The 507,168-nt window shown below is 34.8% G+C and overlaps 10 protein-coding genes, 2 long non-coding RNA genes, 1 other non-coding gene and 1 pseudogene across 27 annotated transcripts; 7 read left to right on the top strand and 7 right to left on the bottom strand.

The window, feature by feature from the left end:
• Positions 1 to 19,795: 19,795 nt before the first annotated feature.
• LOC127873253 (peroxiredoxin-5, mitochondrial-like) lies at positions 19,796 to 36,148 on the bottom strand (annotated as a pseudogene).
• A 3,936-nt stretch (positions 36,149 to 40,084) lies between these two features.
• Positions 40,085 to 86,669, top strand: LOC127873237 (phosphofurin acidic cluster sorting protein 2-like). 3 transcript variants are annotated; one of them, XM_052416999.1, is made up of 22 exons: positions 40,085 to 40,202; positions 43,523 to 43,610; positions 45,438 to 45,527; positions 46,462 to 46,587; positions 50,473 to 50,632; positions 51,688 to 51,848; positions 52,114 to 52,173; positions 54,831 to 54,979; positions 56,282 to 56,336; positions 57,491 to 57,544; positions 59,257 to 59,343; positions 62,947 to 63,099; positions 71,038 to 71,142; positions 71,736 to 71,842; positions 72,468 to 72,622; positions 74,229 to 74,339; positions 75,153 to 75,255; positions 76,517 to 76,559; positions 77,747 to 77,922; positions 79,045 to 79,319; positions 80,551 to 80,655; positions 82,832 to 86,669. In XM_052416999.1, the coding sequence occupies exons 1-22, from the start codon at positions 40,093 to 40,095 to the stop codon at positions 82,951 to 82,953; spliced, it is 2,595 nt and encodes an 864-aa protein (XP_052272959.1). In that variant the 5' UTR covers positions 40,085 to 40,092; the 3' UTR covers positions 82,954 to 86,669. The 3 variants fall into 3 exon arrangements, with proteins under 3 accessions (XP_052272959.1, XP_052272960.1, XP_052272961.1); XM_052417000.1 differs by lacking the exon at positions 62,947 to 63,099; XM_052417001.1 differs by lacking the exon at positions 43,523 to 43,610 and having other exon boundaries at positions 40,086 to 40,202.
• Positions 86,670 to 89,901: 3,232 nt separating this feature from the next.
• On the bottom strand, positions 89,902 to 159,414 carry LOC127873240 (UTP--glucose-1-phosphate uridylyltransferase-like). 3 transcript variants are annotated; one of them, XM_052417014.1, is made up of 15 exons: positions 159,262 to 159,414; positions 119,511 to 119,642; positions 117,177 to 117,281; positions 112,989 to 113,171; positions 112,380 to 112,513; positions 104,926 to 104,994; positions 101,341 to 101,474; positions 98,331 to 98,413; positions 98,007 to 98,075; positions 97,547 to 97,578; positions 97,053 to 97,149; positions 94,891 to 94,969; positions 94,035 to 94,198; positions 93,425 to 93,529; positions 89,902 to 92,255 (listed from the first exon to the last, which is right to left on the bottom strand). In XM_052417014.1, the coding sequence occupies exons 1-15, from the start codon at positions 159,271 to 159,273 to the stop codon at positions 92,148 to 92,150; spliced, it is 1,506 nt and encodes a 501-aa protein (XP_052272974.1). In that variant the 5' UTR covers positions 159,274 to 159,414; the 3' UTR covers positions 89,902 to 92,147. The 3 variants fall into 3 exon arrangements, with proteins under 3 accessions (XP_052272974.1, XP_052272973.1, XP_052272972.1); XM_052417013.1 differs by lacking the exon at positions 159,262 to 159,414 and adding an exon at positions 122,296 to 122,367; XM_052417012.1 differs by lacking the exon at positions 159,262 to 159,414 and adding an exon at positions 121,942 to 122,047.
• A 440-nt stretch (positions 159,415 to 159,854) lies between these two features.
• On the top strand, positions 159,855 to 346,187 carry LOC127873236 (signal transducer and activator of transcription 1-like). Of its 4 annotated transcripts, XR_008046068.1 has the most exons (22): positions 159,855 to 160,001; positions 161,380 to 161,438; positions 162,072 to 162,190; positions 162,579 to 162,699; positions 162,893 to 162,973; positions 163,126 to 163,218; positions 163,711 to 163,804; positions 163,917 to 164,050; positions 164,594 to 164,742; positions 165,092 to 165,223; positions 165,514 to 165,585; positions 165,734 to 166,079; positions 166,654 to 166,746; positions 167,466 to 167,607; positions 168,164 to 168,216; positions 170,214 to 170,326; positions 171,288 to 171,466; positions 171,665 to 171,856; positions 172,113 to 172,179; positions 172,325 to 172,389; positions 172,524 to 173,783; positions 346,148 to 346,187. XR_008046068.1 is itself a non-coding variant. In XM_052416995.1 (21 exons), exons 2-21 carry the CDS (start codon positions 161,391 to 161,393, stop codon positions 172,991 to 172,993), a joined length of 2,763 nt encoding a protein of 920 aa, XP_052272955.1. In that variant the 5' UTR covers positions 159,855 to 160,001; positions 161,380 to 161,390; the 3' UTR covers positions 172,994 to 174,348. The 4 variants fall into 4 exon arrangements, 3 of the variants coding, with proteins under 3 accessions (XP_052272955.1, XP_052272958.1, XP_052272957.1); XM_052416995.1 differs by lacking the exon at positions 346,148 to 346,187 and having other exon boundaries at positions 172,524 to 174,348; XM_052416998.1 differs by lacking the exon at positions 346,148 to 346,187 and having other exon boundaries at positions 172,336 to 172,389; positions 172,524 to 172,616.
• LOC127872074 (membrane cofactor protein-like) lies at positions 179,940 to 183,989 on the bottom strand. Its single transcript, XM_052415406.1, has 5 exons — positions 183,806 to 183,989; positions 183,375 to 183,545; positions 183,023 to 183,208; positions 182,471 to 182,695; positions 179,940 to 180,726 (listed from the first exon to the last, which is right to left on the bottom strand). Exons 1-5 carry the CDS (start codon positions 183,987 to 183,989, stop codon positions 180,668 to 180,670), a joined length of 825 nt encoding a protein of 274 aa, XP_052271366.1. The 3' UTR covers positions 179,940 to 180,667.
• On the top strand, positions 201,114 to 218,413 carry LOC127873238 (protein mono-ADP-ribosyltransferase PARP12-like). Of its 6 annotated transcripts, none has more exons than XM_052417003.1 (9): positions 201,114 to 201,158; positions 203,877 to 203,947; positions 204,854 to 205,093; positions 205,303 to 205,514; positions 205,787 to 205,999; positions 206,849 to 207,045; positions 207,684 to 207,807; positions 208,556 to 208,653; positions 214,347 to 218,413. In XM_052417003.1, the coding sequence occupies exons 3-9, from the start codon at positions 204,910 to 204,912 to the stop codon at positions 215,641 to 215,643; spliced, it is 2,325 nt and encodes a 774-aa protein (XP_052272963.1). In that variant the 5' UTR covers positions 201,114 to 201,158; positions 203,877 to 203,947; positions 204,854 to 204,909; the 3' UTR covers positions 215,644 to 218,413. The 6 variants fall into 6 exon arrangements, with proteins under 6 accessions (XP_052272963.1, XP_052272968.1, XP_052272962.1 ...); XM_052417008.1 differs by lacking the exon at positions 201,114 to 201,158 and adding an exon at positions 201,299 to 201,449 and having other exon boundaries at positions 205,303 to 205,505; XM_052417002.1 differs by lacking the exon at positions 201,114 to 201,158 and adding an exon at positions 201,299 to 201,449.
• On the bottom strand, positions 240,458 to 254,066 carry LOC127872073 (CUB and sushi domain-containing protein 1-like). The gene is made up of 13 exons (XM_052415405.1): positions 254,048 to 254,066; positions 252,531 to 252,704; positions 249,244 to 249,420; positions 248,886 to 249,071; positions 248,372 to 248,545; positions 247,748 to 247,936; positions 247,081 to 247,254; positions 246,655 to 246,825; positions 246,302 to 246,487; positions 245,742 to 245,966; positions 244,754 to 244,793; positions 244,268 to 244,317; positions 240,458 to 243,189 (listed from the first exon to the last, which is right to left on the bottom strand). The coding sequence occupies exons 1-13, from the start codon at positions 254,064 to 254,066 to the stop codon at positions 243,059 to 243,061; spliced, it is 1,896 nt and encodes a 631-aa protein (XP_052271365.1). The 3' UTR covers positions 240,458 to 243,058.
• On the bottom strand, positions 295,980 to 314,690 carry LOC127872072 (uncharacterized). Its single transcript, XM_052415404.1, has 13 exons — positions 313,848 to 314,690; positions 313,521 to 313,635; positions 307,840 to 308,016; positions 307,481 to 307,666; positions 306,969 to 307,142; positions 306,345 to 306,533; positions 305,697 to 305,870; positions 303,353 to 303,523; positions 303,000 to 303,185; positions 302,447 to 302,671; positions 301,657 to 301,696; positions 301,125 to 301,216; positions 295,980 to 296,059 (listed from the first exon to the last, which is right to left on the bottom strand). The coding sequence occupies exons 1-13, from the start codon at positions 314,688 to 314,690 to the stop codon at positions 295,980 to 295,982; spliced, it is 2,652 nt and encodes an 883-aa protein (XP_052271364.1).
• Positions 346,188 to 357,212: 11,025 nt separating the features above from the next.
• Positions 357,213 to 364,620, bottom strand: LOC127873241 (uncharacterized). The gene is made up of 6 exons (XM_052417015.1): positions 364,461 to 364,620; positions 363,686 to 364,204; positions 363,148 to 363,351; positions 362,556 to 362,595; positions 362,072 to 362,121; positions 357,213 to 357,337 (listed from the first exon to the last, which is right to left on the bottom strand). Exons 2-6 carry the CDS (start codon positions 363,888 to 363,890, stop codon positions 357,318 to 357,320), a joined length of 519 nt encoding a protein of 172 aa, XP_052272975.1. The 5' UTR covers positions 363,891 to 364,204; positions 364,461 to 364,620; the 3' UTR covers positions 357,213 to 357,317.
• A 725-nt stretch (positions 364,621 to 365,345) lies between these two features.
• On the top strand, positions 365,346 to 365,427 carry Trnas-uga (transfer RNA serine (anticodon UGA)). Its single transcript has one exon. It is a non-coding gene; the product is annotated as a tRNA-Ser (tRNA).
• Positions 365,428 to 400,479: 35,052 nt separating this feature from the next.
• On the bottom strand, positions 400,480 to 418,535 carry LOC127873242 (uncharacterized). The gene is made up of 6 exons (XR_008046070.1): positions 418,459 to 418,535; positions 412,663 to 412,792; positions 408,723 to 408,802; positions 404,112 to 404,149; positions 402,163 to 402,255; positions 400,480 to 401,940 (listed from the first exon to the last, which is right to left on the bottom strand). It is a non-coding gene; the product is annotated as an uncharacterized LOC127873242 (long non-coding RNA).
• Positions 418,536 to 418,671: 136 nt separating this feature from the next.
• LOC127873239 (protein mono-ADP-ribosyltransferase PARP12-like) lies at positions 418,672 to 440,420 on the top strand. Of its 3 annotated transcripts, none has more exons than XM_052417011.1 (9): positions 418,698 to 418,812; positions 425,915 to 425,985; positions 426,900 to 427,151; positions 427,467 to 427,562; positions 427,841 to 428,053; positions 430,377 to 430,573; positions 431,208 to 431,331; positions 432,055 to 432,152; positions 438,360 to 440,420. In XM_052417011.1, exons 3-9 carry the CDS (start codon positions 427,131 to 427,133, stop codon positions 439,600 to 439,602), a joined length of 1,992 nt encoding a protein of 663 aa, XP_052272971.1. In that variant the 5' UTR covers positions 418,698 to 418,812; positions 425,915 to 425,985; positions 426,900 to 427,130; the 3' UTR covers positions 439,603 to 440,420. The 3 variants fall into 3 exon arrangements, with proteins under 3 accessions (XP_052272970.1, XP_052272971.1, XP_052272969.1); XM_052417009.1 differs by having other exon boundaries at positions 427,360 to 427,562; XM_052417010.1 differs by lacking the exon at positions 425,915 to 425,985 and having other exon boundaries at positions 418,672 to 418,812; positions 427,360 to 427,562.
• Positions 440,421 to 442,607: 2,187 nt separating this feature from the next.
• On the top strand, positions 442,608 to 445,220 carry LOC127874123 (uncharacterized). Its single transcript, XR_008046637.1, has 5 exons — positions 442,608 to 442,622; positions 443,066 to 443,179; positions 443,411 to 443,558; positions 443,809 to 443,873; positions 445,072 to 445,220. It is a non-coding gene; the product is annotated as an uncharacterized LOC127874123 (long non-coding RNA).
• Positions 445,221 to 462,430: 17,210 nt separating this feature from the next.
• Positions 462,431 to 479,375, top strand: LOC127873927 (TD and POZ domain-containing protein 3-like). Its single transcript, XM_052418036.1, has 3 exons — positions 462,431 to 462,591; positions 472,199 to 472,460; positions 476,685 to 479,375. Exons 1-3 carry the CDS (start codon positions 462,478 to 462,480, stop codon positions 477,317 to 477,319), a joined length of 1,011 nt encoding a protein of 336 aa, XP_052273996.1. The 5' UTR covers positions 462,431 to 462,477; the 3' UTR covers positions 477,320 to 479,375.
• The last annotated feature ends 27,793 nt before the right edge of the window (positions 479,376 to 507,168 follow it).

Genomic DNA, 507,168 nt, shown 5'->3' with positions numbered 1-507,168 from the left:
TTACGATAGTTAATAATTGTTTCAAGTATGAAAGCAATAGCTTTGATACTGTAGGAATAAAGTGGACCTAAACACAAACATAACCAAATTTCAATTTTCTAAGTATAAAAAGGGCACATAATTCTGTCAAAATGCCAGTCAGAGTTACATTACTTTGCCTGCACAGTCCCCTTATGATAGTTAGAAGTGTTGCAAGTATGAAAGCAATAGCTTTGATCTTAAGGATAAAATGGACCTAAACACAAACTTAACCAAATTTTTCAATTTTCTTTTATAAGTATAAAGGGCACATAATTCTGTCAAAATGCACGCCAGAGTTATCTAACTTTGCCTGCCAAGTCCCCTCATGATAGTAAGTAAGTGTACCAAGTTTGAATGCAATAGCATTGATACTTTCTGAGAAAATGGACCTAAAACGCAAAACTTAACCGGACGCCGACGCAGATGCCGACGCCAAGGTGATGACAATAGCTCATAATTTTTTTCAAAAAATAGATGAGCTAAAATGAAAACAATTTTCAAAACATTATATGGAAGAAATTAAATAATAAAATGCTTTGTTTAACAACAAAAGTAATTTCATTATTGATCAACATAACCACAGAAAACAATCTGACAAACCCAATAAAATAATCTAGTTAGGGGTATAATACTTGTATGTTTTAATACCCTTATTAAACAGTTTCATTCTGCGTTTTGAATATTCTAGTACTTGTACTTTACTTTTCACTTAAAAAACAACAATAAGCGATGACAGATTTGGTGCTAACAAAGACGAAGATTTTAAAAATAATACATAACAATAAAATGTACATTATTAATATTAAAGGGTCGTTTGAAAGTAATGACTTTTATAATTTTATATATCTGTATATTTATAAACATTTGTGTTAGTCATTAAAACTGATCGGAAAACAATTACAAATGCATATAACAATTCTTATAAGAAAAGATAAAATCCAACACAAATTTATCTGTTACAATCATAATGGTCTATATACATACATAATGTATAATATACTAACTTAGATGATCTGAGATACATATATATAATATATAAAGCACATTTCTGCTTTTAGTTACTTAATCCAGAAAATATAGATGTGATAAACACATATATACATACATAAATGTAAGCATACATTAATTATGTACAACAGGGCTCCCTGTTAACAATTACTTAAATACATATGTACAACAGGCTCCCTATTAACAAGTATCCAGAAAAACATCATAGTATATTTAATAAATCCATAAAAGTGCTTGTTCCCACTACTACGAATTTCTCAATCTCAAACTTAGATTATTGACCAATAAAACGCTTTTTACATTTGGGATTTTTTTTTTTTTTGTTAAATTAAAACTAATATTGAGTTTTTGTAGTTATGTAAAAAGTTAGTTTATGCATTGTTTTTTACATGATACTTATACACACTATATATATGCATAGGTTTTTTTTTTTAAGTTATAACCAATATTGATTGATTTCATGGATAATTTTATCAGAAAAATTTCATTATTTAAGTAACATTTATATAAATTTTTTGAATAGAAAAGCTTTGTGGGTACCATCGCAAAATAAACCAAAGTAATAATAAGCCAAATAACCACAATAAAACAATTTCCTTTCCTTTCATGATGGCGAGGAAAACATATGGGCCGTGCTCGGTGAAAAATGGTTTTAATGCATGTGCGTAAAGTGTCGTCCCAGATTAGCCTGTGAAGAATCAGGGACGACACTTTCCACCTAGTAACAGAAAGTGTCAGCCCTGATTATCCTGTGCGGACTGCACAGGCTAATCTGGAATGGCACTTTACACACAAGCATAAAACCACTTTAACACAGTGCAGGGTCCATATATATTACTAGACATAATGATCACCATTATCTTTTCATGGGGTTTTCCTTTCTAATATATTTAACAGTACTTACAATTCAGTTTATATGTGATTTATTCATATGCATTTTCCAAATCAGAATAATTTTTGCTCAATATTGGTTTGCGTCATCTTCTGCATTAATTGACCTAAACAATAAACATTTAAGGTTTGATAATAATTCATGTGTCCTCATATAGCACTGATACTTGTGTCCCTTTGAGGACATCTGTAACAAGTAAAACTTAACAACACAGTTCATGTACTGTAACAACAGCAACACAATAAAAAATCTAGTTATATATATATTCTTTTCAAACAAGTAATTGTATATTTCCTTTTATAAATGTTCTGTTAATGTCATTGTGAACCATCACTGTGTATGCCATAGGAATATTTGTCTATGTTGATGTACATTGTACTTACATGTATGTGATATTGTTTTTCTTACAGTGATTTCTTATGGCATGATAGGATTGGAAACCGACGATGAAACAGTTAAACTTGTGTTATAAGTGGAAAAAATGCAAAATATGTCCCATTTATTGTTGTAACAGTTCATATAAATATGCTCTTATAATGTGTTTTTTATTTAATTAAACAAGCTCAAGGGAGTTAAAAACAAACATATTTTACAACAAAAGCACATACAATATAAGATAAGCTTGTGTCCTTTCATGTTTTTAATGACCATAAAAAACAATAAAAATAAATAATTAAAAATTAGTTATAACAATCCAGTAAACAAAATGAATCAAAAATTTTTTTTAACAAAAGACGTAAATATTTAACTAAAACCTTACCTAAAAATTTAAAATGTAATTTTAAACATTTAAAAATTACAAGTTAGGTTAAAATAAGCATACTGCATAATTATGTAATGATATCAAACATAGTACCGTGGCGCTAGCTGACCTTAAGAAACATCCATTTAGTGTACATGTATAATATAAATAAACATTAACAGAATGGAGCTTTAACTGTTAAGCATGAAATATTTATGTATTTTTAAATGATTTCTGATTAACAAAGATAACCACAAGCAGTTAACAAACCTATATCCCATAGGAAAATAGTCTAACTGACCTGCACTTACTGCAAGTTCTCCTAATGCAAAACTTCATAACAATATAAAGTTAATAAAATTTCTTTCCCGATCTGGCTCATTCATGTACACGTCAGACATTTTATGTAGCAAATGTATTTGGTGTAAGTTTATGGTTATTGTTTAACCCAGGAAATTCCTTGTCACATTTCTGTTTGTGAAGCTAGTAAACATTTACTTATGTTTTTTGTCTTAAAGGGATTTATTTGCAGTTTGGCAAAATTACACAAAAATGGTAATGTTTAAAGAAGAAAGTATTTATTAGATCCATACATTTAATTAAAATTGCTATCAATAAACAAAAAAAGCTACAGAAGGTCGCGTAAAAAATTATGGAACTTATGGTATTTTATGGATTACACAAACATCTTACTTTAGCATTATTGTACACTTTTATGAGGTCAGTGCAACAATAAATATTCTTAAATTCAAAACGTAACAATAACTAAGTGAATAGCACAAATCTGTAAAAATATTAATATTTTCTTTAATATATACAGTTGTAAATGTTAAATATGCTTGCAGAGTTAATGATAAATTGCAAACTTTAGCACAGTTCATTCATTATTCAATCTCACAGTTTTATAAAAAGTCACACTTATTGTTGGAGATGTATGTGATACTGTCAAAGACACCATAACAACTTCAATAACAAGATTTACTACATAACGTCATAAGTCATAAGCTTAATAAAACTAATAAAATCGTGAAAATGCTAACAAACAATGCTTTCAATGTCAACATTTTAATTTAATTTGTAATAATTACCATTAATACTTACCGGTATTAAAGCTTGAATAACTGTACCGAAAAAAAGATTATCCAATTGTTTGGTTTACGCTTTCCCCCCCCATAAGAAGCAAAGTGAAAATGGCTTGAAACCAGCATAAAACCAGAACAGCCTGCGAGTTACTCGCTGTCTGTTCAGGTTTTTTGCTGTTTGCTGCTCATCAGTATGTTCGGGCTGGAAATTAAGCTTTTAAACTTCAATCTTGTAAGAAAGGTCTTCAATTAAATGTAACTTCCTAAGGGACTACAAAGACGTCATAATATGTATCCAAGTGGGAAAGGGTAAGACAATTATGAATATTTTTCCTTAGCAATGGTTGTATGAAATTATAAATAATTAACTAGCAGAAACAAAGTGTGCATGGCACATAGCACATCTAACATGTGAGTATTTTCGTACGAATTGGATACAATGCTTAATTCCCTGATGTACATGACGGCGACTGACCCTACTTTAGGGACCATAGATACTGAAAAATGTGGTGTTACTTAAAAGATAAATAATGAAGCATGTGTACGCAGAAGTATCCACCATAATATAAATTTATGTTTAGTGCATATTCGAAATAGATTCAAAACCTTAAACATTATAATTGAGCCGCTTTCTACTCTAACAGGGCTTATAGCATATGCGTTAAGAGTCGTCTGAGATACGCCTATGCAGTCTACACAGGCTTATCATGAACGATACATTCCCCTTTTTATGGAATTTCTGTTTAAAGGGAGTCTCTTCTTGACGTACATTCAATATAGTCGGAGAGAGTCGTCCCTAATTACACTGTGTGGACTGCACGGGCTAATCTGAGAGGACACTTTACGCACATGCATTAAGCCCCTTTTTCATAGAGCGATGCTCTTATATTGTGGTCACTGCACAGTACATCCTGATTCATTGAGTTGTCCCCCTTTTCTACTGCTAGGCACTATATCCAGAAGTTGCCCACCTTTACAGCGACGATGTTTTCTGCACTCCGCATTTGCCTGCCCGAGCAAAAAAACCCACCGGGTTGAGTAACCCTAACTGATCAACCATTGCGTTTTGAGAATTGTATTCCACCGTCTCAACGCTATTATCATCCAGGTAAGGAAGGTCAAAGATCAACACGTCATCGTCGGGTCGGCTAAGTGAGTCCAGCCATTGCTTTTTAATGTCGTCTGTCGATACGACGCCATTGGTCATCACTTGGGATCTAAATACAGATAACGGTTTTATAATGCACTGATTTTGATCGTGTCTTAAATGCCCACAAAATTCACATACCGAACGCGTATTCGTGCAAATGTCGCACGTGTCGCAATGCCAGAATTGCATCGTGCGACATTGCCGGCATCTTCTGCAATGTTTATCATATCCAATTTGACCGATTTCACGGTTACAAAACGAGTAAAAGACGACTTCACTACACCTGTTAGATATCAATTCCCCTATTTTCAACCTATCTATATCTGCGCCAGGCACTCTTGACATGTCAAAATCCTTCTCGTAGAAACCAAAAGCTCTCGGCTGGAGCTCTTTTTCAAGAGTGGCGTTAAGTTCGATTGCACTGTCACACGAGAAGTTTACGAAGTCCTGAAGACACGGACATACACCGTCGTCCACGCGGATACCCAATGAGATCTCATTATTCAAACAGTCCTTATCACCAATGACGTCCTTGCTGTGCGTGTCATAGTCGGAATGTTCTACAGCAGCGATGTTATGGTTGACCAACACCGCCACAATCTCTTTTCGTAGCTTTTGAACGTTACTTCCGAGGTTTCGAGTGTTTTTTCTGACTCCAATGCGTTTGGAAACCACATCTCCATTTCGAGATTCATTTGCCGATGGAATCACTGTCCACTGCGTGTTATAGTCAAACCTGAACGTCTGATGTAAGCCTGATTCATACAGCGCCTCCATGTCGTGATCACTGGCGAGAAGCAAAGCGGCAAGTTCATTCAACTCAGACATTAGACCTCCTATACATATTAAATCGTTGCCGACGGTTTTATATTGGAAAAGAAGTCTTTCCGCTTGTGCCACTTGTTTTTTCTTCAGCACTTGTATGAAGCCATTTCTGAAAGAAAGTTGGCTTTTCGGTGGTTTCCAAAACCAAACAACCTATGTCCGAAACTGCGCTTGGTCTGTACAAGTACAACTGTTTAACTTTTGTTAGGTTAACATCACATCTCAGTTGCCTGGATACCTCAAACTGCTCCATGTTCTGTATGATATCGTTAGCAAGGTCTTTAGTGAGCTTCGCATGATGCAAACATTTGGTTGCTTCCGGCGAGAAGTTCGGTTCAAATTGGAATATACTAAATGACAGAATCTTCTGGACCGGGTTCACGCCTACTATAAACTGGCCCTCCCACCTGGCCGCCAACATGTGGCATCCCAGTTTCACAACCCAGACCATGCTGTGTGGCAGATGTTCTTCAATCTGATCGTGTCTGAAGCTTTTGCTTTCAATGCAGTCCGTTATATTGGTATCGGATATAACACCGTTACTTCTTGTGTTTTCAAGCGCGTTCTTAAAATTTGAAATGACCTTTGAGGCATGCATAAGCATACTGGATGGCAATGGTTGGGATAATATCGCGTTTGTGTAAACGTTATGCACTACGTCAGCGGTGGCGACCACCTTGTGTCTGAACGCGTTTTCTTTCGCGTCGGAGCGCGGAAAGGATAAGCAGAAGGACTCAAATTGCACCGTGGACCGGATGTTGTCCATCAATGATGTGACTAGAGAGTTTCGATCGGAGCTATCTAGAATGCCGTCGGGTGATTGGGAGCAGCCGGTGCTTTTGTTGGAATTACTTGACATTAAAATAGACGCCACAGCTTTAGAGTGACGTCCAATGTCGCCCGAATTCGATTTCACTTTCCGTGCCTTTGCGTTCTTTGTTTTGTTTCCGTCTGTCTTTCGTTTTCTGTTTACTGGCTGATTGCTGGCAAGATGAGAGTACATGGTTGGTTTGTACAAGCTACTAGTATCCGGATGTCCCCATTCGGATGAGAGAATGGTCTGCGATATTTTCATGGCCTTCTGATGAATGTCCGCATTCGTTTGAAATGGTTGCTCGAACGAATGACTGTGTTGAGTATTCTGAAACATCATATTCCCTGGAAGTGGTGTTCATTGTGTCCTGGAAATTCGAACCCAGTCTGGTGACCGGCCATCTGATTGTGTCCCGGTTCGGGGTTGTAGAAATTCCAGTCTGGAACACTAGTGTTTAATGGGTATGGCGTACCCGATGAATTCGCACAGTTCGCCGTTCCCCCGAACTCATTATAGTCCATTTTCTCCTGCTTAATTACAACGAAGGACTCTGGGTTGGACAACATATCCACATAACCCGACAGAGCTGAGTTTGAATCTTGCGCGGCGGAATAATGCCCACTACCGTGAAACAGGTTACTCATGGAATTTAGCTGAGGAAGACTTTCGACGTTCTGAAACGTAAACGATGACTGCATTTGTGAGAGCGGTATCTTCACGTCTTCGTACGTCTGACCGCCGTCTGACCGGAAGCTGTTGCGATGGTTGGTAACGTAGTTGTTGCTGCTATACTGCATGCCCATTTGGAATGGTCCTGGAGACATGTCCGCATACATGCCCATGGGACCCTGTGAGTCAGACGTCAGCTCCGCCATCTTGTTACCGGAACCGTTCATATTGTAAATGTGCAGACCGCCGGGGTCGCGAGGCGGCGTGGATCCGCTGTCTGCCATCTGAAACACACGAACGCCCTGTTGTAAGCGAATATTGAATCGGATATTAAAAACCGCCTCAGTGAAAGAAAGTTTCATACCCTTTACAGTTAACTATTCATTTGTATATAGATCCAAAGGAAGTTCTGTAGACAAAATATCTGTGTGTAAAATCAGTTTGATATTCAAAGGCAGGAAATCGGGTGAAAGGAGGAAACGTCACACTCCTGGAAATACAAACAAAAAGTGTCGCCATTAGTAAGTGTCATGATACAAGAGGTAAGTTGTATGAAATGCATTTAAATTGTATTATAATACATGTATTAGACCTTTGATCAGTATAAGTGATGTTGACCGCTAAGCATGCGGGGCCACACACTGACTAAGACATGGAATTCTTTGTTACAAATTATTTTTAAATTGCAAGATTAACGATAAAATAATTTTCCGGGCAAACATGTAAGTGTGACCCGGGCCAACATGTAAGTGTGACACGGGCCAACATGTAAGTGTGACCCGGGCCAACATGTAAGTGTGACCCGGGCCAGCATGTTAGTGTGACCCGGGCAACCATGTAAGTGTGACCCGGGCCAACATGTAAGTGTGACCCGGGCTAACATATTAAAAAGTAAGTGTGACTCGGGCCAACATGCAAGTGTGACCCGGGCTTATGAAAAAGATGTTATGCGGGACACACGGACATTTAATGTTGATCATTTGTTGCGAATTGTAAATTGCCAAATAAATGATGAAGTAGAAGTTCGGAATAATATAAACTAGAGCTTTGTCACAGATGTGACGAATACCCCCACATGCCATATTGACAAAGAATATGTTGCATGTTGTCTTCATAAAAACAGCGGACACCATGCTCAATGTTTAAAACGCGCTAAGTGACCCCGTGACCTAGTTTTTGACCCGGCATGACCCATATTCATACTTGACCTAGACTTTATCTAGGTACAACATCTGACCAAGTTTGGTGAAGAACGGATAAAAACAACTTGAATTAGAGAGCTGACACTTAATACGGACCGACCGACACAGAGCAAGTTCACTCCTTTCCTATATACCCCTAAACTTCGTTTGTGGAGTATAATTATCCCAAACTTGACTTGTGGGCTAGGGACCGTGCTGCCAATCATGTGAAAATGTCAGATTAATAAACAGTGACATCCTTTAAAAGAACGCAAGATTCAGAGTCGCAAATATTAGCTGTAGTTATCAGGTTTTTTTCCTTCTTTGTGACCCGCCGATCATCGGCCCTTTCCCCTCCGATTTTTTGTTGTTCCCCTCAGCTGGTAAATTTTCCCCTAGATTTCATTTTCCCCTCAAAAATAAAAATAATTTTTATTTTTATTTTTTTTTAACCTTTAAATATATAAGATAACCTGATCCAGTGTAGAAAAAAAGAAAAATATTGCATAATTAAATTTCTGTTTCCTTGAATTTGTTTTAAAAACAGTAAAATATGCTTAATTGATTATTTAAGACTTTCCTTATTTTCCCCTAAAACCGGCGTTTCGTGTGATTTTTTTCCCCCAAAATCTGGCGTTTCGCGCGATTTTTTCCCCTAAAAAAAGGCCAGGCCCTTTCCCCAAAATCAGATAAAAACCCCTGGTTATGATCTTTGTGAGGGCACAGTAATGATGAACATTTACCATGCTCTAAAATATCAATTAAATGCATCTTTTGACGATTTAAAAACCTGAAAATATCAATATAAAGCATTTACTACTGACAAATTTCAATACAAAATCTGTGAAAGACCACTTTAATGGACGCTCAACTAAAGTCTGTGTTTATACGATGTTTATACGGTATCGAAATACACTATATGTAAGGTTGCTCTCCTGTAAAATAGAGGCCTTTTTTATTTGATTAACAGTGATTCTCAACCCATACATGTATGCAAGCAGGAGAAAGAAATGTTTCAGAGGTATATATATATTATTATACATAGTCATTGACGGAAATTAAATTTACTACTGCTACAACAACAACTACTGCTACTACTACGCACTACCACGACCGACTGCTGCTACTACTACTACTACTACTACTACTACTACTACTACTACTACTACTACTACTACTACTACTACTACTACTGCACTACTACTACACTACTACTACTACTACTACTACTACTACTACTACTACTACTCTACTACTACTACTGCTACTACTACTGCTACTACTACTACTACTACTACTACTACTACTACTACTACTACTACTACTACTACTACTACTACTACTACTACTACTACTACTACTACTACTTCTACTACTACTACTACTGCTACTACTACTACTATCTACTACTTCTACACTACTACTGCTACTACTACTTACTACCACACACTTAAACTACTACTACAACAACTACTACTACTGCTTTTTGTGCAGCTACTATTACTGCTGCTGCTTCTGTGCTCTTACTATAACTATTACTACAGTCTACTGCAGCTTTATTATTTTTTTATTATTATTATCATTATTATTATCATAATTAATTTTTTTTTTCATTATTATTATTATTATTATTATTATTATTGGCATCCCCGTCATGGTGATTGTAAAACATTTGATATGGTGTTCAATTATTTCAATAAATCAACAACATACGTTATTTGGAAACGTATCCGCGAATTGTATATACATCCTCAATGTCTGACGAGAACATAATATGGTTTGTATAACAAAACTGGACTTTTATTGTTACGCGGGCATTCAATTACGATAAGTCGGCATGGGTACTTAAATAAACGCTTATATCTGACCATCAAACATTACGTTAAAACCATATGTATATTGCATTCGACATTCGATAAAGTTGTATCAATGCACCTAAGCTAAGTCCAGTTTGAACTATTCAAATGCACCAATTCACCTTCCAATAAAACAACGTTAACGGTGTCAACCGCTAACAACAGCTTAACATGTTTTTACAAAAAAAGCGCCGACGCAATATTGCGCAACCAATCGCCAGTGGTCAATCCGCCAGACACTGTTACGTAATAACGTCTAGATCAACTAGCGCACTCTTTCAATACACTAAAACTGCGTGCTTGTGCCAGATAAAATACACCCATGTGTTTCAACGCCCGCGTGTATTAAAACGTGTTTTTTCTAGGCAAGAGAAAGTGATTACATTTTTTTGTATTTAGTAAGTCCTTAACAATTATGGTCATTATTAAAATGTTGCTTTTAACGCATGGCATAAACGAAAAAGTTGAAGCACTCGTTTAAATACTTTGTACGTTGTAAGTGTCTCGCTTTTTAGTAAAACCAAAAAATACTTCGGTGCCTAAACAAATAGATTGAAATAATTGTGTTATCCATGAAAAAATGATGCGCAACATTTTAAGTATGCTGATAACAAGTAAGTTACAAAACTCATTACAAATTAAAACATGGCTACCCGGAAAAACACTGACCAGCGGTCAGCAGAAAGTTTATAGGGCGAAAAAAGGCGCAAATCGTTATCAGTCATTAACCCCGTGTTCTATTATCTGTTTTTAATTACCGATTGAGTCTATTTGTACAGCAAGATAAGCGACGAATTGAGGATCTTGCCCCCGACTTGCCGTGCCAATCTGCCTAGGTCAAGCGACGGTCGAAACTAGGTCACCACAAACTGACCAACAAGTGGGCTTGACATCCGTGTTACATTCCAACCAAGGTCAGAAAAAGTCATACAACAGTTATGATACATTAATAATCAAAGCTTAATACCTGATTTGCCTGAAAATAAATAATCCTATGTCCGTTCACATGGTTTAACTATTCCATTCCAGCCAACTTCAGCCATGATTGTCCAGTTTTCTCCAGGGACTTAAAATCTCGTCAGTTCGAGGTTTGTTACGTAATTATTTTCGTTACGTAGGTCGCGGTTGCGTCCCTTTGGTGATACAGGTGGTCAGTTAGTGGTCAGTTGGTTCGGCCATTACAATACCAGTGGCTATTTATAGATTGTGCATGCGATACAAGGCGAACTACCGGTCGATATGTCCAGCATTAAAGTGCGTCTGTTTATTTCATTTACCATTATTTCCATTGGACTGTTTAAACATGAACTTTCTTCTGGTTTAACAGTATAATAGGTTTACATTAAAATATTAATTACATTCAATCAAAGCAGCCATTATTGTATTCTGCGAAATTGTAACTAAGGCAGAACATCTAATAACAATCAATGTAATATTAGAACATGTAATACATTATTTATAAATGTTATCATAATAAATTCATTACATCGGGAATGTCGTTATTTTATTATATATTAAGCATAATCATTAACATACTTTCCTTTAAAAATGACCGCAAAAACAGCACTACAATGCAAGATACGCACACATGATTTGTAAACGCGCTGCGGTAAAATAATGAACACATTGTGCGTCTGGACAACGAAAATTGCACACGAATGCCAGTAAAAAAGGAAACCAATGTTAATAACATGAACTATGGAATATTTGGGGGTTACAACACAAAATCATAGATAATGGTTATTTGGGGGTTATAACACAACATCATAGATAATGGTTATTTGGGGGTTATAACACAAAATCATAGATAATGGTTATACCAGTATCTTTTTCTATTTTGATTAAAATAATCGGCCAATATATTAATATTTACAGTAGAAAAAAATCGTTCCATGTAACTTCAATGAGTGCCTTTTACACTGAAATTCCCGACGCCCTTTGATGCTTTGCATCAATACTTATCTTGTAATTATAACTATGTGTTGTCAATCAATAAAAAATATATGTTTTCATATTGTTAGAACATTCAAGTTTATTTTGAATACGATAAGACTTTACAATATGCATATTATATAAGTACCTTAATATAAATGTTCAAAATATTTGTTATTTTGAATATGAATGTCTTTAGAGTTGCCAATTCTTTCGTTACAAATTGTTAACTTATATTGCCTAAAATAGTATATATATATATATATATATATATATATATATATATATATATATATATATATATATATATATCTATATATATATATACTGTCATTGACCACGGTTTACTACATTGTGTATTATATGTTTGTGTACTCATGGGCTTAAAGCCTAATGTATTCTGAAATAAAACCATAACTAATATGCATGCTTTATTATTGATTGCAATTGCATCGATGATACAGTTAGTTAAACCGTGTTGTTTTGCTATTACGTTTTCAGATAAAGAGATAGATGTAATTAAAACACACACACACCACACACAATCACAACACAAGCATGCACAAACATTTTGATATGCACTGGTAATACCTATTTCATTAACATATGCAACATAATTTAGTTCATTGACTTATTTGCTATATTCAAATTTAAATAAACGTTCACATTCATTGGCATGGTTTATATAATGTTATTATCTCGCTTACGTGCGTAATAAAGTTAGTTCCATATTATATTACATCTATTTGTTTTGCACGGCTTATAAGCACGTATTCTTAATCAATGTAAACAATAATATTGTGCGTTTATTGACTTCACCAAGGCATTCGATTATATTCCTAGAGGCAATCTAAAGTATTAGTTCTTTGCATTGGGCATATGCGGATATATTCTTTATAGTATGAAATCAACGTATAACATAATTACATATAAAATAAAGCACGAACACATGTTGAGGTAAAGCTTTTATTAAAATGCATGATGTGTGTCAAGCAGGGTGAATATTTGTTTCCATTTCTGTGTTGTGCCTCTATGAATTAGAGGCCGAATTTCCTTTGAAGGTATTAACAGAATTGATATCAACTGTTTGAAAATGTTACTCTCAATCTATGTCGATCACATTTTATTATTTCTGCTAAGACTGCGGAAAACTGCCAATACCGATATATGAAATTATGCCAATCAAACAATCTATACTTTAACCCGATGCAATTATCTTGACACTGAGATTTAGCTGTTCGTTCAGCGATGCCTAAAACACAGAAGCTGGACAGAATAGTAAAGATTTTTTTAAACTGGAAAATTTGTTAGAATTGACGGACACCATATATTAATGCAGCTACGTAACAGATTGTGAGAGGAATATAAATTAGGCTATACATCTGGTTGCAATCTAATTGAACTGAAACTGATACTCATTGAAGCCGAATATTAAGCATTTATAAATAGTTCAATAATTATACAAATAATAGCTGACTTTTCGGTTGTGACAGTATAATTGTCACTTTTGGTCGTGAAATCAAATTTAATTGCCTTGGTTTATTAAATGGAATCAAATTATTCTTTGCACTGTTATCAAATATATGTTCATTGTTTGGTTTCTCTGTTATTTTAAATGCATATGAAAATATAATAATTTATTCGTTTCAAATCATTTTAAAAATGGCAAGAAGAGATCCTCTAAACGATACACGAAAATCATTTACTAAATGATTCTCTCTCTCTCAACATTATACACGACGCACGACATCCAACACGACACACGATAATACATTACACGACACAAAACATTCGACGCGACACGCGACATTCAACGCGACACTCGATATTTGTCGCGACACACGATATTCAACACGACACACGATATTCAAACCGTCACGTGAGATTCCAAACGGCTCGTGATATTCCAACCGCCACACGACTTTCGACATGGCCTGCGATCCTCAACTATTTCGTTTATAGAAGTGGCTTAAAATATGACAATTGCAGTATATTGAATTCGAAGCTGTTACAATACATGCATCCCGGAAAAGCAACCTTTTGGAAAAAACAAAACCCCTAGTCTGCTGGTACAAATCAAGCTGACCCATTTAAAATCATTTCAAAATCACACTCAATATCAACCGTTATTATTTGCTATCATGGGTTGATATAACGGACCAGCGTTGTTTGTACTGAGGGAGTGTTTTTTTTTAACTTGTGCTCATTCCGGGATCAGTCTGTTGTGTTTGAATATACATCTACGAACTTTATATAACAAGAAAATCATAACGGTATTATTAAGAAACATATTCTATATACGATCCACAATACACCGAAACAGAACTAATGAACCCACACAATATCACCGTTAACATGTCCGTTACTGTGAAATGTGTAGATAAAAGACTTTTGTTAAATTTTGTTGAGGAAAAAACAATGGCAAATTTTGTATGTAAAATAAACATTGGTACTATTTACTGGGGATGCAATCTGTTAACCGGTTGAACGATCAATGAACCGGTTATAAATATTTTCAGATAAAAAATGTTTTTTTACATTGAATAAATCATGCAAATTTCATTTCTAGCGCTCGACATACTGCCAATTAACGCTATTTTCTACATGAACCTATATGCCACACCACGGACTCTAGATGAGTCAATATACGCTCCGTGGCCACACATATGACGAAATCAATAACCTGTATAAACAAAGTGAAAAAGCAATAAATCAATATCTATTTATTATCTATAAAGTATAATTTACTTTTACTCGCAAAATTTAAGTCGGAATCTGTGGAGAGGTAGGGAAATTAGCGGAAAATGACACGTTTATTACACTCGAAATACAATACGATAGGCAGAGACAGAGGTCTTATTATTTTATACACGGACTCTAATAATTTTAATTAATTGATAATTAAAGGTAAATAGCCTTACTAGTTCCACTTATAGCCTTTCATACAATTATACATAATAACATCTTTGAAAATAAACACAAAAACGATGTTTTGTCACCCATTTTATTTGAAGTATGCAAAGCCGAAAAATATCAAGAGGGTCCGAAATATACGCTGTCTCATCATAAAATTAACACCCTATCTGTGTTATAAACAAGAGCTGTAATCGTTAATTTATTAAGCTTCAATAATAAGTAGCTTAGTTGATATGTTCTTGAACAAAATATTTCAATTTATTCCATAAAAAAAAATAATCATGTCAAAGGAAATTAAATGGCCGGTATCTAAACAAAGCATAAGCGCCAAGACCGTAGCATCAGTTCTCTGCGTTAAGACCACGCACTACTTTCTTCCGTCTTCATTCCTTACTTACTTTCATTTTAAACCATTTTTTCTATCGTATGCAGAATTCTATTCTCCTTAGCAACATGTAATTTTTTAAACTGAACTCCAAATATAAACGCTACAAATCGATATAAAGTACAAACATGTCAACCTAGAATCTAATGCTCCAAACATTCGGAGCGTTAGGATCGCGCGCTACTTTCGTACGCTTTCATTCCTTATTTACTTTCATTTTTAAAACCCTTTTTGTCTATCGTATACAGAATTATATTCTCCTAAGCAAGATGTAGTTTTAAAAACTGAACTCCAAATATAAACGCTACAATCGGTATAAAGTACGAAAGTTAACCGTAAATCTAGATTCTAAAACGGTATGATATTTGCAAAAGTTAAAGTTATAACTCGCCGGGTTGCCCAAATCAGAAAAAAGAAAAACCACGAAACGTAGGCTTTCTAATGAATTATAATTTGTCAAAATCGGCCGGGAAATGAAAGTAAAATATAAAAAAAGACGTTAGTGGGTACATCAACATGTATAAGCTCGGCTCGTACGCTAATCGATAGCTACCGGTCACGTGACTTAGTTACGACACATTTTAAACGCGCGGAGGGGGGGGGGGGGGGGGGTGGGTAGTAAGGGTCAAATACTCGATTCAACTCCTAGTGCGTTCAGTACCAGCGAACGTTCGCAAATGATCGTTCGTTTCCGATTCGGTCTTATTGAACGATAAGTTCGGCGCGAACGCTTCAAGATGGCGGCTCCCAGAAATTTGTAGCGATTTTGATGGCGGAAATCGCTATTAACACAGAAAGTACTTAACTAACAGATATTTAAAAAAAAAAATATTTAATAATTTGATTATAATTATAAGTAGTGTGGATGCGATAGTGTTATTTTTCATTAGCGATCGAAATTTAGTGTAAGAGGTGCATCGAATCAGTTATAAAACAAAGCCTTAAAATAGCGCAATACATTATAATCTTCAAATGTAGTTGTAATTTTCTTTTACATTGAATGAATTTTCGTTTCGTTTACATTTAATGAAAATATTAATAAATTTTAGCATTCACATGGAAAAAACACACCTGCATATTTTGCGAATTGAACTGTCTTTGAATTCACATGTATATTGAAAACTCTAATGTAGTGATTATGAGCGATACAAATCTGGCATTTTATTATACCATAAATCTATACATTTATTTTACCCAAGTATTTTATATCGATATTATGATCAAACGCGATTGCTTGTTTTCACGATGATGTTTCGAACACTGCAAAAACGCACGATCTTTACACGTTATTATATCGGTTTACATTTGCAGGTACCCGTTAAATACGATAATTGTGTAGCAGTAAATTTCTACACTATTTTAAATGTATTGTCATTATAAACACTTAAGTGTTATGTTTAAACTGGCTTATATATATACTTAATAGTTCCTGTTAATCCATTTCGAACAAATGTACGTCTATTTTTTAAATATGTTCAAATGTTTTAGTAAAGCAACTGTTAAGTTTTTGGCTTAATATGCCCAGAGATGACACGGAGGTATCATAAATCGTGTTTAATGACCAGACACATGTGGTTAATGACCCCAAACTGTGTCATACAAATATGGGTCCCTGGGTTTATGACACCCTGTTTTCTTAGTTATTGTCTGGACAGTATCCGATCATATCGAGATAATCGGTTTGTGATGAGCAAAGGGGCAATTAAACAATGGGTGGTTAAAAATGCTGAAATAAGGAGTGTCAAAATTGATGTGAACAATTAAATAAAAACATTTACATGTATCAAGAGGATTTAGTTAATCTGTAACAAGGTAAGTCTTTACGGACATACATGTTCAAATAGTTTCTTTATGTTGACAACATAAAATCAACCAATTTGTTGTTTGTTTTCGTCCTTATTTGTGTTCATTAATTGGATTCTATTTAATATGGAAGAATTTCAATTCTGAATATGTTGTTGTTCTTAAAATGGGTCGCGAATATAATTGAAATCTTATCACGATGCGGATCATCAAACGCAAACAATAGCAGAATGGCCGCAGTGTTGGCGGCCAAAATTTGAAATAACGTGACGTTATTATCGGAATCCCCAAAACCTCCTATACACTTTGTTTATTGTTCAATTCACTTTATGTACTACAAAAAGGGAAAAATATCGAAGTAATACTGAACAAATACAACATATTTATTTGTCCGCCATCTTGGTTTCGCTAGCGAACTACCTCCCGAGAGGGTTCGCTTCGGTTCGCGAACGTTCGCGGCGAACCGAGCGTTCAATAGCGAACGTTCGCGACCGTTCGCGAACTATAGCGAACGTTCGCTGTAACTGAACGCACTACTGTCAATATACGCTCCGTGCTTTATGTCGTGTTAACCGATTTACAACACTGCTCGCCACATAAAATGTTAAAGGGGCCTTTTCACGTTTTGGTAAACTGACAAAATTAAAAACAAGAGCTGTCAGAGGACACCGCGCTCGACTATACGAGTGCTTGACAGTATAACGTAAGCCATCATGGGGCAATTGTTCATATTCAATAATTTATTAGACGATCTTTCAAAAATAAAAAAAGGAAATACAAAAAAATTGAGGGGGGGGGGTAGGGGGGGTGAGAGGGGGGTATAATGTGTGGGGGTGTGGTAATTTATTAGATGTTAAAAAAAATTGGGGGGGGGGTAGGGGGTGGGGGGGGGATCGAGAGGGGGGTATAATAATGTGGGGTGTAGTAATTTATTAGATGTTTATAAAAAAAATGGGGTGGGGGGAGGGCGTGGGGTATTGTTTGGGTGGAATCCATTGTGGTATTCAGGTAAGTGTTGTTTTGTCAAAGTAATAATAACATGTGATCATAAATAAAGAAGTTATGACAATTTAAGCAATTTAAGCAAAATGTGTAAACTTATCTAAGTGTAAAAGGGGCCATAATTATGTCAAAATGCTTGATAGAATTGTCTGCTCTTGTTTATAGGTTGGGGTGATGATGGTAAACAAGTATGCAAAATATGAAAGCAATATGTCGAGGCACAATGAAACTATTTAGGGTAGTACGAAAACTTTAACATTTGCACGCTAACGCAGATGCAGACGGTAACGCCGACGCCGGGGTGAGGATAGCTTCACTATATATATTTTATCAAAGACCTATAGATTACATCTATAGGTCTTTGATTTTATATATAATAGTCGAGCTAAAAATGTTTCAGATTCGCAAATTTTCGTTGTAGTTATGATATTTGTGAGGGCACAGTAATACTGAAAATTTACAGTGCTCTTAGTCTAAAATAACCATTATATGCATCTTTTGACGATTTAAAAACCTGAAAATTATAAAGCTTTCTACCACCGCGAAACGATTTAATAATTTGGAGAGTTCTGTAGTTGTTATATTTTGCTATACTACGAGGATTGCTTATATAAAGTATAAAATACATTTCATCAGAATTAAATGTGTTTTTAATGAATATTTTAGTTATTATTTTAATATTTTTATCTGGTCATTGACCAGTTTAAAGAGACAAAATAACACATGTTCAATTCCAATGTTGTGCGCCAAATTTTTTATGAACCATTTATTCAAAAATTTCATTTTTAACAACATAAATATTAATCAAGCAAGACATATATGATATAAACCTCTAGTCATAAGTCATTTAAAAAGAATTGAAAGAAAAACGGCATAAGTAAAATACCACCTTTGAACATAGAAGGGTTGTAAGATGTATAATTGATTTTTAAAAAATTATATAGTTTTTCAATAATAAAATTGAAGTTTTAACTTGACAGGCAAGTGAACTTCTTTTGACACAAAATATGCCATAACCATGCTGAAGTTGAGAATTTTAGTTATTGCATAAACTTATGAAACATATTTCATAAACTTTTTTCATAAACTGCTTACAACTTACAAGTATGTTTTACATGTAGTACATCATTTAAAATGAAAGCAATCGGTCCATAATAGTTCATATTGCTTAGTCCATATTGCTCACCTAAGTTTCAGAATTACTTAGTTTTCATACAGAATTTTCAATTGTGTAACATATGTTTATACTTGTTAATTATTACACATGGATTCAACATGGGTAATCAGAGTCGTGGAAATTTCTGCAAAAGTACAACCTTATGTAAGATTTCCCTACAGAGTTTTATGATTACACTGGCCAAGATAGCGTCATGTTAGCACCACTATGGTTTTATGTTAACAGCAAAGTAACAAAAAGGTAAGGAATAGTAAACGTTAAATGATTTATTGCATAATGTACATCCAGAATAAACAATAGTTCTCCCGCTGCATCTAGTGCAGATCATTGATAAGAGTACAAGCACTTAAAGAGCAATTAACAAGACTATTGCCAAGCAATAAAAGTCCCCTACCGGCTCCACCATTGTCAGAAATTACACCATTGTCAGAATATTTTATTATTTGTTGCCATAGCAACCAAATTTTTTAACGTAGGAACAAAATGAAATGACGTGCATAATGTCCATATTGCCATCTATCCATGTTCAAAGTTTCATCATGAAAAAATATTAAGAACTTTTAAAGTTATCGCAGGATCCAGAAAACCACCATTTTCAGCAGTATTTCTAGTCTATTTGTTGCCATAGCAACCAGAATTTTTGACTTAGGAACAAAATGAAACGATGTGCATAATGTCCATATTGCCATCTATCCGTGTTCCAAGTTTCATGAAAAATATTAAGAACTTTTAAAGTTATTGCAGGATCCAGAAAACCACCATTTTCAGCAATATTTTTGTCTATTTGTTGCCATAGCAACTAGAATTTTAGACGTAGGAACAAAATGAAATGACGTGCATAATGTCCATATTGCCATCTATCCATGTTCCAAGTTTCATGAAAAAAATTAAGAACTTTTAAAGTTATCGCAGGATCCAGAAAGGTGTGACGGATGGACAGACAGACAGACGGAGCACAAACCAGAAGTCCCCTCCGGTGAAACCGGTAGGGGACCAAAAACATGTGATTTATGCACTACTTAAAATTATAAAACATACTAAAATGTACACAGTACACTTACAAAATTTCTCGGTAAAGATACAGATCAGAGCACAGCATTTAAAAGGAAACATACTTGAACATATTTTTTATTTATCATAAAAATGCTAGCATGAATGTGGCTCATAGAGTTGGTAAAAAGTTGTTTTTTTTAAGATACGACATGGTGATCTATTGTAGTTTTTGAACATACATGACCCAGATTCAAACTTGGCCCTGATATTGTCATGATAGACATTCTTAGAAGACTTACCAAGTTTCATCAAGATCAAATATTAAACATAAAGTAAAACTTCAGCAGCATCAGATAGAGAGAAATGTTCCTATACAATGAACATGAACGGCAAACATGAGACACATCAGGTGATCACAATAGCTCACCTTGAACGCTTTGATGAGCTAAACACAATACCAGTCTGAATTTGAAATTTCTATTTAGTTTGAAAACATTTCTTAATCATCTAGTTAGGCATTCAACATTTATAAGAAAATGGAGGATCAGACTAGCATGATCAGATCACACAATTCAGTGCTTACAGCATATGGAATGTCAATTAACCCTTTACCACTTAGATACATATTTTGACGCATTTGTAGTCCCTTGGAAAGTTAAATTTAATTAAAGACCTTTCCTACTAGATTCAAGTTAAAAAGTTCATTTCAAACCCTTAAATACTTTTGAGCAGCAAACAGCACAAAACTTGAACAGACTGCAAGTTACTCTGGTTTTATGCTGTCCGCACATAGCCATTTTACTTTGCTTCTGAGTGGAAAAGGGTTTAGATGATAAAATAATACAAACTAGAGTTTTCTTCTAAATTACTTAAGAATGGGTTTAATTTTGCGAATTAATTTTTTTCTTTTATTTGTAATTTTATTCCCTCACATATTCAAAACCAGCACCAAAATATGTGTCTATATTATGAATCTTGGATAGTAAATATGCATTGTGCGCATACTGGTATTATATATTTGTAATAAAAGTGCAAATGTGTCTTAAAAATACCTAATATAAATGTGTGATACTGTCTCTCAAACTATGCCAAAACATTAACAATTTATATGCTAGTTTAAGTAATGAAATGTTTATAAGTAATTTTTTCCTTCCAATTTTAATTATGCATCTTTATGACAGAAATATTTTTTTTGGTCACTTTAAGAGAACATGAAATTTCGTCCTCCAAGTTTTAAGCATTCTACCATATGAATGTGGCCACATTTATCACAATCATTTAATGCTTTAATACGATACATATTCACAAATATATGATACATGTCCGGTAAATTAAATGGTTTGTCAAGCCCTTATTTGTTTCATAAGGTCTTCTTTATTTAAATGTTTATGATTAATAATATCTCAACATTAGTTTGCTTACCCTGTACATTGAAAACATTATCAAAATTCATGTACACAGGCCTTTCATACCGCTCCATAACTTAAGATTCCCATGGAAACTTTCGGAACAACAATCCAGAACCCAGCAGCAAAATCTGAACTTAACCAGTCAGAATCTACACTGAGCTATCACAAGGTTTTGTGTACAACACAAAATCTTTGGCACTGTCCTGCACATATACTTTTTTATTTTTACAATTCCAATACCACAGGGGCCCATTCTAGTACACTAAGTGTTCACAGTGTTTAATGATTTCAAGTTTTTGATGCAAAGCAAGCATGCCAGTCCCCCGTGGTCAGGCTCCATGTTGAAACCCTTGATCACACTGTCTTCTATCACCACTGAATACCTGAAACATGGAGATTAGTTTAAATTTATTTTTATTTTAGCTAAACTTCATTGAAAGCAAAAGGCTAATTGAAACACTCTTAAAGTCGGTCTCCTAGGTTGAACCAGTATTTAATGTCTTTTGGGGAGATTTAAAAACGCTTACTGGGTGAGGATGGAACCCATGAACTCCCTATTCAAGGTGCAGGATCACATGACTTTGTGGGGATTCCTATTAAACATTAATGGATGTAAACACAATGGTAAGTGGTGCTTTTTTTTCAAATAACTTTTTAAAACAATTGTTCTTAAGAATTTCAACTAGTGCATAAAAGACAGATTTGTATGCTGTTTATGGCAATGTGAAACACAAAACGGAATTACTTTATTTAAAAAGCCTGTGTTCTTGTTAAAACATTTGATTAATACTACATGGTTATGCTTTACACAAAGTGAAATTTTGTCACCAATTTCAGATGTATTCAAGGATTTATTCTTCAGCCTTAAGATATTGATACAAACTGCAAGAAAAACTTATATGCACTAAAGATGTATGCAAATGTATTTCAATAACTTGAAAACTTGCAAAAATACAGTCCTTAACGGTGTGTTTACATTCAGATTCTGCCCAGCCCGTCTGTAAACCCCTGCAAACCCCGTTGATACTGCACCCTGTATCCACTAGGTCATGGCAACCACAGAAAAATGGGGATGAAAGGGAGAGAAAGCAATCAAAAGAATACTAGGCTTGTGTTAAAGCCTTGAAATTTCTGCAGACAAAATGAGCTTCCCTTTACTTATTTTTATTATTTTAAAATTCAATCATTCTCTACCTCTTTTTAAGAATAAATTTAATTATAGCCTTAATTTCATAGAAGAAATAAAAGGAACTCACACTGAAAAACAAGATAATAGTGGACGTGCATGATGTGAATTAAAAAACCTGCCTGTCCAACAGTTCCCCTTAAGAGACTTAATAGATCTCTCCTTTGGATCTTTCAGTTCCCATTTATGTGACTTCGACCTTCCATTTGGACTTAACAGGTTCTCTGATGTGACTACAAAGGCCCATTGTTTGGATCTGACAGTTTTCACAATGTGACTACAAAGACCCACTATTTGGATCTGACATTTTCCATATGTGACCACATCAACCAACTGTTTGGATTGGACAGTTGCCATAATGTGACCACATAGACCTACCATTCTGAATTTACAGTTGCCCAGATGTGACCACATAGACATACCATTTGGATCTGACAGTTTCCTAAGTATAACCATATAGACCTACCATTTGGATCTGACAGTTTCCTAAGTATGACCATATAGACCTACCATTTGGACCAAACAATTGCCATGATAAGACCACATAGGTCTACTGTTTGGATATGATGTGATTGCATTGACCTGTCATTCTGAATAAAGTTGCCAAGATGGACTAAACAATGGCCATAATGAGACCACATAGGCCTACTGTTTGGATGTGATGACAGATCCATTAATGTTAAACATAGACCTACCATTTGGACCTAACAGTTTCTAGGATGTGACCCCATTCATCTACCATTTGGATTTGACAGTTGCCATCATGTGACTTCAAAGACCTCCATTTGGATGTGACAGTTGCATTAATGTAAGCACATATACTTCGCAACCATTATTAATCGTCAGGCATTAATTTTCGTGTATTCCGTCAGTCTACCGATTGACGAATTCAAGATCCTAACGAACAATTATGTCCCATATTTGAACAAATTATTAAGACTGAATTTTCAAAGGCATGAGGCCCTTAAATCCAACGTAATCCACGCATACATACTCCGTCTGTTTTGTAATAGATTACACAGTGTACTTAACTGACACATGACATTGCTCTAAAACGCGAGTGCAGTACAGCTGTATCGACTGCGTTGACTTCGTTTAGGTAGAAAAGTAATAATGAGTGCTTATTGTTAATAACTTTATTACCCATTGTGTTGTTGCAAATTATACAGCCTCCACGCAGCCGATCCGGATCAAAGACAATAAACGAAATTAAAAGATGATGATGTGTGATCAACACCTGACTTATATACATTCTCCGCATTGATGACAAATTTATACAGAACATATTGATTTGCGTTTGGTTGTTTGCGTTTAACTACAAAACAGATGTAAAAATAGCTTGTGCTTCGTTTATGGGCTATCGATAGTTTAATTATTGACAGCTTTGACAAGTTTTACGATACATGTTTCAATGTGTTACATGTAGCAATTAAAAACGTAACAGGTAAAGAGAAATTAGCAATCATGACGATTAGTTTCATCCAAACGTAGGGTATTTGTTTACATAAATTCACTTTTCAGGAAATCCCTGGAAAGCACATTTTTTGAATGACTGAGTATGACGCATAAAGCATTGCTTTGTATCCTATTGCATTCAATCTAAATTAAACTCAGTCGCCTATTGGTTGTTACAATTAAATCTGATTGTGCACTATGAAACACTGTCGCCATAATGCACTGTTAATTTTACACTTCAGAAAATTATTGTATTTAAAGTGATCAAATATTTACGATGCAAACCTGGAAACTTTATTGAAAATTGATCAATATTTTGCTTACACTAATTTTAACCAATAATCATCGCATCTTCTCTAATTTGCGCAGATAAAGGTAGATTGTTATTAGGTTTGGCGATGATAATAAATGATAAGACCAATTGGCAATTGCTTCACTGTTTTCAAACACTCATTAACGGTTATTCGGTCCCACTAATCTGCTATTCTTAATAATGATACACTAAGGGGGGTACATTACTGATCACCTGATAACAAAAGACTAGTATATTGACATGTGACAAACAGGGCCCCACCTCCTGCCAGTGACTCAAGTGTCCTCCCCTCTTTCCCTACTACGATTTATCGCAACCGCGATATATTTCGGACAAACAAATCGGATATTGACTGAAGCTTTTTATTTCGTTTTCAAGTCAGGAATTGGCGAATTTAAGTGCTGACAAAAACGTCATTTTTATAAAAATGAGCGACATTTCGTGCTGGCGAAAATAAAAATGGTTTCACAGTACCTACCGTTTGGTCTAACATTTCTCATGATTTGACCATATAGACCAACAATTTGGACCAAACATTTGAAAGGATGTTACCACATCGACCTACCGTTTCGATCTGACAGTTCCCATTATATGACTGCAGTCCAGATCCATTTCAATTGCCTTGGTAAACTCTGCCCTTAGGGTCCGCCAGCATCAGAATCTGGGTGGTAACATTTAAGAAAGTAATAATCATTGATTAACTCATAAATAAACATGACTTAGTTACATGAAGTGGCATTTTAAAATCAAAAGGGTGTCCAAGCAGTTAATATCCATGCATCAAAATGATTAATTAGTTATTATATGGTTGCTTTTTACATTATATCACAAGTTTATTTGCTATGGTAATACGATTGATAATGTTCTATGTTTGTTCTCAGGACTGAAGGATTCCGTATTATAACATTAATTGACTAGTCTGCACAGGCTAATCAGGAAAAACGGATGTAAAAAATTCCGGTAAGAGGGAGACTTGAAGTCGCTTTTTATCTACAGTTTCTTAATTTTTAGGCGACGTTTGGCGTAATAAAGCGACTTAGTCGCTCACGTCGCCCCCTAGTGTGAGCCCTGGACTTAACTTTCTGTTTTATAAAATAAAATTGTTAAATATTGCCTCTAAGTGAAAATCCAGTCTCGGCGGAAAGTGTGTCCCTGATTGCCCTGTGCCGACAGTACAGGTTAATTTGGGACAACACTTTCACACGTGCATTAGACCTTTTTTCCCAGATTTCTTCGCATAAATAACATAACACTTCACAATCATATCTCACAATTCAGAGCAAAACTCATCATATTTAAAACATCATATACATTTAAATGGCCCCTAAGTTTTCCTAACATTCAAAGTGTACAATGACCATCTCAGGAATCTTCCAACAAAGTTTGTTAAAAATCCACCAAGAAGTTTCAGATGAAGTGTGAACACCTAATTTAACCCTTGAGCACTTAGATACGTAATTTTACACATTTGTAGTCCCTTCGAAAGTTATATTTAATTTAAGGCCTTTCTAAGTAGATTCAAGTTTTTAAAGCTTCATCTCCAAACCTTAGATACTGATGAGCAGCAAACAGTATAAAACCTGAACAGACTGCAAGTTACTTGCAGGCTGTTCTGGTTTTATGCTGTTTGCATATAGGTAGCCATTTTCACTTTACTTCTAAGTGGGAAAGGAGTGAAGACAACGGAGATGTCTGAATACAACAGCTCAGTCTTACTAGAGCATTGAGGCTAACATATCTACAAATATCTACAAATTATATTATGTTTTAACCTAAAGCAAACAAATCTATGACAGTTACCTTATTCCTGGTATTCAGAGATTCAGCCCAAGCTGATACCACATATGGATCATTTACTGCCACACATGCTATAACGTCAAAACCTTCCGCCTGTAGTATCACATGAATTAAGAAATGTCACAAGAATGCATGATCATAAAAATTAAATAAACATCAAACAATTTAATAATGAATGAAGATTTACTTTAAACATAAACAGGTAGCTTTTTTGTACAACATTCTTTGTGTGTAAAGTACCTTTCCAAATTGAATCATTAATGCTTGCACTATAAAATAAATCTTTAGGTTGACTTGTTGGTGGTCATATTTCTTTAATTTATGTCAAATGACATACATGTTGTATTTTCTAGACCCACCTTGAATTTATCATAGTTGTCCAAATATTCAGGCATATGTGTCTGAAACAAAATGGGCTGAGAAATAAACAAGAAAACAATATCTGTATAAAAATGTGCATTACAAATTCATGAACAACAAGAGATGTGTTTGTCAGAAACACAATGCCCCCTAATGCGCCGCATTTTTTTAATACCTTTGACCTTGAAGGATGACCTTGACCTTTCACCACTCAAAATGTGCAGCTCCACGATATACACATGCATGTCAAATATGAAGTTGCTGTGTTCAAAATTAAACAAGATGTGTTTTGTGAAACACAATGTCCCCCTATATGACGTTTGACCTTGAAGGATGACCTTGACCCTTCACCACTCAAAATGTGCAGCTCCTTGAGATACACACGCATTTCAAATATAAAATTGCTAGCTTCAATATTGCAGAAGTGACATTACATGAGCAATTTTGACCCATATATTTGACCTTGAAGGATGACCTTGACCTTTCATCACTCAAAATGTGCAGCTCCCATGAGATACACATGCATGCCAAATATCAAGTTGCTGTCTTCAATATTGCAAAAGTATTCATAAAATAAGCAATTTGGGCCACATATATTTGACCTCTGACCTTGAAGGATGACCTTGACCTTGACCTTTCACCACTCAAAATGTGCAGCTCCATGAGATACACATGCATGCCAAATATCAAGTTGCTATCTTCAATATTGCAAAAGTATTCATAAAATAAGCGATTTGGGCCACATATATTTGACCTCTGACCTTGAAGGATGACCTTGACCTTGACCTTTCAACCACTAAAATGTGCAGCTCCATGAGATACACATGCATGCGGCATGCCAAATATGAAGTTGCTATCTTCAATATTGCAAAAGTATTCATAAAATGAGCGATTTTGGCCACATATATTTGACCTCTGACCTTGAAGGATGACCTTGACCTTTCACCACACAAAATGTGCAGCTTCATGAGATACACATGCATGCCAAATATGAAGTTGCTATCTTCAATATAGCAAATGTTATTGCAAAATGTTAAAGTTGGCGCAAACCAACCAACAGACAGGGCAAAAACAATATGTCCCCCACTACTAAAGTGGGGGACATAAAAAGTTATGAAAATTTATGTTTTTTATAGTTTGACCTTGAAGGTTGACCTTGACCTTTCACCACCCAAAATGTGCAGCTCCACGAGAAGTAAGTAAGAGATTGATTGGAGAAATGAATTTTTTTATTTTTTTAATTTTAACCTTTGACCTTGAAGGATGACCTTGACCTTTCACCACTCAAAATGTGCAGCTCCACGAGATACACATGCATGCTAAGTATGAAGTTGCTGTGTTCAATATTTAAAAAGTTATGATAAAACTTTAACGAAGGTTAAAATTTTAGGAAAGAAAAATACAATGATATTTGACCTTTGACCTTGAAGGATGACCTTGACCTTGACTTTTCACGACTCAAAATGAGCAGCTTCATGAGATACACATGCATGGTAAATATCAAGTTGGTATGTTAAATATTGCAAAAGTTATCAAACTTTAACCAAGGTTAAAGTTATGGAAAGAATGACAGACAGACAGGACAAAAACAATATACCCCCAATCTATTGATCCGGGTGCAGCTCCACGAGATACACATGCATGCCAAGTATGAAGTTGCTGTGTTCAATATTAGAAAAGTTATGATAAAACTTTAACGAAGGTTAAAGTTTTAGGAAAGAAAAATACAATGATATTTGACCTTTGACCTAGAAGGATGACCTTGACCTTGACTTTTCACCACTCAAAATGAGCAGCTTCATGAGATACACATGCATGGTAAATATCAAGTTGGTATGTTCAATATTGCAAAAGTTATCAAACTTTAACCAAGGCTAAAGTTTTGGACAGACAGACAGACAGACAGGACAAAAACAATATACCCCCGATCTATTGATCCGGGGGCATAAAAAAGATTCCTTGCAAAATTGATATTGCAATAAATGGAGAGAATATGCAAGATACTTTGCATAAAAAGCCATTGTAAATATTGTATAATAAATACCTATAAAGTGACAATTCAAAAACAGTAACATGCCATTAACATTTTAAATGATTTCCTTAACAAATAATACATGCTTTCATGATCCCAGCTTTCTTATTATAGCAAAAGCAGAATGTTAAGCATTGATAAGTAATAGAGTGTTAACTTTTGTGAAATAATTGATCATTAATTTTCCTACCTTACATCCCGGCGTGAAGGCCCCCAACACAGAAAACAGGACTCCTCTCTTTCCTTTGAAGAGTTCATGGGCATTCACTTTATTATTGGGAGTGTCCACGTAAAGATCCACAGATGGTACAGGAATTCCTCGCTGCAAAAGTTCCCAAATTTGAAATTGTTCTTATATAATGAAAAATGCTTTAGTCATGTGTTGGAAAAAAAACCTTAAAACTTCTGAATACTTGCATTGTTGTGAGTATGAATTCAAACCAAAACACTATGATTGTACTACTGAATAACTGATACTTCATAACACAAAGTGTACAATCCACAAGCAAGAAAAATCATGCAGAATGTCAAGTCTAAAAAAATCTCAATCTAAAACCTTTACACTTGTGTGTGTGTGTGTGTGTAGCGATATTTCTAAGTTTATGAGGTTCCTCTGTGCCTGAGGCTGCACTATGTGTTGACATAGAGTGTTTCCCAACACTCCTACCTAATTAACTTACTAGATTCACGAAAGTAGGGTTTCATTTTGAACTTAAGCTGCAATCTCCAGTTATTGGTTTGTTACTGACAAGGTTTCAATTTTAATGTGGTTTTGAGATGCAGCGATTTTGTTCCCTATTGGGAAAATTGCAGTACTGTACCAATATGGTACAAATGAGCACAAAAAACCTTAAAGTTGGGAAAATTAATGTCTTCAAATCTTCAGATTGGGAATTATGGGTCTTCCTAATCGCTTGGTATTGATTGCACAAACTAATTCAAATATTTATTTACATGCATTTTGGCTTCAAATATTCAGTTTCAGAGCTAATTATATATGTTTAAATGCAAATAATCCACTTTGGAAATGTAATTGATGAAATTCACCTTCCTTTTCGGGGAATTTTTCACATGGCAATGGAAAATTTGGTAGTTTTTTCTCAATTTTTAAAGTATCTTATATGGGTAATTTTATGCCCCCGAAGGAGGGCATATAGTGGTCGCACTGTCCGTCTGTTTTTTCCGTCATAATTTTGCTTTAATGTTCCGAATATGCTCATAACTTCTATGTCGCTTCAGATGTAACCTTCATATTTGGTATGCATGTGTTCATGGACAAGGCATTCCCATAGGCACACTAATTTTGACCTTGAACTTTGGGTCCGCGTTAAGGTTTCGAAATATGAGTTTCGAAAAAAGTGTTTTTCGGGGGCACATGTCTTCCGATGGAGACAGCTCTTGTTTAAAAAAGAAAACAATTGCTGAGATGGAGGGGCGCAGCTAGAGGAAACCCCACCTGTCTGTAAGCACCTGCCAAATGTACATGCTTCCTGGAACAGGGATTGAAATAAAGTTGCATATGTGAGAAGCATGTGTACCAACCATTGTGCTTACCTGACAGCCCTATTACACAGAAGGACAGACAATTGTATGTTTTAACAACAAGGCAACATATATTGCTGAACTATTCACTGAATTGTTTAAAAAATTAACTAAATAAAGTGTTTAATTGTTAAAAGTGGAAAACAACAATCTCTAACCACGGAGTGAACTGTGTATATTGATAGGAGATGAATCGAGTATTTGACCCTTACTGTAGTAAATTCAATCTTATGCAAAAACTATTCATCCGATTTTATTGGTTTATACGTTATCTTGTTGCTTATTAATTCCTCTTTCAAAAAAATATAACTTTTAGTATATTCCCGCTGTTATTAATGGATTTATAGCGAGTTAAACACAAGAAATACACATTTTATGTTTTACCACCGCGCGTTTTACCGTGTTGTGGCTATCGATCTTTTACAATTAGCGTACAGCGAAGCGCCGAGGTTAAACATTTTGATGTACCCACTCACGTCTTTTGTTAAATTTTAGTTTCATTTCTCGACTTATTTTGACAAATTATATATCATTAGAAAGCTTACATTACTTAGTAAACAGATATATAAATATATATTAAGTTTTTCTTCTGATTTCGACAGCCCGGCGAGTTATAACTTTAACGTTTGCAAATATTATACCGTTTTGGAGTTTTAGAATCTATATAGATTTACGGTTGACATGTTTGTACTTAATACCAATTTGTAGTGTTTATATTTGGAGTTCAGTTTTAAAAATTACATCTTGCTTAGGAGAATAGAATTCTGTATACGATAGAAAAAAAAATGTTTAAAAACGATTGTAATTAAGGAATGAAGGCGGAAGAAAGTAGCGCGCGTTCCTAACGCACTGAACTGATGCTACGGTCTTGGCGATTATGCTTTTGTTTAGAAACCGGCCATTGAATTTCCTTTGCCATGATAATTATATTTTTTATGGAATATATTGTAGTATTTTGTAACGTTACTTAGTAAACAGATATATAAATATATATTAAGTTTTTCTTCTGATTTCGACAGCCCGGCGAGTTATAACTTTAACTTTTGCAAATATCATACCGTTTTGGAGTTTTAGAATCTAGATTTACGGTTGACATGTTCGTACTTAATACCAATTTGTAGCGTTTTTATTTGGAGTTCAGTTTTAAAAATTACATCTTGCTTAGGAGAATAGAATTCTGTATACGATAGAAAAAAATGTTTAAAAACGAAAGTAATTAAGGAATGAAGGCGGAAGAAAGTAGCGCGCGTTCCTAACGCACTGAACTGATGCTACGGTCTTGGCGATTATGCTTTTGTTTAGAAACCGGCCATTGAATTTCCTTTGCCATGATTATTATATTTTTTATGGAATATATTTTAGTATTTTGTTCACGAAACATATCAATAAAGCTTATTATAAATGAATCTTAATAAATTAACGATTTCAGCTCTTGTTTATAACACAGAAAGGGTGTTAAATTTATGATGAAACAGCGTATATAGCGGACCCTCTCGATATTATTCGGCTTTGCATGCATACTTGAAATAAAAGGGGTGTCAAAAACATTCATCGTTTGCTGTTTATTATCATTCAACTAGGTAATTTTGTATAATTATATGAAATGTTATTAACCTTAAATTATCAATTTATTAAAGATTCTTGAAAATCACGGTCGGTGTTATGTGGGTCATTTCGTATTTTGACATCAGGGCATCATGTCCAACTATTCAAAATCAGATTTTTTTTCACTGGGACGATGACGGCTTAGATTTAGACAGTCAGACAGATAGTTTATTCAGACTTATACAACAGTACATCGTCTTCAACTCAAATATATAAATTATTTTTAGACGAATTGTTAGGTGATTACACATATAGCAGTGATGATTCTGAGAATGTTGCCATGTTTCTTATCCGTGTAATCTAGAGTCCGTGGTTTGAGCATTTTTATCGCGGTGTTCAATAAAAGATATCTCAATAATCTTGTTTATTGATAGATCTGTGGTTTTATTGCCCCTGTGTTCAGCACAAACCAATTATCTCGTTATGATCAGATACTGTGCTGACCAATACTAAATAACACTATGGTGTCATACGCCGCAGGGACCTATACTTGTATATTGGTCCCTAACCACAGGTGGCAATGTCTGGTCAGTTTACACTTTTTATGATACCTCCATGTCTTCTCGTGGTATTAGTGGTCATTTCTTGGAGTAATGTAACGCCAAATACTCAATTTTGCGTTTATAAGATATGTAGCGTATTGAAAACATTCATAGTCATCTGCCCATACAGATTGCCATAAACTAAATACTGTATAGATGTCAGCCAGCTTAATCATAATTATTATAAGTGCTTAATACCTATACATGTACATTTTAAACATTAAAAAAATCTAATACTTAACATTTAACGTATTTAGCGGGTACCGGTTAAAAACTCCGTCATTTCGTAGTCCTATAAAAAGTGTATGGTAGTGTACGGAACAACACGATTAAAAACAGCATTCTCATTTGACCACAACAGGGTTAAATAATCTTTCCGAAAAATACAAATAATACAGAGTTATAATTTAGAATTCTATATATTTATAACTCTGATAACTTATAAAGATATTTCAATATACATGCATAGATAGTTGACCGTGATTTTCAAGAACCTCTAAATAATTTTAATTAATTTATAATTTATGGTTAATAACCTTTCATATAATTTTACATAATTACCTTTTTTATAATAAACAAAAAACAATGAATGTTTTGACACCCATTATATTAGAAGTATGCAAAGCCGAAAAATATCAAGAGGGTCCGCTATATATGCTGTTTCATCATAAAATTAACACTTAGTGTTTTATCCGGGCCGTTGCTTTTTTGAAGCGCCTCGCTGCCCCTTTCAAAGCAAATCAGCGCCACGCTGCCCTTTCAAAGGCCGCCGCCCTGTTTTCCGCCGTGCGCGACCTTATTGATAACATCTTAATTGCCTATTAACCAAGCTATTATCAGCGAAGATTCGCGCGGTTGTGAATTCATCATGCGTGAATAACCATGTGTCAATATCAATCGATAATTTCAGTGGCTTTGTAACACTACCGGAGTGCACAGTTACTTAGGAGACTTGATGAAAACCTCGATGTTATTCACGTGGAAATTGTGCATTTCATGCATAATTCAGTTATATAAAAATATTTATTTTTACGCGTAATTAAATTTAAAAAAAAAGGTTGTATCTGTAAAATATTGATTTGATTTCAATTTAATGCAAAACAGTTTTAAGTTAATAAAATTTAATTAACAGGGCTTGCACTAAGCGGCGTACGGCCGTATATTACGCCCGATAATTGTTTCCATACGCTGATTACAAAGCCCCATGACGTCCACTGTACTTCCTGAAAATTGGCCATACGCCGAAAATAGCAATCCGTGACATATTAAAGCTGTCGATTAAAATAACGCTCCGCCTCCTATCCAATACAATTGGCGCAGGCTCATATTAAAGCTGTCGATTAAAATAACGCTCCGCCTCCTATCCAATACAATTGGCGCAGGCTCACAGTAGATGTGTGTTGATGAATTGTAGCAGACGACAATCTTAACACGTTTGCTGTTCACGGTTAAGCAGAGCGCGCTTAATTGGAGCACGTGCTTGTTTATTGTCACGATGTTTTGATTACAATAACATGTGAATGTCTGCAAAGAAGTTGATACCCCGTCTTGGACCCTGTTTGGCCAAAAGTTGTTAATTGTTGTAACAGTAGTAACCTGCACCATTGGTTCAATTAAGAACATTATGACCCGTTTGTAACTTGTCAAAATATGTTAATTGGCAAACACAGATATGAATTTTACAAAAATATTGAACTTGTACCACTTCTCATTCGTGTTTGGAATGTCGCAACGTACGCTTTCCGATTTTGGCATTCCACTTTCGACGAAACGTAAATTAGAAATTGATGCAAATTGCTTTGTAAGCAAAACAAGTTTATATTGGAGACCAATTAACGTGTATTGAATTAATTGACAATGAACAAAAGACAGTACGGCGCCGTTCCTAGTTACACTTTCTGCGAAATAAAATGTACACAATACAACGTGGTCATGAAAGTTCAAAGTGAAAACAATACCCGTTTACAATTTTATGCGGCAACACTTTAATTTTAGTACATGCATATTTCACCATGTCATTTATTAAATAAAAATAAAATAATTAAGTTATTTGAAAGCCCAGTTGTCATATAAAGTCCTCGACTTGAGTGCTGACAGGGAAGCCAGTTGTATATCATGTATATCCTATGGTGTTTAAACTTGTTTTTTGTTACTACATGAAAATATAAAACACATAATAAAATATACATTCTGGATTTTGTTGGTTAAATTATTCAACAATAAATCTCAAAACTATACATACAATGTTTGTGTGTAACAAAGCTTGTTATTAAGTCACTATACCGATATATTTGTGCCCTTTTTATGGATGTCGCGCGCTTAAGTGCCCTTTTTTGAAATTTTGCACCACGCCTCTTTTCCTTCCTGTATAAAACACTATTAAACACCCTTTCTGTGTTATAATCAAGAGCTGAAATCGTTAATTTATTAAGCTTCATTAAAACTTAGCTTTATTGATATGTCTCTAGAACAAAATATTTCAATATATTCCATACAAAATATAATAATCATGGCAAAGGAAATTCAATGGCCGGTATCTAAACAAAAGCATAATCGCCAAGACCTTAGCATCAGTTCGGTTTGTTAGGACCGCGCGCTACTTTCTTCCGCCTTCATTCCTTACTTGCTTTCATTTTTAAACCATTTTTTTTTCTATCATATACAGAATTCTATTCTCCTAAGCAAGATGTTATTTTTAAAACTGAACTCCAAATATAAACGCTACAAATCGGTTTAAAGTACTAACTTGTCAACCGTAAATCTAGATTCTAACACTCCAAAACGGTATGATATTTGCAAAAGTTAAAGTTATAACTCGCCGGGCTGTAGAAATCAGAAGAAAAACTTAATATATCTGAAAACTACGTTACGTAAGCTTTCTAAAGATATATAATTTGTCAAAATCAGCCTAGAAATGAAACTATAATTGAACAAAATACGTGAGTGGGTACATCAAATGTATAACCTTGGCGCTTCGATAAAAGATCGATAGTTACGACACGGTCACATGACTTAGACACAACAAGATATTTGGCGTAACAGTCCCGTTTCTTATCTGTGTAATCAAGAGTCCGTGCTCTAACCCAGTTAATAAAAAGAAATAATATTACATTGTAGAATGACATTCAAAACTTGTAATCACCACTTTCATATTTCATTATATATTGTCATTATGATTCTGAAGCATTAATGCGCCTTCCTAAATAACCAAACTATTGCCCATAGAACGAAGCCAACCATCCGAAAATTGATCAAGTTTTAAGGTGAGTGCCAGCAAGTCCTTTACTAGACTAGGAGGTTCTAAAATTGCCAAACGAAGCAAACACGTATAATCTTAATACCTTTAAATACCATCGTATATGTGTTTTTACAAAGTCTGTTCTGTTGGTGCTGTTCAGTATGTTAATATAACTTCGTCTAACAGCTGCTGCCATTTTTAATCGATTTATGTTGTTTACATCACACTAAATGCCACATCGATGACTTACTACAGAATCCCCCGTCAAAACATCAATAGAAGACCACATTCAGAAATGCAACAACATACTACTGGGAGAGCACATGGAAGGATGAACTATCAACACAATCTACTGCAAAGTACATACAGGTACAATCTCCACCTATTGAACACCCACACAATCTTTGGGCATCAACCGATCCAAAACCACATGAGGTCCGGGGAGCTGAACTCAAAGCCCGGCTCCTTACAGGAACCTATATCCTGCAATGTAATTCAGCAGGGTTTCATCGGAACGAGGTATCTGCTACTTGCAAGCTGTGCACCATGGGTGACGAAACCAGGGAGCATCTTCTACTGACATGCAAGGCTCATACAGAGGTACGAAGCGAGGGAATGAACATGCTGCAACAAATTATTGGGAGACAGGAGTTAGCTTCCATTCGTTGTAATGGGGACCTACTCATAAGACCATATTAGACTGCACTCATGTATCATTACAGCAACACATCAACCGAACGAAAAAGCAGAGGACTGATGTCGAGAGATGGTCGATGATCTACTGGGAGCGAATTATTTCATCTCGAACTGGCAAACTTTCTGTAGCAATATAGTGGGTATCTAAACTATGTATCTTCCTCATAAATGGTCCTCTTTATACTTTTAGGTTTTTTTGCATGACCAAGTAAGCCAAGAAATTACATGAACTGACACTAAATTATGATAAAAGGGAAAACTAATTGATGTGCATGAAAAATGTATATAAGTTATGTTCGGGAACTGTACATATGTGCATTTTGTGAATAACACTGATTCAAGCTATCCTCAAGAAGAATTCTACTTAGAGGATTGATCCGAAGCAAACGGATACAGCCCCCAGACAACAACAACAATAGGGTCCTATAATAAACCAGCCAGATTTCAATTAATAATCATTTTTTCTTGCATTTCATCTGATTCTTAAGGTGCAAACCTGGTGTTAATTTAAATACAACTATTTCTTCTTCCGATAATTACAATATAGAGTTCTCTCATGCAACTTAAAAGCAACAAGATAATGGTATGTGTGCTCAGTACTGATAAAACCAGCTAACCGATTATGATAAAAAAATATTTTGTTAATAATCATACAAGGTTTATAACATAATGTTTTTAAAAAGCTAGTTGACCGTTTGAAAACTAATAAAGCGCGTGAAATGGTGTTAATTAGAATAAAAAATAGTATATAACTAGATGCTCACGTAACATCTGTCAAAACAATCATTTTGTTTGTCAGTAAGAATATTTTTTTTCATCTCGCCGAAAGCGAGTTGATTATATAGAGCAATATACTTTAACGCTCCCCCGCATTTTCATGAAAAATTTAGGGCAGCCAGTATTAAAAGTATGCATTATTTTGTATGAACAGAACTTTACCTAATGCAGGAACAACATCAATGCCTAATTCATGTTTAGAATTTCGTCCTTAATTTTCACTGTTCAAATGATATGTATAGTCTACCGTACTGCCCTGTGTAATTTGTACACTGTGTAATGTTAATAATGCAGACATTATAATTTCGTATACACTGAGATGTTATAACGTTATTATATTAATATTATTTTTTCTTATGATATTTTACATCACGATCGACAAAATCGTAAATTTATTTTAAATTAATTTGCGTCATGAAATCGGCAAAAGATGCATAAACCAAGTATGGAATCTGCCCCTTATAAAAATAGCTCAGAATCCATCGATTACAAATAAGTTTCATAATAATGTTAGTGTGGATGGATTGGTCATTGTCGGCTCGGGTACTACTTACATGTACCCCGGGTACTCTTAAGTATACTTTCATGTACCCCGGGTACGGTAAATATGCTAAAACGTACCTGGGAATATTAACGCTTAATCGGTCGTTGTCGGCTATTTTTATTTTTTTTTAATTTTGTTCACATTTTCGTCAAATTTTCTGTTAAATGGCCTCTATATTATCAAAACGCATACTCCTACTCAAAAAGCACGTTGATGCATTTTTAAAAGAGAAGTTTGTTTAAAATTAAAAATATCGTTTTACGGTAATCGGTAGCGCGTTTTACGACATCGTATTTTGGGCGGGAATACAACTCGGGTACAGTCTAATATCGACCGGGTACGTTTAAGTATATTTACCGTGCCCGGCGTACATGTAAGTATACTAAAGAGTACCCGGGGTACGTGTAAGTAGTACCCGATCCGACAATGACCAATCGAGTTAGTGTGTATAAATGGGAATATTGACAAAAATAAGAACAGGGAATACACGATTAAAATAAAAGTGATCTAATATATACCAACGTTTTGAGATTAGTTGTTCTCAAACTTGTAAGTACACGTACATTTAAAATCGATCTACTGTTGAAATGCTATGTAGAGTCCTTTTTGAAGTGTTCACTGTGTAACTTGCATGCTGCTTATAAAAAGATGTGACGTGTACATTTGACTAATGTTATATGAGCACACTCGTTTGAAGGTTTGAGCATTTTATAGGCTGAGTGTGATTGAGTATGTGTTGTTGCACACGCAAGACTAGTACTGATGATAACTCATAAGATGACATAAGATTTGGGATTACATTATTTATATTGGGGCCAAGATGATCATTGTGTTTTGGAAGGTAAACAGTTGCGATAAGTTTTCTTTCTTTTCGTTAGTACACAATTCACAAGATGAATTCTTTCTTTCGAAGGTGGTATTGTGTTCTCAATATGTTATACGCATACATAAAACAGTGACGAATAATCAATTAGCAGTCCCGCTGAAACGGCTAATTAAGCTTATTACTCCTATTACAATTGTTATTACAAAAAGAACATTCATAGACGTAGAGAATGGGATAGTAATGCATATATATATACTAAATCTCACTCATGTGGTTTTGTTGTTGTTGTTGTTGTTTTTGAAGTTTCTCTCGTAAACAACACCTGTAACTACATACAACTACGTAAAAAAGGTTAATAAGGAGGCTTTGCTTGTTGTTAAAAATACAGCATACACCTACCTTCGGTTTTCCGGTAAGTTCGGGGCAGTTGGATCAAGCTTCGAATTATAAAACTATAAATTTTGACGAGCGAGATTTAGAGACGGCTGTCGCTGGCGCACGCGCAATCGGACGCACACTCCAAAGTTATCTCAAATGGGATAGACATATTAATTCAATCACTAATAATGCAAACAGGCACTCTGATTTCTTTGCCGCAACCTAAAAATTAGCTCATCAAAAGTTAAAGATCATGCTTACAAAGCAATAATTAGGCCTTAACTAGAATATTCCTCCAGTGTCTGGGACCCACATAATAAAAGCTAAATTAAAACAACTGGAAAAAGTACAAAGACGTGCAGACAGATTCATTACAAACAGATACCACAACACAAGCTCAGGAACTTATATGATAGACACCCTAAATTGGAACATTCTTGAAATACGCAGAACAAAATTTCGTCTTATCATGTTAGACAGTATTAACTATTGTTTTAGACACATACAAAAGACTCTTATAAATTCTCATTTTACCCAAGATCAGTAATTGAATGGAATTCACTACCTCCCCACATACATGAGGCAGCCACAGAAGAAGTTTTCAAAACCCTTACTCCTGTGGCCTTCATTATCCCCCTTATCCACCTGTAAACACAATGTAAATAATTTTAAACTAACACCCAACTGGGCACCTTTTGTACAATGTTCACCCCTTAACAAGAAGGCGCCGGCACAAAATATTCTATTTAAACGCCGGCACAAATCTTCTATTTAGAAGTGGTGCTGTATCAGAAGAGAAAAAAAAAGAAGAAGAAATCTTCACCTTTTAAACACACTAACATTACAACATATTGGAGCAATCCTCTGGTATGGTAACCGGTAGAGCTGATTACAATCAGCTGTTTTGGAAATGCGCATGCGTGAATCAAATATAGAAGAAAAACATGGCTGACAAACATGACAGTTCGTCTGCCCAAAGTGGACAAAAAGTAGTGTCTATGAAAATATTCGCTTCAGTTGAGGTTGAAAAATCATCCCCCAATTGTGTTCCTAGGTAATTATTGAAATAGCGTCTATGTCGAGTTTTTTTTTCTAGGAAATTGAGAAAAAAAGTATGAAAATTGAATTTGGATGTTGCTTATGTCTTTATGAAGTTATGTTTGGAAATTGTCAGTCTTTAATTTCTAAATCTAAACAGCTACATCATAAATTTTACGGTTACATTTTTTACCATTAAGATACCTTATTTACTGGCAAAAGATTATTTGATAGCAGGACTTGAACAATTTTTCTAGAGCCACTCGCCTTGCAGGGCGAGTAGGCCCGAAATTTGTGCCCCTTACAGCCTTAGTACAGTTTGTCAACCAGTTCCGAATAATCAGCAGTTCATGTAATAAACACTGACACGCGAGTTTTTCACACCTTTATTGACATTACACAACAGATAAACACCAATTAGCTGTCGGTGTTGTTTAACCTCAAGGCGATTATAATCGGTTCAACGGACGGTTGAATACATGTAAAGCAATCAACATGTGATTGCTGCCATCTTTGAATTGTCTGAAAATACATGAAGTTGCATAATAAGGATTTGAATCAGAAATCAAATGGAAGGTTGGAGAAAAAATGGGATCCAATCACCCTCCGCGTTATATTGGATTCAGCGTTATAACGGAGCGCGTTATATTGGAGTTACAGTGTATTGAGATCTAGAAAGATTTTTTTTTTTTTAAACCTTCCATTGGGAATTTTTAAGTCCCTTTTGGGAAAAATACATACTTTTAACCATTGGGAATGGGGCCGATTACCGGACCCGATTTTTAATGAAAAAAACCACTGGTTTTGCTGATCAAAAACGCTACAAAAAAGGTCAATATTTTAATTCATCAGAGCTTTTATCAAACATTTCCTCTTTTATAAATTGTTCATATAATGTTCCTAAGTAACCCAAAATCATTTATTTATGAGTACTTTCCATACTACATCGTCTGTTGACATTTTTCACAAGAAATTACCTTCTCTGCAATGTCAGTTTTAAGGCTATTTATAGGTATGCAAATCTTGAAATTGGACTAGCCAATCAGAATACACGGCTCAAGAAGAAAACATTTTCAAGATGGCGTTTTGACACTATCTAGACATTCAATTATTTATTATTATTACAGACAATGAACATTTGGAAAAAAGGCAACAAAACAAGGGGCGGGGCATTTTTCCTTATATGGCTATATATGGCTATAGTAAAATCTTGTTAACACTCTAGAGGCCACATTTATAGTCCGATCTTCATGAAACTCGGTCAGAAGATTCATCCCAATAATATCTTGGACGAGTTTGAAAATTATGCCGGTTGGTTGAAAAACATGGCCACCATGGGGGCGGGGCATTTTTCCTTATATGGCTATAGTAAAACCTTGTTAACACTCTAGAGTTCACATTTATTTTCCGATCATCATGAAACTTGGTCAGAAGATTTGTCCCAATGATATCTTGGATGAGTTCGAAAATGGTTTTGGTTGCTTTAAAAACATGGCCACCAGGGGCGGGCATTTTTCATTATATGGCTATAGTAAAACCTTGTGAACACTCTAGAGGCCACATTTATTTCCAATCTTCATGTAATTTGGTCAGAAGATTGGTCTCAATGATATTTTGGATGAGTTCGAAAATAATTATGTTTGCTTGAAAAACATGGCTTCCAAGGGGCCGGACATTTTTCCTTATATGGCTATAGTAAAATCTTGTTAACACTCTAGAGGCCACATTTACTGTCCGATCTTCATGGAACTTGGTCAGAAGATTCATCCAGATAATATCTTGGACGAGTTCGAAAATAATGCTTTAAAACCATGGCAACCAGTGGGCGGGGCATTTTTCCTTATATGGCTATATATGGCTTTAGTTAAACCTTGTTAACACTTTAGAGGCCACCTTTATTGTCTGATCTTCATGAAACTTGGTCAGAAGATTCGTCCTAATGATATATTGGATGAGTTTGAAAATGGTTCTGGTTGGTTAAAAAACATGGTCGCCAAGGGGGCGTGGAATTTTTTCTTATGTAGCTATAGTAAAACCTTGTTAACACTCCAGGGACTACCCTAGGCCTTAAAAATAGGGAGAAGTGACTTCTCCTTTTTTCTAAAACAGGGAGAAGTTAGGAAAATCAGGGAGAAGTTTGTGCGAATATCAAAAACAAAATATGTACAAAAAGAATGCCGGTTGGTTGAACAACATGGCTGCCAGGGGGCGGGGCATTTTTCCTTATATGGCTATAGTAAAACCTTGTTAACACTCTAGAGGCCACATTTATTTTCCGATCTTCATGAAAATTGGTCAGAAGATTTGTCCCAATAATATCTTGTTATCTCAGGTGAGCGACTTGCCTTTCAGGCCCTCTTGTTTTATTATGCCCCCCTTCGAAGAAGAGGGGGTATATTGTTTCGCACATGTCTGTCGGTCGGTCCGTCGGTCGGTCCGTCCACCAGATGGTTTCTGTATGATAACTCAAGAACGCTTAGGCCTAGGATCATGAAACTTCATAGGTACATTGATCATGACTGGCAGATGACCCCTATTGATTTTCAGGTCACTAGGTCAAAGGTCAAGGTCACAGTGACTCGAAATAGTAAAATGGTTTCCGGATGATAACTCAAGAATGCTTACGCCTAGGATCATGAAACTTCATAGAAACATTGATCATGACTGGCAAATGACCCCTATTGATTTTCAGATCACTAGGTCAAAGGTCAAGGTCACAGTGACTCAAAACAGTAAAATGGTTTCCGGATGATATCTCAAGAATGCTTACTCCTAGAATCATGAAACTTCATAGGTACATTGATCATGACTGGCAGATGACCCCTATTGATTTTCAGGTCACTTGGTCAAAGGTCAAGGTCACAGTGACTCGAAACAGTAAAATGGTTTCCGGATGATAACTCAAGAATGCTTACACCTAGGATCATGAAACTTCATAGGAACATTGATCATGAGTGGCAGATGACCCCTATTGATTTTCAGGTCACTTGGTCAAAGGTCAAGGTCACAGTGACTGAAAGCAGTAAAATGGTTTCCTGATGATAACTCAAGAATAATTAGGCCTAGGATCATGAAACTTCATAGGTACATTTATCATGACTGGCAGATGACCCCTATAGATTTTCAGGTCACTAGGTCAAAGGTCAAGGTCACAGTGACAAAAACGTATTCACACAATGGCTGCCACTACAACTGACAGCCCATATGGGGGGCATGCATGTTTTACAAACAGCCCTTGTTGTGTTAGCAATTGAACCCTTGATTAATTATGCTAAATAGGTGTTGTCTGATATAATCACTATGGATAATCATGTAAATTTCTATATTATTTTGCAGAAATTGTAGTTTACGTCTTACTAGATTGATGGTTCTGAAGCCTTTAGAAAATGAGCTGACATCAGTGATAATAGCTATGAAAATGCAGGTAATTGTTTAGTGGTATCTCAGTTCTTAAATGGGTTGGGATTTTAATAGTTTTTAAAAACTGTTTTTACATTTTAATTTTCATTCTAAAAGAGTTTGCATGTTGGCTTTTTAATGAAAAGCATTATTACTTGTATTGTTAAATATTCTGGTGACTATAGAAGATTTTTAAAAGCATCTTTGACAGTGATAATTTTAGAAATCCAAAGTATGAGTCCCAGGGACTCGTAGGTTTTAAATCTATGGGTCCCAGAGAAAAAGTATGGGTTATCTATGAGCAGAAGAAAAACATAGTGGATCAGGGTATTTCAACATTTTAATGACATCACATGGCTATATAGTCGCAATTAAACAGGATACTATAAAAGGCAACTCAACAGTTTTATGACTAGATTATTTTCAAGACTTTAACAGGTCATTGTACATCACATTCACGCGTGTGTAGTGCGAAAAACAATAACCCCACTTGACCACTATAATAGATGAGCAGTTTTCCTGACATATCTCAACGACTGTAGCCATTAAGATGCAGCGTAATTAACATAAAAAGTTTCCACTTTAAAACAAAGCACTACTAGTTTTTATTCATCATTAAAATTAAAAGCCCAGACTTTCCCTGAGGAAGAATTACATGATTTCTTATTTTCGCATGTTTAACATGAAATGCATGAGGACTGTTAATTTGTTGCTAGAAAATTACAACATTGTTAGAAAAATATAGTGCTATGCAACCCATGCTCCGTATCATAATGACGCTTCCTATTGTTGAATACAAAATTAAGCTTTCCAATGACCCGGATTATTGATTGCACAATAGTAAAATTGCGGCCATTTGTGTTCGATTTGCAAGTTTTTTGGTCTTTAATTCTTTTTTCACCGTTCATTTTTCAGTATCATAATTTATACACTTTTAGGGTTGTGCATCAGCGGGACGCATATATAGCAAATATTTGCGTCCCCTGCGATTTCTATGCGCACAGGACGCAGACCTAAAATTATCCCTAGTCTTTGCATTATGGGGTAATTATACCCCCATTACCATTGGTAATGGGGGCTATATAGGAGTCACTTTTTCGGTCTGTCTGTCTGTCCCGAAATTTCATCCTATCTTCACCAAACTTGGTCAGAAGTTGTATCTAGATAATGTCTAGGTCACATTTGAATATGGGTCATGCCGGGTCAAAAACTAGGTCAGGGGGTCACTTAGTGCGTTTTTTAATTGAAAGTTTGTCCGGACCATAACTATGTCATTTATCGTTAGAATTGAAAATGATGAGGTACATTTGTTCACCATCATCGGACGGTGTGTCGCGCGAAAGAATTACGTCAATATCTCCTAGGTCAAGGTCACACTTGGAGTTCAAAGGTCAAATGTTTGTCCGGGCCATAATTTTGTCATTTATTGTGAGATTTTAAAATCATTTGGCATATTTGTTCACCATCATTGGACGGTGTGTCGCCCGAAACAATTTTGTTGATATCTCCAAGGTAAAGGTCACACTTTTAGTTCAAAGGTAAAAAATGGCAATAAATGATTTTGTCCGGGCCATAACTATGTCATTCATAATGAGATTTTAAAATGACTGTGTACATTAATTTTGTTCACAGTCATTGGACGGCGTGTCATGTGAAAGAATTCAAGAGTTCAAAGGTCAAAATGGGTTTAAATGATAATGGCATAATAATTCTTAAAAATAGCCTTAAGTTAGATTCTCTTGTTTTGTGAAGACAGCATGAAAAATAGTCTGTGTCAATGCGGCATTTGGGGGTATACGTCACGTCTGTGACAAAGCTCTTGTTTATGCATGTTATCATTGATACATTTCAGAGTTCCAAAAGGGTTCTGCGCTCAAATGAAATTGAGATGCCAATTTCTGGAATAGCAGATGTTCCGTTAGATATATCTTTTAGTCTTCAGGTATTATACTCAGTGTTCATAAATAAATGTAAAAAAAAATAAATCAGGTATTGAAGGCATATTTTTTTGAATTCGTATTGCTTTTGGACTGGAACAGATGACTTGAATTTGTATTGGAACAGGTTTTTTTTATGAATTTGATAATGAATTTCAATAAATTTCACATGAGATAATTAATAGTCTGCTCACTGTAGTTTCTTGATTTTTTTCCCTTGCTGCATTGACAGCTCACTCCAAATTTTCTGTGTATTTCTTTTATTAAAAAGATTAATTTCTACAGGAATCATGGTAAATTATTTCTTTGGTGAAATATTTTCATAATATTTGTTATAAATTAGTAATACATGATATATTTTATAAATAGCTTAAAGCTAATTTGGACTAGAGATAGAACTCATATATTTGACCTGCATAATTCAAAAATGGGTTTAATGCCAAATGGAGCCAGCAAAGCTTCTCACTAGCCTGCGCATCCACACAGTCTGGTCTGTAGCTACCCTGTCCTCTAATGAGACCAGGGCCCGTATTCACCAACCCATTCTTAAACTTAAGAATAAAGAATAGACCTGAACCAAGAAAAATGCATTCAGTGTTTTAATATATACAGGCCTCCACTGGTGATTATGTCAAACTGTTCTACATGAAGAATGATGAAGATAGAGGTGTTTATGTCAATTTTGACTCAAAATTCAAGCTAATCCTTATTATATTAATTAAAAGAATATTCTTTATTCTCAGACTTAAGTCTAAGAATTATTTGGTGAATACAGGCCCGGAAATCCTTGCAAGACTTTATAAAGGACAGTCTGACTTCTGAAAATACTTTGCAAATGCTCAGGCATGTGGCATAAGACCCATTTTTGCATGACTCATATGTCATTGTTAAAAAATATTGGTACTTCTGGAAACAACATGATTATGATTTGAACTTCAGTATCCCCATTTTCTGAAGAGAGATGGCAACAAGCTGCAAGTGATGCTTCAACGAAGGAAGCGCTACAAAAATCGGCCCATTATAGGCTACAAGACCCTGGCAATTGGGCACCTGAACATGGCTGAGGTGATCCATCTTTACAAGGCTATTTCTTATCAGGAAGGGAGTCAAAATTGTTTGGAAATTTTGTAACACATTGTAACACATTGACCCTTGATTCTTCTTTTTGTTTTTATGCTCCCCGTATATATATATGGGGAGCATATAGTTGCCAGTTTGTCCTTCCGCACTTCCGTACTTCCGTACGGTCACACTTTTGTTTTTCATAGCACCTTCAATACTTTACCGATCTCTTTCATATTTGGCATGTAGATACCTTGCATGGACCTCTACCTTTTGATGACGTTTGAGGTCATTGAGGTCAAGGTCACTAAGGCTAATAATAGACTTTTGTTACAGTTTCTCATAGCACCTTCAATACTTTACAGATCTCTTTCAGATTTGGCATGTAGATACCTTGCATGGACCTCTACCTTTTGATGATGTTTGAGGTCACTGGGGTCAAGGTCAATGTCACCAAGGCTAATAATAGATTTTTCCGTCACACTTTTGTTAGGGTTTCTCATAGAACCTTCAATACTTTACTGATTTCTTTCATATTTGGCATGTAGGTACCTTGCATGAACCTTTACCTTGTAATGACGTTTGAGGTCACTGGGGTCAAGGTCACCAAGGCTAATAATAGACTTATGTTGCAGTTTCTCATAGCACCTTCAATACTTTACCGATCTCTTTCATATTTGGCATGTAGATACCTTGCATGGACCTCTACCTTTTGATGAAGTGTGAGGTCACTGGTGTCAAGGTCACCATGGCTAATAATAGAATTTTGTTACAGTTTCTCATAGCACCTTCAATACTTTACCAATCTCTTTCATATTTGGCATGTAGATACCGTGCATGGACCTTGACCTTTTGATGACGTTTGAGGTCACTGGGGTCAAGGTCAAGGTCACCAAGGCTAATAGTATACTTTTGTTACAGTTTCTCATAGCACCTTCAATACTTTACCGATCTCTTTCATATTTGGCATGTAGATACTTTGCATGGACCTCTACCTTTTGATGACGTTTGAGGTCACTGGGGTCAAGGTCAAGGTCACCAAGGCTAATAATAGATTTTTCCGTCACACTTTTGTTACAGTTTCTCATATCACCTTCAATACTTTACAGATCTCTTTCATATTTGGCATGTAGGTACCTTGCATGGACCTCTACCTTTTGATGATGTTGAGGTCACTGGGGTCAAGGTCACCAATGCTAATAATAGACTTTTGTTACAGTTTCTCATAGCACCTTCAATACTTTACCGATCTCTTTCATATTTGCAGGGTTCCACTGGCCCAAAAAATGTTGTCGCCACTTTTTCGCGGCGTGAATACTGTCGGTTATTCCACCTTATTAATAAGAACAATCATTTTAAGAAAGCTTACTACATTAATGTCATTGACTATATTATCACTTTAAAAAGTATGTTATTTCATAAAAAAAAACAATAAGAACCTTCATAAGTCATACCTTCATAAGTCTTAATAAGCTTTATTTGTATATAAATAACATTTTTTTCAACTTGATAAACAACACAGATAACCAAAATAATATAATAATGTTAACATCAATTTATTAAACAGTATGCTGCATAAATGTTTCAAAATTAATTATTTAAACATAAAATCACACCAATGTTCATCATTTGAAAGGGAATCAGAAAATAAAGCATCTCACTTCAAATTGTTTAACATTCATATTTGGTCATTTGGACATGATATACATCAGCTTCTGTTGTTAACAAGTTTTCTGTTAGTGGTGGATGATTTCCAGGTTCAATTAAGTGACTGTTGTTCACGCCTTTTTCCTGACAGAAAGGCCCAGATAATTGCCACAATCCATTCTAGTTGCCTGAAATAACATAAAACATATTTTTACAAACTATCAACATCAAACCAACACATAAATGTCCCTATCTTTAAATGTCCGAATTTAACATATCCGAAATATAGTACATCGAGTGAATGTTTTATATTTAATTCAGAAATTGTTGTTATCTTAATCAATTTATATCCTTCCCAGAACATTACAATAATGAACCTATTAAACAGAAATGCTCACAAATACCTGTTGAAACAAGTTTTTATTTGTTGATGTGGAGAAATTAAATGCTTTTGCCAACCCCATGGTTTTGATTTTAACCAAGAAATAGCGGCCCTAATAATCATTATAATTATTGATCGTCGTGACAGTTTGTCCCCGTGTTACTTAACTTATTGCTCAATATCATAAAGGAGCCCTTAATCCGATAATAACCCCCATAAAACTTGACTATAGCAGTAAAAACACCGTTTGTAACACACGCTTCGGTGATTTCTAACGCACTCTGCACTATAGGTCGCTTACATAGTCGTAAATCAATATTTACAACTGACAGACGCTGGCCGCTAATGCTCGGTCGCGTGTTTTCGACTCGCAGAACATTTTCGGATAGGATTTTACCGATTTTTTGAAATTCGCCACTTAAAAAAAATTGGAGCCACATTTAAAAATTTAGCGCCATTTGGCGCCAATGGCGATCGACAGCGGAACCCCTGATTTGGCTTGGACCTCTACCTTTTGATGACGTTTGAGGTCACTGGGGTCAAGGTCACCAAGGCTAATAATAGATTTTTCAGTCACGCTTTTGTTACAGTTTCTCATAGCACCTTCAATACTTTACCGATCTCTTTCATATTTGGCATGTAGGTACCTTGCATGGACCTCTACCTTTTGATGACATTTGAGGTCACTGGGGTCAAGGTCACCAAGGCTAATAATAGACTTGTTACAGTTTCTCATAGCACACTGGGGTCAAGGTCAAGGTCACCAAGGCTAATAATAGATTTTTCCGTCACACTTTTGTTACAGTTTCTCATAGCACCTTCAATACTTTACCAATCTCTTTCATATTTGGCATGTAGGTACCTTGCATGTACCTCTACCTTTTGATGTATTTGTAATCACTGGGGTCAAGGTCACCAAGGCTAATAATAGATTTTCTCAAGGTCACACTTTAGTTACAGTTTCTCATAGCGCCTTCAATATTTGACCGATCTCTTATATATTTGGCATGTAGGTACCTTGCATGGACCTCTACCTTTTGATTAGGTTTGAGGTCACTGGGGTCAAATTCAAGGTCACTGAGGCTAATATTAGATTTTCTCAAGGTCTCACTTTTTTCCACACAATTAACCCATATATTGACAAAACATCATTGGGGAGCATCCATCAGTTTTACTGATATCCTTGTTGCATAGACTTCCACCTTTAAATGCAGCTTCTTTAACACAGCATGTCCCATGTCTTTATGAGAGGCATAAAGGTTGTAATATTTGATAATTGGTTTGTTATATAATGTGCTTGAAGAATGAATTTTATTATTTTAATGAATAAAAGCTATTCATTTGGTCATGATAATAAGCAATCAATGTTAAAGATGTTTCAGCTATCTCATTATGAATGCATAGGCGAGGAATGTCTAAATGTCCTGGAGTGCAAAGTTCTGGCTATGCTAAAATAATAGTGAATGCATTTGTCCCAAACAGCCAGCGTCCTGCCCCCAATAATCCTTGGCATTTGAAATGAAAAAAACAAAAGACATTCTCATATCTCAGTTGTCATTTAACACATATCCATGAATTGTTTCTCTTTATTGTAAAAATCGGAATTAGGAAATGACAGACAAAACTTCTAATTTCAATAACATTTATAAACGAGCTGCGCTCTGTGAAAACATTTTTATGCATGTATGCAAACTAGTGTCCCAGATTAGCCTGTGCAGTTTGCACTTGCTATTCCGTGACCACAAATCCCCTTCTAAATGAGAATTGAGTGGAGGTCGAAAGTGTCGTCCCTGATAAGCCTGTGCACGTTTTCCCTAGCCTTGTCTCAAAAGGTTCTCATTGAAGCGTTATATCTTCAGGTGCTGCAGCACTCTTCCAGCAAGGAGCTGAGCCTGTACACAGACGGTAAGGACCACAAGATCCTCGTGGCCAAGGTGGGTATGCTCAACATCTCCAGTACACCCATCGACAAGGAGGAGAACCAGAATGGACGAAGGAAACCTGGCGCCTCTGATGTTGGTAAGATCTTACAAGACATTTTTATTATGCTCCCCTAAAATTTATTTTGGGGGGAGCATAATTAAAGTCGCCGCTTCGTCTGTCCGTGTGTGCGTCTGTCCGTCTGTGCACATTTTTTGTCCGGGCTATTTCTCAGCAACTAATGACCGGAATTCAATGAAACTTTATGGGAAGCTTCACTACCAAGAGGAGATGTGCATATTATCAGCGGGTTCTGGTCGGATGATTTTTCACAGAGTTATGGCCCTTTGAAATTTTCTATAAAAAATTCTTGTCCCCCCAACAACTGTGCCCTCAAGACGTTTCCTTTTATCTGAATATATAGTGCAATATTGTGACAAAAAAAACCTTTGGGGAGCATCACCCGTCCCACCTGTTAAAAATAGCTTGTAGAAGAATTGTTAAATGATAGTATTGCCAGATATTTGTTTAATTATTAAAAATAAAAAGTTTACTTGATTGTATTTTTATTACTGAATGGATTTTGGTTCATAATTTTTTTTTTATACAATTTATTGTCAGTGTTATTTTAAATTTATCCACATCTATTCAGATAAAACACAATCTGGACAGTTATTGGAAAGATTGTGGTGCTGCAAGCATTGAATCATCATGTTTGATGACATGGTTTTCCTCCCCAAAAATTAGCATCAGCTAGTTTACCCATATAGGGATTCTTTTTCTTGCTGATTTTTGACTTAGAGGGATTTAAACCATTTCTTATTTATGTCCGACACGGCTATTTGAGTTTCATATTATGTTAGACATTTAGGAGCCTCACTCCGTGAATACAGGGGTTATTGCATGTGCATTACAAGTTGTACCAGGTTAGCCTGTGAAGTCAGCACAAGCTCAACTGGGAGGACACTTTCCCCTTAAATTGGATTTTCACTAACAAGATAGTTCCTTTAAACAAAAAATCCCCTTTAAGCGGAAAATATCATCCCTGATTAGCCTGTGGAGACTGCACAGGCTAATCAGGGACGACACTTAAAGCACATGCATTCAGCCCAGATTTCCCAGAATGAGTCTCCATCTGTTGTTGTCATGGTCAGATCGCTCACCTGACATCGATGCAGACTCTGAAGAAGATGAGAATGAGGAGGAGAACTGGTCCAATGACGAGATGTCAGACAGTGAGCCTACTATGCTGGATGATGGACATTTACGCAAGAGGGGCGTTGGGCGATCCAAAGTCAGGCCCACAATGAACAGGGTGAGTTGCCTTTGTCATTGACCCAAAGAAGTTTATTTACACTATAAAAAAATGGATGCTCAGAAAATTTGCATTATAAACTGAATTATCTGTAAACAGAAATTATATACATTTAATCTCAAGTGTAAAAAAGTGAAAATTCCTTACTGCAAGCAGCCATGAAGGTTATTCTTTTATTTGAAGAGGTGTCACACTTTTTAAATGCGAAATGCAGGCAATAATATTTTGTAAACCTGTTTTGAAACATGCGTTCATTTATTTTCAGCAAAGGAATCTGAAACAGAAGTTTGTGGCACTATTGAAAAGATTTAAGATATCAGATGAGGTTTGTATACCTGTATCAATCATAGATATAGAATTTAATTTTAATCACAGGTGGTTAGCGTGTGGCTATGATATTAATTAGTGAAAACATCATTTTGAATGATAAATAAACATATAATAACAAACAATCAACTTTTCTGGAAAAAAAATTTCACTATCAAATATATATATAACAAGGTATCCAACTCAAAATCACCCGAAAACGGGGTGCATCGCTTTGAACAGCCATAACTTCATCAATTGTGCAGCGATTTTCACGATCTTGGTCTTATTCAACGCAGAAATGAATTTCCTTTCTAGAAATGTATATATCTTGTTATATTTCTACAAATGCTGGGTCAAATTTGAAGAAATAACACGATACACAACTCGCGTGACCCAGGGATTGAAGAATTTTTCCAGAGCCACTTGCCTTGCAGGGCGAGTAGGCCTGACAATCCACTCGCCCTTCACTTTAATCTACTCGCCCTGCATTAAAAAAATAGATATCTATATTTATAGTTATGATCAACCAGAACCTTTTAAACCTACTAAATATAGTGACACTAAACTGCAAACAAATTAACTACATTATCTGATGGATTACATTTGCTTTCCTTACGTTTTCTGCACCTCTTTCCTTTTCTCAATTCTTTCCGCTTCTTGTTTTGACGACCTTTCTAACTCTTTCTGTTCCCTGTCGCCACCACCTTGCATATATTTTAAAATAGAACCCTTTTCCATTTTAATATTTCAGACAAACTTTTACTGAAAGACACGCTTGATTGACAAACGGTTACAATATGGTGAATTTTGCCTAAGGCTTCTGATAAATATTAATCATTATTTTTTCTGTTTATTTTTAATTAAATATAAGAAGTATTATAATTAACCGTGATGTATTATTGTTTTATTGATATTTACATTAAAATTCACGGAATGACCAATATATTTAACAGTTTTATTCACTTTAAATCTATTAGCTAAGAGCACTGACAACCACGAAAAGAGCGCAGCCGATTTCGAGAATTATTGTGTCCGTGACGTCATTTTTCATTGTCAAAACAAAAGTGCAGTTTCTTTGTGTACTAAACTTATTTTTTTGTTCGAAAAATTGTTAGCAATTTGTATCGTTGTGGAAGGAGTTCTGGAACTGAATTTATATTTCTCAACTTGAAAAACAGCACTCGCCCTGGTCGGTCGAGTATTTAACAAATTTTACTCGCTCAGACCGTCAACTTCACTCGCATATGCGAGCAGTCGAGTGGATTCTTCAACCCCTGTGACCTACTTGACACCGATCAGACAGGATTAATGAATGAAATCTTCAGGTGTAAAGACACACCTTTGCATTGGACCAATGAAATCCCTCGTGTGTTTACAATGTCTGTTAGTTGAAATGTATGTAAACAAAGGTTTCAAATGGCGCTGGACAGTTAGTTTTGATGCATAATGCAACGTTTTATTGAATTATGGTATCGAGGTCCGTGAACTTTGCAGGAAAAATGTCCTTTACTCAGTGAAGATTTCATTCATTTATCCTGTCTGATCGATGTTAAGTAGGTCACGCAAGTTGTGTATCGTGTTATTTCTTAAAAGTTGACCCAGCATTTGTAAAACTATTGCAAGACATGTACATTTCCAGAAAAGAAATTCATTTTTTCGTTGAATAAGACCGAGATCGTGAAAATCGCTGCACAATTTATTAAATTATGGCTGTTCAAAGCGATGCACCCCATTTTCTGGTGATTGTGAGTTGGATACCTTGTTTGATAGTGAAATTTTGTTTTCAGAAATTAATTTTTCGTTTTAATATGATTATTTATCATTCAAAATGATAATTTCACTAATTAATATCATAGCCACACGCTAACCACCTGTGATTTTAATGTCTTATTATTAAAAAGAAGGGTTTATTTATGAAAAGTATGCAACATTACAATTTTTGTGCAACATTTACAAATATTTATCATCAAAGCTGAGCTAGAAATTAATAAGTTCAAACCATTGATGTCATACATTCAGAATATTTAATTGTTTTTCAGGGCTTTCCCCTAGGAAGTGGCACCTTGACTCTTGCAGAAAATATTTAATAACTTCATTATTTTCAATAATAACCATAAAAGTGATGACATATTAAAACATCTGGTACATAATAAGCAGATAAAGCCGTGAACTTTTCATGACTCTTGCTTCATATCAATATAGGCCCAAACAAATTGATTAGATGTTTGACTGATTTGCAGAAATTGCCCCACTTAAACAAATAAATAAAAACAAATCAACATTTTTTTTATTGCGGCCTTACCGGTCAATTTTTCCACACATCCAACGTTAAAAAGAAAAGCTTTTTTAAAGGCTGTTTAAAGAATACATCTATTTTACAACACAGACTATATACTTAATATACTTTTACAGTCACAAAGAATGACAAAAAATGGCCAGATTGTATAAGAAGGAAACTATGTACAACATATAAATATAAGATTTTTTTCCCCAATACATATCTACCTTTTTTTTAATCAATGCTTTTCGCTGGCCTTTGATAATATCATAAATAGAATGAAAATAATTTAGTTTTTATTGTTCTTGCTTGGTCTGATTTGTTTGGGCTAAATTTTGACCAACTGATTTGTTCTGGCTATAACAGAGATAAGATATCATTCTCGTGCACTGCAGGTCTTGGACGCGGAAGCCGACAATGTGTTAGGGGATGGTGGCAACCCTGGCGATATAGAAGACCTCATTGAGCAGTTGGAGGACCTCAGTGACAGTGACCCTGACCTGGACACCATGAGTGTCATGTCCACTCCAAAACCAAGGCTCAGGTGGGTTACCTGGACACCATGAGTGTCATGTCCACTCCAAAACCAAGACTTAGGTGGGTTACCTGGATACCAAGAGTGCCATGTCCACCCCAAAACCAAGGCTCAGGTGGGTTACCTGGACACCATGAGTGTCATGTCCACCCCAAAACCAAGGCTCAGGTGGGTTACCTGGACACCATGAGTGTCATGTCCACTCCAAAACCAAGGCTTAGGTGGGTTACCTGGACACCATGAGTGTCATGTCCACCCCAAAACCAAGGCTCAGGTGGGTTACCTGGACACCATGAGTGTCATGTTCACCCTAAAACCAAGGCTTAGGTGGCTTACCTGGACACCACGCATGTCATGTCCACCCCAAAACCAAGGCTCAGGTGGGTTTACTCGGACACCATGAGTATCATGTCCACTCCAAAACCTATGCTCAGGTTGGTTACCTTGACTCCATGAATGTCATGTCCACTCCAAAACCAAGGCTCAGGTGGGTTACCTGGACACAAGAGTGTCATGTCCATTTCAAAACCTATGCTCAGGTGGGTTACCTGGACACCATGAGTGTCATGTCCAATCCAAAACCTATGCTCAGGTGGGTTACCTGGACACCATGAGTGTCATGTCCATTCCAAAACCAAGGCTTAGGTGGGTTACCTGGACACCATGAGTGTCATGTCCATTCCAAAACCAAGGCTCAGGTGGGTTTTCTGTGTGTGTTGTATTTTAATTTCAGCCCTTAGTTATATTCATGCTATTATTTTAGTTTTGTGGCTTTAGACAAGTTTTAATACTTGCGTGAATTTGATAAGAATAATCTTTATTTTCAGACATTTATAGCTGGTATCTGTGATACAACATACATATGAGCTGCCCTCTGTGCAAAGAGGGTTTAATGCACGTGTGTAAAGTGTCGTCCCAGATAAGCCTGTTTAGTCGGCACAGGCTGATAAGGGACAACACTTTCTGCCTAAACTGGATTTTGCGGAGAGAAGACTTTCTTTAAATGAAAGATATCATAAAAGTGGAAAGTGTCGTCCCTGATTAGCCTGCTGCAGATGCACATGCATTTAACCCCATTTTCACAGAGCATGGCCCATATGAGATTGAAGATACATTTTGTTACATCTTACAACATATATTTGCCGCATTTCTGTAAAAGATATGTATTACGCTTCTTTTGTTAGCATGCGTCCCATATTTGGGTGAAAATTAATGTCCACATTTGATTTATGATAAGACATGTTCCATAATATTGTTTTTTTCAAAGTTTTTTCTCAAATGTTCCTGAGTTTTCATTTCATTTGTTTTCAGACCTTTCTTCACTGGAAAAGGCAGTACTCATGACATAGATTGTCAGAGTCTAACAGTAAGTAAAGTAACTAAGACCGAATTTGAGTAGGCCTTCAGGTGTACAGATGGTTGTAACTTGACCCCAAAAATGTGGTTGGATGAGGATATACATGTTGCCTTAAATTCTTTTAATAGAACCTATATACATTGTCTATTAATTCATGTGAGAAATAATGTTTAAATTCATACTTATGAAAATTGACATAAGTTCAAAATACCACATGATTTTTACAATTTTGACGAATGTTAAAAATTAAAAATATTGATTCTCATGTTGAAGACAGTGTTTAGTTAGTTTGTAAATCATTTCCTGGTTATGAAGCCTTGAGGAAGGTGGTTGTAATGTAAATTGTAAGAAGTCTTATTGATTGAAAAATAGCATTAATATGCAATCATATTTATGGAAATTTATTTTTTTGTAGTAAGTTTTATTGCTTGAATGTTTATGACAATCTAGTGTTGTTATCTGTGTGGTTATTTTTGTGATTATAGAAATTGGTATTCAGTTTAAATCATCTGTCATGTCAAAAAGAATGATCCATTGTTGCAGTGCTGATGGATTTAAATGTCACAATTGTTAATGAAATATAGTTTTCAGGGATGTCATGCATCAAATCAGAGAATCATACTCTTGTCATGTCTGCATGTTTTAAAAGTAGAGCGCAGTCCTGGTGTACTTATTCGTATTTATTTTGCTCCCAAGACAGCTTTCAGTTTTAGAAAACACTGTTTATATTATTTTCTTATTCACAAATAAGACATGAACTTTACCCTCTAAATTCAGTATGAATATTTTTCAAATTGTTATTGTTTGAAGCAATACAAAAGTTTACATTTAACCCTTTTCCCCATAAAAAGCAAAGTGAAAATGGCTTTTGAAACCAGCACAAAAACCACAACAGCATGTTAGTAACTGGCAGTCTGTTCAGGTTTTATGCTGTTTGCTGCTCATCAGTAAATAAGGATTGAAAATGAAACCTTTAAATCTTGGATTTAGTAAGAAAGGCTTTTAATAAAATTGAGCTTTCTGAGGGACTACAAATGCGTACAAATACGTATCTAAGTGGTTATAAAGTAAGGTTATCTTTTGATGAGCCTTAGTAATTTTGGGTTATCTGGGGTGTACCTTACATATGACTGGTTGTTGTTTATATATTTATTTTACAACAGGAGGATACTTTACGAGCAAATGTAAACAGTGACGACAGTTCTAATAGCCAAGCCGTAAGTGTACTAATTTCTCATTGGTTGCTTGTAGCTGTGTGACATATTATTTCTTACATGTTGAGTTACTCTTTTCATTTCAGTTTAAAATTGCATTGGAAAGTACCTTGATTTCGGTATGTCTTGATCTTGAAAACAAGAATCAGCAAGCTACCCAAAGATGTCTTATACCTTTCCTGCAAATTATTTTAACAGGTCATTATATACACACACCCTCCCTGTTACGAAGTAAACGGGGGAGGCAATATTCTGGAATCAAAATGGACATCTGTCTGTTTGTTTGTCTGTCTGTCTGAATGTAGACACACATGTATCTGGGAAACTCCTACACTTTTTAATGTGCAACTTCCAACGTTCCACTTGCTTGGATTTTATGAAGTTGGGCATGTGTAATTTTTTTTAGAAGGACAACAGGTATGCTGCATTTTCAACTAAAAATTAATGTAACATTATTTTAACAATAGATTTTAAGATTTTATTGACAAAACTATACATGCTCAAAACTGCAACAGCCAAATGTGTTATATTTGGTATGTGAACTTGTATGTTGGCCTTTGAGTTTAGTCAAACATAACCTTGGAGTATTTATTGACAACACCAGGTGGTAAAATTATTTATATAGAATAATAGCAAATCAACTTTAAAAATCTTGTCCTCTGAAACCACAAGGCCCAAAGGTTTATACATTTAGACTGTAGCATTGTATTGTGTTTCTTTGCAAACTTTATTCAAATAATTCATGCTCCTTGGGTTATAACTGGCCATGCCACAGGGTCAATTTTAATTGCTTCAATTTGTTAAATATTATAACATGCAGCAGCCGGCAAAAGGAAAGGGGAGGGCTAAGGTACTCATCACTTATGTGATAGTCATTTTGAGCTGATGCTGTGTATAAGAGAATCCATTTCATTTTAAACTAATATTTTCTTTTTTGTCACTGCTGTTTTAAAGTGAACATATTATTCACTCACAAAGGATGTGTGGTTTGCAACACAGTTTTTAGATTAAGCTTAAATTCTTCATGTAATTATGCAATGTATCATGCTATTGCATTTAAATAGAACCACCTTATGAAATAATTCATGATTTGCATATACAGCAAATTGTTTTAAAACTACATGTATGCATGTTCATTTTTACTTATTTACAAAGTTTGAACTTTTGTTCCATCAGTTATCTGTCACATGCTTCATGTAAATATTTTAGCTCATTGTTTTTATATATGACTTCATTAAACTTGATATATATATATATATATATGTTTATTGTCTGTATAAATAGTACTGTCTTCTTCTGGTTGGTCACTATATTTTTAGTGGGTTAATGAAAACAAGCAAAAATGAAATTTATTTTTATAAACCTATTCGTATCATGCAATCAATTATCGTCATTCTTACCACGGGAAAGTCGATTATTTATCGGTATTGGAGGCATATGTGAGAAATGCAATTGACTCACTTATCTGCTTGTCAAATATGATATGCCAGCTGTGTTCTTGTGAAAATATATCACATATAGCCATGAATGTCAATGCAAAGAGACAATCTCAGGTATTTGGAAATAATCCTCAAATAATGTTTAGTTCATAAACTTGAGTTTACAAGTGCTGTGACAGGTAACTGGCTAAGTGTATAACAAGAGCTTGCAGTTTTCTTCATTTCGTTAACCATTGCATGTGAGTATTTTCATATTAATGGCTGCTTTCCCAACAGGAACGCGACACAGATCCTGAAATATTAGAGGCTCCCATGTCCACTAGTTTAGACGTTCCAACTTGTAGGGAACCAGTAAAATCAGAGGTATTATACCAGCTTTCATGTTTGTGCACCAATTTGCTATTGTTATGAGACAAATGTTTTTTGGGTTCACTGGGCTCGGTGTGACTGCTGTTTGTATGGTTTCAAAAGTAAAGCTTACTGAAAATTGTGTTCTGTGCCAATAATGTTTTCGAATGGATAGCTAATGATTTGTTATCCCCAGTAAAAGGCGGAGGGATATAGAATGGGCATTGTCTGTCAGTCCATCCGTCTGTCCATTACAAACGTTTCAGGGCTATATATTAGACACTATAAGATATCCACCTGAAACTTCATGGTTGTATAGATATGATTGAGGAGAAGTGCCATAGCACAAGAACCATGACCAAAATCTTTCTTAAATAGGAGTTAATGCCCTTTGTTTGTTTGTATGATGTAACTTTTCAGGGCTATATCTGAGATAACAATACACAATTTATACTTGAAACTTAATGGATGTATTGATAACAATCAGGAAAAGTGCTCATGAGGAGAATTGCCGTGCACAAAAACCAAAACCCTACACTTCTTAAATAAGAGTTATTGCTCTGTTGTTCTTATATGATGTAAATGGTCAGGGCTATATCTGAGATATAATACAAGATTTCTTAATGAAACTTCATGTGTTAATTGAATGAGGAGCATTGAAATGCATGAAAGCATTAACCCTACAATTAAGTATTTTTTGTATAGGATTATACCGCATATCAAGCGATTTTCACCCATCCATAGACAAATTTGCTTGTTTGTATCATATTGCTCGAAGCGGACATACAGCTTGGAAAAGTGATCAGTAACCAATACACTATATGAAATATTGTTAGCCCATTTTTTCAATAAAATAGCAAGCTAGGCTACATGACCTGATGTGGGTGTCCGAGCTAGCTAAACTTTTTTTATAAACCTCGTTCAAACTTATTTCATTTATGCCCCATATTGAAATAAGACAAGTTTGGCAACACTTTGTTATTATATACATAAGCTATAAAGACAGGTCGCACCTCATCAAATTCAGAATTTGCCATTAAACTAAATATGTACCTAACTTATACCAAGAAGTCCACCCTCTCTTTGAATTGCTTATTGGATTGGTAGGGTCAAGGTCACTGTAAATTAAAAAAAGCATTAATACCTATTCAAAACCTAGATTTGGATTGCATATGGGGTGGGTATGGTCAAGGTAGTTTTGAGTAAATATAAAGACAAATATTCCGCTCAATAACTCAAACATGACTTTAGCTATTGTACTGGAACTTAATATATTAATACCTATTATCCAGTCTTTGCTATGGTTGCATAAGGTCAATGTCACAATTACTTAAAATAAAAAAGGGATTCTGCTTAGAAACTCAAAAACAAATTAAGCAACTACATACATAGATTCGTTAAATCAAAACTCTCATTGAGATTTCAGATGATGGTCAAGGTTACTTTTACTGTTAAGACTAAATACTTAATATGGATGAATGGTTTCTGCTATATAACTCCATTACTAATAATTATATGCAAAATTATTTCTTAACCCTTTCCCACTTAGAAGCAAAGTGAAAATGGCTATGTGCAAACAGCATAAAACCAGAAAAGCCTGCGAGTGACTCGCAGTCTGTTCAGGTTTTATGCTGTTTGCTGCTCACCAGTTTCTTAGGGTTGGAAATGATGCCTTTAAAATTTGAATCTAGTAAGAAAGGTCTTTAATTAAATGTTACTTTCTGAGGGACTACAAATGCGTCAAAATACGTATCTAAGTGGTAACGGGTTTAATACCTCTCTTAGTGGTAAAGGGTTAAATATGTATCTAAGTGGTAAAGGGTTAAATACGTATCTATGTGGTAAAGGGTTAAATACGTATCTAAGTGGTAAAGGGTAAAATACGTATCTAGGTGGTAAAGGGTTAAATACGTATCTAAGTGGTAAAGGGTTAAATACGTGTCTAAGTGGTAAAGGGTTAAATACGTATCTAAGTGGTAAAGCTTTAAATACGTATCTAAGTGGTAAAGGGTTAAATACGTATCTAGGTGGTAAAGGGTTAAATACGTATCTAGGTGGTAAAGGTTTAAATGCGTATCTAAGTGGTAAAGGGCTAAATACGTATCTAGGTGGTAAAGGGTTAAATACGTATCTAAGTGGTAAAGCGTTAAATACGTATCTAAGTGGTAAAGGGTTAAATACGTATCTAGGTGGTAAAGGGTTAAATACGTATCTAGGTGGTAAAGGGTTAAATACGTATCTAAGTGGTAAAGGGTTAAATACGTATCTAGGTGGTAAAGGGTTAAATACGCTTCTAAGTGGTAAAGGGTTAAATTCCTGATATCCATATTCAGCATGGGATTGCATAACAGTGGTCAAGGTCACTGTTAGTGGATATTGAAGAATTGTTCTCCTTTAGTTGAATTTATCAATTGTAATGAAACTGTTACTGTTAACATGGATTCCTTATCCCCAGGGATTGGAGTAGGATGGATGTGATCTAGGTCATAGTTACTGATACTAAATAAAGAAAAATGGTGTTTGCTTAATCTTGGGAATGAATTGAGCTGTTGTGATGCAAGCATATTAATATATTGTAGAACGTCTTCATTTTGTTTGCATCAAGGTCAATGTCACTGCTTATAAATATAGCAAAATGGTTTCTAGTCAAAATTAAGGTTTATGTTTCTTGAGGATAGATTTTTTGTTAAAAATATCGTAAATAACTTTCTTACTATACAAACAGGTTTGTTTAGAGGCAAATATCGCCAGAAACTGTAACAAGGACAAGAAAAATCAAGTTGGCTGCCCTCCCACAACTCTTGTTTTTGTTTTTTTTGTTGTTTTTTCATGTAATTTTCACGTATGTATTGCTTATCTTTTATTCAACTGCAAGGTGTTTGTCATCTATGTTTGTATCACTTTTCTTAAGATTTATTAAATCAAGTTATAGGAGAGGTATTGGTAATATTGTTGTGCAAATCTTAAATAGTTTTCTTGTTAAGTTTCTTTTTTTACTATGATCAAATTAAAATATTAAAAGTGTTTTATTATTTTGTATTCTTTGATATTCTTTAACATTTATAACAAAGAACATTTTGAGCAGGTATACTTTTAATTTTCAAAGTTTTTCAGAACTAAATAAGTTTATAAAAGAAAATCTATCTGATGCAGTAGATATTTTCATATGTGGCAATTGTGTAGTTTGTTTTTCCATATGATCTAAAGTTTGACGTGATACTGCTGCATACCAAATTCAGTTCTTAAGTATACCATTGATACTAATACCGGGATATTGTTCTGAATGTGATTGTTCTTTGCAGTCTTTTCAAACGCAATTAATTTTAACTTATTATCTTAGAAAATGTTATATGTCATTTAACAAATTACTTAAATGTTAAATTTCACTAATAATTATTTCACTTCTAAATTAAAACATTCAATATTTCTCCAAATCTATGTTTCATGTTTCTATCTTGTTATTGTGTTGTAGCTGATTATTCTTTAAGCCAAGTCATGTCTCAATCATACTTATATCTGAAACGACCATCAGTTCATATTGATAACACATTGTATAACAATAAATGGTTTCACAATTCTGCATCTTGCATACTCACATTGGCGTGGTGGAATTTGTAGCCTTATAAGCGTAACTCACACCCGCAAACACTGAGCACTCTGCAGAAACCCCCGATACAACGTGAGCGGAGCACCTCATATAAGGAGAAGGCGGAGAAAAAGTCAAACCGTCCTTTGGATCGTTGCAATAGCACTGGCTGGGTAGACCAGTCGGTTAGTAGACTGGTAGTCGGACAACTCTCGTGTGACACTGTCTGAAAGTCTTGTGGCTACGGTTTTTATACTTGACTTTAAAGCTTATAATTCTTGTGGCTAGGGTTTTAATGGTTGACTTAAAAGCTTGAAATTCTTGTGGCTAGGGTTTTATTGTTAGACTTAAAAGCTTGAAATTCTTGTGGCTAGGGTTTTATTGTTAGACTTAAAAGCTTGAAATTCTTGTGGCTAGGATTTTAATGTTTGACTTTAGAGCAAGATCTAAGGTGATAATTTTTTGTTCTTTATTAAAGGATAGGGTTAGCATAGACAAATCTGCTGTTTCCTTTCTGATTTTATTTCTTTGTAAGATGTTTTTAAACCCCACACATGAGGTAGAGGGTAGTATTCTAGATTCATTTTTGATGTCTATCTGTCTGTAGATACAAGCTTGTACAATAAAGTCTTTCTACACTTTTGATTGTAAAAAAATATAGCTATCATTAATTTTTCCTTATAAAATGTAATTATACCCCCATTACCATTGGTAATGCGGGCTATATAGGAGTCACTTTGTCTGTCGGTTGGTCTGTCGGTCCCGAAGATTTCATCAGATCTTCACCAAACTTGGTCAGAAGTTGTATCTAGACGATGTCTAGGTCAAGTTTGAATATGGGTCATGCCGAGTCCAAAACTAGGTCACTGGTTCACTTAGTGCGTTTTAAACGGAAAGTTTGTTGGGACCATAACTAGTCTATGTCATTTATTGTTAGATTTTAAAATGATCTTGGTACATTTGTTCACCATCATGGGACGGTGTGTCATGCGAAAGAAGTACGTTGATATCTCCAAGGTCAAGGTCACACTTGGAGTTTAAAGGTCAAAATGCCCATAAATGAGCTTGTCTGGGCCATAACTTCGTCATTTATTGTGAGACTTTAAAATCATTTGGCATATTTGTTCACCATCATTGGAAGGTGTTTCATGCGAAAGAATAATGTTGATATCTCCAAGGTAACATTTTGAGTTCAAAGGTAAAAAACGATCTTGTCCGGGCCATAACAATGTCGTTCATTGTGAGATTTTAAAATCATTTGGAACATTTGTTCACCATTATTTGACAGTGTGTCATGCAAAAGAATTACTTTAGTATCTGCAAAGTCAAGGTCACACTTTGAGTTCAAAGGTCAAAGATGGCCATAAATGATATTGTCCGGGCCATAAGTATATTATTCATTGTGAGATTTTAAAATAACTCGGTACATTTGTTCACAATCATTGGATGGTGTGTAATGGGAAAGAAGTACGTCAATATCTCCTAAGGTCAAGGTCACACTTTGAGTTTAAAGGTCAAAAATGGCCATAAATGATCTTGTCCGGGCCATAACTTTGTCGTTCATTGTGAGATTTTAAAATTACTAGGTACATTTGTTCACAATCATTGGACGGTGTGTCATGCGAAAGAATTGCGTTGATATCTCCAAGGTCAAGGTCACACTTGGAGTTAAAAAGTCAAAAATGGCCATAAATGAGCTTGTCTGGGCCATAACTATGTCATTCATTGTGAGATATTAAAATTACTCTGTACATTAATTTTGTTCACTGTCATTGGACGGCGTGTCATGCGAATGAATTCAAGAGCAAAGGTTAAAATGGCCATAAATTATAATGGCATAATAATTTTATAAAAATCGCCATTAATTAGCTTCTCTTGTTTTGTGAAGACAGCATGCACAATATTTTGTGTCAATGCAGCATGTGGGGGTATACGTCATGTCTGTGACAAAGCTCTAGTTGTGAAAGTGAAAATTCTACTGTCAAATGTAAAAACTTAATACATAAAGTTATAATCCTAGAAGTTCCATAAACTTAGGAATATGACTTGCTACATATTGCAACATGTGTTGATGGGGGTATTTTTCAAAACTAAGATGGCAATAAAGAAATTTTTATTCCAGCCACAAGTTCTAGTTCTTTTTTAAGTCTGGTGATGGGACAGGTCTCTTTTGAAGCTTTTCTGTTTTCAGTAGTATGTTAGTTAATACTTTGTTCGTAAAAAGTATTAAATTAGATCTGTTAAGGAATAGGTTTTTTTGTGACTATAATATTTATTATGCTTAACAACTTAGTAATATTGCTTGCATATTTTGAAAGCAACAATATGAATGACTCTTGCACAGGAATATACATATTAATGGCTGTTTACCACATTGATCATTTAGACACAAGGTTCAGACAATGTCCCATGCTTCCCTATACACAGTGCTATAACTTCACACTTGCTGGCTTTTTGTTTTGCACCTGTAATCTAGTTCATCAAGAACACCTTCATATCAACTGGCTGTGTGACCTTGTTTAATTCTGATTAGTTTGCGTGTGAACATGGAAATATAACTTCATTTGCCCGATTAGCATAGAGAACGATGAGATATTTGAATTTAATTTAAATTCATTGAATCTTCTTAATAGTCTTTTTGTATCAGAGTTTGTTAGTTTGTTTAAAGGTTTCAACACTTAATTTGATGAGCAATACAATAAAATGCAAAAGAAATCCTATTTTCCATAATTGATCACAAGGTTGTAAGATAAGTGATGTGACTAGCTTGATATTCACTCTGTACACTTTAAGCAAGCACTGCACAAGCTTTGCTAGACTAACCAGCGTTTCATTTTACAGCAAATATTTATTCTATTTGGGCTGTGCTCTGTGAAAAAGGGGTTTAATGCATGTGCGTAAAGTGTCATCCCAGATTAGCCTGTGCAGTACAACAGGCTTATCAGGGAAGAAACTTTCTGCTTTTATGATATTTTTTGCTTTAAGAAAGTCTCTTCTCAGCAAAAATCAAGTTTAGGGGGAAAGTGTCATCCCTAATTAGCCTGTACAGACTGTACAGGCTAATCTGCAACAAAACTCTACGCACATGCATTAAACCCCCTTTTCACAGAGCGTGGCTCATTTATTCTGTTGTGCCTTCCAGAAATATACTCTTAGTGCTTTGTGGTGCTTGATGGCCGTACATGCCAAAGATTGATTACAGCACAGCAAGCTGTATATGCACACCACTAGACTGTACATGTATATTGATGTCTCCTTATGAAGTATTGTCTGATATGTTATAACTTGCAATGGGATAAAGATATGTCTTATTCTCAGTTGATTTTTGTTGGCTCATGCTTGCACTAAAAATGTATTGCCAACGAGTATGTTTATTAGCCAGTCTCTGGGAAAACCATGTAGTCTCAATGGTCACGTTGGAAGTGAAAAATCAAAGGAACATGATTGGTTCATTTTGGGTCCATTTTAAACCACCAAACATCTCTTTTCATGATAATGGCATAACACAAAAAATTGATGTATTACATGAAGCAAAGTCATCATTTATTTTTATTTTCTTAAGGACTAAATTTGTATCAGTGTTCTGATTTGTTTTTAGAACAAGTATGGTAGCAGTAAATATGATATATACTTGCCTTAAGAAATTGATATTAAAACAACTAACCTTTGTATGGCAGATTATGTATAAATAAATTATAAAAGCTATACAATGTCATGGATGTGTATATCATTATATTTATGTGACAAACTCAAGTTCTTGGTACTATTGACCTTAAATTTGGACACAGACGGCATAGATTCTGGTACAAACCATTTCTCATTAATACTGCGTATAGATAGAAGTTTCTTCACATATAACAAGTATGTAAAAAATAGGTCAATCATTTTGGTATTGAAAGTTATTGTTTAATATAACCAAATTGTTACTTGTTTGTTCTGTTATGTTCACAATAGTGTTTATGCCTCTGGCAGGGTGGCATGTAGTAGTCACACTGTCTGTCCATCTTTCTGTCTGTAAGTCCGTTCGTCTAGCATTCTGTTTCCAGATTTTTTTTCCTTAACACTTTGAGATATTTACCTGATTTTTGGTATGTGAGTGTATTTCCGTGACTCACAGATCAATTTGAGTTTTGTTCTTGTCCATTGACAAAGTAACTGGCCTTGTACTTAACAATTTTCTCAAAAATAACACTTTTCCGGATTTTTTGTTGCAAAACACTTTCAGATATTAACCTAATTTTTGGTGTGTGAGCTTAGCTGCATTACTTTCAGATCAAGGTTGATTTTCAGATCAAGGTTGATTTTTTTATGCTCCCCCATAATTAATTTTGGGGGAAGCATATAGTCGCCGCTTTGTCTGTCCGTCCGTGTGTCCGTCCGTCCGTGCACAATACACTGCAACTCCAATATATCGCGGTTGAAGGGGTCCAAAGCTCGCGACCGTGATATATCCGGCGCGCGATATAAATTGTCAGTTTATGTATGCATGTATATGTATACATTAGCATCATTATGCAATCTCAAAACACGCTATTTACCAACCTTATTCAAGTTTGTGTTATATCCATATGTCATTAATTGGTATAACACAAAACATTATTCCATGTGAGTATTTTCAAATGCGTATAATTAAATTTTTAATCCGAAAAACATTGCCGAGTTTTATTGTTCAAGAAAGCATGCACAAATTAGACCCATGTACAATATGACGTCATTCATTTCTCATGAAAAGCATGCACAGCATGGGGTTTAATAGTAGAGCATTGTGACTAACTGATCTATATTGTATACTGTATCTAACGCACACAGATTGTCGAGATAGGTCAGTATTGAATTGTGACATTTACTGTTATAATTGTGTACACCATCATGTGTGCACTGGTGCGTTTGGGCAGTTCAAAGCAAATTCAATAGAGAATTGTAACACCCGAAATGACCTGTCATGTTTGACAAATGGGCCTTTTGTTTATCGCAGTACACAGGTGTTAATGTGATGTACAATGTAAGCAAACAATCTGGTCAAAACTGGATTATGACTGTTGGATTAAAGTTGGTGAAAAAAGGGAAAAATACTTGCTTGAAACGGATTTTAATGCATCAAATTCTCAGATAAAAACATTTTATTTAAGGATTATGCTCGTCAGATTTTTGGGAGCCATAGCCGATTCGCGATATATTGGACAACGCAATATAACGGACCGTGATATATTGGAGTTGCAGTGTATTTGTCTGAGCTATTTCTCAGCAGCTAATGACTGGAATTCAATGAAACTTTATGGGAAGCTTCACTACCAAGAAGAGATGTGCATATTATCAGCGAGTTCTGGTCAGATGATTTTTCACAGAGTTATGGCCCTTTAAATTTTTTATAAAATAAATCTTGTCCCCCCCAACTACTGTGCCCTCAAGACTTTTCCTTTTATCTGAATATATAGTGCAATATTGTGACAAAAAAAAACCTTTGGGGAGCATCACCCGTCTCCGACGGTTTCTTGTTTTACATAGGTGGAGTTTTGAGACAAAAATTGAATGAGGGTGCATATTTGCACAATGGACACATATCTTGTTTTTTTTAAATAAATCCTTGCACATAGCTTGGCTTGACTAATGCCATGTATTTGGATTGAGTATGATTACAGAGCAGAAATGTGTGCACATGTTTCTATTGATATTTATACCCCCACAAACGAAGTTAAGGGGGGTATATAGGAGTGAACTCGGTCGGAAGGTCGGTCGGTAGGTCGGTCGGTCAGTCTGTTGGTCTATCTGTCGGTCCGTATTAAGTGTCCGCTCTCTTATTCAAGTAGTTTTCATCCGATCTTCACCAAACTTGGTCAGAAGTTGTATCTACATGATGTCTAGGCCAAGTTCGGACATGGGCCTTGCCGGGTCAAAAACTAGGTCACGGGGTCACTTAGTGCGTTTTAAACATTCAGCATGTTGTCCGCTCTCTAATTCAAGTAGCTTTCATCCGATCTTCACCAAACTTGGTCAGAAGTTGTATCTAGATGATCTTAAGGCCAAGTTCGAACATGGGCCTTTCCGGGTCAAAAACTAGGTCACGAGGTCACTTATTGCGTTTTTTAACATTCAGCATGGTGTCCTCTCTCTTATTCAAGTACTTTTCATCCAATCTTCACCAAAATTGGTCAGAAGTTGTATCTAGATGATCTGAAGGCCAAGTTCGAACATGGGCAATGCCAGATCAAAAACTAGGTGACAGGGTCACTTAGTACGTTTTACACATTGAGCATGGTGTCCGCTCTCTATTTCAAGTAGTTTAAATCCGATCTTCACCACACTTGGTCAGAAGTTGTAACTAGATGATGTGTAGGTCAAGTTCGAACATGGGCCATGCCGGGTCAAAAACTAGTGTGTTTTAAACCTCACCATGGTGTCCGCTCTCTAATTCAAGTAGTTTTCATCCAATCTTCACCAAACTTGGTCAGAAGTTGTATCTAGATGATGTCTAGGTCAAGTTTGAATATGGGTCATGCCGGGTCAAAAACTAGGTCACGGGGTATCTTAGTGCGTTTTAAACCTCACCATGTTATCTGCTCTCTAATTCAAGTAGTTTTCATCCAATCCCCACCAAACTTGGTCACAAGTTTTATCTAAATGATCTCTAGGACAAGTTTGAACATGGGCCATTCCGGGCCTTAAATTAGGTCAGGGGGTCACTTAGTGCATTTTTTAACATTCAGCATGGTGTCCGCTCTCTTATTCAAGTAGTTTACATCCGATTTCACCAAACTTGGTCAGAAGTTTTATGGAACATGGGCCTTTCTGGGCCAAAAACTAGGTCAAGGGGTCACTTAGTGCGTTTTCAAAATTGAGCATGGTGTCTGCTGTTTTTTGTGAAGACCACATGCAAAATATTATGTGTCAATGCGGCATGTGGGGGTTTTCATCACGTCTGTGACAAAGCTCTAGTTGTTATTTGTAATTTCCTTCTAGATGTTATGATTCAAGAGGCATTGGGGAGCGGCATTAAGATAAAAATAGACTGATCTTATTTAAAGTTAGTGAAATATATTGATCAAATTGCATTTTTAATGTTCAGTTTTTTTCTGGTGTAAGATACCAATTTGTTCCATATAAATATTACCTGTGCCTTATGTTTGGCAGCATCTTATTTATGAAAGATAAATCACAATGACATATCAGCGTATGGAAATACATGTATACATATTTATGAATTGAGGATTTTGCTTGTGTTATAAAATTTAATAATGCATAATTCAAAGTTTGGGTGCTGATAAGATTTTATTTTGGTTAAGAAATATTTATATTAAGACAAATGGCTTCAAATGTGTGAATGTGTACCAGCACTAGGGAGTTTTTATAGTTTATGTGCATCTTGCATTCTGAAAGCGTCTTATATGTGGCTTAATAAGATAAACGATGCAAATTAGGAGGAGAGTCTTATCTACTGATGTGACTTATTGCTTAGAAATTATGGTACAAATGATGTGAAAAGCGTAAGTTGTGTTGTTTATGAACTGTTTTCGATTTAATACTGGTATTTTTCATTATTCAGTGGTATAAGAATGTTCCTGAAAGTTTTTTATGCAATGGTTATCATCTGTTCATACGCTGTAGAAGTGATGCTAATAAGATAAATGTTTAAATGGTTTACTGCACACATGAAAATTTTCATGTATTACATAATAATAGATAAACCAGTTGAGTTTGCTTTTTGAAAGTGCATGTTTTCAGAATGACCATTTATGTTTATGCATGTGAAATGCAGTCTAGCTAGTGTCCAGTCTTCTTTCATAAAAGAGAAGTTTTCTTGTTTGAGGAATGCAAAGTTTAGCTAGAAATGCATTTTGCACATTGTTAATTGCAATGAAAATCCAGTGTACTTTAATTAGTGATTGGTTAATAAGAATCTATTAATGTGAAGTTTGAACATTATAACATATTCTAGATTCTCTGTGCAAAGTTCACTCCTTATATGTTTTGTATGTCGAATACCAACAGTCCTTTTGACAAACGTGAATTAAAAGTATGAATTCATATGTAAAATTTCATTTTGATGAAGTATGTGAAGCCAAATTGATAAAAATGGTAGGACGTTACATTATAATGAGGACAGCTTGTGATGTTTGTTTTTTCAGCCCCGTAAAGTGCTGCTGGACCAGCTGAGCTCAGTTCTGGGGGCCTCGGACGACAAGCTGCCCGACAGCCTCTTCCTGGTCAACACGGCAGACTGGCAGGGCCAGGTAGGGGGTGGTGGCAGGAGAAACAAGATGTGGGTGGTGTGAAACAAGAAACATGATTGGGGGGGGGGGGTGGACAGCTTTGTGGGGGTAAAATTCAGGGCTGAATAATGGCCCAATTTCCAATCTCAAAAGCTATTTATCTTTCCAATGACTGCCAACATTCCCCATGAAGGTTATAACAAAGAAGATTAATTTAGATCATTTCCATACTACTCAGCTCTAGAAGTTTAACCTTAGTATATGTAATTTTGAAAACACTTTAATTCTCAATTTGAAAGTATTTGTTAGAAAAAAACAACAACATGACACCTATTTCCCAATTTTAGTCAAAATGACACGATTTTTCTGAATCCGAAAGGGCTCAGGCCACATTCCAAAACCGGTGGAGAAAAACACACTCTGCAAAGTAATCTTTATGTCCACTTAGATGAAACATTGTCAGCATGGACTGCATGCGCGAAAAGTGTCAACCCACTTCATCTGGGATGACACTTTCTGCTTTTATGGTATTTTATAATGACACTTTCCACATGCATTATGCCTAGATTTCCCAGAAAGAGGCTCTTGTGAAGGTGATGGGTGTTGTGTTTCAGCTGCTGGTACAGAAGCTGCAGGAGAAGCCATTGAGAGTTATCTGTACATGTTCAGAGGCAGATGTGCGGGCAGCAGTCAACGGCATCGTCTCAAAGATTCAGAAGTTGTAAGTGGCAGATGTGGCTTGTCCTGTTTGTTTAAACCTATTTATTTTAGATTGATTACATTGAAAGCCTAAGGCTGATTGAAATGCTCTTAAGTCTTTTCCTGGGACTAAGACCCAGTACTTAGTGTCTTTAGGTAAGATCGTAAGCACGCTCCCATGATAAGGATCAAACCCTCAACCTCCTGGTCCCTGGGTCGGCACCATATCCACTTCACCACGTCGAGCTGTTAGGAGGGCCTTGAAGTAACTTGTGTGAAGACGTTGTATGTTTGTTTTGACTAGTAGTGAGAATACAAATTCAATGTGACAATGATCATGGACTTTTGATTTACAGAGTTGAAATTACTGTGTACATTTTGATGCAGCATATAAGGAAACGGCTGTTGACTTGTTTTCATGTGTTGCTTATGGCAACAACAAAATAACCGGATTATTAATTTAATTTTATGCATATCTAAACTGTGTTTTATAAATGTTTGAAAATTACCTTGAAACTTACAAATACAAAGAAAAAAATATTTAAAAGGTTGTGTAAAGAACTTGAAATGCACATGATCATTAGTTTAATTGATTTAGTTGCATTACTTTGGGCTTTGGTCATTTTGGATTTTTCATTCCATTGCAGTTGCAATTTCAATTCTCGTAGTCCCCATGCCATAAAGCTTGTGATATCTGGTGGTGACTCCTACATCAACTCTGTATTGCGGCCATATGTCGAGCAGTTTGCAGCCAAATCACCAGACTGGCAGAACTATGTGAAATTTCTAGTCATACCACTAGGTAAGTGCATGAACACAGTGTCTGCCATATTCTAGGAAATCTAGGCTTAATGCATGCGTGTAAAGTGTTATCCCAGATTAGCCTGTGAATTTCACACAAGCTTATCAGTGATGACACTTTCTGTTTTTATAGAATTTTAAATTCGAATTAATTCTCTTCTAAATAAATTCCAATTAAGGGAGATAATGTCATCCCTGATTAGCCTGTGCAGAGTGCAGAGGCTGCTCTGGGACAACAATTCACGCACATGCATTAAGCCCAGTTTTCCCAGAACATGGCTTAGTGTTTTCGGTTATTAACAAGTAGGACAGGTACCGGTAATTGGGGAATTCTAAAAATCAGGTATGTGACTCTTTGACTCTTTTCAAGGTAATTTGACCTGCATCATGCAAAGATGGGTCTTATACCATATGCAGGCAGGGTAGCTCCAGCCACGCCTAAGCATCCAAAACAACATTTCGCAAGACAAAACATAATAAGCATTCAACTTTGTAATTACACAACTGCTCATCATCATATTAACATAGAAAGAAAAAAATGCTTGCAGTTTACTATAAAATATAGTAAACATGCTGTTACATGCAATAACATGCGAGTGTTTTGTTCCTATCATCCAGATTGTGCCAACTGCATGTTGGCTGATACTGTCTTACTTTCAAGAATTTTCATTTTTATGTCGATATTTGGCATGCATGTGTATCTCATGGAGCTGCACATTTTGAGTGGTGAAAGGTCAAGGTCAAGATCATCCTTCAAGGTCAGAGGTCAAATATATGTGGCCCAAATCGCTTATTTTGTAAATACTTTTGCAATATTGAAGATAGCAACTTGATATTTGGCATGCATGTGCATCTCATGGAGCTGCACATTTTGAGTGGTGAAAGGTCAAGGTCAAGGTCATCCTTCAAGGTCAGAGGTCAATTTTAATGTGGCCCAAATCGCTTATTTTATAAATACTTTTGCAATATTGAAGATAGCAACTTGATATTTGGCATGCATGTGCATCTCATGGAGCTGCACATTTTGAGTGGTGAAAGGTTGCATGTGCATCTCATGGAGCTGCACATTTTAAGTGGTGAAAGGTCAAGGTCATCCTTCAAGGTCAGAGGTCAAATATATGTGGCCCAAATCGCTTATTTTATGAATACTTTTGCAATATTGAAGATAGCAACTTGATATTCGGCATGCATGTGTATCTCACGGAGCTGCACATTTTGAGTGGTGAAAGGTCAAGGTCAAGGTCATCCTTCACAAGGTCAAGGTCATCCTACAAGGTCAAACATCATATAGGGGGACATTGTGTTTCACAAACACATCTTGTTTTTAAATAGTTTATATTTCAGTACTAATTTATCTTTCATATGACTTAAATGATTTCAAACTGGAAATTCAATAAACAAAATAATGTCACTAGTCTGGCCTTTCTAAGTTGGCACTAACAAATCTGAATTATTTGCCAAAATATTTAAAAACAGTTACCTAAGTAAACATAAAATCTGCTTTTTTGGCAATATTTTTCAAAAATATAAGTAGCCAATTCCAGTACTTTTCCTGCTGGTAACACTAATTTAGTCTGTGACTGACTGCATACATCTTCCATTGGCAGGCTCCAGTATGCTGGGCAAGTACCTGGCACATATAGACAGCACTTATGGCAACTTGTTCATGGATTACGCCTGGAAGGAAACCTTTGACAAGACAGAAGTCTCCAAACTAGGTACAAGAAATATGGGAATACCATGACCCACTACTACTGGACCTATGACAATGACTCTTCTCAATCTTTATCATAGACTAATTAGCCAAATTATTTGCCAATACACTTCAAAACTGTTTTGTTAGAACCATTTGAAATGCCATTGTGTTGGTGTCCTGACTAGTTTAAGTATTTGGTAAGTAAGCTATGACATGAAGAATTTCTGTTAAATGTTAATTAATAAATTAAATGAACCTGAAAGTTTCAAAGTAAATGTTATTGGTCTTTTGACACTGAAATTTTTCATCAAAGCTTTTATGATAGGTTTAGGTTTTTTTTGGTAGCTTGTTTCCTAAGAAATTCTTAAAGGATTTCATTTATAAACTCAAAATGCTTTATCCTATATTAGAATAGCCTTGTAGGCCAGTTTTGATAACTCTTTGTTGAACTTATGTTTCAATTTTATGAAAAGCAATATTTTTCATTTGGGTTTTTCTCTTTTTTCATTGAATTATTGACTTGATTTGAGTATTATACTTGTTATTGCAGTCTTGTTTATTTCAGCTAAGACTTGAATGACAAACCTAATATTAGCCTCGCTCTGTTAAAACAGGCTTTAATGCATGTGTGTAAAGTGTTGTCCAACATAAGCCAGTGCTATACGCACAGGCTTATCAGGGACATCACTTTCCGCCTAATTTTGATTCTCGCAAAGAAGAGATTGCTTCAAACAAAAAATACAATAAAAGTGGAAATTGCTGTGTTAGCCTGTGCTTTAAGCACATGCATTAAACCCCTTTTACTCAGAATGACGCTCATATGAATGTTTTACAGAGTCTCAAGAAGTGTACAATCGTGTGTCCAAGTATCTGAGCACAGCTGGAGGAGTGACACAGATACCCATAGCAGAGGCAATGGTCATGTGTAAAGGGAAAGGGTGAGATGGAATGTCATACAAACATGAGCTGCTGTTTCTCAAAAGGGCATAACAGTATTCAGTATAATAGTAATGTTTTTGTGGTTCATAAAGTGATTTTAAAATGATAATACAATGTTTCAAACAGTGGAAAATAAGACTGAAAATTTTTGATACTCTTCACTATTTTACTGTAAATTGGTGTAGTATGTTTGCGTCATTACATAATTATTCAAGTGTTATTCTCCAGTTGAACTGTCGAATAATATAAATTAATGGTGGCAAAAGATTAAATGTGTTGATTTTGGGTATTTTGAATCACTCTTTGTCATGCAAAATAAGGTTGTGAAAAATATTTATTATACCCCCACAAACGAAGTTTATGGGTGTATATAGGAGTGAGCTTGTCTGTCTGTCTGTCTGTCGGTCAGGTCCGTATTAAGTGTTCGCTCGCTAATTCAAGTTGTTTTCATCCGATCTCCACCAAACTTGGTCAGATGTTGTATCTAGATAATGTCTAGGTCAAGTTCGAATATGGGTCATGCCAGGTCAAAAACTAGGTCACGGGGTCACTTAGTGTGTTTTAAACATTGAGCATGGTGTCCGCTGTTTTTTGTGAAGACAACATGCAAAATATTCGGTGTCAATGCGGCATGTGAGGGTATTCGTCATGTCTGTGACAAAGCTCTAGTTTCTTTGAGCATTAGCAAATAAAAATTGAACACCGAAGGCAGAGGAATATAGGTTTCACGTATGTCTGTCAGTCTGTCTGTCCACCTGTCCACTTTCTGCCATTAAGGGCTATATCTCAGAAACTCTTTAAGATTTATCATAAAAGTTCACTGGTTCGTAGATATCGATAAATTGAAGTGCCATGCATAAGAACCATACTTTATTAAATAAGAGTTATAGCCCTTTGTTGTGTTTGTATGATGCAACTTTTCAGGGCTATATCTCACATACGATACAAGATTTCAACATGAAACTTAAGAGGTGTATAGATATTAATAAGAAGAATTAATTTTTTTTTTAAACAATAACACTACACTTATTTATTTCACAGTCATTTCCCTGTACATCCATCTGCACCCACTAATAAACAACACTTATTTTATATTGATTATCAATTCAACGAATTAGCTTACTAGTATTTTTATCCTTTAATGTAAAGGTATGCACATGGTGTTCTTCAAACTTGTAATTTAAAATAATGAATGCTGTCATTGTTTGTTTAAAACAAGTAGTATGTGTATTGTGTATTTGAAGATAATGTATATTGCAGGAGTGATGAAGAATCAAATCAAGTCTTTGTGCCATTCTTGTGTGTGAGTACTTTTCTTAAAAATCCTTCATTATAGCCTTCAGCTATTAGTATTGTACATAGAAAATCAACTCTTTACATATGGGCCCTGCACTGTGAAAAAGGGAGTTTAATGCATGTGCGTAAAGTGTTGTCCCAGATTAGCCTATACAGACCGCCTTAACTGGATTTTTGCTAAGAAGAGACTTTCTTTAAATGAACTATATATTAGGCGGAAAGTGTCATCCCTGATTAGCATGTGTGGACTGCACAGGCTAATTTGGGACGACACTTTATGCATATGCATTAAACCCCTTTTTCACAGAGCAGGACTTATATATATTCTGTTAGTAATAATTTTTATGCCCCCGAAGGAGGGCATATAGTGATCGGACTGTCCGTCCGTCCGTCAATCACACTTTGCATTTAGGTTTAAAAAAATGCTCATGACTTTCTATGTCACTTCAGATAGCAACTTGATATTTGGCATGCATGTGCATGTCATAAAGCTGCACATTTTGAGTGGTGCAAGGTCAAGGTCATCCTTCAAGGTCAAAGGTAAAAAAAACAAATCCAAGGGAAGTAATAAGCTTTAAAGGGAGATAATTATCTGTATACCTGACAAATGATAAAAAAATATAATAAATCAAAGCGGTGCAGTAGGGGGCATTGTGTTATTTACAAACACATCTCTTGTTTTTCATTTTCAATGAAATACAACTGAAGTTACAAGGGTGTAATTTTTTCCCCTTTCAGCTTATTCCTTATTTTTTAGTGCCACCATTGCTCAACAAATAGTTATAATCTTTACAGTATCTATTTAAAACATGAAGATATTAAGTTGAACCAGTAAGGTGGTTGGGGTTGTTTTTCCTAAATCACATTCCTGAGTTAAGCTTTCCCGTAGGAATTTAGTCAGTAGCAGCCTACACTAGCACAATTGCCTTCTATTGAACCTTGTCATAGGAAAACCCTGCTTAATGAATGTGCGTCAAGTGAAGTCTCAGATTAGCCTGTGCTGTCCACACAATCTTATCAGGAATGATGCTTTCATTTTATAATGGAATTTTTCTTTTTAAGGAAGTGTCTTCTATAAGAATATCCTGTTTGTGTGGAAAGTATTGGCCCTGATAAGCCTGTGCTAATCTGGGATGACACTTAGCAAAGATGCATTAAGCCCCATTTTCCAATAATGAGACAACTGTTTTTCAGGAGGTGAAGGTGGGCAATGTAGAGCTGATGATGACCAGCATGGACCTCGAGGAGCAGGCCCCCCAACAGCCGGGCACCCTCTCCAGCTCTCCACCACAGAATGTGCTCACTGTGGATAAATTGCTCTCCACACCGCCCAACACGCCCAACGTCTCTGCCATCACACCTTTCACTGGGTGAGTCACTCCTGCATGTTTTGAAGTCTGTGCCATCACACTTTTCACTGGGTGAGTCACTCCTGCATGTTTTGACGTCTGTGCCATCACACCTTTCACTGGGTGGGTCACTCCTGCATGTTTTGACATCTGTGCCATCACACCTTTCACTGGGTGAGTCACTCCTGCATGTTTTGACGTCTGTGCCATCACATCTTTCACTGGGAGAGTCACTCCTGCATGTTTTGACGTCTGTGCCATCACACCTTTCACTGGGTGAGTCACTCCTGCATGTTTTGACGTCTGTGCCATCACAATTTTCACTGGGTGAGTCACTCCTGCATGTTTTGACATCTGTGCCATCACACCTTTCACTGGGAGAGTCACTCCTGCATGTTTTGACGTCTGTGCCATCACACCTTTCACTGGGTGAGTCACACCTGCATGTCTTGACTGAGATGCATGTGTTGAGCTTTTGTGTTTGTTTTTTCTATGGTCAAGCCTGCGTGTGTTATGATGTCCTGCGACAACTTTTTCATTAAAATGACTTTCTTGCTTGTCCACATGGCAAATGTTCACAAAAACTTCAAAGGAATGATTCTTGGGCGACCCTCTGTGAATTTTCAAATCCTAACAATCTGCATACCTTGGTTACCAGAGCTTAAAATAAATGAGCCTCGCTCTGGGAACATGTGCCTTAATGAAAGTGTGTAAAGTGTTATCTGGTATTAGCCTGTGTAGTCCACACAGGCTAATCATGATCAGGGATAACACTCTCCGCCCAAACTGGATTTTTGCATAGAAAAGATTTCCTTTAAAAAAAAGAAAGTGAAAAGTGTTTCCCTGAATAGCCTGTGCAGGCGTCACAGCGTATCTGGGACAACTGTTTACGCACTTTGATTAAGTCGCACTTATCTGGAAAGACACTTAACACACTTTCATTAAGCCCCTTTATCAGACTCATTTAGAGGTCTGGTAACATATGAACATAATTGTGATCTGAACATTTCCAGAGGGGCACCCAAAAATGTTTCCTCTTAAGCTTTTTTCAGAGCGTAGCTCAAATATTAAGATTGAAAAATGGTTATATGTCTGCTGACAAGTGCCTTTATTATTGGACCTCATTATTTAATTTAATTGCAGGCTGACTCCTCCCTCTGCCAGTGTGCCCCAGTCTCTTGCAGGCCGAGAGTATGTGGAGCTGCAGGTGGACTACTGGACCGGCAGCAACAAACCAGAGTCCACTGACAAGGTAGACAAATCTAGCAAGAAGGACAGCAATAAAGTCTCTCTCAAGTCGGCGTTCAAGTACCTGCAGGTCAGCCGTATAGGCTCCACGGCCCCTGTACACCCCCTGGCTGATAATCAGACGTTCCCTTTCCAGTTGACTGTAGTGACGAGGGAGAAAAAACAGAAAAGTAAGTCAGAGTGTTTAATGATTTATGTGGATAAATGTTGACCATTATATCCATGTGCCTTAATAGGAATTGCCATTGTTATTTTAATGAAATTGAAACAAAAAAACAACACAAGAATGACAATTAAACATACTGTATCAAACATTTCATAAAACAGTTTTAATAATAAAGAATTGGTAGTACCGTAATTACTCTATGTTTTCGGACACGTAAAATAATTATTTATTTTCGTGTCCGAAAACTTAGATACGAAAAATATTCACAAAATACAGGTGTCCGAAAACTTAAGAGTCGAAAATTGAAGTGTCCGAAAATAGCCTCAATTGTATCAACGACTACCCGTAATAGCACGCGCTTGTAAAACACCATGCCACAAAGTATAAATTACAGTTATATATGTTTGCACTGCATTTTAAATTATTTTAAATGCTTCATTTATGTGACAGAAAGTTACTACAAGGTTGTACTTTGACCAACGTGTTCAAAGATGAGCATGTGATGTACCGATACACGCTAGTATGAACCTGTAATTAACGCAATACAAAAGCAAACTATGAATTCTTTGTTTGTTCATTTCCGATATTTGTTGTCTAACACCTTCCATTGTTCGTGAAACTTGCAATATGGTGCATCACACTTCGAAGCGTTTAGTATTTGTCAGTTATATTACTGAGATGGGGTTGTACCATTGCAGTAGATAATGGAACTGTTAATTGGCACTACCCCTGATAATTGTCATAAAGCTTATGCTATCGGGCGAAACCATTGTTTAATACTGGTTTACAAGGTTATTTACCCAATAACGCATATGTAATGGTCCGTTGCCCTCAGCCATGCACCTGCCATGTTTAATGATGTTAATCTGGTTGTAAAACCCCATGATCGAAGTGTCATTAGATATCGAAAACAGGACGGAAATTTGGTAAAATAGCGCTGTAAAATATACTGTTCGAAAACTTAGAGACATTAATTATGGACGAAAACTCGTGTGTCCGAAAATTAAGTCACGAAAAATAATTATTTTTGCTTAAAAAGGGGGTGTCCGAAAACTTAGTGTCCGAAAACATAGAGTAATTACGGTATACTTTCTTCCAGTAAATTTCATCTATTTTGATTATATAATATTAATTTGACTTTCATTATGATTATGTGCACAGTTGCTGAAAAGTTTAAATATTTTGACAGTCCCTAATAGTTAATATTTATCATATAAACCACATACATTTTCCAGTTCGCATTGGTAAAAAGTCAAAAGAAGCGGAGAACAAGACTGCCATATATGAGGGAATAAGCCGTTTAATATGTACTTCAAAGACCCTAAATCACTCCCTTAAAGGTATGTGCTGTGTTTGTGATAGAAATCATACATCACAAACATTTTCAAAATTGTCATAATAAAATAGGTTTTCATATGAAATAAACGTCATTTTTAGCTCTGCTGTTTTCAGAGAAAACCCGAGGTATTGTCATAGCCAGCTCGTTTTCCGCCGTCTGACGTCCACTGTGCTAAAACCTTAACATTGGCTCTTAAATCAAAGTGCTTGCACCTACAACTTTGAAACTTCATATGTAGATGCACCTTGATGCAGATGCATAAGTTTACATGAAAGATTTCTCTGGAATCTTATATGATTATTGTTTATAACAACTCACCAACTGCCAAATGGGTTATCAAGCAGCAACGATGATCATCTGTGTCAATCAAAGCAAATTTGAATGCTCCCCACAATATTTTCGGTGGAGCATATAGTTGCCAGTTTTTAGTTCCTTCCTTCCGTCACACTTTTTTTGACAGTTTCTCATTGCACCTTCATTTCTTTACCGATCTGTTTCATATTTGGCATGTAGGTACCTTGCATGGACCTCTACCTTTTGATGAGGTTTGAGGTCACTGGATTCAAGGTCAAGGTCACCAAGGCTAATAATATATTTTTCCGTCACACTTTTTTGACAGTTTCTCATAGCACCTTCAATACTTTACTCTTTCATATTTGGCATGTACGTACCTTGCGTGGACCTCTACCTTTTGATGAGGTTTGATGTCACTGGGGTCAAGGTCACTGAGGCTAATAATAGATTTTTCCGTCACACTTTTTTGACAGTTTCTCATAGCACCTTCAATACTTTCCGATCTCTTTCATATTTGGCAGGTACGTGCCTTGCATGGACCTCTACCTTTTGATGAGATTTGAGGTCACTGGGTTCAAGGTCAAGGTCATCAAGGCTTATAATATATTTTTATGCCCCCTTTCGAAGAAAAGAGGGCATATAGTGATCGGACTGTCCGTCTGTCTGTCCGTCTTTCCGTCACACTTTGCGTTTAGGTTTCGAAAAATGCTCATAACTTCTGTGTCCCTTGAGATATAACCTTCATATTTGGTATGCATGTGTATATGGACTAGGCCTTTCCATACACACACATTTTTTTTACCCCTGTGACCTTGTCCTTGAACTTAGAGTCCGTGTTTAAGTTTCAAAATCTGGTTTTAGGTTTCGAAAAATTCTCATAACTTGTCCCTTGAGATATAACCTTCATATTTGGTATGCATTTGTATATGGACAAGGCCTTTCCATACGCACAACATTTTTTAACCCTGTGACCTTGACCTTGGGGTTCGCGTTAAGGTTTCGAAATCTGCGTTTAGGTTTCGAAAATTGCTCATAACTTCTATGTCCCTTGAGATATAACCTTCATATTTGGTATGCATGTGTATATAGACAAGGCCTTTCAATACGCACACAAATTTTGACCCCTGTTACCTTGACCTGGATGTTAGGGTCCGCGTTTAGGTTTTGAAATATGCGATTAGGTTTTGAAAAATGCTCATAACTTATATGTCCCTTGAGATATAACGTTCACATTTGGTATGCATGTGTATATGGACAAGGCCTTTCCAAACACACACAAATTTTGACCCCTGTGACCTTGACCTTGAACTTAGGGTCCGCGTTTAGGTTTTGAAATCTCCGTTTAGGTTTTTGAAAACGCTCATCACTTCTATCAAGCGTTTATAGGGGGCATAAGTCATCCTATGGTGACAGCTCTTGTTTTAGGTGGTTATTTTAGCACATAGATTGACAAAGCGCATCATTGGGGAGCATCCATCAGTTTCACTGATATTCTTGTTTATTTATTTTTTTCAGTTGGAACAAAAATTCAGAGTATGAATATGACTGTACAGTTTAAATAATTCTTTATTTAACCCTTTTCCACTTGGATACTTATTTTGACAAATTTGTATTCCCTTACAAAATAAAATTTTATTATAGACCTTTCTTACTAGATTCAAGTTTTTAAAGCTTCATTTCCAACCCTCAGATACTGTTGAGCAGCAAACAGCATAAAACCTGAACAGATTGCGACTTACTCACAGGCTGTGCTCGTTTTATGCTGTTTGCACATAGCCATTTTCACTTCGCTTCTGAGTGGGAAAAGGTTAAGAAAAATATGTTATATAAATTGACTTCATAATGTTACTTGAAATTTAGACCTGTTTGTTTTCTCCCTGCAGTGACTGTAGATGGAGTTGACTGGCCCGGGGTGAAGTTTTTCCAGCTGTCCTCACAGTGGCAGACCCATATAAAGCAGTTCCCAGTGTGTGTGTTCATCAATGATAACACGCAAGTCACATGACGGCAGGCTAAACCACAGTGATCTTGTTGTCAATAATGGCTAATGGCGTCCACCTTGGTGCAATATTTATTGCCAACGTAGCTGTATTCAGTTTGCACAGGGGCCAAGTGATGATGTACAAGTGTGTACTGTACTATGTGGTTTGATGTTTTGACCTGTGGAACGATGTTTTGTTGGACATTTACCTGTATGTGCAATGAATCAACCTGCAATTACCTTTGTAAAAAGATTCAGACAATTCTGTGTTCTGTTCCAAAATGTGCTTTTTGTATTAATTAATTACTTACAACTTGTACACCTTTAAGCATTTAATAGTTTTATATTGAATTTCACTAGTATTATTTTTCTGTCCCAATTTTATATTTAAAAAAATACATAAATCAAATGACATTCAGCAATAAATGTAAAAAAATATCATATGGCTAGTTAAATGTCATGAACTTTGCATCTCATGTAAGTGTTAGATTTACATGATATCCAAACAAAGTTTGTATTGAATATCCAATTCGACTTTGTATAAGCAGAGACTACTTGCCTGTAAATGATATGATATTACTGTAGCTTTAAATGTTGTTCATCATCGTCTTCCGAATGTATTGCTATAGTTGATATAACATAAAGGACCCAATAAAAGACGGGATCTTCCGAAAAGTTAATAATTTTGCCAAAACAAGGACAGTTCTTATCGTAGATAAGAATAGTAGCTTATTCTGTGTATTGGAGATGTCATAATAAATATATGTCTTCAGATAAGAACAGATTTGGAAGAAGCAAGTTTGTGAGAAAGTTTTTTTGTCACTCAGAGTTCATATTTCATATATATGTTAGTTAGCGAACCAACTTTTTGATTAATGAAGTTATTCAATTCTATCAGAGTAAATAAATTTTTCAGAAATGCTTTCTCAAAGTACAATGAATATGTTAAACAAGGAATCATGTGATAACATGGGCTGTATCCAAAAGACTAATAATGATTAAATTGCTCAGTGACTCGTCTTGTACCTTTATTGTTTGCTATAAGAATAACTAATTTTTCTACATTACAAGACATCCATTTTGCAATTGTTTTAGTTTTAATTACTTTACCTGTTCTGTTGGAAAATGCCATGAATTGTTATCATAACACATCCTTGATTATCAAAATCCCTGGCCGTTGCATTTTCAACGAAAACAGTTTGCATTATTCACCAATGTTTGTAATACGCATTGTTTTATTGTACTTAATCATAGGTTTATTCCAATCCATGAAATCTTTGTAATAAATTCACTAAACATTTATTTACAATTTTATACTTATTTCTGTTGCATTTCACAAAATTTCTACATATCTTACTAATATCAATTGGCCATTAGTTGAATTTTGTAGAGCTTGGTTGTGGAAAGCTTGGTATAGCAGTCACAAAGGTCCAATGTATGTGTATGCTTGCATTTGAGGGGCGCTTTGTGAAAAAGGGGTTTAATGCATGTGCATAAAATGTCCTCCCATATTAACTTGTGCAGTCTGCACGGGCTTATCAAGGACGACATTTTCCGCTTTTATGGTATTGTTGATTTAAAGTTTCTTTTTCACATAAATCCAGTTTAGGCAGAAAGTGTTGTTCCTGAATAACCTGTATGGACTGCACAGGCTAATCTGGGACGACACTTTACACACATGAATTAAACCCACTTTTCACAGAGAACAGCCCATTTGTTTATACATCTGGGCTTGTCTGGACTTAACTTTGTCATTTATTGTGCAATTTTACAATGACTTTCCACAAATGTTCAGTATTGTGAGACAACATTTTGTGGGTAACATCTTTCTCCCTCCCCAAAAGGTCAAGGTCACACTTTGTGGTCATATGTCAAATTGAGCCTTAAAACAGCTTGTCTGGACTATAACATCATGGCAATTTTGAAAAAATTTGCTAAAAATGTTCACCATGAGGAGAACGTTTGTCACCACTTAAGCCAAGGTCAAGGTTACACCTTAGGCCAAAGGTATAACATGTGGATGCTACAGCTAGTTAATTAATTTCAATCATTATTGACAATGGACTTAAGATGTAGCAGATAGGTAAGTTGTATGTTAGAAGAGCTTTGTGAACAAATGTTCGTGTAGAAATCTCTGTTATATGAATGTATAAGTCTGTATCTTTGTTTGTACTTTTAGTTATTCTGCTTTTATTCTTAAGTTTTATGAATTTTGTTATTTAGTTATTATGCTATGTTTTGTTCAACTGTGATACTATGATATTCTTAGTGTATACTTATTCAAATGTAGGTTAGAAAGCATGTAAAAGTACTTAATCATTTAAGCTGCAGTGTGAATTTTGTTACATCTTTTTATTGTGTTTTAAAATTAGAGCATGTAATTACACTGCAACAAAGATAGGTTATTTTCTGTTTTTATTGGTTATTTTAGGTTATTATGTTTGTTCCTTTATGATGTTTAAATTCTCTTCTGAAACTGAGTATTCAGTTTTACCAAACATGCATTGATGCTATTCGTTTTCCAAAGTAATGTCTAATAACTCTGACTCAGTAGATATTCAGTTGTTTGATTAAAGTATTTTAGATTAGTTTTGAAAGAATGTTGCAAGTATTTAACAAATTTCATGAAGATATAACTTTTATGTTATTGAAATTCTTAGAAGTTCTTATCATGTTGGATGCAACTTGTCTATCTCCCAGATCAATGTACCTGACATTTACGAACTGTATGCCATATTAAATTTTTGACCAGGTTTTCCGAAGGAAAAAACTGGTTAATAGATTGGCGAATGTCGGCAGGTGGGCTGGTGGGCCAAACAAGCTAGTCCGGGCCATAACTTTGTCGTTCATTGTGAGATTTTAAAATCATTTGGCACGTTTGTTCATCATCATTGGACAGTGTGTCGCGCGAAAGAATTACGTCGATATCTACAAGGTCAAGGTCACACTTTTTATTCAAATTTCAAAAATGGCCATAAATGAGCTTGTCCGGGCCATAACTATGTCGTTCATTGTGAGATTTTATCTCCAAGGTCAAGGTCGCCACGACTAAAAATAGATCAATTTTTTTAAACAAGGATAACTATGAACAATCAGTAACAATGCACATTTTGAGTATCCCTTTACCAGATTATTTTTTTCAAATTGAAATTAAGTTTGCCACGAGTAAAAATAGATTGAGTTGAAACAAGGGGGGTAACAATACACATTTTGAATTGTCTCCCTTTATCAGACGTTTTTAAAAATTGAAAACCTGGTTTTGTGACAATTTTGTCCCTTGATAATTATTGTCTTTTTTTAAACTTGGTTTTATTTTGTGCATTTGTTGACTGCATACATAAACCAGTGTCATGTTCAGTGTTATACTTTCACATAAATGTAATTATATTCCAAAATTTGTAAATTGAAATTGTTACAATATATTTGCAAAGCATTCATGCATAGTTTGAATCATATTTGTTGGATTATAAAGGGTTATCCTTGAGTTTACTGCACTTAATAATCAGTTTTGAAACAGGCAATATTATACATGCATTTCCAGATGCACCATATACAGTATTTTTGTTTTAAGTCATAATTGTGTTCAGATATATGGACTTTGTATTTTTCATTGTAGTTGTAAATTGCATGTTTTCAGTATTTAAATCCCGGTATATCAAAGTAGCATTCTACTTGTTTGTAACAATCATGGTATTTCAGCAGTTATTCAATGTTAACCCATTAAAAGTATCTGAATTGTGTTTTAGATTCTTCTGTCATTTATTGCAAAACAATTTGATTTCATGAAAATGCTATAAATCTATAAGGAATTTACATGTTGCTTCAATAACATATAATAGACTTACTTGCTTCCTGATCAATGTCCTACAGTGTATACTGTAATCCCATGGCGTTAAATGTCCAATTAATTTTTACAAATTATTTGTTGGTAAATTTTGGTACTCTCCTTGGAAAAGCTTTAAACAACTTGAATGATATGTATCCTTTGTTCTAGCTGTTCGAAAATAGATTGCCATCAGAAATAAACTATGCCATCTGAAATAAACTGATGTAAATGCAGATATGATAATAGTTTCATGTACATCATCCATAATAAGGCTTTTATTATAAGCAGCTTTGCATTTCTTTCATCTGCAATTTTAAACAATCATTATATAATTGAACAGTTACTGCACGAACATTCATTTAGATTTTGTTAACTTCTTTTACCAAAATCTCTTCTAACTGAACACTTATTATACCCCCACAAACGAAGTTTAGGGGGGTATATAGGAGTGAACTGATCTGTCGGTCGGTCGGTCTGTCTGTCGGTCCATATTAAGTGTCCGCTCTCTAATTCAAGTAGTTTTCATCCGATCTTCACCATATTTTGTCAGAAGTTTTATGGAGATGATGTTAAGGCCAAGTTAGAACATTGGCCTTTCTGGGTCAATAACTAGGTCAAGGGGTCATTTAGTGCGTTTTAAAAATTGAGCATGGTGTCCGCTGTTTTTTGTGAAGACGACATGCAAAATATTATGTTTCAATGCGGCATGTGGGGGTATTCGTCACGTCTGTGACAAAGCTCTAGATCTTCACCAAACTTGGTCAGAAGTTGTATCTACATGATGTCTAGGCCAAGGTCAAACATGGGCCTTGCCGGGTCAAAAACTAGGTCATGGGGTCACTTAGTGCGTTTTAAACATTCAGCGTGTTGTCCGCTCTCTAATTCAAGTAGTTTTCATCCGATCTTCACCAAACTTGGTCAGAAGTTGTATCTAGATGATGTCTAGGCCAAGTTCGAACATGGGCGTTGCCGGGTCAAAAACTAGGTCACGGGGTCACTAAGTGCGTTTTAAACATTCAGCATGTTTTCCGCTCTCTAATTCAAGTCATGGGGTCACTTAGTGCGTTTTAAACATTCAGCGTGTTGTCCGCTCTCTAATTCAAGTAGTTTTCATTTGATCTTCACCAAACTTGGTCAGAAGTTGTATCTACATGATGTCTAGGCCAAGTTCGAACATGGGCCTTGCCGGGTCAAAAACTAGGTCACGAGGTCACTTAGTGAGTTCTTCACCAAACTTGGTCAGAAGTTGTATGTAGATGATCTTAAGGCCAAGTTCGAACATGGGCCTTGCCGGGTCAAAAATGAGGTCACGGGGTCACTTAGTGCGTTTTTTAACATTGAGCATGGTGTCCTCTCTCTTATTCAAGTAGTTTTCATCGGATCTTCACCAAACTTGGTCAGAAGTTATATCTAGATGATCTGAAGGCCAAGTTCGAACATGGGCCATGCCAGATCAAAAACTAGGTCACAGAATCACTTAATAGTAAATACGTTTTGCATATTGAGCATGGTGTCTGCTCTCTATTTCAAGTAGTTTAAATCCGATCTTCACCAAAATTGGTCAGAAGTTGTATCTTGATAATGTCTAGGGCAAGTTTGAATATGGGTCTTGCCGGGTCAAAAACAAGGTCACGGGGTCACTTAGTGCGTTTTAAACATCACAAGTTTGTCCGCTCTCTAATTCAAGTAGTTTTCATCCAATCTTCACCAAACTTGGTCAGAAGTTGTATCTAGATGATGTCTAGGTCAAGTTTGAATATGGGTTATGCCGGGTCAAAAACTAGGTCATGGGGTATCTAATTGGTTTAAACCTCTCCATGTTGTCCACTCTCTAATTCAAGTAGTTTTCATCCAATCCTCACCAAACTTGGTCACAAGTTTTATCTAAATGATCTCTTGGACAAGTTTGAACATGGGCCATTCCGGGCCTAAAACTAGCTCACGTGGTCACTTAGTGCGTTTTTTAACATTCAGCATGGTGTCCGCTCTCTAATTCAAGTAGTTTACATCCGATCTTCACCATATTTTGTCAGAAGTTTTATGGAGATGATGTTAAGGCCAAGTTAGAACATTGGCCTTTCTGGGTCAATAACTAGGTCAAGGGGTCATTAAGTGCGTTTTAAAAATTGAGCATGGTGTCCGCTGTTTTTTGTGAAGACGACATGCAAAATATTATGTGTCAATGTGGCATGTGGGGGTATTCGTCACGTTTGTGACAAAGCTCTAGTTTTTGTGGAAAACATGACTGAATGAATGACGTGAAATATTGTGCCAAATGAACCTGTGAAGTCTTCCCAGGCTAGTCTGGAACGCTACTTATCCCCTAGGAATGTGTTTAGCAGATACTTTTTGTAAAGGAAAAAATCAGTAAAAGCGGAAAATGTTGGTCCTGATTATCGCGTGATGACTGCACAGGCTAATCTGGAATGATACTTTATGCATTAAGTCCTGTTTTCCCAGAGTCCAGCTCACATGCGACTTCTGTGCTTCTCTTAATTATTGTGATTTTGTCATTGTCAGGTGTGCATTTCTGTAAAACTTGTTATATGTTCTGCTTTGTATAACATTCAATGTCTGAAATACATGGAGAAAAAAGTTTTGGTTTTGAATTAAAATACCTTTTAAGCCATACTTTTTCGAATCATTTCCCTTTAGTAAGCGTATGTTTCAGTTTATTTCTCAACAAGGAGCATATAAAAAATTCATAGTAATAATACTTTCTTGACCTTCAAACAATTTTTTTCAGAGAACTAGACTATGTAAAATTGTAATATTCCCAAATAAAAAGTACTTACTGCATATTCATGCAAACAGGTTTTGATAAAGAATTGTCAATATGATGCTAGACTGTGCTCTGCGAAAAGGGGGTTTAATGCATGTGTGTGTGCAAAGTGTCGTCCCATATTAGCTTGTGCAGTCCACACTGGCTAATCAGGGATGACACTTTCCACTTTAATGATTTTGTTTGTTTCAAGAAAGTATCTTCTTAGCAAAAATCTTGTTAAGTCGGAAAGTGTCACTCCTGATTAGCCTGTGCATTAAGCCCCTTTTCACAGAACACGACCATTGCTTAAATGTCTGTGGTGCAGTTAATGGGCATTACAATTGTTCAAAATATCTGATAAGCAAAGATAAAGACAGCAAAACAGGTCTCTTACATTTTATTTGTCCCGTAGTTGTATATTAAAACTCATCTAATAGAAACATCTTAATTATAAGTGATAGCAATAACAAACATAGCACAAGGTACATACAGTTTACATGTATAAATAATTGAAAGCAAACACATGACACAGTATGACTCACCTAGGACGAAGTTTAATATAAACAAATGTCAAAATTGTGTATTGATACACTAAAAACTTTCTACACATGCTGCCAAGGTTTCTTAGTTAGTTTAAACCTATATATATATATATCTATATATATATTGCATTTAATTACTTATTTGAAACACGTCCATTTCCTGGGCCTAAAACCAGTACTTGGTGTCTTGGTGAGATCTAAAGAAACCTTCCACAGTGGGGATTGAACCTGTGATCTCCCACTTGCTAGGCGGACACCATATCCATTACACCATGGCGACATTACTTGTTGATGAGAATTTCACAGAATAAACCCTTATATGATCAAAATTTCTCATTAAATTTAAATGGGAAAAGGAGCCTTGTCTCAAACTTTTCTAATACACCTTTCTGCTTTGGTAGCTATCTTTAAGGGCAAATAATTCGGGGGAAATGCACAGCAAGACAATTATACCTTATGACTAAAGTCATATTAAATTGACGTTGAATGTAGAGGCTAATACAAATCTTTCCCAACCAGATCAACAAACTTCACATAACATAGAATAATAAGTATTTATATTGAAAAAACTAGGATAAAGAACAATAAACAGTAGTCAGTTTTTGCTTAACAGAACAATTTTGAATTCAAACCCAATAATCACAGAAAATATAATGGCACTAGAAAGGAGATAATGAATGCACATGAGAGCAAATCAATATCTGTAATCTGAGCCGCTCTCTGTGAAAAAGGGGTTAAATGCATGTGCATAAAGTGTCGTCCCAGATTAGCCCATGCAGTCCACACAGGCTAACCAGACACTTTAGAGAAGAAAATAATCATAAAAGCAGAAAGTGTCTGCACAGGCTTATCTGGGACGACACACTTTACGCACATGCATTAAACCCCCTTTTTATAGAGCATGGCTCATAACTGTAATTTTCCTAAAATCAACATGCCAGAAGAACTAAACAAGCGCACCGCATAACAGGTGCCAACACTTGGCTGTGGATCCAGTTTTGAATAAATGAAAGCTTGTCAGATTTTTTTTTTTTTTAAAGAGGTCACAGTGACCTTGACCAAGTGACCCAAAAATGGGTGTGGCTTGTAGAACTCATCAAAGTGCATCTACATATGAAGTTTCAAAGTTGTAGGTAGAAGCACTTTGATTTTAGAGCCAATTTTAAGGTTTTATCATGGCGGACGGCAGACGACGAGCTGGCTATGACAATAACTCGGGTTTTCTCCAAAAACAGCCGAGCTAAAAATGTAGGTGATAATTTTATACTGTTTTATGGCATGAAACAACTACAAAAAGTCCCACAAATGTAAAATATTTTTTTTACTCACACATGCCTTAAAAACTGGTGTCAAGGTAAGCTAATAAAAAAACAACCCACATAAAGAACAAAAACATCATCCTACAACATTCACACCCTACACACATGTGCACTGAGACTTGCTTCTGCAGGTCCCATCTATACAGGACTATAATATTTGATTGTGATGGCATTTCACAGCTCTGATCATTATTAAATGTCACATAATTAAATTCGCTGTCTATCGTCAACGAAAAACTAAATTGCTTATTCATCTAAATATCAGTAGTTAAAACACAAATTAAAAACAGCAAGATATATCTGCAATAATTAACAGGTAACATTTCTACACAACCAATGCATAATTCTGATTGTTTGAAGTTTAGTTTCAATCAACAAACACATAAAAGCTACTACACCTTCACACATGCATCTCTCATTGTTCCTATCACACTTTCCCACATGTTGCAAAGATCAGATCAGCACATAAAACCTCATGACAAAGAAATTTCTCAATTTCTCAATCTCATGACATGACTTGTCTGTATTAAAACATTGAAGGATTTGATTGATTGCAACAAAAGGGCTTTTTATTTATTTGCTTACAATTTTTATGATAAAACTGGTTATTTTCTGCCGGTAAAGCCAATAACAAATCCTTGGCTTTACCTGCAGACAAGAACTTAGCTAATAGAGGCCATGTCAAATGTCCTACAACATCACCCTCACTAATGACCGGCCATGACAGATGTCCAGCACAAATGACCGATAATGTCAGATGTTCCGCATTAATGGTCAAGAATGCGGAGGTTTCCTGATACAATCTTGTTCTCAAGAATTGCTCCGGACGGAATATCAATCCTGTCTCCGTGGTTGGCTATGATGATCACAGTGCCCTGGGAACAGATGGGTTAAAAATAGCAAACATTATGAGCTGTGGTCTGTGAAAAATACATAAGCACAAAGGGTCGTCCCAGATTAGCCTGTGCAGTCTGCACAGGCTTATCTGAATCAACATTTTCTGCCAAATTAGCATTAGGATTTTCGTTTAGGTGAGACTTCCGTTAAACCAAAAATTCCATTCCAAAAGCAGATCGTGTTGTCCCCGATTTATAGTTTGTGCAGACTGCATTAAGCCCAGTTTTCAGAGAAAGCAGCTTATTAACCACCTAGATACATATTTTGACGCATTTGTGGTCTCTTTGAAAGTTTAATTTAATTAAAGACCTTACTTGCTAGATTCAAGTTTTTAAGGCTTCATTTCCAACCTGAAGATACTGATAAGCAGCAAACAGCAAGAAACCTGAACAGACTGCGAGTTACTCGCAGACTGTTCTGGTTTTATGATGTTTGCACATAGCCATTTTTACTTTGCTTATTAGTGGGAAAGGGTAAATCATGTATCCAATACAGAGAAATTGTGAACCATTTAAAACAAAGGACAAGGTGTAGCAATATTGTTTTCAAGTTCAGTGGTTAATATAAGCGAGTGGTTTCATCCTTCTAGGTATCCACTATTGTTATTTGATATGCAAACAGTCATAGGTCACACATAACTGACCATGGTCTATCTAGATCTCTGACTTAAATAAAACACAGGTCAGTACTTAATGTGTTCATTTGCAATCTGTTTCATGATTTGACTACGAGTCCTTCCCTTCAAGGTAATGTTGCCCAAAATTTACCAAGAATAAACATGCTACTGTAATAACTCTTAGTTTTTGGACTAAGTTTTCAAACACCCTCTTTTTTAGCAAAATTAATTATTTTTTTGTGACTCTTAATTTTCGGACATAGGGTTTTTGTCCATAATTAATGTTTCTGAATTTTTGGACAGTATATTTTACAGCGCTATTCTACAGACTTCTCCCCTGTATTTGCTTATCTTGGTATACTTTGAGCATGAAATTGGAAACCTCAATTTTAAAATTGAAACAGTTTTTTTTGTGAACTGTAATAAGTTGCATAGAACTCTGCAGCTCCGAAAAATGTCAAGCAAATATTTTTTTTCTGTAAAAAGACAATTCATGCATTACAACTGTATATTTTTTTATTTATTTTTTACCTTGAGAGTGACATTCCTGCCAAAGGTGACGTCTCCAGACACTGTGAGGTGATCCAGCTCCAGGATGTCAGGTATGCTGGCAAACCTGTACAGGAAATCCTTCACCTAAAACAGCACACAAGCATTATGCTTAGTGATTATTTTAATTATATGAAGGCTTCTGCAATTGATTTTTAGTAAAAGTATCAACATTTTTAATAATTCCTTTACAAGAACCAATCTGTTGTTTGAATGATGTTTTTTAAATGCTTCATATTTTTAACACTTAGTATGATTTTTAAAAGACTGTTTTCAAAAGACATTTTGTCCAATTCAAAGAATTCATTTCATAACCACACATAGAACACAAATCTTAAGATATATAACCACTCATTCAGGCATTAACATAAATTACATCATCAAACATGGAGCCTTTATAAACACAGTCCAAAATTTGTGAAATAGGTCTGAACATGCGCCAGTGTAAGTACAGCTGCTAAAAGGCAAAATGGTGACAACATACAAACAAATGATCTAATTTGTCTCACATAAAAGAATCCTATATAGAGAGGAAACACCCGTTCCAATAACAAGCATATATTTGTTCCTGGTGCATCCTTGATTCTATCACCTTGCTAAAGTGTGAGCCTAGCTTGCTGAGGGGCACTGTGGGGAAGGCCCGTTTGGGGTTCATGATGAGAGAGCCAGCACGCAGGCTGTACAGGTTGCTCATGATGATCAGCAGGTCTGATGTCGTCTTCACTGGCAGGAAGCGGCTCCTAGGAACGTTGATGCCTGCAATCGGCAGGTGCCAGAATATTTCAATGTAAGATAAGCACAAAGATCTCATAAGATGTCATTTAATACTAAAGTAAAACATTGCAGTCTGGATGACAGCTATATTTTCTATCATGATCCTTTAAAGCTCCAAGTGTAGCCTTGACCTTGAAAGGGAATGATATTGCTACAATCTGATAAACATTTGAGTTTCATAAAAATCTGACATTAAATACAGGCTCAAACATTCAGCATTAAAGTGTAAACTTGACCTTAAGTTCGGGTGGCTGGTTTATTTTTTCTGCACCTCGTCTCAATAAGGAATGCATTTCTACCAAGTTTTATAAAAAAAAAACTCTCAATGGTCAAGATGATATGGAGCAGACAATAAAAAATTGACACCCATAACTATGAGCCAAATTTCTTGAAAATCCTTCAAATGTGGCCTTGACCTTGAGCTGGCATGACTGACTCCTGCCTTCTGCATACTGTCTTAATGACCTTATCATTTGTATCAAGACTTTAAAAACTTCTATATGGTATTATGGTATTTTTTGTTTGAAGAAAGTCTCTTAGAAAAATTCCAGTTAAGGTTGAAAGCGTCATCCCTGATTAGCCTGTGCGGACTGCACAGGCTAATCTGGGATGACACTTTGCGCACGTGTCTTAAGCCTCGTTTTCCCAAAACAAGGCTCAAGTAATAATCCTACCCATGGCTCCATCAAAACTTTTAATAGCTGCTCCGACGGCTGTCTCCAGTTGAATGACATTCAGGCCATTGTCCAGCGTCTGAAAACCAGGAACAAAGTTAAGTCAGGGCATGTAAGTTGATATGTAGAGGTCAATGTTACACATCTGAAACCTATGAAATTATTTCAGTCAGGGTGCCTAAGTGTGGACATGTTGAGGCCATCGCAAATTGTAACAAATACATGAAAATAATAGTTGCTATGTTGAAACCATTGCCTGAATTCTGAAAGCCGAAGAACATAACCAGAACAGTGGTCTTGGTTTCTAAGCTGCTGACAGACCTAAGTTAATTATTTTCATGTTTATTTTTTCACAACACAAATTTGTGGATGTCTTGATGCATTAAACTAAACCAACAATCCCAATCCAAATAACATAGACCAGGGTCACAGCTGAGCGAATACAAATTCCTTCCATAATGATCATCTACCGGTACACATACAAATGAAAAAGTTTGAGCAAATTCCTCCAAGCAGGAAGAGGATTAGAATAATGACAATTCTGGAACTATCTATTCAATGAAGTCAAAAGTGACAAAGGTCCGTAATTATGACAAACTTCATTACAACACAAAATTCTTTTTTTATCATCATCTCGGCATTTAAGTAAACTGTGAAAATTAGAGCAAGATCAACCAGTAGTTAAAGAGGATGTTTGGACAATATATTCCAACGTGGAAAAAAAAGGCAAAAACTACTCACATCCGCATTTCCTTGCTATATGATCATTTAAAAATATCATTCACCAGTTAATGTTTGAGTGAGATTAATTTAAAACAGAAAAAAGGCCATAATGCTTGATAATAAGTCTATGAGACAGGTGATACATGGGACACTCAGTCTTCTCCTTGTAGTCATTTATGTTAAGCTGTCTTAATATTGAACAATGAATAAAAAAGTTACAGCTATTTATTAGACAAATTTGACCTTTGACCTCTAAGTGTTACCCTGACCTCTGAGGTAGGGAGACCAGTTTTACACACAAAATGCCATTTCCTGTTGGCTGTTACAAGTGGTAAGTGATCTTAAAATAACGCGATGAATGACACAGTTCAGTCTGAATAAGCTGTTGTATAGCTAAATTTGATCTTTCGAGTTTGACATTGATCTTTGAGGAAGAGCGACAAGCACCACTGGACATGTAGCCACTTTGACCTCTCCATGTGACCTTGACCTCTGAGGTAGGGAGACAGTTGTTTCACATAAAAAAATTCAGCCCAAAATTGTCATTTGTGATAAATTATCTTAAATAGCATGATGAATGACTACTTTACAAGCCAAAAAAGCTTTTTTATGGCCAAAATCAATCTTTAAATTATAAAGATTGTCCTAGACCTTTATGGTAGGGTAACACCCTTTACAAGTGGCTTGTTGTCTTATGATGGTTTGAAATTGTGCCAAGTTAATGCCGAATACATCAACATATGGCAAAGTTATTTACTATATTTTAAAGTCTATATAAATCATTTGACCCTTGGGACATGGCCAGTTCTGATCCTATGGGCATTATTTGAACAAAGTCAGTTGAGGTCCACAAGAAAATGTTAAACATCAAATATTAAAACCATGGCCCATGTGGTTTCAGAGAAAAAGATCTTTAAAGTTTACATTTAAAAAATCTATTTTTAGTTCTGGTTACCTACACATGCAATAGACATGCAATGGAATCAAACAACTGGAATAACTTTGAAAGACAGTCACCCAAGGATCATTCCTGTCAAATTGCATTCAAATCTGCCAAGCAAATAAGGAGGAGAAGTTATTAGAAGAAAAATGTTAAGCATAGCAATGAAAAAATAGTATCCTAAATGCTCCCAATAAGCCTTATTTTATCAGGGGAGCTAACCATTCATAGCGATGTGACTGCAGAGGTTGCCAATCACAATATGAGTCTCCTCTAAGAGTGTTGACCAATGAAAAAGCATGACAAACATTTTTTTCATTTGGTCAAGCTCAATCGCTTCAAAAAGCTGAAAGCTTATTGAGACAATGAAGTCCTTATTCCTGGGTAGAACCTTTACTTGATGTGTTTGGTGATTGAACCAGATACATCCTGATTGCTTGCTGCTCACCATATTCCCTTAGCCATTGTCACCTCATCTATTCTGATTTCGGATATATACCTTTGGATTGACAATGATTTCCATATGCAGAGTTTTTTCGTCAATGACACGCTTGATTGCTTCCAAATTCACCCACAAGTTGTTGGTGTTGAAAATTCTGCAACATCATTTAATAGTACTCAATTTGAATGCTATTTTTACAATACATTTATTTACAGACAAAAACATTTCTAATAAAAATAATAAGTTTACTTATGTTGAGTTATTGTTTTATTACACATATTGATAATGTTTTACTGTTAAAACACAGTTAACAATGTTAAATTTCTTGCCAGTTTAAAATAAATGGATCTTAAAATAATGTAAAACAAACATAAGAGTAACATACTTTTGTAATATTCTTTATATTTACAAGCATTAGTGATAAAAAATTAGGAAATTAAATAAGGGACCTTATTTTTACTATAACAAAATACACCATATGAATATGCACATGTGAAAGAATGGAAGACATATGTATGAAATTACTATGTGTATGTAGAAACAAGACTTACTTGAATTTGCTAATACTCTTAAATTCATCAACCTGAAAAAAATGTGTAATGAATATATCAACATGTATGTACAAGAAAATAACATGAAAAAAAAAAATCAATTCATCAAGGAACAAACTATCATTTCATTTTAAACCCATCCCACTCAGAAGCAAATGGAGAATGATTTTATGCAAGCAGCATACAACCAAAACAGCTTGCCAGTAAGTTGCAGGCTCTTTTCATGGTGTTTGCTGCTCATAAATATCTTAGAGTTGATAATGAAGCCTTTAAAACTTGAATCTACTTTGATTTTATAATGGACTTAAAACTCTGCAAAGTGTGTATCTGAGTGGTAAATGGTTAAGATATACTAAACTTTGGGATAAAGATGCAGACACAATTTGTTTCAAAAGGATCTTAAATGTTCTTTGGGTACTTACATGTTCTTTAGGTACCTATATAAACTATGGGTACTTACATGATCTTTGGGTACTTGAGCAATTTCAAGCAGACGCAATTTTCCTTCATATTCAACCAATGTACCACCCTAAAGCAGAAAAGAGTGATCATTAAACATATGGGTTACAAAATAGGTAAAAACGAAACTTTTGTATTTTGATGTGCCTCACTTAACAAGTTCTAAAATAGTAACATGATGCAGCATTTTACTACATTCTTGCCCCAGAAAAGTGCAACAGACAATTACAATATATTCCCAATTAAATTGTGTTATCCTTTTTATATTATTTTACTTATATAGTGTCTTTCCTTGAAGATTCTTTAAAGACTAAAACAGTCTTACCTTGATGTCCGCCATTGTCTTATTTGTAACTTCCATCAGAAACTCATGTGTTGTACTTGATTGTAAAAGATCCTTCAAAATGTCTGACAACTTGTTAAAGAAAATCAAAATGGTTGTACAGTAATTGTAAAACTGCATAAGAACCTTCCCTTCACTACTACCAGTACTTCCCAAATGAATTTCCGTGCATTTTATAACTTGACATATGCACTAAAATAAACACAAATATATGTTCTTACTTAAATTTGAAATTCTGTCTTAGAATAAACAAGAGGGCCTGAAAGGCCCAAAGTCGCTCACCTGAGATAACAAGATATTATTGGGACAAATCTTCTGACCAAGTTTCATGAAGATCGGAAAATAAATGTGGCCTCTAGAGTGTTAACAAGGTTTTACTATAGCCATATAAGGAAAAATGCCCCGCCCCATGGCAGCAATGTTTTTCAACCAACCAGCATCATTTTTGAACTCGTCGAAGATATTATCGGGATGAATCTTCTGACCAAGTTTCATGAAGATCTGACAGTAAATGTGGCCTCTACAGTGTTAACAAGATTTTACTATAGCCATGTAAGGAAAAATGCCCCGCCCCTTGGGAGCTATGTTTTTCAAGCAAACATAATTATTTTCAAACTCATCCAAGATATCATTGAGACCAATCTTCTGACCAAGTTTCATGAAGATTGGACAATAAATGTGGCCTCTAGAGTGTTAACAAGGTTTTTCTATAGCCATATAAAGCCATATAAGGAAAAATGCCCCGCCCCCTGGTGGCCACGTTTTTGAAGCAACCAAAACCATTTTCAAACTCATCAAAGATATCATTGGGACAAATCTTCTGACCAAGTTTCATGATGATCGGAAAATAAATGTGACCTCTAGAGTGTTAACAAGGTTTTACTACAGCCATATAAGGAAAAATGCCCCGCCCCCGTGGTAGCCATGTTTTTCAACCAACCGGCATCATTTTTTAACTCCTCCAAGATATTATTGGGATGAATCTTCTGACCGAGTTTCATGAAGATCTGACTTTAAATGTGGCCTCTAGAGTGTTAACAAGATTTTACTATAGCCATATATAGCCATATAAGGAAAAATGCCCCGCCCATTTGCAGCCATGTTTTTCAAGCAAACGTAACCATTTTCGAACTCATCCAAGATATCAATAAGACAAATCTTCTGACCATGAATTTCATGAAGATTGGACAATAAATGTGGCCTCTAGAGTGTTAACAAGGTTTTACTATAGCCATATAAGGAAAAATGACCCCGCCCCCTGGTGGCCATGTTTTTCAACCAACCGGCATCATTTTTGTACTCGTCCAAGATATTATTGGGATGAATCTTCTGACCGAATTTCATGAAGATTTGACAATAAATGTGGCCTCTAGAGAGTTAAGAAGATTTAACTATATCCATATATAGCCATTTAAGGAAAAATGCCCCGCCCCTTGGCAGCCATTTTTTTCAAGCAAAGGTTACCATTTTTGAACTCATCCAAGATATCGTTGGGACAAATCTTCTGAGAAAGTTTCATGAAGAATATCGGAAAATAAATGTGGCCTCTAGAGTGTTAACAAGATTTTACTATAGCCATATAAGGAAATATAAAGAAAACTGCCCCGCCCCCTGGCGGCCATGTTTTTTCACCGATCTGGACCATTTTCGAAATCGTCCGAGATATCAATAAAACCAATGTTTTACCAAGTTTCATGATGATTGGGCAAAAATAGTGACTTCTAGAGTGTTCACAAGGTTTCTCTATAGCCATATAAGAAATACTGCCATGCCCCCTGGTGGCCATGTTTTTCAACGGACCGGAACCATTTTTGAACTCAACCAACATAGCATTTAGACAAACATTTTGACAAAGTTACATGAAGATGGGGCATCAAATGTGACTTCTACAGTGTTTACAAGGATTTTCTTTTTTTTGGCCTAGTGACCTAGTTTTTGACCCAGCATGACCCAGTTTCAAACTCAGTCGAGGTATCAATGGGAAAAATGTTCTGACCAAGTTTCATGAAGATCGGACAATAAATGTGGCCTCTAGAGTGTTCACAAGGCAAAATGTTGACGCTGCACGACGGAAAAAAGGTGATCACAAAAGCTCACTATGAGCAAATTGTGCTCAGGTGAGCTAAAAATACTGGTTTATTTATTCATCTAAAGGTTTTGCAGTTTCCGACAACATTTTGGTCATATCCAGGTGTTCATTTAACCCTTTCCCACTGAGAAGCAAAGTGAAAATGGTTATGTGCAAACAGCATAAAAACAGCTCAGCCTACGAGTAACTCGCAATCTGTTCAGGTTTTATGCTGTTTGCTGCTCATTAGTATCCTCATTTGTATCAAAGGGTTGAAAGTGATGCCTTTAAAATTTGAATCTAGAAAAAAAGGTCTTTGATTAAATTTAACTTTCTGAGGGACTACAACTGCGTTTCTGAGTGGTACAGGGTTAACCTCTCATATTTCTGAACCATCTGGTTAACCACTATACCATGCACATACTGCAGTAGTATGCCTGTAATTGAGAACTGCTCTCTTCTTGAATCAGAGGGAGGAGCTAGAGTAAGGAGAAGGGGTAGAATGCTGGTAACGTGATTTCGTGGCTAACACTTTCCCATTTAGATATGTATTTAGATGTATTTGAAGTCACTTTGAAAGTTAAATTTAATTTAAAGACCTTTCTTACTAGATTCAAGTTTTAAAGGCCTCATTTCCAACCCTAAGATTCTGGTGAGCAGCAAACAGCATAAAACCTGAACAGACTGCCAGTTACTTGCAAGCTGTTCTGGTTTTATGCTGTTTGCATATAGCCATTTTCAATTTGCTTCTGAGTGGGAAAGAGTTAATTCCCACATAAGGTATGAGGCAAGGGTACTGTAGGAATCAACCCCGCAATATCCAGATTTGGAGTTTAGCATTTGACATATGGGTAAAATACTTTGTTCATGCAACAGCATTAACAGGAAAACTGCATTCTGCATGATCAAGGTAACCAAGGATACTGAGATCAACAGTGGCCCCCAGATTGTCAATATTAGACACAAACATGTACTTCTTGCCCTGCTTGATAAACTCTTCCAGGAGCCCCGAGTTGTAGAAGCTGGCGTAGATATCACCGTGACCTGGTGGGTACCAGCTGGAACAGAGAGAGAACTGTTGATAAAATGTATGAAAAAGAGAGAGAACTCTATAGATAAAATGTAAGGAAAAGTGGAAAAACTCTTGATGAAATGTATGGAAAAGGGAAAGAACTCTTCATCAAATGTAAAGTAGAGCTTTGTCATGAATGTTACTTTTAATCCCCTATAAACTGCTTTGTTACCTACGTAAAAGGATAAATATCTGAAGAATGTGTGAGTCAATTGGCATGAAAAAGTGTCTTGAAAATCTACACTTCAGGTTGGTGACAAATTTTGAATTTAAATTTAATTGCTTAAGAATGTAGATTTAGCTTGCTCCTAAATTTATATAATATCATTTTATGAGCAGTGACAGACCAAAACACTTCCTCCATTATTGTGGCTCTTATACATCTCTCAACAATCCATTAACATTCCATCAGAAATAGGCTCTTTGTATATATATTACATTTCACAAAACAATACAAAACACAAAAAAGTATAATGACTAAACGAGAAAGTTTCAAATTTCCTTTATGAGATATACAGTTGTAAGCCATGCTTTTCATTTTAATTTGAATGTTATTAGAAAACTGCATGTCTTGATAAGTAGCTACACACATTCAGCCTTATACCAGTAATTTGAGTGCATTGATTCAACAGTACCACATCTTTTCATTTCACGTCAGTGAATTGAAAGTTTCCAACAATGCAATAATAAGTTAATTGTGACAATAACCATGCCTGCCATAAATATTGGAGATTGCGCTGCATAGTGGCATTTAACTACTTTTTTAGATTCAAATAGCTGGTTTCTGAAAAAACGGGCTTAATGAATGAGTGTAAAATACTGTCCCAGAATAGCCTATTTAGGCTTATCAGTTACTACACTTTTGGCTTGTATATACTTTTTTTGTTTAAAGGAAGTATTTTGTAATCAAAAGTCCAGTCTAGGAAGAAGGTACTGTCCAAAATTAGCCTATGCATACTGCACATAGACGATACTTCACCCACATGCATTACACCCAGTTATCCCAGAGCCCAGCAACTAATTTCTTATTTAAAGAAATGTTCAAGAATGGGCTTTGTGATTACTAGCCGTGCTTAAAAATGTGGACAGATGATTGTAACTATCAAGCAAAATCTCTGCAAAGTTTAGCAACTTTACATGAAAAGGGAATCTTTTCACACTAATCATTGGAAATAAACAATAAGGTTTCAGCATCTTAAATGTCAAATAAATTAATGATTAAGTAAAAAGAAAACAACAAAACAAACAATTCATAGCAAAGAACTCATAGCAAAACAAGAGCACCGCATAACGGGTGCGACGCTCGGCTACTGGTGCAGTTTTGAATAAATGAAAGCGTGTAAGATTTTGAAAAAATTTTTTTAGGGATCACAGTGACCTTGACCTTTGACCTAGTGACCCCAAAATGGCTGTGGCGTGTAGAACTCATCAAGGTGCATCTACATATGAAGTTTCAAAGTTGTAGGTGGAAGCACTTTGATTTTAGAGCCAGTGTTAAGGTTTAAGCACGACGCGGACGGCGGATGACGAGCTGGCTATGACAATACCTCGGGTTTTCTCCAAAAACGCCGAGCTAAAAAATCAAGTTTGCACAAAAGCGCTTAATATAGTCACATTCACACTGCACCTTTTCCAACAACAGTAAACTAACACAAAAAAATCATTTTTATATACATATTATACTAATTGTTTGTTTGTTTTTTTTATTTTTATTATTTTATTTATTTTTATTTAAAAAAAAATTTTGGGGGGGGGGGCGTATTTTTGTATTATCACTTTCATATGAAATATGCCCGATTGTAACAACAATAAAACCTGTTAAATAGGCAATTCTTAAATAATAGCATCAATGTTTTAAAATAACTTTGTGTGGCATTATCAATAAATCTTAACCCAAAATATCTGCACTTATCAATTGTGTTGGTCGGATATTACATTTCTTTGTTGTAACTTGAGTTCAGCCAATTTCTAGTGAAATTAAGCTGTGCATATGCAACACAATCTTGACATACATGGCCATTTCAAAAAGGCATCAATTACACCATTGCACCCTTTAAAATGTGAGCACTATCAATAGAGCATTAATAAATTAGCAAGAGAGAGAATAGGATGTAAAAAATATCAGTTCAATGCACTGGATTAAATGAAGTTGAAATGGGTGTAAAGAAATAAGTTATACTTGTTGGAATGTAAGTGGGAAGATGCTGAACAGGTATCGTTTGTTAATGGTTAGAGTTTCAAATTAGGGCCGAATGGATTTCTCCTTGCTAATTGTGAACAACACAAAATAAGCTAACAAAGTGAAGTTAGCTTAATATCCTCGCCCATGTCACCTCTTGAACAAACTCAAAAAGCAATGCATCTTTTTTTTTTAAAGCTGTGTTTGAAAAAGAATAATTTGGAAGAAGTTTGAAAATCTGTCAAAAAAGAATGAGGACTGGGCTGTCCACTGGAGATGACAAACTGATCTTTATGAGTAATAGGAAATCCTTGCTGAGTTTTATTCACCAAATAAAGAGCTCTAAATCCTGAGCTTGTCAAGGATTTTGCTAGGTAAGCATTAAAATATAAGTCGTGCTCTGTGTTAAGGGTGTTTATTGCATGTGCGTAAAGTGTCGTCCCAGATTAATGATCAGGGACGACACTTTCCGCATTTATTATATTTTTTCGTTTCAAGACTGTCTCATCCGGGCCAAAACGTAGTTAAGGCGAAAAGTGTCGTCCCTGATTAGCCTGTGCAGACTGCACAGGCTAATCTGGGACAACACTTAACACACATGAATTAAACCCCCTTTTCACAGAGCTGGGCTCATATATATGCACTGTGTTTGTGAACAAGAACGTGTGAACAAAACTTACAAACCTTTCATATCTAGGAAAGAAGATTTCAAGAGGGCATGGTTCAGTATTAACTAATTACTGTTACCAGAATATAACACACGGTCAGAGACTAGGCTTCCAACAAGACAACACTTAAGCATAGAAGCAGGAAATATGCCTTATATTGTCATTTACCAAATAAACCAACAAATGATTATATAAACAAATAAATATTTGGTATAAGAAATTATAATGAATACCTACAAAAAATGAAATTATATGAAGTCACATGTACAAATCAGTCAAATCTGTATGTTTTCATCAAAGTAAAGAACCAATCAATCTGTCTAGAGAGGGAGCATAATACCACATAGAAGTATGTTTTATATTTAAATGATATTGATTTATACTAACATTGAAATGATTAAAAAAGAAAAGAATTGACCATCAGCTCTCTTTTTATTTGTTTATAGTTCTATGCTCAGTATGTTTTTATAAGCCCTTGCAAGAAATGATTCCAGCCCATCAGATAACAACTTCATTTTTTCAATTAAGTAAACTGATGAAAACAGGTTCAATTCTAGTATGATTAGACTTAAACACTTCGCACCACATACCCTTCTGCACTTTCAGGTCCAAAATTTGTAGCTATGGGCAACAAAGATTCTCGGTTGACTCGAGGATATCTAAAACACAAGAACAATTATTGATTTAACCTTAGTTACTAAATACTACATCATTCTAAAGGTTATAGTACTCTTTATAAATAAATAGTCTGTTACTCAATGAAAAGTTTAACCAGATATTGCGAGACGCAATTATAAAACTAAGTGATGATACCCTATGATACTTAAATAAGGCACTGACCAAGGTTTTTACACTTTCATTTTTTTACCAACACAGATTTTTATTAAAATCTACAATTAGACCACATGACCCAGAAAAGCTCAAATAATCATAAAGAATTGGGTATGGCAGCTTCGGAAAAAAATATTGAAAAGTAATTTGCTTAACCCTTTCCGCTCAGAAGCAAAGTGAAAATGGCTTTGGCAACCAGCATAAAACAAGAACAGCCTGGGAGTCACTCGCAGTCTGGTGAGGATTTATGCTGTTTGCTACTCATCAGTATCTAAGGGTTGGAAATAAAGCCTTTAAAACTTGAATCTAGTAAAAAAGATCTTTAATTTAATATAACTTTCTAAGTGACTACAAATGCATCAAAATACGTATCTAAGTGGTAAAGGGTAAAGAATAAACCTCCGGGTCCTATTAATCAACAGTTCTCAACAATAACCTGCATAAGTTAATAAGATAAATTATTTCAAATTATATTGTTGTAATAATTTAACAATTTAAACAGTTTTTATCAAAGAAAAGTAAGGACTCCAAAACATTTCAATAATCTTAGACTTTCAATGAAATAAAGCTAAATTAATATGGCCTGTGCTCTGTGGTTTAATGCATGTGCGTAAAGGTTTGTCCCAGAGTAGCCTGTGCAGTCCACAGAGGCTAATCAGGGACGACACTTTCCGCCTGAACTTGATTTTTGCTAAGAAGAGACTATCTTTAAACAGAAAATATCATAAAAGGAGAAATGTTGTCCCTGATAAGCCTGTGCAGACTGTACTTTACACACACACATCAAGTCTTATTCTCTCAGAAAGAGGATTATAAAATATCCACAAGTCAGACATTACTTGAGCAGGACGTTTAATCAACTACAAGTGGGCCAAGATGGCCCTAGTTCGCTCACCTGAGAGGAGTGGGTTCATTCAATGTTTATCTAATGCCAAACTTGACGTAGATATTGTTCAGACAAACATCCTGGTCAAGTTTCATCATTATTGAACCAAAACTCTGGCGTATGGAGTGTTTTTGTTTTTGTAAGATTTAATTTAGTGACCTATATTTTGAGTTGACCCCCTTACCAAACATCAAACTTTGCTTACAAAAATAAATATTTTGACCAAGAGTAATACAATCTGAAACAAAATTGTGACCTCTAGAGTGTTTTCAAGGATTTTGTATAATATAATGAAAATAAGGACAATCTAAGGGCAATAATTATGGCATTCATTATGTGATTTTGCTCATCATCAAACTTGACTGAGATCTTTCAACAACTTTGATAAAAGATGCTTGAGAAATGTGAATGCTAGAGTGTTTACAAACCAAATGTGGACAGACGGACAGCGGACAAAGACCAATCCTAAAACCTCACCTGAGCAATCAGGTGAGCTAAAAAGTGTTTCACCAATCTGAGCCATTTTCCAACGTGTCCAAGAAATCAATAAAACCAATGTATTTGACCAAAAATGTGACTTAAAGAGTGTTCACATGTTTTACCTATATACATATAGAGAAAAATGCCCTGCCCACTGGCGGCAATGTTTTTCCACTGATCTGGACCATTTTCGAACTTGTCCAAGATATCAATAAAACCACTGTTTTGACCAATTTTCATGATGATCGGGAAAAATTGTGACTTCTAGAGTGTTTACAAGGTTTTTCTATAGCCAAATAAGGAAAACTGCCCCGCCCACTGGCGGCCATGTTTTTCAACGGACCGGAACCACTTTTAAGCTCAACCAACATATCATAAAGACAAACATTTTGACAAAGTAACATGGAGATTGGGCATTATATGCAACTTCTACAGTGTTAACAAGGTTTTTCTTTTTTTTACCTAGTGACCTAGTTTTTGACCCAGCATGACCCAGTTTCGAACTTGATCAAGATATCATTGGGACAATTCTTCTGACCAAGTTTCATGAAGAACAGACAATAAATGCAGCCTCTAGAGTGTTTACGAACAAATGTGGATGGACAATGGACAGACAGACGGACGGACACACGACGGACAAAGACCAGTCACAAAAGCTTACCTGACCAATCAGGTGAGCTAAAAATTTACACAACCTTTTAAAAGAGTCTGATTATAACCCCCAGTCTAGCCAGACAACAGACCTGCTCTGTCTCTTTGAACACCAGTCTAGCCAGACTACCGACCTGCTCTGTCTCTATGACCCCCAGTCTAGCCAGACTACCAACCTGCTGTCTTAGTGACCCCCAAGTCTAGCCAGACTACCGACCTGCTCTGTCTCTATGACCCCAAGTCTAGCCAGACTACCGACCTGCTGTCTTTATGACCCCCAGTCTTGCCAGACTACAGACCTGCTCTGTCTCTATGACCACCAGTCTAGCCAGACTACCGACCTGCTCTGTCTTTATGACCCCCAGTCTAGCCAGACTACCGACCTGCTCTGTCTCTTTGACCCCCAGTCTAGCCAGACTACCGACTGCTGTCCCTATGACCCCCAGTCTAGCCAGACTACTGACCTGCTCTGTCTCTATGACCCCTCAGTCTAGCCAGACTACTGACCTGCTCTGTCTCGATTGACCCCTAGTCTAGCCAGACTACCGACCAGCTCTGTCTCTATGACCCAAAGTCTAGCCAGACTACCGACCTGCTCTGTCTCTATGACCCCTAGTCTAGCCAGTCTACCGACCAGCTCTGTCTCTATGACCCCCAGTCTAGCCAGACTACCGACCAACTCTGTCCCTATGACCCCAAGTCTAGTCAGACGACAGACCTGCTCTGTCTCTATGACCCCTAGTCTAGCCAGACTACCGACCAGCTCTGTCTCTATGACCCCCCAGTCTAGCCAGACTACCAACCTGCTCTGTCTTTATGACCCCTAGTCTAGCCAGACTACCGACCTGCTCTGTCTCTATGACCCCCCAGTCCAGTCAGACTTCCGACCTGCTCTGTCTCTATGACCCCCAGTCTAGCCAGACTACTGACCTACTCTGTCTCTATGACCCCTCAGTCTAACCAGACTACCGACCTGCTCTGTCTCTATGACCCCTAGTCTAGCCAGACTACCGACCAGCTCTGTCTCTATGACCCATCAGTCTAGCCAGACTACTGACCAGCTCTGTCCCTATGACCCCAGTCTAGCCAGACTACCGACCAGCTATGTCTCTATGACCCCAAGTCTAGCCAGACTACCGACCAGCTCTGTCTCTTTGACCCCAAGTCTAGCCAGACTACTGACCTACTCTGTCTCTATGACCCCAGTCTAGCCAGACTACCGACCAGCTCTGTCTCTTTGACCCCAAGTCTAGCCAGACTACTGACCTACTCTGTCTCTATGACCCCAGTCTAGCCAGACTACTGACCTGCTCTGTCTCTATGACCCCATGTCTAGCCAGACTACCGACCAGCTCTGTCTCTTTGACCCCAAGTCTAGCCAGACTACCGACCAGCTCTGTCCCTATGACCCCCCAGTCTAGCCAGACTTCAGACCTGCTCTGTCTTTATGACCCCCCAGTCTAGCAAGACTACCGACCTGCTCTGTCTTTATAACCCCCAGTCTAGCCAGACTACCGACCTGCCCTGTCTTTATGACCCCCAGTCTAGCCAGACTACTGACCTACTCTGTCTCTATGACCCCTCAGTCTAACCAGACTACCGACCTGCTCTGTCTCTATGACCCCTAGTCTAGCCAGACTACCGACCAGCTCTGTCTTTATGACCCCCCAGTCTAGCAAGACTACTGACCTGCTCTGTCTCTATAACCCCCAGTCTAGCCAGACTACCGACCTGCCCTGTCTTTATGACCCCCATTCTAGCCAGACTACCGACCTGCTCTGTCTCTATGACCCCCAGTCTAGCCAGACTATCGACCTGCTCTGTCTCTATGAACAGCAGTCTAGCCAGACTACCGACCTGCTCTGTCTCTATGACCCCTCAGTCTAGCCAGACTACCAACCTGCTCTGTCTCTATGACCCCCAGTCTAGTCAGACTACAGACCTGCTCTGTCTCTATTATCACCAGTCTAGCCAGACTACCAACCTGCTCTGTCTTTATGACCCCCAGTCTAGCCAGACTACCGACCTGCTCTGTCTCTTTGACCCCCAGTCTAGCCAGACTACCGACTGCTGTCCCTATGACCCCCTGTCTAGCCAGACTACTGACCTGCTCTGTCTCTATGACCCCTCAGTCTAGCCAGACTACTGACCTGCTCTGTCTCGATTGACCCGTAGTCTAGCCAGACTACCGACCAGCTCTGTCTCTATGACCCCCAGTCTAGCCAGACTACCGACCTGCTCTGTCTCTATGACCCCTAGTCTAGCCAGACTACCGACCAGCTCTGTCTCTATGACCCCCAGTCTAGCCAGACTACCAACCAACTCTGTCTCTATGACCCCCAGTCTAGTCAGACGACCGACCTGCTCTGTCTCTATGACCCCTAGTCTAGCCAGACTACCAACCAGCTCTGTCTCAATGACCACCCAGTCTAGCCAGACTACCAACCTGCTCTGTCTCTATGACCCCCCAGTCCAGCCGGACTTCCGACCTGCTCTGTCTCTATGACCCCCAGTCTTGCCAGACAACTGACCTGCTCTGTCTCTATGACCCCATGTCTAGCCAGACTACCGACCAGCTCTGTCTCTTTGACCCCAAGTCTAGCCAGACTACCGACCAGCTCTGTCCCTATGACCCCCCAGTCTAGCCAGACTTCAGACCTGCTCTGTCTTTATGACCCCCCAGTCTAGCAAGACTACCGACCTGCTCTGTCTCTATAACCCCCAGTCTAGCCAGACTACCGACCTGCCCTGTCTTTATGACCCCCAGTCTAGCCAGACTACTGACCTACTCTGTCTCTATGACCCCTCAGTCTAACCAGACTACCGACCTGCTCTGTCTCTATGACCCCTAGTCTAGCCAGACTACCGACCAGCTCTGTCTTTATGACCCCCAAGTCTAGCAAGACTACTGACCTGCTCTGTCTCTATAACCCCCAGTCTAGCCAGACTACCGACCTGCCCTGTCTTTATGACCCCCAGTCTAGCCAGACTACCGACCTGCTCTGTCTCTATGACCCCCAGTCTAGCCAGACTATCGACCTGCTCTGTCTCTATGAACAGCAGTCTAGCCAGACTACCGACCTGCTCTGTCTCTATGACCCCTCAGTCTAGCCAGACTACCAACCTGCTCTGTCTCTATGACCCCCAGTCTAGTCAGACTACAGACCTGCTCTGTCTCTATTATCACCAGTCTAGCCAGACTACCAACCTGCTCTGTCTTTATGACCCCCAGTCTAGCCAGACTACCGACCTGCTCTGTCTCTTTGACCCCCAGTCTAGCCAGACTACCGACTGCTGTCCCTATGACCCCCTGTCTAGCCAGACTACTGACCTGCTCTGTCTCTATGACCCCTCAGTCTAGCCAGACTACTGACCTGCTCTGTCTCGATTGACCCGTAGTCTAGCCAGACTACCGACCAGCTCTGTCTCTATGACCCCCAGTCTAGCCAGACTACCGACCTGCTCTGTCTCTATGACCCCTAGTCTAGCCAGACTACTGACCAGCTCTGTCTCTATGACCCCCAGTCTAGCCAGACTACCAACCAACTCTGTCTCTATGACCCCCAGTCTAGTCAGACGACCGACCTGCTCTGTCTCTATGACCCCTAGTCTAGCCAGACTACCGACCAGCTCTGTCTCAATGACCACCCAGTCTAGCCAGACTACCAACCTGCTCTGTCTCTATGACCCCCCAGTCCAGCCAGACTTCCGACCTGCTCTGTCTCTATGACCCCCAGTCTTGCCAGACTACTGACCTGCTCTGTCTCTATGACCCCTCAGTCTAACCAGACTACCGACCTGCTCTGTCTCTATGACCCCTAGTCTAGCCAGACTACCGACCAGCTCTGTCTCTATGACCCATCAGTCTAGCCAGACTACTGACCAGCTCTGTCTCTATGACCACAAGTCTAGCCAGACTACCTACCAGCTCTGTCTCTATGACCCCTAGTCTAGCCAGACTACTTACCAGCTCTGTCTCTATGACCACAAGTCTAGCCAGACTACCAACCAGCTCTGTCTCTATGACCCCTAGTCTAGCCAGACTACCAACCAGCTCTGTCTCTATGACCCCTAGTCTAGCCAGACTACTTACCAGCTCTGTCTCTATGACCACAAGTCTAGCCAGACTACCAACCTGCTCTGTCTCTATGACCCCCCAGTCTAGCCAGACTACAGACCTGCTCTGTCTCTATGACCCCCAGTCTAGCCAGACTACCAACCTGCTATGTCTCTATGACCCCTAGTCTAGCCAGACTACCGACCAGCTCTGTCTCTATGACCCCCCGGTCTTGCCAGACTACCCAGCTGCTCTGTCTCTATGACCCCCAATCTAGCCTGACTACTGACCTGCTCTGTCTTTATGACCCCCAGTCTAGCCAGACTACCAACCTGCTCTGTCTCTATGACCCCCAGTCTAGCCAGACTACCGACCTGCTCTGTTTCTATGACCCCCCAGTTTAGCCAGAATACCGACCTGCTGTATTTCTATGACCCCCCAGTCTTGCCAGACTACAGACCTGCTCTGTCTCTATGACCCCCAGTCTAGCCAGACTACCGACCTGCTCTGTCTTTATGACCCCCCAGTCTAGCCAGACTACCGACCGGCTCTGTCTCTATGACCCCCAGTCTAGCCAGACTACCGACCTGCTCTGTCTTTATGACCCCCCAGTCTAGCCAGACTACCGACCTGCTCTGTCTCTATGACCCCCAGTGTAGCCAGACTACTGACCAACTCTGTCTCTATGACCCCTCAGTCTAGCCAGACTACTGACCTGCTCTGTCCCTATGACCCCAAGTCTAGCCAGACTACCGACCTGCTCTGTCTCTATGACCCCATGTCTAGCCAGACTACCGACCTGCTCTGTCTCTATGACCCCTCAGTCTAGCTAGACTACCGACCTGCTCTGTCTCTATGACCCCCCAGTCTAGCCAGACTTCAGACCTGCTCTGTCTCTATGACCCCCAGTCTAGCCAGACTACCGACCTGCTCTGTCCCTATGACCCCTTAGTCTAGCCAGACTACCGACCTGCTCTGTCCCTATGACCCCTCAGTCTAGCCAGACTACCGACCTGCTCTGTCTCTATTACCACCAGTCTAGCCAGACTATCAACCTGCTCTGTCTCTTTGAATCCCAGTCTAGCCAGACAACCGACCTGCTCTGTCTCTATGACCCCTAGTCTAGCCAGACTACCGACCTGCTCTGTGTGAAGGTGAAGATGTTGACCCGGACCTGGTTGTACTTGGCCAGGATCTTCTCTGTGTCCTCATCAGTGTTGAAGGAGTTCATCAGCACCAGGGGCACGTCAGCATCGTACTTCCTGTTCAGGGTCTGTGGGATGTACATCCACATTAACAGAGCCTCGTTCTGAGATAACTGGGCATAATGCATGTTCGTAAAGTGGCGTCCCAGATTAGCCTGTGCAGTCCACACAGACTAGTCAGGGATGATAATTTCCGCTTGTATATTTTTTCTGTCTAAAAGAATTCTCTTTTTAACAAAAATCCAGAGAAGGCGGAGAGTGTCGTTCTTAAGTAGCCTGTGCAGACTGCAGAGGCTAATCTGGGATGACACTTTATGCATATGCATTCAGCCAACTATTTCCAGAACAAAGCTTTAATATTTTTCAACCTTACATAATTATGAACCTTTCATACAATAGTTTTAATATTTAACACATATCTCCTTTTTAACAAGTACAATTTTTCATTTGCCTTCATGAGAACTTACATGTATTGAAAGCTGTATGGTGCTTTATATTGTGAATGAAGACATGAAGATAAAATACAAATAAAGTATTTCGAACCTCAATCTGCTGCACGTTGAGATCGAGGAAGGTGAGCTCGTTGCGCACGCTGATGGCGCTCTTCGGTCCGGTGCAGCCCATGCCGGTACCCAGCCCTCCGTTCAGCTTCACCACCACCAGCTGGTCCAGCAGGGCCTTCACCTCTGTCTCCGCCGGCGCCGGCAGGTCCTTGTACGCCTTAATCTGCAGAGAACACATAACAGGTTATGATCATTAATTGAGTCGTGTTCTTAGAAAACTGGGCATAATGCATGTGCGTTAAGTGTCATCCCAGATTAGCCTGTGCAGTCCGCACAGGCTAATAAGGGACGACAATTTCCGCCTAAATTGGATTTTTGCTAAGAAGAGACTTCATGTAAACTAAAAATGTCATAAAAGCGGAAAGTGTCATCCCTGATTAGCTTGTGCGGACTGCACAGGGTTATCTGGAACAACACTTTACGCACATGCATTATGCCTAGTTTTCTCAGAACGCAAATCAATTATATGAGCCTCTTGTCTGGTAAAACGGGGAATAATGCATGAATGTACAGAGTTGTCCAAGCTTAGCCTCAGCAGTCCACAAGACTAAATTTTCTTTTTGAAGAGACTTCCTATAAACATACAAATATGTAATGATAGTGAAAAGTGGGTGGGGAGAGGACCATTACCAATTCTTATTTCGATTGAAACTTATTAGTAGTGTAATGTCCAAGTCTGCCTGGGTCTTGATCTGCAGAGAACAAACAGGGATGAGAGGACAGACACCACAATGTTGTTATAACAGATAATGTTCTCATTATATATTTATGAGGCTTTAATCGGGCTTAATGCATTTGCGTTAAGTATCATCCCAGATTAGCCTGTAGATTGGGACATAGGGTTGGTCTCTATAGTGTCCACAAGCGTTTTCTTTCTTACCCCATGTAACCGAATTAAAATATTTGCTGAGATATTATTAGGACAAAATACTCTTATCAAGTTTCATGAAGAGTGAGCAATATATGTGGCCTCTAGAGGGTTTTTAATTTAATTTTACTTGTTAACCAAATTGTTTGACTCGCATAACTGTTTTTAAAACTTAGCAAAGATATGGTTGGGACAAACCCTCTAACAAAAAATAATTATTTTAATTTGGCATAAATGTAGAGTGTTCACACAATTTTTTTATAATTTGGCATACTGACCTTGTTTCTAAGCCAATGTGACTTAGTTTCCAACTTTGACCAGATATTATAGAAAAACATGTACAGACCAAGTTTTATTAAGATTGGGCAATAAGGGTGAACTTAGAATTCACAAGCTTTTTGTTTCATTTGACCTAGTGACCAAGTTTCTAAACCCATGTGACCCACTTTGGAACTTGGCATAGATATCAAAGGGAAAAATGTTCTGACCAAGTTTCATCCTGATAGGGCAAAGAATATGGCCTACAGAGTGTTCACAAGTGTTGGTTTTATTGCTTACCTAATCACCTAGTTTTTGACCCCACATGTCACAGTTTCAAACTTGGTCGAGCTATTATTAACAGAAATATTCTGACATAAAGATAGGGCAATAAAGAAGGCCTCTTTAGTGTTCACAAGTTGTTGTTTTTTATCGACCTAGTGAGTCATAGTGACTTAGTTTTTGACCCAATGTGATGCAGTTGTGACCTAGGCAGAGGTATGAGTGCCGTAAATGTTCTGACCAAGTTTCAAGACGTTTAGTCTATAAATGCCACATCTAGTGTTCACAAGAAAACTGTTAATGAAGAATGACAGACCACTCTTTACAAAGGAAACCAATCACAAAAGCTCACAATAAATTGTGGTCAGATGAGCTAAAACATAACTTTGTTTGCTAATGTCATTGAACTGTGTGTCAGAAAAACAAAATCTTCCCATATGGTACCAGTTTTATTTATTCCTGAAACATTTGAGTAAGTTGTAAAACATAACAATGAATAGATATGTCAAGCAAATGGGCCACAAAACAGTTAATAACCAAGGTACAGCAATGTTAATGGACATCTCAAGATAATAGCAAATAATTCTATACACTAGATGATAAATGTGTGTATATGGTTTACATAATGTTGCTTTTTTGTATACATTTTACACAAATCCTTGTGTAAAATACTAATGGTACCATTTTTACTTTTATATGGTAGTCAATTAAGTCTTTTTTTATGAAAAGTTTGGTCAATGTATGAATTGATTTCTTATTTCTGCAATTGACCTCACCAAAGGTTCTTGCATGCACCAATCTTATGAAGAATGCAAGTACTTCCTGGTAGTAATTTATTTTTAGTTATGCTGAAGATCATATTTTGACCTTTCACCTTGAAACTTTAATGTTGACCTTGTGGTCTGGGCCTTACATGAGACAAACAGTCCTGTCACTTCAGCCAAACTTTTTTTTCAAATCTATCAATGACAGAGACAGTTATGTTTTTGCCAAGATTTGATCAAATACTGAGACAATCCACCCCCTTACAGGGCTACCATAATACCATAGTTTTTATGAAATGAAACCCTTAATGGTCGCCTAAATTCAATTCAGTAAATGTACTAAATACATTTATGTTCTTTTAGCCTTCAAACTTAATGAAACAATTACTGGGTACTGGATACTTCCAATACAATGCAACAAACCAATTGTATTTATTTTCATCAATGAACAGATTTTAACAAAGAAAGTAAATTTGAAGAGAAATACAAGTTAACAAGGACTGGTCAACATTGTTCAGAGTTTTCCAAAATACAATTATTGACCATATAATCCCCCCCCCTACAATGTCAAAACATTGAAATAATGTTCAGTAAGTAAACCAGTTGAACTCATCATTCTTACAGCTAGACAAACCCAATCTATCAAACAGACACAAAGTAAAAAAAACAGACAAAAATGGATGCACTGCATGTATTTAAGCTTAATGTAAGCTGATTCATCAAAACCTGTCATGTGTCCCACAGCATGGATATACAGTTAAGTAAAGCACAACCAAATTAATCATGTCTTATCTACACAACACTATGGGGAGTTACGAGAGTATCTTGTTTATCATGGCCTCAGACAAAGCCCTGTAAAAGTTTACATTCACTTTTTGAAATTTATAACAGGAAAACATCATCTGAAACTAACACTGGTAAAACAGGGTGTAATGAATGTGTGTAAAGTGTCATCCTATATAAGTCTTTGCATTTCACACTAATCAGAGATATTACTTTCTGCATCTATTGTATTTTTGTTTGGAGGAAATCTCTTTTTTTAATCCGGTCAAGGCACAGGCAAATCTAGGAAGACACTTATCTAGAATGCATTAAGCCCCATTTTCACAGAGCAGGATAACATGTTAAAAGGCATTCATCTGGTATCTAGAGAACATTGGTTGTCCAATTAATAGTAGGAACAGTGAATAGAAAAGACATCCTTAAATTCATAATGCAACCTTTGTGACTAAATGTAATAAAAATATTTTCTTAAATTTAATTTTTGGAAAACAAAGTGACTATGATAAACACCAACACAACATTGGAGGCAATAAATCATTGCAACAGATGCCATATGTTGTGTAAACTCAAACTATGTAAACTATACAGATTTAAATGTTGCAGAACCACCAACACCAGAGGCAGTAAAACAATCCCACTGGTAAATATGGTCAAGATGCAATGGTGTTGCAGATTTGAGCAGCGCCATGCAAAAATGAACATTATTTTATTTGCAGCCAGCATAGCTCCAGACCTGCCTGCGCAGTCTGGCCGGAGCTACCCTGTCTGCTTTTAAGTCAAGCATGGTTCATGGTCTCATTACTGTGTAGGGTAGATCCTGATCAGACTGTGCGAATGCATACGCTGACTGACTCGATATACCATAAGACTCATTTTTGCATGACAAATGTCAGATGGTGAATGCCATGAAACAGAGAGATCTCCATTAAGGCTGCATTCTCAAAATCTTTCCTAAGACACCAGGTAATGGTCCTGCCCAGGCAAAAGACTCAACGAGATTACAGTCATATGGCTTTTGATGCAATCTAGCAAACAATAAATATTTCTTTTTTTTTATTTTTAGTACCTGAAGTGCAATTCGCAATTACCCTTTATCCAATTGAGCATAATAGTAAAGTTTGGTAAAGTTCCATGTAAATGAAGGCAAACAGTATTTTCCAGAGACTGTATGCCTGCAGTGAATTGTTTCCCAATATTGTACTCATGTACTTACAGCTTCATTTGGCAGGAGATGCAGTTTGTCCCAGTCAACTGACGGACTTTCCGTCAGGTAGCGGTGAAACAGCTTCTCAAATTCTTCAAACTCCGACAACACTCTCTACAATCACAAACATTCTATAGGACATCATATTCAACAGTTGTCATATTCAATAAATGAAAGGGATATCATCATTCAAAGTTGTTGTATTGAACGAAATATTATAGCAACATCACGACTCAAGTTTATCATATGAGTCGCATTCTGAGAAAACTGGGCATAATGTATGAGCGTAGTGTCGTTCCAGATTAACCTGTGCAGTCCGCACAGGCTTATCTAGGACAACACTTTCCACTTTTATGACATTTTTCGTTTCAATGAAGTCTCTTCTTAGCAAAAATCCAATTTAGGCGGAAAGTGTTGTCCCTGATTAGCCTGTGCAGACTGCACCGGCTAATCTGGGACGACACTTTACGCATATGCATTAAGCCCAGTTTTCTCAAAACGCGGCTCCTATCAAAAGAAATATTCAGGAACATTTAAGGGATATCATCACTCACAATTTTCATCATAAAGACACATTCAAGGCGCATCATTCTTCACAATTGTTTATTGAAAGCCACCTTAAAGGGACATCAACACTCAGATTTGATAAATTGAAAAAAAACATTAAAGAGACATAAGCATGCAAATGTGTCAAATTCACAAAAACCAAAAATGGACATCAAAACAATTGTTATACTAAAAGAAACATTCATGGGATATCAATATTGATTATTGTTATGTTCAAGAACAAATTTAAACAGGTTCTTTTACTATATAGAGTAACAATATGACGTGTCTACAAGTCAATTATGCAGCCAGTATTTTTTTTCACATTATGTCTACCAACGCCAACATTGATATTATGTTTTGTAAGACAGTGAAGGCACATCTCCAGGACTGCTGGAGTTTCTATCAATAAAGATGAATTTGAGCCAAACTATTTTAAACAAGGGCTGTTTGCAAAACATGCATGCCCCCCATATGGGCTGTCAGTTGTAGTGGCAGCCATTGTGTGAATAAGTTTTTTGTCACTGTGACCTTGACCTATGACCTAGTGACCTGAAAATCAATAGGGGTCATCTGCAAGTCATGATCAATGTACCTATGAAGTTTCATGATCCTAGGCCTAATAATACTTGAGTTATCATCAGGAAACCATTTTACTGTTTTGAGTCACTGTGACCTTGACCTTTCCCCTAGTGACCTGAAAATTAATAGGGGTCATCTGCCAGTCATGATTAATGTACCTATGAAGTTTCATGATCCTAGGTGTAAGCATTATTGAGTTACCATCCGGAAACCATTTTACTATTTCGAGTCACTGTGACCTTGACCTTTGACCTAGTGACCTGAAAATCAAAAGGAGTCATCTGCCAGTCATGATCAATGTTCCTATGAAGTTTCATGATCCTAGGCGTAAGCATTCTTGAGTTATCATCCGGAAACCAGTTTACTGTTTCGAGTCACTGTGACCTTGACCTTTGACCTAGTGACCTGAAAATTAATAGGGGTCATCTGCCAGTCATGATCAATGTACCTATGAAGTTTCATGATCCTAGGTGTAAGCATTATTGAGTTATCATCCGGAAACCATTTTACTATTTCGAGTCACTGTGACCCTGACCCTGACCTTTGACCTAGTGACCTGAAAATCAAAAGGAGTCATCTGCCAGTCATGATCAATGTTCCTATGAAGTTTCATGATCCTAGGCGTAAGCATTCTTGAGTTATCATCCGGAAACCATTTAACTGTTTCGAGTCACTGTGACCTTGACCTTTGACCTAGTGACCTGAAAAGCAATAAGGGTCATTTGCCAGTCATGATCAATGTACCTGTGAAGTTTCATGATCTTAGGTATAAGCATTCTTGAGTTATCATCCGGAAACCATTTTGCTATTTCGAGTCACTGTGACCTTGACCTTTGACCTAGTGACCTGAAAATCAATAGGGGTCATCAGCCAGTCATGATCAATATACCTATGCAGTTTCATGGTCCTAGGCCTAAGCGTTTTTTGAGTTATCATCTGGAAACCATTTTACTATTTCGAGTCACTGTGACCTTGACCTTTGACCTAGTGACCTGAAAATCGATTGGGGTCATCTGCCAGTCATGATCAATGTACCAATGAAGTTTCATGATCCTAGGCCTAAGCGTTCTTGAGTTATCATCCGGAAACCATCTGGTGGACGGACGAACGGACGGACCGACCGACATGTGCAAAACAATATACCCCCTCTTCTTTGAAGGGGGGGCATAAATATGGCTTCTTTGTGCTCAGTTAGGCTATAAATAATATATGAACCTGTTTGTTTCCGGTGACTGTGTTTGCAATCCTGAGCAGCTCCTGGTTCATAGCAGCCTTGGCATCCAGTCTCGTTTTCTCCTTGAACTCAACGTCACTGGAGGTGCGCCGATGGCCTTTCACAAAACCAGTCTGAAATTTAACAATCATAGTGAGGTTGACTCTTTAAGAAATCAGCAGTCTAGGGCTGTATTCACATCAACATTATTCTACTTTACTTAACCCTTTACCACTTAGATACATATTTTGACGCATTTGTTGTCCCTCAGAAATTTACATTTAATTAAAGACCTTTCTTACTTAATTCAAGTTTCAAAGGCTTCATTTTCAACCCTTAGATACTGATGAGCAGCAAACAGCATTAAAACTGAACAGACTGCGAGTTTATTGCAGGCTGTTATGGTTTTATGCTGTTTGCACATAGCCATTTTCACTTTGCTTCTGAATGGGAACGGGTTCAAATGCGTAAAAATACGTATCTAAGGGGTAAAGGGGCTGATATAGCTTAGATAGCATTTGTATAGCAGCTTCCATTCAATGGTTGTACCTAAAAAAACTCTACACCAGTCTGTTAGAGTTAAGAATTAGGTAAAGATTTAAAGGGAAACAGCAGGGTTCTGCACCCTTCTCCTTGTTCTTTACCCCTCCTGTAATGCTTGGATGGTCTACACAAAATGTGTGAACTTCTGAATATATTTACCGTAATTACTCTATTTTTCCGACACCCTCAGTTTTCGGACACCCCTTTCTTTAGCAAAAATAATTATTATTCGTGATTCTTAATTTTCGGACACACGAGTTTTCGTCCATAATTAATGTCTCTAATTTTTTGGACAGTATATTTTACAGCGCTATTTTATCAAATTTCGGTCCTGTTTTTCGATATCTAAACTTTATGACAATTACCAGGGGTAGTGCCAATTAACAGTTCAATTATCTACCGCAATGGTACTACCCCTTCTCAGTAAAATAACTGTGACAAATACTAAACGCTCCAAGGTCTGATGCAACCTATTGCAAGTTTTACGAACAATTGAAGGTGTTAGACAACAACTATCGAAAATAAAAAAACAAATAATTCATAGTTTGCTTTTTTATTGCGTTAATTACAGGTTCATACAAGCGAGTATCGGTACATCACATGCTCATTTTTGAACTCGTTGGTCAAAGTACAACCTTGTAGTAACTTTCTGTCAAATAAATTAAGCATTTAAAATTATGTAAAATACAGTGCAAACATATATAACTGTAATTTATACTTTACGGCATGGTATTTTACAAGCGCATGCTATTACCGATAGTCGCTGATACAATTGGTGCTATTTTCGGACACTTCTATTTTCGACTCTAAAGTTTTCGGACACCTGTATTTTTTGAATATTTTTCGTATCTAAGTTTTCGGACACAAAATTTTTCAATTATTTATAAGTGTCCGGAAACATAGAGTAATTACGGTAATACATTTGTGCAATATTTTATCATCAATGGCAATTTAAAAGACTAAGCTAAAAGACCTTAATAACAAGTGTCATCTGTAATTTATTTTGACCAATAGGGAAAAGTACGAATACAGAATGTTTAGTCATCTTCAGCAACCAGAAATTGTTAAATAACTTTTTCCACTATTGCTTCTAACTGGGACAAAATACATTCACAATATTCAATGAAAGATAAACATATCCTATGAACTTAGAATTGATGAAGATTAAATGTTTCACCAACATTCGATGTAAAGAGTACAATCGACAATTAATGCCAATGTACTTCAACTAAAATTCTGCTGAAATATTTTTAATTAAACAGCCATGTTATAACACTTTCCCACTCAGAAGCAAACTGAAAATGGATATGTGCAAACAGCATAAACCAGAACAGCCTGCGAGTGACTCGCAGTCTGTTCAGGTTTTATGTTGTTTGCTGCTCATAAGTATCTAAGGGTTGGAAAAGAAGCCTTTAAAACTTGAATTTTGTAAGAAAGGTCTTTATTATAATCAAACTTTCTAAGGGACATTTTTTTTTTGAACTGCGTCAAAATACGTATATAAGTGGTAAAGGGTTAAACAAATACACAAACAAATACATAAAATCTAGATATAATCCAAGAAGTTGTTATAGTTATGAAAATTTAAATAATGAAAAAATAATTTAAATCACAATATAAATGCAATTTGATTTACCAGGCTTTCATTGTAAAGGGTTTTATTTCAAAATGAACAAGATGTTGAAGATCATAACTTGAAAAGAGGAATACCCTCAAAATATAGGAATAATATACACTGAAATTTCTACAGAATTTCTTAATTTAATCTAATAAGCTTATCCAACCCTGCTTAAAACGAGGTGTAAAGATTGTTACATTTCTTTTTAGCCCATCTCCAAAATGCTAAAATAACAGAGAAACAAATAAAAATAAAATAACTTCAGGATATACCAGTATTTTGGTGTAGGTTCCATAAGTGTGTTTCAAGATAATCCCATTCTTTCTAAACAGTCTATTGTAATGCATAAAGCTGTTATTTACCTCCCCCCAGCTGACACCAGGGCCACCAAGGCTTCTGATTGCGGTAGTTTGATAAAAATATCAATAACCCAACTGAGCTTAGTGAACATTAACCTGGTTGTTGATTTTTAAATTTTACTGATGCGAAATTTGTTGATATAAATAGATGTATTATTAAAATAACACAAAAAAACATTGAAATTATAAACAAAATTAAGTGAGAATACTATAATTGTTAAATCAAAGCTGCAAACAAACAAAACAATTAATATTTTTCATACATACCAAGACAGAATAAGATACATTAATGCCATATGAAAAACTTTCCAACTTAAAATCCATATTTTAATAATTATCCACTTCGGAGATGATGCCTTAAATACAAAATCTATACAAGACAAAATGTAAATAATTGTGGCAACCACATTTTCATCAATCAATTAAATGCTGCATTTTTTGTATGGGCGTGATTGTAAAACCTGTGTATAAAATTACTAAACCATTGTTGTCTTTTTATATCATTTAATACGTCATCGATGGTGATACAATCCGTAAACCTAATTATCAAATTGAAAACAAAAACTGGACAAGGTGTGTAATGGGATGTGACAAATACAACAGAGTGCAGGTCTATGCACTGTTCATACTAATTTGGCAAGCCCCTTTCTGAGAAAACACCATTTGAAATGACAGAACATTATTAAAGCTGAATTTGCTTTAAATATTTGCCTCTTAATTATTTGAGAGATTTTAGCTCGGATAGTATTAAATGAACCCTTTGCCCATCAGAAGCAACATGAAAATGACTGTGCAAACAGCATAAAACCAGAACAGCCTGCGAGTAACTCGCAGTCCGTTCAGGTTTTATGCTGTTTGCTGCTCATCAGTATCTAAGGGTTGGAAATGAAGCCTTTAAAACTTGAATATAGTAAGAAAGGTCTTTAATTAAATATAACTTTTTAAGGGACTACAAATGTGTAAAAATACGTATCTAAGTTGTAAAGGGTTAATACAAATATAAGCATACATTTTCGCTTTGGAGTGTAATGGGATGTGACAAATGACTAAAGAGTGCAGGGCTATGCACTGTTCATACTAATTTGGCAAGCCATTTTTTGAAAATACACCATTTGAAATGACAGAACATTATAAAAGCTGAATTTGCTTTAAATATTTGCCTCTTATTTGAGAGATTTCAGATAGAATAGTATTAAATAAATACAAATATAAGCTTACCTTTCCGCTAGAAGTATTTTCCAATAAAATTGTCTTGACTAAGACCTTTTTATAATACTGTGTTACCTAATTACTTATATTCTGCCAAATATATTCTGTATTTCCATCATATTAAAAACCTTCAATACCACAGTACTGTTGCAGTTTAATGACTTCAATTTCTTTATTTTTATGACTATTGTTAATCCTTTATGAAAAAGTCAGGACAGACTGCCACCAGACTATATACAGAATAAAATACACAAAATCTGTAGAAAAAATATACATGTATTCATAACAATTTTTAATGTCTGATATATTATTTGTTTAATCACATGATAAAATACCTCAACACAGGAATGTTCTCACAGACAGTTAAAAAGATGTTCAGGAATTATTATCATTTCACATTTTTAGTTCCTGTAAATTATTTTCAATTCCATTCTTCAACCAAGGCTGTCACATACCCCAATGAACTTAATTTGTTTTCCATATTTAAATGCTTACCAACTAGTACTGCAAAGGTTATAATTAATATATTTGTCATGTTTTTGTCAATGTAGTGTACCTTACTCTTCAAGATAAATCACTCATAGATTAAAAGAAACTACAGTTCAAAGAATTAAGTAACATAAAAGGAACAATTGAATAAAATTTGCTATTCTGCATAACTGGATATGAAATGGTTTATTTGGGGCCTGAAAATATGTTTATATTTGAAAGGACTCAAACTATCATCAATTGGTACAGCTAAGATTATTTCGCACCTAAAAACCTTCATCTTAAATTGATCTAACAAAACAAGAGCTGTCAGAAGACAGTGCGCTAGACTTTTTGAATGCTTGACAGTACTGTCATAAGCCATCATGGAGAAATTGTTCATATTCAATAAGGTCAAGGTAATATAGTCATATTCTAAGTGGAAGAGAGGACCATAATTGAAACATATTGATCGCTTATGTTTTAAAGAAGTTGTACTTTATAGACAATTCTGAGTTCAGGTATATTTTACACAATCTATTGAACATTTGTGAAGACATAAAACAAACTAATAAGATTTTATTTCAAGTTTGATCGCAATAGCTTGGGTGGGATGGTTGGACGGTCCTTCAAAAATAAAAGAAATAATTTATTTTTTTCCACGTTTAAAAAAATAATCTTTTTAGGTGGGTGGGGGTGGAGAGGGGGGTATAATGTGGGGGTGTGGTCATTTATTTGATGATCTTTCAATAAAAGCAATATGTCAAGGGATATATAAAATATTTTAGGTGGTACGCAAACTTTAACATTCCAACGCTCACGCAGACGGCTTGGTGAGTAGGATAGCTCCACTATATATATTTCATATATAATAGTCGAGCTAAAAATAAGAAAAAAAAGGAAAAAATATTTTTTTTTTAATTGTTTTCTTTTGGGGGGGGGGGATTCTGGGGTGTGGCGTGGGGGATGGTTTGGGTGGAGTCCATTGTGGTATGTTGCTCACCTGAGATTCAAAGGAACTGACCTGTTCTGTTACAGCCCAAGATGTCATAAGAACAAAATGTTCTTACCAACTTTCATGACTAGTGAACACCCTGGCAGCCACATTTTTCAACAGAACAAGGTTTTACTATAGCCATATAAGGAAAAAGCCCCGCCCCCTGGCAGCCATGTTTTTCAACCAACCGGCATCATTTTTGAACTCGTCCAAGATATTATTAGGATGAATCTTCTGACCAAGTTTCATGAAGATCGGACAATAAATGTGGCCTCTAGAGTGTTAACAAGATTTTACTATAGCCCAGGGATCATATTTTTTTCGGTTTTGCCGGTCCTAGACTGATTGGGGTCATGAAAGACCGATTGAAAATCCTAAACAGTCTGTCTGATTTTGTTTGCTAAAATTCCCATGTCATGAAATCGATTACACAGTGCACATGCTAACACCCCTTAATGACATTCATATCTTATCTCGATTAGGTGTGATAAACCATTCGCTGCAGTCTCTAAACCAGTCAGGACCGGTTTATTGCACGTCAGACCAAGAATTAAAAACTTGTGAACAGCGGATTAAAGACGCGTCCGAAATTAACAAGGGTGGTCGAAAATTGTGCACCTTATACACTACTGAACGCACGCGCTGTAACTAAACAAAACATGCCGATATATTTTCCACCAGCATTATAATCTGGTAATATAATTATGAATGAAAGTCGCGGATCTGATCGACAGAACAGCCAAAAGTTATTTTTATGGGCGGAACTTCACATAAAATAGAACACAAGAAAAATAATATACATTGTATAAATCTTTAGTAAAAACCGCATTAGAATCGAAATAATTCGTGTACTTTATAGTTTGTTGTTGAATAACCCATGACCGGAAAATTAGATGCGTGGTTTAATATCACTCCTGCTTCGCTCTCGTGATTTAATCCCTTCGCATCTAACCTATCGGCCGTGGGTTATTTGACAACAAACTATAACGTACACGAATTATTTCTTAATTATTTTGTTGTGTTATTGTCAGTAGCCAACCCATGTGCGATTGTAGCCAACCTACTCACAGACATTTATTTGGTTTAGTGCATTTTGTAAGCTATTATCGAGTCGACAACGATTTAAAACATCGGTATATACTTACACAGATTAATAATATTGACAACAATGAAAAAAAGTCTGATAAAACAACACGAAACAACAATGAAATAGGAAATGATAAAACCAGTCGAGAAAACTCATATGTCCCGTTAAACAAATGACTAAGGGAATTTTACTGGTACATTTATTATACCACCTTCATGAATGGCAAAATCAATGGTATATTATTTTAACGTAATTTGTCATAGTTTCGGACATAAATTTTCGGATACTTTTTCCCCATTTATATCCAGACCGATTGATGTTGCGGGAAAATATGATCCCTGCTATAGCCATATAAGGATTAATGCCTTGCCCCTTGGCAGCCATGTTTTTCAAGCAAACGTAACCATTTTCGAACTCATCTAAGATATCATTAAGACCAATCTTCTGACCAAATTTCATGAAGATTGGACAATAAATGTGGCCTCATAATAGCAAGAAAGTATTTGAAGTTTGAAAGCAAAAGCCTTGATACTTAAGAAGTTAAGTGGATATTAACACACAATTTAACCAATTATTCAAAGTTACTAAGTCAAAAAAGGGCCATAATTCTGTCAAAATGCCAGTCAGAGTTACATATCTTTGCCTGAACAGTCCCCTTATGATAGTTAGTATGTTGCAAGTATGAAAGCAATAGCTTTGATACTTTAGGAATAAAGTGGACCTTAACACACAACTTAACAAAATTTTCATTTTTCTAAATATAAAAGGGGCCATAATTATGTCAAAATGCCAGTCAGAGTTATACATTTTTTTCAAAAGAGTTATGCACCTTGACCTTCACAATTGTCTTGTTGCCATAAAAAAGCATTCCAAGTTAGAGTTAAATATCTTTGATAGTGATAAAGTTTTAGAAATTTAGCGACATATTCTAAGTTAAAAAGGGGCATAACTTTAAAAATATTGTTGACAGAGTTATCCAGCTAGACCTTAACATGTGTCTTGTCCCCATAAGGAAGTAGTCCAAGTCTGAAGTGATTATCTTTGATAGTATTCAAATTATTGAAGTTATTAAAAAATTTAATCCGAAATTCTAAGTTTAAAAGGGGAATAACTCTAAAAACAAGAGGGCCTGAAAGGCCCAAGGTATCCCCCGCAACATATGCTTTGTTTGAGGATGGGTGCAAATTGGACGGATGAACATAATGATAGATGGACCGACGGAGGACAATAACAAAAAACTAAGACAAAGGAAGGTATACCAAGTTTCAAAGAAATCCGCCAAAGCGCTTCCAAGATATGGCTCCGGACACAAAAATGCCTATAGTAAAAAGCATTTTTTCAAGATACAAAGGGCCATAAGTCTGTTTTTAACAGATGGTGTACAATGCCATTTGGCGTGCATCATCCTCTTATGCATATATATACTCATACCAAGTTTAAAATTATGAAATCCGCCAAAGCACTTCCAAGATATGGCTCCGGACACAAAAGTGCCTATAGTAAAAAGCATTTTTTCAAGATACAAATGGCCATAAGTCTGTTTTTAACAGATGGTGTACAATGCCATTTGGCGTGCATCATCCTCTTATGCATATATATACTCATACCAAGTTTAAATGAAATCCACCAAAGAACTTCCAAGATATGGCTCCGGACACAAAAGTGCCGGACGGACGGACGGACGGACAGCCGGACGGACGGACAACGCCAAAACAATATCCCTCCGCCTCTGGCGGGGGATAATAATGCTGACAGAGTTATGCACCTTGACCTACACAATTGTCTTGTTGCCATAAAGAAGTATGCCAAGTTTGAGTTAATTATCTTTGATAGTGTTTAAGTTATTTGACTTTATAAAAAAACTTTAACCAATGCCAACGCTGACCATGACAGGAGTAGTATAGCTCTCATTTTTCTTCGAAAAGTCAAGCTAATAAACTTGAAAGTAAAACACAATTAATTACAGTAATACAAGACAATGTTTAAAATTAAAACACTAAAAACTAGAATCAGCTAGTTGAATTGTGTATGAACAGGTTTGGAGAAAAATCAATAATACAGTTCAATCTAAAAAATAACTATACATTGTCATAGAAGCACTTTTTTACATTAACACACTGCCAAGTTTCATGTCTCTCTTTCTTTTCATTTAAATAACTATTTATTATAATAATATTAATAATATTATCATACTTATCAAAGAAACATTTCATTAATAAAACAAGGGCTGTTTGTAAAACATGCATGCCCCCCATATGGGCTGTCCATTGTAGTGGCAGCCATTGTGTGAGTACAATTTTTGTCACTGTGACCTTGACCTTTGACCTAGTGACCGGAAAATCAATAGGGGTCATCTGCGAGTCACGATCAATGTACCTATGAAGTGTCATGATCCTAGGCAAAAGCGTTCTTGAGTTATCATCCGAAAATCATTTTACTTTTTCGGGTCACTGTGACCTTGACCTTTGACCTTGTGACCTCAAAATCAATAGGGGTCATCTGCGAGTCATGATCAATCTACCTATGAAGTTTCATGATCCTAGGCGTATGCGTTCTTGAGTTATCATCTGAAAACCATTTTACTATTTCAGGTCACCGTGACCTTGACCTTTGACCTAGTGACCTCAAAAACAATAGGGGTCATCTGCAAGTCATGATCAATCTAACAATGAAGTTTCATGATCCTAGTAGGCGTATGCGTTCTTGAGTTATCATCCGGAAACCATTTTACTATTTCGGGTCACCGTGACCTTGACCTTTGACCTAGTGACCTCAAAATTGATAGGGGTCATCTGCGAGTCATGATCAATCTACCCATGAAGTTTCATGATCCTAGGCGTATGCGTTATTGAGTTATCATCAGGAAACCATTTTACTATTTCGGGTCACCGTGACCTTGACCTTTGACCTAGTGACCTCAAAATCAATAGGGGTCATCTGCGAGTCATGATCAATCTACCCATGTAGTTTCATGATCCTAAGCGTATGCGTTCTTGAGTTATCATCCGGAAACCATTTTACTATTTCGGGTCACCGTGACCTTGACCTTTGACCTAGTGACCTCAAAATCAATAGGGGTCATCTGCGAGTCATGATCAATGTACCTATGAAGTTTCATGATCCTAGCCCCAAGCGTTCTTGAGTTATCATACGACAACCACCTGGTGGACGGACCGACCGACCGACCTACCGACCGACCGACCGACCGACCGACATGAGCAAAGCAATATACCCCCTCTTCTTCGAAGGGGGGCATAATAAAATATTTACAAAACGATATAAATCTCAGAAAACAGTTTTTGCTCTTTAATTTTGCGTCATTTCCTGAACAGCACATCAGCAATCAATCCTTTTTTTAGTATTTTGAATAATTACTTAGTGCTCAACATTAACAGTTGTCCAACCTCCTAAATCAGGGACAACACTTTCCACTTTTATGGTATTTTTTGTTTACAGAAAGTCTCTTCTTAGCAAAAATCCAGTAAAGGTGAAAAGTGTCATCCTTGATTAGCCTGTACGGACTGCACAGATTAATCTGGGACGATACTTTACACAGATGCATTAAACCCCCTTTTCACTGAGCACTGCCCAAATATTGATTGTTTCGCCACCAGTTACTAATATTAAGAATTATTTTTTTTCCAGAAAAATATTGTATTTTCCAATGTGGTAATGGAATCTTTACACAATTTCTTGTAAATTGGAAAATATTGAGCATACTTATATGAGAGGAAAACAATTCAGTGTCAGAGAAAATAATCATTAATTTTGTAATCTGTAACAAGCGAAATACCACAAAATTGTAAAAAAGAAAAAAACTTCAACACAAGTTCTTATATGTATAGAAAATTGTTACCAAAAATGAGTGGACGCCGGCAATATTTTCATGTCCACCAAAATGACACACAAATAGACACATCTACCAAAGACTGAGTAATCTAATCTTTTTCATTTTGAGAAGTAATTATGTATAACTTAACTATTTAATTAGTAAATAAATTGATATCTAACAAGGCATGTGTTTAAAAAATACAGAATTTCCCCCAAATTCAACTTTTTTTTTAAACTCCGCTTCTTAAAACTGTTTTATGGCCATATTTTAACTTGAGCATTTTCTTATGACCTTGACCTTTGGGGAAGGAAGAAAGATGTTACATCCTTAACGTTGTCTAATGATGGAGGTCATTTGTTATAAGCTTTTTTATGGACAAATTTGAAACTGACTTGACATGTAAGTGTGACCTTGATATTTGGGGTAGAAAGAATACATTTACGGCAAAGTTATGGCTCAGACAGGAAGCTTAACACAGATAGACAGGACAAGAGCTATATGCTGCTTTCTTCCAAGGAGGGCATAACAAATAAATATGGGCCGTGCTCTGTGAAAAAGGGGTTTAATGCATGTGCATAAAGTGTCATCCCAGATAAGCTAGTGCAGTACAAACAGGCTAATCAGGGATGACACTTTTAGCTTAAACAAGATTTTTAATAAGAAGAGACTATCTTTAAACGAAAAAAACCCATAAAAGCAGAAAGTATTGTCCCTTATAAGCCTGTGCGGACTGCACAGGCTAATCTGGGTGACACTTAACGCACATGCATTAAATCCCCTTTTCACAAAGCTCGGGTCATATTTTATAAAGGTGCATCATGGGTGTAAAATTGATTATCAAAATGTCATGAAATTGAGACAGTGTCATCCAGTGGAAACTGTGTCATTTAGTATTGTTTTGAAAAAGAAATAATGAGTTAAAGGCTAATTTAACTTATGGTAAACTGTAATGAATAATGCATTTTGTATCTGACTGCATGGAGATTCGATTTTATTATTAAATGATGAATGACTAATTGAAATATGCACAAAGAAAATTGCACAAAATGGTAATTTCAACAATTTACATATAGCAAGGCAAAACAACTGATGATGAATTGCTAACAATAATAGGTGTTTTAACCAACCATAAAACACACCTGTCCCTCATCTGGACAATAACTTGGTTAATGGTTACAGATTACTTCACAAACAGCACAAATGGCTGGGTTTTTTTCTACGAAAATGTATAGCTTTCAGTTTCATGGAAAAGCTCATAATTGCGTTTAACATATCATATGACAACAAGGGACAAAATTGTCACAAAACCAGGTTTTCATTGTGAAAAAAAATCTGATAAAGGGAGACAACTCAAACTGAACTTTTTAAATGAACAAACAAAATTAACACCCTTTGTAAGTTTGTTTTAAAATAAATCTATTTTTAGTCGTGGCGACCTTGACATTGGAGATATTGACGTGATTCTTTTGTGCAACACACCGTCCCATGATGGTGAACAAATGTGCCAAATGATTTTAAAATATCATAATGAATGACATAGTTATAGCCCAGACAAGCTCATTTATGGCTATTTTTTACCTTTGAACTCAAAGTGTGACCTTGACCTTGGAGATATCGACGTAATTATTTCGCGCGACACACCGTCCAATGATGGTGAACAAATGTGCTAAATGATTTTAAAATCTGACAATGAACGACATAGTTATGGCTCGGACAAGCTCATTTATGGCCATTTTTGACCTTTGAACTCAAAGTGTGACCTTGACCTTGGAGATATAGACGTAATTATTTCGCGCGACACACCGTCCAATGATGGTGAACAAATGTGCCAAATGATTTTAAAATCTGACAATGAACGACATAGTTATGGCCCGGACAAGCTTGTTCCGCCAGCCCGCCAGCCAGCCAGCCAGCCAGCCCGCCCGCATTCGCCAATCTAATAACCAGTTTTTTCCTTCGGAAAACCTGGTTAAAAATCTCATCATGCCAGATTATTTATCAAGGGAAAAAGCTTGCAAAGATTAAAAACTTGTTTTCTAAGTTCACACCATAGATTGGTAAGCAGTTACATCCAACAAGAGCTGTGTTTGTGAAACACAATGCCCCCTACTGCGCTGCTTTGAAGCCATATATTTGACCTTTGACCCTGAAGGATGATCTTGACCTTTAACCACTCAAAATGTGCAGCTGCATGAGATACACATGCGTGCCAAAATTCAAGTTGCTATCTTCAATATTGCAAAATTTGACCTTGACCTTAAAGGATGACCTTGACCTTTCACCACTCAAAATGTGCAGCTCCATGAGATACGCATGCATGCCAAATATCAAGATGCTATCTTCAATATTGCAATATTTGACCTTTGACCTTGACCTTGAAGGATTACCTTGACCTTTCACCACTCAAAATGTGCAGGTCCATGAGATACACATGCATGCCAAATATCCAGTTGATATCTTCAATATTGCAAAATTTTGACCTTTGACCTTGACCTTGAAGGATGGCCTTGACTTTGACATTTCACCACTCAAAATGTGTAGCTCCATGAGATACGCATGCATGCCAAATATCGAGTTGCTATCTTCAATATTGCAAAATTTGACCTTTGACCTTGAAGGATGACCTTGACCTTTCACCACTAAAAATGTACAGCTCCATGAGATATGCATGAATGCCAAATATTGACTTGCTATCTTCAATATTGCAAAATTTGACCTTTGACCTTGAAGGATGACCTTGACCATGAACCTATCAAAATGTGCAGCTCAATGAGATACACATGCATGCCAAATATCAAGTTTCTATCTTCAATATTGCAAAAGTTATGGGCAATGTTAACGTTTTTAAACGGACGGACGGACTGACGGACGGACAGACTGACTGACGAACAGACAGACGGACGGACGGACTGTCGGACAGTTAAAAAACTATATGCCACCCTTCGGGGGCATAAAAAAGTTATGGCGAATGTTAGTTTTTGGACGGACGGACGTATGTCATATATTTGACCTTTGACCTTGAAGGATGACCTTGACCTTTCCCCTTTCAAAATGTGCAGCTCCATGTGATACACATGCATGCCAAATATCAAGTTGCTATCTTCAATATTGAAAAAGTTATGGCCAATGTTAAAGTTTTTGGACGGATGGACAGACGCTATATATTTGACATTTGACCTTGAAGGATAACCTTGACCTCCACTTTTTACCACTCAAAATGTGCAGCTCCATGTGATACACATGCATGCCAAATATCTAGTTGCTATCTTCAATATTGAAAAAGTTATGGCCAATGTTGAAGTTTTTGGACGGACGCCATATATTTGACATTTGACCTTGACGGATGACCTTGACTTTCACTTTTCACCATTCAGAAAGTGCAGCTCCATGAGATACACATGCATGCCAAATATCAAGTTGCTATCTTCAATATTGAAATAGTTATCGCCAATGTTAAAGTTTTCGGACGGACGGACAGACACCATATATTTGACATTTGACCTTGAAGGATGACCTTGACCTTCATCTTTCACCACTCAAAATGTGCAGCGCCATGAGATACACATGTGTGCCAAATATCAAGTTGCTATCTTCAATATTGAACAAGTTATGACCATTAAAGTTTTCGGACGGATGGACAGACTGACTGACGGACAGTTCAACTGCTATATGCCAACCTACCGGGGGCATAAAAACTGTTGTCAGTTGTCTCATCTGATTATTTGATGACAAGTTAACAAGTGTAATGGATATGGTGTCCGCCTTATGACTGGGAGGTCATGGATTTGATCCCCACTGAGGGAGCGTTCTTTAGATCTTCCTTATAAACACCAAGTACTGGTTCTAGGCCCAGGAAATGGACTCGAGAGCGTTTATTTAAGCCTTATGCTTTCCATGCAATCGAGCTAAAATGAATACGTTTAAACTAAGTTAACAATTGGTTCATCACTAATGCAACAGTATTTGACCTACAATACCTGCTGTAAATTCATGTTTTTGATGTAAATAAAACTCAGTGTTTGATTTTAACCACAATAACTACTAAGACCTTGAACCAACTCTTGTACATTTTGTTCTTCTCACATTGTATGTGTTTGTGTTTGATTTCCTGAATTGGTTGCATCATAACATGAAGAATTTAAAAGATAGCAATGTTGTATACTCCCTACAAAGTTTATCTCATACAACTATAAGGGACTCAATATCAGTATAACATGTAGAGATGTATGAAATTGTGATCTTTTAAATGCAAACAATGGCATATTTATTGTCACCAAGACAGTCATTTTACTCTTTATATGAAACATAACTCATACTAATAATGGGATGGAAAATATGATGGGTATTCAAATTCAAACTTTAGTGTTTGCATTTTATTTTGAATAAAAACAAAACAAACACTTAAGCAGCAATCACAGTGAATAAACCAACAATATACATGGAGGCGGTAAACACCATTACAAAAGGCTAGTATACACTTATTTCATGGATGCTTGGTGAACAGTCAAAACTGTTTCCCAAGGTATCAGGATGACTTTGGTACAGTTCCAAATGTCAGCCCTGATACCGAGGGACAACAGTTTTGACTGTTCACCAAGCATCCATGAAATAAGTGTTTTATTACCTGATCAAATTTCCAACATAGAAATAACAGCAAACTAAATTTTTATTTACACACAACAGTAATCGATAAAATAAATAATTTTGACTGTTAAACTGTAAAATGACGTCATTTTTTTGACGAAATGACGTCATTATTCCAGCGGGCAACAGTTCAAACTGTTGACCGGTCAACAGTTCGATATTCACCGGTAACAGTTTAAAACATTGCAAATTTCTTTTTCGACGAGGAAATAGCAAAAAATAAATAATTATCATTTACATAAGACATCAGGTAATAAACTTGATTGTTTCCTTACTTCTTTGTCATCCTAAATTAGAAAATCCACTATTATTCATATTACAAATCAGATCGTTCCATTACTAACCCAGAAATAATTAAGTGTTGAGGATTGTACTGGGAAAAGGGCTCTGGAAATTCAACAATTCATTGTTAACCCTTTCCCAATCAGAAGCAAAGTGAAAATCCAGGCTATGTACAAACAGCATAAAACCAGAACAGCCTGTGGGTAACTTGTAGTCTGTTCAGGTTTTATTCTGTTGTGCTCTTCAGTATCTAAGGGTGGAAATGAAGCCTTTAAATCTTGGAATTAGTAAGAAAGGTCTTTAATTGAATGTAACTTTTTAAGGGACAACACATGCATCAAAATATGTATATAAGTGGTAAAGGGTTAAGGATATACGCTATTTAAACTGCATTAACACTTTGATAGAAAATATTAAATAAAAATATTGTATTCCCATTAACAAACATAGAAAAAATGACAACAACAACAACATAGTTTGTTACAAATGACCAATTATTCTTTGACCTACAAAATACATTAGAAAATATAACAGAAAATAAACTTGAAGGATCTCTTATTTGTGCTAGAGATAAATGGACAGAAGATGGGGAAAAAAGTCAAACAACTTTTGCTTGCTTGAAGGATTGTAAACAAATTAGACAATACCATTTATTGAATAAGAATACTTTACCAGATAAATTGCACAAGCAGAACTGTTTTAAACAAAGCTGTCTCATTTGATTAGATATTTAACATATTGTTCATATTCAATAATTTATTAATAATAATAATAAATAAAACAAGAGCAACGCCTTGCGGGTGCAGACCGCTCATCTATTTTCTTTTAAAGGTGAAGGGACTCTCAATTTCAATCACAAAGGAGGGAGGGGTGGTGTGTTTTTTAACCGTTTCCAAAAAAAATTGTGGGGGGGGGGGGGGTGGGTGGGGTGGGGGGGGTATAGTGTGAGGGTGTGGTGGTCATTTGTGAAATGATCTTAAAAAAATAAATAATTTAGGGGGGGGGGAGGGGGGGGAGGGCACGGGGGATGGTTTGGGTGGAGTCCATTGTGGTATGTCAGGTAAGAGTAGTTTTGTCAAAGTATCAATCAAATCTAATCATAAATAAACAAGTTATGGCAATTTTAGCAAAATTTAATAATTTGACCTTGAGAGTCAAGGTCATTCAAAGGTCAAGGTAAAATTCAACTTGCCAGGTACAGTAACCTCATGATAGCATGAAAGTATTTGAAGTTTGAAAGCAATAGCCTTGATACTTTAGAAGTAAAGTGGATCGAAACACAAAATTTAACCATATATTCAAAGTTACTAAGTCAAAAAAGGGCCATAATTCCGTAAAAATGACAACCAGAGTTATGCAACTTGTCCTTTTACTGTACCCTTATGATAGTTTGCGAGTGTTCCAAGTATGAAAGCAATATCTATGATACTTTAGGGGTAAAGTGGACCAAAACACAAAACTTAACCAAATTTTCAATTCTCTAAGTATAATAATTCCGTCCAAATGCCAGTCAGAGTTACATAACTTTGCCTGCACAGCCCCCTTATGATAGTTAATAAGTGTTGCAAGTATGAAAGCAATAGCTTTGATACTGTAGGATAAAGTGGAACTTAACACAAAACTTAACCAAATTTTCAATTTTCTAAGTATAAAAAGGGCACATAATTCTGTCAAAATGCCAGTCAGAGTTACATAACTTTGCCTGCACAGTCCCCTTATGATAGTTAGTAAGTGTTGCAAGTATGAAAGCAATAGCTTTGATACTTTAGGAACAAAATGGACCTAAACACAAAACTTATCCAAAATTTTCAATTTTCTAAGTATAAAAAGGGCACATAATTCTGTCAAAATGCATGCCAGAGTTATCTAACTTTGCCTGCCCAGTCCCCTCATGATAGTCAGTAAGTGTACCAAGTTTGAATGCAATAGCATTGATACTTTCTGAGAAAAGTGGACCTAAACGCAAAACTTAACCGGACGCCGACGCCAAGGTGATGACAATAGGTCATAATTTAAAAAAAATAAATAGATGAGCTAATAAAAAAAGGAAAAAAACAATTATTATTTTTTTTTTGGGGGGGGGGGGTGGGAGGTGGGGGGGGGGGGGGGGGGGAGGCAGGGAATCTTAGGGGGGGGGGGGGGGTATTGTTTGGGTGGAATCCATTGTGGTATTCAGGTAAGTGTTGTTTTGTCAAAGTATTAATAAAATCTGAACATAAATAAAGAAGTTATGGCAATTTAAGCAAAATGTTCAATTATCTAAGTACAAAAGGGACCATAATTCTGTCAAAATGCTTGATATATAGAGAATAACAGGTAAGTGTCCCATCGTTTTGTAATATATCAGGCATGGCTTAGAATAATATAACGGCGAGGCTTGCAGAGCCGTTATTTTATTCGTGCCGAGCCTGATATGTTACATAACGATGGGACAGTAACCTGTTTTTCTGTTTATCATACCACCTTTCCCTAAAAATCTGCAAAACAATCTATTTAGTATATTTAAAATGTACGGATCCCCTCTGATTTTGCTGATCCAGCTTTTACACGTTTACATATATGTAGCAACGGCGTCGGAAAAGACGACACGAATAATCGCTTATTTTAAACATCTTATAGAGAAAACAGTTGTTTAAACTACGAAGGGAAATAGTACACCCGCTTTAATTATAAACGTCTTGAATTGGAGATCAGGAATGAACAGCAGCGACAAATTTAATCGAAGAACACACTGTACAGAAAAGATTGGAGACGCCATTTTGGAGATGTGTATTGAAATTGACATTTTGATGATGGTGTCAATATTGACATGAGCGTGTTTAATCGTTTGTTTAAATAGTTGAGGATTAGCATACAGTTATCATTTGTCTTGACTTTCTGTGCAACACTTGCGAGTGCAATTACTAAATCGATATTTAAGATGCATTGTCCATTTGATGACGTCATTTAACTTCTGTAGTGCGGGCTGTGGTGATTTTTAAAAAATAAACGTTTTTGTGATTTATGACTTTAAACTAGAATAAAATATGTACGTTCTTGGAATCAAATTGTTTGTTTTGTTGAACCTGATTCATGTTGATAGAAATTGTCGACTTTATTGCAAATCCCACGTAACTCCAAACATTGACTTATATAAGAACTTCCTGTTGACCATGATATAAAAAATATATCAGGCAACGTTATATCAGGCAGATATCAATGCGGTCAGTGCTCCAGATAACATGCGTAAATGCGTAAAAACGAATTAAATTTCTTAAATAACGATTTAGATTTAAAATCTTTGCGTAAAGTTACGCATTGAAAAAATAAAACACGAAATCGAAATTTTCGAACGTGCGTAAAACTTCCAGTAGCAAATTATGTATGGTAAACATTTCATCCCGGTTCTGGCTCGTCTAGGCGCTCAATCAAAACTACAACTTTAAATCAACGTCACTCAAGCGTTTGCTGTGAGGAAGAGCCATACCTAAGAACGGTCGAAAGGCCAAACGGTCTCGATTCTGTTCTCCTTGATTTTCAGGCGAGTCATTAATGTTTATTTTACCTGTTTAATAACACTTATCGTAATATTTATACAAAAGTAATATACTGTATACCTATTCAAAATGCCATTAAAATTAAATGTTAAATATAGTTTTGATATGACTTTAACGGCGACCAAAAGGCCATTATGACCTATATAAAGCCGAAGTGTGAGTGACCGTTTTACAGAAAAAATCTAAATGGCCGACTGAAGCGGTGTATTGAAGCGTGGAAGGCAAAAAAGCCATTTCAGTGTCAAAAGTCCTCGCTGCATGCATTTTTTTCAATTAGATTCAAATACCCAAAGCATGGTTTCGTCAATAATTGATGAACTTATATGCTCTTGCGTAAATGACTGCGAATCTAAAGCACGTAAAATTATTCGGTAATATATTGTTAAAAATTAATTTTATAAATAGGGGGTAAAATAAGAATTAATTTTTAAAATAGGAAGTAAATAAGAATTTGACCAAATTTTTATCTGGAGCTCTGAATGCGGTGGTATGATAAAGTTGTCTGCTCTTGTTTATAGATTGGGGTGATGTTGGTAAAGAAGTATGCAAAATATAAAAGCAATATGTCAAAGGACATATAGGAAATATTTGGGGTAGTACACAAACTTTAACATAGAATTATCAATAATATGCATATTCTAAGTATAAAAGGGGCAATAATTCTGTCAAAATACTTAATTGTTAATAGGTTGGGGTCATGTTGGTAAACAAGTATGCAAAATATTAAAGCAATATGTCAAGGGACATAGGAAATATTTGGGGTAGTACGCAAACTTTAACATTTGCTGCATATTCTAAGTGGAAAAGGGGCCATAATTATTACAAAATGCTTGATGGAGTTGTCTGCTCTTGTTTATAGGTTGGGGTCATGTTGGTAAACAAGTATGCAAAATATGAAAGCAATATGTCAAGGGACATTTAAAATATTTGGGGTAGTACGCAAACTTTAACATTTGCACGCCAAAGCCAACGCAAACACCGACGCCAGGGTGAGTAGGATAGCTCCACTATATATATTTCATATATAATAGTCGAGCTAACAAATTCGGGGTGAGTAGGATAGCTCCACTATATATACATTGTATTTCATATATAATAGTCGAGCTAACAAAAGGAATGACAATGAATCATATCATGATATTAAAACTTCCATTAACATTAATACAAGGATATCAGTAAAACTGATGGATGCTCCCAAATGATGCTTTGTCGATATATGGGTTAATTGTGTGGAAAAAAGTGAGACCTTGAGAAAATCTAATATTAGCCCTAGTGACTTTGACCTTGACCCCAGTGACCTCAAACCTCATCAAAAGGTAGAGGTCCATGCAAGGTACCTACATGCAAAATATATAAGAGATCGGTCAAATATAGAAGGCGCTATGAGAAGCTGTAACCAAAGTGTGACCTTGAGAAAATCTATTATTTGCCTTGGTGACCTTGACCCCAGTGACTACAAATCTCATCAAAAGGTAGAGGTCCATGCAAGGTACCTACATGCCAAATATGAAAGAGATTGGCAAAGTATTGAAGGTGCTATGAGAAACTGTAACAAAAGTGTGACGGAAAAATCTATTATTAGCCTTGGTGACCTTGACCTTGACTCAAGTGACCTCAAATGTCATCAAAAGGTAGAGGTCCATGCAAGGTATCTACATGCCAAATATGAAAGAGATCGGTAAAGTATTGAAGGTGCTATGAGAAACTGTAACAAAAGTATATTATTAGCCTTGGTGACCTTGACCCCAGTGACCTCAAACGTCATCAAAATGTAGAAGTTCATGCAAAGTATCAACATGCCAAACATGAAAGAGATCAGTAAAGTATTGAAGGTGCTATGAGAAACTGTAACAAAAGTCTATTATTAGCCTTGGTGACCTTGACCCCAATGACCTCCAACGTCATCAAAAGGTAGAGGTCCATGCAAGGTATCTACATGCCAAATATGAAAGAGATCGGTAAAGTATTGAAGGTGCTATGAGAAACTGTAACAAAAGAGTGACCGTACGGAAGTGCGGAAGTACGTAAGTGCGGAAGGACAAACTGGCAACTATATGCTCCCCACATATATATATATATGGGGAGCATAAAAAGCTGTTTACAAATAAACATCATGTTTGATTTCAACAAGAGCTGTGTTTGTGAAACACAATGCCCCCTACTGCGCCGCTTTGAAGCCATTTATTTGACCTTTAACCTTGAACAATAACCTTGACCTTTCACCACTCAAACTTTGCAGCTCCATGAGATACACATGCATGCCAAATATCAAGTTGCTATCATCAATATTGCAAAAGTTATGACCAAAGTTTGAGTTTTGGGACAGACACACACATACAATGACAGACAGACACATACAATGACAGACACATACAATGACAGACAGACAGGCCAAAAACAATATACCCCTGGTCATTCGATCCGGGGGCATACAAAAAACAGAACTTATAAATATACTAAGATCAATAATTGGTTTAATTAAAGGCCAATTTAGTGGTGAAAACACTAGCCTACTTAACAAAATCTTGCAATATGCTTACATAATTTTAACAGGATTACCTAAGGCTATGACAATCAATTTCCAAAAACCATTTGATACTTCGTCTGTCCAGTTATCGATTTTTATATGTTTTTTATATGTTTGGATCACTGTCTCATAATTGTATATTTATGTTCTTGCATAATACTAAAGCCTTGATACAAAACAAGAGGGCCTGAAAGGCTCAAAATTGCTCAACTGAGATACAAAGGAATGCCCTGTTCTGTGCAGCCCAATATATCATTAGAACAAAATGTTCTGACCACGTTTGATTAAGATATTGGACAATAAATGTAACTTTGAGAATGAAAATAAGGTTTAACTATAGCTTTATAAATGTGACTTTTAGAATGTTATCAAGTTTCAACTAAAGCAATATAAGGAAAAATTCCCCGCACCCTGGCGGCCATGTTTTTCAACCAACCCAAACCATATTCCAACTCGTCCAAGATAGCATTGGGAAAAATCTTCTGACAAAGTTTTATGAAGATCGGACAATAAATGTGGCCTCTAGAGTATTAACAATGTTTTAATAGAGCCATAAAAATAGCCATATAAGGAAAAATGCCCTATCCCCTGGTGGAAATGTTTTTCAAGCAACTTGAACTATTTTCAAACTCATCAAAAATGTCATTGGGACAAATCTTCTGACCAAGTTTCATGATGATCAGCCATCAAATGTGGTCTCCAAATTGTTAAAAAGGCTTATTTATTGCCATATAAGTAATAATGCCCTGCCCCCTGGCGGCCTTGTTTTAAAAAAACAACCTTTTTTGAACTCATCCAAGATTTCATAAGAACAAAAGTTCTGACCAAAGTTCATGACGATTGAACTATAAATACGACTTTTAGCGTGTTAACAACTTCAATTCAAAAGCCATATAATGAAAAATGCCCCGCTCCATAGTGTCCATGTTTTTTAATTTTAACTTAACCATTTTTAACCTATTATAAGATATCATTTTTGACAAATCTTGACAAAATTTCTTGAAATCCGGACAATAAATGTGGCCTCTAGAGTTTTAACAAGGTTTAACTATGGCCATATAAGGACAAATGCCCCACCCCATGTTTTTAAAGCAACTGGAACCATTTTCGAACTTGCACAAGATATCATTAGGACAAAAGCAATTCTGTTCTCCCGAGATCCGGAAGTATGGCATGTTTGTTTTGAATGCTTTATCCATTTTTTCATTTAAGTTTAGTTTATTAGTCCCCTACCGGTTTCAACGGAGGGGAATTACGGTTTGTGCTCCGTCTGTCTGTCTGTCCATCCGTATGCGATAACTTTAAAAGTTCTTAATATTTTTTCATGAAACTTGGAACATGGCAGATGGCAAAATGGACATTATGCACGTCATTTAATTTTGTTCCTACGTCTAAAATTCTGGTTGCTATGGCAACAAATAGACTAAAAATACTGCTGAAAATGGTGGTTTTCTGGATCCTGCGATAACATTAAAAGTTCTTAATTTTTTTCATGAAACTTGGAACATGGATAGATGGCAAAATGGACATTATGCACGTCATTTCATTCTGTTCCTACGTCTAAAATTCTGGTTGCTATGGCAACAAATAGACTAGAAATACTGCTGAAAATGGTGGTTTTCTGGATCCTGCGATAACTATCAAAGTTCTTAATTTTTTTTCATGAAACTTGGAACATGGATAGATGGCAATATGGACATTATGCACGTCATTTCATTCTGTTCTTACGTCAAAAAATCTGGTTGCTATGGCAACAAATAAAAAAATATTCTGACAATGGTGGAATTTCTGACAATGGTGGAGCCCGTAGGGGACTTTTATTGCTTGGCAATAGTCTTGTTTAATCAGAATTTAGTTACTCAAATATTATCTAATTAAATCGTCGTTGTTATTAATTCCAGAAAAAATAGCGATAAACAAAAGCATAAATTATCGATGGGAAGTAATCAGAATCAAATTGAAGTATTAAAATAAATTAGAATTATGGAAAGGTGTTTTCCGTAAATATGGTATATCTTAGGAAAATAAATAGTATTTATTTAAAAAGAAAACCATAGTATTAAATAATCTTTTTTCTCAAATATTACTCTATCCAGGGTTTTTTTTGGCCCGATTTTATAGCCGAAATTCGGCTATGTTCCCAATCCCAAAAAGTATACTTTTTTCCCAAAATGTGGCAAAAAATTCCCAATTGCCAAAAAAAAAAAAAATTTTTTTTTTTTTTTTTTTTTAGAAAGAAGTCTTATGTGTATTTTATCTCAATTTTAATTCAATTACATGTAACAAAGTATTATATGATTTTTTTCTTTTAATTTGAATGATTATAAAGAGTTAAATCAAATTTAGTATTTCCCTAATCAGTGGACTTTTCGTGTGGAAAAAAAGGCTAATGAATTTATTTTCCCAATTTCATGAAAATGCCGATAAAATTCCAAATTCCAAAGCCATGGGCTATCTTCCCAAAAAGTGGAAAAAAACCCTGCTATCAAGTTGTTCAAAGCTGCACATATGATACTATGATTTATAGTGGTATTAGTGGCATTGCGCTGGAAGGTCATAAGTTGGACATTTTAATATAAGGTGAAACAAGAGCACCTCATAACGGGCGCCAACGCTCGGCTATAGGTGCAGTTTTCAATAAATGAAAGCTTGTCAGAATTTTTTTTATATTTTTTTATTTTTTCACAGTTACCTTGATCTTTGACCTAGTGACCCAAAAATGGGTGTGGAGTGTAGAACTCATCAAGGTGCATCTACACATGAAGTTTCAAAGTTGTAGGTGAAAGCACTTTGATTTTAGAGCCAATGTTAAGGTTTTAGCACGACGCCTACGGCAGACGGTGGACGATGAGCTGGCTATGACAATACCTCGGGTTTTCTCCGAAAACGCCGAGCTAAACATCAAATTAAACCTACATATACAATTATTGGGAAAGTCTTTTAATAAAACTTAGAAAACATGGTAATGAAAAGTTTGAAAGCAAAATCTAGAGTATTGAAAGGTTTATACGCTATTGGTATAGTAGAAATATTACACAACTGAGAAAGATAACTTTGTCAAATGAACGCTTTTATCTTTGCTTACTCTTTTATTTTCAATTCTGTATCACAACAAAAACCAAGCGCAGACACAACAAAACAAATTTTATGAATTCATTCGGTCAGGACCAAACAAAACAAAAGCTATTGTAATTGTTTAGCAATATAAGGAAGGTGGGCTAAAATATCCTAGTTAATAGAATTTAAAATCTTTTCAACACTAGTAAAATGTCTGCCAAGAAAATATGCTTGCAATTAATAAAATACAATTTGGCTGAAAGTCTTGAATCACTTTACATTTATCAGGGGACTGCTTGAAGGGTCAAATTTTAGGAAGAAGTATCTTATTCATGACAGGGATTAAGTAGAAGTCTGGAGAAATCAAGAAAAAGTGACGTTTTTGGTTAGATAATACATATTCTGTAATAATTTGGATTTGAAAGTATTAAATAAAAAATATAAATAATACATTTGTCTCATTTAACTATATTAATTGTTAAATTAATTTACCATAAAAGAAAAAGAAAAAACAACAACACATTAACAACTAATAACTTACAGCTTTCAAGTGAGCATGAAAGAGCACTAACATCTTCACACCATCCACGATACCAAAAGTAAATTATTTTATTATTTTATTATTTTTTTTTTGGGGGGGGGGGGAAATTTTATTTATGTATTACAAATTCAATATTTAATATCAACTTTTATTCTTACCAAAATATTGTATATACCTTGCAATCCTACTTCCGATTGAAACAGCAATACAGCCTGATCAAAACACAAGTCATTGATAACCACACCAGTGTTACAAATAACAAGGTGAGAAGTCAATTTAATAAACCTTTGCCTAAAAAATCTACAAGCTGTTACTTAAAATTATCAATGATGTCGGTCTGACATAAAGTCTTTAAGGTGAAAGCAAGATTGCGTTGCATATAATAAGCATAATCCAGTAATACAGTAATAACATATTTGATGTCCAAATTACAATAAATTAAAAATGTCAGGTTATTTCTGTATTGTATAATATTTCACAGCTTCTTTATCAATTGGCACCTTAATTTCTCATCTGTTGACCTTCAAATAAAAAAAATTGTCTACATGATGATTAAGGTATCATCTGCCACCGGGCACCTTGGTAAAACTTTGAATGCCTCAAAATTAAATGATATATCTTTCATTGTCAAAGAAAAACAGACGTCCTCCTAAATTTACAAACTAATGGCTGTTAAAGTATACACTTCAAACATTAACGATTCAGATTATCCTTATTCATTTTAACTCATTAATTTTCTGTTATCAAACACTACACAAAAAATGTAATCAGCAATTATAAAGAAAGTTTTGAAATCAAGACTGACAGATTGGCTTACTGATGAATTGATTACACCCAAACTGAACATAAATTAAGTTACAATAATCAAATGAAACATTTTCATACAATTTTCTTTACAAGGTAGCAAACCATTGATTTATGCACCAAAATGGTCAGTTTAACAAAATTAAGTAGTATCACTTTACTGACACTTATGCATAATTGAACAGAACAATACTATATTTCTCCCAGGTAGATATCACTATCTATGTTGATGGTTAAATTTGAATTGTCAATATGAGTTCAAAGTAGGTGCATGACTTTTGATGCTTGTTCTCTTACATGTTTGCGCTAGTTTCAGAAAATCAAATACTGGTGAATTTAACACGAAGTTAATAATAAGTGCTTTTAATTTTTAGCAGATTATTGCCCGCTTGAAATTTAAGTTACTTGTTAAAGTTGCACCGAAAAAATTAACTTTTCTTCTTGGACTAATAACATTGACATATCAGTTTTGAAATCATTATGAAATGTGTCAGATTAGCTCAATTTGAGACAATCATGCATTGACTCCTTAATATTTTTAAAGGACCATGTTATCTGCATACATGCCATAATTTTTGAGGTCCAAAGCGGGACATTCCATAAAAAATTGTCGGGACATTTGACCAAAAAGCAGGACACCTAAAACGATCTATCATTCCACCTTTACTATTGTCAGTAAATAGTACTAACAAAAACTCTTGATACTTTTATTCAAGACATAAAACATCTGATATGAAGCATGAAATCTAAAACATAACAATAACAGTTTTATTAAATAAGACAATAGCAAACAACGAAATAATATTCATCTTTTTAAGAGTATAAAATCTAGAACATTACGACAACAATACTCATTATATTAATTTCAATGGCAAACATTAACGCAGGGGAGGTTATCCAGTTGACTGAAAGTACGGGTTACAGTACACTATCTACCGAACCACTTTTACTGTTTGTTGCGATGTTTTTTTAAGCATGTATCCATGCGCAGTTTGTTACTTGTCAATTGTCGCGGCTTAATTGGAGTAGGGTCAAACTGTCATGCATAGCACCTCGTTGATTTTAGCTTAATTGAAGAAGGGTCAAACTGTCATGCATAGCACCTCGTTGTTTTTATTACAATTACACCCAATTACACTAGACAGGATGGGTATCACTTATTGGACTGTTTGTTGCGATTTTGGTATATTGCGCATTCGGATTATCCCGCTATATTGGAACTAAACATTGAATGTAAAAGACTCATTAATGACGTAGAGTTAATTTTACGAAACAATTGTTTTGTAAACCGTTTCAAACAAATACAAAAATAAACACATTTTCAACATTTATTTCATTATAATCGATAGCAATAAGCGACCACTATTTTAAAGACCACCATGGTGTGAATGCCTGATGAAATCAATAATTAGCCGATAAATCGCTGATAAGGTGTCATAAACAACACTGGTACACACGATAAGTAGAATCGGATTGTTAATTGGGGGCAATAAAGGGATTAGCGGTGGTAAGTGTTAGCGAAACAGAGCTTGAAAAGCGAATTTTATTGGGAACCTATAGACCTTACATCGTTTTTTACGAATGTCGGGACAAATCGTCTCACGGCGGGACGGCGGGACAAAGGGTCCAAAAGCGGGACTGTCCCGCCGAGATCGGGACGTATGGCATGTATGGTTATCTGACTGGGTCATTTACAAAATTTATTAATTTCCCTAAATTGGTTGATTTATAAATTGGAAATAAGTAGCCCAAGGAAATAATTTTAAAAAAAGATCAGAATTTGACCAAAACAAGAGGGCCATGATGGCCCTGCATCGCTCCACTGTTTTTTCTTTGCGAAAAAAACGTGTAATGCGCATGGGTTGAAATGTACTCAAGCAAATTGTGACTTTCTCTTTCTATCCCTTGTCTCACTGGGCGCTTAAAGTTGGAAAGATGAGCATTTTTATATATGGAAAAAGTTACTACCGTGTTAACTAAACAGACAAAAAAGCCTGGGAATTGTTGCACAGGTCCTTTGCTTATAACGTAGGTACATTTATCTCTCCAAAATATATTGTCGTTCTTTCTATTTCACATATTTTTAGATGCTGAAGATCAAATCTACGCATTTGATTTGAAACAGATTCACAAGACCCATAGGAATCAAAATTCCTTAACCCTTTACCAAACAACACATTTTGGACTTTCCCAATTTGAAAGAGGTTGCAGACGTCAATTGAATTAAAATGGAATATGAAGGAAATGATCAGGTAGGGTAGAAATAATTGTGATAAAAGGAGAAATTGCTCATCAACCCACACATCCCTAAGACCAACAAGCCTGAGAATATTATGATAATCTAAAGATTATTTCTTTAAATTTATAAATGTATTTAATTAAGTAATACATTTGACTTCTAAGATCAATTCATAACTAATATTAAGAAAATTATAAAATGGTCAGAAATATATATGGATTGTTGAGCAATTGACAATCATTTCAACAATTCATGATCAGTCACGATTCACAAATGGAACAATGAATCATTAGTTATTAAAAAGCAGCATATACGATAGTTAAGACATTGCACTTCATTAATTTCAACACCTTCTCTTCGATACAAAGTTTGAGTTTACCGTGCAGTATCATATATTGACTTTCCTTGAAATAATTATGTTCATGGAAGCTGTGTTTTTAAAATCAATAATATATTATTAAACTGGTTTAAACACTATAAAAAAGACATGAAATTAACATGTCATCCCAAATATTTTCATCCGGATATATGGTCACTTTCGACATATTTAAATAAAACCCGACTTTTTTCAGTTTATAAGAAAAACATTCATAACACATGTTCTTACTTCAATGCCTTTGTAAGCAGTCACCATCTGACCTAAAATGGCCTTAAATGACAGAGTTTTATCTCATGTTTACAAGATGTTGATGTTGTTGTTGGTCACAGCCAAACAGCCGCAGTAATCTCCACTGGTAAACGTCATATGTTCAGTTTTGTGACCCCCGGGCCGGGTCAAATTTGAGCCCAGGGGAATAATTTGAACAAATTTGGTAGAGGACTATAAGATATCACTACATACCAAATTTAGTAGCCCTAAGCTCTATAATTAAGAACAAGAAGATTTTTAAAGTTTGCACAAAAAAGGCCTTATTTAAGCATATGTTCATTTTTGTGACCCCTGGGACAAGGTCGAATTTGTTCCTAGGGGCATAATTTGAACAAACTAAGTAGAGAACTATTAGATGTCACTACCTACCGAATTTGGTAGAAATAGGCCCAATGGTTATGGACAAGAAGATTTTTATAGTTTGCACAAAATGGGCCCGATATAAGCATACAGTCCAACCTGCCCGAGCGACCGCCTGTTAATAGCGACCAACAGTCAATAACGACCACACCGATTTCCTCCCGAACGATTTCACTATATATTGAACCTGCGAATAAAGCCCACCTGTGAACAAAGACCAACGACCACCCTTTTACATTCCCAAATCTCCATTTTGATAGCTTACAACGACCACTGCAATCATAAAAATCAACGCGTTAAGGTCATTAGTTTGTTAGGTAAAGGACACAGTTGTAGACAGTCTCATATAAATATCAGATGTCATTTATTGTCCATTATTGTCAACTTTACTAGTTGTGTAGTAGTGATTCATGTATTTCATGTATAAATGTTTGCTATGTTATGAGTATTTTGTACTTTGTTCTCTGTATAATTACATGTACATGTACGTATACATGTATGTCAATAGTTATTTATACAGTATATGATAAATTAAATAAATAATAAAAACATAAGGGAATAGAAATACAACATGTAATAAATATACAAATGTAAAACAAAACTGTGTTTTCAATCCTCTATTTCATTATACATGCATAAGTATTCAAACATTTAAACAATAGAGCACATACATAGATAAGGTACCTGTTAAAAAAACTACTAGCATATTTTGCAAAGTTTCGAGCGACCCTGCGAATAAAGACCACCTGTGAACAAAGACCACAACGACCAAATCCCTTGAGTGGTCTTTATTGACAGGTTGGAATGTATATTCAATTTTGTGACCCCTGGGGAACGGTCAAATTTGATCCCAGGGGCTTAATTTGAACAAACTTGGTAGAGGACTATAAGATGTCAGTACATACCAAATTTGGTAGCCCTATGCCATACGGTTATGGACAAGAAGATTTTTAAAGTTTGCACAAAATAGGCCTTATATAAGCAAATTTTTGATTTTTTGACCCCCCAGGGCAGGGTCAAATTTGACCCCAGGGGCATAATTTGAACAAACTTGGTAGAGGACTATTAGATGCCACTACATACCAAATTTGGTAGCCCTAGGCCCAATGGTAATGGACGAGAAGATTTTTAAAGTTTTCACAAAATAGGCCTTATATAAGCAAATTTTCAATTTTTTGACCCCCCGGGGCAGGGTCAAATTTGACCCCAGGGGCATAATTTGAACAAACTTGGTAGAGGACTATAGGATGTCACTACATACCAAATTTGGTAGCCCTAGGCCCAATGGTAATGGACGAGAAGATTTTTAAAGTTTTCACAAAATAGGCCTTATATAAGCAAATTTTCAATTTTTTGACCCCCCGGGGCAGGGTCAAATTTGACCCCAGGGGCATAATTTGAACAAACTTGGTAGAGGACTATAGGATGTCACTACATACCAAATTTGGTAGCCCTTGGCCCAATGGTTATGGACAAGAAGATTTTTAAAGTTTGCACAAAATAGGCCTTATATAAGCAAATTTTCAATTTTTTGACCCCCCCGGGGCAGGGTCAAATTTGACCCCAGGGGCATAATTTGAACAAACTTGGTAGAGGACTATAAGATGTCAATACATACCAAATTTGGTAGCCCTAGGCCTAATGGTTATGGACAAGAAGATTTATAAAGTTTGCACAAAATAGGCCTTATATAAGCAAATTTTCAATTTTTTGAAACCCCGGGGCAGGGTCAAATTTGACCCCAGGGGCATAATTTGAACAAATTTGAAAGAGGTTCACCACAGGAACATTCCTGCGAAATTTCATCAGATTTGGACCAGTAGTTTAGGAGAAGAAGATGTTTAAAGAAAAAGTTAACGCACGCACGCACGCACGGACGCACGCACGCACGCACACACGGACGCACACACGACGGACACAGGACCATGACATAAGCCCCGCTGGCCTTTGGCCAGTGGAGCTAAAAAAGAAACTATAAATTTGTGAACAAGTCCCTTCAAAAAAAGATTCACTTTCGATTGTATTTAAATATTCCGTTTAAATGAATTAAAAATTATACTTTTTAAAATGCAGAGGAATTCAAATGCTATAAACAAATAATGAAACCTTATAAAGCAGAAAGCATATTTTTTTCCTTAAATCTTAAATACTATTAATTGAATCATAGCAGAGCTGAATAGTTCCAAATAGAATAATTTTTATCTTACCGTTTTCATCTATTTTATTATCTTTTTGAGAAAATCACTCAGTTTCCCTATAATATTTTATCGCTAAAGTTTGCTTGTAAGCTGCCAAAACCATCGCTTACATTTTTTGCAAATGATCGTAGAGCCTAATTCGTCCCTCTGTAACTGTTGTTTGAAATATATCCCATTATTTGTTATGTTGTCTAGATTTAGTATCCTAACAATATCAAAACAACCATGATTTTTTATGCGGACATTTAAATAGATAGTTTGATTTATTTCAACATAAATTGCATAGATTTACATGGCAGCATGTTATATACACACAATAAGTAATAATAACAACCTGCATGTATAAACAAAGCCATGTCAATCAACATTATACGTTAAGGATTGCACAATAAAGGGTTTGCAATTAAACCCTTATTTTCATTGTGGTCCTTTAGTTATAATATTGTATGACATAGGAGACAACGTTTTATATCACAGTATATAGTAATATCACAGTAAATAATAATGAAAGACATATGACATACAAATGTATTTAAGTTACACTAACCTAAATGCATAGAATATATTCTGATAAGTTCTAGACTAGACATTATTAAGAAGTAAATAACAAAGGATTAACTCAGCAGTGAACACCATTTAAATCTTTGCTCTATACATATTCTCAAGTATCACGGGGTGGCTGTCTGGCTAACTTAGGGCTAGAGCAGAGAGAACCATACTGGACAGGTAAGGTCAATCATCTGGGTAGTGTTGCAATGTTACACCACAGTACCACACCATTATTGAGTAAATTTGAGTGATTTTCAATCTAAATTTGGAAATTGGAGCTTAGAAATGACTTTAAACTAATTGCTAATTTCTTGAGTGAAAAGTTAGTTAATCAAAGCGCTGAAGGCACTGAATTTGTTCACTGTTGTATAATCTTAGACGCAACTCAGTTTTCAAAATTATGTTATAGCTTTTTATATCACAAGTTTGAAATGACCACAACCCATTCAAATTTATAAAGAGTGTGTCTTAAAGCACAGGTCGAGATGTGTTATTTTTTTCAAATCATTGATACAGCTAATCAGTGTGAACAGGCTAATCTTATTTGACATGCATTAAGCCCCGTTTTCCCTGAAAGCAGCCAATATGTACAGATTTCAATGATAAACACTAGACTGGCCAACGTTGTCTTACAAGCTGTTAAATACACGCTATGTAGAGTACCAGTGAGAACAGGCAGATGCAGTGGTTAGAGCAGACGAATTTTACAGGAGTTATCCACACAGGCTGTCATGGGTTACGGTTCCTGCCGTAGCTAAGCTATACTGATTTGCAAATTTGCGTCTGCATTATTTGTGAGCTAACGCTCACAAGTAAAAAGCAATTGGTTCTGGGTCATGGTCTGCACAAGAGTAACCCTTACAGAAGCCAATAAATTTTCCTCTAGTTTGTTATTTACTGATAGAAAAGTATTTAGTATTTGGTAAATTATATACTGAGGTAAACAGCTGTGAATTGTTATGGGCCTGTACTTGCTTGGTTCTGTTGGGCTCCCTTTGTTTCAAAATACATATAGGACTGATAGTGCCTTAAAGCTATGATGTTTGTAGAACACATTTGAATAATTTGGTTTAAAAAGGGAGAAGAAGATGACATTTTTGATTCTTATATTATTAGAAGTCTAGGTGCTTTTGAGTTTTGTAGTTTGGTTATACATTTTCTATTTACACCCTGACTTAATTTCCATATTAAACAAATATTTGTGTCAGGTATATTATATTATTCATTGTTCAAAAGGTCATCATCAATTGAAATTGTATTCATTGCTTTACAGTGTTTGAAAAAAGATTAAAGTGATGGAGAGCTTCTTTTGTTTTGGCTTTGAGACCCCCATTGCATTTCCAATATTTTTGAAGGGGGGGGGAGGTGTCATTCATTGCAAGTAATTTAGCACTAAAGCATTTTCTCTCCATTCACAAATACCGTTATAATGATTACTGGAATACTTTCAAACATAATTTATTATCACCATTTTTATTAATATTGTTGGCTTTTTTCGATTTGGGTTTGGAAATGTGTCCGAGGAGGTGTTTTAAAAGATGAACTGCAATTCATGTGTGAAACAGTCCCATGTTGGTTGTAACTGGGGGTATGTATTTAGACTCAATTATAACTCCTGTAATTGGTATTTGCTTGTAATCATTACAAATTGGTCTTTTTGATCTTCTTTTGACATCTTGCTTTGAGATATGGATTTACACTCTAGTAGTTAATTTCGCCAATTATTATCAGACATGGTATTTTCAATTGTGTTTACTTTGAATTGCAAGTTCAGATAACTGTCAACTTAAATGCTTAGCCCTTTCATTTATTGCCAAATCTTATCATTAAGGGAGAAACTCTCCTAGTTAAACAATGTTTTAGACAGTTCTTACTCACTGTTGCTGCCAGTGTTTGCCCTAGGCTGTTTTGCCTCCCCTTTGAATGCCAACCAAGATGCGCCATTTTGGCTGAGAGTCTCATTGTCCAACACATCAAAGAAGTTTTTGGACAAAAATTAGGTGAAATCCTCAGAGTTTTGGTCATCAATGTTAGTGAATATGCATATTGTTCACAGTTTTATAAGTTTCATACCATTATTTAATATTATAACATTACACTCACTACACGAAGCCTAATTTTGTTGGTTGCAAGTATCTTCATTACAATTATACAAAATTCTTAGAAATGTTGCAAATACCTGTAAAACAAAAAGTATGCTTTAATGTGAAAGACACTAATACTATACACCCACATACACTTCTGGCCAGTAAAATATGATAGCTTGAGCAGAATGGTAGCTTTTTTCTACAGAAATAGCAAAGCGCCTTTTCACAAAGCTCCTAAGGAAAGCATTCAGCCAATGTCAGAAATCATGCACATTTGTCTCTGGCTATTTAAAGCTCTTGATGTCAGAAAGCATGCGCATTTGTCTCTGGCTATTTATAGCTCTTGATGTAAGAAATCATGCACATTTGTCTCTGGCTATTTAAAGCTCTTGATGTCAGAAATCATGCACATTTGTCTCTGGGTATTTATAGCTCTTGAACATTCAAACATTTAAAATTGTAAATTATATAACTATCATAATTTGGAATGGGTATGTTTTTTTGTAAGTTCAATTTGACTTTTACAGCAAAAATCTGATCAAATTGCACTGTAGTTGAGATTTCTCATAGAAGCTTTGTGAATACCTGCCCCAGTAACCTCCTCCCCAGTCTAGCAAGCAAAGCCATGGGTACTTGAATACATTTCAGTGGGAGAGAAAATTAGGCAAATAATTAAAAGGGTACAAATAATAAGGACACAATTTATGTCATGATTTCATACTCTCTTATATCGTTAACAATTCCAGGTTCTTATTACATTGATTATTGAATCCACAATGTAAATGCTATGTATGTGGTATGTTACCAGACTTGTACAAAGTGAAATGTATACCAGCGTTTTTTTTCATTCAAAATCGGGTCCGGTATGCCCCCTACTGCGCCGTTTTTAAATAATTTTTTTATTTATCATTTGGCAGGTATAGAAATCATCTACCTTAAAAGCTTATTACTTCCCTTGGATTTTGTCCAATCCAACCAGGGGGGGGGGGGGGTCTGTAGACAGCCAAAATGACCAAGTCAGACATCACTGACAATCAAGGTGTGTGGTTTATCAAAGAGATCATAGCCAGAGTTCATCATGTACCTATAGACATAAGTCCAGAGGTATGTAATGACCCTACTATTCACAAATTAGTACAGTAAAGAAATGATAATTATATCATTTAAAAAAAACCTTGACAAATCATTCAGTTGAGTTATGAATAATCCAAATATAAAAAATATGTACAGTAACTGTGAAAAGAAGTTAAATTCTTGGTAAGGAAATATATAATATGAGATTTTCCTTGAAAATAATTGTCTCTAATAAATCTCTATTTTTAGTAGCAAATAATTAAAAGCCACTGTCTATTTTTAGTAGCAAATAATTAAAAGCCACTACCATGACTGTAGATTCACCACTCAAAACATGTGCTGCTCCATGAGATACACATGCATGCCAAATATCAAGTTGCTATGTTCAATATTGAATAATTATCTCCCTTTGAAGTTTATTACTTTTCTTTGATTTGTATTTTTGAACTCAGACCTTGAAGGATGACCTTGACCTTTAACCACGATTTATTTGTCAGAAACACAATGCCGCCTACTGCGCCGCTTTGATTGATTTAACAAAAATATATACGTTGGCAGGTCAGATAATTATGTCCATATAAAGCTTATTACTTCCCTTGGATTTGTTGTTTCGACCCTAGACCTTGAAGGATGATGTTCACCTTGAAGTTTTAGCACTCAAAATGTGCAGTTCCATGAGATACACATGCATGCCAAATATCAAGTTGCTATGTTCAATGTTTAAAAAGTTATGGCCAATGTTATAGTTTTTTCGGACGGACGGACAGACTGACTGACATACTGACTGACGGACAGTTCAACTGCTATATGCCACCCTACCGGGGGCATACAAAGTATATATTTTTCCCAAATGGGAGCTAAAAAATTTCAATGGAAGGTTTCCACACAAAAAAATACAAAAAAAAAAATCTTTTTTTTTAGATCTAAATATTTTGTTCATCTCCCATTCATATAAGTTCAACCTTAGTAAATATAATACTGGACACTCTTGTATCCTCAATTTTGAAGTATTTTTTTGGAAAAACAACAACAACACTAATTTCCCAATTTTAGTCAAAACGCCGAGAATTTTCCCAATCCAAAGGGACCCGGACCCATTCCCAAAACGGTGGAAAAAAAACACTGTATACACAATAAAGTGCTTTCTATATGACATGGAGTATAACACAATAAATTATTGAGTTACTCTTTATCTAAGACATTTTATGACACTCTCCCTAAAACAAGGGTTTTAAACATGAAGACTGACCCATGGGCTTACCAACATGTATTAAAACCCATATAGTAACCAGGTACCAAAATTTATAAAATTATACTTACATGCATGACCTGATTGTAACAAATGAACAACATGTTAACATATTATGCATACATGAAAACTTAAGAAACAACTTACAACAAGAACTTTCATTGCAATAAATATCAAGCATGTGAATTCTACAAACAAACAACAAATGCTCTGATCAGAGAAAGAAAACAAAATAATGTCTGACATACATTTATATGACACAAGTTCAACAACACCTTTTGTTGATGTTTTTCATTTGCTGAAAAATGCTAGTTGTGTTAGAAACAAGAGCACCCCATAATGGGTGCCACGCTAGGCTGCGGGTGCAGTTTTGAACAAATAAAAGCTTGTCAGATTATATTTTTTTTAGAGGTCACAGTGAGATTGACCTTTGACCTAGTGACCCAAAAATGGGGGTGGCATGTAGAACTCATCAAGGTGCAGCTACAGGCTTTTTCCGCTCCATTTTGGGAAAACGCCACACTGGAATTTTGGGAATTTCGCGTCGTGAAAACCCCCATTTTGGGAAAAAAATTAATCGCAAAATTGGCTCAATTGGGAAAAATTATCGCATGTAAATTATTTAAAACAGTGTTTCTTATATTTCAAAGAAGCCGTTAACTGGTAAATAACGACTATTTTGATAACTTATTAAAATTTTACAAAATATTATGAACATGTGTGATTAGTGCAGGTTTTTTAATCTGAATTTGGGGAAAAGGCTTGGCCTTTTTGAGGTGAAAAAAATCGCGGGAAGCGCCGGATTTTAAGGAAGAAAAGGAAAGTCTTAAATAATCATTAACATATTTTACAGTTCTTAAAACAAATTCAAGGCAACAGATAATTTAATTATGCAATACTTTCTATTTTCTACACCAGATCAGGTCAACTTGTATATTTAAAGGGTAAAAAAAAAAAAAAAAAAAAAAAAAATTTTTTTTTTTTTTTTTTAATTGGGAATTTTTTTTTCAATTGGGAAAAAAACAACCAGATTTGCATTGGGAATGGGGCCGAATTTCGGACCCGTGGCATAGGGCGGAAAAAGCCTGAGCTACATATTAAGTTTCAAAGTTGTTGGTTGAAGCACTTTGATTTTAGAGCCAATGTTCAAAACCTTGACAAAATGTCAAGGTTTTAGCACTATGCGGACAGCGGACAACATGACGACGGATACGACGACAGACACGACAAGATGGCTATGACAATACCTCGGGTTTTCTCCGAAAACAGCCGAGCTAAAAATAACAAACCCATGTATGCAGGTGCACAAGTTCACATTGTAAATTAGTTTCCTCACTCTAACAACAACTCTTTTTCATTTGTATGACGAAAGTCAATCTTGGGATATAATTCATAATGAAATTAAACAATAAAAATTTACATGACACATTATGGTTTCTTATCCCAGGAATCACTTATGAGCATGCAAACAAACAAACTTTGAATGGTGTGAATGGTGTATAGGAACAACAGATGTATCATGTGACAACATTTTAATCTGGAAGTCTTGATACTAGGTTGTCCTGGCTAACTATCTGACCCTTTTTTTCAAGATTTCAAGCAGTCTGCATGAAACTGTCATATATTATAAATAATATTTCATTGATGAAGTCTACAATGACACGTTCTGGGTAGTTTAACACATAAAATCTTATATATATATCAATTTGTATATATATGTTAAGGGAATCAATTTTTTGAAGTTTTATTGACCAAATGTCAACTGCAATCGAGTACTCATGCTTTTCGGGTGTGATGTCTCCATAACAGGTAAACAATGCACATAATGGATGTAATTACAGGTTAAACTGAACTATCATATTTGAGTGGTAATCACACTGTAAATTAAACATTTTTTACATGGATTTATCAGGAATTAAATATTGTATCCTCTGATTACTGTGTAAAGAAACTCATCATTCAAATATTTATATATCTGTTTTTGACACAATTTTTTATTAGCAAAACGATTGTGACTGTGTCCAAAACACACATTCTGCAACGAACTGCATCATGTGTGAATATTGCATCAAGTGATTTCATACCCACCACTAAAAAAGAACCCACAAATCAACAAGGCACCAAGATTCCATAATTTGGCTACTATCAACAGTGATATGCTTTTGCATTCAGAAAAGATACTTAACAATTAAAATACAGTTCCTTCAATTCAAATCCTTTATTATAAAGTATCGCAAATGGGGGCAATTGCACTTTACCAGTACGTAAAAACGAACGGAAAAGCGTACCCTTACCCTAACCCTAACCCCAAACACCTACACCTAACCCAACACCTAATAATCCTTTTTATCCTATATTTCCTTAAGGCCACTCCAAATTGATCTGTTGGTCTACGGATTTTTTTGAAAAAAAGTTGAAGAGGCGAGCAAATTTTTTTTCTTTTTTTTGAAAACAGGAAAATTATTGAGCGAGCGAAGAATAAAAATAGAAATTTTTTGCATTATCAAGAGATACAGGTTTAAACAGCTATATTTTTTATTCAAATATTTAAATCAATTCTTATACAAGCAATATATATCGACCTCATATTTATAGGAGAAAGTTGCATATGACCTTTGATCACGAAATATACATGTAACCATATCATTGAAGTGAGTGACACATGTCTACCTACTGCTGCTTATATTTGTTTGAAGTTTTAAACAGTGAAAGCTGTGAAAAGGTATACCGAGTTGCAAGCTTTGAAAAGGTATAACATGTTACAATTGGACAATCATCAAAATGATAATGACAGACAGTCGGACAACAGCCATGCATATAATCCATTGTCGCTACCTTATTTTAAAACGGGAATATCGCTGGATCGTACGTAATTGTATTTTTCTGAAATAAATTTATACATTACAAAGAACTTATTTGATGTTTCTGAAATACACAGACCTAGCTGTTAAACTTGTTCCGTCAACCATGTATTTTAAAAATTATTAAACATTGTCCCTGTGAAACTTTTAGAACCATCATTTAATCATTTTATGTTTAATTTTTTGTTCACTTAAAATTGTGTTATAGGAAAAATGTGTCTACATATAGGGAAATACCGCCATATGCCCAGTTAATGAAGAAAAAAAAAAAAAAAGTTAACGTCATGTTTCCCGATGTGGTTTGAAATTGAACATGTTTCAAAGGTATCTGCTGATAGTTGCATGTTCGAACGTAAACAAACATTCAAATAAGTCACAGAACATAGAAGATGTGTTTATATTTTTAAGAGTTGGCTGCAGCAACTTTTCACCACAATTTGTTAGAACGATCACGACAGCGAAACATGTACTGGTTGTCTTGAATGTTTCAGCGTCTGCAGGTATCTATAAAAAGGGTTACGAAACACTATATTTGGCATTTGTATTCAGTGTCAAAATCGTTTCTATTAGATCGCGTTTTTTGTTTGTTTGTTTTTTCCACAAATTAAAAAAACAACATGCACTATGGTTACAGGACACAAAAATGAGTGCAAGCGGTAATTTTTTTTCCATTTCGAAAAAATAGGTGCGCCAAATCCGACGACCAACAGATAAATTTGGAGTGGCCTAATATGTGGAGCTACCGCCCCCAAACCCCCGCTTTGTCAATAGTGGTAAACAACTGCGTACCAGTAAAGTGCAATCTGCGCGCAAATCTATAAACACACTTTTATGAATTTGATTTTTTGTAATTGGATAAAAAGACAACTTCATATGATATGTCGTCCGAAATATCCGAAAGATAGAGTCCGAAATAACATGCACGACATTTCAACACATTTAGCTGAAATAAAAATGAAAAACACGTAATCAAATATACTTACGGAAGAAGCCATGATGCTCTTTTATGCAGAAATCGCTGTCAATTAAAAGCCGATACCAACACGGTGGTGCTGCGTTGTTTACGTAGATTGCCAAAGTCAAACGGTCTTCTTGTTATTGTTGGCATGTGACCTTGACACAGCTTAAACGGTTACATACCACCAACATCATCTCTGAAATATTTTCAGACATCGACACGTCAGTGCTGTATAAGACGATTGTTACAAATAAGTAATATTACATATAAGGCACTGTCTATACTATACAATAATATTGCTCAATTTTACATATTCAATATAAGTTGCTAAACTGCATTTAATTATTCAAATTGTAATATTTCGGCTTATCTATTAAGTATTGAGCAATTAATAGAGACTCGAGATCTTTACTTTTTTTCAAATTGCGTACAGTATCGACCTGCGTTTCATCAGAAACCAACTGCAATCCATAAGCAAAATGAAGAGAAAAAAAGATGAACAAGAGTAAATGGACTTGATTTTATGTTTTTTTAAACATCCCGTTTAGAGCGAAAACGCGAAACCATGGGATCCCAGATAATAAAACCAATCTATTTATGGTAACATTTTTAGAAAATGTTAAGTTTCATTTTGTAAAAATATATCTTACCTGTTTTGCAAAATTGACACTTTTCCATTTGTTCAGCCGCCATACTGCATACATTATGATTTTGTGAAAGGTTTGTTTGATTGAAAAGGATAACAGACTGTCGCATAATACATATGTAAGTATACAATTTTAAATAATACAAGAATGCTATTACTGTATATTTCTGACCGACCAATAGTTATAATTGATAATCTATGCAATAAATTGATATTCATATATTTGCTTCCGAGTTTAATGCATATGTACTCAATTAGTAATTTAGTTTTTTAACATGTTTGGATAGATACATAAACCACATTCATTTTGTTATACAGTTATTATTTAGCAGCTGATTGATAGCAGATCTGATTCACATTGCTTCAACACAACCAGTCCGGTACCTATGACAAACATAGCAGATTATATTCACCGAAAATGATCCATAACATTAACATATCTTTACGAATTAAAATCGTTATCAATGTGCATTCTCAATTTTAAAGCCCTTTCAGAATTCAGACATTTCAATCTTGGGTGTCCTTTCGGCTACTGTAAGCACAGGTGGTTAGCGTGTGACTATGATATTAATTAGTGAAAACATCATTTTGAATGATAAATAATCATATTATAACGAAAAATCAAATTTTCTGAAAAAAAAATCACATTTCTGATCGATGTTAACTGGGTCGCGCGAGTTGTGTATCGTGTTATTTCTTAAAAGTTGACCCAGTATTTGTACAAATATTGCAAGACATGTACATTTACAGAAAGAAAATTCATTTCTGCGTTGAATAAGACCGGGCTCGTGAAAATCGCTGCACAATTGATGAAGTAATGGCTGTTCAAAGCAATGCACCCTGTTTTCGGGTGATTTCGAGTTGAATACCTTGTTACATATATATTTGATAGTGAATTTTTTTTCAGAAAAGTTGATTTTTCGTTATAACATGATTATTTATCATTCAAAATGATGTTTTCCCTAGTAAATATCATAGCCACACGCTCCTAACTGTGACTGTAAGCATTGACAACGCCGGTCAGCTCACGAACAATGTCAATAAGCAGACTCACATATTCTTGCTCAAACTCACTGTTGACTCAAACTAAAAACTCAAACAGACAGTTGTGGAAAAAATAATTAGCAAGATGTTGAAACTCATCTCCAAAGAAGAGCATAATCTGAAAGTTGAGTCAAAATGTTGACCTAAGTTCTGTGCTGAGTCATCATCAGTCAAGGTTCTGTGGAAATGATCCGAAACAAAATAGTTTAAAGCTGTGCTCCGTTCCTTGTACACGCCTCGGGATGATCGTCATTGAAAATTGTTTTGACATTATACATTTTGCACATTTAATTTTTAAGAGTAATTTGTATCTCAATATACTATATGTGTAACAACCAGACGCTTTTATGGTACGTGTTCAACATTTCTAAATAGATAAATCTAAATGTCAAAAATTCGATCTCTGTAGTTCCACTCTCCTTCGTATCTAAATCCAGAACTTTATATTTTCAGAAGCGCTCAAGATGGGAAGTCCTGGTCAATGCACCAGTATTTTAGAGTTTTTGCATCAGGTATTTTAATCATCTTTAACATGAAAAGTTATCATTATTTAAGGTTAAATTTCCCTTTTTATGTATGTACTGCTTGGTCCATTTTACATCATTGAGATAATATTTAAGGTAATTTAGCCTTTCCTTGACAACACTTACACCTTTTATCAATAAATCAATAGTATTCAGTCTTGCTTCATTCTGTATTAGTTAATTTGTTTTTGTTTTCTCTTCGATGTATTTAAATTTCAAACGATTTATTAGCAAATTTAATATAAGAATTATAGTGAAATACTTTTACTAAAACAAATGCTAAGGACGCCCTGCAGATTCTACCAGGTTCTACTCACGGTCTGTTGTCAAAATACCGGAAGAGTAGCTTCTAAAGTGTTTGAGCTGCGCTCTGTGAAAAGGGGGTTTTATGCATGCGCGTAAAGTGTCGTCCCAGATTAATCAGTGCAGTCCGCACAGGCTAATCAGGGACTACACTTTCCACCTAAACTTGATTTTTGCTATGAAGAGACTTTCTTGAAACGAAAAATATCATAAAAACGGAAAGTGCCGTCCCTGATTAGCATGTGCGGACTTCGACAAAACTAAACGCACATGCATTAAACTCCTTTTTCACAGAGCACGCCCTATTAATATTTCCAGCATGAAGGGGAGCAGATTGCAAGCGAAGTGTATTTCAAGTGGAAGGACATGCTTCCAGACACCGGGTTCGATGAACAATTTCGCACATCATATGACCGATGGTTCCAGTTCTGTTATAGGTCTGTGCTGCTATGAATTTTTCACTGCTTTAGGCATTAACAAATTAAAATCCATCTGTTTAATGCATTCTTATACTCTGTTTATTCGAACTGTTAAAACGTGTGTGTGCAGTAATTGGTTTTAATAGATTTTTTTTGTACTACCAGTATATAATAACAACTTGATTGAATATGGTATGTACTAAACTATCAACATTAATGTACATTTAAACGACAACCACACTTCAAATATGTCCGGTCTCTTTATTAATATCGAAAAGCTTAACTATGAAGCTTAATTAATTACGTAATAGGACCGACACGTTAGTATTATTCTAAGGTAGAAATTGACATTATTATTACATCATGCCCTTATATTTTTCGTAGCTTATTTTTCTCTTTCTTTCAGGAATGATCTGAATAAATTCAGTAATGGGATGGTTGCTCAGGAGAAAACTCGCATGTTCGACGAGCTGAAAAAAATGTTGAATCACGAACAAAAACTGTATTTGCAGTACATAGAGAACAAGGTAACTGCGCTTTATGACGTATGGGAGCTAATAGTTGTCCCGAATTAGTGCTCTGCTTATTTCATTCTTACTATGGTACTACAATACGAAATAATGTTATAATAAATAATACTTATAAAAAGAAGTAACAAAAATGCGATATAAATGTGAATACTGACATTTTACCGTGAATAGTCTGGAATTGATCTTGCAGTTTGGAGGAGGCGAGGGGGTTGTCGACGCAGCCTTTAGGTGCTTGTGGAGAGAGGAGCAGATGCTGATACCATACATCCAGGTATAACTTGTAGAGTGGCACGCACGCGTGGTAAAGCGAGTTTTCAGATTCAATATCAAATTATGAATTATCCTAAAACGAGCAATATCACATTGAAATAAAACGTCATGCAATGTAAAACACAATCCCAAAAATATTCATGTCAATTTCAGTCAGTTCTTGATGATGCTAGCTCGATCAATCGACAGGAACATGTCGAGAAAAAAGTTCGTGACAGTTATGAAACGTGTCTTGCCAATTATGAGGTTGTACAATTCAACTTTGTCATTGTGTATAACAAATTATATGGATCAACAAAGCACTGATTTATATTCTGTTGTATGAGATAATTTACAATGAAAAAATATATAAATACATGTTAATTATAATGAATATACAAGGCAGATAAGTTAGTTCAATTTTTATAATTATTTTAACTATAAATAATATAACAACATTGCTTTTTGTACAGAAAATTAAATTATGTTTTGTTCAATTGTACATGTGGAACGCTACCCAGCGTTACTCTCATACGCAATTTGAATAACATGACTAAATGTATGCAACTGACGAAGATGATATGATTTTATATGCACAAATGATTGCTCTTAACGTATTGAGCATTTAGCAACAAGCATTTTTTCTGGCTTATGTCTTTTTTTTTGGGGGGGGGGTGCAAATTTTAGCCGGGAAAATGCCTCGTAGTGCCTCAGCGGGACTGAAACAGTGGTGCATAAAACGTTATTATCGCTTTATAGAAATTGAAAACAGTGTTGGCTGCAACCTTAGCTTGGACAGAGGAGGAAACACAAAACTCAATAACAGCAGCGGGCTATAAAAATAAAATCGAAGGTTAGCCATATAGTTTCCGTTCAATACAGCTCTTTGCAAACTTAACATTAGGATATGTCCATTAAAAGGCACATCCAGTAGGTCATTTCATGGTCATTTACACACATTGCAGGCTTAAGCCAAAGGCTGCCACACATTGAAAACAAAGGCCTCGCAGAACAATTGGTTAAACGACTTCAGGAAAAATGTAATGAACTGGAATCTGCTAACCAGAAATTACGGGATCAGATATCTCTCAAACAACAGGTATTAGCCCCTCATATAGATTTCTCTTGAATACTCGGAGCGTTTATCAATGTAAATAAATTTGCAGGACGCAGGTTGATATAGCTGGTAGTTAATATATATTTCAGCTAGTCGGTTATAGCGAAAAACAAAGCATAAATTTCTCTCACTCACCGTTCAGTCAGATTCACCATTTATTATCCTTGATATCGGATAATTTGCTTAACAAATATGTAAGAAAGTTGATGCTTTTGACTGACGTTTACAATTCCAAAAGCTTACTTATATATTCAATATTTCATGTATGTATTGGATGTATAGCAAGATAGTTAAGTGTTGTTATTATAGTTTGAAGTAAGTATTGTATAATGGTTGCGAAGACAATAGCCTTATTTGAATGAAAAAGTGAATACATGTACTTAAGATTGTGTATTCCAAAATAATATTTAAAGTCACGGAGCCGTAACACAATTCTTTTATTTGTTTAATTTGGACAGAAGCATAAATCTAATGATATATAAGATAATTGACATACATTTTGAACTGGTTCTGAATCGTCTTAAGGAGTCACTGCAGCTATTTGACGTTTTACTGCAATCATTGATTGATAACAATGGTCAAATTCTTGACGCCGTTACTGGGTGGCGAAATCAGTTCAAAATGTTCTACGCAGAAGTTGGCTCGAAACCCGACATTGAAAAGATCGCAAAATGGTAAACCTTGCTTCGGACGTATAACAGAACAATATGTTTAAGTTATGCTCTGTCTTAATATTTATTTCCTCTGTTCCTATTTAAGAACGTACGGGTTCAGAGTAACTAATAACAAAAAGACTTGTTTTACAATGCATCTTATTTTTACCTGCCATTATTTCAAATGTTTACCTAAGTTATGCGTTATACGTTTTTGCGTTTTGTTTAAATTTCAACGCACCTTGCTGGTTGGCTAAATTGCAAATACATAAAGTATTTAAGGGCCAATAGATTGCAAGTTTTTGTAAGAATGTAATACATAATTACATTAGAAAGTTATCAATCGTTAAACATTTGCTTTTTATTGAAGCTGTGCTGAAACTGCCAAGTTGCTTTATGACATAAAACAAGACGGTTTAGCAGAATTAACACATCCTTTGTCTGAAGAGAATTGTCAAATTAAGACGAAATTGGACGATCTGTTGTTGGAGTTATTCGGAGGGTATGGCAAATATATTTCTCTCTAAACCCCATCTCGTGATTATGAATTTATAATTGGGCCGTGCTCTGTGAAAAAAGGGGTTTAATTCATGTGCGTAAAGTGTCGTCTCAGATAAGCCTGTGCAGGGCCAAACTTATACAACGTTTAATTTTTAATAATGATAATTTTTAACAGCTTTTGAGAAATATCATATTTAACGAGTTATGCCCACTTTCTATCTTATTTCCCGTTATATAGGTTTGGGTTTATTAACGTTACATGTTATATAGTATATGTACGTTTTTTTACAGAACGTTTATAGTGGTTGAACAAGATAACTACGTCATTAAGAAAGAATCGCAAAATCTGAAAATAATTGTCAGGTAAGTAATCTCAATAAATTTACTTTTAAATGAAAATCTGCTAATACACTGCTCAACGGTTATACAGATCACTTGTATCCGCTACGCCCATGTAATTTAGATTTTTCTTATTAATCAAGTAATTTATCAAAATGCGTTGATTTGGCAGAGTGCTAGCGGCCGATCAGGTGGAGCACATGCTTGATGGTCACATTCAGGCTTTCCTGTTTCATGAAGAGAGCCTTAATCAGTGCTGTGAAAAAATCAACGACACCAAGTGGTTATTGAACGTCGATCGAGTTGAACACAAGAGCCTAAAACTTGTTACGAAGAAGAAAGGTAATGCAAAAGGTGCAGAGTCAAGGTTTATAAGGAATAAGAAGACAAAGTACCTCGAAGGAGAATTCAGTGGGCTGCAAGTTGAGAAATTTGACAGAGCTGGTTTACAGAGGCAGGTCCACGAAGAACGATACAAAATTGTTTTTATGACGAACGTAGGGCAGGTTAAATTGTGGGTAAGTTATTTGTAAGTATAATTAGATAGTAAGGCGTATTGAGACATAGCCCGTTTATTTTGTAGAACCAGTATTTTGAGACTAAAGATATCTTTAGAACGTTCCAAGACTTGGATTCCAACTCATTACCTCATGATCGCAGGCGGGAACCTTATGCTATATTTTAATAGATAAACAATGTTCATTTCTTTATTTGCAATTTATATCTTACTGTTGTTACTTAAAGTGATTTTTTATGTAGACAGCTTGTTTTAAACACTGCTAATACAAGTAGTCACGCATTTAATGAAATCTGTAACATTTAAAAGGACTATTTACTGAGATGAGTAACCATCCGACTACATCAAACAAAATATTGAATGATGTACCTCACAATATGTTCCTTTGAAACTATTGATATACACTATTTATTATATATACCACTAATAAAAAACCAAATGATAAACAGTATTATATTTAGTGACTAGTTTGTTAACACTTACCGTTTTATCACCGCAGATAACACGGTTTCTGACATGTACTGCAGCTCTAATCATCCGTTTCATTTATTACACACGTTTGTGTTGTATTGTAGACTTTGTCGTTGCCTTTAGTGATGATAACTGGTTCAAATCAACAGTGCCATAGTCTGGCTTCCGTCATGTGGGCGTGTTACAGCACAAATGTCGTATGTTTTACATTTATCATTATGAGCACATTGCTTTTCAGTCAATTCAATCAGTATTCTCAATTAATGTCACACAAAGTTTCCTGAATTATCTATGATCTCTATGCTAGACTTAATTATCGTTCTGCAAACGTTTAACGATCAAAATAATAATGATTTATAATGATAATAAATGATATGATAACACAAAACAATTATATGAAAACAACTTCAATAAGATGGTTTCCAACTTAAATGATCGGTAAGGTTAGAAAATTACCTTTTTTTCGTTGAAAATAAATTTGTAAGCATCAACAAGAGATTGTGTTATGGTGGTTTTTGTGTAACAGAACAATACGACAATCTGATCTTTAAAAGCACATGTATAGATAAATGTTCCATAGTATCTTCGCAGTTTGAAAAATTGGTTCCACTCAAATATTCAAAAACATATTTAAAACATAGACAATATTCGAGTTAGAAATCATCATGTATGAAAACACACGTTCAATGACATGTTTCACAGGGATATGTAATAGTGTACTTTTTTTATTCATTTGATAGCCTTGAATAAATACATAAACACAATACATCATCTTTGATTTTTTTATGATGTGTTGTATGTTTTCCTCTGTGTTGTATTTACATTTGGTCAATCGCCCGAACAAGGTGATAACACAAATATATGTTTTGGTAATGTTTCTAGATATTTATAATTCCTATTTGTTATTTATGTTCAGTATACACTGCCCTCAGTCGTTCCTACCGAGATGACATTAAGGGACATTGTCGACTGTATGCTGGACGCCAAAATCCGCAAACTATGTCCGTCACGTGGTCTTTCCGATGACAGCAAAGAACACCTTAAAAGGCGTCTGATTGGTAAGTCCTTTCTTCTGTTTGAAAAACACGAAACACAGCTTCAAAAGACCGATGCAAATGTTGTCGATGAAATGTATTCTAGATATATTTTATGCCACTGTTAGTATGCAATGGCGCTGTATTGACTTGATTACTCCACATATTTTGTTAGGTTAACCTGTCTGCTCATCTCACACTCATAAAAAGAATATGGATCGACAAATGAATTGCGTGCTTATGACAGCGGTTTAAATGTATGGAAAAAAAATCTGATAACGTAAAGTAAATAAGAGGAACAGAAAAAAACACACAAAAACTTGACGTGGGGAGATATTCTGCTTTTAGAAGTAAATTTCTTTCTGTAATTCTTTATGAAAACGAGTATTTCAAGCCATATAAATGTCCCTTAACTGACAACTGTTGTAGGGCACATATATTTAAAATGATAAGCTGTTAACCGAAGCCATTGTTGTTCTGCGTTTTCTTTTGTTTCTCACTGGTAATATAAAACATTTATATTAAAATAGTTTTTTATGTCAACAAGTACTTAGTTAACGTTCGTTTATATTTATCTTAGGATCTGGCAACTTCACGGATGAAAGTCAAGTCAGTCTGCAACAATTCTGTTTTGTAAGTCAAGTAGATACCAATCAAAAAATATGATTTGCGATATTCGTCTATTAGATGGAGATTAATAAATAAGTTTCGTACGAGTAAAAATACGTTTAAACATTGAATGAACCTTTTGATTCCAGGTCCTTTGCTTCTTTATTTAGTTTATTAGCTCAACTGAGAACAAGATGCATATAATGGGATATTGGGTTACACTGATGTCCGTCCATAAACAGTTTTGTTTAAACAAATCCACGTATGAACCACTGGGCACATTTCGACGTAACTTCATATCAATATTTATGGGTGATCATCACTAAACATTTTATTAATGGTTCCGGTTCGTTGATTTACGAATACGCAGTCGATGAGGGGGGTGGGGGGCACACATGATTTTTAACATTAAAAACATTAAAATCATCCTGATCTGCAGCTGTTTGGTGCAGAGATTTATGATTTGGTATGAAATTTCGTAGTATTGTCATGTAAAACGTGTGTTAAAAACATGCCCCTATGGCCATAACTGGCTCCATTAAGTGGGTACCTTGTTTTCATTAAAAGTTAGTTACAACTAAAACGTCGTTTCCTACCACTGAACTCATAAGGATCAGATGTTCCTTATATCGTTATTTGTTATGTAACATCTTATCGTTTACATTTACCAATATTGTTTCAAATCGTATCCATGGGCATAACATAATTTACGTAAAATCTTCGCTTCTAAACACTCAATGACTTGGCATTTGTTTTTTACCATCGCATAGTGGTCGTCTATCAAGTTAAATCAAATCACGCGCCTCGAGTCAAAATTAGCCCCGCGTTTGGGGGTAACTTGTTTTTGCTTTATGTTTATAGATTAAAAAAAAATTTCCTCTAAAACCGCTGGGACCAGATATCTGATATGGATATGTAACATCGGACAGAGATCCTCTACCAAGTCGTTTCAAATCACTCCCTTGGGTTCAAAACTTGCCCCACCTCATTTTTAACTTGTTTTCCTTGTATTTAAATGGTAAAAACTTCTCAAATCTCCTCTGAAATCTCAACGTCTAGAGTTTTGGTATTTGTTATTTAATATCGTGTTGTGGTCATCCACCAAGATTGCAAGGCTCATAGGCTTAGTATTTGTAACATAGTATTATGGTATTGTAGCAAGTATGCACACCAATTATGTCCGTGGGTTCGAAATTGGCCTCGCCATGAAGAGTATTTGTTTAAATAGATTGTCTTTAAAATAACAATGTAGATATGTGTAATATTTGGTATGTCATATCGCTGATTGGGTCATTGTCGACCTGAAATGGCTTGAAGTCACCCTAGGGTGACTAGAAGCCGATTCATGTCACCCGGGGGTGACTTCAAGCCGATTTTAGTCACCCGGTCGGCTTGAAGTCACCCCAGGGGACATGAATCGGCTTCTAGTCACCCTAGGGTGACTTCAAGCCATTTTAGGTCGACAATGACCCAATGCGATATGCTCGTTGGGTCAGTGTCGACCTGAAACTGCTTTAAGTCACCCGGGGATGACTAGAAGCCGATTCATGTCACCATGGGGTGACTTCAAGCCGAATCTAGTTACCCGGTCGGCTTGAAGTCACCCCAGAGTGACATGAGTTGGCTTGAAGTCACCCTAGGGTGACAAGAATCGGCGTCTAGTCACCCCCAGGTGACTTCAAGCCATTTCAGGTCGACAATGACCCAATGAGCTGTAATATCAGATAGCTGTCGCCCACTGATTTTGTTCAAACTAGGCCGCTGCGGTCTAATTGAACTCACACATTTTGTATTATGAAAGGTTTTATATATAAGTACACAGTTTCATATGTTAAAATAATACCATGTCGTCTAAAGTAGCTTTAAACCAGGGGCATCTGTATTAAGCATCATAGTTACAGTTCCTCATATGAGCGTTCAATGAACCATAGGGTCCTAGTGTTCAATATGCTCTTGGTATTTAAACATTTATTCCAATAGTGTTTGCAAAGCCAATACGCATTTTGTTGATGTATTTATAGGACAAGATGTTTAATACATCAGACTCCCAACCATTAACGTTCTCGTTTTGGGAATGGTTTGTCGCCTGCTACAACCTCATTGAGAAATATCTCCTTCCGTATTGGGAAAGAGGGTATTGTACAATTTGATCTTTTTTAAACATACATACATATTTGTGGTGCATTAAATGGATGAGTTATCATTTTCACAGAAAATCAGTCTAATGTAATGTTTACGCGTTTTGTATTTGAGCCTCAATCGAAATAAACCCTTATGTATGCAATAAACTTTATTTAAATATGGTCAGGATAAATTTCGCGCGAAGTGTAATAACTTCATTTGTGTTTTTCTGCATATTTTATATATTTATCTTTGAATGGGCCTTTTCACGTTTGGGTAAATTGACAAAATTGAAAAAAAGTTGTTTCAGATTCGCAAAATTTTCGTTATAGTTATGATATTTGTGAGGAAACAGTATTACTGAACATTTACCATGCTCTAAAATAGCCATTATATGCATCTTTTGACGATTTAAAAACCCGAAAATTCTAAAGCGTTGCAACGCGAAACGAAATAATTATTTGGAGAGTTCTGTTGTCGTTATAGTTTGGGAAACTACGAGGATTGCTTTAAGTATAAAATACGTCTGATCTTGTATAGAAAGTATGGTCGAGTGGTCTAAATGGTAGACTTTTTACTCCAGGACTCCAGGGGTCAGTGGTTCGAGTCCTGCTGAGGGTTACCTTTTTTCTTTTTTTAGATTTATTCTTGAATATTTACTGGAGCTTTTTATATCCAATGTTTACATTTATCTATATAAAGCATTTAATGACAAACTTCAAAACATGCCAAAATCTGTGAAAAGGCCCCTTTAAAAACACATACCAATTGATGTTAAGTCAGAAAATGATGATATACGTAGAATACAACTTAAGTGTCGAAAACATACACGTTTATTTGCTCGGCATGAAAACATGAACCACTCACCAAGGTACTTGATTTACGGTTTCGAAGCTTCGCTGAAATCAATTTACTGAATTCAACATTAATCCGATAATTGCTATGCATATTATGATTTATAATGCCTATTGTAGTTGGATCTTTGGATTTATAAGTAAGACGACTGCAGCAGAAAGACTGCAGGCAGAAGAGCGCTGCCGCGATGGTCTATTTATTTTACGATTTTCGGACAGCATCATCGTTCCTAGCCAAGGAGTTAAGAGCATGTTTGGCCATCTGACGGTCTGTTTTACTTATGAGAAAGTAACTCCAGGTGACTTCATTTGTTCTTTTATGATATTTTTTTTAAGTATTCTCTCAAAACGATACCAGTTGCATTTGTGACACTTTTTGACACGATTACATGTTGAAACAGAGCTAACATTATCTATCAGTTCATATCTTAGCTTTTTTAACTTAAATTTGTTATGGCATGTCATCAAGTAATCGTTGTCAATCATAAAATGAATAGGTGGAGAAACAAAACGGGGCATTTTCCCGGATGGAAACGTTGCAGATTACAAGGAATTGGACAGGAATTGCCTGGCCAACATACTGTCGGAAACGTTGAGGAAACAGGAACAGGGGTCAACGCATTGCTATCGTTACGTATATCCGTCCTTAGAACGACGTGAAGACACTTTCGATAAATTTTTAGAGTCCAGTAAGTGTTCTTTTTTACGTCATTATATTCATATTATTTTCATACATTTTACGATAATTTCTTTGACGACGTTAGTCAAATATGCTATACCATGGCCTTGACATGTAGTGCTTTCATGTACTAATAAGCAACAGAAAACGCTATGAAGCAAATGTTGAATACATTAATTATAATAATGTCTAAAATGTTATTGTTAAAAATTGATCCATATATAAAAGCATTTCTTTTATTTTAAACTCGTGCTGTTTCCCCATAGAACCTGTTGTAGCCAATTACCAAGGTGTACAACAAATGTGGCTGATAGACATTGAACAAATGTTGAGGTATGAACGTTTTCGTCTATGATCAATATTTATATTCTTATTAATATATCTTTTGAAATATTTTTGGATGCAATTAGTTCTTTTATATTATAATTATGAATGAATAACTAGTGGGATGTTCTTGTAACTTTATATTTTGTATCAGCGAGGAAACAGTTCTTAGAAAGCGTACTGCGTCGACAGTAACAAAGTCAACAAAAAGGCGATCAGGTATCTACAATTGGTATTTTTTTACAAATTTTATTTGTTGCTTTTGGGCGACTGTTTCGAATATTATACTCTTTTACAATACTCAAAATTCATTTTAATAAATACATTTCAAAATCATGAATTTCTTTGGTCAGTTGCAAAAAGGACAGACAGCTCCCGTACCAAGTCTGCTGATTCAAGCACGTCTTGTATTGGAAACAAATCCTCTTGTATAAATGCAACGCCACCTGTCTTGGAAGAAACCTCTGTTCAGCAAAAACCGGCACCTGCTATCCCTTTTCTCCCGGAGTTCACAGGAACACTCGATAACAGTTCTCTGGATTGTAGTGGTGAATGGCAAAGTGAGGAATACGGTGTTGTACCTACTGCAGAAAACTATCATCAACTGACTGACAGCCCCATATTTCCCCAGCATGACTGTTTGGATAAACCGGATGTTTCTCAAGGCATTGAAGTTATGACTCATGGACAAGTTACAGGCGCGAACAGCAACGATATCGACACGTATGGCATAGCGGACGACCAGGATACAGACTTTAATTATCTTGAAATACCAGAACAACATTTGACATTATTGAATATCTTAGAAGATGAACTAGCTTAATTTAGGTTGTTTCTGTTAGGGCCGTCGATGTAAGTTTTCTTGTATATGTATCTGATCTTGTCAATTTTGAAAATTTAATGAGATTACAGTATGTAATGTCTGTGGGACAGGGTGTACTTTAGATAAAATGCATTTTTATGCCCCCACCCCCTAAGTGGGGGCAAATTGATTTGCTGGATGTCGGTTGGTCTGTGTGTCTGTCTGTCGGTAGATCAGTTCGTTTCCAATAAATAACTCGTCAACCAATTAACCGATTGGCTTCATACTTCACATGTACATTGGCATTGGACAGTAGATGACTCCTATTGAAATTGAAAGGTCAAAGTTCTAGGTCATTGTCACAATAAGTATGAAAATAGTTTCTGATTAATAACATATCAACGAATTGACCGATTGGCATGATACTACACATTTGCATTTACCTTGGACAGTAGATAACCTCTATTGAAGTTGGGGTCACTTGGTCACTTGGTCAAAAGGTCAAGGTCAATGTCACAATAAGTGTGAAAATTGTTTCCGATTAATAACTCATCAACGAATTGACCGATTTGCATGATACTTCCCATGTTTATTGGCCTTGGACAGTAGATGACCCCTATTGAAATTGGGGTCACAAGGTCAAAGCTCTGTTACCATAGAAAATGAATAAAACGTTCTTTCTATCTGCCCTTTGTTTGAACTTTTAATGTTCGAGTTTTTAATACCAACTTGCTTAATCGAATTCGAATGGCCCACGAAGGTTGACACTAGAGAAGAGAATATTGGTTCTTCTTCTAAGTTCATATACAAGGTTATGATGATAAGAAATTGTTATCGACGGATATGCAAATGGAACCTAAAGAATGATTATTCCATTAAAAGCGGAAATTTCATATATATGTATGTTTGTTTATTACCACTTGATATTTAATGAATGTGGTGCGTTCTTCATGGCAGTGCTTGAAATTAATTAATATCTTGCTTTAGTGTGTATGTAAATGAGTTATTTGCGTCATATATACATATATATAGGCCGAAACGATTTTGTATGATATGTTTGTACTTCTCTCGATTTATCAAATGTGTATCGTACTGTAATTTATTTTTTCTAAGTAAATGTGAAAGCTCTCCGTACTCTCGGATCAAAAAATGCTTTGTATTATAAATTCTATATATATTTACCAGCATATACTTTAACGACGTTGAATGCTTTAGCAGTATTTTCGTGATGTGGCTTTATTTTGACAAAAATGATGTTATGTTTTAACTAGTATGTAATTTATTCAAGAAATATGTGTTGTTGAATTATTTGTTTCAATATAATGTACAATGTGTGCTTTGCAGATTGTGTGGTCTAAATTACTTCAATTATTATGCAAAATAAGTATGCTATACATGTATAAAAGTATAATAAATTGGTATAACTTAAGTTCTGTGTTTTGTTTGTAAATGAATTAGAATTATAAGTGACATGCCTTTGGATACCAACGCACCGCAGAAAAACAGGAACACAATGTATCGAGCTAATTTTACATATTAAAGGGACTTTTTACTTGTTGCATGCTAACGTCAGCTTGAATGTCAACGTGCATGTTTACCTTGGCCGGATTTATTTAGGAAACAAAGGCGGCATAAACCTGCTAAAGGCTGGTCACTTTTGTGAATGTTATAAAGACCATGAAGATATAGGTAATGTTGTATTCAATATATGTAGGGAATACAGAGATACGGAGAAGTTGACCACAATCGTTCACTAGAATTTAAGAGCAATAAGGAACATAACTCTGCTTAATTATTGAGCTTTGTCTGTGACCTCACACAATAACCCAAACACACGCCAAGTTTAATTTAGTACCTGTTGTAGAAACAGTGATATTGGGATGTTGCTCTTAAACCTTAACCAGAGCTGTACGCAAAAGTCGTCAATCTTTGAACCCTAACAGACTCACGAGATATGTCGGTGTATATGATTCGGTGTTGTCACACACTTACGTTAAACTCGTTTACCAAAATGTATCACACGAAGTATCATTTATTTTGTATGTTGTCATGAAATTTTTAAATACACATGTATCAAATAATACACTTTACGAAAATAATAGATAGAAAGGAAAGCAAACATTATATTTAACAAAAGTTCTTTCAAGAACGCGCACATTTTATTTATCTATCGGTAAAGTTGAATACCTGTAAGCATATTGTGTCTCCTATTTGAATTGAGAACAATCTTGCTCATGATGACAGCGGATATATTTTAATTAGCTCTTGTATAGCAACATGCCATATAAACACTTCTTAAGTACATGAGCTTTATCACACAGTTTCAGTCATATATTAAATATGGTTAAAAAGGAATTCTTTACGGCGGCTACCGCTGACCTCACTACCATGGGTTTTCCTAATTCATATTTGAACAAGGTGACTTCAAGAAAATGAATGTAAGGTATTGATGCAGTTGCGGATCTGATTGACAGAACAGCCGAAAGTTATTTTTATGGGCGGAACTTCACATAAAATAGTACACAAGAAAAATAATATAAATTGTATAAATCTTTAGTAAAAATCGTGTTAGAATCAAAATAATTCGTGTACTTGATTGTTTGTTGTTGAATAACTCACGACCGGAAGTTTAGATGCGTGGTTTCAAATCACTCGTGCTTCGCACTCGTGATTTAATCCCTACGCATCTTAACTATCGGCCGTGGGTTATTTTACAACAAACTATAACGTACACGAATTATTTCTCAACTATTTGGTTTTGTTGTTGCCAGTATCCAACCTACGCACAGACATTTGTTAGGTTCAGTGCATATATGTTAACGTAATTTGTCATGATTTCGGATATAAATTTTCGGACACTTTCCCCATTTAAATCCAGACCGATTGATGTTGCGGGAAAATATGATCCATGGTCTGTATATCTGTGGTTATTTAACGGTAAATAACTATGAAGAATCCATGAATTCGCACGCAATCGAATATCACAGAAACAAAACTGCAATACCTATCTTGTAAATTGAATACAAAACTTTAAAGAAGTACATATAAATCTTATACTTCAAATGCGATGTAATGAATCTACCATGTATTAATATTGTTTAATAAAAATAATAACAACTGATTCCTGTTTTATTCGGATTGCTTGATCAACAGTCTAACAAATATACAAGTTCAGATGTAGCACACCTGTTCATATCCATATATTAATAAAATTATAAGAATATATCCTGTATGTTAAATATTATAAACACATGAACTGAAATATACGCGATCTCACGCGCTTCTTTGATTTGGGTATACACTTGCTTAACAAACAATATTAGTTTAACAAACACATACATATACATCGCACAAGTATTGCAACTAGACGTTTGCTGTAATCAGACAGTTTGCATGCATATTGATACTGATTATTAAAGAAAACGCATATATGCTCATATTTAAAAATTGGTGAGCTAAGACTTATTCATTTGGACACTTACGACTGTATCTATTAGTGTAAAAAAGTAATTTTAATTGGTTCGCATCTTCTGAAAATGTGTATTATGTAATATGCGACCAGTGCAGCTCCAGGTGTGTATTATGCAATATGTGACCAGTGCAGCTCCAGGTGTGTATTATGCAATATGCGGCCAGTGTAGCTCCAGGTGTGTATTATTGAATATGCGACAAGTGCAGCGCCTGGTGTGAATTATGCTATATGCGACCAGTGCAGCCCCAGGTGTGTATTATGCAATATGCGACAAGTGCAGCTCCAGGTGTGTATTATGCAATATGCGACAAGTGCAGCTTCAGGTGTGTATTATGAAATATGCGACCAGTGACGCTCCATATGTGCATTATGCAATATGCGACCTGTGCAGCTCCAGATGTGTATTATGCAATATGCGACCAGTGTAGCTCCAGGTGTGTATTATGCAATATGCGACCAGTGTAGCTCCAGGTGTGTATTATACAATATGCGACCAGTGCAGCTCCAGGTGTTTATTTTGCAAAATGCGACCAGTGTAGCTCCAGGTCAGTGTGCGTATTCGAGCAGTCTGCTGAGGAGCTACCCTGTCCGCCATAAAATCAGGCAAGGTTTCTTAGTCTCATTAGCTGGCATTCAGACAACTCATCAGAGTAACAAATGCAGTGGCAAATCTTGAGCTACACTGTTCAATTATGTACTATGGCCATTTTTTACACGACGCGGGTTATTTGTTATTTCGTTTCTTTCCAATAATTGCAGATCATATCAAAATAAAATCTTCTTCTCTTTCATTCTTAATACATGTGTTTTAATGCTTTCAGGGTCCTGAATCACATTTAATTAAGGCTTCATGATTTTAATTTTGTATTTCCAGATTAATGTAATTTTCTCTCGAAACTTTAGCTGGTTCATTTCTGTCATTGCTGAAAAAACCCAATATGGATTTGAAATCCTGTATAAAATTTAGGTTTCAAATTAACTCCGCACTGACCGTTTTATTCATAGTATATCATATGTGTAACATGTCGTGTAAACCCATTTTGTCACCGCAATTGAATACACCGAATGAATACACATCACATCTCAAATACGTTTAAGATTTTGTTTTTGTCTTAAAGGGATCGTCAACCACAAACGACGAAAACAGAAAAGTTCTAGAATACCGTGTTTTTGTACAATTATTAGTGTATATTGATTAAAATATCACGACTGGTATACTAAATTACTTGAAAAAAGTTCATATTTTCAGTATATTCGGTAATAAAATTTCGCGATGTGAAATCGAAAGTACAACGCGAAAATAGGTGACATATCGATATACACACTATAAATAACGCAAGTAGATTGATCATTTTATATGTAAAATATATACAATTCACTACGCATACACAATTTGCATTCCTGGGTTAACCACGTGACGATGATGGTCAATCTACTTGCGTTATTTATAGTTAACTGGTAGTTACCTGGTACCTGTACCCATTTAAATGTATTACCGAATATACTGAAAATATGAAAACTAAACAGCTTTTTTCAAGTAATGTAATATACCAGTTGTGATATCTTAATATAAATAAACTAATAATTGAAAAAAATACGGTATTTTAGAACTTTTATTTTTTCGTCGTTTGTGGTTGACGGTCCCTTTAAGCTCACGTACGGTAGAAACAAACGGGGGTACGATGGTGGGTCTGACAATTGAACAAAGAGCAAACTTATATACTTGAGTGTATACCAACAATTTTATTAGACGCTGTTATCAACTTCGACTTTTCATAACTTTTGATCAAAATTTTAGTTCGAAGCTGACGTTTTTGTGAATTTTGGCAGAAAGGTTTTGAGATATAGAATTGTAAAACTTAATGCGAATTCATATATCATAAAAGCCCTATAACTCTGAAAACACAATTATTTGGGTGAAAAGTCTTACTGCTCCCATAATAATTACTGCACGAATCCCCTAGTACATGAAACCAGTTGTTATTTAAAAACAACGGGTCGAACGGACGGACGGACGGGTAAAGCGTCAAATAGGAATAATTGTATATGCTGTTATACGTTGGAAATATTTGTTGCATGAGTCACCTATGTGAACTTTTCTTATAATTTTTTAAGATTTCTTAAATCACACACGTGTCACTTTAAGGCCTGTTTCGCTGGCGATTGCATTTTTGACCTGTCAAACAGTACAAACAATCAACTTTGAAGCTTATGGTTAATTTACTCGAAAATGTTAAAAACGATCTTTCCAAGAAATATAAATTATAAACAGCATATGGACAATACATTTAAACTCGTGACTCCCTTACTGTAAGAATATTTTTTTATATAACCACTATACGAACAAAACCGAAAATTCGCAAAAAGCAAAAAATGTCATCTATACAAACTTCAAGAAAGTAATATCAATTCTGTTGCAATTTTTCTGATTTATAAAATACTACAAGTGACTATGGTTTGTCCATAGTCTTCTTATTAAAAATAAAGTTTGTTATATACCTTTGTTGTGAGTTTCCGCCTGTAAAATATATAACGGAATTCAGAAAATGCTTACAATTACAATATTATTTTGAAGGTCATATCAAAGCAAGAGAATGTATATTTTCTCACATAAAACAATGCATGGTTTATCTCCAAAATACGTGGTGGCTGGCTTATTCGACAGTTTTTCCCCTCAGTGCAATTGCGGTATTTTTAGTTACACTGTAAGTAACTTTGGATGTACATGAACAATTACTGTGCTTTTGTGCTTATACATTTATATGGTATTTGATGGTTAAATATATTTAATATCAATAGTAAAAGAGTGCTAGCAGTAGTCGAGCAGTAGTCGAGTAACGTTTTGCGCATGTGACATAATATCTACTGCACAAAAAGCTTTAGCGCTGACAAAATTAATCTTTATATTCAAACGAAAAACAAAGAAGCTTCTAGAAAACTTCACGGTTTGCGAAGGTTTATTTCTTCAAAATGCACGTATAAAGCATGTGTGCCAACCAGTTTAAATCTTTGATCAACGAATTTGAAATGGTATAATAATAAGTACTATGAATTTGAACTTGCTTATGATCAGACATATTTATTGGAATTTTCTAATTATCAGACCTACGAATGGAAACATTCGTATTATCAGACCTATGAATCATGCTATGCCTAGCGCTTTGTTTATAAAGAGTAGACACGCCGCTAGTGTGTTTATATAAATAGTTCCGGGATTAAGTGTGAAAACATTGGTGTCATACTGAGGGGTCGAAAGTTCGATCTCCCGCTAAATTCTGACCTAAAACAATTACATGATACATACACCGAGGTGCATTTTACTTAGAAGATGCCAAATTTCCGATGCGTTTAATGCAATGTACTGCGAATACCTGCGCACACACTTATTTTACACATACCTGCACTTTCATATGTTGAGTTGTTAACTACACGGTCTAAATCTAAATATTCATTCGAAACTTCCTGGTCATTTGCCCTGCAAAAACGATTGATAACTAGAACAGTCACTGACATGTATTAAAACGTTAATCAACTTCACAGTACAGAATTAAAAATGGTATATTTGAACGGCAGAGCTTCTTCTTTAAAATCTCTTGCTGAATGTCAAAATAAACATAAATATACCGTTATTTCATGGATGCGCGGTGAATAGTCAAACTGTTGTCCCAAGGTATCAGGGATGACTTTGGGACTGTTGCCCGAGGCCGATAGTCCGAGTGCAACAGTTCCACATGTCAGCCCTGATACAGAGGGACAACAGTTTTGACTGTTCACCAAGCATCCGTGAAATAACTGTTTTATTACCTGATCAAATTTCGAAAAATCACGAGCGGGCAACAGTTCAAACTATTGACCGGTAAACAGTTCGAAATATTCACCGGTAACAGTTTAAAACATTGCAGGATTACTTGTTCGACGAGGAAATAGAAAAAAAAATCATTTATATACGGCATTAAATTATTCTATTCATTGAGTGAAACTGAGATCAAACTATGTATGATTGCGCTCTTCGGAACTAGATTGTCATAGACAAACTTTTAAACGAACCGCTTCAATTGACTTGCACTCGAAAAGCATTATTCTAAAAGCTGAAGTAGATTTCATTTATTGTAGAGCCGTGAGGCTGTGTATCTCTTGAATAAACAAGCGAGTCAGCTTTGCACATTTGAGGAGTTAAACATAATTTGTCTTCCTGATAGTGCACACTTAACAGGCGTTCTCTATCAATGGACACATTTTACATACGTGCTTCTCTGTCGTTTTTCGTTCTTTGGTTGTCGATCTGTAAAATAAATAGCCAACAAGGGACAAAATTGTCACAAAACCAGGTTTTCAGTTGAAAAAAGTCTGATAAAGGGAGACAATTCAAAATGTGTATTGTTAACCCCCTTGTGTAAAATTGACCTTGATTTCAATTAGAAAAAAAGAGATGTGTTCGTCAGAAACACAATGCCCCCTATTGCGCCGCTTTGATTTTTTTGACCTTTGACCTTGAAGGATGACCTTGGCCTTAAACATCCACCACTCAAAATGTGCAGCTTCATGAGATACACATGCATGCCAAATATTAAGTTTCTATCTTCAATAATGCAAAAGTTATGGCCAACGTTAATTTTTTTTTTCGGACGGACAGACAGACTGACATACACACATACTGACATACTGACGGACAGTTCAACTGCTATATGCCACCCTACCGGGGGCATAAAAAGTCTGATGAAGAGAGACAACTCAAAATCAAAATTTGCATTGTTACTGATTGTTCATAGTTACATAGTTGTTTCAAAATCTATTTTCAGTTGTGGCGACCTTGACCTTGGAGATATTGACGTAATTCTTTTGCGCGAAACACCGTCCAATAATGGTGAACAAATGTGTCAAATGATTTTAAAATGTCACAATGAATGACATTGTAATGGTCCAGACAAGCTCCTTTATGGCCATGTTTGACCTTCAAATTCAAATTGTGACCTTGACCTTGGAGATATCGACGTGATTCTTTCGCGCGACACACCGTCTAATAATGGTGAACACATGTGCCAAATAATTATAAAATATCACAATGAATCACAAAGTAATGGCCCGGACAAGCTCATGTATGGCCATTTTTGACCTTCAAACTCAAATTGTGACCTTGACCTTAGAGATATCGACGTAATTTTTTCGCGCGACACACCGACTAATAATGGTCAACAAATGTGCCAAATGATTTTAAAATCTGACAATTAACGACATAGTTATGGCCCGGACAAGCTCATTTATGGCCATTTTTGACCTTCAAACTCAAATTGTGACCTTGACCTTGGAGATATCGACGTAATTCTTTCGCGCGACACACCGTCTAATAATGGTGAACAAATGTGCCAAATGATTTTAAAATCTGACAATGAATGACAAAGTTATGGCCCGGACAAGCTTGTTCCGCCCGCCCGCCCGCCCGCCCGCCAGCCCGCCCGCCCGCCAGCCCGCCCGCCGACATTCGCCAATCTTATAACCAGTTTTTTCCTTCGGAAAACCTGGTTAAAAATACTGTTTGCTTAATATCCATTATTTTGTTAACTATTTTCTTGATTTATTAAGACCGTTTGGTGATTAAGATATTCAAATACAGTAACACTTATCGATAATATTGACTGTTTGATTGTGAAATATTATCATTTGAATTTATTTTGACATCATGACGTTATTATTACTTCGAAATTCTCCATTTGTACCTACTGGTTGTAAACGGAGAAAAAGGTATAGAATAATAAGAAAATTTGTTAATTTTTTGTTATATTATCGATTTTAATTCACTATTTATCGCAATATTTTTTGCTCTCGTGGTTGTGCCAGTCGTAAAAAATAAATTTCTCTAAATATCACTCGTTAATATACATCGATATTGTACCGAAACCTACAAATATAAGCATCTGCGTCATCCCTTGTGGCGTCACTGCATAGAAAATAATCACTATAGGAATATCTGAATAAGAGTTTATAAAAGCTGACTTTTCAAACCAAAATGTTCAAGCACTTTCATTTACCCGTCATTGGGCTCTGGCCGCTTTTATTTCCACGCTGAGCAGGAGAACGACTTTCATAAGCTATCTGCGGTGTTTTAGAACCGGATTTGGGTACATTAGATTTCCGTCTCGTGTAGACAACCATCGAACCGACGCCACCGATAATTCCGACGATAAGTCCTCCTACAGTAGCGCCGGCAATGGTATATGCCTGTGGATAATCGCCAGCACGTTCCACTGAATTGGCTGAAAGACGGTGAGAAACTTGTCCCAAAAAGAGTGATTTTAATCAGTTCATTCAGGCAAATGTTTGAAGTATTTATTTGATATTTGGAAAACCAGTGTCAAAAAATGCTTTCAACGAAAAGCAACTTGATCTGAAGAAGTTTTCAAATTATAATATATTTTAAACAGGTGATTGCGATTGAAAACAAAACTAATTGTTTGTAACTAGTCTCGATCAAGAACACGTACTTGATAAAAACTTCGATGCATATTATACGTTTGATGTAAAGCTTTTCTAAAATGGGCATATGTTATTAACCTGATGATCATAATTGAAAGCGTACTTACTGCATTTTTCACACGATCCATGCGCACTCCACGTCTTATCCGCTTGACATGTTGTGATGGATTCTCCCATTAAGACGTACCCGACGTTACACGCAACCATAGCCGTGGATCCGTAGTCGTTGACGTCTTTCGCGTTAAGTGTGATTGCCCCGTTTGGAATTGTCATGAAATCCCCAGTAGGACATCCTGACAAAATATAACATATATGTGTGGCTTAGCTTTATCGTTAAAGAATCGATCTTAATAAAAAGGCAAGAATGGATATATCAAAACATCTGTCAAATGGTCGCATTTAAAGTGTCAAAAAATGTACAACGCAGTTAAATCGCATTACGTATAGGATACATCGTACTTATTTTTTCACATATCCCGATTTGACTCCAGGACTCATCGCAAACAGACGAGTCGACCCCGGACAAAGTGTACCCATTGTTGCACGCCAACGTGACCGTTGTTTTGTTTCGGATTTTGTCGGCGTAGAAAGTGTATTTGCCGTTGTTTATATCTGGAAGGTCGTTGCATCCTGTTAAACAAATCGAAGATTTAAGACTTGTTATTGTATTTGATATAGCTTCGTTCGGCATCATTAAAGGTACAAACTTTGTTAGGAAAACAAATGAAGAAAAGGTTGTCTTAACAGCCCGTTTAAAAGTTACGGTTATCAGTGTTTTTAAAATATTCACCGCATGACCTATACCGTTCATGAAATCGATGCTGCAAGCACACTACTTTTTCTTAAAACTTATTTTTTTTAAACAATGAATTAGACGCATTGTAACAGACCTGTTTTAAAGCACGTGATTTCCGGACCCCAAGTGCCGTTCTGTCTACACGTCATCGTATCAGTGGTACTGTTTATCTCATATCCGATTGTACAATCCACAAGCGCCTTGCTACCGACTTTGGTCTCGCCGTACGTAACTGTTGATTTTGCAGTAGGAACAGGCGATCCACAGTCTAGAAACATATTGCTCAATAAATGACGTCATCGGTGGATTCTAAGCTATTTTTATATGTGGCAGAATATAAACAGGACCCGTCTGATCAGTCAAAACCAATTTCATGTATCAAAGTAATTTCACACGAATTTACGGGAAAACGTGCTTAATAAACGTATCTATATTAAAAACTAACCTAATATTCTTTATATTCATAGATCATGTTGTATACTCGTTAACTTAAGTGTATAAATAGTAGTTAAAATGAATGTTCAGCTTGTAAATTCCGACATGAAATCATATCGGAACGATGCTTCAGGAAAAGAACACTAAACGATATATAACTACATGTTATGGTTTGCATTCCACTTATCTTGTACCCTTCCTTGCATGCGAGTGTCCCCACTGAGCCATTGAAGGGGCCATTACTGAAGCTTATATTACCATTGATAGGCGGATCAACAGCCGGGCACTCTGGTATGTGGTATGCTAGACAAACATCATTTATTATATACATTCGATTAATAGTGTTTGATGCATGATTTATACGTATTCATACGCAAAAATTAGTGCTCCTGAACCATTTTTTATATTTAAATTTGCAAATCTTACTTATTTTTGTCATTTAGTGATTTGTTATCTGTTTTTGCAAAGAACGCAACATGTGGTTCAAATGTGTACACATAACACCTAGCTATACCGGTTTCCTAGAGCAATAATATGAATTGTGTTTTTTATAGAAGCGGAACGTAATTGTAACTGTCAAAATAACATTCTGTATTTGTCAGATTGCATCTCACTTTTTGAGATGGATCATTCTCATCTATATAAAATATTAAGATTATACATGTGAAAAACAATATGAACATGTAAGACATTAAAGCCTACGCAACAGTCCAATTTTTTGGTTCCCAACCTGCATTTAAGCAAACCTTTTTTTAACACATCTGATGTCTGGCCTCCAAAGGCCGTCATGTCCACATTCAATTATATCTGTACATCCATCTACGTCATATCCGGTTGGACACCGAGCAACCGCAATGCTACGAAATGTAGTTTTTATGTACGTGAGGCGTATGTTAGCATGAACGACTGGTTGTCCACAATCTAGAATTAAATGTATATTGATTGACAATACAGTGAGTGATGATATTATTTTATTCAATTCTGTTCTGTCGTTTTCATGGAAATATCAGTGATTTAAATAGAGAATATATGGTTGGTGCCGAGATGGAGAAAGTTTATCCGGTGAGGCTTAGAAAAAGAAAATAGGGCGAGCTTGATTTATCTTGCTTCATGCCGTTGACACATTTTATCAAAGACAAATGATAGAATGACACAACAATATAATTATTTTTGTCGGGCCTCCTACATTCCTGACGCCCGAATAACTACCGATTATGTCACGTATAAAATAGTTCTACATTAAACTGTTCCTTTAAATACGTTCCTATTGAAAATATGAGAAAAAAAAAAACGAAATGAGAATGTGATATTTTTTATGGTAAAAAAATGAAAACAAAATGCAGCAGCAAAACAAAAACTTAATTTTATTTACCTTAATGACAACTTAAATTCATGGCTTATAACAATACATCTACAACGATATACACATCCATTTTCTGTTCTTCCATTCCTTTGTTGAAATCCATTTCTGTTTTTCCATCTCTATTATCGAAATATATTTTTAATCACACTATTTTTGATAGCGTTTGTATCGAATGCTCACCATTCTGACCCAAAACCCGATTTACGAAATCGTAATCCTGTCGTAGCGAATTATTTTATTCCTATCGAAGTTAACACTTATGAATGACAAACACACAATCGGAAATACGCTTATGATTCGTTCGATGCTTTAAAATATTTAAAAAATACTGTTAAAACCACCACTTCAAAATTGTTGTCCCTAAAATCCTGAGAGAAACTAGATAGTATGTTTTTGTCTGAGAAATGACGTCACACTAGATACGTCATAAATTGAGTAATCAAGTAGATGAAAATATAAAAAGCTAGTTCGATAACATATTTAAAAAAAAGAAAACAATGATTATATATAATATTTTATGCACACATAAAAGATTTTATGTCATTGTACGATTTCTTAATTGTTGAACATTATATTAGTTCAAGCCTTATATTTAATTACTTGTGTATAACCTCAGTGTTGGGTCACATGGGCTCTTTTGACCAATCACATTCAGTGTTGGCCATTGTTGCCCTGTGGATCCTTCTAGACTAACGTGGCATCCAATATGGTCGAAATTAACAATTACGCTCTTAAGCGATACTTCCAAGGATTAATTTTAATATGATATGATGCCGTTTCATTCCGTTTATGTGAAGGATTATCTCTCGTTGTACGAAGATTTACACCAATGGTGTTATCCCGTGTGATACTAAGTTTAAAGGGCAGTTGAACATGTACACATGCTTATCAGTGCCGTGTGCAGAAAACTTTGCGCAGTCTACGCAGTCTACCGTGAAAGGTTTCCAAGATGGCGGCGCCCACAGCGTAATTAGCGCATATCGCCAGTCACTTTTTTATCAGCTACACAGTTGTCGCTGCCCTGTATCAGTCATACTGATTCAGTTCAGATAAGTATTCAAATATCGCGTTAACATTTGTGCCTGACTAAGTTCTGGCTGTTTAAATTATTATTTTTTCTGCCTTTTTAAGAATGATGTCATCATGATCAATTCGGGTCAGCTCTATATTTCTTGTATATTTATTACTGTATTATTTATTTTAAGTTCAGCCTGGGCTTATACTTTATGAATATTTACGACACATTTGTATTATCAGTTTAGCTGGGTTTCCCACTGTCAAATTAACAGATGTCATCACGTTTTTATGAAATAAACAATAAAACACCCTTTCATTTTAGTCTATATTACCATACCTCATTTATATGGTCAACATGTGTGTTTTAAAATTCTTGTGATGTGTTTTGTTGTGCTATTGTTGTTAATGTTTTCTTTATGGCAATTATTTGGTTGTAATATTTTCATTAACATATCCTGGTTAAGTCTGTAACTACTAAAAACTATATAGTAATTTTAATATTCTTAAAAGCTTCATATTCATATATATATATATATATATATATATATATATATATATATATATATATATATATATATATATATATATATCTTATTTGTATGTGGTGTTGTGTGTCTTATAGTAACACTATAATTTTAACCTTCAAGTTTTGTCTTGTAGTCACATCTGGTCGGTCTATTTGTGACTTGTAGTCACAATAGTTCACATAAGGTTATACCCAAGGAGTGTCCGTAAAGGTGACCGGTAGATGCGGACTCCCACAGCCCGAGCCAGAGAACAGAAATATCCTTTCACGTATCCTTCAGTTAATGAAAAACCGTGTCTTTATGATGCCAAAAACTTGCTGAAGTTTCTTTCTACATTTTTATTTATCAAACTATTTTCCATTATTATACTTAAAGTTTTTCATTAATGCTTCATAAGTGTAATATCTATCAATCTTAATTTTTATATCAATTTTATGTACAGATATATGTTTTGTAAACACATTTTGATTTATATAATTATTTACATAGGTGTTTCATCAAATTAGCAAGTTTCAGGTTTCAAGTATTTGTGTACGTATAACATTTGTGCTCATTATAAGCAAGACATATGTATTTGTATCTATCTCTAAAACACACTCAAGTGTTATTGTCACTAAAAGCCATGCTCGCTATTTAATATACTGTCATTTACCGGTATGTGTCTCTATGTACTTAAGTCATGAACAATGTGAATCATATTCACAATCTTGAACTCATGGGTTATATACTGTATGAATTATAAAAAAGCAGCTCTTCTTAACATTTGATTATGTTTTCGACTCACAGTATATTTTACAATAGGATTTTGGACAAAATTATTTATAATCTCTTTCGCAATATTAATGTAATTTTTGTAATCTGTCATTATATTTTCAAGATTATACCAAGTATAAATGATTTTAATCATCGGTTCTGTATACTGCTGGTTTTAAAATATATGCACGCTGTCAGTTATCATTTCAGGCCATGCCTACCTCTCAACACCGCAATACAAAGGACCTGTCCGCTGGCTGGCCCTTCCTGTACAAGTACTACACAGGGGCGAAAAGGCACGTTTCCAGCCCTTCCTTTGAACACTACATTAAACCTGCCTACCTCTCAACACCCCAATACAGAGGACCTGTCCAATGGCTGGCACTTCCTGTACAAGTACTACAATGGGACGATAAGGCACGTTTCCAGCCCTTCCTATTGAACACTACATTAAACCATGAAGGACCGGAACGAACAATTACGGCTAGAAACAGGAAGACTTCACTCTTCAGAACATTGTGTTTTATCTAGTGAACTTCAGTTTTTTAGTTCTCATTTCATACTTATACATTTTTAATGTTATGTTCGAGTATAGTTATCAGCTCAGGCTGATACTAATGGTTTTGTTCTCTCTGAAGTAAGTATGTATATGCCTGATTTAAGTTTTTCAGTTTAGACTGATATTGATGTTATAGTTCTCTACGAAGGAACTCTTTTCAAGCAGGCCTTGATTATATTTTTCAATATTCGGCCTGATTTTGCTTATACCGTTCAGGCTGATATTGTTGTTATAGTTCTCTACGCAGGAACTATGTTTATGCAGGCCTTGCTTATTCATTTTTCAATATTTGGCCTGATTTTGCTTATACCGTTCAGGCTGATATTGTTATTATAGTTCTCTACGCAGAACTATGTTTATGCAGGCCTTGCTTATTTATTTTTCAATATTTGGTCTGATTTTGCTTATACCGTTCAGGCTGATATTGTTATTAGTTCTCTACGCAGAACAATATTATAGTCTTCTACGCAGAACTATGTTTATGCAGGCCTTGCTTTTATATTTTCCATTATTCAGCCTGATTTTAGTTATACCGTTCAGGCTGATATGGATGTTATAGTTCTCTACGCAGAACTATGTTTATGCAGGCTTTGCTTATTATTATTTTCCAATATTCAGCCTGATTTTAGTTGGACCGTTCAGGCCGATATTGATATTTTAGTTCTCTACGCAGAACTATGTTTATGCAGGCCTTGCTTATTATTATTTTCCAATATTCAGCCTGATGTTAGTTGGGACCGTTCAGGCTGATATTGATTTTTTAGTCCTCTACGAAGGAACTATGTTTATGCAGGCTTTGCTTATTATATTTTACAATATTCAGCCTGATTTTAGTTGGACCGTTCAGGCCGATCTTAAGATTTTAGTTCTCTACGAAGAAACTATATTTATTTAGGCTGTGCATATATTTTTCTATATTCAAACTGATTTTCAGTATTCCATTCAGGCTGATATTGATGTTATGGTTCTCTACGAAGGAACTTTGTTTTATGCAACCCTTGCTTATATTTTTCAGTATTCTTCCCGATTTTAGTTATTCCGTTCAGGACGATATTGAGGATATAGTTCTCTACGAAGGAACTAAATTTATGCATGATTTTAGTTTTTCAGTTCAGTCCATGCTTATATTTTTCAATATTCTGCAGGATTTTAGTTATTCAGTTTAGGCTGATATTGATACTATAGTTCTCTTCAAAGGAGCTATTTTACCCAAGTTGGGTACTAGATCAGGTCATGCTTGTAATTCTTACATGTTCCGTCTGATTCAGATATCTGGACATGCCATGCATATATTTATCTTTTAATTTCTGCCCAGTCAGGCATCGTTGGGGTTTACTCTACCCCTCTAACTAAACTTATTTCTATTTCTTATGACCAAAGTTTTTAACTTATTTTCCCTGGTTTTTTTGATTGGTATGTGCCAATTTTACCGTATATGCCAATCTTTACGGGTAGTTATTCTAACAGTTCTAGTGTCAACACATCTTTCCCATTGGTACTTGTTAAAATACCAATTCATTTGATTAATACCCTGATGATACTCCTGAGGTTCATAAACCCTTGTGTTGGCGTACTATACGAATAAAATTGCCTTCTGCCCGATAATCTTCATCTCACAAAAGATGCTTCTGGGTCTAAGATTTTGAAGCTACTGTTGGGCATATTAGTTTTTCATATCTCTGAGTTAAAGGGAATGTCGCCCCACAGGGATCTGCCACATCCCTATGTAAATAATCATGCTCCACTAAGTCACACCAAATAAGATCAATACGTTTCCTAGGTTTTGTCCTCGAAAACCATTACATATATATTTTCCATCATAATCCATTACCCTTTTTACTTTGCTTACTCATAAGCGATAACCGTTAGCCCAGTTCTTTCACGTTTTAAATCACGGGCTTGTTACCCGAGCGGTTCCATATGGTTATTCCCACAGAAATTCCTCTGGATTATTGGTATGTGTTGTATATGTCTCTTTAACTGTCTGCCAGTTTACATCTGCAGCCCAACTGTTTATTACTTTTTGATTGGTCGCTCTTTTCAAGTACATTCCGAATCTTACTTTTGTCAAGGTTTTTCATATTATGTATATATGTTAACTGATAGTTTATTGTTCCAATGGTCTTTCACTCATTTACTGGTACCTGTACTTCATGCCAATGCTGGTTGTCTGTCGGTTCCAAACCACAGCTCCATAGTTGAACTACACGGTACATAATTGCTTTCCCTGTTTATGTGTTACAATTATTAATTTGCTTTTGTTGTGTTGCTTGACTGTTTATGTTTAACCAACAGTTTAACTCCGTTGGTAACCTTTTACCTATTACCAAGGTCTGTTATTAAGGCAATGTTTGTCTTTTTTATCTCATTGTCTGATAGTTTAAGAATGCAGTTACATTGTTTTACTATATGATTGCTTACTCCTGTATGGGTACATATTTTTACTTTTGTTGTTCTGCTGTACAATCTATGTTTACCTGATAGGTAAAGGGTGCAGATTGTATTTAAAATTTTACCAATACCCTTTATTAAGGCCAATATGTGTTAATTACTTTTCATATGTTTTCTGATGGTTAAAGGCAGCACCTACATTGTTTTACACTGGGTTCATGATACCTTACTACTTAACCACTACATTTTAATATTTTGCTTGGTCAGGTTCTTGTACATTTAAGGTTAACCTTATAGCTTAAAGCTGCACATTCACTTTCACCTCTTAACAGGTATCTGTACTTGGTCTTAATTCCAAAATCTGTTGTATACAACGGTTTGGTCATCTTGTTGGTTTAAGGCCGCAGCTCCATTGTATAACATATTATTGTTTACTTTCTTATCGATACAGGTAATTTTTCACCTATAACAAAGGCCTGAAATTAGGGCCATATCTGTTGTATATATCTCCTATGCATGATGGTTTAGGGCCACAGCTCAATTGTTTTACTATATTATTGCTTACTTTTTACCGGTACTTCTTTTTTATATTTATTTTCGTTGCTTTGCTTTACAATTTATGTTTACCTGACAGTTTAAGGCTGCAGGTAATTTTTCATTTATTAATACGGCTGATGTTAAAGGCAAGTATCTGTTGCTTATATCTCCTATGTTGTCTGGCGGCTTAGTGCTCGGATCAGGGATTATACTATATTATTGATTGCCTACTCTTTTACCGGTACATTGTCTTATTTTATCGTGTGTTGCTTTGCCGTACAATTTATGTTTACCTGACAGTTTTAGGCTGCAAGCAAACGTTTCACCTTTTAACAAGGCTGTTTATTAAAGCCATTATTTGTTGGATATATCCCCTATGTTGTATGACAGTTTAAGGCCGCAGATACATGTTTTGTTTTTGTTTTGTTTTTCTTCATGATTGCTTACTCCTTTAAGTGTGCATCTTCTTACTTTACTTTTGTTGTTTTGCTGTAAAAGTTATGTTTCCCTGACAGTTAAAGGCTGCAGGTAGTCTTTCACCATTTTTACTAGTGCTTATACTTTATACAAATATTGGTTGTTTTATGTCTGACCGGTTAAGGTCGCAGCTCCAATTATTTACATATAGGTCTAAGTCAATTTTGTTGACAATTAGGTTAAGCAGTTCCTATTAACACTGATTTTTTCTGGCAGTGTTTTTCTTATGGAGCATACACATATAATTAAGTTATGCTTATTCTAGTGATCGTTGAACACCAATCCTATTGTTTTCAATTAATTTACTTCACTATGTTCTATAATTTGTTATTAATTAGCAGATGGATGATTTAAGCCTAGGGGCTCTTTACAAATCAAAGCTTATAATGCTTATTTGTCCTTAATTTTCACATTACCTGACCTTAATCGTAAGGCTACGTTTATATTCATTCAGGGGCAACTACCCCCTTTTCAAATTGCGGTCCTCTCCCGTACTTCATGGGCGGCGGGGTTCCCGTTCCGGTCCCCTTTGTGGCGTGTTTTTACCACCCATTATGCCTTTCTGGAAAGAATCTGTTCTATTTATCTTTTTTATGGCATTTTATAATAAATGCCTGTTTTCAATCAATAATATTGTGTTTGTTCTTTCCTTCAAGGCATACGAGTCCGTCCGGTCTATGACCTTTTCATTACATCCGAGGACAATACATAAATAATATTTTATGCACACATAAAAGATTTTATGTCATTGTACGATTTCTTAATTGTTGAACATTATATTAGTTCAAGCCTTATATTTAATTACTTTTGTATAACCTCAGTGTGGGGTCACATGGGCTCTTTTGACCAATCAAATTCAGTGTTGGCCATTGTTGCCCTGTGGATCCTTCTAGACTAACGTGGCATCCAATATGGTCAAAATTAACAACCCACCTCCACCCCTTCTCCGCCATAAGGTTTTGACTCCCGTACTATGTATGTTTTTACCTGTGTGTAAAAGACATTTGTTTCCTATTTTACTGTTATACGCATCAAATATTTTTCTTTTATACTTATTTTGGGCGTGTTTTTCCCGCCGTCATCACATTCAAATTCATGTTTTTGTATGTGTATATACGTGTGGCGTGTTTTTACCACCCATTATGCCTTTCTGGAAAGAATCTGTTCAATTTTTATCTTTTTTATGGCATTTTATAATAAATGCCCGTTTTCAATCAACAATAACATTCATGATGCGTCCCAATAAATTTCAAAGGTCAAATATTAGAACATGTAAATCGGCGCGTAGGAATACATACTTACGGTTAGATCACGGTCATGTGATGTACTGCCGGATATCAACTAGTTTATCGAACCCTGCTTTATTTGGTCAATGTTTGAAACAGAGGCAGGATAAAACGATTATTCACTTTTAAGACAGGAAAAATAACAGGAAAATTATCGATTTTTTTCTTTTTTTCCTTGTGGAATGATGGTGTTTTTGTATGTCACGTTTTCATTATTCCATCAAAATTCGCCAGTTTAACACTTTCAACGGATATAATAATATTTTGTTCTTGATCAGAATTAATTTATGGAATCTTTACCTTTTTCAACACACGACCCGTGGTCACGCCATCTTGAATCAGCGTCACATACGGTTATGTTATCACCAGACACAACGTACCCAACGTTGCACGTCACTAACGCCGTAGACCCGTAGTCAGTGATGTTACTGACGGTTTGCGTAAGAATACCGTTAGGAATTTTCAGCCAATCTCCGGAAGGACAACTTAAAAAAATGATTAGTCTTCTATGTAGAATGTATATCTCCCAACATTGACATGATAATTATTAACATAACAACAATTGTTTTGAAAAGTCTGTTTCCACTTTTGGTACAAACACGTTTGACATTTTTTGTTAGAGCATTTCAAAAAAGTATCGATACTATGTATTTACTTTTTATTTGACATTCGATGGTACTGTTGGTCCATCCGCAAGAACAGCTGCGCTCCCGTAGGTTGTCGTTCCAGAAATCAGGCGAACTGATCCATTTGGGAGCACAGGTGGTAGCTCGCAATCTTAAACATTAAACAGCTACAACATACTGTAAAGCCATGTACCATCTACAAATGTGTTTCCCCCGAGTTTTCAGTGAGTGCAAGTAGTATACTACAAGTAGTATACTAAGGAAAACATAGAACGGTCATTTGACTGTGACCTTGTCTTAATAACCACACCCACTCAGGGTATTTACCGTCAAACAAGTTTGTCTTCTACACGTGCGTGTATTAAGGTACATGTATAAAACAATTTTAAGTTAATAAGAATATTGGACTTAACTGTCAATTAAATCTAGTCGACAGGTCAAATCTGTATAAATTGCGATTTTTTATTGATCATAAACTAGGTAAAGAAACATATACCTATTATGCACTTAGTCCTTTATCATGGAGAGAATCCAGTTTAAATCAAGTGCATGTTTTGTGCGTGCGAAGATTTTTGTATTGGGCAAAGTCAGACGCAAAACGTTGATGCAGTTTATTTGAGTGGTATTGATAAAATATGAACAAACAAACAACACGAGCAATAATTGAGTTACATGCGGGGATTTTAGTGTAGGTGAACCTTCTTTAAATTTGGCCTGAAACATGTTTACTGGTCTTTCAAAAAACAATCTCAGATAAGTGAAAACCGATCAGTTTGGAGGATCCGTGAGCGGCGATGCAAGCGTTCGCGTAATTGTCGTTTAACTTCCGCACCAAATGTACGTATTTTTTTGTGATGTTTTAAGGATCGTGACGATACAACAATTCAGTCGTCCTTAATCAAACGTATGACAAAAGTTCCGCTGCACTTTACAAGATGACCGCCAGTTAGTAGAGAAAAAAAGGCTACTTCCCTATCGTAGGGTAATATAACAGGTGAGGGTTAGAGTTAAAGAATGGCGTTGCTCGCCGAGCCGTTGTTTTATTCGTGTCCATTCTGATATATAACTCAACGTTAGGCCATCAACCGTTTTTTCGGCATAGCTGTTTAACTAAGTTTTTCAGCTTAAATGAGCTTTACATTACGCCAGCAGACCAGAATGAAAACACTCTATTCATTCCATTCGCTGATTTCATCATATTCCCCCGGAACATTCGCAACATCATCGCGTCTTTGTAGTAAAGGATGTAGCATTTATCAGTGTAGAAAAGTGCGGACTGCTCTCTGCATGTGCATACGAAATATAGACACATATTTTGACCCATGTACAATTAAACATTACTGATAAATGCCATCTCCTGCAAGCAAGCCAGAATGCGCTACCGACATTTGCCAGTTTGCTATAAATAACACTGTGTGACTATAATGTTCTATTGGAAAGTATTGTGGTTTAATGTTTCATTTACAGGTCACATAACCCCAAACCTGAACTCCTGTTTGCAGGATTACATGCGGTCAACTTGATACTAAGCACACATTGTTCAGCGCATGCTGCCTAGGATCTGTAAAATACATTGCAAATGGTATGTTTTGGTATCAAATTAAAGGTATATATGTAAGCAATAAGAAAAAAGCCATTTGTGTGCTCTACTTTTTCTGTTGATGGTTCCCGGCTTTGAAAGTGGGTCATACTATTTGAGCCCAAAATGGCCGCCTCAACAGTTGTCAAAACATGTATGCCTATTCAAAGGTAAATATTTTGAGTTACAACGTATAGAATTTAATGACATGCATTTTTTCAAAAGACTGCATTTATCTTTCCAATTATGTATGATGATAAAGTGGCAATACGCTTGATCATGGTAAAAATTGATATCAAACTTCAACTATTTTATATGTAATACAGAAAGGAAATTAATTGCGCATGCGTAACCTACAGGACATAATGCGATTTGAAAAACCCCGCGTCATGCGAAAATGGGACTTATGCCATATGATACCATCATCCGCACAGTCTGGTAAGGTTATGCATACTGAAAAGGATACTCAGGAGGTACTACGAAACCTTGCATGCATTTTATAGCGGAAAGCGTAGCCCCTGACAAGACTGTGCAAGTGTGCAGGCTGGGCATGAGCTACGCTGGCCGCAAATGCATATGTGGGCGGTTTTCCTTTAATAACTTTTCCGACGTCTGCGATTGTCAAACAAAAAACCGATGGAAACTCAAACACCGTAGAGCCGTTAGGGAGTATTCATTGTAAGGATATATAAATATAAAGTTGTTTACCGAGTGAAAATACTCCAAGCAGCGAAAATTAGCAAAATGAAGTCATTTTGGAAGTCTGTTCCAAATACCGGTAACCTCATTTAAATCCAGTCAGGTCCCATATTCGCATGCTCCCCTGATAATGAAACTCCAGATGATAAGCATGGAATAAATTAGAGTAAGGATAGATTTTTTCATTTAAGGCAACTGGCCATTTCAAATACAATACAACATAACCTAAGCAAATTGATTTAAACCGCAGTTGCCACCTCGGAACTGTCAAATCAAAACAATGCGAGTTTAAAAACGGTTAGACTTTGCCCCAAATATTAAACTCAGCCCAGTAATAACCCCTTATCATGGAAGGTCTTCAATTGACGGCATAAACATTGCACAATACAGAACTTACTATTTACTGAGTTAGCTCCTTCGACCCGCAAGTATAAATGAAACATTGGAGCTTGTGATATCGTCGCGGGAAATTTAAATGTAATATATATTATTGTCCCACAAAAACATCAAAACGAGCATTTTGTATCTCGTTATATCAATGTTACCAGACCACATCTAGCGTTGAAAGTTTGGCTTTTGCTATGAGAACACTGATTTTTATCGCTTAACTTTATCTTCGAAGTATTCGTTGAATTTGATCTTTAGTGTTTATTGAACTTTAAATTGTCTTATAAGGGATATTTTTTAGATCATTCACTCTCTTTATTATTGATATAGCTCTTCAGAATAAATATGGACTGCGACTTAACAAATTTTACATTTCTCTATACAATGTTACTAAATAATAAAATTGAACAATTTAAATAACGATAACGTGTGTCTGTTTACAGATAAAAAATAGTCACCAATTTAACAAAGTTGTAAAAATTATTTTACTATAATTATTTACAATTGCAATAATCAAATATTCATATGAACATGACTGACGAGAACTTTTGTGTAAATATAGACCACATAAGATCAACAGTCAGACTCTTGAACACGAAGACGATATGGTCAAGGTCGGTCTAAACAAGGACCTATAGGTCCAAGGGGTCTTAACTTGAATGATAACATATTCACATAAAATAAAGAAATCATGGCTAAATACGTTACACATACGTAGCAACGAAAGCAATCATTTTGGTTGAGATAGTTAACATAAAAAAAGTTTTACTAGAGAAAATGCTTAATTATAGTGACAAAAAAATAGGATTAAAACGACGGTTGGAGTTTTGAACTATTTAAAACTGTTTACAGACCCTTTGGAACTAAGCGATACAAACGACATATTAACTATGCTTTTGTTTACAATAATAGTAGTAAACTTGGTTATACGACTATATTTTTCAAAGCTCTGTGTAAGAGAGGGATCAGATTTGAAAAAAAAGATTTCCTAGACAACTCTAAAAATTGTATTGAAATATCTAAAATGAAACAGATCTTGGATCACTATGAATGGTATTGAAAATACAGTAAAAAGATATAACTTAACGAAAAATAGCTACAATCACTTTTCAAAAAGTTCAGGTGGCCCCGCAATATATTGCTTTTCAAAATACTGTGTTTATACTGTGTATTCTATGAAAGTAACAGCAGAGTTATATACATGTATTATTCTTTTTAACTAAATTTCCAAAATGTTAGCAGAAATTGGAATGTTTTGAAAACCAAGACCAAGAATGAAAATGTATTTTTTAATAGTATTTTCTTAGTACAGAAAATTACCTTCTATGGTTTCAAACAATGATAATTAATGAAATATATGAAACAAAATCAATAATGTTTCAATTATGTTTATGATGAATATAAAGAGCAATAATTTGTGCATGTTTTGCAATGCATATTATGAAAAGATTAAAAGACAATTAACTACAAATATTGAGAAAGAATTGTCAATAATGTGTAAATAAGTATTGATTTTAGATAGTTAGACGTTGTTCATAATAATATGAGAGCTGTAATATGTATATGTTAAATGTATATGTTTAACAGAAAAAAACCCAACTTTGTTATGGCCTGAACAGCAGTAAAAACCGGTAATATACTTTATTAAAAATAATAAAATGTATATCAAAGTTCTTGATAAGATAATCAACTGGTTCTGCATTGTTAGAGAGATAAGTGAACTTCCAAACTGTAGCATAAGCTTCTTTACCCTATACTCGACGTATCAAGTTTTCATCTGGAAATTGTTTTAAAGTATACTGGGTTATGCATTTCACATGTATATATGTTCTGAAACTTTTGTGATTTATTATCCTTGTTAGTTTTTCAAAACTTCTCAAAATGAAAATCTCTTTGAAAATATATTTCTGTATTATTTTCATGTAAGACTATGCACGTATTGAGTTAAGGGATGCCCTCGACGAGGCACCGAACGAGGAAATAAAAAACTCCTTATTTAAAAGAGCATATTTAAAATGTATCTTATATGCGGTCGTCTTACCCAAAAGAAGACAGACGGGAACTGGTTCACTCCAAGTTTTGTTTTTACACGTTATGACGTCGGATCCATTGATGACGTAACCTTTAGCGCATGTAAAAGACGCTTCAGAACCATTGAACGTGCCGTTAACCAAGCTCACGTTGCCTTGACACGGTGGATTGATAGTAGGACATGCTGTAAAAAACAACAGTTAAATATATCATCCTAAAACAGGTCAATCTGTATCTATTATGTACACGGGTATAGTGTATTTTATTCGATAAACATAAGATGTTAACAGTGTTTATCCATTGAACTGTGATTATATTCTGAAGTGTGTCAGTCTAAAACTAAAATGAAAAATGTCCTGCAGACCGTTTCTTAGAACTACGTACGTTCAAAAATCATACGTAAGTTAAAAACGTAAATTTAGAAGCGTTTAAAAAAAATCGTAAAGTTATGTATAACATATGTTTGGAGATGTTTTCACGTAAAGTAACGTTTGCTATAACGCTCACGTAACTCATTTATTTTTGCGTAAAAAAGAGAAAGAATACCAATAGTTGATTAAAGAGATTCCTGAATCGTCGAAATATATAGATTTTAACGAGAAGCAATTATTAGTGTGCACGATTTAGAAGACAATATTTCATCATGCACATCGATGTCTTGCGAGCCAGTAGGACACTATTTGACGCAAAGTCTCAACAGATAATTGCTAAATAGTTGAATCATTCAACTTTTCTTTTGACACAATATGAAAAAGTGTTACCATCATTCGAAATGGCAAACCACGGAGCACTTGGCATACGTTACTCAGCCATGGTACCCGTTTATTCCAAATATTATAACGTTAAGAACTTAAGTGTATAAGGTTGTTTCTGAGTTTTGTTTCTATTTAATTTATGCTTAATTAGTCTAATTGTATATTCAACAAAAATATTACCTGATATGACGATTACTAATTCTGCAACGAATACATAATTTATCCAGTAAGAATTAACATGTTAACAACGTACGCCATTTGATTTGAACTAATAGTTCGTGCTTCTTTTAAGGATACACATGAAACACACCGTTGTTACAGTAGTAAGCACAAAGAATAGAATCGACAATTAACAGTGTTTTGTCATGCAGTTAAATAAAGTGCAACATTTAATTTTGGGTAAAAAGGAAGATAATGTAAAGATTGTATTGCATATATGTAGTTTCACAATATTCTTAAAGAAACAATCTACCTTATAACCCATTAATACCCAAGAGTGTGCAGATGGGACTTGCGGATTTAGAGATCATATTGCCATAATTTATTTAAGAAATAATTCGCGTACGCTATAGTTTGTTGTCGATTAACCCACGGCCGGAAGTTTAGATGCGTAGGGATTAAATCACGAGTGCAAAGCACTCTTGTGTTTCTTGTGTACTGTTTTATGTGAAGTTCTCTCATAAATACGCCCATATTTTGTTGTCGAATAACCCATTGCCGGAAGTTCTTCTTTGTTTATATGAAATTTGGCACGTGCCGTGTTAAAAGTATAAACAAGAAACCGTGTGGCGCTGCTTCTTAGTACCTCAGCGACATTATTGTTGACGGACACGATACTATGTTTTACGTCAAAAATAACAATACCAGATTCTTTTTCAAAGGATTAAGGACTTTTAAATCCATCATAAATTTGGACATCGTTCGTAAAGGACCATTTTAAATGCAAATACGGTTTCATATGTCAGTATGTGTGTTTGTTTAAACGCAAGTCCCGACAGAAGGGCTTTCTAACCATGTGACTCATTGGGCGTAGCCTTTATTTATCTCAGCTTATTATAGTGTAGAATGTCACAAACAATTACACACGCTGTTAAATCTTGCGGTTTCTGAGATAATCTAATCTAATAGTTTTTCACTTCAAAATGTATTTGAGCTGTGTAAAACTTCATTTAAAAGCACTAGTCCCCAAAACTCCAAAACTTACGAATTAAATGTTTAGAAATGGTTTGAAGATCACCAATATATTAGTCCTTTGAACTGTGCAAACATTCTGCCAAGTATTAAAGAAGGCGGTTGCGCACAACGTATGCATAACAAGCGCCATAAAAGATCATATCCAACACTTCGTAATCCAGATAGTAAAGAAGATACTATGTGCTTCTTGAAATAATGTTGGGATTTCAAGACGCTATTGATGGTTGAAAGTATGTAGACAGCTTGGTAATTTGTAAGTAATTCTAGTCTATAACACTGCAATTATTAACATATTGTAAATATTTTCTACATTGTTATACATTTGAATGTTCGAATGCATAAAAAATCATTTTTATTTACCGGCTAAATATCTATGATTTTATTTTTGACGCCAGAACCTAAATACTACATCACCCGACGGTTGTTGTTGAAAACCTTGCAATTCTGATTAAGGGTACTGCTAACCAATTACATAATTATCTATATCAGTTATAGTATAATTCAAATTCATTTAATAATATAATCATTTATACAGTAACTAACATATTTTTTTAAGATTCTTTTTCTCAAAATAAACAATATCGGTTCGTAACTTTTCGGATATTACCATTCAGCTTTAATAAAGTCGTCGTTTACAAATTAACTGAATTTAAAGAATAACAAACCTGTATCAAATATAACAAACCTGTATCAAATATAACAAACCTGTATCAAATATACTTCCTTAAGTACAAGTAAACCATTTATTATTTACTCCAGTTTCATTGGCCTTAAAAACACTGGTTTCACTTTCGGTTTCGTACATAAATTTTTCATTCACAAATAAAAAAGGTAATACAATTGTTTATTCTTTTAAAATATCTTTATCATGCTGGTTTTACATGTTAAATATGTATGTTTACATTACAGCTTGTTCACGTCTTTATACATACAAGTATGTTCTTTATTAAATAAGAAGCCTGACAAGACCCGCCCATGTTGTGAGATCGGGTTTGTGTGCGTTGGTGAAGAATAAGAGGCGAATGGAAATCCCAACACCTCACGTTTTTTCCACTTTTGTTTTGAAATAAATAAACTGTTGTAGGCCATTAGCTTTTGCGACAGGACATATACAGCGGTTAGGTAAAGATATTTTATCACATTTAGAGGAATTGTAACTGTAATATTGATTCATATGCGTTTTTTACTCTTGTTGTTACCATATAAATGTAGTAACACAAAATTAAGGTTTTCATTGTTGAAGAACAAATCCAGTGCATGTTGTATTACAGCTTAAACAATGCATTGAATGCTTTCATGAATGTTATTATAAGTGCCCTTTCTAGTTTTATGACTTGTAAACAGATGGTTAATTTTTTTTAAACTCAAGTTTATAAGGATACACACTGGTTATATTGATTCTTGTCGAAGATTGTCGTTTACATGGCGCTATATATATGCAGTAGCGTAAATGACACAAGAGCACGTGCTTTAAAATAACTTAAAATGTAAAAATGTCTGCGAATAATTTTATTGTACGATACATTCATGTTGGTGTTCTATTTTAACATCAAATATTTTGGTGCTCGTTTGTTTAGAAACCACCCGTTACGGCTGAGCCGAGCATGATACTCTTGATCTTTATCCCAAAACTTATATAATATTCTATTTATCCTATTATTGCCTCCCCTTTTCCATTAATAATTTTAAAATATCGCATTGTTTGACGATTCTATCTTTCCGTAGTTGACAAAAACATATTCTCCAATTTTTGGAAAAACACAAATCTGATCTAAAAATAGCGATAGTATAAAGCTAAAGTTTATACGATCGTTTTTATACTATCGATTTTCATCTGGTAAAAGGATAAATATAGAATATTATGTGAGTTTTGGATAAAGATCAAGTTTATCATGCGAGGCTTAAAACCATGTAAGCGCGAGGCTTGTCGACTTAACATGGTTCGTGCCGAGCATGATAAATTTGATCTTTTTCCAAAACTCACATAATATTCTATTTATCCTATAATTGCCTCCCTACTTTCCATAAATAATTATAAAATATCGCATTTTTTTGACGATTTTGTTTTTCCGTAGTTGACAAAAACAGATTCTCAAATTTTTGGAAAAACCCAAATCTGAACTTAAAATAGCGATAGTATCAAGCTCAAGTTTATACGATCGTTGTTTAACTATCGATTTTCCTCTGGTAATATGATAAATTATAATATTTGGATGAACCTGTTCTGTTCCGGAACCTTATGTGGTTATAAATGTCACCTTAGTGTAATGGATATGGTGTCCGCCATGCGCCGGGAGGTTACGGGTTGATCCCCACTTAAAGAGCTAAGATCTCCCTCAAAGACACAAAGTACTGGTTCAAGGCCAAGCAAACAGAATCGAGAGCGTTCCAAATAAGTAGGAAGTACTTTAAATGCAATCGAGCTAAAATATATTGGTTTAAATATGTGGTATTAGTTATTTTTGTAATATAGGTTCTCTTGTTGTGAATCAAAAGATCTATAAATAAAAGTGCTGATTGATAGATGATTGGTGAATCTTTCAAAGTGATTGAGTGATAAAATATTATTTCGTGTTGTCTTATCATAAGGGTATGTTGTTTTCATCCACAATTTACATTGTTTATTATGTCTAAAATACTAAACAATTCGAGTTGTCTGTATTGAGTTGCATACGCAATGAAGTTTCTGAAACAATTTACCCATAAAACAATATGTAAGTATTTACCTTATGTGAACTTGCTGCAGGAATTCAATGTGTCAACGTCTATTCTGTGTCTATCATACCTCAATTATAGTACAATTCCCAAACCTGTTTGTACTACTTCAAGAAAATAGCATACATTGTAAGTTCGAAATTGTCGTTTCGGATAGGACAAGTTGTAATTTAATTGATTTTCATTAAGCTTAGAAATAATAAATACTGCGAGGTTTCATAACTTTCACGAGTAATTGCCTCAATGGATTTCACAGTTGTTAAGACTGGCCTTGAACAACTAGTTAACCAACGTGGTGTTACCCTTATTTCCGATGTTTATTTACCATCTAAGATTGGCTCCCTCGTTATTTACGTAGCTGCGATTAATGTGTTTATTTTATTTTGCCTAATATGCTTTGTATAAGCTATTGAGTTAATATTAATTTTCTGCACGTGATTATGATAACAACAACCACGACAACAATGGCGATTATTTGGGAATTATAAATTATACCTATTGGAAAATCTGGAACCTGAAAAGTCAACATTTGGATGAACAAACTTCTTTAAAGTACATGTACCACTTCACAACATTATTGTTATCGACAACCCAAATTATGTTGTCTCTATAGTGCGGTACTACTTAGGTGAATGGTGTCAATCCAGTCTTGTTAATAGATAATTCAGAGGAACTATGTAAGGAATCTCATTTTGGTAGTTTTAGCCGTTGTCGATATAAAAAATAATGTTGCGATAGAAGTGAAGTTTACTTAATACCCGACACAAAATGACCACACGTGTGCTGGTTACGTTGATAAACTTTCTGTGTGTGTATTACAGAGTTTATTTACAGGTTTCGCTGTGTCTTCACGACTGCATCTAGAGACAAACCTGTGTAAACCACGCTATCTCTTGTCAACCAACGTATGTAGTTCAGAGTTAACCACGTTGAACTATACAACGTTTACAAAGTGTACATCTTACGTAAGAAATGTGTGTTCAAATAGTTACACAACGGTCTTATAAATTCCAGGACATGACTCGCTTGGTTACTTACAATTATTAATGTGAATGTTATTTTGACCATCATCGCCACCATTCATAATACTTATTCGTTAAAATGTATTAGGCGTCGACGTTAAAAAAGCAGCATGAGTAATATCTTCCTTCTTCCAAGCTATCCAAATAACAAATAACACTATCGATAGTATATATGGGCAATCTGAGAAAAGAAATAATTACCACAATATAATACGCATGACAACAAAAACCACGTGTGCTTATAATCTCTGCCAATTTTGTGTATGTTGCTGCAGACGATATGGATTAGGACGCAATAATAACCAGTCTATCATATTCAAACATGCGATACTCAACAACTTTTTACCTATATTGCGTATTGTGAATCGTAAGAGATTCTACAGGAAGTGTTGATGAACTTGTGTTGACAGATATTCGTGAATTGTGCAAATGGTGTTTCGACTCTAAACTGAAAGCAAAGTAATAAAACGAAAAAAAAACGTAAAAGAAATATGTGAAGGCCACTAATTGTTAAGGCCATTCGGACTGACCTAAGACATCGTTAATGTGATAGTATTATGTAGTGCAGTTTTTGTATCACAGCATAACACAATTTTTGCTGGTAATAAGGAATAATTTTGTCAATTTTGTAATTTCATTATAGTGATGCTATTTCATGAAGGAAATATTATTAATTAAACATGCATATGCTTTGCAGGGTTATCTTTACAATCAACACAAGTTATGCTATTCCAACCAGATTTTATCGTTTAGTATGTTTATCAAACATGCTCGACATGTCTACTTCAGAATGTGGGACTTAACCAACATTTGAAGGACTGCAGGGGAAAAACTCCGAAGTGAAAATGTCGTCAAGTATTAAAAGAAGTGCTACATCGAGTGAAGCTTTCATTGAAATATCTCAAATTAGAAATGATTTTACTCCTTCGCCGCAAGAACCGTCAGATCAATCGATGAGACTAGTATGTCAACAAGCTGATATTTACGCTGAGTCAATACAGACAGACCATGGCAGGCTGTTGAAAGAGGGTTGGGTTTTGTTTGTTGTATGGAATCTTTTTCGTGATGAATATTGTTTTGATAAAATAAGTTGGACTATTTAAAATTAGACTGCTTTCTTATGTTATACCAAATAAAGTAGATGTATACTCAATATAACGCATAATTGTTTAAAACCAATTATTCGGAAAAAAACCAAAACCAACATTTATTAAATTTTACATATATTTTCTCCAAAGATGATGCATCCAGCAAGTTCCTGTGCATGGGCAATATCCAAGGCAACTGTACACAAGATAAGTGCACAAGACTTCATAGCGACACACATTTACCTTACCTTTGGCAGATACAGCTTTGTGGGGGTTGGTTTACGTTACAGAATTCCGAAAATGTTGAACAATTGTTCTGTTCTCCGGAAGAAAAGGAATGTTCGTTCAAGTTTGTAAGTTACGTAAGTCGATGTTTGTCAATTATCCAGGTTGTTGGGTTGTTAAAGAATGTATATTATATTTAGAATACTTACATTAAATACTAAACCAAACAATATATTAAAACATCGAAAAGTATTCACTATACACTATACATATATAACCAAAAACATCGCTGGCCAGATTTAGACGATGTGTTATGTAACACCCATTATAAATTTATAATTATACAATTTTAATGTTTCTTTTTTATCATTCCATAAAGACAATACGAATGTGATCCCTATTATTTCAGACCTCTGGATTGGACTTAAGCCTTTTACATCGGGACTGCACAATACTGTTTGAACCAGAGAAACGGGCCTTCATTCGTGAGTATAACTTTGTAGAGGCCAGGCGTTTAAGCACAATGTCTTTCAAGGAGGTCGGCGATGTTGGGGACAGCTACGTAACTCAATGGCGATGGTACTGGGAGGACAATGACGGGGCATGGATGTTGTTTGAACCTGTGAGTGCTTATTGTAGCGTGATTTAAATAAAGGGCATTACGATAAAAATAAGTTCTAAAATGCCGCAAAAAATTTCGATAAAGCTTAACGTTGTTTCCATCTTTTGCCAAAGAAAACGAGATTGCAATGTGTGAACATCGGATTATCAGCTTTTTTATGTGTTAATATTTGAGATGTCTGAAAAAAGTCTATTGAGTGACTCATAGCCACTTCGGCGGTCGAGTAGTTCTTTAAATGCAAAATATGTATTACACACAACGCTTAATTGTTAATTTACAAATTGGTATTTTATGATTCTAATTTTTATACAGTGTATTATTTAATTTCGTTGACATGCAATTTTTGGATACGTAAAATGCTGTATAGATCTTAAATCGTGCATTTGTGTATAACGTCTGATATAAGATTTTGAGCTCCATTTTTAGTATTGCTGACCACCAAGTAGAATATTAGATTAACTGATTTAGTATTAACTGTTTCAAGGTCAAAGTTCATGATAATGTTTTCATGGAATATCATATATTGTTTGTAATTCCCATTCCTACTAAGCTAATAAGTACAAGCAAACAGTAAGCTGACGTAAAAAAATACATAATTACGAAATCATAAAATAAACCTTTTTGCCATTTTCTTGACAATCAAGTATCCGTATCCATAAAGAAAGTTTACCTCAAAGTCATTTGCATACGGCCTCCATTGGATAATATCAATTATAAAGTATATAGACATTTCTCCCCATAAAAGAATAAACCTTCGAACTGCTCGATAACCAATACGCATCATACTCAATGCATAGAGGTTGTCTGACCTTTGTTAATGTAGACGTTTTAGGACATATATATCCACAGGACTCTATTCAGCATACGCTTGAGGCTAAGTTTCTTGCAAAACAAACAACATACCTGTACTGGCGTGAAAACTACAAGTGGAGGTATAAGATTGACTTTGGTTCTATGACGCAACAAAACGTGCAAACTGGAGCAACCAGACCAATCAGACGGCGCCCAGTGTTTGTATCTTTTCAAGACGTCCAGGATAATATAACGTAAGGTTATTTTATAAAAACTATATATCCTTTACCATGTAACATGCACAGACATTTTTCAATCAAAACAAGAACGTTTTGCGCAGCTAAATTTAAAAATTGTAATGGTGATATTCTTTGATAGCAACAACTGAAGCGACATAGACACGATTATCTCAAATTTACCTTTTTAAGATTATGGTGGTAAATGTTCGTTTCTTACAAGTAAATAATGTAGAAAAGAAAAACTGTTGTTTTTTTGGATACATATGTTTGAATTAAATAAAGGCAAAACCAGAAAAACTATAAATTATTGTCGGAAATATACATGTTAAAATCAGGGTTAAAGCGCTTTTGCTTAGGTCGATGAGCGCGAGTCTGAAGATTGCACATGCAATGAGGGAAAATGAATAATACTTTGTTGATACTTTATTAACATGATCTAAAGTAAGCCACTACGTCAGGGACCACACTATATATGTTTACTTGCAAGTGCAAGGACTGCATTATTATATTCCACGCCTTCTTACAATTCTACACCAGCAGAATTTAAATCAATTTGCATATACATGTATTGTTTTAAATCAGAAATATAAAAGCGGTTTGTCAACAAATGACATTTAAGCGGGTGTTATGATGGTGAAGTTCTTGTTTTTCAGACCCCCATGTCTAACGCCTCCTCAAGTGATTGACGTTGCGCTTCCTACGTCCTGGGTACCATGGGATGTGGCTCACCCATTCGAACTTGTTCAGTTGTCACCTGACGATATAGACTTTATTGAGGTGATGAGCAGTAAATACTGGTTAAAACTGATGTTAAGAGTAAAGTATTCCGTTTATATTTTGTGCAATAAATAATGCAATTGTCTTAAGGTCTTTGCAATTGGCTGCATATAATTAAGCTAGTTTTCTGAACACACTCTATAGCAAACTCCGACCACACCGGACCAAATGTCCAGTTTCCAGGTTCTGATTTACAAAGAGTTTAAATCAAGTACAATATAGACAAGCAATACATCTTTATTATTATCTTTCATAATCAAATAGCCATCGCATATTGGCTTAAAAAGCAAACGTTTACATTAACATGAACAATGCCTATTATTTATATTTTCACATTGTTTGCTCAAACAGCATGTTTCGAAAAATGCAAATATGCAGCCAACCATTCAGTCGAAGTAATACAGTTTTAAAATGAATAGTTTTTATTTGGTTTACAAACCATATAATATCCATGAATATAACAAAAGTAAAAAAATAAGCCTTTTCTGAACAAGAGGCATATTATGAAATGTTTGTGTTATAATAGGGTTTTAGTATTTTCTATTAAGTCCATGATTATAAACATACTTATTAATGACCTTACAACACGTTGATCTTCATGTGCGTGCAAATCTTTAAGTATCTTACATAACAACATTAGAGTTTGTAAAAGCTAATGAGCAAAAGCATATCCTTAACTAAGTTCCAGTTCCTCGTGAACGAAGAAAGCGTTTTGAATTCATTGAGCGGCATTGATGTTTGTTTGCAGCTGTCAGCAAGGTTTTTCAAAACCGCAAGCCCTGATCAGTTTACTCTAACAGCCGTATCCCGAATACAGAATCATGCTCTATTGTCTGGATTTAACAAGTAAGTTTAAAGAAAGCAAATGTTCAGTCTGCAAAACTAACACTCCGTCTTCATATCCAATAGTGCTATGACACTTGCAATGTTTTATAGCCGGAGGCAATTTTGTATAGCCGAAAAGATTTATAATTATTTTAGAGTGGCAGCGTCATGAAAGGGCTACAAAAATCTATATATATGCATTTTACTTAGGGGTTAAGGTGCAAACTAAGTAGCAGCGTTCGCACTTCTATTTTATTTTTTATATTCTTCCTGACTTACCCTCTGATAGTATTACTTTATATTTTGGTATGATAATTTCATTGTTTTAAACATGTGATTCCTATGCTCAGAACAAAATTGAAACAACAAAAACTGGGACAAATAACCACAGTTAAAAATGAGTTTCCTATGTATTATTGTTCCATTTAGAGATTATTTGAAAATCTATGTTAACATTTTTCATTGTCAGAGTTAATTAAAAATGTTCAAAAAGTTCAAGATTAGGTGCGTGAACATGAGTAAAGACAAGCGCGTAACTTTACTTATGAGTAGCCCACTACAAATAGGACTATAGCGCATATGCAACATACTTCTTGTTCATACTTCATCCGATTAGCAAACACAGATGCATCCTTTTTTTCTTTCCTTCACACCTGCTGTGGTTTCAACCAATGTTCGATCAGTCGATGGGTTAATGGTACACACTGCACCATGTTGTACTAATTTCAGATTTGAGTTTTAATGATCTAGAAGAAATACAACTATATTGTTTGTTATTTCACAAATGTCACCTCCAATAGTATTCCGCATCTCTGATATTATATCGCACATGTTCACGTATTGCGGCACTATAGGTAACTCGCTGATGTAGTTTTTATGAAACCCTACTCATTTTTGCCTGATAAGTCTGTGTATGTTCACTGAAGAACTCATCGATCTCCTGGTATGCTCTCTTTATTCGTCCTGTGTTCTGTGTCACTCGTCCATTGTTCTGTTATTCGTCGCCAACATATTTATTTTACAAACAATGTTCAAATAACACGTTATTCCATTAAGAATTTTCGAATGCGTGTAATTAATGTTTTATATATGAAACGGTTTGTGGAAGTTTACTGTTCATGGGATGTTAACACATTCTGACTGCAAAACAGTTAAAGTAGATTACTTAATATAAATCCTTTGCCCTGAATAAAAGGGTGCAAAAACTACACCTCATGCACAAGATTGCGTCACCCTTCGTGGGGTTTAATATTTGATTACTGAATAAACACTTCGTAGCGTAGAGAACGTTGAACTCTTTCTAACTTTGGTTAGAAAATGTGTAGAAAATCAGTAGTGTATATTTACAAAATATCTCTCATTAAAACAAATAGTGAATGCTGTAGCTACAGCGCTACAATTGTTGAGAAAGGTCAGCATTGATATGTGACAAGTAAAGTTATTGTATACACCTCTATTCACTGGGAATAAACAAAAACTGTCAAGTGACCCCAAAAGTCAACGTCAGTAGGTGTTTTATGAAGGAAAACAGCCGCATCAGGTAGGTTTTTTTCCATTTCTTTTCTGATCGTCATACGACCTTGTGCAGATTATAAGGCATGCATAAACTTTGCGATCGGTATAGCACGCGTTGTGTGTGTTGCTCTGGTTTTCGAGACCACTTCGGCACAAATTTCCATTTTAGAAGCAAACGCCAGTAGTAAAATAAAAAAAGATTCGGTGTTCACAAAAATAAACGATCACACAACTGTCTATGTGTTACCGGACGAACATATATTACATATTTTTAAGCATAAACACACAAACAATATGTACTGCATAATAAATATACGCTTTAGGGGTAAAAACAGATATGGAAAATGTCAGTAGTACGAATAAAAATGGCAAAAGTCAGTAGCCAAAAAATGCAAACGGCAGTTGACGAATATATGCAGGCATTCCTTCTATCTTTTAGGAACACCTACTCCTAAGTTTACTAATATAATGACATTAACTTTAACTAGTATTATATTTCTGTTAAAAAAGATATTTAGAACCTAGGTAGTATTTATAACAACGCACACATAAGATCTGCAAGTGTGCTGCATACATTTATACGTACGAAAAGTGAAAAAGTTCCTTTGAAATAGGACGTTTATGATCGAAAATGGTAAATGAGCTCGACGCGCGCGTGTTTGTTATTCATGTAAATTTTCTCAAGAGTGGTCGTCAGCTGTTATAAATAATAAATATATGCCATAAAATGGTTACATTACAATTTACTTGACTTTTGTAAGTTTAAGTTTTTATGATTAAAGTCTTATTCTCTTTGAATGGCTAATTGTAACAAGAAATAATTATCTCGCACAAATTATGTTTTAAAAAGCTGTCCAAGGTCTATATCTTCAAATAATTTGTTAACATTATACATAAGCTGTGCTAAGTTTTTTCCCACGATGCATAGTTTTTATTCGGTATATTTAACCTGTTGTTATATATGTCTTATATATGTCGTTTTTGCGGATACGCCCTCAAAACCAAGTGGGGGTTAAAACTGCACGATAACAGGTACCTCGGCTTGTCCAAATATTGATGTTGTGATAAGCAATTTAGTAGAAAAGAGGACCTCACCAGACACCTGTGAGTAATTGTTAAGTGAACAGCAAGAAGAATTAACCTGCATTTTTAATAAGTATCGGAACAATATTCATGTTCACACTAATTCATTTAAAAATCCTTTTATTAAAGGGACTCTGTCACTATAGCACCCCAACAACTCTAAAATAAAGAATATACTATTTTTAAATAATATATGATTATTATCAAAATATTTCGTGGGAAAAGTATAAAGGTATTGTAAGATGAAATAATAAACACTACTATTCTGGTTGTTAAATTATAATGTTTAATATTCTGATTCTGTATAACATTAAAAGTTGAGTAGAAATAGTCATTCGATATTTCTTAATTTGAGCCCGAAGTCGTGAGCTTGATCCCCGCTTTGGGTTTTCATTCTTAAATGCTTGAATGGCACTTTACAATATAGCAGTTTAATGTGGATTGAAAAACAACAACAAGTTTTTACTCGAAAGCCAAGTTCCGTTGTTTTTGTTGTTTTAAATTATATTGCACTATTTATCTCCTGTTGTGATTTTCTTCACTCTGATTATGTTATTTGTTTCAAAATTTTATTTTAAAATTATGCTGTGATACCAATAAGCTATGTGTTTTCATGTTTAAATATATTGCTTTTTCTGTAGTTTTAGGCGAATTCAATCATCATAATTAGTAAGTAGTTTGCTTTCCTATTTAATGCTCTTCTGATGTTAGTTTTGCATTACGGTTGATTCGGAAAGCTACACTAAAGTAGTGAGTGCATGCGCCTGCATGCGTGTGTTTGGAAATTATATGTGCCAAAAATATAATAAGTAAACGGGAGAAATCGTAGTTGTTTTATTTACTTTCCAAAATAAAGAAACTACATAGTAAACACAGTAAGAATATTTCGTAAATCTGAATATTCATACAAGGCTAGTTATATGCTAATGCATATAAATGCACATTTACACCGAAACAAAAGCTTGTGTTCGCAAGTCTACCACGAAAAAATGACTTGTTTTCCATCTAGACAAGGAAGAAAATCAAGTGTGGACTATTGTGCAATAATTATGAGCAGAGCTTTATGTTTTGAAAATAGTTCTTAACAGTTTACGGAAACATTGTAGTAAAATGCATATGCTTAAAACTCGCTCGAAAATAAATGTAACAAACTTGACTTGTATATAAATATAATGCACTATCTGATCGTCAATGTGTTGTACCAAATAATATTATAATCGTCTTATTTTGGACTAGGAAATATTATATTGATCAGTTTTATTGCTTTGTACAAGGGTAGTCGAATCGTTTGAGAAGCAGGCCTTTTGCAAGAGGTAAGCTTTCATTTGCATTTGAAGACTGATTAGCTTTCCGGCAATGCTACTGGAGACTTTTCTACAAGAACTCAGATAAGCATATCGACCTTTCCTGTGTGTCCGAAATGACAGAGAACTTTTCCTTCGTGTCATTCTGAAAAGTAGCGAAAAAACAAAGACTTTAGTGTATTCCCCTTTGAGCGGCTGGTGACGCAGATGTTTTTAACTGTCAGGATCAAAACCATTAAGTTAAGGCTAAGCTGAAATAAACAAAAAACATCCTGAAGCACTTTTGACAATACACATTTTTTTTTACATTTACATTTGCTTATTTTCGTTGTTGCAGAATTCATATAAGTCGTGCATTGTGACTCAATTTTAAATTGTAATATCAAACTCTAAATTGGTATAAATAACATTGTTTCACATATTTTTAATAAAATGAAATTAGTCAACTGTCGTTTGCAGTTTTTTGCTACTGACGTTTGCAATTCTTATATGTACTACTGACGTTTGCCATATTTGTTTTTACTCATTAAACGTATATTTAATAACAGTTACAAATTTTTGTTTGTTTATGCATAGAAAGATGTAATATATGTTCGTCCGGTAACGCATAGAAAGTTCTGTAATCGTTTATTTGTTTGTACGCCGACTCTTTGTAATTTTACTACTGACGTTTGCTTCTACAATGGAAATTTGTTTCGAAGTGTTCCGAAAACAAAAGCAACACACACAACGCGTGCTTTACCGATCGCAAGCTTTATGCATGCCTTATTGCATGCACTAGGTCGTACGAACGCCAATGGGCGATCAGCAAACATAGTGAAAAAAACTACCTTATGTGGCTGTTTTCGTTCAAAAAACACCTATTGACGTTAACGTTTGGGGTTACGTGACAGTTTTTGTTCATTCCTAGTGTCTATGTGGAAAGCGTGTATTCGGATGCCTTAGCATTGATTGGCTGATAAGATTATGGAGAATACAAGATTTACCGCAAGCATCATGTCAAATTATGAGATAGTGTTTATATTGGTGGTAGATATACGTTCAATTATGTAAACTTGTTAATATTTGGATATTATCATTGTATGTTGCACTACACAACCGTGAATTTGATATACAATACTGCTCAAAAATGTGGAACAAACTTGATTTAGTTGTGAAGTAACCCATAAATCTCATTAAATTCTTCCGTAAGCGCCTATATGCAAACAGCTGATTAATGTGTTAGTGATATGATTGTTCGTTAGCAGAATGCAAATTACATTCAGAACAGAGCTTGCAAGCGGTTGTGAAATGTTCAAGCGCTGAATAAACATGACTAGAGAATCAAGCGCCGCCTCAACATTTATTTGGACGTTTAGGCCCAGCGGTGCCGCTGCGCTTAAACGCATCGGGAAAAGCTTTATAATATATTAGATTTTTAAAAGAGTTGAGTTAAACGAACATAGTTTTTTTTAAAGCCTATATATTTTTACAGGAATTACTATGTACAACCAACTGGAAGGTTATTGCCATTGAAAATTGGCATGATTAGTTTCTTTATACATAAATGTAGCGATGAAGAATATTGAGTATTTAATATATCATTGTTCCTAAATTGGTTTCTAATTAAAACTGGTGAACAACCGAACTGCAATACACTATCGTTTTGCTTACGTCGTTATTACCTTTTTCTTTTGAAGATCTCAGCAAAACCAATACATACAATTCTTTTACGTTCTTAAATTCGTTTAATGCAGTAGAATATTACCGATAAAAGTACCACGTAATTATGTATTAGTTCAATAAGCAAAGATATTTATGTAATTATTTCAGTCACGAGAAGGTCATGTTAAACAATCAGCGAAGACTTGGTGACAGAAACCCTGTCGATAAACGCCCCCTCTTCCACGGAACCGACAGTTTAAATACTGTGCGCGGAATCTGCGTCAATAACTTCGACTTCCGGTTATGCGGAAAAAATGCCACTATGTATGGTCAAGGCGCATACTTTGCCAGAGATGCAAAATACAGTCATCAGTTTACAAAACCAGACGAAAATATGGAACGATTTATGTTACAGGCTAATGTTCTTATAGGCTACTACACGAAAGGTGACTCACAGTACAAGCGGCCACCAGAAAAGCCAGACAAAGATCATGAACTTTTTGATTCATGTGTAGATGATGAACATAATCCTAGTATGTTCATCCTTTTTGATAAACACGCTTACTACCCTGAGTACCTTATTCAGTACAAACATTCAGATGACTTTGACGAGTCATCACCGCAGCCCGCTGTGTTATTGAACGCTTCGAATCCTTCCAGTTCAACATTTACACTGGTTTTACAACAGGCGCAACCTCCACAAACAAAAACAAAAAGGTCAAGAAAACCTAGGTCAAAAAAAGCTTCACTATCTTTGTCAGGTTTGCAACAAACAACACCAACATCAATTTCTACCAAACAATCTCGATCAAAAAAATCCAAAACGAGCAATTCTTCAAGTTTGTCCAATTCAGTGCCACCCATACCTGTGCTACAAGGACCTACACCAACATTACACGCACCTTCGTCACAATCTACGCCAATGCCTATTTTGAATTCCTCCATTGCCATGACATCACCAGCTGCGCCACAATTTGCATCTGTTAGCGCACCTTTTTTGCAATCATCGCAAATGCACGGATTGAGTTCCAATCAACTAGTGCCATCAACAGGTGTGCCGCTAGCGACCACTACTATACCAGTACTAGCTCATTCATACGATCCATTGTCGCTACCAAAATCAAATGGTACAGCACCTGTTATCGCATCTTCTTCACAATCACCGCGAATGCCAAATGCGAGTTCCTACACATTTGTACCACAAACAATTCCACCACCATATTCCACGGTTCCAACGTTGGAAACTACGCCAGCACAAGCTCATGCAAACAATTCATTGTCATTAGCACCGCAAAATATCATAGGATCACCATGGAATTCCATGTCCCTGCACGCTTCGAACTCGACTTATTTTTGGGGTAACCCTCCGCCTGCACACACAACCCAAACATCGCCTGGTTACCCATTCCAAGCACACCACCAATTACAATCAATGTATTATCCTTACGACACAGATAGCGAATAATGATGTAATAAGTGCTTACTTTTAAAACGTTAGTAATTAAACTTTGTTTATTGGCAATTGTTCTGTTTTTTGCAATGCTGCAATCTACAACAAACATTATTTCAGTTACACAAGCAATACATGTAACTTTTCACTGTTGCACGGTGTAATCAACTCTAGTCTGATTTTATGGTTCGGCATTCCTTTTAATTCCAAATGCTCTGCATGACCGTTCCAAAGCGCTTGATCTGTTGTATTTTAATCGTAATGTGGTTTTGTATGCATTGTATGATTATTCCTGGAATATCAGCGTTTCATGTTTTATTCCAGAGGCATTCACACTAAATGCATATTTAAAACAGAGAAAAACATGCGTCTAATCTCGTGTGATTCTGATGTTGTTTGATTTATTTTTATCGTTATGTTGTTTCACTAATTTGCACAGGTTAATCAGTTAATTTTGGTAGGCATTAGTTGTAGTAAGGCTTTTCATCCGATTATTTGTCTTCGACATACCACTCTGGATACTCTGTTAACGAATGATATGTATGTTGTTTTAAAGTGATATCTCCTGAATTTTTCTTTTCTAGCTCGTTTGTCCTTCCTCTGTTTCCTTTTTGTCTGCCCATATTCGTTCTGCTACTCTTATTAAAATTTACATTGGTAAATACATTTATATATGTGGAAAGCATGAAAGAGAGGAAAAATCCGAGTGCAATTTTTGGTTGGAAGGCAATCACTGAAAACATTACTGTCTAGAACATTGAAACCAACAAAAAAATTAAGTTAATGTATAAATCATACAAATATAATTATAAACAGTCAAAAACTAAATAAAGAGGAGACTGTCTGCTACTATAACAGTAAAACAAATTAATAAAGGTCAAACTGCTGGATAATCCCAACCCAGGCAATTATGGACTTCACCCCAGATTCTGGCAGTAGTGATTTTAGTGTAACCGATGATGAGAACGAAGACAAGTGTTTTGTTTGTTAAGGCTCCAGCTTATTGAACTGACCTAGTGTATGTCACTTATATTAATAAAATGGTCACAGAATGATGAACACGGATGTGATCACTGGGCACATTTACAGTTTTGTTGTCATTCACGAACTGTAATCAGAGGTGATCGCTTCTGCTGTACATTTCACAGTGCAGTGGATGACTAGCTGTATTTTATTCCAACGATGTTTTTGGTTATTCGTATTTCTGTTTTCTGCTGAAAGTTTGGGCAACAAACCATCTTATATAATATCAATTTACTATTAAGTGTTTAATATTATTTGTTTTCTCTTCTGTAATTCTGAAAAAAACTGTGTATAACTGTATAAAACTGTTCAATTTATGATGATAAGGAAAAAAATATTCGCAGGTTTAAGATCTTTTGTAATTCCGTTTTTGGCCTGGGGCGTAGCCCGTAGGCCATAGCAATGATACCAATTTCTGAGCCAATCCGAATCGGCTGGCTGCCAAAAACCAAATTCCCCAAAACTCCGATTTACCACTTAATTCATGCACAATAAAAGCAGTTCTTCGCAGATGTCAATTACCCGCCTTGTAAAAACAGAACATCACTTTATAACATGACAGTGTCAGATAATAATATTAAAATATTAGTTGTTACAATTATCGTTCTTTCTTTCTTTGTTTTTTGCACTATTTTATTGTTGACGTTTTGCGCCAATTTAATGCGCATTGATACGTACAACGTTCCTTTCCGGTGACACATGGTAAACAAACCAAACGAAAGCCAGTTCTGTATCTCAGATCGCTGTAATCGGGGTATTAAAAGTAAGTTTCAATTCAAATTTATGTTTACAACTGCTTTTTATTTGATTGTTACATCTATATCGTCATTTTATTAATGTTTGAACTTGACCTCGTGAGTTGTCACATAATTTCGCGACCCGGAAATATTTGTCATTGAAAGTTTAGAAATTCTTCGGAGTGATCTATGCTTTTATAACTGTATTCAGCATTATTTCATTTGTATTGTACAGATATTCTGTTGTAGAAAGACATTTTAATAATTTCTTGCTTGTATTTATGTGTGCTGTTCCTTTCAATATTGATTGAAATTCTTCAGTTACCCTCAAATTAGAATGTCAGCTATTGAAAACTTTAGAACTGAAATTTTAACAGCATTTTGCAAGCCAGTTTAGTTTAAAATTCTTAAATCTTCAGATGAGAAATTGTATTTTTTTCAACCATGTGTTGCGTTTAGAATATTATCATTATAGCACCCGACCGTGTGAGAGCGTTGTGGTTTGTCATTGTTCAGTGCTGTGTTGTCCATTTTCAGTGTTCAGTGATTAAGTGTAGTGGCTGTGTTGTTTAGTGAATTATTTTGTTCATACATTCTGCAAGTCCTGTATTTGTTTATAGATTTTTGTATTATAAACCAGTTCGCATTTGTAAATATTAGGACATTCAACCTTTTCTTATAAAATAGTGAAATTAAATTGCTCACATTTTATTTAACTTTTATCAAGAGTGTCTCCCAAACAGTTGATTTAAATTATTAAATTTTAATGTACAGTGTCACATAACGTTTTGTTAATAGCGTATAGTTATTTTGTCTTCAAGGGAAAATTGTATGACTGTTTCACTTATCTAAAGGGAAAGTTCAGGTATTCTTATCTGATATTTGTATTATATTGCATTTTATTTTCAGTTCAAGTGTTGCTGTGCCAAAATGTAATAGTCATTCTTTTCAGCTATTATTAATTGAGGTTGGTTCATTATTTGGGATTTAAAATTTGATTTGCTTTGATTAAAATGTGTACATTGCCCTTGTAGCTTAAGTATGTTTTTCATTCCCATCTGTCTATTGTTGTTATTTTATTTGAATATGAATCATACCAGTTATTTATCATACCATATTGGATATGAAAGAAAAGCAAGGTGCTGTGGGGGTAGGCTAACTGAGAAAGAAATGTTGGAAATACTATCCAATAAATACGAATTTCATCCAAAGGGGACCCTTATGCTGCAAAGCAAGTAGGAGCAAGTGAACCGAGTATTAGTACCAATTCATTACGGTCTGAAAATAGTCTTAAACGGCGATGACGGGTGCCAAAATTGTCGTTTTTAAAAAAAGAAATGATAAAATTTATCTGAAAACGTCTATTTTTCAATGTAATCTTCTTTTTGTACAAGAAAACTAAATTTGAAAAATATAAAACATGTTCCAAACCGAAAGGACGACGATTACGCTGCGTTTTCTGTTTTGTTTCAATGCACAAATTTGTCCTTCAGTTGATCTGTATCCCTTTTTGTGTGAAATAACGCGGAATATACACGAATTTTGGTCAGTTTGATGCCCACCCCATTTGTTAACAAACAAGACAAATGCGACCGGAAGTTACGGGAAGTAAAAATAAATGCATTTCTTCCGTGGCTTATCTTGAGAAAAGCATATATTACAACGTTTGAGTATGTTTTAAAGAGTTAAAAATGGAACTGCTTTATGATTATAGTTTGATTTTCCAGCAAAAAAGGTGTTCGTTTTTTCCACATTTGTATTCTACCCAAAAATGGTTCGTACTTAAGATTATGTTAGATTGCACCAGTTTACACTGGAACAGTTCTAGACTCTGTTAGGGTGGACATACTAAATATAATTATTTAGTAAAAGATATTGTTGCTTTAGATTGTCTAGAGTTTTGAAGGCATTAACAAACAGTTTGGATCCAGAGTAGGTGCCACAGTCACATAATCAATGTGACGTCTTATCAGGATCTAAACTGTTAAGCACTGTTTTCATATTATTTTTTAAAGATTAATTGAATTATGAGTAGAGTAAATATGATCACATTTACCTTTCGCATGTAGCAGTATTCGATTTAGTGTTTGCTTTTGAAATATTGTGGTATTCTATGATACTGGTAATTTGGATTACACATTTTGCCATGTGCAAGGCCAAAAAAGCATCAGATGTGACTTCGAAGTACATATTTTGTGTTGTTATTCATACATTAATCATGTGTTCTTTAAGAAATTTGCTTAAAAATCACCTTTGCTTGCATAAGAAGAATATTGCATAGTTGGGTCATCTTTTTTTTTTTTTTTCATTCGGACGCTTTAATGACCACTGCCTGTGGGTGTACAAGAAATGTCATAACTTCATGAATATAAGGGGCATAGTTGATACATGTTTTTTTCTTTTTCTTGTCATTTTAGGGATACTCTTTCATTCAAAATAAAAACGATTTTTCACATAAATCTGACGTTCCGTCACTTTAAACTTGGTGTTGTTATTATCAACGTGAAATATGACGTCATCACATCTTTTAGCGGAAGTCCTGGATGGAAATCGGCACTTTAATTGGTTTTAAATTAGAGTTAATTTTTTGTCCTGTTCACAAAATATTCTATTTTATTAGCTGCCTTATCAGTATATATAGGGACATGTGGTTTGGTTGTATAATGTCATAATTAGCGATAACAAAGGTTGTTTTTTTAAAGTAAAGAACATTAAAGAAAAATGCCGATAAAATGTAGTACTGATGATGGTAATCTAAAATATATTGATAAAATACTTGTCAACCTTACGTTAGATTTATTATACATGCTTAAAGTTGAAATTATGGGGTAAACATTCTGTCACTACCTTCATTTTTATTTATGTGCACATTTTCTAGCTTAAAGTATCATTATTGAATAAAACCAACTTTAATTTTTGTCAGTGAACAGTGAGAATTATTTCACCTCAATTCCTATCAAATTTTTAAGTCAAATAAAAAATGTTGGAATTGTTTAATAGTAGAAATTACCTCCCTTTGTACCAATTTTTGACAAAATTCTCTCGCGCAACAAAGAGCTAATATATATACAAAATTTAATGCCAAAATAATCATCATTACACATAGACATATAACATTGCATAACAGAAGCAGTTTCCAATAAGCATTCATATTGGAGGGCTTGACACTAACTTCTTCAGAGTGGTGGCCACATGGAACCCTGCCTAATGAAGTTTTAGCAAAATCCTTGGAAAAATCCAAGTTTTGAGGACAAATTGGGCGGGTGGGCGGATTGTATTTAAATTTTTAATTCTAGGTGTCGGACTTAGACGTAAGTACCGACGAATGCGCAATGTTGGTTAAGTCGACTTTAAATTTATGAAGGCCTTTTGTCCAATGCACCGCCTATAAAATCAATGTAGAGGTCGGCTAAGGTTGAATTTTATATATACCAGTATGTAATAGTTGTTACACCATTTCTGCGTCAAAATAATAAACATTTTCGCACTCTACTTTCACTTTCACATGACACTTTTATTATAAGGTAATAAATTCAATAGGCATATTTGGCTCTTGGTTTCGTATTTGGCACTCCTCGGCGTTATATAATAGTAATTTCAATACAGTTTGTTTAAAAAAACAAACTTTTGGGCGGAGCGATATGTGTGGGACGGGTGGGATGAGAATCTAAGAATAAATTGTATATTGCCTATTCATGCGTTTCAGCTCACCTGTCACATAGTGACTATGTAAGCTTTTGTGACCACTCATCGTCCGCCAGTCCGTTAACATTTGGTTTAAATGGCATGTCCTCCTTACAAACCACATGCCCAATTTTGAAATAACTTCACACAAATGTTCCTTGGGTGACCCTTTAACACTTGCATTATTTTACCTTCACTTGTGTAATTGTGTTGCATATATGCATCAATGAGCTTTACCCACCGGACCAACTTCGGGGTAAAGAGGTCAGTAACTCTGATGCAATATAGTCTAAATTAAAGACCATAACTTGTTAGTCCTTCCACTTAAGCCTCCGAATTTTACATGACAAGGCAACATGATGAGATATAGATCTACCTGCCTGACTCACTTAGAAGTCACAGAGTAAGCGTTCAAGTTCCCAAGTAAAGAAATCAAAGCACTGAAAGTACTGGTTTGACGATGCTTTTGAAGAGGATGGATATATAGAGGATATTTGTTGGATTCGGCGGAATATCGATTTTCCCAGAAAAAAAGCGACAAATATTGATATTTTCACTGTTATTTTTCACTGTTTAAAACAGTAAAATACCAATTTATTTCACTGATATTTCTGTATAAATCACCGGAAAGCATAAAATAAATAAGCATCCATTTAAGTTAATCTACATCACCGCAACTGTGTGATTTTTATTGCTTGTCATTTATCCGCAGGTCAATAGTTAATGGTTGTGGTGCAATCGTTTTCGTTCTTGGACACTGCACTCCCTTCAATGAGACTTATTTACCTAAATATCTCATATTTGAACTTACAATTCTTTTGGGAGTAATGGTCCAGACAACTGGATAAAACAGCAAAAATATGCTAACCCATTATTTTTCGAGGAACGTAATTGAGAATTCCTGTGCTATCCCCCAATCACATTATGTTGGGGTATAATAATAGTCAAATTTTGTTTTTCTTCTCAAAATATTGTCGTAGATTATAAGTTGAGATATATATCATCCAAGACTACAACTTTTAGAAAGCCATTTTTTTCATTTATTTCTATTGATAAACAAGGTTTTGTAACAATCTATACTATACATAGATAGCTTTAACAGCACAATGTGGCTCACCTGAAACTGATTGTTTCCTAGTGGTGTTAACTAATTTTTCATGAAGATTAAGAAAAACGGCATTGTGAGTATGAACAAACTATTTGCGTCTATCCGGTCTAGTTGAGCCTTGTTACCGAGTTCCTACTTTTATTTATTTGAACATTCTGATCAACTGCCATGAAGATCAGGTAAAAAATGTAAGTGTTAACATAGATTTTAATGATTTTATTTATTGATCAAATGTATGGAAGCACATGACCCACTTTGGAACGTGACCTGTTAATCACTGAGACTAGACCTTGTGACCTAAATGTTGAATATGCTACTTTCAAGCTTGACTTTGAAATCATCTAAAATAATGTTCTAACCAATTTACAAGTGGATCAGAGACAAAATGTGACCACTGAAGTATTAACAGACCTTTTCTTATATTTGACCTAGTGCCCTAATTGTTGATAGAATATGAAACCCAAAATTACATAGAAGTGACTAGTTTAATAAGAATCTGGCAAAGAGGTGACACCCAAATTTAAACATTGTAAAATGATATCTTATGTGTTCACAATAAACTTTGGATAAAATACAACAGACAAAGAGTGATAACAAAAGCTCACCTTGTCACATCATAACAAGTAAGCAAAATAACCCAAACTATGACATCATATAATTGCTCAGTTACTTCCAATAACAATAAAATGTTACTTTTGAAACAAATACAATACCTTCTCTTTCTTACTACAGGCTGTTCTAAAACAAGATAGCACTGTATCGCTCACCCAAAACTCCTTCTATAGTGTCAAAAACTTGTGTATGATTTGACTAAGTTGTAACCTAGCTTTAGCCTGCACATGACCAACTTGCAAATTCAGCTTTTGATTTGATTTAGATGGACATTGTAAGCAATTTTCATGAAAATCAGGAAGATAATGTGACCTGTAGAAAGTTAAAGGAAGTTTTCTATATTTTGACCTAATAACCTAGTTTTTGACAAACTACCAACTTTCAAACTGAAACTTTATTTATCGAGATAACATTCTGTCCAATTTTTATGAAGATCTGGAAGAAAATGTGAACTCTGGAGTGTTCACTAGCCTTTTCTGTGATTTGGTTTGTTGACCTAGTTTGAACCACATATGACCTACTTTCAAACTTAACCTAGAATTGACCGAGATGAACATTAACCAACATAAGACAAACAAGGGCTGTTTGTAAAACATGCATGCCCCCCCATATGTCACTGTGACCTTGACCTTTCACCTAGTGATCTGAAAATCAATAGGGATCATCTGCCAGTCATGATCAATTTACCTATGAAGTGTCATGATCCTAGGCCTTACTATTCTTGAGTTATCATCAGGAAACCTTTTTACTGTTATGAATCACTGTGACCTTGACCTTTGATCAAGTGACCTGAAAATCAATAAGGGTTAAATACCAGTCATGATCAATGTACCTATGAAGTTTAATGGTCCTAGGCGTAAGCATTTTTGAGTTATCATCCGGATACTATTTTACTGTTTTGAGTCACTGTGACCTTTTCCTTTTATCTAGTGACCTGAATATCAATAGGGTTTATCTGCCAGTCATGATCAATGTACCTATGAAGTTTCATGATCCTAGACGTAAGCATTCTTGAGTTATCACCCGGAAATCATTAAACTGTTTTGACTTACTGTGACCTTGACCTTTGACCTAATGACCTGAACATCAATAGGGTCATATGCCAGTCATGATCAATGTACCTATGTAGTTTTATGATCCTAGGCCTAAGCATTCTAGTCACTGTGGCCTAACCCTTTTATCTAGTGACCTGAAAATCAATAGGGTTCATCTGCCAGTCATGATCAATGTACCTATGAAGTTTCATGATCCTAGGCATAAACGTTGTTGAGTTATCATCCGGAAACCATTTACTATTTTTGGTCTCCGTGACCTTGACCCTTGACCTAGTGACCTGAAATTCAATAGGGATCATCTGCGAGTCATGATCAATGTATCTATGAAGTTTCATGGTCCTAGGCATAAGCGTTCTTGAGTTATCATCCGGAAACCATTTTACTGTTTCGGGTCACCGTGACCTTGACCTTCGACCTAGTGACCTCAAAAGGGGTCATCTGCGAGTCATGATCAATGTATCTATGAAGTTTTATGATCCTAGGCATAAGCGTTCTTGAGTTATCATCCGGAAACCATTTTACTATTTCGGGTCGCCGTGACCTCGACCTCTGACCTAGTGACCTGAAAATCAATAGGGTTCTTCTGCGAGTCATGATCAATGAACCTATGAAGTTTCATTATCCTAGGCATAAGCGTTCTTGAAATATCATCCGGAAACCGTTTTTCTATTTCGGGTCACCGTGACCTTGACCTTTGACCTAGTGACCTCAAAATCAACATTGGTCATCTGCGAGTCATGATCAATGTACACATGAAGTTTCATGATCCTAGGCATAAGCGTTCTTGAGTTGTCATCAGCAAACCATTTTATTATTTCGGGTCACCGTGACCTTGCTCTTTGACCTAGTGACCTCAAAATCAATATGGGTCTTCTGCGAGTCATGATCAATGTACCTATGAAGTTTCATGATCCTAGGCATAAGCATTCTTGAGTTATCATCCGGAAACCATCTGTTGGACGGACATACGGACCGACATGTGCAAAACAATATTCCCTCTCTTCTTCGAAAGGGGGGGGGGAACAATACAGTAGAATGAACCAACAAGGGAGGCAACTTGTTATGTCACAATTTGGCAGTGTATAAAAAGTGGTACTTAATTATCTCGCTAAACATGGGTCTAAATTACGTTTAAAAGCTATTTTCTGATTGGATGAAACAGTCCGAAATCATCCAATAAATAAAGTCGAGATATTTATCTTGCGGAACATGCAATGCTATGCCGCATGCAAGCTATTTATAAAGTAAATATCGTAAATCAAAAAGTTTGTTATGTTTTTTTTCGCGGTCATAGACAGTGTTCCTGGCTGAAAACGATGCAATATTACTTTTAAATAATTCATGCATTAGTTTTTAGCAAGAAAGAGGTAGAATATCAGTGTAAAACATATTTTTTTAATTTAAACTTGTGTCTGCTACAATTTAACGAGTGGTTACGGAAATAACCGATTGTACAGATGTATCGACAGACATATGCAAAACGAAAGAATAGCTTGCATATTTCAAGTTTATCAGCCTTGAAATAACCTATTAATCAAATGAGAATCGAAATTATACAAATATAAACCAGTAACGTTCATTAACACCAAAATCGTTGGGCACAACCATCATATTTTTAGAAACCGTGACGTATTGTTTTTCAGAAACCGACGATCGGTAATTTTCATAACCATATGGACAATTTCATCACTGACAAGTTTCGTTTCTATTGTTTTTCTCAAATATTCTACCACAAAATTATTGTATACCATTACACAAATGAATGACAAGTAATAATTCCTTGATTTGGGGGAGGGACACTGTCTATAATGCTAAAGAAGCATAAAGACTAAACTTAAGTGCATACAATATTGAAAAATAAATCATAATTCAAGTGTAGACAAGTGTTCGTTTTATCCGATATATTTATTCATCCACATTGCTTAGACACTCAATTATAATGGAAATTATAACGAATATCTGACAAAAACTTGCATTATTTATTTTTATCTTTAAACTTCCATTTCATAAATGTTTTTTTTATAAACGTCGTCAATTATTTATTGTATTTAGATTTCTCTATAGCTTGAAAAACATTTAGGCAAATATTTCTCAAGTAAGATAAAATGCAAATAATTAATAAAATATTCCCATTTAACCAGTATGTTGGTTAATCGGTCAATAACAATATCACTTTGAACATTGAATTATTTAAAAGTTACAACAAACATTAAATGTTCTCCGAACAAATGATTCATAACACATATAACAGATTGATAGGAAGATATGAACAAATCAAGGTTGCTAGGTTGCCCGCCTAGAATGGCCCTGTTAGTATGGAAGTACTTGATATATAAATGTATTAGCCTGTCGGTGTTGTTAAGACATAAAATAATTTATGAATGTCTCAAAGCGTAGAATTATTTTGCATTTAGTAAAAGAAAGGCAACATATAACCCTTAAGCGGCTGACAAGAACTTGTGGCTGAATACAACTAAAAAGAGGCATTATGCTTCTTGAAAATAAAAGTAAACATCATAATATATGAATTTTCTGATCAAATGTGTTATTTTTAGTGAATAGGGGAAATACATTTTCAAGAATAAACACTATAATTATAAATGTTTTGGCGAAGTGCATTTTAGTATTATCATAGTACCAGTTTTGGTCTAAAAATCCAGTAACATTTTTTTAATTTCATAACCCTTGTTGCCAAAAAAATCATGAAAAATAAAATTTTCAGAGTAACCTATTAAAATTAAATAAAAAATGCTTTATTAGACCCTAGATATTATTTTTGCAATCATTTTTCATCAATTACAAATGTTTAAAAAAAATGTGTTTCATGCTACTCATGGTACCAGTTTTTGTCGAAAATTAATTACATTTTTTTAAAAATGCGTTACCCCTTGTTGCCAAAAAATTCATAAAAAATATAATTTTCAAAGATATCCTTTAAAACAAAAAGAAACTGCCTCCTTAAACCTTAAATATTATTCCTTCAAGCATTTTACATCAATAATTATTTATGTTTGAAAAAATCATTGGTTCATGCTAAATACTGTTTGATATACTGTAAATAATGTAACAACACATCCAAGTAGTGAGTCCATCAAACTATTGCAACCGAAACAACTGATGTGCCAAGGCACCAGCCGAAGTCAAATGCCTTCTGACCTAGTGCATTTTACTAGATATATTTGTATGCATTTGTATATGTTTGAAAAAAATGTATAATCTTAAATGACATCTTCTGACCATGCATGTCCTAGATTTCAAAATCCAGGCCCTGGTCTGACACATTGGTAACATTAACGTTAAACTGTTACCAGGCTTTTGAATTTAATTAGCCAGGTCACAGGAAAAGGGCAGTGTAATCAGTATCCAATAAAACTATTTGTCATTGTCAGAAAACCGCTCTTAAGCAAACAGCTTTCAAGCAACTGCAGGCTGAACTTGATCTAAACTGGCCACAATCGCCTTAATGTCTCTTTTACTGGGATACAGTTCATTTAACTTTAAAGTGATCTTTTCACGTTTTGGTAAATTGACAAAAATTAAAAAAAGTTGTATCGGATTCGCAAATTTTCGTTTAAGTTATGTTATTTTTAGGAAACAGTATTACTGAACATTTACCATGGTCTAATATAGCCATTATATGCATCTTTTAACGATTTAAAAATTATAAAGCGTTGCAACGCGAAACGATTGAATAATTTGGAGAGTTATGTTGTTGTTGTTTAATTGTGTGAAACTACGAAGATTGCTTATATTAGGTATAAAATACGTCAACCATTTATACTTGGAAGAAAAGTCGAGCAGGCTAATGCGTTTTTACTCCAGGACTAAGGGGGTCGCTGGTTCAAGCCCTGCGGCGGACTACTTTTAAAAAAAAATTTATTCTGGATTTTTAACTGGAGCTTTATATATCGGATGTTTATATTTATCAATATAAAGCATTTAATGACTAACTTCAAAACATGTTAAAATCTGTGAAAAGGCCCCTTTAACATAATATCTACTCCTATAAATATGAGGTCGATATACATGGACTAAACGGTAAATTACGTCCAATTATTTGGACTATGATATCAACTACTTTAATAGAAAGAAGAAAGAATTCATACAAACCAGTAATTTGAGTAAAGAGTTTGTAATCAATGTTGTATTTCAGGACAGCTTGGTGATATGCAAATCCCATATGAGCTGTTGATATCGGGTATCATAGCCATTCAATAAGTCGCAAAATGCTCGAACAAAATTTATAAAGCAAACTAAGACTTAAATTGATAACTAAAAATACCAGTATCATCAGTATGCCAGTTTTGTCTTGTCAATATGTCGAGATCCAGAAAGTGCTTCATTTCACATTGAATATATCCTTCGAATTCCATTTAGTGTTGCATTACTAAATAGCGAAACAAGCCGATTTAAGCTGTAAGAAAGTTTTGACACGAGTGTTATCAAGTCTCTCATGGGCGAAGCCATTGTTGTAGAAAGTGATCCATTCACATCGAATATATCCTTCGAATTCCATCCATTGTTGTCATTAGCGGAGATTTAGTGAATAAATAATTCATATATCATAAATGACAGCTTCTAAATAGCGAAAAAAGCCAATTTATGCAGTATGAAAGTTTTGAATCGAGACTCTCACGGGGGCGGCCATTGTTGAATGTTGAAACACGAACGACAACTCTGCTAGGAGAATGTTATCAATGAAAATAAACGAGCAATCTCCTACGCAGTGGCGCATGCCAAGGGAAGTAACTGAAAAATCGAGTTATCTTAATCGGACTGGCTCGGTCTTTTACATAGGTCGCCATTGTGAAGAATTTGTTGATGGTTATCATACCTTAGACGATGCTGTTCCAGCATCGTCAAAAATGCCCTACCAAGGAATTCTTTTACTTGCAGATTCCAAGCTTTAGATGTATATGCATCTTTATGACCTCAATAAGCAGAACCCGCTTACAGGTCACAAAGGCAAATGTAAGGGTCAACTCTTTAACACCGACTAGTGTGAGAAATGAGTATAAGTTTCATTGGTGACATTTCTTATTTGACTTTGACCTTGAGATTTCACAACTGCATTAGGGTAAATACATGTAGATTAAGTCCCTTTACAGTAACCTCTTTTATTGTGCCCCCTTACAAAGTGGGTGGCATATCGCGTTCCACTTGTCCGTCCAGCCGTACTTACGTCTCGAAATCTTGTGAATGGAACTCCTCTTTTACCACTGGGTGGAATTTGCTCAAATGTTCATGGTTGAATAATCTTAATGTGTAGATGACCATTAAGGAAGGAATTTTTGCTGTGATTAATATCAGCAGAATTATGGCCCCCTTAATGGTCATTTTGGGGTCCGGATCTTGTGAACGCAACTCCTTTTGCACCACTAGGGGTAATTTGCTCAAATGTTCATGGATTAATATACTAAATGTGTAAATGATCGTAAAGGAAGGAATTTAAGCTACAATTAATTTTAGCAGAATTATTGCCGCGTAATGGCCGTTTTGGGGTCCGTGACATAGGGAGGGAGGGGGGGGGGGGTGCATGCGTGTCCTATGGACACAGTTTGTTTTTTCATAAAAAAAAGTTACCTGGCGGCTGAATTGCTTTACTTACCTATTTTTCAGACACGGCCTCTATAAAGCTTTTAAAGCAGTCAAACGTTTACATTTACTTAAGTTTAGTTACTTAACTTCTTCCCAAGCACACTAAATCTAGCCCCAGGCCTCCAGCGCCTACAATGCTTTGATTGACTTCCCTCGTAAACATGATATATTTCGCATAACACAGATTATTTTTGAAAATACACAAACATATATTATTTGTTTAAACATTTTTCCCGATTCTCGTTATGGTACACAGCATCTATAAGGAATATGGTTGATGTGGGTAAAACATGTTTAAAACAATGCCAAAAAAATAATAATTAAAAGTTGCTTTAATGTAGTTGTACCTATGTTAAAAAGATATTTAAACCTGTTTTTATGGTTGGCATACTAATTGGGCATAAAAGGCTCTCAGCGAGTATAAAATATATGTAGTTTTTGTGAATTGTTAGAATTAGCTGTTGTCAAATTGCAGAATGATATAATTGCAAAATATAGCAATTATATAGTTCGATGTTTTCCAACTTTTCTAACTTGTTGTAAATAAAGATTTTTTTATATCGATCCACATTTTTTGAATGAAATGACAATCCCCCAAAACGTGGGTATTGGTTTCTGAATGCAAGTACCAAAAATCGCAGAATGTTGACGGAACAAGATTGCATTTATGGAGGTAAGTATTGTTTGGTTAAATGTGCATATGATATTTGACTACTTCATAGTCATGTCCAGTCAAGTATTTGTAAGGGATTTGTTTATCAATCACTGCAATACGTCACTTCTCGATCTGAGAATCTTCTCTTTGTGTTCTTCGGATCTCTCTGTGTTCTTTTTGTGCAAGTGCTTTACCTAGATCTTCTGTCACCTCAAGAAGATTCATATACACTGGCATATTTAAATGTATGGTGTATATAATACTGCACATTATGCTGTACTGTAAGCGTCAGTATGTATTTCAAACGGAAGTGTGAAGTCTGGATATGCCAGAACCGGATTTGTGGAAAACCGCTCTTTCAAATGATTAAATACTGCCTTTGTCTATTTCGATTCTGGTTTTGTAGTCCTTTAAGCATTCTTCTTGGATGAAGTAAGTGGCAATAATTCATTCAAAGGCATCACTATGCCGCTGAATCCTTTGATGAAACAACGGTAGTACCCTGCAAATGCTATAAATGACATCAGTTCATCTGATTTAGTTGGAGCAGGTCAGTTCATCACCTTCTTTATCTTTGCTTGGTCTGATGAAAGTCCACTTACGACATGTCCACGTAAACTGATAATGGGCTTGAAGAAGAAACACTTTTTTCAGGGGCTAATTTCAAGTTGGCCTCGTGTATTCTAGCCAAAATATGGTCTAATCGCTCTAGATGTTGTGCGAACGAGTCACTGAAGATAATAAAATCGGCTAAATATATTAAACATATTTGCATGTGATAGTCACCAAGTATATCTTGCATTATACGTTATTATGTTGCTGGTGAATTCGTAATACCAAATGGCATCGACACGTATTCATAGAATCTCAGGTAACCGACAGTGAATGCAGTTCGTTTCTTGTGAGACTCTTCAACCTCCACCTGGTGGTAACCAGACTTCATTTCTATAGTACTGAAGTATTGGGAACCGTGAAGGCAGTTGAAGATCTCTTTCATACGTAGCAGTGCGAACGCGTCCTTAATGGTAATTCTGTTTCAACTGGCGGTAGTCGACGCAAGGACGTAGTTTATCGTTCTTTTTGCGTACCAGCACAACGTTTGAAGTGTATTGAGATTTAGACAGTCTTATAACATCAGCTGCTAATAGTTGTTCAATATGGTTGCAATCTTTTTCAATCATGAACGGAGGGATGCGACGATGTTGTTGTTTGAAAGGTATATCATTAGTTTAGTTAATCCTGTGTTTAATTCTGTTACAGATTCCAATGTCATTATCTCATGTTCATAAAATGGCTTGATATTTTCTAAGTAGGTCAATCAATTGCTGTTTCTGATCTGGTTTTAGTATATTATCTGGATCTACATTCAATGTCTCAATTATATTCCCTCTCTTTTCGTGGATCTTGTCAAAAGCTTCATATGTGACTGTCGCAGGTTGAATCTAACATACGATGGCATGAGGTTGTAAGACAACATGATTGTAGTAACATTAGCAAGTAAATCGTAACGTGTTGTCTCTTCTGCCCAGTGTATTGGATCACAGTTGGTGGTACATCAATAAGTGGAGTAGCACAATCATCACATTCTTGCATTTAGGATACTGCAACTCTTGATCAGTATATCCCACAATATTCATGGATTGATTTGGGTAGATATTTATCTGCTATGGTGCTGCACATTTGAAAACAGCTAATTTATTTATTTTCCTTCTTAAAGCTCTATCTCTCACATACAAAGCCCTAAATGATAAAAAAAATGGGTTACGTAGTAGAGCTATCTGTAAACGACTCTCCCTATGTTTCTTGGAGTAATATTTCATCAATTCTTGAAGTACGTTGGTCCTTCCTGAATATCGGCTGTCAGTTGTTACAAGAAGAAGGCAGGGTGAATATATAGAGTCAGACAGTTCGTCTTCAACAGTAATATCAGTCCCGATGTATCCTGTATAAGGTAGATTTTCTCCATCAATGTTTTAAATATGTCCTACTAGTTGATGATACGATATAGAAGAAAGATGTTCTTGCTAAAATGTCTGTGAGACTTAGCTTACTACACTACCGGTATCCAATAAAGATCTGGTCGGTTTATTTCCAACAGTTATATTAACCATATTGGTTTCTCCAATTAATTCGGGATCATTTTTACGAGTTCTAGGGTTCCACCAACACGGGCACTTAGAAGTTTGGGAAGTCTCGTTTAATATGACCATTTTCCTTGCAGTTGGAACAAACAAGTTATTTAAGTATGGTAGGGCAATTTCTCTGAAAGTGTCACGTTTTGTTACAAATAAAACAAGTGTGAGAAAATGTTATGGATCTCCGTGGACGCCACTGTCTATAAGCGCCTTGACCTCTGAAGCCATGTTTACTCATTCCGCGATAACCTCCTTACATAGAATCTCGCGGCTCATATGCCGGTACGTGAACATCATGGTTTCAATGCATATCAAATTGATGCGATTGTCGCTGTTGTTGTTGCTGTTTTATCTTGGCGACCCGATCATTGAGTTGGTTCAAAAGCTTCACTGTTTCATCTTCTTATTTAATACTTTCCCTGCAGAATTATATCGCTTCTTCTCACGTCTTTCTATTTCCTGGTCAAGCTGTATCGTTCGTACTTCATATTTGAATTTATCATAACATCTTTTCTAGTCACATAAGTGGGCACAAATCTGTTTTAAATGTTTCCCGAGTCGAGCGTACACTACATTTTCATCAAATGTGTCTTAAATAATCGACAACTTCCAAGTTCAACTCCCTTGTCAAACAGGTCTTCAATGCGGGAGGCGAAAACTTCAACTGAATCATTTGATTTCTGCCTTCATGAGTAAGATTTTCTCATTATGCTACCCTGGGTGTCAAAAATTCCATAAGAGCTATCTAATTTCTCTAGCGCTCTCTTTAGAGATGCTCCTGATCCCAATCTTCCTATTTTTTTCCGCAGCAGCACCCTTTACCGAGCGTCTTATACCGAACAGTATCTGGTCCTTTATTTATTACTATTGTAAATACACCCAATCTCATATTTAAAGCAGTCCCAAGAGGTTTCTCCTTTGCCGTTTTTTGATAAGCATGATGTTTCAAATTTAATCCAGTGTATAATTCTTTTTCGGCAGGTCGTCCATGTTCCTTCTTTGTTCCGTTAATGAGCAGCTGTGCGATCTGTGTTGGTTCCTCAATTTTAATGAGCGTTAAAACTGTACGAGAATATTTGTTATTCTGCTAACTTCATATACAAGGCTACGATGATAAGAAATTCTTATCGACGGATATGCGAATTTGACCTATCGAATGATTATTCCATTAATACCGGAAATTTCATATATGTGTTTGTTTTTTTATTACCACTGGATATTTAATGAATGTGGTGCGTTCTTCATGACAGTGCTTGAAATTAATTAATATCTTGCTATAGTGTGTATGTAAATGAGTTATTTGTGTCATATTTTTATAGTCCGAAACTATTTTGTAAGAATTGTCTGTACTTCTCTCGATTAATCAAATTTGTATCGTACTGTTATTTAATTTTTTCTAAGTAAATGTGAAAGCTCTCCGTAAAAAAATGTATTATAAAATATATATTATATATTTAACAGCATATACTTAAACGACGTTGAATAATTTAGCAGTATTTTCGTTATTTGGCTTTATTTTGACAAAAATGATGTTATGTTTTAACTAGTATGTAATTTGTTCAAGAAATATGTGTTGTTAAATTATTTGTTTCAATATATTGTGCGACGTGTGCTTTACATATTGTGTGGTCTAAATTATTTCAATTATGATGTAAGATAAGTATGCTCATAATGCAAAAAAGTATAATAAATTGGTAGAACTAAAGTGTTTTGTTTGTAAATGAATTAAAATTATAAGTAACATGCTTTTGGATACCAACGCACCGCTGAAAAGAAGGAACACAATGTATTTACTGAGTATTTCTTTTTCTCTCAAAACACATCAATTATCTGTAATCTTACCTCGATCAGCAAATTTGTTTCTATAAACAAAGAAGACAACACTGCGTGGTTAACACTGCATCAAATCATTTGCGGAGCCTTATGTTGTGAAAGCAGTTTCAGAAATTTAAAGGCTTTGTTCAGGAAAATGCATGCATGAACGCAAAGTTTTTAGAAAAAAAGAGTTCTGAATTATGCAGCTCATTTAAATCACTCAACTTGTGCAGTTGTTAAAAGTTAAAAGACGTATTTAATAAGTTTTAATAAATTAAGGTATGAAATGACAAATCCGTTCTTTAGCAAAGGATTTGAAAGTTACAATCGCATTTCAGCAAAATAGCGTACAGCGATTGGCAATTCAAACACATTTTTTTTTATCAAAACGCTCAAAACAATAGAAAAAACGTTTGAGATAAAAAACACACACAAAATATCCAGGTAATATTACATGGAAAACAAGGTATAGCATGTGATAAATGTAAACGTAAAGCTTAAAGTTCATAAATTAAAACCAGAAATGTGAACAAACCAAGGACATTTGCAATAAAGTACAAATTTATTTAACTAAAATCTAATCAAGTTTGAGAGCAATATCTGTAAGGTACCTACTCAGCAAAACAACTCAATCCAACCTCACCCCAAATGCAATTCAACCATTTGTCTGCATGTAAGCTATCTTCAAAATAACAGCACCATACCTCTATCCAAACTGAATTTTTCGATCGGGATACACATTTTCTATTTTTTGAAAAATTTACATCGACTCCACTGGCACCAACTGCAAAACCACGAACTTACACACACAATTTCAGCTTAATACCGCTTGATTGGTCATTGTCGGCTCGGGTACTACTTACATGTACCCCGGGTACTCTTAAGTATACTTACATGTACCCCGGGTACGGTAAATATACTTAATCGTACCCGGTCGATATTAGACTGCACCCAAGTATTTCCGCCCCAGATCAGATGTCGTAAAACGCGTTACCGATTAAATAAAACTTCTCTTTTTAAAAAATCTGCATCAACATGCTTTTTGAGTATGAGTTTCGATAATAAAGATGTCATTTTACATAAAACATAAACATAAAATCACATATATGTAAATATAATTAATTCCAAAAAATAGCCGACAACGACCGATTTAGCGTTAAATTTCCCGGGTACGATTAAGTAAATTTACCGTACACGGGGTACATGTAAGTATACTTCAGAGTACCCGGGGTACATGTAAGTAGTACCCGAGCCGACAATGACCAATCGAGCCTTAATACCATCATTCTTACTGAAGTTGTTGAGTGATAACTATTTCTTTTTGGTCCAAATGCGTTTCCCATGCTAGTTTTGTATTTCAGTCATAAAGCTGACCTGACTCTGGAGTACAAAAGTAAAATAAGGGGCATAACTGTGCTTTATTGTAGCTAGCTCAGAGTTTTGGGCCTTGGTTGGTTACCTAATGGGATGATCCCGAAGCATTTGTTAAGTTTTAACAGAGTAGCTGTAGTTATTACACGGATATGTACTTGTTGCAACTACTAAATTTATGTTCGACTTGTTGCACGCAAACTTTAACCAAACTTTACAAAGAACAAAAGTGGGCAAAATGATGCTGGTCAAAGTTATAAGAATTGGTCAGTGAGTTTGTAAATAGACACTGAACAAATAAATACAATTTATTTCAATATCTGCAGTTGACATAGAAATACTGGGTTATTGCACGAAACAGTTAGCATTTTAATTGTTATGGGCCTTTGTAAGTGACTCCGCATGATGATCCAAAAGACATGTCCAAAATTTCATGAAGAAGTGTTATTTATTCACATGTAACATATTACAGGGGTTTTTTACTTGTTGCACGCTGACATCAGCTTGAATTTCAACGTGCATGTTAACCTTGGCCGGATTTATTTAGGTACCAAAGGCGGCATAATCCTGCTCAAAGCTGGTCACTTTTGTGAATGTTTATAAAGACCATGAAGATATATGTAACGCTGTATTCAATATATGTAGGGAATAAAGAGATACGGAGAAGTTGACCGCAAACGTTCACTAGAATTTAAGAGCAAAAATGAAAAAAATTCTGCTTCATTATTGAGCGTGGTCAGTGACCAAGTTTCAAATTAGTACCTGTTGTAGAAACAGTGATTGAGTTGTTGCACTAATACCTTAACAAGAGCTTTACGCCGGCGTCGTAAATCTTTGAACACCTAAAAGACTCACGAGATACGTCAGTTAATATTCCCGGTAATCGGTGTTGTCACACACTTATGTTAAACTCGTTTACCAAAATGTATCACACGATGCACCATATATATTGTATGTTGTCATGAAATGTATAAACATTAAATGTATACACTTTACGAAAATAAAGACAGGAAAGCATACAGTATATTTAACAAAAGTTATTTCAAGAAAGCGCAAATTTTATTTATCTTTCAGTAAAGTTGAATTCCTGTAAAACATAGTGTTCCTATTTGAATTGAGAACAATCGTTCTCATGATGAAAGCGAATATATTTCAATTAGGTCTCGTATAGCAACATGTCATGTAACATTTCTTGTAAGCAAACATGATTGTTTATATTTAAATAATTTTATAATATGTAACGTCAATATAAACATGATTTAAAAAAACGTAACTAGAATTTATTTGCTAACTCTTGATCCCAATGGTCGTACTCGCAAGCGTTAAAGGAGCAGATTTTGTTATACTTATTTGGCAATATTTAAATGTCACACGATTCACAAATCATATTGTAGTTTAAAATGTATTGGAAATTATATTTTGATTTAGTGACGTAACATAGTTTGCAAAGGATATAATTCTATTCGCCGTCACCAATCGTGTTTGTTTAAGACTTTAAATCCAGTTTAAATGTAATCCACACACATGTTTAAGCAAATGCATATTTTATACGAAAATGACTTAAATAGCTTTTGAAAAAGTAATGTACGATGTTACAATTTTGAAAAAAAAACACTTTTTTACTGTTCTTATCCCACGAAATATCCCATGCTATTATGGATGCGTATATTTAGGCAGATTAAATAAGACACGTCCGTTTACAATTACTTAAGTTGCAATTATATTTTTAGTGTTTGTGAAAATTAAGACTCTTCCGAAGTGCCTTGTAATGATAATATTTTATCTTTATATATACGTAACAATATGCCTTTTAAATATTTATGATATTTAAGCAATAACTCGACTTGAACTAGGTTAATTTTATTCTTTACAATTTCATTCTTATAAATGGAAATGTAAATCACTTTAAATTATGTCATAAATTGTTGAAATAAAACGTTATAAAACGTAAAAAAGTTGTCCAATAATATTAAACTTGAATACAATATTTGTTAAAAGCATCAGAAAAACACTTTGAGGAAGCAAATAATTATCAACAAAGAATACTGTTTTCAATTCATGGTGACTTGTTACTGGATGGAAAAATATTGCGTGAATAAAGTCCACACATTTTAATTGTTTATGATTTACATTCTTTAATAAATTATATATTTCAGACTTTAGATGCTGCGCAGACTGCTTTACAGACAACCCTCATATAACCCTTCAAGCTTATGAAGGTTAGAATAATAACTATCAATGAAATGGATCAAACTTTTGAAAATCACCACGAAAGGAAACACACGAAGCCCCTGCTTACAAACTGATTTGTTCGTAGGCTAGAGATTATATTTGAAGACTTCCATAAAATCGCATATGTTCTTCTTGCTAAGGATAAAGCATCCTAAATCCTGAGTACTGCAGCTATTTGAAATATTAAAATGTCTTATTTTAATAAAAAAAGACGATTTTCACCTCTATTGGGGCTTTAATCTAGACCATATATTTTACTTCCGCGTCATGCAATTACGGAGGCTTATTATAATGTTTAGGTTTTCAAATCGTCAAAATATGCATATAATGGATATTTTAGAGCATGGTAAATGTTCAGTATTACTATTTCCTCACAAATATCATAACTATAACGAAAATTTGCGAATCTGAAACAACTTTTTTTAATTTTGTCAATTTACCAAAACGTGAAAATGCCCCTTTAATTATTCAAATCTCAACATTCATTAAAAATTATTTATTATTCATGTTCCTGATGTTTGTAAGCTGCTTTAAATTAAATAAATCTAAAGATTGGTAAATATTAGAACAGATAATAAATTTAAAAACCGATGGAATTATTGCAAATGTGTACATATTGCCACAACATCAGACATGTGTAAATATTGACACAATCTAAACATTCATTAATCAGATGTCAATACAACAAAAATGTCACCAGAAAGATAAATATTATATATTTACAAATGGCATATGTAACTTAATGATATGAGTGTATGTAAATGAGATTTACATAAATGCATATGTTTATTCCATAAATGCAATACATTTAAGTTAACACAAGCGTTAACGCCTACACAACAATATAAACCAACGCTAATGAGACAAAATATTACAATACAAATGATTCATATTCGTATTTTAAAATAATCAATTAAACGTAAAAAGCACAGTATATACATTAAATGATATGTGTTATGATTTTTTGAATTAAGGCGACTATAATCAAACTATATTATTAATTCGAAAAGGCAAAATCATAATGGGCACAGTATTTGTATCATGCGCATCAAAAGTAAAACTAAGCGAAAAAAACACAAGATTAATTCAATTTGCACAATACAAACAAAGGAAAACAACAAAATCAATACAATTATAAGAGAACATCATGTATGTTAAATGTTATAAACACATGAACGGAAATGCACGCGGTCTCACGCACTTCTTTGATTTTGATATACGCAAGTGCTTAACTCTAACTACAATGTACAAAGTCATTATTTTAAAACAAAAACATACATATAAAAACGCACAAGTATTGCAATATTGGACGTCTGCTGTAAGCAGACAGTTTTACATGCATATTGATACTGATTATTAAAGAAAACATATATACTCACATTCAAAGATTGGTGAGCACTTTTATTTATTTGGACACTTACAGCTGTATATAACATCTTGTTAACGCATAATCCAAATTGCGCTCGTTTAATGTGGAGGAATTCGTGCATTACTGTTTGATGTTTGTAAAGTCCTTTTAATTGGTTCGCGCCTTCTGAAAATTCGTAATATGGGACCAATATAGCTCCAGGTCAGTGTACGCATTTGACGCTGCTTTCATGTTATTTCGTTTCTTTCCAATAATTGCAGATTATACCAAAATCTTCTTATTCCTCTTCATGCGAAACACATATGTATTCATGTTTTCATGGCCATGAATCGCATATTTACTAAAGGCTGAAGTATTTTATTGGTTCATTTCTACTTCCACTTCGTCGTAATCATGTCTGAAGAATAAAATGCATAAAGTTTTGAAGTCCTTTAAATTTTAGATTTTAAATTAACTCCGTATTTTCCGTTATATTCAAATTATACCATATGTTTAACATACCAAGTTAACACAATTTGTCTACGCAATTATACAGTGAGTATAAACGATGTTATATTTTCAATATGAAATCAGTGTATGCATATAAATGACCGAAGAACAATTAAAACAAAAAAATAACTTTCTTTTACTGTAACCATAAATCAAACGCGTGTTAATTGAATTAAATTCATACCGACCAAATTAAACGCCGACACCGACGCGTTTACTCGTATTTGTTGCATAATAAAAGGTATGTCTAAGTAAAGTATGAAGAGATCTTCACAGCAATAGTGACGATTTCCCAAAAACTTACCGCCTTTTCTGGTACCACTTTTCTAAACGTTTTTACTAGCTTTTATACACGCTATAACTGCTTCGAAAAACAATATTACACTTCGCCTCTCCCTGAATCTGGGCTGAACTCAATTTAACCAATGTATATGCTTTTAATATTTTAAAGTCAAAGCAGTTGTCCATAAACTTCTGTTAGTTAAAGGCCCAGTCACACCATGATGCCGGTGGAGCCTCGGTGCGTAATCCGGGATTTACCGGGATGAACCGGGGCTCTACCGGGATGAACCGGGGCTCCACCGGGGACGACCGGTATGAACCGGGGACAACCGTGGCTCCACCGGGAAAGTATTAAAATGTTTAATACCTCTGGGAAGAACCGAGAGTCACCGGGAAAGACAGGCAACGACAACCGGGACGGCAACGGGAACAACCGGTGGTGCCAAGTTTGAACCCCGGTGAATGCCGGCAGAGTCCCGGTTTAGCTACGGTACATCGGTAAATCGGCGCTCTGCCGGGACGCCACCAACATTCACCGGGACTCCGCCGGGTCATTACCGGCGACGACCGGGGTTAAACCGGTGCGTTGCCGTAGCTCTGCCGGCGTCTGATGCCGGTTTAGCCCCGGTGAGTGCCGGCGGAGTTACGGCATACCGGGGCTCTGCCGGGACGCTGCCGGCTTTCACCGGGGCTCCATCGGGGCATTACCGGCGACAACCTGGGCTCTGGTTGGGCTAAACCGGGATAAACCGTAGCTAGTCCAGGGTTGACCGGGCATCTGCCGGGCTGTTGACCGGCTTCAACCAGGGCGGCACCGGGACCGCGTTAAAAAAATTCTTGGAATCATCCCGTTTCTCGCCGGTCGACCGGCGTTAGCAAAACGGGATGGAACGGGGCTCTACCGGCGATAGTAAGACTTGGGCTTAATGCATTCACAGAGTTCACGCCGGTCAACAATATAATGAGCTAAACACGAGTTGCATGTGGTATGCAATAGAGGTTATGAAATAAATAATGGAGCTTCTAATACTAACTTATGATATGGGGATTGACCCATTACTTATTTGTTTTCTAGATTGATTGGTCTGACGTATTAATGTTTGAGATGACATATGATACACTTTTGCATTAATATAATATTTCATTCGTGCAACTGCGTCACACTTATTACATGATTTAAAGTAGTCAGTGTTCATTTTCGCTGTCTTTGTAAGAAGTTTTACCTAATGCAATAACAAACAAGATAATTATTGATGCAAAGCATCAAAGGGCGTCGGAAATTTGAGTAAAAGGCACTCAATGAAGTTACATGGAACGTTTTTTTTCTACTGTAAATTTTAATATATTGGCCGATTATTTTAAACAAAATAGAAAAATATACTGGTAGAACCATTATCTATGATTTTGTGTTATAACCCCTAAATAACCATTATCTATGATGTTGTGTTATAACCCCCAAATAACCATTATCTACGATTTTGTGTTGTGACCCCCAAATATTTCATATTCCATTTTATTTAATTGGTTTCATTTTTAAGTGGCTTCCGTGTGCAGTTTTCATTAATGGAACAGAACTGTGTAGGTTTTAAAAAATCTGCTTCATCTTGTAAAGGTAATTTCATATTTTCTCAACTTCAAGGGAGATGATTCTGAACTTATTCTTACGTTGCTCATTTACGATAGGGGTTGAGTACTCATTGATATGAAAACATTGTTCAAGTTTTAATGTGTTTAGGAGCCCATCCCCTCACACATATATTCCATGGGCAGACTAAAATTAAAAAATGGTTACAATAAAACAGCGTATTTATTTAAACTAAACTAACATGTCTACATCAAAACAAAAAGTTAAAATAGAACACAAATTAAATAATTTCATTCTACTGGGGCTCGAACCTTGGGCCTCTCACTTGTGAAGCGAGCTTTTGACCACTACACTACGGAACCGCTGGAAAAATCACCTTCTAACTAAGATATTAGTAAGTGACTGTAGTGTTACGGTTATCAATAAAGCAGTAAACCGTGTAATAGCCGGTATTGTAAAATTGAAGAAAATACGCGTTAACCAAAACTCGAACAGCAAAAGTCTGCGCTATTGTAAGAAAAACCATAAAATAAATATATTTTGATTATGTTTTGTTTGTATACAACACCATAAAGTTTCACCGGTTCGCGTATTGCCCAGTCCCTGTGATCTTTTATTATTGGCCAGTCCCTGTGATCAGTTATTAATTAAAAGAATTAGCTTTGCATTATTGGCAAATAATGTTGTAGTAAATGTAATAGGCACAAATGCAGTACTTATTTAAACTAATTTTCACAAAAAATCACCACTATGCAAGATATTCTGACAACAAAATATATACATTGATCCGTAAAATAACTTCTCCTCCCATAAGCGAGAAAAAAAAACGCATTACATACGAGTCGTCGCTATTGAGTGCGACGCCAATGAGATGTTGGATTATTTTACTGTCAACAGACCGGGTGAACTAACACTTATATCACATCACATCTCATATACGTTTTTGACTATTTTCTCTTAAGCTGATGAACTGGGGATAAGGGGGGGGGGTATGACAGATGAACAAAGAGCAAACTTATATCATAGTGTGTATACCAACTATTTATTACAATTTGTTCTAAACTTAGAAGTTGTACACCTTTTTAACACTTTTTTTCGAAGATTGCGTTTCAATGAATTCTGGCAACAGTTTATTGAGATATGAAATTGTAAAGCTTATCGCGTATTTAGATATCTTAAACGCCCGATAACTCTGAAAACAAAATGATTTCGGTGAAAAGTCCTGGATTAGTGCGCGAATCCTCAAGTACATGAAGCCTCCTATTAATATTATGTTTCACACAAGCTTCATTGAATCCTCACCAGTTGTTACTGAGAAAAACAAACGGGTCGAACGAACGGACGGACAAAGCGGCAAATTGGAATAATTGTACCTGCTGTTCTACTTGGAATTATTTGTTACAAACGTCACCTTTGTGAAATTTTCTAATATTTGTTGATGTTTTTTATAACTCATACGTGTTACTTAAAGGCTTTTTTGCAGGCGATTACATTGGTAAGCGGTCTTAAAGTATAAACAAGAACATATTAAGCTTAGGGTGAATATAATACAATTTATTAAAAATGATATTTTCAAGAAATATAAATTAATTGCAGCATATGGACGATACATTTAAACCCGAGACTCCCTTATTGGTAAGAAAACTGATTCTATAACAACTAGAAAATCAAAATCGGAAATTAACAAAAAACAACACATGTCCTCGATACAACATTAAAGAAAGTTAAATAAATTATGTTGCAATGTGTTTTTTTCCAGAGTCGAGCTTTTTTTAAATAAAGTTTGTTATACCTTTGTTGTGGGTTTCCACCTGTAAAATATAGAACGGAATACAGAAAATGCTAACAATTACAATATTATTTTGAATGTCATTTCAAAGCATTAAAATGCATATTTTCTCGTTTAAAACAATGCGTTTTGACCGGCTTAGATATTGGACAGTTTTGGCCTTGAGTGCAATTGCGGAAATTTTATTAACACTGTAAGTAACTTTGGATGTTCATGAACAACTTCCGTGATTTTGTGCACATACATTTATTTGGTATTTGATAGTTGAATAGATTAAAAGGTGCATAACGATAGTATAGTAGTGGTCAAGTAACGTTTTTCAAGCGTGACATAATGTCTACAACACAAAAAGCTTTAGCGCAGAAATAATTATTATTTAAATTCAAAAGAAATACACAGAAGCTTTTAGAAAACTTCGAGGTTTGCGAAGGTTTATTACTTCATAATGCACATGTTTACAATTTGTATACAAAATGAGCTATGCGAACTTAATATATAAGAAGGGACTTTCTCTAAAAAATAAGGCAATTGCCATTAAGTTTGTGATTTTAGTTTCAAAAAATGCAAACACACGCTTGATATAGTTACCTTTAAAATGGGCTATTATAGTTTGATGGCATAGAAGTTCTATGAATTGAAACTTTCTTATACATATGCCGTATATAAAGCACGTGTGCCAAACTGTATTATAATCAGATAACGAATTGAATATTCACGTATAATACAGTTTGAAACTGTTTTGCACACGTGCCAAATATAAGATATATATTTTATACTTGACACGTGTGCAAAACAGTTTAAAACTGTATTATAACCAGATAACGAATTTAAAATTTCCTCATAATCAGTATTATAAATTGAAACGTTCGTATAATCAGACCTATGAATCCTGCTGTGCCTAGCGCTTTGTTTATAAAGACTAGACACGCCACTATGGTGTATATATAAACAGTTCGGTATCAAGTGTAAAAACATTGGTGCCATACTGAGGGGTCGCAGGTTCGATCCTCCGCTAAATTCTGACCTGAAATAAGTACATGATACATACGCCGAGGTACATTTTACTTATAAGATGTTATTTATGGGCTGCGAAAACATACCTGCAGAATCATATATAGAGTTGACAACTACACGAGTATCGTCATTTGCCCTGCGAAAACGATTCACAACTAGAACAGTCACTGGCATGTATGAAACAAGTAATAAAACTCACAATACACAATTAAAAATGGGGTATTTAAACGGAAGCTCTTCTTTCAAATCGTCTGCTGTCAAAATGAACATAATTATTCATTGAGTAAAACTGATATCAAACTACGATTGCGCTCTTCTCAACTTGTTTGTCCTAGAAAAAAAACTTTAAACCGAACCGCTTTAAGATCAGTTGACTGTTGACTTTAAAAATAATTATTTCAAACGTTTAAGTTGATTTCATTTATTGTATAGCCGTGAGGCTGTGTATATCTTGCATAAACAAGCGAGTCAGCTATGAACTACATGTATTTAACATTTGAGGAGTTAGACATAATTTGTCTTCCTGATAGTGGACACTAAACAGGCGTTCTCTATGGACAAATTGTACTTACCTGCTTTTCTGTTGTTTTTCGTTATTTGGTTTATTTCGATCTGTAAAATAAATAGTCTAAAATACAGTTTGCTGAATATCCATTATTATCTAACTTTTTTCTTGAATTATTTAGTTAGTTCAGTGATGAAGATATTCAAATACCGTCTTTACAATAGTGACAATTACCGATAATATTGATCGACTGTTTGATTGTGATATGTTATTTTTATTTATTTTGACATCACGGCGTTATTATTCCTTCGAAATTCTCCAGTTTAACCTACTGGTAGTAAACGGAGGAAAAACTTATACAATACAAAGAAAAATATGTTAATTTTTGTATGATTATTGATTTCAATTCACTATTTTACATATAAAAGAAAATTTGCGCTCGTGGCTGTGTCGGTCGTTAACATTTTCATTTTTCTAAATATCACTTGTTAATGTAAATCCAGATTGTACCGAAACCAACAAATATCTCATATATATATAGGATCTGGCACGAGTTGTCATATCATATCATATTTTATTAAACGAGTTCGGGAATTGTGTTAGTAAGCGAGCCTTTGGCGAGCTTACTAACGAATTTCCTGGGCGAGTTTTATAAAATATGGTATGATATGACAACGAGTGTCAGATAATTGTTTATCACATGCTTTTAAATGAGCAAATTAAACAAATATTCACGCAAACATAATGATGAATCCCGAATGTTGTTTAAATTTCGTGTCGTCATTTCAGCAAAATTACAAAATGCGATTGGTCAATAAAGAAAAACTAAGCTAATGAAAACTCTTAAAAATGTTGTATTTCACATGTGTAATATAAAAAAAATGTAATGGTTGTATTACATGGGGAACAGGGTAAAGCATGTGATAAATAAGCATCTGCGTCATCCCTTGTGGCGTCATTGCATAGAAAATAATCACTATAGGGAAATCTGATCTGTGATAAGAGTTTATAACAGATGACTTTCGAACCCATCCTATAGCAGCACTCGCATTTACCTGTCATTTGGGTCTGGTCACACTCATCTTCACGCTGAGCAGAAGACAGATTTCTAGAAGCAGTCGTCGGTTTGTTAGGACCGGATTTGGGTACAGGAGATTTTCGTCTCATGTAGACAACCGTCGAACCGACGCCAACGATAATTCCGACGATAAGTGCTCCTACACTAGCGCCGGAAATGGTATATGCCTGTGGATAATCGCCAGTACGTTCCATTGGATTTGCTGAAACACGACGAGAAAATTGTCCCCAAAACGGTGAATTTGATTTGTTTATTCTGGCAAATTTGTCAATGAAGAATTTACTGGCGATATTTTCAAACCAGTTTCAAAACATGCTTTCTATAAAAAGCAACTTGCTCAAAAGAAGTTTAACAAATAATAACATAGTTAAAACAGGTGATTGCGATTGAAAACAAAACTAATTGTTTGTATAACTAGTATCGATCAAGAACACATACTTGATACAATCTTCGACCCATATTATACGTTTGAAATAAATCCTTTCTAAAAGGGGCATATGTTTTTAACCAGTTGGTCACAATTGAAAGCGTACTTACTGCATTGTTCACACGATCCATGTGCACTCCACGTTTTATCCGCTTGACATGTGGTGATGGATTCTCCCATTAAGACGTACCCGACGCTACACGCTACCAAAGCCGTGGATCCGTAGTCGGTGACGTCTTTCGCGTTAAGTGTGATTGCCCCGTTAGGAATTGTCATGGAATCTTTAGGAGGACATCCTGACAAAATATAACATATGTGGCGTGGCTAAGCTTAATCGTTAAGGAATCGATCTTAATAAAAAGGCAAGAATGGATGTATCAAAACATCTGTCAAATGGTCGCATTTAAAGTGTCAAAAAATGTACAACTCTGTTTAATCACATTACGTATAGGATCCATCGTACTTATTTTTTCACATAACCCGATTTGACTCCAGGACCCATCGCAAACAGACGAGTCGACCCCGGACAACGTGTACCCATTGTTGCATGCCAACGTGACCGTTGTTTTGTTTCGGATTTTGTCGGCGTAGAAAGTGTATTTGCCGTTGTTTATAGCTGGAAGGTCGGTACATCCTGCAAAACAAATGGAAGATTTTAGACTTGTTATGGTTTTTGATATAGCTTCGTTCGGCACCATGAAAGTTACAAACTTTGTTAGGAAAACAAAGGGCAAACGTTGTCTTAACTTTACGTTTAAAAGTTACGGTTATCAGTGTTTTTAAAATATTTACCACATGATATGTACCGTTTATAATTCAATGTTGCAAGCACACTACTTTTTCTTAAAACTTATTTTTTTACCAATGAATTTGACCTATTGTAACAGACCTGTTTTAAAGCACGTGATTTCCGGACCCCAAGTTCCGTTCTGTCTACACATCATCGTATCAGTGGCGCCATTTATCTCATATCCGGTTGTACAATCCACAACCGCCTTGCTACCGACTTTAGTCTCACCATACGTCACAGTTGATTTTGCAGTAGGAACAGGCGATCCGCAATCTAGCAACATATTGTACAATTAATGACGTACAGGTAATTGGTGGATTCGAAGCTATTTGTATGAGTGGTACAATATATACACGACGTCTGATCAGTCAAAACCAATTTCCTGTAGCAAAGTAATTTCACATGAATTTACGCGAATAACATGCTAAATAAACGTATCTGTATTCAAAAATAACCCAGTATTCTGTATGTTCATGTATCATGTTGTATATTTGTTAAGTGTATAAATTGTAGTTAAAATGAATGGTCAGCTTGCAAATTCCGACATGAAATCATATCGGAAACGATGCTTCAGGAAACGAACACTACGAAACGATATGAGGTCGGCGTGTACTGTCCTCTTATATTTAAGAGTTGCATTTGGGCAAAACCTTTTAAAAACATTTACAAAATGTAATGTTTGATATTGTTGCGTCTAGATACACCATTATCATTTCAATTACGACTTCCAAATACCTCTTTAAGAAAATGAAAGCACTTAACTTACCGATTAGTTCACAAACTGGTCTCTGTCCGCTCCATGTGCCATTACTACATGTTATGGTTTGCTTGCCACTTATTTTGTACCCTTCCTTGCATGCGAGTGTCCCCACTGAGCCGTTGAATGGACCGTTACTGAAGCTTATATTGCCATTGATAGGCGGATCAACAGCCGGGCACTCTGGTATGTGGTATGCTAGACAAACATCATTTATACATTCGATTAATAGTGTTTGATACATGGTATATACGTGCCTATACGCAAAATTAGTGTTCCTATAGCATTTTTTATTTAAATTTGCAAATCTTACTTAATTTTTTTCATTGACTGATTTGTTTTCTGTTTTTTGCAAAGAACGCAACAAGTGGCTCAAATGTGTACACAGAACACCTAGCAATACCGGTTGCCTAGAACAATAATATGAATGACGTTTTTGATAGAAGCGGAACGATATTGTAACTGTCAAAATGACATTCTGTATTTTTCAGATTGAATCTCACTTCTTGAGATGGATCGTGCTCATCTATATAAAATATTTAGCTTAAACATGTGAGAAACAATATGAACGTGTAAGACATTAAAGCCTACGCAACAGTCCATTTTTGGTTCCCAACGTGCATTGAAGCAAACCTTTTTTAACACATCTGATGTCTGGCCTCCAAAAGCCGTCATGTCCACATTCAATTATATCTGTAGATCCATCTACGTCATATCCGGTTTGACACCGAGCAATCGCAATGCTACGAAATGTCGTTTTGACGTACGTGAGGTTTATGTAAGCATTAACGACTGGTTGTCCACAATCTAGAATTAAAGTATGTTGATTGACGATAGAGTGATGATATTATTTTATTCAATTCTGTTCTGTCGTTTTCATGGAAATATCAGTGATTTAAAAACGACAATTCACTTTTAAGACAGGGAAAATAGCAGGGAAAATTATCGATTTTTTTTGTTTTTTTACTTGTAGAATGTTGTTGTTTTTGTATGTCTCGTTTTCATTATTCCTGCGAAATTCGCCAGTTTAACACTTTTAATATGTACATACATTTTGGAAAAAAAGTATTAAATGAAAAGCCTGTCGAGAGTAAACGGATATAATTATATTTTGTTCTTGATCAGAATTAATTTACGGAATCTTTACCTTTTTCAACACACGACCCGTGGTCACGCCATCTTGAATCAGCGTCACATACGGTGACGTTATCACCAGACACAACGTACCCAACGTTGCACGTCACTAACGCCGTAGACCCGTAATCAGTGATGTTACTGACGGTTGGCGTAAGAATACCGTTAGGAATTTTCAGCCAATCTCCGGAAGGACAACCTAAAAAATCAATAGACCTCTATGTAGAATGTATATCTCCCAACATTGACATGATAATTATTTCCATAACAACAATTGTTTTGAAAAGTCTGTTTCCACTCTTGGTACAAACACGTTTGACATTTTTTGTTAGAGCATTTCAAAATAGTATCGATACTCTGTATGTATTTACTTTTTATTTGACATTCAAAGGTACTGTTGGTCCATCCGTCAACGTCACAGTAGCTGTATTCTGGGAGGCTGGGTTCATACCCAGTGTCGCACGCAAGAACAGCTACGCTTCCGTAGGTTGTCGTTCCAGAAATCAGGCGAACTGATCCATTTGGAGGCACAGGTGGTACCTCGCAATCTAAAACATGAAACAACTACAAAATATTATAAAGCCATGTACCGTCTATAAATGTTTTTCCCCCGAGTTTTCAGTGAATGCAAGTAGTATACTACAAGTAGTATACTAAGGAAAACATAGAACGGTCATTTGACTGTGACTTTGTCTAAATCACCACACCAACACAGGGTAGGGTATTCACCGTCAAACAAGATTGTCTTCTACACGTGTGTGTATTAAGCTGTAAACCAATTTTAAGGGCAATAAGAATATTGGACTTAACTGTCAATAAAATCTAGTCGACAGGTCAAATCTGTATAAATTGCGATTTTTGTATTGATCATAAACTAGGTAAAGCAACATACTAGTATACCAATTGTGCACGTAGTTCTTTATCATGGAGAGAGTCAAGGTTAAATCAAGTGCATGTTTTGTGCGTGCAAAGGTTACTTAAATACTTTGATTTACAACATGAGAATTAAATGACGTGCATTTTTTTCAAAGACTATGCATTTATCTTCCCAATAATGCATGATGATAAAGTGGCAATACGCTTGATCATTGAATTGATATCGAACTTCAACTATTGTATATGTAATATAGAAGGAAATTAATTGCGCATACGTAACCGACAGGACATAATGCGATCTGAAAAAACCCGCCTCATGCGAAAATGGGACTTATGCCATATGCTGCCGGCATCTGCACAGTCTGGTAAGGTTATGCATACTGAAAAGGATACTCAGGAGGTTCTACGAAACCTTGCATGCATTTTATAGCGGAAAGCGTGGCCCCTGACAAGACTGTGCAAGTGTGCAGGCTGGGCTTGAGCTACACTGGCCGCATATGCATATGCGGACGGGTTTCCTTCAATAAATTTTTTCGTCAAACAAAAAACCGATGGGAACTCACACATTGTAGAGCCGACAGGGAGTATTCATTGTAAGGATATATAAATATAAAGTTGTTTACCGAGTGAAAGTACTCCAAGTAGCGAAAATTAGCACAATGAAGCCGTATTGGAAGTCATTTCCAAATAACCTCATTTAAACCCAGTCAGGTCCCGTATATGTATGCTCCCCTGATAATGAAACTCCAGATGATAAGCATCGGATAAATAAGTGTAAGGATAGATTTTTTTAATTTAAGGCAACTGGCCATTTCAAATACAATACAACACAACCTAAGCAAATTGATTTAAACCGCGGTTGCCACCTCGGAACTGTAAAATCAAAACAATGCGGGGTTAAAAACGGTTAGACTTCGCGCAAAATATTAAACTCAGCCCCTTATCAGGGAAGGTCTTCAATTGACGACATAAACATAACACATTACAGAAATTACTATTTATTCAGTAACCTCCTTCGACCTGTTAGTATAAATAAAACATTTGGGCTTGTTATATCGTCGCGGAAAATTCAATTGGAATATATATTATTGTCCCACAAAAACATAAACACGAACATTTTGTAACTCGTTATATCAATGTTACCAGACCACATCTACCGGTAGCTTTGAAAGTTTGGCTTTTGCTATGAGCACACTGATTTTTATCGCTTAACTTTATTTTCGAAGTGTTTGTTGAATTTGATTTTGAGTGTTTATTGATCTTTAAATTGTCTTATAGGGGATAATTTTCGATCCATTCACTCTCTTAATTATTGATATAGCTCTTCAGAATAAATATGGACAGCGACTTTACAGATTTTAAACTTCTCTATTCAATGTTACTGAATAATAAAATTGAACAATTTAAATAACGATAAGAAATAAAATAATGGTCACCAATTTAACAAAATTGTAATAATTATTTTACTATAATTATTTACAATAACAATAATCAATTATTCATATGAACATTACTGACGAGAACTTTTGTGTGAACATAAACCACATAAGATCAACAGTCAGACTCTTGAACACGAAGACGATATGGTCAAGGTCGATCTTAACAAGGGCCTATAGGTCCAAGGGGTCTAAACTTGAATGATAACATATTCACATGAACTAAAGAAATCATGGCTAAATACGTTACACATACGGAGCAACGAAAGCAATCATTTTTGGCGAGATAGTTAATATAAAAAATGTTTAACTAGAGAAAATGCTTAATTGTAATGATAAAACAGATGATTAAAAAGACGGTTGGAGTGCTGAACTATTTTAAACTGTTTAAAGACACTTTTGAAATAAGCGATACAAACGACATATTTACTATGCTTTTGTTTAAAATAATAGTTGTAAACTTTGTTATACGACTATATTTGTCAAAGCTCTGTGTAAGAGAGGGATCAGATTTGTAAAAAGATGTCATAGACAACTCTAAAAATTGTATAAAAAGATCTTAATGAAAGATCTTGGACCACTATGAATGAAATTGAAACTACAGTAAAAATATGTATCTTAAAGTAAAAAAGCTACAATCACTTATCAAAAAGTTCAGGTGGCCCCGCAATGTCTTGCTATTCAAAATACTGTGTATATACTGTGTATTCTATGAAAGTAACATCAGAGTTATGTATTATTCTTTTTAACTAAATTTCCAAAATGTAAACAGAAATGGGAATGTTTTGAAAATCAAGACCAGGAATGAAGATGTAATTTTTAAGTATTATTTTAGTACAGAATTTTACATACTATGTTTTCAAACATTGATAATTAATCAAATATATGAAACAAAATCAATAATGTTTCAATTTTGTTTATGATGAATATAAAGAGCAATAATTTGTGCACGTTTTGCAATGCCTATGATGAAAAGATTAACAGACAATAAACTACAAATATTGAGAAAGAACTGTTAATTAACTTCAAAACTACAGCATAAACTTCTTATATTACGCTATACTCGACGTATCAAGTTTTCACCTGGAAATTGTTTTAAGTATACTAGGTTATGCATTTCACATGTATATATGTTCTGAAACTTTTGTGATTTATTGTCCGTGTTTGTTTTTCTTCCTTAAAATGTCAAACTCTTAAACAAATATTTTTCTGTAGTATTTATCACGTAACACTATGCACGTATTGAGGTAAGGGATGCCCTCGACGAGGAAACGAACGAGGAAATAAAAGAATCCTTATTCAAAAAATGACATTTTTTAAATCTATCTTATATGCGGTCCTCTTACCCAAAAGAAGACAGACGGGAACTGGTGCACTCCATGTTTTGTTTTTACACGTTATGACGTCTGATCCATTTATGACGTAACCTTTAGCACATGTAAACGACGCTTCAGAACCATTGAACGTGCCGTTAACCAAGCTCACGTTGCCTTGATACGGTGGATTGATAGTAGGACATACTGTACAAAAAGTTAAAACATAATCATTAAACAGGTCAATCTGCAACTATTATGTACAAGCTTATAATTCAATCAAAATAACACCGTAAGAGTGTTTACCCATTGAACGGTAATTATATTTTGAATTGTGACAATCCAACACTAAAGTTAAAAGTGTCCTTGGGACCGTTTCTTAGAACTACGTACGTTCAAAAATCGTACGTAAGTGCAAAACGTAAATTTTATAGCGTTTGCAGATATTTACACGTAAAGTTACGTTTGCCATAACGCTCGCGTAACACATATATATTTTTGCGTAAATATGGCGGCATATGAACCGACATTTTGAAGAAGCGCACGTTTGTCTCGAATTTATTGAGAAAGAAAAATACCAATAGTTGACTAAAGAGATTCCTAAATCGTCGAAAGATATAGACTTTCACGAGAAGCAATTATTAGTGTGCACGATTAGATAAAAGACGATATTTCATCATGCCCACTGGCGTATTGCGAGTGTGAAGGACACTATTTAAGGCGAAGTCTTAACAAATTATTGTAAAATATTTTAATCATTCATTTTTTCTTTTGACACAATATAAAAATTGTTCACCATTATTCGAAATGGCAAACCAAGGAGCACTTGGCATACGTAACTCAGCTTCGGTACCCGTTTATTCCATATATTATAACGTTGAGAACTTAAGTGTATTTGATTGTTTCTGTGTTTTGTTTCTTACTTAATTTACGCTTAATTATTTTAATTGCACATTCAACAAAAATATTACCTGATATGACGATTACTAATTCTGCAACGAATACATATCCAATAAAAATGAAAATGTTAACAACGTACGCCATTTAATTTGGACTACTAATTCGTGCTTCTTTTAAGCAAATGTAAAGCAAACAATTGTTACAGTAGTAAGCACAAAGAATAGAATCAACGATTAACAGGGTTTTGTCATGCAGTTAAATAAAGTGCAACATTGAATTCTGGCGAAATAGGAAGATAATGTAAAGATTGTATTACATATACGTAGTTTCACAATATTCTTTTTAAAAAATCTACCTTATAACCCATAAATACCTAAGAGTGTGCAGACGGGACTTGAGGATTTAGAGATCCACTTGTCATACTTTATTTATAAACAAGTAATCGTGCGGTGCAGCTTCTTGTACCTCATCTACATTATTGTTGACGGACGCGTTACTATGATTTACGCCAAATATAACAAAATCAGATTCTTTTCAAAGGATTCACGACTTTTAAATCCCTCATTAATTTGAACCTCGTTCGCAAGGGACCATTTTAGATGCATGTGCGGTTTTAAAGGACAGTGTTTGTTTTTTATGTAAGTCCCTACAGTAGGGCTTTCTAGCCATGTGACTCAAAGGGCGAAGCCTTTGTTAATCTCAGTTGATTATAGTGTAGAATGTCACAAACAAGTACACATGCTGTTAAACCTTACGGTTTTGGAGATTATCTCTAAGTTTTCCACCTCAAATCTATTTGAGCTCTGCTAAACTTGATATAAAAGCCCTAGTCCCAAAAACTTAAGATTTAAATGTGTACACATGGTTTAAAGATCACTAATATATAGTCTTTTGCATTGTGGAAACAATCTGCAAAGCAGTCAAGTAGGCGATACATATGAAATCGAACAGTTTCGCATTACGTTTACATAAAAAGCGGCCAAAAAAGATCGTCTCGAACACATAGTTATCCAGACAGTAAAGAACATAGTATGTGCCTCTTAAAATAATGTTGGGATTTTAATCCGCTATTGATTGTATACAGTATGTAGACAGTTTGATAATTTGTAAGTAATACTTTTCTATTACACTGCAATTATTAACATATTGTGAATATTTTCTACATTGTTCTCATAATATATTTGAATGTACAAATTTCTAAACAAATGCATTTTGTTTTTAGCGGCAAAATATCGATGATTTTTAATGTTGATGCCTGTGCCTAACTATACTGAATACTAAATCTCCAGCCAGCTGCTGTTGAAAACCTTCAATAACATAATTATCTACATCAGCTATTATATAATTGTAATTCAATTCATCAATAATTGTTTTTTTAAGATTCATTTTCTCAATATAAACGATATCGGTTCTTAACTTTTCGGAGATGACCATTCAGCTTTAATTTAGGTATCATTTACAAGATAACTGAAACAAAAGAATAACACACCTATATCAAATATACTTCCTCAAACAATCCACTTATTTTTAACTTCATTTACATTGGTCTTGAAAAACTGGTTTCACTTTCGGTTTCGTATTGTCATTCACATATTAAAACAGCTCACGTTTTTTTCAACTTTTGTTTTGAAATAAATAAATTATCGGAGGCCATTGGCTGTTGCGACAGGACATATACAGCGGTCAGGTAAAGACATTTTATCAAGTTTAGAGGACTTGTAACTGTAATATTGATTAATATGCGTTTTTCTACTCTTGATGTTACAATAATAATTTAGTAACACGGACTTTTGGTTTTCATTGTTGAAGGACAAACTTAGTACTTTGGGCATGCTGTATAAGAGCTTGAACAAAGCATTGAATGGTTTCATGAATGTTATTATAAGTGCCCTGTCTAGTTTCATGACTTGTAAACAGATGATTAATTTTCATTAAACTCAAGTTTATAAGGATACCCACTGGTAATATTGATTCTCGTGAACATGGCGCTATATATATGTAGTAGCGTAAATGACGTAATAGCACGTGCTTTAAAATAACTTAAAATGTAAAAATGTTTGCGAATAATTTTATTGTAATATACATTAATGTTTGTGTTCTGTTTTAAACCTCTGTGACACTTGAATCTCTTTATTACCGAAACCCAGCTTTTCATAAGTAATATACTATGTTCGAAATAGGAGAACACATTTGAGCTGTCTTGAACATAAAATATTATGGTGCTCGTTTGTTTAGAAACAACCCGTCACGGCTGACAATTACTTTCTATAGAATGGAACCTGTGGAGGTACTGTCATAATGTTGGTTATTAAAACTATGTGTTCATCAATCATAAGAACTCCATACGTTTGTATATACTTTTATTGCGTGTTATTGGTTCGATGGCTACCCTTATAAATTAAAGCAAACATACATTATTAAAATCAGTATTAAATATATCAAGGGAAGTAAATACTACATGGTAGATATATAACATCAGCAAATGGGTCAAGAGTTAATCATGATAATATCATGACAGGTCCTTTCACAAAATCGGTTTTAATTTGATGTGATATGCTATGCTGTGTTTCAATTTATACAAATAGTGTACACTATCAAACGCGAAACGATTTAATTATTTGGAGAGTTCTTTTGGTAACGTTATATTTTGTGAAAATGCGAGGATTACTTTGTTATAGTATAAAATACATGCTTTATTATAACACCACTGATAGCTGAGTTGTTTAAGCGATTGTCATTAACTCCAAGAATCATTTGTTCGAACCCAAGTGTGGATTATTTATGTGTTAACTTTCTCTATTTGATTTTGTTTTATACTGGAACTCTTTAGTTTCGATGTTAACATTTATCAATAAAGCATTTTATTACAAACTTTAAAACATGCCATAATTTGTGATAAGTCATTTTAATATGAATTACAGGAAATAGACACATGTTTAGTATATACTTTTCGTAGTATATAATTCAAATAAAGCTATTCCGTGTAATTTGAATCTGTGTGACTTATTGATAGGGTAAGAGATAATATATACACATATAAATACCAAATTAAATATATAGAGAATATTTTGTGAGTTTTGGATAAAGATCAAGTTTATCATTCGAGGCTTAAAACCGTGTTAGCGCGAGGCATCTTTATCCCAAACTCACATTATATTATATTTATCCTTTTATTTCCTCCCTTTGTCCTTTAATAATTATACAATATCGCATTTGCTGACGATTTTATCTTTCCGTAGTTGACAAAAACATATTCTCCATTTTTGGAAAACCCAAATCTGATCTAAAACTAGCGATATTTTAATGCTAAAGTTTATACGATCGTTATTATACTTTCGAATTTCATCTGGTAACTTATGTGGTTTTACATGTCACCTTGGTGTAATGGATATGGTGTCCGCCTAGCGCCGGTTTTATCCCCACTGAAAGAGCGTTCTTTAGATCTCCCCAAAGACTCAAAGTACTGGTTCTAGGCCCAGCAAACGGAATCCAGAGCGTTTCAAATAAGTAGGAAGTACTTAAAATGCAATAGAGCTAAAATAAATAGGTTTAAATATGTGGTATATATTATTTTTGTAATATGGGTTCTCTTGTTGTGAATCAAAAGATCTATCAATAAAAGTGTTGATTGATAGATGATTGTTGAATTTTTCAAAGTGATTGATTGATTAAATATATTTTCGTGTTGTCTAATCATAAGTGTATGTTGGCATGATTCACATTCTACATTTTTATGATGTCTAAACTACTAAATAATTCGAGTTCTCTGTATTGAGTTGCATACGAAATGAAGTTTCTGCAATAATTTACCCAGAAAACAATATGTAAGTATTTACCTTATTTGAACTTGCTGCTGGAATTAAATGTTCCAACGTCTGTTCTACGACTAACATACCTCAATTAAAGTAGATTTCCCAAATCTGTTTGTACAACTTCAAGAAATGACATACACATGTAAGCTCCAATCGGTCGTTTTTTATAGGACAAGCTTCTTAAATTTTTATAATTTAATAATGTTTTATTAAGCTTAGAAATAAAAAAAAACGGTAAGGTTTCATTACTTTTAGGAATAATTACCTCAATGGGGTTTACAGTTGTTAAGACTGGTCTTAGACAACTTGTTAATCAACGTAATGTTACTCTTATTTCCAATATTTATTTACCATCTTAGGTTTACTCCCTCGTTGCTTAACTAGCTGCAATTAAAGTGTATAGTTTGGGTATGTTTTGAACACAATGGGACAATATTTTATTTTGCTTAGTTGTGTTAGCATAAGCTATTGAGTTTATATTAATCTTCTTAAATCTATGGTTTTAAACTATTCAGTTGTGTTCCCAAAATGCGGCATCTACTCCAACGCGTCTGTGATATCGATCACATGTTATAGACCGATGTCGTTAAGCAAACAGAGCTTGAATGGGATATAACTCGTAAATGCGCATGCAAGTTATACGTATTCAAAACATAAAACAAAAATGGTCAATAGTTTGTCTATGAGAAAATCGGGCCCATACGTATGATACTGAGGACTAATCACAGTTTAGTAAGCATTTGGTATCAATGTTCAGCCCGACTAACACATATTATGATATGGTGAGTTTATTTGTTAGAACCAACATTCGTTACTATGTTTCGATGCTGCAATAAGATACTTGCTGCACGTGCGTTACTAGCTAGTCGTCAGATACATAGCTGCCATACTGATCGATCAGCCTCAAATGTTCTATATACGCAACGGTTTATTTGTAATTCAATTAGGAACCTTTATTAATACAAATATATATCCTATTAGCTAAAAGGAGGAATCGTATGCGCTAGACAAACGATAAATGTAATCCATACTTTAAATATGATGCACATTGGAATCGCACCTTCACCGGAAATGACAAAAATAACCCAACGTTTTGGTGTGTTGCACTATACTCACTATAAACATATGTATCATCATAACATCATGTCCATCATCATGATAACTATGATCATAATTATCATTATGATCATAATAATCATCAGCACTTCCACCACCGCTTTCAATCTCATGATAGATCAACAGCATTAACTGCCCATCAGCATTAATAGTATGATGGCAACAACCACGACGACAATGGCGATTGTTGGGAAATTATAAATTATACCTATGGGAAAATCTGAAACCTGAAAAGTCAACATTTGGATGAACAAACTTCTACAAATTGCATGTATCAATGCAACATATTATTGTTATCGACAACACAAATGATGTTGACACCAAAGTGTTGTACTACTAAGGCGAATCGTGTCAATCCATGTTTGTTAATAGTTAATCTAAAGAGAATACGTATGGAATCTCACATCAATAGATTGGGCCGTTGTTGATATAATACAAAAATGGTGCGTTAGATGTGGCGTTTACTTAATACACGACACAAAATTACTACATGTTTGATGGTTACGTTGATTAACCAAGGGGTGTGTCTTTTAGAGTTTATTTACAGGCTTCGCTGCGTCTTCTCGACTGCATCCAGGGGCAAACCTGTGTAAACCACGCTACCTCTAGGCAGCAAACATATGTAATTTAGAGTTAACCACGGTACCTCTTACAGAAAACTATATATGTTGGTTGACAAAGTGTACATCTTACGTAAAAAATGCGTGTTCAAATACTTACATAGTGTTTTTTTTAAATCCCGGACATGACTCGCTTGGTTACTTACAATTATTATTGTGAATGTCATTTTGACCATCATCGTCACCATTAAAAAAATAATCATTCGTTAATATGTATTAGGCGTTGACCTTACAGAAATAGCAGCATGAGTAATATCTTCCTTCTATCCAACTATCCAAATAACACTATCAATAGTATATATGGACTATCTGAGAATAGAGATAATTACCACAATATAATACGTATGGCAACAAAAAACCACGTGTACATATAATCCCTGCCACTTTTGTGTAGCTACTGAAGACGATATGGATTAGGACAATAACCAGCATATCATTTTTAAACATCCCATACTCAACTACTTTTTACCTATATTGCCTATTGAGGATCGTGATTTTACAAGAAGCGTTAATGAAGTAAACAGATATTCGCGAATTTTGCACATGATGTTTCGATTCTCTACTGAAAGCAGAGTAATAAAACTATAAAAAAACTTATATAAAGAAAAATGTAAAGGTCACTTATTGTTAAGGCCTTTCGGACGGACCTTATGAAGGATTCATTTAAGTGAAAAAATATTTAGTAGTGCTGTTTTTGTATCACAGCATAACACCATTCTTTGCTTTTAATAAAAAATACTTTTATAAATTGTGTAATTTCATATTAGTGATGCTATTTCATGAGGAAATATGTTTAATGAAACATACATATGCTTCGTAGAATTATCATTACAATCAAAACAAGTTATGCTCCACTAAGCAGAAACATATTTATTGTTTTGTTATACCAACCACATTTTATCGTCGATTATGTTAATACATATTTCAGATAAAACTGCTCTATTAGTTTAGGAATAAGCAGCATTATGTCTCAGCCAAGTACTTCCAATCACGCCTATATAATGCTCGACATGTCTACTTCAGAATGTGGAACTAGACCAACATTTGAAGGACTACAGGAGGCAAAATTAAGGTCCAAAGTGGGAATGTCGTCAAGTGTTATGAAAGGTGTGATGCATCGAGTAAAGCTTTCAAATAAATATCTCACATTAGAAATGCGTTAACTCTTGCACCGCAAGAACCTTCAGATCAACCGATGAGAGCAGTATGTGTGCAAGATAATATTTACGCTGATTCAATACAGACAAACCATGACAGGCTGTTCAAAATGGGTTGGTTTATGTTTGTTGAATGAATGCTTTATCATGATGAATACTGTTTTGTGAAAATCAAATGGACTATTTGAAATTATACTGCTTTCGTATGTTATGGAATATAGAGTAGAATATATACACAATATAACGCATACTTGTTTATAGCGAATTATTCGGAAAATAACAACACTAACATTTATTAAATTTTACATATATCTTTTCAAAAGATGATGCATCCAACAAGTTCCTCTGCATGGGTAATATCCAAGGCAACTGTACACAAAATAAGTGCACAAGACTTCATAGCGACACACATTTACCCTACCTATGGCAGATACAACTTTTTGGGGGTTGGTTCACGTTACCGAATTCTGAAAGTGTTGAACAAGTGTTCTGTTCTCCGGAAAAAAAGGATTATTCTTTCAAGTTTGTAAGTTAACGATGTCAACGTTTGTCAATTATCCATGTTGTTTGGATGTAAAACAATATATCTTTCAATAAGAATACTAGTATTAAATACTAAACCAAAAAATAAATTCCAAAATCGAAAAATATACATTATACATATATAACTAAACAAAACCGCTTGTCAGATTTAGACGATGCGTTGTGCTTCACCCATTATAACTATACACTTTTAATGAGTCTTGTTTATCATTCCATAAAGATAATACACATGTGATCCCTATTATTTCAGACCTATGAATTGGACTTTTACATTAGCATTTTACATTGTCTAAATCTGGACTGTACAATAGTGTTTGAACCAGAGACAAGGGCATTCATGAGTGAGTATAGTTTCGTAGAGGTCAGGCGTTTGAGCACAATGTCTTTCAACAAGGCCGGCGATGTTGGGGACAGCTTCGTAACTCAGTGGAGATGGTACTGGGAGTACAATGCCGGGAAATGGATGTTGTTTAAACCTGTGAGTGCTTATTGTAGATTGTTTTAAATAAAAGACATTACGATAAAAAATAAGTTTTATGTTGCCGTAAAAAAATACGATAAAGCTTAACATTGTTTCTATCATTTGCCAAAGAAACCTAGATTGAAATGTGTAAACATCGGATTATCAGCTTTTTCTTGTGTTAATATTTGAGATGTCTGAATGAGTGACTCCTAGCCACTTCGGCGGTCGAGCAGTTCTTTATATGCAAAATATGTATTTCAAGCAACGCTTTATTGTTAATATACCAATTGGTGTTTTATTTTTTCTAATTTTTAGCCAGGCTGTTTTCGGAGAAAACCTGAGCTATTGTCATAGCCAGCTCGTCGTCCGCTGTCCGCCGTCCGCCTTAGGCGTCGTGCTAAAACCTTAATATTGGCCATAACTTTTTAAAAATTGAAGATAGCACCTTGATATTTGGCATGAATGTGTATCTCATGGAGCTGCACATTTTGAGTGGTAAAATTTCAAGGTGAACATCATCCTTCAAGGTCTAGGGTCGAAAAAACAAAGTCAAGGGAAGTAATAAGCTTTAAATGGACATAGTTATCTGACCTGCCCACGTATATATTTTTGTTAAATAAATCAAAGCGGCGCAGTAGGCGGCATTGTGTTTCTGACAAACACATTGTGGTAAAAGGTCAAGGTCAAGGTCATCCTTTACGGTCTACGGTAAAAAAAAAACAAATTTAAGGGAAGTAATACGCTTTAAAAAGGGAGATAATTATTCAATATTGAACATAGCCACTTTATATATTTGGCATGCATGTGTATCTCATGGAGTTGCACATTTCGAATGGTCAATCACAGTCACGGTAGTGGCTTTTAATTATTTGCTAATAAAAATAGAGATTTGTTAGAGACAATTATTTTCAAGGGAAGTAATTTATATAATTATTAATCTCATATTATATATTTCTTTACCAATAATTGAAGTTCTTTTCACAGTTACTGTACAGATTTATTATTTTGATTATTCATTACTCAAATGATTGATTTGTCAAAGTTTTTTTTTAATGATATAATTATAATTTCTTTGATCCTGTGGACTTTTGTCCATAGATACATGATCAACTCTGGCTATGATCTCTTTGATAAACCACTGGCCTTGGTTGTCAGTGATGTCTGACATGGTCATACTTGACTGTGAGACCCTCCTACCCCCCGGCTGGATGGGACAAAATTCAAGGGAAGTAATAAGCTTAAAGGGAGATCATTTCTATACCTGTCAAATGATAAATAGCAATTTTATTTCAAAGCGGCGCAATAGGGGGCATTGTGTTTCTGACGAACACATCTCTTGATATAATTATCATTTCTTACCTGTTCTAATTTGTGAATGCTAGTTTTCATTAAATACCAGTGGACTTATGTCCATACATACATGATGAACTCTGGCTATGATCTCTTTGATAAACCACAGGCCTTGGTTGTCAGTGATGTCTGACTTGGACATTTTTGACTGTCTACAGACCTCCCCCCCTCCCCGGTTGGATTGGACAAAATCCAAGGGAAGTAATGAAGCTTCAAAGGGAGATGATGTCTATACCTGCCAAATGATAAATATAAATTTTTATTTCAAAGTGGCGCAGTAGGGGGCATTGTGTTTCTGACAAACACATCTCTTGTTGGGTCACTAGGTCAAAGGTCAAGGTCACTGTGACCTCTAAAAAAATAAATTATGACAAGCTTTCGCAGCCGAGCGTGGCACCCGTTATGCGGTGCTCTTGTTATACAATGTATTATTTAATTTCGTTGACATGCAATTTTTTAATAAGTAAATTGGTGTATAAATCTTAAATCGAGGATGTGTGTATAACGTCTGATATAAGACTTGAACTTCATTTTGAGTATTGCTGTGCAGCAAGTCGAATATAAGTATGACAGATTTAGTATTGACCGTTTCAAGGTCAGGTTAAAGATAATGTTTTCATGGAGTATCATATATTGTTTGTAATTTCAATTTCTACCAAGCTGACTTGGTAGCAATAATAATAATTGCAAGGAAAAAGTAAGCTGACGTAAAAACATACATTGCTATATATTTGACAATCAAGTATCCGTAGCCATAAAGAAAGTTTACCTTAAAGTCATTTGCATACGGCCTCCATTGGATAATATCAATGATATAGTATATAGAGATTTCTCCCCATAAATGAATAAACCTGCGAACTGCTCGATAACCAATACGTATCATACTCAATGCATAAATGTTATCTGACCTTTGTTAATGTAGACGTTTTTTAGGACATATATATCCACAGGACTCTATTCAGCATACGCTTGAGGCTAAGTTTCTTGCAAAACAAACAACATACCTGTACTGGCGTGAAAACTACAAGTGGAAGTATAAGATTGACTTTGGTTCTATGACGCAACAAAACGTGCAAACTGGAGCAACCAGACCACTCAGACGGCGCCCAGTGTTTGTATCTTTTCAAGACGTCCAGGACAATAAAACGTAAATAATTTGATAAAAACTATATGTCCTTTATCATGTAACATGCACATACATTTTTCAATCAGAACAAGAACGTTTTGCGCAGCTAAATTTAAACATTGTAATGGTGATATTCTTTGATAGCAACAACTGAAGCGACATAGACATGATTATCTCAAATTTACCGTTTTAAGATTATGGTGGTAAATGTTCTTTTCTTAAAAGTAAAATATGTAGAAAAGAAAAATTGTAGTTGTTTTGGATACAAACGTTTGAATAAACTAAAGGCAAAACCAGAAAAACAATACATTATTGTCGGAAATATACATGTTAAAACCATGGTTTAAGCGCTTTTGCTTAGGTCTATGAGCGCGAGTCTGAAGATTGCACATGTTATGAGGGAAAATGAATACAACTTTGTTGATATTTTATTAAGATGATCGAAAGTAAGCCACTACGTCAGGGAACACACTATATATGTTTACTTGCAAGTGCAAGGACTGCATTATTATTATTATCCACGCTTTCTTACAATTCTACACCAGAAGAATTTAAATCAATTTGTGTATGCATATATTGTTTAAATCAGAAATATGAAAGCGGTTTGTCAACAAATGACATTTGAGCGGATGTTATGGTGGTGAATTTCTTGTTTTTCAGACCCCCATGTCTAACGCCTCCTCAAGTGATTGAAGTTGCGCTCCCACCGCCCTGGGTACCATGGGATTTGGCACACCCATTCGAACTTGTTCAGATGTCACCTGACGATAAAGACTTTATTGAGGTGATAAGCAGTAAATACTGGTTAAAACTGATGTTAAGAGTAAAGTATTCCGTTTATATTTTGTGAAATTAATAATCAAATTGTCTTATTAAGGTCTTTGCAATTGGCTGCATACAATTAAGCTAATTTACTGAACAAACTCTATAGCAAACTCCGATCACACCAGTTTCCAAGAACTTCTGATTTACTAAGAGTTTAAATCAAGTAAAATAGAGAATAGCAATCAATCTTTATTATTATCTTTCATAATCAAATAGCAATCGCGTATTGGCTTAAAAAGCAAACGTTTACATTAATATGGACAATGCCTATTATTTACATAAAATCATTATAGTTTATAAAAGCAAATGAGCAAACTCATATCCTTAACTAAGTTCCATTTCCTCGTGAACGAAGAAAGCGTTTTGAATTAATTGATGTTTTTTGCAGCTGTCAGCAAGCTTTTTCAAAACCGTAAGCCGTGATCAGTTTACTCTAACAGCCGTATTCCGGATACAGAATCATGCTCTATTGTCTGGATTTAACAAGTAAGTTTATAGAAACCACATGTTTAGTCTTCAGAACTAACACTCCGTCTTCATATCAAATAGGGCGATGACACTTGCAATGTTTTATAGCCGGAGGCAATTTTGTATTGCCAAAAAGATTTATAATTATTTTAGAGTGGCAGCGTCATGAAAGGGCTACACAAATCTATATAAGCATTTCACTTAAGGGTTAATGTGCAAACTAAGTAGCAGCGCTCGCACTTCAATTTTAGTTTTTATATTCTTCCTGATTTACCCTCTGATATTATTTCACTATATTTTGGTGTGATAATTTCATTGTTTTAAACATTTAATTCTTATGCTCAAAAATTTAAACAACAAAAACTGAGACGAATAACCACAGTTAAAAATGGGTTTCCTATTTATTTTTGTTCTATTTAGAGATTATTTGAAAATCTATGTTACTATTTTTCATTTTCAAAGTTAATTAAAAACGTTTAAGTATCTCATGGTCAACTAATATAGTATGAAGAATTGTCATTTGTATTCAAGTTCAAGATTACGCGAGAGAATATAAGAAAAGACAAGAGCATAACTTTACTTATGGGTAGCCCACTACAAATAGGACTTTATGCAACATACTTCTTGTTCATACTTCATCCGATTAGCAAACACAGATGCATCCTTTTTTCTTCCCTTCACACCTGCTGAGGTTTCAACCAATTTTCGATCAGTCGATTGGTTAATTGTACTTACTGCACCTTGTTGTACTAATTTCAGCTATGAGTTTTTATGATCTAGAAGAAATACAACTATATTGTTCGTTATTTCACAAATGTCACCTCCAATAGTGTTCCTCATCTCTGATATTATATCGCACATGTTCACGGTCTGCGACCCTTGGTAACTCGCTGATGTAGTTTTTATGAAACCCTACCCAATTTTTACCTGATCAGTCTGTGTATATTCACTGAAGATACTCAGCGATCTCATTGTATGCTTTCTTTATTCTTCCTTTGTTCTGTGGCACTCGTCCATTGTTCAGTAATTCGTCGCAAACATATTTATTTTGCAAACAATAGCTGCCGCAATCGTAAGAACATCAACATCTACAAGTAGATTTAAAAAAAACGGCATGCGGAAACTTTATAATTCTTATGTGTAAAAGACCACTATTAAAAACAAATAACTTGAAGTTGTAATTTGTCAAATAAACATAAAACGTGCTCAAAAAATTTGCGTTTGCGTATTTGTGTGTTTGTGTGTGTTCAACCTGATTACTCAAATAATTTTACATAACATGACATCCGAGTCCGCTATCTGGGTAGAACCAGTACTTGGTTTCTTTGGGGTAAAGCTAAAGAACGCTCCAACGGTGGAGATCGAACCCGATATCTATTACATCGCGGATCGATATAACTTGTAAGGTCTTTATGCATAACCTGTTATTTACTTACGTTTTTGTAGTTGGATCACGTGTTATTTCCATGTTTTAAATATTGTTCAATTAACACGTTATTCCATTAAGAATTGTCAAATGCGTGTAATTAATGTTTTATGTCTGAAACGGTTTGTGGAAGTTTACTGTTCCTGGGATGTTAACACATTCTAACAACAAAACAGTTTTTGTACTTCATATAAATCCTTTGTCTTGATTAAAAGCGTGCAAAAACTACACCTCATAGTACAAGAATGCTTCACTCCTCGTGGGGTTTAATATTTAATTGCTGAATAAACACTTCGCCGCGTAGAGAACGTTGAGATCTTTACCTTTGGTTAGAAAATGTGTAGTGCATTTTTACAAAATATCTCTTAATTAAAACAAATAGTGAATGCTGAAGCTACAGCGCTGCAGTTGTTGAGAAAGAAGGTCAGAATTGATATGTGACAAGTAAAGTTATTGTATACACCACTATGCACTCGGAATATACAAAAACTGTTACGTGAACCCAAAAGTCAACGCCAGTAGGTGCTTTATGAAGAAAAACAGGTGCATCAGGTAGGTTTTTTCCATTTCTTTTCTGAGCGTCATCTGGCTTTCATTACCTTGTGCAGGCAATAAGGCATGCGCATACCTTGCCATCGGTATAGAACGCGTTGTAAGTGTTGCTCTGGTTTTCGAGAACACCTCGACACAAATTTCCTTTTAAGAAGCAAACGCCAGTAGTAAAATTACAAAGAGTCGTTGTTCACTAATGTAAACGATCACACATCTGTCTATGTGTTACCGGACGAAGATATATTACATATTTTTAAGCATTAACACACAAAAAATTTGTACCGCATAAACAATATACGTTTGAGGGGGTAAAACAGATATGGCAAATGTCAGTAGACAGTAGTACGAATAAAAATGGCAAAAGTCAGTAGCCAAAAAATGCAAACGGCAGCTGACGAATATATGCAGGCATTCCTTCAATCTTTAATGCACCCCTACTCCTAAATTTACTAATATAATGACATTTACTTAAACAAGTAATATATTTCTGATAAAAAAAAGAGATTAGAACCTTGGTAGCATTTATTACCACGCACACATAAGAACTGCAAGTGTGCTGTATACATTAATAAGTACGAAAAGTGAAAAAGTTTCTTTGAAATGGGACGTTAATGAACGCGCGTGTGTGTGTTATACATGTAAATTTTCTCAAGAGTGGTCGTCAGCTGTATAAATAATAAATATATGCCATAAAATGGTTACATTACAATTTACTTGCGACTTTTTTAAGTTTAAAATCTTATTCATTTTGAATGGCTTATTGTAACAAGAAAAAATCATCACGCAAAAAAAATATGTTTTTAAAAACTATCAAAGGTCTATATCTTCAAATAATTTGTTTACATTATACATAAGCTGTGCGAAGTTTTTTAACACGATGCATAGTTTTTATTCGGTATATTAAACCTGTTGTTATATATGTCTTATGTGTGTCGTTTTTGCGGATACGCCCTAAAACTAAAAACCATGTGGGGGTTAAAACTGCACGATTACAGGCACCTCGCCTTGTCCAAATATTCATGTTGTGAGATGTGCAATTAAGTAGAAAAGCGGACCTTAACAGACACATGCGAGTAATTGTTAAGTGAACAGCAAGAAGAATTAACCTGCATATTTAAGAAATATCGGAACAATATTCATGTTCACACTAATTTATCTAAAAGTCCTTTAATTAAAGGGACTCTGTCACTTTAGCACCACAACAACTCTGACATTAAGAAATACTATGTGTAAATAATATATGTTTATAATAAAAATATTTAGTGGGAAAAGTATCAAGGTATTGTAAGATGAAATAATAAACATTACTATTCTGGTTGTTAAATTATAATGTTTAATATTCTGATTCTGTATAACATTAGCAATTGAGTAGAAATAGTAATTCGATATTCCTTCATTGGAGCCCGAAGTCGTGAGCTTGATCCCCGCTTTGGCTTTTAATTTTTAAATGCTTGAATGGCCCTTCACAATATTACAGTTTAATGCGGATTGAAAAACAACAAATAGTTTTTACTCGAAAGCCAAGTTCAATTGTAGTTGTTGTTCAAATTAAATTGCACTATTTATGTCCTGTTGTAATTTTATTCACTCTGATAATTTGTTTTCAAAATTTTATTTCAAAATTATGCTGTGATATTCCACCAATAAGCTGTGTGTTTCCATTTTTAAATATTTTGCTTTTTCTGTAATTTTAGACGATTTCAATCATCATAATTAGAAATTAGTTTGCTTTCCTATTTAATGCTACCTTCTGATTTTAGTTTTGCAATACGTTTTATTCGGAGAGCTACACTAAAGTAGTGTGTGCACGCGCCTGCGTGCGTGTGTGTGGAAATTATATGTGCCCGAAAAAATATAAGTAAACGGGAGAAATCGTAGTTTTTTTATTTACTTTCCAAAATAAAGAAACTACATAGTCAACACAGTAAGAATATTTCGTAAATCTGAATATTCATAAAAGGCCAGTTATATGCTAATGCATATTAATGCACATTCACACCGAAACAAAAGCTTGTGTTCGCAAGTTTACCACGAAAAAAAACGACTTGTTTTCTATCTAGACAAGGAAGAAAATCAAGTGAGGGCTATTTTGCAATAATTATGCGCAGCGCTTTATGTTTTAAAAATAGTTCTTAACAGTTTACGTAAACATTGTAGTAAAATGCATATGCTTAAAACTCGCTCGAAAATAAATGTTACAAACTTGACTTGTATATAAATATAATGCATTATCTGATTGTCAATGTGTTTGTACCAATTAATATTATAATCGTCTTATTCTGCACTAGGAAATTTTATATTGATCAGTTTTATTGCTTTGTACAACGGTATTCGAATAGCTTGAGAATCAGGCCTTTTGCAAGAGGTAAGATTTCATTTGCATTTGAAGACTGATTATCTTTCCGGCGATGCTACTTGAGACAGTTCTACAAGAACTCATTGAATCGGATAAACAGATCGACCATTCCCGTGTATCCGAAACGACAGAGAACTTAACTATATATATATATAACTATATAACTATATATATATATATATATATATATATATATATATAAATGAAATATTATGGTATTGATGAATTATATCATCTTACATCCTTTAAAAGCACATAGTTTTAAAACTGAATTCGTTTATAAGCGAGAGAGTTCAGGGAATTAAATAAAAATATATACACAGTATACAATAAGAATTCTAAAAAGACTATTATTTTACCATTTTGATATTATTTTTTAATTCGGTAAGGTGTGCAGAGTAAATAAAATAAGTATTATTTATTGATTATACAATGAATACTGTTTTGCGTGTTTTACTTTTGCTTTTGATAATAAGGTAATAGACAGAATAGACAGAATTATGGTTGCAGTTGTCTTCTAAGAAGATGTCAATAAAAAATTGCGAACAAATGTATGAACTGGCCACAAGTGAGCAAAAACGTGTATGAGTACCTCGGACTGTATTGAAAGAAAGACTTTAGTGTGTTCCCCTTTTGAGCGGCTGGTGACGCAGATGTTTTTTACTGTCGGGATCAAAACCATTAAGTTCAGGCTAAGCTGAAATAAACACCTTAGCACTGTTTACAGTTCACATTTTTTTTCAGACAGTTAATATATTATAAGGCAATGAAGTTACATATTATTACATTTATATTTGCTAATTTTCGTTGTTGCAGAATTCATATAAGACGTGCATTGTGACCCAATTTTAAATTGTAATATCTTACTTTAAATTGGTATAAATTACATTGTTTCACATGTTTTTTATTAAATGAAACGCCTGCATATATTCGTCAACTGCCGTTTGCATTTTTTTTGCTACTGACGTTTGCAATTCTTATATGTACTACTGATGTTTGCCATATTTGTTTTTACTCATTAAACGTATATTTATTATCCGTTACAAATTTGTGTTTGTTTATGATTAGAAAGATGTAATATATGTTTGTCCGGTAACGCATAGACTGTTCTGTAAGCGTTTATTTGTGTGAACGCCGACTCTTTGTAATTTTACAACTGACGTTTGCTTCTACAATGGGAATTTGTTTCGAACTGTTCTCGAAAAAAAGCAACACACACAACGCGTGCTATACCGATCGCAAGCTTTATGCATGCCTTATTGCATGCACTAGGTCGTACGAACGCCAATGGACGATCAGCAAAGATAGTGAAAAAAACTACCTTATGCGGTTGTTTTCGTTCATAAAACACCTACTGACGTTGACTTTTGGGGTCAAGTGACAGTTTTTGTTCATTCCTGGTTTCTAAGTGGAAAGCGTGTATTTGGATGCCTTGGCATTGATTGGCTGATAAGATTATGGAGAAGAAAAGATGTACAGCAAGCATCATGTAAAATTATGAGATTATGTTTATATTGGTGGTAGATCTACGTTCAATTATGTAAACTTGTTAATATTTGGATATTATCATTGTTTGTCGCACTACACAAGCGTGAATGTGATATACAATACGGCGCAAACACGTGGAACAAACTTGATTTAGTTGTGAAGTAACCCATAAATCTCATTAAATTCTTCCGTAAGCGCCTATATGCAAACAGCTGTTTAATATGTTAGTGATATGATTGTTCGTTAGCAGAATGCAAATAACATTCGGAACAGAGCTTGCAACCGGTTGTGAAATGTTCAAGCGCTGAATACACATGATTAGAGAATCAAGCGTCGCCACAACATTTATTTAGACGTTTAGGCCCAGCGGTGCCGGTGCGCTAAAAACGCATCGGGAAAAGCTTTATAATTTTTTTTTTAAGAGTGATTATCTGAAATATTAACTCCATGACGCTATATTCTCAAATCTTTTTCTATAAAGAAGGAATGTAGTTGACAATTGTTAATAGTTTTATTTGATCGTTCGTCAAAAAGTTGTAACTCTGTTACTCTTGTATCTTCAATGCAATTGAGTAATTAAATAGTAATTAAATTGAATGCGTTTTAATTCCCTTTTATTATTGTTTAATTTGAGTTACAATGCTATGACGTTAAATTTTATTTACACTTAAATGTATTATGAATATTGCTGGGCCAAGTGTGAGGTTTAGCGCTCTATAACCAGATTTAAACCACCAATGCTTTGCATTGACCGTTCCAAAGCGGTGACCCCAGCTTTATTCATATTTTGTGTTTATGTTGGTTTGTATTGTGCTGTATTGTGCTGTTTTGTACTGTTTGGGCAATCGGTCACTTGCCTTAAATAAAGGACCAACTAATTGTTTTTAATGAAAATTCAATACTGCTCCAGCAGCTGGAGTTTCACTTCTTTATATTGAGTTTAACGAACATAGTAATTTAAAGCCTATATATTTTTACTGGAATTACTATGTACAACCAACTGCAAGGTTATTGCCTTTGAAAATTGGCATGATAACATTCTTTATACATAAATGTAGCGATGAAGAATATTAAGTTTTAAATGTATCATCGTTACTAAATTGGTTTATAATAAAAACTGGTAAACAACCAAACTGCAATACACTATCGTTTTGCTTACGTCGTTATTACCTTTTTCTTTTGAAGATCTTAGCAAAACCAATACATACACCTCTTTTACGTTCTTAAATTCGTTAAATGCAGTAGAATAAAAGCACCACGTAATTATGTATAAGTTCAATTAGCAAAGGTATTAATTATTTCAGTCACGAGAAGGTCATGTTAAACAACCAGCGGAGACTTGGAGACAGAAACCCTGTCGATAAACGCCCCCTCTTCCACGGAACCGACAGTTTAAATTCTGTGCTCGGAATCTGCGTCAATAACTTCGACTTCCGGTTATGCGGAAAAAATGACACTATGTATGGTCAAGGCGCATACTTTGCTAGAGATGCGAAATACAGTCATATGTTTACAAAACAAGACGAAAATATGCAACGATTTATGTTACAGGCTAATGTTCTAATAGGCTACTACACGAAAGGTGACTCACAGTTCAAGCGGCCACCAGAAAAGCCAGACAAAGATCATGAACTTTTTGATTCATGTGTAGATGATGAACATGATCCTAGTATGTTTATCCTGTTTGATAAACACGCTTACTACCCTGAGTACCTTATTCAGTACAAACATTCAGATGTCTTTAACGAGTAATCACGCAGCCCGTTGTGTTATTGAACGCTTCGAAGCCTTCCAGTTCAACATTTAAACTGGTTGCACAACAGGACCGACACCAACATACCATGCACCTTCGTCACAATCTACGCCAATGCCTATTTTGAATTCCTCCAATGCCATGACATCACCAGCTGCGTCACAAATTGCATCTGGTGGCACACCTTTTTTGCAATCATCGCAAATGCACGGATTGAGTTCCAACAAATCAGTGCCATCAACAGGTGTGCCGCTAAAGACCCCAACACCAAATACCACTACTATGCCAGTACTAGCTCATTCATATTATTTATTGTCGCTACCAAAATCAAATGTCACAGCATCTGTTATCGCATCTTCTTCACAATCACCGCAAATGCTAACTGTTAATTCCAACATATTTGTCCATAATCAGCTTTGCCACTTACAATTCCACCACTAAATTCCACGGCACCAACGTTGCAATCTACGCCAGCAAGAGCTAATGCAAATAATTCATTGTCTCTAGCACCGCAAAATTTCAAAGGACCACCATGGAATTCCATGTCCCTGCACGCTTGGAATTCGACTTTTTTGGGGGTAATCCTCCGCCTGCACACACAACCTAAACATCGCCTGGTTAACCATTCCAAGCACACCACCAATTACAATCAATGTATTATCCTTACGAAACAGATAGCGAATAATGATGTAATAAGTGCTTACTTTTAAAACGTTAATAATAAAACTGCGTTAATTGGAAATTGTTCTGATTTTCGCAAGGCTGCAATCTACAAAAATAACTTATTTCAGTTACACAAGCAATTAATGATACTTTTCACTATTGCACTGTGTGATCAACTCGAGGCTGAGTGTAAGGTTCGACATGCCTTTGAATTCCAAATGTTCTGCATGACCGTTTCAAAACGCTTGATCTGTTGTATTTTAATCGTACTGTTGTGTTGTTTGCATTGTATGATAATTCCTTGAATATTAGCGTTTCATGTTTTATTCCAGAGGAATTCCCACTAAATGTATATTTAAAACAGAGAAAAACATGCGTCTAATCTCGTGTTATTCTGATGTTGTTTAATTTATTTTTACCGTAATGTTGTTTTTATTTTCACCAATTTGCACATGTTAATCAGTCAATTTTGATAGGCCTTAGTTGTATTAAGGCTTTTCTTCAAATTATTTTGTTTTCGACATACGACTCTGGATACTCTGTTAACGAGAATGATATGTACGACCTTTCGTCTCATTAAATAATGACTTTCATAAAGTTAATTTTATGTTTCCAGTATATATCAAGAAGGCACTTGAAGAATACATGTCAAGATTTAATTATTATATAATTACAACTTCTGTCACAATCATATCGATTCTGCTTTCTGATTGGATAATTTGTTCACGTGACCTGTTTTTCATTTTCCGATGAACCAACTTCGTATGCAAATTTCAACATGAATATTCATGACGCTACTTTCTTGTCAAAAACAAGTTGCCAAAATGACGTTATGTTTTGCGCAAAACTTAATGGCGTTGTTTTTGTATTGGTCAATAGCGAAATGACGTTATATTTTTGCGCGAACTTCAACGATATAACCGTTTGACGGAGATGAAACCGAAACTGAAAATACATTCATACGCTAGATTAAAACGGACATTTATGCCCCATACCACGATAGAATTTCAACTTTAAGATCATTTTGTGTTGTAATTATAAGAATTAAATAGCATTTTTCTGCATTTCATCGGTGTATGAAATGTCGGGAAAATTACACCTAATTTATGCATAAACGAAGTCGGCGTTTATGCAAATAGGGCTTAATTTTCCCGACAATTCATACACCGATGACATGCAGAAAAATGCTATTCAATTCTTAAGTTGTTTTAAAGTGATATCCCCTGAATATTTCTTTTCTAGCTCGTTTGTCCTTCCTCTGTTTCCTTTTTGTCTGCCAATATTCGTTGTGCTACTTTTATTCAAATTTACATTATATTCTATTATCGAATTGGATACAAGTGAACATGATATTTTGGGAATATTAACGAAATATGTGGAAAGTATGAACGAGAGGAAAAATACGAGTGCAGTTGTTGGTTGGAGGGCAATCACTGAAAACATCACTGTCGAGAACATTGAAAACTAACACACAATGTAAGTTAATGTATAAATCATACAAATATTATAAACAGTCAAAAACTAAATATAGAGGAGACTGTCTGCTACTATTACAGTAAAAGAAACTAATGAAGATCAAACTGCTGGATAATCCCAACCCAGGCAATAATGGACTTCATCCCAGCTTCTGACAGTAGTAATTTTAGTGTAACTGATGATGAGGACGAAGACAAGTGTTGTGTTTGTTAAAGGCTCCAGCTTATCGAACTGACCTTTTGTTTGTCACTTATATTCGTAAAATGGTCACAGTGTGATAAACATGGATCTGGTCACTGGTCATATTTAGAGTGTTGTTGTCAATAACGAATTGTGATCAGTGGTGATCGCCTCTGCTGTACATTTCACATGGCAGTGGAGGATTATCTGTATTTTATTCCAATGATGTTTTTTGGTGATTCATATTTCTGATTTTGTCTTCTGGAAGTTTGGGAAATAGATCATCCGATATTATATCCATTTACTATTTATAACTTCTGTAATTCTCAAAATAGACAGTTTATGACTGTATAAACTGGTCAATTTAAGATGATAAGGAAAAATACATCTGCGCCGGATTAAGATCTTTTATAATATGATTGTTTATTTTCCTCGTAAACATGATATATATTGCATAAAACGGATTATTTTTTTTAAAAACACAAACATAGATTATCTGTTCAAATAATTTTCCCGATTCTCTTTATGGTAGACAGCATCTATAAAAAAAGGGTTGATGTGGGTGAAATATGCTTCAAACAGTGTCAAAAAAGGGAAAAAAGTGTATGTTGCTTTAATTTTACAAACATATTTAAAACTGTTTTAAGGGTTGGTATACTATTTGGGCATAAAAGGCGCCCAGCGAGTATCAAATATATGTAGTTTATTGTGTGTGATCGCGATATACATCAAGTTTTATTCTATAAGTAAACAAGGACACACAAGCATCTATTTGTGGTGTTGTTTTTTCCTGTTTGCATTTAAAGATAAAATATTTAGCCAATAATATTATAGAGTTTATAATGTGTGCATTGTTGGAATCAGCTATTCAAATTGCAGAATGATATAATTGCAAAATTTAGTTTCATGTTTTCCAAGCTTTCTAACTTGTTGTAAATAAAGTTTTTTTATATCCATCCAAAATTGTTGAATGAAATGTCAATTAAAAAAAAACGTAGGTATTGGTTTCTGAGTTATACAACACAAATCACATAATATTGACGGAATAAGATTGTATTTATGGAGGTAAGTATTGTTCGGTAAAATGTGCATAAGATATTTGTATTTAAAGTTTCTAAGTTTGGTGTCAAAAATAATTTGATTGGCTTAGGATGGCTTTTTGGTTAATATCTTGATTATTTAGCGTGTCTTTCCAATAATCAAATTGTTTGAACTCTTCAGGTTTGTCTTTTAGTATAAATGATTTATAAACTAGTTTGCAGGCCTTTGTATGTTCTGTTATTTTGATAAGCATGCTTTGCGGTGTGTAATTAATGATATCGTTCTCATTAAGATTATTCTTCCATTCAACGAGTATTCTTTAGAAAATTTTATGGTATTATATGAAGTCTGCTTTATCCATTTCATAAAGGTTTTAAATATCATGAAAACTGAACAATTCTCTTTTCCTAAAATCATATATATGTAAAATATATTGAATACCTCTTTCGCACCATGTTTCAATTAAGAAAGTTTTATTTTCGTTTTTAATAAATGAATTATTCCCGATAATTTGTTTTTGTATTGGTAATTCATCAATTCCAAGAAGGCACTGAGCCATCCACGTAGAACTTTTTTAAGAACTCGGATTTTATGTTTAGGTCTTTTACTTCTTTTTTTCATAATAATTTGATTTTAAAATTAATATTCCGCCATACTTATTTGGCATATTGGTAAATGTTATCAGTTTTGTGTCTGGTTGAAATATAAATCTTTTTTACCGCACTAGCTTTTAGGGATTTTAAGAATATGTCAATATTAAACATGTTTAAAACACCATTGGCGTAATCTTGTATGATTCGCTTTCTGGCAATTTTGTCTGTGTTTTCGTCCCACAGAAATTGAAAAATAGCGATTTTATTTTTTGTCATGATGCACGAGATGGATTGGGTAAAACTGTTTGTGGTATTGCAAAAATTTTCAAACTGTGATTTTTCCTTTTAACGATAGTTCCCAACGTTTCCTTTTATTTAAAAAAGTTTAACAAGCATGACTTTTTTCAGGAATATTTAATTACATTATTTATTCTGGTTTGTTGCTAAATTATATCCCTAAAGTTGAGGCATGGTTAGGGTTCCAGATTAATTGTTTGTGTTTACAATACTCAATTGGGCTATTTTTAAGTGCCCCTAGTTTAAAGATGTTACATTTATGCCTAGTTAAAGTTAGTCCGGATATAACTGCAAATTCTTCTATAATTGTAATTAATGTTTCAAACGACATACGCGAACCGTCTAGAATAATACAAGCGTCATCTTAAGATCTTTACCATAGGCTTGTGACAGTCAATACTCTTCCCCTATTACTGTTTGGATATCCCTCATCGACATATTGTGGTCTGGAGTCAATCGACCGAAACAGGTGACCACGTACAGTGTCATGTCGGCATCTAGGTGTTACGGAAAAAGGGGGAAGAGATCGGTCGATCTCGATGTATGAATTAATTGTCTATGAATCTGTCGTAATGTATGTTATGTATTTATCCTGCATCTGATTGGTTAATGTTCAATCATGTGTATCATAGCCACGACTATATGTACTTCTGCATGCTCGCCACTGATCATACGATGTAGTATTAAATTGTAACCAAACGTACTGCGTGTCCTCAGTTTATGTTAACCGACATACACAACAAATTGGCGACGAGGATTATTGATTGAAAATCAGCGTGATTAATATTTCAGCATTTCATTCATTTCTCAGTAAATGTGCGTAAAAGACTAAACGAACCACCATTCGGCGGATTGCAGGTATACACATTGATCTGGTTTAAGTATATTATCTGCATCTACATTCAATGTATCAATTATAATCTCTCTCTTTTCGTGGATCTTCTCAAAATCTTCATCTTTGACTGTAGCTGGGTGAATCTCACATATGATGGCATGAGATTGTACGACAACAGGATTTGTAGTAACATTAGACATGTTAATCCTAACTTGCTGTCTCTTCTGCCCACTGTATTTGGTCACAGTTGGTGGTATATCAATGAGTGGAGTAGCACAATTATCACACTCTTAGATGATGGCAGTAGTGTTGGGATACTTCAACTCTTGATCAGTATATCCCACAATATAACTGGATTTATTTGGGTAGATAACTATCTTCTGTGTTGCAGCACATTTAACAACAGCTTATATATTAATCTTCCTGATTAACGCTCTATCTCTCACATACAAAGTCCTAAATGATAAAAACATGGGTTACGTAGTGGAGCTATCTGTAAAAATCTCTCGCTATGTTTCTTCGAGTAATATTTCATCAATTATTGAAGTACATTGGTACCAAGTATGATGGGAGTCCTTCCTGAATATCGGCTGTCAGGTGTTACGAGAAGGCATGTTACAAATTTTATAGTCTGACTAGCGATAGTAGTAGTAGTAGTAGTAGTAGTAGTAGAAGAAGAAGAAGAAGTAGTAGCAGTAGTAGTAGTAGCAGTAGTAGTAGTAGTAGTAGTAGTAGTAGTAGTAGTAGTAGTAGTAGTAGTAGTAGTAGTAGTGACCGCGTCTGTGATTGGCCGATTATCTTGCGCGCACAATATAGCGATTGTGTTTTCCCGTCTCCAAAAAAAAGACTTATTTTGTGTCTTCCCGAGTTATGTTTTTTTTTTTTAAGCGGAAAACACGAGTTCTGTTTTCCCGTCTTTTTTGGAGCGGAAAACTCAAGTTCTGTTTTCCCGTCTTTTTTTTGGAGCGTTGATGTCACCTTAGTGCCACCGTACATTATAGCCTAGATATATATAATATATAGGTATCACAATCAAGGTTATTGAACATATATTTATACAACTACAGCATATACATGTATAGCCTTCCTGGTTTGATAATTTATTACAAAGGACAGTTTTGCTTCTTAATTGTGTATAAAAGTACAAAAAGAAGAGTGAAATAAATAAAATACTGTAGTTATTTTGACAATCTGTCATCTTCGTTAGCATCTTCTACAGCGTTTCTGCCATCATCGACATCATTTAAAATACATATCTGCCTACTACGGCATCTTTTTTTCGACGGGGTCAGTTTGGACGCCTGTGACATGTTCATGAAATAACTCAAGGGGCGGATATTTGGCTTACGTATTCCCAAGGGATAAATGCCTAAGTATATAACACAAAATCCAGTCATTTATTTCAAACATAAGATATTTTGAACAAAAATCAGTCATGTTCAATGATGTTTCGGGGAAACTGTCACTTTTAACTCGTTCACATTTCTTTTAAAACTCATCTTAACGAGTCCAAAATTACCTGGTGGCGTCCTCAGTCAATGGGCAATATGTTCGTAGCAATGATTTTGGCCTCACATGTGTGATATAATTAAACCGACCGAATTTATAACCTACCTGTTGTTCGCGGGCGAGTCCAACTATCTCTCTTCGACGGCACAATCTTTTATCCACGTGACGCGCAATACGGTGTGATATCATGTGTTCTGCAACCTAACATTCACTTAAAGGCACACTCTGGATCAGCAGACGATTAACTGATGAATTCTGCTCCGAGATGTGTCTCTATGTATCTCGATCGTTAAAGGCACTTATAATAAAACACTTCAATTTCGTTATATACTTGATCGATTATTTATCAACCGATTTCATCAAAATATGGTATATGAACATAACATCCGATTTTAATATCGCCTAGAACATTTATTCGAATTGATCCACATTCCACGAATTATCCTAAAACAAGCAATATCACAATGAAATAAAAAGTCACACAATATAAAACATAATAAAAAACTCAAAATTGCCCATTTGTTAAAAACAATAACAAAACCCCAAAAAGTAAGTCGATTTTTTAAATTATTTTTCACTTATATATAGGGAGAGGCATAGCAGCCGGGGGAGGGGGAAAGCATTGTGTGTGTGTGTAAGGGCGGGGGATGGCAACTAATGCCGAGTGCCTGTGAGTTGAATAAGTCTGAAATGCGCGTTTTACCGGGAAACTCTTATAGACCGGATAGACCGACACTTTGTAATATCTAAAAGATAAGATTGTTAGATTTTTTTTTAATAAACATTTCAATACAATTTCAGTCAGTTCCTGATGATGCAAGCTCGATTAATCGACAAGAACATGTCGAGAAAAAGTTAGTGACAGTTATGAAACGTGTCTTGCCAATTATGAGGTTGTACAATTCAACTTTGTTATTTTGGATAACAAATTATATGAATCAACATAGCACTGTTTTATGAGATAATGTACAATGAAAAATTATATAAATATCTGTTAATTATAAATGTATATACAATGCAGATTTGTTAGATCCATTTTTATAATGGTTTTAACAATAAATAATATAACAACATTATTTTTTGTAAAGATAAGGAAACTTTGTTATGTTCAATTCTAAATGTGGAACGGTACCCAGCGTTACTCTCATACGCAATTTGAAGAACATGGCTAAATGTATGCAGCTGACGAAGATGATATGATTTTAAAGGCATAAACGATTGCCCTTAACGCATTGAGCATTAAGCAACAAGCATTTTTCTGGCATATGTTTTTTTTGGTTTGCAAATTTTAGCCGGGAAAATGCCTCGTAGTGCTTCAGCGTGACTAAGATAGTGGTGTACATAAAACGTTATTATCATGCATTATAGAAATTGAAAGCAGTGTTGGCCGCAGCCTTAGCTTGGACAGAAGAGGAAACACTTAAATCGACCAAAATAACAGACTATAAAAATAATATCGAAGGTTAGTCAAATTGGACGATTTGTTGTTGGAGTTATTCGGAGGGTATGGCAAATATACTTCCCTCTTAACCACATCTCATTATTATGAATTTATAACTGGGCCGTGCTCTGTGAAAAAGGGGTTTAATGCATATGCGTAAAGTGTCTTCCCAGATTAGCCTGTGCAGTCCGCACAGGCTTATCAGGGACGACACTTTCCGTCAAAACTAGATTTTTACTAAAAGAGACTTTCTTTAAACAGCTGATATAATACAAGCGGAAAGTGTCGTCCCTGATTAGCCTGTGCGGACTGCACAGGCTAATCTGGGACGACACTTAACGCACACGCATTACACCCCCTTCCTCAGAGCAGGGCCCAACTTATACAACGTTTATTTTTTTATAATGATAATTTTCAACAGATTGAAAAGTGCTTTTGAGAAATATCATATTTAACGAGTTATTATTGTCTTAACCCTAGTTATATCAATTTATTACATAATATTTTACTTTTACTGTGTTTTAATAGTGTAGCCGGTATTGTTTTATTGCTTAAGTTTCTGACATCATTATTATTTATATCACACATATTTAGATCATTAAACCCTTAATTAGTGCTGCATAATATTATCAATACCTCTTATTTTTTATCATTTTTATGTACATATATATGTTTTGTACAACGCCATTCAATATAATTATATAAATAGGCGTTTCATCAAATTAGCAAGTTTCAAGTTATGCAATATTATCGATATTTTTTTTACTATTTGTTCAATGTTGCCAGTAAGTACACTTTTTATCTTATTTCCCGTTATATATATTTGGAATTTATTAACGTTATATGTTATATAGTATATGCACAGTTTCTTACAGAACGTTTATAGTGGTTGAACAAGATAACTACGTCATTAAGAAAGAATCTCAAAATCTGAAAATAATTGTCAGGTAAGTAATCTCAATAAATTTACTTTTAAATGAAAAATCACTTGTATCCGCTACACCCATGTAATTTTGATTGTTCTTATTAATTTAGTAATTTATTAAAATGCGTTGATTTGGCAGAGTGCTAGAGGCCGATCAGGTGGAGCACATGCTTGATGGTCACATTCAGGCTTTCCTGGTTCATGAAGAGAGCCTTAATAAGTGCTGTGAAAAAATCAACGACACCAAGTGGTTATTGAACGTCGATCGAGTTGAACAAAAGAGCCTAAAACTTGTTACGAAGAAGAACGGTAATGCAAAAGGTGCAGAGTCAAGGTTTATAAAGAATAAGAAGACAAAGCACCTCGAAGGAGAATTCAGTGGGCTGCAAGTTGAGAAATTTGACAGAGCTGGTTTACAGAGGCAGGTCCACGAAGAACGATACAAAATTGTTTTTATGACGAATGTAGGGCTGGTAAAATTGTGGGTAAGTTATTTGTAAGTATAATTAGATAGTAATGCGTACTGAGACTTAGCCCGTATATGTTGTAGAACCAATATTTTGAGACTAAAGATATCTTTAGAACGTTCCATGACTTGGAATCCAACTCATTATCTCATTATCGCCGACGGAAACCTTATGCTTTAGTTTAATAGATAAACAACTTTCATTTCTTTATAAGCAATTTATATCTTACTTTTGTTACTTAAAGTGATTTTTATGTGGAAAGCTTGTTTTGAACACTGATAATACAATTAGTTACGCATTTAACGAAATCTGTAACATATAAAAGGACTATTTACTGATGTGAGTAACTAACCGACTACATCCAACAAAATATTGAATGATGTACCTCACAATATGCTCCTTTGAAACTATTGATATACACTATTAATTATATATACCACTAATTAAAAGTCAAATGATAATCAGTATTATATGTAGTGACTAGTTTGTTAACACTTACCGTTTTATCACCGCAGATAACAAGATGTCTGAAATGTACTGCAGCTCTTATCATCAGTTTCATTTATTACAAACGTTTGTGTTGTATTGTAGACTTTGTCGTTGCCTTTAGTGATGATAACTGGTTCAAATCAACAGTGCCATAGTCTGGCTTCCGTCATGTGGGCGTGTTACAGCACAAATGTCGTATGTTTTACATTTATCAGTATGAACACATTGCTTTTCAGTTAATTCAATCAGTATTCTCAATAAATGCCACACAAAGTTTCCTTAATTATCTATGATCTCTATGCTAGACTTAATTATCGTGCTGCAAACGTTTAACGATCAAAATTATAATGATTTATTATGATAATAAATGATATGATAACACAAAACAATTATATGAAAAAAAGTTGAATAAGGTGGTTTCCAACTTTCAGGGGACTTTTCACGTTTTGGTAATTGACAAAATGAAAAAAGTTGTTTCAGATTCGCAAATTTTCGTTTTAGTTATGATATTTGTGAGGAAATAGTAATACTGAACATTTACCATGATCTAAAATATCCATTAAATGCATCTTTTGACGATTTGAAAACCTGAAAATTATAAAGCATTACAACGCGAAACGATTGAATAATTTGGAAAGTTCTGTTGTCGTTATATTTTGGGAAACTACGAGGATTGCTTATATAAATTAAAATTACATCCGCTAATAGCATGAACACGGATGGTCGAGTGGTCTAGGCGGGAGACTTTTTATTCCAGGAATCCTGGGGTCCAGTGGTTCGAGCCCAGTTGAGGGTTCTTTTTTTTTCCTTTTTTTAATTGTATTCTTGTTTTTTTACAAGAGATTGTTAGGTCCAGTGTTAACATTTATCAATATAAAGCATTTAATGACAAACTTCATTACAGGCCAAAATCTGTGAAAAGGCCCCTTTAACTGATCGGTAAGGTTAGAAAATTACCTTTTTTCGTTGAAAATAAATTCGTAAGCATCAAGAAGAGATTGTGTTATGGTCGGTTTTGTGTAACAGAACAATACGATAACCTGATCTTTAAAAACATGTGAATAGATAAATGTTCCATACTATCTTCGCAGTTTGAAAAATTTGTTCCACTCAAATATTCAAAAAGATATTTAAAGCAATGAAAATATTCGAGTTAGAAATCATATCATATATGAAGACACAAGTTCAACGACATGTTTCACAGGGATATGTAATTATTTACATTGTTTATTCATTTGATAGCCTTGAATACATAAACACATTACACCATCTTTGATTTTTTTAGATTTTTTTTAATGATGTGTTGTATGTTTTCTCCTGTATTGTATTTACTTTTGGTCAATCGCCCGAACAAGGTGATAACATAAATATATGTTTTGGTAATGTTTCTAGATATTAATAATTCTTATTTGTTATTTATGTTCAGTATAAACTGTTCTCAGTCGTTCCCACTGAGATGACATTAAGGGACATTGTCGACTGTATGCTGGACGCCAAAATCCGCAAACTATGTCCGTCACGTGGTCTTTCCGATTACAGCAAAGAACACTTTAAAAAGCGTCTGATTGGTGAATCCTTTCTTCTGTTTGAAAACCACGAAACGCAGCTTCAACAGACCGATGTGAATGTTGTCGATGAAATGTGTTCTAGAAATACTTTATGCCACTGTTAGTATGCAACGGTGTTGTATTAACTTGATTACTCCACGTATTTTGTTCGGTTAACCTGTCTGATATCTCACACTCAAAATGTTTTACTAAATACTTCTTATAAAAAGAATATGGATCGAAAAATGAATTGCGTTCTTATGAAAGCGGTTTTAATTTATGGAAAAAATCTGATAACTTAAAGTAAATAAGAGGAACAGGAAAAACACAAAAACTTGACGTGGGGAGATATTCTGCTTTTAGAAGTATATTTTTTCTGTAATTCTTTATCAAAACGAGTATTTCAAGCCATATAAATGTCCCTTAACTGACATCTGTTGTAGGGTACATAGATTAAGAATGATAAGCTGTTAACCGAAGCCATTGTTGTTCTGCGTTTTTTTTTGTTTCTGACTGGTAATATAAAACATTTACATTAAAATAGTTTTTTATGTCAACAAGTACTTAGTGAACGTTTGTTTATATGTATCTTAGGATCCAAAAACTTCACGGATGAAACTCAAGTCAGTCTGCAACAATTCTGTTTTGTAATTCAAGTAGTATACCAATCAAAAGTTTATGATTTGCGATATTCGTCTATTAGATGGAGATAAATAAAGAAGTTTCGTACGAGTAGAAAAACGTTTAAACATTGAATGAACCTTTTGATTCCAGGTCTTTTGTTTCTTTATTTAGTTAATTAGCACAACTGAGAACAAGATGCATATAGTGAGATATTGGGATACACTGATGTCCGTCCGTGAACAGTTTTGTTTAAACGAATTTCCATATGAACCACTGGGCACAATTCGACGAAACTTTTTATCAATATTTTTTGGGTGATCATCACTAAACATTTTCTTAATGGTTCCGGTTCGTTCATTTACGAATACGCAGTCGATGAGGGGGGGGGGGGGGCACAAAGGTGTAACATTTAAAACATTAAAATCATCATGATCTGCAGCTGTTTGTTGCAGAGATTTATTATTTGGTATGAAACATCGCAGTATTGCCATGTACAACGTGTGTTAAAAGCATGCCCCTTAAGTGGGTTCCTTGTTTTCATTATAAGTAAGTTACAACTAAAACGTCGTTTCCTATCACTGAACTCATAAGGGTCAGATGTTCGTTATTTCGTTATTTGTTATGTTACATCGTATCGTTTACATTTACCAATATTGTTTCAAATCGTATTCATGGGCATTACATAATTTACGTAAAATCTTCGCTTCTAAACACGAAATGCTAAAGGACTTGATATTTGGTTTATACCATCGCATAGTGGTCGTCTATCAAGTTAAATCGAATCACTCGCCTCGAGTCAACATATGGGGGGTAAATTGTTTTTGCTTTATGTTTATAGCTCTTTAAAAATTTCCTATAAAACCGCTGGGACCAGATATCTGATATTGATTTGTAACATCGTAAAGAGATCATCTACCAAGTCGTTTCAGATCACTACCTTGGTTTCAAAATTTTCCCCACCTCATTTTTAACTTGTTTTCCTTGTATTTATATGGTAAAAACTTCTAAAATCTCCTTTGAAATCTCAACACCTAGAGTTTTTGTATTTGTTATTTAACATTGTGTTGTGGTCATCCGGCAAGTTTGCAAGGCTCATAGGGTTAGTATTTGTAACATAGTATAGTAATATTGAAGCAAGTAAGCACCAATTATGTCCGTCGGTTCGAAATTGGCCTCGCCATGAAGATTTTTTGTTTAAATAGATTGTATAACCTTAATTACTTCAGCAGGTTTTGTCTTCAAAATAACAAGGTTATATGTGTAATATTTGGTATGTAATTCCAGATAGCTGTCGCCCACTGAAATTATTCAAATTATGCCGCTGCAGTCAAATTAATCTCAAACATTTTGTATTATGAAAGGTTTTATATATACTTACAGAGTTTCATATTTTAAAATTATACCATGTCGTCCAAAGTAGCCTTAAACCAGGGACATCGAGTATTATGCATCACAGCTACAGTACCTCATATGAGCGTTCAATGAACCATATGGTTCTGGTGTTCAATAAACTCTTGATATTTAAACATTTATTTTAATAGTTGGTCATTTATATTTAGGACAGTTTATTAAGTATAGCCTGCATCTATTTATTTTATAATTTAATTATTTAATTTATCCCATACATATTAGACGGGATTCGTGCATATTTTATATGTATAACTCAAGTGTTTGCAAGGCCAATACGCATTTTGTTGATATATTTATAGGACAAGATGTTTAATACATCAGACTCCCAAACATTAACGTTCTCGATTTGGGAATGGTTTGTCGCCCGCTACAACCTCATTGAGAAATATCTGCTTCCGTACTGGGAAAGAGGGTTTTTTGTACTTTGATATTTCTTAAACATCGTTTCAGTGCATTGCATACATGTACGCACGAGTTAAGTAGATTCAAAGCCTACATTTTGTAGTGCATTATGAGTTATCATTTTCTAAACACAAACAATATGTCGAATGTTTTGTATTCGAGCATCAAGGGAAATAAAATCTTATGAAATGAGGTAATATGGTAAAATGAGTTTAATAACCTTATTTTGTGTTCTTCTTCATATTTCTTTCGTTTACTTTTAAACAAACACTTACCGAAGTCAGAAAACGATGGTATATGTAGAATACCACGTATATGTAAGTGTCGAAAACACACAATATAAAGAAGTGAAACTCCAGCTGCTGGAGCAGTATTGCATTCTCATTACATACAATAAGTTGATCCTTTATTTAAGGCAAGTGACCAATTGCCAAAACAGTACAAAACAGCACAATACAAAACAACATAAACACATATAAGAATAAAGCTGGGGTCACCGCCTTGGAACAGCCAATGCAAAGCATTTGGGGTTTAAACCGGTTTTAGAGCGTTCAACCTCATACTTGGCCCAGCAATATTCATGATACATATAAGTGTAAATAAAATGTAACCTCATAGCATTGTAACTCGAATTAAACAATAATAAAAGAAAATTAAAACGCATTCAATTTAATTACCATTTAATTACTCAATGGTAGGATAGAGACCAGAGCAACAGAGTTACAATTTTTTGAGGAACAATAAAATTAAATTACAAGTTTATTTTCTCGGCATGAAAACATTAAACATCCCCAAGACTCTTGATTCTGGGTTGTTTAAGCCTGGCTTAATACAATTTTCTGAGTTCAAAATTAACCAGGTATTTGCTATGCATATTGCGATTTATAATGCCTATTGCAGGTGGATCGTTGGATGTATAACTAAGACGACTGCAGCAGAAAAACTTAAGGCAGAAAAGCGCTGACGCGATGGTCTATTTATTTTACGGTTTTCGGACAACATCATCGTTCCTAGCCAGGGAGTAAAGAGCATGTTTGGTCATCTGGCGGTCTGTTTTACTGTCGAGAAAGTAACTCTAGGTGACTTCATTTGTTCTTTTATGATATTCTTTAAAAAAATATTTTCTCAAAACCAGTTGCATTTGTGACACTTTTTGACACGATTACATGTTGAAACAGAACTAACACTATATATCGGTTCATATCTTAGCTTTTTTATTAAATCAAAATTGTAATGACATGTCATCAAGTTATCGTTGTAAATCATTAAATGAATAGGTGGTGAAACAAAACGGGGCATTTTCCGGGATGGAAACGTTGCGGATTACAGCATATTGGATAGGAATTGCCTGGCCAATATACTATCGGAAACAGGGGTCAACGCATTGCTATCGTAACGTATATCCATCCTTAGAACGACGTGAAGACACTTTCGATAAATTTTTGGAGTCCAGTAAGTGTCATTATAATCATATTATTTTCATACATTTTAAAATGATTTCAATGACGAAGTAAGTCGAATGAGCTACACCTTGGCCTTGACATGTAGTGCTTTCATGCACTTATAAGCAACAGAAAACGCTACGAAGCAAATGTTGAATATCGAAGACATAATAATAAAGTCTAAAATGTTCTGGTTAAAAATTGATGCATATATAAAAGCATTTCTTTTATTACAAAATCTTGCTGTTTTTCCCATAGAAACTGTTGTAGCCAATTACCAAGGTGTACATCAAATGTGGATGATAGACATTGAACATATGTTGAGGTATGAGCGTTTTCGTCTATGATCAATATTTATATTCTTATTAATATATCTTTTGAAATATTTTTGGATGCAATTAGTTTTTTATATTATAATTATGAATGGTTTGTTCCTCTTATGCTAAAAGTTAACTAGTTGGATGTTCTTGTAACACTATATTTTGTATCAGCGAGGAAACAGTTCTTAGAAAGCGTACTGCGTCGACAGAAACAAAGTCAACAAAAAGGCGATCAGGTATCTACAATTGTAGTTTTTACAAATTTGATTTGTTGCTTTTGGGCGACTGTTTCGAATATTATACTCTTTTACAATACTCCAAATTAATTTTAATAAATGCATTTCGAAATCATGAATTTCTTTGGTCAGTTGCAAAAAGGACAGACAGCTCCGGTACCAAGTCTGCTGATTCAAGCACGTCTTGTATTGGTAACAAATCCTCTTGTATAAATGCAACGCCACCTGTCTTGGAAGGAACTTCTGTTCAACACACACCGGCAGCTGCTATCCCTTTTCTCCCGGAGTTCACAGGAACACTCGATAACAGTTCTCTGGATTGTAGTGGTGAACGGCAAAGTGAGGAATACGGTGTTGTACCTACTGTAGAAAACTATCATCAACTGACTGACAGTCCCATATTTCCTCAGCATGACTGTTTGGTTAAAGCGGATGTTTCTCAAGACATTGAAGTTACGACTCATGGACAATTTACAGGCGCGAACAGCAACGATTTCGACATGAATGGCACAGCGGAGGACCAAAACACATACTTTAATCTTGAAATATCAGAACAACATTTGACATTATTGAACATCTTAGAAGAGGAACTAGCTTAAAGTAAAGCTTGTTTCTGTTAGGACCGTCGATTTAAGTTTTCTTGTATGTGAATCCGATCTTGTCAATTTTGAAAATTTAATGATATTATATCATCTTCATGGGACAGGGTGTTCTAAAGATAAAATGCATTTTTATGCCCCCGCCTTCGAATATGAGGGGGCATATTGATTTGCTGGGTGTCGGTTGGTCTGTCTGTCGGCAGTCGCAGATCAGTTCGTTTCCGATCAATAACTCGTCAACAAATTGACAGATTGGCTTGATACTTCACATGTGCATTGGCCTTGGACAGTAGATGACCCCTATTTTAATTTAAAGGTCAAATGCCAAGGTCATTGTCAAAATAAGTGTGAAAATAGTTCCTGATTAAAAACTTATCAACGAATCGAATGATTATTCCATTAAAAACGGAAATTTCATATATGTGCATGTTTGTTTATTACCACTAGATATTAAATGAACGTGGTGCGTTCTTCTTGACAGTGCTTGAAATTCATTAATATCTTGCTATAGTGTGTATGTAAATGAGTTATTTGCGTCATATATTTATAGGCCAAAACTATTTTGTATGATATGTTTGAACTTCTCTCGATTAATCAAATGTGTATCGTACTGTAATTTATTTTTTCTAAATAAATGTGAAAGCTCTTCGTACTCTCTGATCAAACAAACATTTGTATTATAAATTATATATATTTAGCAGCATATACTTAAACGACGTTGAATGCTTCAGCAGTATTTTTGTAATGTGGCTTTATTTTGACAAAATGATGTCATGTTTTAACTAGTATGTAATTTGTTCAAGGAATATGTGTTGTTGAATTATTTGTTTCAATATAATGTACAACGTATGCTTTACAGATTGTGAGGTCTAAAATATTTCAATTATTATGTAAAATAAGTATGCTATACATGCATACAAGTATAATAAATGGGTACAACTAAAGTTCTGTGTTTTGTTTGTAAATGAATAGAATTATAAGTAACATGCTTTTGGATACCAACGCACCGCTGAAAAGAAGGATCACAATGTCTTAACTGAGTCTTTTTTTTTCTCTTAAAAACATCAATTATCTGTAATCTTACATCGATCAGCAAAGACAACACTGCGTGGTTTACACTGCATCAAATCATTTGCGGAGCCTTATGTTGTGAAAGCAGTTTCGGAAATTTAAAGACTTTGTTCATGAAAATGCATGCATGAACGCATAGTTTTGAGAAAAAAGAGTTTTGAATTATGCAGCTCATTTAAATCACTCAAATTGTGCAGATGTTAAAGTAAAAAGACATATTTAATAAGTTTTATTAAATTAAGGTATGAAATGACAAATCCGTTCTTTAGCAAATGATTTGAAATTTGCAATCGCATTTCAGCAAAATAGCGTTAAGCGATTGGCAAGTCAAACAAAAAGAAATCAATGAAAACGCTCAAAACAATACACGTTTGAGATTAAAAAAATATCCAGGTACTATTACATGGAAAACAAGGTATAACAAGAAATAGATGTAAACGTAAAGCTAAAAGTTCATAAATTAAAACCAGAAATGTGAACAAACCAAGGACATTTGCAATAAAGTACCAATTTATATAGTAAAATCTATTCAAGTTAAATCTATTCAAGTTTGAGAGCAATTTCTGAACATACTATCATACTCAGCAAAGCAACTCAATCCAAACTCACCTAATGCAATTCCACCATTTGTCTGCATGTAAGCTATCTTCAAAATAACAGCACAACCTCTAACCAAACTGAATTTATCGATCGGGATACACATATTCTATTTTTAGAAAAAATGAAATTGACCCCACTTGCACCTACGGCAAAAACACGCTAGATCAACCTACTTACACACAAATTGTCTTCATAAGCCATAATACCATCATCCTAACAGAGGTTGTTGAGTGCAAACTATTTTGGTCCAAATGCATTTCCATGCTAGTTCTGCATTTTAGTAATAGTTTCGAGCTAATTTTACAGATTACAGGGACTTTTTCGGCACAGCTGTTTAACGTCACTTTTTACCTTACCTGACCTTTGTAAATGTCCAATAAAATTCAAATAAAATTTCCCGCGGCTAGACAAGAATGATTACACTTCATTTATTCCATTGGCTGATTTGAGCATACCATCAGAACATTGGAAACATGACCGCGTCTTTGTAACACTGTTTTGATGCGTGTTCAGCATGAAACAGCATGAATCTTTAATGAAAATGCTTGATAGATAGAACAGTTTTACGCTCAACTTTTGACATCAATACAGTTTGTGCGTGCACCTTTTATTTTCAGAGGATTGCCAGCGCCAGTGCGTTTGTACTTAAAGGTTATGTTCTCATATTTAGTAATTACTTCCATATTCCTGTCTGTGTACTAGTATATTTAAGTTCATACAAGTATCGTTTTTCCCTACCCTGATATTCGTTTTGGCCAAACCATTTTAAATTGTTTTTGAAATTGAACATTTAACATGTAAAAGTATAATGTTTTAAACAAGCCGTCGTTCCAGCAGTGGAAGCGTGGCCTCACTTTAATGCATTGCATTCCAACCCGCAAGGTATCAGGGTCAGTTCGCGGCCAGTAAAATACTCGTTATATAATATAGACGCTATCGCGTGAACTAGGTGAACTTGAATTTTCTTTGGACCAGAAATATGTTAAATGAAGATATTCAGCGATATAATTATGGTATGTCAATAATAGATTCTTAATGTGTTTTCAACAATACCATTATAAATATTATTTTTTATTAATTTGACAAGAATTATTCCACCATATTGACTTATGTATTAAGCATTAGCGCGATGATTCTCGATACTGTTAATAATCGAATCAAATAGCAATGCCCGAAAAACCACTTAAACAGGTTTGTTCGAAGAACGCGCGTATAAATATTTAAAATATGTACGGATTCTTCGCGTGTGGCCGGTTGACTCATATGTTTTAATTTCACTTCCATTCTTTTTTTGGTTTTCTGTTTTGTATCTATACGTTTATGACAAGCAAAATGTAATAATGTAAAATAAGCTGCGAAAGCTCCGCGTAACATCCCGTACTGCGTGTGATGCAGCTAAGAACTGCACAGAAAAAGACATTCGCAATGTTTGATCTCATTCATTGAACTCTTTACCTTTCACCGACTCCAACCACAATCAACGCCGTGTATCTTTTTTTAAAGATATTTCTTGTTACTTGTTGCATGCTAACTTCAGCTTGAATTTCAACGTTAACCTTGGCCGGATTTATTGAGGTACCAAAGGCGGCATAATCCTGCTAAAAAGTGGTCACTTTTGTGAATGCTTATAATGGCAATGAAGGTATCGGTATCGTTGTATTCAATATATGGAGGGAATACAGAGATACGGAGAAGTTGACCGCAATCGTTCACTAGAATTTAAGAGCCAAAAGAAACATAATTATGCTTAATTATTGTAGCGTAATTACACATTGTTAGTGGAGAACACACAGTAACAAACAAAGTTCATTTCTGTTTTCATCGCGATTTATTGCTGTTGAATATTTTCTAATACAGCGCTTGCTAATGAATGTGAAATACAATTTTACAGCGCGGCGGCCAATATGCAGGTGAAACGTAAAACATTTTAAACGCATTATGCAACTGTGATATGTCGATTTTTCACAGCTTATTTTTAACTATATGCAAAATAATTAATTTATCAAGTACATGGGCTTTATCACAAAGTTACAACCATATATGTAATATGGTTAGAAAAGGAATTCTTTACGGCGGCTACTGCTGACCTCACTTCCATGGGGTTTCCTTATTCGTTTTTGAACAAGGTGACTTTAAGAAAATAAATGTAGGGTATTGGTGCAACCCACAAGACATTGGAGCTGGTCTTCTTGTAACAATTTTGATAAATCCAATTTGTAACAGTGACCTTGTGTGGCTGTTGTTTAATTGGGCTAATTTATACATAATGTTAGAGTCGTGATGACTGAAACCAAGACGGCCATAGTCGTTATATCAATTGGAAAAGCCGTTTGCAGTTCCCGACAAATAGCATTCTTATAACGTGGCTTCCATTGAAATCAAACCTGCCGCGGAGCCGTTGAACACTAAAGAAGTCACTTTTGCATAATCGTCATGAAAGTTGCTCCGAACATATAATTACCCAGTTCATAAATGGTTTGTGTCAGCTGTAATACAGTAATTTAAAGGCCAAAAATACAATATAAACTACTTATGCCATTTTTAACCAGTTTTGTCTCTTTGTCCGTTCGTTGGTCGGACTGTCTGTATGTATGTGGTTATTTAACAATTAATAGCTATGAAGAATTCAAGAATTCGTACGCAATCAAATATCACAGAAACAAAACTGCAAAACCTATCGTGTAAATTAAATACAAAACTGCAAAGAAGTTCATGAATCTTATATTTCAAATGCGATGTAATAAATATAGTTATATTGTTAAAGAAAAAGAATAACAACTGATTGAACAACAGTCTAACAAATATTCCAGTAAAGATAAAGCACACATGTTAATTTTCATATTCGTGTTATGAAATAATAAATAAAACGTAAAATGCACATTGTATACATTAAATGATATGTCTTATTATGTGTAATTAAAGACGAACATAATCAAACTATATAACTTATCAAAAAAGGTAAATCTCAATGGACACATTATTTGTATTATGCGCATAAAAAGTAAAACTAAGCAAAAAAAACACTATAAATTCAAAGTGCACAATACAAACCTAGGAACACAACACAATTCAGTAAAATAATAAGAGTATATCATGTATGTTAAATGTTATAAAACATATGAACGGAAATGCACGCGGTCTCACGCACTTCTTTGATTTGGGTTTACACTTGCTTAAGGTAGCGCGCCCGTAATGATTTCCCGCGATTTCTTCGAAGATTGAAGAGCCTTTTTAATGGTTCACTTATAGATATCTAATTTAAGCAGGTACTAATGTGAAGTTGTCGTGGCCGAGTGTTTAAGGCGATAGTCTAGATTTTTTTGGGATCTTCCCGCGGAGGTTCGAATCCTGCCGACAACGCATACTTTTTGTGACGCGTTTTATTTCTTTTCTAACGTAATTTATTTTAATATATCATATAAGCTATGTTTATTGTTAAATGTGTTGCAATTTTTATGCACATTCTTCAATTTTTAAAATTAAAACAACGTTATGGCTAAATTGGGTGATTATGCTGAAAATACGAATCATGCATGTTGCATTTTTATTTTTATTTCAAAAAGTAAACGGTAACTCTGTCTTTTTCTTTGTATTTTTGCTTTATATAGTGTATTAATAACTATGTTCAAATTATTACTTAAATGATAATAATTTTAATTTTATGACACTTTGTTTTTAACCAACCCAATTTCTACTTGGCTGAAACAACTTACATTTCATGGCGCTCTTCCATGGATAACAAGTTATAAAAAATGAATGTCTTATTTCATTTTGTTTAAACTTTAAACACCTTTAGTGAATCTGTACACACAAACTGCATGCCCATGTTTGGTAATCTGGATGAATTATGGAACTTTCATATAACCCAGGGGTGCATATAAACTGGACAAAAGCCGAGCGTGAGGCTAGTTTTGAAAAAATCAGTATGTTTTTAAAAAGCATGGAAAGCCTACCTAAAAATGTGCATGTAGTTCAGTGAAATGATGCTGATTAGGAAAATAAAACATGAGATTATATTTGGAAAGGTGCCCATTACGGGTACGCTACCTTAACTCTTATTACAATATACACAATCAATATTATTTAAATAAAAACATACATATAACATACAAGTATTTTAATTGGACGTTTCCTGTCAGCAGACAGCTATGCATGCATATTGATACTGATTATTAAAGAAAACGCATATATGCTCACATTTAAAATTGGTGAGCTAAGACTTATTCATGTGGACACTTACGACTGTATCTATTATTGTTAAAAAGTAATTTTAATTGGTTCGCGCCGTCTGAAAATGTGTATTATGCAAAATGCGACCAGTGTAGCTCCAGGTCAGTGTGCGTATTCAAGCAGTCTTGTGAGGAGCTACCTTGTCCGCAATAAAATCAGGCAATGTTTGTTGGTCTTATTAGCTGGCATTCAACAACTCGTCAGAGTATACAAATGAAGTGGCAAATCTTGAGCTACACTGTTCAATTATGTCTTCAGGTCAATTTTTACACGACGCGGATAATTTGTTATTTCGTTTCTTTCCAATAATTGCAGATTATAGTAAAATCAAATCTCCTTTTCCTTCATTCTTAATACATATGTTTTAATGATTTCAGAGTCCTGAATCACATATTTAATTAATGCTTCAGGATTTTAATTTTTCAAATCCATATTAATGTAATTTTCTCTCGGAACTTTAGCTAGTGGTTCATTTCTGTCATTGCTGAAAAAAACAACAACACAATATCGTTTTGAAATCCCGTATAAACTTAAGGTTTCAAATTAATTCCGTAATTCCCGTGTTATTCATATTATACCAAATGTGTATCATGTCGTGTTAACTCATTTTGTCATCGCAATTGATAAGTGATTATAAACGATTTTATTTGTTCAATATAAAACCAGTGTTTGAATATGAACGAAGAAAAAAATCTTTTAATGGTACCATAAATCAAATGCTTTGAATTACTTGAATTAAAGTCATACCGACCAAATTAACGCCGACATCGGCAAGGTTACTCGTGTTTGTTGCAGAACAAAAAGTATGAAGAGATCTTTACAGCAATAGTGGGAATTTCCCAGAACTGACAGCCTGTTTAACATAAATGAGTTTTCGAAGGTTCATGCGAAACGTATGTGTAAATGTATGACAGTGAAATTTCGTTGATGGTGTGGTACCACTTTTCTGAACTGTTTAACACGTTTTTTTATTCACGTCGTATCTGCTTCGAAAAACAATAGTACAATCGTAAATGCTCGCTTTAGTAAGTACTTGTGTCATGTAGTTCATTTGTGAAGACGAACACATCTGGTAGAACTTTCATTAAAATGTATTATTATTGATATACGCGACATTCAAGTCCGATAGACTAAACGCATTGGACACCCATACGTGAGGCCCCGTAACTGTTAGAAACAACTCCGAACTTCGCTGCTCCCTGAATCTGAGCTGAATTCAATTAAAGAAATTGTGTTTGCGTCATAATATTTGAAAGCCAAAGCAGTTGTCTATACATATCTGTTAGTTAATTCATTCAGCGAGTTCACGCCGGTAAACTATATATTGAGCTAAACACGAACTGCAAGTGTTATTTAAGAGAAGTTATGCAATAATATATGGAGCTACTAGTAACTTAAATAAGGACTTACCTATTACTTATTTGTATTCTGGACTGTTAGGTTTGACGTATTAACGTATTAAATGACATATGACACGTTTACATATATTATATTACATTTGTGCGACTACTTCTCCCTGATAAAATATTTAAATAATTAAGTTTTCCGTGTAGCAGTCTTTGCAAGAAGTTTTGCCTAGTAAAATTGCCAATCGGATGTTCGAAATTCGAATGAAAAGATTCACATCACATCTCATATACTTTACGAATGTGTTGTTGTCTTAAGCTCACGTACGGAAGAAACGAACGGGGGAACAGAGGGAGGGTCAGACAGATGAACAAAGAGCAAAATTATATCATTGAGTGTATACCAACAATTTTTTATACGCTGTTATCAACTTTTTACAACTTTTTATCAAAATTTTATTTCGAAGCTGACGTTTTTGTGCATTCTGGCAGAAAGGTTTTGAGATATATATTCTTTATTTCCTCCGATATCGAAGATTCAAACGGACCAACAAGCAAAGCGGCATATAGGAATAATTGTATAATCAGTTTAACGTTGGAATTACTTGTTGCATGACTCACCTATGTGAATTTTTCTAATCATTTTTTAAAGAATTTTCGAATCACACACGTGTCACTTTTAGGCTTATTTCGATGGCGATTGTATATACTGTTTTAAGTTGGAATTATTTGTTGGATGAGTCACCAATGTGAATTGTTCTAATCATTTTCAAAGATTTTTTTAATCATAAACGTGTCACTAACAGTAAAAACAATCAACTGGGAAGCTTATGGTGAATATACTCGAATATGTTTAGAACGATCTTTCCAAGAAATATTAATTATTAACAGCATATTGACAATACATTTTAATTCGTTACTTACTGGTAAGAATATTCTTTCTATAGCCACAAGAAGAACAAAATCGAAAATTCACAAAAAGCATATATACAAACTTCAAGAAAGTTATATCAATTATGTTAGAATGTTTCTGATTTATAAAATACTACAAATGACTATGATTTTAAAAAAGTCGACTTAAAAAAATAAAAGTGTTATATACCTTTGTTTGGAGTTTCCGCCTGTAAAATATAGAACGGAATGCAGAAAATGCTTACAATTACAGTATTATTTTGAATGTCATATCAAAGCAATAAAATGTATAGACCTATGAATCGGAACTTGCTTATGTTCAGACCTATGAATTGGAACTTGCTTATGATCAGACCTATGAATTGGAACTTGCTTATGATCAGACCTCTGAATTGGAACTTGCTTATGATCAGACCGATGAATTGAAACTTGCTTATGATCAGACCTATGAATTGGAACTTGCTTATGATCAGACCTTTGCATTGGAATTTGCTTATGATCAGACCTATGAATTGGAACTTGCTTATGATCAGACCTTTGAATTTGAACTTGCTTATGATCAGACATATGAATTGAAACTTGGTTATGATCAGACCTATGAATTTGAACTTTCTTATGATCAGACCTATGAATTTAAACTTGCTTATGATCAGACATATGAATATGAACTTGCTTATGATCAGACAATGCAGTATATTAATTCTTTTAATTGTGAAGATGTAATAAATACATTTGAAACTATTAGTGACTGTATAGATCAAACCCAAAACAGTGATTCATTGGATAGTTATTTATCCCAAGTTTGTGATGTAATTGAAAATATTTGTTCACCATAATTTAAAAAAAAAGATTGTTGACAATACACAGTTTGTTGATAAAAACAATATTTTTAATGCTGCCCATGTTGATAATGAATGTAAGTATTTAAAAAAATGTTATTTTATGAATCTTAATATGTACAGACATTATCCCTCGGAGGAAAATAGACAAAGCATAGTAGAATCTAGGAGCCTTTATAAAAGTACAATTAGGAAAAAGAAATATGCGTACGATAAAAATCGAACAACGAAATTAGAACATGCAAGACTTACAAATGCAAAACTTTTCTGGAAAATGTTAAAGAATAATACATGCAAAGATAATAAGCAAGGTATAAGTAGTAGGGAGTTTTTAAACTATTTTAAATCAATTAATGGCCCTAACTCTAGATTTTATCAAGCTGGTGAAGATGTTTTGTTTTATCAGGACCGGTACTTAAATGGAGAATTAAATATTATGTTTAGTGAGTTAAATGTAGCATTTACTGATCAAGAAATTATAAGTGCTTGTAAGCAAATTCATACTGGTAAATCAGGTGGCCCTGATTATCTGCTTAATGAATTTTTTAAATTTGGAATTAGTAGTAAAAGTTTCTCAAAAGTTGTTTGTAATTTGTTGAATAAATTCTTTGAATATGAATATTTTCCTGAAGTGTGTTGTGAGGGGTTTATTGTTCCATTACATAAAAAAGGTGATAAACAGGATTTTAATAATTACAGAGGGATAATATTATTAAGTACTTTTGGGAAATTATTTACTAAAGTCATTAACAATACACTTAACAATTGGGCTGAACACTATCATGTCTACAAAGAGGCACAAGCAGGATTCAGGCAAAATATGGGAACTGTTGATAACATTTTTGTGTTACACGGTGTAATTAATTATTTATTAAATGAACAAAAAAAGATTGTATGCCGTGTTTGTTGATTACACCAAAGCGTTCGATTATTTGGTTAGGGATTTTATAAGGTATAAATTGTTGAAGCTAGGTGTTAGAGGAAAAATGCTTGATATCATAAAATCTATGTAAAAAAATACTATAGAAATGTTAAATCAAGAATAAAATTAGGTAATACAATAAGTAATGAAGATTTTTCCTGTTTTTTAGGAGTTAGACAGGGAGAATCATTATCACCTTTCCTATTTTCTATTTATTTGATCGACATAGAAGAACATTATATGTTAAATGGTTTTAAAGGAATAGATATTGGTATGCTAAAATTATTTTTGTTGTTATATGCAGATGACATTGTAATTATGGCAGAAACTGAGGATGAACTAATTAAATGTCTGTCTTTGTTTGAGGAATATTGTGATAGGTGGAAATTATGTGTTAACACAAATAAAACAAAGGTTATGGCTTTTTAAAAAGGGGGACAACTTAGGAGGGATATTATGTTTTTTTTACAAAAGACCAAGCATTAGAAATCATTTATATATTTAGGAATTGTATTCACAACGGGAGGATTTTTTTGCAAATACCTTTGAAACACTTGCAGGCCAAGCCTCAAAGGCTGTTTTGAAGCTAAACTCATATTTAATAAATTATCCAACAATTTCAATACTTATCAAATTAGAGTTGTTTGATCAGCTTGTTTTACCAATTTTAAATTATGGGTCAGAAATATGGGGCTTAACCGAGTCAATGGCACTTGAAAGAGTTCACCTTAATTTTTGCCAAAAAAATACTTGGCGTGAAAATTCAAACAAAAAATAATGTTGTGTATGGGGAACTTGGAAGAACATCCTTGATAACTAAAAGAGCCATAAAAGTAATACAGTATTGGTTGAAAATTATACAGTTAGAAGATCATAAGTATGTCAAGTGTATTTATAGCCACGTGTGTGAGAATTTAATAAATAAACCAAATAAACATTCTTGGGCAAAATCTGTATGTAATCTGTTGCAAACCTTAGGCTTCCAATATGCATGGCTGAACCAAGGTGTAGGGGATGAAAAGTGTTTTTTATCTTTGGTAAAGTCTAGATTAAATGATACATTTATCCAAAATTGGATGTCAGAACTTAATGATTCATCAAGAGCAATAAGTTACAGGCAGTTTTGTAAATTTGAATTCCAACCTTACTTAAAAAATGTTAGCATAAATAAGTTTAGATATGATCTCTGTAGATTAAGGTCTTTATCCCATAGATTAGAAATAGAATCAGGCAGATGGCACAAACCTGAAGCCATACCATTTCAAGATAGAAAATGTCAACATTGCAATGTCCTTGAGGATGAATATAATTTTTTATTAGAATGCTCTTTATATAATGATATTAGGAAATTGTATATAAATAAATATTACTGGAAAAGACCAAATATGATAAAATTTATTGAAATAATGCAATTGGATAATACATGTACCAACTTAGCTTTGTATGTACATAAAGCATTTAGTCAAAGAAACCTGTATACATATTATTATGATTAATTGTATATAATGCATTACCCAAACTAGACTTCTCGCTCTCTACTCTAGTAGATTCTCGTCTTTGTTGTTTTTGATGTTACCGTTATAGTATTAATTGTGAAATAGATTATAAACGTTGTAATCCAAAAAATGCGTCCTAGACCTTTTCATGTATTGATACATGTACGTTATTTAACAAATTATGAAATACAATACTGATCACATGTCATGCCTTTATATATGTTACTATGTTTTGATCATGTGTACTCATGGACAGTTTGTCTATTGTATATATTGAATAAACCATATATGAATTGAAACTTGCTTATGGTCAGACCTATGAATTTGAAATTGCTTATGATCAGACATATGAATTTGAACTTGATTATGATAAGACATATGAATTTGAAATTGCTTATGATCAGACATATTAATTGAAACTTTCTTATTATCATACTTATGAATTGGTTTTTTTCGTATTATCAGACCTTTCAATGGAAACATTCGTATTATCAGACCTATGAATCATGCTGTGCCTAGCGCTTTGTTTATAAAGACTAGACACTCCGCTATTGTGTATATATAAACAGTTCCGGGATTAAGTGTGAAAACATTGATGCCATACTGAGGGGTCGCAGGTTCGATCCTCCGCTAAATTCTGACCTCAAACAATTAAATGATACAAACACCGAGGTGCATGTTACTTAGAAGATGCCAAAGTTCCGATGCGTTTTATGCAATCTACTGCAAATACCTGCACACACACTTATTTTCAACATACCTGCACTTTCATATATTTCGTTGGTAACTACACGAGCATTATCCTGATTTTGTAATTCTAAATATTCATGCGAATCTTCCTGGCCATTTGCCCTGCAAAAACGATTCATAACTAGAACAGGAACTGTCATGTATGAACACGTTAATAAACTTAACAATACATAATTAAAATGGGATATTTGAACGGCAGCTCTTCTTTCAAATCGCTTGCTGAATGTCAAAATAAACATAAATATTCATTGAGTGAAACTGGGATCAAACTATGTATGCTTGTGCTCTTCTCAACTAGATTGCTATAGAAAAAAACTTTTAAACGAAACGCTTTAAGATCAGTGGACTATTGCCCTCAAAAAGCATTATTCAAAAAGTTTAAGTAGATTTCATTTATTGTATAGCCGTGAGGCTGTGTTTATCTTGTATAAACAAGGGGGACAGCTATGCAATATTTATTATTTTAGGAGTTAAACATAATTATTTTGTCTTCCTGATAGTGAACGCTAAACAGGCGTTCTGTATGGAGTAAGTGTACGTACGTGTTTCTCTGTTGTTTTTCGTTCTTTGGTTTGCTTTTTTCTGTAAAACAAAAAGCCAAAAAATACATTATGCTGAATATCCATTATTTTTTAAAACTATTTTCTCGATTTATTTAGACCGTTTGGTGATTAAGATATTCAAATACAGTGACAATTATCGATACTATTTACTTTTTGATTGTGAAATACTATCATTTCATTTTATTTTTACATCATGGCGTTATTATTCACAGGAGAGAAGCCCATATATATTTATAAATTTGATAAATTATTCTTATTAGCTTTCGACAACAACCGGTGTGTAGTTGATTTGTTAAAAATTGTTCGAGCTTCATGGTTTTAGTAAAGATGATCTAGTTTTACGGCAAATTTAGTTGCACTCCTTTTTTCTATTATAGCATATATCAAAAATTAATAAAAACATATATGGGCTTCCCTCCTGTTTTATTATTACTTCGTAAGTCTCCAGTTGTACCTTCTGGTAGTAAACGGAAACAAATTTAAAGAATTATAAGAAAATGTGTTTATTTTTGGTATACCATCGATTTTAATGCACTATGTATCGCAATTGTTTTTTCGCTCATGGTTGTGCCAGTCATAAAAAATATAATTTATCTAAATAGCACTCGTTTAAAATTTACATCGATAATGTACCGAAACCTACAAATATAAGCATCTGCGTTATTCCTTGTGGCGTCACTGCATAGAAAATAATCACTATATGAATATCTGAATAAGAGTTTATAAAAGCTGACTTTTCAAACCAAAATGTTAAAGCACTTTCATTTACCTGTCATTGGGCTCTGGCCACTATTATTTCCACGCTGGGCAAAATAGTGATTTTGAGAAGCTATCTCCGGTGTTTTAGAACCGGATTTGGGTACAACAGATTTCCGTCTCATGTAGACAACCATCGAACCGACGCCAACGATAATTCCGACGATAAGTCCTCCTACAGTAGCACCGGAAATGGTATATGCCTGTGGATAATCACCAGTACGTTCCACTGGAGTGCCTGAAAGACGGTGAGAAACTTGTCCCCAAAAGTGTGATTTTAATCGGTTCATTCAGGCAAATGTGTGAAGTATTTTTTTTATTTTTGAAAATCAGTGTAAAAAAATGCTTTCAACGAAAAGCAACTTGATCTGAGTAAGTTTTCAAATTATGATATATTCTGAACAGGTGATTGCGATTGAAAACAAAACTAATTGTTTGTATAACTAGTATCGATCAAGAACACATACTTGATACACACTTCGATGCATATTATACGTTTGATTTAAGTCTTTTCTAAAATGGGCATATGTTATTAACCTGATGATCATAATTGAAAGCGTACTTACTGCATTTTTCACACGTTCCATGCGCACTCCACGTCTTATCCGCTTGACATGTTGTGATGGATTCTCCCATTAAGACGTACCCGACGTTACACGCTACCAAAGCCGTGGATCCGTAGTCGTTGACGTCTTTCACGTTAAGTGTGATTGCCCCGTTTGGAATTGTCATGAAATCTCCAGTAGGACATCCTGAAAAAATATAACATATATGGTGTGGCTTAGCTTAATCGTTAAGGCATCGATCTCAATAAAAAGGCAAGAATGGATATATCAAAACATCTGTCAAATGGTCGCATTTTAAGTGTCAAAAAATGTACAGCTCCGTTTAATCGCATTACGTATAGGATCCATCGTACTTATTTTTTCACATATCCCTAATTGACTCCAGGACCCATCGCAAACAGACGAGTCGACCCCGGACAAAGTGTACCCATTGTTGCACGCCAACGTGACCGTTGTTTTGTTTCGGATTTTGTCGGCGTAGAAAGTGTATTTGCCGTTGTTCATAGCTGGAAGGTCGGTACATCCTGTAAAACAAATTGAAGATTTTAAACTTGTTATGGTATTTGATTTAGCTTCGTTCGGCACCATGAAAGGTACAAACTTTGTTAGTAAAACAAAGGCACGGTGTAGATGCATATCGGTGGCCTTTCTGTAAAATGCCGCCTCTTTTCATTCTTCGCTGCCTCTCTGTCATCAACAAGAAAAATGGATGATCCTTATTCAAAAAACAGGTTAGAAAATCTAAAATTAAAACCCGTCAACACATTTTTGCATAAAAAGAGGTGGCCCATGAGTTGAAGCATATACCCAGCTACAGGTTCACAGTATTCCGCAGGTCCAAACACTTATCACAAACTCTATCGAAGATGGAATGATGACGAGGGTGGTGGAACAATCATGCATACATGCCACTTTGATGACTTTTTAACAAAGCCTTTCCGTAATATGTCAAGTATCTAATGTCATTGATATCATCTTTATGATCAAATTTTTGCGTTTAATGTACGCTATATAGTAATTTTCATCCAATTTACTTAACAATTCCTACTTTCGCTTTCGTTGTGGCACGGAAAGCCTCTCGATCGGCTCACTTTTCTGGCACGGATAGCGTAGTCGTCGATTGAAATTTTAATTTCTCTCAGTAAAATGAGTGTAACACTTGTTAAAAGTATTGATAGTAAAAACGTAAAATTTCAGAATATTGGATGTAAATATCAAAGGCGACTTTTAACGTAATTATTTTGACTAACGCTATCGGCTACATATTTTAAGTATCTTAATGTACATGTATAAATCCATCAGTAATGAAGATCGCGTTGATGAATTGCAGAAATAATGAACACATATTGGTGACAACGTGTTTACAGTTCTTAATGAAAAAAACCCCAATGATTCGGTAAACTGCCACGAGTTCATGGATATTTTCGTGCGAGTCAAGTAACTTGTCGCCGGCTAGGCTCAGATTATCAAAAAGGCCCATTTTATATTTGGTCCTTTTAAAACGGCTTTTAACAAGTGGATGAACCAGTCAATAAGTATCATACCACCCCTGTCCATTGACTCTGACTTATTGCATCATGGTTCACTGAGCCCTGGTATAAAAAATTATTCGTTTGGTAGCAATGTTTATGTTTCAATTTTCGCCAATAGCCCAAAACACAACATTGTGTGCAGAAATATTTAAAAATGAAATATTTACAGCTAAACAAGGGCACACATACAAGATTCAATCTTGTAAAAGTCTAGCCTATAATAAGTCATATCCACTCGAGAAGAGAACTTTGATATATCAAGCGGTGAAGTTCGACGACTATGCTTCCCTTGCCAAAAAAGCGAGCCGATCGAAAGGCTTTTCGTGCCACAACGAAGGCGAAAGTAGGCATTATTTAAGTAAAATTGATGAAAGTTACTATTTGCGTACATTGAACATAAACTTTTGATCATAAAGATGATATCAGTGGCGTTAGATATTTGACATATTACAGAAAAGCTGTGTTAAAAAGTCATCAAAGTGGCACATATGAACGACTGTTCCACCACCCTCGTCATCGTTCCATCTTCAATAGAGTTTGTGATAAGTGTTTGGACCTGCGGAATACTGTGAACCTGTAGCTGGATATATGCTTCAACCCATGGACCACCACTTTTTATGCACAACTGTGTTTACGGGTTTTAATGTTATATTGTCTTGCCTGTTTTTTTAATAACGATCATCCATTTTTCTTGTTTATGACAGAGAGGCAGCGAAGAATGATCAGAGAGGCAGCATTTTGACAGAAAGGCCACCGATATGCATCTACACCGTGAAAGGGCAAACGTTGTCTAAACAGCATGTTTAACCCATTTATGCCTAGCGTCTTGAAAAAAGTATTGGCAAACAGCGTAGACCCAGATGAGACGCCGCATGATGCGGCGTCTCATCAGGGTCTGCGCTGTTTTCTTTAAGGAATTTCTGTAAGAAATATTCTAAATATAGAAATAAATATACAACACATCCCTAATTTTGGAAATAAATTGATTCAATTTAGAAGGATGGGAGAGTACACAAGGCACAAATGGGTTAAAAGTTACGATTATTAGTGTTTTTTAAATATTCACCGCATTACCTGTACCGATTTATGAATTCAATGTTGCAAGCACACTACTTTTTCTAAAAACTTTTTTTTTTTAAAATGAATTAGACGCATGGTAACAGACCTGTTTTAAAGCACGTGATTTCCGGACCCCAAGTGCCGTTTTGTCTACACGTCATCGTATCAGTGGCGCCGTTTATCTCATATCCGGTTGTGCAATCCATAACCGCCTTGCTCCCAACTTTGGTCTCACCATACGTCACAGTTGATTTTGCAGTAGGAACAGGCGATCCGCAATCTAGCAACATATTGTACAATTAATGACGTACAGGTAATTGGTGGATTCGAAGCTATTTGTATGAGTGGTAGAATGTATACACGACGTCTGATCAGTCAAAACCAATTTCCTGTAGCAAAGTAATTTCACATGAATTTACGTGAATAACATGCTAAATAAACGTATCTGTATTCAAAAATAACCCAGTATTCTGTATGTTCATGTATCATGTTGTAGGTTTGTTAAGTGTACAAAATGTAGTTAAAATGAATGGTCAGCTTGCAAATTCCGACATGAAATCATATCGGAAACGATTCTTCAGGAAAAGAACACTAAACGATATGAGGTCGGCGTGTACTGTCCTCTTATATTTAAGAGTTACATTTGGGCAAAACCATAATGTAATGTGTGATATTATTGCGTCTAGATACACCATTATCATCTCAATTACGACTTCCAAATACCTCTTTAAGAAAATGAAAGCACTTAACTTACCGATTAGTTCACAAACTGGTCTCTGTCCGCTCCATGTGCCATTACTACATGTTATGGTTTGCTTGCCACTTATTTTGTACCCTTCCTTGCAAGCGAGTGACCCCACTGAGCCGTTGAATGGACCGTTACTGAAGCTTATATTGCCATTGATAGGCGGATCAACAGCCGGGCACTCTGGTATGTGGTATGCTAGACAAACATCATTTATACATTCGATTAATAGTGTTTGATGCATGATATATACGTGCTTATATGCAAAATAAGTGTTCCTATAACATTTCTTATTTAAATTTGCAAATCTTACCTATAATTTTTCATTAACTGATTTGTTTTCTGTTTTTTGCAAAGAACGCAACAAGTGGCGCAAATGTGTACACAGAACACCTAGCAATACCGGTTGCCTAGAACAATAATATGAATGACGTTTTTGATAGAAGCGGAACGATATTGTAACTGTCATAATGACATTCTGTATTTGTCAGATTGCATCTCATTTCTTGAGATTGATCTAGCTTATCTATATAAATTATTAAGCTTATACATGTGAGAAACAATATGAACGTGTAAGACATTAAAGCCTACGCAACAGTCCATTTTTGGTTCCCAACGTGCATTGAAGCAAACCTTTTTTAACACATCTGATGTCTGGCCTCCAAAAGCCGTCATGTCCGCATTCAATTATATCTGTAGATCCATCTACGTCATATCCGCTTTGACACCGAGCAATAGCAATGCTACGAAATGTCGTTTTGACGTACGTGAGGCGTATGTAAGCATTAACGACTGGTTGTCCACAATCTAGAATTAAAGTATATTGATTGACGATAGAGTGATGATATTATTTATTCAATTCTGTTCTGTCGTTTTCTTGGAAATATCAGTGATTTAAAAACGATAATTCACTTTTAAGACAGGGAAAATAGCAGGGAAAATTATCGATTTTTTTCCTTTTTTCCTTGTGGAATGTTGTTGTTTTTGTATGTCACGTTTTCATTATTCCAGCGAAATTCGCCAGTTTAACACTTTTTATATGTGCATACATTTTGGAAAAAAAGTATTAAATGAAAAGCCTGTCGAGAGTAAACGGATATAATTATATTTTGTTCTTGATCAGAATTAATTAACGGAATCTTTACCTTTTTCAACACACGACCCGTGGTCACGCCATTTTGAATCAGCGTCACATACGGTGACGTTATCACCAGACACAACGTACCCAACGTTGCACGTCACTAACGCCGTAGACCCGTAATCAGTGATGTTACTGACGGTTGGCGCAAGAATACCGTTAGGAATTTTCAGCCAATCTCCGGAAGGACAACCTGAAAAATCAATAATCTTCTATGTAGAATGCATATCTCCCAACATTGACATGATAATTATTTCAATAACAACAATTGTTTTGAAGAGTCTGTTCCCACTCTTGGTACAAACACGTTTGACATTTTTTTGTTAGAGCATTTAAAAATAGTATCGATACTCTGTATGTATATACTTTTTATTTGACATCCAAAGGTACTGTTGGTCCATCCGTCAACGTCACAGTAGCTGTATTCTGGAAGGCTAGGTTCATACCCAGTGTTGCACGCAAGAACAGCTACGCTTCCGTAGGTTGTCGTTCCAGAAATCAGGCGAACTGATCCATTTGGAGGCACAGGTGGTAGCTCGCAATCTAAAACATGAAACAGCTACAAAATATTATAAAGCCATGTACCATATACAAATGTTTTTTCCCCCGAGTTTTCAGTGAATGCAAGTAGTATACTACAAGTAGTATACTAAGGAAAACATAGAACGGTCATTTGACTGTGACTTTGTCTAAATCACCACACCAACACAGGGTAGGGTATTCACCGTCAAACAAGATTGTCTTCTACACGTGCGTGTATTAAGCTGTAAAACAATTTTAAGGGCAATATGAATATTGGACTTAACTGTCTAGTCGACAGGTCAAATCTGTATAAATTGCGATTTTTTATTGATCATAAACTAGGTAAAGCAACATACTAGTATACCAATTGTGCACGTAGTTCTTTATCATGGAGAGAGTCAAGGTTAAATCAAGTGCATGTTTTGTGCGTGCAAAGGTTACTTAAATACTTTGATTTACAACATGAGAATTAAATGACGTGCATTTTTTTCAAAGACTATGCATTTATCTTTCCAATAATGCATGATGATATAGTGGCAATACGCTTTATCATTGAATTGATATCGAACTTCAACTATTGTATTTGTAATATAGAAGGAAATTAATTGCGCATACGTAACCGACAGGACATAATGCGATCGGAAAAAACCCGCCTCATGCGAAAATGGGACTTATGCCATATGCTGCCGGCATCTGCACAGTCTGGTAAGGTTATGCATACTGAAAAGGATACTCAGGAGGTTCTACGAAACCTTGCATGCATTTTATAGCGGAAAGCGTGGCCCCTGACAAGACTGTGCAAGTGTGCAGGCTGGGCTTGAGCTACGCTGGCCGCATATGCATATGTGGACGATTTTCCTTCAATAACTTTTTTCTTCCGACGTCTGCGATCGTCAAACAAAAAACCGATGGAAACTCAACATAAAGAAGTGAAAGAAGTGCAACATTGTAGAGCCGACAGGGAGTATTCATTGTAAGGATATATAAATATAAAGTTGCTTACCGAGTGAAAATACTCCAAGAAGCGAAAATTAGCAAAATGAAGCCATTTTGGAAGTCAGTTCCAAATACTAGTAACCTCATTTAAACCCAGTCAGGTCCCATATTCGCATGCTCCCCTGATAATGAAACTCCAGATGATAAGCATGGTATAAATAAGTGTAAGGATATATTTTTTCATTTAAGGCAACTGGCCATTTAAAATACAATACAACAAAACCTAAGCAAATTGATTTAAATCGCGGTTGCCACTTCGGAAATGTCAAATCAAAACAATGCGGGGTTAAATACGGTTAGACTTCGCGCGAAATATTAAACTCAGCCCAGTTATAACCCCTTATCAGGGAAGGTCTTCAATTGACGACATACACATTACACAATACAGAAATTACTATTTAGTGAGTTACCTCTTTCGACCCGCAAGTATAAATGAAACATTGGGGCTTGTGATATCGTCGCGGGAAATTTAAATGGAATATATATTATTGTCTCACAAAAACATAAAAACGAGCATTTTGTATCTCGTTATATCAATGTTACCAGACCAAATCTAGCGTTGAAAGTCTGACTTTTGCTATGAGAACAGTGGTTTTTATCGCTTAACTTTATTTTCGAAGTATTTGTTGAATTTGATTTTGAGTGTTTATGGATCTATAACTTGTCTTGTAAGGGATATTTTTAGATCCATTCACTCTCTTTATTATTGATATAGCTCTTCAGAATAAATATGGACAGCGACTTTTACATTGCTCTATTCAATGTTACTAAATAATAAAACTGAACAATTTATATAACAATAACGTGTGTCTGTTAACAAATAAAAATTTTTCGCAAATTTAACAAAATTGTAATAACTATTTTACTATAATTATTTACAATGACAATAATCAATTATTCATATGAACTTTTGTGTGAATATAAACCAGATTATATCAACAGTCAACCTCTTGAACAAGACAAGAAAAGACAATTTATTTCGTAATTTAAGGCCACCGGACCAAAATACAATATACAGACATGTCACATTATACATACATGAGTTTTGAATAGTTTTATGTTTGTGCTTTGCGCATTAAGAAATATATGAAAATAGTTATTTTCTTCAATTTTAGATCATTTTTCGTTTTTATCAGATTAATAAAATCGATTTCTTCTCGGTTTCCACTAGACCAAGAAAAAAGGTACATGTGACGTTCCTCGTGAAATTTAGAACAATGAAAAAATACATGAAATTCGTTTTCATTAGCAAAAGTGTTTTCTACATTTAGACTATGTGTACAATATCTAAGATCATGTGCTATACCAACATGTCGTCCAGTTTCAATAAGAAACTTATGGTTGGAACATCTAAACTTTGCAAGTGCTTTTATATAGTAGAATGGTATTTTAAGCAAAATATATTTTTCTGGTTCAAGTAATGATTTATACAGTCTTTATGTTTCGCATCTTGACGAGTCGAATAAACTTCCTGAACATTTTTGCCTGTTACAACAAATAAGGCGATCTTTAAAATGTTGTTAAAATACATCAACATTACCAACATCCTGATAAACCCAGATATAACCAAAACCATAGTTAAATAACATATTTTTAACAGAAGTAGCCCAATTGGTCCTTTCGATTTCATCCTGGCGTTTCAACATATTATAACATTTTTTGGGGTATTTATGTAATGGCATGTAAATTAGTTTGCACCAGTATTTAATACACTTAAAATGATTGTCTACACATAATTCTAATCTACCAACCTCCCCTAGAGCCATATAATTGTTGGTTGACATATTTAGACCAAGAAAATCTTTGCAAAACTGAGTCTTGGATTTGTTCTATGTTTTCAGAAAAGGTATGGCCCCAAATTTCCGCCCCGTATGTAAGGATTGGCTTAATTATTGAGTCAAAAAGTTTGAAATATTCTTGAAGGTCAAATTTACCAAAATATTCTTGGTAGCTTTTTATCGCATTAATGGATTTTTTTCGCTTGCATTGCCAACTTAGCTTTAGCCTTGGACCAACTTAATTTAGAAGTAAACAATAATCCCATGTATTTGTACACTGATGTAACATTTACACGATTTCCATTATATAACCAATTTTAATATGACCGCAATGGGCCACTATTTCTAAATACAATTATTTCGGTTTTCTTTTCATTTACAGTCATGCAACTTGGCAAAAATCAAAAATACTATTCAATTGACGCTGTAGTTCTATTGCGGTTTCAGAGCAACTCGCTACACCATCCGCAAATAATATACACTGTATTTTTTGGAATATCTTCAGTAATGAAAATTCCTTGATGGCCTCGGTCAGGTAGGTAAAGGGATAACTCATTTATGAATAAATTAAAAATTATCGTGCTAGATACGTCCCATTGCCTTGTACCGATGTTACACTTAACATCAGTAGTGACATTGTTATTTATGACACTCACGCGACTCCGCAAATTTGAGTACATAGAGACAATGACTTTATATAGTTTTCCTTTTAAACCTATTTTCTGCTTTATATCAAATAATTTATAGTGCAATATCCCATCGTAGGCCTTTTGAAAATCAACGTATAAGACATAAAATCTTCCTCCTGGATTAGTTATATATTTTTTAACCATGCTTGGTAAGACGAATATGTTATCCATTGTAGAATAACCTTTACGAAAACCTGATTGCGACTCGTCTACTTTACCAAATTCTTCAGACCATGTACACAGTCGTAAATTTACAATATTACCAAATATTTTATACATAACATTTATCAATGAAATACCACTATAATTTGTCGGTTCCATTTTAGAACCGTGTTTGTGTAAGGGAACAATAATGCTTTCGCCCACATGTCAGGAAATACTCTTGTATTTAGGATGTGATTAAAAAATGAGCAAAATACTGGAAATAAAACATTAGCGGTGTTTTTATCAAACTCAGCACCTATACCATCAAACCCCTGCGCCCTTCCCAGTTTTAATTGTTTAATACTTATCATTATTTCTTCGTGTGTTATAGGGCTATTTAGAACTATATCATAATCAGGTAAAGCAGCTTCTTCAGACGTTCTTATTAATAACATGTTTTCTCGATATAATAATTGATTAAAATAATTTAGCCAATCAATTTGTTTGATTTGTTGCTGATAACTAGGATGTGAAGATCTTGCACTTTTGTTTGCCAAAATACATTTGGAATACTAGATGCCTGGCATAGCCTATTTCTCATATTCAGTTGGAAATTTTCATTTTTAGTTTTACACGTTACTTTTAAATTTCTTTTTTCGTTTATGTATATATGTAAATCTTCCGTTGAGTTCGTGAAACGAAATTTTCTCAAAGCGTTATACTTACGATATTTCAAAATATTACATATCCCACCATGGTTTATCTTGCCGTTCACAAACGTTTCGTCGTTTGGTTCTATTATGGACTTTCATGTTTCCTGCAGCAGTTTTATAAAGTGATACTATTGTTTGAAGAACCTGGTTTATATCTACAATAATTTGATGTAAAATGTCATCCTTATACATGTGATACATATTAACAAAAGTATCAACAAATGCTTCCCTCAGCGCATCATTCCATTTAAATTTATCAAGTTTAATATTACATTCAGTGATGTTATTATCGATGCAATGAGAAAAAGGTGGATCGACATTCGGGTTACTATTTTTTCTATGAAAATTCATAGTAGCGTAAATAGGGAAATGGTAAGATTCGTCGATGGATTGAATATTAAACTTCGTTACAAATTGAAATAAATCAGTTGAAATATTTGTGATAATCAATTAAACTAGCTCCAATTTGTGTAATGCATGTAAACTCATCATCTGGGTCACCCATAACACGCCCATTAAGTTTATAATTCCATGTGCGCAGCATAGTTCTAGTAAAGTATGCCCGAACGAATTAAAAATTGTATGCTTATTATTTCTAGGCAGCTCATATCGTAGTCAACCACTAAATTAAAAATAAAGTCAACGTTATCTGCAGGAATGTAATCAAGCATAGTTTTAGTTCTAGCATTTAAATCACCTGCCAGATATAAGAGACAATCGGGATACATATTTTTTTAACAGTAAGAGCGTTTCGTCTATATAGGTTATTCCGTTTATATCATCTCTGTGTTCATATATCGGTTACCCTTCTGGTGATACATAAGCAATATACAAAATAATGTCAGATGAACAATTGAAACAGCTAACTTTTAAATGAAGTACAACACAATCAACAAAATCTGAACAGATTCGTGTAACCAAGCCATCTTTTGTCAAGTGACTTTTTACAAAAACTGGAATGCCTCCACTGTTTCGTAAAGCTCTACTTTGCCTTTCTCTGACATTATCAAAGCAAAAACATTCCTCTAATAAATCATTAAACTGCCCATTTCTATCTCCCCACGTCTCTAGTAAACCTATACAATCGAAATTTGATATCATATTTAAAACAGAACAATTATTTACAAACTTCTTTAACCCGCACACATTCCACGTGCAAATATTTATGTTTATGTTTGGGCCTTGACCCACTTCATAGTCAATACCATTCCCCGCCTCGCCATGCGAATGAAAGTCCGTCTCCGACTGGCTATCCTCCTCTGCTCCATGGTCACGTGTTATATTGATTGCGACAGGCCACAATCCATGCTGACCACTGTGCTGACGATCAGCGTTGCGTGAAGTCTCCGATTGCCCATCTTGTATCGCTCCATGGTTTCGGCGATAATTCCCTGTGTGCAGGCCGTGTTGTTGACTATCCGCGCTATGTGTCCGTGACTTGCCGATGCGCTCGACCGATTGTGTAACTTCGTTAAACCTGTATACATCACCGTCAATCACGAGCTTATCGATGCGTAGCGTTGCGAATTTACCTTCTTTTCTAGCTTGGACTTGTGCACGGGACAATTGTCTTCTGTGTAACTGGACGCTTTCCGTAAAATCCTCCGGAACCGAGAATTGAGATTGTGCATTAAGAGTTTGACGCGCCCTTTTAATGATGGTCTCTCGGTCCTTATAAGTGGAGAATTTGCAATTATTGCGCGGCTGTACGATCGCTGACTTCCAACCATATGAGCCCTCTCAATCTCAATAGCATGCATATCATTCAGCCCTAGAGTGCTTGACATAAAATGTCGCACCTTCTGTTCAGTTTCTTCACAACTCTCACTGACACGCCCCTCAAGACCAAGAAAACGTAAATTGTTCCTGCGTGAATGACCTTCGAGACGATCTAATTTGGATGACAAATTTGAGAGCTCTTGTTTCATACTTGTATTCTCTTGCCGTAACTGCTCATTTTCGTTTTTCAATGTGTTAAGAGTGCTACAAATATCGTTTATTTTACTGTTTATTGAGGGGAGATCATTTTTGATTTCCACTTTCATTTCGCGTAGAAATGTCATTACCTCTGAATCATTATCTGCTTTGCTGGCTCTGGTTCTTGCGGTACCTTGCAATGACGGCTGCGGTGGCGTTTCCGACGCTGGCACCTCAGCGAAGGGTAGTGTTAGCTGCTTGGTGTTCTTCGTGGTCGGTCCGGGATTTTTTTCCACATCCCCACCCAGTAGTGTTAATAACGAGAGAGCAATTGCAAGTCTCAAAACTACACGTACGCTCTGTCCATTCACACACAATACACGTAGTTTAAATCCACATTTAATTGGCATTGAAACAAGGCCTATTCGTATCCTGTAAAGTCCGATATCTATCCCCATTTTTGCAAAAACAATCGCTTCAAATTAAGAGAGCACGAAAACACGTGCAGCCATTATCAAGGGGCACAACTCATTCACGAAAACAATATGGTCAAGGTCGGTCTAAACAAGGACCTATAGGTCCAAGGGGTCTAAACTTGAATGATTACATATTCACATAAAATAAAGAAATCATGGCTAAATACGTAAAACATACGTATCAACGAAAGCAGTCATTTTGGGTGAGATTGTTAATATAAAAAAAGTTTTACTAGACACAATGATTAATTGTAATGATACAACAAATAATTAAAACGAAGGTTGGAGTGTTGAACTATTTGAAGCTGTTTACAGACCCTTTGGAAATTGGATACAAACGACATATTAACTATGCTTTTGTTTATCATAATAGTAGTAAACTTGGTTATACGGCTATATTTTTCAAAGCTCTGTGTGAGATAGGGATCAGATTTGTAAAAAGATGTCCTAGACTACTCTAAAAATTGTATTGAAAGATCTTTAAAAAAAAAATCTTGGACCACTATAAATGGTATTGAAACTACAGTTAAAATATATAACTTAAAGTAAAAAAGCTACAATAACTTATCAAAAAGCTCAGTTGGCCCCGCAATGTCTTGCAATTCAAAATACTGTGTACATACTGTGTAATCTATGAAAGTAACAACAGAGTTATATATAACTCTTTTTAACTAAATTTCCAAAATGTAAACAGAAATTGGAATGTTTTGAAAATCAAGACCAAGAATGAGAATGTATTTTTTTAAGTATTATTTTAGTACAGAATTTTACAAACTATGGTTTTAAACAATGATAATTAATCAAATATATAAAACAAAATCAATAATGTTCCAATTTTGTTTGTGATGAATATAAAGAGAAATAATTTGTGCACGTTTTGCAACGCATATGATGAAAAAATTAAAAACCATTAATTACAAATATTGAGAAAGAAATGTCAATTATGTGTCAATAAGTCATGATTTTAGATAGTTAGACGTTAATTCTTGGATGTTCATAAAAAAATAAGAGCTGTAATGTGTATATGTTAAATGTATATGTTTAACAAAAAAGTAACCCAATTTGTTATGGCCTGAAGAGCAGTAAACACCGATCATATAATTAAAAAAAAATATCAAGGTTCCTGATAAGATAATTAACTGGTTCTTCCTTGTAAGAAAGATCAGTGAACTTCCAAACTACAGCAGAAGTTTCTTATATTACGCTATACTCAACGTATCAAGTTTTGATCTGGAAATGGTTTTAAGTATACTAGGTTATGCATTTCACATGTATATATGTTCTGAAACTTTTGGGATTTATTGTCCTTGTTTGTTTTTCTTCCTTAAAATGTAAAACTCTTAAACAAATATTTTTCTGTAGTATTAATCACGTAAGACTATGCACCTATTGAGGTAAGGGATGCCCTCGACGAGGAAACGAACGAGGAAATAAAATAATCCTTATTTAAAGAAGAACATTTTTTTTTATTTTATCTTATATGCGGTCCTCTTACCCAAAATAAGACAGACGGGAACTGGTGCACTCCAAGTTTTGTTTTTACACGTTATAACGTCTGATCCATTTATGACGTAACCTTTAGCGCATGTAAAAGACGCTTCGGAACCATTGAACGTGCCGTTAACCAAACTCACGTTGCCTTGACACGGTGAATTGATAGTAGGACATACTGTAAAAACAGTTAAAAATATAATCATAAAACAGGTCAATCTGTAACTATTATGTACAAGCTTATAATTCGATAAAAATAACACGGTAAGAGTGTTTATCCATTAAACTGTAATTATATTTTGAATTGTGACAATTCAAATTCCAACACTAAAATTAAAAGTGTCCTTGGGACCGTTTCTTAGAACTTCGTACGTTCAAAAATCGTACGTTAGTGCAAAACGTAAATTTAGTAGCGTTTGCAGATTTTTGCACGTAAAGTTACGTTTTCCATAACGCTCGCGTAACTCATATATGTTTGCGTAAATATGGCGACGTATGAACCGACATTTTGGAGACGCGCACGTTTGTTTCGAATTTATTGAGAAAGAATAATACCAATATTTGATTACATTGATTCCTAAATCGTCGAAAGATATAGACTTTCACGAGAAGCAATTTTTCTTTTGACACAATATAAAAAGTTTTCACCATTATTCGAAATTGCAAACCATGGAGCACTTGGCATATGTTACTCGGCTTTGGTACCCGTTTGTTCCATATTTTATAACGATAAGAACTTAAGTGTATTAGGTTGTTTCTGTGTTTTGTTTCTTACTTAATTTATGCTTAATTATTTTATTTGTATATTAAACAAAAATATTACCTGATATGACGATTACTAATTCTGCAAAGAATACATATCCACTAAGAATGAAAATGTTAACAACGTACGCCATTTAATTGGAACTACTTATTTGTGCTTCTTTTAAGCAAATATAAAACAAACAATTGTTACAGTAGTTAGCACAAAGAATAGAATCAACAATTAACAGGGTTTGCCATGCAGTTAAATAAAGTGCAACATTGAATTCTGACGAAAAAGGAAGATAATGTAAAGATTGTATTACATCTTTGTAGTTTCACAATATTCTTAAAAAAACATCTACCTTATAACCCATAAATACCTAAGAGTGTGCAGATGGGACTTGCGGATTTAGAGATCCACTTGCAATACTTTATTTATAAACAAGTAACCGTGCGGCGCTGCTTCTCTGTACCTCATCGACATTATTGTTGACGGACGCGTTACTATGTTTTACGCCAAATATAACAAAATCAGATTCTTTTCAAAGGATTCATGACTTTTAAATCCCTCACGAATTTAAAACATCGTTCGTAAGGGACCATTTTAGATGCATGTGCGGTTTTAAAGGACAGTGTTTTTTTTATGTAAGTTCCTACAGTAGGGCTTACTAACCATGCGACTCAAAGGGCGTAGCCTTTATTTATCTCAGTTGATTACCGTGTAGAATGACACAAACAAGTACACATGCTGTTAAGCCTAACGGTTTCGGAGATTATCTCTAAGTTTTCCACTTCAAATCTATTTGAGCTCTGTTAAACTTGATATAAAAGCCCTAGTCCCAAAAACGTAAGATTTAAATGTGTAGAAATGGTTTAAAGATCACTAATATATAGTATTTTACATTGCGGAAACAATCTGCAAAGCAGTCAAGTAGGCGATACATATGAAATCGAACGGTTTCGCATTACGTTTACATAAAAAGCGGCCAATAAAGATCGACTCGAACACTTAGTTATCCAGACAGTAAAGAACATAGTATGTGCTTCTTAAAATAATGTTGGGATTTTTATCCCCTATTGATTGTATACAGTATGTAGACAGTTTGATAATTTGTAAGTAATATTTTCTATTACACTGCAATTATTAACATATTGTGAATATTTTCTACATTGTTATCATAATATATTTGAATGTTCGAATTTCTAAACAAATGCATTTTGTTTTTAGCGGCAAAATATCTATGATTTTTAATGTTGATGCCTGTGCCTAAATATACTAAATACTAAATCACCAGACGGCTGCTGTTGAAAACCTTCAATAACATAATTATCTACATCAGCTATTATATAATTGTAATTCAATTCATCAATAATTGTTTTTTTAAGATTCATTTTCTCAATATAAACAATATCGGTTCGTAACTGTTCGGAGATGACCATTCAGCTTTAATATAGGTATCGTTTACAAGATTAAAACAAAAGAATAACACACCTGTATCAAATATACTTCCTCAAACAATCCACTTATGTTTAACTTCATTTACATTGGTCTTAAAAAACTGGTTTCACTTTCGGTTTCGTATTGTCATTCACAAATAAAAACAGCTCACGTTTTTTTCAACTTTTGTTTTGAAATAAATAAATTATCGCAGGCCATTGGCTGTTGCGACAGGACATATACAGCGGTAGAGGACTTGTAACTGTAATATTGATTAATATGCGTTTTTCTACTCTTGATGTTACAATAATAATTTAGTAACACGGACTTTTGGTTTTCATTGTTGAAGGACAAACTCAGTACTTTGGGCATGCTGTATTAGAGCTTGAACAAAGCATTGAATGGTTTCATGAATGTTATTATAAGTGCCCTGTCTAGTTTCATGACTTGTAAACAGATGATTAATTTTCATTAAACTCAAGTTTATAAGGATACCCACTGGTAATATTGATTCTCGTGAACATGGCGCTATATATATGTAGTAGCGTAAATGACGTTATAGCACGTGCTTTAAAATAACTTAAAATGTAAAAATGTTTGCGATTAATTTTATTGTAAGATACATTAATGTTTGTGTTCTGTTTTAAACCGCAGTGACACTTGTATCTCTTTATTACCGAAACCCAGCTTTTCACAAGTTATATACTATGTTCAAAATAGGAGAACACATTTGAGCTGTCTTGAACATAAAATATTATGGTGCTCGTTTGTTTAGAAAGAACCCGTCACGGCTGACAATTACTTTCTATAGAATGGAACCTGTGTAGGTACTGTCATAATGTTGGTTATTAAAACTATGTGTTCATCAATCATAAGAACTCCATACGTTTGTATATACTTTTATTGCGTGTTATTGGTTCGATGGCTACCCTTATAAATTAAAGCAAACATACATTATTAAAATCAGTATTAAATATATCAAGGGAAGTAAATACTACATGGTAGATATATAACATCAGCAAATGGGTCAAAAGTTAATCATGATAATATCATGACAGGTCCTTTCACAAAATCGGTTTTAATTTGATGTGATATGCTATGCTGTGTTTCAATTTATACAAATAGTGTACACTATCAAACGCGAAACGATTTAATTATTTGGGGAGTTCTTTTGGTAACGTTATATTTTGTGAAAATGCGAGGATTACTTTGTTATAGTATAAAATACATGCTTTATTATAACACCACTGATGGCTGAGTTGTTTAAGCGAGTGTCATTAACTCCAAGAATCATTTGTTCGAGCCCAAGTGTGGATTATTTATGTGTTTCTTTCTCTATTTGATTTTGTTTTATACTGGAACTCTTTAGTTTCGATGTCAACATTTATCAATAAAGCATTTTATCACAAACTTTAAAACATGCCATAATTTGTGATAAGTCATTTTAATATGAATTACAGGAAATAGACACATGTTTAGTATATACTTTTCGTAGTATATAATTCAAATAAAGCTTTTCCGTGTAATTTGAATCTGTGTGACTTATTGATAGGGTAAGAGATAATATATACACATATAAATACCAAATTAAATATATAGAGAATATTTTGTGAGTTTTGGATAAAGATCAAGTTTATCATTCGAGGCTTAAAACCGTGTTAGCGCGACGCATCTTTATCCCAAACTCACATTATATTATATTTATCCTATTATTTCCTCCCTTTGTCCTTTAATAATTATACAATATCGCATTTGCTGACGATTTTATCTTTCCGTAGTTGACAAAAACATATTCTCCATTTTTGGAAAACTCACATCTGATCTAAAACTAGCGATATTTTAATGCTAAAGTTTATACGATCGTTATTATACTTTCGAATTTCATCTGGTAACTTATGTGGTTTTAAATGTCACCTTGGTGTAATGGATATGGTGTCCGCCTAGCGCCGGAAGGTCACGGGTTTTATCCCCACTGAAAGAGCGTTCTTTAGATCTCCCCAAAGACTTAAAGTACTGGTTCTAGGCCCAGCAAACGGAATCCAGAGCTTTTCAGATAAGTAAGAAGTACTTAAAATGCAATAGAGCTAAAATAAATAGGTTTAAATATGTGGTATATATTATTTTTGCAATATGGATTCTCTTGTTGTGAATCAAAAGATCTATAAATAAAAGTGTTGATTGATAGATGATTGTTGAATTTTTTAAAGTGATTGAGTGATTAAATATATTTTCGTGTTGTCTAATCATAAGTGTATGTTGGCATGATTCACATTCTACATTTTTATGATGTCTAAACTACTAAATAATTCGAGTTCTCTGTATAGAGTTGCATACGAAATGAAGTTTCTGCAATAATTTACCCAGAAAACAATATGTAAGTATTTACCTTATTTGAACTTGTTGCTGGAATTAAATGTTCCAACGTCTGTTCTACGACTAACATACCTCAATTAAAGTAGATTTTCCAAACCTGTTTGTACAACTTCAAGAAATGACATACAAATGTTAGCTCCAAACGGTCGTTTTTTATAGGACAAGCTTCTTAAATTTTTATAATTTAATAATGTTTTATTAAGCTTAGAAATAAAAAAAACCGGTAAGGTTTCATTTTTTTAGGAGTAATTACCTCAATGGGTTTTACAGTTGTTAAGACTGGTCTTAGACAACTTGTTAATCAACGTAATGTTACTCTATTATATTACCAATATTTATTTACCATCTTAGGTTTACTCCCTCGTTGCTTAACTAGCTGCAATTAAAGTGTATAGTTTGGGTATGTTTTGAACACAATGGGACAATATTTTATTTTGCTTAGTTGTGTTAGCATAAGCTATTGAGTTTATATTAATCTTCTTAAATCTATGGTTTTAAACTATTCAGTTGTGTTCCCAAAAGTGCGGCATCTACTCCAACGAGTCTGTGATATCGATCACATGTTAAAGACCAATGTCGTTGAGCAAACAGAGCTTGAATGTGATATAACTCGTAAATGCGCATTCAAGTTATACGTAATCAAAACATTATATAAATGGTCAATAGTTTGTCTATGATGAAATCAGGCCCCTACGTATGATACTTAGGACTAATCACAGTTTAGGAAGCATTTGGTATTTATGTTCAGCCCGACTAACACATATTATGATATGGTGAGTTTATTTGTCAGGACCAACATTCGTTACTATGTTTCGATGCTGCAATAAGACATTTGCTGCACGTGCGTTTCTAGCTAGTCGTCAGATACATAGCTTCCATAATGATCGATCAGCCTCAAATGTTCTATATACGCAACCGTTTATTTGCAATTCAATTAGGAACCTTTATTAAAACACATATATATCCTATTAGCCAAAAGGATGAATCGTATGCGCTAGACAAACGATGAATGTAATCCCTACTTTAAATATGATGCACACTGGAATCGCTTCTTCACCGGCAATTACAAAAATAACCCAAAGATTTGGTGTGTTGCACCGTACTAAGGTGTTAACCAATCTTTTGTTTTTTACTTGTGTGTTTGATTATTCATTTTCGAAAATTGAATAACACAGCTCGTTGCAGTGGTACATGGTCAAGTTAACTACTCCTCACTGTCATGTCCACCATAATCGCCATCACTATAAACATATGTATCATAATTACATCATGACCATCATTATGATAACTATGATCATGCTTATCATTATGATCATGATTATCGTCAGTACTTCCACCACCGCTTTCGTTCTCATGATAAATCAACAGCATTAACTGCCCATCATCATTAATATTATGATGGAAACAACCACGACGACAATTGCGATTATTGGGAAATTATAAATTATACCTATGGGAAAATCTTAAACCTGAAACGTCAACATTTGGATGAACAAACTTCTACAAATTGCATGTATCTCTGCAACATATTATTGTAATCGACAACACAAATGATGTTGACACCAAAGTGCTGTACTACTTAGCTGAATCTGAATTAGCACGTTTGTTAATTCAGAGAAAATACGTATGGAAGCTCATATCGATAGATTGGGCCGTTGTTGATATAATACAAAAATGTTGCGTTAGAAGTAACGTTTACTTAATACGCGACACAAATTGACTACGTGTTTAATTGTTACGTTGATAAACTACGGTGTGTGTATTTCACTGTTTATTTACAGGTTTCGCTGTGTCTTCACGACTGCATCAAGGGGCAAACCTGTGTAAACCACGCTACCTCTAGGCAACAAACATATGTAATTCAGAGTTAACCACGGTACCTCTTACAGAAGACTATATAGGTTGGTTGACAAAATGTACGTAATCTTACGTAAGAAATGCGTGGTCGAATACTTACATAGTGTTTTTTTAATTCCCGGACATGACTCGCTTGGTAACTTACAATTATTATCGTGAATGTCATTTTGACCATCATCGTAACCATAAAAAAAATACTCATTCTTTAATATGTATTAGGCGTTTACCTTACGGCAATAGTAATATGAGTAGTATCTTCCTTTTATCCAACTATCCAAATAACCCTATCAATAGTATATATCGACTATCTGTAAATAGAGATTATTACCACAATATAATACGTATGGCAACAAAAAACAAGTGTGCTTCTAATCCCTGCCAATTCTGTGTATGCTACTGCAGACAATACGGATTAGGACAATAACCAGCATATCATTTTCAAACATGCCATAGTCAGCTACTTTTTATCTATATTAAGTTTTATGAAACGTAAGGGATTTTACAAGAAGCGTTAATGAACGTGTATCGACAGATATTCGTGAAATTTGCACATGATGTTTCGATTCTAAACTGAAAGCAGAGAAATGGAACTAAATAACTTGTATTTAAGAAATAGGTAAAGACCATTCATTGTTAATGCCTTTCGGACGACGGACCTTATAAAGGAATCATTTATGTGAATTTTTTTAAGTAGTGCAGTTTTCGTATCACAGCATAACACCATTATTTGCTTTAAATAAGGAATACTTTTATAAATTGTGTAATTTCATATTTATAGTGATGCTTTTTCATGAGGAAATATTTTTAATGAAACATACATATGCTTTTTAGGGTTATCAAAACAAGTTGTGCTCCACTAAGCAAAAACAGATTAATTTTTTTGTTATACCAACCAACTTTTAATGTTAAGTATGTTCATACATATTTCAGATAAAACTGTTTTACTAGTTAAGGAATAAGCAGCCATATGTCTCAGCCAAGTACTTCAAATCACGCTTATATGATGCTCGACTTCAGTATGTTGGGCTAGACCAACATTTGAAGGACTACAGGAGGAAAAGTTAAGGTCCGAAGTGGAAATGTCGTCAAGTATTAAAAGAAGTGCTTCATCGAGTGAAGAAATATCTCAAATTAGAAATGTGTGTACTCCTTCACCGCAGGAACCATCAGATCAATCGATGAGACTAGTATGTGAACAAGATAATATTAACGCTGAATCAATACAGACAGACCATGACAGGCTGTGTAAAATGGGTTGGTTTATGTTTGTTATATGGATGCTTTCTCGTGATGTATATTGTTTATATAAGTTAAAATTAGACTGCTTTCGTATGTTATGGCAAATTAAGTAGATGTATACACAATATAACGAATAATTGTTTATTACCAATTATTTGGAAAATAACTACACAAACATTTATTAAATTTCACATATATCTTCTCCAAAGATGATGCATCCAGGAAGTTCCTGTGCATGGGAAATATCCAAGGCCAATGTAAACAAGATAAGTGCACACGACTGCATAGTGACACACATTTACCCTACCTTTGGCAGATACTACTTGTTGGGGGTTGGTTCACGTTACCGAATTCTGAAAAAGTTGAACAACGGTTCTGTACTCCGGGAGAAAAGGATTATACTTTCAAGTTTGTAAGTTACGAATGTCGAAGTTTGTCAATTATCCATGTTGTTTGGATATAAAAACAATATATATTTTATTAAGAATATTAGTATTAAATACAATTCCAAAATCAAATATATACACTATACATAATACATATATAACCAAAAAAATCACTTGCCATATTTAGACAATGTGTTTTGTCTCATTATAATTATATAATTGTAATTTATACTAATGCGATCCCTATTATTTCAGACCTATGAAATCGCATTTATAAAAGTATGCATTTTACATCTGGACTGTACAATAATGTTTGAACCAGTGACAATGGCGTTCATTCGTGAGTATGATTTCGTAGAGGTCAGGCGTTTGAGCACAATGTCTTTCAACGAGGCCGGCGATGTGGGGAAAAGCTTCGTTACTCAATGGCGATGGTACTGGAAGGATGTTGTTTGAACATGTGAGTGCATATTGTAACTGGTTTTAAATAAAATAGATGACGATAAAAATGATACTATATTGCCTTTAAAAAATTTGATAAAGCTAAACATTGTTTCAATCTTTTGCAAAAGAAAATTAGATTGGATTTTGTGAACATCGGATAATCAGCTTTTTTATGTTTTTTATATTTGTGATGTCTGAAAAAAGTCCAATGAGTGACTCGTAGCCACTTCGGCGGTCGAGTAGTTCTTTAAATGCAAAATAAGTATTACAAGCAACGCGTTATTGTTAATTTACAAATTGATATTTTATGATTCTAATTTGTATACAGTGTGTTATTTAATTTTGCTGACATGTAATTTTGGGATAAGTATATTGACCTTAAATCGAGGATTGGGTATAACGTCTGATATAAGACTTGGGCTAAATTATGTGTATTGCTGCGTACCAAGTCGAATATTAGTATGACATATTTAATATTGACCGTTTCAAGGTCAGGTTCAAGATAATGTTTTCATGGAATATCATATATTGTTTGTAATTTCCATTCCTACCAAGCTAACATGGTAGCAATAATAATAATTAGAAGCAAAAAGTAAGCTGACGTAAAAAATGCACACTTACCAAATCATAAAATAAACCCTTTTGCCATATTATTAACAATCAATTATCCATAAAGAAAGTTGACATATCAAAGTAATTTGTAATTCATCTCCATCGGATAATTTCATTTATAAAGTATATAGACATTTCACCCCACAAATTAATAGACCTGCGAACTGCTAGATTATCAATACGTATCATGCTTAATACATACAGGTTCTCTGACCTTTGTTGATGTAGACGTTTTATGGGACATATATATCCACAGGACTCTCTTCAGCATACGCTTGAGGCTAAGTTTCTTGCTAAACAAATTACATACATGTACTGGCGTGAAAACTACAAGTGGAGATATAAGATTGACTTTGGTTCTATGACGCAACAAAACGTGCAAACTGGAACAAACAGACCAATAAGACGGCGCCCAGTGTTTGCATCTTTTCAAGACGTCCAGGAAAATATAACGTAAGGTTATTTTATAAAAAAAATATATGTCATTTATCATGTAACATGCACAGAGCTATTCCAATCAGAACAAGAATGTTTGGCGCAGCTAAATCTAAAAATTGTAATAATGCTATTCTTTGATAGCAACAACTGAAGCGAAAAAGACACGATTATCTCAAATTTACCTTTTCAGGATTACGGTGGTAAATGTTCTTTTCTTATAAGTAAATAATGTAGAAAAAAAAACTGTTGGTGTTTTGGATACATACGTTTGAATAAAATAAAGGCAAAACCAGAAAAACAATAATTTATTGTCGGAAATATACATGTTCAAATCAGGGTTAAAGCGCTTTTGCTTAGGTCAATGAGCGCGAGTACAAAGATTGCAGATGTAATGAGGGAAAATGAATAATATTTTGTTTACATTTTATTTCTATGATCGAAAGTAAGCCACTACGTCAGGGAGCACACTATGTCTGCTACTTGCAAGTGCAAGGACTGCAGTATGAGATTTCACGCCTTTTTACAATTCTACACCAGCAGAATTTAAATCAAATTGTGTATGCATATATTGTTTTAAATCAGAAATATGAAAGCGGGTTGTCAACAAATGATGTTTGAGCGGGTGTTATGATGGTGAAGTTCTTGTTTTTCAGCCCCCCATGTCTAACGCCTCCTCAAGTGATTGACGTTGCGCTCCCTACGTCCTGGGTACCATGGGATGTGGCACACCCATTCGAACTTGTTCAGTTGTCACTTGACGATAAAGACTTTATTGAGGTGATGAGCAGTGAATACTGGTTAAAGTGATGTTAAGAGTAAAGTATTCCGTTTATATTTTGTGCAATTAATAATCAAATTGTATTATAAAGATCTTTGTAATTGGCTGCATATAATTAAGCTAATTCAGTGAACACACTCTATAGCAAACTCCGACCACACCGGACTAAATGTTCAGTTTAAAAGAAGTTTTGATTTACTAAGTGTTTAAATCAAGTAAAATAGAGAAAATCAATCAATCGTTATTATTATCTTTCATAATTAAATAGCAATCGCATATTGTCTTTAAAAGCAAATGTTTACATTTACATGGACAATGCCTATTATTTTAAATTCTTATTTTGTTTGCTCAAAAAGCATGTTTCGAGAAAATGCAAAATTACAATGTGCAGCCAACCATTCAGTCGAAGTAATACAGTTTTGAAATGAAAAGTTTGTATTTGGTTTACAAACCATATAATATCCATGAATATAACAAAAGTAAAAAAAGGCCTTTTCTGAGAAATATGTATATTATAAAATGTTTGTGTTATAATAGGGTTCTTCCTGTTTAGTCCATGATTATAAACATACTTATTACAACACGTTGATCTTCATGTGCATGCAAATCTTTAAGTTTATCTTTACATAAATTCATTTTAGTTTGTAAAAGCCAATGAGCAAATTCATATTCTTAACTAAGTTCCAGTTCCTCATTAACGAAGCAAACGTAGTTTGAATTCATTGAGCGGCAATGATGTTTTTTTGCAGGTGTCAGCAAGCTTTTTCAAAACCGCAAGCCCTGATCAGTTTACTCTAACAGCTGTATCCCGGATACAGAATCATGCCCTATTGTCTGGATTTAACAAGTAAGTTTATAGAAACCACATGTTCAGTCTGCAAAACTAACATTTGTCTTCATATCCAATTGGGCTATGACACTTGCAATGTTTCATAGCCGGAGGCAATTTTGTATAGCCGAAAAGATTTATAATTATTTCACAGTGACAGCATCATGAACGTCATTGAAAGGGCTACTCAAATATTAATATATGTTTTTCACCAAGGGCTTAAGGTGCAAACAAAGTAGTAGCGTTCGAACGTCAATTCCATTTTTTTATTTACCCTCTGATATTCGGTATGCTAATTTCATTCTTTTAAACATTTGATTATCAAGCTAAGAATAAAATTGAAACAACACAAACTGGGACAAACAACCATCATTAAAAACTATTTATTAGTATTCCATTTCGAGATAACTTGAAAATCTATATTAATATTTTTCATGTTCAAAGTTAGTTTAAAATGTTCAAGTATCTCATGGTCAACTAGTATTGGAAGACGAATTTTCATTTGTATTTAAGTTCAAGTTTACGTGCAAGAAAATGAGAAAAGACAAGCGCATAACTTTACTTATGGGTAGCCCACTATAACAGAGACTAAATGCAACATACTTCTTTTTCATACTTCAACCGGTTAGCAAACACAGATGCGTCCTTATTTCCTGTCCTTCACAGCTTCTGATGGGTTATGTTTGCACACTGTACGATGTTATACTAATTTCAGATTAGAGTTTTAATGATCTAGAAGTAATATAACTATAATATTTGTTATTTCACCAATTTAACCTCAACTAATGTTCCGTATCTTTGATATTATATCCCGCATGTTCACGTTCTGCGACACTTTATGTAACTCGCTGTTGTAGTTTAAATAAAAGCCTACATATTTTTGTCTGATCAGACTGTGTTCACTTAAGATACTAATCGTTCTCATGGCATGCTTTCTTTATTTGTCCCCTTTTCTGTGTCAATCGTCCATTGTTCAGTAGTTCGTCGCCAACATATTTAATTTGCAAACAATTGCTGTCGCAAACGTAAGAACATCAACATCTACACGTACATTTGAAAAAAAGGCAGGCGGAAACTTTTGAATTTTATTGTGTAAACATGACCACGAATAATAAAAAAAACCTGAAGTCCTAATTTGTCAAATAAACATGAAACATGCTCAGAAAATGTGCGTGTGTGTATTTGTGTGTTTGTGTGTGTGTTCAACCTGATTACTCAAATCAGGTTACAAAACATGAAACCCGAGTCCGTTACATGGGTAGAACCAGTACTTGGTTTCTTTCGGGGGAAAACGAACGCTCCCAAGGCGGAGATCGAAACCGGGATATATAACATCGCGGTTTGATATGACTTGTAAGGTCTTTATGCATAACCCGTTATTTACTTACCTCTTGTTGTTGCATCAAGTGATATTTCCATGTTTTAAATTTTGTTCAAATAAGACGTTATTCCATGTAAGTATTTTCAAATGCGTGTAATTAACACGAGTGGTGAGGCAATCTTGTACACGAGGTGCAGTTTTTGCGCGCTTTAATCAGGCCATTATAATCGATTTCTGAAGAAAACTTCGTTTTTCAATATGGCAGACGTTTTTTCTAAATCAAAACAAATAGTTAATGCTGTATCTACAGTGCTACAATTGATTAGAAAGGTCAACATTGATATGTGACAAGTAAAGTAATTGTATACACCTCTATGTGGAAAGCGTGTATTCGGCTGCCTTCGCACTGATTGGCTGATGAAGAAGGAAAGATTAATAGCAAGCATCATGTCAAATTAAACATTAGAGAATATGTTTAAAATGGTAGTAGATCTACGTTCAATTATGTAAATGTGTTAATATTTGGGAATTATCATTGTTTGTCGAACTACACAAGCGTGAATGTTATATACAATATGGCGCAAAAATGTGGAACAAACTTGATTTAGTTGTGAAGCAACCCATTGATCTCACTTTCTTCTTCCGTAATCGCCTATATGCAAAAAGCTGATTAACGTGTCAGTGATATGATTGTTCGTGAGCAGAATGCAAATTACATTCTTACCAGAGCTTGCAAGCGGTTGTTCAAGCGCTAAATAAACATGATCAGAGAATCAAGCGACGCCTCAACATTTATTTGGAAGTTTAGGCCCCCAGCGGTGCCGCTGCGCTAAAACGCCTCGGGAAAAGCTTTATAATATTTATTTTATTGTTAAGTTGAGATAAACGAACATTGTAATTAAAAGCCGTAATTATTATAACAGGAATTACTATATATGCAACCAACTGCAAGGTTATTGCCATTGGAAATTGGCATGATAAGTTTCTTTATACACAAATGTAGCGATGAAGAATATTAAGTAGTTCTAATCTCATCGTTACTAAATTGGTTAACAATTGAAACTGGTGAACAACCGAACTGCAATAAGCCATCGTTTTGCTTACGTCGTTATTACCTTTGTCTTTTGAAGATCGCAGCAAAACAAATACATACAATTCTTTTACGTTCTTAAATTCATTTAATGCAGAATACTATTACCGAGAAAAGTAATACGTAAATATGTATTATCCTGCCTCTGTTGCAAACATTGACCAAATAAAGCAGGGTCGGATAAACTAGTTGATCCGGCAGTACATCACGTGACCGTGCTCTAACCGTAAGTATGTATTCCTACGCGCCGATTAACATGTTCTAATATTTGACCTTTGAAATTTATTGGGACGCATCATGAATGTTATCGTTATATTATATATCGTCCTTTTTTTAATAAATATATTACCGAACCAGCTTTCCGTATTTATCATTGTCATTTACTTGATTACGCAATTTATGACGTATCTAGTGCGACGTCATTTCTCAGACAAAACATACCATCTAGTTTCTCTCAGGATTTTAGGAACAACATTTTTCACATAGTGGTTTTAACAGTATTTAAAAAAAAATTAAAGCATAGAACAATTCATAAATGTATTTCGGATTGTGTGTTTGTCATTCATAAGCGTTAACTTCGATAGGAATAAAATAATTCGCTACGACACGATTACGATTTCGTAAATCGGTTTTTGGGTCAGAATGGTTAGCATTCGATACAAACGCTATCAAAAAATAGTGTGGTTTAAAACACATTTCGATAATAGAGATTGAAAAACAGAAATGGATTTCGACAAAGGGATGGAAGAACAGAAAATAGATGTGTATATCGTTGTAAATTTATTGTGATTTAAGTTGTCATTAAGGTAAATAAAATTTAGTTTTTGTTTCGCTGCTGCATTTTGTTTTCATTTTTTACCAAGAAAAATATCACATTATCGATTCGTTTTTTATTTCTTCTCATATTTTCAATAGGAAAGTATTAAAAGGAACAGTTTAATGTGGAACTATTTTTTACGTGACACAATCGGTAGTTATTCGGTCGTCAGGAATGTAGAAGGCCCGACAAGATTAATCATTTTGTTATGTTAATTAATCATTTGTCTTTGATAAAATGTGTCAACGGCATGAAGCAGGATAAATCGAATACATGGTTGGTGCCGAGATGGAGAAAGTTTATCCGGTTCGGCCCGAAAAAGAAAAATAGGGCTCGCTAAAGCTTTTCTTTTTCTAAGCCTCACCGGATAAGCTTTCTCCATCTCGGCACCAACCATGTATTCTCTATTTTTTCCAATTAGCGAAGGGATTTATGTAATTATTTCAGTCACGAGAAGGTCATGTTAAACAACCAGCGGAGACTTGGAGACAGAAACCCTGTCGACAAACGCCCCCTATTCCACGGAACCGACAGTTTGGATACTGTGCGCGGAATCTGCATCAATAACTTCGACTTCCGGTTATGCGGAAAAAATGCCACTATTTATGGTCAAGGCGCATACTTTGCTAGAGATGCGAAATACAGTCATCAGTATACAAAAGTAGATCAAAATATGGAACGATTTATGTTACAGGCTAATGTTTTAATAGGCTACTACACAAAAGGTGACCCACAGTACAGGCGGCCGTCAGAAAAGCAAGACAAAGATCATGAACTTTTTGATTCGTGTGTAGATGATGAACAAAATCCTAGTATGTTCATTCTTTTTGATAAAAACGCTTACTACCCTGAGTACCTTATTCAGTACAAACATTCAGATAACTTTAACGAGTCAACACCGCAGCCCGTTGTGTTATTGAACGCTTCGAAGCCTTCCCGTTCAACATTTACACTGGTTGCGCAACAAGCGCGACCACCACCGCAAACAACAACAAAAAGGTCAAGAAAACCAAGATCAAAAAAAGCTTCACTAGCTTTGTCAGTTTTGCAACAAACAACACCAACATCAATTTCTACCAAACGATCCCGATCAAAAAAATCCAAAACGAGCAATTCTTCAAGTGTGTCCAATTTAGTGCCACCCATACCTGTGCTACAAGGACCAACACCAACGTTACACGCACCTTCGTCACAATCTACGCCAATGCCTATTTTGAATTCCTCCATTGCCATGACATCACCAGCTACGCCACAACTAGCATCTCTTATCGCACCTATTTTGCAATCAACGCAAATGCACGGATTGAGTGCCAACAAATCAGTGCCATCAACAGGTGTGCCGCTAGCGACCCCAACACCAAATACCACTACAATACCAGTACTAGCTCATTCATACAATCCATTGTCGCTACTAAAATCAAATGTCACAGCATCTGTTATCGCATCTTCTTCACAATCACCGCAAATGCTAACTGCGAGTTCCTACACATTTGTACCATCAACAGCTGTGCCACTTACAATTCCACCACCATATTCCACGGCACCATCGTTGCAATTTACGCCAGCACGAGCTCATGCAAACAATTCATTGTCTCTAGCAGAGCACAATTTCATAGGATCACCATGGAATTCCATGCCCATGCACGCTTCGAATTCGACTTATTTTTGGGGTAACCCTCCGCCTGCGCACACTACCCAAACATCGCATGGTTACCCATTCCAAGCACACCGCCAATTACCATAAATTTATAATCCTCACGGTAAAGAAAACGAAAACTGATGTAATATGTTCTGACTTTTACATCCTGATTAATAAAACTTTGTTAATTGGCAATTGTTTTGATTTTTGAAATATACTAAAATCTTTATTTGAGTTACACAAGCAATTAATGTTATTTTTCACTGTTGGTGTGATTAACTCTAGGCTCAGTGTAAGGTTCGGCATGCCTTTGAGTTCCCATTGCTATGCATGACCGTTCAAAAACGTTTGATCTGTTGTATTTTTATCGTAATGTTGTGTTGTATATATTGTATTATTATTCCTGGAACAAAAAACTTCAGTTTTTAATGTTTTATTCCAGAGGCATTCCCACTATATGTATGTTCAAAACAGAGAAAAAACATGCGCCTTATTTCGTGTGATTCTTATTTGTTTGATTTATATTTATCGTTTTGTTGTTTTTATTTTCAATTATTTGCAAAAGTTAGTTTATTTTGGTAGGCATTAGTTTATTAAGGCTTTTCTTCCGATTATTTTGTCTTCGAAATACGACTCTGGATATGAGCTCAACTCACTAAAAGCTGAGACAACTGTTATCGAGAATGATATGTACGACCTATCGTCCCATTAAATCATGACTGTCATAAAGTAAATTGTATGTTTCAAATATATATATAGAATGCACTTAGAGAATATATGTCAATATTTAATTATTTTGTTGTTTTAAAGTGATATCCCCTGAATTTGTCTTTTCTAACTCGTTTGTGCTTGCTGTGTTTCCTTTTTTCTACCCATATTCGTTCTTTTACTTTCCTAAAATTTACATTATATATAAATCAACTCGGATACAAGTGAACACGATATTTTGAGAATATAAATGAAATATGTGGAAAGTATGAAAGAGAGGAGAAATCCGAGTGCAATTGTTGGTTGGAAGGCAATCATGGAAAACATCACTCTCCAGAACATTGAAAACCAACTCACATGTAAGTTAATGTATAAATCATACATAACTTATTATAAACAGTGAAAAACTAAATAAAAGAGTCGACTATCTGCTTCTATAACAGTACAACAAATTAGTAAAGTCCAAACTGCTGGATAATTCCAACCCAGGCAATTATGGACTTCATCCCAGCTTCTGACAGTAGTTATTTTAGTGTAACCGATGACGAGGACGAAAAAAAGTGTTGTGTTTGTTGAAGGCTTCAGCCTATCGAACTGACCGATTGAGTGTCACTTTTATTTATAAAATTGGCACAGTGTGATGAACATGGATGTTGTCATTCGCCACATTTGCAGTTTTGTTGTCATTAAAAAATTGTAAGCAGTGGTGATCGCTACTGCTGTACATTTCACATGGCAGTGGACGTATAGGTGTATTTTATTCCAACGATGTTGTTTGGCTATTCATATTTCTGAGTTTTGCTGAAAGTGTGGGAAATCTTATATTATATCCATTTACTATTTAGTGTTTAATATAATGTGTTTTCCCTTCTGTAATTCTGAAAGTAGACAGTTTATGACGGTAAACAACTGTTTAATTTATGATGATAAGGAAAAATACATCTGCGCAGTTTAAGATCTTATTTAATTCATTTTTTTTCCTCGTAAACATGATATATTTTGCATAAAACAGATTATTTTTCAAAATGTACAAAACTAACATTTCGGTTTAAACGTTTTTCCCGATTCTCGTTATGGTACACAGCATCTATAAAAATAGGGTTGATGTGGGTAAAATATGTTTAAAACAGTGTCAAAAAATGGAACAAAAGTTTATGTTGCTTAATGTAGGTGTACCTATGTTACAAAGATATTTAAAACTGTTTTTAGAGTTGGTTTACTAATTGGGCATAAAAGGCGCCCAGCGAGTATTATATACATGTACTTTATTGTGTGTGGTCGCGATTAATTCTTCAAGTGTTATTATGTTAGTAAAACAGGACACATAAGCATCTATTTGTGGTGTTCATGTTTCATGTTTGCATTTATAGATAAAATATTTAGCAAATAATACTACAGAGTTTATAATGTGTGCATTGTTGGAATTAGCTATGGTCGATTGCAGAATGATACACTTGCTAAATTTAGTTCGATGTTTTCCAACCTTTATATCGTGTTGTAAATAAAGATTTTTATCTATACAAAACTTTTGAATGAAATGACAATCCCTAAAAACGTGATTATTGGTTTCTGAGTGCATACAACAAAAATCACATGATGTTGACGGAATAAGATCGCATTTATGGAGGTAAGTTTTGTTTGGTAAAATGTTCATGAGATATATATTTTAAAAGTTTCTTAGTTTGGTGTAAAAAAATAATTGGATTGGTTGGCTGAAAATGGCTTTTTGGTTAATATCTTGCTTATTTAGTGTGTCTTTCCAATAATCAAATTGTTTGAACTCTTCAGGTTTGTGTTTTAGTATACGTGATTTATTAACTAGTTTGCAGGCTTTTGTATGTTCTGTTATTTTGTAATGCATGTATTGCGGTTTGTTATAAATGGTATCGTTCTCTTTAAGATTATTTTTCCATTCAACGGGTATGCTTTTGACAATTTTATGGTATTTTATAAAGTCTGCTTTACCTATTTCTTAAAAGGTTTGTAATATCTTGAAAACTGAAAATTCTCTTTTCCTAAAATCATATATACGTTCAATATATTGAATAACTCTTTCGCACCATGTTTTAATGAAGAAAGCTTTGTATTTTCGTTTTTAATAAATAAAATATTCCACATAATGTGTTTCTGTATTGGTATTTCATCATTTTCCAAGGAGGCACTGAGCCATCTACATTTGTGTAAGAACTCGAATTTTATATTTAAATCTTTATCTTCTTTTTTTTATATAAAAATTTGATTTAAAAATCAATATTCCGCAATACTTATTTTGCATATTGGTATATATTCTAATCAGTTTTGAGTCTGGATAAAATATAAATCCTTTACCCAACTAGCTTTTAGGGACTTTAGAATGTGTTAATATATAACTTTTTTAAACCACCATTCTGGTATTATTGTATGATGCGCTTTCTGGCAATTTTGTCTGTGTTTTCGTCCCACAGAAACTTGAATTCGGGATTGCAATTTTTTTCAAAACTTTGATATTTCTTTTTAACGATAGTTTCCAACGTTTCCATTTATTTAAACAAGTTTCACAAGCATGATATTTTTCAGGATTATTTAATGACATTTTTTCTGGTTTGTTGCTAGATTCTATCCCTTAAGTTTAGGCATGGTTAGAGTTCCAGTAGAATTGCTTGTGTATACAATACCCAATTGGGCGATTTTTAAGTGCCCCTAGTTTAAGGATTCGACATTTATGCCTATTTAAAGTAAATCCGGATATAACTGTAAATTCTTCTATAATTGTAATTAATGTTTCAAACAACATACGCGAACCGTCTAGAATAATACAAGCGTCATCTTAAGATCTTAACCATAGGCTTGTGGCAGTCAATACTCTTCCCCTATTACTGTTTGGATATCCCTCATCGACATATTGTGGTCTGGAGTCAATCGACCGAAACAGGTGACCACGTACAGTGTCATGTCGGCATCTAGGTGTTACGGAAAAAGGGGGATTGATCGATCTCGATGTATGCATTAATTGACTATGAATATGTCGTTATGTAAATACTTTTTTTATCGCCGATTTTATTATATTTAATTTATCTTGTTGATTATTTGTAACATCGATTGAAACTGGTGGCTCGCGAACAGTTGATTTTCAAAGCGGATGTGTAGTATACAGGTAGTATCTTCAGTTCAGAAAAATACATTTCAATGTTAACTTTAAAAGTTTCGCAATGGTCTATTTAGTTTGTGGATAATACAAATACTGTTGCTGGTTGTAATAAGTATTTGCTTAAAAAAATTACAGCTTCGTCGTGGAATTTTACTGGGTATTCTGCTTTCAAATTTTACTGCTACAATTGAAACATAACGAACGCAGTGTCAAATAAAATACATTATTCATATTGACTCGTTCCATACTCAAAGTTTACGTTGTAATATAAGTTCACCACCGCATTACTCTCGAAGTATCGATTTATGCTTGTTTTCTATTGTTCATATAACACATAGTAAGCGTAATATACATGTACGTACTTGAGCGCAAACGAAATTTTATAAAATCTTTACGATTTAAAGTACCAATAAGTTTATAGAAATAAACGTTGCGATAACTCAAATTCAATGCATCCGGGTGATTGGAAAATATTTTTCCTAATTGTGAATCCACAACCGTGTTGATATCGATGTTTTTAACACTTCTTCTTTCGTTTTGTTTTTATAATGTGGAATCAATAAAAGCAGCTTTCTGAGTGTTTGACGTACGTAAATATGTCCATTATCATCATTTCGAAAATAAAAATATAGTTGTTCATCAACAGAAGTTTATCATGCATCACATAATAGAGTAATATAAATAAAAATGATATCGGCCGATGCGACAAGTTTTTGGAACACCCTTGTAAAAAAGTTAAAGCGTGTGAGTAATCATTTCTAGTTTCTATTACTCGGTAGCTAATGAACATGCGAAATCGTGATTCGTAAAACATTTAATATCTGTAAGTAACATGTGTTTGTTTTGCTCATCTGTGCAATGCACCTCTTGTCTGACGCCGTATCTCGTCCGTCGTATGTCGATAATTTAAATGTCGTATCCTTCTAAAGGATAACCCTTGGCAAACTTTATCGCAAAGATGTTCAAATCGTTCCGGTAGGCTTCATATATAGTTCACAAGAAAATAGAATATAGCTTTTAAATTTTAACGATTATGTTTACTATGCATTGGTTTGCAAGTGCTTTAGATCATGACTATCATTTGTAAAACGATTTATGATACAGTTGAATCACATTTAGTAGAATCAAATTATTATTGTCTTTATAAACCATGTCGCAATCAATGTGAATGCTTTATTTTCCTGCCTTCAGTATGTTCCGAAATAGAATTCACCTCTTTATTCGAAGGTTCTTAAACTGCTTCTTCATAGTCAACTCATGTCCAGTCAAGTATTTGTTAGGGATTTGTTTATCAATCCATTCAATACGCAACTTTTTCTATCTGGGAATCTTCTCTTTGTGCTCTTCGGATCTCTTTGAGTTCTTTTTGTGCAAGTGGATGACCTTGATCGTCTGTCACCTCAAGCAGATTCATATACACTGGCAATATTTCCATCTGTGGTGTAACAATTATGTTACAAATGACTTTCACTATGTTGTTTTCCATCTTTTCCCTCTCAACATCATCACTATCCTTTACTCTTTCATATTGACATCTACTTAGTCCATCTGCATCCTGATTTCCCATACCTGCTCTATAGAAGATTTCAAAAGAGTATTCGCCTAGTGCTGAGGCCCATCGCTGACCAGTGGCATCAAGTTTCGCAGTGGTAAGAAAATATGTCAGCGGGTTGTTGTCTATCCGAGCAGTGAAGTATGTTGTTGCCAGGTAATCGCCGAACTTCTCTGTCACCGCCCGCTTCAGCGCTAATAAATAACTTGAATGCGCTGTAATTTCTTTCGAACTTGTTTAGTGCGCGACTTGCATAGGCGATTCATCGTCTTTGACCGTTCTGTACTTGGTACAGTACTGCATCTAATTCTGTACCGGAAGCTTCAGTATGTATTTCAAACGGAAGTTTGAAGTCTAGATATGCCAGAACTGCAGCTGTGGATAACTGCTCTTTCTAATAATTAAATACCGTCTATTCCTTCTTTGTCGAAGTCCATTCTGGCTTTGTAGTCCTTTACGCATTCTTCTTTGATGAAGTAGGTGGCAATAATTCATTCAAAGGCCTCACTTTGTCGCTGAATCCTTTGATGAAACGGCGGTAGTACCCTGCAAATGCTATAAATGACCTCGGTTCATCTGCGTGAGTTGAAACAGGCCAGTTCATCACCTTCCCATTTTTGCCAGGTCTGTTGCAGATCCTTCTCCACTTACGACATGTCCAAGTAAACTGATACTAGGCTTGAAGAAGAAACACTTTTCAGGTGCTTATTTTAAGTTGGCTTCGTGTAATCTAGCCAAAATAAGGTGTAATCGCTCTAGATGTTGTTCGAACAAGTCACTAAAGATATTCAACTCGTCTAAATATATTAAACATATTTGCATGTGATAGTCACAAAGTATATCTTGAATTGTATGCTATTATGTTGCTGGGGAATTCGTAAGACCAAATGGCATCGACACGTATTCATAGAATCCCAGGTTGCCGACAGTGAATGCAGTTCGTTCCTTGTGAGACCCTTGTCCCAGCAAACATGCGTCGTCAATACAACGTCAGGTGATGGTCGGATTTTGGATTGCTGGTTATCAACCAAATGCCAAAGTTGGTACAACTTTAAAATACTAACATCAATACAACGTCAGTAATTAACGTTGTACAAACGTTATATATTGGTAAGAGTTAAACTTGACGATCACCCAAGCGGGATGGTTTAAACCATTCCAAATATGAAAGAAAGGGTAAACAACTTGTACAGTAATCGCTACAAATCTTCAGGTGCCTTATTAACTCCCCTGCAAAATATCGAAATAGATGGAGCTGCATTTCAAGTGACAGTTTCGTACATAATTTATTATGTTTTTTTTACTGAATTAATTTTTAAATAAAAGTGAACAACTCAATGTTAAAATATGTTATTGTGTCTTATTCTGTCAAAAAAACGATGGTAAACCCATGTAAAACAATGAAAATTAAAATGCGAAACTGTGGCGCATTCGCTTAGCGAACCGGCATATTCAAAAACCCAATGCGAAAAATCATCCGAAGAAAAAACCTCCGATTCAACGAAAAATAGAGAAATAAATTGACCAGGAAAGACAGGTATTCAAAGTTATCATGTTTGTTCATGCATGATGCATGCCGAAATAACAGCATGCCGACCGTCATTTAAAATGAAAGTCCAATGTCTGAAAGTGGGTGGAGTATAGTACTGAACTGACGATGTTCTATGGGCAATTCTCACCTGTGCCTAACTTAGATAAATCAATTGTAATCAAAATTTATTTTAATTGTTTGGTGTCTGTTTAGTTGATAAATAATCTAGAGTGAAATTAATTGCAACAGATGTTTATGTTAATTAGCTTTATTATCGGATATTAATCATAATTTTGATTTCCCACTGTTATGTAAATATACACGCGGACCCCCCCCCCCCCTTGTTCCGGCCAATGAAACCGGCATTTAGTGTACCCTTTATGGTATGGCAAAAAGGTCAACAGCTGCAGAACTCCAGCTTTCACGTATTCTATGGTGTTTTATAATATTCGAGCTGGAGACAATTCCTATGCGAAAACGTATTTTTATCGTGCCAGTCATCTGGTACACTCGCATTTGAATTTCCTTTCAGTAATGCAGGGCGAAAAATTTATTAATTGATAGCTAATCATTAAATTTTCAATTTGCCAAATATAAACATGCAGCATACAATAATTTAGTAAACGATACCTTTATCAGTTTATGTTACGAAGAGGTCAAACAATTGTTTATTCATGTCCGCAAATTAAATGTTGCAATGTTTTCAAATGACATGTCAAGGGCTCGTAACTCCGCCTTCAAAATTGGGACCGTTTCAAGTTTTTTTTAAACGTAACCACGTAGTATTTAAAACATGGATTTAAGTATTTTTACACAAGTGCCACTTTAACATTAGATTAGTTCATTGAAAAAATATTAATTATTGATTATTTCATTCACAAATTTCTGGCACGCATGAATTCCCGCTAATTTGAATAGAGTGTGTGCAAACAATTCAATGTAAACGGTCACTTGTTTGGTAAATTTTCTCGTTTGTGTTGTCAATTTGGACTATGTTCTACTGCAAATTCAGCTCAATGATGTTTTAACCGTTGTTCAATATATACAGGCCATTTTTTTCACGGGGCAAGGTAATTTATTAACGTTTCATGATAGATGTTATTCAGGTACGTTTGCATACTGGCGTTTCTCCATAACTCTGGGTGAGCGACCATAGTAAAAACTAAAAAAGCCGCATTTTTGAGTTGTGGAAGCCATTCAAGCCAGAACTAATACCGCTAGACTTCGCTAAAGAACGCCTTTATTAATTCACTGTAATTTTGTAAATCTTCGTGTATATTATCTTTTTTCAAGTTTTAAAACATTCTCATGTAGTATTGGTAATTCAAATAGATACAATTCATCAGGTCCTTAATTTTTTGTCAGTTTTAATACTTATTAAATGCAAAGCGACATAAACGTACCTGAATTCTCTTCACAATTTTTGCAAAGATGTGTTTTGGGATATACGAATATATAAGTCGCCGATGTACAGGATGGAGATGGTACGGGCCGGGGGAATAGGCGCAGCCTACTATGACAAGCAATATTCTGTGTCGTATGCTGTTTACAACTACAGTGATTGCCATTCATGATTTTGAATATATAGGAAATCTCGCCCTTAATTAAGAGACACGGGAACTTTTTAAATAATTAGACAATCAACCCACACCAAAATTATGCTGTCTTTCAGGTTAATTAGCATGTTTTTGTGCAGCCCGGAAAAACACATGTATAATTCCTTCAGGTTAATCATCTTTCACTGATTGGTGGATCAAATACAAAGCAGACTGTGCAGAACATATTAGAAAGGTATCACATAAAACTTGTTTGTTATTGTCCCCTACCGGTGAAACCGGCGGGGATTATGGTTTGCGCTCTGTGTATCTGTCAGTCAGTCCGTCTGTCAGTCCGTCACACTTTTCTGGATCCTGCGATAACTTTAAAAGTTCTCAATATTTTTCATGAAACCTGAAACATTGACAGATGGCAATATGGGGATTATGCACGTCATTTCATTTTGTTCCTACGTCGGAAATTCTGGTTGCTATGGCAACAACTATATTAGAAATATTGCTGAAAATGGTGGATCCTGCGATAACTTTAAAAGTTCTTCATATTTTTGTCATGAAACTTGAAACATGGATAGATGACAATATAGAGATTATGCATGTCATTTCATTTTGTTGCTACGCCAAGAATAGACTCGAAATATTGCTGCAAATGGTGGAGTTTCACCGGTAGGGGACTTGTATTGCTTGGCAATAGTCTTGTTCAATATTTTAATTTCCATTGAGCTGTTTGAAGACCTTGTTTGGTGTGTTATTTTATTCACTGTCTGACAGTGGCATAACCATACTTCCATCACGCTTTTGTTAAAATTATCTACCTTCTCCAAATGAATGCTTTCAAACACCTGGAATAGTCAATCACTCTTACTGTGTTTCCTCGATCTCTATTTGCTTTCTTACTATTGTTTATTTAGTGGAATTAATTCATATGTTAACTGGCATGTTTACTATTTCAGATTTATGTCTAAAAGACTGATTTGTAAATGTAACTTCAAGGGAGTTAAAGGGAAGCTCTCGTTAGATTCATCAGACATTCAAAGTTGTAACTGTTATGTTTTTTTGCCTTTAAAGTATAAGTACAAAACACACGCCAGACTTATGCCTCAGTCACACATTCACGGATGCCATTGCCGTTCCACTGCGGATTAAATCTCACGGATGACCCTTTAAGTGTCCATGTCCGTGGTCTAATATGTATATGGATCATGTACTACGGTGTGACCATATGTTTTCACATAACTTAATGATATTGTTTTGAATTGTCATGGTACGACACGATTAGATACGGAACTGACACAGATTAATTCTAACAAATGCGTACGATTTAAATTATAAACACAGACTTAAACGGATCAGTACTTTCTGGTACAGTTAGTAGGGATGAGCTACATCTGTTTGATCCATAGTAAATTTTTGAACATGTTCAAAATTTGTCATGGACAGGCAAGTGGTACTATGCATAACTATCAATATCTACAGAGACAATACGGAAAGCTACAGACCACTAAGATTGCCACGAATGACGCTGGATAGTATCCGCGGCGTAGTATAATCCCGTGTCATATCTGTGTGTGTGATTGAGGCATAATATAGAAGCATAAAGATATGCATAGAATATACCTTTTTTGTAGAAGCGCGAACTGTAATTAAAAAAAATGAAAGTAATATTAAATGGCGTTATATTACATTCCCGGGACAACATTTATGATATAAGTAAATTATAGATTATAATAAATTTAGGCGGCTTAAACAATCTACAATGAAAAATAATGTAAAAAAAATTCTTATTGCAGCTAGTGCCATGAAAGGGAACACAGAGACTGTGACCGAATACAAAATCAAGGAGCACATCAGCTACCATCTAAAATACACCCCAAACGGGAAAGGAGGTTGCAAAAGATACATTGACAATAATCTTTAAAATGACACGTTTTGGATGCTTTTGCGCTTAGGATGATTTTGCGGATAAATGTTTTGTGGCTTAAAGGTGCAGTCTAGCCTCTAAAAATAAGTTTGCTACTATAACTGTCGGTGATTGTTTTCTTTAAACAGTCTTATTCTACATGTATATCTTAACGTTTAATAACAACGTGTAGAAGGCCAAGATTTTGATTTTTATTGATCCATAACTTGTAAATAACTATGTGTTCTTACTATATTTAGAGCAAACATGTGCTAGACACTTTTCAAACATATAATGAAAATGCTACAACGAACATTTAAATTTCAATACACGTTTGAAATCTCAATTTCCATAATATTATGATGAACTGCTGGGTCGATTTTCATCAGACTAAGTCTGTAATGTATTACTTATTTAAAGGATTTTTGTGAGCGATCCAGGCCCATTCTCTTCTAACTTCTTCATTACATTGCTTTGATAGATATGTCATGTGAATGTTATTAATTAAATCATATTTAATGAATTGACCATGTCTGTAGACATCTGTAATGAATATACTTCTTGGAAGAAGTACATAAATGTATTGTTTGTTCGTTTTCATTTAAAGAAGTACATTTTTCAAACAGATTATTATGTAAATATGTGGTCATTGGAATGTCTGTCAAAATTCCCTTTGAAAAATAACATGGGAAAACAAGATTTTTGTTATTTCATTATTGGTTTGGAAGTAAGATTTTGTAGGGAGGTTGTACACTATGATTATCAGGTTGTATTTTGTTTGGGAGCTAAGTTTTAAGGAGGTTAGGTGTTGCTTGCTTGGAGGTTGCATGATATCAATTTGGTTTTGGGAGAAGGTTCCATGATAGTTATTTGGTTGTGGGAATGTTGGGGAATGGTTGAATTTCGGTTGCATGATAGTTATTTGGCTGTGGGGAATGATTACAATTTTGTTTCAGGGAGGTTGGGAGAAGGTTGCAGGGTAGTTATTTGGTTGTGGGGAGGTTGGGAGAAGGTTGCAGGTAGGTTGCATGATAGTCACTTGGTTGTGGAAAGGTTGTATTTGGGTTTGGAGAAGGTTGCAGTGAGGTTATGAGGTGGTTGCATTGTGGTTGCAGGGACGTTGTGAGATAGTTATTTGGTTGGAAGAAGGTTGCTGGGATGTTGGGAGAAGGTTGTTAGGAGGTTGGGAGAAGGTTGTGGAGAGGTTGGAAGTAGATTGTATTTTGGTTGAGATTTAGTTAGAATCCGACGTTGGGTCAACGTTGAACAAAAAATGACGACTCAAAAGTTTGCAAAATCAATCACCACCCAACCTTCTCCCAACGTTAGAATCTGACGGTGGTGCAACGTTGGTACAACGTCAAATGTTTGCTGGGGTGGTGGTAACCAGACTTCCTGTCTATAGTGCTGAAGTACTTGGAACCGTGAAGGCAGTTAAAGATCTCTTTCATACGTGGCAGTGCGAACGCGTTATTTATGTTAATACTGTTCAACTGGCGGTAGTCGACGCAAGAACGTATTTTACCGTTCTTTTTGCGTACCAGCGCAACGTTTGAATTGTATGGATATTTAGACAGTCTTATACAACCAGCTGTTAATAACTGTTCAATATGGTTGCAAACATCTTCAATCATTGACGGAGGGATACGACAATGTTGTTGTTTGAAGGGTAAATCAGTAGTTAAATTAATTCTGTGTTTGCTTCTGCTACATATGCCAATGTTAGTAACTTCTGTTGATATGATGTCCTGATGTTTTCTTAGTAGGTCAATCAATTACTGTTTCTTATCTGGTTTTAGTATATTATCTGCATCTACATTCAATGTCTCAATTATATTCTCTCTCTTTTCGTGGATCTTCTTAAAAACTTCATCTGTGACTGTAGCTGGGCGAATCTCACATATGATGGCATGACATTGCACGACAACAGGATTTGTAGTAAAATAAGACATGTTAATCCTAACTTGTTGTCTCTTCTGTCCACTGTATTGGATCACAGTTGGTGGTATATCAATGAGTGGAGTAGCACAATCATCACACTCTTGCATGATGGCAGTAGTGTTGAGATACCTCAACTCTAGATCAGTATATCCCACAATATCACTGGATTGATTTGGGAGGATAACTATCTTCTGTGTTGCAGCACATTTAACAACAGCTTATTTATTTTTCTGCCTGCTTAATGCTCTAACTCTTAAACACAAATTCATAAATGATAAACAAAACATGGGTTACGTAGTGGAGCTATCTGTAAAAAACTCTCGCTATGTTTCTTGAAGTAATATTTCATTAATAATTGAAGTACATTGCTGCCAAGTATGATGGGAGTCATCCCTGAGTATCGGCTGTCAGGTGTTACAAGAAGAAGGCAGGGTAAAGATATAGAGACAGACAGTTCGTCTTTAACAGTAATATCAGTCTCGTTGTATCATGTATATGGAAGATGTTCTCCATCCATGTTAATATTTCCTATTAGTTGAAGATAAGATATAAAAGAAAGATGTTCTTGCTAAAATGTCTGTGAGACTAAGCTTACTACAGTATCGGTATCCAATAAAGCTCTGACCGGTTTATTTCCAACAGTGATGTTAACTATATTGGTTTCTCCATTCGGGATCATTTTTACGAGTTCTCGGGTTCGATCCCCCAACTCCGGGACGCGACTGTCTATAAGCGCCTTGACCTCTGACACCATGTATATTCATTCCGCGATAGCCTCCTTAATAGAATCTCGCGACTCATATGCCGGTACGTGAACATCATGGTGTCTAGGCATATCAAATTGATGCGATTGTCGCTGTTGTTGTTGCTGTTCTATTTTGGCGATCCGATCATTGTGTTGTTTCAAAAGTCTCACTGTTTTATCTTCTTGTTTGATACTTTCACTGCAGAATTGCATCGCTTCTTCTCACTTCTTTCTATTTCCTGGTCAAGCTGTACCGTCCGTACTTCATGTTTGAATTTATCATAATCTCTATTCTAGTCTCATAAGTGGGTACAAATCTGTTTTAAATTCTTTCTCGAGTCGAGCGTACACTACCTCTTTCATCAAATGTGTCTCAGATAATCGACAACTTCCAAGTGCAGCTCCCTTGTCAAACAGGTCTTCAATGCGGGAGGCGAAAACTTCAACTGAATCATTTGATTTCTGCCTTCATTAGTAACATTTCCTCATTATGCTACCCTGGGTGTCAACATTTCCATAAGAGCTATCTAAATTCTCTAGCACTGTCTTTAGAGATGCTCCTGGTCCCATTCTTTGTATTTTTTCCGCAGCAGCACCCTTTACCGAGCGTCTTATACCGAACAGTATCTGGTCCTTAGAATATTTATTACTGTTGTAAATACACCCAATCTCATTTTTAAGGAGTCCCAAAAGGTTTCTCCTTTACCGTTTTTTGATAAGCATGATGTTTCAATTCAATCCCGAGTATAATTCTTTTTCGGCAGGTCGTCCATGTTCCTTCTTTGTTCCGTTAATGAGCAGCTGTGCGATCTGTTATGGTTCCTCAATTTAACGAGCGTTCAAACTGTACGAGAACATGTGTTCTTCTGCTAAGTTCATATTAAAGGCTACGATGATAAGAAATTGTTATCGACGGATACGCGAACCTATCAAATGATTATTCTATTAAAAGCGGAAATTTCATATATGTGTATGTTTGTTTATTACCACTAGATAATTAATGAATGTGGTGCGTTCTTCATGACAGTGCTTGAAATTAATTAATATCTTGCTATAGTGTATGTAAATGAGTTATTTGCGTCATATATTTACAGGCCAAAACTATTTTGTATTAATTGTTTGAACTGCTCTCGATTAATCAAATATGTATCGTACTGTTATTTAATTTTTCTAAGTAAATGTGAAAGCTCTCCGTAGAAAAAAATGTATTATAAATTATATATTATATATTTAACAGCATATACTTAAACGACGTTGAATGCTTTAGCAGTATTTTCGTGATTTGGCTTTATTTTGACAAAAATGATGTTATGTTTTAACTAGTATGTAATTTGTTCAAGAAATATGTGTTCTTGAATTATTTGTTTCAATATATTGTACAACGTATGCTTTACATATTGTGTGGTCTAAATTATTTCATTTATTATGTAAAATACGTATGCTTTACATGCATAAAAGTATAATAAATTGGTACAACTAAAGTGTTTTGTTTGTAAATGAATTAACATTAAAAATAACATGCTTTTGGATACCAACGCATCGCTAAAAAGAAGGAACAAAATGTATTAACTGAGTATTTCTTTTTCTCTCAAAACACAACAATTATCTGTAATCTTACCTCGATCTATCTACAAAGAAGACAACACTGCGTGGTTTACACTGCATCAAATCATTTGCGGAGCCTTATGTTGTGAAAGCAGTTTCGGAAATTTAAAGACTTTGTTCAGGAAAATGCAAGTATGAACGCATAGTTTTGAGAGAAAAAGAGTTCTGAATTATGCAGCTCATTTAAATCACTCAAATTGTGCAGTTGTTAAAAATTAAAAGACATTTTAAATTAGTTTTAATAAATTAAGGTATGAAATGACAAATCCGTTATTTAGCAAATGATTTAAAAGTTACACTCGCATTTCAGCAAAATAGCGTAAAGCGATTGGCAAGTCAAACAAAAAGAAATAAATGAAAACGCTCAAAACAATAAAAAACACGTTTGAGATAAAAAAAAAACACACACAAAATATCCAGGTAATATTGCATGGAAAACAAGGTAAAGCATGTGATACATGTAAACGTAAAGCTAAAAGTTCATAAATTAAAACCACAAATGTGAACAAACCAAGGACATTTGCAATAAAGTACGAATTTATTTAAGTAAAATCTAATAAAGTTTGAGAGCAATTTCTGTAAGGTACCTACTAGCATACTCAGCAAAGCAACTCAATCCAACCTCGCCCCAAATGCAATTCCACCATTTGTTTTCACGTAAGATATCTTCAAAATAACAGCACAATACCTCTATCCAAACTGAATTTATCGATCGGGATACACATATTCTACTTTTAGAAAAATTGACATTGACTCCTCTGGCACCAACTGCAAAACCACGAACTTACACACACAATTTCAGCTAAATACCATCATTCTTACTGAAGTTGTTGAGTGCAAACTATTTAGTTTTGGTCCAAATGCGTTTGATATGCTAGTTTTGTATTTCAGTCATAGATTCGAGCTGGGGTACGCATACGCAAAAGCTGACCTGACTGGAGTACAAAAAGTAAAATAAGGGCATAATTGTGCTTTATTGTAGCTAGCTCAGAGTTTTGGGCCTTGACTGGTTACATAATAGGATGATCCCGAAGCATTTGTTAAGTTTCAACTGAGTAGCTGTAGTTGTTACACGGATATGTACTTGTTGCATCCACTAAATTCAGTTTCGACTTGTTGCACGCAAACTTTAACCAAACTTTACGAAGAACAAAAGTGGACAAAATTATGCTGGTCAAAGTTATAAGAATTGGTCAGTGATTTTGTCAATAGACACTGCACAAATAAATAAAATTGTATTTCAATATCAGCAGTTGACATGGAGATACTGAGTTCTTGTACGTTACAGTTAGCATTTAAATTGCTGTGGGTCTTTGTGAGTTCAGCCTTTTACTTTTCCTATCCCACGAAATAGCCCGTGCTATTAGGAATGCGTATATTTAGGCAGTTTAAATAAGGCATGTCCGTATACAGTAACTTTAGTTGCAATTATATTTTCAGTGTTTATGAAAATTTTGACTCCCGAAGTGCCTTATAATGATCATTTTTTGTCCTAATGTCTTAAAAAATAATCTTCTTGCCTTTAAAATACTTTTACGTAACACTATGCCTTGAAAATATTTTTGATTTTAATGAAATAAATCGACTTGGACTAGGTTTATTTTATTCTTTCCAATTTCATTCCAATTTATGGAAAAGTAAATCACTTATGTTGACTTTATGTCATAAATTGTTGGAATTTAACGTTATAAAATGTATAAAAAGGTTGTCCAATAATATAAAACTTGAATACAATAGTTGTTAAAAGAATCAGAACAACACTTTGAGAACATAAATAATTATCAACAAAAGAACTATTTTTCAACACATGGTGACGTGTTAGTGGCTACAACAATCTCGCGTAAATTCAAGTTCGTACATTTTTCTTTTTATTGATTAAATTCTTTAATAAATTATATATTTACGATTTAAATGCTGTGCAGAAGGCTTTACAGACAACCCTCTAATAACCTTTCAAGCTTATGAAGGTTAGAAGAATAACTATCAATGAAATGCATCAAACATTTGAAAGTCACCACGATAGGAAACAAACAAAACCCGTGCTTAGAAACTGATTTGCTCGTAGGCTAGTGTTTAGATTTAAAGGCTCCCATACAATCGAATATATTCTTCTTGCTGGGGATATACCATCCTTAATCCCGAGTACTGCAGTTATTTTAGATATTTAAATGTCTTATTTTATTAAAAATACGACGATTTTGCACCTTTATTGGGGCTTTAATCTAGACCATATCTTTAACTTGTGCGTCATGCAATTACGCAAGGAAGGAATAAGCTTTTCAACAAAACGCAGCACTCAGTTTGATTAATGATAATTTTCTTCGTCGTGGATGTGAGACGTAAAACATTTTAAACGCAGGTCGAAATATTTTTGCATTTTTTTTTATACAACTGTAATATGTCGATTTGTTCACAACATATTTTAAACTATATGCAAGATAATTAATTTATCACGTACATGGGCTTTATCACAAAGTTACAGCCATTTATTTAACATGGTTAGAAGAGGAATTCTTTACGGCGGCTACCATGGGTTTTCATAATTACATGCAGTCTTGACGAGGTGATTTCAAGAACGTGTATGAAGGGTAATGATGTTACCCACTAGACATTGGAGCTGGTCGTCTTGTTACAAACAATTGTGTTATATCCAATTTGTGCCTGTGACCGGTTGTGGCTTCTGTTGTATAGGCTTATTTATTATGCGAGGGTCAAGACGACTAAAATCAAGTCGGCCATTGTCGTTATACCAATCAGAAAGGCCGGTAGCAGTCCCCAACACATAACTTTTGAATAACATGGCTTTCATTGAAATCAAACCTGCCGAGGAACAGTTGAACATTATAGAAGTCACAGTATTATCATAATCGTCATGAAAGTTGCTCCAAAAATATAAAGACCCAGTTCATAAAAAGTTTCTGTTAGCTGTAAAACAGTAATTAAAAGTCCAACTGTTAAACAGTAATTAAAAGTCCAAAAGTACAATTTAAAGGGGCCTTTTCACAGATTTTGTCATGTACTTAAGTTTGTCATTAAATGCTCTATATTGATAAATGTAAACATTGGATCTAAACAGCTCCAGTAAAAAAAATTCAAGAATAAAATTTAAACAAGAAAAAAAGTAACACTCAACAGGGCTCGAACCACTGATCCCTGGAGTCCTGGAGTAAACAATCTTCCACTTAGGCCTCTCGACCATCCGTGCTCATACAATGACGGTTGTATGTTTATACTATTTGTAAGCAATCCTCGTAGTTTCGCAAAATATAACGATAACAACATAACTCTCCAAATTATTCAATCGTTTCGCGTTGCAACGCTTTCTAATTTTCAGGTTTTTAAGTCGTCAAAATATGCATATAATGGATTTTTTACAGAGGGGGTAATCACGTGATGATTTAAAGGAAGTCAAGATGGCGACGTCCGTGCCGAAACAGGTATTTTTCACAGTTTTATACCCTTTATTACTTTTATTTAATTATTTGATGCCACTCATTTTCCAGTCATATCAGCATGTAAGTGATTCGCGTTTATTTCTTATGAATATTCGCTCGATATTTCGACTTTACTCTCCGCAAAATTTCTTAGCGGGAGCCTTTTGCCATATAATTTGTGATCTTTGCTGGTTTAACTTGTTAAAGTATTCTCCTGCAGTACAAACACAGACATATTTGTATTTAAAATCCATATACGAGTATTCTTTTAATGTTTCTTTTTTTAAATAGATGTGTACGTATCGTTTTTTAAGTAGTAAGAACTTAAAAGGTTTTTCGATCTAAATGGGTCCCGCTTTTGAGATGATCACAAAGGGATCCCGATTTAAGCCGAAAAAAACGTTAGCTCGTTGAATGCTTTTCTGGTGTAAAATTAAACGTGATAGAAGTATTTTTACTAGATACATGTTAACTAGGACGAAACTAGAAGCTCTTATCAACCAAACCAAACATAACGTTTGAATGCCGCTCCCATGCATTTCAAAATTACGCATGCCTTTCAGCTTTTTTTAGCCTTTTTACAGGTAAACGTGTGGCCGATCAAATTGCTTCCACAAGAACCATAACTGCATGGGATTTAAGTATGATTTAGTTAAAATTATTATTGTCTATAATTTATTAAGCACCATTACAAATACACGCTTTATTAAACTCATATACAACTGATTCTATGCATGCATTATATTTTCATATAAATTTTATTATTCGATGCACGGCGTTACCTTATATACATTTTACTTAATTAATCATCAGAAACCTACACAAAATTCTAATTAATGAGGCCTAAATAACTGATACTATGTATTGAGTTCTTCAGAATGTCATTTAAAGACTGTCATTTAAAAGGTAATACTTTCATGAGCAACAGTCTTAGTCTATAACTTTTACGAAAAGCTCGAATAGATTTTACACGGATCAGTATTTTTACAAGCGTGTATACACTTGGGGACTTTTCTAACGCATCACTTTTCAAACTTGAATATCTCAGTTATTAGTAAAGATATCGATTTTAAATTTTACATACGATCATTTGACTACATTCTATGCAAGCTCACGATAAAATCATTCATTCGTGACGATTGAAACGCTTTAGCATGTGGGATAGGTGTAGTTCCATATTTTTGCATGTGGAAATGTTAAAACGCGATTAAATTCTAGTTTCATTTCAATTTAACTATTTTAGGTGGGTTCTTATACAAGGAAAATACACAATTAATTTACAAAACAATATAGCTCGTATGAATATTCAGGAGCGCAATAGCGCACTTTGCATTTTACAGGCTACCTTCCCCACTTGCTAAAGCGTCCGATCGTCACGGATGAATGATTTTATCGTTATCTTGCACATATTGTAGTCAAATGATCAAATGTGCAATTTTAAATAAAAACTATTTACTTATTACTGAGATATGTAAGTTTTAAAAGTGTTGCGTTAGAAAAATCACCAAGCGTAGTAAAAGGCGATATACATGTTATTCCAATTTAATTTCAATTTCATGATTCTATGTAAGTTTTTACACAAGGAAAACATAACATGAATTAAACAAAAACAATATGGCTCGTATGAATATTCAGGAGCAAAACGGCTCAATCGGCATGTTGCAAGCCGGTCAGTTATTAAGACGTGTAGGTTTATGCGTTTCACTTTTCACATTGTTATTATTTAACGTTGTACAAGTTTGCGAATTAGACTTTTGAAGTGACATTTTTAATTCGTTAAGTTTTATATTTTGGTTTTTTCAATTTCAATTAAATTTGCAGGAATTGTCAAATATGTGTTGAGTTATTCTTGGTCCGAATTTCAACACAAGCCGTTCAAAAATAAGGGAGCTATATGGATATGATTAAGTGATGCGTTAGAAAAGTCTCCAAGTGTACTGCAGTGGCTTCATTAGGAAGAGCATAAATAACGTATGTAGCGAAAGTAAATTTACCAAAAAAGGCGTTTTGGTCATGTATACATTGCAACAAAACGATATGTGGTTAGTTTATTCAAATTAAAGCATTACATGGACATAATTTATAATATCTTTGGCCTTATACGTTTGTTTGATGAATTTTGGCGAACAATCATTGTTTTCACACAAATCTTTGTTTTCAAACTATTTTATAAAATCAGTTACTAATAAGAGTACACTTTAATATTGTGTATCGATGGCAAAGTTATGATATTAAATTAAAATGATAACTGTCACCTTGTTGCTGGACCGGTAAAATTATTTATTGTTGTGAAACAATAATGCAATTAATGTACGAGTTTATTGCGACAAAACGTATCTGTGTTACACAAATACCATCAACATGTCCCTGTACGAGATGAAGGAGTAGTTGTTAAACTGACTGAAGATCAACATTTTAATTATTTCAGACGATGTCAAAGAAGAATGGCCATGTTCAAAAGTATAGGTTCCGACATCAAGACCAAGCTATGCATGATTCATCATCCACTGCGAGGATGCCTGGAGAACGCTTACGGCAAAGTTCTCCGATATAGGCAAACACACTATCGTATATCATCATGAACACGTATCTATCAAATCTCCTTCAAAAATGAAATTCAAATCTGAAAGAACTTCGTTTTCAGCAAGAAAGAAATACAAGATTATACGGCAAAATAAAAGTAACAGATAATGCATGCGGTAACGAGTTTAAAGACTTATCCATAGAATGCCATCAAATACTTAAAAAAAAATTAATGCCAGTTTATCCAGAAACGAAGGCGATGTTGGAACCTTCAGAAACACAGCTTGTATGTGTTACAGGAAGACCGCATGTCAAATGAAGAAAATAATGTGACTGAATCAAGAATACTAAATCTGAAACTAAAGGTCATGAGGACATTTTATTACACTTGTTGAAATCGTTAATATATACATTGTATATACACTAAATCATCTTGCTATCAGCCTGTGTAAGTTATATATTAAGAAAAAAGTAATTATGTTTTGTTACTTTAATTCGTTTCTTCATTTACAACATATAATTATATATTTAAAACAACAAGCTATATCATGGGTTGTATTTCAGATACATTTAATACTGATCAGAAAAAAAATCCATTAAATACTGACAAGAAGTTTTAAAAACATTCGACATAACCTCAAACAACTAATTGAGTATTTTTGGTTGTTAATTTTATAATATAACAGTAGATCACAGTTTCAAATCACCTAAATCAATATATAAATGAGATAACATTAAACAATATATAAGAGCTTCTTAATTAAGAAGCAGTCAACATAAATTAAGACAGAGGCATATACATAGTTTCAACAGTATCGGCATATAGGTTAGTGCTTTATTGTTGTTGTTTTGCCTATTTAGATGTGTGTAGATATGTAGATGCTTTATCCGCATTTTCAGACGCTGCACGACCCTCGAACTTACTAGCAGTGTCATCCTGGAGGCGTTGTTTCGAAGTATACTTTGAGCAACACTTGTCGCACATACAGTTTCATGGATTCGAATTGTGCACAACAGCCACGTGTTATGTTACCTGTTGGCGTGTCGCAAGCAGTTTCCCTCACTGGAAACATGCCTAGCGGACCGCCTCTCCGTGAATATGATTTCTTAAAAAACAAAAATAATGTAAGATGTAACGAGTTAGCAGTTGTTAGATTTTCAACTTCTCGAGCTTACTTAGCTTGTGCGCTAGCTGTATACATTTGTGAAAACGTATGCCTATAAGCAGCTCACTGTTCTGAAAGATGAATATAAATCTAACAAGGTTATAGACTTTTAACAACGAAAACAAACACATCATCAATATTCATCATGCAACATTTTCACAAGTACTAATAGTAATAGAGTCGGTAGCAACTTGTCTAATGTATACCAAGGTAACAAGGCACCAACACATCGAGATAAACAGCTCACTGTTCTGAAAGATGAATATAAAGCTAACAAGGTTATAGACTTTTAACAACGAAAACAAACACATCAATCATCAATATTCATCATGCAACATATTCACAAGTACTAATAGTAATAGAGTTGGTAGCAACTTGTCTAATGTATACCAAGGTAACAAGGCACCAACACATCGAGGATCTTTTTCATTTATTGCTAGCAATATGTGTTCATTTTTAGTTTGTCCTTGTCAAAAAACATCTTCCCGCACCACCGGTATGAGGCTTGTCCTTTGTGTTACATGACGCCTGAAGCCACTCCTTGACAGGAACTGTCGGCCACACTCAGTCCAAAGACGCGTCGTGTTTGAGTTCGATTCCATATTCGCCTGGAAAGTTCGGTTTCATATTTGAAAACATAATTTGTTCATTATTTATAGCATTTACGTGTTTACATTTTAACATTACCTGAAATATGTGTAGCAAACCTAGCAAAATAAATCAACAACTAAGGATGACATTGCAATTTTGCCATACTGTACGTCTTATATTAAATGCTTAAATAACAACCAATTTTCATACACGCGCACAAGCATATATATGTGCAATCCGTGTGAATACCGTGACTTACATGAGCTCAACAAAGATAAATATCAAATTAGAAATTCAGTTTTTCTATAAACGGGATCCCTTTTTGATTATTTCAAGTCTGAAAACCATTTAGATCATGTACAATTCTGGTTCATGAAACTCTATACGACAGGTTTTAGACGTCTACTCCATGCCAGACCGCTACATAAACATAGAAAAGAATTCTCGTATACGGATTTTAAATATAAATATGTATCTTTTTGTATGCAGGAGAGTAATTCAATAAGTGAAACCCAGCAAAGATCACAAATTACATGGCAAAAGGCTCCCGCTAAGAAATTTTGCGGAGGGTAAAGTCGAGATACATAGCGAATATTACTACGAAATAAACGCATTTTCTGGCTGCTATGAATGGAAAGTGAGCGGCATTAAATAATTAAATAAAAGTAATAAAGAGTAAAAAACGGCGAAAATTACCTGTTTCGGCACGGACGTAGCCTTGTTGACTTCCTTTAGATCATCACGTGATTACCCCCTCTGTTTTAGAGCATGGTAAACGTTCAGTATTACTGTTTCCTTACAAATATCATATTAACTGAAACGAAAATTTGCGAATCTGAAACAACTTTTTTTTAATTTTGTCAATTTACCAAACCGTGAACAGGCCCCTTTAAGTTACTTACTTTATTTTTAGTCAGTTTAGTTTCTTGTCTGTTCAACCGTCCGTCTGTCGGTCTGTCTGTATGTCTTTGGTTATTTAAGAATAAATAGCTATGAAAAATCCATGCATTCGTAAGCAATGGCATATCATAGAAAACAAAAGTGCAAAACCTATCTTGTAAATTAAATATAAAAATGCAAAAAAGTACATGTGAATCTTATACTTCAAATTGGATATAAGGAATAGATTCACATTCCTGTTTTATTTGATTAGTTGAAAAACAGTCTAACAAATATTCCAGTAAAGATAAAGCAAACATTTATAAAAAAAAGTTAAGTATATGAGTTAACTAAACTACATTTGTGTAATATTAGTATCGTCGATAAAATATTTCTATATGATTGTATGTGATATCTATAAAGATAAAGAACACAAGTAGCATTGTAAAACTATTCGCGAAAAGGCAGTCAAGACCCTTATCACGTCATGATAAAATACAAATCTCATTTAAATTGCTAAAATACCAGACCGTGTTATATTAAACACGTATTCACACAATCTCACACTTATGTGTGTCTGTAAAGCAACTAAAACAACTCCGACGAATGTCTTGGTGTTTTCATTTCTACTCTGGGTTAATTAATCAAATCTCAATATTCATTAAAATTTTAAGCTGATTTAAATTAAACAAATCTAAAGATTAGTTTATATTAGACCAGAAAATAAATTTAAACAAACCTGTGAGGTGATTGGAAATGTGTAAATATTGCCACAAACATCAGACATGTGTAAATATTGACACAATCTGAACATTCATTAATCAGATGTCAATACAACAAACATGTCACCAGAAAGAGTAATATTATGTATTAACAAATGGCTACATGTAACTAAATGATATGAGTGTAAGTAGATGAGAATTACATAAATAAATATGTTTATTCCATAAATGCAATACATAAGCGTTCACGCCTACACAACAATAAAATCCAACGCTAATGAGACAAAATATTATAATAAAAATGATTCATATTCGTATTATAAAATAATCAATAAAACGTAAAAAGCACAGTCTATACATTAAATGATGTGTTATGATATTTTAATAAAGGCGATTATAATCAAACTATAGTATTTATTCGAAAAGGTAAATCATACTGGACACAGTATTTGTATCATACGCATCAATAGTTAAACTAAGCAAAACAACACATGATTAATTCAACGTGCACAAAACAAACATTGAAATACAACAAAATCAATACCATTATAAAATAACACATGAACGGAAATGCACGCGGTCTCACGCACTTCTTCGATTTTGATCTACACTTGCTTAACTAGAATTACAATGTTCAAAGTTAATATTAAAAAAAAACTACATATAAAAACGCACAAGTATTGCAATATTGGGCGTCTGCTGTAAGCAGACAGTTTTACATGCATATTGATACTAATTGTTAAAGAAAGCATATAAGCTCACATTTAAAGATTGGTGAGCATAGACTTTTTATTTATTTGGACACTTACGGCTGTATATATCATCTTGTAAAATCATAATCCAAATTGCGCTACGTTTAATGCGGAGGAATTCGTGCATTACTGTTTGATGTTTGTAAAGTCCTTTTAATCGGTCCGCGCCTGTTGAAAATGTGTATTATTCAATATGGAACCAATATTGCTCCATGTCAGTGCGCGCATTTGACGCTGCTTTCATTTTATTTCGTATCTTTCCAATAATTGCAGTTTAGACCAACATATTCCTATTCCTCTTCATGCAAAACACATATGTTGTAATGCTTTTATGGCCACGAATCGCATATTTGCTATAGGCTGTAGGATTTTATTGGTTCTCGTCTACTTCGTCGTAATAATGTCTGAAGAATAAAATGCATATAATTTTGAAACCCTTTAAATTTTAGATTTCAAATTAACTCCGTATTTTCCGTTATATTCATATTATACCATGTGTTTAACATACCAAGTTAACACAATTTGTCTACGCAATTATAAAGTGAGTATAAACGATGTAATATTTTCAATATGGAATCAGTGTATGCATATAAATGACCGAAGAACAATAAATACACAAAATAACTTTCTTTTAATATTACCATAAATCAAACACGTTTTAATTGAATTAAATTCATACCGACCAAATTAAACGCCGACACCGAAATGGGTGTTCAAAGGTACAGGCGAAATGAATACTTGTTTGACAATCAAATTTCGTGGATGATCTGATACCATTTTTCTAAACGTTTTTACTAGCTTTTATACACGCTATAACTGCGTCGAAAAACAATATTACACTGTTAAATGCTCCCTTTAATAAGTACTGATGTCATGTATTTCTTTTGAGAAGAATTGATTGTGTTTATTATCGAGCCAGATAAACAATACAGATTGGACCCTCAAACGGGAGGCCAGGTAACTGCTAAAAGCAACTCCGAACTTCGCCTCTCCCTGAATCTGGGCTGAACTCAATTTAACAAATTTATTTGCTTTTAATATGATAAGGTCTATAAACATATGTTAGTTAATGCATTCAAAGAGTTTACGCCGGTCAACAATATATTGAGCTAAACACGAGTTGCATGTGGTATGCAATAGAGGTTATGAAATAAATTATGGAGCTTCTAATACTAACTAATGATATAGGGATTGACCCATTACTTTTTTGTTTTCTAGATTGATTTGTTTGACGTATTAATGTTTGTAATGGCATATGATACACTTTTACATTAATATAATATTACATTTGTGCAACTACGTCACACTTATTACATGAATTAAAGAATTCAGTGTTTATTGTAGCTGTCTTTGTAAGAAGTTTTACCTTATGCAATAGCAAATGAGAAGTTGGATAACTTTACTGTCAATAGACCGGATGAACTAACACTAATATCACATCACATCTCATATACGTTTCGACTATTTTCTCTTAAGCTGATCAACTTGGGATAGGGGGGGGGGGGGTTCTGACAGATGAACAAAGAGCAAACTTATATCCTAGAGTGTATACCAACATCAATTACAACCTGTTCTAAACTTCGAATTTTACACCTTTTTAACACTTTTTTCAAAGCTTACGTTTCAGTGAATTCTGGCAACAGTTTATTGAGATATGGAATTGTAAAGCTTAACGCGTATTTAACGCTAAAAACAAAACTATTTGGATGAAAAGTCCTGGATTAGTGCACGAATCCCCAAGGACATGAAGCCTCCTATCAATGTCATGTTTCACACAAGCTTCCTTGAATCCTCACCAGTTGTTACCGGGTCGAACGAACGGACGGACAACGCGGCAAATTGGAATACTTTGTACATGCTGTTCTACTTGGAATTATTTGTTTCATACGTCACCTTTGTGAAATTTTGTAATATTTGTTGATGTTTTATATAACTCATACGTGTTACTTTAAGGCTTTTTTGCAGGCGATTACATTGGTAAGCGGTTTTACAGTATGAACAAGAACATATTAAGCTTATGGTGAATATAATAGAATATATTTAAAATGATCTTTTCAAGAAATATAACTTATATACAGCATATGGACGATACATTTAAACTCTAGACTCCCTTACTGGTAAGAATATTTGTTCTATAACCCTTTTTTAAACAATATCGGTAATTCACAAATACCAGCACATGTCATCGATACAACATTAAAGAAAGTTAAATAAATTATGTTGCAATGTGGTTTTTCCAGAGTCGACCTTTTTTAAAAATAAAGTTTGTAGAATAATGAACGGAATACAGAAAATGCTAACAATTACAATATTATTTTGAATGTAATTTCAAAGCATTAAAATGTATATTTTCTCGTTTTAAACAATGCGTTGTTTATCTCTAAAATATGCGGTCGCGAGCTTAGATATTGGACAGTTTTGGCCCTGAGTTCAATTGCGGAAATTTTAGTTACACTGTAAGTAACTTTGGATGTACATGAACAACTTCCGTGATTTTGTGCACATACATTTATTTGGTATTTGATAGTTGAATAGATAAACATGTGCATAACGATAGTATAGTAGTGGTCGAGTAACGTTTTTCACACGAGGCATAATGTCTACATAATGTCTATATAAATATATATATATATATATATATATATATATATATATATATATATATATATATATATATATATATATATATATATATATATATTTATATTTATATATATACATATATATTATACCTCTAATAAATTTGTTTCTTCTTTGCGTATATAAACTTCACAGGAATTACAGGACCTTATTTTGAATAGTGCCCTGTAAAGATGCGCGCGCATAGTCAGCGGGCGCTATTTTGAATAGTGCCCTGAATTTTGAATAGTGTCCTGTAAAGATGCACGCGCATGTAATAGTGCCCGCTAGAATGTTAGTTATTTGTAACATTTGTGTAAGTTTTAGAACGCAATGATTTTCGCCTTATATTCTTAGGGTAAACGCACGAGTAATTTGGCAGGTTACAAGTGTGTGTTTTTTATTATTAATCATATCTTAAAAAATACAAAAATTAAATGCTATATTTGGGACCAATGTTTTGCATCATGTTGTCTGTAATGAAAGCAGATATTTTTTTTATAAAATGTATCTCAATATGTTAAATTCTTTACAATAAAAATGAGTTTTGTTTAAGAAGCGAATTTTTCTGTGTCCAAATTTCGCAGGGAGACAACTCGCGTACAACAATAATAATATACATATTATTTATAATCACGATTCGTTTTAAAGGTCACGAGTGTGTGTTTTTTATTATTAATCACATGTTAACAAATACATAAATTAAATGCTATATTTGATATCAATGTTTTGCAACATGTTGACTGTGATATAAGTAGTTATCTCTATATAAATTGTATCTCAATATATGAAATGCTTTACAATAAAAATGAATTTTGTATAAAGAAGCGATTTTTTCCGTGTCCAACTAATTAAGGGAGATAACTCGCGCACAACAATAATAAGGTACATATAATAATTAGTAACTGAAAAAGATGGAATTTATATTGTGTTATTTTTTAATATTTCTATTGACATTTATCTGCACAAAAATGTTCAGTATAATATAAGAATTAGAAAACCTCACTTCAAGCCCAATGGCAGAATAGTGACCAGCCAGGCAGCCCCAAATGGTATATGGACCTCAGCCTTCGGCTATTTGGGGCTGCCTGGCTGGTAACTATTCTGCCATAGGGCCCTCAGTGAGGTTTTCTATTTCTTATATATATATATATATATATATATATATATATATATATATATATATATATATATATATATATATATATTATATCTGGCACGTTTGCCAAACCGTTTTAAACTTTATTATAATCAGATAACGAAAAGAAATTTCCTCATAATCAGACATATGAATTGAAACTTTCGTATTATCAGACCTATGAATTGAAACTTTCGTATTATCAGACCTATGCATTGAAACATTCGTATTATCAGACCCATGACTTGAAACTTTCGTATTATCAGACCCATGACTTGAAACTTTCGTATTATCAGACCCATGACTTGAAACGTTTCGTATTATCAGACCCATGACTTGAAACTTTCGTATTATAAGACCCATGACTTGAAACTTTCGTATAATCAGACCCATGACTTTAAACTTTCGTATTATAAGACCCATGACTTGTTACTTTCGTATTATCAGACCCATGACTTGAAACTTTCGTATTATAAGACCCATGACTTGAAACTTTCGTATTATAAGACCCATGACATGAAACTTTCGTATTATCAGACCCATGACTTGAAACTTTCGTATTATCAGACCCATGACTTGAAACTTTGGTATTATAAGACCCATGACTTGAAACTTTCGTATTATAAGACCCATGACTTGAAACTTTCGTATAATCAGACCCATGACTTTAAACTTTCGTATTATAAGACCCATGACTTGTTACTTTCGTATTATCAGACCCATGACTTGAAACTTTCGTATTATAAGACCCATGACTTGAAACTTTCGTATTATAAGACCCATGACATGAAACTTTCGTATTAACAGACCCATGACTTGAAACTTTCGTATTATCAGACCCATGACTTGAAACTTTCGTATTATAAGACCCATGACTTGAAACTTACGTATTATCAGACCCATGACTTGAAACGTTCGTATTATCAGACCCATGACTTGAAACTTTCGTATTATTAGACCCATGACTTGAAACTTTCGTATTATTAGACCCATGACTTGAAAATTTCGTATTATCAGACCCATGACTTTAAACTTTCGTATTATCAGACCCATGACTTGAAACGTTCGTATTATCAGACCCATGACTTTAAACGTTCGTATTATCAGACCTATGAATCCTGCTGTGCCTAGCGCTTTGTTTATAAAGACTGACACAATGCTATTTTGTTCCGGGATCAAGTGTTCAAATAGTGGTGCAATAATGAGGGGTCGCTTGTTCGATCCCCCGCTAAATCCTGACCTAAAACACGTACATGATACATACAACGAGGTGAATTTTACATATAAAATGCCAAAATTCCGATGTGTTTTATGCAATCAACTGCACTTACCTGCACACACACTCATTTTATGCTGTTATATATATGCTGCGAAAACATACCTACAGGTTCATATGAAGGGTTGACAACTTCACGAGATTCGTCATTTGCCCTGCAAAAACGATTCACAACTAGAACAGTCACTTGCATGTATGAAAAAGTTAATAACCTTCACAATACAGAATTAAAAATGGGGTTTTTGAACGGCAGCTATTCTTTCAAACGCCTGCTGTCAAAATAAACATAAATATTAATTTAGTGAAACTAAGATCAATCTGTGATTGCGCTTTTCTCAACTATATTGTCATAGAAAAAACCTGTAAACGAACCACTTTAAGATCAGTTGACTGATGACCTTAAAAAGCATTATTCCAAAAGTTTAAGTTGACTTCATTTATTGTATAGCCGTTATGCTGTGCATATCTTGCATAAACAAGCGAGTCAGCTATGAACTACATGTATTTAACATTTGAGGAGTAAGACATAATTTGGTCTTACTGATAGTGGCCACTAAACAATCGTTCTCTATGGACAAATTATACATACCTGCTTTTCTGTTGTTTTTCGTTCTTTGGTTTATTTCGATCTGTAAAATAAAAAGTCCAAAATACAGTATGCTGAATATCCATTATTATTTAACTATTTTCTTGAATTATTTAGTAAGTTCAGTGATTAAGATATCCAAATACAGTCTTAACAACAGTGACAATTACCGATGATATTGACGGTTCGATTGTGAAATATTATTATTTTAATTTATTTTTACATCACGGCGTTATTATTCCTTCAAAATACTCCAGATTAATCTACTGGTAATAAAAGGAGGAACAAGTATAAAATACAAAGAAAATATGTTAATTTTTGTAAGATTATCGATTTCAATTCACTATTTAACATATAAAGCAAAATTTTCGCTCGTGGCTGTGCCGGTCGTAAACATTATAATTTTTTCTAAATATCACTCGTTATTTTACATCCAAATTGTACCAAAACCAACAAATATCTCATATATAAGCATCTGCGTCATCCTTAGTGGCGTCACTGCATAGAAAGTAATCACTATAGGAAACTCTGATCTGTGATAAGAGTTTATAACAGCTGACTTTCGAACCCAACATGTAGCAGCACTTGCATTTACCTGTCATTTGGATCTGGCCACTCTCATCTTCACGCTGAGCAGTCTCCGCTTTTATTGGACCGGATTTGGGTACAGGAGATTTCCGCCTCATGTAGACAACCGTCGAACCGACGCCAACGATAATTCCGACGATAAGTCCTCCTACACTAGCGCCGGAAATGGTATCTGCATGTGGATAATCGCCAGTACGTTCCATTGGAGTGCCTGAAACACGATGAGAAAATTGTCCCCAAAACGATGATTTTGATTTGTTTATTCTGGCAAATTTGTCAATGAAGAATTTACTGGCGATATTTTCAAACCAGTTTCAAAACATGCTTTCTATAAATTCAACTTGCTCTGGAGAAGTTTAACAAATCATAACATAGTTTAAACAGGTGGTTGCGATTGAAAACAAAACTAATAGTTTGTATAACTAGTATCGATCAAGAACACATACTTGATACAAACTTCGACCCATATTATACGTTTGAATTAAATCCGTTCTAAAAGGGGCATATGTTATTAACTAGTTGATCATAATTGAAAGCGTACTTACTGCATTTTTGACACGATCCATGAGCACTCCACGTCTTATCCGCTTGACATGTTGTGATGGATTCTCCCATTAAGACGTACCCGACGTTACACGCAACCATAGCCGTGGATCCGTAGTCGTTGACGTCTTTCGCGTTAAGTGTGATTGCCCCGTTTGGAATTGTCATGAAATCTCCGGTAGGACATCCTGACAAAATATAACACATATGGTGTGGCTTAGCCTAATCGTTAAGGCATCGATCTTAATAAAAAGGCAAGAATGGATGTATCAAAACATCTGTCAAATGGTCGTATTTAAAGTGTCAAAGACAACTCTTTTTAAACGCATTACGTTAAGAATCCATTGTACTTATTTTTTCACATATCCCGATTTTACTCCAGGACCCATCGCAAACAGACGAGTCGACCCCGGACAAAGTGTACCCAATGTTGCACGCCAACGTGACCGTTGTTTTGTTTCGGATTTTGTCGGCGTAGAAAGTGTATTTGCCGTTGTTTATAGCTGTAAGGTCGGTACATCCTGTAAAACAAATGGAAGATTTTAGACTTGTTATGGTATTTGATATAGCTTCGTTCGGCACCATGAAAGTTACAAACTTTGTTAAGAAAACAAAGCGCAAGCGTTGTCTTAACAGCACGTTTAAAAGTTACGGTAATCAGTGTTTTTAAATACTCACCGCATGACCAGTACCGTTTATGAATTCAATGCTGCAAGCACACTACTTTTTCTTAAAACTTATTTTTTTAACAAATGAATTAGACGCATTGTAACAGACCTGTTTTAAAGCACGTGATTTCCGGACCCCAAGTGCCGTTCTGTCTACACATCATCGTATCAGTGGCACCGTTTATCTCATATCCGGTTGTACAATCCACTACCGCCTTGCTGCCGACTTTGGTCTCACCATACTTCACATTTGATTTTGGAGTAGGAACTGGCGATCCGCAGTCTAGAAACATATGTTACAATAAATGACGTAATTGGTTGATTCTAAGCTATTTTTATATGTGGCACAATATATACATGACGTCTGATCAGTCAAAACCAATTTCCTGTAGCAAAGTAATTTCACATGAATTTACTGGAAAAACGTGCTAAATAAACGCATCTGTATTCAAATCTAACCTAGCATTCTTTATCAGAGGGGCTAATCACGTGATAGTCAAGATGGCGACGTCCACACCGAGACAGTTATTTTTCGCCGTTTTATACCCTTTATTACTTCTGATTATTTTTTAAATGACGCTCACTTTCCAGCCATATCAGTAAAAAGTTGATTAGCATTTATTTCGTATTAAAATTCGTTTTAAATTTCGACTTTACTCCCCGCATATTTTCTTAGTGGAGCCTTAATTAATTCATCCCGCTAAGAAATTTCGCACTGAGTAAAGTCGAGATATAGAACGAATATTACTATGAAATAAAAGCCAGTAACTTTCTTCCTAATATGGCTGGAAAATGAGCGGAATACAAAATAATAGTTCATCTAATAAAGGGTATAAAACGACGAAAAATACCTGCCTCGGCATGGACGTCGCCATCTTGTCTGTCACGTGATTACCCCCTCTGTTTATGTTCATATATCACGTTGTATGTGTTAAGGAAGCGCACCCATAATGATTTCCCGCGATTTCTTCGAAGATTGAAGAGCCTGTGTAAAGTTGCCGTAGCCGAGTGGTTAAGGCGATAGACTTGAAATCTTTTGGGATCTTCCCGCGCAGGTTCGAATCCTCCCGACAACGCATACTTTTTGCGACGCGTTTTATTCTGTTCTAACGTATTTTGATTTAATATAGCATATAAGTTAAGTTTATTGTTAAATATGTTGTAATTTTTATGCCCATTCTTCAATTATTAAAATTAAAACAACGTTATGGCTAAATTGGGTGATATACTGCTGAAAAAACGAATCATGCAGATTGCATTTTTGGGTGCGCTACCTTAAGTGTATAAATAGTAGTTAAAATTAATGTTCAGCTTGTAAATTCCGGCATGAAATCCTATCGGAACGATGCTTCAGGAAAAGAACACTAAACGATATGAGATCGGTGTGTATCGTCCTGATATATGTAAGAGTAACATTTGAACAAAACCTTTAAAACACATTTACATAATGTATTGTTTGATATTTTTGCGTCTAGATACACCATTATCATCTCCATGACGACTTCCAAATACCTCTTTAAGAAACTTTAAGCATTTAACTTACCGATTAGTTCACATACAGGTGTCTGTCCGCTCCAAGTGCCATTACTACACGTTATGGTTTGATTTCCACTTATTTTGTAACCTTCCTTGCATCCGGATGTCCCCACTGAGCCATTGAATGGACCGTTACTGAAGCTTATATTACCATTGCTAGGCGGATCAACAGCCGGGCACTTTGGTATGTGGTATGCTAGACAAACATTAAATGTACATTGATTGATAGTGTTTAATGCATGATAAATACGTGTTTATACGCAAAAATTAGTGCTCCTACGGCATTTCGTAGTTTACAATAACAAATATTGTTTTGAAAAATCTGTTTCCACCCTTTGGTACGAACAATTTTTGTTAAAGCATTTCAAAATAGTATTGATACTATGTATTTACATTTTACTTGACATTCGATGGTACTGTTGGTCCATCCGTCAACGTCACAGTAGCTGTATTCTGGGAGGCCAGGTTCGAACCCAGTGTTGCACGCAAGAACAGCTACGCTTCCGTAGGTTGTCGTTCCAGAAATCAGCCGAACTGATCCATTTGGGGGCAAAGGTGGTAGCTCGCAATCTTAAACATTACACAGCTACAAAATATTATAAAGCCATGTACCATATACAAATGTGTTTTTTCGAGATTTCAGTGAATGCAAGTAGTATACTACAAGTAGTATAATATGATTTGTATTGGGCATAGTCAGACGCTAAAATCTGAGATTTTAGTGAAAGCGATCCTTGTTTGAATGTGGCCTGAAACACTTTACTCGGTATTTCAACACATAATGTCAGATAAGCGAAAACCGGTTGTGACATAGTCTTTGACACACATAATAATAAACATATACAAGTCCTTCTCAGTGTTCATAACGATTTATTTCTATTGATTTAAGTTCAACACAACGTTTCCAATTGTCGTAAAATGATCTTAATTGTAAGTTAAATGTACAGGCCTATTAGTCCCATGACAATAACAAATTGTGCGACCGTAATGTTCGGCGGTCTCTTGCTCTCTCTAACTAACCTCCCACTATTGACGAACAGTGTATTAATATACATTGGAACTTTCATTGCTGACGTGTCGATTTCCGATGGGATCTTGTGCACAACTACATGCACAAATGTAGCTAAGTAACATGATATGCCAAATACGGATGGTAGTCCGCTATTTTCATGAAATCTTACAACACCCGAGACATGTCCTATTAGTGAGATAAGCAGTTAGTAATTAATTTTGTGTGTTATTCTGTATTATCAACTGGTATCGCTCTCCAGCATGTATCTTCAATTAGCTTAGGCATTTCATAATTAGATCGGCATTGATTAAATACTGACACTGCTCCAAAGCATATGTGGAATTTTTGCCAAATGAATTTCTGCTTTTGATAATTTTCAAATGCGTATAATATTTTGTATACTAATATTTAATATGATATTAAACTTGTTACGTCACACGATCAGTTTGGAGGATCCGTGAGCGTTGATGCAAGCGTTCGTGTAATTGTCGTTTATCTTCCGCATCAAACGTACGTATTCTTGTGATGATTTAAGGATCGTGACGATACAACAATTCAGTCGTCCTTAATCAAACGCATGACAAAAGTTCCGCTTCACTTTAAAACATTACCGCCAGTAAATGGATAATAGAAGGTTACTTCCCTATCGTTGGGTAATATAAAAGGGTGAGGTTTAGAATAAAAGAATGGCGAGGCTCGCCGAGCCGTTTGTTTATTCGTGCGGAATCTGATATATTACTCAACGTTAGGGCAGCAACCGGTTTATCGACGTAGCTGTTAAAATAGGCATTTCACGAGAAATGACCTTTACATAATGCCAGCAGACCGGAATGAAAACACTCAATTCATGCCATTGGCTGATTTAAGCATTATCAACCGGAACATTAGCAACATCACCGCGTCTTTGTAGTACAAGATGTAAGACTAATCAGTGTAGGAAAATGCGGACTACTTTGTGCATGTGCATATTTTGGCCAAGGTACAATTAAGCCTTGCCGTTAAATTTCATCCCATAGACTTGCAGGGTCAGTGCTTGGTCAGTAAATCGTCAGGGGAAGACGGAATGTACTATAAATAAACGCCTTATGTTGATAACACAGAACTGCTTTCAAGATATCAAAATGCACAAATTTCAGGGTAAGAAATTAATGAAAACCTATCGGTAAATGCCATTTGTCTTGCACTGTGAGAAAAACTACCGAAATAGTTTAGTGGCCATGATATATATAAGTGAAATCGTGTAATTATCTAGCCACACATGTGTGTCTGAAAATCTTTCCTGCAAGCCAGAATAGGCTACCGACATGTGTCAGTTTGCTTTAAATAACACAGTTTGAGTTCAATGTTATATCGTTGGTTCTGTGGTTTGATGTTCCATTTACAAGTCATAATGAGATTTTTTTAAACGCGCCATGCGAAAATGGGACTAATGCAATATGCTGTCAGCATTCGCACAGTCTGGTCAGGATATGCATACTGAGGATGATACTCGGAAGATATCACGAAACCTTGCTTTTTATAACGGAACGCGTAGCCCCTGACAAGACTGTGCAAGTGCGCATGCCGGTCTTGAGCTACGCATATGCATTTGTTGACGGGTTTCCTTCATTTTTTTGTTATTCCGACGTCTACGACTTCAAACAAAACACCGATGGAAACGCATTCGCCTTAGAGCCGACAGTGAGAATTCATTTTAAGGAAATATTATATAAAGTGGCTTACCGAGTTAAAAAAAAAGTCATTCCTTAGCGAAAATTATCAAAAGGACGCCATTTTGCAAGTCAGTTCCAACTTACTTCATTTAAACCCAGTCAACTCCCTTATAAGCATGCGCCCGCCCCCCCCCCCCCTCGACAATGAAATTCTAGAAGAAAGGCATGGGATAAATTACTGTAAATGCCCTCTAGTTTGAATTACAATACACGAAAAATACAAAACGAACTTAGCAAATTAATTAAAACTGCGGTCGCCGCCTTAAAACTGTCAAATCAAAGCATTGCGGGGTTAAAAAACGGGTTAACTTCGCGCAAAATCTCAAACTCAGACCAGTAATAATCCCTTTAATATCAGGGAAGGTCTACAATTGGCGACATAAAAAATACACAAGACAGAAATACATCCAAAATTACTATTTATTGAGTCACATCCTTCCACCCGCTAATATAAATACAACGTTGGGGTTTTAATTGTTTGAAAGGCATACCGATCCTCACACTATGCTTTGAATGTGTAAATAAACTTCTTCTTAATATAATTGTACTTTAAATTAAACAGCAATAACTGAGAATAAACATTCGATTGAATTGCAATTTAATCACACAATAATGTAATATTACCAAAGTAAAAAATGACAACATTCTGAGGCAAGTTCTTTTAAAGTGGCTTAAAGCAAAGGCAACATAACTTTGCAACACTTGTCGTTTTGTATGGGGCATATGCAGGTATGAAGAAGAAATTGTGAAGAGAAAGAAATAGTTCTAACAGATTGAGAAAGAATTATGTTTTTACAGTGTAAAAAGTAAAAATATCGTGTTCCCTAACGCTTTCCACTGGACGTCGTCTTCGGGGTTTACACAGATATGGTGTCGCGATACATAAGTTCGAAAGCATGGTGACAATTCTATTGTTATAGCCTGCAGCCACATCCAGCAACGTTGCATTGTATAATAATGTGCTATTGGCCGGTGCCAGGGATGTATGTTGAATCGATTAAACGATTAAGTAGTGAAAATTGCAGTTTACGTTGGGCATTCAGTCGGTTTTTTATATGATTGTGTTGTTATTGTCAATTAAGTGACATACATTAATTAACAATATAAACAGTGTTAAAACTTTTTCCTTAAAATAACGAGGCATAAAATTCACCTGGAAAAGAATATATGATTTCAACATTCCTCAAAGAAAAAACAACAACAAATATTACTAACAAGATACAAATCGGCCAAAACATTTACAGAACATTTATTGATTTTGGATGGACTACGTAATCTCATTATAATTATAAAATGCTAGAGGAAGCGCTTTTTAAATAATAACACAACTTGATTTTTAAAATCAAGATGTGAACTATGACCCGAGTAAAAATCTCATAGCTTGAATGTATTCATGTGCGATTTCAGCATTCATTCATTTGTGTTTATGATTCGGATGTAGATTATCATAGTTTTTAATGAAAATATGCACCTATTTATTGATCTTTTTCGAAATGACGGCTTCATTCTGTCCTGATATTTTAACCTTGTCGTAAATATTGCAATGTATAACTGCAATTACAAATCAATGAATAATACTATTAACACAATAACGGTTAATTTTAATGAAATTAAAAACCGGAATTTTATTAGAACATTTTAAGAATCTCATGGAGATATTAGGAGATGCACTTGGCGACGCACAAATACACTGCAACAAGCACAACTGAACGTTTTCATTAAACACACATTATTTAAAATCCATCAACAACCAAAGTCAAGTCATATCATATTTTCGTCTCGGGAAATTCAAATGGAATACATTGTCCTACTCAAAAATAAAAACGAGCATTTTGTATCTCGTTGGATCAATGTTACCAGACCACCTTAGCGTTGAAAATTGGGCTATTACTATAATGAACACTGAATTTGTGTGTGTTAACTTTATTTGTCGAAGTATTCGTTGATTTTGATTTTGAGTGTGTATGGATCTTTAAATTGTCTTATAAAGGATATTATTTAGGTTCATTCAATCTTTTCATTGATAAAGCTCTTCAGTTTGTAAACAAAGAAATATGGATGGGAACTTTACCAATTTTACATTTCTCTCTTTAACGATACTAAATTTCTGAAATACACTAATAATAAAATGAACATTTTAAAAAACGATATTGTTTGTCTGTTTATAAATTAGAAAAAAGTCACCAATTTAACAAAACTGTTCTCTTTGTTTTACTATAATTATTTATTATAATGATCAATTATTCATATGAACATGACTGAGGAAAACTTGTGTGTGAACATAAACCACATAAGATCAACAGTCAGACTCTTGAACACGAAGACGATAAGGTCGGTCTAAACAGGCGCCTATAGGTCCCTGGTCTAAACTTGAATAATTACATATTCACATAAAATAAAGATATCATGGCTAAATAATTTATACATACGCAGCAACGGAAACTTAGCAATCATTTTTGGTTAGATAGTAAATATAAAACAAGATGTGTTTGTGAAACACAATGTCCCCCTATATGATGTTTGACATTGTAGGATGACCTTGACCTTGTTAAGGATGACCTTGACCTTGACCTTTCACCACTCAAAATGTGCAGCTCCATGAGATACACATGCATGCCAAATATCAAGTTGCTATCTTCAATATTGCAAAAGTATTCATAAAATAAGCGATATGGGCCACATATATTTGACCTCTGACCTTGAAGGATGACATTGACCTTGACCTTTCACCACTCAAAATGAGCAGCTCCATGAGATGCACATGCATGCCAAATATCAAGTTGCTATCTTCAATATAGCAAAAGTATTCATAAAATGAGCGATTTTGGCCACATATAATTGACCTCTGACCTTGAAGGATGACCTTGACCTTTCACCACTCAAAATGTGCAGCTCCATGAGATACACATGCATGCCAAATATCAAGTTGCTATCTTCAATATTGCAAAAGTATTCATAAAATGAGCGATTTTGGCCACATATATTTGACCTCTGACCTTGAAGGATGACCTTGACCTTGACCTTTCACCACTCAAAATGTGCAGCTTCATGAGATACACATGCATGCCAAATATGAAGTTGCTATCTTCAATAGAGCAAAAGTTATTGCAAAATGTTAAAGTTGGCGCAAACAGACAGACAGACCAACAGACCAACAGACCAACAGACAGACAGGGCAAAAACAATATGTCCCCCACTACTATAGTGGGGGACATAAAAATGTTTAACTTTTGAAAATGCTCAATTAAAGTGATACAAAAACTGATTAAAACGACGGTTGGAGTGTTGAATTCTTTTAAATTGTTTACAGACCCCTTGGTAATAAGCAACACAAACGAAATTTTAATTATGCTTTTGTTTGCAATAAAAGTTGTAAACTTGGTAATGCGCCTATATTTTTCAAAGCTCTGTGTAAGAGAATGAACAGATTTGTCAAAGATATCCTAGCCAAGTCTAAACATTTTATTGAAAGATCTAAAAGAAAACAGATCTTTAACCACTATGAGTGGTATTGTAACTACAGTTAAAAATTATTTACAGAAAAAAGCTACATTCACTTATCAAAACGTTCTGGTTGCCCCGCAGCAATCTCTTGCTATTTAAAATACTGTGTATACAGTGAATTCTATTATATGAACAGCATACTTATATATATATAATTCTTTTTAAATAAATTTCGAAAATGCAAAAAGAAATGCGAATATTTTGAAAATCAAGAGCAAGAATAAACATAGGTTTTGGTAAAGAGTAATTTATTTTAGTACAGAAAACTATGGTTTCAAGCAAGGATAATTAATCAACAATAAGAAGCAAATTCAAGTATGTTTATGATGAATATAAAGAGCACAATTTTTTTTTTGCAACGCATATGATGAAAAGACTTAAAGACAATTAACTAAAAATGTTGAGACCTGTCAAAGATGTGTCAATATGTTCTGATTTTGGAATTTTTATTCTTGGAAGTTCATAAAAAATTAATAGCTGTATGTACCAAATATATATATTTAACGATAAATATGTATGCCTAACATAAAAATAAACTATTTTTATGGCCTGAAGAGCAGTAAAAACAACTGTCATATAACAAATTAAAAAATATATAAGTTCCTGATAAGATAATCAATTGGTTGTGCCTTGTAAGAGAGATCAGTGAACTTCCAAACAACAGCTTAAGTTTATTATATTACGCTTTACTCTACGTATCAACTTTTCATTTGCAAATTTTTAAAAGTATAATAGGTTATGCATTTCACATGTATATATGTTCTGAAACTTTTGTGGTTTATTGTCCTTGTTTTTTCTTCCTCAATATGCAAAACTCTTTCAAAAATATATTACTGTATTATTTATCATGTAAGACTATGCACGTATTGAGGTAAGGGATGCCCTCGACGAGGAAACAAACGAGGAAATAAAAGACTCCCTATTGCAATTTTTTTTTTTTTTTAATTTATCTTATATGCGGTCCTCTTACCCAAAACAAGACAGACGGGAACCGGTGCACTCCAAGTGTGGTTTTTACACGCTATGACGTCGGATCCATTGATGGCGTAACCTTTAGCGCATGTAAAAGACGCTTCAGAACCATTGTACGTGCCGTAAACCAAGCTCACGTTGCCTTGACACGGTGGATTGATAGAAGGACATACTGTAAAAACAGTTAAATGTATAATCCTTAACAGGTCAATCTGTAATTATTATGTACAAGGTTATTATGTTTTTTCTTCGACTAAAATAACACAGTAAATCAAATTATTCTCGGTTTGATAAATACGGTATAGTATGGTTTATTACGTGTTATTTAGAAGAGAGATTATGGTAATGGTTTAGCGCGAATAATGCACGGGTTTTGTGTGCATGTTTTAGCGCGAAAGCGCACGAGTTTTTTGTTTTGGGGTATATATGAGTTGCACATCTATTGAATCGCCATTCGAGGGTGTATTTGACAGGCAAACGTTATGGAACAAGAAAACGAAAGGGTGATAACCCCGCCCGCCCGCCCTTAATGAGCAAATGTTTGGTTAAATAATTGGTTACATTGCTTTTATGTTTATAATTTTGCAATTATAAAGTCTATATTAAGTATATTTTCAGTTCGGTTTTTAGTCCATGTGAGATGGGATCTTAACACAAACCGATTCCTTTACTGGGAAAGACGATGGGTGTATTTTCATTTAAGTCTGAAGCAGCTAAGTTTTCTTGATTATTTTGACTCATTTTTTACTTAATATTGTGTTTGAATGAGGTTTTTTAAGTTATGGGTGTCATGTTTTTCGAAACTCTCACTTCCTGGAAATAGTACCTCCAGCATATTTATTGAAATATTGGTATGTTTAAATTTCAGTGTTATTATTTTTTGTTGTCTTTCGTAATGAACGTTTAATTTTAAAGACATTCTTATTGTACGATTACTTAATATTTTCATTTTGGTGTGACTGGTTAGATGTTGAAGTCGGTTTAATATAGCTGTTCGTCATATGCATTTATATATTTCTTGGAATACTTATGATTTATCAACATTCTTTTTAGGTGCTTTATGGATTTTATGGTTTGAGTGATTTGTTTGTTTTTATGTTGATGTCCGGGGTGTGTGCGGGATGCTTTTGATGTTTGTTTGTTATGTTAATTTGCGCAATGAAATTGATAATGTTTTAATTAGATTTTTTACTAAATAATACTTAATGTTTACAGTATAATAATAGCTGCTTATTTGTAGATTTCTCTAAAATTAGAGGTTTCGGGAGGTGATGAAGGCACCTAGACACCGATCTCGAGCCATGGGTCCTCATACGTCCCCCTGCCATTAAAAGAAACAAGAGGGCCATGATGGCCCTGAATCGCTCACCTGACTAACCTTGCTTCATAAACTTAAATTTTATTAGACCCATATACAATCCCAAGCCAAATTTCATTAATTAATACATTCTGACAAAATTTCATTAAGACGTGATGAAAACTGTGACCTCTTTCATCTACACAAGGTTTTACTAGAATTGGCCCGGTGACTTAATTTTTGACCCCAGATGACCCATATACGATCCAAAATCAGATATTATCAAGATAAACATTCTGACCATATTTCATTAAGATCATATGAAAACTATGACCTCTATTTTCTTCACAAAGTTTTTCTATGATCTGACCTGGTGACCTAGTTTTTGACCCCAGATGACCCTAATACAATCCCAACCCAGATTTCATCAAGATTAATATTCTGGTCAAATTTCATAAAGATTTAATGACTGTGACCTCTACTGTCTACAAAAGTTTTTTTTAAATCTGACCTAGTTTTTGACCCTAGATGACCCAAATTCAATCCAACCCAGATTTTAACAAGACAAACATTCTGACTCTATTTCATTAAGGTCTGATGAAAACTGTGACCTCTATAGTCTACACAAGGTTTTTCTATTATTTGACCTAGTGCCTAGTTGCTGACCCCAGATGACCCAAATACAATCTAAACAGGGCTCCCCTGGCCCAAAAATTTCTGTAGCCAACTTTTTAGCCAAATGGAATTTTGTGTAGCCAAATTTTAGAAACTGTAGCCAAAGTTTTAGCAAAGCATTTGCAGGGGTCAAAATTGGATATTTTGAAAATCCTGAACTTAAAGCTGCGGGCCAGGGGGCCGCAGGGCCCTCAGTGGGTCCAGGGGACAAGGGGGCCGGAGGCCCCCGGAAGCTCCTGGAAGCTCCTGGATTCGACGCATTAAAAGGGTGCCTGTACCTGTTCTGGTGATTCTATTTTCTTAAAAAAAAACAACATACACATATATTTGAAAATCTTCATGTATTTGATAAGGAACACACAAAAGTTAGTCAAAAGGCAAATCATTCACATGCACCCACTGTCTGGCATGGACTCGACTGCAGGTGTTGCTTTTGAAGAACCCGGTCAAACCTGTAACAGTCGTTACAAATTATTATATTTTTCACACATACTTTAAAAAGTCAACAATACATGTTTAATAAATGCAGAATCAAATGTTTGTCACCATTTATATTCACAGAATCATGCTTCCAGAAGCCTCCACATTCACCTAAGAAAATTGGGTTTGGTGGCTTCTGCTCAACAGTTAAAATTGAAAATTTCAGCATGGGTTCCCCTAGTTTTATCCCAATCGTTTTGTTTGAATGCTAAATAATTGTATCCCGGTGTGACCCAAATTCGACGATGTAATGGTTACATGAAGCAATATTTAGCAAATAATTAAAGAAATAATGAAATGTTAAATAGCACAAAATAATAATTTTAAACTCGGCTGTATTACTTTGAAATGATTCCAAGACAATAATCATCCATTTAATCGATAAAAATAGAACATCGTCGAATTTGGGTTACGGTAGTGTAACAGGGTATTCACTCTGACACTAATCCTTTTAACAATACTAACCCAATCAAGACTGAGAAAAGTTCAGTGTGAGAGATACTTGGTGATGTATGAGTGAGTTTAATTACTAACAGTGCATGCTTTTATTGTGAGATGATTTCATAGTCATCTATATAATTTTAAATCATAACTCAACATTTGGTCACTTGTTTGTAAAACCTTGTAAGCGGTAGTAGGCTTTTTCCAATTGCCACTGTCTACAATAAGTCTTGAGGTCACTGGTGAGTGCATTATTCTATGTTTATATAATTGTATTTTCTTGAATTACATTGTATTGCATATTATTTTATATAATTGTATTTTCTTGAATTGTAATTGTATTGTATTGCATATTATTATGTATTACAATGAATTATTTAAATTGTTATTATAATTGTCATTTGTTAATTATAACATGATTTTTATTCATGTTTCAGGCCATCATTTACATCATTTATACTTTATAGTATTAAAAGCTTGGAACGTAAAACCCAGGTTGCGTTATATACTCAAACCCCGGCTACAGTAGGTTGCCCATATTTGTTTGGTGTCCAGTCATTACACCCCCTGGACGTTACACCCCTGGTCATTACACCCTCTAAGCCTGGACATTACACCCACCAAGATATTGATTAGATTAGAAAGGTGTAATCAACTTATGAACCACTTATTGGATTTGTCATGTAAGATGACACTGATGAGATTAATGGTTGCTCAAATTACTTAATTGAGCAGCCATCATTTAAAACATTAATTTTTATTTCACCAGAATGACTGTAACAATATGCATCTAAATAATAAATACTTTTTTTCAAGAATATACAGACAGAAGAACTTGAAGAAATTAAAAAAAAGATAAAGTAAAAAAAACATTTCTTGCTGCTGGGCTCATATGTTGGGGACAATAAAACATTTTATTTAACTAAAAAAGACCTGTCCCAGTCAGCAAAAATGGCGTATTTGATCGTATTTTCAATTACTGTTAACATTCTTTTCCTGTTTTATGCTTTATTCAAAGGTAAAAATATTTTAAAAGCTCACAATCAATGAATCAAACGTTATTAATAAAAAAATTGGCAAATTTGCTAGATCTATCTTGCTGATTTTTGATGCAAAAAAAAACTAAACAATAAACTTTAGCAACAGAAAATACGACCAAATTCGGGGTGTTAGTTTAAAAAAAATTAAAACCCTACCTGGTTGGTCTTGAGGGTTCTTATATTCTTTATGTGATTAGGGTCCTCTGCGTGGAAACGAAATGCCTTCTTCCCACAAGACTGATAATTTAGGGTTTTCTTACAAGCTTCCACTTTTATCAACCATTTCCCTCACGCCCGTAGACTACAGCGTAGTCTTTCTCGTGTAACCATTCCCAGCGCCACTTATTTTATGCACCTTCAAGATCTTTCACCTTATATCCAACAGGCAAGTATCTCGTTGCCATTTTTGTCAACTTGAGTCTAAACACAGCTTCCCATTCGGCATTAAATATATGCAAAAAGTACTCAAATTGATTTAAATCGGCAGCAATCTTTAATCTTTAATCAGATGTAATTGTTTATTTAAGCCGCTACGATGTACAATTTGTTTTCACATCAGTAATTTGTCTCGATGACCGACTGCGTATCAATTTTTCAGCTCAATAACACGGCGATGTATTGAAGCACAGTCTACAGCTTAAATCGGTTAATATCTGGGACTGCATGTCATGAAAAAAATCAATACCGACATTTCGCATTGTTCAATAATTAAGCAACGATTAATAACACTTATCCTTTATGGATTTTCATGAAATAAAAACCATAATAAAGAAAATTTTATTCTCTTTAATCTGATTTTTAAATTATTATAATACACTTAGTGAAAAACAAGTATTATGCTGTTAAAGGTTTTTCTATTATTTGACCTTGTGACCTAGTTTTTGACCCCAGATGACCCATATACAATTCCAACCCAGATTTCATCAAGACAAACATTCTGACCAAATTTCATAAAGATTGGATGTAAAATGTAACCTCTATTGTCTATACAAGGTTTTTCTATTATTTGACCTAGTGATCTAGTTTTTGACCCCAGATGACCCAAATACAATCCCAACCCAGATTTCTTCAAGATAAACATTCTGACCAAATTTCATACAGATTGCATGAAAAATGTGGAAGATTTTTGAAAGTTTTCACAAAATAGGCAAAAACGAATAAACATGCAAAGTTCAACGAGCTCCTGCGGCCATGTTTTTTGACGAATCAAATTTCTTTGAACAACTTTTTTAGGGGAGCCTTCAAAGGTCATTCCTGTGAAATTTTTTGAAAATCTGATGAGCGGTTTCTGACAAGAAGATATTTTAAGGTTTTTACCATATATGGTCATGGCGGCCATCTTGATTATGTGATCAATTTTTTTTTAACAATTCTTTTGTCCCATGACCTAGGGATGCTCCACATGAAATTTAGTTGAAATTGTCTCAATGGTTTAGTAGAAGAAGATGTTTACAAATTGTTTACAGACAGACAGACGGACGGACGGACGCCGAACGCTGAGTTATCACAATAGCTCACCCCGAGCTATCGCTCAGGTGAGCTAAAAATAAGAAAACAAAAATGGCAGTAGGGTTGCGTATCCCGCTCGCGGTTTTACCTGAATCGTTTATTACTACTGATTATTGTATGGGGTGTACGTGAAGTCATGTACACTTCTCTTGATTGGTGGTGATGGATGAATCTTGCAGATATTAGCAGCTTCTTTGAACAAATTAATGTTTCACAATTGTTAATTTATAATATTTAAGCAAGTTAGCGTGATTGATGGGCATTGGGGGCGTCCTGTGTGCACTTTGGGCATCGGCCGGGATCAGTTTATTCAAACAGTAACTCTTTATTTGAGATATATACATGACGTCTAATTGTTATGAATAAATTTGGATTTTTTCACATGACACACATGTGCATGTGAAGAATTCATAATTACATGCCCTACAGCATTTAAATAGTATCGTTTCAGTTCTTTATACACCTGAACAAAGATGTTACACCGTTTCCAGTCGTCTCGAGGCTCATCAATTGAGCGGTGCCGTTGAGGTCTATATCCATTGCACATACAACACAAACGGGCGTCAGAAGAATTGTTTTTTGCATTTATATGTTGAAAGTCCTGTCAAATACAAGCACTCACTCCTATTTTGTCTTTGGTTTATTATTTGTATGATAATGATAATGATGATGATATGGGTTATAAAGATGATGAGATTTTAATAGTATTTTGAGAATAGAGAATAATAAATTTACTCATAACTATGAGTAACACTGTTTATTCATTGAATTGTAATTATGTTCTGAATTGTAACAATCCAACTCTAAAATGAAAAGTGTCATGGGGACCGTTAATTAGAACTACGTACGTTTAAAAATTATAGGTAAGTGCAAAACGTTAATAAAGTAGCGTTTGCAGATTTTTGCGCGTAAAGTTACGTTTGCTATAACGCTCGCGTAACTAATCTATTTTTGCGTAAATATGGCGGCGTTTGAACCGATATTTTGGAGACGCAAACGATGGCCTCGAATGTATTGAGAAAGAATAATACCAATAGTTGAAAGAGATTCCTCTATCGTCGAAATACATAGACTTTCACGAGAAGCAATTATTAATGTGCACAATTTGATAGAAGACGATATTTCATCATGCACACTTGTGTCTTGCAAGTGTGTAGGACAACTACTTTTAAAATAGTTGAATCATTCAACTTTTATTTTGACACAATATGAATTACTTTACCATCATTCGAAATGGCAAACCACGGAGCATACGTTACTCAGCTTTGGTACTCGTTTATTCAAAATATTTTAACGTTAAGAACTTAAGTGTATAAGGTTGTTTCTGAGTTTTATTTCTTACTTAATTGAAGCTTAATTAGTCTTATTGTATATTCAACACAAATATTACCTGATATGACGATTACTAATTCTGCAACGAATACATATCCAATAAGAATGAAAATGTTAACAATGTACGCCATTTGATGTGAACTAATAATTTGTTCTTCTTTTAAGCATAATATATATAATGTCCGTTGTTACAGTAGTAAGCACAAAGAATAGAATCGACAATTAACAGTGTTTTGTCATGCAGTTAAATAGAGTGCAACATTGAATTCTGGGGAAATAGGAAGATATTGTAAATATTGTATTACATATATGAAGTTTCACAATATTCTTAAAGAAACAATCTACCTTATAACCCATTAATACCTAAGAGTGTGCAGATTGGAATTGCGGATTTAAAGATCCACTTGCCATAATTTATTTAAGAAATAATTCGTATACGTTATAGTTTGTTGTCGATTTACCCACGGCCGGCAGTTCTTCTTTGTTTATATGAAATTTTGCACGTGCCGTATTAAAATTATAAACACGTAATCGTGCGGCGCAGCTTTTTTGTACCTCATCGACATTATTGTTGACGGACGCGATACTATGTTTTACGCCAAAAATAACGTACAATACCAGATTCTTTTCAAAGGATTTATGACTTTTAAATCCCTCATGAATTTGGACATCGTTAGTAAGGGACCATTTTAAATGCAAATACGGTTTCATTAGTCAGTATGTGTTTTTTTTTTAAACGCAGCTGGAGCGTGCTCGTCGCGACCGAGGCCAGGAGCCGCCTGCAGAAGATTGACTGTGGTCATTGATCTTCTGCGGATGGCTCAGCAAATCCAGCTGATTCCGTCACCCTCGAGCCGGACGTCTTCCGCACTGCTGGGATTGCTGTCTTCTCCAAGATGCAGCGGACTTGTCACCCGCTGTCTATCGTCGAGAGCTCGCTGACCCAGACCTGCCAGAGGTCCCGTCTGTAGAGGGACGGGTATAGTGGGACAGCAAGACCACCAGTGTGGAGGAAATACGGGGCGGACCAGAACAGGCTTCGTTCCTGGAGAGGTAATGAAGCGTGCCTGGAACTTCGAGGGGGTGGCTTTATAGAGGGACCCCGGGACAGCGGTACTCAGTACGCTCAACGCACTGGGGAAACTGTCTCGGGGATGAAGACGACGGCCGGTGACAGCGAGAGGGGCCATAAAGGCAGAGCTGCTTGCTTGCACTCCTTTGGTAAAGCTGCGTACAGACAAGAATTTGTCTTTGAATTGTCATCTACCAGTGCACATTAAGGTCTCATTGGCCACCGTGCACTGGTATATTTGGATCTAAATTATATCTTTGGCGAATACCCGGGAAGCCGGGGTAAATTTGACCTACTTTGGCTCAAAATTAATCTTTTTCCCCTGAAAGGTCACAGGGGCAGGTCGGACCATAAAGACCTCATGAAGGGGCCGGTAGGACCTGAAAATAAACTCTGATTTAAAAAAAAAAATAATAAAAAAATCAAAAAAATCTCCCCTTCTGATTGCCCACGAGCTTTCAAACGGTTGAGATCCGGTATTGTATACGTTTGTGACATTGTTTTGAGATCAAGAAGTCATTTCGGCGCTTATATATTTCAGTTTTGTTTTTGAACTTGCAATAGCTATCTTTTAATTGTGATTTGGTGTATTTCGACGTTGTAAAGTGTATAATTCATAATGGCATTCATTTTCGCGACCTAGTCCTAGTAACTCGGTGTGAGTGAACGAAGGATTTGTGTTTACTTTTCACTTTAAGTTCAACTGTGTGATTTATTACCCATTTTGTGATCTATTAAAAACACGTGCTTCGCGCATTTGGACACTTACAGTGTGTTTTACACTAGTGCAATAATTGACGCTTTTGATGTGTTTAAAGTGACTATGTGATATTTGCATTGATTGAACACTTACCAGTGGATTGCAATTTTGAGTGACACTTTAATACTAATTATTAAAAAACAGGTGCTTCGCGCATTTGGACACATACAGTGTGTTACACACTAGTGCAATAATTGACACTTTTGACATGTTCATAGTGATATTTGCACTGAACACTGACCAGTGTATTGCAATTTTGATACTTATTGAGTATTGAAAACTAGTGCCTTTTAAATTGTGTGACCTTTATTTTTATTAAAACGTGATTGATCTGTTTTGTTTATATTCTTTTTATGTAGTTAGACACACATAAGACAAGTTTAGTCGTCCTTATTAGTCTTGTTGCAATAGTATTGTTAAGGTAGTATTTGGATTGTTGAGACTTGTCTTTTTATAATTAGTAGATTTATTACGCAGGCTCTTTTGAACAGGATGCAGCGTTGTGTCAGGAAGCATTTTCCTTTTATTTTTTCAGGTGCAGGAGAAAAGTGAACCTTATTGCTGGGGACTCCAATGTTCATCGGATTAAGGATATTCTTCCTGACGATATAGCTGTCAAATACCTGCCAATCTCTGGTGAGAACATGTAATGAAAATGGTATAGAACAGTAATAACAGTTTCAGGTTTGTTTCTATTAATGGTATCACATGTACACATTTTTCTAAACGTTAAAACGAAATGATTAATGAAATAAACAAAAGGTTACCGTTTAAACGGTATCCATATGTCAGTTATAAAAGCGTCATTGACATCGCATTTCCAAACTGAAAGTAATGATTATTTCCAGAAATTATATTCAGATCATAACCCATTTGCGCAATGACGTCGTATTAAAACCAACTGTTCTTGCCGTTGTCGAATCATTGGGTACACGTTTTCTACTTACATGCTGTACTATTTTATAACAAAGACGAATAAATATTGATCCAACATTTCTTCAATAAGACTACACCTGTGTACATTTTTTATTGTTTTCTACCTAACAAGATGTACATAAAAACGAGTATCTGTTTATTAAATAAAAAATGAATGCAGATGAATAAATGTCGGGAAAATTTTCTCATGCACGTTGTGCTGACGCGCGTCAAATGTTCAAGACAATTCGGGGCATGATCATGCAACAAATAGCTGGAAAATTTTCCCAAGCACTTTGTGCCGACGTGTGTCAAATATTCAAGAAGTCTAGGTCGTACATGGTGTTTTGTTATGTTTACGCTGTTGTGAATAAGGGCCATCTGGAACACATGATACAAATGTATACGAGTCTTTTTTTAACAGCTTTTAATAAGTTTTGCAACATTGTAACGTAATGAACTAAAATGGATTATGTTGATATCAACAGTCGTTTAAATGTTTACTGTTTTTGTAAACATTTTTGAGAAACCACGAAACGCCACCATTTAAACGTGATACTCATAGTTTCTATAAATGATGTAATTATTTCATTTCTTTATACTTGAACAGTTCAAATTTCAAGTCCTAAGCTTCGTATGTCATCAATATAAAGTTAAAACTTATTCTGCTGATGTGCAATGATTGCGTTTTCTAACTAATTTGCATGGTTATTTTAAGCGTGTGGAATATTTTACAGATTGTAGGGAATTGTATTTGCAAACTTTTCATTTTAATCCTGAGGCAAAGCATGCATTTTCCTTTTGTATTCATTCATTGTATATTCGTGATTCATTTACACATACATTCGCTAACTCTGTTTTCAAAGGTGCCAAATCTTCTTGTGATCGTTTTCGCCATGCATTGTTGAGAGACTTGCGGAAGATGGATGTTCAACAGCTTTATCTTCATCTAGGCTCAAATGACATTCTTACGAATGAAGCGGTGTTTTACCGGTACATAAACAATTATAAAAAAAGCTTTGATATTTAAATTTAATGTAGTTGTTTCCCATAACTATATAAATTTGCAAAACTAGCATTTTACATGGTTTATTCCTCAATGAGTCATGGAAACTTGCAATCATTGTAGAAGTGTGATCTAGTTTCTAATTTATAAATAAAGCATTTCACAATATTTTCTATTATCCATGTTAATTTGACATTTTATGCCCCCCCCCCCCCCCACCAAAAAAAAATTTGGGGGGGAGCATATAGTCGCCGCTTTGTCTGTCCGTCAGTGCACAATTTTTGTCCGGGCTATTTCTCAGCAACTAATGACCAGAATTCAATGAAACTTTATGGGAAGCTTCACTACCAAGAGGAGATGTGTATATTATCAGCAGGTTCTGGTCGGATGATTTTTCACAGAGTTATGGCCCTTTGAAATTTTCTATTAACTGTACATATAGTGCAATTCTTGTCAGGGCTATTTCTCAGCAATTAATGACCGGAATTCAATGAAACTTTATGGAAAGATTCACTACCAAGAGGAGGTGTGCATATTATCAGCGGGTTCTGGTCGGATGATTTTTCACAGAGTTAAGGCCCTTTGAAATTTTCCATTAACTGTACATATAGTGCAATTCTTGTCCGGGCTATTTCTCAGAAACTAATGACTGGAATTCAATGAAACTTTATGGGAAGCTTCACTACCAAGAGGAGATGTGCATATTATCAGCGGGTTCTGGTCAGATGATTTTTCACAGAGTTATGGCCCTTTGAAATTTTCCATTGTACATATAGTGCAATTCTTGTCCGAGCAATTTCTCAGCAACTTATGACAGGAATTCAATGAAACTTTATGGGAAGCTTCATTAACAACAGGAGATGTGCATATTATCAGCCGGTTCTCGTCGGATGATTTTTCACAGAGTTATGGCCCTTTGAAATTTTCCATTGTACATATAGTGCAATTCTGGTCCGAGCTATTTCTCAGCAACTTATTACGGGAATTCAATGAAACTTTATGGGAAGCTTCACTACCAACAGGAGATGTGCATATTATAAGCCGGATATGGTCGGATGATTTTTCACAGAGTTATGGCCCTTTGAAATTTTCTATAAACTGTACATATAGTGCAATTCTTGTCCGGGCTATTTCTCCCCAACTACTGACTGGAATACAATGAAGCTTTATGGGAAGCTTAACTACCTTGAGGAGATGCTCATGTTATTAGTGGGTTCTGATTAGATGATTTATTTACAGAGTTATGGCCCTTTGAAATTTTTAAGTTGCTAAACCATCCTTCGTATTATTTTGTCCAAAGTTATTCCTCTCAAGACGTTTCCTTTTATCTGAATATATAGTGCAATATTGTGACAAAAAACCTTTGTGGAGCATCACCCGTCTCAAACGGTTTCTTGTTTCAATATTTTGCTGTCTACAATTAATTTTACATGAAATAGCAAAGGTTTTATTTATGCGCATAATATAAACAATATAATTATACATATTTGTTTATGTAACTATTTTGATAGGTAAGTCAGTCTGCAAAGAAAAAGAACACAATTGTATACTTTACTCCTCATTTTTATGCCCCCTTTCGAAGAAAAGTGGGTATATAGTTTTCGCACTGTCTGTCCGTCTGTCACACTTTTCTTGTCCGCTCTCTAATTCCAATAGTTTTTTATCCGATCTTTACCAAACTTGGTCAGAAGTTGTATCTAGACAATATCTAGGTCAAGCTCGAATATGGGCCATGCCGGGTCAAAAACTAGGTCACGGGGTCACTTAGTGCATTTCAAGGATTAAGTATGGTGTCCGCTCTCTAGTTTGGGACTTAGTTTGCATTTCTGGATTAACTTTTTTATGCCGCCGAAGGAGGGCATATAGTGATCGCACTGTCCTTCCGTCTGTTTGTCTGATGTCTGTCTGGCGGTCACACTTTGTGTTTAGGTTTCGAAAAATGCTCATAACTTCTTTTGTCGCTTCAGATGTAACATTCATATTTGATATGCATGTGTATATGGACAAAGCCTTTCCATACGCTCACAAATTTTTACCCCATGACCTTGACCTTAGTGTCCGCATTTAGGGTTCGAAAAATGCATTTAGATTTCGAAAAATGCTCATAATTTCTATCAAAGCATTTATTGGGGGCATACGTCATCCTATGGAGACAGCTCTTGTTTAACAATTTAATTGAAAATAATATGTTGTCAACATGAAGTGTATATATGCAAGATCACATTCCCAGTGACAAAAACTCTTTAATTGTTGACTGTATTTTAGCTCGACTATTATATATGAAATATATATAGTGCAGCTATCCTACTCACCCCGGCGTTGGCGTTTCAGTGAGCGTGCAAATGTTTGCAAACTACCCCAAATATTTTCAATGTCCATTGACATATTGCTTTCGTATTTTGCATAATTGTTAACCAACATGATCCCAACCTATAATGAAGAGCAGACCACTGTATCAAGCATTTTGACTGAATTATTGCCCCTTTTATACTTAGAATATGCATATTATTGATAAATCTATGTTAAATTGTGCGTACTACCCCAAATATTTCCTATGTCCTTTGAAATATTGCTTTTATATATTGCATACTTGTTTACCAACATGACCCCAACCTACAAACAAGAGCAGACCACTTAATCAAGCATTTTGATAGAATTATGGCCCCTTTTATACTCAGAATATGCATATTATTGATAAATCTATGTTAAAGTTTGCGTACTACCCCAAATATTTCCTATGTCCTTTGACATATTGCTAGTATTTTTTGCATACTTGTTTACCAACATGACCCCAACCTACAAACAAGAGCAGACCACTGAATCAAGCATTTTGATAGAATTATGGCCCCTTTTTTACTTTGAGAATTGAACATTTTGCTTAAATTCACATAACTTCTTTATTTATGATAAGATTTTATTAATACTTTGACAAAACAGACACTTACCTGAATACCACAAAGGATTCCACCCACGCAATACCAGTGCTCCAGCAAGGCCTAAATCGAAGGGCGCCCCGCCCTGCCCTCCTGAACCTCTGCCCTGACCTTCCTAGGGCCCCCCCCTGCCCTTAAAAAAAATAATATATTATTATTTTTTTACATATTATGATGATTTATAAATCTCTTATTAAAATACATTGTAATTAATTTATTTCTCATTGTAGTCATTGAATTTGAATTGTTTAATGATGATGGGAATAATTTATTCTTACAATTATTAAAAACATATAAATTAACATTCATGAGGAAGCATTCTAGAAACGCCCGCGCGCTCAAAAGTGCCCTTTTGACAAAATACTGCGCGTCCAAAGTGCCCTTTTGACAAACCCCCCCCTGCCCTTTTCAAATCCTAGCTGCAGCACTGCAATACCCCACGCCCCAACCCAGAATCCCTGCCCCCCCCCCCACCCCCCCCCCCCAATTTTATTTTTTTTATTTTTGAAAGATTCTCAGATCGTCTAATAAATGACCACACCCCACGTTAAACCCCCCTCTCAACCCCCTACCCCCCCCCCCCTCCAAATTATTTTTCCTTTTTTTATTTTTGAAAGATCATCTTATAAATTATTGAATATGAACAATTTCCCCATAATGGCTTACGTTATACTGTCAAGCACTCGAATACCGGTAGTCGAGCGCGCTGTCCTCTGACAGCTCTTGTTACATATTTTTATTAATGAGAATGATTGTATTGAAATAATTTCAGAGATGTAGCTGACTTGTGCGATTTGGTGCATCAGGTCAGTCCAGACACTGAGGTTGTCTTTTGCAAAGTTTTCGGAATAAAATTCATTGAATTTAGTGGTTTATAAAAATAGAAAATGCCCAGAGCCAGTAGCGCTGACACTTGCAGTGTGATATAAGAAATGGCAAAAATCTTTTGAACCTTCTCCCATAACAGATATCTCCCTGTTAGCTAACAAACGTTTTTTTTACTGATAGTTCAGTCACATAAATGTGAGGGGACTGTCAGAATGTTTTTTTTTTAAATAATAATTATTGATTAAGTGATAAGAAAATATTGAAATTGTGTTCATTGTTATTTGAACTAACTTTAAGAAAATATTGAAATTGTGTACATTGTTATTTTAACTAACTTGCTTACATTACATGTTTACTTATCTAAGAATCGGTGTCCAGAATGCAGGGTTGTTTGCTCCAACGAAGACGCTTTGCTGAGCCACTTCTGCAGTCGCCATATCAAGCAACCAGAGACTGGAAAGAGAGTAAAATTAAGCTGATAGGCTCACCAATGGTATGACTTTAAATCAATAAATTGTGTATGCTTGACAAGCATTTTATGTACAAATAAAGTAAAAAAAAGGAGGTCAACACATGCACTTTCCCATATTTGTGTATCTGTATTTGTGTATGCTTTCTGTATCTTTTAGCAACTAATGACACGATTTTGTGTTGACATACTCAATATGATAGTTATAGCCCTATATTACTGGTATGTTCATTTTAGTTAGTCTTTCTATTTTGATTAAACCTGTTTGTTTTAGCTAGATTGCTTGACAAACACAACCAGGATTATTTTTATGCCTCTGGATCGAAAGATCGGGGGTAAATTGTTTTTGGCCTGTCTGCCATTGTATGTGTCCGTGTGTGTGTGTGTGTGTGTGTGTGTGTGTGTGTGTGTGTGTGTGTGTGTGTGTGTGTGTGTGTGTCCCAAAACTTTAACCAAAACTTTAACCTTCATCATAACTTTTGCAATATTGAACATAGCAACTTGATTTTTGGCATGCACGTGTATCTCATGGAGCTGCACATTTTGAGTGGTGAAAGGTCAAAGTCAAGGTCATCATTCAAGGTCAAAGGTAAAAAAAATAATTCAAAAACTTTAACCAAAACTTTAACCTTCTTCATAACTTTTGCAATATTGAACGTAGCAACTTGATATTTGGCATGCATGTGTATCTCATGGAGCTGCACATTTTGAGTGGTGAAAGATCAAGGTCATCCTTCAAGGTCAAAGGTAAAAAAAATAATCAAAGCTGCTCATCAGGGGGCATTGTGTTTCTGACAACCACATCTCTTGTTAGCATTGTCTTACCCCTGTTACATGCAATGTACATGTGGCTTATTATCCCCCGCCAGAGGCGGGGGGATATTGTTTTGGCGTTGTCCGTCCGTCCGGCTGTCCTTCCGTCCGTCCGGCACTTTTGTGTCCGGAGCCATATCTTGGAAGTGCTTTGGCGAATTTCATTAAAACTTCGTATGAGTATATATATATGCATAAGAGGATGATGCACGCCAAATGGCATTGTACACCATCTGTTAAAAACAGAGTTATGGCTCTTTGTATCTTGAAAAAATGCTTTTTACTATAGGCACTTTTGTGTCCGGAGCCGTATCTTGGAAGTGCTTTGGCGGATTTCATTGAAACTTGGTATGAGTATATAAATGCATAAGAGGATGATGCACGCCAAATGGCATTGTACATCATCTGTTAATAACAGAGTTATGGCCCTTTGTATCTTGAAAAAATGCTTTTTACTATAGGCACTTTTGTGTCCCGAGCCATATCTTGGAAGTGCTTTGGGGGATTAAATTGAAACTTGTTATGAGTATATATATGCATAAGAGGATGATGCACGCCGAATGGCATTGTATACAATCTGTTAAAAACTGAGTTATGGCCCTTTGTATCTTGAAAAAATGCTTTTAACTATAGGCACTTTTGTGTCCGGAGCCATATCTTGGAAGTGCTTTGGCGGATTTCATTGAAACTTGGTATGAGTATATATCCCGCGCCAGAGGCGGAGGTATATTGTTTTGGCGCTGTCCGTCTGTCTGTCACTTTTGTGTCCGGAGCCACATCTTGGAAGTGCTTTGGCGTATTTCATTGAAACTTCGTATGAGTATATATATGGATAAGAGGATAATGCACGCCAAATGGCATTGTACACCATCTGTTAATAACGGAGTTATGGCCCTTTGTATCTTGGAAAAATGCTTGTTTGAGTGTCAAATATAATACTCTTGTGTCCAGAAGCATATAGGCGGGGGATATCAATTCAACGAATTTGCTTGTTAAATTGGAAACCCTGGTTTGCATGAGAATATTTTGCAAAACATAGTTAAAAAAACATACATGTATACAAACTTAGTCATTACTGTTAGTATAATGAGAGCACCTCCAGTTCTGAATATTTTGATTGGATGGTTATGGGCCTTTATGCGTGTGTCACATTTATGTATGTGAAAGTGTGTAATTAGACACAAGAATTTATATTTTTTTATTTTTTGGGTACAATTACTTATTTTAGAGTTATTTATAAGTAAATCTTACAGATTGCATCTGCTAATCATGAACTCAACGAAGTCAGCTCAAGGAAGTGGAAGGCATGCTTGGAAAATATAAGTTTCCATTATGAAGGCAAATTTTAGTATATTTCAAATTTGTAACCAAATGAAGTTACAAGGTCTTGAATGAAAATTTGATTGAACATTTGTTATCTGTCAAGAGAAACAGTTTGAAGCGAATGAATTTAGTATTGCCTATTGTCTATAAGTTTATTGTGTGCCCTAAACCCTGTGAGGGATATTACTTATTTTTAAACGCCGGTTTTGAAAAAAACGGGACGTATTATAGTTTCACCCTTGGCGGGCGGCGGGGTCCATAACAGTGTCCGCTCTCTAATTCAAATAGTTTTCATCCGATCTTCACCAAACTTGGTCAGAAGTTGTATCTAGACAATATCTAGGTCAAGTTCGAATATGGGTCATGCCAGGTCAAAAAACAAGGTCACGGGGTCACTTATTTATATCCAAATTTACTATGCCAGATATTTCATTTCAAGGTGTGTGGCTTTAAGGAATGTTTTTTAAATGGGTATATTACCAATATCTGCACAGCCAGGATGATATTAACCTTCAGAAGTTAAAGCTTTCTAAGAATTTTAAGGCTTGCCTTTTATACTTGAAATGATAAATCATTAACATGTTTTGTTCTTTAGGAACATACAAACGTTTCCCACCCACCATGTGGATCAAGATGTTTGGGCTGATGATTCTGGGTCGTATGTGTGGACAAGGTGGTCTTCATTACATCATGATGCAGCTGTGTATTCAACAACATGTTTACCTGTCCCAGAGGATGTTGATGCTCTTAAATGATGTTGAGAAAAATCCAGGACAGGTACTTTATGACAAAATATACATTGTTTATTGAATTACTATATATATTTATTTTAACATTAAAGTGATTTTTTTCTTGCATTTTTGTGCCTTTTGTTACTGAGAACTTTTTTATCATATGTTGGTGATTGAAACCAAGGACCTGTAAGTGCTTCTCAATATTTGCAACAAATCATGTTAAGTTTTTGAAACATCTGTTTTTTGTTCAGTTAAAGGACATATTGCACTCACTAATTGCTTAGTTAACTTAGATGCATCAAGTTTTTATTGATGATTTCTACTTTCTGTTGAATCATTATCCTCGTCAAAGCCAGAGAGATTTAGTGTTGGCGTTTTCCATCGGTCAGTCTGTCAGTCCATCCATCTGTTTTTTTACAAACATTTTAGGGCTATATATCATGAATTTAATAAGATTTCAACATGGAAAATTAAGTGTATGCCATATTCATACAATAGAGCAAATTTACTTTTTTCTTTCTTTTTAGATTAGTTATTAACAGTAGAACAGAACAGTAACATACTTTTATTACATTAACAGAGGCTTTGATTAGATGTGTATATGCGTAAAGTACTCATGGAAAATATCAATATATAGATAAATAAAACAAAAATAGAGTAAAACAAATCATGGTGATCCACAATACACACCAAGAGCTATTAGTAGGCTTATCTCCATTGACTTATTTCACAGTAAATCTCTTTTTTGCCTTTTCATTAACATTTTCAATCAAAAATAACATTTGTGAAAAACTTAATCAATGAGTATAACTAAAGTTAAAAATGTGGACACCGTAAGTTAATTGACTTTGGCTTCCAATCTGCAGTTTACAAATTTGCTTGTTATAGGAGTATTCGTGCAAATGGATATCCTGCAAGGAAAACTTCCACTCCATAGGACAGCAAGATGCACATATCATCTCTCATGTGGTAGATGGGGAGACTGTACCAAAGTCCTGAGCTTTAATAGTCTTGAAATCCATGCACTTAAACATCTCTATGATGTGAGTTTAGCACTGTGTATGAACTGGTGTTCCTTCATTTTCTGCATATCTTTATCTCAGTCTTCTCTAGTGTTGATGGTCAAATACATATTGTCTGCCAGTTTTTTCCCCAATACTGCCGTTCATCGTTTGCTTGCATCAAGAGTTTAAAAAGAAATTAAAACTCATTTGTTTAGTTAGAATCTTATGAAAGACTTAAATGTCAATGTTTAATACAATTGTATAACAACATATACAAGCTTAAAAAATAGTTGGAATAATTAATGTATATATGAACATAACAAATTTACTTAAAATCATAGGTCTTGCTTTTGTCTGCCATTATAAGAACCAGAACATATTTCGGACATTCGAGGATTGACTTGCTGTGTTAGGGGATCATCAGGTGAAGGAAGAAACCAGGCCCTTTTCGACTCAATGTTGATGAAACCTGATCGACATGCTCATCTTGGTTGAGTAAGCCTGGGTTAAGTGTGTCCAAAAAGTAGGTAACCTGGTGAAATCTTAGGAAAACATTGTAACCAGATCCAGGTTTATTTGACTGACAGACCGATTGACAGTGGGTCAACCGTAAATCCCTTCATGTGAAAACGGTAGGGACAAAATAAATATCACATTGCTCTTCTGAGTTCATTTGTAAACCAAGTTTTATCACAAAATTAAAATGGTCAATGTATTATTTTGTGTATTTAAAAATGATGTAAATATTAAGTTTCATGATATCTTACTGAGTTTTCTCAATTTTAGCGACTATTCGGACCTGGACTGACGGACAAACGGGCAACAATGTCGCAATTTGTATACCAAGTTTTATAAGAATTGTTTCATACAAGTAACCAATGTTTCTGTTCTATGTCAAGGTAACTACTAGGATGAAATACACAAAAAGGTTATGGTTCACAATAGGGTAGGCTCCGCGTGCCGTGAACCGGGCAACAGCTTTTGTCATTTAACATTTGTGTTATAATGGCATAAGCTGGCAGATACCCTTTAACTTTAACGGTGTATTCCGATAATTTCTAGGAAAATACAATCTAGCAAATTTTAGTTAATTTAGATTACTAAAAATTAATATTATATTTATGCCCCCCTTGGAAGAAGAGGGGGTATATTGTTTTGCACATATCAGTCGGTTGGTTCGTCCGTCCACCAGATGGTTTCCTGATGATAACTCAAGAACGCTTTGGCCTAGGATCATGAAACTTCATAAGTACATTGATCATGACTGGCAGATGACCCCCATTGATTTTGAGGTCAAGGTCACAACGACTCGAAATAGTAAAATGGATTCCGGATGATAACTCAAGAACGCTTACGCCTAGGATCATGAAACTTCATAGGTACATTGATGATGACTCGCAGATGACCTCTATTGATTTCAGATCACTAAGTCAAAGGTCAAGGCCACAGTGACTCGAAATAGAAAAATGGTTTCCGGATGATAACTCATGAATGCTTACGCCTAGGATCATAAAATAAAAAATTCAAAGGTATATTGATCATGACTGGCGAATGGCCCCTATTGATTTTCTGGTCACTTGGTCAAAGGTCAAGGTCACAGTGAATCAAAATTCTAAAATGGTTTCTGGAAGATAACTCAACAATGCTTACGCCTAGGATCATGAAACTTCATAGGAACATTGATCATAACTGGCAGGTGACCTCTGTTGGTTTTCAGGTCACTAGGTCAAAGGTCAAGGTCACAGTGACTCGAAATAGTAAAATGGTTTCCGGATGATAACTCAAGAATGCTTAGGCCTAGCATCATGAAACTTCATAGGTACATTTATCATTAGTGATTACTGGCAGATGACCCCTATTGATTCTCAGGTCACTAGGTCAAAGGTCACAGTGACTCAAAACAGTAAAATGATTTATGGATGATAACTCAAGAATGCTTGCGCCTAGGATCATGAAACTTCATAGGAACATTGATCATGACTGACAGATGACTCCTATTGATTTTCCGGTCATTAGGTCAAAGGTCAATGTCACAGTTACTCGAAACAGTAAAATGGTTTCATGATGATAACTCAAGAATGCTTAGCCTAGGACCATGAAACTTCATAGGTACATTGATAATGACTGGCAGATGACCCCCTTAATAGGTACATTGATAATGACTGGCAGAGGACCCCTATTGATTTTCAGGTCACTAGGTCAAAGATTAAGGTCATAGTGACTCAAAATAGTTTAATGGTTTCCTGTTGATAGCTCAAGAATACTTAGGTCTATGATCATGTAACTTCTCAAGTACATTGATCATGACTGGCAGATGACCCCTATTGATTTTCAGGTCACTAGGTCAAAAGTCAAGTTCACAGTGACAAAAAACGTATTCACAATGGCTGCCACTACAACTGACAGCCCATATGGGGGCATGCATGTTTCACAAACAGCCCTTGTTCTGTGTTAAAATTATGTACACGTCTGCGTTAAATAAATATGTTCACATTTGAAATAAAGCTAAACATGTGTATTGTTGTTATTAGTAATTTGAACCGAATTGCTCTGTGGGAAGTAAAAGTACCATCAACCAGACCTAAATATGTGGGTAATTAAAGAGCACGAGAAAAGATGAAAATTAAGTTAGCTCAACCATTTTAAGCAATATTACTGGGTCACACTTTTAACGGTGCAAAATCTGAAGGGTCCCTAGACTAAGATGATTACTTACACGAGGAGTGTCCAATTCATTGCTGCCGCATGTTCCCATCAGTAACGAATTAACGCTTGTTTCGTTAAAGCAAGTCGTATATTCACGTTTATAAATATTTAAATAGAAAATAAAGGTTTAATTGTCGCATATCCATCGCATGATGTGTTTCTTATAAAGTGCACGTATATTCAACCGAACAATTTTGTACTTAGATAAAATATACTACATGTGATCATATGTGGCCTCACAAGGCTTATTATGAATTTATTATATCGCCATCGCAATGAGATGTAAATAGTTCATACATGCACAGTGTTCTTTCAACACAACCAAATCACACTTATAGTCGCGTCTTGCGAAAATATGTATTAATGCGTATGCGGCCAGCGTAACTCAACCACGGTCTGCGCAATTTCGCAGTGATTGTTGTTTGGTCAAAAACGTGCATGAAGAAGTCCGGATTTCCGCAGTGATTTGGCCAATGCTGTGGGTGATTTCTCTGAAATCAATAATTAAAATATTCTGATGCATTCATTCGGGTCTACAGGCGTGAAATTTCCCCATCATTAATTGTTTGTTGATAAAGGTTATTAAATGTGAAAAGCTTGGTAAGACAGCTACGCCGAACAACCGAACTAGCATTCATTAATTCGATCAAAATATGCACACAGCAGAATGATTGTGTTTCTTACATGGCTTTTAGAAGAACAGACCATGCAGGCGAGCAGTGAACAATATGATAAGGTTTAGTTGCCCTAACCCTCTATACCCTTGGTATGACTTGTGAGTGTTGAACTGATGTGCTACAGCATCACTTAAATACGAACATACGATAGTCAGGTATACCCGCATAATGACATAGAATATAACTGGGTAGATACTTCCTGGCAAACTTGAGCCTGGGATAGTCTGTTATACCCGCTTTGTAAAATTAGGAATATAACAGGTTTGATATAGCATTAACAGTACGTACTTGGGGGTTATAGGAAATACCCGCTATATGACTATCTTGTATATAACTAAATGACGTCAAAAATACAACTGATGTGATACGGCATTACTTATACGAGCATAGGGTAGTAAGGTAGAATTCGCCTCCTACAAAAATGACCTGATTCGATTTGCTTTGAGTGGTCATGTGCCCATTGTGTATTTTCCATACACCCTGAGAAATTTCCATACACCCCGAGTAATCGGTTGAGATATAATAGTTACACAGTTAGTAACTGATTGTGTATAGGATATACACCCTCAGTTCTCTTCTCGAGCTTCGATCTCATACACCATCAGTTACAAACAGTGTAACTAATACGGTATTACTTATACCAGCATGGGGTAGTAGTATATACCGCTATATAACTCGCTTGTATAGTACCGGCTTGGTACGGCATTACTTATATACGAGCATTGTGTAGTAGGATATATCCGGTATTTAACTCGCTAGTATAGTACCGGCTGGATACGGCATTACTTATTTACGAGCATGGTGTAGTAGTATATACCCGCTATGACTCGCTAGTATAGTACTGGCTTGATACGGCATTACTTATATTCGAGCATGGGGAAGTAGGATATACCCGGTATATAACTCGCTAGTATAGTACTGGCTTGATACGGCATTACCGGGGTACTTATATACGAGCATGGGGTAGTAGTATATACCCGCTATGACTCGCTAGTATAGTACTGGCTTGATACGGCATTACTTATATACGAGCATGGGGAAGTAGGATATATCCGATACATGACTCGCTAGTATAGTACTGGCTTGATACGGCATTACCGGGGTACTTATATACGAGCATGGGGTAGTAGGATATACCCGCTATATAACTCGCTAGTATAGTACCGGCTTGATACGGCATTACTTATACCGGTATACGAGCATGGGGTAGTAGGATATACCAGGTATATAACTCGCTAGTATAGTACTGGCTTGATACGGCATTACTTATATAAAGGCCTGGGGTAGTAGGATATACCCGGTATATGACTCGCTAGTATAGTACTTGCTTGATACGGCATTACTTATAAACGAGCATTGGGTAGTAGGATATACCCGGTATATGTCTCGTTAGTATTGTACTGGTTTGATACGGCATTACGTATATACGAGCATGGGGTAGTAGGGTATACCCGGTATATGACTCGGTAGTATAGTACTGGCTTGAAACGGCATTACTTATATACGAGCATGGGGTAGTAGTTTATACCCGCTATGACTCGCTAGTATAGTACTGGCTTGATACGGCATTACTTATATACGAGCATGGGGTAGTAGTATATACCCGCTATGACTCGCTAGTATAGTACTGGCTTGATACGGCACTACATATATACGAGCAAGGGGTAGTAGGATTTACCCGGTATATAACTCGCTAGTATAGTACTGGCTTGATACGGCATTACTTATATACGAGCATGGGGTAGTAGTATATACCCGCTATGACTCGCTAGTATAGTACTGGCTTGATACGGCATTACTTTTATACGAGCATGGGGTAGTAGGATATACCCGGTATATAACTCGCTAGTATAGTACTGGCTTGAAACGGCATTACTTATATACGAGCATGGGGTAGTAGGGTATACCCGGTATATGACTCGCTAGTATAGTACTGGCTTGAAACGGCATTACTTATATACGAGCATGGGTTAGTAGGATATACCCGCTATATAACTCGCTAGTATAGTACCGGCTTGAAACGGCATTACTTATATACGAGCATGGGGTAGTAGGATATACCCGCTATATAACTCGCTAGTATAGTACCGGCTTGATACGGCACTACATATATACGAGCAAGGGGTAGTAGGATTTACCCGGTATATAACTCGCTAGTATAGTACTGGCTTGATACGGCATTACTTATATACGAGCATGGGGTAATAGGATATACCCGGTATATAACTCGCTAGTATAGTACTGGCTTGATACGGCATTACTTATATACGAGCATGGGGTAGTAGGATATACCCGGTATAAGACTCGTTAGTATAGTACTGGCTTGATACGGCATTACTTATATACGAGCATGGGGTAGTAGGATATACCCGGTATAAGACTCGTTAGTATAGTACTGGCTTGATACGGCATTACTTATATACGAGCATGGGGTAGTAGGGTATACCCGGTGTATGACTCGGTAGTATAGTACTGGCTTGAAACGGCATTACTTATATACGAGCATGGGGTAGTAGTATATACCCGCTATGACTCGCTAGTATAGTATTGGCTTGATACGGCATTACTTATATACGAGCATGGGGTAGTAGGATATACCCGGTATATAACTCGCTAGTATAGTACTGGCTTGGTACGGCATTACTTACATACGAGCATGGGGTAGTATGATATACCCGGTATATAACTCGCTAGTATAGTACCGGCTTGATACGGCATGACTTATTTACGAGCATGGGGTAGTAGGATATACCCGGTATATAACTCGCTAGTATAGTACTGGCTTGATACGGCATTACTTATATAAAGGCATGGGGTAGTAGGATATACCCGGTATATGAGTCGCTAGTGTAGTACTGGCTTGATACGGCATTACTTATATACGAGCATTGGGGTAGTAGGGTATACCCGGTATATGACTCGCTAGTATAGTACTGGCTTGGTACGTCATTCCTTACATACGAGCATGGGGTAGTAGTATATACCCGCTATGACTCGCTAGTATAGTACTGGCTTGATACGGCATTACTTATATACGAGCATGGGGAAGTAGGATATATCCGGTATATGACTTGCTAGTATAGTATTGGCTTGATACGGCATTACTTATATACGAGCATGGGGTAGTAGGATATATCCGCTATGATTTGCTAGTATAGTACTGGCTTGATACGGCATTACTAATATACGAGCATGGGGAAGTAGGATATATCCGGTATATGACTTGCTAGTATAGTACCGGCTTGATACGGCATTACTTATATACGAGCATGGGGTAGTAGGATATACCCGCTAACTAACTCGCTAGTATAGTACTGGCTTGATACGGCATTACTTATATACGAGCATGGGGTAGTAGGATATACCCGGTATAAGACTCGTTAGTATAGTACTGGGCCACTGGCTTGATACGGCATTACTTATATAAGACCATGGGGTAGAAGGGTATACCCGGTATATGACACGCTAGTATAGTACTGGCTTGATACGGCATTACTTATATACGAGCATGGGGTAGTAGGGTATACCCGGTATATGACTCGCTAGTATATTACTTGCTTGATACGGCATTACTTATATACCAGCATGGGTAGTAGGATTTACCCGATATATGACTCGCTAGTATAGTACTGGCTTGATACGGCATTACTTATATACGAACATGAGGTAGTAGGGTATACCCGGTATATGACTCGCTAGTATAGTACCGGCTTGATACGCCATTACTAATGTACGAGCATGGGGTAGTAGGATATATCCGGTATATGACTCGCTAGTATAGTACTGGCTTGATACGACATTACTTATATACCAGCATGGGTAGTAGGATTTACCCGATATATTACTCGCTAGTATAGTACTGGCTTGATACGGCATTACTTATATACGAACATGAGGTAGTAGGGTATACCCGGTATATGACTCGCTAGTATAGTACCGGCTTGATACGCCATTACTAATGTACGAGCATGGGGTAGTAGGATATATCCGGTATATGACTCGCTAGTATAGTACTGGCTTGATACGACATTACTTGTATACGAGGATGGGGTAGTAGGATATACCCGCTATGTAACTCGCTAGTATAGTACTGGCTTGAAACGGCATTACTTATATACGAGCATGGGGTAGTAGGATATATCCGATACATGACTCGCTAGTATTGTACTGGCTTGATACGGCATTACTTATATACGAGCATGGGGTAGTAGGATATATCCGATACATGACTCGCTAGTATAGTACTGGCTTGATACGGCATTACTTATATACGAGCATGGGGTAGAAGGATATACCCGGTATATAACTCGCTAGTATAGAACTTGCTTGATACGGCATTACTTATATACGAGCATGGGGTAGTAGTATATACAATGGCTGTTTGTAAAACATGCAGGCCCCCATATGGGCTGTCAGTGGTAGTGGCAGCCATTGTGTGAATACGTTTTTTGTCACTGTGACCTTTGACCTAGTGACCTGAAAATCAATAGGGGTCATCTGCCAGTTATGATCAATGTTCCTATGAAGTTTCATGATCCTTAGTTTCATGATCCTAGGCCTAAGCATTCTTGAGTTACCATCTTGAAACCATTTTATTATTTGGAGTAACTGTGACCTTGACCTAGTAACCTAAAAATCAAGATGGGTCATCTGCCAGTCATGATCAATGTACCAATGAAGTTTAATGATCCTAGGCCTAAGCGTTCTCAAGTTATCATCCGGAAACCATCTGGTGGACGGACCGACCGACCGACATGTGGAAAACAATATACCCCCTCTTCTTCGAAGGGGTGCATACTTAGAAAACAGACACCATGCTCAAAGTTTAAAACGCACTAAGTGACCCCTTGACCTAGATTTTGACCCGGCATGACCCATATTCGAACTTGACCTAGACATCATCTAGATACAACATCTGACCAAGTTTGGTGAAGATCGGGTAAACACAACTTGAATTAGAGAGCAGACACTTAATACGGACCGACAGACAAGACAGGCAGACGGACCGACAAACAAGCTCACTCCTATATACCCCACTAAACTTCGTTTGTGGGGGTATAAAAATGTATTAATAATGCTACCGGTATTTCATTTTTGTGTATTTTAGTCTTATATACAATATGTATAGTTTCTAATAAGTGCATTCTTCCATTTTACTATTCATGACACTTAACTTCTACGTTATAAACAACTACTTTCAGATCATTTGCTGTTATTTGTAACTGAACGAGCAAAGAAAAAATTCTTACGTTTTGAATAACTAATAAATCCTTCCAACAATAAGCATTTTTCCTTGTGACTTGACTTTCACTGGGAATCAAACCCAGATCTCCTACTTACTTAGTAAGTCGGCATGTTTTCTTTACACCATGAAAGCGATAAGTTGAAGGAAAAAGCTAATCATTATGTACAAAAAATATATTTAACGGATAAAATTTTTAGAAGTCTTTTTCCTACAAGTCTGTATTAACCATTTGACCCCCACGGCATGGCCAGTTTTATGATGACACAATTGTGTTTAGTTTTACTACATTTACACGATGCTATGCTGAATACCAAATATCTATGCAGTCACATTCATAGATAATTTTCCACTTTATACATATAAGGAAAACAAGATACTACAAAGCAGGGTTAATAAAATTTGGACTTGCTCACATTTTGGCAAATGACAATTTTCCAAAACAATCAAATTATAGAACAAGAGCCCTAAGGTGCTCAACTGTGACCAGAAGGAACTAAACTATTCTGAGAAGGTGTAGTTTAGAATAATAAATGTACTTGATGAAAAATATGTAATTTGTAGGCAAATAATCATTTATAAACTTGACTTTGCTTATCATTACAGCAAATGTTTTGACAAACTTTAAAAAAGGAACACAATTTCAAATGCAACTTCCAGTGTTTACAAGCTTTTTTTAATTTGACATTTTGACCCACTTTTTGACGTTATGTGATCCAGTTTGAAAGTCAGCTGAGATTACATTGGGCAAAATGCTCTTATCATCTTTCATGAAAAATGCACATAAAAAGGGCCAATTGTGTGTTAACAAGGTTCTACTCTAGCAATTGATGAAAAACTGTCATGTCCACTGACAGCCATGTTAGTCTACAAACTGGAACCAGTTACGAACTCGACAACTGAGCTATCATTAGAATAAATATTCTGACCAAAATTTATGGAGATATGGCTAAAAAGGTCACTTCTAGAGAGTTTACAAGGTTTCATTATAGCCATATAAAGACAATTGCCTCGCGCTCTAGTGGATATGTTTTTTGAATAGACATAAAAATTTCGAAACTGGACTGAGCCATCATTTGAATAAATATTCGACCAAAATGCATGAAGATTGGAAAAAAACAGTGACTTCACTAGTGTTCAAAAGGTTTCACTTTAGCTATATAAGGAAAAATGCCCAGCCCTGTTACATACAGTCATTTATAAAGTTCCACAACTGTTGTCGTACGTTAAACAGTTTTCTAGATAGTAATTTCCCACTATTTTTTTCCATCAGTGCAGCTTATGATCAACAGTTAACTAGTCACTTCCACTTTAAACCTGTCCACTGTAAACACAAGGTCTACTGTTTTGACCTTTTTATACTTTTTCTTTCTTATTGCTTTTGAAATATCATCTTATATATAATGTTATAATGTTTGCATGTATCTCCAATTATTTTCTACAACACCAGTTCAATACATTGAGCTGTACACTATAAATGTAGAGTGTAAAATATGATGATAACATTTCTCATCTCTTCTTCTTGTCAATCACTCAAATGGAAACACTCGCCCCTGTGGTACACATTCTTTTTGATCAGCATGTTTTATCTGCCAAACTGAAAAAAATAATGATCACAAATAAACATTTTAAAGAGAAGTGTAATGCCCCCACACTAATCTTTAGTTTCAAAACAATTGTAATGTCAAAACAAAATTAAACTAAAATACTTAAGTGTGCAAGTTCAAATGCTTTTTACTTTGAGCTAATAACGAGAGTTATACAGACAACAAGACATTTGCACATGGTGAATACTTGTGTTATTTGGATAAGGCATTACCATGATAAAGTCTGAGCAGGTAGTAGGACACAATGCATGCCTCTCCAACCGCTCAACTATTGTGACTGCTACATGATGATTTCAGCTGAGGAGCTAAACAAAAATGAGCAAGGGCCATAGTTCTGCAAATTTTGAGCTCATACATAATTTATTCCTTTAAGATGCCATGTTTCCAATGTTGACTAGAAATGGCGCGACAGAGGCCGACGCGTATCCCCACGCCGCATGTTTGACCCAGGGGCGCCCCAGGGTTGGTAATGAGGCCATGCATAGTTGAGATTGACCGTATTGTCATAAGAGAAGTTCAGTATCAATTTGAAGTCAATCAATGTAGAAATGAAGAAATTATAGTAAAAGGCAATTTTGGGTGGGCGTGGCATATGTGGGCAGGGCACCCCAGGGTTGGTAATGGGGCCATACATAGTTGAGATTGACCGTATTGTCATAAGAGAGGTTCAGTATCAATTTGAAGTAAATGGGTAAAGAACTTTTAAAGTTATCAAAGGATCCAGAAAAGTGTCAGATTGACAGACACAGAGCGCAAACCATAAGTCCCTCTCCTTTTTAAAGGGTAGGAAACTAACAAGTTTTGATGATAATATAAAAAATAATGGTCAAAACAAGAAACTGATTAAAATACAAAGTTAGGTCGCCCAAAGGGTGTTCTCATTATGTTATATGCACAAACAGGGATTTCAGATATTTAAGGGGTCAAGACCATGGATAATTAATAAACCCTCATGTCAATCTCATGTGAATTGCCAGCATTAAATTCTTACGTTCACCTACCATTACTAACATCAAGAGTGTCTTGGTTTGGGTCAAGCTTTCGTATATTGTTTGGAGGCATAGTGTAATAGCTGTGATATTTTAGGAATAAAATGAACCTAAACACAAAACTGAACCAAATTTGCACCTTTCTAGGTATCTTTTGACCTTTGACCTTGAAGGATGACCTTGACCTTTCACCACTCAAAATGTGCAGCTCCATGAGATACACATGCATGCCAAATATGAAGTTGCTATCTTCAATATTACAAAAGCTATGGCAAAATGTTAAAGTTGGAGAAAACAAACCAACAGACAGGGCAAAAACTACCGGTAGTTTATTCCAACGCTCACGGACACTGGAACCCCGGGGAGAGTAGGAAAGCTCCACTATATATATTTCATATATAATAGTCGAGCTTAAAACCCTATTTTACTAAGATTCAAGGGCCATAACTCAGGGGTGTCTGGGTCTTTTTGGCCCATTATCTAACTTGACCTAGATGTTATTGCCTTACACATTTTCATGAAGTTTGGTGAAGATCTGATGACAATTGCTTGACTTATTGAGCGGAAAATAATCCGGACGGACTGACAGACTGACTTACTAACTAACAGACGGACGGATGGACTAACTAACTAAAGGACGGAGCGATTTTAATATGCCCCCAAAATCGCTGGTTCGGGGGCATAAAAATGATATTGCATAAAATGTATTGTATTTCTTAAACTGTATGAACTGTTATATGTAATTTCCATTTAACATTATCATTACATCTTCTCACGCTAGATTGGAAGGCTCTGAACCGTTATATACAGACAGATCAATCCCTAGTTTATCTTCCTGGGATCAGAAGATGTCTTGAAATCACTATGAACTGTTCATCATTTACAATACTGTATGAAATTAATGACAAAGTTATGGTCCAGACAAACTTCAGGTTTAAAACACAATAAGTGACCCCATGACCTAGTTTTTGACCCGGCATGATCCATATTCAAACTTGACCTAAACATCATCTAGATACAACTTGTGACCAAGTTTGGGTGAAGATCTGATGAAATTTCGGGACAGACCGACGGACCGACAAAGTGGTTCCTATATAGCCCCAAATAACAATGGTAATGGGGGTATAAAAAGATAGTATTACCAGCAGTTGGTTTCAATGGAAATTTCTTACCAGACAAGAGGTTTGATGCAAATTGTTGTGAGGAGAAACTGGAAAATATCAGAAACAAAAATAAAGTCTTATATCATTTGAAGCGCTATATTGTTAAGTCAAATTTTAATATTTAATAATCATAATACTGCTAGCTGTCTGATTACAGAGGAGTCTTCACAACATAATGCGTTAACAGTTTTCCTGCAATAAGCAAACAGGACAAAATCAACAACACGAGTATTTATAATATATTCAGAGACAAAGATGATCCATCCATGTCTTTGGAAATAAACAAAGGGCATTTAACAATTATTTTGGCCTCATTTTAGCCATGTTGATAAATATAATGGGTCATAATGCTTGGTGTGTTACAAGTGAAACACCATCAAAACCAGTGCTCCAGCTTGGCATGAATGGAAGGGCGCAGCACCCTGCCATTCAAAGATTCCAACCTGTCCACCTTGGACACCCTTCATGCCCTTTGATGAAAATGCCGAGTTGGGAACAATTAATAGGGAGTTACAGTTGTAAGATCGTACGCGAATATCATTTGCCATTTAAAAGGAATCATGATTTTCAAACTTAACCTTTGACCTAGAAGTTGGCAAAGGGTTTGTTTTTAGTTGGTCGCATTTTAGAATTTACAGAGCATATTTTGCAAATCAGTGTGTGCTTAGAAGCCTTAGCTACGGAAAGAACCGCAACTCAATTTGCTAAGAACTATCACCACTGCCTGTCTGCAGCAGACGACAAATGATTCTGCTCTAGCAGTGAGTGTATATACCAGCTTGTAAGACGACTTTGGCCAGACTAGTGTTTATCATTAAAATCTGTACGTATTTGTACCATTTTTGACCTCATCCAAGATATCATTGGGACAAATCTTCTGACAAAGTTTCATGATGATCAGACAATAAATGTGGCCTCTAGAGTGTTAACAAGGTTTAACTATATAGCCATAAAAGAAAAAATGCAGAGCCCACTGGCAGCCATGTTTTTCAACCAATCAGCATAATTTTTGAACTCGTCCAAGATATTATTGGGATGAATCTTCTGACCATTTTTCATGAACATCGGAAATAAAAGTGGCCTCTATAGTGTTAACAAGACTTTACTATAGCCATATAATGAAAAAAATGCCCCCGCCCCCTGGAAGTCGTGTTTTCCAAGCAAATGTAACCATTTTCAAACTCTTTCAAGATATCATTCAGACCAATCTTCTGACCAAATTTCATGAAGCTTTGACAATTAATGTGGCCTCTAAAGTGTTAACAAGGTTTTACTAAAGCCCTATAAGGAAAAATGCCCCGTCCCCTGGTGGCCATGTTTTTATAGCATCCATACCCATTTTCGAACTCATTCAAGACATCATTGGGACAAATCTTCTGACCAAGTTTCATAAAGATCAGACAATAAATGTGGCCTCTAGAATGTTAAAAAGGTTTTACTATAGCCATAGAAGGAAAAATGCCCTGCCCCCTTGCAGCCATGTTTTTTAACCAATCAGCATCATTTTTGAACTCGTCCAAGATATTATTGGGATGAATCTTCTGACCATGTTTCATAAAGATCGGACAATAAATGTGGCCTCTAGAGTGTTTAACAAGATTTTACTATAGCCATTTATAGCCATATTAGGAAAAATGCCCCGCCCCTTGGCAGCCATGTTTTTCAAGCAAACATAACCATTTTCAAACTCATCCAATATATCATTGAGACCAATCTTCTGACCAAATTTCACGAAGATTGGACAATGGGGCCTCTAGAGTGTTCACACGGTTTTACTAAAGCCATATATAATCATATAGGGACCATATATAACCATATAAGGAAAAATGCCCCGCCCCCTGGTGGCCATGTTTTTAAAGCAACCAAAACCATTTTCAAACTCATCCAAGATATCATTGGAAAAATGTTCTGACCAAGTTGCATGAAAATCTGACAATAAATGTGGCCTCTAGAGTGTTAACAAGGTTTACTATAGCCATATAAGGAAAATGCCCCACCTCATAAATGCGATGTTTTTCAACCAACCGGCGTCATTTTAAAACTTGTCAAAGATATTATTGGGTTGAATCTTCTGACAAAGTTTCATGAAGATCGGACAATGAATGTGGCCTCTAGAGTGTTAACAAGATTTTACTATAGCAATATAAGGATAAATGCCCCGTCCCTTGGCAGCCATGTTTTCCAAGCAAACGTACCCATTTTCTCATCCAAGAAATTATTGAGACCAATCTTCCGACCAAATTTCATGGAGATTAAACAATAAATGCTGCCTCTAGAGTGTCAACACTGCAAATGTTGACGCTGTACAATGCAGGACAGACAAAAGGTGATCACATTGTGCTCAGGTGAGCTAAACAAGAGCTGTCAGAGGACAGCGCGCTCAACTATTTGAGATGTCAGTATAACGTAAGCCATCATGGGGTAATTGTTCATATTCAATCATTTATAAGGCAATCTTAAAAAAAAATTAAAAAAATTTTGGGAGGGGGATAAGAGGGGGGTATACTGTGTCATTTATTAGATGATCTATCAAAAATTAAAAAAAGGAAAAATATAAAAAAAAAATTGGGGGGGGGGGGGGGGGGAGGGGGGGGCAGGGATTCTGGGTTGGGGCGTGGGGTATTGTTTAGGTGGAATCCATTGTGGTACTCAGGTAAGTGTTGTTTTGTCAAAGTATTAATAAAATCTGTTCATAAATAAAGAAGTTATGGCAATGTAACTAAAGTAATATGCATATAATAATAGAAAAAGGGCCATTATTCTTACAAAATGCTTGATACAGTTGTCTGCTCTTCTTTATAGATTGGTGTCATGTTGGTAAATAAGTTTGCAAAATATGAAAGCAATATGTCAAGGGACATTGAAAATATTTTAAGTGGTATGCCAACATTAACATACATTTATCAATAATATGAATATTCTAAATGGTAAAGGGGCCATAATTATTACAAAATGCTTGATAGAGTTGTCTGCTATTGTTTATAGGTTGGGGTCATGTTGGTAAAGAAGAATGCAAAATATGAAAGCAATATGTCAAGGGACATTCAAAATATTTGGGGAAGTACACAAACTTTAACATTTGCTGCATTTTCTAAGTGGAAAAGGGGCCATAATTATTACAAAGTGCTTGATAGAGTTGTCTGCTCTTGTTTATAGGTTGGGGTCATGTTGGTAAAGAAGAATACAAAATATGAAAGCAATATGTCAAGGGACATTGAATATATTTTGGGTAGTACACAAACTTTAACATTTGCTGCATTTTCTAAGTGGAAAAGGGGCCATAATTATTACAAAATGCTTGATAGAGTTGTCTGCTCTTGTTTATAGGTTGGGGTCATGTTGGTTAAGAAGTATGAAATATGAAAGAAATTTGTCAAGGGACATTGAAAATATTTGGGGTAGTACACAAACTTTTAACATTTGCATGCTCACGCTAACGCCAATGCTAAGGCTAACGCCAACGCCGGGTGAGTAGAATTGCTCCACTTCATAGATTTCATACATAATAGTCGAGCTAAAAAGGGTCTTTCTGTCAATCTTTAAGAGAACAAATTAAAAACTCAACAGGCCTTTTTTATTATTAAATATGCTTGTTTCCATATATCATTTAAGGCCCTAAAATCATTCAAGATAAAATTTTGTAAAACGAACTTTGAACATTTTTTACAGAAATAAAATGATCTTAAAGTTCTCTGCAATTCAAAGTAATTTTTACACACAAGATATTTTAAAAAAAAAAATTGTTAACTTGTCCAGGCTATTCGGGCCAGCTGTGCTCTAACTGCCTATGGAAAATCTTGATATTATATATATATATATATATATATATATATATATATAATATATATATATATATATATATTTATACCTGTTGTGACCCTTGAGATCCTTATGAAATGTTCATAATTCACTAATAACTGTATGTAAAAACAAGGGACAAAATTGTCACAAAACCAGGTTTTCATTGTGAAAAAAAAATCTGATAAAGGGAGAAAACTCAAACTGAACTTTTGAAATGACCAAAAAAAATTAACCCCCTTTGTAAGTTTTTTTTTTTTTTTTAAATCTATTTTTAGTCGTGGCGACCTTGACATTGGAGGTATTGACGTGATTCTTTCGTGGGACACACCGTCCCATGATGGTGAACAAATGTGCCAAATGATTTTAAAATCTCACAATGAATGACATAGTTATGGCCAGGACAAGCTCATTTATGGCCATTTTTGACCTTTGAACTCAAAGTGTGACCTTGACCTTGGAGATATCGACGTAATTATTTCGCGCGACACACCGTCCAATGATGGTGAACAAATGTGCCAAATGATTTTAAAATCTGACGATGAACGACATAGTTATGGCTCGGACAAGCTCATGTATGGCCATTTTTGACCTTTGAACTCAAAGTGTGACCTTGACCTTGGAGATATCGACATAATTATTTCGCGCGACACACCGTCCAATGATGGTGAACAAATGTGCCAAATGATTTTAAAATCTGACAATGAACGACATAGTTATGGCCCGGACAAGCTTATTCCGCCAGCCCGCCAGCCCGCCCGCATTCGCCAATCTAATAACCAGTTTTTTCCTTCGGAAAACCTGGTTAAAAAGTAGTATTACCAGAAAATCGGGTTCAAAAGTTATTTCTTTCAAGACAGGTTGGTTGGTGGGAAACGTCTTCCGACGAAACTGAAAAACATCTAAAAGAAAGAGACGTCTTGTATAATTTGAAGCACTATTCATTTTAATACAATTTTGTTTTGACAGCCATAGTTCTGCTGAGCCTAAAAATTAAAAGTAGGTCAACAAAACACAAAATGAAATCCAATGATTGCATAACCAAGTCTTCTACATATCCAATTCATAAAATTAATATTTATATATAGATGGTTTGATACATGACACAACATCAGGGGTGTCAAATGTCCCAAATTTGAAATCCTAATGATAAAGTCTGGAGTCTGAGGCCGTAGGTCCCTTACAGGTAGAGTCCCCCAAAGCCATAGTTTATTGTTCTTTATTTAGTCTTTTAGTTGCTATTTCTGGTGAGTAAAATGCAAAATATTATAAGCCAGACCACCAGTAACACTCGATGGGTAATTGTCATTTTATATAAATGTTATAAAGAACATCGATAACAAGGGCTGTTTGTAAAACATGCATGCCCCCCATATGGGCTGTCCGTTGTAGTGGCAGCCATTGTGTGAATACGTTTTTTGTCACTGTGACCTTGACCTTTGACCTAGTGACCTAAAAATCAATAGGGGTCATCTGCGAGTCATGATCAATGTACCTATGAAGTGTCATGATCCTAGGCAAAAGCATTCTTGAGTGATCATCCGGAAACAATTTTACTGTTTCGGGTCACCGTGACTTTGACCTTTAACCTAGTGACCAGAAAATCAATATGGGTCATCTGGGAGTCATGATAAATGTACCCATGAAGTTTCATGATCCTAGGCATAAGCGTTCTTGAGTTATCATCGGAAACCATAAAACTATTTCGGGTCACCGTGACCTTGACCTCAAAATCAATAGGGGTCATCTGCGAGTCATGATCAATCTACCCATGAAGTTTCATGATCCTAGGCATATGTGTTCTTGAGTTATCATCCGGAAACCATTTTACTATTTCCGGTCACCATGACCTTGACCTTTGAGCTACTGACCTCAAAATCAATAGGGGGTCATCTGCGAGTCTTCTATCTACCTATGAAGTTTCATGATCCTAGGCGTATGCGTTCTAGAGTTATCATCCGGAAACCATTTTACTATTTCGGGTCACTGTGACTTTGACCTAGTGACCTCAAAATCAATAGGGGTCATCTGCAAGTCATGATCAATCTACCTATGAATTTTCATGATCCTAGGCATATGCGTTCTTGAGTTATCATCCGGAAACTATTTTACTATTTCGGGTCACCATGACCTTGACCAGGGGTCATCTGCCAGTCATGATCTATCTACCTATGAAGTTTCATGATCCTAGGCCTAAGCGTTATTGAGTTATCATCCGGAAACCACCTGGTGGACGGACAGTCAGACCGACCAACCGACATGTGTAAAGCAATATACCCCCTCTTCTTCGAAGGGGGGCATAATAAATGTTAATCCACTAACCATACAGTAAAACAACTGTCCAAAAATATATCCAGATACGTCCTTTGCAAATGAAATAATATATGCACTTAGTTTGACAGCAGAAAATGGAAATTTAATGATGGGGGACATATGCTACATTTTGTAGTATGTAAGATTGTTTATAATTAACCCCCTTTGTTTCAAAATAAATATATTTTTAGTTGTGGCGACCTTGACCTTGGAGATATTGACGTAATTCTAACGTGCGATACAACGTCCCACGATGGTGAACAAATATGCCAAATGATTTTTAAGTCTCACAATAATGACATAGTTTTGGCCCGGACAAGCTCATTTATGGCCATTTTTGACCTTTGAACTCAAAGTGTGACCTTGACCTTGGATATATCGACGTAATTCTTTTGAGTGACACACCCTCTAATGATGGTGAACAAATGTGCCAAATGATTTTAAATTCTCACCATGAACCACAACGTTATGGCCCAGACAAGCTTGTTCCCCCCGCCCGCCAGCCGATATTTGCCAATCTAATAACCCGTTTTTTTCTTCGGAAAACCTTGTTAAAAAGACCAGGAAAAATCCGTACTAAGCGAACATGCCCGGCATCATGCAAATGAAGCAATTACAATATTTGTTCACACCCCCTTAAAATAAATCATCGGATTTACACTGATCTAAAATTCAATCCTAAATGGCTCAAATCGGGATTTCCAAATAATCCGGACAATTAACATCCTTGCAACATGCATGGGTTGCTAAGTTACTAAATGTCCTACATATAACAAATTCAGAATTTTTATACCATCCCACTCACACAAATAGCAATTGCAAGATGTCCATTACAAACCTGTTTGTTATCATTCTGACCTTTTTGTACTTCCATAGTATTTCAAATTTTAATGTGATTAAAGTACAAACACCTTATTATAGAAGGTATACCTAAGATCATATTGATTGCCATGAGTAATAATCCAACAGATTGGCTTTGTTTGTATGCCAATAGATAGAGCTTGCACATTCTTTTTCAATATGTGGTTATGGACAACTGTAAACATTACTTCATGTATTTTGAGGGGCCTTTGCATGTTTTGGTAAATTGACAAAATAAAACAAGAGCTGTCACCATAGGATGACTTATGCCCCCTATAAATGCTTGATAGAAGTTATGAGCTTTTTTCGAAACCTAAACACAGATTTCGAAACCTAAACGCGGACTCTAAGTTCACGGTCACAGCTGTCAAAATTTGTGTGCGTATGGAAAGGCCTTGTCCATACACACATGCATACCAAATATGAAGGTTATGTCTCAAGGGACATAGAAGTTATGAGCATTTTTCAAAACTTAAACGCAGATTTCGAAACCTAAATGCGGACCCTAACTTCAAGGTCAAGGTCACAGGGGTAAAAAATTGTGTGCGTATGGAAAGGCCTTGTCCATATACACATGCATACCAAATATGAAGGTTATATCTCAAGGGACCTAGAAGTTATGAGCTTTTTCCAAAACCTAAACGCCGATTTCGAAACCTAAACACGGACCCTAAGTTTAAGGTCACAAGGGTAAAAAATTTGTGTGCGTATGGAAAGGCCTTGTCCATATACACATGCATACCAAATATGAAGGTTATATCTCAAGGGACATAGAAGTTATGAGCATTTTTCAAAACCTAAACGCAGATTTTGAAACCTAAACGCAGACCCTAACTTCAAGGTCAAGGTCACAGGGATAAAAATTTGTGTTCGTATGGAAAGGCCTTGTCCATATGCACATGCATACCAAATATGAAGGTTATATCTCAAGGGACATAGAAGTTATGAGCATTTTTCGAAACCTAAACGCAAAGTGTGACGGAAAGACAGACCGACAGACGGACAGTCTGATAACTATATGCGCCCTTTTCTTCGAAAAGGGGCATAAAAATTGTTTCAGACTGATTTCACTCGCACATTTTTGTTGCAGTTATGATATTTGTGAGAAAACAGTTGTACTTAACATTAGCAACCTGAAAATGGTAAATTGTTGCAAAGCAAAACAATTGAATAATTTGGAGTTCTGTTGTCGTTTTTTGTGACACTACAAGCTTTGCTTATAGAAACTGAAAGTATAAAATATTGTATGAGCACGGATGGCCGTCTTAGCATTAGACTTTTACTCCAGAGGTCAGTGGTTCGAGCCCAGATGAGGATTACTTATTCTTGTAATTTTTTCTTGTTTTTTAATAGAGCTTTTTAGATTTAATGTTTACATTTATAAATATAACGCATTTGATGACTAACTTCAATACATGCCAAAATCTGTTATAAGGTCCCTTAAATACCAAGATGAGTATCAAGGAACCTGAGTGAAACATTTTATTTTATTTCGGATATATACAGGACTACTTATTGGAAACAAAAAGTTTGCTCGATTCTTTAATGACTAACAAAAATGTTTATCAAATCAAGTAGGTTCATTTACTCTTCGCCTGTTGTCCCATCTCGCCAACCAGCTTCCTCCAGGCTTGTCAGTTCCGGGCGAGTCTCTCCAGCTGCCCCCATTTTGGCCCATCTGCTTAGAATCTGCATCCAGGTCACGGCGCCAGGTGTTACTGTATTAGAAATCAAGTAGGTTGGATGCCATTAAATGTGATTTTAAACACCATAATGAAAGACAAAATAACAGGGTTTTTTCCATTCTATTATTTACAAGCAAATTCATTGAATTGATATCCCCCGCTAATTAGCTTCTGGGAAAAAAAGTGTTATATTTGACACTCAGGTAAAAAAGCATTTTTTTAGGTTTGAAGGGCCATAACTCCGTTATTAACAAATAGTGTCAGCGATTTTCCTTGTCCAATTGGGAAAAGTACCCGTACCGGTCCAATTGGGAAAAATTGAGTCGTGAAAACCTCAAAATTGGGAAAAACCGAGTCGTGAAATCCTTAAATTGGGAAAATCGCGTCGTGAAGTTTGGGTCTTATTGAATACATCATACAGTTCATACTTAATTGAACATAAACATTAAAATAATCATTTGCAGGCATGCCTTAATGACCATTAAGTAATAAAGTTGAAATAAATAACAAAATATTATAAAGAACACACAAAATCAATTACAAGTTGTTTTAATCTCTTGTAAAGCAATGTCTCTGTCTTTCATTTTTTTGAAAATTTCAACAATCTTTGATGTTTGATCATCTATCAGTTGCTGGAATCCCTCTCTGCACAGCATCATTAGTGCTGTCAATGTGTCGTGTGATGGACAGTTCCGATTGTTTGTGCAAAGATTGTTCATTAGACTGAACACCCTTTCCACAGAGGCAAGGTTACAAACCGACGTAAAACAGTACGCTGGCTGCCTGACAAAAGAACCGGAAACAGTAACGACTCTATTGATTGCACACGCTGAATAATAAAACCCGAAATTAATCGAGCGCGTGGTTACACACAACTATACGATTTTCTTTGTTCGCTCGCCGAAAGTTGGGTTTTGTCACGAAACTTTCGGTCGTTTTGAGGAAAAATTCGGACGCCGATTGGGATTTTTTCAGATGCCGATTGGGAATTTGGGAATTTTTGCTTGATTGGGAAAGTACCGTTTACCGGTACTTTATAAAGAAGAAGGAGGAAAATCGCTGAGTGTACAATGCCATTTGGCATGCATCATCCTCTTATCCATATATATACTCATACCAAGTTTCAATGAAATCCGCCAAAGCACTTCCAAGATATGGCTCCCAACACAAAAGTGCCAGACGGATGGAAAGACGGGCGGACAAGGCCAAAACAATATCCCTCCGACTATTGCGGGGGGATAATAACATGAATGTAAATTAAAACCAGCACATATATAAATTTACTGCCTAGACGGGTGTATTAAATATAATTTAGGGCTGTACAATACTTACTGATATATGAGAATATATTTCCTTTTAGTAAATATAAATAAATGTAGCAGTTATACTTACACACTTGTGACTGTGAGTTTATACATGTAACTAAACTGCCTTTTTAATTTTATGACAGTTTTTTTATTCCTGCCATAGTATTAAGAAGTCACTTGCTCAATAACACATTTAAGCATGAGCTGTTTTTTTAATCTGCATACATAAGAAAACATCGGAAAAAAACACAAGAGGAGCATCAGGCTGTCAAGTGACCTTATTTCAAAAAATAGGAAAAAATAGGAACTACTTTTGCAAGAAAAGTAGGAAAAAAGTAGGAAAAAGTAGGAACTTTTCCCTCAAAAGTAGGAATACATAATACTTATTTTTTAGACACAGGTCCAGGAAACATAACTTGAAACAGAGCAGGAGTGCCATCACATGTTCTGTATGGATACCCACTTGAAGCTACCTTAAGGGCCCAGAAGATTTCAGCCTTTTGTACCTGTTCCTTGTGTGATGGATGTTCTTGCATACAGATAGATTTATCCCCACAACCCTGAGAGCTGCTTGGCTTTTGGGCACTTCCAAACAAACGCTTTTGTGAATTATCATGCAAGTATTTCATGTTTTCCTTGTGTTTTTATCCATCTCATTCTGCATGACTTATAAGTTGATTAGCACCAGAATTACTACAAGATGGACTTCATTCAGACAGTACAATATCGTGCAAACTCATTGCCGGTATCTCTCTTGCACCATGATCCCAGTGTTTTTCCACTGTTGTCCAACTTCTCCATCCATGAAGGGTTTAACTTTGTTTCCCCACTAGCAATTTTAGCACTTATAGTGTATCTATGATAATTAAGTTTCAAGCAAAGCTACCCTGATAAAGAAGAATACATGTAATTAGATGCTGTTCATTTTGGTGTATCATCAAATAAGTGGTTAGAGGTCTTCTGTGTATCGATATAAAAATGGTAATTATATTGTGCATGTTATATCCTTATGCAGAAGACCAAATTTATTTAGTGATACACCAACTTGTTGTACAAGATTAATACTAGTATATAAAGCAGTGTAAATGCTCTGCTACAGCTACATTGTGAAACCTTTAAATTGGCAATAGGGTGCAGTTATAATGACTTAAGTTACATTCAAAATGACTGGTCATTGCAGAGCAGATTATGCAACTGGAGATAGGACCTTATCACCTGACATCTTTTATGACAGCATTGATTGGGCAATGAAACAGTTGCACTACATTGTTTATTCCAGTTTCAAATAATGGCTTTTACATTATTGATGACTTTGTGGGAGTGTAATAATTCCGTTTAATAATTTTAATACTTCGCTTTAACACCTTGAAGTTACCTCACTAGCTATGGCATCATTAGACAAGAATTGTGTTTGTCCGAAACACAATGCCCACTATTGCGCAGCTTTGAAATAAAATTTCAATATATCATTTGGCATGTTTTATGGTTCAAACAGAATTCTCAAACCTAAATTCAAGCACTTTTCAAGGACTTTTCAAGGCCAAATTTTCATTTTCAAGGCCGAGAACCGTAGGTTAGTTTCCTTAAAAAAGTGCATTTTCAAGCAAGTTTAACACAGTAAATAATAATTTATTTGCTCAAACAAATTCAACTTATTCCACAATAACTCATACATGTTATTTCTAGTTATTACATACATGTTATCCATCCTTAACTCAATGAGTCTCACATACAGTTTGTCAACCAGTTCCTGATAATCAGCAGTTCCGATTAATTTGTATTTAATTTTCCATAATGCCCCAATAAAAACAAAATGATAAGTGTCTAAGGTATACATTAGGTAAAGGAATAAATTAACAAAGTTTTAGCAAGAAATCTTTTGTAAATAGCTTACAGGGTGGAAAAATGCAGCAAAAAGTTAACCGGAACTGATTGAATGAGTTATGTTTTGAAATGTGCATATGGATATAGAAGGCTTTATTATTTTCAAATAAGTTTTTTGCTGATTGAAAACAAATGCTATGACAATGTTTTGAAATACTAATTCTGTAAGCTGAATGATTTTTAATAGTTTTCCTAAGGTTGAACTTTAATTGGCTATTTATGACAAAAAACTGCATATGCCGTCTGACCTAACCTGTTATCATACAAAATAAATATAACCCTTAATTTTTACATCTTTTCACATTGACACTAAATCCCGAAAAAAATATTGTGGTTAAAAGAATAAACGTTTTTGCCGGGCGATTCTAAACTGGTGTACTGACTGTATGTATTTACTTTTTAAAGTTATTACAAACAAACACATTGCTTCTCAATTTCATGTTTTCTTTGTGGGTTTCCCCTTTCTCGTTGCTTTTCAAAGCGCTTTCCCCCATCCCCTGACATCAACGGTCTTCATACAGACCCGACAATGTGCTTTTTGAATGTCATTTGTTTTCTGTACCCAGGAATATTAAGTTAACCACCCTGGTTTGAAATGACATTTCCCCAATGCTGCGTTTTCACTCGCGAAAATTGATCACAATGGAGAGCCTCTGACGTATACACATAATCTGTGACGTGTACACATAACGTTTCGTACTCAATAGTGTACGAAACTTATATATTTCGTACTCAACTTTTTGCGCGAAGGAATTTATGATAATTTTCGTAATATTTCCCTTAAGAACGATTTAAGATTATAATTAAAGCGATGATACATGTAATTTTGAGCAGAAATAAACATTTTCAAGGCTTTTTTTACATGAAATAAGCACTGTTCAAGCACTTTTTCAAGGCCAACCTTTGTTCAAGGGCTTTTCAAGCCTAGGACTCGTTTTCAAGCACTTTTCAAGCCTTGTGCGAACCCTGAGGTTTAGAAATTATCTCCCTTTTAAAGCTTATTACTTCCCTTGGATTGTATTTTTTAACTTTTGACCTTGAAGGATGACCTTCACCTTTCACCACTCAAAATGTGCAGCTTCATGAGATACACATGCATGCCAAATATCAAGTTGCTATCTTCAATATTGCAAAAGTTATGGCCCATATTAAAGTTTTCGGACGGACACACACACACAGACAGACAGACAAACGGACTGACAGTACAACTGCAATATGCCACCCTACCGGGAGCATAAAAATGTATCAGGGCATTTAGGCTCTGTGCATTTATCTTTAATTACTAAACATGATGTACCTATGATATCAATAGAACATCATATCCGTTGTCATGTAATACAGAATTTAGTACATTATATTTGTAAATGATGAAAACTCGGCAAAGCATCAGTTTTATCTTTTTTCCAATAACTTGTGTAATAAATTCCATATTACATAACCACTCATACAATACATGTATCTCTATATCTCTACATTCCAAACAGCAATATCATGTTAACATGCATAAGGTTTGGTCAAATTGTTGTCAATGGAAACAAAATAAAACTGGAATAAACAATGGGTTCCCTCAGCTCTTGCATCACTGGGAACTGTGTAAGGTAGTGAAGTCTGCAGTGTACAAATGCTAAGGAAGTAAACAAGGCACTATTGTTACTTCAAAAAAAAACTTGTCAATAATTTTAAAAGTTACATAAGAAATAAATATTTATGCTCCTGAAGAGGTGCTAGCAGACAGTCAGCATGGGTTGTCAGGTCTCATCTAGATGAATGCACATTAACAGGGATACAGTCATGCCATAGATTCATTCATCCTGCAAGTTTACTAAATAAACTCTTTAAAAAAAAATTCTCCATTGAAAATGAAAAAGTAGGAATAGTAGGAAGATTTGGTAAAAAAATAGGAAAAAGTAGGATCCTGATGAAAAAGTAGGAAATAGTAGGAAAAAGTAGGAAAAAGTATGACCGCTTGACAGCCTGGAGCATGTATCCGAAAGTAAATTACGTCCGAAATCAGGCAAGTTAAGCATGCGCGAAATTCACCAAAACATCGATTAAATATGGTTTAAACAGAATCATATGTAAAACGTGAATGATAAATTAAACATTATCCAACAAAAGCATGCAGCTTTAACCAAAAAAACAACAACAAAAATCAGCAATATAACGATGTTGTTGAATAACTCAGCGAAGGCTAGCAAGAAGAGAATTTTCCAGGGGAAACAACTAAAAAAGTAATGCAAACGGATTTAAATGGCTCATGCACGAAAGTTTATAATATAGCAACAACGCATGATTTAGCTATAGATTGCGAAAGATTTTTTTAACCATTACTCGAAGATTCCTTAACTAAATAAAATATCAATTAAAGTTAAAACTTTGAGTTTGAGTTTGACCTACTTAGCAATTCAATGGTCAAAACAACATCGAAATAGCTTTTTCTTCATGTCAACAATACAATTGCTGAGTTTAAGTTGACGTAATAATGATAATACTATCCATATTCTCTACCTAGAATATTCATCATATTAAAATATCCAATAAATGTAATAGCTTTCTTTTCACGCTAACAATTCAAGATGGCTAACACTCGGTTTTGCTTGGGAATGCGCATTGCAAGCCTATTTGGTTTGGTCCCGCCTTTTTCTCCATATATGGTCACTTGAGCTTGTGGACGGCCGTGGACCACCCACCTACAGCCAGAGCACAAGACTCGCCCATTGTGTGAGATCAATTTTGGATGCGTTGGTGAAGAACAATAGGCGAATGGAAATCCCAACACCTCATGTTTTTCCACTTTTGTTTTGAAATAAATATTTTGTTGTAGGCCATTGGCTTTTGCAACAGGACATATACTGCGGTCAGGTAAAGATATTTTATCAAATTTAGAGGACTTGTAAAAATTCAATACTGCTCCAGCAGCTGGAGTTTCACTTCTTTATATTGTAACTGTAAAATTGATTAATATGTGTTTTTTTTACTTTTGTTGTTTACAATATAAATTTAGTAAAACGGAATTTCATTTTTCATTGTTGAAGGACAAACCCAGTACTTTGTGCATGTTTTATTAGAACTTGAAAAATGCATTTTAAGAATCTGTTTTAAACCTCTTTGACACTTATACCTCTTTATTACAGAAACCCAGCTTTTCATAAGTAATGTACTATGTTCAAAATACTACAACACATTTTAGCTGTCTTGCATTCTATACATAGATGATGATGTCACAACGTTATTGTCACCTCTATACTAAGACGCATCACATTCCCCTGGTTTTGGAAAATATTTTTTTATTGTGTGTTTAAAACGGAATGTTGTTAAAAGAATTGTTATTGAATTATATTTAAATGTGATTTTGAATCTCTATTAAGACTGATAGCGATATCAAAAGCACGATTACCTGACCTACTTTCGCTTTCACTTTTCACTCGTAAAAGAAGCGCTACCCACAGTTCCTTTCGCGTTAGTACACATGTTACCGGTAGGTTATTTTGTGGGTTCTATCGTAGAAGAAAACGCAATTTGGCTGAAATATATATGTATTAATGATATTAAAAATCATTAATATATCAAAGATGTGGAATCTGTGAAAGTAAAGCATCGAATCTCACTAACAATAATATTAATAATAGACAAATGCAAGTAATGCATGATCCGACGGTGATCATTAAAATACAAGCAATACAAAATATAATTAAAACATCGAACATAATGGAATTAATAAACACATTTACCTGAAATATATATTTATTAATGATATTAAAAATCATTAATATATCAAAGATGTGGAATTTTTGAAAGTAAAGCATCGAATAACTATAGCAATCATTGCACGAGATCGACATTGAACCTATTTGTGCACGGGGAAAGAGAGGAGTGATCTGAGTATTAGTCAAATAATTAACGTGCAGCTGTATGGATTAGGTGAACTTATCTTTACTTTAGAGAAAAACGACTTTAACGACTAAATCGATTAAACAACTGACTAAATTTATATTCCCATAGAATACTCGTAAAATACGTTTTAAATTAACTTAATATACAGATATTGGTTAAACAATAAAACAACACAACACAGTTTAGTTTAATATTTATTTCATAAACTGCATAAATTACTTTATAATAAAAATTGACCTATAACACACAGGTCAGTAAGACCGTTGTGTACAAAATGAGCTGTCTTGAACATAAAATATTATGATGCTCGTTTGTTTAGAAACCACCCGTTACGGCTGACAAAAAAACACTATAGAATGGAACCTGGGGAGGTACTTTCACAAAATCGGTTGTAATTTGATTTGATATTCTATGCTGTGTTTCAATTTATACAAATATTGTACACTTAAAAATGTATTCATACTTACACTATTAAGATATACTGGTGTAATGACTGTTGTTGAAGTAAATAAAATAAAACAAACAACCAAATATATTGCTCAAAAATGATATAAAAACACATTTGAAATGTTTACATCTTAATTACTCTTAAAGTTAAATACTCTGATTAATACTGAATATAGCAAAAAGATAGTTATATTTTAAAAGACGAAGACATATTCAGCTAGATACTGTCTAAATTAAAAAAGTGAAACTAATATCTGGGTTGATCATTTTCTTGTGGGAGGGAATGAACATTCAGAATGAGTCGACATATGAAATTTACTTTTTTTCCATGGTACAACATATTAAATGATTTCAGATGGCGTTTGTAATCTTGACGCGATTGTTATCTCCAAACTGCCTTTTGACATCCCGTGCCTTAGACACTTAAAACAACCATTACAATCAGAACATCACGGTTGGATAAATTATCGACTTAGATAGTATGCATATTTCTGTCGCATTTAGAACATATATATATTTGAAAATATTGGGGCAATTATAATCAATACCTCTGTGCGGAATTTTGAGACAACACTTCAACATTTAAAACAAAGAAATGCGATTAAAGGGACTTGTTCACAGTTTGATAAATTGACAAAATTAAAAACAAAATTGTTTCAGATTTGCAAATTTTTGCCGAGCATGATACACTTAATCTTTATCCCAAAACTTACATAATATTCTATTTATCATATTATTTCCTCCCCTTTTCCATAAATAATTTTAAAATATCGCATTGTTTGACGATTCTATCTTTCCGTAGTTGACAAAAACATATTCTCCAAATTTTGAAAAACACACATCTGATCTAAAAATAGCGATAGTATAAAGCTTAAGTTTATACGATCGTTATTATACTATCGATTTTCATCTTGTAAAAGGATAAATATAGAATATTATGTGTGTTTTTGATAAAGATGAAGTTTATCATGCGAGGCTTAAAGCCATGTTAGCGCGAGGCTTGTCGACTTAACATGGTTCGAGCCGAGCATGATAAACTTGATCTTTTTCCAAAACTCACATAATATTCTATTAATCCTATAATTGCCTCTCCATTTTCCATAAATAATTATCAAATATCGCATTTTTTGACGATTTTGTTATTCCGTAGTTGACAAAAACAGATTCTCCAATTTTCGGAAACCCCAAATCTGATCTAAAAATAGCAATAGCAAGGTGCCTGTACCACGTGACTTTTTCGGCTGTGTGTGGGACAATCGGTTGTCAACAAAACGTCGCTTCAGGTAACGTTTTTGATAATTTCTTCATTAATTCAAAACCATTTCCAAAAAAACAAAGACGAGTGCCCGGTCATTGTCAATAAACACAACTTTGTTAAGTTTGCGCAAAATTAATTAAGTATTTTTTCCCCCTAAAAGTGCAACCGCGTGTTAAAAAGACACGAAGTGAAATGCTATGTGTGGTATATTTTTTATTCAATCAACAAAAACGTTCATTATAATATTGTCGAAGGTTTAAAATATAGGGCGGGTATTGTAATTCTTCATGAAGAAGCTACATGCATTGTATGTTTGCGCAAATACATCTGAATCGGAGTGTGTGTATTAAAATGTAATAATGCTATGTGTGGGACACATGTTTGAAATGCTATGTGTGGTATACAAACTAAACTAGAGAATCGAAAGATTGACATACACGTCAATATTATTTTAAGTCTTTCTAAATAACAAAAATGGTCAATAAAACATTGTTGGTACTGTTTTGCGCGCTTAAAATATGATAATTAAGACGTTAATGTTACTCAAAATTATCATGATTGTCGATAATTTTATATTCATATTTTGTTTATTTGTAAAATGCCATATGTTTGCGAACAGTGTGGTAGAGAGGTCAAAACACAGTCGGAGATCTCCAAACACAAAGCCACCCTAGTACGGACAGGAAAATAGTTCTGTTGCGGCAAACCTTTTCTTGTGAGTTTCTATAAAATTAATTGTTACAAAATGTAGCATTTTCAGTGAATTGTTACTGCCAACTAATGCACTTGTTTAATACACAAAATCGTAAGGATTGTTTGTGCAAGATGTCATGTTGATATCATTGTTACAAAACTACAACAAGTGTTATTGAACTTAACGACAGTTATTAAATAAGCTTAAAGAGATAATACAGCATTATTTAAACAAATAGACAATACGATCAATGACAATTTTTATGGAAAATCATGTATTCATATCTAAATCCTACAGAGCTATCTTATATATCACACATGACACTTATTTTTTTTTAAGTTTTACAGTTTATTTCATCTGTATTTTGTTCTTTTTAGGGAGATTAAAGTATTTTTGGACGCACCTTCAAGAGACGTTCTGATATCTTGATCAATAAAAAGTTGACATATATAGTAAATGTTCACAAGTTTAAAAGACTGTTTGTTTTATTACCAGATGGGGCAAGTATTGCAGTGAAAGAAAACAATCAAAGTAAACATTAAATAACAATTTGACAATTCAACACATTGAACAACATATTAATATTTATTACTTGGTGCAGTGGTAACACGATCTTTCAACCCCCTTTCATGACCGGGGCGAATGAGTATTATCATCTTCAGTTATTGATTTCATTTGAAATTGAGTTCATGAAGTATTAATACAAATCAATATGTTTGTTGATATAATAACCCCCCCCCCCCCAAGTCAAGACATTTTGGCGATGATCATTTGTTTTTGGCGATGATCATTTGTTACGTGTTAATTGGAGCATGTATATGTTTGTATAGCAAGATTAGCAAATTCATAAATTGACTGATTACAATTATTTTGTGAATACTCATGTACTTCTTTATGTATTTGGTGCTTTAATTTCTATTGTAACATGTGCATGCTGGTAATAAACTAATTTTATTATTTATGAAGTGTCTATTTTGATACACATAAGATATTCATATGGGGATGAAATGGGAAACTAAATTAACTGAATAGACCACAAACAAGCATCATTGGGTTTATATTGTTATTTGTCATTAAACAACTGTTTTATTAACATACATTATCAGATTTTATATTTATCCATACATTTCAGTAATAACATAGACACAAAACCCATAAATATGCACAACTATCAATACAAACACTTTGTTTTGATTATGCCAAATTACATATTAAATGGTATGTTTACATAGTTTGTTGAAATAGCTTTCCGTGAACATCACAGAATGAAGCTGGGTCCCTTTCTCTGTCACCGTGTTTTTGATAATTAACTTGCCGCATAACACCTTCCGTGTGGTTTGATGGTGTTCATGTAATTCTTACACAGATTCGCACCTTAAAAGCGTTACAAATCATTCGACGTATCCTTGTCAAGTCTGAAAAAACAACACAAGTAAAACCCATGTTAATGCAAGTGCTTTTACTTTCTTTGTCATTCATTTACACACAAAAATGGACCAAATTTAATAATCCGGCAGAAATATAAATCGTGATATTTATTTAAAGACAATAAGTAAAAAAAAAATTATTATATTTCAACATAACATGTTTGTTAAAAAAGACAATTGATTGGATAGAAATTATACAGTGTGTTTTATTTAAAATTTATGTTCAGTTAAACAAAAATTGCTTAAACATTACACAATTACTTCAGTATTCCATCATGTAACATTTTTTAATTTGATATATTTTTAGTACAGACTGAAGTATATGTTCTAGATTCTTACAAAACTGTGTTCAGATTAAATGCAGAACTGACGGGCAAGTCTTGTATGCCACACATAGCATTTCAAAAAATGTGTCCCACACATAGCATTATTACATTTTAATACACAAACTCCGAATCAGATGTATGTGCGCAAACATACAATTTATGTAGCTTCTCTATGAAAAATTACAATGTCCGCCCTATTTTTTACACCTTCGACAATACTATTATGAACGTTTTTGGTAATTGAATAAAAAATATACCACACATAGCATTTCACTTCTTGTGTTTTCAAACACGCGGTTTCACTTTTTGGAATAATTACTTAATTTATTTTGCGCAAATTTAACAAAGTTGTGTTTATTGACAATGACCAGGCACTCGTCTTTTTTTTTTTTTTTGAAAATAGTTTTGAATTAATGAAGAAATTATCAAAAACGTTACCTGAAGCGATGTTTTGTTGACAACCGATTGTCCCACAAGTTTATAGATCGTTGTTTTACTATCGATTTTCATCTGGTAATAGGATACAGTATAGTATTTGGATGAACCTGTTCTGTTCCGGAACCTTATGTGGTTATACATGTCACCTTGGTGTAATGGATATGGTGTCCGCCTAGCGCAGGGAGGTCACGGGTTTGATCCCCACTGAAAGAGCTTAGATCTCCCCCAAAGACACAAAGTACTGGTTCTAGGCCAAGCAAACGGAATCGAGAGCTTTCCAAATAAGTAGAAAATACTTTAAGTGCAATCGAGCTAAAATAAATTGGTTTAAATATGTGGTATTCGTTATTTTTTTTAAATATAAGTTCTCTTAATTGTTGTGAATCAAAAGATCTATAAATAAAAGTGTTGATTGATAGATGATTGGTCAATCTTTTAAAGTGATAGAGTGATAAAATATATTTTCGTGTTGTCTTATCATAAGGGTATGTTGTTTTGATCCACATTTTACGTTGTTTATTATGTCTAAACTAATAAACGATTTGAGTTCTCTGTACTGAGTTGCATACTGGATGAAGTTTGTGAAACAATTTAACCAGAAAACAATATGTAAGTATTTACCTTATTTGAACTTGCTGCAGGAATTCAATGTGTCAACGTCTATTCTGTGACTAACATACCTCAATTATAGTACAATTCCCAAACCTGTTTGTACTACTTCAAGAAAATGGCATACATTGTTAGCCCGAAATTGTCGTTTCGGATAGGACAAGCTTATTAAATTGTTGTAATTTAATTGATTTGCATTAAGCTTAGAAATAAAAAATACTGCGAGGTTTCATAACTTTTACGAGTAATTGCCTCAATGGATTTTACAGTTGTTACGACTGGCCTTGAACAAATAGTTAATCAACGTGGTGTTACCCTTATTCCAATGTTTATTTACCATCTAAGGTTGGCTCCCTTGTTATTTACGTTATTAATGTGTATATTTTGGGTTTGTTTTGAACACAATGGGATAATATTTTATTTTGCCTATTATGCTTTGCATAAGCTATTGAGTTAATATTAATCTTCTACAAGTGATTGTGATGACAACAACCACGACGACAATGGTGATTATTTGGGAATTATAAATTATACCTATGGGAAAATCTGAAACCTGAAAAGTCAAAATTTGGATGAACAAACTTCTTTAAATTACATGTACATCTGCATCACATTATTGTTATCGACAACCCAAAGTATGTTGTCACTATAGTGCGGTACTACTTAGCTGAATGGTTTCAATCCGGTTTTGTTAATACATAATTCAGAGGAACTATGTAAGGAATCTCATATTGGTAGCTTAAGCCGTTGTTGATAAACAAATAATGTTGCGTTAGAACTGAGGTTTACTTAATACACGACACAAATTGACTACATGTTTAATTGTTACGTTGATAAACCACGGTGTGTGTATGACAGATTTTATTTACAGGTTTCGCTTTGTATTCACGACTGCATCTAGGGGCAAACCGGTGTAAACCACGCTACCTCTTGTCAACCAACGTATGTTGTTCAGAGTTAACCACGTTAAACTATACAACGTTTACAAAGTGTACATCTTACGAAAGAAATGTGTGTTTAAATAGTAACACAGTGGTCTTTTAAATTACCGGACATGCCTCGCTTGGTTACTTACAATTGTTAATGTGAATGTTATTTTGACCATCATCGCCACCATTCATAATACTAATTCGTTAAAATGTATTAGGCGTCGACCGTAAAAAAGCAGCATGAGTAATATCTTCCTTCTATCTAACTATCCAAATAACAAATAACACTATAGATAGTATATATGGGCAATCTGAGTAAAGAAATAATTAACACATTGTTATACGCCTAGCAACAAAAAAAACAACAAGTGTGCTGATAATCCTGGCACTTTTGTGTATGCTGCTGAATACGATACGGATTATGATGCAAAAATAACCAGCCTATCATATTCAAACATGCGATACTAACGAACTTTTTACATAAACTGCGTATTGTGAATCGTTAGAGATTCTACAAGAAGTGTTAATGAACTTGTGTAAATAGATATTCGTGAATTTTGAAAATGATGCTTCAATTCTAAACTGAAAGCAGAGTAACAAAAACAACTAAAAAACGTATATAAAAGAAATATGTAAAGGCACCTTATTGTTAAGGCCATTTGAACTGACCTAAGACATCGTTAAAGTGATAAAGTATAAAGAAGCGCAGTTTTTGTATCACAGTATAACACTATTTGTTTGCTGGCAATAAGGAATAATTTTATCAATTTTGTAATTTCATTATAGTAATGCTATTTCATGAAGGAAACATTATTAATGAAACATGCATATGTTTTGCAGGGTTATCTTTACCATCAAAACAAGTTATGCTATTCCAACCAGATTTTATCGTTAAGTATGTTAATCAAACATGCTCGTCTACTTCAGAATACGGGACTAAACCAACATTTGAAGGACTGCAGGATGAAAACCTAAGGTCCGAAGTGGAATTGTCGGCAAGTATAAAAAGAAGTGCTAGATCTACATCGAGTGAAGCTTTCATAAAAATATCTCAAAATAGAAATATGTTTACCCCTTCGCCACAAGAACCGTCAGATCAATCGATGAGACTAGTATGTGTACAAGATAATATTTACGCTGAATCAACAGAGACAGACCATGGCAGGCTGTTCAAAATGGGTTGGTTTATGATTATTGTATGGATGCTTTCTCGTGATGAATATTGTTTTGTTAAAATAAGTTGGACTATTTGAAACAAAAATGCTTACGAATGCTATTTCAAATAAAGTAGATGTATATATAATATAACTCGTGATTGTTTATAACAAATTATTCGGAAAAGAACACCACCAAAATTTATTAAGTTTTACACATATCTTTTCCAAAGAGGATGCATCCAGCAAGTTCCTGTGCATGGGTAATATCCATGGCAACTGTAAACAAGAAAAGTGTACAAGACTTCATAGCGAAACACATTTACCTTACCTTTGGCAGATACACCTTTTTGGGGGTTGGTTCACGTTACCGAATTCTGAAAGTGTTGAACAACTGTTCAGTTCTCCGAAAGAAAAGGATTATTCTTTCAAGTTTGTAAGTTACGGATGTCGAAGTTTGTCCATTATCTATGTTGTTTGGATGTAAAACAATATTTATTTTATTTAGAATACTAGTATTAAATACTGAACCAAACAATAAATTACAAAATCGAAAAATATACACAATTCATATATAACCTATAAAACAAAACAAAACAATCGCTGGCCAGATGTAGACGATGTGTTGTGTTTCATCCGTTAAAATTAAACAATGTTAATGTTTCGTGTTTATCATTCTATAAAGACAATACGATATGATCTTTATTGTTTCAGACCTATGAATTGGACTTATGCATTTTCCCTTTGGACTGTACAATAGTGTTTGAACCAGTGACACGGGCATTCATTCGTGAGTATAGTTTTGTAGAGGTCAGGCGTTTGAGCACAATGTCTTTCAACGAGGCCGGCGATGTGGGGGACAGCTACGTAACTCAATGGCGATGGTACTGGAAGGACAATGACGGGGAATGGATGTTGTTTGAACCTGTGAGTGCTTATTGTAGCTTGATTTAAATAAAGGACATTACGATTAAAATTAGTTCTAAAATGCCGTACAAAACTTCGATGAATCTTAACATTGTTTCCATCTTTGCCAAAGAAAACTAGATTCAATGTGTGAACATCAAATTTTCAGCTGTTTTATGTGTTAATATTTGAGATGTCTGAAAAAGTCCAATGAGTGACTCGTAGCCACTTCGGCAGTCGAGTAGTTCTTTAACTGCAAAATATGTATTACAAGCAACGCTTTATTGTTAATTTACAAATTGGTATTTAACTATTCTAATTTGTATACAGTGTATTATTTAATTTCGTAGACATGCAATTTTTAGATAAGTAAATTGGTGTATTGATCTTAAATCGTGAATTTGTGTATAACGTCTGATATAAGACTTGAGCTACATTTTTGACGATGCTGCGAAGCAGCTCGTCTAAGTTATCATATCATGAAAAAAATTCTTCACAACGGCGACCTATGTAACAGACCGAGCCAGTCCGATTGAGATAGCTCGATTTTTTTAATCAGTATACCTCGCTGATTATCATTGATAAAGGTATAGGAAGCTCAGCTATAAATAGGACAGCATATTCTGGGAAAAAGATTTATTAATAGTTTAAAAACGTTAATTTTAAATCAGTTATATTCAATCCATTATATGTTTATAGATAAATGAAACAACTATGCATTTTCTGTATTGTATTTGACATTTGTCGTTATTCAGTAAATAAATTGCGAATTAAAACGTGTATAATTAACTTTCAACGCGATCATGAGTGTAAAAAAAACGAATTATTTCGAACCTGCCATTTGTTAACGTTGTAGCGACTATGGTATATAAACAGCATAATAGCCGTATGACATTCGTGAAACTCGCTCTTATGCGTGCTTTTTCATTTTGCATATTTAATAAACTTTTGAAACAGACATTACAGAGCCACATCAGTGTACATACTTTGATAATTCATGTGTTTGTTGGATATTGTTTGCTGTTTTAAACACATATTTGGTCATATTGCGGAGATTTAGTTAACCTTACCATGTGTTCATGGGCGAACTCACGTATTCAAGTGCTCTTACGACTATGTGCTCATACCTACTTTCGTGAATCATCATGAAATTATTGCCGTACTTAACGAACAAACATGCCTAAGCTTATTGAATTAGAGAAAAAACAATAATCAAAAGAGAAAAATTATATGTTCATGCACATGGGCATGTGAAATCACGTCCGTACACATAGCATCATTAACTTAGGAAAGGAAACAACGAAATATAAAGTTTGGTATGATATACATGTGCAATTAAAGGGCATGGTGTAATTCAAGAGCATGTCCAGTTTTAAATTTATATGCTGAAACGTAATGTTATAACCCACAAACGTTTTACTGTAACATAACTTTTTACGAAGATAAGTGGTATAGAAAATACACGTCGAATATTTTTTTTCTTGTTATATTTGATCGAGAATGTAACCTGCCTCCCAGTTTCGCGGAATGGATCAAGCTCCCCACGGGTACTACTTCCCCATACCCCCATTTTTTTTTCGTACCCTACATTTTTCGTACCATTTTTTTTCGTACCCAATTTTTTTTCGTACTCAAATTTTTGCTCGTACCCAAAAAAATTTTCGTACCCAATTTTTTTTTCATATCCGATTTTTTTTTTCGTAACCAAATCTTTTTTCGTACCCAATTTTTTTTGGCATAATTTTTGTTACCAAAATTTTCGTACCCATTTTTTTCTACCCAAAATTTTCGTACCCACATACACAATTGTGGGGATGTAGACAAACTTAAATATATGCTTTTTTATCAATCCTCTTCAAAAGCATCGTCACACCAGTACTGTCAGTACTTTGATGAGTATTGCTGTGCACCAAGTCGAATATTTGTATGACACATTAAGTATATATATATTGACCGTTTCAAGGTCAGGTTCAAGATAATGTTTTCATGGAATATCATATATTGTTGTAATTTCCATTCTTACCAAGCTAACTTGGTAGCAATAATAATAATAACAAGCAAAAAGTAAGCTGACGTAAAAAATGCACACTTACACAATCATAAAATAAACCCGTTTGCCATATTATTGACAATCAAGTATACATACAGAAAGTTGACCTATCAAAGCGATTTGTTATTCATCTCCATTGGATAATATCAATTATAAAGTATATAGACATTTCTCCCCACACATGAATATACCTGCGAACTGCTAGATTACCAATACGTATAATACTCAATACATAAAGGTTGTCTGATCTTTGGTAATGTAGACGTTTTATGGGACATAATTATATATCCACAGGACTCTCTTCAGCATACGCTTGAGGCCAAGTTTCTTGCTAAACAAACCACATACCTGTACTGGCGTGAAAACTACAAGTGGACGTATACGATTGACTTTGGTTCTATGACGCAACAAAACGTGCAAACTGGAGCAACCAGACCACTCAGACGACGCCCAGTGTTTGTATCTATTAAAGACGTCCAGGACAACAAAACGTAAGGTTATTTGATAAAACAAACTATATGTCCCTTATCATGTAACATGCAGAGACATATTTCTATCAAAACAAGAACGTTTTGCGCAGCTAATTTTAAAAATTGTAATAGTGCTATTCTTTGATAGCAACAACTGAAGCGACATAGACATGATTATCTCAAATTAATCGTTTTAGGGTTATGGTGGTAAACGTTCTTATCTTACAAGTAAATGATGAAGAAAAGAAAAACTGTTGCTGTTTTGGATACATACATTTGAATCAAATGAAGGCAAAACCAGAACAAACATCAATTTTTGTCGGAAAATGTGAGTTAAAATCAGGGTTTAAGCGCTTTTGCATAGGTCCATGAGCGCGAGTAAGTCCGAAAATTACACATATTACGAGGGAAAATGAATAATACTTTGTTTACATTTTATTAAGATGTAAGCCACTACTTCAGGAAGCACACTATGTCTGTTTACTTGCAAGTGCAAGGACTGCATTGTTATATTCCACGCCTTCTTACAATGTTACACCAGTAGAATTTATATCAATTGTGAATGCAAATATTATTTGAATAAACAATATGACAGCGATTTGTGAACAAATGACATTTGAGAGGGTTTTACGGTGGTGAAATTCTTGTTTTTCAGACCCCCATGTCTAACGCCTCCTCAAGTGATTGACGTTGCGCTACCGCAGTCCTGGGTACCATGGGATGTGGCACACCCATTCGAACTTGTTCAGTTATCACCTTACGATAAAGACTTTATAGAGGTGAGGAGCAGTCAATACTGGTTAAAACTGATGTTAAGAGTAAAGTATTCCGGTTATATTTTGTTCAATTAATAATCTATTTGTCATAATAAGGTTTTTGCATAAAATTGAGCTAATTCAGTGAACACACTCTATAGCAAACTCCGACCGAACAGGACCGAATGTTTAGTTTCCAAGAAGTTTTGATTAACTAAGAGTTTAACTCAAGTAAAATAGAGAAAAGCAATCAATCTTTATTATTATCTTTCATAATCAAATAGCCATCGCATATTGGCTTAAAAAGCAAACGTCTACATTAAAATGAACAGTGCCTATTATTTTTATTTGTAAATTTTTTGCTCAAAAGCATGTGTAGAGAAAATGCAAAATTACAATTTGCAGTCAACCATTCAGTCGACGTAGTTAAGTATTAAAATGAATAGTTGTTGTTAGGTTAACAAACCATATAATATCAATGAATATAACAAAAGTAAAGAATAAGACTTTTCTGAACAAACGGTATAACATGAGATGTTTGTGTTATAATATGATTCTAGTACGTTCTATTAAGTCCATGATTACAAACATACTTATGAATTACCCTTCAACACGTTGATCTTAATGTGTATGCAGATCTTTAAGATCTTACATAAAATCATTACAGTTCGTAAACGCTTAGTTCCAGTTCCTCGTAAACAAAGAAAGCGTCTTGAATTCATTGAGCGGCATTGATGTTTTTTGCAGCTGTCAGCAAGCTTTTTCAAGACCGCAAGCCGTGATCAATTTACTATAACAGCCGTATTCCGGATACAGAATCATGCTCTATTGTCTGGATTTAACAAGTAAGTTTAAAAGAACAGATGTTCAGTTTGCAAAAATAACACTCCGTTTTCATATCCAAAATGGCTTTGACACTTACAATGTTTCATATCCGGAAGCAATTTTCTATAACCGAAAAGATTTAAAATCATTTTTCAGTGACGGCATCATGAAAGGGATACACAAATATTAATATATGTTTTACACTAAAGGGTTAAATTGCAAACAAAGTAGCAGCGTTCGCAGGTCTATTCCATTTTACATATTTTCCCTCTGATTGATTTACACTGTATTTTGATATGCTAATTTCATTGTTTAAACATTTGATTCTTAAGCACAGAATAAAATTGAAACAACAAAAACTGGGACAAACAACCACCATTAAAAATGAGTTTCCTATTTATGAGTATTCTATTTAGAGATTATTTGAAAATATATTTTAATATTTTTCATGTTCAACGTTAATTAAAAAAATGTTCAAGTATCTCATGGTCAACTAGTTTAGGAAGAAGAATTGTCATTTGTATTTAAGTTTATGTTTACTTGCAAGAAAATGAGAAAAGACAAGCGCATAACTTTACTTATGCGTAGCCCTCTACAACTAGGACTAAATGCAACATACTTTCTTCATTCTTCGCCCTATTAGCAAACACAGATGCGTCCTTATTTCCTTTTCTTCACACCTGCTGAGGTTTCAACTCATTTTTGATCAGGCGATGGGTTAATAATGCACACTGCACCATGTTATACTAATTTCAGATTTGAGTTTTAAAGCCACACAACTTAAAACGAAATACATGTTAATCAATACATATAGATGCAATTTGAAAGTTTTCAAAATTGTCATGAAATCTATAGCCTATGTAGCAAGTAATTTATTATTTTTCAAACGGTACCAATTTTAAAACCGAAATTAGGATTTCTATACGTATACGTCCATTTCGACAAACGCGATTATTTTTTAGTTTCAAAGCGCAAAAGACGGATTTCTACCGTTTAACCACCAGATATATTCTTATTGGCATAGATTAAATTAAATCTATAGCCTAGTTAGCAAGTAATTTATTTATTTTCAAACGGTACCGCTTTTAAAACCGAAAGTAGGATTTCTATACATACGTTGTATACGTCAATTTCGACATACGGGATTATTTTTAAGTTTTAACGCTAAAAAAAGACGGATTTCTAATTTGTTACCACCAGATATATTCTAATTGGCGCAGATAAAATTAAATCTATAGCCTAGTTAGCAAGTAATTTATTATATTTCAAACTGTAACGCTTTTAAAACCAAAAGTAGGATTTCTAGACGTATTCGTCCATTTCGACAAAGGCGATTATTTTTAAGTAAGTTTTTAAGCGCAAAAATACGGATTTTAACCTTGTAACCACCATATATATTCTTATTGGCATATATAAAATATGTTTTTTATTTATAGTTAAATTAACTATGCCAAATAAGTTGTGTGGCTTTAATGATCTAGAAGAAATACAACTATAATGCTTGTTATTTCACAAGTTTCACCTACAATAGTGTTCTACATATCTGAAATTATATCCCACATGTTCACGCTCTGTGACATTAGGTAACTCGCTGCTGTAGTTTTTTATGAAACCCTACATATTTTTGCCTGATCATTATGTGTATGTTCACTTAAGATACTAATCGTTCTCATGTCATGCTCTCTTTATCCGTCCCCTTTTCTTTGTCAATCGTCTACTGTGCAGTAATTCGTCGCCAACATATTCATTTTGCAAACAATGGCTATCGTAATCGTAAGAACATCAACGTCTACAAGTGCATTTGAAAAAAGGCAAGCGGAAACTTTAAAAGTCTTATGTGTGAACATGACCACTAATAATTTAAACAAACTTGAAGTCCTAATTTGTAAAATAAACATGAAATATGCTCAGAAAAATTGAAAAACGAACGCTTCCGGAGTGGAGATCGAATCCGATATATATTGCATCGCGGTTCGATATAACTTGTAAGTTCTATATGCATTACCTGTTATTTAATTACCTTTCTGTTGTTGCATCAAGTGTTAATTCCGTGCTTTAAATATTGTTCAAATAAGACGTTATTCCATGTACGTATTTTCAAATTCGTGTAATTATGAAACGTTTTGCAGAATGTTACTGTTCATGGGATGTTAACACATTCTAACATCAAACAACAGTTAATGTACTTTATATAAATCATTCGTCCTGAGTAAAAGCTCGCAAAAACTTCCCCTTATGTACAAGATTGCGTCACCCGTCTTGGGGTTTAATAATTGATTTCTGCATAAGACTTCGTAGCGCAGAAAACGTTGAGATCTTTACTTTTGGTTAGACAATGTGTAGTGCAATTTTACAAAATATGGCTGATTTTTGTTTCTAAAACAAATAAATAGTGAATGCTGCATCTACAATTGATGAGAAAGGTCAGCATTGATATGTGACAAGTAAAGTAATTGTATAAACCTCTATGTGGAAAGCGTGTATTCGGCTGTCTGCGCACTGATTGGCTGATGGAGAATAAAAGATTCACAGCAAGCATCATGTCAAATTTGACATTAGAGATTATGTTTATTATTGTATTAGATATACGTTCAATGATGTAGACGTGTTAACATTTGTGAATGTGATATACAATATGGCACAAACATGTGGAACAAACTTGATTTAGTTGTGAAGCAACCCATTAATCTCACTTACTTTTTCCGTAACCGCCTGTATGATACCAGCTGATAAACGTGTTAGTGATATGATTGTTCGTCAGCAGAATGCAAATTACACTCGGATCAGAGCTTGCAAGGTCCGTGTACATACCGTCTATTCGTGTTTTGTTTTGCATTCGACAACACGAAACACGAAAATAAACGCATATTAGTTCATATTCCGATTTCCTTATAACCGAAACAAATACAAAAAACAAAGAACAAATCGACTTATTTATATCGTTTTTCATTTTACTAATTACAAAACAAAGCACGAAACGTGTATGTCTATTCCTAGTTCGTTTCAATTTAAATTTAAAATAAAATCTATATTTGAAAATTGAAACAAAGCGCCTGCTCTTATTTATCGTTCTTGATTTGATAAAACGATACACGGAAAACGGAAAACGAGGGGCGCTTCGCAGTTTTATTTGGATGATAACTCATGATTAATCTTAGTGCGCACTTTCCTCCCTTTGAAACTATTATTTTGAATAATAAAATGTTCATTATTACATGTATTATAGAGGAAGAATAGACGAGTCTTGGCACAGCTCTTTGTGGCTAGTCTAATGGGATAATGAATAGATCAACAATAAAGTTATATAACGATACCAATATACATGCCTGCTTTTGTTTCAAGTCATTGGATTTGATTTAATGTAAAACATGCATTACAATTATTATTGCGCAATACAATATCTTTGTTCGGCGTAGCCTTTCTCTTCAAGTAATAAACAAAAATCAAATTATTTACTACACTGTATTCATATCTGTTAAAGAAATAAAATAAAAATCCACATTATTGCTAAACATATACACATGTAATTTCAATTAGTATGGTGAATTATTCCTAAGAGCTTGCACGGCCTCATAAAGCCCTGTCATGGCACGTCGTGTGCCGTCCTGGCTCAAAGACTTCGGGTAACTGGCTGGCGGTGGGCTCTCGTACCAGGTGTCCATGCAGTTCTTGCATCGAACCAGTGATTTGTAACAAGTTGCAAATGTAGGGTGCGACACTGGTCCTGAATGTAACAGTTTATGTTGTTCACGCACTGAGTTCTTTTTAAATTTTATCAGCATGATTATATTTGGTGCTCCCTTTATAGAATAAAGAAAATTTGCTTATAACAATTATACAATTATTTGAAACTCTGCGAAAACACATCATTCAAATAACAGAAACATCAACGCTAAGTATAGTACATTATGTCAATTGATTTTATTTTTTATCAGGTCGCCGTGGTGTAATGCATATGGTGTCCACCTAGCGACCGGGAGGTCAAGGGTTCGATCTCCAACGTGGGAGCGTTCTTTAAATCTCCCCCAAAGACACCAACTACTGGTTTTAGGGCTAGAAAACGGACTCGAGAGCGTTCCAATAAGCCAGAGGCTTGCGATGCAATCGAGCTAAAATAAATAGGTTTAAACTAAATGGATTTAGGATAAAGTTACAACTCTGACGTTGTTAATTTATTTATTTATTTTTAATAACGTTTTTGTTTGGTGTACAGATTTTGTCCAATTTTTGAAGGACTGTTAAAATGAACTGGATGTGTATAAAACGAATAAAATAATACACTTTTCGACTAATAAATGTACTTTAACAGATCATGCAAGCGAACGCTTGATGACGCGCTCCTCATATATATCATTGACTCAGCAAATCATACACGTATTGTTACAAATGTAAACACTTTTATAAAATGGCATTCGAATTTCATTCTAGGAGACAACCGAGTTCTTAAACGGAACATTTCAACGAGTGCAAGTAGATTCTATAGGCGTGACGCATGATATTCGCCTTCTTTAAGTAACGTAACGTTTAAAGGAAAAAAGATTAAGCGGCGTTATAATATCATTGGAATGTATATATCTTGTTAGCATTAACTTAATCTTGGGCGCTCTTTCAGGAACATTAAATACGTTGTTTAATAAGTTATTAAATTGGCACATTTATTAATTATATTTAAGTTAATTTCATTTTCTTCAAGCGCGAAGCGGTTTCATGTAAGGTGTTTGGTTATAACTCTTGTTTTAGAGCTAAAATCACTAGACATATCACAATGCAGTTGTTAAATGCAACATGTATTTGTTATTAATCAAACGAATTGGAAATTATATATTAGACACCTTGCACTTTACCGTTCCATAAGATTAAAACATTTTTTTTTATTTATTCTCCTTCCGTCCTGTTCTTTCTTTCAATAGTGGCTGTACTAATACAACTTTGACATTCTATTATGTAAGGTGTCGTTAAAAGTATAACATAGGGACATTTTAGCAGCCGCCGCCGATTATTGTGTCCTTAACATGTCATGCGGGTCTAACGGGTAATAACAAAAGGAATAAGGGACTCATGGGACGGGGTATTGTAGCTAATTATAGCCCTATCTAATCGGCTGGATCGGCATGAAATACCGGTACGTTGGAAAACCTTTCGATGTCAAGATTATGATCATTTCAAATTGGAAAAATACAATACCTGGATAAACAACTGAAAATATCCACGTCTCCGTCCCTTACGGGCGTGTCTTTACCTCCACGAAAAAAAGCACGTAGGAAGCCATGCTGATGGAAATAAGTGATTAAGTCTTATGTATAAGGGAGAAAAATACGCGCAAAAAGCCACTTACAAGTTACCTCCCCAAGACAGCAGCACATCCCGCAAACGCCACTCGTTTTTCGTATACCGGTTTTTTCAAACCAAGAACGGTAAACGGGATTAAACAATCCGTTTCAGTTTTCAAACATTTATTTTTGTTATTTGAATTTAAACGAAATATGAACAGGGAAATCAATTTCGTTTTTAGTTTTATAATAAGTACAACGAAAAACGATATAAAGAAGTTAATTTTGTTTTCGTATTTTGTTTAAGTTTCGGTGATTAGAAAATCGGAATATGAACTTATATGCGTTGATTTTCGTGTCTCGTTGTTTCGATGTTAAACGAAAAAGGAAAAGACGGTATATTCACGGACGTTGCAAGCTGTTGTGAAATGTTCAAGCGCTGAAAAAATATGATTAGAAAATCAACGCCGCCTCAACATTGATTTGGCAGTTTAGGCCCAGCGGTGCCGCAGTGGTGCCGCTGCGCTAATAATAACACCTCGGGAAAAGCTTTTTCATTTTTTTTTATTAGTTGAGATAACGAACATAATAATTTAAAGCCATAATTATTATTACAGGAATTACTTTGTACAACCAACTACAACGTTATGCCATTGGAAATTGGCATGATTAGTTTCTATATAGATACATGTAGCGATGAAGAGTATTAAGTATTTAATATCACATCGTTTCTAAATTGGCTTATAGTTAAAAATGGTAAACAACCGAACTGCAATAAACTATCGGTTTGCTTACGTCGTTATTACCTTTTTATTGTTAAGATGGCAGCGAAACCAATACACACACTTCTTTTACGTTCTTGAATTCGTTTAATGCAGTAGAATATTACCGAGAAAAGTAACACGTAAGTATGCATTATTTCAATTAGCAAAGGGATTTATTTTATTCTTTTTTCAGTTACGAGAAGGTCATGTTAAACAACCAGCGGAGACTTGGAGACAGAAACCCTGTCGATAAACGCCCCCTCTTCCACGGAACCGACAGTTTGGATACTGTGCGCGGAATCTGCGTCAATAACTTCGACTTCCGGTTATGCGGAAAAAATGCCACTGCGTATGGTCAAGGCGCATACTTTGCTAGAGATGCGAAATACAGTCATACGTTTACAAAACCAGATGAAAATATGGAGAGATTTATGTTGCAGGCTAATGTTCTAATAGGCAACTACACGAAAGGTGACCCACAGTATAGGCGGCCGCCAGAAAAGCCAGACAAAGGTCATGAACTTTTTGATTCATGTGTAGATGATGAAGATGATCCTAGTATGTTCATTCTTTTCGATAAAAACGCATACTACCCTGAGTACCTTATTCAGTACAAACATTCAGATGACGAGTCATCACCGCAGCCCGTTGTTTTATTGAACGCTTCAAAGCCTTCCAGTTTAACACCTTTACTGGTTGCGCAGCAAGCGCGACCATCACAAACAACAACAAAAAGGCCAAGAAAACCGAGATCAAAAAAAGCTTCACTATCTTTGTCAGGTGTGCAACAAACAACACCAACATCAATCCCTACCAAACGATCCCGATCAAAAAAATCCAAAACGAGCAATTCTTCAAGTGTGTCCAATTCAGTGCCACCAATATCTGTGCTTCAAGGACCAATTCCAACATTAAACGCACCTTCGTCACAATCTACGCCAATGCCTACTATGAATTCCTCCATTACAATGACATCACCAGCTGGTGTGCCGCTAGGGACCCCTACACCAAATACCACTACTATACCAGTACTAGCTCATTCATACAATCCATTGTCGCTACCAAAATCAAATGTCACAACACCTGTTATCGCATCTTCTTCACAATCACCGCAAATGCTAACTGTTAGTTCCAACATATTAATGCCATCAACAGCTTTGCCACTAACAATTCCACCACCAAATTCCACGACACCAACGTTGCAATCTACGCCAGCACAAGCTCATGCAAACAATTCATTGTCTCTAGCATCGCACAATTTCACAGGATCACCATGGAATTCCATGTCCATGCACGCTTCGAATTCTACTTATTTTTGGGGTAACCCTCCGCCTGCACACACAACCCAAACATTGCCTGGTTACCAATTCCAAGCACACCACCAATTACAATCAATGTATGATCCTATAATAATAAACGACACAGATAGCGAATAATGTTATAAGTGCTTACTTTTAAAACCTTAATAATAAAACTTCGTTAGTTGGCAAGTGTTCTGATTGTTGCAATGCTGCAATCTTCAAAACACACAACTTATTTCAGTTACACAAGCAAATACTTTCACTGTTGCACGGTGTGATCAATTCTAGGCTGAGTGCATGCCTTTGAATTCCAAATGCTCTGCTTGACCGTTCCAAAACGCTTGATATATTGTATTTTAATCGTAATGTTGTGTTGTATGCATTGTATGATTATTCTGGAATATCATCGTTTCATGTTTTATTCCAGAGGAATTCACACTGAATTCATATTTAAAACAGAGACAAATATGCGGCTTATCTTGTGCTATTCATATGGTTTTTTTTATTTATTTTTATCGTTATGTTGTTTTTATTTTCAATAATTTCAACAGTCTAATCAGTTAATTTTGGTAGGCAATAATTTAGTTAAGGCTTTTCTTTCGATTTTTTTGTCTTCCACATAATTATCACTCTGGTTATGAGCTCAACTCACTAAAAGCTCAGAAAACTGTAAACGAGAATGATATGTTCGACCTATCATCCCATTAAAAATCATGCCTGTCATAAAGTTAATTGTATGTTTCCGATAAATATGTAGAGAACACTGAAAAAAATAGCTCTTACGAAGTAAAACTCATTTGTCGGCCATTAAGACTTAAACTTATTTAATCAGCTTATCATTGCGACATTTTTTGGCTTTGAAACATAGGGAGAAACAGTGTGAAAATTGCAATTGTTTAGCATATTAAATATGTACTTGTTGATGCTTCATAAAATCACAATATTTAATCATCGCCCAAATTTTTGTTGTTTTTATTAATGCATGTGTGATGTCATAATACCAGTGAACGTCATTCACAATTCCATTTGTTCAAATACATGTCAAGATTTAATGATTATGTTGTTTTAAAGTATTGTGATATCCCATGAATTTGTCTTATCTAGCTCATTTGTCCTTGCTCCGTTTCCTCTTTCTCTTCCCATATTCGGCCTACTATTTTCCTTAAATTTACATTATATATTTCTACTCGGATACAAGTGAACATGATATTTTGGGAATATAAATGAAATATATATGGACAATATGAAAGAGAGGAGAAATATGAGTTGGTGCAAAGGCAATCATTGAATACATCACTGCTAAGAACATTGAAAACCACCACAAAAATGTAAGTTTATGTATAAATCATACATACATTATGTTAAACACTCAAAAATAACTAAAAGAGGAGACTATATGGTACCATATTAGTAAAAAAAAATAATAAAGACCAAACCGCTGTATAATCCTAACCCAGGGAAAGTTGAAAGTTTGGGAAACATAATCGTATATTATATCCATTTACTTTTTAGTTGTCAATATGTTTTTTCCTGCTTTAATTCTAACATTTGACAGTTCGTGACTGTATGAAACTGTTCAATTTATTATGATAAGGAACAAATACATCTGCGTCGGTTTAAGATTAAACAAAGGCCTGTGGCAGTCAATACTCTTTCCCTATTACTGTTTGGATACCTCTAACCGACATATAGTGGTCTCGAGTCAATCGAAGAACAGTGTTATGTCGGCATCTCAGGGAAAAAAAGGGGGTAAGGGATTGATCGATCTCGATGTATGCAATAATTTGACTATGAATCTGTCGTAATGTAACTCTTTTTATTTCGCTGATTTTATTGTATTTAATCTTATCTTGTTGATTATTTGTTACATCTACCGACACATGTGACTCGAAAATAGTTCCAAATTTCCAAAACGGATGTGTAGTTTACGTGTAGGAAATACTAGTTTTGTCTTTGGTAATATCCCATCTTGATTACTGTAATCTCGTATGGAACAGCTACATGTAAAATAAACATAATGCAACGTATCCAAAACATGTGTGCCAAATTGGTACTCGGCCGACAGAAATATGACAGTTCAAAAGATGCTTTGTATGAACTATACTGGCTACCAGTAAAGGCCACGATAACATTCAAATTACTGACCTTCATGTATAATTGTTCTGTTGGTCACGCGCCAAAATACCTTATAGAACTTTTAACAGAACAAATACCAGAACGTAACCTACGATCTACAGTCTCGTATGACGGATGTAATGATGTTAAACGCACAAAAAGAAAAACTTTCATGGACAGGAGTTTCGGAGTTGTTGGTCCGAAACTGTGAAATGACCTACCATCAAGCATCCGGACTTCTGTCTAAATAGACATTTTCAAAATGAATTTGAAACATTTCTCTTGAGAGACTTTTACAACTCATTTTAATTTGAATACCTGTGATTTTAAAAATAATCGAGATTCAGCGTTATAGATTTAGTATAATGTGTGATATTTACGAGTGCGACGGTTGTCCTGACGGGGTTTGATTTTTCCAGTCTTCAACTCACGTGGTGGTAGTATAAGCAGTGTCTTTTAGTCACTTAGCCCCTCTACTTGTGTCTTATCGTCACACTGTAATTTTAACCTTCAAGTTGTGTCTTGTAGTCACACTTGGTCAGTCTATTTTTGACTTGTAGTCACAATAGTTCACAATAGTTCAAATAAGGTTAAAACCCAAAAGCAGTGTTCGTAAGGGTGACAGGTGACCGGTAGCTGCGGAATCCGACTGCCAGAGTGCGGAAATATCCTTTCACGTATCCTTCAGTTAATGAAAAACAATATCTTTATGTTCCCACAAATTTGCTCATGATATCATTAGAATTATTGTCTTACATCTAGTTATATAAATTTATTACATACTATTTTACTTTTACTGTGTTTTAATATTGTAGCCGGCATTGTGTTATTGCTTAAGTTTCTTACAGCATTTTTATTTATATCACACACTTTTAGAATATTTAACCTTTAATTAATGCTTCATAATAGTATGAGTCACTCTTATGTTTTATCAATTTTATGTACATATATATGTTTTGTACACCGCCATTGAATATAATTATATAAATAGGCGTTTCATCAAATTAGCAAGTTTCATGTTTCAAGTATCTTCAGTTTAGGTAAACACATTTCAATTTAAATGTTAAAACTTTCGCATTGGTTTATTTAATTTGTGGATAATACAAACACTGGTGCTGGTTGTAATCATTTGCTTAGTTTCTCACAGTTTCGTCGTGGAATTATACTGGGTATTCTGCTTTTAAATTGTACTGCTACCATTGAAACTTAAAAAACGTAGTGTCATATCACATATACATGTTACAATTCATATTGACTCGTTCCAAACGATAACGTTTTGTCTATTACGTTCGTTTTGATTTAATAATGTGGAATCTATAAAGGCTGCATTCTGAGTGTTTGATTGACGAAGTTCACTTCGTACATATGCCCATTAACATTGTTTTCAAAGTAAACATATAGTTCCAATTAAGGTCATGTAATCGGTCTGCACTACATAACATGCCTCTAGATTCTATTTACTAAACTATGAAAATGATGACAGTTTTCTTATCGGGAGATAAAAAGCTGGTCAAATGCTGTAGTATAAATGAGTGAGCCGAACTGCACGATTTTTAGTGAGATTCAACGGTCTGAATAAGGATTGCACACCAGACAGGTTCGTGATAAGCATATAATAGCTCTTAAATGTTGATTTTTGTTATTTCATTTTTGTGTTTGCTTGAACTATAATAATTATATTACTTTTATGTTTATTATAATCATTAATTATTATTATCCTCATCATCGTTATTATAATTATTTATTCAATCCGAAAACAATGAAAGAGGAAAACAAAAGCAATAAACACTCAACACTCAATTATAAAATAGTTTTGTTTTTGTTTCAGAGCGCCTAAACTTTATTTCTAGTATACGTTTGCACCATGAAGCTCCTGCTCGCATTCCTCTGTCTCCTTCCCCTCGTTTTGTGTGCAAGCATACCGGAGGGGTCCGCGGTCGACATCAAAGAGAGGTTCATATTCTTCTCTACTGAGGGTAAGCATTGTGTTAGAAAATATGTATACCGTAACGACATGTTTATATAATAATAATAATAATAATAATAATAATTGTTATTATTATTATTTCTTTATTATTATTATTATTATTATTACTATTATTATTATTATTATTATTATTATTATTACTATTATTATTATTATTATTAATTTAATAGTAATTAAGATTAATTAACTTAAACTAAACATACGGTGGCTGATTAAAAAATGTGAGTCTCGTTTTTCAGACTGGTTCACTTTTCCTACCTTCGGTACATTTCCGGAAGTTAAGAAAGATTTAGGAATGGCGCAGGTATGCTTATGTTCAGAATATCGTTTATGTATTATGATCTTAATATAGTGTATAGAAGAAACTGTCTACATTGGATATTCACAAAACAAGAGTTGAAAATCAGTTGGTCCAGGATATTGCCAGATGGTAGACACGATCTAGGTCTTGTTCAAGGTTAACCTTAACACTAAAACTATGCAGCATTTATATCCAAAGAAAATTAAACCAGTCTACATATTTTCCCACAGATGTTATTTCTATGAATGTATGGCTATAAAAAGACAACTTAAAATGATATCCATATTTTTAATAAGAAGTCATTTTTTGCGGAAAATATGTTCGTTACAGTCAATACGATTTGTCATTTTCTTGTTCAACTTATCAACTACGATATTTACGTCCATTCATTGTGTCTGTGTACCTTATACATTCTTGATAAAAACCTCTGCATAATCTTAGACGCAACTCATTTTTCTTAATTATGGTATAGCTTATTAAAGTGCAAGTTTGAAATGAAATAAAATCAAGTTTCTCATATTTACAACACTTAAAATCGTGAAATGAGAAAAAAGTTTCTTTCGCGCCCGATTTGAAACGTTTACTTTTCTATTCGTTTTGGTTACACAACATAGTTTACGAACTATAACGTTTATTTTTCATTCAACGGTGGTACAAAATAGAGCCATTCAGCTGTGTGTTACTTTACATTTCAAACGGGTTAATATATCAGAATGTTGACGATGAATGCCGGATCATTGTGAGCTTTTAATGTTTTTGCGTCGGTAAACAATACATTTCTTGAAAGCTGGCGATTATAAATGTTATTAAAGAAAGCAATAAAAGCTTGTAGTCGTTTTGCTACAATGTATTTTTCTCTTCTTTTTTTAATTTGGTGATAGTACCAATATGGATATGTTTCTACTCAATGGAAACCTTAACAGCGCACAACTTAGTTTTTGAAACAAGAGATAAAAACAATAAAAATCGGAAAAGACGCGCATTCACCATCTCTGAAATGTGAATACGTCTAAAAACGTGTAATGAATATGAGCAAAATATTGTATATATTTCGTTTTTCCGCCCCGAACTTGGTATATTTAAAATAAAAATACAATATTAATTTTGAATTTTTAATTGCGTTTACTCGCTTCTACTTTGGTAAACCAAATCCGACAAACGAATGGTCAGTGCATTAATACTTCGTTTTGTTTTATTTCAGGACGTCAGAAAATAATAGCAGCGACGTGGGAAGCACGTGATTAAAAGAGTCTTCTTACAGTTATGTTTTGACCATACATATAACAAAGAAAATATTGGGAAAAAGTCCATGTATCTTATGAAGCCAAAAATAAAATGTATTTTAAATTCCATTTCCATTAACCTTCCATAAAGAGTGGGCAAATTGGCTTCACTGCCTTACTATTCGATTTGCAAAGCCATTCAAAAAACGTGTATACAATTGTTAACGGATATGTTATAAAAAAAACACCAAGGTATGCAATCAACAGAGTTATACAAAGCGCTATAAAACATACATACATACCTAACTTAGCTCGACTTGTTCAATGAAAAATGATGCAATAAGAAGAGAATAACAGTTTACGTAAAGGCAGTACGTATCGTATTGTAATATATCAGGTGAGGCTTTGGATAAAACAGCGTCGAGGCTTGCGGTAAAAACGAATCAGATTCAACAAAACAAACAATTTTATACAAAGTCGTATTATATTACAGCTACAAAATGCAACAAAAACTGCACATATTGTATTTTACCAACATTAAGCGCAAGTGCTCATGGCGATATGATTTACACGTCAAACAACTTATTATTTCTCGCTAATGCTGCTAGAGCTATTATATTATTCTTTTAAAAATTGCAACATGGCGGTTTGATGAACAGACACATAGGCTTATGTCTTACCTTTGTGTAGTATATCAGGCTCGGAACGAATAAAACCAACGGCTGCCGTTATGCTCGTCAACATTGACTTAACATTCGTGAACGTAGTATGCATAAATTACATGCTTGATTTGTGTCAAATAATATGACTGTTATGACCCGATATTCGTAATTCAGATGGATATTTTGTGTATATTTTCCTAATTTCATTTCTTACTGTTATCAATGTATCAAAACGTTTTTTAATTATTCATGAACATGTCAGCGTCAGGTTCATGTAAGTGAGCTACACGTATGACATACACATTTGCCCTAAATTGTTACCAATACCTTTTACTCGAAACGGATCTTAACACATTTGTTTCATTTTTGGAATATTTTGTGGTATCTTTTTTATATTTAAATGCTTTAATTTACATAGTATTTAAATGTGTTTTCTTGGGCAAATCAGACTTACATCATGTATAAAAAATGTTCGAACCAAGTTTCAATAAGATTGGACCAGTATAATAACAAACTTATCTAAATTTTATCAATGGACCTATCTCGTCCGAAATTTTATTGGGACAAACATTCTGAAAAGTTTATTGAAAATTGGACAATAAATATGTTCAATAGAGTTGTAATAAGGTTTCACAATAGCCATAAAAGAAAATACTTCTCAGCACCCTGGTGCTTATGGTTTTCAACGTACTGGAAACATGTTTGAACTCAGCCACAATATCATTAGAAAAAATGTTCCGACCAATGTTAATGAAGAATGGACTAAAATATGACTTCTTATGTGTTGACAATATTTCACAATAAAGATGAAAACTGCCGAGCCCACTGGCGGCCATGTTGTTTTCGAACCGGACCATTTTTGAATTCAGCCGAGATATCAGAACAAATGTCAGTTCTGAAGTGTGAACAAACGGTTACTTTAAATTAAACTAGTGTACTTGTTTTCAATATCACGTGAATCCGTTTCAAACTGAGCCAATATAGCATTAATTCAAATGTTCCGAAATTTTGATAAAAATGACAATAAATAAATCGTCTAGAGTGTACAAAAGATAAATGTTGACGAGGTACGACAAACGACGGACAAAACGCGATCGCAAAAAGCTCCACGTGAGCACGTGTAGCTCAGTCGAGGTTAAAATGACTTGACACTAGGGCACATCTCAGGAACGAACCTTTTGAATATTTGGTTAATTTTGTATCATATAACAATTTACTTTAGAATAGTGAAAACAAGCAACTTGTTAAGTAAGAGTTAACATGCAGTTTCACCATGCACTATGAATGTGTTTTACAATGTTATATACATGCAAATTATATTAAAGTAAATTAGTTGTTGTTAGACAATATCACAATCCTGTTTACGTTTTAAATAATTAAATTACGATTATTTTTAAATAAACACAATTGAAATCTTTCTCCAAAACGTTATGAACAAGTTTATACTAACCCCGCTCTGTGAAAAAGGGGTTTAAATGCATGTGCGTAAAGTGTCGTCCCAGATTATCCTGTGCACTCCGCTGTTATGGTATCTTTCGTTTTAAGGAAGTCTCTTCTTAGCGTAAATCCAGTGTAGGCGGAGAGTGTGCGGATTGCACAGTCTTATCTGGGACGACACTTTACGCACATGCACATGCATTTAACCCGATTTTCACACAGCCCGGTTCTGCTTTTATCTGTCTCGACCATTTGGCATGTTTGATGATATTTCGTGAGCTTATGGTACAAGTTATAAACTTGATTAACTTGATAAAAATATGATATTGTTAACATTTTTAAATTGACAATTCACTGCAGTATTCACAGAATATGTTCATGGTACATTGTTAAATTAAGTTTGTGATATTTGGGACAACTTAAATTATTTTTTTTGAAATTATAAATGATAGCTTAAATAATAATTGCATATTCTTAATGTAACAAATGTGGTATTTAATTTGGTATCATTCAGATGAATATATGACAATACAACTAAATATGTAGGGTACTTTTTTACTACCGACATTTCGTTATTTGTTGAATAAAAACGTAACAAAAATGTCCGTCTTTGTCAGAAAACAACCCTGTTCGAATTGAATTCGGAAAAAAACTTGGATAACCATTCACAGTGACCAATCTCACATACTACAAAAAATACAGCGGTATGTATGATATCAGGTTAGTGTTGCACAATTCTCGAAAGTAGGAGCTATACTGTAATGAACGATTCGATGTCGCAGTTCTGCAGACTGAAAAGCAAACTATATTGCCCCAGTCCTCACGGAATCCAAGCGAATTCCAGATCGCAGAACATCATAGAAAGGACGATTATTAATGGACAACCGTGACTTTTGAAGTGAATGGACGAAATAGACAATTAATTAAAAACTAAGAAGTGAAAGGCATCTTTTTATGTATGAATTTCATCATTGATGTAAACAAAGGTCAATACAACAGATGCGAACGAAGTGTTACCCGTTATGTGACATCCACGGTATGATTCCAATAATAAATACGTGCGATTTGATTCAATATAAACTAAACCACATAATCTGAGCTTATTGCGAAGCTTAGAATTTTTCAGAAGATGCAATTTATATTTAACTATTAAATACAAAATAAATGTTACCCGACTTTTTCTAGAAGCAACACCATTTTTCAGAAATTATGAAAATGCAAATGATAGCTACTGTAAGACAACTTTCGAAAACTAAACTCTGCGACTAATAAGAGGGCAACGATGACACTTAAGCGTTCGCCTGTGTTAACAGACACCGATTGTTGAAGATTTCACCTGGAAAAAGTTTAAAACTTAGTAAGAGAATAATATGATAGACCTAAATGGACAACAAAATGGCCGATATATCACGGATGCTCCAACATCATTCTTTTGTCTCAAAATTCCTCTTATGTTACATATGAGCTGTTTGTGGAAAATGTTGACTTTTAATCTCTTAGTGCAAACTTGACCCTTGAGGCACTGCGACAATGATTAAAGAAAAAGTTATTCTGCTCATGGTTTTGATATATGGTAAGTTGTCTTGAAATTGAAGGTGTTTTAAAGCCAAAGTCTATCACTGACCTCTAAATAAAGGAGAGCGGTTTTACACACAAAATGCGGTGCCCATATGGTTCGCATTAGACGAAAGTTATCTTTAAAAAAAGATGAATGACAAAGTTACAGTCCGAAAAAAGCTGTTAAATAGTCGAAATTGTTCTTTGAATTGTGACCTTGACCTTTGAGATACGGACACAATTGTAACACACAAAACGTCGTGTTCTTATGCATAGCATTTCCGAGTTATTTTTAAAACGTTTAATGTATGGCAAAGTAATGGCTGTTTTCTGTGTCCACATGTAACTTTTGACCTTCAAGTGTGACATTGACAGTTGAGGGAAGAAGACGGTTGTTAAACGCGACAAGTCTTCTTATATTGGTTTCCTTTTTAGCAAAGCTTTAAAAATCCATTGATATATTGCAAAGTTATGGTTGATACAGGCATTGACAAGCTGTTTCAAGGTAAAAGTTGACCTTTAACCATTAAATGTGACCTTAGAGGTAATGAAACGGGTGCCACGCGCGATACGTTGTCTTATGATTGTGGACATTTGTGCCAAGTTATTTCAAAATCCATTAATATATGGAAAAGACAGAAAATTTTTCACAGACGCACGGCCGTACATACTACGGAATGTACAAGCTCTATACGCCGCGTTCTTCGAAAGGAGCCCCAAAATAATCAATTTCGAATACCAATATTACACAAATAATTGAAACAAGTAAACTGAATTGAAACAAATTGAATTTCATTGAAATGTATAAATGAGTCAATCCTTCATTAAATATAAATAGTATTGTTCCAAAGGTCAGAAAAGCTTAATTTATTCGTAGAGTTGCAACAAGGTTTTTCAAATAGTAGACCTTGTAACCCAGTTTTAGAACGTTCGAGATCCAGATTAGAATTCGGCCTAGATATTGTAAAGATGACCAAGATTTAATTATAAATCATATCGATTTAACATACTACTATCATAAACTGCTTACATGTATAAACGTGTAGTACATAACTTCTGTTAACGAAAGCAATCAGGAACGAAATAATGCTCATGTACGCATTGATATCCAGAATACCGTAGTTTCCATATCGAATAGTTCAATTGTGTAAACGTATTTTAAATGTGTTAACATTATGAACATTATGATCATAATCGACTCATATCGTATCAAACATTTGTTTACATAGTACCTAGACAGATAAGGAAGGAATTAATCATCGGAACCTCAGAATTCTAAACACGTTTTCTAAAAGGTATCATAAGGGCGGAATTTTGACTTCGGAAATAAACAAATTTGTTCACATTCTTTTGTTTTATTTTTAATTTCTTTTAATGTATTTATTTACAACACCATTATATTGGGAATAGTCTAAAATACGTATAATAACAAAAACTACGTTGATAAAAATAGGTTACCTCCCGTTGGAATGAAACCCGGGATATGTCGATGCAATAGCGTATGAAAACATATATTGTTTAAATATTGTGAGTTGAATATAAGAACAAATATATCTTTTGTTTATTTTGACCCTATTATCGTAGTTTTGCGCACATAATTTGATACCGTTCGAGATCACTGAAATGTACGAAAAAGGGTTATATTCACGAAGTTCATTACAGGTCTAAAACCTTAAAACCTCATAACTTCCACTAAATTAAAAGTGGAAAAAAGTGGTCGACGCGAAAATTAGATTAACAAGCATAGAGCATTTAAAAATGATACGTAAATATGATATTCACTAGTTTTGCCATATGCTTATATGAGTGTCTTCTGATTAAAGTAAAGCTAATTTTGAATCATTGAGAAATTGTCTAAAAGCCAGGTGTTGGCGAAAGATTCGGACATTTCAAGATTAACCATATCATAATAAGGTTCAGTAAATTCAAACAAAGAACACTTATGGGTCTTGATCTTATTCTTATGCAGATGACAACATTGTGAATATTTATATTTATGTATGCAGTTTGTTTTAAGATAACCAACATGTATAAGAAATCAATGGACTGTGAAATTCAACAAAAGGGAAAAGAAACTCAAAAGATAAAAATTGAAAGATTGAAAAAGATCCACTCAAATTCATATCGCAAACAGAAGTCACTGCACGTGGCAAATGCCCGAGCAGTATTTCTCCGACCTTAAAGCGTTCCATTGAACTTCAAAGTTAAGACACACAGAAAGTTTTAATGTATTTAATAAACAAGAGAAACCTCAATGCCCTCTACTGATTGATTGATTTTCATATGAAATTACTTTTTTAATCATAGATATATGTACTGCAAACAAGTAAATTTAACACAGAACAATAACTCAATCCATATAAAAAGATACTTTTTGTTCTTGTACGCCGCACTTCGTCTTTAAGTATTTTATAGTTGCATGACGTTTCATTTGAATTCCTTTCATACTTTTGCAGTCACATCTGCACAATAGCATAATGTTATGTAACTGGGTTATACAAATGTCCTATGTCAATAACTCCAAAAACACTGAATGTTCTCTGTAGATAAATGAATCTTTATCTCTGTGTAATAGCAAGTGTTATGAAATTATAAAGTTCACAATGAAGTAAACAAAGAACAATAACTGTGTAAATATTGAAGAAAACAATACTTTTTCTCTGCCCTTCCTCTCAAACAGTTTTATAAATCAATGACGTTGTATTTGAATTATTTCAATACTTTTTGAGATATTCTTTGTAAATGAAAATAACATTTGTATTTATAAAAAGCACGTAAACGTTAGCAAACGGCAAATACGAAACACTATAGAAACACTACAGAAAGATTTGTGGTTATTGTATTCTGCATGTTCCTCCCAATGTTATATATCAATATAGTAAGTTTCAGTTTCATGTGCACATGAACAATTTTACTACAAGAGGCCTAAAGGCACTCAACTGCGATTTAAAGGAACTTAACCTTTCTGACCTGGAAATGAATTTTTTAGCCATGTCAATGGCCTTCATTTGTTTAAAGGATATAAACTATTTCCAAAACCTTCGATATATTATTTAAACAAATTGTCTCAGTAAGTTTCATGAACATTGTACGAAAGGTGTGACTTCTAGAGTTTTCACAATGTTTCAGTTAAACCATATAAAGACAACAATTACGCCTCTTAACAGCAACGTTTTTATAAACTTATCCATAACATTTTTGAACTCGGCTAGGTATTAATAAAACAGATATTCTGGGCAAGTTTCAGGAAAATTGCACAAAATTGTCTTCTAGTATGTTCAAAAGGTTGCGCTACAGTAATTTATATAACAACACTGCACCACCGCCTTGCGGCAATGCTTCTCAACGAACGCAAATCATTTTCGAACTCAAACGACATATCATAAGAACAAAAGTTCCTACCAATGTTTATTACGATTTGGTACAAAATGTGATTCCAAGCTTGTTAACAAAGTTTTACTATTGCCATATAAGGAAAACTCCCCGCCAAATATCGGTCTTTTACCAACAAGTAAAGACAGTTCAAATCTGTACGAGGTGAACAATTTTCACCTGTAACCTCCTAGTCATCGTAAGCATTTCACATATGCCAGTTGCGGAGCCGTTCGAATGTCTTTCATTTTCAAAAGCTGATTAACTTTTTTGTAACACAGAGGAAAAAATTTCAATTTTCGTCTTTAAAGAAATATATCTATAATTTACATTATTTTCTAATGTATTTACGCTTTACTTACGCTTTCTAATTATTATTGGGTCGTTGTCGACCTGAAATGGCCCACAAGTCACCCGGGGGTTACTTGAAGCCGATTTATGTCACCTTGGGGTGACTTCAAGTCGACCCCCGGGTGACTAGAATCGGCTCCTAGTCACCGGTGTATTTTGTTTTTTATCAAACGGCACCGCATCCAGGTATCTTATACAGGATATTGTGGCATTTGAATATATTATATACATATATGATAAAATTCGTTTAATGATTCTCAAACACAAACCTTCAAACTGAATTTGGTCTTTCAGGAAATTCCCTCCTGGGTCTTTAATCACTCAGAGGCCATCAATTTTGTTAGTCTCCCTCCCGTTCCGAACCATGAGAGCCCTTTGAAGCTATCATGGCTATCTAGAAAAGTATGACGAACCTCACCTTGTCGGATTAACATATTTTTCGTATGTTGCCAGTGAATTTGTTACTCGAGGTCGACTAGAAACGGCTTCATGTCAGCCCAGGGTGACTACAATCGGCTTCATGTCACCCTGGGGTGACTAGCGTCGGCTTGAAGTCACCCTAGGGTGACAATAATCGGCTTCTAGTCACCCCCGGGTGACTTGTGGGCCATTTCAGGTCGACCATTACCCATTGAGCCTTCCTAATAGACAACGATTTGGATTACGACGATCCCCCACCTACAGATTCTTCACGGACAACGAGGTGAGAATCCTCCTCCATTCCTTCCAAATCACATCCAGCATTTGAAATATGGCAACTGCTGCCTTAACCACTCACTCGCTGTATATTGATTACCCTAAACAATAAAAAATAATGTATTTTTCCTAAATGATAGCACCTGTGAACTCATGGGCGCCGCAATTAAAACTGACAGAGCATATTATTTATATGCGAACACCCTTTCTTAACTTCCGGTCGACTAGTTTCTGAATTAACCCGAAGAAAAATAAGGGCGAGTTGGGGCAAATAAACCGAAAGTATCCACGATGCATGTAAAGCAAATATATTCTTCATATTATTATTTTTTGTAACAAAAACTCTAATTTGTGACCACATTCAGACGAATGAAACTCGTGGTTCAAGCGAACAAGAACTTGAATATGAACATCCCTTCGCTAATCATAGAATGATGGTTAACATTATTGCACAAAACAAATCATGTATTTGCCCATATAGAAACACGTATATCAACACAAATGCAAATAAGTCTTTCTGCAAAAAGCGTCTAATGGCTAGGCTTAAGAGCAACGAAAATTGAAAATGTTAAAATACAACAGTTTTGGATAGCCGCTAAGCCCATTGTTTCAAACCAATGGGCAAAAACATACATTCATACGTATTTGCACACAATTAATAAATACGTGTATACATTGTAGAATGGCATACGTGTTCGTAAAGTTGTTCATAAAGATATTTTAATGCGCAAACGACAAGATCCCAATTCATCCAAATGGTTTGTGTATGCTTAGTTATCCATAAAGATAGTATTTCAAACTTAAATAAAACTACCAATTAGCCAACATTAAGTCTTAAATAAATGAGAATTACCTGGACAGAAAACGTCTATATAATGTTTCACATGTCACATAAAACAAACATGAACATGTTTCTATTTTGACTACATGTGAGCAAATATAAATGAATTAATTTAACAATTTCACGCAGGGACCTATACAAACAAAGGGATGAGAAACTCACTGAACCGAAGAACAAGCTAACGCGTTGTTACGCAAAAGGGAAACGAGACTTGCGACCCAACGAGACTTCGCGCGACAAGGCAAATTTTCACAGCCGCCATTTTGACAAAGCGAGACCGTGACAAAGCAATCGAGACAGAATAAGATAACAAATTAACCAAGTGTTGCCAACACAGAAGTATTCATTGCAAAGGTTTGTTGAGTTTGATACATCTTATTGTTTCATTTGTTTTCGACTATGCTTTGTATTTACTTATAAAACAACGGTGGGTATTTTCACCAAATCATGCGTATCATTGTTTACACTTCCATAATCCGAGAAACGTGTGTCGTGGCTTTTTTCAAAAGGCTTGGTCAAATAAAGGTCTATACTATTCATGTTGGTATTCTTACAAACGTTACATTTCAACGCATTGTGTGATGCTAATTTTATTTGTATTATTAGCAAATTCATGATTTTTAATGAGCACAAAGGCAATACAATTTTAGTCATTTTTTTATATTTTACCACTTTCAGTTTCATCAACATATGCCGTGGCTCTTTTTGAAAGGCTCAGTCAATACTAGCCCTATATATATCATGTTGGTATCTTTACAAACGTTATATTTCAATGCATTGTGTGGTGCAAATTTAATGTGCATTATTTGCAAAAGTATAATTTTGTATTAGCTCAAAGATTATACAATTTTAGTCATTTTTTTATTTTGTAATCACTATCAGTTTGATCAACACATGTCGTGGCTCTTTTCGAAAGGTTCAGTCGATACTAGCCCTATATTAATCTTATGGGTATCCTTACAAACATTACATTTCAACGCATTTTGTGATGCTAATTTTATTTGTATTATTTGCAAATTTATGATTTTGAATGAGCACAAAAGCAATACAATTTTAGTCATTTTTTTATTTTTTTACCACTATCAGTTTCATCAACATATGTCGTGGCTCTTTTTGAAAGGCTCAGTCAATACTAGCCCTATACATATCATGTTGGTATCTTTACAAACGTTGCCTTTCAATGCATTGTGTGGTGCAAATTTGATATGCATTATTTGCAAAGGCATAATTTTGTATTAGCTCAAAGATTATACAATTTTAGTCATTTTTTTTATTTTGTAATCACTTTCAGTTTGATCAACATATGTCGTGGCTCTTTTCGAGAGGCTCAGTCAATACTAGCCCTATATTAATCTTATGGGTATCTTTACAAACATTACATTTCAACGCATTGTGTGATGCTAATTTTATTTGTATTATTTGCAAATTCGTGATTTTGAATGAGCACAAAAGCAATACAATTTTAGTCATTTTTTTTATATTTTTACAATTTCAGTTTGATCAACATATGTCGTGGCTCTTTTCTAAAGGCTCAGTCAATACTAGCCCTATAGTTATCATGTTTGTATCTTTACAAACTTTACGTTTCAATGCATTGTGTGGTGCAAATTTAATTTGCATTATTTGCAAAATCATAATTTTGTATTAGCTCAAAGATTATACAAATTTAGTCATTTTTTTATTTTGTAATCACTATCAATATGTCGCAGCATTTTAAGAAAGGCTCAGTCAATACTAGCCCTATAATAATCATGATGGTATCTTTACAAACGTTGAATTTCAATCTTTTGTGTGGAGAAAATTTCATTTGCATTATTTGAAAAATCATAATTTTGTATAAGCTCATAAACAATACAATTTTAGTCATTTTTTTTTATTTTATAACCACTATTAATTTGATCAGCATATGTCGCAGCATTTTGGAAAGGCTCAGTCAATACTAGCCCTTTATTAATCTTGTTGGTTTAAATTCATATTGTTTTATATTTTCAGTGTGCTGAAAAGAAGCAAAAGAGGGTCTCTTGCTCTTTAGACGGAAAGTTTGACCCCGCAAAGGAAAATGTCATGACGCCAGCGAAACTTGAACGTACAAACCCAGGTCATTTCCACATTAAGAACTTTTAATGGTTGAAAAACATTGTGGACTTTAAATAGTGCTGGCATACATGTGTGTTCACAGCTATGCCAAGGATACTGACACTGGGAAATTGGATTCCTTTCTTTTCCTGAGACGTACCTTGACCATCCCAGCACTAAGATGATGTTACTATATTCATGTCTACTATATAAAGCAGTGGCGACAACAAACTTCACAAACCTTCAGACTTGCCGAAGACAAAAGAAAATTCAGTATGAATTAGTTTTAAATACTCAATTGATTAAATTAAACTGTTGCATTTTTTCATAAATGAACACATTCCAGCAGTGAATATCCCTGCTTAACGCAAAAGTGACTGTTAGATCTTTAATCAAAAATGTGTTCCCAAAACTCATTATAAATATAATATTTTCAAACTTGTTTAAACAAGATAATTTGGTATTTAATTTTAGTAAGCTTTTTGTATTGCTGTAGGCTTGGAATAAATCTTCTGCATTACCATGTCAGGAGGAATCTCAATCTTTTGTTGTTGAAATAATAAATAGAAAATTGTTAGTATTATTATCAAATTTTTGTTGTTCTATTTCACATTGCAAATGGTTACTTGTGCAAAATCTTTTACAAACATGTGATTTTTTTACATGCTATTGAGTTTTTAAAATATTTTCTTTAACTGAATGCTCATAACACTTAGTAACATGAATGTATTGTTACAAATACTCTTAAACTTAAATAATACCAAGATTACCTATCATGCATGAACTAATGTGTATGTTTCAGTGATAAACTGATTTATACTGAGAAATAAAACATAAACGACTTTTATGAATCGCCTTGCCTTCAAATTCTGTTGATTTTTGTTCAATACTTGAACACGAAATCACGAAAAGACTTTCAGTACTACTATGGATATCATGTTCAAGAGGAGTCCAAAAGAATAATATAATGGCATGCGAACCTTCATTGTCTCGGATGATAAAGAACAATTATACATTTTAAATTGTAATCAATTGGCAGGCGTTAATAATGTTGATATTTTTCACACAGCAGAGTAACATTTTTAATTAATTAAAAGACCGGTCTTTGCTACATGCACATATGTGCGATATACAATGGCAATTGAAACCCTGCGAAACAAATGGTATTGCTACTCGTAAACGCATCCGGTCATTGGGTTCCGTGTAGCATACTGCGTGTTAATATTACTAATTATTTATTAAAAAAGACAAACAAGGCAAAATTGAACGAATATATATTTGTTTATTAAACAACGAAAGTCGAATATTGCGAAACAACTTTCACCATCAATGAGCGAAATCGCTCGTAATCGAATGAATCTGCTTTCCTTCAGCTACATGAAGGTCAGTCTGGCTGCACAGGTTCTGACTCTGAGCGACTCTGTTGGTGAATATTAAAATGGCATGCGAAACTTTGCTGAGTCGGAGGTTAAAAGAACAGTTATACATTTTGAATTGTTTGCACTTAACATGTCTTGATTGTGTTGCTGTTTAAAACAAAACATGGTAACATTTAAATTCTATTAAAAGACCGGTCTTTTGTACATGCACATACGTGCGATAAACAACGGCAATTTAACCCTGGCGAAACAACCGGCAATTAATATTCATCAAGGGTCCGATAATTGGGTCCCCGTTCGACATACTGCGTAATAATTAGACTAAATAATGATTGATTTTGAGATCAACAACGCAACAAATCTCGCGCACCGGTTTATTATCGCTACACAGGGACCAATCGATCGAGATTATCAAATCTCGGTTTATTTTGCGTGCTGTAACGGGATATCGCGAGGTTGCTAATCCCTTTGTTTGTATAGGTACCTGTTTCACGTAACATCGGAAAACAATAAAAGAAAAAAAGTTACACGTGATAGTGTGGAAAGTTTAATCAGCTTTTGAAATGATTCAGGCTATCAAAGTAAACTAGTTTAGTGGTTATTGTTATTAAACAAAATAATTTAGGTAATGGAAAAATAAATTAACTGTAAAGAAAAAATGGCATAAATAACAATTTCAAAATAGAAAAATGTAGATATCATCCGTTTTCGAACCATTTTAATACTCTGTATTTAAATGATCACGCGGTAGTTATGTTTTTGGTATTAAACAGCATAAATATAAATGAAAAATAAAGAGGTTAATCGCATGTAACTATATTTAACTAAATGACACACACTCGATTAATAAGGAATATTCTACTAGGAATCCCACTTGCTTACACGTGTTTCTAAAATTAGAGATAAATCAATACGAGAGCGCCGATGGCGTTCAAAGCATAGGTGCAAGATACAGGAAAGTTGCTGCTTAAGTAAATGTTAAGGGAACAGTTGACTGAATGAAAAACTAAAAGGCTATCAAGAATGAGGCTTAATTAAACGTATAATATAATGACAACACAACAGTAACAACAACATATCGTGTAATGTTGTCAGTTTAAAGCTCGGAAAAACAATGCTCAATGTGATATATGCAATAAATTGATCATTGTTCAATATAGAAGAAAATGAAGCAATATGTTTAATTCATATAATACATTTAATATTAATGCACAATAAAAATTACAATAATACTTGCGATTATGGTGAATCAGCTACTCGGTTACAAAATGGCGTCACGTGGTATAATGTAGTTCGATATCGCCATCCGCGAATTTCTCAAATCAATAATTTCAAACAATTACCGACTATTTAAATAGATAATCTTTCCATTTACATCAGTGTTTGAAACGCTTATGAAAAATAATTACCCAAGCCTTTCAAAATTTAAGCACGGACAGATCTGTATCGAACTATTCTTTTCACAAATGAAAATAAACGCTACTCTATTCGTCTGCGTCAAGAATTTGTCGTAAAAATCGTTGCACCTATTCGGGATTTTCGTAATTAAGAAGTTGTCTCCCATTCGAGAAGGTATCACGAGTATCCCGAGTAAAAAGCGGTCCGTCTAAAATGCGTATATGACTCATATCCGCGGATATGACCGAAACGTGCAGATATGGACGAATATAAGCAATATCGACACTTTTTCTGCAATGTTCATTTCAATGTTCAATGAATAATACACAATATGTATAAAATATGCAAGGTAAAATATCTTATATTTGTTTGTTACTATATATTATAGTTTATTGGTACGTAAAAATATGCACGTTATTGTATTTATTCAAATGAACAAAGGATATCGTAGTGCTACATTTAAATGTTTCAAGAATGGTTATAACCATTATATTAGCGCTGTTATTGAAAAGCAATTCATGTCCCGCAATTTTTTTAGATTTTTCCCTAATATTTCAACAGTTCATATCCAATATACCGAAAAGTTAAAAAACGAAGCCTATATGTTAAAGATTAATATTACAGCTGTTACATTCACTTATAAAACATAATATTAACGAAAAATATAACATTTTAGCGGGACATGCATTGCTTTTCAATAACAGTGCAACTATAATGGTTATGTGAACATGATGTAGACAATTTGGATTATGACTACAAAACATGCTACCTGTCTGGTAATTACGAATGGAAATGTAGGGCAGAGGTGACAGAGATATTTTCCGGAAGTGGCTGTCTTAATATACACTGCTTTCGATCATGTTTTGTTACTACTTTGCGCTGAGGAAAATTTTCAGTAGGAATTTTGTTTCGGTCAATAGAGTTTGGACCGATTCCGTCTCGAAAGTGGTCGGAACAGACTTGAGTATACGCCGTTGGAAATCAAGTTTTCCGGCTAATTGCTGTCATCCAAGCTTTTCTTGTAATGAGTCTTTAGGCAAATTATGTAATGTTACTTTTGTTGAAAATGTACCTATTATACCGCTACAATTAAAGCATTTGACGATTGACCAGTAGTATTTCCCGATTGTTTTCCTTAACTCCGGAAGTAGTTATACCTACCCGCACGAACGACAACTCTGTCAAGACGGAATTACAAAAATCGGGACATATTGTTTAAAAGTTTAACTAAAGATTTTCGGTGGGATAATGACGTCATTTCGTCAAAAAAAAATTCGTCATTTCACAGTAAAAAGGGAAAATTATCGATATTTTTCACTGTTAATTTTTACTGTTTGAAACATTGAAATTATCAGTTTCCATTCACTTATATTTCTCAATAAACCACCGGAAAGCATTAAATAAATAGTAACAATCAAATATAAGATATTTACCTTGCATAAAGTTATTATAGCACTACAAATATAGATCCTTTATTGGATAAACCACACTCGTCTATTTTATCATATTCGCGCATTTATAATCATCATTTATTTTCAAATGAAAAATGCCACTTGAAACAGTGACATTTCAGACAATATTTACTGCATTCATAACATTCAGTATATAAACATTTTTATATCAAATAAAAATATAACCAGGGAAAAGTAACATAATTAATTGATTGTGGTCTGGCGATAATCGGCCAAAAAATATTTTAATATTTTCTAAACACTGTGAATGAACAAAAACTGTCACGTGACCACAAAAGTCAGTAGTCATTTTATGACAACAAACAGCCGCGCAAGGTAGGTTTTTTTTCCAATATCTTTGCTGATCATCCTCTGACTTTCATACGACCTAGTGCATGCAATATGGCATGCATATAGCTTTCGATCGGTATATCACGCGTTTTGTGTGTTGCTCTGGTTTTCGAGAACACTTCGGCGCAAATTTCCATTTAAGAAGCAAACGTCAGTAGTAAAATTACAAAGAGTCAGTGTTCTCGAAAATTAACGATCACAGAACTGTCTATGCTTTACCGGACGAACATATATTACATATATCTATGCATAAACAAACAAAAATATCTACCAGATATTAAATAAACGTTTAAAGAGTGAAAACAAATATGGCAAACGTCAGTAGTACGTTTAGGAATGGCAAACGTCAGTAGCAAAAATATGCAAACGGCAGTAGCCGAATAAATGCAAGCGTTTAATTTAATGAAAAACAAGTGAAACAATATAATTTGTGCTAATTTAGATTTAAATTAGATATAACAAGTAAAACAAAATAGTGTCTTAGTGTCGTATGAACGAATCTGCATAAAACTCAATTTAGATTAACATTGTAAATCGAATCATTCCTGTCGTCAGTTGTCAAAACGAAAGTACAGTTGATATTCAAAAGCATTATATTTCTCTTTCCGGGATATTTTTTCAATATGTTGATAGTGCATTAACGAATATACGTGTATATGAAGCGCAAACACCAAAAATAAACAACGGTTGCGATAGACATCTATAAACTGTTAGATGCATATAACATCACTTAAACATTAGTTCATTTTTGTTGTTGCAGAATTCATATATGTCGTGCATTAATTTATGGCATCAATCTTAACTTGTTATATCTAATTTAAATCTTAATTAGCATTAATTATAGTGTTTCACATAATTTTCATTAAATTAAACGCTTGCATTTATTCGGCTACTGCCGTTTGCATATTTTTGCTACTGACGTTTGCCATTCCTAAACGTACTACTGACGTTTGCCATATTTGTTTTCACTCTTTAAACGTTTATTTAATATCTGGTAGATATTTTTGTTTGTTTATGCATAGACATATGTAATATATGTTCGTCCGGTAAAGCATAGACAGTTTTGTGATCGTTAATATTCGAGAACACTGACTCTTTGTAATTTTACTACTGACGTTTGCTTCTTAAATGGAAATTTGCGCCGAAGTGTTCTCGAAAACCAGAGCAACACACAAAACGCGTGATATATCGATCGAAAGCTATATGCATGCCATATTGCATGCACTATGTCGTAAAAAAGTCAGAGGATGATCAGCAAAGATATTGAAAAAAAACCTACCTTGCGCGGCTGTTTGTTGTCATAAAATGACTACTGACGTTGACTTTTGTGGTCACGTGACAGTTTTTGTTCATTCACAGTGCTAAAGCATATTGTATGTCTAAATACCAAAGTTTTGAGACGACATCAAGAATTATAATACATTCAGTATATTATATAATCGTTATGTAAACTTATACAACAAAACATATGTGGTGTCGGCATGGTTATATTGTTTGTGGTGTGTAGCCCTAAAATAATCTTCTGGCACTTCGTCATGTTCGCGGATATGAATTAAGAGTTGGAAACATGATAAAGTCTATTAAATTGTTATATTTTGAGACAATACTAACATATTTAACCCATATTGTGTTTTTTTTTATATTACACATTGCAGACAAAGTGTCGATATTGCCTTTATTCGTCCATATCCGCACTTTTCGGTCAATCCGCGGATATGAGTCATATTCGCATGTTAGACGGACCGCGTTTTACACGAGATACTCGTGATACCTTCCCGAATGGGAGACAACTTCTTAATTACGAAAAGACCTAATGCTAACTAGCTCATTGAGATTGTTAACAGCTGTGTTACTTGTGCAAGCTATCAGTTTAGAAGTGGAAAGAAAAATGAATGCAGCAAAAAAGGTTAAATGTGTACATGCGGGGGTAAGTTTAACTTGTTTTAACATATTGATAAAAATAATTTTTATCTTGTTCGTACACACGATTATGTTTATAGTTAAATGAATAAAAGTATAAATACTTTAAAGTTCAGGTGTTTGATCTTTAAAGGTTATGTTTCCATTTTCTTCTCTAATTCATAATGTCTTAATGGCAATTAAGCTGCTACTAAATAGTTGATAGTAAGAATAGGCAATATTAATTGTTTTCCATTTAATAATTGGAAATTACGGTTAGCATACTGAACACCGGCCAAGTCAGGGACCTATACAAACAATTGTTTGTATAAGTCCCTGGCCAAGTCTATTTCCCAAAAACAACTTGAAACACTTGGATTCTTAGCATAACATTTACTAAACATAACAATGCATTTAAAGCCATAAAGGTGTATGGCCCAACTGTGTTAACCCAACCATATACACGACTAAAAATAGAATTTGCAAACGCATCAGGTTTCAAAACACATTGATCTTGAAATGGAAAGTTAATTTGATGAAATATGTTTATATGAAAATATATTTGGTTAAAGAGCGAGAGTATTTATGATTGATATACATGTAATCACTTCTACCGCGTGACGGTCGGTCAAAGACCTTGTCCGCTCTTGAATTCTCCAAGCATTCAACAATACCATGACACGAGTGTAAAATCTTTTAAAGTAAAATTTAACATTCGATATTAAACGTTGAAAAACCCGCTCCTGTTTTCAGAAAAAAATCAACCGTCATGTGTGTAAATTTCTAAAAATAGCACACGTTTTGCAGCCGACGTTTGAAATATAATATTAAGACAAATGGATACATAAATAAACATATACTTACACAAATACCATGGTTAAAATGTCAAATAAACAGTTGTATTAAATAAAGTATTATAAAGAAATATATGTCTCTATTTCATTTTCCTGTTGATGTTTACAATATTTATTAACTCAATATTGTAGAATGCTGTCAACTTTATTGTAGTTGCCTTTATTGTAATGGATTTATTATAAATTACATAATGGTTTATTCAAGATACATTAGACATTACAGTCCATGAGTACACATGTATGTTGAATATATTTATACAAACAAAATGCATGCAAGTGGTCATCAATAAATACAAGTTCATGACATGATTGATCATATTCAAACTATATTATGTTCTATACATACATTGTTAAAAAGATACATGTATTTCAACATAATGTTAACATAAATAGCGCTATTGATAGCGAGAAGTCAACTTTTCTGACATGTAAATTACTCAAAATAATATTTATAGACATTTCTTTGAATAAATGCTTTATGAACATAATTTGCTAAATTTTTGTTAATTGTTGGGTTATCAGATTGCATTAACTATATAAATTTTGGAGTATTTGGTCTTTTCCAGTAATATTGCTTTATGTATTTTTTTCTAATATCATTATACAAGGAACATTCAAACACAAAATGAAATTCATCCTCCAAGACATTGCAGTGCTGACATTTTCTTTCCTGGACTAGTATAGATTCTGGTTTATGCCATCTGCCTGACTCTATTTCTAATCTATGAGAGGATACTCTTAGTCGGCACAGACTAAACCTAAACTTATCAATAGTAACATCATTTAAATAAGGCTGGAATTCAAATTTTCGAAAAAGATTATAACTTACTGCTCTTGATGAATTACTCAGTTCAGATATCCAATTTTGTATAAAAGCATCATTTAATCTGGATTTAACAAGATATAAAAAGCACTTATCATCACCTACTCCTTGGTTTATCCATGCATACTGTAATCCCAAGGACTGCAACAAGTTACAAACAGCTTTTGCCCATGTGTGCATATTTGGTTTACTTATCAAAATGTTACACATATGTAAATATATACACTTAACATATTTATGGTTTTCTAACTTGGTAACTTTAAGCCAATACCTTATTACATTAACTGCATGTCTCATGATTAAGGATGTTCTACCAAGTTCCCCATACACAAAATTATTTTGAGTTTGAATTTTCACATATAATAATTTTTTTACAAAAACTTAAATGTACTCCCTCAAGTGTCATGGATTCATTTAAGCCCCATATTAGTGAGCCATAATTTAAAATGGGTAAAACAAGTTGATAAAATAGCTGTAATTTGGTCTGAATATTGATTGAAGGAAAATTAAGTAAATATGAATTTAATTTAAAAACCGCTTTTGAAGCTTGTCCAGCAAAAGTTTCAAAAGTACATGTAAATGATCCTCCGGTGGTAAATACAATTCCTAAATATGTAAAGGATTTTACAATTTCTTTAACCTCGCCTTTATATGCAAAATTCATATTTCTCCTTAATTGTCCCCGTTTTTAAAAATCATTACTTTAGTTTTATTTGAATTTACACAAAGTTTCCACCTATCACAGTATTCTTCCAACAAGCACAAACTTTTATTAAGTTCTTCCTCCGATTCAGCTATAATAACAATATCATCTGCATATAGTAACAGAGATAATTTCAACATTCCAATATCAATCCCATTGAACCATTTAACATAAAATGTTCCTGAATATCATTCAAATAAATAGAAAAAAGGAATGGTGATAAAGACTCACCCTGTCTCACTCCTAATAAACAAGAGAAGTCTTCATTACTTATTCTATTACCTAATTTGATTCTTGATTTCACATTTACATACATAGATTTAATAATATTTATCATTTTTCCTTGAACTCCTAGTTTCAAAAGTTTATACCAGATAATATCTCGAACCAAATAATCGAACGCTTTAGTAAAATCCACAAATACAGCATACAATCTCTTTTTAGTAAATAATTAACAACACCATGTAATACAAAATTATTATCGATAGTACCCATGTTTTGTCTAAAACCTGTCTGTGATTCTATATATACATGATAATTTTCTGCCCAATTATTCAGTCTATTGTTAATGACTTTAGTAAATAATTTCCCAAATGTATTTAATAATGTAACCCCCCTGTAGTTGTTAACATCATTCTTACTTCCCTTTTTATGTAATGGTACAATAAAACCCTCACTCCACATTTCAGGGAAATGCCAATTTTCAAACAGCTTATTAAATAAAGTACACAAAACTTTGAAAAAAGCTACAACTGTGAAGCCCAAATTAAAAAAATTCATTGATTAGATAATCAGGACCACTTGATTTTCCATTGTGTATTTGTTTTCAGGCATTCATAACTTCCTGGTCAGAAAATGGTATATTTAATTCATCAAACATTATATTAAGTTCACCATTTAAATATCTGTCTTCAAAAAATAAGATATCTTCATCGGGTTGGTAAAATAAAGAATTTGGATCATTTATTGATTTAAAATACTTTAAAAAATCTTTACTTTTTATGTTGTGTTTATTATCTCTAACACTACTATTTCTTAACATTTTCCAATATAATTTTGCATTACTTAGTCTTGCATTTTCTAGTTTCAGTGCCTGATTTTTGTCATTAATACTTTTCTTTTTTCTAATTGTACTTTTAAAAATACTTCTTGATTTCACCATATTTTTTTGATATTTTCATTTGTATTAAAGTTTCTGTATGCATTCAGGGTTTTATAATAACTCTGTTTTAAAAATTTACATTCATCATCAATATATGCTGCATCCTTATTGTTTCCAAAACATGGTTTGTCAGTACAATGCCTTTTAAATAATGGTAAGCTTATATTTTCAATAACTTCACAAAACGAGCTTAAACATTCATCTAAATCACCATTATTTTCAGACTGTGCAATATTAAAACAAAGTGTATCAAATGTATCTCTTATACAGTCACTATTTAATGCATTAATATAATCATTTTTATGTCCCCCACTATAGCAACTTGATATTTGGCATGCATGTGTATCTCATGAAGCTGCACATTTTGAGTGGTGAAAGGTCAAGGTCATCCTTCACAAGGTCAAGGTCATCCTACAATGTCAAACATCATATAGGGGGACATTGTGTTTCACAAACACATCTTGTTCTTTTCATCCTCCCATTTATACAAATATGGTAATTGTTTATCATCATTTTCAAATGCATTATTTAAAGTTTTATCATCAGCAAAAAGCCAATAAAATCAAGCAAAACTTTACTTTTAATGCTATAAGTTACAGCACAATGATCTGATAAAATATTTGGTTCTAAAATTTCAAATGTTTCAATATATGGGAACATATTACTTTTACACAAAACAAAATCAATAGTACTACAACCTTGTGTACATACAAATGTGTGTTTTCCAATATTGCTATCTGACCCAAGTCTGCCATTCACTATTCTTAACCCTGTCATTTTACAAAAATCCAGTAGTAACATACCATATTCATTTATAGTTTTATCTAAATTACATCTTGGCAAATAAACATCTTGATTATAATCATCTGCCTGATCTGGCAATAAATTTTCTAGGCAAACATGAACATTATCATTTAAAACAAAATCTGTTTTCTCACCAACTCTAGCATTAAAATCACCTCATATAAAGAATTCACATGATTCATTATACACATTATTAAAGTGCAGCAGGTCATCTGAGATTAAATCAAAAACACTTTGATCAATTAACAAGGTACTGTCTTCCACTACATTGTGGTGCATTATAGACTAAACATAAAAATACATCACGATCTTATTCAAACAATTTACCATCTATCTTTATCCATTGTATACAATCATTGGAACTCTTAATGAATTGGACATAATCTTTAAGCTTGTTATTAATATAGATGATAATTCCTCCACTGCTTCTTTTTGAAGTTTTTATTGACTATTGTAACTTTTCCATTTAAAATGTATGCAGTGAAATTTTCGACATTATAATTAAAAATATCATTGGACCATGTTTCCGTTTACAAAAAGATATCATATTTATTAAATAAGGTTTTCATTTCTAAACAGTCAAGCTTGTTATACTGTTTACCTATTTGTCCTTACACATTTAGTAAACATATTTTCACTTCATTGACCCCGCTGTCCTATTTATTTCCTGTTTTTTGATTGGTCAGTTTTTTATTGGTCAGTCCCGTCACGCTTTCTGCCGCTCCGTTCCGTTTCATATTCCCAAAACTGTCTCTCGTTACGTTTTCGTGGGATTCCACAGAAAGTTTCTTTAGCCCCGTGCTATTTTTAGCATTTTTACACGCTGTGTATCAAAACCATGTTCGTTGTTCGTAGTGATGGGTTTTCCCGAAGTTTTTGAAGGTGGTACATGTTTAACGCCCTCGTTCATCGAACCTCTTCTTGGTTGTGTGTTAGTGTTCGATTTCGGTGGATTTCTAGGAAGAGTAGTTGGTGCAGAATCTGGTAAGCATATTCTTTCACTTTGTAGTGTCTCGTCAATGTTGTTTTTTATCGCACGAACTTGACCTACTCTCCGGGCTGTTTACATTTTTGTGGGCGTGGCTATTTTGTATTGATGACCCAGTCTCCTTTTCGTCGGTAAACACAGAATTTTCTACACTGTCTATGATCGTTTCGTTAGAATAAATTCTCGATTTCGTTTTCTGCCCACAGTCTTCTTTCTTGTGCGTATTAACCCCACCAGTTCTATTTGTACCCAGCACATCATACCAATCTGAGAACATGTCTTGCACGCACTTGTCGTCGATATACAATCTGGCCGGATAACGTATTTGTACATTCCTTCTGTTTGCTCTGGCGTTCACTGCTTCTTCTGATTTGTACAGCGTTGATCTTGCACTTGATATTTCTTTTGGGTATTGCCGGTCAATCCCAAACCTGCTGTTCTTAAGGAGATATACTTTTCTCATGATGGTTTCTGTGTCACAATAGTCTCTAAATCTTGCGATTAATGGCCTTTTCTGATCAATACCTTCTCAGTATGCGTGTGGTGATAATTTGCTCAATATATGCGCTCTTTCTATACAAATCTCGTCAGTGTCAATATCTAGCTCGTTTTGCAAGAATCTAAGAACAAGTTGTTTGTCTCCATATTTATTTGACAACCTCTCAGTGATACCGTAAAATACTAGATTGTTCCACATACTTCGAGCTTCAATATCTATAGATCTGTAGCACAGCACTTTGGACATATGTTCTTGTCGCTCACACATTCGTTCAATATCAATAATTATGTTTTCAAGTTCTGTACAATATCGATGTACATTTTGGACATCTTTCCTGCATGCACGCTGCTCATTCTCTACATCATTTATCTTTTTGAAGTTTTTATTAATCTGGTCAAAGATACAATTGAGTTTTTCATCTGTCGACAACTTAGCAAAACTGTCATTACTACTGCTACTTGCCTTTTTTCTTTTCTTTGTCACGGCTTGCCATTTCCCGCCATTTTCTCCTTTGTCCGAAATCACGAAACGATTTTTTATAGATATGTCCTTACAAACGTCAAAATCACCTTCATCAACACTGTCACCACTGTATTCCTCGTCACAACTCTCCATTTTACATAAATAATGCACATTTAAATAAGTGTTAAGCGCAAAAAATCAATGTCAAATATAAGAAAGAAATAAAACACACGCTGTGTTGAAAATAGCTTTGTCCAGCATGAATCGATCTTCAATATACTCAATAAATCAATTATATATGTCACAAACACGCTTTGGAAAATAACTTTGTTGCGTGCACAAATCCTATGATTAACGCACACATTCAAGCTTATTAACCAGGTTTTTAACCAGGTTTTTAACCAGGTTTTCCGAAGAAAAAACTGGTTATTAGATTGGCGAATGCGGGCGGGCTGGCGGGCGGGCGGAACAAGCTTGTCCGGGCCATAAGTATGTCGTTCATTGTCAGATTTTAAAATCATTTGGCACATTTGTTCACCATCATTGGACGGTGTGTCGCGCGAAATAATTACGTCGATATCTCCGAGGTCAAGGTCACACTTTGAGTTCAAAGGTCAAAAATGGCCATAAATGAGCTTGTCCTGGCCATAACTATGTCATTCATTGTGAGATTTTAAAATCATTTGGCACATTTGTTCACCATCATGGGACGGTGTGTCGCACGAAAGAATCACGTCAATATCTCCAATGTCAAGGTCGCCACGACTAAAAATAGATTTTTTTTTAAAACAAACTTACAAAGGGGTTTAATTTTGTTTGTTCATTTCAAAAGTTCAGTTTGAGTTTTCTCCCTTTATCAGATTTTTTTTCACAATGAAAACCTGGTTTTGTGACAATTTTGTCCCTTGTTATTCAACGTCAAATATCAAATATACATCTAAGACATACATTTAAACCCTCTTTTTGCGGAAAGTAGTTTTCTTGAGTATGAATCGATTTTTTAAATTTCTGACATGGTAAGCAGGGCTATTTAGATTACCACGCGCAAGACGCAGGCCTGAGGTTTAAGTGGGGTAGTGGTTAAAAATTACCTTCAATAGTTAACAAAAACAAACTTATGGGTTATAATATACCCACTATTTTGTTTTATTTTGTATTATTTATTTGTATATGCGTATATGTTTCTTACCGTGCATCGGAATATTTCAATATTGCCATCAATTTTAAGACTAGCAAAATATATAATCCTAAAAGATATATATTGTCGCCTCGAGCTCTTGTTAACGCTCGCAAATCAATAATTACAATGTAAATTAACGGTATTGTGTTTTTTCCGAAAGTTTCCGAGGTTAATCAATTACTATATTTGCCGATCAATGGCAAGTCAATTCGAATGTAGGTATTAAAATCTACATGCATCAAAACAGTTTGAGAAAGTCAAAGTCATGTCGTCGAACAATAGTTTACTCTATTAATTCGACAACTTTACTGTCAATAACTGACGAATAATGTTTAAAGCTGATATACTTGCCAACTTTAAAGGGACCTTTTCACGTTTTGGTTAATTGACAAAATTATAAATAAATTTTTCGTTGTAATTATGATATCTGTGAGAAAACAGTAATACTGAACATTTACCATGCTCTTAAATAGCCATTATATGCATCTTTTGACGATTTAAAAACCTAAAAATTATAAAGCGTTGCAACGCGAAACGATTGAATAATTCGGAGAGTTCTGCTGTTATATTTTGTGACACTACGAGGAGTGCTTATATAAAGATCAAAATACATCACTCATTGTATGAGCACGGGTGGTAGAGTGTTCTAAGCGTTAGACTTTTACTCCAGATTTCAGTGGTTCGAGCCCAGTTGAGGGTTACTTGTTTTTCTTTCTTTAAATTTATTCTTGTTTTTCACTGGAGCTTTTTAGATCAAATGTTAACATTTATCAATATAAAGAATTTAATGACAAACTTCAATATCTGCCAAAATATGTGAGAAGGTCCCTTAAAGTAGAAACTCAAGCAGATATTTTCAATAGTTTACACACTTTCTGAAGCGTAACTACCGGTATGAGAAGTATAAATCGATGTTTAAAAAACGGACGTCAACAATTAAAATTGACAAGTAAACATAGTAAATACATACATGACAAACAGGCATCGCTTGATCGCGCATGTTATTGGTGGGGTAACGTCGTAATTAAGTATTAAAAATTATCTCTGCTCAGTAAATGTAAAACTATAGTTTACCTTCATACACATAAATACCGTATGGCCAGACCTTTCTAACGATTGCTCAGTTCATCAATTCGGGTTATAATTTTTGTTTATAGCAATCAAATAGTCATTATTTGATTAAGAGGTTCAACAAATGAAACCCGTTAACCTTCAAAAGTAGATTAAAACAAGACTTGCCAAGCAAAATAAGTCCCCTACCGGCTCCACCATTGTCAGATTATTTATTTTAATTTGTTGCCATAGCAACCAGAATTTTTGACGTAGGAACAAAATGAAATAAGGTGCATAATGTCCTTATTGCCATCTATCCATGTTTCAAGTTTCATGAAAAAATATTCAGAACTTTTAAAGTTATCGCAGGATCCAGAAGAGTGTGACTGACTGACTGACTGACTGACTGACTGACTGACTGACTGACTGACTGACTGACTGACTGAGTGACTGACTGACTGACTGACTGACTGACTGACTGACTGACTGACTGACTGACTGACTGACTGACTGACTGACTGACTGACTGACTGACTGACTGACTGACTGACTGACCTGGCTGACTGACTGACTGACTGACTGACTGACTGACTGAGTGACTGACTGACTGACTGACTGACTGACTGACTGACTGACTGACTGACTGACTGACTGACTGACTGACTGACTGACTGACTGACTGACTGACTGACAATGTAAAGTGTTTTTTTAATATGCAATCTTTTTCACCTCCAAGCATTACACATTTCTTGTTAGTTTACATGTTAATTTGTACAGGTATTGCTATAATAGAAGAAGATAAAATCCATGCATGACATTATATAGACACAAACATCCACTTCATACACACACACACAGACACATACACAAATGCCATGTAATGATAAAAAACAGAGTTTGGACTTCAATGCCACAATTTTATAAAGTCAATGTTAGTAAATTAACATTTACTTGTACCTTGTAAATCCCGATTCCTTTTTAGTGTGATGTACTTTTACAAAGATGGTACATGTGGACCAAATTATAAGAATTAATTTGTTTTATTAAACGACATGAGTGTTTCTTTTTATTAGAAAAACGATCAATATTGATAATTCCTACACGTAGGCGAACCAGGCAGAGGCAGTAATAGATGTCACCAAGTTTGGTGGAGAAAGCGGCCTAGCGGATGTGATTCTGGTAGTCGAAGATGTTCGAATCCCTGTCATTAAGATCGTCCTTTCGCTGGTGTCTCCAGTGTTTCGGGCAATGTTCGAGAGTGAATTTAAAGAAAAAAATCTAAAAGAAATCTCCCTGCCAGGAAAAAAGCTTGGACCGTTCCTACACTTTTTAAATTGGATATACCCTGACATAAGGGCAACGGTAACAGGTAATTCGACACTTTATTACAGATATAAGGAATGTTATGTCTACTCATTGCCCAGCTTTATATTTAGCATGTTAGTGTTGGCATACGTGATGCGTATAATCATACAAGATATGTGCAAGGAATACACAAACATATTTGGAATTGCTATATGATAGTGGTAGAATATTTAAAATGAATATTCATAGATGTGTGTGTGTAAGTAATCGGGTAGTACGACAACGGGAGAAGTCACTTCTTAAGTAATCAGTTGCCATGATTTAAGGCTCTATAAAGGTCACGATCCGTAATTATTTACCGATTTTTAACCAGGTTTTCCGAAGGAAAAAACTGGTTATTAGATTGGCGAATGCGGGCGGGCTGGCTGGCTGGCTGGCGGGCTGGCTGGCTGGCTGGCGGGCTGGCGGGCGGGCGGAACAAGCTTGTCCGGGCCATAACTATGTCGTTCATTGTCAGATTTTAAAATCATTTGGCACATTTGTTCACCATCATTGGACGGTGTGTCGCGCGAAATAATTACGTCGATATCTCCAAGGTCAAGGTCACACTTTGAGTTCAAAGGTCAAAAATGGCCATAAATGAGCTTGTCCTGGCCATAACTATGTCATTCATTGTGAGATTTTAAAATCATTTGGCACATTTGTTCACCATCATGGGACGGTGTGTCGTACGAAAGAATCACGTCAATATCTCCAATGTTAAGGTCGCCACGACTAAAAATAGATTTAAAAAAAAAAACTTACAAAGGGGGGTAATTTTGTTTGTTCATTTCAAAAGTTCAGTTTGAGTTTTCTCCCTTTATCAGATTTTTTTTTCACAATGAAAACCTAGTTTTGTGACAATTTTGTCCCTTGTTAATTATTGTTTTTCATATTTTATTTATAAAGGTTATCATAAAACAATATGTATATGCAATTGGACATTACTATACAAAAATAAGCAATGCAACTTGTTTTAGGCTCAAAATATAGTGTCCTCCAAGTCAATTGTGTTTACAAACAATCAGTTTATTTACATCACAGGTGGTTAGCGTGTGGCTATGATATTAATTAGTAAAAACATCATTTTGAATGATAAATAATCACATTATAACGAAAAATTAAATTTTATGAAAAATAAATTCACTATCAAATATATATATATAACAAGGTATGCAACTCAAAATCACCCAAAAACTTGGTGCATCGCTTTGAACAGCCATATCTTCATCAATTGTTCAGCGATTTTCACGATCTCCGTCTTATTCAACGCAGAAATGAATTTCCTTTCTGGAAATGTATATGTCTTGCAATATTAAAACAAATGCTGGATCATCTTTTAAGAAATAGCACGATACACAACTCGCATGACCCAGTTGACGGTGATCATGCAGTCTTTAAGACTGAAATCTTCACGATGTAAAGGGCATCTTCCCGACTGTGCTTGATTTACTCGAGAGACGTGAACGTCTAATCGAATATATTATTTGAGCAGATTTAATCTATTACAGTGCTCGATTTATAGGTAGACTGCCCCAAAGCTGTGAATTAGTCATGCGTGAATAACCCCGTGTCAGTATCAATCGATAATGCCAGAGGCTATGTAACTTCGGAGACCTTTGCTGAAAAACTCGATGTTATTTTCGTGGCAATTGTGCGTTGCATGCATTATTCAGTTATATCAAAACATATATTTTTACGCATAATTACACTTAAAAACACAAAGAAATTTATTCTTTATCGCTTTCGTCTTTAAGATACAGTCCACTCTCGTTATCTCGAAGTCGGCGGGAACAAGAAAAAATATCGAGATAACGAGAGTTCGAGATATCCGATTAGGCGTTTTCAAAGGAAAAATGAGACGAAAATTTACCTTGTTTTTAACATCTAAATACCTGTTAAGTGGTGTAACTAAATCCGTCACCGTGTGGCATAATACTCTCTACCTGATATAAAAGCGTTTTTACGAGGCACGATTGATTTTGCTATTTAAATGCTTAAAATGTTGTTTTAAGTATTACAGAATTGCATGTACACATGCTGTTATAATATTTCTAAACTGTCGAGAAAACATCCGGTAATGTTGCTATTTAAGGTTATGATGCAATTGACGTCCAATCAAGACGAGGGTTTTCCATCTGAACATGCGTAAATCACATTCCGGAATACTGAACTGTACATGAACATTTTGTAGTTTGAAATGCAAAGTTCAATCGATTATTAGTAAAAATATAACTCAATGTATTTTGGAATGTTGTTTGTAAAAACAATTAGTATTTCGGCCTTTCGGCAAGCTGTTTATTAATTGCAGTTAAATGATGTTAAAGTGACGGGCCTTACTCAAGTGTTAATGGCTAACGACATAACACACGTGTGATTATTGATGCAATTAACGGATTAATTTCCTACCGCACAGTATCGGGAGCAGCGGGTCGGTGAAGTATCAAAGAAAAAAAAATCTCACCTTTTGCCGAAACTGTAACAATTATTCGCACTTCGAGATAAACCACAGTAAATACATGTAAAATCGGGACTCGGGACAAAATTTTATATCGAGATATCGAATTATTCGACATAACGAAAATCGAGATATGCGATGTTTATTTACATAGATAAAGAAGGAAAAAAGTTGGGACATTGAGCTTACTTCGACATAACGAGAATATCGAGATATCCGATGTCGAGAAAACGAGAGTGGACTGTAATTAGATCTAATTATTGAAATAATTACTGAGACGTATACTAATTTAACAAAATGCGAATCGCGTATTCGATATAACGTTGCTATGCGCACCTGTCGCTAACATCTTTTGACATTTGACAACATGGTGGACTGTACAGAATTAAATTGCGACTCGGCAAAAATGGCAAATAACGTCGTAAACGATCGAATTAACGATGGAGATTATACATTAAGAAGGAATTAATGAAATGTCTGTGATAATCAACGATGCAAAAAAAATGTTTGAGATAGCAACAACATTATTTATTTATTTGTAATCTACTTGGTGGATGTATGTCACGGAAACGAGTGTTTGCATATTACTCGCAATGTTATTTTAAACATCTGGCAAGATTATTGGTAGAAAATGGGATAAGACAACCATGGTTTCATTTATATGTTAGTGGATCTGTGTATAATCAGATTCATATGCATATATTGCTTTATTATGTTTGTCGTGCTGTACAGTTTATTGAAACAGCATGGAACTAAAATGTACATTGCAAGGTAAATATGTTAATATAAATCATAGTAAGTTAAATACATCAATTACCATTAAATGTGCTTGTTTATATGTTATTTTTTTCCACAACTGCTTCAGATGCAATTACATGTTTTGAACGTTTTTGCCCTTTTTTTGCCTAAACTGCGCGCTAAAATGCCCTTTTTGAAAGTAATGCGCCATGCCCCTTTGCCCTCCTGGGAAAAACACTATACCTCGATACCATAATTCAATAAAACGTACGAAAAAACATTATTACCGTTCTTGTCGTTACATTATGCATCAAGACTAACTGTCCAGCGCCATTTGAAACCTTTGTTTACATACATTTTAACTAACTTACATTTTAATCACACGAGTGATTTCATTGGTCCAATGCGGAGGTGTGTCTTTACAACTGGAGATTTCATTCATAAAGACTGCATGATCATTGTCAACTGGGTCATGCGAGTTGTGTATCGTGTTATTTCTTAAAATTTTCCGGTTTCACTCACACAGTATGTCACTTCTAAATGGTTAAAACGTTCGTAGTTATCTAATTAGTAAATTTCTGCTGGTAAAAAATTGTTTAAAACAGAATTAAAATTTAATTTTCTTTCGGCTATTTTTTAGCATACGTAAACGCTTTGAGGCTACACATCACGTTAGTTGCAAAGTTGTAAACATTTCTACCAATTATGAAACGGGTATATCTTCCATAAGTCTTGACAACGTTGCACTTAAGCTATGTTATGAGCATTTTTTATGCACAGGAAACTGAAATCCTGTAAAAAATAGACCAGTGTATATGCATAATAATTTAATTTCTCACCTTTATAGAGCCTTTAAACGTTTGCCTTCAGACTATTTTAAACAAAAGGATGTCACAAATGTATCTTCCTACTTTTATGTATAAAAAAATCACTTTCAAAGTTCAGCATATTTTATAAAAACTGTTATCATTGATTCAATCATAATTCTATATTCATGATTTAAACATGTTTATACAAAACAAAATTAATAAATCTATGTAATATGTGTTTCAGCCCAAAATGCGTTTCCCAATGCTAGGTTGGCGTCTGAATATCAAGTAAAACAGCTAACGGAAGAGTGTGATGAATGCCTCTGGCGATACGCAAATGCATGCATCTTTTCTGAAACGAAACAGCCGGATCGACGTGGTCTTTATTCCGAAACGAAATCATTTGATGCATTGCATTACTTGCATTTGGCTGAACAGTTCGGTCTTAAAAAGCTGGCTAACATATGTGTGCAACTAGCATCAGAAAGGAATTTACAGAAGAGAAAGGATGGTTTTCAGTCTTGGAAAATATCATTAGAAAGTCAAAGAAAGATAACAAATCTGGCCGTTGAAAGGTTGGATCAGTTCGAAAGCGATACACGTTCTTTGATTGACGTTCTTGACCAGGAAGAAATCAGGGATCGAATCACAGATGAATTCAATACGTGTTTGACACCATCCGCACAATTAAGAGCACTAAGGCTAGCGTACGTCTATTGTGGCCATTCATCAGATGTATATGAAAGAAGTTTTATGGAAATTCAAAAAGAGTTGAAGGAAAAGAAAATGTACCTTTCCGACAAAAGTTTCCTGCTTCTGCCAGAACTGGTGAAAGCTGACATAAATAGAATGTTTTCGTTGAACAATGATTTTTTTTAATGGAATTGACAAATCATGAAATACGAAACGCACTTGGATATGTTGACTTCCATTAGAAGATAAACTTCTGAAAACCCTCCAGTAAGCCAACCAACACAATACCTGAACGGTGTAAAACGTGAATGACTTGGAACCGCAATTTGTAAGCACGTTGAGGCGAATTAAATGCGTGGGTTTACGCTGAAGAGCAATAATTGGTAGAATTTATTTAAATATGGATATCTCTTCGCTTATCATAGAAATGACTTGATTGTGTTGCGAATTTTTGCACAAAACAGAAAAATTTATCACGAAATACAACAAAACATCGGAAACATATGTCTGCATAACATGGGTCCAAATGATGAGCTTAAAAGCAGTTAAAGTATGGAAACTATGGGAAGTATAACCATTATGGTTAACCGCTGTGACCATTGTTCAAAACCTATAGGCAACAAATAACGTAAGACGTTATGCACTCATTGAATTTCTACGTATATAAACTGTCTTATGGCATACTTGTCCATAAAGAAACTTTTATGCGCAAACGATAACACTTATATGATCCCAATTCTTTTATATGTAATGTGTATTCTTAGTTATTCATAAACACAGTATTGCCTTATGTTAATGTAAGTACCAATAACCCGATATTAGGTATAAAATGATATGTATTGCTAGAGCGAAACAGAAAAACTTTATTATCTTTCACATGTCGCATGATACAATTAACATAGCTGAATTGTGACTACATGTGAGAAAAAATATATTTAATAATTCATTCATTTAACATCGGGAAATGGTAAAAATAAAACAACGTTATATTGGTTAGCGTTGAAGATGACCTTGAAGTTTAATCAGCTTCTGAAATTATTCAAAGAGCTTACGGGTTTAAGCGTTATATTTATCAACGTTACTTTTGATAGGTGTTATTTGACAAGATTTGACCAAATGACACACACACGCTTCATTGAACAATCGCATATATTATCAAATAACAATTTACATGTAAATGAAAATAAAGCGTACATATCCTGTGTGATAAAATAGATGATGCACAACAATATTTAATGTGTGAAAAGTATGGGTAAGAGAACCTTTTTTGCGTTTGAAAGAATTGTAAAAACAGCTCATCCACTAATCTGGGGAATCTAGTTTTGAGTCATCACATGTCGGTCACTCTCCCGTCTAGTTATAATCGTGGTGGGGTGGGGGAAAACTTAAGGGTTAAATTATGCAAGTTATACAGAGCACACAATATCGTGATGAAGTTAGTACTTCGATTACTGCGTGCATGTAAAGCAAGAATCTTGTTTACAAATCTGTGGAAATATATACCACATACAATGATACTAGTAACATGATTGTTACCCTTTAAAGAGCTACTACTTCTACGAAAAATAAACGTTTTTATTTGAAGAAAGATTATTCGAAGATTTAAAAAACCGGTATACTGGAGCTATGAACTTTGTATTTATTATTATTATTATTTGTAATTCTTTCTTCATAACATAAATATGGGAATTGTTTGATAGTTGGTTTGCAATGTTAATACAGATCTACGGTTTCAGCTTATCATATATATGATATAAGAACTGATTTATTAAATAAGGCATTTAACATGAATTGTGACATAGAACACGGTATATTATCCAGTGCGAGCAGTTAACCACAAAATATGTTTATTTTATGTAAATTAGTTATGATTTATTATGGTAATTTAAATATTTAAATAATCTCATATCGTTAATTCGCCATACATCGACGAATTCCATTAACAAATAACAATTTTACAAAAAACATTATATTTCTGACTATAAAAATTGGGTTGATTCCTATCAGATAAGAAAATGGAAATCGTTAAAACATCTCAAACAAAACATACACCGACTTTTAATAAAATCTTAAAATTAAAGGGTGTTCGTGCGTTCGTGTGTTCCTGTGCTGGTGTGTGCCATTGTTTCATGAATGTCTACTTGACCACGGAAAAATGTATTACATTATAAATTGTTTGTTTCGCTATTTACGAATTTTATTAAGTATACTAACAAAACAAGATAAAGGACTTACTTCATAACACGCCTTCTTTTATATATTTCTAAGCGCTGCCTGATGATCGCTTTTCAAATTTAAAAAAGAGCTTGTCACAGTAGTGCCAAATCCCCGCCGAAATGTGTTTGCTTGTTTGACAACATTTGTTTTAGAGAGTAGAATAATATTTGTAAAACATGGCACCTGTGTCATCTATTTATATTTCGAGGAAAGAAAGGTCACTGTATAATTTTCGAAATATGTGTGTGTAATGAACTTTCATAGTTTAGTTTAGAACACACAAATATTTGGAAAATGATACCACACAAATATCGGAATTATACCACATATATATCAAAATATTGCATACATATATGAACTTTTAGAACATATATATGGAAATATCGAACATAAATATGAAATTATACAACATATATTTGTTATGCAATACATATATCGGATTTTACCATATAAATATGAATTTATACAACATATATATGCAACAATACCACACAAAAATGGAAATATGCAACATACATATTCAAATATACCACATAAGTATGGAAACATTAAATTTTGCAACGTTTGACACGCCATACTAAGTCTACCTTTCCAAATTATTGCTCCATCTATCCCTTTTGATTGGTTATTCTGCCTTAAATATGCCACCACCGTTATGTGCGTATCTGTAAAATCAAATGAACTGTATGAACTTTTACAAGCGTGAAATCAACGTACCTTAATCAAAGCCTAGTGTTATCACAGAGTCGGTATATCGACTTTATCTTGCGTTACTTGCACTCCAGACAATCTAATGCTTTAACTGGAAATAAGTTTATTTGCTAGAATTGTGTTTAAGCTTTGACCTGGCAATATTCTCTCAAGCACCAACAAAATATGACAATATCTTAAAATCACATTGTCATTTTTAAGAATGTAAATGAGGTCCATTACCTTTGATGCGGCATTTAGATTAGCCCTCTCTTCAAACTGTAATCAACCCAAAGTCCATACACAATCTGAAAGAAGTATGAAATTGATTTAGGTCATTTACATTTTCTAGATAAGTTTCAACATAAATGCGCGCTTGATCTGATTGTACATGCTTTGGATATACATGTGGTAAAGTATATACTAGTATCAAACTTTCCGCTTTAATCGAAATACTTAATATGAATTAACGAACGTTACTATAATAAATTCGATTTAGCTCAGGTATGTCATATATCCATACGTATTTGTATTATTTTTAATTACTGCACTATACATGTGCTTTTCTTAATTATATTCATTTAGCCAAATGCTTATACTCATATATCACATTCGACATTTAATTTCTTGTTGTGACTAGACATTGAGTGTGCGACTTGGGTGTCTATTCCAGACGTTTATTATTTGTGAGAAGTTAATTTAACAATAACTTATTGACTTAATGTTACAATAGTGAAAGCCGAATTGTTTTCATATTTTAAGTTCGACCTCTAAATTGAAACTGTAACTTTGGACTAATATTGAAATTGACCTTAACGTAATACGACTGATTAGTGCAAAATGACTCTTATTTCGTAAAAATGCTTACAAAAAATTAACATAAAACAAACACTAGTAAATGATCAATATACAGCAATAGTTTTGTACTTTATTCCATAAGTGTATTTTTTACTTTATTCGATCCATACAAACAATTTTTGTGTGTTCTATGATACCATTTTTAGCTCGACTATTATATATGAAATATATATAGTGGAGCTATCCTACTCACCCCGGCGTCGACGTGAGCGTGAGCGTGAGCGTTGGAATGTTAAAGTTTGCGTACCACCTCAAATATTTTCTATGTCCCTTGACATATTGCTTTTATATTTTGCATACTTCTTTACCAATATGACCCCAAGCTATAAACAAGAGCAGACAACTGTTTAAAGCATTTTGTAGGAATTATGGCCCTTTTTCCACTTAGAATATGAATATTATTAATAAATATATGTTTAAAGTTCGAATAGTCGAGCGCGCTGTCTTCTGACAGCTTTTGTTAAATATGGTTTCCATGGTAATTTTTTATTCAATAAAATAATTTGTTGTCGTTATTTAATTTATTTAACAAAAATAAAAATTGCATATGTAAATTGTATATATTTATTTCAATATTCATATTTTAGGTGTACCTTCTAAAGCTTTGAGTAAAGCAGTCATAATGATACTATAGCATTTTGTGTGAAGACAAGAATGCACAAACATACCATGCTAACTTAAGCTCGATTGGTTATTGTCGGCTCGGGTACTACTTACATGTTCCCCGGGTAATCGGCCCTTATCTAATTGGCATTATAAAATCACGTTTTTCGCAACAACGTCATTTGCGCAACAATACCCAAAATCGCTGCGAACATCACATATGTGGTAGTTTACATACGCCTGTATCATTCGCAATTACGTTGTATGGCACTGAGATAAATTAATATGAACTTACAGTTCACATGATAAGCGCATCTAAAGAAACATCATCAGCAAATACAACATGATACGTGAGTCCTGTAAAAAAAAATCACTTCAATAAAACAACACACACCGTTACATGGCGGTGACATCCGAAATATTGTTTTCTTCACTTGTGAACGTGGATGCCCCATGTGCGGACGTACACGTCTTTTATTTAACGTGCGTATGTGTAACCTCATTAAACTCGTATGACCTCGGTTATCTTGGAGAATGGAGTACATGCGCAAGTATAGCTTGTACATGCGCACGTAAAGAACTGCACGTGCGCACGTAAATACGTGTACTTTTCGCGTGAAAAAAAAAATACGTACGTACGATGACACTGATATATGCGCACATCACGTGTTGTTTGTGCGCACGTATCGCCTTGCGCATACACACGAAAACAAGTGACGCATGAACGTGCGAACGGAAGGAAAATTTGTTTTCGGATTTTACCTCGCTCACACCATACAAACACGTTGTTTATATTTAAGTTCACAAAAGTGTGCGTGCGGGTTTATTTACGGTTTAGACATGCTGTTACGCAATCTTAGTCATGATTGTCAGAATTGTCGCTAAGAATATTGTTGAATTGAAATACAAAAGAACCAAAAGAACAACAACTCACACATGCATTTAGGCCTATGTATTATGCACGCATCCCTTATGAGTAGAGCGATCGCTCTTACTATTATATCTATAAATTCACGAAGAGTAAGAAGGTTGGTTAATAAAATTCGAAATGTGTAATGTATATGCCCAACGTTAGCGATTAGTTAAATACACACCACCATATGCATACATATATTTTTTTACTGTTATTCAAAGAAGTCTTATTTGATCAAAACAGAAATATTTCACAGGTAATTTACCGACATCTCCCTTTGATGTGATATCCCGTAGGTAGAATATAACGACGCTTTTAATTTTAATCAAAATTGAAATAAAGTGCAAACAATTTCTCTGCTGCTTAGTTTCGTATCAAAAATATATTTGCACAAGATATTATAATACAACTGTATTCTATGTTTCACGGACTTTGTATTTGATATTGAGAACAAATGTTCACAGAAAGGGGTGCGTCAGCCTGGTTTAATGTAGAAGTAAAATGGTTGCATATGAATCTAGTTTGTGTCAAAAATCTGACATCTAAAACTAATTTGATGGTCAAAAATATATTGTTATTATTTTTATCAGATGATTAACTTGCTTGCAGGTTGTATGAATTTTGTTTGTAAACTTCTAAAAATGATAATATTCGGATGTTTGATCTTAGGTAAAAAGATGCTTATAAATGTTACAGGATGCAAGACGTACGTGCACACATATATTGTTACAAAACATCAAACACATATTGTTGTGTTTTTCTATCGCTAAATTCAATACTGCTCAAAAAGCAATGCGATAACAACTGTTTTGGTTGGAAGTGACCTGCAGTTAAAATATCCCATACATACCAATGACACATTATGATTTGCGTCTATTTTTGCAACGCGCGATTAATTATTTAAACAAATATCGTATTGGTACCACACTACCTTAGCCTGTCATAATATTTTACAAAAATGTGAATCTGCTTATCTTCAATACCTCCATACTTCCCAGGACAGGATTTTCCCCAAACTGGTCGATTATGTCATATTTTGCAATAACCTCAACGTTGTGAACATCGAGTTCTTTCATTACGTCTTGCAAAGTCTAAACATAGAACATGATTACATTGTATGATTAATATCATCATTCGTTCACATTCGGAAGATTTACAAGAAAAGTTGGACTGAAAAACGGCGGGAATTTAGTTGACACCAATAAGTTGGGGAGAAGGGTGTGTTGAAGAAATAGTTACAGTAAAGACGTGATCATTCTTACTACATTCAATACAATTCGCAATGAAAATAATCAAAGTATATTTTATTTAAATATGTTAATTTTTGAAAGTTCTTTGTTCGAATAAAACAAATACTTTACCGGGAACCCACGTAGTGTATTCCATCGACGTAGTCAAGTAGCATCACACGACATTGTGTGAAACAATACAATATTTATAATGTGTGCAATTTTAATGAGTTTGTTTATGATATTTTGGTTTGTTTGATGTACATACGAAACAATATGCATATTTATATTTTTTTCATATAATTAGTTGACGGACCTAAAGGTACAACACATAATACTCTGTAAAATAGAGGAACATTAGCTAACAAAGTAAGGTTTTTCTGAATGAAATGTTATTACATTTTCTTCAATTATGAATTAACTATGTAAGTAGTGAGTGTTTAAGCATATGCAAATGTAATATAATTACCTGCAGTAACAAAAACTTGAGCTTATGTGAACTCACTTATATATCGCGGGGTATACTTTTCGCGCAATTTCAATACTGACCAAATGCGCAGTCTTAAATGTGTGCAATGTCAATTTGGAAACAAATTGAACTGAACATGATTGGAGTTATCTACGGTGGCATAGAGGTGACATTCACTCCTCTTGTTTCTATCTCGTGGCCACGACTTAGTAACGCGTGGCCACGAGTTAGCTGTGCCTTGGCCACGAAATAGAAAAAGAGGAGTGCAAAACTAAATAAAAGAGGAGTGCAATTAAAAAAAGAGCGATGCTGTAAATAAAGGAGGGGTGCAAAATAGGGGATAATTTCGAGATCTCGAGATCCCGACATAGCCAACTCGTGGCCACGATTTAGTCAGCCAATCACATTTTGCGTAACATGTGTTAATATTCTGTACGCATATATATAGCTGACCAAAGCGGGCTTTTAATGTGATGATTACTTCCCTTTCTATAAAGATCACCAAAGACGACCATATGGAACAATTTGATTGGCTGACTAACTCGTGGCCACGAGTTACCTAAGTCGGGATCTCGAGATAGCAAAAATTCTCTCCTCTTTTGTTGATGCTTACTTCCCTTTGTAGTAAAAGCACCATGAACGCCCATATGGAACAATTTGATTGGCTGACTAACTCGTGGCCACGAGTTAGCTAAGTCGGGATCTCGAGATCTCGAAATTCTCTCCTCTTTTGTTTAATGCACCCTTCCTTTATTTACTGCACCGCTCTTTTTTTAATTGCACTCCTCTTTTATTTAGTTTTGCACTCTTCTTTTTTCTTCTCGTCGCCACGACATAGCTAACTCGAGTTACTAAGTCGTGGCCACGAGATAGAAAAAAAGAGGAGTGCAATTTAAAAAAGAGGAGTGAATGTCACCTCTATGCCACCGTAGTTATCGATGTACCGCCGATCTTTTAGTTTCATTTCATCGTTCCTCAAAAAGCAATCTCTTGCACGACGGTTACATTACATTCACCTCTGTGTTGGGCTCAGAACGGACTATTGTTATGAAAGCGTCTCATTTATGTCATGATCATTCCAAGCGTTCATCATTGAGGTTACAGAATACTAAACAATCTCTTGCACGACGGTTACATTGCATTCACTGCATTAAAGAAAACCATCTCATACCACGATATCTTATATCAGTCTGAATTCATTATTATAAAATTGATAAGGTTTTTTTATGTTCAGAAACCAACATACATACACACGTCGAAGCAATTCCTAACGTCACTCAAAAAAAATATGTTTAATTGTTTACATTTGTGAAGTGCGTGGAATGATTCCATCTGCGTAAATGGGCAATAAATTAGTTCCAAAGAGTTGCATTAAAACTCGCAAGTTTTTGCACGATTTATTGTACATTTAAAAGTCATATTTCTTAATGTAATGCATGCGATCTTAAATATCCAATCAAATATACGTTGAATGCGTTTGTTCGGTTTAATCTATTTTATAGACAAAATGGAGGGCTGAGCCTTTCGCAGAGTTGTATGTGAGATCAAGGAACGACAACTCTGCGTGGAGATTGCTCAAAAAGTTGTAACTCTGTTGCTCTGGTCTCTTTCCTACCATTGAGTTATTAAATGGTAATTAAATTGAATGCGTTTTAATTCCCTTTTATTATTGTTTAATTTGAGTTGCAATGCTATGAGGTTAAATTTTAATTATGCCCCCCTTCGAAGAAGAGGGGGTATATTGCTTTGCTCATGTCGGTCGGTCGGTCCGTCCGTCCGTCCGTCCACCAGGTGGTTGTCATACGATAACTCAAGAACGCTTGGGCCTAGGATCATGAAACTTCATAGGTACATTGATCATGATTCGCAGATGACCCCTATTGATTTTGAGGTCACTAGGTCAAAGGTCAAGGTCACGGTGACTCGAAATAGTAAAATGGTTTTTGAATGATAACTCAAGAATGCATACGCGGCCAACATGGCACACTCTGAACAATATTACTGAAGCAACTGGTCTGTAATCCTAAATCTATAATTATCAGTCCAATGAAACATCATCCTTTTAGTAAAATAAAGTGGATAAGTAAAAATATCAGTATATGAGATTTTTTGTATATGTACAACTACTACTTCTGCTGCTGCTGCTGCTGCTACTGCTGCTGCTTCTACTACTACTACTACTTCTACTACTACTACTACTACTACTACTACTACTACTACTACTACTACTACTACTACTACTACTACTACTACTACTATTACTACTACTACTCTACTACTACTACTACTCCTACTACTCCTACTACTACTACTACTACTACTACTACTACTACTTCTACTACTACTACTACTAATACTACTACACCACCACCACCAACCCACCCACCCAGCCCACCCCACCCCACCCCACCCCACCCACCAACCCACCAACCACCACCACCACCAACACCACCACCGTTCTCAGTGACAAAAAACGTATTCACACAATGGCTGCTACTACAACTTATAGCCCATATAGGGGGGCATGCATGTTTTACAAACAGCCCTTGTTACACTTAAATGTATCATGAATATTGCTGGGCCAAGTGTGAGGTTGAGCGCTCTAAAACCGGTTTAAACCCCCATTGCTTTGCATTGACCGTTCCAAGGCGATGACCCCAGCTTTATTCTTATATGTTTTTATGTTGTTTTGTATTGCGCTGTTTTGTGCTGTTTTGTACTGTTTGGGCAATTGGTCACTTGCCTTAAATAAAGGACCAACTAATTGTATATAATGAGAATTCAATACTGCTCCAGCAGCTGGATATTCACTTCTTTATATTGATGAACAACAGTGGTAATGCCATATTATGGCAGCTAATCACCAGATGTCCTGGTGGGTATTAGATTAGACTCCTATCGGCACGTACCACGCCTAACAGGGGTCGCTTGATAAGTTGCAGACACAGGTAATTGTCTAATAAATGTTATTCACTGTGCGCGGGCAATGGTTTATCACTAAAGTCCCGATTGTAAAATAAACTTAACGGTGTCGTAGTTTATTGTTTACCACATACTGTCTAACAGACGTATGTGTGTGTATTTAATACAGATCTTTGTTAAGCTCCACATCCGGCGCGCGTTACTAAAAATGTAGATTTGTGAAAACATACTGTCAACACTCCTAACTGTTCTTTAGATTGCAATAATAATGAAACAGACATTCTTTAAACGTACACATGTTGACGTTTTAAATGTCAGCCGTTTAAAATCCTTCATTGCATGGGAAAGTTACGGTCAAGACTTTAAAAAAAAAATAAAGCGCTGTATTATGACCTACACTTTTAAATTTAACCTTGAAGCTGCATGGTTGATGCGCGAAACATATCGTCCGAACCGATGAAGAGATTTCAAAGTTCTCGTATGTATGTGTTTGGGTTCTCAAAATCTCTATTTTGTAAATAAATCCCCGTATTTTTTCATTTGACTTCAAACGTTTGATGTTGACTCTAAAGGTAGAAACATGGTTGATGCATGTGACACACCGTTTCATATAGGTTTACATATGTGCCGAATTATCTGGAAATCATTCGATGCACGGTGTAGGTACAGTCCGTGCAGTCCGTACAAGCCCTTATTTGACAGGAAGAGATTGGTGATAATTTTGCAGAAAAAGTTGACCTTCACTCTTATGGTATCAAAACAATTTGTAATCGCTAAATACTGTCATATGTCGAGGGGCATTTGTTCGAAGGTATTTTTAAATGTTTCAATGCATTTTGAGGTCACAGGCTGCAAAAGCTTTGGGACAGACGGAAAAGCCGACAAACATTCGGACAGAGACTAAAATATCAAACCCCACTACCTGTGGATATTATAATATAATGCTCTACATTTTATTTATCGTGGCGTACTATCGCTATACGCGTCCAGTCAAATGTCTCTAACAGTTGCACAAGAGCGAAACCTACACGTTCCGTAGTTGTTAGTCGGTATGAATATCGGAACAGACTTATCAGTCAACGATGAAGATTCAGCAAGATATAATATCTGATTAAACAGATGATAGTGTATATTAAGTAAAGTAAGTTTATCCTACAGCTTGATGATTTTATAGAACATAATAGGACCTATACAGAAAATATGAGGTTTATCCCACACCTATGTTTATCCTACAGCTATTTTTAGAACATGTACATAGGGACTACTTTTTGGCCTTTCATCCCTGGTTAAAGGCCAAATGCAGTTAAGACTTGTAGACGATTTGACTTGTTAAAATTTATCATATTTAATTAGCATTATATTGACCAAATAACAGAAGAAAAATGTAGATTTTGTTGTTAATTTATTAAATTGTTATCAATGACAATAATCATAAGAATAAGATTGCGTCATTCAGGTCATTGGGTACGCAGTCGTTTAACGAGTTAACAAGTGTGTGTGTTTAAGACGGATTATTACAATATTATAAATGTGAATAACAGTGTTGGGATATACATGTACAATCGGAATGAAACTTGTGAGATTGCATTTTCGATTTCGTTAAAATGTCGAATGTACTGGAATAACGCGATGTAACTTTGAACAATTGATGGATTAAATTTAGGAAAAGTGTAAATGAATTGTTCATTAACTTTTCGGAAGAAATCGATGTTGAATTAAAAGGGTAATTTGTTTGATGAATAAGTCGTTCCTTTGGCAGTCGATCAAAGAATGTATATCCACAAATAATTGCCTGCTTCCATCCAGTGCTTTACAGTGAAAAAAATGGATGGATATGAAAAAAATATGTCCAGAATTTTAACTCGCCATTAAAGCAAGTTCAACTTTACGAAAATAAACATGGTTACTACACAATTTGGGCGAGTAGAACAATAACCACATGTTTTACTTCTTTATGTCAGTAAGTAAAAAGTGTGTAAAAAGAAGAGTTGTTTATAGACTTAAATTGACAATATCTGCGGATATAAATGCTAAATCATGCTTCACGTAGGTGTCTACACATTTTGTAAATTTCAAAATGGCAGCCATTTTTGTTTTTGGTATTTTACAGTGGTGAAAAAAGAATTGTAGTTTGAACACAAGCGTCTGTGTTCTACTTGAGTGTGTAATATTTGGAGCGCTGATTAAATTTGAATCGATGCGTATAGCGATATTTTGTCTCGTTACTCTTCTTTTGCGTGGAATCCTAAGGACTATTTCGAGTTCCGTAAACGGGAAAAATCACAATTAATATTACCATACACTGTTAGATTCAGTTAATTTTATTAATGAGTTTTTGCTTTTATTTTATCAATTAAAGACTATTTTGATTGCAGCAGGAACAAAAAATAAAAATACAATATTGTAGGATATCTAGAATAAAAAGATTCATTCTGTTTCATGACACAATCTTACTTATGTGGGACTTCGACTGAATTGTTTAAAAAATGAACATTTCTAAGTGATTACATAAAATGAACTTTACTACGATACTATTAGTATTAAAGTAAAGAAATACGTTTCAATTGACCTTTAAAATTGTAATTCGCAATCTTCCAGAAGATTACCTCGAACATTTCGTTTAAAACGGGCTTTTTTACAGAAAAAACTACAACAAATAGTCCATCAACAACGGTAAGGACTTTATATTTGGTGCACCTAACATCATTATTAACACGATTCGTGTTACGCATTTCTGTATTAGGGTTAGTGGATTATTCATTATAAATAAATATGCATTTACTCTTTTTATTCAAGTATAAGGTGCCATAGATACTGAGTACGTGTTATGCAATTTCGTTTTCCTAATTACAGTAGATGTTACATGTATGATTTTGCTTTATTTTTAAACGATTTTGTAAATACACTTTACTTCACTTAACAAGGAAACGTACCTAGGATGCTAATGTTCTAAGTTCGTTTCCTGACCTTATGTTATAGAGAATATTATGTTAGTGTGATTGTGTACTGTAATTTATCCCACGAGTTGAAGAAAAGTTTACATGGCGAGCCTTGTTAGCCTTTCTGAGACGAGTGGGATACATTTAAGTACACAGTCTGAATAGAATGAAAGTGACAATCCTAAAAAAAGTTTGGTTTTGCGATACTAAGTTTTGAAACCATATTAAATATTATATATGTTTTATATTGTTGAATTTCTGACTATTATTTGTTATCAAAAGTAAAAGCAATAAGCTAAACATAAAGGCAACAAGAGACTCAAATTGATCCACAATCGATCGCCTGTGTCATGCTGTTTAAGTATCATGCTTTATTTGCGAACAACGTCAACATCGTAAACGTAATTTACAGAAACAGTATATAATAGCCATGTGGGTATGACCCCGGACGAACTATTTAAGATTTAAGCCAAAATATGTTTATTATCAACTTACGATGTTTCATACCAAATATTACACATCTGAGCATTGGAGTTCAAAGAAGATTTTAGTTAAATCATGAAGCTCTTAAAAATTGCATGTTAAATATGAATCAAGCGTTTTTACTAGTTTTGACAGAATGTGCTTCATGTGAACTCATTTAGATAAGAACTTATATACAACTATACACATTTACATAAACTATTACATCTCTTAGCTTTGTGGTTCATATGATACTAGGATTTTGATCCATGCTGCTATGTGTTACTGGTCACTAATTCGTGTTTTCTAAGTTGTATCCCTTAAAATCGAAACTGGTTTTAAACAAATAATCTTGCTTATTATCGCAGTTAAATTACCTACCATTGTTTTAAATTTTGCCGCCTAATTTAGTTTGTAAACAGGTTTGAATGATTACATTTGTCAGTTTATGTAATTTGTCATATATTCTATCATAAGAGTTTATGTATAAGGGCGGTATTCATGTATTCGTTAATGCATATTTTAAAATGGTTTAATTTGCTTTTTTCTGGGTTGTGCAAGTCAACTTTGTATTAACTTGTATTTTTTCTAGTGGTATACGTTTGTGAAAATAGCCATTAGTGATTATATTTCAAATACTGATCAAAAGCACTTCATTTGTCGTACTTGCATGAAATTCAGGGTTTTCAATTTATAAACAGATAGATGCCTTTTCGTGAAATAAAATAAACCAAGTATCATATAATCGTACGTACCTGTGTGTTTTATATTATTATATTCCTATATATCCCTATATATTATACTAAATTCTGTGTTAAGACACTAAATGACGTATTAAACAACCAACTATACTAATGTTCTGACATGTTAATATGTTCATAAAATTGTGTTCAAAGTCATACTTTTTCTTTTATTAATAAGGTTTACTTATAAAGTGTCCCTGTAATGTTTGTAGGACTAAGTATTGACTACATAATAAGTTGGTATCCGTAGTGTTATTATTTACATACTGGTCGTCGAATTAATCGTCCATCTTATGTTTGATTTTACATAATCGTTGAACTTCTTTATCTACATGTGAATGTTTAAAGTAATTAACTTAGAATCGCGTTAAAAATATCCCATCTCTTATTTTAAAGGACAACAGTATCCTACCTCTTACATGAATATTGTTACAAGCCCAGCACGTAACATATATAGGCTTATATTAATCATACAATACCCAAGGTATCGACATTTTTTAATCTAGAGGATTGATTAAAAGAAATGTGTACAAGACAATTATACGATGGTACATACTACACGGTACGCATGTGAGAGTTGTTGTTACAACGAATAAATTTTTCTTTTCCCAAATGCAGTTTATTTTACAAATGGTAACATTTGTGCATGACAAGTGTTCTACTATAAGGCTGATTTTAATATGCTTTATTGTAGAAGACCATTTAACATACATAACGTACAAAAATGAGGTCCTTGGGTATTAGGTCATTTTGCAAGGATTTGTATAACTTATTTTTATGCAGTGGACTATAATAAGAAATAGTGATACATGGGCAAAGCTAGATATAACATTTAATACAATATTTTTTAAAGAGCGTCTAAACATTTTGGGTTTAAACACTATTTATTTAGTTCAGTAGAAAGTACATATAAGCAATACAATACAAACATACATATTATTTTCGAACAATACACAAGGCAGGAAGAAATTGCAGTATTGCTTAATATAAAGGCTGTCGGATACAAGTTGACAGAATTGAGAAAAAAGCTCGAGGCTTATGCTATGTCTCTCTTCTGTCTGTTCGAAGCGCTGCTGATATGGTGTAAACAACCAAACGTGTAACTACAACTTATAAAAATGACAAAATTTTGAAACATATAGTTCAGTGATTGGTATTTGAATACCGTTTAGAAATGGAGAAAATATATATGTTGTAATACAAATCATAAAACAGGGTAGTATGGATACCAAAAAATGTAATAAGTTGAGAAGGAAATGGAAGGAAGTGTAAGAGTAGAGTTCGAGTAAAAGAAGTTGCGATAAGAAAAGAAGTAGTTGCGGGACGGGGCATCGTTAGCAGAAATGGTTTGTTCCTGAGATGGAGTAGGATTATAATCTATGACTATCTCGGATGAAAGACTGAACATGTTTGAAAATTAATGAATTTACTTCGTATGATCCGTCTTTAACACCAAAAAGAAGTAGTTGCAGAGTTATTGGTTGAAAACTGGACAGATTGTCAAAAAGGATAACTCTTTTCGCAGTATAAATGGGACAATTGAAGAAGAAATGATATGTATCTTCAATCTCACCACATTGACAATATGGACTTTGTTCAATATTTTTTGCGTACAAATGTTCATTTAAGCTGCTTCAATGCATTCGTAAACGTGCATGTTGAATATTTGACTGCCGCTGTCCATTGTAGTAATGCTGGGGATTTTTTTTATCTTTGTTTAGATTTGCTTTGAAAGCTGAGAGAGAAGGAGCTGTTCTTACAGATTCAGGTAAATTGTTCCATAAGTTTATAGTTGATGGTAGGAAAGATCGTGAAAAAAGTTGTGATTTACATTGAATGCTGCGAATATTGTTAGAATTGCGAAGTGAATAAGCCGAACTGTCTCCAATGCTAGAGGGGATCAGAGTACACAAATAGGGGGGTGATATAGAATTATACATTTTATAGAAATTGGTAAGTTTATGTTTTTCACGTAAACTTGTTTTATTAGTAGCACAGCCCGATTAATATTTTTATTTAGTACTGCCCTTGGAATTTGTTCACGTCATTATGTCATTATGGATTTTTGTGACGTCATACGACCGACTTTCCCAGTTGTAATCTACATGCATAGGTCATTGGGTTTATAACGTTCCATTTTATTTATATTTTCTCTCTGATAGGCGTTTCTTGTTTGATTTAATTATTTTTAATTTGTTTAGCAGTCACATAAACAACCAAGCTATGTAATATGGAATTTTTACACCCATTATTGCTGCTTCTTCCTGTATTTGCGCGATGATTATCTGAGATATTAACTCTATGATTCTACATTCTCAAATCTTTTCTATAAAGAAGGAATGTAGTTGACAATTGTTAATAGTTTTATTTGATCGTTCGTCAAAAAGTTGTAATTCTGTTACTCTTGTATCTTCAATGCAATTGAGTAATTAAATAGTAATTAAATTGAATGCGTTTTAATTCCCTTTTATTATTGTTTAATTTGAGTTACAATGCTATGACGTTAAATTTTATTTACACTTGAATGTATTATGAATATTGCTGGGCCAAGTGTGAGGTTGAGCGCTCTATAACCAGGTTTAAACCCCCAATGCTTTGCATTGACCGTTCCAAGGCGGTGACCCCAGCCTTATTCATATTTTGTGTTTATGTTGGTTTGTATTGTGCTGTATTGTGCTGTTTTGTACTGTTTGGGCAATCGGTCACTTGCCTTAAATAAAGGACCAACTAATTGTTTTTAATGAAAATTCAATACTGCTCCAGCAGCTGGAGTTTCACTTCTTTATATTGTTCTCCTATTTTTTAATGGTTCGAGAGCAGTTTCATTATATAGATTCTGCAAAGATGCTAAACGTGTTCCTCTGCTGATTATTCTTGCTGCGTCCTGTTGAATCTTTTCAAGTTGAATTTCATCTTGTGTAGTAATGTTGTCCCAGACTACATCAGCATAAAAATTCGAGAATTGGTCTGATAAATGTTGTGTATATCAATAGAAGGGACTTTCTATCGAGCGTAAACTTGAACGTTCGCATTAAATTAATTCTCTACCATGCTTTCTTCTTGATTGATTCAATATGGTCGTGCCAGGAACATATATCAGAAAAATTTAAGCCGAGATGTTTGTGAGACGAAACCTCAGTGATTTGGCAGTCGTTGAGAAAAAGAGGGGGATGGATTGGGCGGTTGACTTTTCTAGACATTACTAAGGATTCGGTTTTGGATGGATTGAAGGTAACCAACCACTTATCAGCCCAAGAATGGATTTTTGCAAGATCAGAGTTAAGATGGTTAGCTGCATCAATCGGGTTGTCGACGATTATATATAGCGCAGTATCGTCTGCAAATAGGCGAATTGGACAGTGAATATCTCGTACAATATCGTTGATGTATATAAGAAAGAGGAGGGGCCCTAATATAGACCCTTGAGGAACACCAGCACTTATGGGTAATGGGTCAGATTGGCAGCCGGAGATTACAACACACTGGATCCTCTCCTGTAGGTAGTCTTTTAACCAAGATAGAAGATTTCCAGGGATACCACATAGTCGGAGCTTGTGAATAAGTCCTTCGTGCCATACTCTATCAAATGCCTTAGAAATGTCACAAAATACGGCTCTAACCTCTTTACCTTCGTCGACAGCTTTAATAAAGGTGTGATATACCGAGACTAATTGGTTGACAGTGGAATCTTTTGGTATGAAACCTGATTAAAATGGGGTTATAACATCGGTAGCCCTTAAATGGTTAAAAATGTATTTGTGGAGGATTCTCTCCAGACATTTACTTAAAACGCTTAAAAGGGAGATCGGTCTATAATTTCCAACATCCTGAGGATCAGACTTTTTGTGAAGTGCACAAACAATTGCTTCTTTCCAACTCCGAGGGACTCTACCAGTACTGATTGAACAATTTTAAAGATTTTGTAGTGGACCCGCAATTTCAGATGCAATTTGCTTTAGAACTTGGCTATTTATTTTGTCTGGTCCTGATGCCTTTCCCGTTCTCATTACTTTTATGGAATCTAAAACATCTTGACGGGAAATGATGAGATCTTGAAAGACGGGGCAATCTGGCTCATGGGAATGTTAGTATGCATGTGCGTACTGGGTACAGTTAAAGTGAATTGAGATTGGAAAATGGAATTTTGGATATTTGCTTTGTCAAGAGGTGACTCATATATTGTACCATTGTTAATTAAGGGAGGCAACTCGTTATGTGAGGTGTTTTTATTCGTGAATTGTTTAATTATTTTCCAGAAGTCGGATGAGGAGTGTTGATTTTCACGTATTTGTTTAGCAAGATTATCAAAGTGAACTTTTTTTGCTGATTTTACAAGATAATTGACCATATTACGTTGTTGGCGATAAATGTGCCAATGATGGTCTGAATTGGTAGCCTTGGCCTTTTTGTATGCTCTTTTGCGGTGTCGAATTTGTTTTCGAATATTATTATGTAGCCATGGAGGATCAGCTGTTCTTATTGTAACTGTTTTGTATGGGATAGTAGCTTCGCAGAAACAGATAAGTTGACGTGTGAAATTTTAGGTATATATGTTAATGTTCGATGTTTTCCAACTTTTTCAACTTGTTGTAAATAAAGTTTTTTTTATATATATCCAACACTTTTGAATGAAATGACAATCCCCAAAAACGTGGGTATTGGTTTCTGAATGCATATACCAAAAATCGCAGAATGTTGACGAAACACGATTGCATTCATGGAGGTAAGTATTATTTGGTTCAATTTGCATATGATATTTATATTTTAAAGTTTGGTGTCAATAATTAATTTTATTGATTGGCTGAACATGGCTTTTTGGTTAATATCTTGATTATTAAGCGTGTCTTCCCATTATCCAATTGATTTAAAAATAATAATATCGGTCGATGCGACAAGTTTTTTGAAGACCCTTGTAAAAAAGTTAAAGCGTGAGAGCAATCATTTTTAGTTTTTGGTAGCTAATGAACATGAGAAATAGTGATTCGTATAACATATACTATCTGTAAGTTACATGTGTTTGTTTGTGCTCATCTGTGCAATGCACATTTTGTCTGACGCCGATTTGTCTAACGATTATGTTTAATATATATTGGTTTACAAGTGCTTTAGATAATGACTTTCATTTGTAAAACGTTTTGTGATACAGTTGAATCACAATTTAACAGATTCAAATTAGTATTTTCATTTAAAATCATGTCGCAATCGATGTGAAGGCTTTATTTTCCTGTCTTCAGTTATGTTCCGAAATAGAATTCCTCTCTTTATTCGAAAGTTTTTGAACTGCTTCTTCATAGTCAAGTCATGTCCAGTCAAGTATTTGTAAGGGATTTGTTTATCAATCACTGCAATACGTCACTTCTCGATCTGGGAATCTTCTCTTTGTGTTCTTCGGATCTCTCTCTACCCTCTCAACATCATCACTATCCTTTACTCTTTCCTATGGATATCTACTTAGTCCATCTGCATCCTGGTTCTACATACCTGCTCTATAGAAGATGTCGAAAGAGTATTCGTCTAGCGCTGAGGCCAATCGCTGACCAGTGACATTAATTTTCGCAGTGGTAAGAACATATGCCAGCGGGTTGTTGTCTATCAGAACAGTGAAGTGTGTTGATACCAGGTAATCGCTTAAATTCTCTGTCATCGCCCACATCAGCGCCAAAAACTCTTAACGCTTAGCGCTGTAATTTCTGTCGGACTTGATTAGTGCGCGACTGGCATAGGCAATAACTCGTCTTTGGCCGGTCTGTACTTGTTACAGCACTGCACCTTATGCTGTACCGTAAGCGTCAGTATGTATTTCAAACGGAAGTTTGAAGTCTGGATATACCAGAACTGGATTTGTGGAAAACCGCTTTGTCAATGATTAAATACTGCTTATCTTATTCGTCTATTTCCATTCTGGTTTTGTAGTTGTTTTAGCATTATTCTTGGATGGAGTAAGTGGCAATAATTCATTCAAAGGCGTCACTATGCCGCTGAATCCTTTGATGAAACGACGGTAGTACCTTGCAAATGCTATAAATGACATCAGTTCATCTGATTTAGTTGGAGCAGGTCAGTTCATCACCTTCTTAATCTTTGTTGGGTCTGTTGAAAGTCCACTTACGACATGTCCACGTAAACTGATACTGGGATTGAAGAAAAAACACTTTTTTTCAGGGGCTAGTTTCAAGTTGGCTTCGTGTAATCTAACCAAAATGATGTCTAATCGCTCTAGATGTTGTGCGAACGAGTAACTGAAGATAACCAAATCGTCTAAATATATTAAACATATTTGCATGTGATAGTAACCAAGTATGGCGTGCATTATACGTTAGTATGTTGCTGGTGAATTCGTAAGACCAAATGGCATCGACACGTATTCATAGAATCTCAGGTGACCGACAGTGAATGCAGTTCGTTCCTTGTTAGACTCTTCAACCTCCACCTGGTGGTAACCCGACTGCATGTCTATAGTACTGAAGTATTTGGAATCGTTAAGGCAGTCGAAGATCTCTTCCATACGTGGCAGTGCGAATGCGTCCTTAAGGTAGTACTGTTCAACTGGCGGTAGTCGACGCAAGAACGTAGTTTACCGTTCTTTTTGCGTACCAGCACAACGTTTGAAGTGTATGTAGATTTAGACCGTCTAATAACATCAGCTGCTTATAGTTGTTAAAAATGGTTGCGAACTTCTTCAATCATCGACGGAGGGATGCGACGATGTTGTTGTTTGAAAGGTATATCAGTAGTTAAGTTAATCCTGTGTTTAATTCTGTTACAGATGTCATGTCATAAAAATGTCTTGATGTTTTCTTAGTAGGTCAATCAATTGCTGTTTCTGATCTGGGTTTAGTATATTATCAGCATCTACATTCAATGTCTCAATTATATTCTCTCTCTTTTCGTGGATCTTGTCAAAAACTTCATATATGACTGTCGCTGGTTGAATCTGACATACGATGACATGAGGTTGTATGACAAGTTGACAACAGGATTTGTAGAAACATTAGACATGTTAATCCTAAATTGCTGTCTCTTCTGCCCAGTGTATTGGATCACAGTTGGTGGTACATCAATAAGTGGAGTAGCACAATCATCACATTCTTGCATTTTGGGATACTTCAACTCTTTATCAGTATATCCATGGATTGATTTGGGAAGATATTTATCTTCTGTGTTGCAGCACATTTAACAACAGCTAATCTATTTATCTTCCTGCTTAACTCTCTATCTCTCACATACAAAGTCATAAATGATAAAAACCATGGGTTACGTAGTGGAGCTATCTGTAAAAATCTCTCCCAATGTTTCATGGAGTAATATTAATCAATTATTGAAGTACATCGGTACCAAGTTTGATGGGAGTCCTTCCTGAATATCGGCTGTCAGGTGTTACAAGAAGAAGGCAGGGTAAAGATATAGAGTCAGACAGTTCGTCTTCAACAGTAATATCAGTCTCGATGTATCCTGTATAAGGAAGATTTTCTCCATCAATGTTCTAAATATATCCTACTAGTTGACGATAAGATATTGAAGAAATATTTATTTCCAGCAGTGATTTTAACTATATTGGTTTCTCCAATAAATTCGGGATCATTTTTACGAGTTCTCGGGTTCGATCCCCCAACACGGGCAACATGAGTTTGAGAAGTCTCGTTTAATGTGACCATTTTCCTTCCAGTTGGAACAAACAAGTTGTTCAAGTATGGTAGGGCAATTGCTCTGAAAGTGTCACGTTTTGTTACAAAGAAAACAAGTGTGAGAAAATGTGTTGGATCTCCTTGGACGCGACTGTCTATAAGCGCCTTGACCTGTGAAACCATTTGTATTCATTCCGCGATAGCCTCATTACATAGAATCTCGCGGCCCATATGCCGGTGCGTGAAAATCATGGTGTCTAGGCATATCAAATTAATCGCTGTTGTTGTTGCTGTTCTATCTTTGCGATTCGATCATTGAGTTGGTTCAAAAGCTTCACTGTTTCATCTTCTTGTTTGATACTTTCACTGCAGAATTACATCGCTCCTTCTCACTTCTTTATATTTCCTGGTCAAGCAGTATCGTTCGTACTTGATGTTTGAATTTATCATAACATCTTTTCTAGTCACATAAGTGGGCACAAATCTGTTTTAAATCTTTCCCGAGTGGAGCATACACTACCTCTTCCATCAAATGTGTCTCAGATAATCGACAACTTCCAAGTTCAACTCCCTTGGCAAACAGGTCTTCAATGCGGGAGGCCAAAACTTCAACTGCATCATTTCATTGCTGCCTTTATGAGTAACATAAGAGCTACTTATTTTCTCTGGCACTCTCCTTAGAGATGCTCATGGTCCCAATCTTCGTATTTTGTTCACAGCAGCACCCTTCACCGAGCGTCTTATACCAAACAGTATCTGGTCCTTAGAATATTTATAACTATTGTAAATACACCCATCTCATATTTAAAGCAGTCCCAAGAGGTTTCTCCTTTACCGTTTTTGATAAGCATGATGTTTCAATTTCAATCCCGAGTATGATTCTTTTTCGGCAGATTGTCCATGTTCCTTCTTTGTTACGTTAATAACCAGCTGTGCGATGTTGGTTCCTCAATTTTTAATGAGCGTTCAAGCTGTACGAGAATATGTGTTCTTTTGCTCAGTTCATATACAAGGCTACGATTATAAATTATATATATATATTTAACAGCATATACTTAAACGACGTTGAATGCTTTAGCAGCATTTTCGAGATATGGCTTTCTTTTGACAAAAAGATGTTATGTTTTAACTAGTATGTAATTTGTTCAAGAAAAATGTGTTGTTAAATTATGTGTTTCAATATAATGTACAACGTGTGCTTTACAGATTGTGTGGTCCAAATTATTTTAATTATTATGCAAAATAAGTATGCTATACATTCATAAAAGTATAATAAATTGGTACAACTAAAGTTCTGTGTTTTGTTTGTAAATGAATTAAAATTATAAGTAACATGCTTTTGGATACCAACGCACCGCTGAAAAGAAGGAACACACTGTATTAACTGAGTATTTCTTTTTTCTCTCAAAACACATGAATTATCTGTAATCTTACCTCGGTCAGCAAGGTTTTTCTTTCTACTTATTAGTGAGTGGTTAGTTGACAATAAACTGTCCCTACAACTTGGTAAAACGGAGTCCATGTTGTTTGGCTTAAAGCCCAAACTAAGGTCAAATCCTCAGTTAAATGTCTCTTGCAATGGTGTGTCAATTACTCCATCAAGTTCTGTTAAGTACCTAGGTGCTATATTGGATCAGTGCCTGTCTGGTGAAACCATTGCTAGGTCAATTATTACAAAGGAAAACTCCAGGTTAAAGTTTCTATACAGAAAAAGTAAGTTCTTAACATTGCACACCAGAAAACATCTTGTCATGTCCCTTATACAGTGCCACTTTGACTATGCCTGCTCCTTTTGGTACCCTGGTCTTATTCAGTCACTAAAAAAAATAGGCTTCAAACTACACAAAACAAGGTGATTAGATTTGTTCTGAATATGGATAACAGATCCCATGTTGGTCAAGAACAGTTTTCATACTTCGGTTGGCTGCCTGTTTCAAAAAGAGTAGACCAGGTCATACTAAGTCATGTACATAAGGTTAAATATGGCATTGCACCAGAGTATATGGGTGAGCATTTTAAGCCATTGTCTGGCGTGCATTATCGTTGCACTAGGTCCAATATGGTAGCTTAGCCAGAATCTGATCATTTTGCTGAAAAGTTTACATTTGTAGACTCTGGTCGTTTTTCCAAACCAATAGTAGGTAGATTTGGTTCTAAAACATTTACAAATAATGGTATCAGTTTATGGAACAATCTTCCACAAAACATCAGGGATTGATCTAAACCTAACCATTTCAAGGGTGCCATCAAAAACACTTTTTACAGTCTTTATAGATTTGTATAGTATAATTTTTAGTATGTATTTTATGTTCTTTTAAAAGCTGTAATGCATGTTTAAGTCTTATGATCATTATGATGCAATGATCTCATATTTATTTTATTTTTTTTGTTCAAACTCTTCGTGTGCTACAAAGTGTGTTTATTAACTACATATGCAGTGTGATACTTTCTTAAGCAACTTCTGTGATATAATGAACATGTGATAATATTTGCCATAACTTAATCAGTAATATACTTGATATATTTAACAGTACATATTTGATGCATATAAATTATTAAATATTTAATACATGACTGTTTCATGGTTACTGCCACCAATAACAAGGACCACAATGGAAATAAGTGAAAATCATTTTTCTCTTTTTTGTGTTATCCTTGGTATTGTGTGTGCATTCCATGGTTTACTATGTATATTGCTGTGATAATATATTTCATGTTGTCTGCATTATGTTGTACCTATGTTATGTTCATATTTTTACCAAATAAAATCAATCAATCAACAAAGAACACAACACTGCTAGGTTTACACTGCAACAAATCATTTGCGGAGCCTTCTGTTGTGAAAGCAGTTTCGGAAATTTAAAGACATTGTTCAGTAAAATGCATGCATGAACGCATAGTTTTGAGAAAGAAAGAGCTCTGAATTATGCAGCTCATTTAAATCACTCAAATTGTGCAGTTTTTAAAAGTTAAAAGACATATTTAACAAGTTTTAATAAATTAAGGTATGAAATGACAAATCTGTTCTTTAGCAAATGATTTGAAATTACAATCGTATTTCAGCAATATAGCGTAAAGCCATTGGCAAGTAAAACAAAAAAATGAAAACGCTCAAAACAATAGAAAAGACATTTGAGATTTAAAAAAAATCCAGATAATATTACATGGAAAACAAGGTGTAGCATGTGATAAATGTAAACGTAAAGCTAAAAGTTCATAAATTAAAACCAGAAATGTGAACAAACCAAGGGCATTTGCAAAAAAGTACCAATTTATTTAGTAAAATCTATTCAAGTTTGAGAGCAATTTCTGTAAGGTACCTGCAAGCATACTCAGCAAAGCAACTCAATCCAAACTCGCCCGAAATGCAATTCCATCATTTGTTTGCATGTAAGCTATCTTCAAAATAACAGCACCATACCTCTATCCAAACTGAATTTATCGATCGGGATACACATATTCTATTTTTATAAAAATTGACATTGACTCCACTGGCACCAACTGCAAAACCACGCTAGATCAACCTACTTACACACAAAAGTTCAGCATAATACCATCATCCTAATTAAAGTTGTTGAGTGAAAACTATTTATTGTGGTCAAAGTGCGTTGTTCATGCTAGTTCTGTATTTAAACCATAGATTATAGCTGTGGTACGCATACGCAAAAGCTGACCTGACTTTCTGGAGTACAAAAAGTAAAATAAGGGGCATAATTCTGCTTTATTGTAGCTCAGAGTTTTTGGGCCTTGGTTGGTTACCTAATGGGATGATCCCGAAGCGTTTGTTAAGTTTTACACTGAGTAGTTGTAGTTTTTACACGGATATGCACTTGTTGCATCTACTAAATTCAGTTTTGGCTTGTTGCACGCAAACTTTAACCAAACTTTACGAAGAAAAAAGTGGGTAAAATTATGCTGGTAAAAGTTATAAGAATTGATGATTCAAAAGACGTGTCCAAAAGTTCATTAAAAAGTGTTATTCATTCACAGATTACATATTACAGGGACTTTTTATTTGTTTCATGCTGACATCAGCTTGAATTTCAACGTGCCTGTTAACCTTGGTCGGATTTATTTAGATACCAAAGGCGGCATAATCCTGCTTAAAGTTGGTCACTTTTGTGAATGTTTATACAGACCATGAAGATATAGGTTACGTTGTATTCAATATATGTCGGGAATACAGAGATGAGAAATTGATCGTAAACGTTCACTAGAATTTAAGAGCTAAAAGGAACATAATTCTGCTTAATTATTGAGCTTGGTCACTGACCTCACACAATAACCCAAACACACGTCAAGTTTCAAGTTAGTTCCTGTTGTAGAAACAGTGATATTGAGAGGTTTCACTTATACCTTAACCAGAGCTTTACGCCGACGTCGTCAATCTTTGAACACCTAACCGACTCACGAGATATGTCAGTGTTCATACACTAACGTTAAACTCGTTTACCAAAATGTATCACACTATGTATCATATATTTTTTACATGTTGTCATGAAATTTATAAATTCGCATGTATCAAATACATACACTTTTCTAGAATATAGAAAGGAATGTGTACATTATATTTAACAAAAGTTCTTTCAAGAACGCGCACATTTTATATATCTACCGGTAAAGTTGAATACCTGTAAGCATATTGTGCCCCATATTTAAATTGAGAACAATCTTGCTCATGATTACAGCGAATATATTTTAATTAGCTCTCGTATAGCAACATGCCATATAAACACTTATTGTAAGCAATAATGATTGTTTATATTTAAATTATTTTGTAAAATGTAACGTTTACATAAACATGATTTTTTTAAAAACATAACTAGAATTTATTGGCTAACTCTTGATCACAATTGTTTCACTCGCAAGTGTTAAAGGAGTAGATTTTGTTATACTTATTTGGCATAATTTAAATGTTACACGATTCACAATTCATATTGAAGCTTGATTATAAAGTATAAAATGTGAAGTTGCAAATTATAGTTATCGTCACCGATCGTGTTTGTTTGAGATTTTTTATGCAAAGGCCTATTTTAAACGAAAATGATCAAATAGCTATAAATATTGAACAAGTTATGTACGATCTTACAATTTAAAAAAAAAACCTGTAACTTTTTCTATCTTCCGAAAAGCCTTATAACGGTAATATTTTATCTTATAAAATAACAGTATTGCCTTAAAAACACAACACTATGCCTTAAAATATTTTTGATTTTTATGAGATAATTCGACTTGGACTGTGCTTATTTTATTCTTTCCGATTTCATTCCTATTAATGGAAATGTAAATCACTTTATGTTGACCAAGAGTAATTATTTCATAAAATGTTAGAATTAAACGTAATAAACCGTTAAAAAGGTTGGCCAATAATATATAACTTAAATACAATAGTTGTTAAAAGCATCAGAACAACACTTTGAGGAAACAAAATATTATCTACAAAAGAACATTTTTTTTCAATGCATGGTAATTTGTTAGTGGCTAGAAAAATCTCGCGTAAATTCAAGTTCGTACATTTTTGTTTCTACTGATTAACATTCTTTAATAATTTATATATTTAAAACTTTAAATGTTGTGCAGAAGGCTTTACAAACAACCCTTTAATAATCTTTCAAGTTTATGAAGGTTAGAAGAATAACTATCAATGAAATGCATCAAACTTTTGAGAATCACCACGATAGGAAACAAACGAAACACCTGAAAAACTGACTTGCTCGTAGGCTAGTGTTTATATTTAAATGCTTCCATAAAATCGAGTGTATTCTTCTTGCTGAGGATATACCATACTTAATCCCGAGTACTTCAGTTATTTTAGATATGTAAATGTCTTATTTTATTAAAAATGCGACGATTTTCAAATTATATATGGGCTTTTTTATAGCGTGATTTCCCTTGATTGAAAGTTTGTTTATTTTTTGCGGAGAAAAAAAGTGATTTACAATGTGAATTGCGAATTATAGGTGGATTATTGAAGTTGTGTAAATGTATGAAAGGATATATCGCACTGATTTCTTTAATCTGGAGGTGAAAGACTTATTTTGAGAAACTTTATTCTAGATAACTTTGATACCTGTGGTATCGATGATCTATTTTTAGTAACACTACCTGTACTTGTACTATTTGTCGTTTACCTGGTCATTCAGGTCTTGTGTAAAACCTCAGTTTATCTCGTTTTTCGTCACGGTTGGATTGAGCGCAACTTAGCCAAGCTCATTATGGGTGTTTGTATTGAAATTTGGCGGTCTAGAATAGGTTTTTTCACGCATCCTATTAAATGTAAAACAACATTACAAGTTCTGATTGTAAGTGGTTCCAGTGTATCTCTGTGCATTCGTGTGACGTTATTTTTGCTTCTAGCCGTGCACGGCGTTGGGTCGAACCCTGGACCTGGTTCTAGGGGTGGTAACCCACGCGAGGTTGGAGGACGTAGTTTAAGAGGTAAAGGTCAGGGAAGAGGCCTATATACTAATATAAGTGAATAAGACATATTTTCCCTACCGTCCCAATCGTCCGAGAGGCCCCAAACGAGAAGAACATCACGATTAGTCCCCAACCAGCCAACTATGAATTCTTGGCTTACAAATTCTCAGAACGAGAGAGATCTCTCACCCGGACATACTTTCGATAATCCATCTGATAATTCATCCATAGCTAGTATAATTGACTCGTTTTCCTATTCTATGGAGCCCGGTGATGCACATAATACAACTGTTACACCTAGTGAACATGAAAAGCCTACAATGACCATATTGATTGATATACAAAAAAATTGCAAAGAACTAAACAGAAAATTTGATAAGTTGGAGAAATTTGTTGATGATTTAAAACAGGAAAAACTAAAAATAAAAAAAAACAAAACCGCAAGCTCACGGACACAGTAAATTCGCTTGCTACAAATGTGCCAGAGCTTAAATTAACATCAAAACGGTCTTCCTATAAACTGGATCAGCTCGAGAATCAATCAAGACGTCAAAATCTGAACTTTTTCAATATTGAGGAATCAAGAAATGAAACGTGGGACGAATCGGAGTCAAAAGTACGAGATTATATTAAAAGTGAGCTTAAACTAGATGAATCGGCAATAAGTATTGAACGCGCCCATCGTCTTCCGGGGAAATATCATCCACGTCCTGTTATTGTTAAATTCTTTAAGGATAATGAACGCGTCATTAAACGGTATCGAGAGCAAAGGAAATCCGATCGGGAGAACGAAACCGGTGATGCTTCTTCTAATGAGGCATCTGCGACTGATACCGGAAGTAGAAAACGTGTTCGTATGAGTGAGGACTTTCCCGAGCGGGTCCGGAAGGCTAGATCCTCCCTTATTCCACTCTTAAAAGAATCACTTGAAGCTGGAAATAATGCCTATCTGCGTTTTGATAAACTTATCGTAAATGGAAACAGCCACGTGTACGAAGAAAATAAAAATCGTCCAGTCCCATCATTTAAATAGATTGCCGGTCGAAAGAATCACTTGAAGCTGGAAAGAATGCCTATCTGCGTTTTGATAAACTTATCGTAAATGGAAACAGCCATGTGAACGAAGAAAATAAAAATCGTCCAGTCCCATCATTTAAATAGATTGCCGGTCGACGCTCTTGTGATAACATTATTGCTAGCAATGACTTATATTCAAATGAAAATAACACTGACTTACCTGTGAACAATTTTTATTTTCAGCGTAATTCATCGACGAGTCTGAATGGCAACATGATAAAAATTAATGATAACAAAAATGATGCAACTAATAGTCTTTATAACAACATTTCTTCTGTAAAATCTTATCTTAACATTTGTACATGGAACATTGGGGTCTTATAAAATACCAAGATGATGTAGATTTTCATAATTATATCTCAACATTTGATATTGTTGGATTAATCGAGACGTGGTCTGTCAAAGATAATACGTTTTATATTTATGGTTATACTCTATTTTGTTATTCTCGACCGAAAAGACAGTCCGCTTACAGAGGTTCTGGAGGCGTGTCAGTTTATGTAAAAGATATTCTTATTAATGATGGGCTTATTGAACGTATCTGTCATGATGTTACTGAATGAGTTGTCTTATTGTTTAAAGGCTAATTATTTAAACATTTAGATGACATCCTTTTTGTGTTAGCCTATGTTTCACCTTAATATTCAACTTTTTATGATGGAAACGATAACAATGGTATTGATATTCTAAGTATCAAAATAAATAATATTATTGCTGATTTTCCTCATACCGAATTATTCTTCGCTGGCAATCTAATTTCTAGGATCAAAGACTTTAACGATTTTATTCCAGACGATGATCTTTCATTTATATTTGGGAATGGTATTGATTACCCATCTGATAATTTTGCAATTCAAAGAAATTCTAA

The sequence above is a fragment of the Dreissena polymorpha genome, chromosome 3 (genome assembly GCF_020536995.1).
Source record: "Dreissena polymorpha isolate Duluth1 chromosome 3, UMN_Dpol_1.0, whole genome shotgun sequence".
NCBI classification, from domain to species: domain Eukaryota; kingdom Metazoa; phylum Mollusca; class Bivalvia; order Myida; family Dreissenidae; genus Dreissena; species Dreissena polymorpha.
The sequence above is the reverse complement of the archived record's forward strand: the minus strand, read 5'-3'. Positions and strand labels throughout refer to the sequence as shown.

Coding starts and splice junctions, on each gene's coding strand:
- LOC127873237 (XM_052416999.1), top strand. CDS start 40,093: ATGGCTGACAAACATGACAGTTCGTCTGCCCAAAGTGGACAAAAAGTA. Junction 63,100..71,037: donor CTGGCTGGGTAGACCAGTCG/GTTAGTAGACTG, acceptor TTGTTTTTTCAG/CCCCGTAAAGTGCTGCTGGA. Junction 71,143..71,735: donor CGGCAGACTGGCAGGGCCAG/GTAGGGGGTGGT, acceptor GTTGTGTTTCAG/CTGCTGGTACAGAAGCTGCA.
- LOC127873240 (XM_052417012.1), bottom strand. CDS start 122,016: ATGCATTACAATAGACTGTTTAGAAAGAATGGGATTATCTTGAAACAC. Junction 113,172..117,176: donor ATCTCCTGCCAAATGAAGCT/GTAAGTACATGA, acceptor TGTTCTCTGCAG/ATTAAGGCGTACAAGGACCT. Junction 93,530..94,034: donor TAGGCTCACACTTTAGCAAG/GTGATAGAATCA, acceptor GTGCTGTTTTAG/GTGAAGGATTTCCTGTACAG.
- LOC127873236 (XM_052416995.1), top strand. CDS start 161,391: ATGGGAAGTCCTGGTCAATGCACCAGTATTTTAGAGTTTTTGCATCAG. Junction 162,191..162,578: donor TGGTTCCAGTTCTGTTATAG/GTCTGTGCTGCT, acceptor TCTTTCTTTCAG/GAATGATCTGAATAAATTCA. Junction 163,805..163,916: donor CTATAAAAATAAAATCGAAG/GTTAGCCATATA, acceptor CACACATTGCAG/GCTTAAGCCAAAGGCTGCCA.
- LOC127872074 (XM_052415406.1), bottom strand. CDS start 183,989: ATGTTTCTAGACTGTGGATCGCCTGTTCCTACTGCAAAATCAACAGTT. Junction 182,696..183,022: donor TGGATCGTGTGAAAAATGCA/GTAAGTACGCTT, acceptor ACCGTCTTTCAG/CCAATTCAGTGGAACGTGCT. Junction 180,727..182,470: donor CGGCCAGAGCCCAATGACGG/GTAAATGAAAGT, acceptor TTTATTTTACAG/ATCGACAACCAAAGAACGAA.
- LOC127873238 (XM_052417003.1), top strand. CDS start 204,910: ATGTCGTCAAGTATTAAAAGAAGTGCTACATCGAGTGAAGCTTTCATT. Junction 206,000..206,848: donor CATGGATGTTGTTTGAACCT/GTGAGTGCTTAT, acceptor ATATATCCACAG/GACTCTATTCAGCATACGCT. Junction 208,654..214,346: donor CTATTGTCTGGATTTAACAA/GTAAGTTTAAAG, acceptor TAATTATTTCAG/TCACGAGAAGGTCATGTTAA.
- LOC127872073 (XM_052415405.1), bottom strand. Junction 248,546..248,885: donor CGGGTCGTGTGTTGAAAAAG/GTAAAGATTCCG, acceptor CTTTAATTCTAG/ATTGTGGACAACCAGTCGTT. Junction 246,488..246,654: donor CGGGTTATGTGAAAAAATAA/GTACGATGGATC, acceptor ATATTTTGTCAG/GATGTCCTCCTAAAGATTCC.
- LOC127872072 (XM_052415404.1), bottom strand. CDS start 314,690: ATGGGGATAGATATCGGACTTTACAGGATACGAATAGGCCTTGTTTCA. Junction 313,636..313,847: donor AGTCCAAGCTAGAAAAGAAG/GTAAATTCGCAA, acceptor GCTGATCGTCAG/CACAGTGGTCAGCATGGATT. Junction 302,672..302,999: donor TGGAACGTGTGAAAAATGCA/GTAAGTACGCTT, acceptor ACCGTCTTTCAG/GCACTCCAGTGGAACGTACT.
- LOC127873241 (XM_052417015.1), bottom strand. CDS start 363,890: ATGTGTTATATTTTGTCAGGATGTCCTACCGGAGATTTCATGACAATT. Junction 363,352..363,685: donor TGGATCGTGTCAAAAATGCA/GTAAGTACGCTT, acceptor ATCGTGTTTCAG/GCACTCCAATGGAACGTACT. Junction 362,596..363,147: donor TGGCCAGATCCAAATGACAG/GTAAATGCAAGT, acceptor TTTATTTTACAG/ATCGAAATAAACCAAAGAAC.
- LOC127873239 (XM_052417010.1), top strand. CDS start 427,037: ATGTTTACCCCTTCGCCACAAGAACCGTCAGATCAATCGATGAGACTA. Junction 427,563..427,840: donor AGGATTATTCTTTCAAGTTT/GTAAGTTACGGA, acceptor TTATTGTTTCAG/ACCTATGAATTGGACTTATG. Junction 432,153..438,359: donor CTATTGTCTGGATTTAACAA/GTAAGTTTAAAA, acceptor TTCTTTTTTCAG/TTACGAGAAGGTCATGTTAA.
- LOC127873927 (XM_052418036.1), top strand. CDS start 462,478: ATGCTAACTAGCTCATTGAGATTGTTAACAGCTGTGTTACTTGTGCAA. Junction 462,592..472,198: donor TTAAATGTGTACATGCGGGG/GTAAGTTTAACT, acceptor TCCTACACGTAG/GCGAACCAGGCAGAGGCAGT. Junction 472,461..476,684: donor CATAAGGGCAACGGTAACAG/GTAATTCGACAC, acceptor TATGTGTTTCAG/CCCAAAATGCGTTTCCCAAT.